Source organism: Rhinolophus sinicus, chromosome 5 (assembly GCF_057876585.1).
Source record: "Rhinolophus sinicus isolate RSI-liver-muscle chromosome 5, RSI-T2T, whole genome shotgun sequence".
In the NCBI taxonomy this organism is placed as follows: Eukaryota; Metazoa; Chordata; class Mammalia; order Chiroptera; family Rhinolophidae; genus Rhinolophus; species Rhinolophus sinicus.
In genome coordinates, this window is record NC_142505.1 from 52,172,022 (window position 1) to 52,659,608 (window position 487,587).

A 487,587-nucleotide genomic window follows, 5' to 3' on the forward strand; every position below is an offset into this window, starting at 1 on the left:
CAGGAGGGTCCTGATTGATAGGCATGTACTCGGTGAACACGCATTAACTGAGTGACCGAGTGAGCGCTGAGGGCCCTGGCTCTGTCCTGAGCCCTTTACATGTGGGGGTGATTGTGTGGTAAGGGCCCCACTTCCCTGTAGGACCACAGGAACTTGCAGGGATTCTTCACGTGGCCTGGGACAGCACTCTCTTCGTTCTCCCTGCTGCAGGGCCTGCATCAGAGACTGGGTTCCTTCCAAAGTATGATGAGAGTCTGCTCAGGGCAGGTGTGCACAGGACCCAAAGCTGAATCCCTGTTTTCCTCTCGCTGACCCAAACCTCCCCACCCAGGGAAGATCTCAGGTTCCACATGGAGAAGGGAAATAGGAAAGGGGGCTGAGGCCTAGAGTCCTAGGAACAGCCCAGGGGTAGTGTGCCTTTATCAGTCCCGTTTTACAGATGAAGACACTGAAGTCATGCCTGGCTTTCCTGTGCTTTCTTGGAAGGCAGTGTAGTGCTGTGGTTCAGATCTTGGGCTCTGGCGTCAGACCTATCAACAGGATGCTTTTTTTGTTTGTTTTATTCACGAGATTTCATTACACCACTCACACAACAGCATGCTTTGGGACTGCTTGCTTAACCTCTCTGGGCCTCAGTTCCTACTTCATGGAAGTATGTGAGGACTCATTGCTGCAATAGATGTAAAAACTTGCTCAATACATGGGGTAGTTGTTCTGACTATCGTTATTACTAGAGAAGTCTTGCATTCTGGAAAGCTGTCTGGTGCAGTGGACGCCCTCTGGTCCTAACCAACTTGGGATCACATGACTGACTGGTCAACAGAAGTGCAGAGGAAGGGGTAGCTCAGTTGGTTAGAGCATGGTGCTACTAATAACACCAAGGTTGCTGGTTCGATCCTTGCATGGGCCACTGTGAGCTGGGCCCTCCTTAACAAATAAAAAATTAAAAAAGAAAAAAGTGCAGAGGAAAAAGTCAAACCTTTCACACTTGAAGAACAGGGAGCCTCCGAGACCTCGTTAAGCTCAGCTAACCATGTTCTAATTGTTCTTGTGTTACTTCTCAATGAGCTTCTGTAGCCACCTGCTCTCCCAGTTTAGGCTCCAGGACACCAAGCCAAATGGTCTGTGTTAGCGCTAGCCACGCCCCACCGCCCACTCCCCCAGCCCCACACACACATATTCAAGATCTACATGGAGCATCTGGAGGGAGGACTGATCTCCAGCTCTTTCGGAAGGGCCTATCGCCTACTAGGGGCTGATTCTGGTCTGAGTTGAGAATGTATTTACTTGCCAAAGTCTGCTCCAAAGTAAACATGTCATCACATTCCTCACAGCTTGTAACCCCCATGGGGAGAATCTGGGTCCATCATAGAGCAAGGGTGGTAAGGAAACCTTATCTGACTCCTTTTCAGCAGGATCCCACTTAGTTCACCCTTGGTGGGGGATATGGGGAGAGAAAGAAACAAATAGTCCTAAATAAGCTGAATAAAAAGCACATTTTGTGCAGTTCTTCTCTGCAACGGTGGGTAGGGATGACTAGGGTATTTAGAAGATCAACATGTTATGTAGTGAAAGCACACATTTTTATGTGGGTGTGCCTTTGAATTTATCCTGATTGATTTTTTCTGGCCATAAAAGTAAGACAGACTTCTTTTCTTTTCCCCTTCCTTCCTTCCTTCCTTCCTTCTTTCCTTCCTTCCTTCCTTCCTTCCTCTCTTTCTCCTCCCTCCCTCCCTCCTTGTTTCCTTCCTTCCTTCCCTCCTGGTATGATTGACTTACAGCAAACTGCACATATTTAAAGTGTACAGTTTGATGTTTTACACATCCACCCCCCACCCCCCCAACACACACATATGTATATTCATGAAACGATTACTACAATCAAAATGGGGAACATATGAATCACTCCAAAACGTTTCCTCATACTCTTCTGAAATCTCTCCCTCCCATGCTCCCTTCCTACCTCTGCCTCCCTAGGCACACACGGGTCTGCTTTCTCTCAATATAATTAGTTTGCATTTTCTACAGTTATGTCTAAATGGGATCATACAGTATATATTCTTTTTTGGTCTGGCTCCTTTCACTTCGCATAATTTTTTTGAGATTTAGCTATGCTGCTGTGCATATTAGTGAGTCCTTCCTTTTTATTGCTGAGTACTAACTAGTCCATTGTGTGGATACGCCAGTGTGTTCATCCTTCACCTGTTAACGGACCTTTGGGTCATTACCAGTTTGGGGCAACTACAAATAAAGCTGGCGTGGACATTCAAGTACCAGTCTTTTAATAGACACATGCTTTTGTTTCCCTTGGGTAATTACCTAGGACTGGAACGGCCGGATTATATGGTAGGTATATGTTTAACTTTCTAAGAAATTGCTTTCCAAAGAGGGTGTCTCATTTTTACATTCCCACCAACAGTGTATGTTTAAAAACGTTAGAGAAACATTTAAGGCAGGAAGAAAGTCCTTAAGGTAGAAAGTAAAAGTTCTTATAATCCCACCTCCCAGTGATTGGCCTGCTTAATTGTTTACTATAAATCCTTCCAAGGTTCCTTTGTTTTCTTATCCACATGCAGAACCAGAATGAGACACAGAGGTGCCCTGGGCAGGCTAATAATTTGGCATCCCCTCAACTTGATATTTTAAAAACAGTTGTTCAAAATTTACTTAGGCAGGATGTGGAGAAACTGATTTTCGGTTAATAAAATATATCATTCCTCTTTCTTTTCAAAATAAAGGATTTATTACATGCACAGAATGAAACTTGGCCTTTTAACTTATTTGCAATTGTCCTGGAATTATAGTTGTCCAAGCTTTTGGGGGGCTGTATTAAAGGGCATACAATTTGGGTGAGGCACTAACAAACTGCTAAGTCTTGGTGCAGCTCTGACCAAGGAGTAAACTGACATGGCTGAAGACCTGAGGGAATGGTCACCTTGCTGGACTCTGACCTTGTGGCACAGCCATGAGTTGTCCCTAGTGCCGGGGAAGAGAATGTTCCAATTTCTCCCGGAGGATGGTGTTTCCCTGTGATCACAGGTCTGTCCTGTGTGGAAAGCCGAGTTAACTGGCACAGGTTTCGATCTAGTCCAGTGCTGTCTGAGCTCCGCGCTTCTAGATTAGCACCCTCGTTGGCTCTGTGCATATATTAGCATATATTAGTGTCATTTGCATTAAAAAGTGAATATACAAATTAGATCATGCAAATTCATGTTGTAACTTGCTTTTCTTTTTCGCCACTTAATAAATTCTGAGATCTTTTCACATCAGCCTATGTAGATCCACCCCATTCTTTTTAAAAAAGTGTCAAGGGTGTCTACCTGATGGATGTACTGTAATGCAGAACTTATCAACTTTAATGAGCCCATGAATCACCTTGGGGATCTTGTTAAACTACAGCTTCTGATTCAGTAGGTCTGGGGTGGCGCCTGAGATTCTGCACACTCCCAGGTGCTGCCCAAGCTGCTGGTGGGACCAGACTCCGAGCAGTAAGGCTGTAGGTGCATGTGACGGACCCACCGGTGAGGGACATCTGGGCTGTTACAAACAGTGCTGCAATAAACAGCCTTGCATATCCAAAAGAAGTACTAGGGAACAGGTTTTAGAGCCGGAAGCCGGAATGTTGAGCTCTGACCCTGACACGGTGTGGCCTTGAGCAGGTCACTTAACCTTTCTGAGCTGAGCTGCCAGAGAGTTCCTCCTATGCTTTTTTAGATCCTAAGGATAAAGATAAACAGTCTCTGTCCTTGAGCCTCTGCGAATAATCCCACTAATACTGGTTTAGAGAGCCCTGGGAGAGGGGGGAATAGATGAGATAAGGATGGAAAGGGCTTTGTCAACTGTACAGCCAGCCACAAAGGGACAGCTCTGTTCCAGTTGGAAGGCAGACGGGGTTTGCCAGGTAAGCAGTGGCTAGACAGGGTTTTCTTGAGCAGAAAAGTGCTCTGTGGCACTTGTCTGCACTTTTGAAAAAAACCAAACCAGACCCACACATAAATCTTCCAAAGAAGCCAAAGCCAGACTGGGTGGAGGAAGAGGGCCCAGTCACTTGCAAACTGCTGTGTGTGTGTGTGTGTGTGTGTGTGTGTGTGTGTGTGTGTGTGTGTGTGTGTGATTCCAGCAAGACTGGGCTTGGGTGTGCGGCATGCTCTGGCCTTGCGTTCCACCTTGGGCTTGAATGCCCAGAGGAAGGAAGTCAAGGCCCTTAGCAGGCCCTGTGTCCCCGCGCCTGCTGAACGAACAGCACACAGATGTCCAGCGAATGGTAGCCACTGCCTTCATTCGTTCACCATCGCCAGGCAAACTGTTTCTGACAGTCAGGGCCATGGGCTCTGAGGGATTGAAGAGCTTAGAGACTCAGAACCGGCCTCTGGAGTTGGTTAGACCAGGGTTGGAGCCCAGATTGACACCTAATACCAAAGGGACGCTGATCAAGTGACTTGTTTGTTTGTTTGTTTTTTGCCTCAATTTCCCTACTTGTAATGGGGGATGATAATAATAGCACCAAGCTCACAGTGTTCTTGAGAAGATTAAAAAAGGTAACTCATGGACATGAGATGCTCAACTCAATACCTGGTACTAGGAAGTGGCCATTTACTCCGGCTCTAGGATCCAAGGAAATACTTTGGGTAAAATCACAATCACGTAGCCCTGCCCATTCTGACCTCCACCTTAGCGGTGGGTGATTAGGAGTTGTGGGGCGAAGGTCTGTGCCTTCTCCCAGCAGCCTGCCTACTGGCAGCCCCCACCTTATCTCAGGGCAGGGCTGGCTGGTGGGGCCTGTCGGCCTTCAACATGCTATTGCCTTTTGCCACCCCTTTTGGGGAAGGCCTGGTCTCCAGTACCCCTCTTCCCACCACAGTGGCTTTTCTCCCAGCCCTGCAGGGGGTAAAGGGTGAGCCCTCCCACCTCTCCAGCAGGCAGCAGAGAGAACCAGCCTCTTCCCTTAGGGGATGGAGGCAGAGCAAATACTTTCATTTATATTTTGCTTCTCTTTCTTTCTGGCAGGGTGTGGACTTCAGTGAAGGCCCCACCCTGCGAGAAAGATGCAACTGGGGAAGACATAAATTCATTTTGCAAGTCCTGGTTCTCCATCTCTATTCCCTTTGGAAAGTGGCTTCTAAATCTGGAACTTTCAGTCTTTGTTCTTTGATGTCCACTCATAGCAGATTCATGATATTATCATGACATCATCAGCATAACTATGATAATAACAGCAGTGTCAGCTCTGTCAGCAGATACTTACATGCTAAATGTGAGACAGACACATAGTTTTTCATTTATCAGAAACTCCCAGGAGGTATATTGCTAATGTCAGCTCCAGGTAAGAAAAGAGTCAGGGCAGCCCCAGGTCCCTGCTCCTTCTCAGGACTATTGCCTTTCTTAGCCCTTCCTTAGTATCCAGTCTCTGTCACTCTGTGACCTTAGTCATGTCACTACTTCTCTCAGCCTCAGTTTCCTTACCTGTTAAATGGGGATAATAACCACACCTCCTGACATGCCACTATAGCAGTTGACCCCACGATGCCAAGAAACTACAGAATGCACGTTCACCTGGGACCCCAACAGAGCTGCGGGTCTGAAATGTGGAGGTGGGTTTCACACATGAGGGATTTCCAAGGTCAGGAACCTGGTGAAAGCGTATGGGTCTCCAACTTATTAACTGGTTTATTTCAAGATCAAGCATATCTCCAATACCTCCACTGTCCAATTTCAGAGCCACCAGTCGCCAAAGGCAACTACTGAGCACCGGCAATGTGCCGAGTCTGAATTGTGATATGCTGTAAGAATAAAATACACATCAGACTTCAAAGTTGGCATAAATATATATATATATATATATATATATATATATATATATATATATATACATATATATATATGCGTGTATATATATATATATATATATATATATATATATATGGATATATCGGGTAGGGTGACCAACTTATTTTGATTCGCCAGAGACATTCCTGGTTTTGGCACTAAAATGAAAGGCCTGTATCCCAAGAAACTCCTTAGTCCTGGGCAAACTGGGATAGTTAGTCACTTTGCTATTGGTTAAAATATATTATTATAATTAATTTTGCCTGTTTCTTTTTGTTTTTTAAATAATACTTAATAACTATTAAGTGTTACTAGAAAGTTTAAAATTACAATGTGGCTCTCATTGTATTTCTATTGAACAGGGCTGGCTCTATAGGTCTTAAACCCAGACCATAGCCTGCAAAGGGACACAGGCGAGTTTCTCTCCTCCAGCAACTGATCGCAGGCAACAGTAACTAAACTTCAGCACAAAACAAGCACTGTGACTGCACTAGCTGGGAGTGTGAGGGGACTGAAGGATGGACATGATTTTCCCAAGGTGGAAGAGAGAGATGAGAGCAGAGGGAAGTGCCTGAGCGAAGGCATGGAGGTGGGATCCGGGGAACTATTATAGATACACACTTGCTTGAGTAGAAGAACCCTTGCTAATCCTACTCAGATGGGCTGAGTTGGCAATTTGTGCGACTTTGACAAGTAGGCTCACATGGCTTCAACCTGCCAACCAATGTTTTGCTTCAAATTCGGTTACTCTGTCCCTTGTGGACGTCTGCGCAGCTCCTGTTGTCAGGTCCATCCTGACATGGAGGGGTTGGCTCTACTTTTGTTTCTTTTTGTCAGTTTATTCTGACTGGGGTCTCTCAGGGCTATGGCAGAGTGGTGTCAAAATCTGTGGGTAACAGACATGGACGGGAAACATGGCTTCTTACAGAGAAGGATTGGAGTCTGGGAAAACGCAGTTAATTCCAGCTTTTTCAGGGGATGGGTGTGAAGTTGATTAATTTTGCCCGATTTCCAGCTAGATTTATTGAACATTTATTGTGTGACTGGCACACAGCTAGGAGTATTGCTTGCATTATCTAATAACCCTAGGAGTTGGGTTATCTCCATTATCACTATTGCCTAGATGAGAAAACTGAGGTTTGCAAAGGTAATTTATGCAAGGGCATAAAGCCAGAACAGCCAGAATTCACACCCAAAGTCTGTGCTGCTCACTTCTCTACATGCTTCCACTCTGGAGGGTTCTATTAAGAGGTAAGTGCCACTTATGACAAACATTAGGAAACAGGGATTGGGTATTTGTTAAATGAAGGCCTGTCAGGCCAAACTGTGGAACGCATTGGCTAAAATGCTCCCTGCAGAAATGCCTATCTTGAATTTTAAACCCTCATTTTTTTATCAAATATTGATAAAGAGCCATCTGAAGACCATTTCTACTTCCTCTCCTCATCTCTGAAGCCACTGAGTACCTTCCTCCACCATGGTTTTTGAGTCTCCTTCTCCTCCCATAGATCGCTCTTCAATAGGAAGAAGCCTAAGAGTCCTCTGGAGAGAATCACAGGACTCATCCTAAGACAGGGATGTCTCAGCTCAGAGTGAAGTGGATTGGATATTATATGCAGAACTTATTTAGTTATTTGTGTCGAAACCTGGTGAAAGCAGACATATTTTACAAGAAAGGGCAACCTTTGCACACTAACAGCTGCTGATTGAGCTGAGTTGATTACATTAGCTCCAGTCTCACCTAGTAAGGAGGAGGTCCCTTTGGGAGGTATACACTTGGCCCATAAGTTTTGATGGATGAGTTTGGGTAGAGGGAAGCCTGAGACACTAGGAACCTTGGGTATAGGGGAAGCAAAAGTTACCAACAATGCCTCTAGTGAATCTGCTGCTGCTCAGATTGTGAAGACAAAGGTAATACCCAAGCTGGGAACATCATGAGGGCCCTTAGACATTATGCAGACTTTGGAGTTATATCCAGGTTCAAATCGAGCTTTGTCTAGTCCTTACTAGTTGACCTCCAGCAAATATCTTCCTTTAATCACTAAAGAGGGGAATGAGCCCTCAAATAGTTACTGTGTCCCTACCTTGGGCCAGGGCTAGGGCCAGGTAATACACTCTCTTCCCCAGGCTGTTCTGAGCGTTTCCAGAGCGAGGCAATCGCTGTGAACAAAGCACTTCAGCATTGTGTACAAATGTCCTGTTACAGAATGTTACAACCATAAATCTGCTGGCTTCTCCTGGGCAACTGCTGGGCTGGAAGCCCTTGACCTCCATCTTGCACAGCCCCTCTTCCTCCAGCAAGCCTAACTGCTTGATTCCCCTCACCAACCTTGGGTTAGGTGTCCCTTCTTGAGCCCAGGCACCCTGTGCTTCTCCTACAGGCCTGGAATCCAGTCCTGTTAGTGCTGTGTACCCTGAGCAAGTCACTTAACCTCAGTTAAACTCTTGTCATTTGGGGCCAACAGCAAAGAAACTGCTTAGCCCAGCTCTTGGCACAGGGACAGAGCAGGTACTCAGGAAATGCTAGCTGCTACCCTTCTAATTACTAAGCTGTTGACAGCAGAGGTCTGGCCTGGGTCTCCACTGTATCCCAGCACCTAGCACAGAATTTGGATGAGTACAGAGCACGTGCTCAATACATGGTATCGGTAGGCGGAATAATGGTCCCCAAAGATGTTCACATCCTAATTTCCAGAACCGGAAATATTAATTTACATGGCAAAGGAGAATTAAAGTTGCAGATGGGAGTAAGATTGCTACTCACTGATTTAAAAATATTCTGGATTAACTAACTGGGCCCAATGTAATCACAAGGGTTCTTAAAAGAATTAGAGGAAGATGTGACTGGAGAACCAGAGAGATGACAGTGTGAGAAAGACTCAGCCCAACATTACTGGATTTGAAGAATAGAGGAAGAAGCCACAGCCAAGGAATGTGGGAAGCTTCTAGAAGCTGGGAAAGGCAAGGAAATGGATTCTTCCCTAGAGCCTCCAGAAAGGAATGCATCCTGCCAAACCTTGATTTTAGCTTAGTGAGACCTGAGAGGGACATCTAAGCTACAGAACTGCATGATAATACATTTGTGTGTGGGTTGTTTTTTTTTTAAGACAAAGTTTTGGTAAGTGTTATAGCATCATTAGGAAACTAATATACATGCAAACTACTGTTCATTTCTATAACTACAACTAAGCTGTTTGTGACAGTTGATTTTTACTTTTCTCTCCCATTAGTATATGAACTTCTCAAGGTTAAGGAATAAGTTTGTCTTATTTACCATTGGTTCACAGGCTCAAGGAGGGCCTGGCACACAGCAGACACTAAATAAATGCGATGAATGATAATATATATAATAATTCATATGAGTTAAATTAATATGAATAGTAAAATGTCTGTTTCCTTCACGGCGTTCTCCAGTGCCTGATACAGTGCCTGGCACAAAGCAGGAGCTCAAAAAAAACCAAAAACCAAAAAATCCTATAGGTGGACAAAGTACCCTCTCTGCAGGCCCCTTTCCCACGACCCACGCTGCCGTCCATGCCCATTCTCTCCATTTCCCTACTTTTGCACGTCCCTTCATTCCAGGACCCGGGTGACCTTTTCCTTAAGTAGCCGGATGTCTCCCTCCCAGCTTGCTTTACCCGAGGCGGTGAGCACAGAGCGCTGATTCCCTGGACGCCTTGAAGACAGTAGGAAGCAGTGGCCTCTTTGGGCTGCAGGGGGCGACCGTGGCCCGGGAACTCTCGCCGGAGGGTTGGGACGGGGCGGGGCTTCGGGGGCGGGTCGGCTCAGTGCGCAGGCGCGGGGCCAGACGCCTCGCGCGGTCAGGGACAGGCGGCCACAGAACAACCGCGGTCGCGGCTACTGTAGCAGCGAGTTCGAGTCCCACTCCCCCTTCGCTTTGGTTCTCACTGCCTCGGTCCTAGGGCCTCCCTCCGCCAGTCTCCGGCAGCTCGCTGCGCATTGCGCACTCCCCGCCGCCAGGATGCCGGTAACCGAGAAGGACCTGGCGGAGGACGCGCCGTGGAAGAAGATACAGCAGAACACGTTCACGCGTTGGTGCAACGAGCACCTCAAGTGCGTGAACAAACGCATCGGGAACCTGCAGACCGACCTGAGCGATGGGCTGCGGCTCATCGCGCTGCTCGAGGTGCTCAGCCAGAAGCGCATGTACCGCAAGTACCACCAGCGGCCCACCTTCCGCCAGATGCAGCTCGAGAACGTGTCGGTGGCGCTCGAGTTCCTGGACCGTGAGAACATCAAGCTTGTGTCCATCGGTGAGTGCCCTGGCCCAGCCAGGCGCGGGCGGGTGTACCATCCCGGGGCCGTGCGTGAGCCCCTGGGGAAGGCTGGGGCTGCCTGCCGCGCGCCCCCATCTCGTCCAGCTGGGGGCTGGGTGGGAGCACTGAGGCCTGGGGACGTGGTCCCCGGGGGTGAGGTGGGGACGTAGGAGAACTAGATCCCCTCCCAGGTGCCAACCCCTGGGCTGCGACCTCGTGTGATAGCTCCCAACCGTGTGCCCAGCAGCGCGTCTCTGGAGCGATGTGGGTGGAGGGCTTGAGTTGGGACCGCATGGGGAGAAGTGGGTCTGTGGCATTTCTTTGCACCTGGGGTGCCCCTGCGGGAGCTGGGGAATTGGGAATCTCCGGTCCGCTGTCCTCGCGGGTGGGGCCCTAGTCCAGGGCTCCCGGGAGCGCTCGACTCGCGGCGCCCAGGCTGGTGCGCTCGGCGGCCGCCTAATGGGCGTTGGCTCAGGCCGGAGGAGGGGACTGGGGGGGGGGGGGACCGTTCTCTGAGCCTGGGGCCTCCCCGCCCAGGTGGATACCAGGACCTGGTACCCTCCCCCGCCGTCTCCGGAATGGGTGTGGGCCTGGAGGTGGGAAGGGGAGCAGCGGGGGTGTGTCCTCGCTCCCTGGGCTTCCAGCTCTGTTCTGGCTCGGCGCCGCAGGATGAGCCCGCTCGCACCGCTGAAGTTAGAATTTAGAGGTGATGGTGGTAATGGAACTGCTGCCTTGTAGGAGCCCAAACTAGTGGGCACTGTGTATCAACAACCTTCTAGGTATCTCAATCTTTACACATCCCGCGAGTTGGGATGTTGTTAGACCCATTTTACAGACACGGGCTCCAGAAGTTTAAATGACCGGCCCAAGGTCATGGAAGTAGAGAGGGTCCAGCTGAGAATTGAAGGAAGTGGGTGACAATTAAAGGAGACTTTGCCTTCCTCTCTCCGCCCTCCCCACACCAGGGTCTTCCTGAGTGGAGGGAGGGAGTTGGTGTTGGGTTTCTCTCCCTCTGTGCTGGGGAGGAAGAATGAGGGTGAGGTCCTCACTATGCCCCAGGCTAGTGGAGGGCTTCCAGGAGGGTCACAGACAAAGCTGCCGAAGGTGTGCGCTGTCACACAGAGCATGTGTGTGTGCAGAGAGAGTCTGTGCACACAGCGTGGGTGTGCCTACATTGTGTGTGGGTTCTGCCAGGTGAACCTCTTGCCAGAGAGGAGCTGGCTCAGGCCTGGGTCTGGGGTCTCTTCCGGAGGAAACCAGACCTTATAGTGACCCCTGGGCAGGAAGAAAGGGTGGTGGGTGTGGCTGCTGGGACTTTTCTCCAGCAGAAAAGGGGTTCCCTCTAGGCTGAGTCTCCTCTGGCCTCTCCCTCGCCTTCCCCCACACCTGTCCTAGCAGGTAGGGCTGCTTCCTGGGCCCAAGCAGCTGCCTCCGCCCAGCCAGCCTCCCCATGCAGGGTGACTTCTCTGCAAAGGGAAGCTGTGCAGCGTGCTATCGTCTTCTTTTGGGAGCCCTTCTCCTATAACTGGGGAAGGAGAACCTCAGAATTCTGGAATTCTTTCCTTTTCAGAAACCAGCTTCCTTTTGAGGAATCTCAAGGCCTGGCTGGGCTCAACTTGGATCCCTTCTTCTTTGTTTTAAAAATGTGTATTTATTTAATTAAGTGAACAAAGAAACTTAAAGTAAACCAGGAGTATCCAAATATGACATGAAATATCTTTAAAAAACAAAACAAAACAAACAAAAAAACCCCAAACCACAGCACCAGAAAATCCTGGACTGCCTAATTTACCAACTGTTTACAGAGGCTGCAGCTGCTTCCAGCATGGCTTCCCATCAGTGCCCTACACTTGGGGGTCTCATTCCAGACTTTGGCCCCTTACAGTTTTGTAACCCTCACGATTTTCATTCCTGAACCCACCCAGGCCAGAGTATCCTCTATTATCCTGGCATTCCAAGGTTAACCTCCCCCTTCCCTGTGGGCTCTTGGCAGCCTCTTGCTGTGGACCTCTTCCCACCACAAGTTACATTGTTTTATTTTATTTTCTCCTTTTAAATTATTTCTTGGATTGTATTCCCCGAAGTGGCATTCCTGGGTCAAAGGGTGTGACCACAGTTATGATTCCTATCATTGGCTGCCTAGTTGCTCTCCAGAAAGGTCTCCAGTGAACCGGTTTTCCAGCCCTTGGAGACCTGAGGGAGATGTGCCAAGTGCTAGGATTCCTGTGGGGGCAATGCCTGAGGCCTCTTCCCTCTGCTTCTGGGGCTGCTCTGGGTAATGGCTCTTCAGAGAAAAGTCACATCCAGCTGGGACTTCAGTTCAGGTAGTCACTGTTTATGTTGTGTTGTGTTGTGCTGTTGATGACACTAGCTCCAATGTGGGGGCATGTTAAATGTGCTCTATTGATCACCCCATTGGTCACCACTTTGAATCCTGGAGTGGTTTCCTTGTCTATGTAGCAATCTGCTTTAAATCCCTGGGAGGCTTAAGCACTTGCCCCAGTCCTGGCCAAGAAAATCGTGGTTGCTGTTATCACTGTGATTGCTATTAGTATTATCTCTATTTAAAGACAGGGAAACAGAAGTAAAGTAGCTTTTGGAAGTCACCCAACTAGTAAATGGTGACTAGAACTCAGGTCTGCCCAGCTGTTGAAATTGAGCCTTCACTCATCTGCCTGCCAGTGTCGGAAATGAGTAAAACACAGCCCCTCTCCCCTGAACACAGAGCCCCTGTCACACTGTTTTTAAGTCTGGGATGTTGGGATAATGGCTGGACACCCACACTTTGAGCCTCTGACCTTGAACAAAGCAGGGATCTTAAGGAGGTAGGTGACAGGAATAAGCCCCTCAACTGTAATGAAGGTCCCCTGAGATCAGCATCATGTTGGGAGGAGAGCAGAATCTCTTGCATCTCCCACCTTGTGTTGAGGTGAATCTGTTGAGGGAATGGCTGCCCTGTCTTCACTGTTTTTTTGTGGGGGGAGCTTTTCTGCTACCCAAAGGATGGTGTTTTACTCCACAATCTGGGAAGGTATCTTTGAATGAATATAGGGATTTGTATGCTTTGGATAACTCAACGATCTACAGTGTGGGAATCATTTATAGAGTTGTGTTCAGGCACCCAGCTCTGAGATAAGGAAAGGTCAAAAGCCGCCAGAGGACTGACTTTTCTGCCTACAATTCACTGAAAGATAGCCCTGGCTGTTTATTCACATTTGTGATTCATTAAAAGGTGGGCCCATCCTAGGCTCTATCCAAAAGTTAAAGATTTTCTTCAGTTTCTTGTTATATCCTGGGCAGTTCACAGTGAGGCCTCGGCATATTTAATTTTAGTTGCCTGCCAGAGCTGGCAGTTTTATTTACTTGTTTTTCCAAAAAACCTTCCTGACATTGGGCAGCCCAGCCAACTTGGAGAAAAAGGGGTCTCCCAGCCCAAGAATGACAATCAAGGCTGCCTAGAAGTTTGGGTGGTGTGTTTTCGTTTGATCCTTTAGAAAAAAGGAATTTTTTCCTTTTCAGAGGATGAGGTCTGACCCTAATGTTTACTTAACGTGCCTGTTGCAGGCCAGCGCCCCAGAGCAGGCCGGGTGCTGTGTTCCCAAGACCTTGGGTCACTGGGCAGTTTCCAGGGTGGTGGGTCACTGTGCTCCTCAGCCCCTTTGTCTTCCTTTTGTCCCACCCGCACCAAAATATTGTACAAATAATCCTAAATTCTAAATTCCTGAACTACCTAGCAAATGCCAGTGTGTCTTTTAGGCAATGTAGTTCAGACCCAGAGCGTGCATGAAAAATAGCAAAGTAGCATGCTCTGTCAGAATGAACAAGTTCAGCGCCATCTGCAACAAAGTAACACATTAGTGTCAGAGGTGGCTTTTGTGGGAGTTAGAGGATTCTTGGTTTAAATACCACTTGCCACTAAGTAGCTATTAAGACACTCCTGTGCCTTGGTTTCCTTGTCACTAAAATGGGGACAGTAACTACCTGTGATAAAAATTAAACAAGTTAACATGTTTTTAAAGTGCTGGAACAATTTGGGGCACATAGTAATTGCAATGTGAATGTTAAATCAGGTGCTGGCCAATAATATTCTCAAAAGTTATGCTGGAGGGTTTTCGCACTGAGAGGACATTTAATATCTGCTGCAATGGGGAAACGAGCTTGGTCGGCTAATGTTAATTATGGAGTGCCCAGAGGTGCCCCTCCTCGGAAGGGGATGACCCTTTTATGTTATGGCTGCCTCGGGGGCCCATTCACACCAGCTTTGTTTCCGAGAGCTGGACAGGAGCTCCAGGCGTCTGGTCATTCCAACCTCCCACCCCGTTCAGGAATCTCTGGGCCAAATCACTTCCAGATGGCAGTTGGGCCTCTGCGCAGCTCCTCCAGCAACGGCGGAGCCAGCGTGCCAGTCAGCAGCCGCCTTCGTTCCTGGAGAGTCTGTGCTGACAGAGGGCTTTGATTTGGAGCCAAATTATGTCTCCCGGGTACTCCCCCTCTCCCTGCCCAGGGTCCTGGTTCTGTGCTGTGAGGCGGGTGTCACTGGGTAGCTGAGGATGGCTGCCTTGCTCCTTGGGCAACAGATGCTCAGGCTCAGCCTTTGGGCCCTGCCCGCAGTGGCTCCATGGCCAGGGGTACCACGTCATCCTGCTTTCTCTGTAAATGGCCTCCAGGTCAGCACATACTGGTTGTACTAGATACAGCTGAAGGGTTTAGAGTATGGGCCTGACGCTAGACTGCCAGGATTCTAATCTCCTCTCTGCCCCCTTACAGCTGTGCAACGTTGGTCCACTGTCTTAACCTTTCTGAGCCTGTTTCCCCATCTGTAAAATAGGGAAGGATAATAGTTCCTATCTTAGAGTTGCTGAGAGCATTGTATTTGATTTGGTTAAGTTATAGCATAATGCTGGCATTACCAATAAGATGATTGTGGTTTTGAACCCAAGTGTAGGACTTTGCCTTGTCTTCCATCTATTCTCTGGCTGTCGTCGGGTGTGTTAGCCATCCCCTTCCCTTTAGCTTAGCACGTCTGATGAAGATGCCTCCCAAAATCCTTTCTTTCTCCCTTTCTTCATTCAACAAATATGCAAAAGACCCACTGAGCGAGGCCCGGTGCTAGAGCCACAGGAATAATGTCATGTCCCTGATGTGCATCACACACTGCTCAGCATGGAGGAGACATGCGTCACTGGGGAATGTCCTTCTCAAACCTCCAGAGACACACAGATCACCTGGGGACTTTGTTACCAATGGCGGTCTGATTCAGTAGGTCAGGGCTGAAGGCTGAGGTTCTGCACGTGGAACCTGCTCCTACCTTGTTTGCTGCTGTCTGTGGACGGACGGTGCTATGAGTAGTGAGGATCAAGAGCACCTCCCCTCAGGCTGGGGTGCGGTGGGTAAGTCTGGAGGGCTCCCTGGAGGAAGGGCCGGTTAAGCTGAATTCTAAGCCAAACTAGAATTAGGCAGGTGAACAGACAATTAGCCAGATGAGCACAGGAGGAGCAGAGTGTATCAGGTGGAGGGAGGTCAGAGGGATGGTGGGGAGGTAAGCGGGGGCTGACTTGGAAGGGGCCTTCGGAGGCTGAAGGCTGCCATCAGAGCATCTTCCTTGAGCGAGCTTGGGGCGGGGGGGTGAAGTGGGGAGGTGAGCCCAGCTGCAATGGGTCATCTAATCAGGGGATGTCCCAGCTGTTGCTCCAGTCATTCCTGCAAGAAAAAATTTGTGAATGTGCCCCTTCCTCATATATGTATGTATATTTGTAAGCTATACACCTATGCCACTGTCAGTACATATAGTAAATGTTAATAAAGCTTAGTTTATTTTTAGATGACAAATCCAGATACAAGATCTGTTTTTTTCCTGGGCTTTATTGGATTATCCTGTGTGCCCTTGGGGTGCAATGTACCCCATTTAGAGGCCCCTTGAGGGCCTGTGTTTCTGTATTTCTTTTTTCTTCTCTCCACCCCCATCTTGCCATTCTGCATTTAGTTTCATCTTTAGTTATCCTCAGTTAAAAAGGTGGATCTATAATTAGAACCTCTCCCTCCAACAGTAAATTGAATCAAATAAACAAATCCAATGGAATGAGCCATTTCAATCTAAATGTATGGTGTCTCCTGCTCTTCTGATCATTAACATTGCCTTTCTACTAGAAGCCATCTTACATTACTGTTGTAAATGTAGTTATTCGTTAAACATGCTCAGTAATCACCAGATTGGCTCAGTTTATTGTATAATAAACAACAGTACTTTCTTCTTCTGGGGCTTGGGAAGCAACCTTGTATTTTTACAGTGCCTAGTTTGCTTTTCTTGGGAAATTGAGTGCATGTCTAGGGAGAGAACTTCTTGGAAAGATGATTAGAAAACCAAATGATTCTCTTTATGACTAAAGTGATAAACAGTAGGTGAGAGTAGGTGTGGTATAAAGGATGGAACCATTGGTATTTTAATCATGCCCACTTGGTATTGTGATTTTTTTTTTTTGCAAGAAATATACCGAGCTGTATCTAAAGTTCCTTTTTTCTAAGAGCCTTATAGCAGTTACCTTAAGTGTGTTCATTTGATAAGTTAAAGGTAGATGGTTGCCATAACTCTTCTGCAAACTTATAAAAATGATTTGATGAGATTTTCCTTACACCCATTGTCTGATTACAAAATTTACCAAAGAACGCTTGTCTTGCCTGATCCCATTTTGATCAGTCCCCATGAGGTAGAATGTCCTTAGTCAGAATTTTTTGTACTGGAAGCAAAGAAGCAGATTGGTTTTTTTCACTTAGTCAAGACTGGCCGTGAGACTGAATTATTCTGATAGCGTGTTTGATTTCCTCCCTTCCCCCCATCACCCAAACCTGGCTCAGGTAGACAGCTTGGCAAGGAGAACACAGCCTTTCCTGCATATTCCTTCGCTGTTCCTGGTGCCAAAGACACACACTGGTGATGCCATTTGTGTACCAGATTTTGAGGTGTGCACACCCACCCGCTAACACAATAGCCAGCATGTCCCCTCTCTGCTGTCTGCTAAGCATTGTCCTGAGTGCCTTCCCTCTATTCTAATCCTCATGAACCCCGCAAAGTGAGTGGCTTTATATCTGGTTCCTTTAACAGGTGAGAACACTGAGGCTCAAGCCTGCCTCACTTCACACCTGCCTGCATCAAGCTGTAAAGTATTTTTTTATGTCCAAATTGGGTTCCCCACTTGTAAAATAGATACATTGTAGTGAGAGACTTCTACTGCTTTAGTGCTATTCTTTTTATTTTGCTTGAAACGGTATTCATTTGAATTAGTGAAATTGAAATTTCCTTCTTCAAAACAAAAGTTTTTTTCGCCTATTTGCTTTACCTTTTCCAGCACCTTAGAGCTTTAATGCAGACCTTCTCTCCAGTTCTGGAGACATCTCTCTAGTTCTTTCCCTGCCTTTGTTTGGTTCCCAGGGGTAGTACTGCTTTCACTGCAGGTTTGGACAGTAGGGACCAGCTGAAGGCTGTTTTGGGGAGCTAGACAGGGCTTTCTTTGTGAGGCCTGGAAGCCAGAGGTGAAGAGGAGGTGCCCCTGCAGTTCCTCCTGCTGTAGTACTGTGGGGTTTGCAGTGCGTACCATTTGGGGGACATGGAGGGGTTTGTTGATATCCAGCCATGCTGGGAGGCCCTTGGTGACAGCGCCATTGGCACAGCTGTGCTCTATCAGAAATGACCTTACCCCACATCCTTGCCATCTGCTACCTTTTAACATCAACCGGTGGAGGCTGTATTGGGTGGTGTTTGCTGGGGAGCAGAACCTGTCTTTCCTGGCTGGTTTTTGTCAGTCTGGCAGCCCTGGCACAAGCAGCCACCTGCTTCCAACCCAAACCCGCAGGCAGCTCCCTGCTCATCTTCAAGGAGCCTTGTAGGCAGGCCCCTTGCCGTGTACCAGCGCTGAGCTGTGTGCTCCAGAGCTGAACTGGGGTCCCCAGGGTTTCTCCTGCAGCCGTCCTGAGAGAGAAAGCTGGTCTGGCTGGCCAGCCGAGACTCGACTCGACTCGACTCGACTCCACTCGCTGCTCAGCTCCCCAGAATTTGCAGGGCTGGCTTGTTGAAAGGTCTGGGCGTTAACACAACACTCCTGTTCTCCCTTTCTGAAGGCCCTTTATGCTGGCATGAATTCCTTTTCTCATGGAGATCTGAAAGCTCTTTTGACTAAATGGGTCACCTTTCTGGGTATTTTCATAAGGCTGGTCAGCTTTTGCCACGCCAGACAACTTTTCTGGAATTTCCGTTTCGATATAAAGGCAACCAAAGAGGTTGGGAATTATTTGGAACACTGTGGAATTTTGGCTTTTGAGCTATAGGGAAATGGGTGGGGATGTGTGGCAGGGACTATGTAAATTTGCTGCAGCCCATAAATTCAGATTTTAAGATTAAAAAAGGCAAGCAGCAGTCCGCTTTCCTTCTGACAAACAGGAATGGTGTTATTTTCGGCCACATGCTGCTTGTGACCCAGGCAGAGACAGGCCTCCCAGGGAGGCTGAGGTATGAAAGGATTCTCCAGGGCTAAAATCAGATTGCTCCATCTCCTCTACTGCCCCCAAGAAAACAGTCAAGTTCTTATCATGCGGGTACTGCACTGCTAGTGTGAATCACCCTGATTTCCCTGTGTCTCCCTGAAGTGATTTATCAAATATTCCAGGGAAACAAGAATTATTTGGCATTCTGCAGCCTGCTGGGAGCTTGACTGGGCCTGGTGTTTCTTGCTCAAGAGAACAGTGATTGTTTGCTTGGTGGGGGAAAACAGGCCAGAAGCAGGGGGCCAGGCCCGGCCCCCCCCCCCCCCCAGGGGAACCTCAGGTGCTGAGGTTGGACTCAGACTCCAAGAGGCCTTCGTGACTTGGTGCTTCTGTTAATTGAACAGAGTTCTGGGTTCTGTATGAGAGTCCTCATCAGAAGAGGCAGAGGCTGCAAGATCACGGATGTACTGCTGGTGGGACAGGGGGCCCCTCGGTGGGGCTTCCAGCCATCCACGGGGCAGAACCAGAAAGAGTTCTGAGACGCTGAGCCTGGCTGGGTCGTGCCTTGCAAGCACCTGGGCAGTGGCTTGTCACATTCCTTATCTCCACTAAAGGAGGCAACTGGCCGGCCCCTGGGGAGCCCTCTCCAGTCAGGGAGTCCTTTACAGGAAATGATCCAGGTTTCATGTTACACTTCCTGCAGCCCTGGATCTCTTACCGTAATTGCCTCTCCTGTGCCTCTTAATTTTTTTCCTTGGGACATCCATGGGGAGTTACACCTGAGGTTGGAGGGCATGAGGCCCTCTCCTGGACACCCACAGTCTCCCCACCCCCACCCCATGCCATTCCATAGCTTCCTGAGCTGCCCTGGTCTCCTAACTTGCCTGTCTTGCTCTCCCACTGGGTCATGACTGCTCCCGGGACAGGCCCTGTAACTCTTGTTTACCTATGTGGCTCTGAGCTCAGCACTTAGTAGGACTATAATAAATAATGTATTAAATAAATAAACAGCTTCTTGCATAGGTGGGTTGAATAATAAGTTTGGTATATTGATTTGTTTGTAATATATTTGCTTTTAGAAAATGCAGAATAGTGATCCTTTGCAGCCTATAGTGAAATGGGAGTGAAATGTCATGATCCACTGGGTCTGGGGTCCCAGTAAAACACCTCATTTTGGGGACGGCAATGTTGAACTTAAAGAACTCAGCACTTCATAGTCAGTCTCCGAACATCTATGATTTGCTTCAGTTATTAGATAACAAGGCCTTTTCCAAGCTTTCAAGTGAGGCTCAGAAAATGAATAAAAAGGAAGCCACTGAGACTCACTATAATCATAGTAATAGATAGTTTCATTAATAATAGTGTATCTGTATATTGAGCACCTCCTAGTACCTGGCATTGTGATAAATGCTTTCCAATAATAGCTAAACGAAACCTCATTGCAACCCTGAGATGTAGTTAGTGTTGCAGTCCCCATTATACAGACAGGAAAACTGAGGCACACCCAAGTGCCAGAAGACTGACTCAAGCCCTTGTCTGAGAATTTTGTCCCTAAAGGAAAGCTCATCATATCTTCGAAATTCACTTCTAACAAGTTTTTTTTTTTTGACATTAAAAAGTTGCATTTGGAGTTCTTTGTAAAAAAAAAAAAAAATTGCAAGAACATGAAGAAATACAAATTAAAAACACATCACCTGTGAAGAATCTTAAGAAATCTCTTTCTACTTTGAGGGAGTTTTGCTTATAGCTGCCTTTCGACCTGTTTGAGGAAGAGAAAGATGCATTTTCTCAGGAAAAAAGAGGCTGTGGACTGGAATTGTTTTGTGAAATCGTTTCGGTCATACTGATGGTTGTAGCAAGACTCATCCTTGAGTTATTGCTGAGCTGTGGCCAACATTAAAATTGGAGGTCTTAGTTGAAGCTCATTATGGTTTGCAAGTCTCCCTTGGTCTAGAAATACGATTTGGTCAACCACGGAGTGGGAGTGTTTCAGCCATTTTCTGTCTTTTAAAAATTTTCAGGGACCTACTTTTATTGGGACTGTCAGTGTCTCTTAATAGTTATTATGTTTGGTAACTCTTGTGACCTGGTCTCATGGTTAGTGCAGCATAGAAATTCATTTACCTTTTAGTTGCTCAGCTCCATTAGCAATTTAAATGTATCTCTTTAACATCTTGTCGGTGGGAAGCTTGGTTCACTCTTGCCTGCCTGGGAACTTTCAGAAGTCTGAAAATTATATGCAGCCTTCATGGGATTTGTGCTTTTGGAGACATCATTTTCTCAGCAGCCTACAGGACACCAGGTCTATGGAATCATCTTGTCTTAATCTTGTTTGAGGCAAAGGAGATGGAATGGAAACCACTTCTGGATACAGATTGAGCTATTTGAGTGTATGACTATGGGTCAGTTAGTCCCTGCTACTTACTCGCTGGGAGACTTGGGGCAAGTTGCTTGACCTCTCTGAGGTTCAGTGTCCCAGGCTATAATAGTACCCCACTCCTGGTGTTGTTGAAGATTAAATGATACAATCCCTATAAAGCATTGGGCCAGTCCTTGGCAGGTGGTAAGAGCTGGTTGTCGCCTTCCTTCGCTCCCCGCTCCTGCTTCCTGGACCTATGGTGACCCCCTCAGACTGGAGGAAGAAGTGACTTATCTTGGAAGGGGAAAGGTGGGTGGGAATACACCCAGAAATTGGTCAAAGATACATCATACCAAATGGGTTGTTTTTAGAAGAAGTGACCTGGGTTTTTGAGTAGCTGTTGGTTAGGAACCATGGGCCAGAGGCATTTGCTGGTCTTCTGGCCAAGCTTCCTTTAAGGATAGAAAGCAAGATGTGTTCTTGGTGCCTTCCCTCCTCACTTTCACTTTTGTCCTGTTTGGCTAAAGGATCTCTCTCTCTCTCTCTCTTTTTTTTTTAACTAGCTCCTTTGCCCCTCCCTTCTTTCTTTAATCCTTTCTTTTTGTCTCTAGGACTGTCCTTCCCTTCCATTTCTTTGTTCTGGCTTTGCTCTCGTGGAAGTGACTGTAACGCGACCCAGGTGATGTGCAAACACGCAGGTCTGAGTTCTGGCTCTGCACCTTGAGAGCTGGCTCACCTCAGCCAGCTGTTGCACCTCTAGGAGCCTGTGTTCCGTATGCACAGTGTGATGAAATGTTCTGCCTCCCTGAGTTCTAAGGTGTAACGAGTACGTGCATCCAAAGCCCTTCAGCACCACCCTGGGCATAGGAAGCGGTCAGTAAATGCCAGCTGCTACTATTGCAGTGATAGCATTAGCATCATTACCGGGAACCCACACCTCCCACTTAGCCTTTTCAGAGCTTGAGCAAGGAGGCTGAAGGAGGAGCAGCAGTGCTGGAGGTGAGGCAATGCTGCCTGCCGAGTGTGCTTCCAATCTGGAGCAAAGGGCTGTGTACCAGCTGCTCCCACCGCACCCGCCACACGCACCCCTGGTGCCTGGCTGGTCCCTGCCTTGCTCTGGGCTCTGCTTTCTCTCCCTGCTAGTCCTGGCCCTTGGACCTCTGGAATCATCATGGTAGGGCTTCCTGTACCACCTGCCAGGATTTTTGCTGCCTTGGGTGTGGTCTTTAACTCAGCACTGTCTAACCTGGTGTCCTGGAGCTGGTGACAATATTTTTATAGTAGTGCTTGGAAACTGGACACCTGGGGTCACACCCTGTACAAACAGTATCAAGGTTGCTGGGCCACAGTGACCGGTGGAGGCTGGCAAACAGCAAAATCTGTGGCTCCTAAGACTAGAAGGGATGTGGGAGGTTGGTGGTGGGGGGAATCATTCTCAGTTCTTTTCAGGGGTACGCTAGTCTTAGCCCTGCCAGGCCAAAGGAATCTGTCTGTGTCTGGCGGACCTACCTGCTTCCTTCCCTCAGTTGCCTCTTGAAGACAACCTTCCTGCTGTTTCCTCGGTTGGGCCAGGTTTCAAATACTATAGCTTTTTAGGGGAGTGTCATTTTTAGGTCATCTCTTGCGGGGGCAGAGAATACCCAACACCTTTCCTAAAGGTAGAATTTGTGAGGGTTTTACTTGAGTGAGTGACTAATGCAGGTATTCACATTTTAATGACAGGAAATTAGTCAGCCTGGATGCTGTTTCCATGTGACAAGATAAAAATTTACACACTTGCACAATAGCTTTTGTTGCACCAGCTACTGAAGTTGACCATCAGTTAGGCGTTATCAATCAGATCAGAAGGTGTTAACCTGCTCTGCTTCTGGAGACCAGTTTCTGATCCTGGGAAAGACCCAGAACAAGCTGGGTTTGGCAAGATTGAGGGTCCCAGGCAGATGGCAGGAGCCAGACACTGGATCCTAGTCCAGGCCTGCTTCTACCAGTATTGGCACCTCTCAGCTTTTTTACCCATCTGTACAGTGGGAGAACTGGACTTGGTCTATGTTTCCCAAACTTTCGTCGTTCGTTCATAAAGGAGCCACTGTTCCTATTTTTTGCCATATCCCATGCTTGTGTCTATTTCATTTTCTCTTAACATTTTCCCCCTGCAGTTGGCTCACTTTTGAAACAAATGTATTTGAAAAAGAGACTCTGTGTCACTATCATAATGGAAAAACAGTGTCACTAGGTAAATCGAAGGTAACCATAAATAAACCCAAAACAGTGTTATTAAATTCCAGCTAGGCTGTTGCCTATTCTCCGTGGGAGGCCTAGTCTTTTGGTTAAAAAGGAGAATTAGCCAGAGATAGAGAGGTGTTCAGAGTAACTGAGCACTACACTGAGCCTTTCTCCTTGACCTACTCAGAAGGATTGAGAAAGAAATGGAAAGAGAATAGTGTTCTCTCTGGTGCAGAGGGACTGATGGAGGGTCCCCAGGAGCTCAGAGGAGTAATGTATAGGTGCTTTGTTCAACAATTACTTGTGGCGCCTTTCCTGAGTGCCGGAAGTGTGCCAGGAGCTGTGGAAGCAGCTAGGAGGGGAGGGTCTTGGGTCTTGGGCACTGACCTGGGTCACTGACCTTGGGAGCCCACGGTCTAATGGGAGTCGGAGAGTGGATTGGGTGTAAAGTGAAGAGCAGGACAGGCCACAGAGGTTTCAGTAAGAAAACCACAGAACTAAATTTTCTTGTGTGGAGAGGTTATTTAGAAAATGATACTTTTTAATTTGAATTTTTTTGAAATGAGCGATAAACCTATTTCAGTTCAGAATGATTCTAAGGAAACTAAATATATTAAAGCTGTGTCATTGTTGTTCTTGTGGTGTTAAGGTAATGATCCATCTTAACCCTTTTTGTAATAGTAACCAACCTTATTTCCCCAAAGCCTGATTTGAGTTTTGAGCTCGCTTGGAGTCCATGTCAATTGAAGTAGATGAAGTAAACAAAATGGCCTGAATTTTTGCAACACGAATTCTTTCCCTCTGATTAGCATGTCCTGTCATTTCTGCAAAGCAAGATATACCCCAAGATTGGACCTCTGAAATGCCTCAGGCTAAGCCCTAGGAATGAATGGTATTTTTGAGGTAGTCGGGTATGAGGCTGAGCCTGAACTTTCTGTCCATCTGCCAGCTAAAGGCTCCACCTGCTCCCCTTGGATTTCTGGGAAGAGGGAAGTTGTGCTTAGGAGTCAGGACTTGGGAGTCAGGCAGCTCTGGGATTGAATCTGGGTTTTACTGTGTCATCTGGGATAGAGTTACACGATTTCTCTGGAGGCTCAGCGCTCAGTGTTCTCTCCTGTAAACTGGGGATAATCATAGATTTACCTGTAAGAGTGGGTGTGAAGATTTAATGAGCTAAATTTTATAAAGTACTTGCAACATGGGACGTATTCAGGAAGTGCTGCCAGGTAATCCCACACTTTTCATATATATATATATATATATTTTTTTTTTTTTTTTAACTTTTATTTAAGTGTATTTTTCCAGGACCCGTCAGCTCCCAGTCAAGTAGTTGTTTCAGTCTAGTTGTGGAGGGCGCAGCTCACAGTGGCCCATGTGGGGATTGAACGGGCAACCTTGTTGTTAAGAGCGCTGCACTCTAACCACTGAGCCAATGGCCGCCCCAGTCCCACACTTTCCTGATGGAAGGAGTCAGGTGTTTCCTACTGTAGGCTGGCAGAGTGAGGTAAAGGGGGTGTCAGACATGGGTTTGGTTAGCTCCTGCTGACTGGCATCAGGGCGTTCAGAAGGGATATGAGGTTTGGGACAAGTGACGCCATGACCCCTAAGATAGTGTGTGTGGGTCAAATCAGGATGAAATGGACAAGAAGAAGAGCCTTGGGGGGAGGGGGACAATTAGAATCCTTTCTACTGCAAGGAATGGGACCCCAAACTAGCTCACCTGCAAGAAAATGAATTGCTTCCCATCAGCAAGGGCAGACAGAGAGCGGGTTATGGGTTTCTGGGACCCAGTGGCTCAGTGAGGTCACCGAAGACCCAGGTTCTTTGGGTCTCTGCTCTCTTGGTTTCATTAGTTCTAAGGCTGATTCCCTTGTGGTTTCCCATAGCAGAGAGTTTTCATGAGGTTGAGTGATAGTTCTTGGGAGTTTCTTATGAGTCAAGAACAACGTTTTCAGAAGCCGGCAATGGACTTTTCCTTATGTCTCATTGGCCCAAATTGGATCACATGGCATTTTTTAACCAGTATCTGGCAAGGGGGACGGATCCTCTCAGAATGGGGAGGCCTTCTCCGGAGCTGGGGTGGAGTCGCTTACTGGCTGCCCACACGTCCTGTTGGGAGGCCAGATCCAGACTCCCATCAGGCCCTGGGTCCCTGAGGTGCTCCTGCCTCCTCCTCCCACAAGACCTCCTCCATGCTGGTTCAGTGTAGGACTATACCCGTGTCAGTTGTATATTTGCATAGCATTTATTGTTTGTTTCCCCTAGTTAGGAGTAATACAGTTGACCCTTGAACAACACGGGTTTGAAATGCGCAGGTCCACTTATACACAGGTTTTTTCAGTAAATACATGTACTGTTTTCCACCAGCAATTGGGAGCCTGTGGGTTTGGAGGGCTGACTGTATGTGTTTGTTGATCACCATTTTACACAGGGGTCTTGAGCCCCTGAGGATTCTGGTATCCTCTGGGGCTCCTGGAACCAGTACCGTGGATATCAAGGGAATACTTAAGTTTTGGGGGAGTCAGACGTTATTGTGCAGTTATATATAGGGCTCCAGTGCCCCTAACCCCTGCGTTGCTCAAGGGTCAACTGTATATGTTTTTGCAGAGGAATGGGAAAATTGCATACAAATAATGAAAGAGGAAAAGTTGCTTACAGTCTCCCTGTCCAGAGATAACAAAGGAAGTGTTAACATTCCCTATCATTTTTCTATACACGTACACATGTAACTTTTGTACATAACTTAGGAATCAGACTGTGTGTAGTGTTATATTCCATCATTTGATATTAATTTCTGTCACTTAGAAACTTGTTTTCTTATAACACTCCATCGTAAAAAGGGCTTGTCCTTTTAAAATAAATTATGTCAGCAAAAATGGAATGCAGAGCAACAAAAATGAATCAACTAGAACTCTGCTTAGTTTGGGTTCTCCCGAGAGTGGGCTGGCCACGAGCACCTGCACCCAAGGGGTGCAGGAGGGAGGACCGGCCAGGGAGCCAGGGAAGGAGACTCCAGTATTTGGTGAATTATCAGGATTGCCACCTCTGGGACCTCCCGAGAAATATGTAGAACGCCTCTGGAATTGTCCACCTGGCGGAGGACAAGAAGCTGGAGATCTAACAGCTCCTGCTCCCCAATGATGGAGGCATTAATTCCTTCGAACTTCCAGGCTGGGCGCCCGTGCATGTCGGCTCTGCTGGGGCAAAAAGGAAATAGAAAAGCCTTGTGCTTGAGTTGGTAGATGGTCTCGGGAGGTGATCTGAGCTGGCATAGAACTGCCCTCGGTGACTGTGGCTGAAATCAGACATGGGCCAAGATGGTGGCAGGCGCCAGCAGTGTCTCCGAATGTATCACCCTGGATCAGTTTTACAATGTTGCACAGAAAAAACTAATTGCAGGAAGATACACATGCGGCGATATTGTTACGTAAAGATTTTCATATGTGATAGAAATACAGATATGTTCATGAGAATGACCGTCACCAAACTTTGGATAGCGGTTGCGTGGGGGAGGGGGAGAGGGGCATGGCAGTATGCGGTCATGAAGGGGTGTGCAAGGGCTTGCAACCTGTTGTAACTTTGTATGTCTTCAGTTGCATGGTGGTTATATTGTATTTTTTTTCTGCCACCCCTCTCCCCTTTGTGTGTATGTTTGTTGGAAATACTTCCCTTATAGAAAGTGTATCTAAAATTTTAATGCTGGTGCAATGCATTGCTTAACCAAGGGAAAGGAGAAAAGTGCCCTACTTTTATTATTTTGTTTGTTTGTTTTAAAGACAAGCTTGGGCCTAACTTGTAAGAAAGAAAACAGATCATCCTCAAGATGTCAGGATGGTATTAAGACAAAAGACATTCACATAGCAGGATTTCTCTATCCTACTCTCCAAGTGTGTGTTGAAACTCCTGAGCTAATAACCTTAGAATGTAAGTCCCCTCCCATGGCGTAGCTTGTGAACATGGCAGGCTTTAGTTTCTCAAAGGCAAAGAGAGCTTTTAACATTTGCTTCCGGGAGCTTCCAGTCAATTGCTTGTTGTCTAAGTGAAGGAGTTATTTCTCAGGGAAATAGCTCAAGGGACTGTTGAAATATTTCCATTGCCCTTAAAAGTAGTAAAATCCAGAGTAAGGAATGGTTCGACCTTGGAATGAGTGTTACGAGAGAGTGGCATTCTAGGAACACCTTTGTATTCTGGCCCAAATCAAGTCTGTCCATTTTGTGCTTTGGCGGTCCCTAACTAGGGGGCTGTGGCCTTGGTGTCCCAGAGCTCAGAAGTGTTTATTGTTTAAGAAAACTAATTTATTGAGGTATATTTGACATACAACAAATGACGTATTCAAAAGTGTACAGTTGGAAGGCAACAAAAGCAAAAATAAACAAGTGGGACAACATCAAACTAAAAACTTTCTGCACAGCAAAGAAAACCAACAAAATGAAAGGCAGCCTACCAACTGGGAGAAAAATATTTGCAAATCATGTATCTGATAAGGGGTCAATATCCAAAATATGTAAAGAACTCGGATAACTCAATAGCAAAAAAACCCAGACAATCCAATTTAAAAAAATAAGTGGGCAGAGGATCTGCGTAGACATTTTTCCAAAGAAGACGTTCAGATGGCCAACACGTAGATGAAAACATGCTTGACATCAGTAATTGTCAGGGAAATGCAAATCAAAATCACAAACCTCATACCTCTTAGAATGGCTGTTATGAAAAATATAAGAAATAAGTGTTGGCAAGGATGTGGAGAAGAGGGAACCCGAGTGCACTGGTGGGGGGAATGTAATTTGGTATAACCACTAACAGTATGGAGGTTCCCCAAAAAATTAAAATCCAGCAATTCCACTTTTGGGTCTTTATTCAAAGGGAATAAAAATACTAACTCGAAAAAGATATCTGCACCCTCATGTTCATTGCAGCATTATTTACAATAACCAGGACATGGAAACAACCTAAGTGTCCATTGATGGATGAATGTGATTGGTGGTTGCCAGGTGGAGGGTGGGTAAAATGGGTGAAAATGGGGTTATATGGCTGATGGGTGAAGAGGATCAAAAAGCACAAACTTCCAGTTATAAATAAGTCCTGGGATATAATGTACAGCATGGTGATTATAGTTAATAATACTGTATTACATATTTGAGAGTTGCTAAGAGAGTACTGTATTGCATCTTAAAAGTTCCGTCAAAGAAAAAAAAATTGTCATTGTGTATGGTGACAAATGTTAACCTGTATTTATTGTGATCATTTTGTAAAAAAAAAAAAAAAGAAGTGATTGTACCCACTGAACACAGGGCAAAATCTCAAGTTCTAAATATCAGTCATGTACCATGTTTCCTCTGAAAGAAGAGCCTTGCTGAGTTTCTGACTGTCAGAATGACTTTTTAAAAAGTATAGTTTGATAGGTTTTGATACACACATACATACATACATACATACATACACACATACAAACATTAGGAAATCATTACCATAACCAATGTGGTAAACATATCTATCCGGCCCCAAAAGTTCCTTTGTGTCTCTGCCTCTGTGTAATTCCTCCCTCTCATTGTTCCCTGTCCACTCCCATCCCAAACAATTACTGATCTGCTTTCTCTCACTAGGTCAATTTGCATTTTTAAGAATTTTATGTAAATAGAATAATTCAGTATGTAATTTTCTTTTGTCTTTTTCCTTTTACTCAGCATAATTACTCTGAGATTCATCCTTCTCGTGGCATGTATCAACATTTCATTCCTTTTTCTTATTGAGCAGTATTCCATTGTATGGTTTTACTGTAAGTTGTTTATACATTTTTCTGTTGAGGACATTTGGGTTGTTTCCAAACAAGGCTATTATGAACATTGTTGTACAAGTCTATGTATGGACGTATATTTCCTTTTTTTTTTTGAGTGAATGGTTTTTTTGAGTGAATGGTTTTTTTGAGTGAATGGTAGGTGTATGGTTAACTTTTTAAGAAACTGCCAAACCATTTTCCAATGCTTCCATGTTGCGTTTCTACCGATGGGGTATGAGAGTTCCAGTTCTTGCACATCCTAGCCGCAAGAAGTGGTTTTTTTTTTTTGTGTGTGTGTGTGTTTTTTTCAAGACCATGTTTTTTAACCTGGTTCATTAAAGTAGTTGTGGCTTTAGTCACTTTATTTCCTGGTCTTCCATGACAAAGCTTTTCATTTGCACCATTAACAGATTCTGGTCCTAGCAGTCTCAGGAAAACCCTGAGGCTGTGATGGGACCAGCCTGGGTCACCTGCCCTCTCCTCAGTCAATCACTGGCCAGGATGTGTGTTTGTTGGATAGGTTTAACCTAGATCACGTGTCCTCCCCACCCCCCGCCCCATCTCCAAATCTGGGACACTGAAGAGGTTTGGTGAATGGACATCAGAGGCTTTTCACCTGGATAACTGCTACACTAGATGGCTATTTGTTCTTTAGAAACTCCCCTTCATTTTATGAAACTCTGGTGTCACTGGCTGTGACAGTGTATGGCCTGTGACTTAGGGTAATCACCTGTGTCCCCTTCTGGCAACTGAAGATTACCTCTTCACCTCACAGGCAGATCAAAGAGAAAGAAAGAAGACAAACAAACAAACGCGTGTAAATTGTAGCATGCTTGAGGTTTCATTTAAGCTGTCTACATAATTAAAAGGTGTTAGTATAAAATACTGACTTCAAATTTAAGTGGCATCCATGCCTTTTAAAATACCAGCTAACTTAATTTGTGATCCTTAGTCTTGCAGACGCGTTGGATTTCCATCTAAAGAGGGTGCAAAATGGCAGCTTTGTGAAAGCAACAGGTACCACCACCTCCCTTTTTTTTTCCTAGGAGGATGAGTTGAAAGAAAGAATGAACATGTGAGAAATAAGAGGTTTGATTGCCTTCCAGGGCCTGTGTTGAGGGAGAGGAAAATGTAGCTCAGCCACAGTGACTCTCCCCAATTAAAAACTAAAAAAAGATCGCAGTTATGGGGCTTGGACTTCTGACAAACCAGCAGCCTCAGTCATTTTGAGTGTTATTCCAGATTGGGAGATTCTGTTAGGAGGACCATGGAAGCTTCTAGAATTCCTTGTTGGATAGTGAGAATGGCTCCTCCTCAGCTGGAGGAAGCCACCCTATTCACAGATGAGCTGACCACGTGTGAAGTCTGGCCCAGCACAGTCCCTACACTTGGCTTGGGATAGCAACACGGGAAAGATTTTTATGGGATTTACTTTCTACAGTGATGCACTTTCAAATGAATCCATCCTTTTCTCACTGGTGTTCTATTCCACAAAGCTTAATTGTTTAGGACCCATAAATTTAAGCCTCTTAATTAATTGACTCAAGACTTGGAGCAAAGGTGCTTTTCTGTATAATGAATCTGTGGCCTTATGTGCTTCTGACTCACTCGGATAAATGGGGATCCTGGAGCACGGAATGAGAAGAACATGGAGAAGGCACACCTGGTTCTTATTCTGACTGCGCTCTTCATCAGCTATGTCTTTGGGCCTCAGTTTTCTTATCTGTAAACTTTGAGCATTGACCGAAGCCAGGGTCAGCAGACAGCTGGCCCCCTGGCTGCGCTTGTTTCTCTCCATGGCGGATATTGCCAGGCAGTCATGATGTTCTTTCCACGGAACATTTGCTCCAGGCAGTCCTTTGGTCCTTGAGGCGAAACCCATTTATTGTCTTGATGAAACGACATGAATTTGAACCCCCCTTTATTTATGATGGTTTGAATTTTACCCTGTCAAGAGCCTACAGCGTACGTTATGCCCAATGGGCTGCTGGTGTTGGCTTCAGGTTCACGTCAGCTGCACTCGGCCCCTTACTGCTGACGTGCTTCTCTTCACGCCCCCTTCCCTTCGCCTTGCTCTTCTCTCTGCTTGACCACTCATTTTTCCTGGAGTTCAGGGACCTATTCAGATGCCTCTTCCCTTGTGGAACCCCTCTTTAAATCCCCCATGTAGTATCAGTCATTTCTTCTGTTGCTCCCACAGCACAGTACCCATAAATTATAATGCTTCTGAAATGGCCATGATACTGATTTTAAAGCCAGGAGCCCTCCACCAGACCAGCCTCTAGCCCTTGGACTTTCTTAGATCACCATCACGATTTCTGCCCGCTGGAAGTACCAGTATTATTTCCTGAATACTTTTTCTTTACATCTACTCATTTTTATGTTCCTTTCCTTCAAAAGGAAATTATAGAACAGGATCATCAATGGAAAACCACTATCACTTGCCATTAAGAATACGTAACTGTAAAAATAAAATCAATGAAAAACGTAGTGTTAATAAATTCTTGAAAACATTGTTGGAAACTCTGAGCCCAAGGCCTGCTTAGAATCAGAATCTGATGCTTTGTGAACACCCCCAACTCCAGTAATTATCGCCTCCATCACTGCTGTGTCTGCCCTGCTCCTTCTTGCGAAAGGCTGTGCTCACTCCCAGTAGGGACCCAGCACCTGAAGAAACTCAGGTCTCTGTAGATATTGTTGAACGATTTGATCCTATAATCCCGGCATCCCATGTCAGTGCCTTTGTTTACTGCCCAAAGTAGGAGTTGCATAAGGATGATCAGAGATAGTGAGCGGAAAATCAGACATGTTTTGGCTTTGGTTGGCTTACTGCCTGTGACTGGGGGGGAGGACTCATTTCTTTGCTTTGCTGAATTAGGATTTGATAGATGAAAAAAATCATATAGAAAAGGGATTCCACCCTTGAGCAAATTCTTATGAAAAATGGTGTCTTTGTTCTTTGCACCTTTAATCTAGGGGAGGCCCAATGATGCAGATACCCCATTTCATAGATGGGAAAACTGATGCCCAGAGGTTAACAGTTGACTTGGGGTTAGCCTGCCTGGGATGAAACTAGGTTACCACCCTCACACCTTGTTTTCCCATCTAGTGCGTTTTTTACCAGACTTTGCTTCACTGTAACTCAAGCTGCTGAGTGACAAACAGACAGCCTTCTTGGGCTCTGATAATGGGAGCTTATTGGGGGCTCTTTTCCTCACAAAGGATTCAGAAGTGCTCTGATTTGCTCTTGGAAAGATGCCAGTCTCTTTATTGCCTATTCTCCTTTTTGCCCAGAATGGTACTGTTTTATCGGTGGGTGGGGAGTTTCAGGATTTGGCCTCACCAGTTGTTCAACCCCAGTATGAGCTTCCACAGGAGGTGAAATCTCACATTGTGAGGAAACGCACAGAAGCAAGCCAGATCCTTGGGGTGCTGTGACAGCAAATCCCCCAGCTGTGCTGAAGTATCTGACCTCTTCAGCTCTCCTGCAGGATTAGTGTTTGTTGAATGATAGTACAGCCTGACCCAGGGAGCAAAAGCAAATAGGACAGTCACTGAAACTGCAGGGGCATGTGAGTACACAGTTACATTGTACCCCGTAGAGCTGGCCTCTGACCAGCCCCTGATGGCTGTTGGCACCCCACTCTTGTGGAGCCAGTGGCCTTCTTGTTAAGGTAGGTGGACAGCCTCCTGGCCGATGCCTGCAAGACCTGATGGAAAGCGTGTTAGATCTGAGGACCTGCTTTCTTTAATGCATACTTTCTTTCCCTCCATTCATATGAGCTGAGTATATCTGATTTTTTTCTCTCTAAATATTTTGATAAATCTTGATTGGTTTTTTAGATCACAAAATAGACACCTTTCTCTCTCTTTTTTTTTTTTTTTTTGAAAGTTTGATCATTATAGATACTGATTTAGAATATAATTTGAGTGCTAGCCATAGTGATTGGGTCCCAGGCAGCTTTTCATGCCTCATCTCAGTTAGTCCTCACACTGAGGTCTGAAAAATGGTGTTAATCTCCATTTTATAGGTGAGGAAACCGTAGCTCCATTTAAGGTTACCCAGCTAGTCAGCAAGTGGCTGAGCCTAGCTTCAGGTCTGGAGGAATTCTGGAGATTAGAGCCTTGTGGTGACAGAAGGATTTCACTGGATTCAGAATCATCTTATTTTACAGTGAATAAAAGCCATAGGATTATTCTCATTGATAAAACAAGAAGACATGGAGCGCAGGGAGCTCCAAAGATGAATTATTGTCAGGTGTGTGCATCCATCTCAGGCCGCTGAGCGTCCCTGGGCTGCTAGGTTAGTCTCTGAGCCAAAGGATCATTGTTAGGCTAAGATGCACCTGGTCTCATTGGGGTTCTGGCTGGGCTGGGAGGGCTCCTTGCTTTTCCTGAACAACCCTCTCCCGCAACTCACACCGCCCTTGGGGCAGGCCTAAAAGCTCTAAGGCAACCTTTTCATTCCTCACTTAGTTTCCAAATAATAGGTAACTTATCCACCCCTATTGCTTTGGTACCTTAGGCAGTTAACTGCTGGAAAACTGACATACCTGCCTTGAATATGTGCCTTGAGCCCCACACAACCTGAACTACAGCCGGGGAATCTGCAGAGCCTTGTGTTAGCAGCTGAGATGAAAGAAGTTGTGTGATTGTGCGGTCATCTGGGATGTGCTTTACAAGCCTCCCTCACACATCCTTGTTTGACTTGTCTTTGTGGAGTCCCCTTAAGAGGCCGACATCCTGTGTTGACTGACTGGCTGGGTGGTCCCAGCCACACCACTGAGCTGTCAAGCAGCTCTGGAAGGGGCTCCTCCAGCTGTGTTGCCCTGAGCACCCTTGTTGCTTGCTTTTTAGAGTTCTGAGACTCATTAGAGAGGTTAGAGATTTTAGCATTCTTGAGATTCTTTCTGTGGCCAGTTCGGTAAACCATTTCATTTCTTCAGTTTCTCAGTTGCCCCCATTCATTCTTTCCCTTGCCCTTCGAGGGACGGCCTTTCGTGCAGGCCAGTTTTGCGTTCTTGGCAAAGCCCACTGTGTTAGGTTTGTATGGATTTTCTGCAGCATAGGTTGAACAAGTCTTCTAGAATCTGAACAACTCCTGATTCATACCAGTCTGATTTTCCAAATTGGCCTGGAAATGCCGCTGTAGGGGTTGGCTTTCTCATTCATACTGGGTAAACCTCAGATTTCATTAGTTGTGTTTGATTAGAGGATCTCATTAGTTTTTGTTGCTGTTTGTTGTCTTCGTGTCTATAGATTTAGCCCCTTTCATCTCAGGCCACAAATCAGTTCTTAGATTCTTACCCAATTGACGGTTTTGTGCTGGGAATGTTTATGACAGTTAGCCTGGTGGTGCGAGGGAATTAATCTGAGAAGGCCCAGGATAGGACCAGGTCATGCTGCTGACCAAGGTCGTAAGACCTCGCTTCAGTTCTTCTGATGGACTGGGAAGGAATTAGGAAATTTCACGGACTTTTCTCTGCAATGTTGGGTAATTGTGAGAAAAATGCATCTTAAACTCTTGCTATGTAGAATGGGTAAGTCATTTTGGTAACTTATTAGGCACCATTCTTTTTTATTTATTTTTTTATTTTATTTTTTTTAAAGATTTTATTGGAGAAGGGGAACAGTGTGCACTTTCAGGACTTTTCTCCAAGTCAAGTTGTTGTCCTTTCAATCTTAGTTGTGGAGGGTTCTGTTCAGCTTCAAGTTGTTGTTCTTTCACTCTTAGTTGTGGAGGGCGCAGCTCAGCTCCAGGTCCAGTTGCTGTTGCTAGTTGCAGGGGGCACAGCCCACCATCCCTTGCGGGAGTCGAACCAGCAACCTTGTGGTTGAGAGGGCATGCTCCAACCAACTGAGCCATCCGGGAGCTCAGCGGCAGCTCAGCTCAAGGTGCCGTGTTCAATCTTAGTTGCAGGGGGCGGAGCCCACCATCCCTTGCGGGACTCGAGGAATTGAACCGGCAACCTTGTGGTTGAGAGCCCACTGGCCCATGTGGGAATCGAACCGGCAGCCTTTGGAGTTAGGAGCACGGAGCTCTAACCGCCTGAGCCACCGGGCCGGCCCTAGGCACCATTCTTTTAAGTCAAGTGAGAGAAACTCACTTGAGCTAACTTAAAAGAAGAACTTGTTTTTTGTTAGGAGGGTTTTATCAAGTTTTTTCCCCCACAGTGGTAAGTGGTATAAATCTATATGAAACTACTTACAGACAAAAGAAGGGACCACTTAGCCCAGTAACTGAGAAGTCTCATAGTGGAGCTATTCCTCAAGTGTGGCTGGGTCCCAAGGCTCAAATAGGTCATGGGTTTGATCTTCCTCCTCATCTCTGCTGTGTCCACTTGGGCTCTATGTGGCTCCATGTGGTGGCAGAATGGCTGCTGCATCTCTGGTGGTCCTTTTAGGCCTCCCAGATCCAAGCCCCGCCAGAAAAAAGGGAGAGCCGCAAGCACCAAACTCCTCCCAGCAGCTCCTGTACAAGGCCCAGGATTTGCTGAATAGGCCCCTTGAATCATGTGCCTAGCTTTGAAGCACCCGCGGTGCTTAGGGGAGCCCTGTCAGACGCACCCCTCCCCCACCATACTGGTCATCAGAAACAACCAATCATCCCCACAAAGACCCGTGGGTTTGCAGACCTAGGGCCGTCCTGCAGGGGCCCCAGGAAGACCACCTCTGGTTTCTGTTTCCCTAGTGTGTCTCTCGTTCCCCTCTGTAGATGGGCTTGGTTAGTATCACACACAGTATGGCTGCCGCATGGCTCCTGGCTTGTGACAGTTCACTCAGTCCAACCATATGCTGAGACCTCAAGGGAGAATGTGCTTCAAGGGGTTCCACCCCAGTCCAGTCAGCTGTGGAGGCTGAGGCTGGGTCTTTTAAGACAAATCTGGGGGTGAGGGGGCGGGGGAGTAGAGTTTCTTCTTGGAGAAGATGAGATGTAGGCTGGTGGTCCAGAAGGGACAGGTGGGTGCTTCTCCTTATCTGGTTGAGAAGACTTCTCTAAGTCCAAGCTGTTGGTAATAAATAGTATCTCTCCCAAGCTCGGAAAATGCTGGGTGACGTTCCAGCCCAGCTACATGGATGCCTGCTTCCTGCCCGGAAGCAGGGTCCACAATTAGCACCTTGGGACCTCTTGAGCTTTCCTCCCCCCTCCAAGGTGGGCCCTGCCTTCCCGCTGAGGAGATGGCACCGTCTGAGAGGCATGAATGGGAATTTCCTCCTTCCCGGCCCAAGTCAGCATGACTCGGGAAGGCTTCAACTGGAAAAACTGAATCAAAGAGTGCACGTAGGCCAAGGATTTCCCCAAACACTAATCACACTGATTATTTCCAGCGTGCTGCCTCTGGCTCTGCAGAGTTTTGCCCACTGTGGACGCAGCGTCTGTCTGCTGCTGCCCAGAAGATGAGAAATGAGTTTGTAGAGATGAGCCCAGGCAAAGGCTTTGTCATCCTGACCTTTACTAGGTGTGAAAAACCATAACTATCAGATTCATAGGTCATTTGCTGGCTTTTCTTCTGGCATGAACACTTGGGGTTGGAATTGGGGGATCATAATACTGCTTGCTTAAAGTGTGTTGGAGAAAACATCTCTAAAAATTCTCGCTCAGTGTTGAAAATGACCTTTCTCCCCCATCTCCGTGTCTTTTGAATGGATTCAAAACGCTAAGTATGAGTAGAGATGCCATGTTGTCGAACCCAAGATCACTAAAGAAAGTAATGCAATTCTGTGAACCAGAAACTTGATCTTGGATGAACTGAATGGAGTTCTATTATTAATTAAGTTCAGGGAAGTTCAGTAACTGCTGTTTAAAATAGCAGTAAAAGACTTGTAGTTGGTTCTCATAAAATGTCTTGGAGAAACTTGAAATGCTTTCTGGTCCAGCCCTGAGTTTACAGTCTGGAAGATAAAAGCTCAGAGAGGGACAGGATGTGCTCAAGGTCCTACAGGGAGTTATGGTGGCTGGACTCCTGGGTCCCAGGTCACAGATTTGGCTGACCTTAGTCCTGCCTGTAACTGCCTTCTGCTAGGAAGAATAAGGCAGAACTTGTAGCCTGGAGGAATGTATAGGATTTTTAAACAAACAAACCAAAAAAACAGCTTTACTGAAATATAATTCACACACCATAAAATTCACTCCTTTAAACTGTACGCTTTTTAGTATGTTCACGGAGTTGTACAACTATCACCACTATATAATTTTAGGACATTTTTATCCCCCCCAAAGAAACCCTATAACCATTAGCAGTTACTCCCCTCCACAATTCTCCCCTCCCCCTCAGCCCCTGGCAACCACTAACTTATTTCTGTCTCTATGGATTTGCTGATTCTGGACATTCATATAGTGGACTCAGCCAGCATGGGGTGTGCTGTGACTGGCTTTTTTTACTTAGCAAAATGTTTTCAAGGTTCATCTGTGTTGTATCCATGCTTCATTCCTTTTCATGGGCAAATGATGGAATGCATAGGGCTTGAATTTGAAAATAAAGCTGGAAAGCTTTCGTATGTATTTTTCCTTTGCCTGGTAAGCCTTTTCCTGGGAAGCCAGTCTCTACATGTGGAGATGAAAAGGGAGATTTTCTCAGCCTTCCTGTACCTAAGTAATTGCTACTTTTCTTAAATGTTTTGACACCTGGGAAAAAAGTTGGTTTCTGGAAGAAAGTGTGTTCTTTCTTGTATTGCCAAGAAAATTAATAAGTGTTAATTAAGAAAAATGCTCAATAGCCAGAGTTGTAATGAACTTTTTTCTTACATTTATTTTCCAAATGCTTGAATTATTGAAAAATTTTTAATTTTAGCAATACTATTTTTCTTCCCCTTCCCAAATTCAATGGAAACTTTCAATCCTACAGATACAGACAGAATGAAAGAGTGTAGCACATTCCCCTATAACCTTCCCTAGAGTCTCCATTTCTTAATTTCTTACTTTGTCACTCTCTCTACTTTTTATTTAAACCATTTAAAAGTACATAGCACACATCATGACCCTTTACACCCACATTCTTTACCAGGTGTCTGTAAGAAAAAAAGGACATTTTCCTAACCACAATGTCGCTGTATACATAAGAGGTGGGCACTGATACAATAATCATATATTGTATAAAATTTCCCCAAATACTCCAGTGTCCTTTAATTTCTTTAAATCCAGGAACCAATTAAAGATCACTCAATTCAGTTTGGTTTCAAAGTTACTTCAAACTTTTCTTTAATCTAGAACAGCCCCATTTAAAAAAAAAATTTCATCTTTCCTGACCTTGACATTTTTGAAGAAGCCAGGCCAATTGTCTGTTGCTTCTCAAATGCTATGTGTGAAAGAACCATGGGGGAGGGGTGGCGGATGGTCTTGTAGGCTGGGTGGGGCCTGAGAGTGCATTTCTAGGGGGCTTCCCGGGGGTGCCAATGCCGTCTGGCTGCAGACTGTACTAGGAGTAGCGAGGCTGGAGAATGTTCCATCTTCTCGATTTGTCTGTTTCTTCATGATTAAATTCAAGTGAAACATTTTTGGCAAGGTCACTTCCAAAGGTCAGGAGTGCTTCCCACTGCATTTGTCCTGCTATTGGTGCTGTCTCTCGGTTCCGATGGTGTTTGCCAGCTCTCCATTGAAATGGTACCATCCTCCTATTGTAATTCATACGTAATCTTTGAGACTGCACGCATATCCTGGTCCCCAACCATTTTTACCCATTAGTGAACTTATTGGGGGAAAAAGTAACATCTTGAGTGCTAATCTCCTGCTGGCAACACATGCCAGCAATTATGTGTGTAATTTTTATTTTTTTAAATGTAGCTAGTGGCTAGTTGACCTCCAATTGTATTGTAAACATTGGCTTTTACAGTTTCCCCAATTTGGAAGCTTTAAAATCCTATTTTTACCCCCTTTACCCTCACAGGTATGATTCCCGTGAGAAGTAGTTACATGCCACAACCAGAGGTAGAATGGCTTATTTTAACAATCAAGTAACAAATTTTTGAGCACCTCCTGGAGTTGCTTGCTAGGACTATAATTGGGACTTTTATATATCCCAGCTTTCAGAAAATCACTCTTCTAAACTGGGTAGGCAGTTCTCACATGTTACAAGCTATTCTTTTTGATTGAAATGAAGAGTTCGTGTCCGATAACGGAGTATTTGAGTGGGAGCTGCTGACAAAAGTGTCCCAGGCAGGTTTGGTGCGCAAGGGTATGTTCCCCCTTCCCTGACCCCCACCCCCTAAAATGCTGCAGAGGAAAGATTTCCAAATGAGGGCTCTTTACCTGTAAGATTTGGGGTGCCTGGTCGTCATTTATAAATCAGTCCAGAACTTTGAGCAGCTATTTCACCGTGCTGGTCTGCAGGTAGGAAATTAGGGTTGGAGAGTGTTCAAGCCCACAGACAATCAGAAAGACCTGGTTCTAAATCGCATCCCCTTGGGCAAATTTCTGAGCCTCAGTTTTCTCATCTGTGAAATGAGGATAATGAGTCTTGGCCTCATAAGGTTGTTGGAGGGATGAAAGGAGATGACACAGAGCCTGGTACACGGTGAATGCATGATATATGCAGATTGAATGAATTTCTAGTCCTTAAAAGAGGGGTTAAGTCTATTTTAATTTAAAACCTATAAACATATAGTCATTTGCCAATTATCAAGCATGCATATTCTTGATTTTATCACTTTATTTAACAACCAAATATTAGCCCATATTATCAGAGATTCTGTATATAAAGTTTTGGTTTACTGAGCTAATAACTTAAGAAATGAGATCTCCAAGTTATATATATTTATACTATTCTCTGCCTGATAAACCTCAGCTGATGGGGTGGTAAGTGAATGGATTACCACTGGTCACTTTCAGCGTTATTATTTTTCTGGAAATAAAGTCTCGACGAGGGAGATTTCATCCTATAAATATCACCTGAGCTTCTACTCTGCTAGGCACTGCTCTAGTGCCAGGGGAGATAGATCCTTGCCTCGTGGAACCTGTGTGGTGGCCGATCACCCATCTTTTCGTGTAGTTCCAGGACCTTCTCTGATAGTGCATTGGCTGGAGGCCCGTGGATTTTATTGCATAAGCCACGCTCAAAATGCATCATCGAATTTCTAGTCTTGGCATCTTTAAGGTGGAGTAAGGACACTTGTGAAGCAGTGTGAGTACAGAATCCTTCTGTTTTTTTTGTTCCCCCTCCCCTGCCACCTCAGTTTCTTACAGTGATTTCACTTACACATAATTCAGTCCCCACCCCACCCCCATTTTTTTTTTAAATATAAAAGCAACTTGGTATGTGTGAATTTCTTTTTTCTCACATTATTTTTTGTATTTTTTGGGGTGGAACATCTTATGCATTTGTTGTACTGTGTAATTGACAGTTCAAGAAATCAAATAAGCCAAATGAAGAGGTAAAGAGTCACCTGTGGTCCCTCAAGGTTGCCAGAGAAAACAGTTAAATTTGAATTTCAGATACACAATGAATAACTTTAGTCTAAGTATATTCCAAATATGGCAGGCAATTCTCTCATGTTACAAGTCACTGAATGGGACATGTTTATGCTAAGCATTTATTGTTTATCTAAACTCATATTTAACTGGATGTTCTGTATTTTATTTGCAACATCTGGCCTTGCCTGCTAGGTTCCCCCCAGCTTGCTCAGAGATGGCCAGGGTTTTCACGTTTGCTTTGGGTGGTATTTATAGCTTTGGGTGTGTCCTAGGAGAGAACTGTAGTGGCATCTTCATCACGCTGTGGTTTTGGGTACTGGGGTAGGGGCCAGATTAGTAATTAGCTAAACATGACCTCACCTATGTGGAATGTGCTCTTGCTAGGTATTAGTGAAAGGATTAACCTCTCGGGAGCCATTGTCAGAAGCTTGTCAGTGATGTCACCAGCTGGAAAAGCCAGCTTCCAGGCCTCCGGAAAAAGCTAGAAAGCCAGGGCTCCAATTTTGGTAATAAATGGAAATGGAGTTTCACAGGTGGGGTGTGGAGAAATTTATTACAACAGGAAGCCTGATGGAGCCTCCTGCCCATATGCAGCCCCAGCCAGGTTTCTGAGCCCTGATGAACAACCAGAAGCTTCTAATGCGGCATGAGATTACATTGCTGGCCCAATGCCCTGGAAAAATTGGCTGCTCTCCGTGCACACTCCAGGAGCTGTAGAGGGGGTGTCAGGACTATTTTGCAGCTCTGAGTGGGGCCCTTAAATTGGGGAGGAAGGGAGGATGATGTGGAAATTGTTCATTAGTCTACTCAGAGTAGTTCTCGAAAATGTATACTTGGTACCATCTGGGCCCTCCCCATCTCTTTCATCTCACCCTCTGCTGTGGGAGAGCCCCTTGTGCAGACAGAAGGCAAGTCCTCGAGATTGAGACACTCACAAAGCCCTCTTTTACCTTGTGAGTTGGAAGAAATAGAGTGAGCTTTAAAAGTTTTTTATTTTTACGGGGTAATTTGTTGTGCATGAGTGAGCTGTAAGACAAGAGGGGGGACCTGACCTAAGTGCTGAGTGTGGTAACCATAGCTGTTTAATTTTATTTGAAATTTCCCATAAAACATTCTGGAAAAAGATGGGTTCCAGTCATGGGCTGGATTTGTGGTTCAGGTTCCTCTGGCCTGTTGGAGGTTCCACTTAAGCAATTAACCAGGGTGCTTTGTAACTACGTAGGTTTCAAATGGCCCCAGCCCACTCTTTTGAATTCCCTCAGAGGTGGCTGGTCCTCCCTCCCCCCTCCCGTCCCCCTTTCCCCCCTCCCACGGATTGTTAACAATGGCCCAGTCACTTGGCACCCAGCCTGCTGAGTAAGACAGCTGAGTAAGAGGGGAAACAGTGCCTTGGGTCAGAAAAACCAGGATAACAAATGGCCAGATTTTCTTATCTATTCAGGGAATCTCCAGAAGCTGCAAAAACTGCAGTTTCCAGACTTTTGTGCGCAGAGGCCTTGACATTTACAGGGATGGCGCCGTGTCATCTGAGCAGTCAGAGCAGCAGCGCACAGCTTTATAGCTCACGGGCTGAGAGATGCCCTCCATGTGCACTGACCTGCCCCAAGTGACTTCACTTCTAGTGTTATCGGTGTGGTCAGAGGATGCTTGGGAGCACAGGTGTTGTGTCAAGGTCGTGCCCACCTGCCCTGAGTGAGACATGCAAAAGGCTGGTTGGTGCAGGAATCACACGGTCACCTTGGTGTTTCTACACTCCGCCCCCGCCAAGTGTGTGTGTGCCTTCTCTACTCCCTGTGTTCATGGGGGCTTTTATATCCACTAGGAAGCTGCCATTTATCTCTCAGCACTGTGCTAAGTAAGTACTCTCCTATCTGCCAGGTGTAGGCAGTCAACCCATTTTACAGATGAGGAAAACTAAGGTTTGGGATGGGTGAGATCTTGTAGTGGAATGGGATGTTAACCCAAGTGGCTGTACCCCTCTGTATTGTAGGTCAGAAGTCCATCTGGGCTTTTGATTTTCTACCTTAATCTAGACTCCAGCCTTTTTAAAAATGTGATAAACAGTTTTTAGATACACCTACTAATTTTAGTTTTCTTCCTCAGACAGCTTGTATTAGGTACTCAGCTGTACTTAACATGTGTTCATTTCACAAACTTAGTGCATTCCTATTAATTTTAAAGTCCTGGTGCTGGGGACACGGCCTTATCTTCAGATGTCTTAAGAGTGAAGGTAAAAAGAGACTATATGCACTAAGTGCCATGCTTTACAGGACAAGGCTCCTTCCTTGCATGCTTCCCAGAGAGGCCTGAAGGGCAACACATTTCATGTGGGGGGTCAGGGAAGGCCCTGGCCAAGGCGAGGTTTAAAGCAGCAGATTGAGGAGACAAAGGACGTTCTGGGTGGCAGAATTGCTAGGGCCAAGCCTGCAGGACTGTGACAGCACCTGGCATCCCCCACTGACCACCCTCGGCGCCGAGTCCATTTGTTGTGATGTTGGCCGCCCTGTGTAGCCCCGGAAAGGGGCGCTGTCAGAGAGCTTGGCTTTGACTGTGCGATCCCAGCCTCACGTGGCTAGTTACATTTAAATGAATTAAAATGAAATAAAATGTATAATTTAGCACCTCAGTCACACTTACCACACTTCACGTGCTCAATAGCCCCGGGTGGCTTGTGGCTACTGTATTGGACAGTGTACATCCGAACTATTCCAGTCAACACAGAAAGCTGTGGAATAGTGGTGCTATTAGGCGGGGGTGCTGTAGTCCCAACTATGGCCTGTGGGCCAAATCCAGCCCTGTTTTTGTAAATAAAGTTTTATTGGACCACAGGCCACACCCATTCATTTGCATATTGCCTATGGCCACTTTCTCACTATATTGATATTATTTGAATAGTTGCTACAGAGACTGTATGGCCCACAAAGCCCTAAATATTTACTTTCTGGCCCTTCACAGAAGAAGCTTGCCAACCCCTGCTGTAGACCCCTGCTGTAGGCAGCGATCGAAGGTGTCCAAGCTGGGAGTGACGTAATGATTGCATTTATGGCCTGAGAGGGTAACTTGGGTGGTGGTGGGAGGGCCAGGTCTGTGGACAGACCCACTTGCATTGACCTCCTAGGGTCCCCGTGAAAGATGACTGAGGCCTTGCCGGGGCAGGGGCAGTCCCACTAATCTGTGGTCCATTTAACAAAACGTCCATCACCGAAGTCCTTTCGCTTCTTGGTTCTAAGAATTATTAATTGGAGCCAGAGTTTTTAGTGTGTTTGGGTTCCCTTTAGCTCTCTGAAGACTGCGCTCTTTCTTGTGAAACAGGTTTCCCTTGTTCACATAATTTGATGTTCCAATTGCCCGAATTGGGACGTCCTCTCCTGCTCCCCTCTTAAGTGGAGGTCGAAATAATGGACATGGGGTCACAAAGGAAACCACTTATACTGCAATACGATGATCAGAAAAAATTGGGGGTATGGTAATAAATGCACATCTATATTACAATGTTTACTAACAAGATCTAGCAGCAAAGTCTAAAAACTAACATAATTTCAATACCTTGATGATCACAATATGGCCAACACCAATGTGATGGGAAAAGATGTGGTTTTGTTGGTGACAAAAACCACAGGGGCTGCTGATACACCTGTGTTTTATGGTCTAAATCCATAACGGAAAGATATGCCACCTTTTAGTTAGAGGTTACTAAAAACAAAGATTTAACTTTTTTCTTATTCAAATTCATGGACACCCCCCCCACACACACACACATACACACACCTTCCCCTGCAACAGCCCTTGACTTAGACCATCAGTCATAGGAAGATGGGGGCAACTGAGGATGGTGGCTTGTGTTGCTAAATGTCCTGGACATTTAGCTTCATAGGTGATCTTGTGGGAAGTTCCACGTCTGTCTACTTTGTGAGATACTCTTTACAGTTATGATGACAAAGGGAAAGCGGGTGTGTCAGAGGAGGCTGAACCTTGAAGGATGGCGAAGAAAGAGCCAGAAAGCGAAAGGCGGGAGAGGATGGCGTTCTGTGTAGAGGGAGCAGCCTGTGCAAAGACCTGGAGGGTCATGCAGTTGGGTGTTTTCCTGTAGCTGGAGCAGAGGAGAGGGCCTGTAGAGGGCATGGAGTGAGGGCAAGTTGGGTAGACGGGCAGAGGCCAGTCAGGAGGCCTCTTGTGACCCTTCTGAGGAGTACTGACGTTGTCCAGAATCCGGGGAGGTTTTAAACCTTAGGCCCCGAGTCTATCATTGTCAAATACAATGAAACACACTCTCCTCTCACACTTAAAAAAAGAAAGTGTGTGTGTATTGCTGGAAAATAGTTTGAAAGTTTTTTAAAAACTAGTTTTGCTTTTATTTATATTTGTGCTTTGTTTGATTCTTTGGCCACGACCGCTTTATTTCACAATTGACTGATTTCTCAGCAGTCGTGATGCATATTTGGGAATTCTTGTGATGTGAGAAAACTAACCTAACTTATTTTCAAATGTAATAATTTTTTTGTGAATACTAAATTGAACAATTAGTGAAGAAGGTATAATGTTAAATTCAGGCATTTAGTAAAACATAACTTCAGTTTCTTTAGAACTTCAGTTTTCTTATGGTTTGGGACCAATCCCCCCACGTGTCCTACCCAACTTTCAAATTGTTTTATAGGTCCCTGGGACAGAGCTGTGCCTAAGTGATATGGGGCGGCCTTCGTGGGGCCAGTGGGAAGATTTGGGGTGACTTTCGACATGTGGGCTTAGATGGAGTGGTCAGTAAGGGGAGCTTGACATTAGCTGCTGGCTGCTGGGCTGTGGCTCAATTTAGAGGTAACCAGCCAAGATTGTGGGAGACAGTGGACTTTGGGGAAAAGGGTGTTTGTCAGGGATGAGTCCAGTGGGTTTGGTAGTTGGTTGGCTGGTGGGCGGTCATTTGGTATGTTTGTTGATTTAGTGGTTGTCTGGTTAGTTTGGGTGATTGTTGATGGGTTGATTTATTGATGGTGGGTGGTTGTTGATTGGGCAGTAGTTTCTCCTCCCCCAACCCCTTCTTTCTTTTTTCCATTGTGTGCCAGGCAATATACTAGGTACTAAGACCACAGTGATGCTAAAGACAAAGCCTGGGCCCTGTCCCTAGGGCACGTACATTACAGGTAGCTAAATCTCAGATTTGGATCCAGTGCTACACAGACGCTTAGAGAGTGGGTTTAGCACTCAAGCTGCATGGTTCATTGCTATTAGTGTTATGATTTTGAGTATTTCATCCTTATGTGGTACTAGGAATACTACTAGGATGTGTTTTCAGTTAGTATAGAAATAATTTTTATTAACTTTTATGAAGTTTTCCCCACTCCTTTCATAGGAAATTTAGAGCTAAGTGGCAATTGGGTGGAGGTTCTGGGGGTTTTCACTGTTCACCTAATTTGATATTCCAGTTACCCACATCAGGATGACTTCCCCTCTTTCTGCTGTCTCAAGTGGTGGTCCAAATTACTGGTTCCATCTCTGAATCTTCTCACTTAGCGGTATGTTGCCTGGAGCTGAAGAGTTTGTCATTGGAAGCTCTAAAGCAAACCCAGGAAGAAGGAGATGGGTTTGGGCCTGGATTCCTCTGAAATCATTGCCTGTGTTTAAGAATTACAGTTTGCACTGGAACAATAAGGTGTTTCTTAGTGTGGTTTTTAAGTGAGTTGGTGATCACCAGAATTTCATCAATACACACGGTTAAGGGTGTGCTTGGGCACCCTTAATGAGGAGTGATGTTTTGAGAGCCGGCTTTTATGTCCTTCAGCTGCAAGACTTGTTGATTCCAAGTAGCAAGGTTTTAGTTTCCTAATCATTGCCACTGAAACAGTTGTAGATTAGAGTAATTTATTTCCTGCCATCCTCCTTTTGTGTCTCTCTCCTGTCTCCCTCACTCCTACACCTGCCAGCTTTAAAATAACGGAAATCCCCCAGCCTATGGGAGTGTTCGGGAGAAGGGTGATTTGCAGTAGAATTATCCAAAGTATTTTCTGGAGACTATTAGTGTCTGTTGAGATAGTATTAACACAAAAGTTCCTTAGTGCAATAAAGTTGGGAAATGCTGTGTGGCATCCTGGTGCTCTCTTAGAGATTTTCAATGTACATTTGCATAGTAAAGGCTCTGAGAAGTCCTGCAGCAGTTTATAATTGTTCAACTCCATTTGTCCCCAGCTTACTGACCACAGAAACCCTATGGTCTTGGGCAACCAGCTAACATCTAGTGCAATCTTTTCTAAGATGTACTCAAGATAATCTTAGGGGTTACGTGACCTGCATTTCAAAATTGTAACAGTTACGTATTTTCATATGTGTGTGTGTATATATTTTTTTGATGCACTAGTTGCTTTATATACAGAGGGTGCCAGGAAAATGTATACACATTTTAAGAAAGGAAGAAAACTATTAAAATTGTAATACTCAATATATACGGATAACAAAAGATGAATACAAGTCACGTTTGACTTCTGCAATTACAAGAGGTACTCCAAGTGGTTACCATCAGCGTCCAGACACTTCTGATTACAGCAAACTACTGCCTGAGCAACGTTGACCAAAGTGTCCACTTGTATACATTTTTTTTTGCACCACCGGTATATAATTCTGGCTTTCCGCCTTTAATCCTGGGTCCCTGATGGCTGATTTTTGCGGTCGTTAGCAGATGGAATGCTCGTCTGTGTTTCTATAAAAAAAATTAGTCTAAGGAAAAAAGAAAGTGAGTTGATTTAAGGAAAAACACCACTAGTAAGTGGCCCAAGTGGTAGGCAGATAGGGCTAGGTTTGAGTGTTCCTCAGAGCCACGCTTAGGCAAGCAGCTTCTGACTGAAGCACAGGACTCTTTAGATGGAGAACTGTTGATGAAGACATCTGACTGGGCTGTGTGTATTCAGTAATGGCTCAGCTGTGGTTGGGGTGATGGGTATTTAGCCTGTGTCACTTGCTTGCCCTGTACTGGACAGTGTGCCTCAGGAATGTTAGAATGTGTTCCCATTTTAGCAGCAAAGCTGACCTGCAATGTGCTTGGTCTGTTTATCTTACTGCCCCAGCCGTTTATCGTGGGACAGAGTTCAGGGGCACAGCGATAAATCTCTTTTAGGAGGATGATGTAACCCTCAGCATTTATTTCCTCCTCGGGTTCGGCCAGTTTGGAAAGCCTTTGTAATATCGTCATGCCTGTGGATGGGCCTCTTCCTCTGCAGCACCATCCTGGTCTCCATGCGGAACCGTCAGCAGCAGATTCCGGAGTTGGATGGTCTTGATTCAAATCCCAACTTCACCACTCGAGCTGTGTGACTTGGGGCTCCGTTTACCTCCTTATTAGTTTTTTAATTTGGAAAATGGGGCGAGCAGAGGTACCTCATAAGGCAGCTGTGAGAACTCAGTGGAGTACAGGGCTAGGCCCTCAATCTTCGTGTGAAACAGGCTGGGCCTCCCCATCGTGGGAAGAGCACTCGCAGGGTGCCAGGGATGGTGCCAAGGACGGTGCCAGGGAAGACGGCTGTGAAAGGATCAGAAAAGTGGGTGGTTGATTTTTGTTTGGTTGGTTGGCTTGAAAAACATGGCCCAAAGCAACCAGATGACTCGGTCTTCTTGCTTTGTAATCATCAGCATCTTCAGCTCCTGCGGCAAGCTGTTGGGAAAGGCAAAGGCCATCTCCTGAGGCGGGGGGCCTGCTTGGCCAGGATGGGGTAGCTGGCTGAGGAATGGGAAGGTGTTTGGATGGCCACTGTGTGACAGCTGAGCCAAACAGGTCGCCAGAAGGACAACACACCAACGTGCAAAGCCTCCATTTATTTATGTTTGTTGATAGGTAACATCGCACATGGTGAAAATCGTATGCAGCGTAAAAAGAGAGACTGGCTCCCTCCTGGTCCTCTCCAACCCCTATTCCCTGTTCCTCTACCTAGAAGCAACTGCACTGTTGAAGAACGGTTTCTTTCCCTTTGAGAGATTGTCTGTGAATATGTGAGTCCAAGTATGTAATTCCCCCAACCACCGCTTTACTCAAAATGCGAACTTACCATATATGTTGCTTTCACCATTTGGTAACACCTGTCAGTTTTCCCACATCAGTGCCTATAGGTCCTGACGAGCAATGTTCTTCAAATGAAAAGTTTCTTAACATATACATTACTATGTTTCTTTCTTTCTGGGGGTGTGTGTCAATTTATTATAAAAGTAACGTATGTAGTTAAAAAGAATTCAAACAACACAGGAGCATGTAATACCCAAAAAAGAAAGCCTGTCTTTTGCTATCACCCCAGGTCTTCCCAGAGACAGCCAGTGAACAGGTTGGTGTGCATGCCTCCAGATCTTTCTGAGCAGATGCAGTCATGCCTTTTCAAAAACAGGATCACATGATCTATACTTTTCTACAAATTGTCCTGTTCCCTTAATGTATCATGGAGGCCTGTTCCTGTTAGAACGAACAAATCTTTCTTATTCTTTTCACAGCGGCCTATTATTCTCTTATCTGAATGTTCTGTAAAGTTGATTTAACCATTTATTCACGGGGAAGAATTTAAGTTGTTTCCCCCATTATATTATAGTAACGAACTGCTTTCATGATTAAAGATCATTTTAGTATCCAAACCTCTCCCCCTCCCCCCCCATTAGACAAAGAAATCATGTTAGGGAACTTTCTTGAATACTTTGTGCTTCAAATTGAATGTATTGACCTTGCATTTAATTTTCTGTCAGCAGTGGCCAGGCCTGGCCTCTGCAAGACGGCTCAGGAATCTGCTGGAGGAGTTGGGGGTGGCCTGCAGATTTTAGCAAACTGCCAGTTCATTCAGCAGCCCACTGAGCAAAGAACATCTTGATTCTATCAGCTTTAATCCTGGGTCCCTGATGGGCTGGTTCTTGTTGTCGTTAGCAGATGGAATGCTTGTCTGCGTTGGAAGGCTGGGTTCTGGGGTCTTGGGCTCTGAGCAGTCTTGATTGAATCTTTCATAGTGCTAACGGGGCACTGTTAGTCACCCAACTTGTGTGGGTGTTTATAATGTTATAGCAATATCACAGTAGTCGTAATATTCCCTACTGACACAGGGGAACCCTCATCAGGCAGAACGCTCCCTGCTTTGCTGCATCTAGTATCTCACAGCAGTTCTATGAGGCGAGTCCAGTTCTGACTCTCATCTTAGAGACGAGATGGAGAGTAGGGTAAAGACCCCCCAGTCCCGGAGCTGTCAGTGGCCGCGCCTGGGAACGGAAGCTGGCTTCTCCGGACGGCAGGCAGGGCCTCTGAACTCTGACTGCCCCATCACTGACTAACTTAGTGTCCCTGACCCTGGGTTACTTGGCTTCCAATTATTTCAGCAGCTGAGCTCCTCTTTGTTTGAGTGGGTTCAGCCCTGCTGGTGCTCTTTATGTGTGGATGTTGGTGTGGAATTCCACCCGTGAGGAGGAGCCTGGTGTCTGGGCTGCGAGTGCCCTGTTGCGATTGGGTACAAGTGTGTCCAGAGGCTTCCTCGTGTAATTGTGCGTGGAAGGTCCAAATATGGGGGTACAGAGTGGAGCCTTCAGCTGAGCTAAAGACCTGGTACAGGGAGGAACTGTCCAATAAGTGTCACTATAGGTGAAGTGGGGAACGTGCCCTGTATCTGTCCTTTGAGAATCCTTTGAGAATTTCCTTTCCTTCAACTTCGTCCACTTTCTGTTGGTAATGGCGAGAGCCAGCAGTTATAAATTATTTGGAATTTCCCCCAGCTTGGTTCCCTTTCAAGACTTTTAAATTGAGAGTTTTACTCCTTTTATGACTTCACAATCTTTGGGCAGGCTGCCATTTCTATAACAGGCGTGTATGAATTGTAACATAAGGTGAGGTGGGGGGAACAATACAAACTGATTTCTCCCCTTTCAAACCTAAGAAGTCACCTCGATCTGATTTTGTAACAAGGCTCAACTTTTAAAGTTTGCAGTGGAAGGGTGAATGCCTATCCTATTCATCATCATTATTATTTTTTAACTTTTAATTATAAAAGGAAATAAAAAAAAAACCACCCTCAGGGAACATGGCCTAGCATGAGCGACAAAAGGCAAAAAGTTTTGTTTTTCCTTTTTCCCTTAAAAGATCTTCAGTGTCTTACCCTGGGCAAGGGAACGCTGGTTTTCATTATAATAATGTTGTCATCTCTTTGTGGAGTGTTTTAAAGCCAATTTAACTGATTTTCTTACTTAAAAGAATAATTTATATTCAGCACAGGGCCTGGCACCCAGTAGGCAGTTAAGAAGTTATTTGTTAGATGAATTGAGCTTTCAAATATAGGAGTGACCCTAATTTCTATTTTCCGGGGAAAACACAGGCTGATAGCTTTGGGCTGAGCTGTCTTCTGCCTTCCCTGATTCCCTGTGCCCAGCAGTGGGGCAGGCACGCCCCCCCCCCCCCCCCAGACAGGGACAGGGTTAGAACCCCCAGTTCGAGGGTGCAGTAGAGGCTGAGTCAGTCATGCTGAGACAAGGGGATGAATGTGACCCAGCTTAGACTCCTGCTTCCACCTCCCAGGCTTTGTACACGACTTTCTGTGCTGTCCATCCACCACGTTTTTCTCCCAGAACCATGGCAGGTTAGGGATTGTGGGAATGATTGGGGTTTTGAAGCCCTGCCTGGGTTCCCCTCCCAAGTACAGCTGCATACTGGCTCAGGGCCCTATGGGTGGGTCCCTTCCCTGTACATAGACTCCTCATCTGTGAAATGGGACTCATGCTGCACTCAACTCATAAAGCCCTCTGACGGAATGTGTAGTCAGAGAACTGGGGGAGGTGAGAGTTTGGGCTCTGGCTAGAGAGATAACTGGGTTTCAATCTAGGCTCTCCTCCATGTCACTTTTGGCAAGTACCTCTACGCACCTCTGTTTTCTCAACTGTAAAATGGGATTAACTGTAAAAGCCACCCTCGAAGTGTTGCCATGAGGGTTATACGGGATGAGGCATATGGCACAGGGCCAGGAAGAGAGCGCTGCTGTTGTATTTTGGTTGTTGATGTAAAGAGGGGAGGCGCTTAGGATTCGTCCCCTCACCGCTTTCCTCCAGGGCTTCTCTGTGGGCTGCACACGCATGTACAGGGTGGACAGTGAACTGGGTTTCAGGTGTGGTGGCCTTGCCACATGACAGACTGAGCCAGAGTCAAAAGGTGACGAGGACCTCCGTTCACAGCCAGCGTTTATTATTTCAGCTGGATGTATTCTCAGAGCAGTTGTGGCTGGAAGCCGCGAACCTTGTGAGCTCCTGCTGGGGTGTGCCCGCAACCCCAGTGGAATCGGGGCTCTTCCACTCCCTGCTCGGGGGCGGGGGTTCCTGGGCCCCTGTCCTCCTAGTCACCCATAGGGACTGTGGTAGCAATGGAATGAGTGCAGGGACTGGTGTCTTTGAGGTCCAAAACCTAGTTAAGAAGGCACTGCTGTGACCATTTTGGAGTATCTTTCCTTTTTCCTTTTTTCTCTAATCTTTTTAAGAAGGTTAGAGTCCTTATTCTAACTTTTTAAGGCTTTCCCAGTAATACTAAGTAGGAAGAGACTAAGTACGAGGACCTTTAATATACCCATCTCATTTAGTCCAATGTAGCTTTGTCTCTGGATGTAAAGTAATTCTCAAAAGTGGCACTGCAAAGAAAGCCCACTGGGTGATGCAAGCGTAACTTTTTTTTTTTTTTTAAGGAGGGTGCAGCTCACCCTCAGGCCCATGTGGGCACTGAACCGGCAAACTTGGTGTTATCAACACAACGCTCTAACCAGCTGAGCTAACCGGCCAGGCACAAACGTAACTTTTGAATAAAGGATGCCTCTTCACCAGAAAATAGGGTGTTGGAAACAGGTAAATCACACCATCATACCATGTGTGAAGCAGTGCACTGGCCGTGAGAGCTATGATCTGAAAGTCCACCACCAACTCTGCTCCAAAATAAAAATCCGGTTTTTATGCAATAGTTTATTCCAATTATTCCAGACAAGAATTGTCCAGCAAGTGAGAGAGAACAGAAGGCAGGGTTGGCAAAGTGGGAAAGTTGAAGTCTGAGGTTGTGCATCAAGAATGTGGAAGGGCCTCCAGTCGACGTCTCAGACCAGGGCTTTGGGACGGTTCACTCCGTTCTGTTGCAGAGCCGGCCCGGCTGCCAACCCCCTGGCTTTCCCCGGGTAGACACTCGCCATCTGTCTGCGCAGTCATCTTCCTCGCTGACCTTCCGTGCCCCACGCCTTGTGCGTGGCAGACACTGGGAATCCGTGTTGGCCGTCTTTCTTGCTGACTCCAGAGAGGACCTCAGAATCTTTCTCAATACACTGTTTTCACCTCACATGCGAACACCATTTGCCACCCGTAGTCTATTGTATCATCTCCTGAAAAATTCCTACCATTAAAAAGGCCTTCAGAATGGACTTTTTATTAACGGAACTCTGACCTAGTGATGTGTAAAAAGTGTTAACTCAAACAGTTCCTTTGTCTTAATGAGTAGTTCCTGAGCAGGAAAAAGAATCGGAAACCCAGCCGACCCCAGTGGCCCCACCCACTCTTATTTTATTGTGGCCTATATTTTACCTCACCGATAGAAACAGGCCTGTGTGACTTCAGGTCTTCAAGTACCAGGACATCCTCTTGTTATAAACTGCTGTAACTAAGAGATTGAAAAACTAGACAGTGGCTTTTTTGGTCTTCAGGTTGGTGGGGCACCCTCTTCTGGGACCCCGGTTCGTCCCATCACCTTGCCGGGCCTCCCTCCTGGGGCAGGTCACGTTATGTAACTGTGATGTCTGCTGCTCTGGCTGGCAGTAGCGGGGAGACGGCTTGGAGGAGGCACACCCACTGCCCAAGGCCCGGAAGTGATGGCGCGCTCCCTTCTGCTCGCTGTTCATTGGCGAGGCAAGCCCACCACCAAACTGTAAGGGAGGCTGGAAGGGTCATCTAGCAGGAAGCCGGGTTCCTGGGAGAAGGGGAGGATGGATTTCAGTGGCCTCAGCCACAGATATCCTTCAGTCATCAGAGAAGTGACTCACCTGGTTCTAACTCTAGGTCTTGTCCTTTGTTGGTTTGAGCCCCGGGAGAAAAGCCCTGAGCAAGGGGAGAGAAGGCAGCCTGGCCCCCTTCATCCTGCCCTGGGACCTGTGGGGCACTTGAGCCAAAGGGTACAGTCCATCCTCTGCTGTGTGAATGGAAGGACTGTCGCATCCCCGGAAATGTGACCCCCATTCAGGGCAGCTGACTGAGACAATCCTCCTCAACGTGGCCTCAGGAATGACTGGCATCTGGGCTGGGTTTTGACTGTGAAACTAAGGAAAGTGGTCAGCGGCCTCCTTTTAGTTCAGGACACTCTCGTTTGGACAACTGAGGCCTCCACTTCGGCCATGGTTTGTTCAGGCTGGGAAAGAAGGCAGGATGGTGAGGAACGGCAAAGCCCACCTGGCCATGGCAGTGAGCGCCGGGTCTGCAAGCTGGGTCCTGGGCCGAGGTGATCTGAGCTCTGCCCTGCGAGGTTAACTTGGGGCAACCCTTCACAGGATGCTGCTGCTGTCACCTCACCCAAGCAATCGGTGCTGACAGGAAACCCCAGTGCAGACGTGCAGGTCAACACCTTCAATGGCTGAGCTTTCACTTTTTCCTCCTGCCTTTGTCCTTTTTGTCTCAAGGTTGATAAAAGCATGTTGAAATCAGCGGTGGCAAAAATACGAGTGGTTGATGAAAACTGACCGTGTGGGGGTCTGAGTGTTGGAGATGTGTTACCTACCACGTTTAGCATTCTGAGTAGCCTATGCTTGTGTTCCAACATTATCTCCAGGGTGGATTGGATCGCTTGGCCAGGATCCGAAGGCTTGCATGGTGGCGCTGAGCCTACACCTGCAGAGCCTACACCCTTAACCTCTCCCCCGGCCTTCCCTTCTGTGCCACAGGCTGTGCTGTCTGCTGGGGCTTCAAAGGTGGCTGCAGTCCAGAGCAATTTAGAATTCTATCTGAAAAGGCTGCATGTGCGTACTTTTTGCATCCCCTTTGCAACAGGCTGCACTGCCTTTCAGAGAGTACTGTAGGTGAGAGGGTATGGAGCTGTGTGTGTGGGAGCTGGTTCTCCCAAACAGACAAGGCTTCAGGCTGTGGGATCAGCGGGGAACAAAATGACCCATTCCTGCCTTTGTAGAACTTACACTGAGCAGAGAAAGCAGACACGATACCAGTGGTTGTTTAAGCATCTAGTTGTAGGTGCACTAAAAGCGGAGGGCACATGGTAGTGAGGGGTGTTGAACAGGGGATCTATTCTAGTTTTGCAGAGTTGGAGGTAGAAGAGGCATTAGCCCAGTCAAGAGAAGGGAGAAGGGAGAAAGTTCCAGGCCAAGTGGACTGTGGCCAAGGATGGAGGGTGAGACTGGGGCAGTGTGAAGCCAGGAAGTCAAGGAGGAACCAGACCCAGCCCATGTGGGCTGCTCTTTGTACCATATTGTCTTTCAGGAAGGTCTGATAAATTATCAGTAGTTCTGTTGTTCCGTTTGGCTGGTGGTTCCTCCCTGTGGGGGGTCTCAGGCCATGTTGGTCTCCTAAACTGCCCAGCCCAGACATGTCCCCCTTCACCTCCCTTACATGTCCTGGGTTCACTGCAGTGTTGTGCCTCAGCCTCGTCTGGGAACCAGGAGAGTAGGGAACCCAAAGGCTCATGACCATTCTGTGAATTGCTTGGCTCAGAGAAGTGACACATTGAACATTTCATCCTCCTGTTAATTCACAAGGTACTTTCTTTCCTTGTGTTTTCTGCTTGCACACAACACTAGTAGCATTTTAGCTTCCGGACTTCTGGTTCCAGGGAACAGTGTTTGGCACATAGCAGGTACCAAAAAGTTAGGTGAATGAAGTAAGGGAGGGGAAGGAGGTACTCTGCACCGGGCATCGTGTTCTACTCATGGCGTCCTCTAACCCACCTACTCCTACCGCAGCCCTGTGAAGTGTGTTCACTGGGATCAATCCCATCTGGTAGAGGAGAAAAATAAGGCCCAGAGAGGGTCGGTGGGTTGTTCAAAGTGACATACCTGGTTGAGCTGCTGACTCCAGGAGCTGTACTTGCAAACAGTACCACACTGTACTGTGCCACACTGCCCCTCAGTGGGTGACAGATAAGAGGGCAGGGAGCAGAGCCTGTAGCAGTCTGTTCCCCAGATGGCCAAGTCAGAGTGCAGAGTATGGTCTTGGTGAATTGTTGTCTGAAACCCGTACGTCTCCTTGATTCCTGCAGTCACGTGGCTTTTTCTGACCCAGTAGTGAGCTGCATTGTGGCCAGTAGATGACCTGCTGTCCTTACCCAGGAGAGCAAAAATGTGAATGGTGTCTACTCAGGCCTTGTGGGCCCCCACACCTACCACCCAGGAGAGAAGGCTGGTATGGTGCACGTAGTAGGTGCACAGATGGTAGAGTAGATGACATGAGTAGAGAGAGCTGAAAGATCACCATCCCCCGTACCTCTGGGGAACTTGTCTACAAAGGTGACGGTTCCAAGATGCTTTTGAAGATGGCCTAAAAATAGCCGGTTTCCACCCCCACAAATGCACCCATTCCAGAATTTTGCTTAACAAGGCCTGGAGAACGGATGTCCTGAAATGACGTGAAAACATTCCATCCTAGAATTTGCAGTAGCTCAAGTTAACTTTCTAGCTTAAAAAAAAAAAAAAAAAAAAAAAGCCTCTGCCCTCACTTCTAAGCAATGCTGGATAATTTTAAGTAGTTCCAGAAGGTGTATGTGGCTTGAGGGTCAGTGTTGTCCAGAGCCAGGACCAGTTATGTGGGGATTGGGATGGGTTGTGATTTGGGGAGGAGAAAAACTTGTGGCCAGATTCCAACCCACAGACAATCTAAACAGATTCTAGGAGGTGGGGCAGACATAACCAGCATTGGCTTATTGTATTCCTGAAAGAGTCTCTCACTAACTCACTGAGGTGGAATCCTGCCTGCCAGGAGAGGCTTCTGGCCGACCTGGCCTTTTCCTCTTTTTACATTTCTGCTCCATGTTTACACTCCATCGCAGAGCACACTCAGGTCTGGAAATGCTGTAATCCTTTGTGATCAGCAGACTTCGGCACCATGATGCTGTGTAGCATTTCAATTTCAAGGCATTGGGAGTCTCCAATTTCATGTGGGTGGGGTTGGGGGAGGCCTTTTGGGCAAGTCGCCATCTTTTTATTGTTCCAAGAGTTCAGTAAAGCATTTGAACCTTCACCTGTCAAAATCACTTGGAGTGAGGATTGCCCTCCCTCCAGCTTCTTAGAATAGCAGAACCAAAGTATCGTTTATCCCAATGAGACTTTAATGGGGGTTTTCCCGTTTGGACACCCACCTTGAATTCATTGGAAACAGAAGTTCTAGGCATTGTATTTTTCATGAATTTGGCTTAGACTTTTACTGGGTAACATTTCTCCTAAAGTCTTTTCGAATAAGACTCATGTCTCATTTTTTTAGACCAACATGTATAAAGCTGGGTAAAAATAGAGCAAACTGGTCTCATGTTTTAATGCATGAAAGAAATCTGCAAGTTTGTATTTGAAAAACATTTAACACTTAAGTTAAACCATTTGATCTTTGCAGACTATGGCTGCCTATGGCTGGATGAGACTTTGGCCTGTTCAGACCACACCCCAGCGGGACACCCCCATTGCCCTGGTTAGCAATAAGCATACACACACCCCCTACTGCTCTTCTCCTTTTAGCTTGAATAAAGGAAACTGGCATGGAAAGTCAGGTGACCTGGAATTTCTTATGATCAGTTGGTAACACTTTAAAGACAACTCATAATAGGACATCTAATCTGAAAAATGCAGTCACGGTCAAGGACTGCCCGCTGGAGAAATAAATGTATGGTCTGGTGGGATGAATTCCTTGCATACCTGAGTTCTGAGCAGGGTCCATGTTTTATGCAGATTATGGACCACAGGACTTCAGAAGCAGAGCAGGTTTCGTGATCACACAACCTGTGCAGCTATACAGGGACCCATGCTGAGAAGGGGCTGTGCTTGGTTTAGTAACGCTCTGCTCTTGCCATCTTGAACTTCTTAATACTTTTTGGACGAGGAGTCCTGCATCTTCATTGGTCATTGGGCCCATGAGTTAGTGTAGAAAGTCCTGCTTAAAAGCTATTATTTTTACAATTCATTACGTGGACTATCCCAGAGCACCTTAACTTTGAATGAGGGGTGCTCGATTTTAGTTTGTCTTACCAGCCAGTTCATGATAATCTTTACTCTGTCCAGGTTTACATGATCAAGTGTATTGTGATTGAATTGGCAACCATAAAATTACCTTTGGTTTATGTGGTTTTGGTTATGGCCTTTTAAGAGGTCTTTTGTTGTGAGAGACTATAACAGTAAACAGGTTAATTTAAAAAGAAACAAAGCCCCCACCCTTTCAGTTTTGAGTGGCATGCCATTTACGCCTTGTCCGCATGTGTGTATATTTTTCATGTGGTTGGGTTTCCTATAACGTGCAGTTTGGCGTAAGAGTATGCGGTGGGTGGGTGGGACAGGTGAGAGGAGCTCCAAGAAAAAGAAGGCTCAGGTTCTGCCCAGCAGATGCTCACAGCCCTGGAGTTGGGAGTGGGGGGCTGAGGAGTGAATGGTCCTTGTTTTGAGAGGACCCTGGCATAGTCACACATAGGCTGGTGGGAGCACACCACCAAACCATCAAATCTGGCCTTTGAATGAAGAGTCAGGATTTGTGTCACAGGAGGATGGAGTGAAAGGGCTTCCCACCAAAGGGAACATAAAACACTTTAATATTTTTAAAAACATTTTTATTATGGAAAGTTTCAAATATAAAAATACAGCAGTAGAGACAGTAGCGAAATGCATCCTTAGGTACCCATGATCCAATGCCACCAGCTTACAACAAGATGGGAAAAACGTCTTGTTTTACCCATTCCCGTCCTCAAGTATGTGAAGCCAACTCCAGCCTTGCAGCCTTTCACTCTTTGAATTGTTCAGTATGGTTCTCTAACACGAGGGCTTCACCTACTTTTTCACAAAGAGCATGGGTCACGCTTACTTGTGCCACCCAGAGGAATGACCACACCTGTGCCTCTCTTCCCAGACAGCAAAGCCATTGTGGATGGGAACCTGAAGCTCATCTTGGGCCTGGTCTGGACGCTGATCCTGCACTACTCCATCTCCATGCCCGTGTGGGAGGACGAAGGGGACGACGATGCCAAGAAGCAGACGCCAAAGCAGAGGCTGCTGGGATGGATTCAGAACAAGATCCCCTACTTGCCCATCACCAACTTTAATCAGAACTGGCAAGATGGCAAAGCCCTGGGAGCCCTGGTCGACAGCTGTGCTCCAGGTAAGCGCCGTGGCTGCCTGAGCCATCTCTTCAGGGCGAGGGTATGTGGGCTGGAAACCTCTTGGTTTTTCAACGGGAAAGCGAGGTTTGCTGTGATTGCTGTATTTCTCCTGGTTTTAGCCCATTGTAAGATACCTAAAGGAACTAAAAGTGGTTCCGTTTACCTTTCCAATGGCAGGTCTTGTAGGTGTATCCATTCATTTGTTTGAGCACTGGATTCAGTTATTTATTCAAATTTCCAGTGAAGGCCTTAATGCTTGGAGCAGGCCTTGGGTTTAGCTTCAAGACTCAAGTCCTGTTTCTTCCCACAGTTGGTGCCTAGTTTCCCGCTGGCTTTGGCAAAAACATGTGACCCTGTTAGGTGGCTTGGCATGAAAATCTAAAAACTTCCATTGAGTGGAAAGTACCCATTTTTATCAACCACTGGGTTGACTATATATGGTTTTCTCCACCCTTCTCTCTGTGTTGCTGTGAAATAGCGCTTGGTCAGGATCCAGTTGGAGGCCTTTCCTCCCTTTTCTGAGTGGGTGAGCGTACCCCAAGGCTGTAATTATCCTCATGTAGGGTTTAGATTGATGGGTAGTATTTGCTGGTACACACTCAATAGAAAAACCAGAGCCTGTGTTTATATGTACCCCCCAGAATTGTTTTGAAGTAAAAAACTCTAAAAACCCTATTTTCCATTTACTGAGCGCTCTGTATGTGCTGGGCACATTAGTATGTAGTGAGCTGGTGGTTCTCCACGCAGATCTCGCTCGTGTCAGTCGGACAGGGAAGGAGGGCTGACTCCAAGCCTCATTCTTCCTTGAGAGTCTAGTGTCATCCAGAAGTCAGTCACAGCTCAGCAGTAGTTCATTTCTCAGTGTCCTCGTCCTTGCTTCCATCTAGTGACACATTGTAGGACGCCTATTTCCAGTGTAAACCTGGGAAGTTCTGCTCCAGTCCTGTGTTTCTTGTGCTTACAAAGGTTTTAAAGATAATGTTAGGGTTTGGCCTTTGAGCAACTGGATTTTTTAATTATACAGGATACTAGTCCAGTCTTTTTAGATATATCCAGGGATGGGATTGTGATATTGTGACTTAAAATGAGAAACATATATTTGGTTTTCATCCCCTTTCCTGGCCCTGAGCTCCTAAAACCCTTGGAATTTCCTTAAGTGGTAAAAGCTGTGATAATGGTCTTTCAACCACTCCTGAGTTTATGCTAATGGGGTGACTTTTGGAAAAGCCCCTAAGGATGGGGGCTGGTTTTTGTCCAGAGGAACCATCCAATGATTAGAGGGCTGGCACTTGCAGCTCTGTCCTCTGACTTCCAGGAAGGGAAGAAAAGGCCTGGAGGTTGAGCTAATCATGAATGGTCAGTGATTTAATCAATCCTGCTTATGGAGTGAAGCTTCCACAAACATCCCTGAACTAGGGGGTTTAGAGGGCTTCCAGGTTGGTGAGTACATGGAGGTCCTGAAGGGTGGCACGCTCAGAGAGGGCACGGATGCTCCTGGTCCCGTCTCCTACCTCGCTCCGTGCATCTCTTCCATCTTACTCATCCTGAGCCTGTATCCTTTTATAATCGGATAATCTAGTCAATAAACTGCTTGCATGATTTCTGTGAACCATTCTGGTGAATGATCAAACCTGAGGAAGGAGTTGTGGGTTTGTAGCCGGTCAGTCAGAAACCCAGGTGACAACCTGGACTTCAGATTGATGTCTGAAGTGGAGAGGGGGTGCAGTCGTAGGGTACTGAGCTGTAACTTTCAGGGTCTGATGCTATCTCCTGCTAGATAGTGTCAGAATCGAGTTAAATCGTAGGACACCCAGCTGGTGTCATCCCCCCACATTTGGTGCCCAGGGTACATAAGTGCGAATGTGGAAGGTCAAAAAAAATCTCTCCTGCGAAAAGGTACCAGGCCCAGATGGTTTTACAGACTGTTTATTTATACCATACTATTACGAAATGGATTCTCCTTATGCGACTACAAGAAGATAACATCCTGGAGGATAGTCTCAGCCATGACAGAGTAGTTCTACCCTTGCATGCGCATATCCATGATACAGATAGATGTTCCTTGATTTACAGTGGGATGATGTCCTGATAAACTCATTGTCAGCTGAAAATATTGTAATTTGAAAAAGCGTTTAGTCCACCTACCTTACCAAACATCACAGCTTAGCCTACCTTAGCCTAACCTACCTTAAATATGCTCAGGACACTAACATTAACCTACAGTTGGGCAAAATCATCTTAATGCTGTAGCCCAGCCATCACGAGAGTATTGCACTTCGTATTGAGAGCCTGGGAATAGATCCAAATTCAAAAAGAGGAGCACAGTTTCTGTCGAGTGGTGTCTTGCTTTTTCACCATTGTAAAGTCCAGAAAATTCTTCAGTCAGCTAATGCTAACAGCATCTTTTGTGTTATGTTAACAGGTCTGTGCCCAGACTGGGAATCCTGGGATCCACGAAAGCCTGTGGATAATGCACGAGAAGCCATGCAGCAGGCAGACGACTGGCTGGGTGTCCCACAGGTATGTATACGAGCATGTCACGTCCCACAAGGCGGTTTCCACCTTCCAGCTTGTTCCAGGACTCTGTGGGTCCTGCAGGCAGTCTGGCCTTCAAAGAGCATTGTTCATGGCATGCCCCCAGCTTCCTCAGCTTACCCATAATAATAGGTTCTCATTGATTTAAGTGATTGTGGGTCATCCAGAAATCTTCACTCTTTGTCCCATGCTGCAAATTTCCTAGTATTTCTGCTCCAAAAATCTCAAAGCCTATCTTTGGGCATCAGACTGCAAATGAAGACTAGAATGATTAAGGTGAGCCATAAGAAATTGCCAACATTTGACCACTTTTTAGTTTAAAAAATATTTTTGACTCAATATCTTAGGGAAAGTCACAGGGCTTAGAATGTTTTAAAAAAACTTAAACCAGGATAACCTATAATGACTGAGAATTGTGGAAGAATTTGTAATGCCAATAATCCTATCACAGACATATAACAAGAGAACTTGGAAATTTAGTAAGTCTTGGCTACCATCTGCAGTAGCCACATTGCTTTAGTTGAGGCCTACGCCCTTCCACGGAGTCTAAAAATGCTCCTCCTGACGATTAAACACCATGACTCCCACATTCAAAACCCTGGTCAAGAAAAGGGTCGGTCAGTGCCATGGGAATGGATGACCTGACTGACCACAGGCTCCATTAAGGTGTAAAGTTGCTGTTCAGAGCCAAGTTCAGTGCAGTTTGGAATAGGATTCCTTGGACGGTAGAAAAACTTGCTATATTCCTTGGGTTTGGTTTTGGCATCATGTCTCTGCTTCATGGCCTGTTTCTTGGCTCTTCCATCTTCAGGAAGTGGTGTGGTATGTTTTTCATCTGTTAAACCTAAAACCATCTCCTTTTGACGTTCATGTGACCTTGGCAGTCGAATTGTTGAAGGAGCTGCCTGGAAGAAAAGCCAAGTCCGCTCACATCCTACACGTTACGGAGCGTGTTGAAGGCAACTTACAAACCCAGAGAGCCACTTTGTTGTGATAGGCCAGTAATCACCAGAATGTGTACTGGTGTGTTTTGTTGTTGTTTTGTTTTACTTTTTTTCTTTACCGTGGGATGAGGGACACTGGGTCCATATGTCCCTCTGCATTTGCTTAACTTGGTTTATGAGACAGAGTCTTCTGTTTGTCTCAGGAGGTATGGCTTACCTCTTGTTGGGGCGGGAGGAATTTTTGTGCTGTTAGGGCTGGGTCAGGTGGTAGAACGAAGGCTATGATGCCTTCTGAGAGGCCCCCGATCCAGCTTGGGTGGTAAAGAACTTGACTGATATTCTTGCTCCTAGGCTGAATATCAGGAGAAATTCACCCCCTGCCTATTTTCTCAAGGCTCCTAATGTATTGAGACTGCTTAGCTCTGGCTGCCATAACAAAATACTATAGACTGAGTGGCTTAAACAACAGACATTTATTTCTCAGTTCTGGAGGCTGGAAGTCCAAGATCAAGGAGCCAGCCGATTCAGTTTTTGGTGAGGGCTCTCTTTCTGGCTTGGGGGACGGACGGAGGGAGGGAGAGCAAGAGAAAGGGAGAGAGAGAACCGTGAGCAGGCAAACACACACATTCTGGCCTTCCTTTTCTTACACCCGCACTAGTCGTATCACGGGGGCTTCACCCTCATGACCCCATCTAAACCTGCCCACCTGCTAAGGGCCCCACCTCCAAATACATTGGAGGTTAGGGCTTCAGCATGTGAATTTGGGGAGGGCACAAAACCTTAGTCTATAAGACCACATATCGAATATGTGACCATGTCATCTTCTTGTTTTTATTTTAATTTTTTGATTAGTAGCTGAGTTAGCAGAAATACAGGCAATGGATAGATGAGCAAAGGAAAAAGGCCAGTTTTTGTGCTTTTTAAAATAATATGCTCTCAGCCCATGTGTACTTTTTCTTTATCCTCCACATTTTGTGTAGCTTATCCCTTCTGGAAAGTTTGACCAGGGAAGTGAGTAGGCATTTTTTGCTGGCAGGGTGGGCATGCACCTCTGGAAATTACATACAGAATTGTCTGGAGAGGGTCCTCAGCTTCCAAAGGGAGTGGTGACACCTCTAAAAGGTTAAAAGCACTGGTCTTGGCATGTTCCTTTAATGTAATTTCACCTAATTAAGAAGCTGACTCAATGTCTTAGTATTTATGGTGTTTGGTTTAAGAGACATTTGCAAAAACTTGAGTAGTTGCAAAGTGATGTGTTCTGGCACTCATTTACCTTGTCATTTTTCTAGGTCATCACCCCTGAAGAAATTATTCACCCGGATGTGGATGAGCACTCTGTAATGACTTACCTGTCTCAGTTCCCCAAAGCCAAGCTCAAGCCAGGGGCTCCTCTTAAACCCAAACTCAACCCCAAGAAAGCCAGGGCCTATGGCAGAGGTAAGCACTGGTCATGTTGGATTGGAGGTTTGCCCTCTGGTCTTAGAGATTATTATGTGGCTGCAGGAAAAGGTTCTCAAAATGTAGAATGTGCAGGCGTAATCCTTGAAGTCACCACAGGTCTCCTTTGTCAGATGTTTTGTTTTTTACCTAAAGGTCCATTTATTTATTTATGACCATCTTCTGCCTTGTGACTCGAGGCTTTCAGAAATCCTGCAGCTTTAATGTGATGGAAACCGACGGGTTTGTTGCTCTGTGATTTTAGTGGCACTAACCTTGTGATGAAGAAAGCACTGTGGTTCCCATTTTTCAGATGAAGAATCAGAGGCGTGGTCCCCTGGGGCTGGGGGCGGGGGGCAGGGGCCTGGGTCATCTGGCTGCTGATTCATTTTTCCTTTGGTTATGCTAAAGCTGCCTCAGATTTCCAGATGGTGTGGGAGCTATTGATAACCCCTGGCAGACACTTCCTCGCTAAGACATCCTGTTTATGCCGCTGCCAGGAGTGTTCTGTTCAGAACAGAACTGTGGTAGGTTGAAGGCATTTCAAGGCATTTGGGGTTCTGGTTGGCACCTGACTTCCAGCACACTTGTTTTTTAAGGAGAGCAGTGCATTTCAGCAGTGTGATTTCTGGTCAAGATCAGCATAGCGAGATACAACGTATTCCCTTTCTATAGGAGTACATTATATTTCTTAATTTTCATGACAACTGGGATAACATTTAGACACACCAAATAACTTCCATATTCTCTCCTAGAATCTACAGTTCTTACCATTGTAACGTAATAGTTTTCTCTCATCCTTTGTGTGTGTGCATGGTGGGTGGGGGTGGGAGAGAGAGAGATTGTTGAACTATTTGAAAATACATTTTAGGCATGGTGACATTTTACTCCTGCCTATATCAGCAAGCCTGTCCTAAGAATAGGACATTCTCTTAAGTAACTATAATATTCATCATCACACATAAGAAAATTGACAATAATTTCATATCAATTAATATCTAGTTTTGTTTTCAAATTTTTTTATTGTCCTAAAATTGTCTTTTATAGGTTTTATTATTTTACAAATCAAGATCTGATTATGATTCGCTTATTACATTTATTATTTGTCTTTAGACTTTTTAAATCTAGAATAATTTTCCCCAACTTTTTTTTTAAATGACATTGACTTTCTGGAGAGTCCATCCCACTTGTCTTGTGGGATGTCCCAGACACTCATTCCTTTTGAAGATAGCATTGCCCTACTTGGCGTCAGCTTAGGCTTAAGATGACACCAACCAGGGCTGTGGTGCTGACTGTGTGTTTCTCACCCTCAGTGGCCAGGTCCTTCTCATCTGTCCCTTTATCATGATTTAGACTGGAAGACAGGCTGATAGTCCTGGAACAAACCTACTTGCCATTAGAGGTTCTATGGCAATGAGCTGGGGTCTGTGCAATCTTTTGTGTTATAAAGGGACTGGGGACTTTGTTTGAAGCCCTGCCCCCATGTGCTGTCACTCCAAGGTCAGCATGTCCAAGCTTTAAAAGTGTTTTCTCTAAGCCATGCGGAGGTGGTGGCTGGAATCTCTGATTTTAAACATTATGCTTCCTAAATGCAAAAATCCTGCAAACAGTCAAATCTCTTGTCAACAAAATTGGTCAAATGGATTGACTCTAATTAAGGCATAATAAAATGCTTGTTTGCAATAACCTTATCACTGGTTGTCCAGTTCCCCCATTGTTAATGTGAAATGGTTTCCTTTCATGGTGCTATTTTCTAAAAAACTGACGACTAGTAACAGTGCAGGGATGTGGCTAGTCATTGCCATTTCCTTCATCTGCCTCTTTGTAAGTGTTACATACTTGGGGAGCAAACATACCTTGAAAAAAAATGTATATGTGTATGTACACATATATACACACACACATATATATGTATGTGTACACACACGCACACACACAGTGGGGCCTTAAGATATTACTTGTCTCATGATAAGACAAAGGGCAGGGACAGTTTGTTCTCTTTCCTACATGGCCATATTGCTTCATTTCTGCCATCTGAACCAGGGAATGTTTCATTTTATCTTTTGGATGTTGACTAGATTACAGTTACCAGCTGGTTAGCCCTTGCAGAGACAGTCACTGAGCCCTGACTTGCTTTGTTCCATTAGGTTGAAAGTAGAGAGGGCTGGGCTGAGGTGAGCCTACAGCCCCAAATGGATCTTTGTGGGGGTCTCCCCTGCAGGGTTGGGCAGATTGAAAGCGTGTATCTATGAGCTAAGCAGGAAACTTTTCCCAAATCGATGTTCTGTATGAAGCATTCACTACACAGCAAGACGTAAGCACTCTTAGCTAGGAGTGACGGTAGGGAATGGTTGTCTGTACACGGTAAGCACAGCTCCCAGCGAGTTTACAGAGTGTGGATGTGGTTCAGCCTCCTGACCAACCATGGTTAGCCAGGTCTTGGATAAGCTGCAGAATTCGTTGTTTAAGGCTGTTGGAGTCAGATGGAGTGGGTGTTTATGAATATATTATACATGCATGTTTACATCTAGTCGTTAAATGATGTGATCATTTTGTAAATTTTAAGCAAAAGAAAAATGTAGAAAATAAAACCCGAAAGCCTGTCTCCCAACTGCTAATCTCGTTTCTTCCTTCAGTCTGAGGTAATCCTTTCCAGCCCTTTTCTATTCTATTCTATTCTTTTTCTATTTATAGTTGGAAATGAATTCCAACTATGTATTTTCTTCAATTTGGATTTCTTACCTGTGTGAACATTATCTTATGATATAACAATCTACCACCGATTTTCCTAAACCTAAATTATTTATTGAAAAACTAACGCAAGCCCAGAGTATAGTAACAAATAGTTCAGTATCTTCAACAGACTGATAGCAAAGAAAGGAAGAAATGGAGAGAAACCTAGACATTAAATGTGACTTAAGGGACCTAGCAACCAATGGTAGTATATAAACCTTTTTTGGATCCTATTTAAACAAACTATTAAAAGAAATTCATGACACTAATAAGATAATTGGAAATTTGAACACTGACTAAATATTTGATCATATTAAGGAATTATTGTTAGTTTTTTTGATGGGAAATTTTTTTTGATGTGGATATTCTAAAAATGACTTTTAAAGATGCATAACAAATGTTTATGGGTAGAAAATACGAGGACTAGGATTTGTATCAAAATAATACAGGAGGAGGGAAGCAGTGGGAGTGAAGGTGTGAAACAAGTTTATTCCAGGGGTGCAAGGCTGGCTCACTATTAGAAAATCAGTCAGCATAACCTACTATATTTAACAGGCTGAAGAAAGAATATCACATGATCCTATCAGTTGATACAGGAAAAGTATTTGATAAAATTCAACAGCCATCCATGATAAGAACTCAGAAAAAGAGGACTAGAGGGGAACTTTCTCAATTTGATGCACAGTAGCTACCACAAAAAACGTATAGTATAATTAATGGTGAAAGACATAAGAAATAAAACTGTTCCTATTTGCAGATGATATGATTGTTTATGTAGAAAATACTCAAAGTATCTCTAAAACAAACAAAAAGCTTAAATAAGTGAGTTCAGCAAGATCTCAAGATATAAGATCAACGTACAAACATCAATTGTATTTCTGTCTACTAGAATTAACAAAAGGACACCAAACTTAAAAATACCATACCATTTAACTTGCTAAAAAGAAAAAAATTGAGAAATAGATGTAAATGTAATAAAATACATACAGAATCTACATGTTGAAAACTACAAAAAACACTAATTAATAAATCAAAGAAGACTTAAATAAATGGAGAAACATACTGTTTTCATGTTGAAAAAGTTAGAGTAAAGATGTCAGTTCTCCCCAAATTGTCCATAAGTTTAACACGATTGCTATCAAAAATCCCAGCAGGATTTTTTTGTAGATACAGAAAAGATTATTTCAAATTGTAGATGGAAAAGCAAAGGAACTACATACAGCAGGGAAAGCAATTTTGAAAAAGAAGAATAATGCGGGAGGAATAAGTCTAGCTGACTTCAAGACTTATGATAAAACTACACAAATCAAGACTGTGATATTGGCAGAAGGATAAACACATAGATCAGTAGAACAGAATGCAGAACCCAGAAAGAGATCCGTACAGACATGCACACGTGATGCTTGACAAAGGTGTGAAAGCAATTCAGTGGAGAAAAAGAGTCTTTTCAACACATGGTTCCAGAGTCATTGGAAATCCACAGGCAAACAACAACAACAACAACAAAAAACCGCTCAGTCTATGTCTCACACTTTACATAAAAAATAACTCAAAATCAATCACAGACTTATGTGTAAAACTATATAACTATAAAACTTTCAGAAAAAAAACCAGAAGAGAATCTTTGGGACCTAGGACAAGGCCAAGAGTTCTTAGACTGATCTATCTATAAAAGAAACCAACGGTAACTTGGACTTCAGGTCAAAGTTAAAACTTTAAAAACGCAGCAAGTGTAAGAAGTCTGTGTCTCGAAGTCTTGGCAGGCGCACGAGGATTGGACTGTACCTGCTACTGCGGAATTTCTCGGTGAAGGGTGCAGCCCTGATCACCCCACTCTCCTGCAGAACAAGCTCCTGAGTCGTCCACCTTACAGGCCACCTGGACAGACAGCATCTCAGATAGAACTCAAAATGCTGCTGAGATGATGGGCCTGGGGACAGGATTTTACTTTTAAAAACTTTAAAAAAGTTTTTGCAGTTAAGGGAATGAAAAGATAAGCTAAAGATGGGGAGAAAACATTTGGAAACCACATATTCAACAAAACACTAGTACCCAGAATATATTAAGGAACCTGAAAACTCAGTAATTAAAAACAAACAAAAAAAGTAACCGAACTAGCCAATTAGAAAATGGGCAAAGGACATGAGCAAACATTGAACTGAAGAAGCTATACAAATGGCAAAGGAGTCATGAAAAGTTGTTCAGTGTCATTGGCTGTAAGAGAAATGGAAATTAAACCCACTATATACCTATCAGAATGGCTCAAGTAGAAAATAATGATAGCAAAATGCTGCCAAGGATGCAGAGAAACTGGATCTGTGTCTCTCATACCATATTTTGCGGTGTATAATGCACACCCATGTGTTGGGCCCAAACTTTCAGGGAAAAAAAAAATCTTTCATTTTAATTTTTTAATTCAGATTTTTATTTGTTTACATTTAGATACTTTGTTTTGTATTATAAAGGAATTTTAGCATTTATTTTTTAAACATGTTGTGGTACAAGAAATTTTATGTAACCAATAATTACAAAACACAAGAAAAGATACAAGGTACAAGAAATTTTATGTACCAGTAACACAGTTACGATATTTACGGGTGTCATAGAAGGCCAAAAGCTCTTCGTTCGTTGTGGTAAGTTCAACAAAACCAATTATTGTATTCCAGGGTATTATTTTGCATACAATTATCATTATTGATTTCTAGAATTACACTTTTGACTCATAAGCATAAATAAAATAATTAAAACATTTATATAGATACAGAATTAGTACTACCCATGTATAATGCACATCCTTATTTTTCCCTCACAGATTTGGGCCAAAAGTGCACGTTATACATGGAAAAATATGGTACATTGCTGGTGGGACTGTAAAATGGTACAGCCACTCTGGAATACAGTTTGGCAGTTCTTAAAAAGAACTGAACATGGAACTACCATACAATCCAGCAATTGCACTCTTTGACGTGTATCCCTGAGAAATGAAACAATGTTCACACACAAACCTGTACACGAATGTTTCTAGCAGCTTTATCAGTAATAGGCAGCTGGAAACAACCCAGATGTCCTGTGATGGGTAAATGGTGAAATGAACTGTGGTACATTCATATCATGGAATATTAACTCAGCAATGAAAAGAATAAACTATTGATACAGGCAACAACTTATGCGACTCCACAGAGAATTATACTAGTGGGAAAGATAATTTTTAAATGTTACATAATGTATGATTCCATTTATGTTACATTCTAGAAGTGATAAAATTATGGAGCTGAATAACAAATTAGTGGTTGCTGGGGTAAGAAAAGGGTGAAATGGGAGGGGAATGGGTGTGGCTCTAAAAGGGCAACGCGAGGGATCCCCATGGGAATGGAAATGTTCTGTTTTACAGTGTCAAGGTCAGTGCCCTGTGATACTATACTAGAGTGTTATATTATGTAACCATTTGGGGAGCTAGATAAAGGGTATTATGTCTTACACGTGCATGTAAATCTATCTCTAATTTGCTCAACCATCTCAAAAAGTTTAATTTAAATAAAAATAACATTTCAATGCAATTTTTCAACATTTTGAGAAATACAAAATGGTCTTCAATGAAAAATGAGGCATTTTCCCCACACCTAATTCAGTCCTCCTGCCCCCATAGCACCTCCCTCAATGCCAGCTGCACTGCTAGTTACCACTTCATTTTTCATAATTGTGTAGATTTCTGACTGAATTGCCCTGAATATTGCAGAATAGGATGTTGCTTAAATAACAAGGACAAAATTAGGGCTTCTGACCCACTTGATTATTCTTTTCATGGCAGTTTGCCCCATCTCCCACGTGGTAGATACAGAGCTGGGTCCCATCTCTTAGTTTCCTGAGGGAGACGCGGGGAGTGATGGCCTGTATCAGGGCCTGGCCCAGCTTGTAATGTACTTGTGTAAACCTGTCACAGGAATCGAGCCCACTGGAAACATGGTGAAGCAGCCGGCCAAGTTCACCGTGGACACCATCAGCGCTGGGCAAGGAGACGTGATGGTGTTTATCGAGGACCCAGAAGGGAACAAAGAGGAGGTGTGTGGGAAGGTGCTGCCTGCCCTGTCAGCATCCCAGGGGGCTTTGGAGCTTGTAACAGGGCCAGGGACGGTGCCTCCATTTTCCTCATTACAGCTCATAACAAAAACTATTTTATCGAAAGGATTCTGAGGCTTAACAGTGGTTACATTAACTTGCCTAAGGGCTGTGTCTTGAAAACTAATGTAAAGTGATACTCACGAATACAGTGTTTAATAAAATAGAGGATACTTTGAATTTAGCACAGGCCTCGTTAGTTGAGGTTTTAGATACTGAAGGCTAGAATAATAACAATACAATACAGTAACTGTGCTGATGTCCTACGGTCTTGCCACCCTGACCAGCCTTTGATTCTTCCCTCAGGGCTTTACACAGACTGTTCCTTTTGTCTACTTATCTTCTTAAGACTGTATTTTATTCCAAGTGCTTAGCACCATCTGAAATTCTAAGTTTACTGGCATTGTGTCCATTTCCCCCACTGGGGCACAGGTGCTGCCTGATTTGTTTTAGTTTTGGTACCTAACACTGGGCTAAGCATTTCATAAACTCTTAACTACTGGACCAAAAAAGGTTAAGTGTCTTGCTTCATAGTCTCTCTTGTCTAGAGAATTCTAGCCTTGAGACCGTGGAGAGTCCTGACTTGCTTATACCTTTGTGCTACATGATTTTGCTTCTGTGACTTGTGGCTGCTTCTCGCCTGGGGTCTCCTGCAGGAAATAGCCGGGACAGGTGTCTGACCTGGCAGCTCACTGCAGGCCCTTGGCTGGCACAGCACTTTCCTTCACACCCAGTGCCTTCTCTAACTGTTTTGTATCTTCCATCCTAGGCACAAGTGACCCCTGACAGTGACAAGAACAAGACATACTCTGTGGAATATCTGCCCAAGGTCACCGGGCTGCACAAAGTAAGAGGAGGTGTCATGGTTTGCTTGCACTGCCTGTCTGGGCTTGCTTTGATATGAAAGGATACCTTAGGAACAAGAGTGATTTTCTTAAATTAACTTCTGATTTTCCTCTCTGAGTATAAAAGTATTCCTGCACACTTTAGAAAATTTCGGGCCCCCGTGAACCAGACTTGAAACAGTAGCTAATACATCTAGGTTGGTCACCCTCCACTAAGGTTTCTGGACTGTCATAGATTTTTCCGACTCCGTCTAGGTAATGAATGGTGATAGCCATGTGCATGGAGTAGAGCTGCTCAGCTCTGAACCCTTTGTCTTGGATGCTACCTAAGCAGTCCCTTCCAGGTGCTCCAGAGGGTCTGTTTGCATTGAAGCCTGAGGGCGGAGAAGGCCAGTGGACCCTAGTGGAAGCCAATGGCCCAGTCATGCCTCTGGGAATTGGTGGGGATCCACCCCCCAGGTCCTTTGTCTCAGTGACCTTTTGAGTTCTGTTTGAGTTGGTGTCCAGTTGACCTATAGGACGGGGGCTAAGGGAGTTAGCAGGAGATTGGGGTGATCTAGGAGTATGCCTATCATTGGCTGAAAGCCTGTGAGAGCACACACAGGCCCCATACCTGGGTACCGTGCCAAGACTTTGACACACAGACCATACTCGCCGCCTTGGGCTTTCGTGGATTCACCTGGAACCACGGCCGTAGATTTATACCTTTATGACATCATGAATTTGGGGGAAAAAATCTTGGAGAGAGCATTTATGATATAATTAATGTATTCAGTTCATAGGAAACCTAACTGAGTAGCCCTGAAAAATTTAAAAGCTGAGAACTCTGGCTCAAGTTTTAGATGGAAATCTGTACTTTGTCTCAAATCCACATATCTGCAATGATCTTGATCCCGTGAAAAATACTCTGGTTTGAAATCCTGGAACTGTGCATTATAGTCTGGGGAACCAGAGGCCCCTTCTGCAGTTGTCTTAAAGGGTCCAGTGTCTAGAGATTCAAGTATAAGTATTCATATCCTACTAGAGAGGCTAAGCATATCTGATGGAAGCATTTTTAGTTTGCTGAAGGCCTGATATCCCCGGCTCAGCTGTGTGATTGGTGGAGGCAGGTGGGAGTCGCATTCAGGCCACTAGCAGGGTTCCTGCTTCTAGCCACCTTTGTGTGGATAATCAGACGGATGGAAGAGAAGATGGTCAAAGCAGGTGGCTTGATTTGGTAGTCTCAGTGGGCAGGGAGAAGTGATGATATGTCATGTCTGTCACAGGTCACAGTCCTCTTTGCAGGACAGCACATTTCCAAGAGTCCATTTGAAGTGAATGTTGACAAGGCCCAGGGAGATGCCAGCAAGGTCACTGCGAAAGGCCCCGGCTTGGAAGCTGCAGGGAACATCGCCAATAAGCCCACCTATTTTGACATCTACACGGCAGGTAATGTGCTTCTGCCTCTCCTCCGTGGGTCAGCCTTTCTTCTAAAGCCAGAGGTGACCCTCAGGAAGCCAAAGGCTCGGGATGCCCGACCTTCGGTTTTTTTTGGTGGTTGTTGTTTTTAATTTTATTGGGGAATATTGGGGAACAGTGTGTTTCTCCAGGGCCCATCAGCTCCAAAGCTGTTGTCCTTCAATCTAGTTGTAGAGGGCACAGCTCAGCTCCAAGTCCAGTTTCCGTTTTCAATCTTAGTTGCAGGGGGTGCAGCCCACCATCCCATGTGGGAATTGAACCAGCAACCTTGTTGTGGAGAGCTCGCGCTCTAACCAACTGAGCCATCCGGCCGCCCCGCTGGCAGCTCAGCGGCAGCTCGTTGGTCTTCAATCTAGTTGTGGAGGGCGCAGCTCACTGGCCCATGTGGGATTCGAACTGGCAACCTTGTTGTTCAGAGCTTGTGCTCTAACCAACTGAGCCATTCGGCTGCCCTCTGACCTTTGTTTTTTAAATGGAACAACCAATAGCAAAATTAAGTTTTGAATTGTGTTGGTTATAGTGTCAGATTTTTCAAAACCAGCCTTTTGTTTTTCCTAAAATCTTACACTCAAGTTTGACTTTAATTATAAGTAATCAGTCCATTTCTGTACACATTTCTGATTTGATGAAATAAATGTTCCAAAGACTCTAAGTTTTAAGAATCATCTCCTAGACCAAATTCTATGCAACGTCCTGTGGGGGGATCGGAAAGAATGAATAAGACACAGTTCTTGAAATGTCAGCTTTCTTTGCAGTGCAGAAAATGTAGAGAATAGGGAATGGGAAAAAAGGGAAGTTCAGCCACGGCCCTCCTTCCCGGGCCAGAAACCAGTTGTCAAGGTGTTGGCGTGGCCCTTCTGAGTGCGTCTGTCCTTGGGTTTGCATTTTGTACCTGCTCATCAGCAGCGAGCTTTCCCAGAAGGTGGCGGGCTCATGGGACATCCATTCTCCCCCAGGTGCCGGTGTCGGTGACATTGGTATTGAGGTGGAAGATCCCCAAGGGAAGAACACTGTGGAGCTGCTCGTGGAAGACAAAGGAAACCAGGTGTATCGCTGTGTGTACAAGCCAATGCATCCCGGCCCTCACGTAGTCAAGGTCTCCTTTGCCGGGGACACCATTCCGAAGAGTCCCTTCATTGTGCAGGTTGGGGAAGGTGAGTTCCAGGGTGGCCGAGCATGTCTGCATGGAAGCTGACTGTGCGTACAGCTGGGCTCCCAGACCAGGACACAGGTCGGGGCTCAACACTGGACCTCTTTCTGGGGGACGTGGCTTACTTCGTCCTCAAGCTATGGATACTGACATCCCCCTGTGAACCATGCAGTGACCTGAGTGCTTGTGTTAACTCACTTAAATCCTCCCCCACAACACTCGTAAGGAGAGTCGCTGTCCTCCCTGAGAGGTGCAGGCCAGGCCGTGGGAGGCGTTGGTGTCTGCGGCTGAGATTAGCGGCAATAGCTTTGTTAGTACCCGGCAGCCTCCACGGCTTGGCCTTTACTGGCTGCCAGGCACTTACATGACTGCGCCTAATTGTCACAGCAGCCTGGGTGTACCAGGTGCGCTGACTACCCCGAGTTTGCAGATAGACACGTAAAGAATCGGTGAGTACAGACTAGGTGCCAGTAGGAGTAGAACCCAGGTTTCTGTCAACCCCCTAACCACATGGCTAAACGCCCTCTCTCCAGCCAAAGGCGTGCATTTTTTTGTTTTGTTTGTTAGGCTCTTTTTCCTTCTCACTTTGTTGCTCTCTGTTTTCCCCCCAACTCTGCTGCCTTTTCTAACCAATACTTGCCTTTCCCTGTTCTGTCCTGTGTATCTGCATCTGCAGAGCTGGCTTCCTCTTCCGAATTCTGCCTCTGGGCCAGCCTGGACCCCGAAGCTCTGGGCTTCCTAGTTGAGAACACTGGGCCAGAGGCATCTTGCTTGGTAAGGGCTGGTTGGGTGGGATTTCTGGGCCAGTTCTTTGTGCTGCCTGCAGATATCAGCTGAGTCTGTGCTGTTTGTGACCTCAGGAAATGACAATGCAGGTGTTACCATAACTTGTCCAGCCAGACCCCAAGCCCACTCTCTAATTACATTTAAACATCTCTAGACATCTTTAAATGCTGGAGATGCTGTCCGTTTCCTTCAAAACCTTTAGCTCCATTTAGTATTTATCTGAAGTGAGCAGTTACCCTTTTGATATTGAGACCATTGTCCATGTTCAGAGTTTCCATGCGGAAGTCCTGTCATCCTGTTGTGACTTATTCCTGGTATGAGCAACTTTTCTCTTTTGACAAAGGGGAAAAAAACCCCACATATTCATAAACAAAACTCTTTGACGTAATGCAAGAAAGAATTTTTACTAGCTTTTCTAGTTCTAATAGTGTTTTTCGACTGCCTCTCGCTCATGGACTACCTTTTTCATTCCTGGTATCTCCATCCATCACTTGCACTATATAATATTTAATTAATAGAGTTTTTCTTTTGATGTACTAATCCTTTGTCCTCTTAAATGATTTTATATAAAAAAGAAGCTTCATATCATTTTCAGATGCCTTTAAATGCCACCATAAACATACGTTCATCCATGAACCATCTAAAATCATCTCTAACTCCAGGGATGTGTGTATGTTTCTTTGGGAAGCAGTTGTTTGCCAAATAGCCAGCCAAGGGTATTGCGGGGAAGAAGGGCCAGAGGAGGAGTTGCCGTTCTTCTATGTAGTAGTCTCCTTTTCTGGAGCTTGTAACCTCTAGTGTATAGAGAGCTGTCAAATATGCAGTGTCCGATTTAGAAAGGAAAAGCCACTGAATACACAGCAAGACATTTTACTTGTTAAGCTCCCATTTCTATACTTAATGAGAAGGTTGCCCATTTCGGCAAAGAATTCCTAGGGTAGCAGGATGCCTTTTATCAACCTTCTGATGGGCCCCATGGAACAGGAGTTTTGTGGATCTCTCATATAAGGAATACTAGAGGCTCTCTTTGTCCTTAGAGTTCAGACTTCCAACTTTAGGTTTTTTGAACAGATCTAGAAATCCAATGGAGAGTGGTGTTTGTTGCTAATAGTTGCATGTATAGCTGCCCACATTCCGAGGACCTGTAACCAAAGGCACTGAAATGTTTGTGTGCTTTGGCCAAGGTGGGGTTGAACTGGCCTCTTTTTTAGCTATTCTCTGGCTCTTTGTGCAGAAGACGACAACGTTTAGACTTTTAGAAATGGCTGACCCAAAGTTTGGAACCCGATCAATGTTTTCAAGTGTTACATTTTCCAAGTAGACTTGAAAAAGTCCATTCTTCCCAATTAGTGGGCCCTTGAGTATAGCAATGAAGTCTGAACAATGTCCAGCACTGGGTCTTAACTCTCCTTCGCCACTTTAAGGATAAACGCCAGGATTTAGCTGGTACCAGGGAATCCACGCTGTGCTCTCTGGCTTCCTTGGCCAATGTAACCTCCCCCTAATCCCTCTGCGGTGTGGCTGGACAAAGTTATGCTGTGTCCTTATTTGCTAGCCTGGTGTGCTCCCTGAATGAGACCCCGGTCTCAGCAACTGCCGCATACTCTTTGTGCAAAGCAAATATTTTCTTGGCGGGTGGCTCCAGGTTACCTTGGCTTGCTCTACCCTGAGTAAAGAATGAAAGGTTGAATTGATGTAGAAACTGTGTTTGCAGCCTGCAGTCCAAATGCCTGCCGGGCCAGTGGACGAGGCCTGCAGCCCAAAGGCATCCGTATCCGGGAGACTGCGGATTTCAAGGTTGACACCAAAGCTGCCGGAAGCGGGGATCTCGGCGTAACCGTGAAGGGTCCTAGTAAGTGCTCCTTTGTTTCCCCATCTCAGGTGTGATTTCAGCTAACTTTGTAGCCGTGGCATAAAGATTTCACCCCATGGCCAATTCTGATCAATTTATCCCAGACATCTGTGTCAAAAGTTAGAGGTTATCTGGGCTCCACAGGGAAGGTAGTAGTGATTGATTAGTAATGTCTGCCTTGATTGCAGGTGAGGAATAGTGGTGGCCTGAGAGCCTCACATTATATTAAGTCTTCTGGGAGTACCAAAAGCAGTGACGCAATGCAGTTTGGGAAATGCTGTCCTTGGAACTACCTCAAGTGGCCCATTTTTTATTTGAGGAAACCTAGGCTTAGAGAGGAAGAGTCTTGCCCAAGGTCCCACAACTTGTAAGCATCTGAGCTGGAATTCATTTAAGCACAGTCTTCTTAACACGTTGCGTACGGATCACGATCACGAGAATCTTCGTTTTTTTCTGAGCCATGCGTTAAGGACGGATAACGAGAATTCTCGTTTTTACTGTTGACTCTTTTTACTTTGCACATTTTATTGAATTATTTGTGTTTCGTTAATAACAAAGGAAGCTGCTTTCTGCAGTATCACACCAGGAGGGATTACTAACATCATAGGTGAGTAAATCCTAAAAAATTCCATAGAAAAATAATAAATGACATAGAAGCATTTACGCTTTAAAGAGAAGAGTACATTTTAAAGTAGTTTCTTTTAAAAACCTGCCGGAACAGAGGGGTATGAGGGATTTAAACCCCGCCGTACGCAACGTGTTAAGCCAGTAATTTCCTCACTACAGGTTATATTTTATAGACTACGAAATTATGTCGAGTTCCTAATTACTATGATCACTGCTTATAGAAGGAGAATCACATTCCCTAAGATTACGTTTCCTTTGTAAATAAATGCCATTCATGGAGGGGTGGGTTGTACCCTGCAACTCATTCTCGCTCCCTCTTTTGGGAAAGGAGACAGCAGACGCTAGGACGTGAGTCTACGCAGTCCTCGAGTTTTACCCTGGAACAGATAAGTAGATAAGCTTGGCATTTCTAGTTGCAGGAATAGCAGCCCTTGGCTTGTGGAATCTTGAGCTTCCTGTGCTAGGACTGCTGTTACCCTCTGTGTTCCCAACAGGCTGGGACAGGAGTGTTCTGAGCTCCAGAAAGTTAATATTTGATCTTAGAGTACCAAGCTTTGGGGCAGGCTGTTCCCCAAGGGCAGCCAATGTTCTAGACTGCTCAGACCTGGAGCCACGCTGCTCTGGTGCTGCCCTCCCTCCTGGCTTGTTGCTATAGGAGCCAAGGAGGAGTTTTTGTTGTGTGTTTTTTGTTTTTTTTTTCTGACCTTGGATTCTCGCTTGACTAAAATGGCTTTCACGGCCAAACCTCAAGGCTCAACATAAAACAAGTTCCTGCCTGACGGCTTGCTCTGGAGTTTGTAGTGTAGCATCTAAAACTTGTCTTGTAGATCTCATGCAAGAGCTTTGTCACTTTCATTGTCCGGCTTTAGTTGAAAAGGATATGCTGGGACACTAACCTGAAACTCATGCCAAATAGTCATAAGGGTTCAGTCCCTCCCTAGTTTTTGTGGGGGAATAAGATGGGTAGGATTGTTGAGAAAAATTGAGATGTGACTAGATTTATCTTTACACAGATCCAGGAGGTTCAGGACCTCATAGCCCCCTCATAGCTGAGAGAGCCTACCAAAGCCAGTCAGCTAGAAACCCTCCGTTTCCCCACAATTAGAAGCAGAGATGGGTCCATTTTTGGCTTTGGATTAATCTGTCAGGTTTTGGGGGTCCACCCTCTGAGGCAGCCCACTGAAGTTTCCTGTGTGGCTTATGCTTTGTGAATACTGCTGTCTTTCTGTTCTTGTCTTTCGGGTTCTCGTTCTGAGCCTAGGATGGCATTGGAAAATGGTGTGCTTCCTTCCCACAGAGGGTCTGGAGGAGCTGGTGAAGCAAAAAGGCTTCCTGGATGGAGTCTATGCATTTGAGTATTACCCCAGCACCCCGGGGAAATACAGCATCGCCATTACATGGGGGGGACACCACATTCCAAAGAGGTGAGTCTCCAATAGGAGTTACGTCTTCTTGGGAGGCTTGTTCAGCCCAGGGTTGTTTTCTGGGCTGCAGGAGAGAAAGAGGTCTGCTTTGTTGAACACTTGTTTTTTTCAGAGTAGCACATACATTTGGCCTGTTCTCAAAAGCAGCAGAAAGTCACTGTGGTTTCGGCTGCCTTCCTTTAAATCAAATGCTCGTGGTTTGAGCCGATGGGATGCAGGGAAGCCAGAAGGAGCAGTAATAGAGAGCAAATGGGCCCTGTGCCTGTACACCCTTATGTAAACGGAGATTCTCTTTCTTTTAATGTGTGCCTCTGTTCAGGAATGCCGTGGGGTAAAATCTGCTATGGTTTACATTAAAATCCTCTACGTGAGCTCAGTCAGGAACCAAGGGACGCAGCCTGCAGCTTTGCTGTGTGGCATTGGTGTGGCTCTCCTTGCTTCTCCATGTTTCCCAGCTCTCCTGGGGGCAACTTGAAACTCTGAATAAATTCAATTTGCTTTGAGACGTATCTGGGCATATTATAGCGTTCTGAGAATCTAAGTCAACTATTTTTTAATCTCCTGTACGAAAATTAAAACACATTCATTCATGTATGATATAAAGCCTATTCCACCTAGTTTTCTTATTACAGCATAAGCAGGATGTGGAAAAGTGTACACTCTCTTGCCTTCCAGGGCTCCCAGTCTGGTGAGCCCTGCACACAAGTGACCAGAAGGATAGTGCAAGACTGTGTGGCTTGAGTGCCAACCCGGTGGCCACCTGAAGGCCCTGAGGCAGCACATTACATTATATTGTTGACATAATAATGGCTGGGGGGGACCTGCTGGAAGAAGGGCTTGGCAAGAGATGGGGCGTGCAGGTAAAGGGATCAGACAAGTGGAAAGAATATGTGTAAACAGCTTATGGTTGTACCCTTTGCTCTTCTTTAATGCTTCCGTTCCTTTTCTTCTAGCCCCTTTGAAGTTCAAGTTGGCCCTGAAGCAGGCATGCAGAAAGTCCGAGCATGGGGCCCTGGCCTCCATGGCGGAATTGTTGGGCGGTCAGCAGACTTCGTGGTGGAGTCCATTGGCTCTGAAGTGGGGTCTTTGGGTAAGTGGAAGCAACTGACCAGCAGCTTCTGGACGGGGTTTGGGCCCGGTGTTAGGCTGAGAGTTGGAGCCCCCTCTAGGCCTCACTACCCGTATCCTCCTGGTCTCCTTACCACCTGGCGCCGCCTCTGGATACTGTTGTGGAATTGCAATTCCCATTCTCCTACGCTTTAGCTTGCCCTCTGCCTCATTCATTGCTTTATCCACTAGACCTCGAGGGCAGAGGCCTTCTGTAGATGTTGTGCCTGGAACATAGTAGGCACTCAGCAAATATTGTTGACTGATCCTTTGTTTAGATGAATGAATTAATTTTGCTGAAATCAAAAATTTGGGAAGTAAATATTCTTTTGCACGTAACAATATATTTAAAATACACATCTGTATATATGATCCTTTTAGATCAGTGGTTAGCACCGATCTCTTTTCAAAGGATCAGATAGAAATGTTTTAGTTTTGTGGGTCATATTCCGTCTCACAACTATTTGACTTCACCAGCAAACAGCCGTAGAAAACACATAAGCGAAGGAATGTGACTATTTTTCAGTAAAATCTTATTTACAAAAATAGTCAGTGGGTCAGAACTGGCCCACCGGCCTAAGTTTGGATGACCTCTGTTTTAGGTAATAGCAATAACTAGAGGGGAAAATAGGAAATCACATTTAATTTTTCCTTCCAGAGAGATAGTAAACATTTTGGTATATCCTTGTAGACTACAAGTAACATTAAACCTTTTGGTATATCCTTTGAGTGGATTTGGTGGGGGGAAGGGTGGGCATTGGTTTAAGGCTTTGCATATGTGTTGCCATATTGCCAACAGAAAGGTTTGCTCGTTGACCTTCATTGTTAGATGGTGTTTTAAAAAAAAAAAAAAGTATAAAATCCAATTTTTCCGTCACTAGTGAAGACTCAGTAGACTTGGTTTTTATGGGAAAGAGACACAGAAGTCACTCTTCTGGCCAGTACTTGGCTTTTAGGCAGGCAGAGGGCGTGAGTTGGTAGTAACATGGAATAGGTACTTTCCCCAATGTAACCGGGGGTCCTCCTACCCCATCCCCCAGGGTTTGCCATTGAAGGCCCCTCTCAGGCGAAGATTGAGTATGACGACCAGAATGATGGATCGTGCGATGTCAAGTACTGGCCCAAGGAGCCTGGCGAATACGCCGTTCACATCATGTGTGATGACGAAGACATCAAGGACAGTCCGTACATGGCCTTCATCCACCCGGCCACAGGAGACTGTAACCCAGACCTGGTGAGCCAGCTGCTTTTATTTCTGTCTTCTCTTTCTGGCTCCGGACATCTTCCCTTCTGCCTGGAGGGTTGCCTTAAGCAGAGTGTTGAGAGATGGCAAGGGGAGCCACTTAGAGCTTAGAAAGGAAACGGGCCTGAATTGGAATCCTGGCAGTACCACTGAGTACTTTTCTAATGTTGGGCAAGTAACTTACCTCTGACCCTTGATATCTTCCTCTATAAAATGGGAATGATTGTAGCATCTGCTTCCTAGAGTTCCCCGGATGATTCAAGGAGGTGACGAACATGCATAAAAACAGCCCTTAGCCCAGTGCCTGGCCCCGGTAGGCAGCTCCATAAGAAGCTGTTTCCTACAACCCAGAGCGTCCTATTTCAGTCTTGTCACTTTCTGTTGTTATTATTTCAAGATGTTCCATATTTCTCTCAGTTGCCTGCTCCTAAATTGGAGCAGTGTTTCCAAGAGCTCCTCTCACACCCTTTTCAAGCTGATAAGCATCGAGCCTGAGCCAACCTACCCCCTGTGTGCTGCTGTTGGCCCACGTGGGCAGCTGTCCATAGGCTGATGTCAGTCGGCTGGGAGCTACCCCTTCTTGGCCAACTGGGGTTTTTGCTCTCTGGGGGCTGCAAACATTTAGAATGCTGTTTGTAGTAAAGATTCTGAGCCCCTTCAAAGTGGGAACATTGAAATTGGGGCATTGCTGGAGGTTCCCGCCCCAGTTACTGGAAGTTCTCTATGTCAGCTCAGAATAAGTCAGGGAGCTCAGGCTAGTTTGGGACCTCACAAGAGGTTAATGATATTGTTTTTTATTTTGAAGTTAGAGCCTACTTGAGCATTTTCCTTCCCGTAACCATCCTGTTACGTGGGTGCTATAAAGCCAGGCACAGTTGTTTTCTCCTTCTCCTGTCCCCTGGTCACCACTCTTCATATAGGGGTTTAGTTGGGGCATTACACAGAAAGAGAATCATTATTGATTCTTTGCTCCAGGTCCAAGCATACGGGCCAGGTTTGGAGAAATCTGGGTGCATCGTCAACAACCTGGCTGAGTTCACCGTGGATCCTAAGGATGCTGGAAAAGCTCCCTTAAAGATACTTGCTCAGGTAAGTTTGCAGGGGCCACCTGTGCAGGTAATTGTCAGGTGATAAGATCCGACAGTTTAGTGGCAAGTTGCTCAGCCCACCTGAGCTTCAGTTTCCTTAGCTACACATTGGGAATAATAAGAATATTTATCTCATGGGCTTATGTGAGGAGTAAGTAAGATGCTATTATAACATGTAAAGCATGGTGTTTTCATTTTTATGATTTGTGTTCTATGGAAACAAGGCTTGATTGTTTCCTATTTCCCTGTAAATGTCCTTTGGTATGGAGGAAGCTTCCTTGGCCATGCAAGATGGGACGTTTGTAAATAAGGATTTATTAAATATGTTAATTTAATTCAATTTGCCCAAAGGATTTAAATGCAGGAATTGAAATTAAGAAGTATTGAGTGGTCGTGGCTTTCTTTTGGGGCCATTTGCTCTTAATAATTAAAAATAAATGCATGTAGTATTTTATCACCTGTGGTTATGGTCATTGTATTGTGATAACATATGATAGTCATTCCATGAAGTCTTATTGGATGAGTGAGTGGTGACTTCACCGTCTTGAGAGGCCACATGGACCTATTTGATGTAGACGGTGTGAGGGCCAGCTCCCTCCCTAGCCCCTGATCTTTTGCAGGATGGGGAAGGCCAGCCCATTGATGTCCAGATGAAGAGTCGGATGGACGGCACGTATGCCTGCTCGTACACCCCAGTGAAGTCCATCAAGCACACCATTGCTGTGGTCTGGGGAGGGGTGAACATCCCACACAGCCCCTACAGGGTAGGTTATGAGGCGGAATCCTGGCCGTGGTATGACAAGCCCAGTCCTGCGGCAGGTCTGCCTGATGGCCAAGGCAGACCCATCCTGGGTGGGCCTGAAAGATGGCATGGCCTGAGGGACAGAGTGCTCTAGATTGTCTCAAAGGACCATTTGTAACAATGTTCCCTAACAGTCTTTTACTGGGTCCAAATAGAGGAAAACTTGATTACAACTTTCTCCATGTTCTCTCTAGGTCAACATTGGGCAGGGTAGCCATCCCCAGAAGGTCAAAGTGTTTGGGCCAGGCGTGGAGAGAAGTGGACTGAAGGCCAATGAGCCTACTCACTTCACAGTGGACTGTACCGAAGCCGGGGAAGGTGAGAGGGGGCTTCACCCAACGCAGCGATTGTTGCTCCTTGGGGAATAAAGGCGTTTTCATAACATTTCAAGGGCAGTAAACTTTGAACCAGGAAGTAGTCCACCTGAATAGGTAATTATTCATCTAATGAGCGTCTGTGTCAGTTCTTCAGTGACATCATTGCTAATCCTCCATCCATTCTCCAAAACCGTGGCTTACCACTATCTCTTTCTCGTGTTTCTTACTGGAAACTTCCCAATTGCTCATTTTAGGGTGTTCATCTGAGCTGGAAGTGATTGCCTTGGACATGCTGTTTCTTGTAAACCGGTGCTAATGAGCTGGTCTGTTCCAGGTGATGTCAGCGTTGGCATTAAATGTGATGCCCGGGTGTTGAGTGAGGACGAGGAAGATGTGGATTTTGACATTATTCACAACGCCAACGACACGTTTACAGTCAAATATGTGCCTCCTGCCGCCGGGCGATACACCATCAAAGTTCTCTTTGCATCTCAGGTGTGTGTTTGGGTCTAGATTCTTTCTGGCCCCCTATCTGCATATTTTCTTCTTGTTTTTTTTTTTAGCAATAGGGAAGGTGTCTTGAGAATTCTGCTCAATAGTTTTCCTCTCTGGTTCCTTAAAAACAAGAAGGAAAAAAAACCCAGAACTAAAATCTGACCACTTTCTAACAAAAGTGAGGTCTTGTATTTATTCAGTGGTTAAAAGTGGGACTCTTGAAAGAAATTGGTTTGTTATAAACTTTCATCAAGTTTTTCACTGAAATGTAATGAACTTCTAGCTTTGACCTCTTTGAACCAATGCCTTTGGCCTCAACCTTGAAACTTTTATGGAGAGAGGAATGTGGATGTTTCAGATAGCGTTCCTATTTATTATGTGTGATAGTGAAGATAGGGCGAAGCAGTACCAAAAATAGGGAATAATGGAATGCTGGGGATTCAAATCAGCCTTACATAAAAATAGGGACCTCAGAAGAAAGTTCTGTTCCCAAAAGTGTTGGTCTTGAGTTGGCTTCATCCACTTTACCTGTTCTGCCTTCACTAACAGTCTCAACATTCTTATTGAAGAATTGTAACCATTCTATTTCTGATCAATTCCTTGTATTCCCTAAACCTTAGCTTTCACCTTTCTCTGGAGGACATTTCCTTCCCTCTGACACCCTATATTATCATTTTTGGTTTTCTTCTTGGTAGTATTTTTTTGTATCCTAAATACTCAACATTTGGTGTGAAAGGCTCAGAGCTTTCAGATTTGTTTGGGGGAAACCGTCCTTTATCAAAACGAGCCAAAGCCTGTGATACAGGGGACCCAGGCATTCCTAAGTGACCGATTATGGTCCGTACCTGATGCTAGAGCATGAAGACTTGACACGGTGATAACAGAAGTTTGCTCAGCACCCGTTCAAATCAAAGTTGTGCTGAGGGTTTCTGCCTATGCACTTGGGCAGAAGGCTAAGCTCTGGCAGTTGCTCCAGGGGCTTTCCTACTGAGACAGTGTTTCTGCTACAGGAAATCCCCGCCAGCCCTTTCAGAGTCAAAGTCGAGCCTTCCCATGACGCCAGCAAGGTGAAGGCAGAAGGCCCGGGGCTTAGCAAAGCAGGTAAGATGGCGTGTGCGTGAGGCCGTCCTGGAGGCCTTCTGTAGGCGGTGGCAATGGCAGTATTTGGTCTGGGGCCTTGAGGGATGTACCTCCACCAAAGGGGTGTTCGATCAGAGCTCCTGCCCGAGTGGTTGGCATGGCTGAGCCCCAGCCCTGTCTCTGGCTGCCTGGGTAGAGCTGATGCTGATGAACCTGTCAGACTGGTTCTAAAAGTGAAACCATTTGGGCCAGGCCTGGCTCCTCACGTCCCGGTTTATCTTTCCAGGTGTGGAAAACGGGAAACCTACCCACTTCACTGTCTACACCAAAGGGGCCGGAAAAGCCCCACTCAATGTACAGTTCAGCAGCTCACTTCCTGGTGATGCGGTGAAGGATCTGGATATCATCGATAATTATGATTACTCCCACACAGTTAAATACACACCCACCCAGCAGGTAGGCTTCTTTCCATCCCCTTTCCCCTCAGTGCTGTGCTGTGTCACTTTGGGTGCCAGCAGTGTAAACTGCTCTGTTGAAGGGCTCCCCTGTGGGAGACGGGCCTTCATGCCTTTCGTTCTGCACCTGTCTGGGAGCTGACAAAGAGCCCGATTGGTCTTTCAGGAGGGCCTGCGGGATTCCCCAAGAACAAGCAGGAAGCTAGCCTGTATCTCCGCACCCCAATCTCTCACCTACGTTTTGGGTTTTAGCAGAGAATTGCCAAGTTCTTGAAGTTCAGGACCTAATAATCTCTCTCTCTCTCTCTCACACACTCTCCCATCCTTACCTGCTGAGTCTTTGATGAGTTACTGAAAAAGAGGTGTCATGCCTTTATGTTTCCTTCCTGGCCCTTTTAGCTTAGTTTACCCTTTTTTACAAGGTGTTGTGGTGGCATCTTTCTCAAGGTCTTTCCTCAAAGAGCCAGTTTAGCCTTTAGGCCCTCAGCCCCGGTACAATATTTAGGACCCCATACTGTCCCCTTTCACAGAATTCAGGAATACAGACAGGATCTTGCCAGCCAGGCTGCTTTGATCTGATTGTTTTAGGCAGTTAAGGGCCTTAAAAACTACCTCTCTGTACTAATTCATGTTTATTCAACATTTTGTTTTGCTTCACGTCTACACCTCTAGGGTCTGGGGAGCAGACATCCTTGCAGAAAAGCCTGGATTTTATTGCCCAGACCAGGTGTTCTAATCAGTCATTCCAAACATCTGAGATTCCTTCATTCTTGAACAGCAGAGTCCCCCTATGAGAGAAATGCCTTTTGTAGGAGAAGGGCGATGCTTTCTCAGAAACACTGCTCAGGAAGCGTCATTCCTGCCCGGACCACCCCAGTAAGGAGCTGGCCAGAGCGTAGTGGGGAACAATGAGGCGTACAGTGAGGATGAGGGAAGGTGTAGGTGTCTCCTTGCATCGGGGGCTGGTATCCTTGGCAGTAGAATCTTTGCTCTGAAAACCTCCCTGACAGTGGGCGTGTTTGTCTGGGGCAGGCTCTGTGTGCCACATTACAAGTGTGGCCTCTTGCCATCAGCTGTGCTTCTTCGTGTGTGTGTGTGTGTGTGAACTTTAATGGGGTTCATTATTAGAAATGGTAGAACGAATACTTTCATAAGTTAGAGACCCTTTTCTCGTCAGGCTGCACAGTGCTAAGCAGGCAATTATTTTCCTGCGGATGCTTCCAAGGGCTGGTGGGAGCCTTACCTCTCAGAGTGCTAGCTTGATGTCATGTTTCTTGTCAGTGCTCCATGTGCCTTGGGAGAAGGTACCAGAATGCATGGCCATGCATGCTGGTCAAGATCTCAAGGTCATAGATGCTTCTGAAAACATTTTGAGATGCTTAACTTTATCCTTTGTATACCTTTTTGGGTTTCGGCTGAGCTGCTAAGACGTAAGTTGCACACGCCAGGGCGGGCTCAGGTTTTGACCCACACCCCCAGAAAGGACGTTAGAACCCACTGCTCCGGGTGCCCCCAGCTGCCAGTCGAGGCCGAGGTGGAGGTCAGGAGCCCAGGTCCTGTTTCGTTATATTTGAAATGAAGCTAGGGTGGGAGGCTCCATACTCCAGTCACCCCAAGGTCAAGGTCATCTAATTCTCTGATAGCAGGTTCGAAGGCTGTCTGCATGCTCAGTGGCCACTTGGGGCTGTTTGTCCAAATGATGCCCATTGTATGTCCAAGGAGGCCTTGCTGTCAGTCACTGCCTCGAGTGTGAAAAGCTCCACGGTGTCTCTAGTCCTTTGTTATGTAGACTGAAGTTCACTGTTTCGTTATTTGAGCAACTTGCAATTCTGCACATTTCTCTATGGTAAAGAAAACAAATTAAATCTCTCCTGTTGGATTGTGAGTTTGCCGAGGACAGGATATCCTATTTTTATAGATATAGATATAAATATAAATAGTCTATATTTCCATCTCTGGCCCCAAGCACAAGGCCTGGCGCTGTGGGAGCTCCGTATGGATTTAGGGCCAAATGGGTGAATAAATGAAGCCACAACACACAAGCAGAGACAATGGAAGAACTTTGTAATGCGGTAGGAGAGTGGAGCCTGCACCTTCTCATTCTCCTTTGAACTCTTTCATTCTGAAGAGCAGCGGACAGCTCAAGATTGGGTTAAATAAGCATACCTTTTGAGCCCTGCTCTTGGAGGTGGTTAAGAAACCCGGGTCAGCCCAGCAAACTCTGCTGGACAGAGGCGGGAAGCATCCTTTGCAGGCTGACACCCCCAGGCACACTTCCTGGTGGTTTTAGGGAATAGCAAGCTGGAACTTTCCAGAAACGCAGCTGGTATGTGTGTGTGGAGAGATGGGCGTGGGTGAGCGCTGCAGCCTCTGAAGGCAGACTGCTGTGTGAGGAGCCGCAGACGTACCTGATGGCTGGCTCTTTGCTCCCAGTACCTGCAGTCCTGTGGGGGCGCCAGGGGTGCGGGTGCTGGTTGATCCTGTTAGCTCTTCTCAGAACATAGTGGTCAGAGCTCTCTTTGCCTCAGAGGACTGGACTTGCTGGGCTGAGGCTTGGGGGCCTCCCAAAAGTCAGACAAAGGCTTGATGTTTTGGAAGGGAAATCATGCAGTGCCGTTTATCCCGAGGATCTCGTCTTCTTGCGCTTTTGGTTGTCTGTGACCTCAGGTGACTTCAGTTTCTCACCCCAAGCTTCCCCAAATAGAGCAGTTTGAGAAGCTGGTGGCAGCAGCTCCATGCTGAGTCAGGAACCACTGGGAATTGAAAATGCCACCTGCGACTGTGGCACCTTTAGGAAACCCCAGGAGCTCGCTGAGCCTCACAGGTAGAAGTAGTATTACTGCTGGCAGCTGTGGTGTCACAGAGGTGTCTGGAGTTGGGGCCTGTGGGCGGCTCTCCATCCTATCCTCATCCGAGCTCTCGGAGGGGCTCTTGCGCGTGTGGTTTGCAGGATAAGGTAAACGTCTCAGAAGCACAAAGGGGAGAGACTAAAACTGTCCTGCAGTCTGCGATGTTTTTGTGATATGTGCCAGGGTCACTGCTCAGACACTGCTTACTTCAGAGCCTCTAGGGAAAAAGCACAGTCCCATCCTTGGCTGGGGCCGCCGAGGAAACCTTAAAATGCTGCAGGCCAGCGCAGGTGCAAACCTCTAAGCTCTCTTCCTTCCCCTGGTTAGGTTATTTAGAGTTAATTTCCTATCTGAGTTTTCGTTTTGTTTTGTTTTATGACTGGTAATGAGAACATACTTGCTCTTATGGGATGTGTAGGTTTAATTGAAAGAGGATTTTGATTCCTCTCTGTTTTGGCGCTCCAGAGAGGCAATCAGAAAACTTATAGAGGGTGGGTGGTCAAGAAGGTTTTTCCAGGACCCTGGGTGAGCTGTAAGGCCTAGCACGTAGGAGTTAGGGACTTGGGGGCAAATTGAAGCTCTGGAAGAGCTGGCATGTTGAAAATGCCACAGAGGCTGAAGTAATAAGTCAGTCCCTACTCTGTTGAGTCTGATCTGTGTACATTTTACCATGAAATGTTACACCCTGGAGTCAGGGGGCCTGTTGGTTTTGTGTGCAGTGCAAATAAATCCTGGAAAATCAATCCTCCATTCTTCATTGATGTAACCAATTTTTTTTCTTGGCTCCCCCCCCCCCCCCCTTGTTATTACAAAAGGAATGTGAGAAAATATACATAGGCCAAAAGCTACACCCTTTTAACACTCGATCAGTGACAGCTTTCAGCAGGGGCTGGATTCCAGCAAGGCCGCTGGATTCCTGGGAAGATTCATCTCTCTCTCCCATTGCGGCTTTCCCTCCCACGTCCTCTTACATTATCCCTGGACCTTTGAGGTGAGGGGATCTTAATCGACTGAGACAGCCATGGGCTTTCATGGAGCCTTGGTTTGGAGAGAGGGCACTCAGCCGACTGTGGAGAGAGGAAGCCAGCAGAGAGTGGGCCAGGATGGGCCAGAGGAGAACGGCAGTACATACGTCCGTGCTGTGCCTCCATAGCCTCTGGGGCCCGCCAAGCCCACAGGCCCAGCCTGCCTTCAGTCTGGCAACTTTTCTTTCCTTGACATAAGATACAGGAGTTTAGATACTGTGCAGTGGTCTTATAACAGGTCCAGGTGAACTCCTGCAAATCTCTTTCTTAGCTTGGTGGCCGGAAATCAATTCCCAGGACAGGGGGGAAAAAAAAAAGATTTTGTTTGGTCAGAGGCTCCCAGGCTCTGTGCTTTACCCATGGCCGGGGCCGGGTGTGTGTTGGGTGGGAGGTAGTGTGGCAAAGCTGCTAGGATATGGGTTTGGGTGCCATGGGTGTGAGGCCCAGCTCTCACACTTACCAGGCATGGGACTCTGGGGGCTGGTGACTTCACCTTTCTGACCTGAAGTTTCCTTTCCTGGAAAAAGGATGACAGAGGGAACCACCCCTTAGGACTGTTTTTGAGATTGAATCAAGGAAATGCTTACAAGCACAGAGGACAGGACGCTCCTTATGTTGTCCCTGTTCTTATTCATTGCTCTTATTTTATCTGATTTCTCTGACTTTCTTACCATGGGGCCAGAAGCTTAGAGAAATATGTCTGAGATGCTTTCTAAAGCCAATACCCTGTGTCTCTGGGAAGCATGAAAGATCCAGAAGACAGGTTGAAACACAAAGTTAGTCCTCAAACGTGTCCTCGGTTTTCTCTCATTCCAGGGCAGCATGCAGGTTCTGGTGACATACGGTGGGGACCCCATCCCGAAAAGCCCTTTCACCGTAGGCGTGGCTGCTCCGCTGGATCTGAGCAAGATAAAAATTAACGGCCTGGAAAACAGTAAGTGTATGAAGGGAGGGGAGCTGGGTCATTGAAGACCACCATCCAAGGCCGTCAGTTAGATTCCCTTCAAAAGACGTTTGCAGAGAAGCAAATTCTGTCTTACAAGACTTTGCAGATGGATGGACTTGTTTTCCGTGAGCTCTGTGACCCTACCTGCTGCTCAGTCTCGCTGAGCCTGTTTTTTTATTCGTAAAGTTGGGAGGAGGGGGCGGGTAGGGGTAGGAGTGGGGATGGTTAAGAACACTCAAGGGAATATTGAGAAAATTAAATGAGCTCATAATTCAGAGGCTGGCACAGTAACTCAGTAACACCCCTCAGTAACTTGGATCACAGTGAAATGTTTTCATTACAAAGAAGTTGGGCACATTGCTTTCTGGTGAGTTTCTACTGTGCCAGCTCTCCTTGGCCACTGACTCCAAGTGAGGGTTGAGAGTCAAGTACAAAAGCCAGTTCCCTGGCTCTCAGAAACGACAATTACAGTGCACCCCCACACCTAGCCCAATAGTCCTTTAGCTTGTTAAATATCTTATTACTACAAGATCATTTCATTTATTTTAAATTTTTAATTTTATTAGGGAAAATTTCAAACATACAAAAGTAAAGAGAATGGTATATAGTATGAAGGCTGATGTATTTATCACTCAGTTTTAGAAGTTCAACATGTGATCATAAAAGTATTTTTTACCCAAATCAGTATTTTTTTAAACTGATTTTTCATCTAAAAACCACCACAGTTAAAAGTAAATTCCACTTTAACCATCACCACTTCTTTCCCTCCCTAGATTAACCAAAGTTATGGTTCAGTTTCTTTTTTTCCTTTTTTGTTTTTGGTTCAGTTTCTATCCTTCCAGACCTTCTCTCTGCGTGTGCATGTACATGTGTGCTAGCAGAAAACATTTGGCAGTGTTTATTTTGCATTCAAATTATCTTCCTCTACCCATATGTCTTCAGCCTGCCTTTTTGCATCAGCAGTTCTGCTTGGAAAACATTCACACTTTAATCCCCTTGTTGGCGTTAGCTGCCAAGTGACCGCAGCCTGGCTGTACCTCAGTGGCACGTTCACCTGGTTTCAGGCTCACACAGGGCTCGGCGTGTACCCCCACGGGAGGCCTCTTGTTTCACCAGTGAGAGTTTCTTGGGGTCTCGGCAGGAGCATCGGTGAGCACCTTCGTGGACCTATGACCCAAATGCAGGAGTTGTGAATGAGCCAGCTCCCAGCCCGGGGCTCTGACGCAAGAGCTCAGTGCTGCCAAGCTCCTTTGTCCCTGGGGGGGCAGCCAGCTCTGAGTATACGAGCAGTCACTGTCCAACCCTTCGCGTGTCCCCTTAACACTCCTTTCTCCAGACCAGGAAAAGCACAATGCCAATTAGGAAAAGCCTTCGGGACGGGGAGCTCCTTGCCTGTGATTCGGCAGTATTCATCTAGGCAGGTCCTGTGTTGCCCTAGAGTCAGGATTTCCCTGGGGTGGGGGTGGGGGGCTGTGTTCCCAGTGCTTTTGTTTTGGTTCAAAGTCCTTAACCTGTTTTTGTCAAACATAACACATTGGTTTTCTGTGGCCCTGCTTTGCAAAGACCTTTCAAATACCAGCTCTGTGACTTTTGCCTTCTTGGCTGTGGGATTAAATTTGCTGCCAAGAATTAGTAAATAAAACACTGGCTTATGGGAATGTTTTGATATAAAGTTAACACCAAAAGTAAGGAAAGGAAAGAGGACAGTGTCAGATTATAATCGACTGGTCAGCAAAGCAGATTGTGGAATCAAATAAATTTAGGTTTGAGTCCCAGCTTTGTGATCTGCTGGACATGTACCCCGGGACAAGTTACTAACCTTTCTGGGCCTCAGTTTCTCCCTCTGTTAAAGCCATTGGTTACTAATAAATACCCCATAGGGTTGTGGTGAACATTAAAGGAGATCATGTGCTGTACTCAGACCTGATGTACAAAACGCGTTAGTAAATGATAGCTATCATTGTTATCATCATTAATTAATAGTTGTTCTTATACCAGTTATTCCTCAGGCCAAGATGCCGATGATTCTCACTCAGTCTTGCGTCTTGTCCTCTGTAGCAGCTATTGCTTATTGTAGAGGCTGAGACGACCCCATGTCCAAGGGATCATCATTTCTGTGCTCTCAGTTCTTGCTGCTAAAAGGATCAGCTGATCAGTTTGGCTTCTTTCCCTTTTCTAGGAGTCGAAGTTGGAAAGGATCAGGAGTTTTCCATTGACACCAGGGGTGCGGGCGGCCAGGGGAAGCTGGACATAACGATCCTGAGCCCCTCCAGGAAGGTTGTGCCATGTCTGGTGGCGCCCGTGGCGGGCCGGGAGAGCAGCACGGCCAAGTTCATCCCTCGGGAGGAGGGGCTCTACGCTGTAGACATGACCTATGATGGACACCCCGTGCCCGGGAGCCCCTATGCCGTGGAGGCCTCACTGCCGCCTGATCCCACCAAGGTCAGCTTTGTGTTCGTTCCAGAACGTGTCTTCTAGTGTCTAATGTAACACCATAGTCCTCTGATGCTGGCAAACACCTTTAGAAAATCATGCTGTGATAAAAGTCAGTGCTCAACGGCTAACAGTAGTTCTCTCTTCTACAATTCGGCGTGCAGGGTCCTGTGGACAGCTGGGTCCCACCCCTCCTCTCATTCTCTGGCTGTGAGGGGCTCCCTGTCCCTGAGTTCTATTCTTGTCATTTGTTAGTGTAATAACTCACTCACTTAGTGGAACAACGATACTCGCTTCAAACTGAGTCTGTAAGGGTAGGGGAGATGTGTGCGTGTGGAGGCCGCCACTGGCATCTGGTACACAGAATGAGCTCACCTTACAGATGCTAGAATGATAGAATACAAAAGTAGTTGTTCTCATTATTTCTTCCTACTAGTCTGAATCAAGGGTGTTCGAGTATGGCCAGTGGTCTGAATGGCATGAATCCTATAAAACTGTCTGTCTTGTTGAATGAGAGGTGAAAGCCTCAGCCTCCCCTTTCCCTTGTTTAAAATTTAGATTTTTCTATTTTAAAATTTTATTAGACTTTATTTTTTAAAGTAGTTTTAGGTTCATAGAAAGACTGAGAAGAAGGTGCAGAGATTTCCCACGTACCCCCTGCCCCAACGCATGCATAGCCTGCCTGTTATCACCATCTCCCAGCCGAGTGGTGCATGGTTATAACTGATGAACCTGCATTGACAACGTTATCACGCAAAGTCCATAGTATACATTTGGGTACACTATTGGTGTACAGTCTGTGGGTTTGGACAGGTATATAATGACATGCATCCATCATTCTCATTAATTTTTTATTATGCAGAATTTCTTCAGGGAGGTATAGCCGTCAGAGCAACAGTGAGGTCTATGAAAGTCGTTCTACAAGGACTCAACCTGGGAAACCTGTGTGTGTTTGTGGGATGGATGTTAGGTCTCCAGTTCTAGCCTGGTGGTTCAGGACGGCCGGGCATGGCAGGAGAGAGGGAAGTCATACTCTGTGCTTCAGAGGGCCGTGCCTCGCTGCTATGACTTTCAGTGTTGATTAGTTCACAGCCATGTCTCCCTTTTGTAGCCATTTTCAGCATCAACTGCATTGTAGCTGTAACTCAATTGTGGGGGTGAGTGTGTGACCCAAGTTAGGCCCCAGGGAGAAGGCCCACTTGACCGAGATGTAATTCAGTGCCAGTTATAAGCTTGGGTGTTGAAAGCAGTACTGGCTGAGCAGTAATACCAGTGTCAAGCTGAGTTTGACTTTTATTCTTTCTTCAAATAGGTGAAGGCCCATGGTCCTGGCCTAGAAGGAGGTCTTGTGGGCAAGCCCGCCGAGTTCACCATTGACACCAAAGGAGCTGGAACGGGAGGTTTGGGCCTAACTGTGGAAGGTCCGTGCGAGGCTAAAATTGAGTGCTCGGATAATGGCGACGGGACCTGCTCTGTCTCTTACCTTCCCACAAAACCTGGGGAATACTTTGTCAACATTCTCTTTGAGGAGGTCCACATACCCGGTTCTCCCTTCAAGGCCGACATTGAAATGCCCTTCGACCCCTCTAAAGTTGTGGCATCGGGACCAGGTCTCGAGCACGGGAAAGTGGGTGAAGCCGGGCTACTCAGCGTTGACTGTTCAGAAGCGGGGCCCGGGGCCCTGGGTCTGGAAGCTGTCTCAGACTCTGGAGCGAAAGCTGAAGTCTGTATTGAGAACAACAAAGATGGCACCTATGCCGTGACCTACGTGCCCCTGACCGCCGGCATGTACACGCTGACCATGAAGTATGGTGGGGAGCTCGTGCCACACTTCCCCGCCCGGGTCAAGGTGGAGCCTGCTGTGGACACCAGCAGGGTCAAAGTCTTTGGGCCAGGAATAGAAGGAAAAGGTGGGTTTCATAACAAAAGAGGGAGGCTGCAACCTCCCTGGATCCCCACCTCTGTCCCAGAATGTGTACAAGGGGTTGTATTGTCACTTGGCTGAGGCTACTCTGGAAGGGGCTCCTTTTGGGGGAGGGGTGCACATTAATTTCCTGATTTTGAGAGTCAGAAACCAGTTGTTTGTCGTCACTTAATGTTTTCTAAAGTGCAAAGAACCTTGGTTCTTGGATTTGCTCCTGGGTCTATTGTGTTGATGTTCTTACCTGTGTGATGGCTCTGCAGATGTGTTTCGTGAAGCCACCACCGACTTCACGGTTGACTCACGGCCCCTGACGCAGGTGGGAGGTGACCACATCAAAGCCCACATTGCCAACCCCTCGGGGGCTTCCACCGAGTGCTTCGTCACAGACAATGCCGATGGGACCTACCAGGTGGAGTACACACCCTTTGAGAAAGGTGCGTTGACTTCTCTTTGGACGTGACCCTTGCTCAGAGTTGTGCTTGGCCATTTCCTCCCGGCGAGTGATGCTGATTTCTGCCTCACGTGCTCAGTCCATCTTGGCAGAGACACTTGCAAAGTGACGAGGGAATGTGAAAACCTCACGCCCCAACAGAGCCACCTGCCCACTCAGGGCCTCGCGTACTGGGCCGGTTGTGTGACAGTTGGGCTGAGTTTAGCCTAAGCCTTACCTGAGTAGGCTATACAGTGATGTCATGGAGATTGATCATTTGTCCAATTTTTTTAGCACATTAATTTCTTTCCTGAATATTAGGAATCATTAAAAAATTTGATAAATCATAAAAGCATTAAAAAAAGCACCATATAGCCTCATTACCTGGGTACATGATTCCTGTAAATGTCCTCATATAGATAGTTTAATCTCTTTTTATAGATGCATGTATGTTCCATAGTATGGGTTTTTCTTTGTCTTTTGGTTAATAACTGGGTGGAGTTCTCCCAAAGCAGGGTAGTATGTTTAAGATAACTGAATGTAGACTTGGTGACACTTGCTTGGAGAAGAGAGTTTGCACGTGAGTGAGTGGGTAGAGGGTTCGGGGTGGGGGGAGGTTTATGGGAATGCCAAGTGAACAGAAAGCATAAATAGGCAGTTTGTATTTTTTTAAAACTTGGATCATACCAATATTACTGTTTCTTTAACCTACTCTTTTCCAATAACATGGTAAAGCATGTAGACATGAATGCGTGGTAGAACCCTGGAGGAGAGCGTCACTTCCCACAAATAAGTGACTCCTCTACAATATGTTTCTGTTTTGTTCTTTTGAACAGGCCTCCATGTAGTGGAGGTGACCTATGATGATGTGCCCATCCCAAATAGTCCCTTCAAAGTGGCTGTAACCGAAGGCTGCCAGCCATCTCGGGTTCAAGCCCAAGGACCTGGATTGAAAGAGGCCTTTACCAACAAACCCAATGTTTTCACCGTGGTTACTAGGTAAGTCCCTGGGATTTATGTGTTGTGTCTCTAAAAGGGTAGCCCTAGGTAGTTTAACTGCTTTAAAGAAGTTTTATGGGGTGTTTCCTACATACGTGTGATGGTCTCCCAACTTTTGAGAGGCAATTTTTCTTTGATATTGGAGGCATTTTCTTTTGTAGAGACTTATGTTACAGAGAAAGACTGAGTACACCTAAAAAGCTACCAGAAAGCACTTGGTAAGAGTCATAAAACTGCTGAGCAAACGAGGACTACTTGGAAGCTCCTATATATGTCTGATAATGCAGACATATATAGCCAACCTCATATTTAAGTGAAATACCAGAAGAATTCCTATTAAAATCAATCACAAGACACATACCTGAATTGTACTTGCAGTCCTCGCCAATGCAATTAGATAAGAAAACAAATGAAAGATAAACATTGGAAAGGAGGGGTCAAAGCTATCTTTATTTCACCATTAAGAAATTCCTTGTGTGAGAGGTGCTACAGTAGTTGAGTTGGATTGGCTAAATGGGAAGTTTATAGCGGAATTTTTAAATGAATTTTGGCAAGAAGCAGACTGCCATGGACTACTAGTACTATTTCACTTTCTTTTCCACACTTTTCAGAGGGGCAGGAATTGGTGGGCTTGGCATAACTGTTGAGGGACCATCAGAGTCGAAGATAAACTGCAGAGACAACAAAGATGGCAGCTGCAGTGCTGAATATATCCCCTTTGCTCCAGGAGATTATGATGTTAATATCACATATGGAGGAGCCCACATCCCTGGTAAGCTATCCCTTTGAATGGAACCCAAAGAAGAGTTGATTTTGCATGAAAACAGGTTTGATTTTGCTTCTCTCTCTGAATTAAAAAAAAAAAAAAAAAAAAAAAAAAAAAGTCTATTTGTAGTTGTGGAGAAGGGAGATTTTTCCTTAGGGCTGTATCTCCAAGAATATCCCAACTCCCAGTACTAATGGCAAAGAAGTGTTGACTTGGAGTTTTGACTGAAAATGGTTGTTCGTATGTTGGAGGACCTAGTTCTTAATTTAAAGGAAGGCTGTTTTTTTTACGAAGTTGAAAATCTCCACTTTATTTTATGGTTGGTTCTTATTCATCTTATACATGCATCTTGTTTTCTGTTTTTCACTGACAGTCCTGGTAGCTGATAAAGACACACAAACTCAAATTCTTATTTATTAATTTCTGTCCTATGTAGTAATGTAGTATATACACTTACTGTAAAACAGGGTTTGTTATCCTCAGCACTTGATATTTTGGGATATATATTTTTTTTAATTAAAGTTTATTGGGGTGGCAATTGTTAGTAAAGTTACATAGATTTCAGGTATACAATTCTGTATCACATCATCTATAAATCCCATTATGTGTTCACCACCCAGAGTCAGTTCACCTTCCATCACCATATATTTGATCCCCTTTACCCTCATCTACCACCCCCTTTAGGATAATTTTTTTGTTGTGGGGCTGTCCTGCCCACTATAGTGTATTTAGTGGCCCATTTTGTGACAACCAAAAATGTCTCCAGATATTGCCAAATGTCTCAACTAGGGGTGATTTTGCCCCCTACAACATGACCCCTAGTTGAGACCCACTGCTATAAATGATTTAAACAATAAAGAAATATATGACTAAAGTAGTGAAAGGCTCTCTAACTTTTATGTTCCAGCAGGGGAATTTCCATAGGCTCTCATTCTGTGTGTTTAATGAAACAGTTGCCACCCAACACACATCTAGAAGGGCAGGTGAATGTGTGGTATGATGTGGACGCAAGTCTAAGGACTCTAGGGCTTCTCCCAAGTCAGCTAATGCCTTGTCTCGTGTGTAGTGAGAAAGAGACCCCCAAATTCCAAGACCCCCCAAACAGGAGGAGCCTTGGATGGGTCAGTGCTGTTTTTGCCCTGAAGGCCATATGCCAGAGTGAGACAGAGGGGAAGGGACAGGCTGAGGGTCCTATTTTCGGGTTTCTGGATCTACTCCTAGGAAGCTGAGTGTCTCCTGACTACATGCTTTCCTGATTCTGTCTGTTCTTTCCCCTTATCATGTGCCACTGTGCACACACCCTCACCCTCATTCTTTCTCTCACATTGATCAGAAAGCTTTGACATTCAGCTCAAAGTAATTCTACTCAGATGTTCATTTCAGCCTTAATTCAGTAAAAGTGATATTTCTCCTCAAACTTGTCCTTGCAGCTCTTTCAATATAGATTTTTAAACTCCTGTAATCACTAATCAAGGGGAGTTCAGCCCTGGACCAGACAAAGCTCCTGCCTCAGAAGCTTCCTGTCTAGCCTTTATGTGACCAAAATGTGTGGTAACTGCTATGAAGAAAGAGAGCAGGGCTCGGTGACAGGGTATGGAGCCATGGGTACCTTTTAGTTTTGCAACTCTGCTGTTCGTGGGGTAGGAGAGTAGGGCTCGGAAAATGGGTAGAAGGCGTCACCAGAGAGATGACGTGGTGGCTTCAGCCAGGCAGGTGGCAGTGGAGATGAGTACCTCCTGCTTGTGGAGGCAACAAAGCTATTTTGATTTTGTTGGGAAAGTCTAGTGGATGCCATCAGACTTTGGAATTCCCCTTGTAGAAGGGGGTGAGAGTTTGGCTGACCCATGAGCTTGAAGCATATGGCCATTTTTGAGCATAATAACAGAAAGAGGCCCATGTGCAGCTTTCCCATCAGATGTAGATGGTGCCTTTCTATGTTTCAGACTCTCTGCTGCTTCCCAGAACCTAATGCCAGCTTCTCCTGGACTCCAGAATTTTCCTAGGCAGAGTCATTTAGTAAAGTATTGGTTGATTATCTCAGTGTCAGGCTTCCTAGCTAAGGGAACTTGTGAGGTGCTGCTGTGAAACATTCAGCAACCTGCTAGCTTCTGATTTGCTTGCATGGGAATTCTAGTTGGTTAAACATCAGCCCAGCTTTTCCTGGCCCAGTACAAAACTCATAGTGGGGTTATTTTTAACAAGGTATCCTGTCGTACCCGCAATGGCATATTGGTTTCCTGTGGTGGTCTGTTGGTGGTGGCTGCTTAGACCACCGAATCCACTACATCAGGAAGAAGGGCTGCCATGACTGATTGATGATGTCTGCCTGGGGCTGAGAACACGGGTGTGGCATAGCAGGCTTGGTACCTGCCATCTTGTACTTCAAGTTGTCTTCTTGGTTCTTGGCTTCTCACGTGCTAAGTTCAGACAACTTGCAGTGGACGCTCAGAATCCCGTGACCTCTTTTCCAGGCAGCCCCTTCAGGGTTCCTGTGAAGGATGTCGTGGACCCCAGCAAGGTCAAGATTGCTGGCCCCGGGCTGGGCTCGGGTGTCCGAGCCCGGGTCTTACAGTCCTTTACGGTGGACAGCAGCAAGGCTGGCCTGGCCCCACTGGAAGTGAGGGTCCTGGGCCCACGGGGTGAGTATTCATTCTGCCTTCCTGCTGACATTCACCTGCCCAGGGCAGAGACAACCATGACCCAGAGAAGATACTTTGCTTTTAAGTTTGGTCAGGAACTTAAAATTAAATTTCTCAAATGACTTTATTGCTCCATAGTCTAGCTAAACAGTAGAAGTTCCTGCCTAAAAGGTAGACAGGCCTGTTATTCCTCTCGCGGTCTGTCTTTCCCCCCACTTAATAATACGGCTTTAATTTCGTTTTCTTAAAGTAGTGAGATGAAGCAGATAGTGTTTGGGCTCCCACGTATAATCATTGTGCGGCTGCTTCATTACATGTTTTGGCATTTGTGAGGGGGCTGGGGTTGCTCTGGATTTGGGTGGGAGGTGAGTTTGGAGGTGATACTTGTGTTTGAGATGCCTTGGTGCTCACATGGACCACGTGCACACTTTCTGGAAATGACAGATACTCTGCTCACGTGGCACATGGCTTTGTCATTGTCCCAACTCCCTGGAGAGAGGAGGTCTCTTCGAGGATGGGCATTGTTGGCAATTTGGTCCACCCTTTTGACAGCCTGGGACGGGGGGTTGCTCAGGTGAGCAGGCCATTTTGGGACAAAGCCCTGAAGTGCATTAAAATTCACATTTTTTAGTGCGACCACATTACCTCTTCCAGCACTTACAATGTGCCATTCTCTGTTGAATTTCTTAAATTATCTGGGTTTATCCCCAGTGATGTGTTCTTGGCTTCACAGAAGTAGCAGATTGGGGGCTTCCTTTTTGTGGAGAGGAACTTGCTCCTTGATGGAGTTAGTTCAGCAGGAGGCTATGCCCCCTTGAACTCAGGGTAGAAGTGGTTTGGGGGAAATGAGGTCATGGGGCTGGAATCTGATTCCACAGAATTACTGAGCTTCAAGGTGTGTGTGTGTGTGTGTGTGTGTGTGTGTGTGTGTGTGTGTGTGTGTGTAGAGAGAGAGAGAGAGAGAGAGGGGCAGGCTTTACTTAGTTAGATATGTACCTCTATTATGGCGGATTCTTCAGTAACAGCCTTTTAATTTTAGCTGATGAGACAGATTCCCAGTCATGGCGCAGCCCCTTGAAAGCCATTTCAGAATTCTTTAAAGGTGACCCGAAGGGTGACTTTATGGAGACAGGTTTGCATTTTCCTATTGGCTGCTGCTTTAATTTATATAACCCGAATGCCTCTTGCTGGCCTCTGCACTGAAGTTGCCTTGTACGTCCCTCCTCTGCTTTGCTTAATGAGTATGTTTTGCTTTGGTTAACCTACCCTGCTGTTAACCAATCCTTGACGCTCATGTTTGGAACTGGGATCTAGAATCTACCAACACAATGCATGCCTTGATTATGCTTTAACATAATCTCCAACCATCCCCTGCAAGCATCACACTGATGGTCCCCTCACCCCATGAGATTGGCACCCTCACCTGCCCCGCACCTACACCCAGCTTGCTGGCACCTGTGGTCTTTGCTCAAAGGTGGCCACAAGTCTTGACTGGCCAGCACATTGGTTAATTTTGCTGTTCAAGGTTCTGGACTTTTTGGGCCTACATCCCAAGCATGCCTAACCATCTTGAAAGGATATATCACGTCTGCAGCCTGCATCTTCCTTCACCATACGCCCTGCAGGAACGAGTGTGGGCAGGCTCCTTAATTATACTTTAGGGCAGACTGAGTGTACTTCCGCCAGTAACAAGCTAAAGGTGTCTCTTGGGGTCATTTCTGGAACCATGAATTGGGGATCCTGTGTCCTGTGATTTCTTAGGCCTCTGATTATGGCCTGCTTGCCTTTGTGTTACTCATCAGTGGAAACCAATAGCTCTTGGGGATGAATGTGATTCTTTTTGTACTCAGCCCAGGGTGGAGTATAAGGCAGGCCAGACAGTTACTCAGAACATTCATCTCTGCCCTCAGGCCTGGTGGAGCCGGTGAACGTGGTGGACAATGGGGACGGCACACACACAGTGACCTATACCCCATCCCAGGAAGGGCCTTACATGGTCTCTGTAAAATACGCTGATGAAGAGATCCCTCGTAGGTAAGCTCCTGACACGGAGGGAAGGGGTCCAAACCGGACTCCAGCCCACCCCTCTGCAGGCTTCCTCAGTATTGCTCTGGTGGCCCACACATCCATCCGTCCAATCAGCAAGTATCACCGAGAGCCTGCTTGCTCAGCTCAGGCGTCACAACGTACTAGACCCTATGTCTGGGGCCCCTGCTCTCTGCCCTGCCCCCCCACACCTTGTGCCTTTCAACCATTATTAACTTACGGACAAGCTGAAATCAAGGAGTTGGGAATCTTTGAGAAAAAAAAAAGAAATACATTAGTTTATCAAAATCTTTTTTCTGTTGACCCTGCAAGTAGTTTTCTGATTAGGGCAAAGATTTTGACTTCTTTACTTGAGGATTTGGTTGCCAATAACATTCCCAGGAAGTGTGGGATAGAAGCCTTGCTCCTCGTTCATATTAATAAAAAATATATTGCATAAGCTCTTCACCTCTCAGAATAGCCTCCAAAGGTTTTTATAATCATACTTAAGATCCAAAAGTTTTTCCCATACCTCTAATATACATATGTACATAAAGAGCTCTAGCTATGTAGCTCTAACTATGTAGAAATATTTATAAATTACATCTATGTATTTACTAATAGCATACAAAAATAAGAGGATGAGATAAAATAGTAAAACTGAAGTTCCAATATGCTCTTCCCATTTTGGTGACTGTTGTGTTAGCGTAATAAAACAAGGTTAAACGTGTTAACCCCATGTTTCCCAAACAAATTTTGGAATTAGTTTATATCCCCCGGAATGCAATTGGGGAAAGTCAGTCTGTTGTATGATAGTTACTACCTCCCAATGATAAATATCTGCTGGACTTAAGACATTGACTAAATGTACCATGTTATCTGCTCTAGAAATCCCTTTTGCCATCCCAGTTGCTTCATGTAAAAGAGGTCAGATGTAGTGGGGTTGACATGAATCCATACTGACTGAGTATATATGTGTCTCTCAAGTCCCTTTAAGGTCAAGGTGCTTCCTACATATGATGCCAGCAAAGTGACCGCCAGTGGCCCTGGCCTCAGTTCCTATGGCGTGCCTGCCAGTCTGCCTGTGGAGTTTGCGATCGATGCCAGAGATGCCGGGGAAGGCCTGCTTGCTGTTCAGATAACGGTAACTGGGAGCTCGTTTCTGGGGTCACATTGATTAATGATAACCCTGGTCAGGGGTAAGAACCAGGATTCTAATAACCAGTTTCTGACCTGATGCCAATTCATGTTGGACAGATTTTTCCCACCAGAGAGTCAGTGCTTGTGCAAGAGAACAAACAGGCTTGCCTGTAAGGTCTGAGGGTATAGCTCCAAGTACCACGTTTTGCTATGTCTCATGTGTTTTGCTCTCTGTTATATCTATGTCTATGTTTTTATTTTAAAATGTTTTAACTTACTCATTGGATTAGGTAGGACTAAATTCTGCTACACATCACAGTCAACCCTAAAATGAGTGCCTTAAATACATGGATTGTTCTCTTGTGTTAAAGAAGCTGAGGGGCAGGGCACCTGGGTGCTGTGTGGCTGCTCTGTCCCAGCGTGTGGCCTCTGTCCTTACGGTCTTCTCTTGGGCCACGAGGCTCCTGGTGCTCTGGCCATCTGATCCACATGACACGCCAGAGGAGGGAAAAAGGCAGACGGGAAAATCCGGGCCTTCCAACTCCATCAGCTTTCTTAAACAGCCCTATGATAAGTCTCTTAAAAGATTTCCACTCCCTTTTCATTTGCCAGAAATTTGTCGCTATCGTGTGGCCATACCTAGTGGCAAAGGCTGCTAGGAAGTGTGGAGTCTTGTGTTCTGGGAGCAGTGCACCTAGTGGAGAATCAGGGTCCTTAATGAAGAGAGAAGGGAGAGTGAATGTGGCAGTGTGCAAGCAGGGGCCTCTGCCCCCTGGACACCCTAGTGTCAGTGGATTTTGAGCTAAAACACTATTTGTTTGCTTGACAGAAAAATTACTAAAAATTGACCATGTCCATCACCGTGTTAAAAGGATCTGCGACCCTCTCCTCTTCCCACCAAAAACAACTCAATTGTATTAAGCCAGTAATTCCGTCTCCTCCCACGAGAGGCACTAATTAATGAGCAACGTGTATCAAGGTTTTCCATGAGTTGTTTCTACATCTTGGTGACAGTATCCCAAATCACATTTCTCTGTTCCACAGGACCAGGAGGGAAAACCCAAAAGAGCCATCGTCCAGGACAATAAAGATGGCACGTATGCCGTCACCTACATCCCTGACAAGACTGGACGCTACATGATTGGGGTCACCTATGGGGGGGATAACATCCCATTCTCTCCCTACCGCATCCGGGCCACACAGACGGGCGATGCCAGCAAGTGCCTGGCCACGGGTGAGTGCAGGTCACGGTCAGGAGCATGGGCTTTGGAGTCAGAAGGCCAGGGGCCAGCCCTGATCACACAGCTGTTAAGTAGCTTAGCAAGATACTCAATCCCTCTCAGCATCAGTCAGACTAAGATTTAAGATCTTTTTGAGAACATTTAAATTCAGGAAGCTCTTCTAAGGATCAAAGACTCACGGGGTTATTGCAAAGGTTCGATGAGGTCGGGCATGAAAAATGCTTAGCACAGTGCCAGGCACATGGCGGCTGTTACAGTAGTACTTTTGAAGTGGGTACCTTTGTTGAGATCTCAGCTGTGAAGGTAGCTCCCGTGAAAAGTAGCAAATGTATGCCTTTCATGAGTCGATGGTTTCGTTATTCAAGATCATGTTAGACCAGCATGAGAGAAACACATTCAGGGACCTGGATTTTTCCTCAACACTTGGAACTTACGCCTAAGTCTCAGGAATTCTCCAGGAATATTTGAGCATCACAGTTCCTTCCATTTCTAAGACATGACTATTTGAATAGCCCAGGCCCTTCATTTTCTAAGTACAACTCTTGCAACTCTGATGCTGCTTCAAGTAGATTTCCAAACATAAATCCCCATCTCTGAAATGAAACAGATTTGCTCTTCCTTAAATAAAATTAAACATAGGCCCCACCCTGGATGTGTTCTGTTTCTCTCATATCTTGTCTTGCTCTGAACGGAGAAAATCTTTTGGATTTCAGGGCAAGCTTGTAAATTGCTTGTCTTGGCCCATTTTGGCTCACCCACTGCAAAATTTGATAACTTTTGAAACACTGGCCAATCTGCCACCTCCTGAGTATATGCCGTGCCAGAGTCAACTGGATGGCCTTTGCTAACCAAAGGGCATGTCAGTATTGGGTGGGGACTTCCTCCTTGCTTTCCAGGCCCTGTTCTGGCCTCTCGTTCAGGCAGCATCCTGAGCAGATAACTGCTCACCTGGGGTCTCCTATAGGCCAGTCGGTCTGTCATTCAAGGCTTTCCACAGATCGGCTTCAGCCTTCCCTCTACAACTCATGTCTGAACAACATGCTCTTATCACTCCCTGTTGCTTCTACACACTTTTCCCTTTTTTTTTTTGGCCAGTGTGCTTTAGTTTAGACTTTTCTGCACTCCCTGATGTTGTGTGGATCCTGTGTAAAGAGGTGCCACAAGTCAGAGAAAGAGATTGGTCATCGTTTAGGGACAGAGGTTGTAGGTCTCCCCTAGCCAAATGCTCCCGTCCTTCAGAACTCAGCCATTTCCCCTTTCCTAAGAAAGCCTTCTGTCAATGTGGAAACCCTGGGACATAACGTCTTAGAACTTTTGAATGGATGTACTGCAGGACTCTTCTCTGAAGAGCAGTTGATGTTTCTTTTCTGTAACTTTGTCCCCCTCAGCATTTCTACAGCAGGTTGAGCTATGATTCTTGATGCCTGGCCTGCATCCATCTGCCCTATTAGATTTTGAGCATCTTGAGAGCAGAGACAGTATTTTGCTCACCTTTGTGTGTACCTGACACTTAAGAAAACACGCAACATGTTGTTTGTTGATGAAAGTTGACTTTCATGCCCATCCTCTTGAATGGTGGCAAGCCAGATCCAGCATTTCACTGACACTCCGAGCTCACAGTTTCTTTATATAATAAATGATAGATGAAATGCTTCTGTCAGCATCACCTTCCCCAGGCAATCTCTGGGACATCCCTATATGTGGCTGTAGTTGAAGGTCTAACATTTATAGATACAGACAACACAGACATATGTGATTTGTTCTTAGGCCCCCAGGGTCACTGTCCATGGCTGAAACTTCCATTCTCTTCTCCAGGTCCTGGAATTGCCTCCACTGTGAAAACCGGGGAGGAAGTGGGCTTTGTGGTTGACGCCAAGACTGCCGGGAAGGGGAAAGTGACCTGCACAGTTCTGACCCCAGACGGCACTGAGGGTGAAGCTGATGTTATCGAGAATGAGGATGGCACCTATGACATTTTCTACACAGCCGCCAAGCCAGGCACCTATGTCATCTATGTCCGTTTTGGGGGCGTCGACATTCCCAACAGCCCCTTCACTGTCATGGTAAGGAAAATTCCTTCTCTCGAGCATGCTGTTATCAGCAGAAACCATAACAGCTGCCATTAGTTAAGCCCTGGCTAAAACAGCCCCATCTATATATACATATTTCTTTTTCTTTAAAAATTTTTTTCTTAAGCAGTCATGACCTTGTAGGTGCTAGAGGACACTCTAGAATCCCAGAGACCCTTTGGCTCTAAGACTTTTCAGGGAATTTTATCAGCCACCAAAGTATCCATCATGCTAAGGGTCTTAGGCAATGTCCTGACCTAAACACAGTTCAGAAAGACACACTTAGTCAAAAATGGTTTATAAGGAAAACATTGCAGTGTTTTATTCTGCTGCCTGGAGGAGAGAGGTTCCGGGTGCTGCTCTGTCCGAAGACTGGACTGATATTCCGCGACTCCCAAGTTCCTCCAGTTGTGTTTTGTAAAGCTTCAAACTTTGCATCTGAGGGGAAATAGCCTGTCATTTGAAACTGGGAACATCTGGAAAAAAGGGAAACTGTTATGTACACCTCTGGGCCAGAGAACGACTCGACTCTTTAATTTTCAATTGGAGTGACTTTTAGATCTTCCTCTGATTGTTAAGATTCTTCAACCAGGAAAAGGGTTAGAAACCTTATGAGCATTCCCTCCTTTAGCCTTCAAGACAAGCACTGTTGGCCCTTTTACAAGTAAAGTGTAGGAGCAGGGATTAGAGTCAAGTCTGCTGAGTCCAAAGTGCCTGCTCTCGCCAGCCACCGAGCTGTGCGGTCCCCCTCAGCTGGTGTGCTTTGATGCCACGGGCAGCGGCCACACTTGACCACAAAGTTCACGGGCCTCAGTGGTCTGGCTCCGAGCACAGCCTTCGAAGCCCCTTCTAATGAGTACACTTTATGCAGCGACAGAGAAGGGCGTGAAGACGCCACTCCAAACAGAAGCTCATGCCTGTCTTCCAGACAGTCTGTAATCTGCTGTAGCTTCTTTTTCTTTGCCGTAGACATTTGTTTATCTGTAAATGTGCCAGAGGTCTGGAGGCTCTTTTGTGTCTCAAGGATGTAAACACTTGTCAATTTTTGACAGTGCTCATTTGGGAGTGTTTTTCTCCTTCAGGGCAGACAGAAATGCAGCTAGAAAGTTGGTGTCCTTCTTATTTACAGAGAAGGATCCCAGGTGTAGTTTTTTTAAGAATCTGTGCTTAGCCCGTAGTGGGTTTTATCTTGTTGGTTAGAATTGGGTAGGATGGAAGAACAGCTTCTGGGCAGAGATCACAGCCCTTGCCGGTGCAATGAACCGGGGGTAACAGGCCATGTTAGGAGAGTCTGAGTGAGAAAATTGGTGTGAAAACATCGAGGATCATTTTAGCAGACAAGCCAGAGACCTGACATGGAGGCCACCAAACTCATTAGGAATACATGTTCCCTTGACCCTGGAATGCACACAAAGCACGAATACTTTGTGCAGGCACACTGCCCCCTAACCACTGCTGACCACAGAAAGGAAGTATCACCCACGATACCAAGGTTTGGGTCTTCATTCTCCCATCCCAAGCTTTGTCCCGGCTTCTTATGGGTAGATTCCCTGCCTCCCTCGACAGCCTTGGGTCCAAAGGACATGAACACCCAGTACTGCCTGTGCAGCAAATATCTCAAGAAGACCCAGCAGGCTGGTTCTTCAGGTTAAATACATCACACAGAAGACATGCACATGAAGTCAAGGATCTAGCAGTTTATCTGCGTGTTCCTATTGAGAAGTCCTGGATCCAAGGCCATAGCGTAGCCATTGAAAGATCTTCCCAGTATCTGAGTGGCCCCAACCTGAGAGGGCCCTACAAGTGGGCGATTGGGCTGTTCCAAATGTCAAAGCTCACAAAGGTGCCTTTGTAAGTGAATCTCCCTTTCTGCAGATGACAAAATAACACTGAAAAGAGTGAACGTGGGCATGTAGACTTTCCCCCCTAGGGGAGGCCTTCCGACTCTTGTTTATTTTGGTAGAAGAGGTAGACCCTCTCATCAGGGCAGTTGGATTAGGAACATGAAGTCTATGGGTTGTTTTTTTAAAAAATGAATTTATAAAGACTTTTAAAACATTGCAAATAACAAGAGACCACTTTCCCAATTTCAGGCTTTTCCCTGTTTGCGTAACAAACATCAGTTTTGGGCCTGGGATCACACCACACACGTTGCTTTGCAACGTGCTTTCTCCCTTCACTGTGCCACAGATAGGCTCCCGTATCTATTCATCAGATGTGCCACAATGTTTCACTGCACAGACTTATGGAATTTACTTAGCTGACTCCCTCACAGATGGACTTTTAAGTTGCTTCAGGTTTTCATGACCACAAACAGCTCCAGTAAAACCCTTGCATACATCACTCATCTATGGACTTTCCTGCTACTATTTCTGTAGACCTGTTTCCTAGAAGTGGGGTTGTGGGTTCAAAGGGCATATGGATTTGACATTCGAAGGAGGGCGCCAACTTGCTTACCCCAAGGGTAGGAAGGAGGTAGACTCCCTGCTGTGCAATGTGGAGCAGATGGGGAGTAAGCAGCCCTCAGGTGGTAGAATCTACTGAGTAGCAGTGTCCCTCCAATGTGATTCCCTACTAATCTTCATTTGCCACCGACCAGGCCACGGACGGGGAAGTCATGGCTGTGGAGGAGGCACCGGTAAATGCATGTTCCCCTGGATTCAGGCCCTGGGTACACTTTCTGTTTTTTTCCTTTTTGCATTTCTGTGTTTACTCAGACTTCATTTTAGAAAAGCTACAGCCTGCTTCTGGGGATTGCTTAAGGCCTCTGGGTGTCCTGGTCATTGGTTTGTCCCTCACCGATCAGTCCATCACAATGATCCCTGCTTTCCCTGTAATGAGACCCACCCATGTCATCGTACACGCTCCATGAATCACCAGCCGTCATGTGTGTGATCACGCTTGGTGCAGTTTGTCTCTACGTTTAAAGAGAAAGATGGACCGCTGTCTTCAGCCCTCCTGCTGACTCTCAAAGCCACCACTTTTGCACATTGGGTGTCTGTTCAGGGTGAAAGCCACCCGCTGCTACTTTCTGCCACTTAAAACACACCTTCTTTTCCAGGCCACAAGCCACTAAACCTTTCCAGATGGAGCCTCTTGGGACTCACAGACACTGCTGTCTCTCACTTTTCCATTTTCCCGTGGGCACTGCTGGGAATTTTACAAGCAAACTGCCTAGTGATTTTTAGCAATTGGTCACATGACTTCTCAATCCCTCAGGTTCTGCTCTGGCCCCAGGGCCAGTTCCACAAAGCCTGTAACACACGGGCAACCACATCTCCAAATCCTCGCTGCACTGCTTGCAAAATTCCCAGTTGCTCTGCCCGCTATAGCTTCACTAGCTCACGCTGTTGTCCACTTTACCTAGTGACCGCTGCTTCCTGTTTTTAGGTCACTGAAGAGGCCTATGTCCCAGTGAGTGACATGAACGGCCTGGGGTTTAAGCCTTTCGACTTGGTCATCCCGTTCGCAGTCAGGAAAGGAGAAATCACTGGTAAGCACTGTCGTGAAAGCCATCCCATTGTCCCTTGCTCGCACTAGGTCTCCAGAACAGTACCGGGAGGTGGTTCCACCTGTCTGCCCCCCGACCTACCGTCCTGATCGCAGCATCCCTGGTTCTTGCTCTAGGGGTTGGTGCTTGAGCTCCTGAGATTGCAGAATGTTCTGTGTATCTGTGTGTGTCTCTGAAGAGGCGGCTCCTCTATAACTTGCATTACCTCCTGGAGAGAGCCCGAGGTTCTCTCCAGGTTAAGAACTACTCTTAACTGTCAGCGTCCTGTTCTGCCTTTTTTCCCGCTTTCTCTCACTCTTCCATTTTTCCAGATATGATATTGGCACTGAGATCTATTGTACCATGTTACTTTCTCTGCTTCTCCCTTTTAATGCCTGCTTCTCTTTGAGTCAGTGCTCGATTAATCCTCTTCTCGTGGTCTTCTCAATCCTGCTTCAGCTTCTAATTTGTCAGTACAAAGCAGAAATCCCTTTGCTTAGGAGTTGCCTGCTGCATTTTGTGGGACCAAAAGGGAACAAAATAAAGCCAGGTTCGTGTCTATTTTCCTGTTGTGGAACTTGAGTGTTTGAGGCAGCAGGGAGTGTGCTTAGATCTGAAGACCTTTCTTTTGAAGGCCACCTGTGCCATTTCTGGGCAAAGTCACTGGTGGGCTTATTGCCCTGTCTCCCTGTGCTCCAATAGGAGAAGTCCACATGCCTTCTGGGAAGACGGCCACACCTGAGATTGTGGACAACAAGGACGGCACGGTCACCGTCAGATATGCCCCCACGGAGGTCGGGCTCCATGAGATGCACATTAAATACATGGGCAGCCACATCCCCGGTGAGTCAGGCTCAGCGCCTTGGTCAGCTCGCCCTGCATGCAGGACTCCCAAGATTCAGGAGCCTGAACTTCTGGGAGGTTTGCAGACGTTCAGTCAACTGCTGTGTGGGAAACAGTTCTCAGTGGCAGGTTTGGGAATGTGCTGTTGGCGTCCCTGTGAAACCAGACAGCCTGTGACCCCAGCAGATGCAGCTCATTTCCAGCGGGATGATGCAGCTGAGCACCCTGGGTCAGAGTGCAGGCCCTTAGGTCCGTGATTGTTTGTCCTTGTCACTATGCCCAGTGTGGCCACAGGGTTAGCTGGGAGAAAAATGTGAGGCACATCAAGGGACTTTCCAGGAGAACCCTACGTGGTATGGGGGTTTGCGGCGGGAGAAGAGGTTGTGAGAAGAGGATAAGCTGCCTTATTGTCACACTGCCCTTGACAAGGAAATCCAGCTCAAGTTTCAGGTCTTTCAAGCAGCAGAATGTGTTATTCCTGTTCTTTTTTAAAAAATAAAAAGTATTCTTGTTCTTTTTTTAAAATTATTTTTTAATTTAAGACTTTGAGTAGGCAACATACACAGAGTTTTAAAATGATGTGGAGAAAGGCTTCCTTCCCACCCGTAGCTCCTATCTGCCCTCTCCTTGAACCAAACTGGTAGTTTTTTAATGTTGGATTTCAGAATATTTTTAAGACTCTACAAGCAAATGAGAATACAGATTTTTAATCCTTCTCCATATTTTACATCAACAGTCGCATACTCAACACATTATTCTGTCCTTGTATTTTTGTCTAACCGTTCATGCAGGAGCGCTTTGCACGTCTGAATAATAGAGCATCTTTGGGGCGCCCTGCCATTTGGGGTGAACCCTTACATATTTAACCATTGTCCCCGTTGGAGGATAGTTCTTCCCCACCTTTTGCTGTCACTCGTCGTGCTGCAGTGACTCATAGCCTTTTACATTATCATACCACACTTGCGAAGGCGTATCTGTGAGATTTTGTTCCCAGGGGAGGAATTGCTGGGCACATACTGGCATCTGTCATTTTGCTAGATGTGACAAATTGCCCTTCATCAGGGCTCTTCCAATTCACGCATTCACCAGCGATATGGGAGAGTACCTGCTTTTCCACAACTTTGCCAGTGGAATAGGCTATCAAATTTTTTGGATCTTTGCGAAACTGATAGTTGAGAAAACAGTATCTCAGTGTTGCTTTATTTGTATTTCTCTTATGAATGAGATTGGGCAACTTTCTATATGTTTAAGTACTGTGAGTGTTTGTGTATCTTTTCCTGAGAACTAAGCGTTTGCATCCTTGGCCCAGTTTTTCTATATGGTTATTGGCCTTTGTCATATCAGTTTCTGAGAGCAATTTAAATCCTGGAGAGGTTAGCCCTTTGTGATGATGTTTGCTTTAGTTTATGTGTATGTGCGTGCATAACATTTGTTCAAAGCAAAAATATATTATCTGCTTCTATTTAAATATTGTAAAGATAAAGATACAGAGAAAGTAAAAATTGTCTTTCTCTCATTTCCTTCCTACTTTCCCTGCTGGTGTGTGTATCTTTTCAGATGTTTTTTTCTGTACCTACAAACATGCATACAATTTTGTTTTGTTTTGTTTTTAAAGGGATGGAATAATGGTGTTAATATTATATAGCAACTTGCCTTTTTCTCTTTTTAATGCAACGCATTATAGATAATCTCTCAAGTTAGTACATATAGATCTCCCTCATTCTTTTTAATGACCCAAGAGTAGAACAGTGTTTATGTAATCAATTCCCTATTGTTGGATGTAGGGCTTTTCCTAATTTGCATCTGACCACTGTGGAAATGAAGTACTTGCATAGGGCTGGGAGTGGAAGTGGGTAGGGAGGATCACTATGGGATAAATTTCCACAGTGTGGGGTGGGCTTGTAGGGCCTTCCATTTTGAAGGGCACCGTCAAATGGCCTCACAAAAGGCCTTTTCAGCTGTGTTCCTTCTTAACAGTGAGTGGATCATTTGTTCACATGGTCAGTCAGCTTTTTCCTCTTTATTAGTCAAGTTGAGCTGGACTCCCCTGCTTTAGCGCCCCCTCTGGTCTGGAGCAGCCTCAGGACTAATTTTCTTGTGTAACATTGAAGTAACGATTGTGAGTAGACCCCACTGTATGTCCTAGGAGGGTAAGCGCCATCAGTCTCGTTTGTGCCTTCTGCCTCTGTGTAGGAGACCCCACACCTGCTTGCTGTTAGAGAAATGTTAGGACACTGGGGGTCCGAGGTATGCATTCCCCCTCAGTAACTCCCAGTTTTGTGTTCTTTGCAAACCCAGAGAGCCCGCTCCAGTTCTACGTGAACTACCCCAACAGTGGGAGTGTTTCTGCATACGGTCCCGGCCTGGTATATGGAGTGGCCAACAAAACTGCCACCTTCACCATCGTCACGGAGGATGCAGGAGAAGGTACTGAGTCATTTATGTGGTTATATGCTTTCAGTTTTCCATTGGAGAGCTACGCGGACACAAGTCCAGGGCAGCTTTTAAAAATAAAACTGTAGGATGGTTATATTTGTCTTATCTTTTGTCTCGTAGAAATGCCTTACATATAGCTGCTCTGTCTTCTACCCAGAACAGGAATTTTTGAAGTTCTTTAGGTTCTGATTGAAATCAGATTCATACTGTGAAATGCTTCCGGTGACTTGCCTAAAATTTTCATTGTGTTTTGGTTGATGACGGTTTTGTTTTTGTTCTTTTTGCATATATGTACTTGCATCCATGGGACCATATGAGTTATTTAGTGGCCCATTCTAGATAAATCTCTGTGTGCATCCCCACTGTCTTCATGGAGCTTTTTACATTTGTGGTTCTGATAGGATTTCCACAGTGGCATCCAGCTCCTGACCAGCAGTGATAGTCTGTGTGACACTCCTCCCGTGTGTGTGGTTGGGGTACAGGGCTCCACCCCTTTCTCGTCCCACACATCTGAAAGAGTAGAGAGAACTTCAGGGTTACTTTCAGTGAAGAATTCATATGGGAACGTGCCTTCCTAGTTGGCGCTTTCACCACGTACGTTGCTTTATTCTGACCTATGCACCTTGCCCATGGCTCACATGGCTTGTGTCAGACTGATGTTCCCAGACTCAGGGCTGCCCTAGATGAGTTGTTCCCATGGAAACAAAGAAACACTCCCTGATGGCCTTCCCTCCCTGCTGCCATTCACAGGTGGCCTGGACTTGGCTATCGAGGGGCCATCAAAGGCCGAAATCAGCTGCATTGACAACAAAGATGGGACGTGCACAGTGACCTACCTGCCCACCCTGCCAGGCGACTACAGCATTCTGGTCAAGTACAACGACAAACACATCCCCGGCAGCCCGTTCACAGCCAAGATCACAGGTGGGCTTACCTGGCTCGCTGGGGCTTCCTAGTGAGGCGTGTGGCTTCTCCCCCATCAGCCTCTCTCCCCATCAGACCAGGGGCAGCAGGCTAGGCATCTGTTTGAGTTTAGGTTTCGCAGGGACTCATTTGGAAGGAACTGGGAATGCAAGACCAACTTCGGATGAGCTAAATTCCCCCCTTAGCTGTTAAGCCAGGGAAAAGGCAAGCACACCATTTGGAGTGCACTTACTTTGTGCCAGTCTGACTCCCACGTGTAAATAGCAGGGGCTCAGATAGAGGCATTCAAATAATACGTATTATTAATACGCATGAATACACGAGCTCAGAGTTGCCTTCAGCATCACTACTAGATAGATTTTCTCTCCATTTTATAGGTGGGAAAACAGGCTTGAAGAGATACTGGCTTAGCCAAGTTCACATGTGGATATTCTGTGATTCAGATTGAGGTTATCTGGTTCAAAGCCCTGCTGCTACCCTCTGTTGTGCTCACTGTGTTTGGATCATGCTCTCTGTAGGTCCTAAAGAAGTTGCCCAAGACGAGGTTCTTGCCTCTGAGGTGTTTAGACCTGTCAGTAAATAGCCAGCAGTCCAGTGTGGAACATGATGAATGTTTACCTGAGAAATGCCCAGAGGGATGGCAGGCAGGTGGCAGGTGCCGTCCACTGGCAGATTCCTTTAAAAAGTGTTCCGTGAAGACTTAAGACTCCAGTTCCTGCCAGCAACCAGTGTTCCCCTTAACCAGGCATACATAGAAATCATTCATGGTTGGCTAGGTCCACTCACTGTCTGAAGCATGTTTTTTCACTTCTCTTTGGGTGGTATGCGGGCTCCGGAGAACCGAGTGACCACGTGTAACGGGAGCCGTGTTTGTGGGCTTGTATCCTAGACGACAGCAGACGGTGCTCTCAGGTGAAGCTGGGCTCTGCTGCTGACTTCCTTCTTGACATCAGTGAGACTGACCTCAGCACGCTGACGGCCAGCATTAAGGCTCCGTCTGGCCGCGACGAGCCCTGTCTTCTGAAGAGGCTGCCCAACAATCACATCGGTGAGTCCAGGCCTCCTTCCCGGCTGGAGCTGGGACATCTTAGGTGGGAGGTGGAGATTCCTTCAGTCCTTTCCTGTGAAACTGGTAACATGTTGGAGTGTGATATGCCAAACCTGCTAGATCACACACGTGATAAAAGTTGAAGTGTATTTCTATGTTGCAAGGTTGACTATCTTCATGGATACTCTGAGTTGCTGCAGAGTCAGGAAGGAAGTCATATTTCCATACGTGTCTCCCTCCTAGTTCCTCTCCTCATTCCCTTTCCTCCCACCTTACCCCAATCTGTGCCCTGGTCCAGGCATCTCCTTCATCCCCCGGGAGGTGGGCGAACACCTGGTCAGCATCAAGAAGAACGGCAATCACGTGGCGAATAGCCCCGTGTCCATCATGGTGGTCCAGTCCGAGATCGGCGACGCCCGCAGAGCCAAAGTCTACGGCCGCGGCCTGTCAGAAGGCCGGACTTTCGAGATGTCTGAATTCATCGTGGACACGAGGGATGCAGGTCTGTGGGGGTGGCCCCAGGGGCCAGGGGGGGAAGGGTCGGAGCTTACGAGAATGGACCACTTTCTTAAGCTGCTTCATTTCTTTGTCCTATGAACTCCCTTTTCTATCTGAGTTGTTGGTCCTTATTCTGGCATTATCATTTAAGCCCCATGCCAAAGTTGGTGTTATCTTTGTTTTCTAGATGAAGAAACGGAGGGGTTCACAGCGTGTCTCCTTCTGGCATTTGAACCCAGAGCCATTACAACTCACAGATCTCTTTCATTATCTATAGTCCCACCATTGTTCTCAACTTCCCAGGGTTTCCTGGACTCATCCCAAGCAAAGAATGTTGGGTCAGCTGGCCACGGTTGTGTTCTGCGCATAGTGCTCTCGTGGAAATGAGGATACTCTTCCTATTTCCTCTTTGAGATGGTTTGAACTAGGCTGGGCCTCTCCAAACTACGCCACATGCTCGTGTCTTCATCTTCTGCCTTTCTGAGTGGTGGCCATGTTGGTGACTTCTAGACAGAGTCATAGTCCCAGGGGACAGGGCCGGAGAATCCTGGTCCTGATGAGCTGATGCTCCCTCCTCATTCCTCATGTTGTTAAACCTTCAGGTCTGCTGTCTTAGTGGTCCCCTGGCTAGACATCCAAGGCAGCTTAAATATTCAAAGTTCCAGGCCTGTGGCTGGCAACAGACCTCCAAGGCAGTGCATGCTGTTCTCGGAGGCGTGTGGGCAGAGTGTCTTTCCCAGTGGGTTCTACAGGGCAGGTGACCCATGGGATAGTTGTAGATATCCTCGAGAAAAAGGAGCTGTGGTCAAAGCCATGTTCAGCACGTTAGCCCACTATAGGATTTCACCTGCTCCTCTGCCTGGGGCTCTCCGTCAGGAGCCACACTTACCTTCTTTCTGCTCTCTGGAAATAGCAGTCTGAATTTTCAGGGTCAGATGTCCTTTCCGCATGCTCTGAGCTCTCCCTTCCCAGGGAGTTGCCGTCACAGCAGCCCCGGGCTACTGTGTTATAGGTTATGGCGGCATATCCTTGGCTGTGGAAGGCCCCAGCAAAGTGGACATCCAGACGGAGGACCTGGAAGACGGCACCTGCAAGGTCTCCTACTTCCCCACGGTGCCTGGGGTTTACATCGTCTCCACCAAATTCGCTGACGAGCACGTGCCCGGTAGGTGTGGTCCCCTTTGCTCTCCCGGCCTGGTGCTTGAGTTTTCTGTAGATGTTGTGCCTGCGGCTCTGGGCTGCTCACGTGGGCCTTCTCGGTCCCTGCAGGGAGCCCGTTTACCGTGAAGATCAGTGGGGAGGGGAGAGTCAAGGAGAGCATCACCCGGACCAGCCGGGCCCCCTCTGTGGCCACTGTCGGAAGCATCTGCGACCTGAACCTGAAAATCCCAGGTGAGCATGAGGGGCCTGTGTGTGAGGGCAATGGGCACCATTGAAAATGAAGTCCAGGCCTGACCCAGCATGTACTGCCCAAGTTCACCATGGGTGACTGGTCTTTTTCTTTGAATTTCCGTTTATTACTATTTTTAATATTTATTTTTACAGAGATCCACCCAGGAAAAGTAAATCTGTTCACCGGCTCCCCTTTTCTCCTTCCAAAGGAAAATAGCTTTATTGTGTCCCATGGGAGGAAATAGATAAGCTTGTAGATTTTAATTTAGTAGTTGTCGAATAGAATAATGTCAGTGAGAAAACTAGCCCTGCTGATGCCAATATCTGGAAGTATTCAAGAGGTGTCAGCCCAGCAGCAACTTTCAAATTTCCATTCATCTCTTTCATTCCTAAAATTAGACCGAGGGCGGTGCTGCCGGGCTGGCTGGGTGGGCACCTTATCCCTTTAGCCATGTATTATTCTACATGGGGCCCAATTAGCCAGTAAATAGCCATAGTCTTTCTGAAATGTGGTCCAGGTTCTTTCTACAAAGAATCTTCCTAAAGAGAGATCGCTGTGTGAGTAAAGGTTTTGAGGCTCCTCTGCCCAGAAGCTGGCAGATGCTGTGGAGTTGCACAGATTCTGTGGAAACAGAAACTCTAAATGGTCTTCAGATGACACTCATGTTCTGATCTGGAGAGGGGGCTTTTTCCCCATACTGGCTCTCCTGTCTTTCCTGACATGTTGTACATCTATTTGCTTTGCCCTCTGAGCAATATTTTATGGGTTCTTCCTGTGTAGATACCACGTTGGTCACGTGTGAATGTGATAAAAACCTCATTGCTCTAGTGTCCAGACCAAATCACTTAAAAAGAGCTGTATGGGTCGTGATCCTAACAAGTTTATGTGGTCAAATGTGAGGGAGGTAAGTGTCACCTCATATCTCACCATCCAGGGAGATGGTGGCTCATGTCTGAGGAACGGAGCTGGACCTCCGATGCCTTCAGCCTCATGGACCCATGGGCTCGATTTCAGATCACATTGGTGTGCTTCTCACTCACTCTATTGCGGGCCTCTTTCCACAGCAACAAATAAACTCCCACATCACCTTCTGAACGACTACATAAGGTTGCATGCATTTCATGTCAAATGCACCTCCCTTTGTTAGGTTTTCTCATTTCACGTACACTCACTTCCATCCCTCAACTCCTATAATCAGTGCTCTGTGACATTCGCCACCATTTGCTCAGGCTGTTGTCACATCAAAGGGGACTGCTGGGCTGGTGAGTTTCAGACGCAGCTATGCCTTGGCAGCCTGCCCTCCAGAAAATGAATTGGCGCCCATTTCTCTATCCTTACCAGCACTGGGCACTGTCTTTCGCTCTCACTTTGACCAGTCTGATGGAAAAATATGGTGTCCAGTTTTCAATTTAATTTCTCAGGTTGCTAGTGACAGAGACTGTTTTCATTTGCTTCATTTCTCATTTGGCAAATTATCTGTTCTGGTCCCTTTGCCTGTTTGTCTCTTATCTTTGTGTGATGTGGATGGTTACCCTTTCTCTTTAGCCTTTTCTGGCTCCTGACTTCTTTTTACTCTTTTCAGTTACTTGGTACCAGATGACTCGGTGAGTCTCACTTTTCCCCTCCTTACTGAAATGACTGCCTCTTGTCAGTTCAAATGGAGGATGGCTCACCAGCTTTCGGAGGTCCTCGGACCCAGTCCATGCTGATGGCCTTCTCCTCAACCTCCCTTCCTTTCTCTGTCCTTAGGGCTCAGAGTCATGTGTTGCTCAGCCTCGACCCTGTAGGGCTGGAGGGTGCATTTTCATGTGGCTCTAGGTGATGGTGTCACGCAATCACCCAGCACGTGGTGTACCTGTCTCCACCACGCCAGTACAGGCACGGTCCTCGGCATGGCATGGGCACCTGGGGTGGAGCAGACGTGGTCTGCTTCCTGGTGTTGGGGACCCAAAGCATTGCTTCCCAGAAAGTGTGGCCTGTGGTCTTCGGTTTGCTCGAAGCTTTGCTCATGCATGCTTTCCCCTTCATTGTTGGGACCAATACGTGTTCACCTTTTTCTCTGAATGCATTTTGTCTTGTTACTTCAAAGAAATGCCATAGTTGCTTGGCAGTAAGGGATGACAGCTCTGTCATTGTCTGCCCGTACCTACCTATGGGAAAGAGTCCCTATAAGTATGACGGGTGGCCACATGTCACCTTTGGCCTAAAGTCATCTGCTCTGTCATAGTTTTTATTTATGTGCTTTAACTATCACCTCAGGCTCTGGTTTGAAACTGATGTGTAGAATTTACTCAGCTCCAGCCAGCAAGGCTGTAAAAGTACCTGGTGGGGCAAGAAGTGCCGGTTCCCCTAAAATGTTCTCTGCACTGGGTGGCTTGAAGGGCCTGGCTTTCTCCATGCTGACCATAGCCACCCAGGGATTTGAGGGAGACAGGAGGGCAGGCATGCCGCCTGAGCACCCCACACCCCTGAGCTGCACCTGCTTGGTCCTCTGCTGTTTGCCCTGCATGTCCTGTTCTGCCTCAGGCCCTGGCTTTAACACCAACCTCTTGCTCCCTTTCAGAAATCAATAGCAGTGACATGTCGGCCCATGTCACCAGCCCCTCTGGCCGTGTGACCGAGGCAGAGATTGTGCCCATGGGGAAGAACTCGCACTGTGTCCGGTTTGTGCCTCAGGAGATGGGCGTGCACACAGTCAGCGTCAAGTACCGAGGCCAGCACGTGACTGGCAGCCCCTTCCAGTTCACCGTGGGGCCGCTCGGTGAGGGGGGCGCCCACAAGGTCCGAGCAGGAGGCCCTGGCCTGGAGAGAGGAGAAGCAGGAGTCCCAGGTGAGCATTCCAGGCAGGCGTTTCACTTGAGACGAGTGAGAACTGAGCCTGACGGTGTGAGCAGCCTGCCCTCACCCTACTCTGAAGAGAAGACTTGGCACGTGTCATTCTGGTGGGTGGTGCTAAGGCGCATTCTTTAAAACAAGAACTGGCTGAGTACCTTTGGGAATTGCTCACCTACCCAAAACTAAACAAATTTCTTACTGAGGGACTCCTCGGAGCCTTCAATTAGTTACTGTGTGTGGTAAACCTTAGAGAAGAGGGGAACAGAATACTGAAGCTGCTTCCAGAGCATCTTCCAGGGCTAGCGTTCTGTAAAACAGTTAGATTTCTATAAAAGTCATTGTGGAGGTCCCTGCAAGTAGTGGTTGCTGGTGAGAAGGTCTAGGGCAGGGTGTCCAAACTGCAGCCTGCAGGCCAACTGCAGCCCACATTCCATTTTTTATTGGCCCACAGCAAATTCCAAAAATATATTTAGTTTACTTAAATAAACCAGGAGAGGCAATACGTACTTCACCTCGTGAGTGGCCCGGCTGTTTGTATATTTTACCGCATATGGCCCTTGGTAAAAAACGTTGAAAAAAGTTTGGACACCCCTGGTCTAGGGGGACAAAACTAAACATTCCCATCTTTTTCTGGCTTGGTTTGGGTGTGTTCAAAAGATGCGCAGTGTCCCACGAACGTAGTGTAGTCATGGGTCGTACCTAGGAAACATCTGCAGTGCCCTTCCTTAGGTTCTTCTGGGGTAAGGGGAAGGGAAGAGGCCTGTCAATAAAAGTAACCCAGCCCTGTGGCTTTGGGCGAGAAGAGGGGCCTCGCCCAGGCTCCGTCACTAACCAGCTGTTTCTTTGTCTCAGCCGAGTTCAGCATCTGGACTCGAGAAGCAGGGGCAGGGGGCCTCTCGATTGCTGTCGAGGGTCCCAGTAAGGCCGAGATTACATTTGATGACCATAAAAACGGATCCTGTGGTGTGTCTTATATTGCCCAAGAGCCTGGTACGTATTCGAGAGCCAACTGAGGACATTTGCCTTGTTGGAGGATGGGTAGGTTGCCAGGAACAGAAACCTGTCGAGCTAGCTCAAGTAAAAGGAATTTCTCTCTGTAGGTGCATGGGAGCTTCTCCTAGAAATCCATTTGCAGGAAATGCAGCCAGGTTTCAAAAGGGCAGGAATTCTTGTTCTCATCATCTCTTGTCCTTCGCCGTCTGCCTCTCGACTTCATGCTTTCATTCACCTGTTTCGTTCTTTCCACTGACCAGCGTCTGTGCCCACCCTTGGCCACCGGCTGGTGTAGTTGCCCCAAAGGAGGAGCCTCGGCATCTGTACTCCCTCAAACAGGGGTCCTTAACCTTTTGTGCCATGGCCGCTTTGTGAAGCCTGTGGGGACCGTTCTCAGGATGGTGTTCTGATATACAGAATATCAATTACATTGAGTTATAAAAGAAATCCACTCTATTAAAATGTAGTTATCAAAATCTTGCAGAAACAAACGTGTAACGTAGCAACATGTGCCCATCTTCATTAATACATTGAATCGTAAGATTTGGTGACAGCCTGTGAATGACCTTAATTTCAAAATAGTGACGAGTATAAATCATATATCAAGGTATATGTACAACTAAAATATAAAAATATTTGTAACCTTTGTTGGTGATAAAATCACAAGTACTTTTCATGTTAAAAGGACTTGACAACTTTTCTAAAGAAAGGAAATGCTGAATTTCAGCTAGTAGTTAGTAAACATAAAGATGTGATTTTTTTCCCATCGAGTTTCACAGTCTCCTGAGTTCTATACAAAGGCCTTTTGTGGGACCCTGTGGATTTGAGTGAAGACTCTTTTCCAACTAAGAAAATCATATAGGCCCCTCCTGAGTCAGACAACGCCCTGAACCAATCAGTCACGGCCACTTAGGAGGGCAGGGTCTCTCGAGAGGCATTTTAGCATGAGGTCTAGAAGCAGGGGGCCTCTCTGTAACGACCTTCCTGGAGTCTTTGAAATGATGGGATTTCCTGTCCCCACAGGTAACTACGAGGTGTCTATCAAGTTTAATGACGAGCACATCCCAGAAAGTCCCTACCTGGTACCGGTCATCGCCCCCTCCGACGACGCCCGCCGCCTCACTGTTATGAGCCTTCAGGTGAGACGCAAGGAAGCATCCACCTCCTTGGCCACAGGCCAGCCAGTGAGACCCTGGACTCCTGAGGCTGCTTCAATCCCCTGGGCTGCTGAGCGTCCCGTTCCGTTTTGAGCACAGATGTTGCCAGTTGTAGAGGAGCTTAGTCGTGGCAGAGTCAATCCCCCACATACTTAGGACAAGGAGACGTGGGGGTGAACAAAACAGAGCCACAGTCAATAAAACACCTCAGTGTTTGGGGACAAGTTTGTCTTTTAAATATTTATTTAAGAGAAACAAAGGAGGCCTGTTAATAATTGGTTCAGGGATAAGGAGAGCTTTTAAAACAAAACAAACACAAAACTAGCAGTGCAGTGATGTTTAGCCTGCTATTGTTGGCTTCTTTTCCCTTAAGAAAGTCAATTGTGTTTTATTTCATTATGATGATTTATTTATAGTAAGTGCACAAGGCATTTTGCTAAGAACTTTATCAGTGTTACCTCATTAAATCCTTACAACAGCCTGGTGAGTAGGTTGCTCTTGACCCCATTTTAAAGATGGAAAAACTGAGGTGTAGAGAGATTGTGGCTGTCAGGAGCTGGCTGGTATGAGGCAGAATGAGGTCTCTGGCTCCAGAACCTGTGGTCTTAACTGTGGCCTCCTTAATCCCCACCCTGGCATTGTGGCCACTGGTTACACAGTCCAACCTATTGGAATGCCAGGAAATGAACTTTACTTCCTGTCTTAAACAGGTCCCTGGATTCAAGGTTGCATTGGAGCCTTTAGCCAAACTAAGAAGCATTAGGGTATGCCTTTGGACCCTAATTATTGAAAAATAATTAGGTGTCTGAATCAGCAGTAGCAATTCAGTTGTGAAATAACACCAGAATCCCATAATATGATTTCTGGTTAAAGGGTTTCTAAATAGTGTTCAGTTACCCACCCCCTACCCCCAGTTCTCAAAAATCCTGGACTAATTAAAACCCAGTCTAGTATCTCAGATGGGTGATACCATTGCACCTAGTTCCATACACTTGGTTTACATTTGAGACTTTAACCTTACCCTGGGGGAAATTTGTACTGCTAGTTGTTCCAAACATGAGAACCCAAACTAGAGTCACGGTCCACAGATTGAAGAAGCCTCATCTGGAGAGTTCCAAGGGTGCTAACTGGTTGCTGTGGTATAGATGTTTTTCTTGTGTTTCATTTAAAGGCTTCTTAACAGAAGTTCCTTTTGTGGCCGACTTACCTAAAACCTACGGAGGGAGATAAACCCAGCATTTGTTGAGGGCAAAGAGTTGCCTTCATGCGTCTCGAAGATTTCTTTCGGATCTTCCGAGGTGTTTATCTCCCTCTTGAGGATTTAGCCGCAAGCGCATTCAGGTAATGTAAATGGTTTTGTCCAAAGGGAGCAGGTTTGGAGAAATGCTCTCCAGAAATCTTTTTTGTAGAGTCCTCTCATCACAATTGGGTCGTAAATATTTAAATAAGTATGTAGCAGGCTTTATATCCGTCAAGCTTTTGTAACCAGCTGCTACAGCAGGAGCGACTGGGTATGTAAGCTTCGTCCCCTTTTCTTCCCTGGTATTTGATGCCAAGTGATATGTAAATTATTTATCGGAGATTTACTGGAGGCCCACACGGCCACATCTGGTACTGGTTAGGAAAGAGGCATGTATTGTTGTCTTGCTTTTGAGACTTCTTTGAAAATTGGAGTCGGCTGGCATTTTGTGGAGGAGGGGGTGAGCTGGTGATCAAAAACTCCTCAATTTCGAGTTTGGTCTGTAAGCCCAGTCTGTGACCTCTGTGCAGCCTAATAGAATGTTCTGCCACAATGGAAATGCCCCACGTCTCCGCTGTGCAGTGCGGTAGCCACCAGCCACATGTGGCTATTGAGCACTTGAAATGTGGCTCGTGTAACTGAAGAGCTGAATTTTAATTTTATTTAATTTTAATTGATTGAAATTTAAATATACAGTGTGTTTAGCCACATGTGGCTATTGACTACTGATTTAGGCAGCACCACTTTAAGTGCCTTGCTTCTAAGATGTGGGCCTTGGACATGCAGCCTCAGCGTCGCCTGGGAACGTGTTAGAATTCTGGACTCCCAGGCCCCGTCTCAGACCTGCTGAATCAGAACATGCATTTTAACAAGAGCCCCAGGTGCGGCATTGCACATTAAGTGTGAACCCTGCTGCTTTAGAGTTATCTGAGGAGTTGCTGTCCAAACCAAGCTTACCTCAGAACTGCTGACTTATAAAATGTTGCTGTTCAGGATTGGCTGATCTTAAAATATCTTAGGCACCTAAACTTCTAATCCCTTCCTCCCAGAGAGGCTATAGTTTCCGAGACAAAGCATGGGGAGTGAAACTGATCCAGTGAACAGCAAAAGTTGTACTTTTCGCTTTTGTTTTTTCAGGAATATAGACAACTTCTAAATGCATATTACTGTTTAACAATAAGCTGACATTTTTGAGCCTTTTTTTATATATATATATATACATATATATGTGTATGTATATATATACATATATGTATCGGCGAAGCCCTGTGCTAAGTGCTTTAAATGCAAACTTCATTTTATCTTTACAGCAGCTCTCTGAAATAGATTCGGTTGTTATGCCCATTTTACACACGAAGAAACTGAGACTGAAGGAGATTAAACAACTTTAGTTAGGACATAGGAGTAACCCAGGTCCTGCTGATTCTTAGCAACTGTGCAGAACCAGCCGCCTCCCTTTTTACAAGTTTGTTAAAAGTTCTCTCTATTCTTACCCTCAAGATAAAATACAGCAGTGATATAAAACTTTATTCATATTAGTGAGTGCATGCTTTTGTCAGCTGCCAGATACCTCCTAAAAGGGGGAATACTTTTTTTGTTTGTTTGTTTGTTTTTTAATACTGGGTTTTCTGACCTGTTTGGGATGCTAAAACTACTCCTGTTGACCCGGATGTCTCAAGCCTTCAAACCCAGTACCCATCTCTCCCAGCCTGAATCAAAATAGTTTGGGTACAAGATTGCCGATGTGTGTGTCTACTTTCTTTTATTTAATGCTAGCAATGTGGAATGACCCACCTGCTTGCTCTTCTGTTGTTAAATGTTATGTGGATAAACATACAGGGCCTATTTGCATGAGACCTGTCCCCAGAGTCCCAGGTGGGGTCATTGTGTGCCACTGGGCAGGAACGCTGAGGGCCATAACCCTGTCTGATGTATTAAATTCTCAGGAATCGGGATTAAAGGTTAACCAGCCAGCCTCCTTTGCTATAAGGTTGAATGGGGCAAAAGGAAAGATTGACGCCAAGGTGCACAGCCCCTCGGGAGCCGTGGAGGAATGCCACGTGTCTGAGCTGGAGCCAGGTAAGCAGGAGGCCCGGGCTGCGGGTCCCAGCACCAGTGCTTCACCAGGAACGTTTCTGCAAACGTGCACCCGACAGAGGACTGAGCAGCCTTCACATTCCCTTTCTGTTGTTGCCAGAAATTGTTTATAAATTAGGGTATAAACATTGTCAGGGAAGGGAGACTCTTTGGGATTTTACATCCCTTCTTTTCTTCTTCTCCTCCTCCTTCTTCTCTTCTTCTCCTTCTTTTTCTTCCTCTTCTTCTTCTTCTTCCAAATGCTGCTTTATTTTCTGCTGGTTTGCAGGTTCCTTTCACATTACGGTCATTATTATTTTTCTCTCGTATTTTAACAAAATCTTACAGATTTTTATTGTTGACCTTATGACATGAGTAAGTACACTTTGACCTTGCTTGACCCTGAGGGAGAGGTCAATTGATGTTCATCTGTAAATTTAAATGTAAAAGAGAATCTGGGTCTTCAGGATGCTTAATAGCATAAGATTTTCTTGCCTGCTGCCTTGATGTATGGGATTCTCTGATGTCAATCAACTTTAATGAGACATTTTGCCAGCGAACATTTATTAAAGAGTCAGAGACTTGGCAAGAAGGTGAGGCTGAGCCAGACATTCCTGCCTCAAAGCAGAGCCCAGCGTTGAGTGAGGACCTGGCCACAAACCTGCAGTACACTAGTGAGGACCCAGGTGACCACCGATACCACGGGAGGATTGACAGCCACGTAGTGAAGATGGTTAGAGCAGGAGAGAAAAATGGTTTCTGCCTTGGCAAGGTCAGAAGGGCTTCTCAGAGGAGGTGGCATTGACTGCGGGCCCTAATGCATGAGAAAGAGCTCGGTGATCACGGCTCTTATTCGGCCTTTGCTCTGTGCACTACTACGTGAACAGGGAAGGTACAGATCAAAGACCTGGCTTAGCGTTTAGATGTCTTTCTCCCACTGGGCAGAAAAGGAAAGGGCAGCAAGGTGCCTCAGAAGGAACAAATGTCGAGAGTGAGTGCCCTGATCAGATCTTGGTTTAAATGTGAACGCATCATAGAGAATGTGCTGGAACACCTGTAAGGTCAGTGATGCCCCCAGAGTGGCCCATTTGAGAAAACCGTATTAATCAACAGCATTGGAAATGGAGAGGAGGGACTTGAGGCCAGAGAACCATGACGCTTGGTGACCAATTGGCCATTGGGAATGCAAGTGAATTCAGAAAGGTTGCATGTAGTTTGGTGATTGGCTGGAAAGAGGATGATGCAGTTAGCAAAGGGTGAGGGCTGGTCGGGCCGTATGAGGCCCTTACAAGGTTTTCTGGGGAGTTTTGAAGTGTCCCCCAGATGTCCAAATAAGGACATTTCATAGATCTCTGTAGCCACTGGGATTGAGCCAACAAGTGAGTTTTGGTGTCTGAGACCACCAGCATGCCACAGGTAGGATGCTGTTGGTTGCAAATTACCGAACACCGAGCTGAAGCCAACCCGCACAAGAAAGGGGTCCGTTACATACAATAAAGGGGCCTGTTAATTCACATAAATGGAAAATTCAGGGTCAGTCAGCCATTCGGCTGTGTTCACGAAGGCCCCAAACATCTCTGCCCTTTCTTCTGCTTTGTGGGCCTCCCCCTGAGACTGGCCTTCCTCTTCGTGACAAGATGGCTGTAGCAACCTCAGATTTCCCGTCTTCAGACCACATCAATCAAGAGAGACATCCTCTCCTCAAGAATCTTTCTCAGAAGTTTAAGATGCTCCTTTTCCAGCAAACCCCTCCTGTCTCACTGAACACATACTTCCTGTGGCTAAATGCCATGTGCCAATTGATCGCTTGGGGAAAGAGGGATTCCCCCACCCCATTAGCTTGATCCAATCAAGGACCATACCTGGATGTGGGGGTGGGGTCCCTTTCCCCTGAAGCACATTGGCTTTCATAGAGAAGGGGTGGGTACACAGCTAGGGACTGTCGGGGGAAGTGCAGTGTTGAAGGGTGTGGGCTGGCAGCTGCATACAGAGGTTCAGCTCTGGAGAGAGTAGCAGAGGAGAAAGAAAAGAGGGTTTGGGTGGAGCATTGGGGAACAAAAATTCTGAAGGGAGTGAAGGGAACAAGGAGCCAGGGAGAGGCTGAGAGACTGACGAGAGAGGGAGGAGGAGACATGCTCTCTGCATCCCAGATGGGACTTCTTCAAGAGGAAGAAAGGGGTGGACAGGTGTTACACGCTGGATGGATATCCTTAGTGTCCACTGCAGTTAACAGACTACCTTGCCACATGCTGTGACTCAAACTCACAGGGGAAAACCTGGCTGTTACCCTGTGGGGCAGTTGCTAGCTTGGAACTTAACTAAGGAGCGTTAGCCCCACTTGGAACAATTGTTTTCCCCTTCACGTGGCCAAGTAGAGAAACTTTGCAAGAAGTGAGCTTTTCAAAAAAGAAGTGTCCTTCTGGAGGATTAAACAGGACTTGAGATTTGGATGCATTTGTCAAAGGGCTGACTGAGGACACACAAATAGGCCCATATAGTTTTGAAATCCAACATATCGAGTGCCAGACTTCCAGTAAAACTGTTACCTTGTTAATGATTTGAAATTAGCCATGTCAGGATGGCTTCCTGTCGTTTGTCCTCCCCTAACTTGGTGGGATCCACTTGCCTGGTGTTACCCCATGCCTTTCCTCACTCTCCTAGATAAGTATGCTGTTCGTTTCATCCCCCACGAGAATGGTGTCCACACAATCGATGTCAAGTTCAATGGGAGCCACGTGGTTGGAAGCCCCTTCAAAGTGCGTGTTGGGGAGCCTGGACAAGCGGGGAACCCGGCCCTGGTGTCTGCCTATGGCGCAGGGCTTGAGGGCGGCACCACAGGTAACATGCCACCTCTACCTCTCATCTTCAATTGAGCCAGTTCCAGGGACAGGGGCAGATGGCAATCTTCGAGCCTCGTATGTGCTGTGCCCAGGGATGTCGGGAAAATGTACACTTCCGAGGCCCTCACACTCATTGCTGTTTGTTGTGTTTCAGTTCCTTGACTTTAGGGCCAGGACACTCGCTGATAGTGAGGAAATACAGCCCAGTGTCATTCATTTTGAGGGTTTCCTTGCCTGTACAGAATTCATGGTGCATGTAACAGGCCTCCTGGGATGTCCCCTACCTGTTAGTACCTTTAATGGTCCCCAGGCCCCCAGAAACACATTGAATCAGCAGTAAGACCTGTCACGGTCTGTCTCTTTTTATTCTCTGATCCTAATGAAGGAGGAGAAAAGATGGAAACAGTTGAAGAATTCTGAAGTTTGTGGACTCGGTACAATTTGTTTTTTACCTTTGTTACAGATAGGACACATTTAATTGTGAAAAATATAGATAGCAAGGAAGTATATAAAGTGACACTCACTCCATCTCTTTGCCTCTCCTTCGTCCACGTGGTCCAGGAGGAAGCACGGCTGACAGTGCAGGGAGGGCCGTTCAGATTGTCTCTTTGTCAGGCTTCTTTCTTGGTCGCTTGGTTGCTTAGCTAGTTGGTTCATTAGGAAGGTAGACATATACTATAGTTTTGCTTGTTTTACAAAGATAATCTTAGTGCACGTAGTGTTATACAACTTGCTGTTTTCACCTGACATCTTAGAAGAACTTTCCATGTCAAAACATACAGATCTCCTCCCCTTGTAATGGTTGCAGATGGTGTTCAGACCGTGAACCGAGAGGGGGGCATCAGGGGGTGCCCATTACGGGGAGCGCCAGGGTGGGAAGCTTGTCCTGTTATGCTTCTGTGCAAGGAACGTCCACAGGCGTGGGCTCACCGGGACACGAATTGCATGTGGGTGTTACTCTGGCCCCTCAGGAAGGCAGCTCTGGTCCCGCTTTCTTGAATCCCTTGTATGTACATATTCTGCTCTTAGTCTCCCCCTGATGCACTGAGTGGGATAGAGCAGACCCACCTCCCCACGGGCAAGGGGGATGAGTGGCTGTGGTTACCTGAGGGGAGTGAATGTCCTAAGTGGCCAAGGGACCCTACCGATGTGCAAGAGTGACTTCGCCCGCTGGTGTGCCACCCTGGGACTCTGGCCAGACAGTGGCCTCAGCAGAACCACCCACAGGGGTGTGTGAGTGCTTGCAGACTCCCAGGCCCACCCGCTCCACACTGCACTGCAGGCCAGCAGTTGGTCCTTCTTGTGTAAAGGACATGGCATGGTTTCACCCTGGGCGATGTCCATTTTACAGATGAGGAAAGAGACTCAGAAAGGCTGAGGCATTCACCAAGCTTCGCTGAGAGAGGGACCAACAATCAGTCCAGGCCCACAGCCTGAGAGCCTGTGCCCTAACCACTGAGTTTTGCTGCCTCCCCAAGTGTCTGGCTCACTTGGGTAGTGACTGCACCCCTGGCCCACTTTGTACGTGTCCTAAACTAGGAGTCCTGTCCTCCCAGCTACCCTGGAATGATAATGTAAGCATTTGGCCCCTGGCAAGCCACCAACTATGGAAACCCAGGTGGGGGTTGCCTGGTACTTGGTGCTACAGCAGACCTTGGTCCAGGCCCCACAGCAGCCACTGAGGTCTCCTGCAGCTGCCAGCAGCCACCTCACCCTCCTGCTGGGTCACACCTGCTGCGCCTGGGGCCTCGCGCTTCCTCTTGGCTGTTCGCAGGCCTTCTCACGAACTCAGGTTTCAGGCTGCTTTGCAAGCGCTGGACGCTGCTGAGAGAAGGAGCTGGTCTTGCAGGGAGACTCCCAACCAGGAGGGAGAGGTACAGAGCATGCCTGTTTCAAACCCTGTGTAAATATTGCTCTTGTCAAGGGGAAGCCGTCTTGTTTTCCTAGCCCTCCTGCTCCCAAGCCTTTTCCCAAATATCCATCCCAAGATTACACAGCTGCATTGTGCATGGAATGAAAAGGTATCTGTGGGCAGCCGCTGGAGGGCCTGGCATCCTGACCTTCAGAACAAAGCAAACTTCCCTGTGTTTTTATGGGTGGACTTGCTGTATCTCTTGGCTGGAGCTTTAAATGGTCCATTCTGCAGGTTTCGGAGCAGCGGCATGGGGAGAATTTGGGGTGAGACTCTGCTGCCGAGGGGTTAGAGGTCAGGAATTAGACCACGGAGTTCCAGACCCTCAAGTTGGAGAAGCAGTTTTCCTGATGAAATGTTCCAGGAACCCCAGTACCTGTGAGGTGTCATCTAAGAGCCTCCTTCCTTCCCTTAGCTCTCACCCACCTTAAAGATGGAGTAGAGCTGCATTAAACATGGTTACACTCACAGGAACTCAGCTGCACATACATGGGGGCTTGGGGGAAGACCTCCAGCTGCTGCCTGAGGGGCTTCTAGGAGGCACAGTTTAGATACAAGGTTGAAATACATGGGGGGCCGGGGGAGAGTGCTGGGCTAACAGCCTTGGGAGCTTCCAGAAACAGCTGGGTTGTATTTGGGGGTTACATGATAGCAGCTCCTTTGTTTTATTGATAACCAGAACAATAATTCTTTCTCTGCCCTTCAAGCTGTAATTAAACCAAAATAGTTCCCAGCTGGGGCATGCCCAGGGCTCTGGAAAAAGCTCAGCCCTGCGTGCGGTTGCTGTGCCCCCATAGAGGGCACTGTAGCAGACTTACAGCTGGTGTATGAGCCCCCAAGTGGCCCTCACTGGACCGGAAAGAGGCCTGAGAGAGCGGGGGCTTTTGCAGGGCGTTGGGCTCAGGCAGGAATGCCACCATGGTCATCAGTTGGCATTCTCTTTTGGCCCAGCTTTCCTTTTGTCACAAGACAGATGTCTGAGCCAGAGGCCCTCACGGGCTGGGCAAGAGGTTGGGTGTCCTGGGGCTGCAGGATGGGCCTCTGAGGCAGCCACGCTGCCCATCCAGTGGCCAAGAAGTGGGCCTGGGCTCGGAGCTCTGCAGACTTGTTCAGAGTCCAACGCTACCACTTTCTTATTTGTAGCTCTGACTGGCAAGTAGCTGAACCACCCTGAGCCTCAGTGTCATTTGTTAAAGAGGAATCACTGGGCACATAAACTGATGCTTAGCACAGGCTCTGGAGCCTGAGTGCTGCAAGTGGCACTCAGTTATCAGCTATTGCTGAGTTGGTCCTATTCTCGTGGCTGGTATTCATGGCAAGCGGGGAGCAGTTGGCAGACCTAGCAGCTGTGCCAGTCTCCAGCCTGTGTCTGGGGCAGGAAGCCTGAAGAGGCAGTCGGAGATGCGGGGCCTTCTGGGCTTCTCCAGTTTCACGCAGAGGACAAAGGCAAAGTCAGAGGTGCCCACGCTTCCACACCCCCTGGAGGCAGAGCTGGGCCCTGGCAGCTGAAGCAGCACTTTGGGCTCCCAATGACCACCCGGGCTTCTCGCCCTCAGCCACAGCTCATGCCCAGAGGTGAGAACACAGTTTCCAGGCAGTTGGTGCTGGTGGGCAAAATGTCAGCCACACTCCTGCCTGGGCCTTGGAAAGGGAGGTACCGCCTCCAGGGCCTGACGCTCTCTGCTCCCGTTGCTCCAAGTTAAAGTTAGTACCAGTAGGTTCTGCCAAGGGGACCCCTTTGTGAGGGAACCTGTGTGTCCCCCGCACTGCTTCAGTGCCCCCAGGAATGCTCCCCAAATCATACCCCCTCATCCCTCCAACCCATCAACGTGATATTTACTTCGTCTTCCTTAATCCCAGGTATCCAGTCTGAATTTTTCATCAACACCACCCGAGCGGGGCCGGGAACATTATCCGTCACCATTGAAGGCCCGTCCAAGGTTAAGATGGATTGCCAGGAAACCCCAGAAGGGTACAAAGTCATGTACACCCCCATGGCCCCTGGAAACTACCTGATTGGTGTCAAATACGGCGGGCCCAACCACATCGTGGGTAGTCCTTTCAAGGCCAAGGTCACAGGTAACCAAACACCTTTGAAATCATTCCTCCCCCTTGTCACATTATCCACAGAGCTGTTTGGTAGTAGAAACGGTGGATCATTTTAGATTTGTTGAATCTACTTTAAATCTTGATTGTAAAGAAATGGTAGGACAGGTCAGAGGGGAGTGCGTGTTCAAAACTTGTAAAATAAATAGGCAGGGCAGGAGTATGGAGTTGAGAAAGCGTGTTAGATGGTTTCTGTCTCTAACAGGAAAGAACTGTTTACATATTGGAAATCTTATGTATGTGTTTAGATCGGGGCCTGAAAAAAAATTTCCTCTTTTCTAACCTTCACTTTTAAAACAATCAAAAGTTTTTATTCACTTTATAAAAATGTGCCTCCTTCAGAACACTAGAAATAATACCAAAGAGTAAAACCACCTCACATTCCCCACCCACGGTAACCACCATAAATATTATGGTGAATTCCTTCCATATGTCTCGCTCTGCTTGGGTTCACTGTTATATAAGTAATATAGGCTCATTGCAGAAAAATTAAAACTTCAGATAGAAAAATCATCTTCTTGCATGCAGAATAATTTTTGATATTTTGTTATATGTCATCCCAAACGTCTATACTGCTTATTCATAATGCTTCATGTAAATGGAAGGTGTGTAGCCTACAGGGTGCCACGTGGTTATGTGGGAGGGATTGCTAGGCCTTGTCAGCCAAGACCAGGCTCGTCCATTTGCCCAGAAAGCCAGAACTTGGTTGTGTGGGGTGAGACCCCATAGAAGACATTATGGGTGTGAGATGGGGAAATGGTGACATTTAGATCCGGGTGTTGGGATGTAAAGGCTCTCCTGGGGCTGCTACATGGGGCACTTGCCTCCTGGCTGACAGACCCACTGGATCTGGCCATTCACACCCACCTCCCTCCCCTCCGTGTCCTAGGCCAGCGTCTGGTCAGCCCTGGCTTGGCCAATGAGACCTCATCCATCCTGGTGGAGTCAGTGACCAGGTCCTCAACGGAGACCTGCTATAGCGCCATCCCCAAGGCCTCCTCAGATGCCAGCAAGGTGACCTCTAAGGGGGCAGGGCTCTCAAAGGCCTTCGTGGGCCAGAAGAGTTCCTTCCTGGTGGACTGCAGCAAAGCAGGTAGGAAGCCTGGCCCTGCTGAGGGTGGGGGTGGGGGCAGCAGAGCACTCACTGATACTGTGGTCTTCTCTGCTCTGGTCTGCAGTGCCCACCCATTCATGTAACCCAGCCCTTTGCAAGTAACTGTGTTTATTACCCTATTCTTCTGCACTTAGTATTTTTAAATGCTTTTCCTCTCTTTTGCTTCTTGATTTTTTTCGAAGATAGGAAAAGTGGCGCTATCCCCATTGTAGATGAACAAACTGAATCAGTAACCTGGCCTCTTCTCTGCCACTAATTGCTTCAAATTTAATTGCAGTTTGAACTTGGGTATTTATTTGAGTGTCAATGGCTAATTGCCTGGGTTCTGGCATCTAGCACATGTGGGCTGGAAATCTGGCTCCACTACTTACCTATCCCGCCCTCCCTTCCTTGACAGCCATGTGACCTTGGGAGAGTTACTAAATCTCTTGCTGAAAGTCAGTTTCCTCTTCTCTAAAATGGGAGTGATAATAGTACCCTCGGTAAGGTTCTTATGAGAATAAATGAGATCTACCTACACAGATAGCCCTTACTATGTGCAAAGGGCTTCACATATGATAACGCCTCTCAACCTCACAATGAGCCCATGAGGTAAGTGCTAGTGTCACCCCCTATTTACAGATGAGGAGACTAAGACAGGAAGAGGTAAAGTTCCGTGTCCAAGGTCCCCTGGCCAGGAAGTGGCGGGGCAGGGATTTGAACCCACACTGTCAGGCTCTGTGAGTCCTGCTCATAGTCGTCCCGCTCTCCCCCCTCTCGGGCCCCCAGCATCACTGTAGAAGCTCAACAGGCAGTAAGTGGTGTGTTTCCTCTGGCTCCCATCCCCCTCCTCTGCCTCCCAGGTTCCAACATGCTGCTGATCGGCGTCCATGGCCCCACCACGCCCTGCGAAGAGGTGTCCATGAAGCATGTGGGCAGTCAGCAGTACAGCGTCACGTATGTCGTCAAGGAGAAGGGCGATTATGTCCTGGCTGTGAAGTGGGGAGAGGAGCACATTCCGGGCAGCCCCTTCCACGTCACAGTGCCTTAAAACAGTTCTCATCAAACCTGGAAGGAGTTCTGGTGGTTGTTTTTGTTGCTTGTTTGTAACTCGTTCTGTACCATGTCCTCCAGCCTGTGTGTGGGTCTGAAACTCCATTCCAAAAACATTGCCATTCTAAAGTTCCTTCAGAAAGAAGTCCTAAACTGACGCTTCTGGGATGTGTTGGGGGCGCTTCAGAAATGCAAACTTATGCAGTGTGCTGAGCAAGTTGGAATTTGCAGACAAACCAAGAGCACAGGCAAGGCCGATTAGTTAAAAAGTGAAATTGGCAACCAATTTATGAAACAAGACCAGGAGGAGGGGCAAGGAAAAAGAAACCTAGTTTAGGTTGTCATTTAGAAACAAAGATGGCTTAAAACCAACTTCATCTCTTCTGGTGCCCATATTACAGAGGAAAAGGCTATTAGGTAGACAGCATTGTTTTAACACTAATTACCACCCCGCCCCTCTCCATGGCCTCTTCCCGTCTCTCAAAGGGCAGAGTGTACATGGTGGCAGACTAGCCCGAATGGCCTGAATGTCTTCCTGCTCCTCGCCCCTTGTTCTGCTAATTATTTCCCTGCAAAGTCAGGACGTGTGACCATCTTGGCAGCCATGTTTTTGCTCTTGTTTTTCAAGTCCGTTTTAGTCGGTGGGTCTGAGGGGATTCTGCAGTGGGAAGCAGCCCCCGCACACTTGCCAAAGATCCCTTTTTTGACCAACACTAGCCCTTGTTCATAACACATGCTCCAGCCATTTGTCAGTCTGATGAGCCTTCCCAACACATTTGAAGTGGCTGCAGGGGCGTCCGTGTGTTAGTGGGGGCCTTCACGCAACATAACACTCCACTCCCATCCCAGTCCATCTCGGGGGTCACTTTTTCTGGAAAATAAGTTTTAGATAGGAAAGAATGAAATTCCTGCCGACCTTTGGCCTGAAAGGGAATTTTTGCGGTGGAAAGGACAGCAGCTCATCGGTGTTCCTTTACTGTTTGGCAGAAATAGTACAAGCTACATAGTTGATGGTGGCTATGTATTTGGCCCTGACCACATGTCATCTGAGGCTGTCTGGGAAGCAAGATGTAGGTGCAAAATTCCCAAACGAGGGAGTAAGGCATTTTGCACACTTTCCTGCAGACCAGCTTTGGAATAAAGTTTTAAAGCATTGGAGGACACTGCAGGGACCAAATAGGTAGTGGCTGTGGCAGGAAGACCCTTCTGATGTGCTGCTCAGTCCTGAGGAAGTGACCCTGTTGTTGAGAGTACATCTGTAGGTGGGACAGTTGACCAGGTGGGTCACCTTCACCAAGGTGTAGCCACTGGCGGCAAGTGTTGGCAAAAGCCCACTCTTAGAAACGAGCGGCCCAAAGCCAAATGTGAAAGGAACACAGGCCTTGGAAATGGGGATATGGAAGCAAAACTGGAATCAAATGCCGACTGTAAATTGTATCTTATAACTTATTAAATAAAATGTTTGCTCCTTAAAGCTCCCCTGGTGTTCCTGGATGGTGTCACTTCTGAATAAATGGTTTGAGTCTTTGACCAGCTCTTCCAAGCCCGGCTGGAAGGACATAGGTTAGCAACCTGTTTGGACCGTGAGCCTCGCCTCTTTTTGCAGGGGGACGTCTCGCTTCTCTGTGAGCCTTTACTATGTAGACAGGGCCAGCCTGAGGGTGAGGGGCACTGGGGTGGTGGTGCATGGGTCCCGTCACCCCCACAGCCTGTTGAGAGGTTTGCTGGGGCGTGCCCTGGGTAAGACTCCCACATGTGAAACCCACCTCGGTGGAGGCTGAGGTTTAAGAGAGAGACAGGGAGACAAACCCTTTTTCCTAATTGCATGGGAAACCCTCCTTTTCGGGAATTGATTCAAACAAGACATCCACTGCCCTTGGACTGCAGGGCTCATACTTGGTGTTGTGGTCTTCCCCTCCCGCTGTCTTCCTGTGCTGCTCCTTCCTGCTAGGAAAAGCTTCTGCTTGCTTCATGCTTAGGATGTATGAGTACCTAGCCCCTCCCCCTCGCAGCAGTGCTGTGACACTGTCACAGTGACACCAGCTCAGGTACTGCAATGACATGTTTGCAGTCCCAAAGCTCACTTGGAGCATATCCTGCACCCAACTTTTGTGTCCTGCAGACAGGAGCTCTACCTCCCTGGTTATACCACTGCAGGAGCAGGAGCACAGAAGGAAAGGGGCCCAAGAGCCCCCCATAAGCCCCTGGTAGTTGCCATAGTGGTGGTAAGTCCCGGCTGCCTCTCCCCACCCCCCGCCCTCTCCATTGGGGGTGAGGGGTGGAAGGACAGGCAAGGAGGAAGACTGGAACCTTCTGTGTCTCTTCCTGACACCTGGTTGTCGATCAGGGTGGCTATTTGTTTACCTCTGAGAGGTGGGAGGGAGGTTGGAGGAACGGAGGTTTCCTCCTGCTCCTTGAGGGAGGGCCCTTATCTGTGGTTCTGCACCGTGAATGACTGTTACAGGACTCATGACAAGGTCCGAGGGCTTTGAGGAGTGCAGGCTTTGCCCAGTGGGGTCTGGACAGGCCACAGCAGGCTGGGTTTGCCCACTGAGGAGCACCGGTCACAGCCATTGGTTTCCATAGCTTGTTGAAACCTGACTGATTTCTGGGGAGGTAGCATTTGTAAGTTAGCGATGTGGACTTTGCATCAGGTACCTCAGGGCTTAAACACTGGCTCAGCCATGCCATAGCTCTGTGGCCTTGCGAGGTTGCTTCACCTCTCAGAGAGAGCCTCCCTCAGGGTGGTTGTCAGCATCACATGAAACCCCCCTGGGACCTGGGGGAGTCTCAGCCACTGCTATCTGTGATCAGCACCCTCTAGAGGTGACGTCCTGGGGCTGCTGGCTAGCACCGGGGGCTGCACTGGCAATTTTCTGCCAGCTCTATGAAAGACATCTCAGGGTGAAACCTGGGCACCTCTCTACTGGTCCATGGCCAGAGCCACAGGGCAACTCTTATCTGCACCTGGACTTGCTGCTATGGAAACCAGCTATTGTTCGTACAAACACTTTGAAAACTGAAATGTAACCATAGACAAGCCAGGTGCTGACTTTCACTGGTTGACTACCCTTTCCTACCAGGATATGACTGGACCATCGCTCTTTAGTGGCCGATAGAGGTTAGGCAGACAGCTGCTGGCAGCTGCCTTGCAGAGATCCTCAACCCAGGGGAGGCCCTGCCCCCTCCCAAGCCCAGATGCCTGCCTCTGCCTCAGATTTCACTCTGCAACCCAGGGAAGCACTCAGCAATGCTGCCAAGAAGGAAACATTTCATTAACATTGTGCTGTTTCCAATGCACTTATAAACACTTGGGCCCTTGACCACATGTCTAGTTTTAAGACTTCAAAGGGGTCTTGAAGGCCACATTTTGATGAGTTTGGTGTAAAATGAGTCAGGCACACAGGGATTTAATTTCCCTGCAAAATGCACAGCCTGAAAAGTTAGCAGAATAAAGGTTAATGGCAAAACGGGTGCTCCATCCTTGTCAACCCCCCCAAGTTTGTATTTTAAAATGGGGACAAGATCGTTAATGTAAGTGCCCTTTGGCCTTCATGCTGGGCCTGATGGGAGTAGGTCTGGGAAAGGAATGAAATCTGTCCAAATCTCCATTGCCTTGGAGGGGAAGGGGCTTTGTAATCAGTATTCCGCTAATGAAAATTCTCCCAGAACACATCTTGTTTAGCTCATTTTTTTTTCTCACAATAGCAAATCATAACTCCAAGAGGGAGTAAAAATGTCACGTCGCTCAAGGCAAGCCTGAATTAGATTTTTTCTCTGGCTTTGTCCTAAGGATGCTGCCCAAACACATGGTGGGAGAAATCTTTTAAAACAAAGGATCTTTTTTGCTTTGTGATAAGGCTTTTTTTGTCTGGGCCCCTGAGCCCACAGGGGACCAGCTCATGTACAAGGAATTTAGGGTGGCCTACTGCATACCCCTTCTCTCTTCCTCAAGAATTCTCTAAGCAGGCAGGCAGGAGATAGGGACTGTACTGGCCTGACTGTGGCTCACATCCAAGGGTGGTTCGTATTTCGGACTTGCTTATCTCCCTAGGACAAAGCTCAGAGATGAAAGCATCTGCGAGCCTTTTATTACTCACTGCCTTCCCAAGGCCCCAGGACGCCTCTCCCTGTCAGTGTGGACATTCTTCGGGCAAAGCTGATGCTGACCACTGGCAGGGTGATCTCAGAGAAGGAAACCTTGGCAGAAGCACCAAACCCCGGAAATGCCAGCTTCAGGCCCAGCTACAAGCAGCCCACGCAAGTAGCAGTAGAATAAACTAGTGTGTGAGGAATGCTCAAAAAAAAGCAGTGGGTCAGATGTTGCAGGTTCAAGTCTGGATCCCAGTTCCAGCTCTGCCACTTACCAGCTCAGACTCCTGGGGCAATTACCTTCTCTGCCTCAGTGATCTCATCCATGAAATGGGAAAATAATGGGAAACTTACAGTCTAAGATTAACCTCTGGAAAGATCTCACAACACATCCATCCCCTAACTGGCTGGGCAAACCCCCACCCAAGGGGCAGTCTGAATGGGGGAGACTCAGCTCCCCAAGGCACAGTGAAAGGGGTACCTCAATGACGGGGGCGGGGGGGACTTTGGGAAGCCATTTAGCATGGTAGTTATAAGCATGGGTCAGTGGATTCAAATCCTGACCCTGCTATGACTTCCAGCAGAACACCCTCACAGAAAACAGTGCCTCAGTTTTACCTTCAATGAAATGGGGTAATAGGACCCTGTAGAGTGTTCTGAGGATTAACTGACAAAATGCATGTAAAGAGCAGATCAGTGTACAGTACATGGTAAGTGTTCACAAAATAACTACTATTGGTGTAAGTTGCCTAAGATGATTCTTCTGCCGCAAGAGCTTAAATGCAAGAGGGGCTACTGTAAGGACACATTAAATACTGAGTCCTAGGAGATGCACTTATGGACAGAGCCACAGGCGTTGGATTGGGGTAGAGCTTCATCAGTGGGAGTGGATAGGGTGGGCCAATGACAACTCCCAGCAAGGTGGGCTGTTGATGGCCAGGGGACGTGGCCAGGAAGGTGGGAGGAGCGTTAAGTGAGTCCCAGCACAGCTGGAGCTCACCTCCCAGCCCCCCTGCTTTCTGAGATTCAGTGTCCCCTTGCCCCTTAGCACAGGCCTAGGCCAGAGACAGGCCTGGGGTCTGCCTCCACACCTTCCAGAGGTTGTTGGATGGGTTTTTTTGGATTGGTTTTTAATGAGTTAATAAATCTAGCCTCAGAAAATTGTTCATCATAAATAACACATTAATGCTAGGCACTTAGTCTTATGATTATCCCCATATTTTACAAGGGAGTTTGCCAGAGCTCTGGGAGGTTAATAGTGGTCAAGGCTGTGATAAAGCCGGGAAACCTCAATTTCGGGGTCGGAAGCGGAGCACTGTACTAGGGAGCCTGGCACAGGTGGGCACTCGGAATCTAAAAGCGGTTCTCCTTGTGTGCCGTCGGCTCTTCTTGGGCACCTTGGAAAGTAGCACTTTGGGGGCTCCTTTCTGCACCCTCCCATCCCCCTCCCCCCGGGGGGGTGCCTATGCACCCCTCAGCGGAGCTCGGGGACAGCCACGCCAGCTGGGTCTGGTTGTCGGCCTCGTGGGTGGGAAGACGGCCGTTCGGCTGTCGTCGCCACGATGACCGCCAGGGGTCGCCTTGGACACGCGAAATGCGGCACTGAGCACAGACCCTGCTGCGGTCGAGAAGGCACTGGGTCTCCCAAGCCCCGAGGAAGGCGACACCCACCTCTGCCTTCTCTTCCTCGCGGCACCTGGACTTACCAGCCTGGGGGTGGGAGCAGTTTGGATCAGGGACGCTTTCTCGAATTCTGGGAACAGACCCCCTCCGAGGGTCCTGCACCCTACAGCCCAGCAACTCCTGACTTTCCTCCCTCCCTCCTTCCGCGCCCACCCACCTGCAACAGAGCTCATGTGAAGCGCCCCTATGCATCGTTTCCTTGAGCCTTTTAATGAGCACCTACTGTCTGCCAGGCAGTACATTCAGAGGGACCCTGGAGATAGATACAGTGTTGAGCAAGACAGGGCCCAGAAGCGCAAGCTCCATGAGGGCAGGACATTTTGTCAGTTTTGTTCACTTGCAGCTCCTGACACATAGAAGGCCCTCAGTATGGAAAGAATGGTATTACTTACAGCCAGGTCAGGGAGCTTGGGTTAAAAAGGTGTTTGCACAATTAATCAGTGACCACTGTGAGCCAAAGGAGATATACAGGCCCAGGCTGTCCTACCTAACCAGCTGGCTCTTAATCTTCCCAAATTTTCCAGACTTCCTCATAGCCCTCATTTTACAGTTGGGAAGACTGAGGCACAGAGGACAGTCCATACAGCTGTGCCCTTTTTTTGCCTTTCAGACTGGGAGTCCCAGTCTGCAACAGTCTTCCCCTACTCTGCTCAGGTAACTCGTGTTCATAGTTCAAGTCTCAAGAAAAGGGCACCTCCTTCAGGAAGCCTTCCTTGACCACATCCCCCGTTCCTTGCCTCCCCCTCTCCCCATCCAATTATGAGTCCGTCTCCCCTTCTGGTCAGAGAAACCCTGAGGGCAGGAAGCATGTGGACTCTGTCCCTCTTCATCTGCCTTTAGTACCTGGCTCATGCCTGGTATAGGGTCAAAAGCAAATGAATGTTTGTTGAATGAATAAATGAGAACACACCCAGCAGAGAGTGAAAAAGGGAGTGGCCCCAGGGCATTGTGGGTAACCTCCTTCTCACTGGTACTTAACCTTGGAGGGCCTGGTCGCTGTGAGAATTGAGTGAGATCCCTCAGTAAAACCCCCAGCCCAGGGCCTGGCACAGAGTAGCACCACCACATACTAGCCGTGTGTCCTGGGGCAGACACATGATTTCTCTAAGCCTCCTTTCCCTGCCTGCAAAGGAGGTTATGAGAGCCCCTCCTTGGGATGATTTAAGGCCATATGGAGCACAGCACAGCAGCTGGTACAAAACAGATACTTGTTAAACAGCAGCTGACACTCATAGAGGGCTTCCTTCCTCCGTGCCAGTCACTGCCCCTAAGTTGTTATACACTGGCCTAATGTCGTTCTCTCAGTACTAAGGGTAGTTCCCATGATCATCCAGTTGTACAGATGAGGCCACTCAGCTATGGAGTGGCAGAGCTATGTCTCAGCCATGTGTCCAGAACGTCCCCAGGGTGGAGACTGCCTCTCTTTGCACCCTCTTGGGTGCCTGGTGCATAGTAGGTGTACATTGGGGTTTGCTGAGTGGAGTAGAGGCTATGGCACCTGATGCGCCACCCAAGACCCTCTGGGTATGAGCGAGAAAGGCCTGGGCCCTGAGTCCCTCTGGGATAGAACATGGCCTCCTGTCTGTCACATTGGGTGGGTTGTGGCTGGCTTTTGCTCCTTTTTCTGGGTTAGTCTGTCCTACAGCCTATGGAGAGCCCCAAAGCCTCTGAGTCCCCAGCTCCTCCTCTCCAGCAGGACCCTGGCAACCCAGCCCTCATTGGCTGCATGTATCCTTGGAGACCAGACACCAGCCGTGCAAACACAGACCATAAAACCGTGGGCAGAATGTTTCCAATGTCCCCCACCTCCTCCCGCTCCCTGCCATGAGGACTCTGTTCACTTCCTAGAACCAAGCCTGCTGGCAGGAGCACATCTGGAAGGAGCTGCCGCCTTAGTTACCTGGAAGATCAACTACGGCCACACGTACCCGAAGGAGGGGTCCATGCCCAGGAAGGGGCTCCAGCTTCAGGTCAGCCCTGGGAGTGGGGCCATTGCCTGCCACCAGCTCCCCTAACAGTAGAGGTACAGGTAGGATGGCCAGAGACCAAGGAGGTCCAGGATCAGCTGTCCAGGGAAGCGGGTGTCCAGGGCCCCCCACCCAAAGGAGAAAGAGGCTGGGAGGCCCAAAGAGCCACTCGGGGCCCAGCAGGCCTGACCAAACCGAGGGCTTAGAAATGAGAGAGTGCCCCCGAGCACTCTGCAGCCGCTCTTCCAAGGCATTTCCCACCATGGCCAAGGCTGGGGCCTTGTACCTCCGTGAGTGGCTTTGGCAGAAGCCGGAAGAGAAGTTTCAGCACGTAATTTTGTCATCCTGGGAGTACGGCTGGCATGTGAATAAGGGCCACCATCTTGCCATTCCAGGCCTTTGCCAGCAGGCCTGACCTCCCTCCTCACCCTCATGTTTCATCCCCTTTCACTCACGAGCACATCCCCCTGGCTCACTGCTTTCCGAGCAGGCCAAGCAACTTCGCAGTTCCGGCCTTTGCACATGCTGGTGTCCCTACCTGGCGTGCTCCTTCTGCCCCTCCCTCTGCCGGTTAACTTTCATGTGTCACCTCCTCTGGGAAGTCTTCTGAGAGTCCTTCAGGCAGGTGTGAGTTCACCTTTGTGCTTCTGCAGCTTTTTGAGTTTGCAAAAGCACCAGGCCCACGGTGTCACCATTCCTTGAGTATTCCATCTGGTCTGCTGAGCCCTTTGGGTTCCAGGACTACTTCGTTAACTTATTAACCAGCTTGGGGCTGGTACTCAATGACTGTGGAATGAATGAACAAATGAACAAATGAATGAACACGGACTAGGGAATGAGGCCTCAATTTGGAATCAGGAAGTATGAGTTCAAATCCTGGCTCCATCACTTCCAAGTTGTGTGAGCTCAAACAAGAACCTTAACTGCTCTGGGCCTCAGTCTGCACATCTGAAAAATGGGAATAAGTTAGTGTCTGCCTTCCTATGTCACAGAGGTTTGGGGAAATCAGGTGGGAAAGCATCTTGAGCAGGAATTATCCTTACAAAAGCCCCATGAGGTAGGTAGGACAGACATTAATTCTTTCAACATGGAATCAAGGCACAGCCTGTACAGGGAGATCTGGAGTCACTGAGTCCCCGCTTTGCTCCCAAATGAGTCAGCGAACAAACAAACAGGCACAGAAGAATGACTCAGTTTGCAATTAGAAGGTCTGGGTTTGAATTCTGATTCATTCATTCAACGAATGTTTGCTGAGCACCTGATTTGAGTTAGGCACTTTTTGTCCCTGGGGTACAGCAGAGAACAGGACAAACACGATCAGTCACAGAGGGCTGACAGCAAACATTATGACGTAGTACACAGGAACCACTGGGACTCTTGTTAAGATGTAGGTTCCCACCCCGCAGGTGAGTCTGGGGATGGAGTGAGATTCCGCATTTCTAACAAGCTCCTGGATGACACCTGATGCTGCTCGTTTGTGGCCCACCCCTCAGTGGCAAGACTATAAAGAGAGAGAAATCAAGAGAAGATGGAGGCGGAGGGGCTGCTGTGGTGGAGAGTGGTCAGAGAAGGCTTGCTGGTGAGGGGACGTTTGAACAGAGTCCTGAGTTGTATCTACTCCATCGGATTCTTCGGAGAAGAGCCTGACACCTGTGCCCATGGAGTGAGTTTCAGTTTAGGTACCACGCAGGTCTTCCCTGTTCCTGCCTCCTGCTCCACATCCAATGTCTGTGAAGCCACTGTCAGGCGTGAGGCCGCCAGATTGAGCAAATTAAATTACAGGATGCCCAGTTACATTTGAGTTTCAGGTAAACCATTGTTTAGTATAAGTATGTCCCAAAAGTTCATGGGACATACTTATACTGAAAAATTTTATTCATTGCTTATCTGAAATTCAGATGTAATTGGGCATCCTGTATTTGATCAGTAACCCAAACATTGGAGCCAGGGGAGCTGATTCTAGATGGCCCCCGGGTTCCAAGGCGGTGCTGGGTTCAGAGCAAGACAGGGAGATGGTTTTCCTCCATAACGGTTCTGCTTAAGCTCACAGGTGCTCTGGAGCATTCTGTAGACTTCTGGCCACATTCCCTGACCCCAACCAGTTCAGAGGCCAGATGGGGAACAGATAACAGACCTGCTGACCACTTCTCCAACTTCCCCAACATAGTTAGACAGGAGTTGTGTCATCCCAGTAGGTGCAAAGAGCCATGAGAAAGAAGGTGAAAGAAATTGTCTGTGACCCAGCTGGGTCAGTCCCAAACACATAGAAAAAAGCACCAATCTAGTGTCTGGCACATAGTAAGTGCTCAACAAGTGGTGACTGGTATTGTTTATTATTATTATTATTATTATTATTATTATGCCAACAGATGGGCTTGTTGGCCTATGGGTATTTGGGGGGCGGGGGATAAGTTCAGCCTTGGGCAGGACCCTGGAGGTGCTCACCATGGAGCACGGGGATGGGTGGGGTATTGCTAGACAAGGAAAAAAATGTGGTGAGGGGTAAGTGAACTTAGGGTCAAAATAGTTAACAATTGGAATGACCTGTGTGCCACTCATCAGGGCACATCCTGGGCCTTCAGCCAAAGCAGAGTCTTGAGGTTCCCAAGCTATGCCAAGCGTCCCCTTGAGTTGTGGGATCCTAGGAAGGAATGGGGGTCCCATAGTGGGGGTCAAAGGGCACAAGGGGCAGCAGCTGTTTCTAACGGTGCAGAAGGATTTCATTATTTTCACCGCCGGAGCAGTTGCAGCAGCGCGTGTCTGCTGATCCTCAGCCCTTTGGGTTGGTCCCGGGCTGGCAGGAGAAGTGGTGTCCCCAGCTCAGTCAGGCCTTTGCTGTGTCCCAGGGGATGCCATGAAGGACACCTGGCCTCCAACTTATGCCATTCCCAGGTCACCACAAAGACCTTTTACATCAAAAGTAGTGTCTTCCATTTTCCATGGCAAACAGACCAGCTAATGTGAACTCGCTCGGGGTTCAGAAGCGGCTCCTTCCTTTTCCCATGGTCCGCCGGGACCCTGCAGAGCAGACATGCTGCAGCACGTCCTGCCATCCCTCTGTTCTGTGCAGCCCTGCCTCTGCTGAGCGTGGATGGGCATGAGCGCTACCTCTGGGATTCAGGGTAGCCCAGCTGCTGCCCCCTCCCTCTTGTCTGCCCTCAATGACCTCAGCTCCTTACAGAGCGCCCCGCCCCCACCATCTCCAGCATGTGCCACTCTCCTGGGAAACGGGGGGAGTCTCCAAGTGCTCTAGCTGCAGACCTGGGGCAGGGGAGGGCTGTCTAAGTCCTGAAGGTGCTAAGGGGATGGGGAATATCTCCCTGTCCTCACTCTCTCTACATTCTGTTGAAGAGGTCCATAGCAGAATTGCTCAGTCCCACTGTATCCCACACTTTAGGGAAGTTGTTTCCATGTGTACTTACTGCTTCTCTCACCCTCCAGATCCTGCATAGGTCACGGCTATCTCACTGCTATAACATACAGCCCCTAAACTCCAGTTCCTTAAACTAATAAAGATGTATTTCTTACAGCACAGTGCAATCTGTTCAGTGGGCCATTTGCCACATGGTAAATGGGGAGCCAGGCTTCTCCCATCTGGTGGCTCTGCCATCTCCTAGGGCCTCAGAGACCTTCCCTGAGTTCTCTACACCCAACTGGGAGACAAGGGAAGGGAGACAGAGAGCCTGGAGAGAACGTGCCCACTCTTACCCACCTTGGCCTGGAGCTGACAAACATCACTTCCTGGCACAGTCTATTGGTCACATGACTTCTAGGTGTGGGAAGGCTGGGAGTGTTGTGTAGCCAGGTGCCCAGGAAGAAAAGGAGAAAGTCTTCCTGAACTTCTAGCCCATTCCTGCCGCAGTGCCTGATGTGTCTTGTGACGGATCTGGGGGGCATTTGAGCTCAGCCACCACCCTAAACTCAGAAATCCCTCTTGTATTATTAGTTTGTTAGGGCTGCCATAACCAAGTTCCACAAACCCAATAACTGTAAGCAACAGAAATTTGTCTCACAGTTATGGAAAACTATAAGTCTAAAAGTCATGCTCCCTCTGAAACCTAGAGGGGAATTGTTCTATGCCTCCTCCTGGCTTCTGGTAGATGCCGTCAATCCTTGGCGTTCCTCGGCTTGTAGCTGCATGACTCCAGTCTCTGCTTTCATCATCGCATGGCACTCTCCCTGTGTGTCTCTGTCTTCATATGGCCATCTTCTTATAAGGACACCGGTCATATTGGAGTAGGAGCCCATTCTAGTCCAGTATGACCTCACCTTAATTAACTATATCTGTTAGGATCCTATTTCCAAATAAGATCACATTCTAAGGCACTGCCGTTAGGATTCCATCGTATCTTTTTTTGGGGGTGGCGGGCCATTATCCATTTTTTAATTTTTATCACATTCAATATTATTTTATATTAATTTCAGGTGTACAGCATAGTGGTTAGGCATTTATATATTAATAATTTAAGAAAAGCTTCCCCCTAACTAGTTTACTATCCACCTGGCACTATACATAGTTATTACTATATCATTGACTATATTCCCTATGCTGTACTTTACATCCCCATGACTATTTTATAACTACTGATTTCTATTTCCTAATCCCTTCACCTTTTTCACTCTGACTCTAATCTCCCCCCATCTATCGCCCCAATAAATCTTGTACCTATCTGACACCATGCATAATTATTATAATATTATTGACTATATTCCTTGTGCTATACCTCACATCCCCATGACTATTGTGTAACAACCAATTCGTACTTCTTAATCCCTTCCCCTTTTTCACCCATCCCTAACCTCCCTCTCATCTGGCAACCGTCAAAATGTTCTCTGTTATGAGTTTGTTTCTGTTTAATTTGTTTATTTATTTTATTCTTTAGATTCCACTTTTATTATTATTATTATTGGGGGAGGGGAACAGGACTTTATTGGGGAACAGTGTGTACTTCCAGGACTTTTTTTTCCAAGTCAAGTTGTTGTCCTTTCAATCTTAGTTGTGGAGAGTGCCGTTCAGCTTCAAGTTGTTATCCTTTGAGTCTTAGTTGTGGAGGGCGCAGCTCAGCTCCAGGTCCAGTTGCCGTTTCTAGTTGCAGGGGGCGCAGCCCACTATCCCTTGCGGGAGTCAAACCGGCAACCTTGTGGTTGAGAGGACACGCTCCAACCAACTGAGCCATCTGGGAGCTCAGCGGCAGCTCAGCTCAAGGTGCCATGTTCAATCTTAGTTGCACGGGGCGCTGCCCACCATCCCTTGCGGGACTCGAGGAATTGAACTGACAACCTTCTGGTTGAGAGCCCCGTGCTCCAACCAACTGAGCCATCCGGGAGGCAGCTCAGCACAAGGTGCTGTGTTCAATCTTAGTTACAGGAGGCGGAGCCCACCATCCCTTGCGGGACTCGAGGAGTTGAACTAGCAACCTTGTGGTTGAGAGCCCACTGGCCCATGTGGGAATCAAACCGGCAGCCTTCAGCATCAGGAGCATGGAGCTCTAACCGCCTGAGCCACCAGGCCAGCCCTAGATTCCACTTATAAATGAAATAATATGACATTTGTCTTTCGCTGTCTGACTTACTCCAATCAGCGTAATACCCTCTAGGTTCATCCATGTTGTTGCAGATGGCAAGATTTCATTCTTTTTTACTGCTGAGTAATATTCTATTGTATATATGTATCACCTCTTCTTTATCTACTGTGTTTCCCCGAAAATAAGACCTAGCCAAGACAGTCAGCTCTAATGTGTCTTTTGGATGAAAAATTAATATAAGATCCGGTCTTATTTTACTATAAGACAGGTCTATAATATAATATAATATAATATAATATAATATAATATAATATAATATAATATAATATAATCTAGTCTAGTCTAGTCTAGTCTAGTCTAGTCTAGTCTGATATGATATGATATAATAAATATAATATAATACCGGGTTTTATATTAATTTTTGCTCCAAAAGACGCGATTGTCCGACTAGGTCTTATTTTCAGGGAAACACAGTATTCATCCATTCAGGGACACCCAGGCTGCCTCCACATCTTGGCCATTGTAAATAATGCTACAATGAACGTATGAATGAGCACATCCCCTCAAAGTAGCATTTGGGTTTCTTCGGATAAACACCCAGAAGTGGGATTACTAGGTCCTTCTTTGTCTCTTGTTATAGCCTTTGTTTTAAAGTCTATTTAGTCTGGTATAAGTATTGCTAACACAGATTTTTATTTTGTTTCCATTTTTATGAAATATCTTTTTCCCATCCCTTTACTTTCAGTCTGTGTGTGTCTTTCGATCTGGAGTCAGATATAGGCAACACATGTAAGGGTCTTGTTTTCTTATCCATTCAGCCACCCTGTCTTTTGACTGGGGCATTTAATCCATTTATATTTAAAGTAATTGCTGATAGATATGTAGTTATTGCATTATAGTATTTATATTTTTTATCTTTTTTTTTTTTTTTTTTTTTTTTTGTCTTAAAGAAGTCCGTCTAAGATTCCTTGTAATACTGGTTTGGTGGTGATGAACCCCTTTAGCTTTTACTTGTCCAGGAAGTTCTTCACCTGTTCTTCAATTCTAAACGAGAACTTTGCTGGGTAGAGTAATCTTGGTTTTAGGTCTTTGCTTTTGATCACTTTGAACATTTCCTGCCAATCCCTTCTGGCCTGCAAAGTTCTGTTGAGAAATCAGCTGGAAGTCTTACAGGAGCTTCCATATAGGTAACTAACTGCTTTTCTCTTGTTGCTTTTAAGATTCTTTCTTTGTCTCTTTAACCTTTGGCATTTTAATTATTATATGCCTTGAGGTGGGCCTGTTTGGGTTCATCTTGTTTGGAACTCTCTGTGCTTCCTGGTCATGTATATCTATTTCCTTCACCAGGCTAGGGACGTTTTCTGTCATTACTTCTTCAAATAGGTTCTTCATTTCTTGCTCTCTCTCTCTTCTCCTTCTGGTACCCCTATGGTGCAAATGTTGGTACGCTTGATGTTGCCCCAGAGGCCCCTTAAACTGTCCTCCATTTTTTGGATTCTTTTTTCTGTTTGCTGTTCTGATTTGGGGTTTTCTGTCACCTTATCTTCAAAATTGTTGATTCAGTCCTCTGCTTTATCTAATCTACTGTTGACTCCCTGTAATATATTCTTTTTATTATTATTACTGGGGAAGGGGAACAAGACTTTACTGGGGAACAGTGTGTACTTCCAGGACTTTTTTCCAAGTCAAGTTGTTGTCCTTTCAGTCTTAGTTGTGGAGGGCACAGCTCAGCTCCAGGTCCAGTTGCCATTGCTAGTTGCAGGGGGCGGAGCCCACCATCCCTTGCGGGACTCCAGGAGTTGAACCAGCAACCTTGTGGTTGAGAGCCCAATGGCCCATGTGGGAACCGAACTGGCAGCCTTCAGAGTTAGGAGCACGAAGCTTCAACCGCCTGAGCCACCAGGCCGGCCCCCTGTAATATATTCTTAATTTTTGTTATTGTATTCTTTATTTCTGACTGGTCCTCTTTAATGTTTTCTATCTCCATTTTTATGCTTCCTATCTCTTTGTTGCAGTTCTCCCTGAAATCATTGATCATCTTTATAACCAGTGTTTGGAACTCTACATCTGGTAGATTGCTTGTCTCCATTTTGTTTAGTTCTTTTTCTGGAGCTTTGTTAAGTTCTTTTAATTGGGAAGTGTTTGTCTCCTAATTTCGGCTGCCTCCCTGTGCTTGTTTTTATGTAAGGCTGCTATGCCTCCTGGTCTTAGTAGAATAGCCTTATGTAGTGTGCTGTGGGACCCAATGGTGCAGTCTCGCTGGTGACCGGAGCAGGGTGCTCCCGGTGTGTGACCCTCAGGTTCATTGGTTGTGAGGACTGCTCCGAGTACATTAGAGGAGCTGTTGTGTGAGGGCTGACCCTACAGAGCAGGGTTTATCTTGGTGGGACTCTGCCTGCCCAGCCTTCCCTTTGGGTGTGTCATCCTTGGAGGTGGCCAGGTGATGTTCTGGCCCAGTCCAAAGCTAGCCACTGGACCTGCCAGTCCCAGAGCCTCCTGGGAGGGGAGCTGCTGCAGGCCAAGTTCAGCCTTAGTCTGTGCCCTGCCTGGGCTACCTGGCACAAGCATATGCCTGGCCACCGCCCAGACTGTGCTTGGAGGTACCTTGAGAAGCCAAGCCATGAACCAAGGTTGGCTGTGGCTAGTGCCAGGCTTAGGGCTGCTCAGCCAGAGTTATAGGACAAAGCCAGATACTGCTTGTTTGTGTTTTGTGAACCTTTGAGAGATTTTAGGAAAGTCTGCAGCATGAGCCAACACAGGCTGTTTATATGGAAAAGCCTCTAGAAGTGGCTAGGTGTGCCCAAAAGTTGGGTGGGGCATGATCTCAGGGAATCACTAGAGCCGGACAGGTGAAAGGTGATAGCCAGTTTAATAGAGCCTCAGGTGCGTCTCCTTACCTCTGCATGCAGGGAGGGGGAGGGCTCAACACAGAAACAATGGCTTCCACAAGCTTCACCGTCTGGGAGAAAGCTGCTGCTTCAGCCCTCACCCTGAAGATAGACAATTCAGTTCCTCCCTCCATGTCCCTGGCACCTTTCGAGCTGCTGCCCCAGCGCTGGAGCTCAGAGCGGGTGAGTCCATCAGTGAGCAAGTCCACATATGGTCCCTTTAAGAGGTGCAGCCACCCTCCACCTCACTCAACCACAATTTCTGCTGGTTTTCACAGCTAGACATTACGGGGACTTCTCTCCCAGCACTGAACCTCTGGGCTGGGGAGAGGCTGGGACCCCTCGCTCCTCAAGGGGAACCTCCACAGCCGAGATATCCCTCCCAATTTTGAATGGTCACATGTGGGTGTGGAACCAGCCTGTTCTGTGTCTCCTATCAGTCTGGAGGTGGCTTCTTCTGTATGTCTGGATTTGTAGGGCTTTGGTTCAGCTAGACTTCAGGTGATTCTCAATAATGGTTGTTCTGTGGTTTAGTTGTAATTGATGTGGTCCTGAGAGGAGGTGAGCACATTTACCTACTCCGCCATTTTGACTGGAAATCTTTTTTCTTTAACATATCTTTTTTGAGGGGTACGCAATTCAACCCATAACACTGCCATCTGATAGCTAAACTTTGGTTACTAGGCCATACTGACAGGCCTCCCTTCTTTCCTTGGGACGAAGTCTCTCCCAGAATCCCAGATGTGTCAAATGTTTGTATCTGGCAGCATCTAGTGTTGGTGCACACAGCATTTCATTGTCTCCAAGGCCTTGGGCATGTAGGGAGCCCAAAGAGTCATCCTGCACACAGCTTTTTGTGAAGATCAAATGCTCACGGGCACATCTTGCTTAATCAGGGCACTATGGTACCCCTGCTCCCCACCTGGTCAAAGAGCAGCCCCTTGACCAGGCCAAAAAAGAACTGGGCAAACCAACCACTCTTCTGAGAGCCACCTCCAGAGGAATTTTCTAGGTCTCTCCTGGTCTTCCTCTTAGCCTTAAATATCACAGAAAAGCTAGGCCACTTAAAACTGCAAATTGAACTAACTTGCCTGGATTTCCCTTATCAACTTTGGGACAGTTCTTTGAGTGGGAAATAACAAGAGGCAGAGAGCATGAACAAGGGCCCAATATGTACATGGGTTCCTGCTGGAACTCACACCGCAGCCTTGCAAACCAAAGGCACTTAAAAACACCTGCCAAATTTAATCAAATACCATGTAGCCCCTTGGGTTCCTCTGGGGTCATTTATTGAAAGCAACATACATTGATCCAGCAGCTCCCATGGGCCAGGCCTAGGCTGGACCCCTGGGCATAAAGGGGGCAGATCTTTTTGGAGCTCACAGTATGGAGACAGAAGGGCTGGGATGGCAGAAAGTGGGCATGTTTGGAGCACAGAGGAGGCACCGAAGTCAGCATGGGAGCTTGGGGCAGGCTTCCTGAGGAAGGTCAATGTTATTTCTGTCCTTTAATGAAACAATGCTCAGGAAATGTCTAGCAAATGCCTGTCTCTCTCTCTGTCTCTGTCTCTGTCTCTGTCTCTCTCTCTCTCTCATATATTGTATATTAATTATATTATTACTATACTGATCTCTCTAAGCAAGTCTGCAAGCTGCTTCATAGAAGACAGGCTTACAGAAAATGATTTGGGTGACAATTTTCTCAATTCTCCCAGAGAGAGTACTACATAGCTAGCACCAGTCTGGAGGCATGAGAAAGGTTGATTCATTACAAGCCGTGGATATCCCAGGATGTTAGAGCTTAATTCTTCTGGGGAATTTATTTATGTAGTTAATAGCACCTATATGATATTTGCTATGTTCAGGCATTTTTCTAAGCCTGCACTGTCCAGTTCAGTAGCATGAACCACATATATCCACTGAGCATTTGAAATGTGTCTCATTCAAATTGAGATTTGTCAAAGATGAAAAGATACACCACATTTTACTCAACTCTACGGTTGCAGCATAAAAGCAGCTGTGGACAGTACATGAACAAATAGGCATGGCTGTGTTCTAATAAAACTTTATTTAAAAAACAGGTGGTGGGTTAGATTTGACCCACAGGCTGTAGTTTGCTGAACCCAAGGTTAAATAAAACATGTTATTAAAATTAATTTTACTTTTTTTTGCCTTTTTAATGTGGCTACTAGAAAATTTCAAATTATAACTTGGCTCAAATGATATCCCTATTGCATCTAAGCACTTTGCAACTATTAAGTAAGGGATAACTCTGTTACTCTGGGAGCGGAGTGTGTGTTGGGGGGAAGAACTCGGGGGCAGTGATGTGTGAATTCCAATGACAACCTAATGAGAGTATGTGGAGTTGGCTGCTTGGCTTGGCCCCCTCACTGCTGATTATGGAGTCCAAGGGCAGACTGGCTTGCAGCTGCTTCCTGCTGGGATTTGAACCTGTGCCCTCCCTCTCTGTTCATCCTTTGACTAAAGGGAAGTTCCCTGAAAGACCACCAGGTGGTGCTGTCAGATCACAGGGTATGATGGTTGGCGCGCAGGAAACGCATTCTTCACCTGGCTCTGTCAATTTCCTGTGTAACTTTGGACCTCAATTTCCTCAGTTGTAAAATGGGGTTAGACTAGACTAGTGAAAGCATGACCTTTGCAGGCCAACTGACCTGATTTGATTTCTGACTCCACCAGGGCCACATCACGATTTTAGTGGGCCTTAGGCACGTCGACCTTCATGAGGCTCTTCTTACATTTGAAATAATACGAAAAATTATATTTTACTACTGTGTTGGTATAAAGAAAAATAAATTAATATTATACATTAAAATTTCTCTTCAACCTAAAATTCCATTTTTTCCTTCTTCTGAAATAAGATTTCCATGGTCCCTAAAAGTATCATGGGCCCTAAGCCTACTATGCCGCATAAAGGAGTCACCCTGGGCTGCACCACTCACAAGCTGTGTGACCTTGGGCAAGTTGTTTAACTTCTCTTGGCCTCAGTTTCCTCATCTATAAAATGAAGATGATAACACACCCTCCTCCCCCACCTTTTTTGTACTGTGGTTGGAATTTAGTGAGATAATGTATAGCATACCTTCTTAGTACAGAGCACAGCTTGGCACAGAGCAAGTCTTGGCAAATGGCAGTTATTATTATCATTATTTATTCTTATTCTTTTTATTATTATTATCTTTAAAGACATTTTCAGCTCTGACCGCTATGAAACTGTTAAAATAATCTCAAACAAGCAGGACTCTCAAAAAGGATGGAAAAATTAAATGTAACTTCCAGGGTATTTGATGGGGGAAATAAGAGTTTCCTAAAAAAGAGAGGGTCAGAAAAAAAACAAAAGAAAAGAGGTTTCAGTAGGAGTTCATGTGAATGACTAACGTTTTTTCCTGCATCAGGGAACTCATATGAGGTAGGAACGTGGGCTCACTCCAACCAGCCAGAACCTGGGCCACCTGGGGAATATGTGCCAGGTCGGCAGACCCTTGGGAAAAGGGTGTGTGTGTGTGTGTGTGTGTGTGTGTGTAGCATGTGTCTTAGAGGAGGGGAGATTTGCATTGAGTTTTGAAGGCCATGAAAGCCTTAGATCTATGGAGAGAGAAATATTGTGTTTGCAAGGAAGTGAGGCACAGAGGGAAGGGGTGCTTTAGGGTTAGGGAACAACATGTGCAAAGGCCTGAGGCAGGAGGGTGGAGAGCAAGTTCAAGGAACCACAGTGAAGTTGACCTTTAGCTAGACTTTTAGGTTTTAGTTCTTGTGTCCTGTTGTCATCCCATTTTATAGCTTTCAAATATTCTTTGAGAAACTTTAATATACTAGAGGACACTGTTAATTTTTTAATCCCCAATTTGTACCAGCAAAAGTCACGCCCTAACTTTGTAAATTAGGTGTTTCCATCTGAAAGGGATTCTAAAAGAAAAATTACGTCTACTACCTTTGGCTCAAAAATCTTCTTTTCTTTTTTAAGGATAACTCTGTAAAGGCTATTGGTTTTTACTCCAAGATGGCAGAGTAGTGCCCCCTGAGTTTAATTAACTCCACAAAAATTTATTGAGCAGTGACTAAGAAGACACAGCTCTGCCCTCATAGGGGTTGTAGGTGGGGATGGGGAACAGACCTTGAATAAGTAATTGCACATGTGAGGAGGGTTAGGAAGGAGCCATACAGGGTACCATGGGAGAACATGGCTGAGGATCCCAAAATAGATTGGGGGGAGCTGGTCCGTGAAGGTCTCCTTGATTGAGCGAGGTTTAAGCTGAGTTGTGAGGAATGAGAAGAAGTTTGTGAAGTGAATGGGGGAGAAGAATGATCCAGGAGTGGGGAACAGCACATGGAGGCTGGGGAGGGAGAGCATGAAGAGTAGAGGAACTAAATGGTGTGGATACAGTATAGAGATGGTTGAAAATGGAGCTAGAAAGGTAAACGAAAGCCAAGAAATACAGGGCTTTGTATATTATGGTAAGGACTTGGGTCTTCATCCAGAGAGAAATGGAGAGCCAGTGAGGTTCTAGGCAGGGGAGAGATAGGGTGAGGTTTGCATTTTAGGAAGCACACCCTGGTTACTGGAAGGAGAACAGGTTGTAGGGGGGCAAGGGGGGCAGTGGTAGGACTAGCGAGGAGGCTGCTATCATGGAGCAAGAGTCTGTGGCCTGGGCTAGGGCAGCCCCCTTTGACCCTCTGAAGTCTAGCGTCTGTCTGCAGCTTTGTCCCACCTACATGGAGACTTGGGGAACCAAGCAATCATTCAACTAGTGTTCCATTCATAGCGCTCACTAGTTCCCAGCCCATTTTCTCTGAAGAACTGAGTGTGTGTGTGTGTGTGTGTGTGTGTGTGTGCGTGCATGCACACATTCTTGTTTCCTTGAAATTCCCTTAGTTTTACTTAATTTCAATAGATTCCTTGAATCCTAAAGCTTGAAGTTACTGGAGCCAGGGTCCTGGGTCACACGGTTATCCCCTCTGCCTTCAAAATGTGACGTGTGGGTAAGTGACATGGGAATGCTGGCTCATTGTGGCTTCTGCCTTCAGGACCATTTGGGTGGAAGTTCTAATGGGGAGACAGGGAAGATGATGCAGGTGTGAAAGCCCCTGAGTGGCTCTGCTCTCCCACACACTCACCTGAGCCAGGTAACTTTCCTCCTTCCAGGAGGGGAGAGGGATGTGGCCTTCGGTTTGTCACTTTCCTTCCCTGTTTTGGCAACTGCTCTTTATAGTTCTCCAACCCAAGGGAGAGACGGGAGCTAGGGCTGCTGAATTAAAGATGCTCCATCCACCCCCCCACCCTACAAGGACAGGATGGAGGGTACTAGGGTAATAGTTCTGTTTGAGGCAGGAAAGGGGTGTTGATGAGGACGAGAAAATAGCAAGGACTGGAAGCAGTGGCGTCTCCATTTCTCAAGGCTCACTTGCCCAAATGCTTGTGTGGTGAATAATAAAGAAATGGATGGCAAAAATTCATTCTAAATAATTATATGAGAGCCATATGGACCCAAATACTTAAAAAGGCCTACCCTTTGACAGAGCAAGTCCTGTTAATAAAAATACAGCCTCCATTTGTGGAGGGCTTACTAGGTGTCAGGCACATAGTCAGCATTTTACATGCATTATCTTATTTAAACTTTACCTATGAGGTTGATTCTCTTATTATCCCCATGTTACACATAAGGAAACTGAAGATAAGCAACCTTCTCAATGTCCCACAGGCAGTAGGTAGTGCAGAGTATGGCTCCAAAGTGAGCCTGTCCCCTTCACCTTGCTACACCTCTTCTCGCTGAGGAGGGCTAGGAAAGTGAGTTCAAAATATGGTTCTCAATAAATAATTAATGAAAGAAAACTCTGGGCCTCAGTCACCTGAGAGTTTGTTAAAAATGCAGCTTCCTGGGCTACATCCCGAGGACGTAGATCTCCTGAGACACTCTGGGGGCCTGGGGCCTGGGGGTAAGCATGATAACAGGGCCCCGGGGATTCTGCTGAACACAAGTTTCAAACCCTCTGGACAAAGAAAGCCGAAGCTGAAAGAGTACATGCGACCAGGGAACACTCCCCCAAAAAGCCCTGGGAGCCCCACCCAGGCCAGGTGGCCCAGAGGGAAGGGAGGATGTGTGCAGCTCCATTAGGCTGTGGCCAGTGAGAAGCCCCACTCTGTCCCCTCTTGCCCAGTAGAGTTTGCCCAGAATGAGAGCTGCACATGCTCATCGGTCCAGTAACCTGCTCTGTGCAGGGACTGAGGGATGTCTTGTCACCGAGGAGGTCGCAGGGTGGCAGGACCAGGTCAGAGCCATGCATAGGCTCGCTTGGTGTCTGGTCCACTGCCGTGACCTCTCCCGCCCAGCACAGGACTTGTTCCAGCCACATGCTGGCCTTGGGCAGGGTGATCTCTCCTCCAGAATAAGCTCATCTGTGCATTGCCTGCTTGACTGTTTTGGACCTTGGAGACTGGAAGTTTTCCTGGGATAGTGAACCCTGCTCAGAAGAGGGGGTGACAGGAGTTTTGCAGGCTTGCCCCCACTCTCCCCCACCCGTTCTGAAGTTAATTGGATGTTTGGGGGAAATGGTTTCCCCTGTTTAAGCAGGACCTTTTGATTTTATTCTCTCAGTCAGGTGTTCCAAAATTTCAAAAATCAAGCTTATGGTCAGTTTTCTTATATAAAAAATCACGTCATCCCTAATAATTTAAGGGAAATAAGCAAAGAATAGGACGATGAATGTAGTTTGTTATAAACTGTATTTTTCAAGGTTATATATGGTGCTTATTTAGGCACAGACTCAGTGGAAGAATGCATAAGCTGGTTAAGAGGGGTTGCTTCTGAGACAGAAAAGTAGAGGCTGGTTGTCGGGGTATAGCATTTCTCGTCAGTGCACACTCTTAGGTATTGCTCGCATAGTTAGCCATGTTCATGCACTGCTTGAACAAAGAAACAATATAAGAGAAAACAAAGCAAAACAAACAAAATGGTCATCATACAGGATACAGGTAAAATGGTGCCATGTTGCTGGATTCCTCTGAAACTCTTTGTTGCAGAAATATAACAAAATCCTCGAGTCCCTGCCAGCCAACTGGGCCTTTGATCCACCAGGTCCCTCTAAGAGTCCTAATAGTGGCCTTGGTGACAAATGCAATGTGGTGAATGTTACAATAGGGGTATGGCATATATGGGGACAAGAGCATTTAGCCCAGGCTCTGGGATGGGACAGGGCACGTGGGCACACGGAAGGGGCAGTCCTGCTGGGCATACAGCGCAAGGTGAGATGAAGGTCAGGCTGACATGATATGCCTGATATAGAGACCTTCATGGATGTCCAAAATCTCTGGGCTCTCTCTGAATGGTCATAGTAGCCCCTGAAGGATTTATAAGCAGGGGTGGAAATGCAGCTGATCTGTGGTCAGAATGAAATTTCAAAGGATGACATTGGTGGTGTCTGAGTTGGAGGACAATTCAGAGGCAGGAAGATCAGGTAGGAGAAGACTTTATCCGTTTGAGACATGATGGTGGCCTGACCTCAGACAGAAGGGGCCGGATTCCCAAAACAGTCAATTATCCAAATCATGGGGTGCGGTTGGGGCCCTGGCATTTCTGGTCATTCTCCATGGAGTGGGATCCCCTTGTGAAGACTGAAAACTGAGTCCTGCTTCTGCAGCCTCTCCACAGCAGGGTTGGGCTGTGTCTGTGACAGTGGGTGGAGTTCTAACTCACGACATGAAGAACATTCTTTGGACTACAAAAGCCCCTAGCTTTCTTTTGAGCAATTCAAGGGAGGTGCGAGCCCAAGTGGGATAATAGAAGACTCTCCTCCCAATTTGGCTCAAGTAGGATTAAATTCAAGTTGAAAAATGAAAGCAGTTGGACCAATCTTGTTTCCGGAGTGCAGGGAGCAGTTCATACCTGTTAGAGCTCTTTTAAGAGGCAAGATATGGCTAATAAAATGGCACCCTTGTATCTAGGAGCGACTGGCCTTCTTTTTCTTCTTTAAAGAGACAGACTTTTTTCTATTGGTAATGGCCCTTGAATATTGTAGTTTAAATTCAACTGGGAAGTGGTCACTGACATCCAAGGCCTGTAAGGAGATAAATTTGAGAATCAGGAGACACTCTCATTTTAGTGATGAGTAAATTCAGGCTCCAGGTCAGATGATAAAATGCCCAAAGTCACCGAATAGAACACATACTGGTGAGCACCATCCCTGGACCAGCTCAATCTGAAATTTAGGCAGCTCTTCCAGTCACAGAGCCATAGGCTTTGAGACTCAAGGCCCAGTATCCCACTGTTGTGTCTACCGTGGTGGCCTCAAAGAATGACACCAACCCATCTTTCCAGGACGGTAACATAAAAAGACAAAATGGCAGCCATACCTCCTCATCAGTTAACCCGTAAGCTTTCTGGAAGTCAAAAACACTGCTTGATTTGGGAACAACAGAGTCAGCGATTTCTTGTCCCCTCAGCACGATCCTGCAGAAGGGGAGGGAAGACAGTCATGTTAAGTCACCCTGTTGATTTTTGAGATCAAACCAAGGTCCGTGTTTGACATCTGGAGTTGACTGAGCAGCCCTTTCATGTGGTGGTCCAAGTCCAGACTTGTTTTTAGCTTGTGACGCTTAGGATGGTGCCTAAGATTGGGAAACAGGATCAGCTCCAGCTATGTCCCTGTGGGCACCGGGACAGTATTTCCCTGTGTGGGCAGGTAACTCTAGTAGTGAAAGAAAAGGTTTTATATGATATATGGACACCACACCATGTAGCAAATTCTTGCATTCTGAGAATAATGTTTCCTTTGCAATTATTTTTCACTTTTCCAGATTTGATTATGAAGAAAGGTGTTGGCTTATCTTTAATACTCCCTAAGCCCCCATTTTGGACAAGAGAGAGCATGTTGCAACCACGGAGCATTCTAAAGGCAAGAGAATTAAGGCCAAATTTACATTGTTTGGTTTTCACCAAATTATAGCAAATTATGCTGTTTTCTTCCCTTAGTATTATGAAGTTTCCTTTAAAATTAACTTATTTCGGTAAGAAATGAATGGATTAAACACAAATACCGTATTTCCCCAAAAATAAGATCTAGTTGGAAAATAAGTCCTAGCATGATTTTTCAGGATGATATCCCCTGAACACAATCCCTAATGCGTCTCTTGGAGTAAAAATTAATATAAGACCCAGTCTTATTTTCGGGGAAACACGGTATGGAGAAAAACCATAGTAGAGTTGCTTTGCAGCAATGACAAAAAAATGGGAAGGTGGTAGTTAAATGAATTTTGGATGCAGTTGGGGTCTGTATGGCCCCCACAGACTGACCGAAGAGTGACAGGAGAGTCAAACAGCCAGTTCATGGCCATCCACTGCGCTTTCCCTGATTCTGACCAGCTGATTTGGTTTCCTCTGTTGGCTTCCAGCACCACCTGGTTAACTTCTAACTCAATCCACAAGTAACCTCTTCATATGTGGTTGGAGATTTCTTTTGGACATAGTCTGGAACAACATAGTTAAGGTTGCCCATTTCTGAGTTCTTCTCGGTATGTGTGCAGGTGGGGCAGCTGACCGTGCTAAGCTTTCCCACGGCTGCTCCAGCACATGGGTTTTTCAATAGATATTTGAATACAGAACAAAGGCTGGAATTGAGACCATTTCATCTTAACCCTCCTCCCCCTTACTAAACATTTAAAGCATCTTTTAAAACCACAAGAGATACATGCTGTTAAGGAAAACAGAGAAAATTCAGAGTAGCAAAATAAGAAATTAATCCTGAAAACATCACGTATCACCCTGCCATCCTTTGGCATATACATGTATAACACCAGGGTTCTAGTAAACACCTGTTTCAGCCTGTTCCCCCATCCCACCTAATCTACTGTAAACCTCTCTTCCTGTGATTCACTGTTCTCCTGCTTCACTATTTTCAATCACCTCCCTTTTACTTGCCAAGGGAGAAAAATGGGCCACAGAAGGGACTTGACTTGCCCACAGCCACACAACTGGCATGTGCTTTGCAGGCAGCCTCTCAAAATGGGGAACTGGGAGCTCAGCCTCCTGGAACTTCCCACCTTGACTCTGCTTTCCCCAATGCGAGGGCTATTTCCACTTGTGAGGGCTGAAACAATGACTTCTACAACAGTCACACCAGCCCTGAAAGCTCCAAGAGGAACAAAGGAGGTCATGGGATGGAAATGAAAGCCAGACCTCAAAACTAGAGAAGTAAGAACAACTCTTGTCTCACAGATGGCTGTCTCATGCTTTCTCGGTGCAGGCTGAGACCTGAGAATGGCAACCACCCGTGGGACCAGGGCTCCTAGGGAATTCCCACTTGTGGTCTCCACTATGGATGGGCAGATCATGTGTGAACCTTCACAGTCTTCAGGCACTCTTACCACTTCCCTTCCGATTTAAGAAGCAAAAGTGAAAGCTGATTGAAAAGCCCCAGAGAGACTTTACAAATATAAGAGCAGGCTGTTATTCAAATGTATATATTTGCATTTAGGAATGTGCAGCAAAAGCTTTAGAAGTATAACTACCCTTGCACTAACTGGTCTCCTTTTTAGAGTTTTATCCTAAGGATATCACAAATATATGCACAAAATGCATATAGAATGTTCATTTTAGCAGTGCTTTTAATAACAAACCCTCGGTAATATAATAACTGAATGCCCAATCCTAATGCCCAATTATAGGGGATTGAGAGAGCAAACTGTGGCATGTCTTTGTGATGGAATAATTAACAGCAATGAACGTACTGAGTGCTTACCACATGGCAGATATTGTGTTATAAGATTTACAAATTACTTTATTTAATCCTCACTGTATATCCAAGAATGAGGCACAGCTATAATCTCCATTTTGTAGGTGAGGAAACAAAGGCACAGAGAGCCTTTGTCTCTTTGTCACAGACATATTAAGTGGTAGAGCCAAGACTTGAACTCAGGCCTGTCTTACACCAAAGCCCATGCTTGCCACTGCTAAAGTACAGTGCCCACTTCATGCAATTTGTGTACTGCACAAAGTACTAGGTGAAGAGACCTGAAATCTAATCGACTCAGCTCTCCAAGCCAAGTGCCTCATCAGCGCAGAGGGGGTGCCTTTTTTAGAGCATACCAAGCTGTGCATGGGCTAGCAGCCTCTGGCAGGTGCCCCCTACCTGTCATATGCACAGTTGGTGCTCTTCTTGACCGTGGTGTCCTCTCTGTCCCCAATCAGCCAAATGAATCTGGGGTCAGTCCTCAGGCGGATGTTCTCCCAGGCCTTCTTAGGGACGTAGCTGCAGCCTGCATTGAAGTCACCCATGAAAATGAAATTCTGAAAGAAATGATTTGGAGGCTCAGTCACCTGGTGAGCCTGGTTGCTCAGAATGGCTAGCCATGACTCCATCTCCGATGCCCAGTAAATGATGGGTTCTGTTATGGGCTAACCTGGGTCCCCCCCAAATTCATACGTTGAAGTCCTAAGCCTTAGTACCTTAGAATGTGACTGAATTTGGAGAGAGGGCCGTTAGATAGGTCATTAAGGTCAAATGAGGTTATACGGGTGGACCGTAATCCAATATGACTGGTATCCTATTGGAAAAGAGGAGACTAGGACACAAAGAGACGCGGAGGGACAACCAAGGAGAGAGGCCTCAGGAGAAACCCACCCACTGGCACCTTGATCTTGGACTTCCAGCCTCTAGAACCGTGAAGAAATAAATTTGTGTTGTTTAAGCCACTCCATCTTTGGTACTTAGTTATGGCAGTCCTAGCAAACTAAGACAGGGCCTTTCTTAGTTTCCTTTTGCTTTTTAAAAGAAGAGCCCGTGGTTTTGAGTTGAGTCATGGTTTTGATGAGTAACTGACAGGCAAGTGTTTACCAGGGAGGGTGTTCTAATGGGAAGGAGGATGTTTGCTGTAGCCGCTCCCTGCTGGTCTTAGTCACCATGTCTCTGTAATTCAGCAGCAGAGCTAGGTGGGGATCCCGCTGGTTTATTCCCTCACATCTTTTGTCTCTGACTTAAAGACATGAATGAATCAACCCCTTTTGTTTGAACTTGGGTGGTGTATTTGGGTGATGTATTTGATAGCTTTCACCACCCTTTCTCGCCTATTGTCTTGAACTAGGGAATTCATTTCTGGGGAAATTCTGTCTGCTGAAAAAGTGGGAAGAACCTTAGGTCACCAACAGACCATTCTATCTTGGAAGTGTTTTTCCCTGCAGGACTCTTGAAACAGAATTTTAATATTCCTCAGTCCAGAGGAAGTGTCAGATTTCCTTGTTTGTGCTATTGTTTGGGGCTGTTGCTGACCTGAGAGTTTTCTTCAGAAACATTTTATCATGGTTTGTCCTGAGATTGATGGGCATAGTTGAGGACAGGATGTCATCCTTAACTCTAGTGACCAGCATCTTCTCTTACTATAGGCACAATTTACTGAGCATTCCCTGTGGGCGAGGCCCAGCATTAAGTGTTTTATAAAGTTTCATTTAAATCTCACAAACACTAGGAGGTAGAAGGACCTTTAACCCCTGTGGAAACAGGATAGAGGGCCTGCTCCACACCACTCACCTGGTGAAGACAAGAACTGAACCCCGACCTGCCTCACTGACGGCCCCTCAGCATGCGTTTCCCCTCTTGTTCCTTTTTGTGCCACTGATGCCTCCCAAGTGCCCAACACTTAAAAAATGCTCAATTAATTCTGGTTGAATGAATTAACTACTTCATAATTTTCAGAATGAATGAATGAGTCTTTCTCTAGCCCTGCTCTTTACAAATAAGCAATGAAATATGCCCCCTGTGTTCTCCATGTCCTAGCTATGGGTCCAGCTTTACTGGACTCATTTTGTACTTTCAGCAGGGGAACTGACGAGCAGGGAGAGGATTCACTGGAGTCACCTCCCAAAAGGAGGAAAGAAGAATGTGGAAGAGCCCTCCAGAGCATTTCCATGTTTGCGAAGCACTTTCACAGACTCTCACAGCCACAAGTGGCAGCATCCATGTTTTCCAGATGAGGAGATAATTAAGGCCAAAGGGATGGTAGATGTAGTCCCTTTCTGTGAGAATAGCACCCCTAATTTGGGAAACCACCTCTCTCTTCCACCTCAGTTCATGAAGTTAAGGTGGAGCTTAGCTAATCAGAGCATCTCAACTCCCTGATCACAGTGATTGGTTCAGGGGTGGACATGTGACCTAATCAGAGCCAATGAGACTCAATCCCAGGGTATTTGTTGCATTTTGGGAAATAAAATTTGTCAGTGGGTCTAGAAGCTGCTGATGGCTACCTTGCCATCCCAAGGGTAGAGCCAGCTTGAAAATGGAGCCCACGCAGAGGAAAGGAGGGCCAGGAGATGGAAAGAAAGAGACCAGCCAAGCCCCGATTACTTTGTCTGAGCCCTGGATCCAGCTATGCCTGAACTACTCCTGAACATTTTAGGTACAAGAACCAATAAATTTCTTTTCCTTTTCATGAGCCAGTTTGAAATTCTGTCACTCCTGACCTCTTTTTGTGTCACTGTTCTCAACTGCAAAGTGAGAAGGATAAAAGTAGCTACCTCATGGGATTATTGGGAGGATTCAATAAACTTGTCCATGCCCATCTTCAGCACAGTTCCTGGCACCTTCAGTGACGTTTGGCAGCCATTACTGTGGAGCAGTGTAGGAATTTCCAAGACCCACGTGAGTGGTACTCAGGCAGATTTAACAAGAAGGATATTCAGGGCTAAGGAAAGGCCTAAAATGAGGCTCCAAAGATGGCGGTCTGCACATGCTCTGTCCCCTCACTCTCCCAGGGAGTCACTTATCCCTCTTAAGGACCAGATTCTGCCCCTGCTAGATGGGAATTCAACAGACACAGAGGGTCCTCACCTCCGCCTTCCAACGGCGTTTCACATCCAGATAGACATCAGCCAGCTCATCAATCTCTTTAACGGATGTCTCGGGGGTAGTGTGTAGGGGGACAATCACGAAGTCCTTGACAGCTAAGGAAGAGGAAAGAGTCAGAAGTCACAGGCTTGCCCTGGCACAGTTCCAGGAACACTGCTCAAGAGAAACAGGCGATCCTCCCAGAAGGCATGGACTGTGTTTTCTGGTCTCCCCCATTTCCAGAGAGTCCAGCCAGTGGCTGAGATTTGAATGATCTTAGGCTTGTGAGGCCGTTCTTTTCAGCACGTGAAAGCCTCTTTTCCCCCAATCACCCCTCACAGCTAAGAAAAAGCTGGTAGACAGTGTTCCTTGCTGGCATTGTGGGTGTTCATTTTTTGAAAAACTGTTTTTTTTGTTTGTTTGTTTTTCAAAGAATAAGCCTGTTTGGCTTTTGTAGTAAGGAAAAAATTGAAGCATGTCAGCCTATACTCCTTTTGTAATCAAGAAAAAAAGCCCCAAAAAGTCATTTTAAAATTAAAGCAGTTTTTTTGTGGAATGTCTAAAACATTTCGCCCACCAGGAGAGACCGAGAGAGCCTGAATGAGGGAATGTGGGTGAGCCTCAGAACACACCTTGCCCATTTGCTGCTAGCTGCTGTAGTGTTCTGAATACCTCCTCCTCGGCTTTCCCTCATTCTGTGCCTACTCAGGAGCGGGGTGCTATGGGGTGGTCACAGTGGGGGAGCCCGCTCTCAGACTGGGCAGGCTGTCTCCAGGACCCCACACTGACCCAGCAGCTATCTCCTGCTCTCATTCTCATGCCGCTACTCCACTCCCTAGCCTTGTTTGTTCTCCCTAAACACCCCAACCCCTTTCTCACAAGAGAGCTTGTGTGCTCACTGTGCCCTGCCTCCAAAACGCCCTTCCCCAGCCCTCTCTGACTTGACTTCTTCACATCACAACCTAATGTCACTTCCGAGGGGCCATCCCTGGTCCCCCCATCGATGGTGGGCCCTTCACCCTGCTAGTCAATGCACACTGCTTACTTCCTTCATGCTGTGGAATTACTTGATTTACTTCTTTGTTTGGCCCACTGGAAACCTAGCACTGTAAGGGCAGGCTTATCTGTCTCATTCACCCTCTTGGCTCCAGCACCTAACACAGTGCCTGGCACATTGGAGGTGCTCAAAAATGTTTGTTAACGGAATGAATGAATGAATGAATGAATGAATAGATGAATAGCTAACTCCTTTATCTTTAATCCCAGATAGAGGGGACAGAAGGAGCTTTCCTTGCACAAGAGAGAAAATTCTAAATAGGACATGACTGAGGTGTCATCCCAGGGGAGAGGTAGAGGGGTCGAGAAGAGTGGAAGTGTGAAAGCTCAAAAGAAATAGGTTCGTTTGCAATTCACAAAGGCTGAGGACTCTTGGAGAAGAAATAATCATTACAGGGGAGGAAGCTCTCTGAACATTGCCCTGGTCAGCCAAGTGTGACTCGTGTACATGCCAAAGAGGATTATCGCTCTCTGAAGGGCATTTCTTGCCCTCAGGAGCCCTTATCTTCTTCTCTTGTCCTGTTGGGAATTTTCTCACCATTCTCCCATGTTTCACAATACTCTGCCTCTGAGACAATGAGTCCTGGGCAGAAAATAGTTCGGGATGCTTATATTTGTGTGGTGTAGGTATAGATGCTTTCAGCTCTGCATGTGTTTGCTTGGTCATTGTGTGTCTCCCCTACTATGACATAACTTCATGAAGGTGAGGACTTTGTCTGTCTTGTCTGGTGCCCAGAAAAGAGCCTGGCACATAGTAGGTACTGAAAAAATATTTGATTCTCTATATCTCCAACTGGCAAACCAAATTTCTTCTTGCCTTTCCATTGAGTGTCACATAGTGGTTAACAGCATGACCTCCTGAGATGGTGGCTTGGGTTACAACCCTGGCTCATCCACTTCAATAGTGGCTGGGTGACCTTGGACAAATGACTACACCTTTTTGAACCTCAATTTCCTCAAATGTAAAGTGGAGATGATCCTAGCTCCTATGTTATAGGGTCATTGCAAGGAGTATAGGAGCGTGGCACAAATCAGGGCTCAGTAATTGTTAGTGGCTAATACAAGTGCTATTGTTCGAGTTCAGGGTGCAATCATTTGGATTTCCACTCTACCCCTGTCTGTGGAGGAAACTTCTATGTTGCTCCTGGAGAGAGAGTGAGACTCTAGATGGGTGGGTCATCTTTGCTGGCCTTCACTAGGACATTTTTAGATGAAGGAATCGTTGTACTTGATTGGGGCTGAGGAATTGCAGGAAATAATTTCTACCAGCCTAAATGTTCCACAGACAGTGGAGTTATCATTGATTCCAGTAGGCAGGCTTCAGACTGCAGAGGCAACTGGCCCGGTGCCATCAAACTAGACTATTCTCTACATTCAGGTATGAGAAGTTCTTAATGGCTTTCTCAGCCCTAAAGCCTAAGGCCCCCCTACAGATGCTGCATAAACCCTAGGATCTCAGATCACCCTCAGGGCGGCTGCCCATGCACAGGGTCACTGGAGAGAATATGGGCGAGAGAACATGGTCTGTGGGCCTCACCAGTGTAGGGTGACTGGAACCAGATCACAAAGGGCTCCCTGGAAAATACATCTGCGTCTCCAGCTTGATAGTCATGGTAGAGGTAGCTTTTCTTCACAGACACTAGCTTTTCCCTAAAAGACAAAAAAGGAAGCCCTTCCTGCTGAGTCAGCTGTCTTCTTATTCCTTATAAGCAGAGACATATGTTCCCACGGCTTAGCCTCCCAAGCAGGTTTGGATGTTCTAAGGGATTTTTCGCCTGAGAACAAGGCTTAGTCAACTTTTCTCAATGGCCAGGGCCCTTTGGGAGCTGAAGATCTGAGCAGTACTGGTTTCTAGGCCACCCACAAATTAATGTTCAGACTTAAATCAAATTATTAGTAGGAAGAGGATGAGACTATGGAGTTCTGAAGTCAGCTGTGCTGAGCAACTCAGGTTTCCATCCCTGGACCAGGACTTGACTATAAAGAATAAAGAACTCCTGACCCCCCTGACCAGGAAACCAATGAATTAAACAACAAATGAGGTGTTGGGAAACTGCTTGTGTTTTCTAGTTTGCAGAGTTAATACTTTGTACCAGGCCCAATTTTGACAGCAGTTATTTTGATGGATATTGAAAACTGGTTAGAGATCAAAATGTGGTTTTGAAGAGAAGATATGCATTTTGATTCAATTCAAAGTCATCATTTCTAAATGAACCATGTTCCAGGAAGCATAGATTATACTTACTTGTAGAGAAAGGCATACTGTTCTTTATATGTGTTTCTTCCAAGCCGATTGCTAATCACATAGTTGTATGTTGTGCTTCTTGAATTTCTATGAAACATAAAGATTTTACATGCATCTTAAAAGAAAAAATGTTTCCCTACTGCATAGATTCCCCTCTCTCCAATTTACCTCCATATCTCCAATAGCATCATATAGACGGGTTATTATTTATCATAACCTTTAAGTCTAATAAGAAGGGCCACCATTGACTGGAAATCTGACATCTGCCAAGAATCTTTACAGTCATTATTTCTTGACCTTATAAGGTAGGTACTATTGTCACCCGCTTTTTATAATTTGCAAGTGCAAAGCTGGGATTTGAATCCAGATCCTACTCACTTGGAAATCCACATGGTTTGGCTTGCACCTGTGGGAAACTGTTGAGACCGTAGAAGATTCAGGCCAGAATCAGCCCCACACCCTACTCTGGCCCGTGGCTGGGTCTGGAGCTCATACTTCCTGGTGGAGCAAACTTATCTATGCACCATTCATAAGCATTTATCATATGCCGATTCCTAGTAATATTTATGTCAGACTTCCTCTCCTGTTCTGATAACCCCTAGGTGTTTTCTCACAAGCCCTGAACTTTGATTTCAAATCTGCGGTTGTTTATATCCTGGTGATACAGCCTTGAAATCCTATTGCCTCTACCCCTCACCTATTCCAGGGCAACTTGACTCACATTGTATTTGCCAAACTGCTGTGGGCAGAGCCTGAGCTGGTTTTACTCCATCTGCCTGCAAAAAGACGTAGGGCATGTCTGAACTATGGCATAATCTCAGGTTCAGTTGGAAAAAGACAGAAGGGATCTTTAGGAACCAACTTAGACATTACAGAAATTCCTGGGACTTTAGATGCATATTCTAAGGCAAATCCCGCCATGGGGCCCCAGGAAAGTGGATGATGGATCCCTCCAGGCTTCCAGTTTGGGAAGGCTGGCCCTGTTCTGAATCTAGCCTGCCAAGTCCTGGGTTGGCAAACTGTAATGACTCTGCTGTGAAGTGACTTAAAGCTTATGGGGAATAAGGGACAAACAGGCCTGCTTCTGCCTGCAGTCCACAGTACAGGCTAGGGAGATTGGGAAGAACTGAGACCACTGGGGGTGGAAAGACTTGCTACAGGCTGACTGTGGGGAGATGCCTAGAGCCTCCCGTCCCCTCAGCCCCTCATATGTCTGAATTGACTAGAGCTGCTCTAAGGACGGCTGAGGATGCTCAGAATAGAGCACTGGCTTGGGGGTCAGACACAACCCAGGTTCGAAGGTAGGCTCGGCCATTTACTAGCTGGGTGACCTTGGGCAAGTCCCTCCTTTCTGTGCCCCGGTTCCCTCAGCTATAATGGAAGCAGTGAGAGTATCTGCCCTACAGAGTTGTTGTTGGGAGTAAATGAAATAGCACACATAAATGAATTAACAGGATGCCTGGCGTGAGGTTAGGGTATTGGTAGGAGCTGTTTCATGTGGCCCCTGGGACCATCTTCTGCCATTCTATTTCTCTTCATTTTACTAGTAATAGAAACCACCAGCACTTAATGATCACTGCTACAGGCCAGACACAGTTCAGCTTTCATGCATGATTTAATTACTGCCACATCCCAGGAAGATGGGTTCTATTATTAGCCCTATTTTATAGACAGAGAAAATGAGGTTGAGTAACTTGCTTGAGGTCATGGCAGAGCCAGGATCCAATCCCAAGTGTCTGAGCTGAGCACAGGCGCCTAACCCCTGTGCTGCAATACCCTCTTCCAGTGTCAGAGACCAGATCCAGAAACAAGACCTGCCAAGGCTAAAAAGGAGAAGCTCAGCTCCAACTGTGTATTTTCAGATGAGAAATTGAGGACCAGCGAGAGGTAGGGCCAGTCCAAGAGACCCTCTGTGTGAAGGAGAATGGCCAAGGCTCTCCCCCCTGGGCTTAATGAGACTGGATTGACCATTCATTTCTAAAAACCATGTGTTTTCCTAATTACAAAACTATAATAATGACCAGATGTACTGTTAGTTCCATCTAGATGATGGATACATTACTGTTATCATTTTCTCCGTGCTTTTAGGTTTGTTTAAAACATTTCATAAAAAAAATGAAAAGGGAGTGTAACATTCTCATTGTAGAAAATTTGGAAAATAACAGAAAACATAGAAGAAATCTCATTAAAATTCCTTGTAAATCTGTACTCTGAGCCAGCCATTGTCAACATTTTGGTTCACTACTTTTGAATTTTTTATGTTTTTGGTTTTGCTTTGTTTCCATAATTGAATGATTAGACACATATTATTATATACTCTAGTTTGTTGTTTACTCTTATCACCATCTATAAAATAAACATTGTATTAGAAGTTTTAAAAAATCAGGTGCATCAGAATCATCTGGGATGCTTGTTAAGATAATGATTCTTCTCTCACAGATATTCTCATTCAATAGACCTGAGGCTCTTGAATATACGCTTTTAACTCCCTCTGGGGTGAGTGTCAGATGAGAAGTTCTTATTATTCTCTGAGAAAGAATATAAATCATAAATATAATCCAATGTCATTTAAAACTATTTGAGGACATTTTTTTAATTTTTAAGTTACAAAATCAATTCAGGCTTTTTGTAAAATATTCAAATCATACAGGATCATGTAAAATAAAAAGCAAATGTTCCTCATTCTTTCACTGACCCCTAGTACAATCACAGCCCCTCGGCCCCAAGAAGTTAACAGTTTTGGAGAATATCCTTCCAGTCTTTCTTCTTTGCCCACAGAATCTCAAACACACTCTTATTGATGTATTAATGTGATGTAATAGTTACTCTACCTACAGTTCTGAACTTGCTTTTTTCAATATATTGCAGCCATCTTTCCATGCTGGAAGATTTAACTCTAACTTACTCTGTAGTAAAGATGATTTTTGATGGCTACATAATATTCCGGCTTGTGGGCATATCATAATTTCCTATTTGCACTCAATCTTTTCTTTATAACAGGACTTCTCAGCTCAGCCTCTTGTCTGTTTCTTTCGCTTCTCTCTCTGTCTAGACTCCTCATCTATGTCTCCTATTTTGCTTTATCATATTAAAACTAGCTGGTTGAAAGTTCTCAGGACTGTGGCTAATGGAGTTGGAAGCCTGGGTAGTGTTAGTCACGTGAGCTGGTAGTTGGGGTGAGTGCTGGCCCTCATACTAGGTTCAGTTCCCTAGGGCTTTACAAGTGCCCTTGCACTTGACTTTGAGCCCACAGAGGATCCAGGGGCCCCATCTTTACCCATTCAGCCTCTCAATCAGCATGGGGCATATCATGTTGGAGCTGTCCTTGATTTCCATCAGTAGGATGATGTCGCAGCGTTTGATGACCTGTGGAGAGAATTCCCAGGTGTTTGAGGCCATTTACTACAAATAATAAAAACCTTTTAGGGGGTACTTCTTATGTTTTAAGTATCAAATTGGATGCTTTGTTATATGAATTAACTCATTCCCGGAAATAAATGAAGGATTCCCTGAGGGAGGTGCCATTACTATGTCTATTTTAAGGACAAGGAGCCTGTGGCTCCAGAAAGCTGAGTCAAGTACCCGAAGTCACCCAGCTAGAAAGTGGCTGAGGTCAGTGTGAACCTAGGCAATCCAAATCCAAAGCCCACGATCATACCCGGCACATCTTACCTCTTGACTTTGTTTGACTAACAATAATAATAATAATAATAATAATAGTAGTAGTAGTAGTACGTTAGTAAGTGGAAAGTACCAGTCTGGATACTGAGGAAATAAAGAGGTATAATTGTAATGCTAATAATGATAAGAGCTGACATTTATTGTGAGCCTACTCTGAGCCTCACCAACCTTATGAGATGACTATGATTATTTGCCTATTAAGCATAGGAGGAAACCAGGCTCAGAGAGACTGAGTGACCAGCTTAAAGTCACACAGCCAGTATAGATGGTAGGATCAGGATGTGAACTCAGGTCTGTGTGAGTCCACCACCATGCCATACTGTTAAAATATAGTCCCTGCCCTCAAAGACTCATAGTCCAGTGAGAGAGACAAGTGGAAACAACTAGCTACAATAAGAGGCCGTTGAACTTTGTGCTAAACAAAAGTCACAGCTGTGAGATGGTTGAGGAATAATTAACTACTCTGCCCAGAGGGTCATGGAAGTCTCCAAGAGGGAGACGGCATTTGAAGAGACTCTGAAAGGTGAGAAGGAGCTCAGTGGATAAAGAAGGCAGAAGAGGCTCCTTCAGAATGAGCAACAGCCTGGAGATCAGGGTGCAGACCATGTCCGCACCCCTTGGAGACCACGAGGACCTTTCTGTGTAAGGGATCCTGCTGGGCTCAATGACACAAGTTTTATTGGTCAAGGACAGAGCATCCCCAAGGTTAATTCCGTCCTCTCACACAGCCACCAAAGACATGGAGCAGGCGCGTTATGCCCCCGGCCTTTTTTCCGCAGCATATGTTCTGGCTCCCTCTCCAGAAGGGTGACATGGGGACAGCCACCCACGTTGGTTTGTACAGTCTTTAAGAAGCTGCTGGGGGCTAGACATGCCCTGTGTAATGACCGAGGAGGAAGACTGTCCGAGTCTGGATCCTTCCACCAACAGGCTTGGCATCTATGACATCAGCCTTGCAGGTTTGCCCAGAGAGCGCGGGGCGCTGCTCACCGAGCCAGCCTGCTGATTCAGTCATCTGTGACTGTTAGACCTTTCTGGACGGAACTTTAGAGTACGTATCAAAAGCTTTAAAAATTTTATTTGCCTTTTGGTCTAGTTTTCCCACTTTGAGGAATGTCTATCATTGTAAAGAAATATCTACTACTTCTCTTCACATTAATTTCCTCATCTGTAAATTGGAGTGATTGATAATCATTTCCTTACAGGGCTGCTGGAAGGTTAAATGGGTACTTAGAGCAGTGCCAGCCGTATAGGAGACACACAATAAATTATTATTAGTGTTAGTAGTAGTAGTAGTTTACTACTACTACTTGTACAAGAGCAAGACGCACTGCAACAACAAAAATTGGAAACAACTTAAGTATCCCCCAATAAGAAAGCATTAAATGAAATGTATTGAAAACATAAGGCATTATATAGCATTAAAAGTCATGCTTTAAAAGAATATTAACAACATATGAAATACTTCCAATATAAAAGCAGAATACAGAACTGATATAAAGTGGCCTCCATCCTGCAAAATAGATGCAGACTTATGTATTTATTTTTGCATAGAAAAATTCCCACATCAAAGTTACTCAAATGCCAACAACTGTTATCTTTGAGTGATAGAATACTGGGTGAATTTTTTTCTTTTTCATATGTTTTTATACTTTAAAAATTGTCCATAATGACTATTTTTAATTTAATAAAATTAATTAATAAGTTGCAAGGTTATAATTTTAAAAATTATACCTTTGTAATTTTAAAAATTAAAGTGTTATTTTAAAAAGAAAATGCTTGATGAGAAAGGAATTGTGGGTTAGGAGGTGGCCTATATTTATTAAAACATTACAGGTGTGATTCTAACTTAACAAAAGTTAAATGAGGGCTGGCCCAGTGGCTCAGGCTGTTAGAGCTCCATGCTCCTAACTCCGAAGGCTGCCGGTTCGATTCCCACATGGGCCAGTGGGCTCTCAACCACAAGGTTGCCAGTTCTATTTGATTCCTCTACTTCCACAAGGGATGGTGGGCAGTGCCCCCTGCAACTAAAATGGAACACGGCACCTTGAACTGAGCTGCAGCTGAGCTCCCCGATGGCTCAGTTGGTTGGAGGGCATCCTCTCAACCACAAGATTGCCGGTTTCAACTCCCGCAAGGGATGGTGGGCTGTGACCCCTGCAACTAGCAACAGGCAACTGGACCTGGAGCTGAGCTGCGCCCTCCACAACTAAGACTGAAAGGACAACAACTTGAAGCTGAACGGCACCCTCCACAACTAAGATTGAAAGGACAACAACTTGACTTGGAAAAAAGTCCTGAAGTACACACTGTTCCCCAATAAAGTCCTATTCCCCTTCCCTAATAAAATATTTAAAAAAATAAAAAAAGTTAAATGAAATGTCTTATATGAAGTGCCTACCATGTTTCCCTGAAAATAAGACCTAGCCGGACCATCAGCTCTAATGCGTCTTTTGGAGCAAAAATTGATATAAGGCCCCGTCTTATTTTAATATAAGACCGGGTCTTATATAATGTAATATAATATAATATAATATAATATAATATAATATAATATAATATAATATAATATATTAATTTTTGCTCCAAAAGATGCGTTAGAGCTGATGGTCCGGCTAGGTCTTATTTTCTGGTAACCATGGTAATATGGTGCCTGGCACATAGTGAGGGCTTTATAGAGTTAGCTCTTATTATTAACTCATTAAATTTTCATAATAAACCTGCGATGCAGGTCCTCTTATTATTCCCATTGCACAACTGGGGACTCAGAAGCTCAGTGAGGTGAAGTAATTTTACACAGAGTAGTGGAATATCTACTACAGAGTCCCTCTTGACCGCTACACTCAACCACCAAGGAAATCACCATGTCCATGTAACTGCTTCTCAAAGACCAAATCCCTTTTTTGGGTGTGATCCAGCCATGCTGGGAAAATGGGTTCAGAGTTCCTTTCCTGAGTGGAAGGATTGGGCCTCCAGATTTCCTGTTTACAACTCTTTTGCCTGCATAACAAATACCCCACGAGCCCCATATCTCCAGCAGTTACTTCCCGTGGGCAGGCACCTCTGGGAATATTTTCTATAGACTGGAATCTCCACTGCAGTGAGTAATGGCTCAAGATCCTATTATCAGAATTCTCCTGGGGATGGGACCTGTAACTTTAGCTGTTTGACTTTCATCAACCCATCCATCCTCCCACCCATCTATCCATCTGTTGGTTCATCCATCTGAAAAAGGTTTACCAAGGGCCTTCTGTGTGCCAGGCAACATGCTCGACCTTGCTTTATTCACCACTTTATGCCCAACTCCTGGCACAGCATCTGGCATGAGTGAAAGAAAGAGGGGAGGGAAGGAGAAAGGTAAGGCCATACTGGAACCAGTTGAGCCAAGTGCATAAAGCACAAATATCTTCCTGTGTTTAAATCTTCTTTATGGCATCGTAAGAAAAATGGGACTACATTTCCTATTCAGTCCTTTTAACAATAATTTTGTTATAACTTTTTAATTATGAAAATAATGTTGTTTATTGTAGAAAATTTGGAAAATGCAGAAAATTATAAAAATCATCTGATGAGCTGTAACCCCATCACTCAGACACTTTTGCATATTTCTACATTTACAAAATTGACATCAAAATGACTAGCCCATTGGTTCCAAGTATGGACATTGAGTCCAATAATCTTGCATTCACGTCTTGACTCTGTCACTCACCACTTGACTCTATCACTGTGTGACTTTGAGCACTTATGCTTCCGGAACTGCCAGATTCTTTATCTGTGAACTGGGACAATCCCCCACTCATGGGGATTACATAACATAATGGATATAAAATGCTCAGCCTAGTCCATGGCACAGAGCAGAATTGAGCAAACGATGGCAATATTTATTATACAGCTTGGTCTTGATTTTTCAGCTTAATGTTACATTGTAAGTGTTTGCCCCATAGTCATTAACTATTTAGTTTTCAAATTCATTCATGACATATTTTTCTCTGCCCCAATTTCAGGTCGGAGGACACGGAAAAATATATCTCTCCTGGCTCCATCTCCTCAGGAAGAGGATCCAAGGAAGAGGATAATCCTCTCAGACCTGAAACTCAGTGAGTTTTCCTGACTCTGTTCATAGAGGAGGAGGGGAATAGGGGCTGTGCATGGCCAGTGGTGAGGGAATCCCAATAGAGGGTGTCATGAGTGGGCCTGGGGAGAGGGGACATGGTAGTATGGAGAACATTAGAAAAATCTGGGGCAGAGAGCAGCCTATGAAACCCTCTTTCATGTCTCTAAACAGGGGGCCGCACAGCATGGTGGGGGAAAGCCCAGATAGGGTCAATCAGGCCTTGCTCTGACCCTTGCTCTTACACTTACTTACTCCATGACCTTGACTTACTTTACCTCTCTGAACTCCAGTTGCCTCATCTGTAAAATGGGCATACTAATCAGAGGGGTTGTGAGGCTGAACTTGGTTGGACACTGCATATTAAGGGCCTGGCACACAGTCAACATTCTTTAAATGATTCTGTGCCTCCCACATGCACCATCTCACCCCAGTGCCTTGGAGCGTCTGGCACATGGCCTACCTTCAATGAGGATTTCTTGGACGAACAAGCTCTACTCTTTAAGGACACAAACTGAAGAAGTCACAAACAGAAGGAGCCTTACCCAGGCAGGCTTTGGCATTTGAAGAATATAGTACCAGCCAGCAAACCCAAGATGGGGGAGGCAGACCTCCCTCACTCGTCATCTCTGATGTGATAAATCCAGTATAGAAGACTGGAAAAGGTATCTCCACTTACATGATTGGGTTATATAGTTGGATTTGATCCTGGTTTTCCCCTTACTAGTTATGGAAACCTGGATGAGTCACTTCACCATTCCGAGTCTGTCTTCTCAGTTATAAAGTGGGGCAATGCCACCTACATCATTGCATTAAAACAGAATATAAAATTCCTGGCCTATAGTAGGTGCTCAGACAAGGGACCCTCTAAATACTACTATCCTGAGTGCCTGGGATTTGAGTTTCACTATAAGTGCTCGGGGGGCTCCGGCGCGGTTTGGGGGTGGCCTCTGTTTACAGGATGGTTTCGCAGTGATGGGGAACATAAGGAGGCTTTGACAGAGTTCAGACAAGCTTGGTGTTTGGTACGATGGGCGGTCCATCAGTCAGCCCTGTGGGGCACAGCGGCTTAGGGAGGTGCTGACTGTAAGCCCCCCACAGTGGAATCACCAAGGGACAAAATGACAGCCTCTTAAGACTGTGGTGACATTTCCTGAATGGAACAAATGAGGTAGGTGATGGGAACTCAGTAGGTATCCAGGCTCCGTGGAAACTTCTGTGAGGAAACGGGGACAATAGTTTCCTTGCATGTCAGAGTTCCCAGGTGAGCCAGGGAGTCACGGTTCTCACAGGCTTGGCATGGCCATCCTGGCTAAACAATGACACCTGGAAGGCCTTGGGTACTACCCTAAGGGCAGGGACAACCGAATTGGAAAGGACTGTCTAAGGAAGAACACAGCCTGCCAGTCCTCACCCTAATGCACTTTGCCTAATAATAACAGCAGCTCCTGTTTGTGACCACTTGCCTGATTGCAAGCTGGGGTGGGGTGGGTGTGCCCTCACTCACCTTGACTTCTCTCAGTCAACCTGCACTCTAGGTTGTGTAAGGCACATGTCACTGAAAGGCCCTGGAGGCTCAGGGAGCCAAAGGGACTTCCCAAGCTGGCTCACCCCACTGCTGCTGCCACTTGGGGGCTCCTGCAGTCCTACTATGTCATGGTGCCTCCAGGGTTTTCTAAGGCGATAACACCCAGTCAGAGTCCTGGGAAAGGTTTCAGCAACCAGCATCAAAAGTAAATTAACCTTTAGGGTAGAGAGTCAACTGACTCCAGAGGAATTTGAGCAGAGATGCAAGTCATTTGTTACATTACCCAAGGAAAGTCTCACCTATGTGGAGAAAAGATTAGAACTGGGAGTTGGGAAAAAGTTGATGGCTGAGGAGAGGCAAAGAGAAAGAGAGGGAGAGGAGGATGGGGGGAAGAGAGAGAGAGAGAGAGAGAGAGAGAGAGAGAGAGAGAAAGAGAGAGAGAGAGAGAGAGAAAGGGAAGGAAGGGAAGGAAGGAAGGCAGGCAAACAAGCAAAAATCAGTGCTGCACTGATGGTTAAAAGACCAGCTGGGCAGGCATCCCAGCTCCCCACCCACCACCAGCTGAACAATGGTTCTTCACCTTTCATAGTTCATCATCTCTACATGGGGGATAAGAGTCCTTCCTAAGGGTGATGAAACGAAATCCTGTGTTTGAGTGCCTGACACGACGTCTGATAAATGGTAGTAAGCCTTATAGTAGCAGTCAGCCCTTACCTGCGCTTACTGGGAGGCACGGATGTTTTAGGAGCTTTACACTTACCCGCTCATGTGTTCCTCACCACAGTCCTACAGGTTGGCACTATTATTGTCCCCATTTTAAGATGATGACACAGAGGCCCAGAGAGGTGAGGTGGTTATTGCAAATAGGGCTGTTGTTATTGCTACAAAATTCCAAGCCAGCTGCTATCTTGACGCTGGAGACTACCTTTAAATTCCTGCTGAGTCTCTTCAAGCCTGAAAGCAGTAGAGAGGATATGAGGGGTGTCCATCTGTCCTTCTGACAGGAAAGGAGCTCACCTTCACAATGACATCCATGGCGTTCTGGTTTTCCGTCTTGGTTTCCCCAAACGACCTCACATTGAAGGAGCAGATCTTCAGGGCCAGGTTGCCGTTGATGGACAGGAGAAGCAGCAAGGCAGCCAGCGGTGGAGACATCCTGGCCCTCCTCTCAGTGAGAGGACAGCAGTGTGCGGAGTGGAGCGGAGTGCGGGCTCGGAGTCACCTCCTCAGGCCACCTCCTCAGGCTGGCTGACTTATAAAGCCTGCAGATAACAGGAATGACTGGATTCCTTGTTACTACTTTCACTTCTCTGAGGAACTAAAGATCATGGGTTTTATTCCCCAAGGAAATAAAGGAAATGGGATAGTGTTTTAGGAGTCCCTGATTTTGTCACTCTGGTGAGAAAATTGGCCTGCCTAATTGAGGCACCATCCTCTGCAAAGTCACTCCCACCCCAACTGGGAGCCAGCTGTCACATCTGATCATCTTTCCTGTGGTCACAAAAGGCCACATGCCTTTTCCTGAAAATGGATGAACTCAGAAGTGGTCCACAGTAGAGAGCACCTGGGGTGATGGAGGCTTCCTCGGGAGGACAGTGAAGCAGGGGCAGCGGGAAATTCTGCTGTTTTCTGCCATCCCCGGGACTTGGCAGCGAGAGGTCCCTGAACACACCCAGGCTCTGATTCTCTCACCACCCTGAGGGCGTAATTAAGGTCAAGTCTCGTTTGGATTACATAATTTTTAGGCAGTTTTTAACACACCAAATGTTAGCAGCGTGTTGCCAGGAAGAGCGATTGCTGGTCTGCTAGACAGGGTCAGCAAAATGTCCTTGGACTTTAAGGACAAAGAGCCAGTTAAAGGCCCTGGAGGGATCCATGATTCAACCTGATATTATTTTGATGTTTATGAGAGTCGTGTGGCCCCAAGAAAGGAAGGTTTTTGCAAGAATTGCAGAATTTCAGCCCAAGGAAATGACTTGTAGAGATTTGGGCAGGAAGAGATGAAGATCTGAAAATCAAAAGAAATACAAAATTCAATCCAGTTATAAACCAGGGTGAGATTTGCAGACTTGGCAAGAAAAATTCTTCTGTGAAGAGAGCAGGTAATGAGAATCACTTAAAGCCAACATTAAGATCAGCATAGAGATGACCTCCTCCTGAAGTGATGGGCATGTGGCACAGCCTCAGGGAACAGTATGTATGTGTTGCCAGTACATGTCCAGTCAGCATCCTGGCCAAAATCTCTGGCCAAGTACGCCCAGGCATTCTAAGGAGATAACCCCAAATAATACATGGGAGGAAATGATGGTTTCCTGAGCGGCTGGTGAGACGAATCTCCCCGTTGTCTGCAGCCCAGACCTCAGGCCTGGATGAATCTCTGGTGAAAGCAGCTTTAGTCAGCGAAGTGCTGATTACACTTCCTCAGGGAACGGGCATCTTTCAACCAGAGAAAGATTTTAGAATTAAGTGAGACACACTTTTTTTTTTTGGTCTTTTAAGAAGAGATTTGTACATATGTGATATGTTATGAACTTGTAACAAATGAGAGATATTGGCCTGTTAAATTGACAATTTTGTAACTCCAACACAAAATGTGTCATTGAGGGGGAACAATTTAGATTCGTTACTTTAAATTGAAGAAACCTTACTAAGTTTATGTCATTTAGGGAACATTTATAAGAAGTTGGGGTTAATAGTGTTTTATAAGTTTAATTTATTGGAGTTAGAATTATTTAGCATTAAAAGGGGTGGCTTTCTGTTAGTTTACACAGTTAAAGAACTTTACAAGGAAACAAAGTATATTAAACGTATAAAAGAAGTTTAAAATTTGTAAATGGGTCCAGAACTCCTTAAAAGTAATTATTTAAGTTTTCTGGATGTAGCGTTGCCAGATTTAGCAAATAAAAATTAAGAGAGCACTAGGTAAATTTGAATTTTAGATAATTCAAATTTAATTGGGCATCCTACATTTTATCTGGCAATCCTAGCTAGACTGGTAAAAAGAATAAGAACTCTTATAAGCTAAACTTGAAAGCATGACAACTTCTAAAGCAATAACCACCATGTCAGGGTCCTGGGGAAGGTTTTAGTTCCCAGTATCAAAAATAAGCTAACCTTTAGGATGAAGGAGTAAACTAATCTGTTTTTAAATTGTTAACTTTGATAATTTAAATATTAGTTTGAAAACTCAACTAAACCTCTGAAGAGTGATTTCTGCATATAGAAACTGCCCTTGAGGACTTAGAAAAACAGTCACATGAATAGACAGAAGAGATTGAGCCTGTTCTGTAATTAGCACATTCACTACGTAGAATTGGACTTAAAAAAAAAAAAGTACCTGGATTCTGGAGGGAAAATCTTAAGAGTCCAATTTAATTGAATCTAACTAGGTGCAGGGGCTTCATCAAGTGCTTTCTTTGTTTTGTCTCAGTCAGTGGTCCCCCAAGCCCTTACTATAGTGCCTCCATTTTATAGATGAGCAAACTGAGGCTTGTGCCCAAGGATACAGAGCTAGCATGTGGCAGAGCTGGGATTTGAACCCAGTCTCTCTGACTGCAGACCAGGCTTCTTCCCCACCAAACCAGGCAAAACCTTAATAAGGAACACTGTGGGGAGGGGGCGGGGAGGAACTGAAAGGAGGATTTCCATTTTTTATTGTAGACACTTTGGGTTTTGTTTTTACAAAAACACGTACTTATTTAGTAATTAAAAAGAAAAAGTGCTAAAAGCTTTTTATTCTTCGGAGTAGCTTAAACAATATCCATGCCAACATGTCTTTGTGTGCAAACTGAGCCGAGGGCAGCTTTCAGCCAGCCCAGCAGTCACTGATAATGGAGGGGTCATGAAGAGGCTGTACTAGCCAGCTCAGAGACAGCAGAAACCCTCTGCTCAGCCTTCTGTCGGGCTCTAGTGTTGAGAATTGGGAGTTTGAGATAGTCCGTTCCAGGAGCCTGGAACGGAGCCTGGAAGGAAAGGCAGCCACTGGCCTGACCCACTCTGAGGTGTCCTTTCTTCTGCCATTTCATGACTATCAGTGGCATTTCCTGGAGCATGTACTTCTAAACACTAGCCAGGAAGAGGATCCTGAAAGAAAGATAATACAGATCACTCCCTTTTGGAGATTTATATTCCACATCAGCATATTAAATGTTCTGAAAAGTCCTGTAACAAAGCTGCTTAACTGTGTTGAAACAGGGTGTCCTGAATTGATTGTCCGTGGGACCCTTTTCTTCATACTATAATTCCTTTTAATATATTGAGCAACGTCCACCTTGGGAAATACCGCCCTCTGAGTGGGCAGAAATGAGGATCAGGAGTTCAGATGTATGACCCCAAGCATCACTGGCAGCCATGGCCACTCACCAGAGGCCCTGGTGGGACAGGACTCAGTGGGGGCCAACACGCTGGATGAAGGACACCTCAGCATCTGAGGAAGGCAAGACGGGGCTTCCAGGAGGAATGAAAGTGCTACAGGCTGTTTCACCCAAAAGCAACAAGGGGGTCTATGGGAAACTCCCCGATACTGTGAAGGGAGGAGCCACGTGACCCAAACAGGTGTTTCTAGTCAGTGATGTCATTCTGTGTCTGATAATGAATGAGCCCTTGCAATAATCTTATAATGTATGCAAACTGCTCCACTCATCGTGTTTCACAACCAGCTTGGGGGTTGGGGCAGGGAAGGTGCATTATTTAAGGTTGCATAATTGGAACAGACCTCACCTTTGCATGATGGTTCCCAGCTGATGAAGCAGGCCCTGGGTTTTGACTTCACGCAGCATCTTCACACAGGGCTGTGCCTGGACCTCAAGCAGATCACTTTCTGAAGGGAAGGCCTTGATGTGTCCCTGCTCTGATTAGAAGAACCCTTTAAAGTCTTTTTATTTGACATGAAGACCAAACTATTTTCTGTGGCCCTCACCCACCTACCTCATCAAGGTCACATCACTCTACTCTCTCTTCCTCCCCCACTGGCCTCTTCTCACACTGCCTGGCTTTCAGTTCCCACCTCAGGACCTTCGCACAGCTGTTTTCTCCACCTGCAGCTCTTCCTTCCTCCCAGCTCTATGTCTCAACTTAAATGCCATTCTCTCAGAGAAGCCTGGCTGCCTACCCCACTCCCCACCACCGCTAGCCCCTCTGTTTTGTGGCATGTATCACAGTGTATTATTAGCTATGAGCTTATGTGTTGTCTATTGTCTGTTGCTCCCTGCTCCCCAGACTGCCCTGTAGGGGCAGGGACACCTATGTGTCTGCACTGCTCGGGACAGGACTGGTGCATACGTAGCATATGTACTAGCAGGTGCTCAATAAATCATTGTTGAATTCCTGATATGACAATTAGATTACTGCCAGAGCTCAGCTTCTCGACCGACCTGTGAGAGCACCGAGCCAAGGAAACCCAGGTCCCTGGATAACATAGGAAAACCCCAGGCCACTAAAACAAAAGAAATAATAACAACCACTACAGAACATCTGCCTTTTGTGAAGCACTGAATGTTAAGTTCTCATTTAACTCCCTGACCTGGGACCAGAGTGTGGAGCAGGCTTCTCAACCTTGGCGGTGACATTTTGGACCAGATAATTCTATGTTGTAGGCGGCTGTCCTACACATTGTGTGATGTTTAGCAGCATCCCTGGCTTCTCCCCACTAGATGCCATAGCACCCCACTTGCCATAGCACCCCACTAGTCATGACAAGTTAAAATATATCAAATGTCCCTAAGAGGTGGAGATCACACCTTGTTGGAAATGTTTGTGTGGAGGTTAAAGCATATGCATTTCCACTTGCTGACTTTTCAACCTCGGACAAATAACTAAACCTCTCTGTGTCCATTTCTTCACCTTAAAAATGGGGATAATAATAACTCTTACATGGTAGAGCTGTGACAATTTAGTGAGTTTATAACTAAAGGGCAGACCAGCAGTGTCTGGCCCTTAGAGGTACTCAGCTGGGGGTGAGATTCTATCTTCAGAATATACTGTGCATAGAAAAGATGGCCATCCCCGTTTTACATGTGAAAAAACTGAGACTTAGAGATTTTTTTAAAAAAGTCAGGCTCCCGCTGCTAACTATGAAGTGACATCAAAGGCAGGAATTGGGGTTCTCAGGATTAATTACTTTGCCACCCCTTTCTTTATAGGTACTAAAAGACCCTATAACTCCAGATCTCATCTAATATATTGCAAACTCTGAACTGGTGGTATCTCAATTAATGGGGTAGAGCTACCAAGACGGGACTAGGGTGAGGCAAATGAGGCACTGGCCTTCAGTGCAAAATTTAAGGGGGTGACAAATAACTAGGTAATCAAGATAAAGAATATTTTGAATAATTAATATTCAAAACATTTTGCAATATTTTGAATAATCAAAGTTAATGCAGGAACATCTATAATGAGCAAAGTATCAAAATCTTAAATAAAGGGGCCGGCCCGGTGGCTCAGGTTGTTAGAGCTCCATGCTCCTAACTCCGAAGGCTGCAGGTTCGATTCCCATATGGGCCAGTGGGCTCTCAACCACAAGTTTGCTGGTTCAACTCCTCGAGTCCTGCAAGGAATGGTGGGCAGCGCCCCCTGCAACTAAAATTGAACACGGTACCTTGAGCTGAGCTGCCTCCCGAATGCCTCAGTTGGTTGGAGCGCATCCTCTCAACCACAAGGTTGCCAGTTTGATTCCTTGACTCTCGCAAGGGATGGTGGGCTGTGACCCCTGCAACTAGCAACGGGCAACTGGACCTGGAGCTGAGCTGCGCCCTCCACAACTAAGACTGAAAGGACAACTTGAAGCTGAACGGCACCCTCCACAACTAAGATTGAAAGGACAACAACTTGACTTGGAAAAAAAGGCCTGGAAGTACACACTGTTCCCCAATAAAGTCCTGTTCCCCTTCCCCAATAAAAAAAGAAAGATTAAAAAATAATTGCAAAAACCACAAAAATAAAAAAACCTTAAATAAAGACAGGATCCAACACTGCACTTTCACAACTCTGCCTCATTCACCTCACCTTATTCCCACCCTATGCATTGTGTGATGTTTAGCAGCATTCCTGGCTTCTCCCCACTAGCTGCCATAGCACCCCCCTAGTCGTGAAAAGTTCAAATATGTCAAATGTCCTCGGAGGTGGAGACCACACCCTGTTGAAAATGCTGGTGTGGAGGTTAAAGCATATGAATTTCCACTTACTGGCTTTTCAACCTTGGACAAGTAACTAAACCTGCGGATCTGTGAAATCACTCTGGACAACCCTGGAGTGGATAGCTTGTTAGTCAAAGGATGACGGGAGACAACAGCGCCCTCTTCTGGCTGATAGTGAGCACGGCTCCTCTCCTGGGGAGCCAAGTTCGCCTTCTTTGCCCCTTTAAGGCAGCGTCTCAGTGCTAGAACAGATCCTTTGGGCACTACAACGCTTTCCACCCTCACAGCTTCTAGGTTAAGAGGTTGCAGGCAGGTCAAATGATGCCATCGAAGGCCCAGGCCCAGCTCTTCCTTCTGGCCACTGCACTGAGCTAGATCCATTGCCTTTCTCTCCTTACCAACATGCCCAAGGACTTGTCCCTGCCTCTGTGGCAGATTTTAAAGCTGCCTGTTAATATAAAGTAGGCCTTTCCAGGTTGACCATGAGACGGGCCAGTGAGGAAATAGGACCAAGAAGGAGAGGGCTTCTCACAGCTGCTGACTGGTGGGCCTTGAGCAGGGAGCTGGCTGCTTGCTAACCTACAACAGTATCTCATTCTTCTATTAAGGGTTTGGTGGTTCCCTAGCTTCATTTTATTTGTCAATGATTTCAAATGTGCATAAAAGTTGTTAGTATAGCCCCAAACTCTTACATACTCTCCACCCAGCTTCATCAAAAAATATTTAGCTATATTTGCTTTTTCATTAGTTTTCTATATGTAAAGACTTTTTTTTCTGGAAGTGTTAAAGAGTAAATCGGAGACATTCTGGCCCTTTATCCCTAAATACTTCAGGGTGATTTCTTAAGAGCAAGTACATTCTCTTATATAACCATAGGAAAATTATCAAAACCAGAAGGTTTAGCAATCCTAAGGTGTTATTACCTAATATACAGACCTTATTCAAATTTTCCCATTTACTCTAATAATGTCCTTTATAGCAGTTTCTTTCTTTCCAGCCCAGGATCCAAGCCAAGATTATGTATGGCATTTAGCAGTCCTGTCTCCTGGTCTTCTCCAGTCTGAGCAGTTCTCCAGCCTTTCTCTGTCTCTCATATCCTTGACATTTTTCAAGTGTACAGGCCAGTTATTTTGTTGAATAGCCCTCAATTTAGGTTTGTCTGAGTTTTCTTCAAGTTATATTCAGGTTTTAGCAGGAATATTAACTTACGTGTCTCACGGAGTTTCTTAAATGAGCTTCTCCTGGTGTTCACATGGTAGCTGGGTGACTCTGAGATCCAGGAAGCAGATGATGATTTAAAGGCTCTTAATAACAGCAGCTAACATTTATTAAGTGCTTGCTGTTTGACACTACATTTGTTGATTTTGTGGGGGGTTATTCTCCCCTTGGAACAATGTTGTGTGGGGTACTAATGTTGGATCACAGCACTAATAAGACAATAATAGTTACTACAGGTATTAAGCTGTATTAGGCCACATAGTATACATCTGCTTGTCATGTACTAGGTCTTTAAACCTCACTACCACCTGAGTACTGCTATTATCCTCAATTCATCGATGAGGAGACTGAGCCTCAGAGAGGCTGAGTCACTTGACTCAGATCTCACAGCTTGGAAGAGGCACAGCCAGGACTGTTCAACACCGGCGTCGAAGCACCTGGTCAGTCTCCTGTACCATGTCTTCTCTGGCACTTAGCAGTGACAAGGCCACACGTGTTCCAGCTCAGAACACTGAGATCATCCATGTCCCTACCCCCACCCCACCCCCGAGAGTCCCAGCAACTGAGGATGTTTTCTCTCCAAATTCGGGAACCCCATGCTTACCCAACACATAAGAGGCATGAGAGCTTGGAAGATACCTCAAGCCATGAATAGGGGACCTCAGTAGGCTGTGTGATGTTCTCTAGACACCCTTCCTGAGTCATCATGCATTGAAGCAATCATTTATAAATCCATTAAGAACTACATCAGTCCCAAATACAGGGTGAGGAGAGCAACTATGAGCAGGTGTCGATCCTTAATGAAACAGTGACTCATGAATGACTCTCGAAGCAGGAACCCTACTCCAGGATGAGATTTCCCCACCACAGGCAGAGACTGCTTCAGAGCAATCTCAGAACCAGATTTAGATGCGGGCCAATGTCATTCATAACACGAAACCTTAAGAAACCAGCTCTGGAGACTTGTTGACACAAGCAGCTCCCCGCCAGGGACTGGGGATTGTTTTGCATTGTGGGTATTTTAGGGGATTTGTTATTCACTGGTTCAACAATTCAACTTACTCAGGGTGGAGGGGGATACAAAGATGAGTAAGACAGCTCCTGGCCTTGGGGACTCAAAATTAGATAACTAATTGGACTTAACTTTTGAATTCTGTGAGTTTTTTATGCCTCTCAGCTATCATTCTACATCCAACGGCTACAGAACTCTCATGATTTTGAAATCATCAGTATAAATCTTGGACTCAGACCTTCTGGAGCCTCATTGGTCACCGTTTTACCTGGACTATTATGACTTCTCTGACTGCAGAGTTGGGGAGGGTGACCAAGCATCCCATTTGCCCGAGACTAAGGGCAGAGGGCAAGGGGGACTTTCAGTGTAAAGGCAGGGGTACTCCTGAGCCCATGGGGATGAATTTGGTACCCTAATGTTGGTCACAGGGGTGGCATGAGGGGAATGGTAGATGGGAGAGGAAAACTGATAGCCAACGCTTATTTCGTTTACAAATTTATAATACTTAGAATAAATTCACGAAGTAAGTGCTTTATTACCCATATTTTACAGAGGTGTAAACTGGGCTCCAGAGAGAGTAAACAATTTGTCAGAAGTGTACCTTTGGTAAATGACAGCATCGGCCTGCCAGAGAGCAAATCCCGTGTTTCCAACCTCCCACACAGCCTCAGAGGTCTCCTGTGTAAACGTGTTGCAGATGAAGTCTCAAATCTATATTTGAAATTAATTCTCAGAGATTGGAAGCAGACTGCTCTGGAAGCAGAAGTCAGCGGAAGACCCACTCACATCCAATGAGGCTGTGTTCACAAGTAGCCACACCAGAGGGGAGCTGCCATCACTAAAGTGAAGTGCATTTCTAAAGGGAAAGACCCTCAGAAACAATTTCCTGAGCGCTCCCCAATGCCCATTCTATCATTCGTGACTTCAGTAGAATCTCCATAGCGGTCTGCAAAATGTTAGTCCTGCACAACCCCTAGAGGTGCTCACCGAGCGCCATGGAGTACAGTGGTTAAGAGCATGGATTCAGGAGATAAGTCTCTACTCCAATTGCTGGCCAGTTACCTAATCTCCAGGCCCAGCTTCCTCACCTATTAAATGGTGGAAGTAACAACATATACATGCCATAGCTGTTGTGAAGATGAAAACAAATGCAGTAACACATGGAAAGCACCAGGCCTGGTACGGAGCCGGCAATGAAGAAATGTACACTCGCTATTAATTGCCACCTGCCTACCTTATGGCTTGAATCCACTTGAGAACAAAAATGAGGAGCAAATGGCAATCTATTCCCCACAACTGGCTTCTCCTAGCCTCACCTGCCCCATCCCTCTCTGCTCTTTCTCAATATCTATCCTGCTTCTGACTCTTTGGCCTGTTCCGACCACTCGTGTGCCATTGGGAAGAGATGACCAAACTTGGTTCCTCCTGCTCCTAGCCCTATTGGGTACCCAGTACTCCCAGTTCCCAGAACCACAACCTGGGCACCAGGACCACTGCCCAACGGGTGACCAGACTATGATCCATTCATGAAGATGTACGCCCTGACTCCCTGCATGACCTCAGCCAGTCAACGAGACAAGAGAGGAACAAATGAAGATGCTTTATCCTTTTAATACATTATAGCAGGAAGCATCATGATTTGGATGGAATAATGTGATGCACATCTCTGAAAGTTTTATTAAGATGCTCATGTTTAAGTGGCTGTATATGGTGGGCTGACAAAGGTCTCGTGAGAGACACCAGGGACAGCTAAAGGGGAGAGGTCTTGGTACAGTGACATGGCTGGTGTGGATGCTGATGTGAAATGAAGCCTGTGAGGCAGCCAGCAAGAAGCCCTGGAGAAATGTGTGTTTTCTTAGTAAGAAGAACTCTGCCCTACTTTCACACACACACAAGCATGAGCACGCCTGCTGTAACCTTCACCCACTGATTCCTGGCCTACATTTGGGGTTTTCATAATCTATTTTCCATGACTGACCTTTGACTATTCAGAGTTTAAGAACCAGTAAATGCTCGGTTTATGAAGGGTGATTGATGGTGCTGACAGCTAATATTCTGCACACTTCCTCTGGGCCACATCCAGTGCTAACCTTGAAACACATTGTTCAGCTTGATCTCTGTATCCCTATGAGGTTGGTACCCTCATCAGCATCCCTTATTGATACATGAAACATCTCAGGTTTATGTAGACAGCTAATAAGTGGCAGAGCTGGACTGTATGAAACCAGAGCCCACTGTCTTCACCTGAGACGTGTTCAAGTGATTCAGACACTTGGAGCTTGTGTTTCCTCTTCTGGCTGCCATTGGTGGGGTTTTGCCAGCCCAGTAACCATTGTCCTAATTCACTACCTGCATCCCCAGTTTCCTTGGAGTACTCTATCTCCCCTAATCTCAATCTATGTGGTTCAGGTAAGGTAGAAAAGGATTTCATAAACAAGACACAAAAAGCACTAAACGTGAAGAATAATTTGACTAAATTAAGATTAATGCTTGTTTATCCAAAAACACTAAAGAAAAGTGAAAAGCCACAAACTGGGAGAAGATATTTGCAACACATATAAGTACAAACCATTAAGACATTGACAATCAGAAAAATGGGGAAATGACATGAACAGGTATTTCACAGACACGGAAACATGAATGGCAAATAAATATACAAAAAAATGCTCAAGCCCATTAATCATTGATATGAAGATTAAGATCACAATGAGATACCATCTCATACTCACTAGATTAGAAAAAATCTGATTGTGCCAAGTATTGGCAAGATCCTAAAGATATTTTCCCATATTGTCGTCTAAAAGTTTAAAGTTTTACTTTTTATATTAAAGTCTTTAATCTATCTTGAATAAATGGGGGAGGGGTGAGAGAGTTGTTAAATTCCATATTTTTCTATACAAATAATCAATTGTCCTAGCACCTCTTACTGAATGTCCCTACTTTCCCCACTGATTTGAAAGGTCACTGTTGTCATAAACCAAGTTTCCCTATGTGCATGGGTCTGTTTCTGTGATTTCTATTGTTCCATTAGTGTTTTTATCTATCTCTACATGAATACATACCACCCTAATGACTATACTTTTATAAGTTTTTTGATATCTACTTTTTCTTCTTCCTTGGGCTTATTTTGGCTTTTCTTGGATCTTTGCTTTTCCATATGAATTTTAGTACATCATTATCATTGAAAAGCCCTGTTAATATTTTGATTGGAATTGTTTCTGATTTTGAAGGAAGTATTTCTAAATTTTATTATTGAGGATGATTATTTGGTATAGGTTTTTAGAAGATGCCTTTTAACTGGACAAGGAATTTCTCTTCCTTGTTTCCTGTGAATTATTACCAGGAGGGACTGTCAAATGTTATTTTAAAATTTTGCAGCTCTATAATTCTCCTTCAACATGTGGATATGGTTAACTATAGGAGTATATTTCTAAATGTTAAAGTATTCTGGCATTCCTGGCATGAACCTAACTTAATCATAATGTTCTCATCCATTTTATATATTGCTGGATTCAATGTACTAATATTTTATTTAGGATTTTTACTTCTATGTTTTTGAGTGATTGATGAGTTATGTTGGTCTGATCTTGTTTTGGTATCGAATTTAGACTGGCATCTTAGAGTGAGTTGGGTTGTGTTATCTTTCTATTTTCCAGAAGAGTTAATGAGAGAATAGAATGATCTGTTCCTTGAAAGTTTAGACTTGCTTCTAAGACCATCTGGGCTTAATGTTTTCCTTTAATTAAAGATTTCATCAGTTTCTTTAATAATTATAAGACTCGTGTTTTCTATAGTTTAGAACTGATATTTTGCTGGTGATTGAATTTTTTATCATTATGTAGTAATCTTCTTCATCCTTAATAATATTTTTTGTCATCTGTGTTATCTAGTACTATCATAGCTACTCTAGCTTTCTTTTGGATAGTATTTGTCAAATATATCATTTTCCACACTTTTAGTTTCAACCTTTCCAAATTCCTGTGTTTTAAGAGTGCTTATTGAAACAGTGCTTCTCAGATTTTTTAACAGCCAGTTTGACAATTTTTTACTTTTAATTGATGGTTTTAGTTAATTTACATGTACTGGATTAGTATATCTGGATTTATTTTTACTAGTTTTCTTGGGGGAAGGAGTCTCACTTTTTTTAATACTTCTTTTGGGTTGATTGGTGTTTTTTTTTTTTTTTTTTATTGGCTTATGTCACTTCCCCTCTCCCCTAATTAGTTTGAAAGTTATATATCTTATTTGTACATATTAGTGAATACCATTGACATTTTATCATATATATTTAACAAAGGCTAGAGCTAGTACCTTAATTCCCTTCCCACACTAATACAAAGGCATTAGAACACTTTTAACTCCTATCACCTCTTTCCTAATTTATTGTTGCCCAGTATTTTAGTTCTGACTTTATTTAAACCTATAATTTTTAAATTATTGTCATCATCATTGTTTTGTACTGACCATTTGTTTTGATTCATTATATTTACCAATTTCTTCACTCATTCCTCCTTGCATTTCAGTTCTTAATTGGGTCATTTTTCTTCTTTCTGAAGTGCATCTTAGAAGTTCAGTTAGTCAAGTCTCCCAGTTGTAAATTCATATTGTTTTCATCTGTATTTTACCTTCATTCTTGAAGTGTGAGTATCCAGTTCTTAGGTCTTTTTTTTTTTTTTTTTTTTTTTTAAGATTTTATTGGGGAAGGGGAACAGGACTTTATTGGGGAACAGTGTGTACTTCCAGGACTTTTTTCCAAGTCAAGTTGTTGTTCTTTCAATCTTAGTTGTGGAGGGTGCTGTTCAGCTTCAAGTTGTTGTCCTTTCAGTCTTAGTTGTGGAGGGCGCAGCTCAGCTCCAGGTCCAGTTGCCGTTGCCGTTGCTAGTTGCAGGGGGCACAGCCCACCATCCCTTGCAGGAGTCGAACCGGCAACCTTGTGGTTGAGAGGATGCGCTCCAACCAACTTAGCCATCTGGGAGCTCAGCGGCAGCTCAGCTCAAGGTGCCGTGTTCAATCTTAGTTGCAGGGGGCAGAGCCCACCATCCCTTGCGGGACTCGAGGAATTGAACTGGCAACCTTGTGGTTGAGAGCCCACTGGCCCATGTGGGAATCGAACCGGCAGCCTTTGGAGTTAGGAGCATGGAGCTCTAACCGCCTGAGCCACCGGGCCGGCCCCTCTTAGGTCTTTGAATATATTATTCTATTATCTTTTAGCTTCCAATATTGCCACCGAGAAATCTGCTGACAATCTAATTCTTTCTTTTGTGAGTAATCTGTCTTTTTTATCTCTAGGTGTTTTGAAGATCTTTCCTTTAACCCTCACCACTGTTGGTGGGAATGCAGATTGGTGCAGCCACTATGGAAGGCAGTGTGGAGGTTCCTCAAAAAATTAAGAATAGAATTACCATATGACCCAGCAATCCCTCTCTTGGGTATATACCCAAAAAATCTGAAAACATCCGTAAACATATATGTGCTCCGATGTTCATTACAGCTTTATTTACTGTGGCCAAGACATAGAAACAACCAAAGTATCCTTCCATAGACGATTGGATAAAGAAGATGTGGTATATATACACAATGGAATACTATTCTGCCATAAGAAAAGATAAAATAGTGCCATTTGTGACAATGTGGATAGATCTCGAGATTATTATGCTAAGCAAAATAAGTCAGATAGAAAAAGTCGAGAACCATACGATTTCACTGATATGTGGTATATAAAACTGAAAACCAAAAGAACAAGACAAACAAGTGAAGAAACAAAACTCATAGACACAGACAATAGTTTAGTGGTTACCAGAGGGTAAGGGGGGACAGGGGTGGTAGATGAGGGTAGAAGGGATCAGATATATGGTGACAGAAAGAGAACTGACTCTGGGTGGTACACAATGTGATTCATAGATGATGTATTAAAGAATTATACACCTGAAACCTATGTAAATTTACTAACAATTGTCACCCCAATACACTTAACTTTTTAAAAAATCTTTCCTTTATTTTAAGTGTTCTGCAGTTTCACTACAATGTTTATTCGTGTAGCTTTCCTACTATTTATCCTGCTTTAGATATGTTATGCTTCCTATATCTGTGGATTCATGTCTTTTTTTGCCCTGGAAATTCTTAGCCATTACGCCTTCAAATATGGCCTCCACTTTTTTATCTCCTTCCTTGATGCTGATTAAATGGATTTTGATCTTCTCAGTCTATCCTGCATATCCATTAAATCTTTTATATATATATATCTTTCATGTCATATCACTCTGTGCTGTATTTTAAGTAATTTCTTCAGATCTGTTTTCTAAATCACTACGTTTGGTTAATCATCATCTATGAGAATCCTGAGTGTGTTCCTATAGAAAGCATCTTTGTTTTGTTTATTCTTGGAGTGAAGAAATGCTACTCGTCTGAGACTGCTCTAGCACATTAGAGGGTCCTGGTAAGTTGGGCCTCTAGGTTCAGCAACTCCAACTTAGAGCTGGCTAAGATCTAATATTGTTTCTGGATCTGATATACACATTCTGTCTTGGGACTACCCTGCATTTCACATATATTTGCTGTTCACTGTCCGCGACTCTGATTTTGAAAGACTTTCAGCCCAGTAACACATGACAAAGTCTATTTTATCCAAGATAGAGGTGTTTGAGAAGGCTGCTTCAGAATATCTTGTCTACCATATGCTGAGATGGAATTTGAATTTTAAAAGTCAAAAGTGGGATGGTTAAATTTCATCATGTTTTTGGCATATTCCAAATTATTGAAACAATTTTGAATTCTTATTTTTCTTCCCAGCTTTCTTGGATTTAAATTTTGATGACAAATCTGGATCTTTGTTTATCTAAATTATTTTTTTAAACATCAAGGACAGAGAACTAGAGCATTCCATTAGAAAGTTTCTTCCAGTCTGATGTCAGATTGAAGAAAGTTGGGCCACTGTTGTTTAACCTTCTGTGTATCCACTGAGCTGTGATGTTAGGCAGTCTAGATTGCTTCATCTTGCCCATAAACAAATAATAAAATGTTTTGTCCAAAACCTAATATAGTCAAAGTTCTGTATACAATTAGTGCAATAGTCTATAAATCCACCTATGCTGGTGTCGTGCGGGGCGGCCTGCGGGGTCTCTGGTCCGGCTCCCCACATAAGAATGCAGGACATGGTGAGGCCGGAAAGGAACACCCATGGAGCAATAGGTAGGGGAGTCAGACCACTATATTCTCGCTGGCGGCTGGGTTGGAGACACAGGAAGCAGGAGCCACACTGTTCGCAACCCTCACTGCTCCGCTTGCAGGCTCAGCCACCATCTTCTTGCTAGCCCCCATTTTTCTCCTCTTCTCTTTCTGCTAGCGTAGCCACAGCAGTTATATTAGTGGCCAATGTCTCACTGGTTATAGCTAATGGCCAACTAGCCACAGCTGATGGCCATTTACTACCTGAGCCAGCACCTTTCCACGTGAGGCCGAGAGCCTGGAAACTGCACTCCTGGCTCTGTCCCCACAGCTAGTAACTGAAAAATCATTTCTTTGGTGTGATTATGCACTGTGAACCCATATAAGCTGTTGGTACTCACCTCTTTTGTTCTAGTTTAATAATTGCGTACAGAACTTTCCCAGAAATCAACACCACACCCCTTGGTCTCTAGATGTGTGTATCAATCTTTCTATTTGAAATGGGAGCTTTACTCTAATTAAAGTCTTCTGGCATGACTTCTTTTTTTTTTTTTTTTTTTTTTTTTTAAAGAGGAACAGGACTTTATTGGGGAACAGTGTGCACTTCCAGGACTTTTCTCCAAGTCAAGTTGTTGTTCTTTCAATCTTAGTTGTGGAGGGTTCTGTTCAGCTTCAAGTTGTTGTTCTTTCAGTCTTAGTTGTGGAGGGCACAGCTCAGCCCCAGGTCCAGTTGCCATTGCTAGTTGCCGGGGGCACAGCCCACCATCCCTTGCAGGAGTCGAACCGGCAACCTTGTGGTTGAGTGCCCACTGGCCCATGTGGGAATCGAACCGGCAGCCTTCGGAGTTAGGAGCACGGAGCTCTAACCACCTGAGCCACCGGGCAGGACCTTCTGGCATGACTTCTTGAACATCATTGAATATGTTTCTAAGATCATATCTAAATATCCTTTTGGTACCCTGGACAGTAATTTCTGTTGATTTGATAAACTGAACAGTTTGAATTATTGCATGTCCTTTCCCTATCTTTTCTTTCTGCCTTTGGTTTGTTTTCCCTTTTTGTGATGTTCTAACCTGACCAAATGGAAGCTATTTCTCCATAACGAAGATGAAGTAAACTAGGAAACTGGTAGTTTTGCTTTCCCTCTGCCATCTGTCACCATTACATATGCTCAGTTCCTTTTTTACTCATCTTCTTGATCAAAATCTGAATTTAAATTAAACTTTTCCTGTCTTTGGCATTTCAATCTCAACCATTCTGAGTATTCATCTCTCTTGTCCCTTGTTAAAGGTCCAGGTTAATCTTGTGGAAATTTTCCATCACCTTCCAACTTCTATACAGGTGCTGGGAAAACCTGGACCAGACTGTTATGTGCACAGTCACACTGCTCTCTCAAAGTCGTCCCTTTCCATCCAATCTAGGATCCTCTCTGGCCTAATGCTGTGCTCAATGGGCATTTTCAATAAATGAATCAATACAGTGAGAACTGTAGTTTTAGAACCTCCTAATTATTGAATCCTTTTTCCCATGATCATATACTACATTTTGACCTTTATTGACTTATTTCATGATATAGTTTTATTACTTAACTCTTGCATTGATGTTCTTTTTTATTCAGGTGTACACAACTCATCCTGCTATTTAGCCTGTACTCCTTGAAGGAAGGAGGCAAATGTATCTTACATACCTTCCACAGCTTGAGTCCTATGCATAAGCAGATGCTCAATAAACATTTAAATCACAAATAAATGAATAGCAATATTTTGAGTTGTTTAGAAGGAAGATGCTCTTTTGCCTAAAAATGTTAATATTTCATAGATTTCCAGAGACAAGCTCTTTTAAGGTGAGACTGCCATATCTTTAGTATTAATTCCACTACTGGTTATGGCAACGTAGTGGTTAGAATATAGATTTTGTGTCAAGACATACACAACTAGGTTTGGATTCTGACATTATCATTTATTAGTCATGTGACATTGGGTAGGTTATTTAACCTCTCTGAGCCTCAATAATAATAATATCCATCTCATAGAGCTGTTGGGAGGATTCAATGAGATAATGCATGTAAAGCACTGAACACAAGATGAGGCACACAGGAAAATCTCAACACGTGATAACTAATTATTATTTACATGCTCTATACCACTCATAATGCTGGTCCCTGGGGATACGGAGGTGAAAAAGGAGTTTACAATTAAGTGGGGTCAAGAGTCACCAACATGAATAAATAAATCATCATGTACAATGGGCTACAGAAGTATGGATGATGGAGCAATTAATTTTGCATAAGGTAATCAGGGAAGGCTGCTATGAGATGGTGACATCTGAATTGCACATTGGGCAGGGATCTCAGTGGTTGGCTCACAGTTACCATGTAGTAAACGCTTGGAGAATGATTCATGCAATGGCTCAGAGGCCCAGGGATGTTGCCAGCTGGCATCTCTGCACACATGGTATCATGTGTTTTTCGTTTTTCTCCTACATACATTTCCATGTGCTGACGTGGCCTTTGTACTTGTTACTCATGATTCCATCATCATTTATATGTGATTCCTGATGGAATTGTTTCTAATCATTTCTTATTAATAATAGACTAAGTTTTTGAGAGCAAGGAGTATGTCTTTGTTCACCCAGAGTACCTGGCACGTAGTGGGTTCTCAAAAATGTTTCATGAAAGAATGAATGAATAGACTCTTTTAATTGCTTGCCTCATCATGTACTAGCTATAGGATCTTGAATGAGTCAATTAATCCTTCTGCCTCAATGCTCCCACCTGGAGAGTGGGTGAGCACACCTCACAGGGTGGCTGTGAGGACTAAGTGAGGTGATTGTGGGGGCGGAGCCCCAGAGAGTAGTTTCCAGGCTCTCGGCCTCACATAGACAGGTGCTGGCTCAGGTAGTAAATGGCCAACTGTGATTGCATGGCCATCAGCTGTGGCTAGTTGGCCGTCAGCTGTAACCAGTGAGCCATTGGCCACAATATAACTGCTGTGGCTACGGAAGAAAGGAAGAGAAGAGAAAGAATGGGGCTAGCAAGAAGATGGCGGCTGGGCTGGCAAGCGTGGATGGCGGTTTGAAGACAGTGTGGATCCAGCCTCCAGTGAGAGTATAGTGCCGCCAGAGAGAATAAAGTGGTATGACTCCCCTACCTATGGCTCCGTGGGTGTTCCTTTTTGGCCTCACCATATCCTGCGTTCTTGTATGGGGAGCGGGAGCAGAGACCCCGCAGGCCGTCCCGCACGACAAATGGCGCAGCGAGCAGGGTCTCCCGCATGACACATGGCGTAGTCGGCAGGATATGGTGCCGGCCAAAGCTCTCCAAAGGACGGTGGAGCAGTTTGTGTGTATGAACACCCAGTCTCAGGAAGACCAGGAGGAGCAGCTGCCGGAGAGCTGGACCCCCGTGGAGGGGTGGGAGGATGTGGACGTTTCTCCCACCAGCACAGGAAAAGCCATGCAGCTGCTGCAGAGATGGAGCCCCGTGGAGAGGTGGAAAGACGTGGACGGTTCTCCCACCAGCACAGGAAAGGCCATGCAGCTGCTGCAGAGATGGAGCCCCGTGGAGAGGTGGAAAGATGTGGACGGTTCCCCAACCAGCACAGGCCGGAGAAAGCGAAGGTTGTTGCAGCCCTGTGGGCCGGGGAAGTTCCTGCTCAGGCAGCCCGGATGCAGGACTTATAGTCCCAGGAGGTAACGCTTGCTGAGTCCTCCATGGGAGATGAGGGTGAGGTCAAGGTCATCCCTCACCCCCAGGACAGCCCTGGTGAATGACTATGGACTATGGGGAATTGCCTTCCATCCCTAATTTAATGGACTGCATGACTGTTGTTAGTGGAACTGGGGGATATTTGCTTTTGTCTCTTGACTGGCCGCCATTGAGAATATGTAAGCACCTTGATTGTGAGTCGCTGTTGTTCCAGCAGGGTACCCTGAGAGGCACAGAGAGAGTGGCAGTGCACTGAGAGCCCTGGCTGTGTCCAGGAAGTGTGGCTGTTCCCAGAGAGAGTGGCGGTGCCCTGAGAAACCCTAGCTGTGCCCGGGGAAACTAGTGGTACCCTAAGAAGTCCAGGAAGTCTGGCTGTGCCCAGGAGTACTGGTGGTGCCCTGAGAAACCCTGGCTGTGTCCGGGAAGACAGGTGGCACCCTAAGAAGTCCAGGAAGTCTGGCAGTGCCCAGGAGTACTGGTGGTGCCCTGAGAAACCCTGGCTGTGTCCGGGAAGACAGGTGGTACCCTAAGAAGTCCAGGAAGTCTGGCTGTGCCCAGGAGTACTGGTGGTGCCCTGAGAAACCCTGGCTGTGTCCGGGAAGACAGGTGGTACCCTAAGAAGTCCAGGAAGTCTGGCAGTGCCCAGGAGTACTGGTGGTGCCCTGAGAAACCCTGGCTGTGTCCGGGAAGACAGGTGGTACCCTAAGAAGTCCAGGAAGTCTGGCCGTGCCCAGAAGCACTGGTGGTGCCCTGAGAAACCCTGGCTGTGCCCAGAGAGCCTGGCTGTGTCCAGGATATTGCATTCACCCCCAGGCTCCTCGCACAGGTCCCCTCGCGGAAGACGCTTGTCACGTAGATTGTGAGGCGAGAGCCTGTAGGGGTGGAGTGTGGGGGCGGAGCCCCAGAGAGTAGTTTCCAGGCTCTCGGCCTCACATAGACAGGTGCTGGCTCAGGTAGTAAATGGCCAACTGTGATTGCATGGCCATCAGCTGTGGCTAGTTGGCCGTCAGCTGTAACCAGTGAGCCATTGGCCACAATATAACTGCTGTGGCTACGGAAGAAAGGAAGAGAAGAGAAAGAATGGGGCTAGCAAGAAGATGGCGGCTGGGCTGGCAAGCGTGGATGGCGGTTTGAAGACAGTGTGGATCCAGCCTCCAGTGAGAGTATAGTGCCGCCAGAGAGAATAAAGTGGTATGACTCCCCTACCTATGGCTCCGTGGGTGTTCCTTTTTGGCCTCACCATATCCTGCGTTCTTGTATGGGGAGCGGGAGCAGAGACCCCGCAGGCCGTCCCGCACGACAGTGATGCACAGTGCCCATCAGGTAACAAGTGTGCCTTCTACAGTGGTGACCATTGGTACCACTCTGCTCTGACTGGCATGCTGCTGGGCCCAGGAGACGTTCACAGACTGTGTGGCAGGGTTAAAGCCTGGGGCACTCTGCTGCACTGCCAGCAGAGGTGTCAAAACTCTTTCCAAATACTGGGGTGAGACCTGTCAGGTAATGAGGAGTCTCTATTTGGAATGACTGAAGGTGCCATTAGGAATGTGGGTGGCCCCTGGGACTGCTCCCAGGCCTCCCATCCATCCTTGATTCTTTAGTGACAACGCTCAGGGGCATCACTGATTCAGGGAGGGACTGCAGTGAGTCCCCTCACCTCTTCTAGCCTCCTAGGATTCAATGTGAAACAGGGACTAATTAAGGCCTCTCTCCTGTCAGTCACCAGGTGAAGAGTCACAAAGAATGTCCAACTCAGTGTGCCTAAATACAAAACTAGGGGAAAATCTCTTTGGATTTAGAAACTCCAGACCCTAGGAGGCCCCTGGGGCCATAGGCTATTGGTTAAAAAAAAAAAAAAAAAGAATTACACATTTTTAAGGTTTGAAGAGGGAACACTTTTTAATTTAAAAGACAATTGTTTTCAAATACACCAGGTAAAGTTTATTGATGGGTCCTGGGGGCCTTCCAGGAAAACATTCATGTATTTATCTATCTATCTATTTATTTATTTATTCAACACACACACACACACACACACACACACACACACACACCTGTTTGGTGAATATTCCCTGAGCCTAAGATTGTTAATAAGTGGCAAGTGGGGATTAAAAGGTGTGTCAGTCTTTGTTGCCTCTCTGGCCTGCTCTGGAGTGTTGGAAGACAGCTGGCTTGGAAAGGTACAAGTTTGGCAGTGAGGGGAGATAAGGCCTGAGAGGTAGAAGTGAGTAACATGCCCTTTGATGAGTAAATTTAAATTCACTGAAGCTCTGAGAACAATTTCATGAAGCGAGTCAAATACAGCTCTTGAAGTCTGAGTGATGAGGCGGCCAGCATCTTAGAGGAAGAGCTCCAGCCCAAGTCAGGGAGATGATCCCAAACTCTGGGTGGATTTCAGCAGCCCTGACAGAGACAGATTTTATAGGGTGGTCAGTCACCAGTGGCCTCAGAGATGTCCCTTTGCCACATCACTGGGGCTTGTCCATGTTCAATTCTTAAAACTTAGGACCTGCCCAACTCAGCCAGGCTCTGTCTGTCAGCCTGGAGGGCTTGGCGTCATAGGCCGCAAAACTGCCTTTGAGGTGGATTTAAACGGCCAAGAGAGTCTTGCTGGGCACTGATCCCACCTAGGGATGGAGTGAGAGGCAGACAACAAGCCACAGACTCAGCTCTCAGCACAGCAAGAAGATTGCCCCCCCCATGCTCAGCACATAGTAAGTGCTCAGTAAATATCTGTTAAATTAATGCATAAATACTTTGATGGAAGAAGCCCCAGTGCATTGTGGGCCCACACAGGATTTAAGTAAGGCTTTTTGGAGGAAGTGACATTTAAATGGAGGCATGGAAAAGAGGAAGGAGTAGCCAGGCCAAGCAGAAAAGGAAGAGAGTTTTTGGCGGAAGGAACAACTCAGGCAAAAGGCTGGGCGGTCATTCAGCCTGGGCACCCTTGGAACACTAGATGAGGCTGAAGTGGTAAACTGAGGCCAGGTGCTTAGAAACCCAGGCTTTGAGGCTGAGCTAGTGCGAAAACACCACTGAATTTAATGGGTGATAACTTTTATGGTCCCCTCCCTATTTTTTTGCCTAGTGAGGTTTAATTGTCCTTAAAAGGAAGAAATGACCGTAGCAGGGATTTAACCAGTGGTGGCTGAAAGTCCTTTCAGGACGGCCATTTTGCCCCCAGAGCTTTGGAGCCAGACGATCCTGGGTTGGAATTCCCAGTTCTGTCCTTTACAGGCTGAACACTTGGGCAAGCCCCTCACCTTTCTTCTGAGAAATGTCAACCACAATGCCCACCTCTTGGCTCAAATGAGACAACCCATGTAAGGTAGCGATGCTTCGTTCATCTGTGGACCGGTGTCTCTCCCTCGCTCTTTCTCTCTGAGCCCTTTGGGGACAGGGTCACTCTGGCGGGCGCCTTGCCCAGACACACAATAGTTGCTCAGTAAACGAAGCGGCTCCCACGAATTCTGGCGTCGCATCGTGGAACTGTGGCGCCTTGGGTTCCGGTCCCTCTCGCGCGCCCCAAATGAGCTCTTTAGGAGCAGGGGCGGATGAGTGGGTTCTGCCCTCTGCAACTGGAGTAGGCGCTCACCTTCGGGCCTTAGGTCTCAGTGACAGGTTGTGGGGGTCGGGTTGTGTGGGATGCTAACTTTATCCTTCGGGTTTAACGCAATGAACATGGGGCTCGGAGGAGTTGGTGGTTCTCGCGCCTGAATCGCCAAGACCAAACACTGCAGCAGGGCAGCGGCGCGGTGGGGCGGGAGAGGGCGGAGCCGGCGTTTCTGTCGGAGGACGCCGGCCGGCGCGCGGCGCCTTTAAGGCATCCAGCAGAGCCGGGCGCCAGCAACTGAGAGCGGCGCTGGCTCCCGCGCGGCGGCGCGATCAGAGCCGCGGGCTGGGGCGGAGGACCCGCGTCAGAATCGTGCGGCGGGACCCAGGCGGCTGAAGTCAGGGCAGGTGAGCGCGGGCGGGGCGAGGGGTGCGCACCCGGGAAGGGGGTGTCAGGGAGCTCGTCCAATGATCCAGTGACTTACCGCGCACTTTCCGAGTCCGGACTGCCAGGCCTCCCCCCAGCGGCGCACTGGGTGAAGACAGGTCGGGGACCTGCACCTCCCTTTACTCTGTTCCTCCGCTTTGGCATCAACCCTTGCGCGCTCCCTTCCGGGGCCGGGATAGGTTTGACATTCCCGAATCCCGGTCCCCAGACTTCCCGGGTCCAGGCTACTTGCTCCCCAAACCCAGGACAAGGTGAGGACAGATCGGGGAACTGCACCCTCTTTCTACTCCACCTCCCCACCCGTCGCGCCGGCACCAGCCGCTGTGCGCCGCTCCCAGTGCCTGGCTGTTTGGATACTCGGGCACCCGGGTTTCTCCCACTTCCTGGTGAAGGGCTTCTGCTCGCCCTTTCATCCGATGTCACGTCCTCCGGTCCCGGACATCGGCACCCCTAAAGACCTCTCCCAGACAATACCTAACCCCCGCAGTCTTTCAGCTCCTCTTTCCCCAACCTGCCCCTGTGCCCTCGCCCTTGGTGCCTCCTCCTCCCCGCAACTAGCGAGTCGGGAGGCTGGTCCAACCACCCTGACAGCCGGGGGTGCCCTCCCTGCTATCCCGGGCATCCCCCTCCTACGCGGGCTTCCTGCCAGTCTTGGAAATGCAGATTGTGTAACACTGGCTGCATAGCCGAGCACGTGCAAGATTTGCACCCCTGAACCTGCAGACGAGTGGAGGAGGCCAAATTGACTGAGTGAGGTCGAAAGGGAGAAAGAGGGTACAGGGGGTCTAGAGGTTGTGCATCCAGGGGTATGTAAGTTGAGCTCTTTTTATGCCCCAGGGGCTGGGTGGTTAAGAGGTCCTAACTGGGACCTGAGGCCAGCATTTGCCTCACCTCTCATCTGCTCAGAAATCCTTCATGGCTGACTCCACCTGGTTAGGAGTTTAAGAATAATTTATTATTAATAATAGCTGAGAGAATAAGCAAGTACTGGGTGCCTTACCAATGCTCTGCCCATTTCTCCAAGGGGGAATGTGAGACTCCAGAGATAGTCCCTTCCCAGGACACACAGTGAGTCTGACCGCAACCCCCCATTCTGAACCACTGGACTTATTTTTACCCAATTATAACTAATAAATTCTTATGCACGTATTTTTCTAACATGGGAAGTTAGAAATAAGAGAAATGAGTAACCTGTGTTCCTAGCACTAGTGTATTTTTCTACAATTAGGTTGTCAGACCCCAAGGGGTCCTTAGTGCCCTACTCAAGGAGACTGACGCCCAGAGAGGACAAAGGACTCATTTGAGGCCACACAGCTAGAAAGTACCAGGGGTAGAATGCAAAGCAGATCCTGGGATGGTTAATGGGTTCCCTGTGCTGTCCCAGCTGATCCCCCCCCACCCTGCCCCTTCCCCCCTTGCACCCTGACCTCTGCCTTCCCTCCCTACTTCCTTTGCTATAACCCAGGCAAGTGAACACACATTCTTTCCCCCACTTCCTTTCCTTAGTCTGTTCCCTCCTCTGGGAATGCCCTCCCTGGAATCTCTGTCTAAATCGTACCTACTCCTTAGGGTTTAGCTCATGTGTCCTCCAGGAACTCTCCCCTGATTTCTTCCCTGTCCCCAACTGAAATCTGTTCCTTTCTCCCTTGGGATCCCATAGCTGGCATCCCACCACCTTCCACCCCCATGACGGCATTTGGAAAGTTCTGCCTTGTGTCTGACTTGTGCTGGCAGGATCAGAAGTGTTCCCCACGACCCCTCTTTCCACCTGCCTGGTGAAGCCTCAGGACAGAGAGAGTGGTCCATGGGGGAGATGGTGTGGGTTTTCAAGTAAGGGTAGGCTCAGGATTTCTGAATCCTGCAACACCAAACTCCCTTTATTGAGCTACAGCTTGATCACAGGGAGAATGGCTCAGCGTGGTACCTAACATTATAATTACATGTTTGTTTTTGTTCATAACCCAAAGGATTCCCACTAGAAAATCAGAGAGACTTGGGTCCAAATCCCACCTTTACTACTCGCTAGCTGTGTGGTCATGGACCAGTTACCTAACCTCAGTTTCTGGTAATAGTATCTGCTTCAGAAGATAATGGTGAGATTCAAATAAAATAAAGCACAGAGCCCCACGTGTGGTAAGCACTCAATAAACACCAGCTGTTATGAAGAGAGAGTGATAGTTGACCACCACTTCCAATTACTGGAGAAATGATTTAACATTACTAAAACGCTCACACTGACTCTACTTAGAGATGGGCTAAGGCAGTTTGGATCAAAAAGAGGTGAGCATTTTTTGTGCCCAACAGGCCTATGAGGCTTTCCTCAACACTAAAACATCTATTGCCTTTGCAAGAAGAGCTAGAATTGCATTTCTATTTTTCAGCTTTAAAATAAATTGATGAGCTTTGAGTTCTGTGAGAGTCTGCACACCTAGAGTGAATGCGTGAATATAGTTTGTTCAATTGTAAGTAATTATGAAACTTAATGACATGAGGGGAAAAAAACAACTTGTTCTTAGAGGTGACCTTGTTTTGCAGTGTGTTGGTACAGGCTTTTCTGTGGATTTGGAGGGAAGGAAAGCAAGGGCTAGTGTTTCTCCTAGTAGGCTAGTAAGTAGAAAGTAGAAATTAGCGTCCCTGTCAAAGTATTTGGAATATGCTGGGAAACTCATTCAGCAGGTTGATAAAAATTTTATTTTAAAATTTCTCCTAAATTGATAAGTTCGAATCCCATTTGCTAATTTAAAGACTGTTGAGTTTAGATATTTTAAAACATAAATGTTGTAAATTTCACAGTTGTATGGAATTTAGCAGGCTCTGGAATTTTTCTTTATTTCTGTGACCCTGAAGGTGATGGAGGAATATTTTTCCTGTGAGTCCCCAAATGATGTAGATGATGTTGGATCTGCCGGCAGTTTCTGGGTGTAGGCCGGGATTGTGTCTCATGAGACCGAAGAATGGAAACACAGACACAGGAGAGGCAAACAGTTTTAAAATGAGGATAGTTTATTGAAAGCAAAGAGTCAGAGCTTCCGAGTGGGAGGGACGAATGGGGGTGTCCCCATGACTGAGGCAAAAGCTCTTTTATACCTTCCCTTGCCTGTTTGGGGAAGGGGAGCTGTTTGAACAAGGGAACTGTTTGAAGAAGGGAACTGGCACCTTCCAATGAAATTCGTCTACCAGGTTTGTTCTGCTTGCCCATCCTAAAGGAATTAGCAAAGTAGCCCACTCTTATCTATCATATCTGCTCCATTTGTCAGGCCAAAAGGAATTTTATGATTAACCTTAAGGCCTTGTTATATTTTGTCCTGGAGCGAAGGAGTGATTTCAAAACCTGGAGTTTTAGGATATGGCTGTCTTTGTTGATTCCACCAGGGACATCCCTGTCTACCTAGGGACATGCTAACTATCCTGTATCAAAGGGACATAAACACCTTTTGTATTAGCCAATATGGTGACCATTGGCTACCATGTGGCTATTTAAATTTAAATTAATTAAAATGAAATAAAATTCAAAATTATCTTCTTCAGTCACACTAGCCACATTTCAGGGGGTCTGATAGCCACACATGGCCAGTGGCTACTACATTAGGCAGAAAAAGAGAAAGAACGTTTCCATTTTCACATAAAGTTCCATGGGACAGGACTGTTTAGATCAATAAGGCCATGGGAAAGCTGCCTGATTATGAGCTTAAGTTTCATTCTTTCTGGGAAGTTATCTACAGGCTAAGAAATGGACTGTGCGAGGATGTTTCATTGTTAAGAACGAAGATGTTAATAAATCCCTGTAGCCTCATTTTGGCTGTCTGGCTCAGCAACTTTCACACTGCCAGATTCAAAGGATGGGGGAGAAGGGGAAATATAAGGAAATGTTTTGGGGCAGTAATTCTCCACCCTGGCTGCATGTTAGAAATGCCTAGGGAACTGTGAAAAATGACTCCTGACTGGCCTTTGCCCCAGGCCAACTGAATCTGCATTTCTGGGGGTGGGGCCCAGGAATCCTATTTTATTTATTTATTTACCTATTTTTAATAATTGTTTTATTTTTCAATTCTAGCTGACATACACTATTATATTAGTTTCAGGTGTACAACATAGTGATTAAATATTTATATAAGCTACAAAGTGATCACCCAGATACATCTAGTACCCACTGATACCATATATAGTTATTGTAATATTATTGACTATATTCCTTATGCTATACTGTATATCACCATGACAATTTTGTAACTACCAGTTTATACTTCTTTTTTTTTTTTTAAAGATTTTATTGGGGAAGGGGAACTGGACTTTATTGGGGAACAGTGTGTACTTCCAGGCCTTTTTTTCCAAGTCAAGTTGTTGTCCTTTCAATCTTAGTTGTGGAGGGCGTAGCTCAGCTCCAGGTCCAGTTGCCGTTTTCTAGTTGCAGGGGGCACAGCCCACCAATCCCTTGCGGGTGTCGAACCGGCAACCTTGTGGTTAAGAGGACGCACTCCAACCAACTGAGCCATCTGGGAGCCCAGTGGCAGCTCAGCTCAGGGTGCCATGTTCAATTTTAGTTGCAGGGGGCGCTGCCCACCATCCCTTGCGGGAGTCAAGGAATTGACCAGTTCGTACTTCTTAATCCCTTCCCCTTTTTCACCCACCCCTACCCCCCTCCCAGCTGGCAACCATCAAAATGTTCTCTGTATCTATGAGTTTGTTTCTGTTTTGTTTTTTTTTCTTCTTTAGACTCCACATATAAGTGAAATCATATGGCATTTGTCTTTTTCTGTCTGACTTACTCCACTTAGCATAATAACCTCTAGGTCCATCCATGTTGTCGCAGATGGCAAGATTTCATTCTTTTTACTGCTGAGCAATATTCCATTGTATATATATACCACCTACTCTTTATCCATTTATCTATCAACAGACATCCAGGCTGCCTCCACATCTTGGCCATTGTAAATAATGCTTCAATGAACATGTGGATATACATGTCCCTTCAAAGTAGCATTTTGGGTTTCTTCAGATAGATACCCTGAAGTGGGGTTACTGGGTCCTTCTTTCTCTCTTGGTGTATCTTTCGTTTCAAAGTCTATTTTATCTGGTATAAGTATAGCTACCATTGCTTTTTTTGTTTTGTTTTGTTTCCATTTTCATAAAATATCTTTTTCCCATCCCTTTACTTTCAGTTAGTGTGTGTCTTTTGAACTGAAGTGAGTCTCTAGTAAGCAGCATATTTAAGGGTCTTATTTTCTTATTCATTCAGCCACCCTATCTTTTGATTGGAGCATTTAATCCATTTACATTTAAAGTAATTGTTGATAGATATGTAGTTATTGCATTTTATTATTCATATTTTTTATTTTCTTCTTCTTAAAGACATCCCTCTAACATTTCTTGTAATACTGGTTTGGTGGTGATGAACTCCTTTAGCTTTTTCTTGTCTGGGAAGCTCTTGATCTGTCCTTCAATTCTAAGTGATAGCTTTGCTGGGTAGAGTAATCTTGATTCTAGGTCCTTGCTTTTCATCACTTTGCATGTTTCCTGCCAATCCCTTCTGATCTGCAAAGTTTCTGTTGAGAAATTAGCTGACAGTCTTATGGGAGCTCCCTTGTAGGTAACTAACTGCTTTTTTCTTGCTGCTTTTAAGATTCTTTCTTTGTCTTTAACCTTTGGCATTCTAATCATGATGTGTCTTGGTATGGGTCTCTTTGGGTTCATCTTGTTTGGGACTCTGCACTTTCTGGGCTTTTATGTCTATTTCCTTCACCAGGTTAAGGAAGTTTTCTGTCATTATTTCTTCAAACAGATTTTCAATTCCTTGCTCTCTCTTCTCCTTCTGGTACCCCTATGATGTGAATGTTGGTACACTTGATGTTGTCCCAGAGGCCCCTTATACTGTCCTCATATTTTTTTTTTTTTCTTTTTGCTGTTCTGATTGGGTGTTTTCTACTACTTATTTTCCAAATTGCTGATTTGATCATCCGCTACATCTAATCTAATATTGATTCCCTGTAATGTATTCTTTATTTCAATTATTGTATTCTTCATTTCTGACTGGTTCTTTTTTATGTTTTCTGTCTCCATTTTTATTTTTCCTGTTTCTATGTTAAAGTTCTCACTAAGTTCATCTACTCTTCCCCTAAATTCATTGAGCATCCTTATAACCATAGTTTTGAATTCTGTGTCTGGTAGAGTTCTGGTCTCCATTTTGTTCTTTTTCTGGAGCTTTGTTCTGTTCTTTGATTTGGGACATGTTTCTTTATTTCCCTATTTTGGCTTCCTCCCTGTTTTTGTTGCTATGTATCAGGTAGGTCTGCTGTGTCTCCCAGACATAGTAGAGTGATCTTATGTAGTAGGTGTCCTTCTAGCTCTTTCTAGCACTGTGATGCCTAATGGCACAGTCTCCCTGGTCACCAGAACTGAGTGCTGCAGGTGTGTCCCTTTTGTGGGTTGTGTGTGCCCTCTTGTTGTAGTTGAGCTTTGGTTCCTATTTGCACATTAATGGGAGGGATTGACCCTCAGATTGATTGGTTGTGAGGACTGGCTGTGACTACAGTGGAGGAGCTTTTGTATAGGGGCTGACTCTACAGAGCAGGATTTGCTTTAGTGGGGTCTGGTGCCTGCCCAGTCTACTCTTTGGGTGTGTCGTCCTTGGAGGTGGCCAGGACTAAAGCTGGCTCAGTCTAAAGCTGAGCACTGGGCCTGCCAGCCCAGGGCCTCCTAAGAGGGGCCCCACTGCAGGCCAAGTTCATCCTGGCAGCCTGTGTCCTGCCCAAGGGCCACCTGGCATGAACCACATAGCTATCTGAAGGTGGCCACTTCCCGCACTGGATTTGGAGGTGCCTTGAGAAGCCCAGCCATGTCCCGAGACCAATTGTCAGTACTGTGGGGCTTGTGGCTGCTCATCCAGAGGTTTGGGACATGCCAAAGCCAGATGCGGCTTGTTTGGGTTTTGTGAACCTTTGAGAGATTTTAGGAATGTTCATAACATGTCAAGACAGGCTTGTTTTTATGGGAAAGCCACTAGAAGCGCTTGTTTGGGTCCAAAAGTTGGGGGTGCAGGGTCTTAGGGAATCACCAGGGCAGAATGAATAAATGATGTTAGCCAGGTTGATGGAGACTCAGATATGGCGGCTGCCTGCATCTGCATTCTGCAGGGGGAAGGTCTCAACAAAGAAACAATGGCTTCTTCCAGCTCCTCCCTCTGGGCGAAAGTTGCCCCTTCAGCCCTCACCTTGAGGCCAGACAATTCAGTTCCTCCCCGTGTGTCCCTGGTGCCTTTCAAGCCTCTTCCTCAGCACTGGAGCTCAGAGCGAATCAGTCTGTCAGTAAGTCTGTGCACAGACCCTTTAAGAGGAGCAACTGGGACTGCAGCCACCCTTCTCTCACTCAGCCACAATCTCCACTGGTTTTCACAGCCAGAAGTTATGGGAACTTCTCTCCCCAGCACTGGAACCCTGGGCTAAGGAGCCTGGTATGGGGCTGCAACACCTTGCTCCTTTAGGGAAGACTTCTGCAACCAAGGTATCCCTCCCAATTTTTATAGATTATACGCAGACATGGGACCAGCCCATTCTGAGTCTTTACCCCTCCTACCAGTCTAGAGGGGCTTCTTCTATATGTCCTTAGTTGTAGGTCTTCGGTTCAGCTGGACTTCAGACAATTCTTATCTTTAACTTTTGTGAGGTACAACCTGTGGCTTGTTTGTAGTAGGTTTAACTACAGGGATGGCCATAATGCAATCTCTTTGCTTAATAGCCTTTGGATGGTTTGTTCTGTGTAATTCATTAATGTCTGCCTGGGTTCTGTGTCTTGGAGCATGTAGGCAGCAGGCTTGGAATCCAACCCCCTCGTTTCTTCTTTTGTAAAAATAGTTCTCATGCCTCTTCCCTGTATTAAGATTATTAGTGTGTCTCGTATCTGATTCCCCACAGTTCCTGGTTGAAGAGGAGAAAGAGAAGTCATCATAACAGGAAAATATTCATTAATGGACTTGCCACTTACAAACTTAGGACCCATTCCATCATCCCTCCCTCTGTTTTTAACCCTCATGAAGCATCTACCTCTTGGTCATCTGTCACTCCCAGGTCATAGGACATTTTGCAAATACTAGACAAACAGTGGAAAATGAAACTGTAACTCATGTAAGCAAAGCGGAATTTCATTAAATCAAAGCAAGGATGTTGGTGAACTGCTTGAATGACATGTCCAGGCAATAATAGATCAGGATCTGGCCGTGTGAGACCTGTTAATTGATGAAGAAAAGAGGAAGGAGACTTGAACACCAAGAATTAAAATGCCCTTGAAAAATCAATAATGTATTTTTTGCAAAAATGTCCTATTTTGATAGCACTGTGATAACCAAATATTAACAGGAAAGATTTACCATACTGTAAGACAATCTATCTGAAATTTATTCTTTGTTCTCAAAATTAGCACAGGATTGCAGTTATAACCTACATTTTGTTTAGGTTCAGTATTTCCTATTGCTTTTCAAATAGACAGGTTTTGATTTTTGTTTATTTGGATAAAGTTCTAACAAAACTGTTTTAACCATGAAATTTTGCATGTGGCTTCAATGCATGTCCCTTGTTCTGATACTAATTTTCCTGGGTTATAGAGATCTCTGGGGAGGAAATTCCTCCCAAAAAGAAGGTGGCTACAAGCTCACAAAGGACCCTGAATGCTGGACCTTTGTGCTGGGAACCAGAAATCTTGTCCTAATAGAAACCTGCTGCCTGTTTTTAATAGGGCTCCTTTTTGTTTAATACCAACTTTGTTCCTGCAATTAGAGAATACTGTAGGTCAATTTTACCTCTTTTAGAAATGGCAAAACCCTCTTTAATCGCCTTGCTTTTCCTTTGACTTAGGAACACAGATCCTGGCATTGGGAGAATGTTTTTGGGTGCTGAAATTCTATTTTAGGCCCTCTGCTAATGCACACCCATATAGAGGGCTATTTTAATTCCTTTCAGTCATGTGGAAAATTGTCACTTATGTGACGCTCTTTCTAGCACTTTACCTTTGAGAGGTGACCTCGGCGGATGAAGCACATGCATTCACCGTGATTCATAGACTAAAAGTTTGTTTTGAGCTCCCCCCAAGCCTGAAGACTTTGGGGTTCTTGGAGGTAAAAGGTCAAGTGGGTTTTGGATCCTCTTTTCTCTCTCCAGCAGGAGACTGGTTTGTATTTCTGTAGGGATTGCTTGTTTTAAATATGATTTCAAGCAGCTGGTTATTTCAGACTATCACCACATACCACATCTTGAACCCAGAGGTTAAAGTTCTAAAGGTTGCTGGGCTAGGTCAGGGCAGGTATTGCTTGTTTCATTGCCTTCCTTCTTGCTGATACGATTTTTTTTTAGAAGATACGCCGCAGGATGCACTAGCCAGCTGCCTTCCAGCTGAGCCCCTGCCTGATCTGCCTGCCTTTTCCACTTCTGGCTGTGTCCTTTCTCCAGAAGACTGAGTGGCAAGATTTTCTGGCTCTCTGATTCTTTGTCCACAGGACCTGCCTATATAGGCTGTTTCCTTGCCCACAGAGCTGCCTCCGGTGGCAGAAGCAGAGAGAGGGGGCTACGGGCTTGTCTGGTTCTCAAGCAAGAACCCCCTTGGGGACCCAGTTGCTAGCACTTTGCTACAAAGCAGTCCATAGTGAATCCTCTTATCAGTACCTTTCCCAGGACCATAAAGGAGATATGAAATTCTGGTTTATGGACCATGTATGGTTCCAGGATGGACATTTTTATGTTCTGCCTTAGAGTGCTGGACTTTGACCCTTAAGGACTACAGTTCCTGCCCCGTGGACTCAACCTTTGGACAGTCACAGCGGGTGTGAGTCCCCCAGCGGTCATCTTAGTAGGCAGTCAGGCCACCTTGTGTAGAGAGGGAGGGCTTCTGAGCCTAACAGCATTCACGTTTGTATTTCTTCTCTTATAATGAGAAACAATTAAGGCATGGTGGCTATCTCTACTGGGCCTTTTTAGCTAGCATAGGGTCCAGGACTGGCCAGTAGAACTTTTTATGACAATGAAAAGGTTTTGCTGTCCAATATGTGGACATGTGGCTACTGGGCATGTGAAATGTGTCTAGTGCAGCAGAATTGCTTTCTGAATTTTAAATGTTATTGAATTTTGATCAATTTAAATTTAAGCAGCCACATGTGACTTAGTGGTGACTGTATTGGACAATGCGGGATAGACCATTTTATTTGAGGCATTTACATATTTATTTCCTAAATAGGGAAAAATTTATGCATGCACATGGTAGTAACGCAAAAGGTACAAAAGGGTATCAGTGAAAAGTCTCTTTCATTTCTGCTCTTAGCCCCTAAGTTTCCCTTCCATGTATCAGCCATAATTACCCGTTTCTTGTATATCTATCCAGAAACATTTTACACATATATAAGCATAATGTATATATTTCTCTCTCCGTCTTGCTCAGTGTAGGAGGTGTTATTCTATCCACTTTCTTCTGTTCCTTGCTTTTTGAGTTCATAATGTACCTTGGAGGTTATTACCCATAGAGACAAATAGAACTGCCTCATTATTTTAATGGCTTACATTTAATTTTATTTGTGTTTAATGGCTATACATTATACTTCTTTATAAAGTTATTCCGTGTTTCCCCGAAAATAAGACTTAGCCAGACCATCAACTCTAATGCATCTTTTGGAGCAAAAATTAATATAAGACCCGGTCTTATTTTACTATAATATAAGACCAGGTATAATATGATATGATATGATATGATATGATATGATATAATATAATATAATATAATATAATATAATATATAATATAATATAATACCGGGTCTTATATTAATTCTTGCTCCAAAAGACACATTAGAGCTGATGGTCCGGCTAGGTCTTATTTTCGGGGAAACACAGTACTATTATTTACTTAACAGGTTCCCTATAAGTCAGCATATGAGTTATTTCCAATCTTTTGTCATAATAAATGATACTGTAACAAATAACCTTGCCAAAACATATTTTCACACATGGTTAGGTATAAACATAAATTCCTAGAAGTGACTATTAGGTCAAGGGTATGGGCATTTTGTATGCTGAAGACTGCCAAACTGCCATCTGTAGAGTTTGTTAATGGGAATGTAAACTGGTACATTGTATGAGAACATCTATTTCCCCACAGCCTCAGCAACAGTCTGTTGTTAAACTTTTTATTCTTTGCCAGTTTGATAAATAAAGATCACCATTATCTTGTAGATTTAATTTGCATGTCTCTTATTATAAATGAGATTGAGCATCTTTTTATGTTTAAGAGTCATTTATGTTTCCTTTCTGGTAAATTATTCAGATCATTTGCCCATTTTTTCTATTAGGTTTTGTTGATGTTGTTTGAATTGATTTGTAGGAACCACTTGTACATTAAGGAAATTAGTCTGTTCCCTTTGATATGTATTGACAAATTTTAATCTTGCTCATGGTATCTCTTTCAATGTGGACATTTAAAAACATTTTTATGCATTCAGCTTATTAATCTTGTTGTTATCGCCTCTGGTTTTTATATCTTACTTAGAAAGGCTTTGCCCAGGAAGATATTTTAAAACAGAGTTCTCATGGTTTCTTCTAGCACTTTCATATTTTTATTTTTTTATGTTTAACTCTTTGACCTTCGGAAATAATTCAGGGCTTTGTGGGTTGACCTTCCCTTGCCCATCTCCTCATCCTCTGTGGTGGTGCTTCTCTCTGCACCGTCCAGCCCCGTGTTTGAGCTGTGTGGTCCCCTCTTGCCAGCCACTCTAGTAGAAATACTCTCATTTGCCTGTTGACTGCTACCTTTCTACCTCCTTCCTATAATTTCTTTCTGAGGACAACTTTTAGGTAAACCCTAACCCAGCTGGAGAAGGAGACTTTTTGTTTGTATTTGAGAGTTTCAGTTAAGTTTGGAGGCCCTTCACCTGAGCATCCGGTTCCACTTTGTAGCCTTTCTCAGCCCTGCAGCCTGGGGATCACCATCTCACCCCCATGCTTTGTCCTCTCACCACACGTGTCTTCTGTGACCTCCTTCACACACCCCTATTACCTAACATGTCCTGCCCTTTGTGCAGGTTGTTTAATTAGGGGAGGGGACTAGAACAAGAGGCACCTATAAAGTCATAGGACAGTTGTACTTTGCCTGTGGCTTGGAAAATGTTCAGCCTTTAGCAAAGCCAGTAATTTGCTAGCACGTCATTCGTATTCCCTAGTATGATTTAACGTGTTGTCATTTTCTTTCTTGTGATTTCAGAACCTCATTTTCATCTTCTGCCAGAGCCAGTAGCAGTTGGGAAAGAAGGCTGTGCTCTTTGAAGAGTAAGTATGGGTTTTAACACCATAGATTACAAAAAAAAAAAAAAAAAATTGAAGAAGAAAAAAAAGAAAAGCAGTCCTTAATGAACCAGGCGCTCCTCTGTAAGCTCCCTCAAAACCTCTCTGCAGGCCAACCTGTGGTGGGTGATTTCTCTGGGTCAGTAGGTCCAGTGGGAGGGATTTGGGCACCCGAAGGTTTTCAAGCTCAGATATGCACCCCAAAGCCCCCCCTCAAACAGTTTGAAAAGACTGGAGCTGGGCTCTGACTTTGAAGGGAGTCTGGAAGACCTGGTGCTTTCCTGGGGAGTGTGACTCTCGAATCGAGAGGAGTTCATCAGGCAGCCAGTACATGAGTGTACTCCCCACGAAGGGGACAGCATGAGGAAAGACAAAACATGAGGCTATGCGGGGCTTTGCATGGGGGCAGGAGGTGGTTATCTGGGGTGCAGGCGGAGATGTGGGAGTCCAGGCCAGGAAGTTGTGTGGGGATCATATGAAGTGGTCAGTGTTCACATTAGACCCAAGCGGCGAATCCCTGGTGGGAACTGTGAAGATTCCTCTGGCAACTGGTGGTGGGAGAACTGGGCTGTGAAAGAACAACCTTTACAGAAATGGGAGCAAATAGTGAAGACCTGGACCCGATGTGGTGGCTGAGGGAGCTGTGTGTGGTCTGACTCATACAAAGTCTCGCACCTGGTGGGAATTTTCTTGCCACCCAACATTCCTAATACATGTTGAACCAAAGTGGCATAAGGAATTGGTTGTGAAAGGCTTTCAGGGGTGTAAGGCCCCTAAAGCTGAGCTATGCATTAGGGTAGCTTCTATTCATATGTGGTTATCAAGCAGTTAAAATGGGATAGGTGTCACTGAAGAACTGAACTTTTAACTTTATTTAATTGACTGAAATTGAATAGTCAGTCATCATTTAACAGTGTGTGACTATTTGGACTTGGACAAGTTGGCTCCAGGGCTGGCACATCACCACCATTATTACATAAAAGGAGTGGGGAGCAAGTGGGGAGGGTGGAAGATGCATTGGAGTCTGGGAGGCTAGACTGATGGAGATACTGTCAGCAGAAATCAGTGAGTCAGGAGGAGGGAGACAGAGGTGTCTGCTATGTTATGGGACTGTTGGACCGTAGGCGTGGTCAAGCAGGTTTTTGGAGAAGTCTGGAAGGACATCCTATCTAGGTATGTTGATTTTTTAAATTATCTGCAGGAGGCAGTGATGGAGGACATAGGAATGGAGAGCGCTCTAAGGAAGACAGGAGAGTCTTATGGGAACATCTGGGGGAGAGAGAGGAGAACATCTTAGGACCCAGGCCAAGTGTGCTCATAGCCATGGTTTATTTCAACAGCAGGGCTGTCGAAGCTGCAAAGCATAGAGGATGAATGTGCTTGGCCAGAGTGAGGGAGAGACGAAGTCCAGGAGGGCAGAGGTGCTTATGGCAGTAATCCCGGGGGGGATGCCGCCTCTCCGTGATAACTGGGCTGAACTTCCTGCCTGGACATTTCAATGTGATTTTCCTCCATGATACAGAAGATATACATGACAAGGAGGTAGAATTGCCCATTTCTTGAATTATTCTGTCTCATCAATCCTGGGGCTTCCACGGAAGAGAATCTTACCGTGTTTGTGTCTTTTTCAGCTGTTGATCATTAATGATAGTATTGAAGAATTGGTTTATCTTTGTTAAGAACCTAGTTTCAGAAATTAGTGTTAGGTAGGTGCAACAATATTTAACAGCTGGGATATTAAACTCAGATTTCAAGAATGTAGTGTTTTCCTGGTGAAAAATAGTGTGGAAAGAATTTTCATGCTGTAGAACTAAAAGAAAAATTATAAGCAGCACTGGATAATTTTAAAAAGACACCAGCAGGAGTAAGGTAATGAGTTCACTATAACATTAGCATATTACTTGCTCTTAAAACAGTTCTAGAGAAGTGCAAAGAATGTCAATAGTGATACCGAATTCTGTGCCTTGTTCATAACTGATGCAAAATGAGATCTGCTTGCAGCAAGCACTGAGGGAAGGCAAACGTAACTCAAACCAGGGACACCTCCAGGATTGGAATGAAATGCAGGTCATGCCATTGACTAGCCAGGTGATGTTGGGGGCATTTATTAATATGGAGTGGTCAGCATTCACATTAAGCCTCAGTGTATCCATCTTTAAAATGGGAGAAATGCTTCCTACCTCATAATGCTGTGAGGGATAAAATGAGAGGATGTAAATAAACAGCCTGTGCAGGGCCTGGCATACAGTAGTTAATAAAGAAAGGCCATTGCTCTTCTATCTTTAGCTATGCTGGTAGTGGTCATGGTTATTATCGTTGCTATTGTTATAATAATAATCATTATTGTGAAAAGAACTTCATCAAATTTGATGAAATAGGGGTAGATATCTAGGGAAAGGCAAGAGTCTATGAAAGTGTTTACATTGTATTTATTCTTGGAATTTTGCTTTATACCCAAGATTAAGGTATTAGAACTCAGGGTTCTCAGTTTCCAAAATCTGAGAACATTAAAAGACAATTGTGACCTGTTATGCCCTACCCCTAGCCCCAAAGTAAACTTGGGAACATGAGATGCGAAGTATCCTCTATCCAACTAATCTTTGTCCCTGTGTTCAGAGATAAAGGCCCCAAATGCACAGCTTGGATGTTAACAGGAGGAGGCAGGGGAGCAGGTGCTGGCCAGGGATGTGAGAGTGTGTTACCCTCCCTGGTGCCCTAACCACCAGCTGTCCTTACGGACATCGCCTTGCTCCACACTGTGCTGCCAGGCCACCCAAATCACTGACTGTAACACTAGGGTGCCTCCCTTTACACAACAGATATGCGAAACAAGTGCCTTCTTCTTTTTAAATCTATTCAGGTATAAGCCTTATCAAGCAACAAATATTTATCAGGTGCTGTTTTATACGATGTCTGACAATTACGTTCGCGAACTCATCCTAGAAAAAGTGCTACATACCTCATTGCTGAATATCACCTTGGTCACCTTCAAAGTGCTCCCCTTGGGAAGCTATGCACCGACGCCAGCGTCTAGTCCCCCTTTCAAAGCAATTTTGGGACTGTTTTTCTGAAATGGCCATCAGAGCTGTCATCGTATTACCCTTGATGTCCTGAATGTCATCAAAATGTCTTCCTTTCTATATTGCCTTTATCTTTGGGAAAAGAAAGAACCCATTGGGGGCCAGATCAGGTGAGTAGGGAGGGTGTTCCAATGCAGTTACTTGTTTACTGGCTAAAAACTCCCTCACAGACAGTGCTGTGTGAGCTGGTGTATTGTCATGATGCAAAAGCCATGAACTGTTGCCAAAAAGTTCAGGTCGTTTTTGTCTAACTTTTCACACAGCCTTTTCAGCACTTCCAAATAGTGAACTTAACTGTTCATCCAGTTGGTACAAATTCATAATGATTAATCCTTCTGATATCAAAAAAAGCTAGCAACATCATTTTGACTCTTGATTTGGACTGATGGAACATTTTTGGTCGTGGAGAAAGGACATTGTGCACTTTGACGCTTTGTTAAGGATTGGTATTAGTGCACCCATATTTCCTCACCAGTGATAACAGCACAAAACATCATGTTACCTCTCTAAAAGGTCTTGGCAAACTTTGACTCTCCTTTGCTTTTATTCATTGGTGAGCTCCTTCAGAACCATTTTTGCACACACCTTTCTCATGCCAAGATTTTCTGTGAAGATTTTCCTAACTATTTCTCCATCAATGTTTACTTGGGCTGCTATGCTTCTCACAGTCAGCCGATGATTTTGACGCACAATTCGATGAATTTTTGCATTGTTTTCCTCAGTTCTGCTCATTACTGGCCACCCTAACCTCTCTTCATCAGTGACGCGTTCTCTCCCCTCAGAAAAGCATTTAATCCATTTGTATACTGCCATTTTCTTCATGACGTTATCCCCGTAAACTTGGACTAACATGTCCTTGATTTCACTTCCAGTCTTGCCAAGTTTAAAAAGAAATTTAATGTTTGTTCGTTGCTCTAATTCAAGCTCAGACATTCTCGTATCAGCACACAAAACACGCAACAAGAATAATGAATGCCACTCAGCAAGACACTGCCCCATGTTGACACGAGCACATCGGTGAGACACTGATGTACCAAGGTTATGAAACCTTACTGAGCTGTTTGTACAGTGCTGCCAATGTAAGCATACGGTGGCAAGTTCACGAACTTAATTGTCAGACCTCGTATTCTGGAAAAATAGGAAAGGGAACAAGAGTCTTGTGGGGGCAAGCCAGATCCTACTCTTTAATTGCATAATTTTTTAAAAAGTCACCAGAGTAGGGAAAAACAGAAGAGATGATTTAGATGAACGTTCTCATTTAATAGAGGAGGAAACCACTGTCTTGCAGCTGGTGTGTGGAAGAGCCTGACAGGAGAGAGCCAGCTGGAATGCCTTCCCCAGCCCGGTACCCATCCGTCACACGAATCTGCCCCAGTGGCAGCCATTCGTGTATCACCATCATGATTTTCACCAGATCCAAGTATCACCTAGTTAGCATTTTTCTTTAAATTGACACTTTTTTTTAACTTCATGTTAAAAATTAGTTTCCATTCCTACCATAAATTGAAAGTATCCATAAAAATCAACACAAGGAAACAATATTATTAAATAACTAGATACTGTTGCCTGCAGGAGGCTTAAGGGTTAGAGAGCTGTTTACATACTACAAGTTTCTCTGACCTAAGCAGGACTGAAAAAGAACTGAAAAGATAACTTTTGTGTATCTTTTGTTATCTTTTGTATGGCAGTGTTATCTAGTGCTATGTAGCCCTGAAGCATTATTTAGTATTCTCCTGTTCCTGAAGGTCACCTTGCAAACATCAGTTGTGCCGGCTCCATGCTTTGGGAAACAACACATTCCACCGCTTAGTGGACTTTTGATCACTGGTGATTCTGGGTTTACAAGGCTTCAGTTTTTCTGTTTCCAGCAGAGTATCCTTTAAACAAACCCCAGGCTAGGAGAGCAGGCTAGGAGAGCTGCCTTATGGAAAGCTAGGCTAAGCCCTTTGTAACGAAGGATATTGCAGAGGTAGGAAGAATCACCTACTTTTTTTAAAATCTGTACGGAAAACTCAGAAAGCACTCGTTTCTTCACCCAGGGCATGTCTATGTTTGACCTCGTCAGGAAAAGTGTGCAGGATTCCCTGTAACAAGTCCTAACCTTGCTAAATTGATCATGCTCTACAAAAGCTCCTTATTGAAGACTTTATTCTGCCATCAAATGGAAGTTGGAGCCAGATAAAACCTTCCCCAAAACTGACTGTGACATCGCAGCAGGCACCGACAAAACCATGAGGTTTCTTTGTGGTGACCATTACCTCAGTGTGGCGGCCATCGCCAGTGTCAGAGTCTGTGACATACTCGGTTTTGGGCATAAAGCATTGTAATTCCTATTCCAAAGGAACATCGTGTAATTAACTTTCTGCAGTTCAGGAATCGGAATCCCTTGTGACCCTCGTCAGTTTTTAAGGACTTTGTACGTGGAAAAGTCCTCTTGAAGCTGACAGTTCTCATCTTGTTCAACTCTTTTGTGGCCCACAACGTTCCAACAGATTTGTAAAATGCCCTTCACTCTGCTGATAATTTGCTTACCCCTTGATGGTGAGGCCTTTTAGCATTGTAAATTGTACCTATAGGTGACTCCTCTGGGGAGTTTTGTAATTACTGATAGAGGAAAAAAGTCTCTTACAAAATCATTTGGGAATGGTTGTCCCTAAAACAAACAGGATTGAGCCCATTGTGTAACTTTGTTTTTTATTCATTCATTTGCATTTTATTTGTGTCCTATGCTATTCTAGGCACTGAGGAAGAACATATATGATTGTTCCTTCCTTCCAGGAGCTCCGGTTCTGGAAGGAGAAACAGGCCCATGACTTAAGTGTGCTGGAAAAAGTGTTTACCGTGACTGAAAAACTGAGAGGACAGTTGAATCTGAAACATAGACAGTGCTTCTGCCTCTGAGAAGGTGGCAGCTTTCATTCCCGTAAACTCAGGACTGTACCCAGATAAAGTGTATGTGAATAACTGAAAAGAACCATTTAACCCTCCTGTACATTGCATCTGTCTCTCCTAGACAGTGAGGGACCTGTTACGCCAAACCTCTTCAAAGAGACAAGACATCTAAATGCAGCTGTCACATCTTCATGGAGAAATTAGGGATGATAAGTGTGGGTATTTAACAGCAAAGATTACAAAGATTGAGAAAAGGCCATTTGAAAAAAATTAGACAAAATGGAGTTTGGTGCAGAGGGAGGAGGTACAAGTCAGAAACCTGTTTTATAATCATGACTCCATCAGCTGAGTGACTGAGCAAGTTACTTAACCTCTCTGATTTCCTCAGCCTATAAAATAGAGGATAAAACACCCCTTGCCTGTTTGACAGGGTTGGTGTGCTCTTATCAATGGTTGGCAAATTATAGCCCATAGACCAAATTCATCCTGCAGCCTATTTTATTAAAATAAAGTTTTATTGGAATGCAGTCATGCCCATTCGTTGCATGTTGTGTATGGTTGCTTTCTCACTACAATGGCAGATCGAGTCATTGCGACGGAAACCCTGTGGCCCACAATGCTAAAATATTTACCATCTGGCCCTTTACCGACCCCTGCTTTCAGTGGTTGTGAAAAAATGCTGTGCCATTATGAATTCATTAGGAAATTGACATACATATCAGTTGATGGAGGTATATGGCAAAGATCCCTCCATTTCACAGGAAATATAGGGAAGGCCATGATTTGCTAGATATTAATACTCTTTCTTGAAGAAGTCTCTCTTTTTTATATTTGGTGAAATGCATACTTGACACACGTGGCTGAGAATCCTCAAGTGGCAAAGGGCCACATGGCCTACAGTTCTGGCAGGTGTTGTTTTCTCTATTGGGGAAGATGATGGGACTTGAAATATTTTTTCTTCCATGAAAAAAATGAACCATGTTGTGAGCTCATGAGACAGGAGTGGTTGGGGCTTCTGATTGAACCCTGATTTCTAGGGTACCTAGAAATGGGTCAGGCCCTGGTCAGGGTGCTGGGGACACAGTCCCTGCCCTCCTGGAATGCACATTCTCTTCTTCAGATGACACACCGTCAAGTCTTCAGGAAGACATCAGAAAGTACACTGAAAACTCTGCTGTTTTGATTTGTTCTCTCCTTTTTAATGCTTATTATTTATTTTTTGAATAGGCTATACCTATACATGATAAATAACCAAAATGTTTTAAAAGGTAGACCATGAAAAACAAGTCTCCCTTCTAGCCCTGACACCCAGCTATCTAGTTCCCCAACTTAGATGCAACCACAGTTACTGGTGTCGTATACAGCATTCAGTGATACTCTGTGTGTATATAAGCATTCACGTGTACATGTATATTTTTTCCTTTTCTTTCTTTAAGGTCCTCTGTCCTCCCTAACTTTTAATTTTTAAAAATTGCTATAGATATTTTTAAACCTGAAGAACCTACAGAAAAGTTGAAGATTACCATGTAACCTTCACCTATATTCACCAATGGTTAACGTTTCACCATATTTGCTTTATTTCTCTCTCCTCTCTGCCAACCAACCAACACACACACACACTGTTTTTTTCTCTCCTCAACTTTTAAAAGTGAGTAGCAGATATCACTATACTTTACCTCTTAATACTTCAACAGACATCTCCTAAGAGCAAGCACATTCTCCTACCTGCAAAGGTAACTACGACTTCACCATCACACTCAAGAATTGAGTATCGTTATCACTGATACAATCATATTATCTAATATCCGGTCCATACTCAGATTTCCCCAATTGTTCTAACAACTTCCTTTATAGCTTAAAATAGAAGCCAGGGTCCTCTCAATGATTCTTCATTACGTGTAGTTGTCAGGCCTGTTTAGTTTTTTGAGCAATTGCCTGCTTTTGTTTCCTCCTTATCTTTATCCTCATTCTGGGTTCTGCACTTTTCTTTTCCCTTTTGCTCCTTTTCTCCTGAGACAGAGTTTCAATACTGTCGCTCTCTTCATCCCCTGCAGGTGCCCGCCAGCCTTAAAGAGCAGAATGGACCTGGACGTGGTTAACATGTTTGTGATTGCAGGCGGGACGCTGGCCATCCCCATCCTGGCGTTTGTAGCCTCGTTTCTCCTGTGGCCTTCAGCGCTGATAAAAATCTATTATTGGTGAGTTAATTTTATAATTACAATTTCCAAGGGCGTCATATTATAATAGTGTCATCTTCTCTGCTTGTCCTTTTGGATGTTGTTGTTCAACATTTTATCATGAAATATTTGAAACATATGGAAAAGTTGAAAGACATCCTGTTTTGAATTTTGGGGGTGTTCTTGAAGAATTGGTCGTAGCTTCTCACCAGGTAAATCCTTTTAGGTTTCTGTTAGTGTCTTTGCCCAGGAGGCCACTCTCACTCCCAGAGTCACTGACTCTTCTTTAAGCAAGGATTGTGCACGTTATATGGAGATTCCTTATAGTTTTCTTGGTCATTGGATTCTGAGCCAGTGATGCTCTGACAGGTGCAGGGATGTGTACTAATAAATGAATTAGAAAGAGCAGGACCGGGGAGATGGCATGGGTAGGACAGAATGGTTTTAGATCTGTGCTAAAAGCATTCATTACTAAAGTAACAAAAAGAAAAAGATGTTTCCAATCCTTCTGTCATTCTTGTACCACCTTTATCATGCTTGCCCTATCTGCATACCACCTCTACTTTCATATTTTCTCTAGAGTGAGTTACTTGTTTTTGGTAGCCTAAATCAATTTATTTTAAGAGTAATATAAATATCATTATCTTAAGTGGAAATCTTGCCATACTTACCATAAATAGTAAATTAACATAAAGAAACAAACATACATAAGTGCCATTCAAACAATTGTAGCCTAGATATTGCTACCTACCAAAGACTCTGTGTCTCTTTTCTCTTAGTTCCAAAATCTAAGAGAGGAGTGAAAGATGTCGCAGCCCTGAACACAGCCTTTCTCCTCAATGGAATCAGAAGGTTAACAGTTGAAAAGGGAGTTACTTCCTCAGGAGGCTTCAATGACTTTTCATGCCACCGTCCATTTACCAAATCAGATCACCCTTCCCACCCCCGTGCTGTGCATCCACTGGTGAAGGAAACACAGAAGGTTCCTCCTTGTGCCCTAGGGAAGCACATGGAGATTTCACTAGGACTTCGGGAAGTTAGAGCTACCTCCAGTGCACAGAAAGACAAATGCAAGGAGGTTGCACTTGTGCCCTTTAACTGCCCTCCTTTCTGGCTCCCTTTTGTTTCATTAGAGTGTGGAATTTTCCACCTGCCAGCCAGTCTCTGATCCTTGAAAAGAAGCTAATTGAACAGAAGGGAGCTTTTCTTCTGTCGCTCTCGCTGGGGAGGTGGTGACCCCTTCAGAGGCTCACTCGGGACTCACCTCTGCATTGATGAAGCTGAGACTCCAGCTGTTTAAATGCTGTTGTCCTGGCAGTGCTGGCAGCAGGAGTGCTTTGGGGCCAAGACTCCCATGTAGCCTTACATGGAGAGGCCAGAGTTGTGTGCCCCTCGTGTCCCTGCAGAGGCACAGTGGGCCTCTACACACAAATGCCATTTTTTTTTAAACCAAATCAAACTGAAGCAGAGAATGCACTTCAGTGATGTAGCCCGTAACCATGGATATGGCTGCATACAGAAGTGGGATTATATAAAGGCTAATTCCATCCAGCGCATGCAGAAACCAGCCCCCGTGCTATGCAGTCCTCCAACCCCCGGTTCCTTGAGCCATCAGAAGGCTTTCAGAGTCAGTGTCAGAATAATTTTGATACTTGATTTTCAAAGAGAAAAAAGAACTTCATAGTAAATAATTCACTTTATTATTGAGTTAAAATTCACATAACATAAAATTCACCCTTTTAAAGTGTATAATTCAGTGTTTTTAAATATATTTACAGTGTTGTACAGCTATTCCCGTCATCTAATTCCAGAGCATTTCCATCTCCCCCAAAGGAACCCCCATACCTGTTAGCTGTCATTCCCAGCTTCCCCCTCCCTCATTGTCTGGCAACTAGTGACTATGTTTTATCTCTTTGGATTTGCCTAGTGTGGACATTTCATATAAATAAGATCATACAATTTGTGGTAGCATGTATCAGTACTTCATTCATTGTTGTGGCTGAATGATAGCCCATTCTATAGTTATATCATATTTTATTTGTCCAAATGATTGTTTCCATTTGGGGCCACTATATGTAATGCTACAGAGCAAGTAAGTCACTTTTATTAATAAATAATACCACCAACAACCAGAGGCCCCACAGAGCAGAGCTGTCCCTTCTTGTCAGTATAGAAGCATGTGCTCTCAAAGCCTGCCCATGTCTGTCACTCAGCTCAGAGCTATGGCTGCAGGACAAACACAATGCTCTTTATTTTGTGAACTTGGGCGCACAGGCCAAGAAGAAAGCCTGCTGGTTGGGGAGGATGAAGATCCTAGAAAACCTTTTGGATCATGCCAGGTAGCATCATGCCAGGGGGACTGCGACGATAGTAATAGAACCATGATGCCATTGCAGATGTCGCTGGAATCCTGTGAGTGGCTTCCCCCAGCACACCCCACCCCACCGAAATGCACTGCCTAGTTCCTTCCAATTGCCTCACTGCAAGTGACATTTACACAGGGGTTGTCATAGGATGAGCAGCTTTGCCATGAGTCACTATGTCCCTTTACCATCCCTAATTTGCTCAGCTGCCCATAGTGCCCACCAGTGGGGTCGCCCTGCAGACCTGGGTTGGTCAGGTTAATTTTTAGGATTGCTCCGTGCACAGAAACGGCAGGCATTAGGGGGAGCTGAGCATCCCAAACACCCCCGCTGCCCTGCCATATGAGCATGAGAGTGTGGTGAAATCATCACATCACGCACCTGCCTGGACTTCCCTGTGAGGTCTTCTGAGCACCGCGGGGAACAGGACCAGAGATCCCCGGGAGGCTGGTCATCAGAGCAGCTCTCTCTAGGTCTCTGTGTCCCTGGCATGGCCAACCCATGTCTACAGTGATTGTGGACTATGCTCGCTCCTGCATGAGGTACCAAACGCTTCACTGTGATTCAACAGAGCCATAACCAGAGATGCCGGGGCCGTGGTGGGTGGCATCAGAGGCAGCTCCGATTTTCATTGTGTAAATTATCAGGACTGTTCATGGAATGAAAAAGACTGAGAGTTTTAAAAATTTTGGTTTTCCCAAAGGAACTCAGTGGTGAAATCAACGTAAGAAATCATAAGAGAGAAAAAGGAATAACAATTGGAAAAGAAGAAAACTGACATTGTTCGCAGAGGACATGACTATGTACCTAGACAGTCCAAAAGACTCTATAGACAATTTGTTAGAATTAATAAGTGAATTTGGCAAGACTGTTAAATACAAGATAAACAAAAATCGGTTATATTCCTATATAACAGCAACAAATACAAAATGAAAAAAAAATTTAATGATACCATTTGACCATAGTATCAACAAATATAAGATACCTAAGATTAAAGAACAATATAGAAGGCCTCTATACAGAAAACTACAAAGTATTAGAGAAATTTTGAAAGATCCAAATTAATGGAGAGATAGACAATACTCGTGCATTGAAAGACTTTCTATCAGAGAGAGGTCAGGTTTCTCCACAATGATCTACTGACTCAGTGTATACCCATTTAAAATACCAGCAGATATTTTTTTATGGAACATAATAAACTTATTTTTAAATGTATAAGGAAAAGCAAAGAGCCAATTAAGCAAAACCATCTTGAAGGAGAATAATGCTAGGTGATTTTCACTACCAGCCATCAAGACTAAAATTGTAAAGCAACTGTAAATCAAGAAAGAGTGAAATTGGCACAAAGAAGAACAGATAAACCAATGGGACAAGAGCGTCCAGTAAGACTTACACATAGATGAGTCAGTCTTTTGAATTATGACAAAGGTAGCACTGCTCTGCTGCGGAGGAAGGGAACTGAGTCACTTAGATATTCATCTGGATAAAAAGTTAATCTTGACCCCTTTGGCAGGCAGAATTCCTAAAATAGCCCCACAAAGATTTAGCTCTCTAATCCCCAGAACCTGTGAATACGATGAAATAGCACTCCCCTGGTTATATGATATACAGTTGACCAAAAGAAGGAGAGATTATCTAAATAGGCCTGATCTAATAATCAGTTAGACCTTAAAAGTGGAGGGGCTTCCAAGCATGAGAAGGACTCAGTGCTGTTGCTAGTTTGAAGTTGGAGAGGGCCACGTGACAAAGAATGTTCTAGGAGCAGAGAGCCCCTGGCTGACAACCAGCGACCTCAGTCCCAAACCATAAGGAACTGAATTCTTTTTAAAACCTGAATGAGCTTACAAGATGATTTTTTTTCCCCCTAGAGCTTCTAGATAGCTCGCTGGTGCCTTGATTTCAACCTTGTGATACCTTAAGGAGAGGACCCAGCTGAGCTCATCAGAATTGTGAACTAATAAATGGGTGTTGTTTTAAGCCGCTAAGCTTATGATAATTTGTAACTCAGCCATAGAAAAGAATGCAGCTTCATCTGCAGCCTCATACCACACACAAAAATTGAATCCAGGTGGATTGTAGATCTAAATGTGAAAGATGAAATGATCAAACTTTTAGAAGGAAACATAGAAAAACTCCGTAAGAAAGCTTATCCTGATGGCCAATATGAAATGGTGCTCAACTTCATTGGCCATAAGGGAAATTCAAATTAAAAGCACAATGAGATGCCATTACACACCCAACGGAATGGCTAAAATGAAAAAGGCTGACTGACGATTCCAAGTATTGGCAAGGATGTTGTATTAACTTCCTGTGGCTGCTGTAACAAATTACCACAAACTGGGGGACTTAAAAACAACAGAAATTTATTCTAGAAAACCTAAATCAAGGCATTGGCAAGGTTGGTTCCTTCTGGAGGCTCTGAGGAAGAATCTGTTCAATGCCTCTTCCCTAGCTTCTGTTGGTTGCCAGCAATCCTTGGCAATTCTTGATTTGAAATTGCATCACTTCAATCTCTGCCTCTGTCTTCACATGGTGTTCTTCCTTCAGTGTGTTTCTGTGTCCTGATTTCACTCTTCTTGTAAGGACAAGAGTCATACTGGATTTGGGGCCAACCCTAATCCATTATAACCTCAACTGAACTTGATTACACCTTGATTACACCATATTTCCAAATAGGGTCACATTTATGGGTTCCAGGTAGACAATGAATTGGGGGGGTTGGTGTTACTGTTCAACCTGGTACAGATGTGGAGCAACTAGAATCTGGTGTATTGTTGATGAGAGTATAAATTGGTTTATCCACTGGAAAACTATTTGATAAAATGACCCACTAATTTCACCCAACAGAAATGAGTATATATGTTGATGAAAAAACATATACAAGAATGTTCCATAGCAGCTTCGTTCATAATACCTCCAAACTTGAAACACCCAACTGTCCATTAATACTCTACTAGATAAATAAACAGAGGTATAGCCATGCAATTATTCATACAATGGAATACTATACAGCTATGAAAAGTAAAGAAATAGGGCTATATTATAGCCCTATATTTAGCCCAATATGAATGATCCTCACAAACATAATATTGAGTGAAAGGAGACAGATATGAACAAATACTTATTGTTTGATGAAGTTCTGAAACAGATTAAATGCTCCTGGAGAGATGAAAGTGGGGTAGTGCTCACCTTTAGGGAGTAGTAATGGGGAGAGACATGAGGTAGGCCCCTGGGATGCTGACCATATTCTAGATCCTGATCTGGGTGGCAGATACTTGGGTTCATTCACTTTGTACAAATCCATCAGGCTATACACTTACAATTTGTGTGCTTTTCTGTATAACTTATACTTCAATTAAAAGTTTCTCTTAAAAAAAATAACAGTAAAGGATGTGGAGGAATTGAACCCCTGGCATACTCTAGTAGGAATGTAAAATGGTGCAGCTGCTTTGGAACGGTCTGGCAGTTCCTCAAAAGGTTAAAAAAAAAAGTGAGCTACTAAGTGATCCTGCAGTTCCACTCCTAGGTATTAACCCAAGAGAACTGAAAGCATATGTCCACATAAAAACATGTACGTGAATGTTCGTAGTGGCAGTTTTCACAATAGCCACAAAGTAGAGATAATCCATGTCCATCAACTGATGAATACATAGAAAAAATGGGGCATTTTCATACAATGTGATATTATTTAGCCTTAGAAAGGAATGAAGTACTGATACATTCTATAATATGGATGTATGACTCTACTTATACAAGGTACCTATGAGACAGGTTAGCTAGCATGTCCCTAGGTAGACAGGGAGGTCCCTGGTGGAATAAACAAAGACAGCGTATGGTAAAACTCCAGGTTTTGAAATCACTCCTTTCTCCAGAACAAAATGTAACAATGCCTTGAGGTTAATCATAAAATTCCTTTTGGCCTGATAAATGAAGCAGATCTGATAGATAAGAGTGGGTTACTTTGCTAATTCCTTCAGGATGGGCAAGCAGAACAAACCTGGTAGACGAATTTCATTAGAAGGAGCCAGTTCCCTTCTTCAAACATCTCCCCTTCCCCAAATAGGCAAGGGAAGAGCTTTTGCTTCAGTCACGGGGACACCTCCATTCAGCACCCCCTTCCGCTCGGGAGCTCTGACCCTTTGCTTTCAATAACCTATCATCTTTTTAAAACTCTTTGCCTCTCCTGGGTCCGTGTTTCCATTCTTTGGTCTCACGAGACACGATCCCAGCACTCACTCACTCATTCACTCACTCCAAAGTGCCCTACATCATTTGGAGACTCACAGAGACATATTCCTCCTTCACCTAGACTGGGCAAACTCATAGAAACAGAAATTAGAATACAGATTACGAGGGGCTAAGGGCAGGGAAAGAGTGGAGTTATTGTTTAATACGAGTTGATACATAACTTTTATTTGGGATGATGAAAAGTTCTATAAATGAATAGTGGTGATGGTTGATGTACAACATTTTGAATGTACTTAATTCCACTAAATTGTGCACTTAAAGTGAAATTGGTAAGTTTTATGTTATCTGGATTTTACCATGGGGGAGAAAGAAAAGAAATATATAAGTACTTTTTTCAGAAGTTCCTGTAAACAAGCAAAGGAAACACTTGTAAAACAAAGGGTCTGGACCCTGGGAGCCTTTCTCAAAGAGGAACCCCATGGAGGCTTCTTTTTTGGGCTTCAGTGACGTCTGTCCCTGAAACAGGAGCAGTTTGGCTTTTGTACCAAGATTGTTTGTCTGTAAAAGATCTTGCTCCTGAGACATGTGTGCATCCCAGCTTAATTCGTCTCTGTTTCTGTTCCGTCGGCTTACAGCTATTTCTAATCTCCGCCTTTGTAATAGTTATGAGCTAGAGGTAATTTATTCTCTATTATCCTTAAACCAAAGAAGCTGGGTTTATTTGTTTGTTTGTTTGTTTCCATAATTTTTTAACTGAGCTGGTAGCTTAAGGAGTCTTCTTTTCACTCTCTCATTGAGAGGATCATTTGAAATTACTGAAAATATTGGTTCTCCAATCCTTGTTTCCAAAGCCTAGGTAAAGTTTTCCATTGGATGTACTGATTAAATAATTAGTGCCAAAGAGCTCCACCTGGTAACGAAGACGCCCTCAATTCCTGAGCCTGGTCCGCAGGCTGTTTGTCTCGCCCCTTCACTCTGGATTCCAGTCATGCTTGGTTATCCTCCATGCCCTGGCCTCTGCTGTGCACACCTTCTGGCTCACCTTTCTGCATTGTCTCCAGCTAATAGGTGTGGTGTATCCAGGTGCCTATTCAAACCTCACTTTTTCTATGAGGTCCTTCCAGCTCTTCCTTGATCTCGTACTGTATTTTATGGTAGAGTTGTAGAGAATTTGAAGATTATAAAAAGGCAACGCAGAGAAAATATAAATTACCCATGACCCCTCAAATCATTTTCTTCACTGCCTCTTTTGTTCTCACCACTTCTCTTTCCCCCACCTCATCTGTATATATTTTTTAAAAGTTTTAACAGAATTGGAATCAGTAGTATTAAAAAATTGGGTCCTATGTTTTCATATGATACCATGTCATAAACATTTTCCAGTGTTATTGAATATTCTTTGAAGATCTCATTTTTAATAATAGCAAATATTACATTGTTTGGATACATTATAATTTGTGTCATACATTTTCTGTTTATGGACATTAGGTTAATGCTAATTTTTTTTTTCTTTTCTATTTGAAATAACCCTGTCTTGGACATCTTCAGAAGTGTTTTTTTTAAAAAGATTTCTGCTTATTTTCTTTGGACAGATTATTCCTGGAAGTATAATTATTGGGTCAAAAGGCATGAGGTTGTTAAATTTGCCTGATGCTTAGTTCCACACTGCTCTCTAGAAAGGCTGAATATTATCATTGTTTTTATAAAGGCATTTTTTCCAATTTAGAAATCCATTAGAAAGGTATATCTTTGCTTTAATTTTTAGTGAAATTGGACATGTTTCCTATGTTTCCTAATCATTAATATCTCTTCTACCCTGGGTAATCTTTTCATTTATTTTGCCCAGTGTTGAATTGGAGCCTTAGTGTGGTTCTTATCATTTTGTAAGCTTTTATATATTAAGGTTGTCAATCTGTGCCTGTCATATTTGTTGCAATTTTTCTCCCAGTTTTCCTTTGAATTGGCAAGTGATATATTTTGAAGGATAGAATCTTTTTTATATAATACTAATTATCATTTATTGAATACTTGCCATGTGCTGGGCATCGAGTAAAATTCTGTCTGTGGGTGGTGGCCGGTTAGCTCAGTTGGTTAGAGCACGGTGCTTGCTTGTAGCACTAAGGTTGCCGGTTCGATCCCCACATGGGCCACTATGAACTGCGCCCTCCTTAAAAAAAAAAAAAAATGTGTATGTGGATTATCTCATTTAATCTTTACCATTATCCCCACATTATAGATGGGAAAATTGAGGGTCAAGATCATATAATCAATAAATAAAAATGAGCTGGGATATGAATGAATGAATGAACAAATGTATGCTATAGTGCATGAATGATTTAGAATTTTGAAATATGCTTGCTTTGTCATAAGAGTTTCAGGCTAGCCAATTTTATTGTATTTTTAATGTTTTGAATAGTCAATGCATTCACTGAAAAAGTATTAAAAGAAATGAGATAAAAGCTCCCTCCCACCGCTGTTCCCTCTCCACCTACTTCTCACTATATACCCACCTCCACTCCAGATACCTATCTTAATAGCATCTCATATATGCTCCCCTGCTTTTTGTATGTAGATCCAAACAAACATGAATATATATCCTCATCTCCCCTCCCTTTGTTTTACATAAAGGGTTAAAACCAGTCAATTTAGGCTATTTGCTTTTGCAAGACGGCTACCTGTTTGGTGCAAAGTATACCACAAAGTGAATCTCTGATTGAGTTAATTATCTTTCGTCTTGGAGAGATTCTTCATGCAGTTCAATTTGTTTAGATGGTAATTTCGTATTGAAATCAATTTCAGGCCAAACTCCAGCACTGCCAAGTCTTATGTAACCAGCAGAATCTGAGTTTTCAGTGAGCTGCCATATGTTGTAAGGAATAAAACCAGAGGACCAATGCCGATAGTTCTTAAGAGATAAGTTCTCATTCTCAAAATCCCTAGAAAATAAAATACATATTTTGCGGGGAGGGGTGGGATATGATTTATTGTCTTTATCCACTGGAGTGGAAATAATGTCTGCACAAAACCAAATGTTTGTTACTATAACGTCTGCATCACAATTAAAATCTAAACTGTTTTTTAAAAAAAAAACAGTCAACTCCATCAAAATCCACTACATCAGAGTCAATACCTTCTTTAAAGCCACAGTACAACTTAAATATGGTTCAGACTCAAATGCAGAAATTTGATTGGTTAGAAAGGTAATTAAACCTCCAGCTTGCTCAAATAGATTTACACATAGATAACATTGTGTGTTTTACAGATCCAGTCCAGTAGAATCACCAACATTGGACAGCTGTTAGAGTATTGAGAGTCCTGAGAGCATAAAGAATGCAAGCATCCTTTAGACAGTTTTCTGTTGTCCTTTCTTCCCAATCAAAGATTTGTGGGTGTGTGGAATGACGCCACCAGCAGCAACTGCAGCCTTGATGAGAGTCCAATTCTCATCTCCATGAATAGCAAGTTGCAAGTGACGCAGGGTAATATGCTTTACCTTTAAGTTTCTTGATGCTTTTCCTGCCAGTTAAAGTACTTCTGCAGAGGGGTACTTATTTCAGAATGACTGTGCTGTACACAGCTGCCATCGTGCCTACACTTCCCATGATTTCAGGTGTGGATTTCAGGCTGACTCTCTGAGAGGGAAACCACCTTTGTCCTGGCCTCTCCAGAGTCCTTCCCACCCTCACCACCAGCCATTTGGAATTCTGCTGAAGCTCAGACAATCAAGGCAGAGATAGGGCTAGTCAGACACCCAGTGAGATTGCACCACCCACTCCTCCTTTGCACTGCCATTCAAACTACTAGAAATATGTATTAACGAACAGTTATTACGTGTCATGCTTCTTAAGAAAACACCGCTTAACCCCATCCTAGTTAGAGTGCTTCTGTTGTAACATAACATATCAGAATATTCATTTTAAGGTACTTTCTGGCCCCGTTTCACTTAGTGCTCCTTGAGGGTGGAGCTGTGGCAATTCCAGAGTAGAGACGTGGAAGACGAGGGCCAGGAGAAGTGTTGGTCTGACCTCGAAATAAGACTATAGAAAGGACCTGTGCCCCTTTCAAAGCTACTTCTCTGGAGCTTGCTGATGTTGTTTTGCCTGTGTTTTTCCTTCCCAGGTACTGGCGGAGGGCTTTGGGTATGCAGGTCCGCTACGTTCGCCATGAAGACTATCAGTTCTGCTATTCCTTCCGTGGCAGGCCTGGGCACAAACCTTCCATCCTCATGCTCCACGGCTTCTCTGCGCACAAGGATATGTGGCTCACCTTGGTCAAGGTGCAGTTCTAGAGTCTTCTCTCTCAAGACGATGTCATTCAGTAAAGAAAAGGGTTTGCACTTGGGCATATGGTCATCTGCAATGGTAGAGAACAAAGGGAACCCAGACCTGTGGCTCAAATCATTTTAAAGCTAATGTGATATATGACTCAAATCCTCTTATCAGACAAAATTTATTGAGTTGAATGGTATTTGTAAAGTCTGTACCTTATGAATCATTTCACCTTATGAATATTTCATAGGAAAGGTTTCACTCAGCTTCATCTCAGAACTGTCATTATCAAGATCAGGCTTTTAAAAAGAATCACTTGTTCTTTTATACTCCAAGTTTCTCCTCTTCCTTCCCCTCCCTTTTGCCTCCTTCCTCTTCCCCCCTCCCCTCCTTTCCTTCTTTTTCTGTTTTTTTTTTTCTTTATTTTTTTTTTCCTTAGCCATTTAGATAAAAGGTCTTGATTTGGCAGTTTTCTGGGAGTTTTCCAAATCACTCACTTTCTGTCCTGGTTTACTTTGGTGTGGTAACTTGCTCTACTCAGTAAGTGACAGGCTGGTGAAGGTTGGGGCTGAGGGAGGTCTTGGGAGGGAAGCACCCCAGGCTCCCACCTCAACAAGACCATATCTGAATGATCTTATATATGATCTGTGCCAGAAGGAAAAGGCCCACACATCCTCCAGTTACTTATGTTTTCATTTCCGAAGTCTGCTGTGAGGACAGTCACCCTCATGCCTTCATGAACCTCCCACTTCCTGTCCCCACTTCCGATAAGCGTCTTTCGTATAACTGGGTATTTGTTTATTGATAACTGATGTCTCTCAGTTTCTTGGTTAACAGTGGCACATATTTAAAGGGAAGAAGGTGTGTTAGGATAATAACCACCCCAGGAGATAACCTTAATGCAAAGAAGAAAAAGTTTGAAACCAGAATTAGGGTGGTCAGCCATGGTTCCTGTGGAAAGCCTCGCTCCTGTTGGCTCTGAGGCTGACAAGAGCTCTGGGAAAACAGCGCCATCCCTTCTAGTTCCAAGTCAGTGGCTGAATGACTGGAGTAAGAATGGATAGCGTGGGGGAAAGGAGAAGGAGGGTAGTACCTGCTAATTGGTGTCAAGAAAGAAGGAGATTTAAGCCTGCTACCCTGACCTTTGTGCCCCTTTTCCAGTCCTCCTCCTACTCCCCTTCCATCCGTGTGTTAGTCTTTGGGGGCCTCTGCTCCCTATGAGGCCACTGGCAATGCTTATTCCCATCAGATGTTACTAGGGCAAAACTCTGATGGCCCAGGGCCATGCATCCCCAGGGATGGTTATCCAGGTGACTTGGTAAGTGGCTGCAGTCTCCCCAGAAAAGTGGGCAGGAATGTTCTGCATACCACATACTGACTCTCTGGGCCTGTGTGTCCTCAGTTCCTTCCAAAGAACCTGCACTTGGTCTGTGTGGACATGCCAGGACATGAGGGCACCACCCGCTCTTCCCTGGATGACCTGTCCATCGACGGGCAAGTCAAGAGGATACACCAGGTAAGCAGGAGGTTCCACCAGAAATTGCCCAGACTTGGTCTTGCCCACCATCGCATGCCCAAGCCTGGAGAGCAGGCAGGGGAGTTCCATACTGACTCTTAACCAGTCTCCAAGGCATTCTGTTAAGTAAATGCAAACAAAATGGCAGTCCAATGGTATCCTTGTTCAGCTGTGGAGGGCCAGGACTTATTGCAGACTGTGCGCCTCTAAGCTTATTGATGTTATTTGTGAAGAAATATGACAATCTGGGCACTTTCTCAGCTCCTTGAAAAACGAGTGTAGTATTCCTCAAAACCATTTGCCTAGAGTCTGTTTTTCCGCTTACCAGCTACACAATGATAGCAATAGCCCTTCTGCCTAGTTGTGCAGGATGGGGAGATTGCCCTTTGCTTTTTGTGCTAGTTTAGCATCTATCTTTAGTCCCCCACTAGCTGGGCTTTCAAGGTCGTGGGGCTCATGGACCATTTCAGAATTTAATAGTCCGTAAGTTTCAAATTGACATTAGGTAGTTTCCCCAGATGAGGATGTTTATTTAATGTCTGTCCCCACTTCCCGCCCTTTAAACTATTTTGATGAGGTCAAGAACCTATCTCTTTGGCTCTTTGCTGTATCTCTAGCAATTGACCATAGTGTCTAGTACATAACAGATATCCAATTAATATTTTTCAGATGGTTGGTTAGATAAATGGATAGTTGGATGGATGGTTGGATAAATGGTTGGATGGTTGAATACACAGATGGATGGGTGGGTAGTTATATGAGTGGATGGTTGGATGGATGAGAAGGGCTTTAAATTGGGGCAAGAGTCAACAAACATGGCCTATGGGCTATATTTGGCCTACTGCCTACTTTTGTAAGCTACGTTTTATTGGAACACAGCCATGCTCATTCATTTATGTATTTTCAGCTGCTTTAGTACTATAATAGCAGAGTTGAGTAGTTGTCACTGTGATCATATGGCCCACAAAGCAGAAAATAGTTATTCTTAGGACGTTTATAGAAAAGTTTGTTGACGCATGAATTAGGGGAATCTTTTTTGGTTTTATACTCATGAATGACCCCTTAATCACTTGTGACAGGTAAAGGTAAGTACATGCCTGCCACGGGCTTTTCTGGATAACTGATCCCATAGAGTTTCAGACCCCCTTTCATCAATAGCCCTTGTCGTTTGTCCCTATAGACAGTAGAAGTTTTTTGCTCTGTAATCACTGTTGTCACTGTCTACAGCTATATAACCAAACCTCCTTCTCATTTCCCTTCCTAGTTTGTAGAATGCCTCAAGCTGAACAAAAAACCATTCCACTTGGTAGGTACCTCCATGGGCGGCAACGTGGCTGGGGTGTACGCTGCTTACTACCCATCAGATATCTGCAGCCTATCTCTCGTGTGCCCTGCTGGTAAGTGACCAGGCTGAAATACCTCCCTTAGTGACTTGAGCACAGCGGGGTCTGAATCTCTGAAGGGACAAGTGACCATGTCTGCTATGACTGTTTTTTAGAATCATCTTTTGATATGTACTTTAGAGATATACAATGCCTTAGTGATAAGTAACCAAACAAGGGTTGTCTAACCATAATCGTAACCACATTGACTTTTCATTTATAGAGCCAGCCTGTTCCATAGGGAATTTGGTAGTTAATTAAAATGTGTATAGTATTTTGCAGGACATAAATACTTTGAAATATAATGGCAATATTAAAATCCAACATTTACTGAGCTCTTTGAGCTAAGCTCTTTATATGAATTTAGTTGTCACCATAACCTTGTGAGGTGAAGGTACTATTGTTATGCCGCTCTTCTTTTCTGCTGAAAACTCAGAGATCTTTATTCATTACAAGATCTTTTTTAAAAATCAACAAACTTTAATTTCTCTGTTCTTATTTGTATATATGTCAACTTCAGCTATAACATGTCCCCAGAAATTATGATCTGAAATTGGATTTTTTAAATGTATTTTTCTTATACAAATCTTTAAACTTAGATTGATAATATGTTAGAGAGAAAAAAAATCTTAATTTTTCTCTTTCCTTCTCATTCCGTCTCCCTCTCTGTGGTACTTTACTGGAATATGATTTACGCATAGTAAAATGCCCTAATTCTAGGTGTACATCTCAGTGACTTTTTACATATGAAATTACTATCCAGATCAAGATAGTATGTCCATTTAATAGGTAGGAATATTGAGGCACAAATAAATTATAGAAGTGCCGGAGCCAGCATAGGAACTGATTCTAAGCTGTCTGGTTCTAGAACCCAAGCTATGGCTTTTTTGGAAGTCCTTTCATATTCGCTACCTCCTTTATCCACTAGAACCCAGTCTTGAGTCAAACATGTACACCTTGTATTGAAAGGTAACTAAATTGACCTTTAAAATCTTTCAGTCACTCTGAAAGTTAATAGTTTTCAGGCCTGTTAAGGACATTGAAATTGAAGGCAAGCTCCAAGGGGGTTTTCTTTTCTTCTCTTCCTAAGCACCATGTCTGAAATCAGTTTGTCTTTTAATAATAAAGTTTGAGAATCAGAGAAACAGCCCCTATGGAAGGTTATTCAATGTTAAATCGCTTATGGAAGGTTAGAGCTAACTGGCTTTTTCGAGTATATGTTCATTTGCTCAGAGTTTTACAGCTGGGTTTCAATTGGAAATTTAAAATTAAGTTAGTATGCGAAAATGAAAAGATAAACGTTTTACTTTGAAATAATTTTAAATTTACCGAAATGTTACAAAGATAGTTCAGAGTCCCATATACCCATCATCCAGTTTCCCCCTTGTTAACAACTCACATTACCACAGTGAACTTGTCACAACTAAGAAACCAACATTGCTACATTATTATTAACTAAACTCTGGGCTTTGTTCGGATTTCATTCGTTTTTCCACTAATGTCCTTTTTTTGTTCCAGGATCCAATCCAGGGTACCAACATGACATTTAATATAAGATTATTTTGAAAGTGAAAGGATCTAGATCATATAATTACCCTCATGGCATTGTGAAAGCCACGTGATACCCGTGTTAGTTTTAAAGGAGTTGCTGAATATAGGAGAGTTATAAAGCATGGATTTCTGCAGCGTAGTATTGATGCCACAGCCTTTCTTTCTAAAATCTAGTTCTTCGCCTATGTTAAACACCTGGAAATTTGCTCAGTGTTGGAAGTGAAAATTAGTTTTGCTCTCCTGTATGTGTCAGCTGTACGAACTGAGCCCTCTTGTGTCATGCTCTAGGACAGGGGTGTCCAAACTTTTTTCAATGTTTTTTACCAAGGGCCATATGCGGTAAAATACACAAACAGCCGGGCTACTCACTCGAGGTGAAGTACGTATTGCCTCACCTGGTTTATTTAAGTAAACTAAATATATTTTTGGAATTTGCTGCAGGCCAATTAAAAATGGGTTGCGGGCCGCAGTTGGCCCACGGGCTGCAGTTTGGACACCCCTGTTCTAGGGTATAGGAAATAATGGTCCATCTCCAAGCTTTTCAGTCTCAGCAGTCGCCTAATGCTATCCTAGAAGAAGGGAGATTGTACAGAGGGCAGTTACTGTCCCAACATGGGGTACTTGCTCTCACTGTGTTTTGTGTATCAACCCCAAATAAGAGATTATGAAGTGGGTCTGGGCCAAGAGGAGAAGCAGTCAGACCCTTCAGTCCTATGTTTTCTTCCAATCATGCATTTCATCAGATCTCTTCCCAATAATACAGATGTGAAAGGGGCTCAGGCAAGTTGTCTTCAAGACTAATGCTTCTTAAACTCTATCATACAGATAAATCTCCTGACAACTTGTTAAAGTACAGATTTTGATTCAAGAGACTTAGGGAGGGGCTGAGATTCTCTATTTCTTATGGGCTCCCAGTGCTGCTGGTCCATAGACCACAGTTTGAGTCACCAGTTCCTAAAATATCTTGAAGGATTTTTTTGTTTGTCTTCTAAGTATGGTTTTGAGCAAGGATGGCAGTACCAATTCAAAAGGAATCTGGTGAAAAGTACCTAAACTATAGTAGCTCTGGGGTACTAGAAGTTCTCCGTGTAAAATGGGGGTTGGTATGAAGGTAGATGTGTTGCCAAGCTATTTTGGTATGAATCCCACAGGCCTGCAATACTCAAGTGATAATCAATTCATACAACGGCTCAAAGAACTGCAGAACTCAGCCGCCATAGAGAAGATTCCCTTGATCCCATCCACCCCAGAAGAGATGAGTGAAATGCTTCAGCTTTGCTCCTACGTCCGCTTCAAGGTGCCCCAGCAGGTAATGTGATCCCAGCAGCAATACACCTGCCTCTGCCAGAGGCTCAGGCGCCAGGCCCAGCTCCCTTCATGCATTCCCTTCTTCTGTACTCTTCTATTTATTCCTTCAGTAAGTATCTGTCCTGTGCCTGTGCTACGTCAGGCACAGCGTGTGGGCACGGTGGAGAATAAATAAGACAGAACAGGATAGTGGGAAGGCAGACAATTAATAAGCAAACAAATACAAATTGTAATAAGTTTTCTAGAGGAAATGAAGGTGGTGCAGTGAATAAAAACAGGGAGGTAGTGGAAGATTTGATAAACCTCCCTAAGGGAACAGCACGTACAGAGGTGGAAAAAACAAAGGCAAATTCAAGATGCTGGAAGGAGGCCAGGGTGACTGGCGCCTAGAGGATGAGGGAGAGAATGGATTGAGATGAGGTTAGAAAGGAAGGCAGGGGCTAACTCAAAGAATCTCAACTTTTTTTTTTTTTAATCTCAGGACCACTTTACACTCTGAAAAATTATTGAGACCAAAGAGCTTTTATTTGTGGGGGTTATAATTATTGATATTTACCATATTAGGAATTAAAAGTCAGAAAAAATTAAGACACAAGAATATACAAGCACTCATTTCATTAGCCATCAGAGTGAGTATATTATCCCTCATTGTATAGGCTCTGAAAAACAGTATGCTTTTGAGCGAATGAAAGTGACAAAAAGGCAAGTCACATTTAGTATTACTATGAAAATAGTTTGACCTTATGGACTCCTAAGACCCACTTTGAGAACCACTAGGCCAGATCATGTAGGACCTTATAGGTTATGGGAAGGAGTCAGGTTTTTCTAAGCACAATAGGAGCATCCCTGAGAATTGTAGGGGAGCACAAACAGAAGCAGGAAAACCCATTAGGATGCTGTTACAGCTTGGAGATGATGGTGGTGTAGACTAGGGTGGTAGCAGTGGAGACGGGAGATGTGAAATGCTTTGGGAGGAAGAACGGACAGGACTTGCTGGCAAACTGGAAGTAAAGGATGACGGAAGGTGAAAAGTCACAGATGACTACTGGTACTTGAGTTGGATAAAGGTAGAATTTTATGAACAGGAGAAGGAGAGGAAGGGTGAGTTGAGGAGCTAAAAGCTCCATCTTGGGTGTGTTAAATACAACTTGCCTGTGAGGCCTCCAAGTGCAGCTGTCAAGTGGGCAGTGGGATCCACAAGTGCTGCTGAGGGAAGCCTGGTCTGGGGCTACACCGTGAGAGCCATCAGCCAATGGTGATATAAAGGTCGTGGGTCTGCATGAAGTCATCTAGGGATAGAGTGAAAAGCCAAGAGGAGAGTCCATGGCTGCGGCTCCATAACAGCAGATTATCTCCCTTTACTGTAGGAGCTGGACCCTGCCTCAGAATGGGGTAGATCTTCCTAGGAGTTTAGAGAATGGGCTCTATTCAGAAGTTGTGAACGTGACTCAGTTAATAGGTTTGGAAGCACCCAGAACCTGATTCTGTGGCATGTTCTATCCCTAAGATCGTCTTTTAGTTGTGAAGATGCACTGATCCCCTCCCGGCACCGATCTCTGCTCAGAATAGAGTGGCCTCTAACAGGGTTTTAGAAAATTACAAGTTTTGACTTGTCAGAGATGTGAAAACACCAGGAGAAAATAAATGGCAGCTCTAAAAGTCATTCCCTCCTGGGAGAGAAGGTGCACCCAAGCCCCCAGCCCACGGTGCCACATTGTGTTATGATTGTGTATTTGTTTTGCATTATGATTGTCTGTTCTAACCTCTGTAAAATCAGGGATTTTGTCTTAATTGACTGTTCTGTCCCCAGCCTTTGGCACAGTGCTTGCATGAAGTAGGTCCTAGGTATAAATTGGATGGATCAATGGATGCAAGGCTGCCTGGAGAATGCAGGGATGGAGAGTAAATGGGCTAGTGGGTGCGGGATAACTGGATACATGGGTAGACTTATGCTTAATATGATTCAGAGATGCAGGATGGATGGGTGGATAGGTGAGTGGAGCAGAGGTGGAGGTTGGATGGATGGATGCAAGATGGATATGATGCATGTGTGCAGAATAGATAGTAGAATGAAGAAAATGTCTGATGCTGAGTGCAATGCATTGGATAACTTGCCACTGGTCTCACCTCTGGACTTCCACTTCTAGTACTGATCAGATTCTAGTCATGCTCTAGAGAGTTGGTGAGTCCAAAGCAGTTATGGCTGGATTTCCCCTCTTTAATCTGTACACAGGACTCCTGAGAATGCATTTAAGAGGTTCAGACTGTTCCCAGGTAGCTGAGAAGAGTGACGGCTGCTAAAATAAACCCACGACCCTACCTCAAGAACCCTGAGGCGGGAGGAAAAGGAGAGTTGTGTCCCTTCTGGCTGCAGCACCTCTCTGGGTCAGTGCCCAAGAGATCTGGCCTGTCCACAGTTGCTGCAGCCTTCACAGCCCTCAGCATGGAAGGAAAAGACAATATCAAATAATAAACGAGGGACTCTGGAACCTTTCCCAATAGTTTATTTCTTCATTATTTAAGAGGCCCCTCATCCCCAACAGTTTAATTTTTTTAATGGACTTTGTTCTGCATTTGGATATTATTGAGCAATTACTTGATATTATTTTCCTCCCGATGGGGTTTTAAGATAAGCAGCGAGTTTCTCAAGATAAAGCGTCTGTGTGGCCGTCTCCAGTGTTTTTTACATACGGGGGGACCTTTGGCCTCACAGTATTACCCAAATTCCTTCCTAATTAAAAAGAAAAAAAAAAGCCTCTTATGAACCTAATTCCCAATTACATCGTATGCTACATCACGGGAACTCGGAGGACCAGGCCCTAAAACCTTGACAATGCCATGAATACCTGGACTTTATTTCCCTCGTTGTCCTAGAGCCACGAGGGACCTGAGGAAACGAATCTCTTGCTTTCTAACTTCGGCCTATTTATCCTTAGATCCTGCAAGGACTTGTCGACGTCCGCATCCCTCATAACAGCTTCTACCGAAAGCGTAAGTAGCCCTGCGTTAAGCTTTGTGCTGTGACGAGTGAAGCCTTATGGGTGGCTGGCTTCTATTGCTCCCATTTCTGGGTCTGTCTCCTTGAGCCCCTCAAGAAGGGAAGTGGCGCCTGGAGCTCCATGACTGTTCTTTCCTATACGGCGGTGCCCACGGGCACAGCCCAGCCTGCACTCACTTTGCCTTCCTTTTCTGAACAGTGTTTTTGGAAATCGCCAGTGAGAAGTCGCGGTATTCCCTTCATCAGAACATGGACAAGATCAAGGTCCCAACGCAGATCATCTGGGGGAAACAAGACCAGGTATGTCGTGGGTCTCTGGGGCCACCTATGCCAGTCACACCGGCCTCTGAGGAAAAGCAAGCGGCCATTTACAAAGGGAGCCTAGCCGACTGGTTTCTGATATCAGGACAAGGTGGAACATACCCAGGTCAGATGCCAGTGTTTATAGGAACGTTATTCTGTGAGTTGAGAGTACACTGGTCCTTTAAAATGCAAGGCAATCATACATCATCTTTACAAATTATTTTTATCAAAGCCACAGAGTCACATGGTACAAAAAACTTCAGAGAATACTAAAAGGTTTGTAATGAAAACATCCCAGATCCCAATTTCCAGTTCCTTGGGGTAACACTTACTGTCCTGTGTATACCTCTTAAATTTTCTAAGGCGGGGTTGGCAAACGTTTTCATCTGTAAAGGGCCAGATAGTAAAATTTTCGACATTGTTGGCCATGCAATCTGTTACAACCCTGCTGTTGTGCCAAAGCAGCCGAAGACGACATGCAAGCAAATGACATGGCAGAGTTCCAGTGAACCTTTATTGACAAAAACAGGCAGCGTGCCAGTGTTTGCCTACTCCTGTTGCATACATATGCATAGAGAAGTTCTAGCTGTACGTTTTCAAACATGCTAGATACATGGCTTTGCACCTTCGTATTTATAAAAAATATGTATCTCAGAAATCATTTCATACCAGCCCATACAGATCTACTCATTCTGTTTTTTAAAATATTTTATTTTGAAATAATTTCAAATTTACAGAAAAATTGTAAGAACAGTACAGAGTCCTCCTGTATATCCTTTATAAATTCATCAATTTTAACTGCTCACCCAGCCCCCTGCAATCACGATCTGTTTTTTGTTTCTATAGTTTTACATTTTCTAGAATTTTCATATAAATGGTATCATATAATGCATAGTCTTGTGTATCTAGCTTCTTTCACCCAAGCATGTTTTTGAGGTTCATCCATGTTGTTCCATATGTCAATTGTTCCTTTTTATTGCTGAGTGTCATTGCGTGGTATGTGTTACCACATTTGATTTATTACCAGCGTTTTAACATTTGCCACGTTGGCTTTGTTACTCTCATCTATGTATCTAGAAGTATATATTTTTGTACCATTTGGAGTAGGTGGCTTATAATATGTCCCTTTACCCCTAATACTTCAGGGTGTATTTACTGAGAACGAGAATATTTTCTCGCATAACCATGGCACATGATCACATTCAGGAAACTTAGCATTGATGCGATGCTTTAATCTATGATCCATATTCCAAATTCATCCGTGGTTTCAATAATGTCCTACACAGAATCCTCTCCACATGCCCCCAAGCCACCGTCTAATCCAGGATCACATACTACATTCCTGTCTCTTCAGTCTCCTGTAATATGAAACAATCCCTCAGCCTGTCTTTGTCATTCACGATGCTGAGCTATTTAAAGAGGACGGGCCCATTATTTTATGACGTGTTCCTCAATTTGAGTTTGCTGCTTCCTCATTATTAAATTCAGGTTGTATTATATTCCCTGGTTGAAATAGCTCCTGAGTTATAAATATCACATCCTCCGATGCACAGCAGGTTGTTGTCTGATTTCTTCACTGTAAAGTTATTATTTGTCTCCTGGCAACTAATAAGCAGTCTGTGTCATCCCAAGAAAGACACTTTGAGACTGTGTAGATATCCTGCTCCTCATCAAACAGTCCCTCTATATTTACCATCCATGAATGATTCTTGCCGAAAACAATGTTTTACATTATTTTTAAGAGCTGCATACTGTTCCATTATATCCATCAGAAGTGCCCTTCTGATGTTCCTTTCCAGTTTTTTGCTATTAAACAATACCTCAGTGAACACCATTATACATGTGTTTGTAGAGTGTGAGAGTATATCTGAAGCGTAAATTCTTAAATGTAGACTCACTGGGTCAAAGGGCATGTGCATGTTTTAAATTTTAATAGGTTTTGTCAGATGGCTCTGTCTTTGTTTGCTAGGACTGCCATAACAAAGTACCACAAACTGGGTGGCTTCAACAACAGAAATTGATTTTCTCACAGTGCTGGCAGCTAGAAGTCTGAAATCAAGGCGTCAGCAGCTTGGCTCCTTCTCGGAGCTGTGCGGGGGAGTCTGTTCCATGCTGTTCCCCTAGCTTCCGGTGGTTTGCTAGCAATCTTTGGTGTTCCTTGGCTTGTAGATGCCTTCCCCTGATCTCTGTTCCTGGGTGTCTCTGTGTTTAAATTTCCCCTTTTTGTAAGGATGCCAGTCGTATTGGATTAGGGGCTCTCCCTGCTCCAGTGTGACCTCATCTCAACTAATTACATCTGCCATGACCGTATTTCCAAATAAGGTCACATTTTGAAGTACTGGTGGTTAGGACGACAGCATGTGAATGTGGGAGAGATACAACCAACCCATAATAAGCCCTCCAAAGGGATACTGATTTATACCTAGCAACTCCTTTTTTGTTTGCAACTGTTCTTTAGAAATCACATCTTATTGAAAGTTCTAAAGTTTAAATCAAGAGGAGGCAGTGAGAAATGGAGCCTTTACAAGCCCACAGTGGATAGAATTACTGTGAAAGGGTATCCAGGAGCCTTTGCTGTTGAATATTGTGAGAAAAGGAAATTAGAAAAAAGCTTTCCCCCATTGAGACAGTTCCTCAAAGGACCCCAAGGTGAAAGCTACCATTGTGAGCCCTGCCTGGGCTGGCGGCACATCTCAACTGTGTCTGCTGATGAAACCACAGGTGGGAAGTCAGGCAGGCTGCGACCACAAAAGCTCACAACTGTGTGGGGTGGCGCAGGAGAGGAGACTGGGCAGGAGAAGCCAGGCCTGTGCCCAGTGTGTGAGAGACGGATGACAGCATCAGCAGAGTACAGCTGTCTCAAATCAGCCAGGTATGGCTGAGGATGCACAGCGCAGAATGAAGGTGTTGAAGAGGAGGGAGAGCTCACATGCTCCCTTCTGCAGCAGCCAAGACTGAAAGAATCCTTGTGTGCCCCTGAGTGAAGAAGCAGGACCCAAGTTAGGCCAGCAGGAAATCGTTCCATCCCAAGTCAGTAAGAACAATGAAGGCCTTTCTTCATTATGAAAATCCCAAAGGTGATTCTGGGCTCTCGGGGACCAATAAGAAGAGAGAAGTGAGAACCCATCACCTGGCAGAGACACTGCAGGCACGAGACCACTGGCCTTGCAGCCTCACAGCCTGCGGTTGAGACTTGCCTTTGCCCTTTATCAGCCTGTGACCTTGAGCAAGTCACTCAGCCGCTCTAAATCATGAGTTTCTCTTCTATTGCTGGGGTGATTGTGAGGCTCAAGTGAGAAACACATATGAAGGTGATCGTTCTCCAGTTATCAAAAATAAATTGTTTATTATTCACGTCCTTTGCGTCTCTGACCGCTGGCTTTTGCCCAAGGTCCCGAATTTCCTCCAGGACTCTGAAGTCCATTTTGTTCTGGAAAAAGAACCTAACATTCCATAAGCTTGCTATAGGATAAGATCCTTATGTGTTCTGTGGACCATCCCAAGGCAGAGGCCAAATAGCAGAGGCTTCAGGGGTCCTTTATTTCATGGCCATTTGCTTCCCAAACTGTCTGGCTTTTTTCCTGTTCTGTCATCAACATTTGATGTCACAGACCCTCCCTCTGCCAGGTTGAATTCAGTCTCCCTCTTCTTTGGACCTCTGTAGAGCCACTGTGCTGCACAACGGCTGGGGGTGCCATGGATATTGTTGTCTATGTGAGTGATGCCCCCTGGATTTGGGCAGTATACAGCCTGCACAACTGAACCTGACACACTTTTCTGAGAGGATTTCTGCACATCCATTCAAGTATTTCTCCCCATAGAGTGGGAGGGCCTTGGGGAAATAAACAAGTTGTATTATTCTTTATGTCCCTTCTCCCTGCCATCACAGTGCCTAGTATTCAAGAGACCCAGAGGACACAATAAATGAGCAAGCAAACAAGAAAGCGAATGAACAAACTAACTAGCAAAGGGATGAACCCACCAACCCACTGCCTATGCATTCAGGTCAGCTAACAAATCCGTATTGAGCACCTGGTATGTGCCTGACACTATTGTCCCTGGGGATACAGTAGGGACCAAAACAGGCAGCATTCTGCCCTCCAGCAGCTTGCAGCCTAACTACCACTGTAATGCATGGCAGGGCCGGAACTAGGGTGTGGTGTGTCATGAAAGTGCAGGATCGGATCCTGTCTTTATTTATAATTTTGATACTGTGTTCATCATGGATCTTTTTGTATTAACATTTATTTTTTGAAATACTGCATTAAAATAGTATTCATCTTGATTACTGGATTTTTTGGCATCCGCTTAAATTTTGTGCCAGAGGCAAGTGTCTCACTTCCCTCACCCTTGTCCCTGGCCCTGGCCTAAAATGGGATGGATGAAAATGCACCATTTACCTGAATAGCAGCAAGAAATAGCTGCTATGGTTCCTACAGACATGCACATGTGGGCCCATTCAGCTGTTTCACATGCCTCTGGGTGACCATGGGAAATGCTGGATTTAACAGCATAACAGTGTCAAACCTAGAAGCTCAAGTGGTCATTTTTGAATTAAGGTTTCTGATCTCTCTGTAGAATAGACACTCAGTTGGGAGTTCCTACTTTTTCATGCTTTGACCTGTTGACTCCAACTGTGTATCCTCTGGGTATCTTCTCCCACAGTATCTGGGCTTTATTTCTGTTCTGACACTTGCCACGGCAGCCTTACTGGTGAGTGAGTGACAGAGGGGTCCCATTCCTCCACAGAGTGCCCCTCTCACTAAGCTCCCCATTAGCTGTTCCCTTTTGCAGGCCAGGGGTGCTCTGCATTCTGCTTGCCCCATTTTGAGGTGGGTGGGAAATCTTGGTTTTAATGATCTGGGGTGAAGAGAATGAAGTTCAAAAACAGACGGTGCTGAGTTTGTTGGGGTTTTGCTTCTGCTGTTAAGGATGAGAGGAGGGGCCCTCTTGTCTGGGATGAGTTGAGGTGAAAGCGATTAAGAGAAGGAGAGTGAATGCAAATTCAATGCCCAAGGGAGGGTGTTAGGGAGACAAGGTAAATTGGATTGGCATAATAGCAAGGTGAAAATGAAATTAGATGAGTTGTTTGAAAAATACCAGCCCTGGGAAAAGGTGGCTTTCATGTTGGAGAAGCTTTCCTCATTATTCACAAACTTCAGGGCCTGGGGTCACACAGCTCTGGGGACCCCAAAAGACCCTCAAAGGGAACTCCTCCCCAGCTTGTGATAATTAGTGGTTAGTGTTCTCTACTTGGATCTTCCCTGGGTTCCCTTCCCACAGCTCGGCCTACCCTAGCCTGGTGTCAGGGTCATTTGCATGATGATGTCACTGTCCTGAACACAGCCCCGCGTTCCCCACTGTGCTGAGATCGAGGTCTGACACCCCAACATGGTTGGAGGCCCCTTCCTCTCCACCCCATTTCCCCACCATGCCTTCCCCACTTCCCGTGGGCTATGTCAGCACCCAGCTACTTGCTGTGCCCTACACTTGCCATGGCCTCCCATCCTCTTCCATGAATTCTGCTCCTCTGTGCTCCCTCTGCTCTCAGGACCCTCCCCTATCAGAGCTCTTGTCACATCATGCTGCATTTGTCTGTTGACCTGTTTGCCTTCCCTACCAGACCGGAACCTCTTCATGGGCAAGGACGGTGTGTTTCTACCTTAGTAACGCTGGAAGCAGCACAACTCCTGGCACCGAGCTGCAAAATAAGAGCCATGCAGTCACTCCTCTTAGAGGGCCACAAGCCCCAACACTTAGGTGACTTGGTCCTCAAAGCCACCTCTGCCAGGTCTCAGTGGGCGTCTACCCCCCAAGTACACACGGGCATCTGAATCTTTTCCATCTCATTTCCTCTCTCGTCCTGCAGGTGCTCGATGTGTCTGGGGCAGACATGTTGGCCAAGGCCATCGCCAACTGCCAGGTGGAACTTCTGGAAAACTGTGGGCACTCGGTGGTGATGGAGAGACCCAGGAAGACAGCCAAGCTCATCGTCGACTTTTTAGCTTCTGTGCACAACACAGACAACAAGAAGCTGGACTGAGACCCTGCCTGCAGCCTGCACTCTGCACACGGCATCCACTCCCATCCCCAAAATCTGATGCTGACACCACTTCTCAGGGATCCTGCCCCAAAAGCGGTCAGAGCGCCAGCGTCCCTGAGGAAGCCAGTCCCCTAACCCCAGTGAGATCCACAGAGCTTTGGGGTCCACGAAGAAATCTCCAAGATGTTTTTCACAAATGGAAATTCATGTAGAGCAAGATAAGAAAATCCAGTCTTGAAATCTACCAAGAAGTCTTCAAGTTCATGTTGCAAAGCGGCCACCTCGAAAACCATAATCACCAAGGACATCATTTTCTTTAAAACATTCCTCACAGACTGAGACTCGAGGTACTTCTGTTGCTTCAGATGTTCTCCCTGCATGGTTAGTGGCTGAGCACTAGTCCCCATTCGCGGAGCCCCTCTTGTTTATGTCTTATTTAAGTTTTACATAAGACCCATATGTGAATGCAGTCTGTCAGCTGCAAGACTCGGGAGGAAAATGGCAGGCTGTAGAAAATATTTATACAGGCAGGGGGCATTGTTCTGCCTTGGCCAGCCCTTGGAGCAGCAGAGAACATAGGAGGGTGGTTTGATCAGCCCCCACATGTCAGGTATGCCATGAGTGGACTCAGAACCATCACCGTATGAAGAACACCTCGCAGGGTGGGTTTCCTGGAAATCATTTATTACTTTTAAAAAATAGGACTAATGAAGCAATAATGTTCTAGACATCTATAAATGATCAGACTCGGGTTCTAAGTAATCGGAACACAAGCACCTTGTGGGCCTCTTTTCCATGTTGCTGTGCTACTGCAAACCCTTGGATGTAAAATACTAGTTTGTTAATGAATTCTGTGAATTCTGTGAACAGTAATGTGATTGAAAATAACTCTATAAACAAATGTAAAAATGACCACAGTGACGTGAAATAAATTTAATAAATCTAGGCTAGCAACATGCAGACGGCGTCTATTTCTGAGCTCCTAATTATGTGCAGTGTTGGCAGGTTTTCTGTTAACTGTGTGAAGTGTGTTTTCAAGTAAGGCTTATTCTATAGTCATTGGAAGACCTTGCTTGGATGTGTTATTAGTTTCATTTTAAGAAATTGTGTTTGCAGTTTTTATTCAATTGAAATGGCCTATCAAAAACAAAAGGCAAGAGTCATCAAACTATTCCTTTTGACCCACTTCTGTTGCAGTTAGAAACCCTAAACGCCTCAAGAGATTCACTCCTTCAAATCGTTTTACAGAGATTCTGCAGCCAAGTCATTCTGGAAATAAAGTGAGATGAAGTTAATAGTTTAAATTAGACTTCAGGACTTGGTCTGAATATTTTAATTTATCAGAAAAGAGTGGAATATAGATCTTAAAAACAAGAAGATATGAAAATGTGACATATCAAACGTGGGATGCAGCTAAAGCAGTGTTCAGAGGAATTTTATAGGCCTCAATTCATATAATCGAAAAGAAAGGCCAAATATCAGTAATTTAACTCCCATTTGAAGAAGCTAGAAAAAAAATGGTTAATCAACCCTAGAAAAAATAGAAGGAAATAACATAGATGAGAGAAAAAAAAATCAATGAAATAGGAATAAACGTTGATATTAGACATGCTGCTTGTTCCAATCTCCCATACTTACCAGGAGTTCTGAGCGTAGGAGGTTCTGGGAGAGGGGGCGGTCTTGGTGGCTTTGGTTGGTGCGAGATGGTTTTCTCAGGGCCACTGAAGAGGCTCCCGACCTGGGTAAGTACCTCAGGTCAGGAGTCCTACTAGATGCAGGTATTGTGCCCTGGGTTGAACAGCAGCTCTGGATCGCCTGTAAAGGAGCCTCCTCCGCCCTGCACCTCCATGGGGTCATCCAGGCAGGGGCGGATGCTGTCTCCCCCACCTGTAAGGGCAGTGGGCAGGGTCTGCAGCAGGACACGGCTCCCACCTCCTCCACGGTCACTGGAAAGCACTGCCTGGAAGTCATGAGCAGAGCATGTAAAAGGCATTTTTGATAAACCCATGAAGTGGGTTTTCAGGGTTCTCCCTTGGTCCTGCGATTCTGTTCCCAGCATACTAGAGACTTGAAAGCAGATAAGCACAGCTCCCCCTTGCGCCCCACTTCCCGCCTTTGTGACTATGAAGAGCCTGCCGATTACTTCCAGCTGGCTGTCCCCCAAGCCACGCCCCACTGGGCTCTGTGGTGTGTGCCTGTAATGACAGCCTTGGACAGAAGAACGGGGTCATTCATCACAGCCCTGCCTGAAATGCTGCCCAAAGCTTCTGAAATAACAATGGAAAGCCTCGGGGAATCACAAGTGGGCTCTTAATCCCACTGCCTGGAGTTGCCCTCAGGGCTGCTGAGGATGGAAACTGCTGGGCAGGTGTTGAAGAGGCTGAGGGGCAGGCCATGGTTAGGACTCAATTTGACATCAGTCTGGGCTTCTTGTCCTGGGAAGAGTCAACACCAGGGGTGGCCGATGCCAGAGACACATAGTTGGATGGTGCTGCCTGTGTGTGTAAGTCTGTCTTCCATCTGAGCCCCTGAGCCTTCCCCTTCCAGGAAACATTACTGTTTGTCCAAAGACTCCCGGAAAGTACTGGGAGATTGTAATGTACAGCAGCCCAGGTTGGAGGACGGAATCATATAACTATGTGCTAGGCACTATTCTAAGTGTTTTCCTTGTGTACTATCAGCTTACCAAGCTCTCACACAGCCCTAACAGGTACATATGATCTGTGCCTATATTACAGCCAAGGAATGGAGAGGTGAAGTGTCTTGCCCAAGGTCACACAGGTAACAAGTAGAGGGAGGCCGCTTGGTTTATGATTGAAGGTGACTTGCAAAAACCATGCTTTTACCAGTGTGAGCAGGAACTCGGTGGTGCCTGGGGCCGTGCCAGCTCACCTGGACCAGGCCAGTATGTGGCAGCTTCAGCCACAGATCACCGAGGCTACACCTCAGGCCCTTGCTAAGGAAGGTGACCCAGTTTTTCATTCAGCAAATAGTTAAGGCCCTCCCCCTGCCCAGCGTCCTGCTAAGGAGGAAACCAGTTCACCTGGGTTCCAGCAGAGTCTGCTAAGGGGGCAGCAAGGGACACCTGCCCTCCTCAGTCCAGCCTCTGTAACAGCCAGGACCCGTCTCACATCCTCCCTGGAAGGGCTCATTCACCTTGCTGATACCCTCATCCCTCCCCCGTACTCTGGAAATGATCATCAGTGTGTGTCCAAAGCAGTTTTCAGGAGGGGAGACATCTCCTGCAGTTCTTGTTGCCCCCGGGGGGTCAGACTTGGAAAGAAGCCAAGAGATACAGCCCTGCTCACAGCAGCTAGAAGCCAGTATGGACACCTTTGAAGGAGAAGCTCAAGGCCCTGAAATTCTTACCAGCTAGTGGCTTTCCCACTGCTTTCAGACAAACGTCAGGTTTTAATTAAACATAAATGCTGTATTTAGGCCCCCTTATTTACTTTCCAACTCCTGGATAGTGATCTCAGGACAATCATGGGTTGGTTAGTTGATTAACATTGTTCTAAAATGATGGATGCAGATTTTAACATCCACAGGTACCAGCCTCCTGCTTTGGGGGGCTTCTTGTACTTGACAGAGAAGTCTTTTATTAAAAGTAGCAATTCACTGGATCTGTTTCAGAAGCGTTTGCTGAAATACTGTATGGGCAGGTTTGGGTGCATTTTTCTTTTTAACTCTCTTAGTCTGTCTCCATGTTTCTCTGTGTCTGTCTCTCTGCTCTGGCCTCATCTGTTTCATCACTCATATTTGTCTCACATCCATCTGTCTGCCTCTATCACCCACGCACACAGGCACACACAGACATGCTGTCCGCTAACAGTTGGAAGCCTGACTCTTCTGATCCTTCGTCTTTTAAATCTTCCAACATGACTCCTTTAACCACACAGACTGGTCTTTCTCATCAGCCACTTCTCTTCCCCTCCCCCTCCCCCCACCCTCAAATTGAATAATGTTCACACAACCCCTCCATTCCCTGAAAGGAGGAAGACAGTAGAATTTCGGAGGAGAGGGAGTGGTCACAGATGAGGCTGTGGAGATGTCCTCAATTACCTGCCATAGTCAGGGCCAGAGGGTGACAGTTCCAGTTCCTGGTATCCCCAGCTGCCCTGGGGCCCAGTATCACTGCTCTCTGGGCTGGAAGTGACCAGGATGTGGGTGTGAGGTTGCCTGTGCCTGTGGTGGGATGAGGGTCCTGTGTGACTATCGTTTGCCTAGTAGTCAAGGAGGAGGAGAGGTTCCTTTCAACAACAGGACAGCCCCTCGGCCTTGCCTCCTAAAGGAAACTTTTCTTCATTGTTTTCTGGATGTTTGGTCTCTAAACCTTCAAGGGACTAGATAACTTTAAGGCACTCTTAATAGGCTGCCATCCTCGGGCAGAGGATAGGAGAATGAAGGGTTCTGAGGGGCAGAAAGTGGTACTAAGGTGACAAACCCAAAGACCCAAAGTCAAAGCTGGCTGGGAGATGGGTAGCTTGCTAAAGGGCAACTATTAATGGGAGTATAAGTCTTCAATCCCTTACCACATCTCAGAGCCAGGTGTGAGTCCAAATTCAGAAATTTTCTAATTTTAGTAAGGTATTATGTTGTGTGTACATTATATCAGACCCCCAGTAGGGTCTGGGGCCACCTTACATGATCGAATGCATTGTTAAAGAACAAAAATTCAACCAAGTAAGTGTGAAGATCTAATTGGTTTTATTGATTCATGAATTGGGCAGCATACCATCTAGCAACTAGGGAGGTGCTCCGATGAGTTGTACAAAATGGAAGGTTTTTATAGGCAGAAAGAGGGCAGGACCAAGAAGTTAAAAGAGGGATTATGTCAGCCAAGGTTACCTTTCCCTAGGGGAAGGTAAGGGGTCTTATCAGGCAGATTACCTCACTAGTGTTGATAAGGAAATTCCAGACTGACTAACTTAAAATTCCACTCCTGGGAGAGGCTGAAGCTGCAATTAGATTAGTTATTAAGTTTTGGTTTGACCTGGCTTCGCAAAAGTGACTCCATTTTGGCTTTTTTTTTTTTTTTTTTTGTAGCGGTAGTCATATTTTTGCTGTGCAATGTATAAATATCCACAGTAAATGGGACAAAAGCTATAAAAAGCTTCACCTCAGTTCAGATTAAGCATTGGTACCAATGAAGAAAAATTTTGTTTCCAGAGTTTTCTTGGATTTCAGGATTGCAGATAAAGGATGGTAAGCTTGCATTTCCTGTTCTCTCTCTTCTGCCTTGGAAGGTCAGGGTGGGAGGTGTCAGTGTAAGAAATGTCCAAACCTGTAGAGAATTTTTTTAGAGAATTTTTTTTTTTAAGATTTTTATTTTATTTTATTTTTTTTATTGGGGAAGTGGAACAGGACTTTATTGGGGAACAGTGTGTACTTCCAGGCCTTTTATCCAAGTCAAGTTGTTGTCCTTTCAATCTTAGTTGTGGAGGGTGCCATTCAGCTTCAAGTTGTTGTCCTTTCAGTCTTAGTTGTGGAGGGTGCAGCTCAGCTCCAGGTCCAGTTGCTATTGCTAGTTGCAGGGGCGCAGCCCACCATCCCTTGCGGGAGTTGAACTGGCAACCTTGTGGTTGAGAGCCCACTGGCCCATGTGGGAATCGAACCGGCGCCTTCGGAGTTAGGAGCACGGAGCTCCAACCGCCTGAGCCACCAGGCTGGCCCCCGAGAATTTTCATAAGAGTTTATTTGAGCCAAAACTGACAAAAATTGCTGGGAAGAAAGATCTCAAATGCTCCCCAGAATGGCAGTTTGCAGTTTCTTTTATGCATTTGGAATTAAGGAGGAAACATATGGAAAGTTACGTGGAGGTGGGAGAAAGCAAGGCAGGGATTGAATTATGGGATAATTAACAAGATTATGTGCTCTCTTGAGAGTGGTTATGCCTTTGAGGGGTATTCCTTCTGGCATTTCAAAGATGTGTTTACCCAGATGCACAAGAACAGTGGACAGGACTGGCTTAAAACCTTTCACTAAAGAAGTTATAGGCCTGGGGCAGGACTACCCACCTTGACTGCCCAGTTAGAAATTTATGATCAGATCACCCTGTGAGGTTACTTTCCACAGAACCTCTTTTGCAGCCACAGAAGTGACATCTTGAGGAGGAGTCTGTTCTTCCAAGGTAGGAGATGTGTGCAGATGGGTGTGATACACAGCTCCCTCTTGTGACCATCGGGGCAAGTCCTGATTTGTATTTAACTATTAGAAAGTATAAAAATGATTCCCTGTCGCTTTAAAATAAAACAAATGCTGAAAAACAAAAAAGCGAGTATCTCCTACACTTTCCAAACAACCCCACCCTTTTCCTATCAATCCACTTGGAACTAGTGCACACATACACAAACATACACACGAATAAACGGTTGATTTGTGTGTTATCTTTTTAACATAAACGGTTATTACTGTTGGACATTCATGTTGTCTACCCCACCCCTTGCTTACCCTTTTCACTTCTATATCTTGGGGCTCTTGCTGGTTAGAACCCACAGATCCCCCAGGTTCCTGTGATGAGGATGCAAAGTCCTCCAAAGTGGGGGTGGGGTGGACTGCTTTGTAGGGAACCTGCTAGGAGAGGATCTCTGAATTTTAAGAAAGGATCTTGGGCCCCTACAAAAACAGCTGCTTAAGTACAGGTGGTTATCCCCTCCCCAAATTCTCCCTTCCTGGGGTCCTGGGGCCTTTTTAAGGGAGAGGTTTCTAGCTTCACTTCAAAGGAGAGGCTCCTCCATTACTTAAGTACCTTTCAAAAATGTTGGATGAGACGAAGTTAAATAGCCCAGCTCCATCTCTAGCCCTAACACAAGCAGGAGAAAGACTGCAGGAGCAAAAAAACGTCCTCAGAAGGCAGCTAGGGAGGGGGCTGGAAGCGGGGACCAGGCTATCCTGAGGATGCTTTGGACTTACCAGTCTGGGCAAGAGCTGCTGGTCTTTTTTACCATTGACTGGTGAGCTGCCCCCAGAGTCCCTGCCCATAGTGGGTGCCACTGATGTTCTTCCCAGGTCCCCTTTACTGACTCCTGCACCCAACCCCCACCTCTGTGGGTGTTGGCTGCAGAGGGCTCACAGCTGCCCCTTTCCCCCAGAAGAACCACCCTCAGATGACTAGAGAGACCTGAAAGATATGCCACATTCACTTCCTCTTACCTGTTATGGTTGCCAGATAAAATACAGGACGCCCAGCTAAATTTAATTGCAGATAAATGAGTACCTTTTTAGTGTAAGTCTATCCCATTCATCGTTTATCTGAAACTCTAATTTAACTGGGCAATCTGTTTTTTTCTTCTTCTAAATCTGGCAACCCTACAGCTGGCAGTCAATGACTGACTGGGGTGGGGGGGCGGGGGGCTGCGCATGAAGGCTTGGCCTCCTTGCCTCCAAGGCTGGAAGCTTTCTGGTATCATTTATGCTCCAGGGCTCCCCTGCAGGATTAGGCTGAAGCTAGACTGCAGCTGAACTCACATCTTTGCTTAGCTTCTTCCCCTACCCCATCCTGTTTCCTTCTTCCCTTAAGGGTTTCACACAAAACAGCTGTCCCCAAAAAATCACTTCCATGGAGATCCCTGTCTCAGGTTTGCCTTCTAGGGCCTCGGACACACTGGCTGCTTTTCAAAGCTTCCCGTTTGGTATTAATGCTCCGAGTTGCCTCAAAAGAGCAGCTCCCAGCCTTGCGTTCACATGGGAAGGATGGAATCCAGCATTTTAGGTTCTAGGGCCTCTCACCACCTTAGACAAATGACTTATCTTCTTAGAGCTACTTTTCCTCATCTGTGAAAGGCAATAATAATAGTGACATTGCAGGGTAGATGGGATAATGTGAGCAAACTATCTAGCACTTGGCCGGTCTCCCTAAATGGAAACAACAGCTGCAGTTTCATAGCTTTTAATGTCTGATCATTTTCACTTCCTTTGTCCTATCTTCACAGTCTGCTGACATAAATGGATGCAATTCCCTTGTGACTGATGGAGAATTGTGGCTGTGAATGTTAAGGGACTGTCATCCTACTCAGGCCTCTCTCTTGCCTTTTCCCCCCAAGTTGTAAATGCTCCTCAACTTTGAGCAAAATCCATTTGGCACCAGTTCACAAGGCAGGGAGGGGAGTTGAATACAGCCACGCGGGTGGAAGTATGGACTCATCACTTTCTTGACTGCCATAGCTTCCAGACGCATAAAATACTGATGTAGGTGATATTGGATCTGCTAGCAGTTTCTGAGTGTAGGCCGGGATCATGTCTCGTGAAGCCAAAGAATGGAAATATGGACCAAGGAGAAGCGAAAAGTTTTAAAAAGAGGATAGTTTATTAGAGGCAGGAGAAGAGGTTGCAGCTCCCGAGCAGGAAGGGGTCCCGAATGGGGGTGCCCCATGACTGAGGCAAAAGCTCTTACTTTTACACCTTCCCTTGCCTGCTTGGGGAAGGGGAGCTGATTGGAGAAGGGAACTTGTTTGAAGAAGGGAACTGGCGCCTTCTAATGAAATTCGTCTACCAGGTTTGTTCTGCTTGCCCATCCTAAAGGAATCAGCAAAGTAACCCACTCTTATCTATCAGATCTGCTTCATTTATCAGGCCAAAAGGAATTTTATGATTAACCTCAAGGCCTTGTTACATTATGTCCTAGAGTGAAGGAGTGATTTCAAAACCTGAAGTTTTAGGATATGGCTGTCTTTTGTTTATTCCACCAGGGACGTCCCTGTCTACCTAGGGACATGCTAACTCTCCTGTATCAATACGAGCAGATCCTTCCCAACAACTTTGCTCTGAAATGTCAGATACAGAGAGTATCCAGAATGGCCCCGCTTGAGCCAGCTGACTTCACCCAATGCAATGCTGGGCAATTTTTATAACGACTGAGGCAGTCTTGTGTATTTTGATTTGGAATGATGTTAAGATATCTTGTTAAGAAGGGAAAGTGGTGGGGGGTGGGGGGTGGGAGATGAAGGTAAGGGGGATCAAATATATGGTGATGGAAGGAGAACTGACTCTGGGTGATGAACACACGATGGGATTTATAGATGATGTAATACAGAATTGTACACCTGAAATCTATGTAATTTTACTAACAATTGTCACCCTAATAAATTTAATTAAAAATTAAAAAAAAAAAAAAAAAAAAAAAAAAACAAAGAAGGGAAAGTACCCCCTACCATATCTCTGGGGAGACACTTAAGAAATTCATACTAGTTGTTGCTCATGGGGAAGGGGCGGGAAGGAGACTTACTCTTCATTGCTTATCCCTTTATACCGTTTGAAATGTATGCCGAAAGCCTAAAGTATCTACTCAAAAAATAAAATTGAATGGAAAAACAAAGGTCAACCAACTATTTTATCCCAAACTCTGACAGCACTAAGAGGATTCAGATGGTGTGAAAGGCACTTCATTTTCAGGGCTTGGTACAGGACAGTGAAAATTATTCAAGTTCTTTGAATCCAAAATATAAAGTGTGATCAAAACATGTGGTGAATGTTTGTTTATTTATGTATTCATCTGTTTACTTATTTATTTAATTTTATTTTTTTAAGGAGGACACAGCTCACAGTGGCCCATGTGAGGATCGAACTGGCAACGCTGGTGTTATCAGCACCACGCTCTAACCAACTGAGCTAACTGGTCACCCCACAGTGAATGTTTAAATTTAAAAAAATTATTATAGTAAAAGACACATTGCCATTAATCCCCCGCAAAATGCTCCCCCTCGCTTCGAATACACTTATTCCATCATTCTTGCCACTTTCTGAAGCAGTTCTGGAATTCTTCTTTTGTGTCTTTAGTTGCACTGTCATGGCTGCCTCAAGGTCCTGAATCGATTCAAAACGTTCACCTTTCATGGTCATTTTGACTTTGGGGAAGAGCCAGAAGTCACACAGTGCCAGACCCGGTGAATAAGGTGGATGAGAACACACCGTAATGTTTTTCTTTGACAGAAATTGCCCTACCAGAAGCAATGTGTGACAAGGCGCCTTTCCGATATGATCAAAACATATGGTGAATGCTGCTGTCAAGTGCCATCTAACGGAAAGGCAGGGATCTTCAATACAGGAAAAAGTGCATCGAATCTTAGTAACAATGTGACAACTTGTTTCCTGCAGTCGGGCGTGAGCTACAGTTCAGAGATGTTTTAAAGTGTGCCATACATCATTCTCCATCATGACAAGGCTCCATGTCACACATCATTTCTGGCATATAGCAATTTCTGTCAAATAAAAATATACGGTGTGTTCTCACCCACCTTATTCACTGAATCTGGCACTGTGCGACTTCTGGTTCTTGCCCGACGTCAAAATGATTCAGGACATCAAGGCAGCCACAAAAGCGCAACTAAAGACACTCATGAAAGAGGGCTTCCAGAACTGCTTCAGAAAGTGGCAAGAACGATGAGGAAGTGTGTTTGAAGCGAAGGGGGGTAATGGCAATGTGTCTTTTACTGTAATAATTTTTGTTATTTAAACATTTGCCGTATTGTTTTACACCTCATACACGAGCTGCACTGGTTTTGATGGGCTGCAGCCTGGCAGGATGGGTTTGCCAGGCAGCTGGTTTAGGAAACTCTCTCCCATTCCAGTGTTGCCGGGTGCCAGATACTTTACACCAACTATTTTTGCTTCACAACCCCAAGGTAGATGCTATTAATCTCTCCATGTGATACATGACCAATCTGAAGCTAATTTTGGCAGCTTCTGAAACCCATGCTGTTTTGAGAAAGAAAATGCCACTGTTTGTGGTCTGTTTTGATTTCCTCAACCTCTCCTCAAATCTGGAACGAGTCCTGTCTCCTGTGAGGGGGCAGCGGTAAGCCAGTGGAGACAAGGTCCCATCCTCATGGCGCTTACATTGGTTTTGGCAGCCCCAGCCACTCTCCCATGTACACCCTGACTCGTACCACACAACTGGTGGTAATACTATGGTGCAGTGTGGAGCACACCATCTACAGTCAGATGGCCCACTTACAATTACGCACTTACAATTGTGGATCTTGGGCAAGCAACTTAGCCTTTTGCCTGTTTCCCCCTCTGTAAAATGGGGATGATCATAAGGACAGCTACATTAGGGTAGTGTGAGAGCTCCACGAGATAACATGTATCAAGTTTTTTGCATAGTGCCTGGCACAAAGTAAGCACTTGATAAATACAAGCTGTTATTACTGTTATTATTAAATACAAGAACTATGTTTCATGAGTACAAAAGCCGTAACTTTTTGTTCTCCGCTGAATCCTCAGTATCTAGCACATAATAGGGGCTCGGCAAGTACTTAATGAATAAATGCGTAGATGCAATTTGGCTTACATTTGTAAATAGGACCATCTGGGTCTTTTTTGTCAACTCCGGCCAACCCAACACCTACTATGTGCTGTCAGCCACAAGAGACACTGAGAGCAGGTCCTGTCCTTGGTGAGTAATTGACATAGATGCTCAGGAGAAGAGATGCTAGATATAAATTTATTGAATGAACGACTGCATGGATAAATGAATGACTACGAAGCAAGCGCCCTGGCCAAATAAACATGCGCTGAGTCCCGTACCCCATGCAGACATTTGCACACGCGGTTTTCTCCGGAGTGGGCACCAGAGAGTACAGAGCTCAGCGGGCCTCGGCTCCTGATAAGGACTCACTCTGGGGTCCTCAGGAGGACGCCTCGCGATGACGTCACATCCGCGCCTGCCGCCACGCATCCGGGGGGCGGGGCAGACTGAAGCCGAACGTGAACATCCCCGGAGTTTCCCGGACTCAGGCTCAGGCCTCTGCAGGGGAGCTCCAGGCCTTGGCGGATTCTCGCAGTGAACAGGAGTCAGGAGGCGTCAGCGTAGTCCCGCGGAGAACGGGTAGGAGGAAGCCCATAGCAGAGCGGCTGTTTTCCGGGACTGGGCTTAGTCGACCGGCGGGTGACGCAGGCCGCGCGGCCTAGGCCGCATGCGCAAGATGAGAGTGACAGCGGGCGGCGCAGGATGGCCTGAGGTACTTTTCCGCTTCCGCGGTGGACAAGGCGGGTGGAAGGCGAGGCCCGGCCCCGATCCTTCCCAGGCCTCTGTACAATGTGGTCGCGGAAGCAGAGGGTGGCTGTGAGAATTTATCGGGACAGTGGGTGCTGAGCGCATGCTCTCGGCGCCAGCTGGACGCCAAATAGCGGACGTTAATCGAAAAAAGTTGAAAACGACTTAAGTGCTCAACAGTAGGGGATTTAGCTTTTTTTTTTTTTTTTAACGTCATTGATTTAGTCCGAAATTTATGTATGGAGTGCTTACTATGTGCGATGCACTGTTTTAGATTCTTGGGAAACTGAACAAGACAGATCCCAGTTTCTTGTGGAGTGTACATTTATTGGGGTGGGGAGTACAAACAAATGAAATTACGTGGTTATAGCAGAAGGTGGTAAGTGCTGTGAGAAGAGTAAAGTAGCGGCATGCTGGGAGGGGCTGCCGTATTAGACAGGCACTGGGTCAAATCGAGGGGTCAGATTTGAGCAACGCCTTGAAGGAGGCCAGGGAGTGAGCCATGTGGCTGGCTGGCTGCCTGGTGGGAGAAGATTCCCAGCACGCAGAGAAGCTGGGAGCGAGGCCCAGACGCGAGAGGGAAACTGAAGCGTGAGGAAGAGCTAGGAGGCCCGTGTGGTGAAATGAATAGAGGGAAATGGCAGGACACGAGGTACAGATCAGGTAGGGCCTTGCAGGCAGGCGGCTGGAAGGACTTGAGCTTTACTCTGAGTGAAACGGCAACCATTGCAAGGTTTTGAGTAGAGGAATGACGTGATTCGAATAGGTTTTAATAGGCTCAGGATGGCTGTAGTAGAGGCTAGTTTGAGGAGGGAAGCAGGGAGAGCAGTTACTAACAGATGAGATAAAGCGTATCCCTGTAGCCATTAAAAAGGCTAATTTCAAAGGTGATGATGGCAATGACTATATAGAAATGCCCACATTTTTGTGGTGAGCCTGGTGAATATGCCAGGCTGTACGAAGGGCTTCCCAGGCATCCATCTTTTTAAATCTCAGATCAGCCCGCAGAGGGCAGTGCTGTCATTGACATTGAGGCTCAGGCATGTCCAGCGAGAGGTGATTGCTCAACATGTGCTCCTTAAGTCTCTGTGTGTGTGTGTGTGTGTGTGTGTGTGTGAAACACATAACAAAATTTACCATTTTTTAAATGTACAATTTCTTGGCATTAAGTACACATGTTGTGCAAGTATCACCACTGTCCATTTCCAGAATACTCTGTAAATCTTTGTTGTTATTGGCATCCTAAACCCCAGGCCCAATCTCATTCTCCTACCTCAGGCAGCCAATTCCATCAACTTAGTAACACTTAAAAAACACCTATCGTGTGCCAGGCAATGAATGAAATGATCGAGTCCTGTTCTCCCTGCCATTCTAGTCACGGGAGACTCTAGTGTTTGGTAACCATTGCTGCAGTCCGGAAACCAAAGGTGCTCTTGAACGTACAGGCCTAACACTTCTATCATTCAGTCATGTATTCAGTAAGTTTGTTGAATACCTGCTCTGTGCCAGACACAGTAAATGTTCATGTTTGTTGAATGGATGGAGGTAGTTCTTTTACCCTGACTTCTCATTTTCTCTGGTGGTCACTATCTGGGAGTGGTCGGAACTGGCCTGACCCTGAGGATTTTGCAAATGCTGGTCTATAGCGATGTGACCTTGGATAAGGCCCTTTCCTTGGTAGTGCCTCAGTTTCCTGGTTCCTATGTGGGGGGACCAGGTATTAAATAGACAATGTTAAGAGATTGCATAACAAGGGAACCTAACAGAACAGAGTGTCAAAGAAAGCTCCGCTGAAGAGGTGAAAGTCCTGGAAGAAATGAACTGTAAGCTAAAATTTGCAGGATGAGGAGGAACTATGGAAAGGGAGAGTAAAGTGGGAGTAGAGCCAAGCACAGGGATTCTCTACAGGGGGAGCAGCATGTTCTGAGTTCTTGCAAGTTTCAGATCTGTTAGAAATGGCATGGAGTGCCCATTCCAGGGATTCCTCTCCCCAAACCCGTTGCTGTTTAAGCTCAGTCTTTCATGGGGCTGCCAAATTTGGGCCCTCTGTTGACCTGGCCTGATGGAAAGAACTTGCAGATCCAGTCAGCAGAACTGCTACCCCTCGTTCTGTTCATGTTCTGTGTTGACTGAGAGTAAACAAGAACAGGGCCTTCAGATCCCAGATTTACTCCTTTATGTTTTTACTTTTTTTTTTTTTTTTTTTTTTTGGATTAAGAGGGTGATGAAGGCGCTGGGAGTGGTTGGAATCTTTGTTCCCTTGCGCAGGGGTTCCTTATCTTTGCCAAGCTTCAATGTCCTCTCAAAGATGGAAATAATAATAGCTTTTATCTCATAGGATCATTTTGAAGACATATGACCTAAGGCATGTAAAGCATTTAGCACAGAGCTGGGTACTCAGTAGGGGAAAATGTTCGGTGGCATTATGTTATTAGAATTTAAATAATACAGTTGTCTGGCATATATGAAATACAGAAACTTCCTTTGTGTCTGTATGAGCAACCTTAGTTTGACCAGAATTAGATGAGTTACTGTCCTTAGGAGTTCTTTAAAAAATCAAATAGGTCAAATTCTCATTAGCAAAGTGAAAAATAGCTTGTACCTTGTTAATTTCTAACCCTCTTGACGCAATGTAGGTGTAATCAATATGGAAAAGATGCCAGCCCCAGCTGCCACGTATGAAAGAATCGTTTACAAAAATTCCTCTGAGCACCACTACATGAAAGTCTGCCTGTAAGTTCAGTCTCCTAAATTCTATTTTTGATTACTTGTGTATGAATCTGGAAAGCATGAAGTTTAATACAAGGTATTTTTTTCTTTTTTAATGTTTTTTACAGAGAATTTCAAGATTGTGGAGTTGGACTGAATGCTGCACAGTTCAAACAGCTGCTTATTTCAGCCCTAAAGGACCTGTTTGGAGAGGTACGGGATCACTGGTAGATCGAACACGCCTAAGGTCTTTGTGATGAATACTGAAAAAACACTTTTCCAAATATTATTTAAAAACTTTAAAACCATATTTGAAATTTCAGAATTAGACTTTCAGAAATGAAGAATTTTTGGTAGGTTTGTTCTAATGTGATTTCTTTTTGTCAAGGAATTCGTTAGACAAATGTTTATTTTAGTGCCATGCTATTCAAAGTATGGTCCAGATTGGCAAACTGCAAACTATTTTTTTGCCCATTGCGAAGATATGTGATCTGTGACTTACACTAAAATGTAAATCAGCACACTACTTTCTTTACTGAGAAAGTCTCCTTAGGAAAAATACTAAGCTGAACTAAACAGTGTGATTAGTGATTTATTGATTTACATTTTGATGTATCTCCTTATTATGGACCAGCACTTTGAGCAGTCCTGTTTTAACATTCACTTGAAAACGAGTTTTGAGAGAGAACAAAGGTGATTTTTCAGGAAATTATTTCTTGATTCATATATTCTGTCAAATCAGAATCTGCTAAGCGTCTCATCAAAATTAAAAACTTATTCCACAAAGAGTTGGTTAAGAGGATGAAAAGACACATAAAGACCGGGGAAAATTATTTGCAAACCACATATCTGACAAAGGATTAATACCTAGAATATATAAAGAGCTCTCAAAACTCAGTAGTAAAAAAAACCCAAACAGTACAATTAAGAAAATGGGCAAAAGACATGAACAGATATTTCACTAAAAAGGATGTACAGTTGGCAAAGAAGCACATGAATGAAAAGCTGTTCAATATCATTAGCCATTAGGGAAATGCACATTAAAAACACAGTGAGATACCACTGCACATCTAGCAGAATGACTGAAAGAAAAAATCGTGATAATAAATGCTGGTGAGGATGTGGAGAAACTGTCACTTATACATTGGTGGTGGGAATGTAAAATGGTACAGCCTCTTTGGAACACAGTTTGGCAGTTTGTTAAACTAAACGTGTACCTACCATACAACCCAGCAGGTGCACATCTGGGCATTTATCTTAGAGAAATGAAAACTTAATATTCACACAAAAGCGTGTATGTGCATGTTCATAGCAGCTTTATTTGTAAGCAACCCAAAATAGAAATAAGCCAGATGCCCTTCAATGGGTGTATAAACTATAGTACAGTCATACCATGGAATATATTCAATAATAAAAAAGAACAAACTATTGATACAACTTGATCAAATCTCCAGAGCATATGCTGAGTAAAAAAGCCAATCCCAAATGGTAACATACTGGGTGATTTCATTTCCATAATGAAATAACATAATTGTATAATCTGGAGAAAGATGAGTGGTTGCCTGGGGTTAAGGATGTGGGGAAAGGGTGGGTGTGACTAAAGGGGTAGAAGGAGGGCCCCCTGGAGATGGTATCACTCTTTACCTTGATTGTGTGGTTACATGAAACTACCTAGGTGGTAAAATTGCATAGAACTATGCACACACACACACATATACACACACACACACAAATGAGTGGATATATCACTGGTAAAATCTGAAAAAAACTAGTTTATCAATTTCAGTTTCCTGGTTTTGATATGGTACTATAGTTATATAAGGTGTTGATAGGGGTAGGGGAGCTGGGTAAAAGGTGCATGGAACCTTCCTTTACATTTCTTTGCAATCTCCTGTAGCTCTAATTTTTCAAAATAAAAAGTTTAAGGAAAAAATCTGTATGTTTTGTATATCAAGTATAAAACCTGGTTCCTGGGGATATAGCTATAAACAAACAGAGATGGCCTCTGTCTCGTGAACTAATAGTCCTGGTTATTTTTAGTAGGAAACCACATTTCCTACTAAATTAATGGCAAAAATGGTGAGTCTTATGAAAGAGGAAGTATGTGGGTGTTGTACATGGAAGGACATAGCAAGTGACTGAGCTTAGTCTTCGGGAAGGAACAACTTAAATGAAGACTTGAAGGGTGAAGAGTTACAGGAGGAACATTCAAGGCAGGGGGGGAGTTGTAAATAAGCAGGTCCAGTAGTCCAGGACCATTAAATAAAATACTGCTTTTTTGGAGGAGAAAAGCAATTGACAGGATTAGTTACTAGAGTCTAAGACTAATGATGATAATAGTCTAATAGCATTATTCCACACTTAGGTTGGTGCTGCTTTACCCGTGGACATCCTGACCTACGAAGAAAAGACTTTGTCAGCCATCTTGAGAATATGTAGCAGGTACGGCAGACAGTGGAACATTCTAGTATAACAGAGCAGAGAGACAAATGGAGAGATAGAGCAGAAATGCTGTCTTTGAATAAGAAGAGCTTTGTCATTGTGAACTCTGATTAGCTTTTGGAAGTTTAAACTGGGGAGAATATGAACATTCATTCAGTAAGAATTTACACTTGAGAGAGCAAAACTTGGGATTTGTTTACAACTGTGGTGTTTCCCATTGACAGTCATGGTTGCAAACTCAGAAATACCAGGCGTGCCAAAAAAATGTATAGAACTGGACACTTTGGCCAACGTTGCTCAAGCAGTAGTTTGCCATAATGAGAGGTGTCTGGACGCTGATGGTAACCACTTTGAGCACCTCTTGTAATTGCAGAAGTCAAACGTGACTTGTATTCATTTGTTATTGGTATATATTAAGTTTTACTATTTTAATACAGTTTTCTTGTCTTAAAATGTGTGTACATTTGTTTGCCACCCTCTGTATATATTTTAAAAACATTCTTAATTGAGGTTCATGTTTTTGCTGCCTACGATAACATATTATCCTCTTACTTTTAAAGTTTTCTCATTTATATGAGGTTTTCTGGACCATCACAAACAAAAGAGCTAGGGAGATGTTGCAGGGACAAATCTTTATGCTTCTTTGATTTTTCCGCAGTGGCCTTGTCAAATTGTGGAGCTCTTTGACCCTGTTAGGATCCTATAAAGGCAAGAAATGTGCTTTCAGAGTGATGCAGGTAAAGGCTGTTCCTTCACATATTCCGAACGAGGCTGAGTAGTGGATCAAACTGCTTTTTAACGTGTGTTCCATTTTTGTGCTTGCATAAACCTAGTATGGTTAACATTATCCACCTTGCAGGAGGAGGGTGGGAATCCACGACTTCATTGCTTCCAAAAACATGAGACAAAGCACTTAGGTTTTAGATTGTATGAGAGGAGTTTGGGGATAAAATTTGGAATTCTTGTGGAAAAGTCTTAACTTTTCATTTATTGCTTCATGGCTAGTGCCTTATGTATTGGAATGCTCTTTTTGAGCTTATCATGACCACTTGCTTATCTAAGGCTACCTCTTAGGATTCTCATTAAAATGCTACTACCTCAGCTTGTCTTGTCCTATAAAACTGGATGTTTCTGCATTGCCCTGTATTTCAGTGCAATTTTCTCCTGATACTGCGTTAATGTTTTTCTTTCTCTTACAGGTTTCTCCGTTTCTCCTTGCATTATCTGGTAATAGTAGGGAACTAGTATTGGATTGAATAGTCTTCAATTTCAGAAACATTCCTCCGCTCTCAGAAGTACTTTTTGATGCCAGCATAATGTTTGAAGACTGAAGCAGGGTAAAAACTCTTGTTGAGGGAGCTGAAGATGTTGCCAGTAATTTCCAGCCATCTTTGGTGGGGTGGGCTTCGGAGGAGAATCTGCCTGAACCAACCCGTGCTAAGCAGGCAACACTTGCAGCATTTGCACATCAGAGTTGGAGACCGGGCTGAACTCAGCAGGGCCTTCACACAGAGGGATGTAGTTACCTTCTCAGAATTAACAGGGGATGTCAATCCTTTGCACTTAAATGAAGATTTTGCAAAACACACCAAGTTTGGAAAGACAATTGTACATGGAGTTTTGATCAATGGACTTATTTCAGCTCTCCTGGGTACTAAAATGCCCGGGCCAGGCTGTGTATTTCTTTCACAGGAAATTAAGTTTCCAGCTCCTTTATATGTTGGAGAAGTTGTTTTAGCTTCGGCAGAAGTGAAAAAGCTGAAGCGGTTCATTGCTATTATTGCAGTGTCATGTTTTGTAATAGAAAGTAAAAAGACTGTTATGGAAGGCTGGGTCAAAGTTACGGTCCCAGAAGCTCCGTAATCCTGAAATACGTGTTTAAAGATGCAAGTTCAGGCATCAGTGTTACCATTACTGAAGAGACTCTGAGGAAAACACGGATTGCTGCTCTTCGACAAGGAATGGCTAACACCTAGCAGCCTATATTGGGGGAGGGGCAGAGGTAGAGAGGTGTCATGTGCACTTTCCAGTTTGGCTTATGCTTCACACAGACTTGAGTATATTTACCTGTCTGGTTTTTTTGTTTTGTTTGTTTGTTTGTTTTTAATTGAAAAAAATACTGGAAAGGTTATTTAGCTAAAGGTTCTACTTTTAGGATTTCAAACCTAGTTAGATTTGCGTTTGGATAACACAAATCTACCTATATCTATACAGAATAAGTTTCTCATTGAATTTATAACTAGCTAGCATTTAATTATTGAAGGCAGCAATAGAAGTTGAGTCATCTTTGAACACTTGTCTTTCACCAGTAAACATTCTTGGATACTGTTCTTTAGCAGTTTCTGGGTCAGAGTTTTTTGTACTTTGTTACTGTTACATGAAGATGACATCTTGCCTAACCTTCAAGTGGTACTTGCCTTTCAGATGTGCAGATTTGGACTCAGTTATATAAGCTCTTGGTTTAATCTATAAAATGGAGATAATAACGCCTACCACACAGGATTGTTGGAGATGATACAAATAGCAAAGCACAAGGCCTAACCTGTAAATAGTAGCTACCACTATTCATTCTCCTCTGTGAATGAGGTTAGAGGTTAAAGCTAACTGGCCCACAGGTAAGCAGGCCAGTCTTTCAGGATGTTAGCCAATCTCTTGGTATTCTAAACATGGAACAGATCTGAAATGCAAAGTTTCTATTTTAGTAATCCAGATTATGTTCTCCTTTCCTTGAAAGTATCGTGGGTTCCCCCTTTATATAAATAATCTACGCTTATTTTTTAAAAAAATTATAAGAAAAAGTATAAGGAACACTGGAGGCCAAGTTCTTAAGAGTTGAGAGGTACTGACAAGGTAATGTGCCTAATATGCTAGTATAAAAAGGTCGTCTGCAACATAGCTAACCCTTTTAAAACAAGAATCTCGAATGGAGCATAGATGTGGTCTGCCTGTGCTGTGGTTTTAGATAGTGGCTCTGACCACAGCTAGATGCTTTGACCAGAAAGGTAAGATCAAGTGTAATTAGTTGGATCAACCTACGTTTACTGGAAAAAGGTTTTTCCTCATGTCAGTGGATCAGTAGTTAGATTTTTAATTTATTTTTTTACATTAAGGGGATCAGTTGGATTGCTAGAATTATTCTAGTCACTAGAGGGCAGTGATGCATATAAAGTGAATATTTTAAACCTAAATATTGTACTATAGTTTGTGAGTGAGATGAAAATAACCAAAATCAATGTGAGAAGCAAGGGTGCCATTCTCACGAGAGTGTCAATAGGCAGCATGTGCAGGCTCAGCTCCACCTGATGAAGGCTTATAGGTAAAACACATGTTGAAAATGTGATAGAACATTGAGAAAATGGGGAACTTGCCCAAAATATGGACGTGAAGCCATATTCAGGTTCTACTCCTATAGAACTCATATCCTGGGACTTAGCAGCAGTATTGAAGAATTGCTCCATAAACAGAGTGTGTGGGGTATGGTCTACTACTAATAGCTAACCATTGTCAACCCAATACATTTTAATTGAAAAAAAAATACCAATAGCTACCATTTTTTCAATACCTGATGAGCCAGTTTTCTACATTAGCTCTAATCCTTGACACAACTTTGTGAAATTATATTGTCTCATTTTATAGGCAAGGAAACAGACAGTTGCTGTGTGACTTGTGCTACGTACAGCTAGTATGTAGTAGAGCTGGGATTCAAACAGTCCTGCCTGGCTCCAAAGCATTTTTTTCCATCATACTGTGCGTCTTCTAATGTTACTATGATTAGAGCACTGTCAATTTCTATAATAGTATCTTGTTATGTGACATTAAAATATTTGGAACATGTCTATAATTTTTTTAATATTCAGAATGTTCTAGATCTTACTCCCTGCTACAGGGAATTCCCTGTAGCATTTTCCTATATATTATTACTTTATGGCTTCCACGCATACCTATTGCCTACCCTTTTCCTAAGTTGACATTTGGTGATTATTTGTCTTCAGAGTAGAATTATTGAAAAGGTTATTCTAAAGATGAAAAATTATGCGCAGGCCAAGTATGGTGGGGAGGGGAAGATGTTAGATCTGGCCAACAGCTGATTTATACCGTGGAACTCAAAAGTAGTTTCTCAATAAGCTCATTTCCTTTTTTTTTTTTTTTTTTATTGGGGAAGGGGAACAGGACTTTCTTGGGGAACAGTGTGTACTTCCAGGACTTTTTTCCAAGTCAAGTTGTTGTCCTTTCAATCTTAGTTGTGGAGGGCGCCATTCAGTTTCAAGTTGTTGTCCTTTCAGTCTTAGTTGTGGAGGGCGCAGCTCAGTTCCAGGTCCAGTTGCTATTGCTAGTTGCAGGGGGGGCAGCCCACCATCCCTTGCGGGAGTCGAACCGGCAACTTTGTGGTTGAGAGGATACGCTCCAACCAACTGAGCCATCCAGGAGGCAACTCAGCTCAAGGTGCCTTGTTCAATCTTATTGCAGGGGGCGGAGCCCACCATCCCTTGTGGGAGTTGAACCGGCAACCTTGTGGTTGAGAGCCCACTGGCCCAAGTGGGAATCAAACCAGCAGCCTTTGGAATTAGGAGCACGGGGCTCCAACCACCTGAGCCACCGGGCCAGCCCCCTTTTTTTTTTTTTTAAAACGCTCCCTAGGTGTCATGGTCTATGATTTCTGTAAATCAAAATGTTAAAATAGATAAGTAGGCAAGAAGTTAGTGATACTTCTCTGTGACTTGTTATTCTTACTAAGTCAAGAGTCTCAAACCACTGATGCTTGCTGGCTGTAAGGAAAAATGATGGGTTGGCTGTTTCATTTTGAACTATTTGTGTAGAAGCTGCTGGAAGGAATGACTCTTCCAATGAAAGCATGGGTGACCCTCAAATTAGGAAATCCTCTCCCAGATAACTGAGAGGTGGCCTTGACTATATGAGGTCACACATGGAAGTGACTACAAAAGTACTGACTAAAATAGGCCAGATCATACTAGCGCTTTCCACATAGGGGCATTATAAGTCTGCAATTCTTGCAATGTTTGATTGCCACGGAAAGATATACTCATCTTAAGCAATTTCAGCTTAATGTACTGGAAAATTGCTTAACAGATTTTCATATTCTATTAGAAACATCTCCATATTGGTGAAATGCCACTCATTTCTTTTTCTGAGCAGCAAATCTTGAGTAACAACAGGGAGACAGCCTCACCACAGCCACCATTCATTTTGTGGACTTGACTTGTGTATTCACCTAGAAAAAGAAGAAATTGCCAAATGCACACCAGGTACCTCTTAGGTAACTACAGGTTTTCATTTTGTGCTGAATTATTAGTCATTTTTCTTTTATGTTCGTAGAGTATGATTCAGAGACCAATTTACTCCCAAAGAAAATTGCTATTAAATTACATCTATTGTTTTTATATTAAAACATACTCTACCAAGGGTTGACTGTCACTGAGCAGCTGTACCACTCTGAATGCCTCATGTGTTGCCATAATTTATTAACTGGCTCTATCTGAGTTGAATGGGAGCACTGTGGAATTACTCTTGGGCTGCGTATTACTCTTGACTATCTCTAGGGTCCCAGATGTTTCACTTCCTTTGTTCTTGGCTTTTCTTCATTTGGATTACAAACACAGCAGACAGAAAAATTCTCAACATCTTCAGTGAAATTTTGGGTTTGAGCAATGTAACCAACTAGAAGAAACCATTTAAGTTCAAAATCACAAGAAAACCCAAGACTAATGTTGACACTACACAAATAGAACAGGATTAATAGGCCCCACAGTCGATTTCTAGGCCACAATCAATTTCTGGGGTGGCTCTTAGCTCAAACACAGTTCATAGGACCTTATAAACCCTGGGGAAAGTTCCTCTGCAATGTGATGGACAATATCAACATGTTAAGGGAAAAAGAATGACCAAATTTGAGTTGAATTTTATTGTTTTTCTATGCAGATCATAATATTTAAAGAAATACAATCATTTTGGGTTGGGAGGTGATGCTGTTTAGGAAGCACTGAGTGTTTCATAAGCTTCTGATTTGATTTGTAGAGCAGTTGCCAGACCTAGAAGCATCCTCACTAAAACTCATTATCTTCATTCAGTCTGGCCAAACATCAAGTTGTTAGATAAGCAACCTGTAGGCCAACATACAAGAAGATAAATATTTTTTTTGCCCTGCTATCCCTGAGTAGTAGTGTATGTGGCAAAAACTAAGATACTGAATGAATACTTCATTAACTTTACCCAGACAGACTGGAAGCAGAGCTGATTTGATTCAGCTCAGCTCTGCTTGAGGAGGGTTTCCCCACATTCAGTGTGAGCCACCTCAAAAGCCAAGCTGTTGAGGCTGTTCCGTGAGGTTTGTGGCCTGGTCTCCAGAGAATCTAGGGGTCCAGTTCAGTCCAGGATCCTCAGAGGGTCACTGACAAGGCACTGATTTGGGAAGATGAAAATGAAATTAAAAGACACCATAGAATCTATTCTGAGTTTCCAGAAAAAGGGAAAGTGGATTGAGTTACTCTCTGGCTTCATTCCATTACTTACCTGATTTCTGACTTTCAGTTTCCTTTTCCTAGTAAGGAAGACTAGACAAGGTTATTTTATGACCTTTGCAACTCAATGTATGGTATTTTTCTCCCTAATTATACAAGTAAAATATCTTCATTAGAGACATTTTGAAAAACAGCAAAGCATAAAAATCGAAAACACCACTTAAAGACCCTAAGTTAATATTTTGGTGTATCTCCTTTTGGTGTTTTCCCTATTAAATATATTTTAAACTAGGGGTCATACAAATGCATATACAGTTGACCCTTGAACAACACAGGTTAGGAACACTGAACCCCATGCAGTCAAAAAATTCACATGTAACTTTTGATTCCCCCAAAACGTTAACTATAATCCTCCCTTGGTATGGGTAGGTTGGTTCCATGACCCCCACCATGGATACCAAATCTTCAGATGCTCAAGTCCCTTATATAAAACGGTACAGAAGAATGCATATAGCCAGCCCTCCACGTCTGCAGATTCCCATCTGTGATCAAAAATACTGTTTTTGATCTGCAGTTGGTTGAATCTGCAGATGCGAAACTGGGGATACTGAGAGCTGACTGTATATGTATTTAAAAAAATCTATACATAAGTGGACCTGCACAGTTCAAATGCATGTTGTTTGAGAGTCAACTGTATTGCTTTTTTCCCCCACTTACTATTACATCAAGAGTATATCCCAACATTATTAGTCTTTGATTTTTAATGATTACAAAATATTCTATTTATGATCGTACCATGATTTGTTAAATTTCCTTTTGTTAGATACTTATCCTTGCATGCAGTGGAAATATATTTCCACTGATCTCTGATTATTTCCTTAGGATACCCTCCTAGAGGTGGAATTACTAGAGGAGAACATTTTCAAAGTCCTTGATATGTATTGTCAAATCCCAGCTCCTAGCACCAGGACTATTACGTGGTAAGTACTCAGTAAATAATTGTTGAATGAATAAATGCCCTCAGGAAGGTTGGACCAATTTATACTCCCACTAGCAGTATGCAAGAAGAGCCTTGTCTTGGCCAGCCCACATGATAGTAATGATTGAAGCAGAATTTGGGTGTCTGTGATTCTGGCAATGAAATAATCCACTTGCCTTCAAGAAATGAAAATAAAAAGTTGAATCCTCCCTAAGTGATATATGGTTTTGTTTTAATAGACTGCTGCTTTTAAACATGCTGGCAAAAAAAATGGAATGCAGGAAGAGTTCTGATTATTTTAGGACTGAATCATGAAGTTCCATGTTTCTCTCTTCACATCTCTATTCAGTGGGTTTTGGCCTCTAAGTCAGTTTGTCAAGGCTGCTTGGCCACTTGGGGTTGCCCAACAATCCCATTAAGCTTGAGATCTGGAGAGGGTGCCCTTTAGATACTGTCCAGACCTGTGATGTCAAATTTTGGTGCTGGTGGTAGTGTTTCCAAGAAACTCTGTTCTCTTGTTTTCTGAATGTAGAAATTTAGGGCAGAAACATTTAAGAGTTAGAAACCTTCCCTTCTGTGAACTGTAGAGGAAAAAGGAAAGTAATATTGTTTGAGCTTTTATTATGTGCCAGGCCCCTTTCCATCGTATTGCATTCTTCATACCAAACTTTCCATACAAGTATTAGCTCCATTTTGCAGATGGGGAGGTAGGCTCAGAGAGGGTGGGTAACTTATTCAAGGTCACACAGCTGGTAAATGCCAGAGCCCTGGATATCCTGGTCATCTAATTTCAAGTCCAATTCTCTGCATCATCTTAGGATGCTTCCCTGAGAAAGTGTGGTGTGGGTGGGATTTCTATGTGTGTGTGAGTGTGGGTTGTAAGGAGTGCCAGGATTGCAGCCTTGGGCTCAGGCAGAATGTGGGCACAAAGTTTTCTGGCTCTGGGTTTGAGGTTCTTGGAGCTGGTACAGTGGGACTGAGGACCCCAAGTCTGAGGGATCTTGGTTGAGGGTTCTCAGGGATGAAAGCCTTGTGGGCTGAGCTAAGAGCTGGGGCCAAGGGAAGAAGCTGGGAGTCCCTGGACCAGTGCCCAGTTTCTAAGGCCACAGTTCAAAGAGCTTGGGTCTGAGGGTTCTGGAGTCCAGTGGCTCCAACTGTGGGATCTAATTCTTAGGGCCCAACTCTTAGGTTCTTGGATCTGAAGGATGAAGTTCAAAAGTTCCTGTTAAACCTGAATCTGAGGGACTTGTTTGAGAAAATCTCTGGGTCTGCAGGGTGCAGATTGAGGGTTCCAACTTGAAGGCCTTTTTTCTGGGTCTTAGGGTCCTTGGGCCTGGGAGGCCTAGGTGGGAAAGGTCCAGCTGTAAAGGTCTCAAGTCTGCAGGCCCAGCTTCTGAGGTCCTAATGTGAAAAGCGGAACACTGAGAATCTTCGTTTGGGGATCTTTGGGCCTGAGGGTTCCTGGATCGCAGGACTCAGGGAGCGGTTTCTTCGGATCCGAGGATCTCTGGAGGTGATGGCTGATGGCGTAGGGTGAAGTGTCCCCTGATCTGAGGCTCCGTGCTAAGGGTACCTGGTCTGCGGTGCGGCTGCGAGGACCTTGGAGGAGCGGGTCCAGGGCAGCGGCGAATGCGGAAGTTTGGCGCTAGGACCTCGCGGGAGGCAGCAGAGCGAAGGGCAGCCAGTACTGACAGCGACCGCGGCGGGGACGGTCGGCGTTAGGACCCCGCGGGCCCGGCGGATGGTGGCGGCGCGTGGGGCGGCGCGTGTTGACAGCGGCGGCGGCGGCGGCAGAGCCCGGCGGGCGGCGGGAGTCGGCTCCTCTGGTTCCTGCCCCTGGTCCCGAGGCGGTGGCGGAGGGGCGTCCCGGGATGGCCTTTATGGAGAAGCCGCCGGCCGGCAAGGTGCTGCTAGACGACACGGTGCCGCTGACAGCAGCCATCGAGGCGAGCCAGACCCTGCAGTCCCACACGGTGCGCGGCCCGTCTGGCGGGCGGGAGGCGCGGGGCGGCCCCGGGCCGCGAGCGGGCTGCGGACAGCCAGGCAGGGTCGCCGGGGCGGGGACCCAGGCAGGGGTCGGCAGCCCAGGCCGGGAGGGCTCTTGGGTGGCGGTGGTTCTGGGTCTGGGCCCCTGGGGCCCAGGCGATCGCTGAGGTCCGGAGGGGTCGAGGGTGGGGATCGCAGCCCCGTGGGCCAAGGAGTGGGAGGGGCTCGGCGGTGCCCTGGAAAGGGACTCCGAGTTGGGGGAGGTGTTGGATTCCCGCGCCCCCCGGGGGCCGGCGGGGTAAACAGACCGCTCTGGACCCTCTCATCCACTTCTGCCTGTCGCCAGCCTCCTCTTTAGGGCTGCTGAGTTTCCCTCCTTTCATCTGGGGATGAGTGGCGGGGATGTGGGTGTGCCGGGCCAAATGGAAATGACTTTAGAGCCTACTCGTTGGGGTAGCAGAGTGAAAGTGGCTGGGGTGCAGCCCCATTTCCAGGTCAGCTGCTTGGCCCAGGCTTGGGGAAATCGTGAGGGAGGCAGTCTGGGGTCCTGCTGAGGCAGGTGTATGTATGAATCTACTCCTTCCCTCCTCTAATCTGCTATTGAGTGGACCGTTGTAACATTCATTTGAGTTTAAAATCCACTGGAGTAGCATAAAGGAGTAATAGATCCTCACAGTAAACACAGGCAGAGTTCATTTCTATAACATATACTGTCTTTTATGTGGCTTTAAAACCACAGTTATTTTCATTTGCCTGTATTTTTTCTGAAAAAGCACACTATGCATTATAATTTACAAGTAATAAATCCAGGAACCAGTTTAAAAACAAAAACAAAAACAAAACAAAACAGGAGCTGCCAGCCAGTGGGACTTTGGGAAATAATGAATGGGGAGAGAGAGATTCCTTAAATTGTAGTGTTTTGTTAGGTGATGAAATCAGATTCCAGCTCAGAGGCTTGTTTGTTTACCATTGCAGTGTGTTTGGGGTTCATCATCTGGAGGCTAATGCCCCACAATCGCCTTCTGTTTCTGCTTTTGTCCAAGCTGTTCTGATGACTTCAAAGAGACCTTTTATTCTGTTGTATTAAAGTGGGACTTTTAGAACCTCAGTTTCCTCTTCCGACAGCCATGCTTTGTAGGGCTTGGATTGTTCAAAGTGTTCATTTCCAGTTAGGAAATGATATTTTTAAAAAGTGCATTTTATTTCCTTGTGCTATCTTTAATTCTGTTCTATGGACTTGGGACAAGGCAGTGTATAGGACAGAATTTGTTAAATCCTCTGTAATTTGTGCTAAGGGAGTATGCGTTAAGGGTTGAAATTTAGGTCTGGGAGTCAAGAATAAATTCTGCTATTAAAATAGATTTTTGACTTGACTGATGCAAGTGAATGTTATAACCTTTAGGGAGTGGGGTTGAGTCTTTTAGGTATATTTTGTATTGAGAGTAAAGAGAGATGTTTATAAATGTTCACAGACCACTTCTTCCAGGAAGCATTCCATGATGGCCACTACCCCAAACCATGTGCTCACTTCCACCTTAACATTGATCAGTTTATTCTGTAATTACTTCTGTAGTATTCCTCTCCATTAGGCTGTGAGAGGAGGACATTTCTTGTTCATTTTTGGGTGGGTCCCAGTCCCTGGCATCTGATAGGATTTCATATGTGTTTGTTGAATGGATAAATAAGTTGCAACCAGACTTTGCCTCTTTCTGTTTGTGTAAAATGTAGTGATTAAAATTGGGACAACATGGTATCTGAGGCATTAAGTTAAGGCATTAAGTCAGTGCTTCAGCAAGGTGGTGAAAGGTGTAATAGGATTCAGATTTTATTGCAGAGCTATAAGAAATAAAGTGAAATAATTTAAGGTAGAGAGAATGGTAATCCCTATAATGATGACTGAACACACAAGACAGTGACTCACAGGAGACCCATAGAGGCAGATGTGGTAGAGTTAAAAAAAAAAAGTAACATTGTCTTACATAATTTTTGACTCTTCTGCGTACTTGTCATTTTAGCTGTAAAATATAAGACTGAGAAATGTTGCATCAGCCATAAACTTTATTGAGAAGATCATATGCTGATGCAAACTTTCTGGACTATTAATGCCTATGAGTAAGTCCCTTTAAAACAGGAACTGTTGGAAATTATGTTGGAAAGTAGTTGTTAAGGGTGGTACATAGAAGAAAAAGGCATTGTTTTCTGTTGGTGAGGTTGAAGATGGCTTTCTGGCTTGTTCACTGAAGGGAGATGGTGTCCCCAAAGTCAGAGGGGCATCATCCTCCCTTTGAAACACTGAATCTCGAAGATGTTGCTTCTTGGCTGTAGGATAGAAACAGAGAGAGAGAGTATATAGTAGATAGCCTTTGGGTTGGAAGAGGTAAGACCTTCATAGGGGTTTGTGCTGACACTTGCTAGTCATGTGACATTGGTTGGGCAAGTCACTTAACCTTTTTGATGTTTAGTTTTGTCATCTATAAATGGATTAAATGCCAGACCTGCTTTACGAAATATTTGTAAAGTGCATTCTGTCATTCTTCCCTCTTTTCACTCCCTGGCAACATATATGCAAAGGGTTAAACACATTAAAGTGTTAATACTGCAAGCAAGCTAATTTTTTTCTATATAGTTCCTTTCATTTATCAAGGTTGTTTAGCCTTGGGAAACAGAATTTATAAGAGAAAATTTTAGGGCTATCTATGATTTAGGATTTATGGACTTGGGAGGGAAAAATTTTGTGGATTGGAAAATGCAGATGCCAGAGGATGAAGGGAACAGTAGGTCACCACCAGAGAGGCATACGGAGATGAGCAACTGGCAGAAAGTATGCAGGTTGGTAGGTGATTCTGTGCCTGACTGGTTTAAATGATTGTATTTTCACTTTAATGGAGCACAGTGAATTGAGCTTCAGGAAAAAAACCAGGCCTCTGGTGCAATAAAATGAAGTTTCTATAAAATCATACATGAAGGACAGTATTTAGGGAGAGGAACCTTTCAGCATGGGGTGGGAGGAACGGGAAGGATTTTCTAAACCAAAGGAATTCTGGTAAAAAAAACCACACATGTAAATTGAGGGAAAGTTTGGGAGAACTAAGAGAGAGGATAAGGGAAATCTGTAAGTTCTTGGCTACATGAAAAGGAAAACTTTTAAAGTCAATAGACTGAAAAAATGCTTATCTGGTTGAAATAGAAACCAGAGGAAACTGACAGTTTTGAAGAAGGTTGTTATCAAATATGCATATCCAATTTTTGCTGGTCAGTCTGCTGTAGTGTGATAGCTCTTAATCTCGTTCCTCCTTTTAAAATATTCTTCTCTGAGGTTCATCTGATCAGGGCCCATTTACTCTGCATTTGGTGCATTTTGTTCTTGAGAAAAAAAAAAGATAATTTTAGTGATATTTGAGGCATAACAGAAAATTTTAAAAACCTGTGGAAAAGATAATATTACCTGTTAGGATCTTTACTGAAAATGGATCTCTCCTTGAACCTTTGACTTTTGCAACCTGCATTCCTGCACAGTTTATTATTCAACAATACTCATTCATTCAACAAAAATACAATGAGTGCCTACTATGTACCAGGCACATGCTGGAGATGTGATGGTGAATTAGACAGCTTCTGCTTTCATGGAGCTTTTGTTCTATCAGATTCTGAGATCTTCATTTTACAGAGTGTATACAAGTCAACCAGAATCTTCACCTGTCATAACACATGGTTTTGAAGTTCCTTTTCTGGCTTGGTTTATAGAGCTTCAGCTTCTCAATTAATGACTTTTTTTTTTAAATATAATTTTTTAAATTCTTTCCACTTATTACCAGAATACCTATTCAAATGTGATGCCAAATTATGAGACATTTTAAGGCAATACAATGCTCCATACCAGAATCTATCTGGGCTTCCTTTTGGGATGTTATTTGGAAGTTTTTTAGAATTCCAAGTTATACTGAATACTTCAAAAGTTTTTTTGAAGACATTTCCATAGACAAACGCAGACATTGTGATAGTTAATTTGCAGCACTTCCACACATTATGTAATAAAATAATAATAGTTGTTTTCTGGGAATCTAATCACTCGTCTCCTACTTGGTTAAGTATTTTTCCTCACTTGCTGGTGAAACCTGTGGTGGATGCAGTCAGAAAACTGAGTTGGAAGCTTTTAGAGACTGGTAATTTAGAGATTGTAAGTAATCTATTCCTATTGAAGAAGTCAATTTGTTGCAGCCTGATTTTAGGGGCTGGTGGTTCTTAATCCTCATATGTCACCTCTGAGGAGGGTTATCCCACTAGAAAGCTTTCTTGTGGTAGGAATACAAATAAGAAGCTGGCTGTAGTTACTGGAAGGAAATGTAGGATTCCAGGCTGAAGTTTATTTTACGTGAAAAGATAGTTATGTGCTTTGCTCCCCACGGGAATCTTGGAAACAGCCACCCATGTGTACAGAACTTCCACATGGATTGTGATCTTGAGATTGTGCTGTGGGAAGGAGAGCAATAGGCTTTTTCATTGTTTTTCTTGAAGTGGAAATCAGCCTTGTCAGTGACTTCTTTCATGCATAACACGCACATGGTAGGGGGAAATTCAGGTGTGACTCCTTTTCAGAGATGACAGGGGCCGTTAATTTTCAGTTTGACACTTTTGACTAAGGACTATGGGACAAGCACTTTTTCGTTCTCTTTTTTTAAAATTAAATTTACTGGGGTGACATTGGTTAGTAAAATGATACAGGTTTCAAGTGTACAGTTCTATAATACATCATCTGTATATTGCATTGTGTGTTCACCACCCAAAGTTGGGATGAGCACTTTGTTTTGGGTAAATCCTTGGGCTTCAGAGGGGAAGAGTTTATGGAGATTGACAATTTAGTCTCCAGCTGATCTTTCTGGCTACCAAATCTGGGGTAAGTCTGGCCGTTTCTGGCTGAAGATCAAGATATCAGGTGTTGCTTCCTGCTTACTGAGAAAAGTCAAAAGCGAAGGGAATGCCGTTGTTATTGTTATCTTCAGGTAACCAAGTAGTTATGTTTTGGTGGCCAAGAGGGTCACCATTATTAACATGTTAGTTTGAGGACTCCATTGCAGAGTAACAGGGGTCTTCCTGGAAAGTTGGTTGGTTTTCTTTGTAGCAGCTTTATTAATGCACATACCATATATTTTACCTACTTCAGGTATACAACTCAATAGCTTTTAGTATATTTACAGAGTTGTGTGTCTGTCACCATTATCAATGTTAGAACATTTTCATTCCCCAAAAAAGAAACGTCAACCCCTTAGCCTTTACCCCGCAAAGTTTTATAACATTGCAGGATGCTAAACTCAGGCTATATATATCCTAAGCCCAAGTTCTTTAGCTCTTCGAGTCAAACTCCTGTAAGGATCTCCTCAGAGGGACAAATTCTCCATAAACGCTCATGCACATGCTATGTAACCTCTCAGAATCTCACTGACCTGAAGCCTGTTCTTAGGCTGTGGATCTTAGGATAAGAATCACAGTTGGAAAAATATTAAAAACTGTAAACTTGTAGAATTCCTTTTTTTGGTTGATGAGATACGTGCATCTAAAAACTGCAGTACACTAGCACAGATAACCTACTTTATGAAAATCCTATACTTAGCACAATAGCATTATGTCCTGTTAGAAGGTTGCAGCATGCCTGCTGCGTTTAGGTGTGTGCCTAGATGACTTCATCAGCAGACTGGCTCAGGTGAAAAGCAAAGGGCTCTGCACTGGAAAGCAGGGCGCCTGCGCCCCAGCCACAGTTCCACCTGTTTATTGAAGCACGTCTTTTTATGATATCTAAACAAGGCTGCCCACATTTCTTTGACATGGCTCATCAGAAACAGGTCATTTCTCCTCATTAATTCAGTTGATGCTTTTTTATGTCTGTGGGAGGAGGGAATGAATGGAGTGTTGGTATGGGAGAATCCTCGATGTAAAAATATGTAAGAACCACCTGTTGAGGTGGAAAGAGAAAGAAAGCAGTGTTGTTCATTCAGGGCCTTCCTTTGAGTCTGCCCTTCCCCCACGTGACAGGTGATTCCTGGACAGGGACTCACCCTTTCCTCTTTGCAGAAGCAGAGGGTAATGAAGCCTGAATTGGGCCTGCTCGTGTTCAACCCTTAGTGTCAGGCCAAGGGTCTGGCCAGCATGGCAGCACCCACTGACCCACCAGAGCCCAGGGAATGTCTGGGTGGCCTGTTGCCATGCTCGGGGTATCTCTGCATGTGACCACCTAGATCATCACATTCGCTGGCAGCCTGGCGCCCGTTTATTCCATGAATACTTCTTGGGCTCTGCTGGGCGCATGGTCTGCTAGGCAGGCAGTGGTGAGCAGGCTCTGCTGTAGGCCCTCAGGCTGCTGAGGGTGGCGAGGGGGTCTGTGCAGTGAGGGCACACCTCTCTCTGCTCCTTCCCACTCCGCAGGTGGTACGGCCCATGTGGGCAGCTTGTTCTGCCTCTGTCCAGGTCTTTCGTTTGGAGAGTTTTTTAAACTCTATGTGCAGCCTTTTATGTCCCTGTGTTGCTGTTTTCATTCAATTTCAAACTAGCACCGTCCCTAGCACATAGATAGTAAGCATTCAGTAAATATTTGTTGAATAAGTGAATTTGTTGAATGAAAGCAGTTATTTGAGATGCAGCTCAGGAAACCCTTCCTGTAGACTGCTATCAACGTCTTACCTATCAAGCTGGATATGGTTTTCCTTCCTCTGAAAATCCCATTCAGCTTTGGCCAAAAGTTGCAAGTTTTTTACACGCCTGTTGTTTCTTATTACCCTGTTTTCTGTGTATACCTACCCCTCCAACACAGGTGAAACTGTATATAATTTGAGGACAGTGACAGTGCCTTAATGACTTTGGACAAATTGCTTAATCTCTCCAGCCTCAGTTTCTACATCTGTAAAGTGGGCATAGTAAGAGTATATTAGGACCGCTGTGAGGATTAACTGAGCTCATATACGTGGAACATTCTGAACAGAACTCAGCATGGAAGTATCAGCTGTTTTGTTGTTATTTACCTTTGTATTTGCCGGAATACTGGTAGCTTTTTTGGCACTCAAGTATGTTGAATGGAAAAAGGAAAATTATTTATTTAAAAGTTTGTCTCACCGTCAATTATGAATACTTCGCTAACAGATGGCAAAAAGACCAGTGACATCTCAAAGAGCAGCTCCCGTTTTCTTTTTTCCCCTCTTTTTACCCTGAGGAACTCATTTGGACAGCCAGGCTCAGGGAGATGAAGCACAGGGTCTCCTTACTGCAGAGCTGGCTGTTGGTGTTTAAAGGCTGCAGAAGAGGTGGAAGAGGCAGGGGAGCCAGTGGAGGGCCTCAGCCACTGAACTGGCAGATGAGCGCCCAGAGGCCAGGACTGGGGAGGGTAGGAGGCCGCTGGCAAATGCCTATTTCAGCTGTTCACCTCCCAGCTTTTGTTCATCACCAGAGGAACCCCAACATGGGACACACACAGTGGACTGTGGCAGTGGAGTGAAAAAATACAATACAAAGCCCTGTGCCTTGTTCTTTCCCCTGCCACTTCCCCTGCCAAGTGACCACGCTGACACTTGTGAGGGGGGTAGGAGGCAGCTGACACCTTCAGAAAGCTGCTTCCTGAGAAAGGCACTTGTGGTCTCTAGTCCAGCCGACTTCCTTTCCCCTAAGTGGACCACTCCAGTAGTGGGCAGGTATCCTGGGGTTGGATACAGTTTACTCCATGTTGGAAAGCTTCTAAGGTGCTGGGGACATTAGTAAGACTTAATGAAGAGTCTTCTGTGTGCCAGGCCCTGTGCTGTGTACTAAGATAAAAGGTGAATGAAACAAGGAGCATACATCTTTGTAGAGGTGGCAGACACCTAAACTAAAGGTGAAGGGAGGAACTGAAAGTGCTGGTCTGTCTGGGAGTAGTGAGGGCGTGGTGGGAGGGGCTCCATCCACCCAGGTCCTCCGGAGGTTTAGGGAACTAGGAAGTGCTGAAGGGAGCCTTTCAGAGGACAAGATATTCTAAATCCCCACTCCCCAGGTTTTTCTTGTAACTTAACAATTTGCTTTCATAGTAATATTGAATTGTACAAACCCCCTCTGGAAGCGATTTTATATCTAAAAAGTATTTTATTTAGATCAGTACATTATTTAAAATTATATTAAAAATATAAAATTTAAAAATAAAATTAAATAAAAATAAATTTAAAAATAAAATTTAAGATTGCCTAAAATTTTAAATGTGTAGGATCTGAATTATACTGGTTTTTGCAATATTAGAGATGGTAAGAATTGTGATAAGTATATAACAAGACAGAGAAAGAACATCTTCAGACAATTTGCAGAATTACCATTTTTATAATTCTACTTCTCTTATTTCTAACTTCTCACTAACTTGTATTTTGTCATTGGCATTCCTGAAGCCTGCCTTTAGTCATGCATGGTCCATTATGGGCGTAAATGAAATCATATATGAGTAAGAGCAAAATCAGTTAAAAAGCTGTGTAAAGTTAAAAACCACGATAAACCAACTAAATCCTGACTGTGCTCATCTGATCTCCGTGACCCTGCCCTTGTTTCCTGAGTGCGCACACAGAGGCGCTTAGTCTGTTCTAAGTTAAAGGGATAAAATATTTAAGTAATTATTTTATTGACAGATTTTTTTAAAAAGTAGAAATAAAACAGAGGCCTTGTAGCCTTTTACACATAAATCCTGAAACACCTCCCAGAGCCCTTAGCTGTTCATCCTGTTCTAAACTGTGACTCACTGATTTGAGTGACCATTTTCTCAATTCTCTCAGCCTGACTGCGTGGGAATGGATTTAATTCATTACATGCAGTGGAGGCCTTAGGGCAGTGCAGTCTAATGGAAATACAATGCGAGCCACATAGGTAATTTTAAATTTTCTAGTAGCCACATTAAAAAATAAAAAGAAACAGGTGAAATTAAATAATATAATCTACTTAACCTACTATATCCAGAGTATTATCATTTCAACAGGTAGTTAATCTAAAAATTATTAATATATTTTATGTTCTTTATATCATACAAAAATTTTGAAACCATATGTATTTTACAGTTACAGCATCTCAATGTGGGCTAGTCCACATTTCAGGTACTCAATAGCCACATATTGCTTGTGGCCACTCTACTGGACAGAGCAGATATATAGACAGAGCAGATATATAGAAATAATATTCAGATGTATGGTTGCTAACATCGAAAGAGCTTTGTGTAATATTAAGTGGAAATAAAGCAAATCACAACACATTGTGTTTAATATGCTTACATTTTTCATAAATATCTATGTTTATCTCTACAAATGGTCTGTACCATCCAGTACTATAGCTACTAGACTACTTAATAAAATTGAATGAAATTCAAAATTCAGTCCTCTAGTCACACTAGCCACATATACATAGTGGTTGCCATATTGGATGTCACAGCCTTAGGTCATGACTCTCTTCACACTGCTGAAATGATTGAGAAAGGCGGAGCTACTTTCAAATGATTGAGTAGGACCTATGAGACCTGCAACCAGGGGCCTTTGGGTTCATTGAGACCCAGAACCTCCATGGGTTTTAACAGTAAAACATAGGAAAGAGGTTCATTTTCATACAGCTGCTGTTAGATTTTAATAGGAGCATAGCGTGGAAGCAAAAGCCTAGTCAAAGACCTGGTTCCCTTTAGGTATCACTGACATTAGCTGCCATTCAAGTGGCTGGGGATGTCCACAAACCTGATGTCCACTTCACGTTCACGTAGAAACGCTCCTTTCTGCTGCTCTAGGACCTGCCTAATGGTCAAAGTGGGGCCTGTTTAACTTGGGAAGAGAAAATAGTTTCCTTATTTGTACACCGCTTCTATGTGGTGCCCAGATTCCATGCAGCCCAGATTTACAGACAGCAGTTTGTATCCATGTAATAGGAAGGTGGCTGCAAAGTGCAGGGATATTCAAGTCAGGAGACTGGGCCAGCGGCCTTCTGAGAGCTCTACAGCTGTGTTAACTCCTATCACCTAGGCCTGGGATCTGGTCCTGGCTCTGCCCCTCACTTTCTCCAGCTTCTTCCTGACTTGATGGACTGGTTCTGTGGGTTCGTTGACCTGTTCATCAGAATGAGAGGGTGTATGATGTGAACACTTTCTGCTCAAGGCCATGGAGCATAGGAACTGCTGTGCCCCTGGGTCAGACAGGCTGTGGTGAAGTCCATCCTTATCACTGACCAGCTGACTGCACTTGTTTAAGTCATTTACCCTCTCTGAGCCTTGGGGTTCCTGTAAAAGAGAGATAGTGACACCTCCCAGCATTGCTGGAATAAGCTGAGGAACAGAAGGCGTCAAGTAAGGGCTCCCTAAACATAGCAATTATTACCTTGAGCTCTGAGGAAATAGATGGCAGCGTGGCATGTATAGTCACTCTATGGTTGATTACGAATTGAAACTAATGTTTCAGGAAGACAGTGACATTTTTAGACTAAGTAGAATAAGTGTATGCGTAGTTAACCCTCGGTTATCCTTAGCGATGATGATGGGTTCTACTGTAAATTATTGAAACCACTAGGGACTCCCCTGGTTTGACTTTTGATTCATTGTTTCAAGCTTCTTTCCCACCAAATGTTTTACGACCCCTGATGCAAGTGGAAGAGTTAAGTTATTTGACTTTCATTTCCTGTTTTCCCAGTCTTCCCAGCACAGTAAAAGTGCTGAAGAGTCGTAAAATGACCAGAAGTTCTCTTCCCAAAGGAAAACAGATGATAGCTTGTGCTCTTATCCACGCTCAGATAATCTCTATTTTTATCATTCAGGATTCTTTATTTTAAAGTAGCATGTTTTAAATTACGTGTGTAGCAAACCAAGGAACTTTTTAAAAAATTGCTTTTCCTGATTAGAAATGTAATATATGCTCATTGAAGAGAACCTGAGAAATACAGAAAAAAATAGCTAAGAGAATTTAAACCACACATAATTTGACCTCCAGAGGCAACTGCTGTTAACATTTGGTGTAGTTCCCTCTTCTTATCAAAGTTATCACAATTCTTTTTATCCTTTCTTTCATATCATTATAGCATACACCTTTCCCCTTGTAATGAAAAAATTTAATACATCTTTTTAAAGGCTTGCATATTCTTCCTCTAGATGAATAAACCACGTATAACTTAACGCTTTCTCTTATTGTTGACATCCAGGTTATTTTAGGGGCGGACTTTTTAATTAGCCACTTTTACAAATGGGCAGAGTAGCTGAGACCAGAGAGGCTGGAATAATGGTACTTCCTGTCAGAAGTCAGAGACTGGTAACATTGTTTCCCATGTTCAAAGCAAAGGACTACTTTTTATTTTTCCTTCCATGGTCTCCATAGTGAGGCTGCTGTCTCCTGCTGCTGTCTCCCTTGCTTGCCAATTAAAGCCCTGATGTATTTACCAGCAGACACACCTGGTGTTTGCTGTTTTCTTAGCAGGAGAGAAGAGTTGCAAAGCTGGCCTTTGTGTTGGATGCTCTAAATTTACAATCTCATCTAATAGTCACCACATTCCTTTTGGAAAGGTCCGACTTTTCAGATGAATAAACTGAGGCTCAGAGACGTTAGGTCACAAAACTAGTAAGTGGCAGTGGGCTTAGAACCGGGTCTCTCTGAATGGAAAGCCAGGGCCATTTCCCCTGGGGGCTTGTGGTGATGGTGTCTGGGAGGGGGGCACTGGTCACTGATCATCACACAGTGACCAGCTCCTCCGGCAGGCTCCAGGAGGGCCTCTGTGGCCTGTCTTTGGGGCAGTGCTAATGGGGGGAGGTAGAGACGTGGCCCAGGAGGAAGAGCAGGTACCAGCTGAGGGCGTGAGGCGTGAGCAGTGCCCACCTTAGCTACTGGAGCCCACACAAAATCATTTACAACCAGATTGGAGTCTTTGTGTTTAACTGTCTTTGGGTTTAACTGTCTTTTCTAGTTAAATATGTGGTGGGCGGTTCTCTGAGATTATGTTCACTGCGTCTGTTTCTGCACTTTTAGGGTGATGACCCAAAGGATGTGAGGATTATTTAACAGTGAAGGTTATATTTCATTTTTAATTCCTATTTAATTGAGCTTTAAATGTTTGAGGGCTTTTTTTCTTTTCATTGCTTTGATGTAAGGTGGAATACTGGGTTCTCATCTTAGCAAATTATATAATTTGCTTTGGCGTTATTTAAGGGTCATTGTACTGGAGAATGCTACAGGAACTGCTTTTAAAGTGCTGTATCCATTCTGTAGTCATGTCTGAGGTCAAAAGAATTTTTGAGTGCTGCTTTGCAGTGCTCCTCCTGCCTGGAACAGTGGCTGTCTTTGAAGTCCGCCTGGAGACCAGCTTCCCTGGCAGCACAGGAGACCGTCCTGCAGAGAAGAGAGTGGACTTCAAAAGGCCCAGATAAGGGAGAAGCACGAGCCACAGGGCTGCTGCATCTCACTGCTGCATCTCACTGCAGGAATCAAAGCGTGCTTGTGCTGTGTTCCTTGTTCCTTCTGTGAACGCAGTAGAAGCTGGAGAATTTGTTTTGCATAAATTAAAGCACATGGTTCTATGATTCCATCAGTTAGATTTTAAATTAAATTTATTTCGGTTGGTTGAAAAGGAGATATACTTGGCTTCCCTCACCTGCCACAATTTAGGTTAGCTTCAGAGGCTTTTAAAACCTTTAGTGTTTTCATTCGTTTGGGGGGAGGTTTTGCACATTATTGGATTGTGCAGCAACTGAAACACAAGGCAATTCCAGCATTGAAAATTTGCAGATGAGACAATGATAAATAATGACTATTTAGCAGAGCAAGGAGTAATCATTAATGCTGAGTGAAATATTAAGGACCATGAGCCATGAGGCAGGTGGCCAGGGAGCTGAGCAGAAGCCTTGTAACTGAGAATTTCCTCAGAAACCTTGCTGTCCTTCGGGGTGACACTGCCCGCTACCCGTGAGCTGCAGCTATTGTGCTGTGTGAGACTGTGGGTTTGAATACTGATTTTATAAAGGCATGATAGGTCTGAGAGCTTGGGAGATCGCATGAGAGTGCTGTTTGACTTAACCTCGATGGAGGTTCACAGGAAAAAGAGCAATATGCTTCCTCCTGCCAGAGGGGTAAGCCATCGGTCAACAAATACTCATCAATCGAGTGTTTGCTGCACTTCTGCTATTGGCCTGACCTTGTGCTGGTTGCTATTTGGAATACAAAGAAATGTGTGATTTCAGTCCTTGAAGAACTTAATCCAGTTGGCGAGATCCCTCCTCCCCCAGCATAGGCAGACATGGGACAAAAATAGCAGTAATATGACTAAAAGGCTGAACTAGGTTTTGAATAGGTAGAACCACAAAGAGAGGAGAGTTAAGAGGCATTTAGGATACAAGAAGTCTGACTGGTCAGAGGAGGGTTTGAGTAGAAAGTAAGGGTTAGGACAGTTAGGTCAGGTGTGGAAGAACATGGAAGCTAGGCAAAGGCATTTGCGTTTTAGCCTGCGGGAGGTGGGATCCCTGCAAGATTCCTGAGCAGGGAAATAGCATAGTGTTAGATGTCCATCCAGCAAGGTCACTTGTGCTCAGCATTCTTTGCAGGCCTTTCTCTGAAGGTGGAAGCAGGTTTGGGAATGAACCCAGAGAAGTGGGGTGGCTGGTGGGTGCTGGAGACAGACCTGGCTTCCTAGCCCAGAATCACCACTCTTGTCAAGGTATTTATCCTCTCAGAGACTCACTGCCCACAGCTGTAAATGAGGGTAATGGTTCTTTTGTGTTCACTTGAAAGGGCCATTGGGAGATGGTGGGACTGGTGCCTGTGGGAGCCATCCTCTAGACCCCGTGTGGGGGATCCCTCCAGGGCTCAGGGTAGGTCCCTACATTACCCAAGAAGACAGGAGAGTGGAGTCCATGTGAAGCCGAAGGGAGGGATGGGGGTAGAGGAGACGAAGGTTTGGTGGGTGCGTGGTTCGTTTGTTTCCTTCATCTCGTGACAGAGGCTTTATTTTTGTAGTGTGAAGCTGCTTCCTATTTACGAGGTTTTTAGAAATGTGATTCTCACCCCTGGCTGCACGGTTCAGTCACCTGGGGAACTTTTAAGACCTCCTAAAGCCTGTGCCCCAGCCCAGACAGGTTAATTAGAATCTTAGGGCAGTGGGGTCTAAGCATAGGAGTCTTTTTAAAAAGTATTCTATAGGTGATTCTAGAATGTAGCAGGGTTGGAACTCTTTGCTTTAGAGGTAAAGATGTAGGAACACGTGACAGGTATCTGTAAAATACCTCCGAAGAGCTGCCCTGTATTTCTGTACTTTGAGTCTCAGAGTAAATCTAATAGCTGTGTGTGTCAAAGGGAAGAAACAAATTACATGGGTTAGGCTGGTTTAAAGGTTTGCTTAAGTTTTGGCTTTAGCTTCTTTAACACATTTCTTTTAAAGTGGTCTGTGTTTATAGCCTCACTAACGTAATTTGGGGCCAGACAGATTCAAAATAAGTTTTCTTCCTTGGTTTTCCTAAAATCTCACCGAAGTGAGACATCTTTGAATACCAGCTACTGTGCACAGAAATCTTCAATACCTTTTTGGAAACTCAGGAGACACAAAATGCCAGTAAGGATGCTTACGTGGAAAAATGGCCTGTGTCGGAAGCATGAATCATGATTGTGGCAAGGACAGCCCACCCCTGCATTCTCAGCATGAGTCCCTAGTCTACATCATTAGGGGTGAACCACCCGAGTCCCACGGACTGGTGAGGACCCCCATCTTTCAGGGCTGCAGAAGGAGCTGGGCTCAGACGCCCCCTGGCCCTGGGGGTTGCCAGCTGTACCTGGAGGGTTAGAAGGTCTTAGAGTCAGCGACTTGGGTCCCAGTCCCCAGTCAGGTGCCTCCTCGCTAGCTAGCGATGCGACCTTGGAGAGCTCATCTCCCTGAGCCAAGTGAACTGAGATCTTCTACCCTCTTGGCAGCTGTGAGAACTGAATGAGCAGTGTTGAGTAAGGAGCTTAGCAAAAGCTCCTGGCACAAAATCAGCACTCACTTTCCATGAATTCTTTTACTTAAGTCAGAAATCATGTGATCCCAGTGCCTTTCCAGTTTGAAGAACTTCAGCACCAGACCTCACTGACTTGCCAAACTGCCCACATGCGAGGGCTTGACAAGCAGCCACCCTGCCCGTCCACGATAAGGCGTGTGGTGTCCTGAGGAAGAGCAGGAAGGAGAAGACCCTTTAGGGAAGTGGCAACAGATGGCAGAGTTTGGGGCAGGCGTATCTGTGTGACTCAGGGCTGCCCCGCGGGGCTCTTAACGCCCCCTTCTGTGCCTGATGGGCATTGGTGTTTATTGTCTCTTACACACACCGCAGGTTCTGTTCCACATTAGAGAGGGTGGCAAAGATGGAGACGATGCCCTGGAGGATTCTGGGTGCTGACTCCAGCTCAGGAGGTGGAGGCCTAACTTCAAATGGGGGATTTTTACTGGTCTCCAGGGCACTCTTCTCTCTGCTTGAATAAGAGCACCAGCCGTGGGTGCAATCAGTAGACAGCCATACGATGTTTTTCAGCTTACAGCATTGGAGATTTGAGGCGAAAGTATTTTCTTTTGGTCAGGCTGGATGGATGGTATCAAGCAAACTAGAATAATTCAAATGTTTTATAGTTAGGGAACAGTCTGCCCCATTGAAGTGGAATAAAAATATTTCTGAACAGCGTCACCTTATCTTATTTCCCATTTGTAACTACATAGTGGGTGGGACTTGGGGGCTGCACTGGACCCTCATTCTTAATGAGCCTTTACAGGCGAAGTACAATGGGTGGTACTCGAGGCTGCCAGTAACTGATTTCACCCTCTCAGGGGATGTGCACTGTTACAGATGCTGCTGTGTGTGGAGGGCCGGGGGCTGTGGCCAAGGCAGATGATGACAGAGGAACCCCCACCAGCACCCGCACCCCAAGGCTCTGTGGACTGGGATGACCTGTTGTACTGATGCAGCCGAACGTGGGTTTCTCAGCCTTGGCACCATGGACATTTGGGGCCAGATGGTTCTTTGTTGTGGGGGCTGTTCTGTGCTTTTAGGTATGTAGCAGCATCCTTGGCCTCTGTCTACCAGATGCCAGGAGCGCTCCTGCCCCTTCCTTGTGACATCCAAAGATGTCTCCAGACATTGCCAATTGTCCCCTGGGGGCAGAATCACCCTTTTTGGAGAACACTGGCCTACACACCAAGCAGTGCCTTGGCAGGAACATTAATTCACATGTCACTTTTGGGTATCACAGTCTGACCTCAGCACCCAGGCACTGTCTTGCAGTGCTGCCCGTCTGCCAAATGCTTTTCCCAAACATTACTGTGTGCCCATTTGTAGCCAAGTAAAAAAAAATAAAATAAAAAAATCTAAACTATATGTCTACATGGGAGGAATGGAGTCAGACTGTACTTTTCTTGTTCAGAATTATATCGCCAGCATGAACAAAGCACAGGGATCGGAACATGGTAGGTACTTAGTGGGCATTTACAGTTGGCAGCAGCATCTTTGTAGGACATAGGTGTAAACTTTACACTCAAAGTATGTGAAGCAGGACAGCAGATGTTTACTGAGCACCTACCAAGTGCCCGACATTGAGCTGGGATTTTGAAAACTAATATTCTTTTTCTGGTAAATCATAATGAGGCAATGGATGCTTGAAGCAATTTTGTAGAATTAACATTCCCTGCCCCCCAACTTTAGACATCAAAAAACTTGTCTATGTGTAGTTGTTTGGAATTACTCAATTATATGTACTAATTTCAGCCCTGTAAGAATGTAAAAGCTCAGAAAATTTGCCAGTGAGAAAAGTCTGAGAAAAAAAAAATTTCAGAGCTAAAGGACTGATCCCAAAATATAACAATGTCTAATGTTTTTAGCATTTTGGCTTGACCTATTCAGAAATAATTGCATTAGTGCATTGCATAAAGATTCACCACACTACACAACTCAGTTTTGAAATATTTTATAACCCCACATGAAACCAACTAAGCATGGTGCCAGGCTCATCGTTGATTCACTAGTAATTGAGAGCATATTGTTGAATGTATCATCCTTAACATATTCTAGAGGAGGTGGAACTTCCTGCTTATATGGACTTTATTAGCCTTTGCTAAATAAACAGAATGGAAATGACTCATTGTATAATAAGATCTACTTTAAAATCCAGTTACCAGGTTAACAGTGCTTATGTGACTTGACTCTCGAACCTATTTAAGTCAGAATTAATTCAGTAGAAAGGATTTGTTGAGTACTGCGTTGATAAGGATTTATTGAGTGGTGACTATGAGTACTGCCTAATTCATACCATCCAATGATGTTAAAACAATTCTGAGCATCTGAGGAAAGAATATTAACATTCTTTGTATAGTTTAATCTGTACTTTCATCATAACTCCTGTGTGTATAAGCAGAAGGCTGGACCAGGTCTGTTTTCTGTTTACTTACTAGTGAGAATTACTTAGGGAGGCTATTAAAACTTCCAATTCCTGGGTTTTTATCCTAGAGATTCTGATTTAGCAAGTCTGATGCAAGGCCTGGGAATGTGTATTTTTAACACCCTTACTTTTCCTGGCTCCCAGGGAGCAGGGAGATTTTAATGATCAGGCAGGTTTGGCGGTTACTGGATTTGGTTTCTTTGGAAAACGCCATCACTGCATATCTATTCTACCTTTTTATTTGTTTTCTTAATCATGGCTTTTTCTAGATGACTGCATATAATGTGCAAACTTTGAACACTGAAAATCATGGATCGTACTTAGTCTCCTGACTGCTAGCACATATAGTTTGGAATGCCTACGGTTAAACTTTTTATTTGAGATAACTGGAGAGTCATGTGCAGTTGTAAGAAATAATTCAGAGAGATCCTAAATGTCCATTACCCAATTTCTGTCAGTGGTAAGGATACCTTACAAAACGAGTACCGTGTCATAACCAGGAGCCTAACAGTTGATGCAGTCAAGATACAGAATGTTTCCACTGTCGGGAGGGAAAATTCTCCTCTACCCTTTAAGGTTTGCCTGGCTGGTCTAATAATCAAATTGATAGACAAATTAGCAGGTGAAAAAAAAATTTAAGTTTAATAACATGTATATCTCCTCTATACATGTTATTCAGTTAAAGACAAAAGAAGATGTAGAAGGTGGGGAATGCATTGTGGAAGGTTACAGGGGAAGCACAGTGAACAAAGGTAAGATTGTTATGCAAGATTTAAGGTCCTGCCTTCTCCACTGCTAGTGAAGGCAGGCCTGGGACAGTGACGGAGGGAAACAGTCTCACAAATGGAATTTCCCTTCCAAATGGAATTGCCCTTTACGAAGGGTAATTTCTACTTGGTTTTCAGAGCTTCTCCCATGTCTGCTGTTTCTTAAAGTTAACCAGTCTAAAAGAGTAGATATCCCCAAAGAGTCATATTTTGGGGAGGCAAACTCTGCTCCCCTTCACCATCAATCCAAGCAACCTCATGTCTTAGTCTGTTCAGGCTGCTATAACCAAATGCCATAGACTGGGTGGCTTAGGCACAGCAGAAATTTATTTCTCACAGTTCTGGATGCTGGAAGTCCAAGGTCAAGGTGTCAACATAATCCCGGTCTACTGAGGGTCCTTTTCCTGGCGCATATCTGCTACCTTCTCAAAAGTGTCCACACATGGTGGAAGAGGCAAGGGATTCCCCTGGAGCCTCTTTTGTAAGGTACTGATCCCGTTACAAGGGTTTCACTCTCAGTACCTAAGTACCTTCTGTCATGCGGGGGACCCTGCTCGCTGCGACATTTGTCGTGCGGAGCGGCCTGTGGGGTCTCTGGTCCCGCTCCCCACATAAGAACGCAGGATATGGGTAGGCCAAAAAGGAACACCCATGGAGCCATAGATAGGGGAGTCCTACCACTATAGGCTCACTGGAGGCTGGATCCACACGACCCGCAACCTGCCGTCGGCTTCTCTGCCTGCCAACCAACTGACTGACCAACCAGCGCAGCCACGGAGGTTATATCAGTGGCTAATTGGCTAACTGCTTACAGCTGACGGCCAACTAGCCACAGCTGATGGCCATCTACTACCCGAGCCAGCACCTTTCCATGTGAGGCCGAGAGCCTGGAAACTGCTCTCTGGGACTCTGTCCCCACACCTTCCAAAGGCCCAACTCCTAGTACCATCATCTTTAGGATTTAGTATTTCAACATGTAAATTTTGGGGACATAAACATTCAAACCACAGCACCTCACTTTGCCGTTCTATAGCCACAGCCGTTTCCCTCCCACATGTACCCTACCACCCCAGCCTTAACTCTTGGCAACCACCAATCTGTTCTCCATATCTATAATTTTGTCATTTCATGTTATATAAATATAATCATATACAGATGCTCCTTGACTTACAAGGGGGTTATGTCCCCATAAACTTATAATAAATTGAAAAACTATTGTTGTGTCAAAAATACATCTAACACGCCTAACTTACTGAGCATCATAGCTTAGCCTAGCCTACCTTAAACATGCTCAGAACACAGTATCCAAAAACCACTGGCAGCATAGTACACTGGAGAGTATCTGTAGTTTACTCTCATGATCTCGTGGCAGGCTGGAGCTGTGGCTCGCTGCCTCTGAGCAGCAGTCGCATGAAAGTATTGTTCCACATAGTGCTAGCTTGGGAAAAGATACAAATTCAAAATGTGAAGTAGGATTTCTACTGAATTTATATCGCTTTCACACTGTAAAGTCGAAAGAAAAGTCATAAGTTGGAGACCGTCTGCAGTTTATAATCTTTCAGAATTGGTTTTTTCATTCATCATAATTCTCTGAATTATCAAGTTGTTGCCTGTATCAGTAGTTTATTCCTTTTTGTTGCTGAGTCCGTGGTATGGATGTAGTAAAGTTTAACCATTTACCTGTTAAAGGATATCTGGCTTGCTTCTACTTTGGGGCTCTTATTAATAAAGCTGCTATGAACATTTGTGTAGAAGTTTTTGTATGAACCTAAGTTTTCATTTCTCTGGGGTAAATGCCCAGGAGTGCAGTTGCTGGGTTATATTATAATTAACGTGTTTAACTTTTTAGGAAACTGCCAAACTGTTCAGAATAGCTGTACTATTTTACATTCCCACAGGCAATGTATGAGTGATCAGTTTGCATGCTAGCCAGCATTTGGTGTTATTTTTTGTTTCAGCCATTCTGATAGGTGTATTGTGATATCTCATTGTGGTCTTAATTTGCATTTGCTTGATGACTGGTCATGTTGAATATCTTTTCATGTGCGTATTTGCCATCTGTATATCCTCTTGAAAAGAATGTGTATTCTGTTGTTGTTGGATGGAGTGTTCTATAAATGCTAATTTAATCTTTTGGTTGATGGTATTGCTGAGTTCCTCTGTTTTTGTTGGAATTCTGTTTAGTGGTTCTAGCAATTGCTGAGAGAAGGGTGTTGAAGTTTCCAACAATAATCTTGGATTTGTCAGTGTCTTCTTTCAGTTCTATCAGTTTTTGCTTCACATATTTTGCATCACTGGTGTTTGGTGCATACACATTTAAGACTGCTATGTCTTGCTGGTAGATTACCCTTTTATCTTAATGTAATATCCTTCTCTGTGTCTATTTTCTTTGCTCTGAAGTCTACTTTATCTGATACTTTCACTTGTTGTTGATCTTCTGATTTGGGTCTTTTATAATTGAGGTTCTTTTTCTCCTCTTTTTTAGGAATATATCATTCGGGTACAAAGAGGAATTTCTGTAGAAAACAGCTGGCAGGTAAGCTTTTTTTTTGTCATTAGAAAATGTTTAAAATTTCTAAACAAAATTCTGACTGTGGCATGTAAAAAAATCTGGGAAAATCAGAATATGCATAAATACAAATCATATTTCTTTTAGATATAAACCTTTAGCTCTAAGACATATATCATAAAAGGCTTTTCTGTTCCTAGTTGTTTGGTTTAATTTATGTTTGATGTTACCATGGAGAGTATCTAGCTAGGAATTTGTTTTCTAGCTAGACCCAGAATAAGTAGGATAGGCAAATTACTTGCTTTGTTCCTAGAAATTCAAACCTCCCCAGCAGCCTTGGTTTGGATGAAGGAAGTTAGAATTCAGTCCGCCAGGTACGATAGTAAGGTGAGACAGTGCCCTGGACATTATAAAGTTTGGACACTGCATTTCATGGACTCCCAAGTTCACTCATAGACGATTTCTAGTACTGGTTCTCTCGTTGACTATAGGTGGGGGTCTTCTTACAGCCCCAGGGTCTGCTTTCCTCAGTGGTGGCCTCAGAAAAAAACTTCCTGCGTGGAAGTCCTTCCATCCCAGCTGACTTGCAGAGGGTGGCTGAATGCTGAGACCATTTCTTTCCTGTTTCAGTAATATAATTACCTTCTTCCTCTCCCATCTTCCAAAACTCTTACCTTATCTTTTCACAGCCCAGCTTGAACCTTACCTCTATTAAAGAACAAAATTCAACCGAGTAAATTTGAAGACCTAATTGGCTTTAATAAGTGATTCATGAATCAGGTAGCATCCCACCTCGCAACTAGGGAGGTGCTCCGATGAGTTGTACAAAATGGAAGGTTTTATAGACAGAAGGGGGGTGGGACTAAGAAGTTAAAAGAGTGAATTATTTCGGCAAGGACACCTTCTCTTAGGGGAAGGTAAGGGGTCTTATCAGGCAGATTACCTCACTAGTGTTAATAAGGAAATTCCAGACTCATTGATTTAAAACCCCACTCCTGGGAGAGGCTGAAACTGCAATTAGGATAGGATAGTTATGAAAGTTTTGGTTTGGTGACCTGGCTTAGCAAAACTGACTCCCATTTTGGCCTTCCTCCCTTCCTTCCTTCCTTCCTTCCTTCCTTCCTTCCTTCCTTCCTTCCTTCCTTCCTTCTTTCCTCCCTCCCTCCCTCCCTCCCTCCCTCCCTCCCTCCCTCCCTCCCTTTCTCCCTCTTTCCCTCCCTCTTACCCTAAGCAAGCTTTGACCACAGTGGCCCACACTTGGTCTTTTCTTTGCCTGAAATTTCAAACTGCTTTTTGTTTGAATAATTATAATATTCAATATCTATTGAGCATTTGTTGTTAGGCACTGGTTGAAGCACATTAATTCATTCAACCTTTTCAAAAAAGTTCTGTGTGGTAGTGTTAGCCTCATTTTACATTCAAGAGGTAAGTAACCGTTCTAAGGTCACACTCAAACCAGTGACAGATAAGGGTCGGCATTCATATATTCTCCATGGTTAACCACTATGCTACCTTTTGTTCCTTTGCACTTATCAGGGATGGTCTTATATTTAACTTTTGGATGTATATTTGACAAGCAGGGCCAACACAGTATCCTATCAGAAAAATCAACCTTTGATACAGTTTTCTAGATTCAGTGCATTAGAATTCCAGGGGATAAGTAACAAAAATGTAGACTCTTGGGCCCCACCCTAGATCTACTGAATTAGATTCTCTGCAGTGCGGTCCTAGGTGATCTCCCGGTAAGTCTTCTGCAGGCTCACATTTGAGAATTATCAGTAGCAGTTGAACAATCATCAAATTGTTCAAAAGCAAAATAATTTCCTTGCCCAGAGCCTGGAAAACTAGTAGAATTTGTCTATGGCCTAATCAGACATCAACATAGCTAAGAAAGAATGTGTAGACAATGGAAGGTGGACTGTCTGCCAAAAGGGGAAACATGGGAATCGGAGAGGTGTGCTCTTTGCCCGCAGCTGTAGTCCAGTCTTGAGAACGGTAGGATCTTACCTGGGGGTAGTTTTACCCAGAGCAGAAATGAAATGGCCTGAAAACTGTCCACCTCCTTTTAGTTTTATTTCATTTTCAGTAAAACTTTTTTTTTTCTTTTTTAGTAAATCATTAATTCATCGTTCCAGGTGCCTGGTTAAAAAAAAAGAAAGATATTTAAATGGCTATTCGTCCTGAAAACAAATACATCATCACTCTCCCTTACCTGTTGGTGTCTTGTGAATTTGGCTGGCATTAACCAGTTTCCCCTGGTCCAGCCAACCCTGGCACAGTGCTAGGTCTGTTTTCTGGGCCTGTCAAGTTAAACAAGTTAAGCACCCTTAGTGCAAGTGCCTCAGCTGTAGAAAGCCAGTCAATATTAAATAAGGAAATGAAAAGAGATGGCCTGTGCTGAATTAAACACCACTGTCTTGTTTCTTACAGATTGTCAGGAGATACAGTGACTTTGATTTGCTGAACAACAGCTTGCAGGTAAATATCTTAAGACACTAATGACACACATTGATGGCCTGGGGTGTCTCAGAAACCAGTTGGAAATGGCAATATCAGGAACAAGAAATTAGCAAATTTCCCTGGCAAAAGAGCTAAAGTCATACTTTAAACAGATGATGTGTGACTCTAAAAATAAACTTTTGAGAACAAACATGTGATTTGTAACAGTCACTCTGCAACTGAGTACCTTTGTGCCCGACTGCTTCCTTACCACGATCACGGGATGCTGTGTATTACCCTTTTTGCAGATTAGGAATGATTAAATGAATTGCTAGAGGTGTTCCTTTAGATGGAGCTGGATCTCCGTCAGACTCTCTCCACTAAACTAGGCTGTGTGCTCAGCATTGCAGACCAACATTCAGCAGTAACTAGAGAATTTTTCGGTGTAACTTTTCCTTTTAAATACATATTTGTAAATTCCTTTGATTTAAATGTTCATAAGTTGGTGGCCATAATGGAAAAAGGGATGAGCTGCAAAGTCTTTCCCTGGAAACACAGCTAGTACGGTAATCATTGAGGGGTCCTAGAGGGGCTTTAGTACTGTTGGAAATATTGGCAATACCACCCATGTCTTCATTTGGCAGATTGGTCTTCAAGTGCAGTGGATTAATGAAGATCATTGGGTTTGTGTCATATCTCAGATTTGATTGGTAACACAAAACCTTTAAACCGGAGCCAGAGTGCTTGGCTTATTACCAGCTCAGCTCCCTTCATTGGTGAGCTAGCCATCGTCACTTATTCTGAATGACCTCTGATCCTGTCCAAAAAGGTCAAGAGGACTGCTGGCTGGGAGGGAGCATAATGCTTCTTTTCCTTTAAATGTTCATGTTTTATTGACCAAACTATGGAAAATAGCATTTGTAGAGTCCACACTTTAACATTATTTACAACACTGTTAAAAGCATTACCTCCCTATTTTCCTTCCAATAGAATTGGCCAGAGTATCTGCAAACCTTTACGTAATTGCCATATGGCCATGCATTTGACACATGTTGTCTTTTGAAATTTTAATTATAGTATGACCAACTTAAATCTCCAGATAGAATATTGGCAGAGATTGAATTTTCCTCATAGATAGGTTTAGTTGGTTTCATTTATGGATTTTAATAGCATATTCTTTACTCTTAGACAAAAGCTGGGCCTGTGATGACCTTATAGATAGGGCACCGATGTGCGGTATATTCCAGCAGTGGATGTTCTACACAAGTCCCTCCAGACATTTCCATGTGACACTTGCACAGTGGCGTGAGCATCTGAGGGTTAACATGGAACCTACTATCTATTTTCACTTTTATACCCGATGAACCTTTGCCCAGTTTTAAAGAAGGGGGAGTCATCTTTGTACTGTGTCTTTCAGCTAGAGCTTTCCCCATCTGAACTGAAGGAGTAAGAATTGTGGGAGAAATATTTCTAAAATGGAAATTGCCTGGGCCCAACCCCTAAGAATGGGTGGTGGGGAAGGGTTTTATCTCCTATTTGTTCTTGCTTTGGGGATATAAGGTTGAATCTTTGTTGACTATTCAATTATGGCATTTTTAATATAATAGAATTTTATTTTTGCTTCAGTGTAATTTTCCTTTTTAAAATGAGTACTTTCAATGTGCATCTTATTTCAAATGCAAATATTCATGTGTATTGATGTTGGCTTGTGTTGGGCAGGATATGGCCAGACATCATTTCAAGTGGGAGGTTTTTCTGGATCCAAGTAAACAAACAGAAGAAAGTACATACAGCTTTTTGGCAACAAAATATTTTCAAAACAGCCTCCATAAAATAGACCAAAAGGATTCCAAAACCGCAGAATAAAACTGTGACCATGATTTTCAGTGTCTGATTACCCTTCTGACAGATAATGAGTTCCTGCTGAAGGAAAAGAAATGTAATACACATATGCAGAGTTCAATAGAAAAAATGCCTAAGTGAAAAGAGAAAGCAGGATGTAAAATCATACATGCAATATAATATAATTACATGAAATGTTTAGAAATAAAGATTGGAAGGAAATATGCCAGAATGTCAACAAAAGTGATCCCAAATGGTGGGATTATGGGTTATGTTTTTTTTCTGCTTCTTTATACTGTTCTGTACTTTGCAAGTTCTCTACAAACCAGCACGTGTAAGCTATGTAAGGAAAAACAGAGAAAAGCTGTACTTTCCCAACTTTTTATAGTGAGCATATTTTGTGGTAACAGTGAAGAAAAATCACCACCTTATTTTAAAGGCAACATCAAATTAGTAACCATCAAGGGAGACAGCGTAGAACAAGGAAGAAGAAGGAAGCAGGAATTGAAATGACCGGAACTGGGTCGGGAACCCTCAGACTTGGGAACGAGTCCAGGCTCAGCTCTTACTGGCCTTCAGACGTTGGATTAGTTATTTCCTCTTTCGGTCCTCACTTTCCCCATCTGAACTGAAGGAGTTAAACCAGGTCTCAGGTCTGTTGTAGCGCAAATGTTTGTTATTTGAATTTTACTGCCCATTGTTGACATTGGAGAGATTCTACTGTACACTGAGGGGACATGGGGACAAGTTAAGAGTCTGCTGAAAGTTTAGAACTCCCTAGAATACTCACTGGAATGTGGTTGAATGCAGTTTGTAAGGTCATTAAGATCTGATACCGGAAGTGAGAGATAGCCATATGGCCATGCATTAGACACATGTTGTCTTTTGAAATTTTAATTATAGTATGACCAAACCTTCAGAGTTTGAAGGTTTTTCCTGCAGCAAAAGGTAGTTTTCTTGAAAATGATACAGTTTGTCATATAATTTGCAGGCTTCTACTAGGCTAGCATGGGTCAGATTATGGGCTTTAGACCCCATTTTGGTGATCATCTCCCCTTTGCATTGTCATTATGCAGGTATTATGAATGAAACTTTGGGGGCGTTTTCTGCTGGCTTCCTTGTTCTCTTTCTCTTAATTCAAGAAGGGAATCCATTTGGCGTGTTATAGAGGAAAGTTCTGGAAAATGGGATGATGAGGTGTCATGGCTTCGAGCCATCAGTGTGGAGGTGTATAGGAAGTCACCGGCTTAGTGACTCTATCACTCCATGTGCTAGTATTCTCTTTCCCACCTTATAATTAGTCACTGGAGTTCTAAATTTTATATTCTGAAATTGATAAGCATTTTAAAAAAAATTCTAGGAGAAAGTCAAAAGAAAATAAGTGTCTCTTGAATGCTAATCTTTGTAAAAGGCAAGATTTTAAAATAACACACACATTGCATAGTTTTAGTACTTTGAGGAATATTTATTGTGAGGATGTAAACTCCTCCAGCATATCTAGCAGACTGACATAGCAGGGACACGATGACCATGGCTGTTGGCGAAGGACTGTGTTTCACCTGATGATTTGGAAGAGCTGATGGTATGTCTGGGCAGATGGGTACATTTTCCTAAGGTGAAATGAAGCTAGAAAAAATAGATTGGTTGAAGCTTGGAGGCCACAGAGTTTGAAACAGGTACCTTATCAAATTCATTTTCACGTCCTCACCATGAATGAAACATTGCCTTACTGAAGTTTGAATCCAAAGATATCAGACATGACTGTCCATTCTGAGAGATGTGGGATTCAGCTGGGTCTGCCGCTGGGCGGGTAGTGCAGGCAAATCTGCTGACACTGGTGAATGGCATTTAAAAAAAATCTGCTCTGTATGCGATTAGTTTGGTAAGCAAAAGAGTTTTTCTTTCTTTCCTTTTTTTTAAATTTGAAAAAAGTAGTAAATGAGCGGTGTAAACATTTCATACTATAGAAATAAAAATTAACTTACTAGCCCACTACCAGAGGTAGCTATTCTCAAGCAGCAACTTTAGATATTTTTTGTGCGTATATAACTATCCTGGGCACACATTCTCATTCTCTCTCTCTCTATTTTTCTCTTTCACACACACACATACGAGATTAATAGCCTGAAACTTAATAGAGTTTTTAAAAGAAATAAATCAGTTGTATTTTCAGTAATATATTACCTTTGATTATTCTATATTACTTAATTCTCCTGAACAAAAAAATAATGATAATAAAGTGATTGGCTTAGATACCATGTTTCTCCGAAAATAAGGGGGAATATTATTTTATATAATTTTTGCTCCAAAAGCGCATTAGGGCTTATGTTCAGGGGATGTCGTCCTGAAAAATCATGCTAGGGCTTATTTTCCGGTTAGGTCTTATTTTTGGGGAAACACGGTATGTACTAGCTGAGTGATGTGCTTTCTTCATAAGGATGCTTTTTTATTTAGCTAATAAAGAAACTGCTTTTAGGTAAAGCCTAATTGTGTGAATGAGGAAAATGACCTGAAATTTGTGTCTTATCTAGCAGTGAATTATGCCCTGGTAGAAAATTCACTCGAAGTGTGCTCTGGCATACTTTCATAATTAGGTTGGAGAAATAGGCAATTTAGAGTTGTCCGCCAACCTTTTCATCTTGTCCAATATCAAGTTCAAGGTCTTCATTGCTGTTTGAAAAATACAGAGTGGAACAGGCTAAATTAGGTTTGCCCACATGGGTGGTTTAGATTACAGCCTTGTCTGAATTCAGGATGGCCTTCTCTCAATCAATACAGATGCCATTTGGACTGCTCTAATCTAAGCACCAGTGTAAAATAGCACTGCTTTTTGAAAGGGATTTTGCTCATTAAATTAAGATACCAATTTGATGCTTTATTTTTTAAGTTTAAAAAATAGACTTGGAGTTTTAAATGATCTGGAAAATGATAGTATATTGAGCACCTGCATTTATTTTTTTCTCCCTCCCGGAGCCACTCAATTTACAACAGTAAATTGATCTTACACACACACACACACACACACACACACACACACACACACACACACACACACACACACACACAGATAGGAGAGGAGAAAACTACAAAACATTTGAAACTAAAAATTCAGTGGGTGAGAGCTTGTTGCAGAATCCAAGACCGGAAAGAACCCGAGCGGCACTCAGAGAGTTAGGAGAGTCACCTTTATTATGCCCGCGGGCTCAGCGGGATCCTTCCCAAAAGACTGAGCCCCTAGCAAGGTTTTGAGCAGGTTTTTTTGGGTTGGGGACTTCCTTGAGTTGGGGAAGGGGTAGGTGTCTTCTGGTGATTGGCTCAAGGTGTGGCTTGGAGGGGGTTATGCGGAAGTGGGCTGGGGCTTAGGCTGGGGACTTCTCTGCCTGCTTGGGCCACCATTTTAGGTCGGTTCCATGTGGCAAGGAACCATTTTAAGGTCAGTTTCCCCATCAAGCTAACTAATTAAGCAAGTAGGGAGGGCAGAATTTTGACATGGGGGGTGGATAATCCCACTGGGTCCAGTTTACACCACAGAACTTCTAAAAGCTTTAGCAATTGACAGTACAGGGCCTGCTTTCAGAGTGGGGTAAGGTCAAGCTAAAATCAGGAGTTGAAAGTATGTTTAAGAAGCAGTCAGCTTCCCAGATCTCCTCCATCTGAGCAACTTCTGCCTGGCCTTCTCCCGCCAGCAGAAAACTAGAAGTTTATTTCCTGGAGAGGGTACAACAGTCTTTGGACTGGGGAATGTAGGCCCAGCTGAAAATATTTACATAATAAATAGCATAGATTTTGCCCCCAGCCCAACCCTTGTTCTTCTCTCCTCTCCTGCCGTCTTTCTCTCAGTTTTCTGAATACTGGCAGTCAGACCTAGACCCTCTGGGCAGGAGCCCGGAAGATTCGTTTTTGGGGATCGGCCCAGCCTAAGAGGAAAGAGCTAAAGACTCTTTCTCACACTAAATACATGTCACAAGTTCTTCCAGTGACAAAGCTGAGGGAGGTCATGTGCTACAATGAAGCCCACAGAGGACAAGCCCCAGACACTTACCCGGAGCTTCTAGTTAGCTTTTGGTGCTCACGTGAAAGTATGAGCAGACAGCCAGGGGTCACCAGATTTGCACATGAAAGGTAAAGACCAAAACAAACAGGAAAGAAAAAGAACCTTTAGGAAGCAGAATAAATACAGGAAGAACAACATTTCAGGCACTTCAGAAAAATTATCTTTTCTAATCTCAGTGAGATAAGAAATTGCATTACATTCAGGATGTTATTAAGAAAAAAAAGAAAAGAATACTTAGAAATAAAAAAAAAAAAGATAGTAGAAATGAAAACTCTTTAGAAGGGCTGAAAGATAAAGGAAATACCCAGAAAACTTTTTCAGTAAAAATAAAAAAGTTTAACAAAGGTGTGAAATCGGAGGGAAAAGATAAGAATAGAAGATCAGTCCAAAAAGTCCAATTTTGGAAAATAGAAGTTCCGGAAAAAGAAAGCAAAGGGCATGTAGGGGAAGAAGTAATGACCTCATGTAAGAAAATACCAAAGAATATAAGGATGTTATTAGTTTCTAGATTGAAAGGGCTAAGTACTCAGCATAGAGGATGAAAGTCGATCCACATAAAGGCACATGGAATTCACAAACTGACGTCAAAGAGAAGATCCTCAAAGTTTCTAGGGAGAAAAAAAAAAAAATCCGGAATCAAGAATCTACTGCTTGAACCTTTAGCAACAGCACTGGAAACTAGAAGACAATGAGGTAGTTCTTAAAAATTCTGAAGGAAAAATATTTCCAACTTAGAATTCCACATCGAGACTCACTATCAATCAAGTGTGAAGGTAAAATAAAGACATTTACACATGCAAGTTTTCAAGACTTTTGTCAGTGTCTAAAAGGGGGGCAAGGGAAATCAACTTTGGTGGAGGATGCCTAAGAAAAAGGAAGGAATGGATATCGATAGGGTGTTCAGCAGGCGAAAGACAAAAGCACGTCCAGCATGATGGTGAAGGGAGCTTCCCGGACGCCAGCTGTGTAGCAGGGGTAGGGACCATCCGTCCTGCTTGAAGCAGGTCGGTGAGGTCTGGAAGATACTCCTCAAGATGAAACCAATGCATCTCTGTCTCTGAATATGTTGAGAAAGGGCTTAGACGGAAAGTTTGGAGTTGAGAGAAAACTAAAAAGCTAGACTGCCCGCTGACAAAGTAAGCATGGTAAGCATGACTCTGGCTCAGTCGTGAATATCAATTACCTAATGTAAACATGAATACTGTACTAAATAAAACAGCTATATTGGAAGGGTTAGAAATCAGATGTATGTGGGATGAGGTCAGGATTGTGAAAGAGAACTTAATCCCCTTCTTTCACGATGGGAAATTTATAGATAGTACCTAAAAATGAAAAATCAAACTATAACAATATAAACATTCCCCAATGCTGAAAGATTGGTTCAAAGAATTGAATATGGTTGTCTCTGGAGAGTGAGGAATGGATATGTCACCTGGTGGCATGGGAATGTTATGGGATTGTGGATAATAATAAAAGAACTGTTTGACTTTTGAAATTATGTTCATGTATAAGTTTGATAAAAACAAAAACACATTAAACTATGTTTTATAGTTGCTATGCTTAATGTAGTATTTCATGAACTCTAAAACACACAGTTTTTTCACATTTTCATAATATCATTGAAATTAGGATGCATCTTAAAATCTATGGTGTCCTAAACTTGGAATATGATGGCTCAGGATTCTGTTACTGTGTCTTATTTGAGAATGACATGAGTATAATTTTCTTTTTGTTTTTTGTTTTTTAAATTAAAGGTTTCAGGTCTAAGTCTTCCTCCCAAAAAATTGATTGGTAACATGGATCGTGAATTCATAGCTGAGAGGCAGAAAGGTCTTCAGAACTATCTCAACGTGATCACCACAAATCATATCTTGTCTAATTGTGAGCTAGTGAAGAAGTTTTTAGACCCAAACAACTATTCTGCAAACTACACTGGTAAGCGAAGGGATCTGTGCACTGTGGTCACGTGGCGAAAGAGGCTTTGTGCTTTGCTGGAGATAAAATATGTGGGAGGAACTATTTCCAAACGGGAAGATGTGTGCATTTGTTATGGGCATTATTCACTTACTAATCCTTACCTGATGGTAATTTACTGTAGCTGTATAAAAAGAAAATAGTGACTTCTAACATGTTTGTAATGTCTGCACAGAAAAATATGGAAGAGAAGTTATTGTGTCTGTGTGCTTACAGTCTTGTCTTTATTATCTTCCCTGACGGAACAGAGTAAATAATCCATGCTAATCTATACAGTAATCTCAGTTTGATTTGTATTTGGCTCCACTTTTGTATTTACTAATTACAGTGGGTCTGGTTTTCCTCAGAATTTCTTAAACACAATAGTGATTCAGAAGTGTCCTCTCTCTGTCTTCCCAATTGTTGGCTGAGACCCACTCAGTGCAAAGCATAAGGAGATTGTGGTTGTCTTCCAAACCTAGATCAGGGCAGCCGGGGACTGAGGAGGAAAGGGGACCAATTCCACAGAAAGCTAGCATTTATAACCTAAGCTGGGTTCAGCAGAATGAGTGATGTAATATTGAATTCACTCTGGTGTGGCCTTGAAGAGACCAATGGAAACTATCATAGTCCTGAACCAATGACTAGAATTCAAATGATTACTTAAAGCTAAACCATGCTTACAGGCTAAGTGGAACTCTGGGTATTATTAATATTAAGAAGCTGATTTCCTTGCTAAGAGAATAGATTGCTTACATGCTACTTTTTGCGTTCTTAAAATACTGTTTTTGAAGTAATTAGAGGGAGGCATTTTTATTCCTAGTTCAGAGAGGGAAATAGAGGTCTACTTGTCAGGCACCAAACTTTTCTGCACCACAGAATCATCTGGGGAGCTTTAAAAAAATCCTGTTGCCCAGGCTGCACTTCTGCCAATGAAATCAGAATCTCTGCGGATGGGGCTCATGGTTTGTAAAGCTCCCCAAGAGATTCCAATATGCAGCTGAGTTGGAAAACCACGGCCTTTGGGCTTTAGTACTCACACTGTGGTCCTCTGACCAGCAGCTCTAGCCTTACTGGGCGCTCGTCAGAAATGCAGAATTCAGGCCCATCCCAGACCTACTAATCAAGCTCTGGTTTTAACAAAGCCACCAGGTGATTTGCATGCACTTTCAAGTTTGAGAAGCCTCTCTCTAGAATGTACCTACTGTCTTCTAATGGAAGTGCCTGTAGGAGAAAGAAAAATGCCTTTCCAGAATGCAACTGAGTGAAGGAAAGTTTATTTCAAATTCACATTTACTGTAGATTACCAGTTGAACATTGAGTTGTTACAAGGCTTCTGTTCACTCCCCACTTGTGTTTTGCTTCTCATAAGAGAAAAGGCATCACAGCACTGGGGCTCGCATCACAGCACTGGAATATCTCGCATTCTTTCAGAGTAGCATCTCTCATAGCTTTCATTTCTTCCATGCTTCACCTCGATTGTTCCCCAGAGTGTCAGATCGTGGACTGTTTGGATTGACTTATCAAATCAGCCCGAATGCAGCCCTGTTCATTGATTTGTTCACATTACTTTTTGAGAATGCCTGCTAATATTCTCCTGAGGGCAAGCATCGAGGTGTAGTGGACACGTGATGATGTCGTGATTCCACAAACTCTGTCTGTGCCTGTTCCGCATGCGGGATGCAGGGCTGGTGTTGGGGGTGCAGGCTCGAGGAAGACGCTCTCTGTGCTGTCAGGGAGCTTGTACTAGAAGTACACTGAGTCACCTGGGGTGAGAGCTAGGAGGGATCTTGAAGAGGCACATCAAGATGTACCCCCTCGTTTTATAGGTGAGAGGCCCCCCAGGAGGGAAGACCTTACCTCCGGTTGCACATTTGTGTGATTTGTCTGAGTGTTTTCCAATTAAAATGCTGCTCAGACCAATCCCTGTATTTCCTTCTGCTGTAAGTCTCTCACATGCTGCTATTGTCCTTGATCTTCCCCCTCTCCCCCAGCTTGGTGGAGAGTCAGGAGTCCAAAGCAGATGTGGTCAGGGGTATAAGAAGGCCACAAGATACGCCACTAGAACCCAAATGCTCAAGGAGCCGCCACTATTTAGACGGCACAGTCCTGTCATGGAACAATAGGGGATGGATGCTGTTTTCAGAGAGATGCTGATTTATTTCCCCCTTTAAATGAAATGTCAGAATTTGTGTTGCCTCTAGGCTGAATCACCCGTAGTCTCAGGAAAGGGAAACCCAGGCTTCCTTCCTCCTCACCCCGGCTTGACGGAGCCATTCCCCGGAAAGCCAGGCAGACTTGTTCAGCGCCCCCAAACTCAGCGTGGCCATAGTCAACTGTGGGGCCGTTGTGAGATGTTCATATGAATTAGCAAGTCTAACTGGACCAGCTGCTGTACAGGGAAAACAGGCGTCTTCCAGTCATGAGGGGTTTGTGTTGGGACACACCACCACCACCACCTTACTTATTTTATTAACGAGGCATTTCTATCATTTAAAAGCCTCATTGCACTGTAGCTGTCTTTCCACTTCAAACCTCAAACTCTCTCAGAGTAAGCGGGGTTTCAGTGTCCACACAGAAGTCCCTGGGAGGCCTGGGTCCTAGTCCCAGCTTTGTCCTTGGCAGCATTTTCCCTCTGTGGGCCTCAGGGTCTGGGCCTAGAAAACAAGAGCTGGCGGGGGGTGGGCAGTAGACTGGGGAGTGTGGACGCTCCCTTCTGGTCTTAAAGCCCCAGGCATCCCATGAATAGGTTATAGTGGTGGGCTCCCAGATTAAAGGAGGGAAGGAGGGACTGGGGGTGGCGGATTGTATTCAGAACAGGAGCCGGGTGCCATGGAGACGTTGGAGGCTCACGTCTGCTGTACAGGCCTCTGCGACACCACTCCTGGTAGTAGCCCAGCTGCAGGACTGGAGGGTCAGTGTTCCCTGTAGTCGTCCCATGGGGCCAGGATCTAGGAGCTCAGGCTACACGTAGTGAGGGCAGCTGGTATGTTCTGAGCTGAGAAGTCTGAGTTCTGTGGGAAGCTCAGGATGGACTTGAAGGCTTTGCTCTGCGTTTCCTGCCTGGGGCTTGTTTATCCGCATGTACTGAGCATGCAGTTTCCCCCGTGTCAGTCAGTGCTAAAGAAATAGAGGGCAGATGCCTTCCTTTTAATGGATTTCATGTTCTAATGGGAGAGAGCATCCATCTCCATTGAACATGTATTAAACTCTTAATTCTTGCTGCATCAAATATTTATTGAGCACTTACTATATGCCAGATGCTAGGAGTACAGCAACAAGGAAGGAATAGTCATGTTCTCCCCACCACCAAGGCACTTATGCTGGGAGATTGACAGGTGAACACTGGCATGGTAAACTCAAGGCAGCACTTTGAGGGTGGAGATGGGGTTGCAGATGGAAGGTGGAAGTAGGCTTCTCAGGAGAGGTGATACCTACAGTAGAAGTTAGCCAGGCTGAGAAGCAGAGCCCAGTGCTCCAGGAGAGAGGTATTTCCATATGGCTGTGAGCTTTACCCAGATTACGATCTATCGTTCCAGCCGGAGTTTATGATCTGGTGGAAGAAAATAGCCCTAATACAGGAAGGACTGTGAGAGACTCCCATAGGAGAGGGACAGATAAAGCACTGGGAGTGTACAGAGGAGGGAGGGCGGGGATTCTCGCTAGGGGAGCAGCAAATTTGGGCTGAGTCTGTCAGGACAGACGGGCAGGAACAGAAAATGCTGAGGGGTGGGGACAGGCCAGTCTTTGGTGACCAAGGGAGGCAAATCGCAGGGTGAAGAGAGTGTGGGGCACCACATGTTTGGGAGATAAAACCAGAGCTAGGCTGCACACTAGGTTTAGAAGCTGGGTCTTGACTTGGTGAGGAAATGGGGCACCAATAAAGGCTTCTAAACAGAAAAGTAGATGTTTAGGATTGAAGTATGTTGCCTGAGATTGGAAAGAGGGGGTTAATATTGGGAGCATAGCATTCATGTAACTTACTTGACAATAAATCATAGTTTAGTGGAAAGAAAACGTCCTTTCTACAGTTACAGCTATTTCCCAGTCCTCAATTTATCAGTAACAAATCTAGCATGCTCCACTTGTTCAGCTATTTCCCCATTCCTAAAACAATGTATGGTGCATAATAGCATACGGTAAATACACGTTGAACAATGATTTTGTGGGGAATTATGAGTCACTGTTAATTTTGAACCAACTGTCCTTCACAATCTCTTAGAATGACATTGTCTCTTTTTTTTTTTAAATTTTATTGGGGAAGGGGAACAGGACTTTATTGGGGAACAGTGTCTACTTCAGGACTTTTTTCCAAGTCAAGTTGTTGTCTTGGCGCAGTTCAGCTCCAGGTCCAGTTGCTGTTGCTAGTTGCAGGGGGCGCAGCCCACCATCCCTTGCGGGAGTCGAACTGGCAACCTTGTGGTTGAGAGGACACACTCCAACCAACTGACCCATGGGGAGCTCAGCGGCAGCTCAGCTCAAGGTGCCGTGTTCAATCTTAGTTGCAGGGGGCGGAGCCCACCATCCCTTGCGGAACTCGAGGAATTGAACTGGCAACCTTGTGGTTGAGAGCCCACAGGCCCATGTGGGAATCGAACCAGCAGCCTTCGGAGTTAGGAGCATGGAGCTCTAACTGCCTGAGCCACCGGGCCGGCCCGACATTGTCTCTTAGAAGGATCATTATTTTTCATGATCCTTCTCGAAGTTGATAAGAATAATTTTCACTTAAAAGAATTTCAAGTTTGTTTACATTTGTTATTTTGGAAATACTAAAAACATTTTATATCAACATTAATTGTAGGGGAGGTACAGAGTTCCCAGTGTTGGTAATGAAATTTATGTGCTTCTGCCGCACCCAGTCCCTCCGAATGGTTTATCAAATTGCGGTAATTAGAACAAATGTAAATGGAGTAAGTTTTGTATTTGCTCGGCACATCTTTTATTCTGTGTGGATAGACTGATACTTTACATATTGAGTCAATAAACAAATAGCTAGTGGGTTTTCTTCCCCAAATCTCTTAACTCATAATGTACTGTAAAGCACATCAAAATGATATTGTGTGCCAAGCTCTCAGCATGGTAATTCCAGACTGTCATTTTGACATATGGAGAACATTTTTGCCCAACCCCTTATGCTTCACCAGTCTTCCTGGAATGCTAGGCAGAGGTGAATTGCCACAGTGAATTTGCAGGATTTCTTTTTGCTTTCAGGGAGCAGTAATGTTTCATTTACTCACTGCATCGAGGCAAAGTTGCAACTTATAAATGTTGCTTTTTGCAGGAAATGTAAAAGAGAGTTATTCTGATAATTTCTTAATACAATGAACTTTAAAGGACTTCCTCTTCTCATTGTCTTCTTAAAAGGAGGAAACATTCTCATGTTAAACACAAAAAGAAGGATTTTTTTTCCAGTAAACAGTCACACCGTCACTTCCCACAATAGAACCGTGTTGTTGCTGTACATAGATGTTTTGCTAAAACACTGGCTTTTATTTCCAGCATATTTTTAAGGCTAATCACTTCTTTGTTGGTGAGAACTGTAATTCCTTGAAGAATGAAGGCGGGACAAATATCACTTGGAGAAACATTAAATACTGTTCCAAGCCAACCTTAGAATATTTTGAGTTTTGTGCCTGGGTTATGGCCTGGTGCATACTCGTATATTGAATTTTTGGCTTACACCAACTACTTTACATATTTTAGGTCTTCTAGTTAAAAAAAAAAATATATATATATATATACATATATATGTATATATATATGTATATGTGTGTGTGTGTGTGTGTGTGTATTCTCATCATTACCGTGTTACCCCTAAAATAAGACCTAGCTGGACAGTCAGCTCTAATGCATCTTTTGAAGTAAAAATTAATATAAGATCTGGTATTGTATTGTATTATATTATATTGTATTATATTATATTATATTATATTATATTATATTATATTATATTATATTATATTATATTATACCGGGTCTTATAGTAAAATAAGACCGGGTCTTATATTAATTTTTGCTCCAAAAGGTGCATTAGAGCTGATTGTCTGGCTAGGCCTTATTTTCAGGGAAACATGGTAGTAATTAACTACTTTTTTTCTTTAATAAACTTTTTACTTTGGAATAATCTTAGATTTACGGAAAAATGACAGTGATAGTACAGAGAGTTTCCATATACTACTCACCCAATTTCCCCTGATGTTAACATCTTACATAACCATGGCATGTTTATCAAAACTAAGAAATTAACTACAGATTTTGTTCTAGATTTCACAGTCTTTCCACTAATGTCCTTTTTCTGTTCCAGGATTCAGTCTAGAATCCCACATTGTGTTTAGTCTGTGGTTTTGTGTGTTTTTTTGTAATTAATTTTTTTAAGACGTTCATAGACTAATAAGGATTTCATTTGCAAGGATAATATCTTAAGCAGATGGTGCTTTCCTGGTATATTTGACTAATGAGTTTCTAAAATGTCTTTGCAGAGATTGCCTTACAACAGGTTTCCATGTTCTTCCGATCAGAACCGAAGTGGGAGGTGGTGGAACCACTGAAAGACATAGGTGAGAAACTGGCATACCCATTTGTTACAAAAGATCATAGAACTGGATTCTTTGTCATGCTTTCCTATATGTAGCCCAAGAAAGCTCTTAAATGCAGGTGATTTCTTTTTCTTTCTGACTCCTACTGCTTGAGGACACAGTCCTTAACTTTTAACACTTAATGAATCTTGGTTAAAGCCCCATCTGAGGACTTTGATGATCGTAAGTTATACTTTAAGAATCATCATTCATTCCTCATCTATCCTTTAAACTAAATCTAAACTGAAGCGCTGTTTTCCTATTTCTGTGGATAATTTCTTTGCTGTTTTTTTTTTTTTTTTAGTGTAATCTTTGCCATGTCATCATCACCAAATGATTGTTTTTCTTGTGCTTATACGAGTATAGCTATGGATAACATTGCCAAACTTAATTTTTATTAATTACTCACTCAATGAAACTTACATCAATTGGCATTAAAATTATACAGCTATAAACACGTTTTTGCTTTTATGGCAGGTTGGAGGATAAGGAAGAAATATTTCTTGATGAAGATTAAAAATCAGCCAAAGGAACGGCTAGTGTTAAGCTGGGTAAGCTGGTTTTTTGCTTCAGTCTCATTTCAGGGACTTCAGATGGGTTTATGAAAGCAGATACTGATAAGAGAATCATGAAATTACATTGTGCTCCTGAATGATGTTGTAAAGTCCCCCATCAAAGAAGACTCATCTCACTATGCTTATGCAGTTGGCTATTTTGATGTGATTATATTTGATCAACTAATAAACATTTGGAAAGAAGTAGGAACAGCTTAAAATTGTTCTCTGGAACCTCTTTAGGATTAACAGTTTTTCAGTTTGTTTTAAAGAAAGTACTTGGGCATTACTTGGTTATCTCTCACTTTGGGAATTCCAGTAATGCATTTGGCTAATGGAATTCAATGAGATTACAATTAAGTCCTGCTATTTATATGTTTATATTCTATCTCCAGAAAGGCCTTGAGGTATCAAGACTTAGGTTGTTTTCATCTTTGGTTTACATTCATATATTTGGACAAATGAAAAAAGGAAAAGACATAAGGAATTTTTTTTTCTTTTTTGATGACTAAGGTAGCACCTTGATATTTCCTCCCATGTTTTCAGGCTGACCTTGGCCCCGACAAGTATCTGTCAGATAAAGATTTTCAGTGTCTAATCAAACTTCTGCCTTCCTGTTCGGTGAGTACAAGTCCTTCTGTTATTCTTTGTGCTGATGACAAGTTCACAGTGTGTTCTTGTGGGTGACCATGGACAGAAGAGCTAGACATACTCTATAGCAGGGGTGTCCAAACTGCGGCCCGCGGGCCAACTGCGGCCTGCAATCCATTTTTAATTGGCCCGCAGCAAATTCCAAAAACATGTTTAGTTTACTTCAATAAACCAGGTGAGGCAATACATACTTCACCTCGAGTGAGTGGCCCAGCTGTTTGTGTATTTTACCGCATATGGCCCTTGGTAAAAAACGTTGAACAAAGTTTGGACACCCCCTGCTTTATAGGCTTAAAAGAATGGAGAGGTACAGTGGGTTTCAGTTCAGACTGCAATTGCTCAGGCCTAGTCCCATAGATTGGAGGCTGTTTAAAATGGTATTCATGACACAGAACCCATGAAACGTCATAATTTAAAGTATCCTTTGTGTTTTAAGCAAATATCAGAGGAGGGACTAGCTACTTTGTTCTTGGTGAGGATGTTAATATCAGTGGAATTAAAAAGCTATTCTAGCCTGAGAAAACAGAATAATACGGATTTAAGTAAGCTGGTAAGAGAAAGGCAAAATAGCCCTTTTGCTATCTGAGTTACTACTATGTTTCCCCCAAAATAAGACCTACCCAGACATCAGCTCTGATGCGTCTTTTGGAGCAAAAATTAATATAAGACCCGGTCTTATTTTACTATAATATAAGACCGGGTATATAATAGAATAGAATAGAATATGTAATATAAAATACTGGGTCTTATATTAATTTTTGCTCCAAAAGACACATTAGAGCTGATTTTCTGGCTGGGTCTTATTTTTGGGGAAGCTCAGTATTGTCACAGGTGGCCTCTAGGAGTACCTGGCATTATTTATGCTAATCCAAGGCCTTCGGTGGAAAAGAACCACATTAATCTATTTCAAAATAGATGCAGCAGGATGTCTTTAGGAAAAGACTGATCTGGCCAGAAAATTCAGTTAGTGTTGATGTTCTTTATCTGTGGTCTGCATGAGGATGTAGAATGAGTCACTCATGGACTGAGCACAGTTATGCTGACCTGTCCAGTTGGGTTGGCAAGTTCATTTCTGAAGATAGAGTGTCTTGTCACGCTAGCAAAACCAAGCTTTTAATGAGGTGTGATGTGTAGCCAAGAAAAATGCTGTGGTCTTTGAGTTTGATTAATTGTGTGACACAGGCTGTCAGCACTCAATTCTAAATTTCTTTTAATGGATATGCTTTTTAAAAAGAAGTTAGTGCAGACAAGTGATACGTATTAATTGCAGAAAAGTCAGAAAACACAGATAAGCAAAAATAAGAAAATGTAACTGACCCGTAATCCCAACCAACCAGAAATATGAACAAAAATATTCAGTTGTTACTTTTCTGGAATTTCATATGATTTTTTAAAAAGTACATACATATTATTTTAAAACTTATTTTTTTTTGCTAATAGTATACCATGCACACCTTTTATTGTCTAAGTATAGTATAACATCATTATAATTGGCGGCATAGAATTATCCTTGACTGTACCTCAGTTTACTCAACTAATCTCAATATTTGGATCACCTCTAGTTTCTTTTCTCTCTTTTTTTAAAAAGCCGTAGTGAACAATGTTAGCTAAGTGTTTATATCCATTTTTATTTTCTTGAGATAAACAACTTGAATTAATTAGTAAGTAATTACAGGGAGATATGTTGAGACTATGTATCCTGTTCTTCATCATATGCACTGGTTTTAGCATTCATTGAGATTTTCTAACTCCAGCATTCCTCTTATGTTTATTAGTTGGCATTCTACTGTAAGGAAGAGTTTCCTGTTCGCCCTTCCTTATTTACGTATATCAGTATGGACTCAAGGATTTTATGTTATTTATTAGGTTTCTTTTTGGGGTGATGAAACTGTTTTAAAGTTAGATTGTGTGATAGTTGCACAACTCTATGAATATACTGAAAACCATTGTATACTTTAAATAGGTGAATTGTAATGCTATGTGAATTATATTTCAGTAAAGCTAGTAAAATAGCAACAGCAACCATTTTGATGTGATGGTCAGGAGAAACTTCATGATCAATTACTATATTTTCCTGGGCACAATTACTACATTTTCCCTCAACCCATTTAACCCCTACCCCCCAAATCATTGCATAACTCAGCTCCCATGCGTTTAAATTTTTATGGTACTGCTTTGAGCTAATGGACATTGTAATACCTGTCTGGAGCCAGTTGGTTGATGTAACCAAAATTTCAGGTCCTATGACTATTTTCCTTTCGGTCATTAATAATTTGTCTTACTCCCCACCGCACTTGGTTGACGTCAGTCCCCATCTCAGGAGGACACCGGGAGTCATCATATTACATACTTCGGGGGAAGGACAGAAAGATTCATGCTAGCTGCTTTGGAAAAGGGCCAAGATGCCAAAAGATGCTACTTTTGCTTGTTTTCTGGCTGTCGTGCTCCCTGGCTTGGCACTGTGCAGCAATGTGGAATGTTAGGCAAAGTTGTGAATGAAGACGCATTTAATCTGGTCCCCACTTGGCTGTCCTAGGATTCGGCTTTATTTTTCACCAGTTTACAGAGGCAGAATATTAAAACCACTATTCTAGAAACTTAGACCTTCCCTCTCTTCCACCACACTTCTGCCAGGAACTCTGAGGACACACATACCAGAGCAGATGTCTTTGCATGTAAAGTTTACCAGATCAGTTACCTGCTTCCTTTTGTCAGTATTGTTTATGTTCCTTCTCTCATGTAAAGAATGAGGTACGAGTTGGTCATCTAATAACTTGGAAGTGCCATGTGTTTAGGGAATATCCTTACATTTGTATACAACTAAACTGTGGAGATGGTACTTGACTATAGAACCAGATCCTGGATGTAAAAGGACCTAGATGCTGATGCAAATAAATGTGAATTTTTTTTTGTTTTGGCAGCACCCTTATATCTATCGGGTTACCTTTGCCACAGCTAACGAATCCTCTGCGTTGCTAATTAGGATGTTTAATGAAAAAGGAACTTTGAAGGACCTGATATACAAGGTACTTGTGGTGCAAGTTCATGGTCATAAAAAAGTTCTCAAGTCCCTTTAGAACCTGTTATGGATACTTGATCCCTAACATTTCAGAAGCTAGGCCGTGAGGATTTTATTTGGAATTTATTTTGATTTTAGTAATAAAAACTACCCAGTTTGGTTAAAGATCATTCCTTTCCCCACCTGAGGGAAGGTTGAACATTTAATGATTATGTCCATTGCATTGTCGGCTGCTCTCTTAAGGTCAGTTTTAAAGTTGTGTCTTCCATTTAACAAAGCAATACTGAACTATCTCAAAGCTGGAAAAAATGTTCTTTTAAATAATAGTGAAAAATTCTAACAGTATACAAGACTTGGGGGTTGGCTAAAACCAAGACCAGGCTCACATCTTCACTGGACTAGAGAAAGGACGAAACCCAGGTCAGCCTCTTTCTGTCAGCCGTACAGGTTATTGTGTTTTACAAACCCACATCCTGCGGTCTGGTGCCCCTAGCCTCTGTAGCCCTGCCTGTTGGGGAGCCCATGTGCAGATGTCCTCCCTCTGCTGCTCTCTTACATGCTCTGTGTTGTTTTCCAAAGTCAAAACCGAAAGACCCGTTCCTAAAGAAGTACTGCAACCCTAAGAAGATTCAAGGCCTTGAACTCCAGCAAATAAAAACATATGGGCGGCAAATATTAGAGGTAAGAGGCATTTAATTTTTGTTGAAGTTGCATTGGAATCTCACCCAGCATTCCAGGGTTCTTTGGGGAACGTTCTTGGGCAATATCCGAAGTAGCTTAAGTTGCCCGATAGCTTATAAACGGAAGGCGTTGTCGTGTTTCATCCCAAAAAGCAAATATTTAAGACCAAGACTGAATAGAACTACAAAATTCCAAAAAGCTTCGCTATTGGAATTTAGTATCTGATTTTTAAGAATGTACCGGTGTGGGTACCAACTTTTGTGTTATTTTTGGTTGATCTTTATCTCTTTGCCAAGATTCTTGGTTTTTGTTATATTACCTATTAATACATAACCATATGGCTTCCTTACAGAAGTGTAATTAGCATGAAAAGCCTTTCCCACATCACTCTCTAGAGCAGTATTCTCCAAGCTTCTTGGACTGTGCAACCCTGTCAGTGAAAACAATTTAAGCATAATACCCCTTATATTGTATATATTTAACTATTATGTATACGTACTACTACGGATATATTTTATACATTATAAGTTAGGAATGAGATTAAAAACAAAACAAATGGAAAGAGAAGTTGTAATATTTCCTTCCAGTCCTAAATTGATAGTCCTGGGCACCTCTATTACTGGATGAGCCACTGTTTATTAAATGGCAACTGAAAAGTTTGCTTCTTTTTATGGGAGCCTGTCACGTTTCTATTAATAAACAGCCAAATATATTCTGGGGTAGATTGGATTAGAGATGGTTTCACCTCAACCCCTTTTCCTGAATAACTGGCCAAAGTTTTACTCCTATATGCAGGAGGACCAAGACTTTGCCCTGAAGAGGGCTTGGCCTGTTGGGATCAGAAAGTGTTTAAAGGAGAGCATTTTGACATAAAGCTATTAACCCCAAGCCCACGCAGGCTGCTTCTCTATTTTTTGGAAATGAGGGAGCTTGGCATTGTGTCTCATAACTGGAAAGCATGAAGCGTCACTCCCTTTTCCAGAAAAATGAATGGAGGTAGAAATTTTCTTTCAGAATCTTAGTGACCTGTTTGATTTTGTTTCAAAATATATTGACTTAAAAAAGAAAGTTTAACCTATCTTCTCTCTGAATGAGTTGGGGGGAAATGTAATCTGTACAAATTTTTTAATAGGTACTAAAGTTTCTGCACGACAAGGGATTCCCATATGGGCATCTCCATGCCTCCAATGTGATGCTAGATGGGGACACGTGCCGGCTGCTAGACCTTGAGAATTCCTTATTGGGTCTTCCTTCCTTCTACCGATCTTATTTCTCACAATTCAGGAAAATCAATGTAAGTTGCTGGAAGTATTGAAACAGCAGGTTCATTGTGAGGTATAAATCGCTCCATGGCCAGATGCATGATCTGCCCATGTGAGAAATGTGCACTCAGCAGTGAAAGCTACAACTGGGGTGCGCCAGGCCTATTGGCCTCGTGTCTCCCACAGAGCATTGCTTGTCTCTCCAAGAGGCAGAGCTGAAGTGGTAGGTGGGACAAGGAGGACCATAGAGTCACTGATTGGATAACCGTGAGGGCGGGACCAAGACTTTTGGTCAGAGCAATGCCTTGTGAGCTTGGACAAAACGCTTTGGAGTTGCCGTTTTCACTATCTGTCATGAGTGGGGTTGTCCGGGCCATTTTTTTCAGTGGAAGCCTGGGGTAGGGGTTCTGGAATTCATAAAGCCATACCACTGCTCTGTTTTCTTCCACAGACATTGGAAAGTGTGGATGTCCACTGCTTTGGCCACTTATTATATGAAATGACTTACGGACGGCCTCCAGACTCGGTGCCTGTAGACACCTTCCCTCCTGAACCGTCTATGACTGTGGGTCAGTATGCGGTTTGAGGGTGTCTTCTGGGCCCTGGGAGTCTACAGAGCTACTCACCCCCTTTCTAGAGTCCAGGAAAGTCCCAGAGGAATTTGTTTTGCTCCACACAGCCAGAAATTCTATCCAATTTAAAAGTAAACCAGATCTGACTAATTTACTTAAATGTGCTTCATTGAAAATTCAGATGTCTTGTCCATTTGTCAGGCTATCTGAAATGGGGGCTTTTTGTAACGTGCATTAGATTTGGGGAAGCCGGAGAATGTAAAGAGAAGTATGGCCAGACTGAGTCTGATACAGAAACAGAAGCCAGGATCAGGCAATTTGAAGCCAGTCTTGAGGACTCAAGCAGGTGTCAGACCAAGGCTGGAGTGGGACCTGCAGGAACAAGAGAGCCATGGGCCGGATACCTGGGAGGTAGGAGCCCAGCAGGTCCAGAGCTGGGCGAGGCAGACAGGGATGCAGACCCCCAGCAAAGTGGACCTAAGCTCTTCCCACATTACCTCATGGGCTGAGAACAGGTGGGAGGCACCATAAGCAACTGATGAAGGCTCATCCAGGGACCCTTTTGTCCCCTCCACAGCCAGCTCAGAATTCAGGGCTAGAGCGCAGAGAGGGGAGGGCAGGCTAGCTCGTGGACCACTGTGCTGTTGAGGTATGCAAGTTAACCCTCCCCCAAGAGCTAGAGTGTTAATTGAGATGGTTCAAGAGAACAGGCCCCGAGACTGCTTTGTGTTGAGTTTGAACAGCTGAAACTGAACAGTGACCTGTGAGTAGGAAAATCTGGCTGCTTTTGTTTATATCATCCAAGGTGTTGGATGACGAGGTATCAACAATTGGCATTTTGCGTGCCGGTTTTGATTAAAAGCAGGCAAACAGCAAAATGTTTTTCGGGTTCAGAATTTTACTTCTGTTTAGTGTTTACTTCTCTTTTAAGAGAGCAAAACACTTTCATGAATGATATCTTAAATCCGTCCTATAATTATCTTTGACATATATTTAGCTTTCTGTCAGCATGTGGTTCCTAAACCATTTAGTTTCAGTCGTCGGTACCATTGGTGTTGCCAGCATTCCCCTCCCCGTGTATGCCATCTGTCTGCGTGAAGAATTTTGACACTGTCCTGATCAGCCTGCAGACAGTTGTTGCAAAGCAGTGTCAAGCTTTTCATCACCAAGTGGATTTGCCAGCGTGTTCTGTGGAACTAAAATGTGTATCTGTTCATTTCAAGTGGCCGTGTTGGAGTCTACGCTGTCTTGTGAAGCCTGTAAAAATGGCATGCCCACCGTCTCCCAGCTCTTACAGATGCCGTAAGTCAATCATATGCCTTCGTTGTAATCTTCATAACTGTTGAACAGCGACTACTAACCCAGCCGCCTGGGACCGGAGTAAAGACTCAGCTGCAGTCCTTGCAGAGTCCAAGTGAACCTGTTTGCTGAAGGTCGTTTGCAGCACGATGTCATGACCTTTCCTGTGACCTTTCTGCCACCTTAGTCTGATTGCTCTCCTGTCACCTCAGTCTCCTTTTCACGTGTGTCTCTCCCTGTCGACGTCAGCACTGTGTATGTATACGTGGGGCAGCCCCCCTGAGGACATCCCGAAGGAGGTCTGCTGGAGCAGCTGTCCTGTATGACACTGTTTCCGGGCACCAGTTGGGCCACAGCTGTGGCCAGTTCACAAGGCGCTGGCCTTGGAGGGTCCGCTCTCCAGGAGGGAGGCAATGTATTTCTGGCCTCCTGTACTTGTTTATTCATTTACTCACTGGGTAACATTTATTAAACATCTGAAATGTACCAGGCAGTGTGCTAGAAGCTGAGAGCTCAGAAGACATTCTGGCATCACCAAGGTTATGAATAGGTAATGAAGTGGTGGAAATTTCCTTTAGTACATTTTCTGTCCTTTTATGGAGAAGCAGCAGGGTGGTTCAAAAGGGTGTGTCTGAAGTTAGAAAGGCCTGGGGGTGGATCCAGCTTCACCACTTCTGCCTGGGTGACTGGGCAAGTTTCCTCACCTCTGGAAGCTGAGTTTCCTCATCGGAAAATGGGGATAGTAATAGGCTTCAGAGAGTTGCTGGGAGGATCTGATGAGATGATTCCTAGTACAGTACCTGGTACTTAATAAGTGCTTATTAAATGTTAGTTATGATTAATATTGATTCAGCTTATATTTTATGAGCATCACGTGCCATGCAGTGTACCCAGTGCTTGGTCTGTACCAGCTTGCTGTAAACAGATGCACTGAGGAAACAGTAATATGGGGAAACAGGCCGGGGACAGCTTGAAGTCCATATGCAGCTGGAGTCCAAAGGAGGTAGCCATAACTTCAGGTTTCTTATAGAGGGTCTGTGTAGCTCAGGTGCCATCCTGGGCCCTGGGGAGACCGTGATGAACAGAGCAACCCAAACCCCTGCCCCATGGATGTGACGTTCTAATGTGTAACTGACACTGGTGCATCCCTTTCCGAACCAGCCACTGTCAATAACAGTGCGAACATGAGAAAATCAATCCAGTTAGGGAAACAAATTAATTTTCACACAAACTTTTAGAACTAAATGCATTTGTAGTTAGGGAACGTTGATTTACTTGGGTTTGTATTTACTCCTTCTACTCCAAAGCTCTTATGTTTTTCTCCCAGTAGTCCAGTCCTCAAGTAGATCCAAATATTCTTTCTTCATTTAAGTCTTTCTACCTCATAGGCTTCAGCCTTGAGAAGAGCACCTGGAGAAGCGTGAACTGTGTTCAGTTAAAATGTGTTGTCGGGAAGTAAACCCGAGGCCTTGAAGGAGACAATTATGTCTCCACCTCCAGAGCTGCCCAGGGAATTCTGTGGGGAGAGGTTAACCCTGTCACTTCTCCTTGTGATGTAGTTCCTGATTTTTAAAAATGAGGACAGTTTAAGGAAAGACTCACTTAGAGCCTTTTGGGCACTGCCCAAACAACCATTTAAACTCTCTGATCTATTTTAGCCAAAATAGTTCAGGATTCTTCATACTATTGTTTTTTTTGTTTGTTTGTTTGTTTTTAATTGGGCAACATTGGGGAGCAGTGTGTTCTTCCAGGACCCATCAGTGCCAAGTCAAGTTGTTTTCAATCTAGTTGTGGAGGGCGCAATGCACTGGCCCATGTGGGAATCGAACCTGCAACCTGGGTGTTATGAGCACTGCGCTCTGATCAACTGAGTCAACTGGCCACCCCAGGTTTTTTTTGTGTTGTTTTTTAAGGAGGGCACAGCTCAAAGTGGCCCATGCAGGGATTGAACCGGCAACCTTGGTGTTAGTAGTGCCATGCTCTAACCACTGAGCTAATCAGCTGCCCCTCATGCTATTGTTTTTAATTACATAGTTTGGAAGAGAGAATTGACATATCTAAAAGCTGCTATTGCTTTTTAAGAGAAGATGAGAAACACGACTTTTCTTAGAAGAAAAGTTTCTCATTAGATTCCAGTGAGAACAATTCCTTTCTACTTACTTGTACATTTTAATTTTATTGACCTCTAGAACAAATTTCATCTTTCTCTGGGACAAAAAAACCCAGGAAAACCAGTTATTCTATTTACAAATATCTATTACATATATTATTTGCAGTATAAGTAAATGGTAATATAATATAATAAATAATAGTTTGTAAAAATGATTATTTTTAAAGTATGAATTAATTTACTGCATAGCATGAGAGGACTTTTGCCCTGCAGTAGGGAAATAACCTCCAGTACTCAGCTGACCCAGTAACTGGAGTGGGGGTTTCCCCCAACATCATACTGGGTTGGTGGCTTGTAAACGTTTTTGAGTGTGTTGATAAACATGAAATGATGGATTGGGCCAGGCCTGGTGGATATGGTGGGGACTTCATGGGCTAAAGATGTCTCATTCTGCTTTGATTCTGTTCTGAGAGTGCACCTGTTTTAAGAATGATTTATTTTTTCTTTTCTTTACAGATTATTCAGTGATGTTTTACTAACCACTTCTGAAAAGCCACAGTTTAAGGTAAACCAAATCATATCATTTTTTGGTTTGTGACGTAAGTTGACTTTGAAAGTTAGCACTTTTTCAGTCAAAAAAACAAGGTCCAGGATTTGTAATAAGGAAAATTTGAGAAAAATCTAAATGTCCTACAATTAGGGAGTAGTGTAATAATTCATAGTACATCTAGTTGATAAAATATTTTCATCTAATAAAAGCAAAATTTATAAAAACATTGCAGTAGCATGGAAAATGATTATTGGACCAAGAAGCAAAAAAGCAGGATGTGAAATACAGGGTATAAAAAACACCTGTATCTAGAAGAAAGGCTGGAAGGAAGTATCCTGGGAAGCAGCAGTGTTGTGTGGTGTCATGGAAAGAGCAAGGGCTTTGGCACCCCAAAACTCTAGTTTGATGCCTTACTGTTTTTTCAGTACCAGCCATTTAACTAAGGCAGGGTTTCTTAGCCACAGCATTTGACAGTTGTTGTGGGGGCTCTTCTGTGCATTGTAAGATGATAAGCAGCATTCTTGGCCTTTACCCACTGATGTGAGTAGTGCATCGTGACAATCAAAAATGTCTGCAGACATTGCCAAATGTCCCCTACGGGGAGGGGGCAAAATGACCCCCATTTGAGAGCCACCAATCTATGGGCAGGTGCCTAATCTTTGGGTCGGCATTTACTAAGAGTGTGGGTTTGGTAATACCTGTTTAACCTGTTTATTGTCATTGGACAACTGAGATAGTCTAAGTGAATGCCTGGTTTAGGGCCTGGCCGTCCTCCGTACTCACAGTTAGTGTTGTTTTGAGCAGGAGAATGAAGGTAGTTCTCTTTCTCCTCTTTACAGTCCCAAAGAATATGTACTATTCTTACGATAAAATTATATTTAGGAAAAACAAAAACAGGGTGGGGTCAGAAGATTCTGTGTTTCCCCAAAAATAAGACCTAGCCAGACTATCAGCTCTAATGCATATTTTGGAGCAAAAATTAGTATAAGACCTAGTCTTATGTTATATATGACCGGGTCTTATATTAAAATAAGACCAGGTATCATATCATATCATATACCATATCACATCATAATCATATCATATATCATATATCATATCATACCTAGTTTTATATTCAAATAAGACCGGGTTTTATATTTTTGCTCCAAAAGACGCATTAGAGCTGATGGTCTGGCTAGGTCTTATTTTCGGGAAAACATAGTTGTATAGGTGACAGACATGTTTTCCTTTGTCCTTTTTTGCCAGTTAGAGGGGTTCTGACAGTAATAGCTTCTTTGGATCTGAAGTAGGAAAGAAAAACATTTAAATTCATCTCTTCTGTACTGAAACTCCTTAGGAAATGTATTCAGCCTTGTCAATAAATATACTCTACCAACCCTGATAGTCCAGCCCAAGGATTATTATCAGACCTTGCTCTTCCCATAAGCCAAGAGTCTATGCAGCAGAGACAATATGATTTTAAAAGCCAACATTAATTTCTTGTACATGGCATTTTCTTTCTGGAAAGATACACAAGAAACTGGTGACATTGGTTGCCTCCATTTGGAACTAGATGGGAGACTTTATTGTGTATCCTTTTATACCTTTTGAATTTTGAACCTATATGACTGTATTACCTACTCAAAACTTTTATTAAGTTTATATTTTTTTAAAAATAATACAGACAAAAAGTTCAACATGATCTGTGTATCTGTTTTCCAGGCCTGAACTCTTCTCCTCTTGGTTTAAACAACTGATAAATTAAGAAATGACAGGCTCAAAAGCACACCAGGCTATTATGAGTATCTTTCAGCAAGAAAAAGGTTAATCTTGTGAAATTCAGAAAGTATATCTTTCACAGAGAAAATCCTTCTGAAGTTATAAAATGTTATAATTATTTGAATTTGTGTGCTTGTTCCAATAAGCTTTATATATATGTTAAGTATATTCACACTGTTGTGTAACAGAGCTCTAGAACTTTTTCATCTTGCAGACTGAACCTCTAGTCTCATCGAACACAACTCCCCATTTCCCCACTCTCTGCTTCCATGATTTTGACTACTCTAGATATCTCATATAAGTAGAATCGTATAGTATTTGTCCTTTTGTAATTGGCTTATTTTACTCAGTGTAATGTCCTCAACAAGTTTTATCCATGTTATAGCGTGTGACAGGCTGAATAATATTCCATTGTGTGTATATACCACATTTTGTTTATCCACTTATCTGTTGATGGACATTTATTTGGCTTTTTCCACCTCTTGGCTATTGTGAATACTGCTGCAATGAACATGGGGCGTGCTTAGATCCTTCTTTCAATACTTTTGGATATATACCCAGAAGTGGGATTGCTGCATCATATGGTAATTCTATTTTTAGATGATTTGAGGAACTTCTATAATAATTTCATTAGCAGCTGCATCATTTTATATTCCCACCATTAGTGTACCAGGGTTCCAATTTTTCCATATCCTTGCCAACACTTGTTATTTTCTGGTTTTTCAATGATGACCATTCTAATGTGTATGAGATGATACCTCATTGTGGTTTTGATTTGCATTTTTCTAATGATTAGAGATGTTTGGTCATATTTTCATATATTTTTTTGGCCATTTGGAGAAATGCTTCTTTGGAGAAATGTCTATTCAGGTCCTTTGCCCATTTTTTCTCTTTGATTTTCTGTCCTTTGTTTTATTTTGTTTTCAACTTTATTGTGGTATAATCGATTTTTTGTGACAAGTCCATTTTTTAAATTCAATTAATGTTTTCTTGTTGAGTTGTAGGAGTTCTTTATATATTCCGGATATTAATCCCTTGTTAGATATATGATTTCCAGTTATTTTCTCCCATTCCATAGGTTGCCTTTTCACTCTGTTGATTGTTTCCTTTAATGTGCAGAAGTTTTAAGTTTGATGTGATCCCATTTGTCTATTTTAGCTTTTGTTGCCTATGCTTTTATGTCCTATCCAAGAAATCATTGCCAAATCCAGTATCATGAACCTTTTCCCTTATGCTTTCTTCTAGTTTTATAGGTTTAGGTCTTCAATCCAATTTTTTTTCCAGTTCCTTGTTCCTACTGATGATTATTTAAATTGTTTATTTCTAGGATATTTTTGTGTTTTTTTTTGTTTTTTTTTTGCAGTCTTGACATGGCTTCCTCTGTATACCCTTAGTAATAGGACTTTTGTTCAGCTAGACTTCAGGTAATTCTCACTGATGGTTGTTCTATAGTTTAGTTGTAATTTTGATGTGGTCGTGGGAGGAGGTGAGTACAGTGTTTACCTACTCTGCCATCTTGACAGGAAGCACTTCAATCCAATTTTGAGTTAATTTTTGTATATGGTATGACGTAGGGGTTCAGCTTCATTCTTTTCCATGTAGATATCCCATTTACCTAGCACCATTTATTGAAGAAACTGTCCTTTTCCTACTATGTGCTTTTGGCACCCTTGTCAAAGATTATTTGATCATATACATGAGGGTTTATTTCTAGGCTCTCTATTCTGTTCCCTTTGTCTATGTGTCTTTCTTTATACCAGTATCACACTATTTTGATTACTGTAGCTTTGTACTATAGTTTGAAATCGGGAAGTAAGGCCTCTAATTTCAATCTTCCTTTTCTTTTTATTTTTTTAAATTAAAGTTTGTTGGGGTGACAATTGTTACAATCTTCCTTTTCAAGATTGTATTGGTATTTCACAATCTCTTGGGAATTCACACTTGAAACATCATGTTTATTTATATGTTCATTTTAAATATTCATTGATAAAAATGCTAATGAGCTATTTTACTAACCATTGTCACCCTAATAAATTTAATTTTAAAAATTCTAATGAAGTCAGTGTGTTGGGGATACCAAAAGTGGCCAGGATAGGATTCAAGTAGATAGCTTATAACTGATTTCATTCCAGATGTCCTCCTTCTTGATAACCAACTGCTTCTTCATTACAACCAGGATTTGGGAGAATCTCTGGCTATTTTACTCAGTAGAGCATGTACTTTCTCTTCTTTCAGATCCCCACAAAGTTAAAAGAGGCATTGAGAATTGCCAAAGAATGTATAGAAAAGAGACTAATTGAAGAACAGAAACAGGTAAATTGCGAATTGTTCTTCATTGCCCTTTGATCTTTTAGTGCCCCATCCCCTGCTGTGGAATTCACCGTGATTTACTTTAACTTATTGTTCATTGCATAAACATTTCTTGCATATGTACTCTGAACCAGACTCCAGCCTCAATTCTGTGAGACAGATGAATACTTCACAGCTCTGTGCTCAAGGAGCTCAGCCTGTGGAGGAAACAAACACGCCCATAAAGGGCAGTCATCCTTTATAATTGGGGTGGTCATACATGGTCTGTGTTCTAAAGGTGTGGGGACCATTCTCATCTTCTGTAAAAGAGAGGCAGGAAGGAATTAGGGGAAGTGAGAAAGATCTTCACCTTCTGGCATACTCTTCTCCCAAACATCCAGACCTGAGATTGGAGGCCGACTGGCTGAGCAGGGAAAGATTTTTCATCCAAATAATTTGATTTGGCAAAACATGTTAAAAGATTTTCCTCAGTGTAGTATACCCTTCCATTTGTGGTGAATGGTGGTCTCTTATAGATTCACCAGCACCGAAGACTGACAAGAGCTCAGTCTCACCATGGATCTGAAGAAGAAAGAAAAAAGAGAAAGATTTTAGCTCGAAAGGTAAGCTTGGTGCCTCTCTGAATTCTCTCTGTGTGAAGAAAGTTCTAGGTTACATGTGAAGAAGGTTCTAGGTTAATGGTGCACATTTAGTTAATAACAGATTTTGTGCTGTATCTCCTTGAAAGCTAAAACTATTTCCAGATGACTGGTTTGCAGCTTTTAAAAAAGAGCCACATGATATTAGCAGAGAAATGGACCATATAGTTTCCTGGCTTTGCTGGGCTGATTATGTCCTAATGTATCTGGGGGGTGGGGGGCGTGATTGGCCTCAGACAATAGTCAGAATTCTTGGTTTTATTTTCCCCTTTGGTTTTGACTTACGACTTTTTCACTCCATTAAATTATGAGGCCAAGTATGATCTCGTATATAGGTAGTTTAACTGTGTGCCTAAAAAATATTTTTATTCTGACTCTCAGCTTCAATATGTTTATTCTTTGCTTTTCCCCGTCTCTTTTTATTTTTAAAGAAGTCAAAGCGATCTGCTGTTGAAAATAGTGAAGAACATTCAGCAAAATATAACAACTCCAATAATTCAGGTAACTGGTTGTAGATTGTAGTGGAGCGCAGCACCCAAAGATTGGGACCAGGAGTCTGTATTTGGTCAAGAGGTCTTGGGTTCTGTTGGCCAGAGAATGGTAATGAATGTAGAAAACCAAAGAATTCAGTCCCTAATGAAGGATTACGGCAGTATTCATTGGCTCACAGGATTCAAGTGCTGGAAGGGAGCTCAGAGGTTATAAGGTAACTCAGCCTCCTCACTGATGGCAAGACTTGATCAACAGAAGACGAGCATTATCCATGGAAGAAAAACCAACACAACTTAAAATGCAAGGCCTCCTGTTTCTTAATGGAGCCTGCACAAACAGAAGTGCCCCTAAATCTTGTCCTCTGCTGCAGTCACCATGTGATAGGAGAATGTGCCCTCCTGTGTTAAGAAAAAACTCAGTAGTTTGTGGGGATGGCAAAAAGCACCATTCCAGAAGACCCGAGATGATACAGAGAGCATGGTCCTGAGCTGGCAGTCATCGCTGCCACTCCTGACTGCCCCTCACCCAGCCCTGCTGGCTTTGGGCCTTAACGTCCCCATCTTTGGAAATCAGGGCTAGATTGAGTGAACCCTTGGGGCCTCCCATTTCTTCTACCTTGTGAATCTGTGAAGTAGAGTTCCACACAGAGGAGGGGAGGTTTCATTCTAAGTCAGGCAGCTTTGGCTTAGCCCTGGAAGGCCACGGGAAGGGGAGGTTTTTTAGGTTGAGGAATAGCCATATACTTTTAGGCAGGAGAAGGACCTAGCAGAGAGGGAGAAGCCAAAGATGCACAAGAGAGAGTGATGGGGTGAAGGGGCTAGAAGGCCAAGGGCTCAGCATCAAGGCCCAGCTGTCAGTCTCAGCCACGGAGGAAGCCAGTCCATCTCTTCTTGGAGGCAGGAGCCCCGAGGGGCAGGTGAAGAGGTAGAAGCATTTAAAAGCAGAAGGAAGGGAGGAAATTGAGGATGTTCACAGTTCGTGCCTTCTCCAGTCTTCTCAGTGAAGTCAGGGAGGAAGATTCTGCTGAGGGCATGAGGAGAACAGTGACTAGCACACGAGACCCAAAGGCTGGACGAGCCACAGCAGAGAATGCAGGTGATGTGGATGGAGCTGAAAATTGGAGGAGTTGGGATGGGAGAAGATGGTAGACTCCGGAAAGAGGGTGAGAATCGTGCTGACACTATGGCCTGCAGAGTCCAGGCCAGAGAAGGGCTCAGGGGGAGCTAGAAGGGAAGAGTAGGAGGGAAGGCCCCAGGCCCTGGAGGTCCCAGTGAGGACCAAGGCAGCTCCTCAGTTCTGGCTGCTGGGAGAGGAGAGGGGCTAGAGAGTGTTGTGGCCAGCAGCTAATTTCAGACTTGGAAGTCTGTTTTCCCCATGGTTGATGGGCTGGACATGGGCCCATCATTGTCGTCATTAGGCTGAGACTCATGTCTGACTGTCATTCTGTCCAGCAGCTCATTCTTTATAAAGCAAAGAGAAAGCCCGACTCTGTGTTTTCCACCTTCCTGCAGCAACTGCATGCCTTTGTGCAAGGCTCTATGCCAGATGCAGCCAGATGGGATCCCCAGGACTCCCAAGATACTGCGGGCCCTCAGGGGGTTAGGAAAGTGAAGGAGCAGTCGATGGACATGTACAAGTCATCCCTAGATCCCACTGGAATCACGAGTACAGTCTTCTCCCCGTTAAAATCTATGTTAGCACTACAAAGCGGTATGAAAACAGGAAGGGCTGAGTTTTACCTCCTTTACCAGTAAAACATCTCTTACATTTTCTAGGGAGGTGAGAGAATATTGCAAATAGTGGAAAAATATTCAGGTGCAGGATGGTGTGGTTCAGTTAGGACATTTCTCCTCGTCCCCAGTGTCCATGCCATGCCCAGCATGTGCTGTAGGTGAAGTGATGGTTGGAGGCTTCCCCAGAGCAATAACTAGTAGTTTCTCGTGGGCATGATCACAGACCCCTTGGAGTTGTCGTTAGTGAACCCCTTGATAGGACCTCCACAGGGAGGACGGGCTTATGTAGGAACCCCTATCTGCTCATTGGGTTACTTCCATGTCAGGCCAGCAGGATGTATTTTGAGGATTTCTGAGCACTGGGAGATGCTGAGAACTTGGGAATATTTGAAATATAACAAGGTGACTAGGTCCAGAAAAAGCATGTGACATATGGGAATATGTATATTGTTTTAATGTGAATTAGGGTAGTTACTGAATTTTAGGTAAGAAGGTCTGGAAAACCCACAAACAGAATAGGCTGACCCTATCTAATTGTACCTGTTGATAAAATGGAACTTCTACAGAGAGCATTGCTGTGTAGCTGCTATGGGGAACTCTCACCTCCTTCAGAGAAGCCCCCACTGGACTGCTCTGTATCTCTGTGGCACTTTCATTTGTCATTCATTACTCAGGGACGGGTTGGGTCAGGAAGAATACTAAAGCCAAGTGGGTAAGCTGTTGATTTCTCAGAGTGGGTTTCAAATAAGGCACGCTGCGGGGAGCAGCCTGGGGAAGGCAGGCAGCATACCCTGTCCTGGAGCGGAAGCTTGGTCATCGGCCGGTCTCTGAATTCTCTGTTCCTCCTCACCTTCACCACAAGGCCCACACACTAAGCCAAGTGCAGATTCTCAGACAGTGGTGGGGCTCAGCTAGCGCCCAATTCCAAATGTCTTTCTTTGGTCCCCAAGTGTGTTTCTGTGTGTTCTTTTAGCAGGATCTGGGGCCAGCTCACCTCTCACATCTCCGTCATCGCCGACTCCACCCTCTACAGCAGGTCAGTGATGGAGGAAAGGTAGCTTGCCTCGCTCTTGCTGTCCACCAACAGGGAAAGGGGCGAGGCTCTTTTTCTTCTCATCTTGGCCCAAGTGTTTCAGGTGTTAGATAGTGCGGCCTTCTCCAGAGAACCAGTGGCAGTGCAAATTAGCAGTGTCATTGGGAGGGCTGAGGGTCTAGATTTACAAACTTGGGTTTCATGGGGAGTGGAATAGTTGGTTTCAGGGCCGCTAACCACCCTCTACCTCCAGCTTGCTCTCTCTGCTGAAAAGCCTCATGCAGGACTCCTCAGATCAGAGCTTGTCTTGGTACGTGCTCAGCTGAATAAAACAGTGGCACTGCTGCCCAGGGGCCCTCTCCTGCCAGAGCTCTCTCCCCAGGGAACCCAGCCATAATGTTGGTTTTGTGACAGAGCAAAACTGGTGAAATGCCTAGGTGTAGGAGTGAATAACCACCGAGTTTCTGATTTCCTGATAACTCTCTGTGCCCTGTTCTGCTCTGCAATGCATTTAAGCATCTGAATATTTCTCTGTGGCTAGCCTTTGTTTCACCTCTGTGAATCAAATCAGATACTAGGAGTTTTGTTTGAAAAATGTAGGAAGAATTTATCTCAGGGAATACTTATAAAACTAACGTCTAATTCTGTGGAGTGATTTGTAATGCTATCTTTCCTTCTGTCCTTTTCTAACTAGTTTCTCCTAACCATTTTGTAAGCCCCACTAAAAACACACTGGGGTACCAGTATCTCCTTTCACTTCTTAAATGAACCAGATGTTATAGATGTCAGAGGAGCTGACTCTGTCACTTAGAGCTTGTCAGCTGTGCTTGGAAGAGTTGCTGCAACTATCTGAAGGGAGAGTCATTAGCTGGGGTTGATAATAACCACAGGCGGCACCAGAAGCGACCAAGTGCATCATTATCTGACTGGTCTCAAACGCTTCTAACTGACCTTCCTTACAAAATGACAGGCCAAGGGAAGTGGACTGGCTTGAGCAGTTTACTTCTGCCTGGCGGTGACTTCCTTGCGGGCTGAGCGTGGTTACTGCGGCTCGCTGCACGTGTGCAGGGGGCGGAGTACCTGGCTCATGGCGATGATATTCTTTCCCTGTCTGACTTTGTCCACACATTTTACAAGAAAGCCCCCAAATATTGATCAAGACAGAAAATAGAGTTCTGTCTTTTGTAGAGGTGACTTGTATAGGCTGATCCAAAATTTCTGGAGATCCACTGCCCAGATCATGTTGAGCCATTTTCTAATAGATAGAATACTAATTTCACACCACTCAGACACATGAAGGAAATTAGAAAGAATTAATAGTGAGACTCCATAACCCTCCTTTAACAAATGAGATGTCTCTTTCGGAGTACAGAGTACCTCACCACTGTGCGTTAGATGTGATCCTGGGAGGTTAACTGCCAATTTTCATTTTTAAATGCCTTGGGGAATTTTACATATATATATATTTTGTGAATCCTCTAATTTACCTGTGATTTGAATGGGAGCTATCTCATGCACTAGCAGGTTTGCATGAAATGAGATAACTTTTAGAATGAGAGGAGAAGAAAAAGAGGAATCACAGAGTCAATGTTGGAAAAACTTTGAGGTGAGTAGGAGTGGTTGGAGGGTATTACTGTGAATTTGATAACATCTATCTTGAGTGGGAGCCATAAGCATTTGGAGGGAAAACATATGTGAGGCCCCAAGCACAATACCTAGCAGAGTCAAGGGGTTCCTAGCAAGTATTGGCTCCTTCTTTCTTTTCTGGCCTTTTTTGTTGTTGATGAAATTATCAACTCAGACCCAAAGACTGTACTCTGACCTCTGCTGGGCATTTGTCGTAGTATAGCTCATAAAAATGATAACTATAATAAATAGCATTGGCCTGTCAGCCTAGCATTTGAGGCCCTAAAATGGAGCACCCACAATGAATTTATTCATTCAGTGATTAAAGGTGCATTAATTGAGAGCCTGTGGTGTGCCAGGCACTGTGTGTGGCACTGGGTTACAGAGATGAAGAGACACACACGGCCCCAGCTGGCGTGAAGTCACATTTCCAGCACCTCTCGGCAGCGCCAAAGTGATAGACACAATTCACGCCAATGCTTTCCTCGGGGTCTGACCATGGGGATTTTTTCTCCCAATAGTCCCCTTCTTAAATAGTGAATCCCCCTTAAAAACGAGTCCACCAGCAAGCAACATCTCAAGCTTCTGTACAGGCATCAGGGAGCTACAAATAGGTGGTCGCCCTCATGCTACTGACCTGTGGGAGATGCTCAGTAAATCCTGTGGGTGGATTTGCTGGGGCTTGCTCTGCCTTCAAGCCGTTTGCTGAGTGAGGGCAGACTCACAACCGAGGGGTGGCAACTTCTGGCTTGTCAGACCCTGCTTAGACTGGTCCTTTGTTCCAGGACACGAGGCCATCTCATGGGCTCATCTTTCTCGCTGCCTCTGCACGCTGCTCATTTTGTTGATGGAATCACATTTAGTCCAATTTATGTCTTCTAGGCCAAGTTTCTGGTCTATTTGGGACCTAAATCAAAGAGAGTCTTCCACTTTATGATGAAATGCAGTTTTCTCAAGAAATGAAGAAAATTCTTCACTTTCAAGCACTTGTATTAAAAAAGAGTTCTTGCTAAAGGTGGCATCTCAAACAGCTCAATTGGGAGCTCTTGGAACTACACCTTGGGCCAGGGAACCTAAACTTGAGGGCCACCACTTGCTAGTTCTGGGGCTTTGGACAGGACACTTCACCTCCGTGTTTCAGGTTTCCTATTTGTAAGTGAGGATAATAAATGTGCCTGCCCAGTCATGTTATTAAAGAGGATCCAGTGAGTACGAGGTTAGAACAGTGCCTGCACCCGATACTCTGTTAGTTACTGGGAGACCTTGAATGAGTCACTCCATGTCTGGGTTTTAGTTACTTCTTCTGTAAAAGACAAAAGGGTGGAAGTTAGAGGAGACCGTCTCACAGTGCCTTCTAGTTAAGCATACCGTAAATTTACTGTGCATGCTGCCTTTGGCAGTTTGTTCAGCAGTAGATCAACTTAAACTTAGACAAGTTCATTTTGGCAGCAGTGCCTTTCTTTCTGAAATAGTCCATTTTAAGCACATTCATGGTAGCTGAGCGTGGTATTAAGCCTGGTTACTTTTAGGATGGGGCAGAAGTGGTAGATGTTTCTAAGCAAAGGGATCTTACTCTCTTGAGCCCTTTCCAGCATTTGTGTAAGGGTTGGGCCTTTCCTGCCCTGGGGCCTCTTCTTGAGGTCTTAGCAAATTGATGAGAGAAATATCATTTCCCTAAGTCTGTTGGCAGTTCCCTGAGGTGGGATGGGATTCTCAAACTTTCATTTTTTTTCCTCACTGAGAACATTACTAGCACTTTGCTTTCTGCTAAAGGTTATGTTTCCTGCCACTAGAAGGTCACTCTTTCAAGGAATTTTAAAATTCTTTATCCTGACTTAGTTCATGGTAAATGTCACCAACTACTGTTTACACTCTGAATTCATAGAGCTGAGTGGTTTAGAAGGTCCCATTTTACACACACAGAAATATTCCCTTCCACCTTCCCTTTGGAAGCAGGCAGGCCTGCTGCCTTGCTATTGTGTTGTTTTTATTTTTTTTAAACAGGTTCGCAGTATTTTCAGAAAGCTAAGTAAGGGGGAGGTCCTAGATTCTTGTTGTTTTTAATAATCATATTTAACATAGTTTGAGCACTTATTTGTGCTAGGCACTGTTCTAAGTGATTTATAGTCGTTTTATTTAATCCTCATTAACACTTTCCCATCCAAGGAGGGTGGATTCTAGAGCTCCATTTTACAGACAAAGAAACTGAGGCTCTAGTGGGATTAAAAGACTTTGACCAAGGTCACACAAGTCGGGGATGCTAGAGCAGGATTCAAGTTGGCTCTGTCTTTGCTTTTACCCCACCAAAATGTATTGAGTGTCTGCTCTCTCCGGTGCACTGCACGACCTGTGCTGTTAAACATTGCATGGCTGGTGTGTAAAGTACCCTGAAAAAAGAGTCAGAAACCCCAGCTTGGGTTATAGCTCCTCCACTTTTCAGCTGTGACCTTGGAAAAGTAATTTCCAGTCTTAAAGCTGTCCTTTAAAAGATTTTCTGGTCTGTATTAGGTAGATGATACACATGACCAGGCTTTATAAGCAGTAAAGTACTAAAGTACAATACAAACTATGAATACTCTGCAAGAGAATCTTAGCCCTTCCTCCTGTTTGCAGTTTCTGGTTTTAAGCAGTCATTTTGAAGAGAGCTGGCAGTTTGTAGAAAACCCAGTCTGTACGAGTGACGAGAGAGAGGGAGGTTTCATATCTGGACAGGAGCTGGAGGAGGGAGAACAGCCTATGGGCCCAGAGGGACTGAGAACTTGACTAACAAGAAGGTGAGCTAATAAATAAGGCACCAAAAAAGAGAGGAAGTTATTTAGGATGCTGGTGTTTCCAGAATTGGTGTAGCCAAATCAAAATCTGAAGCCCATTTTAGGTTCAAAATCAATGTCTCTGGCCATAAGAATTTTTATCCAAACCTGCACATACACAAAGCAGTTGCCTTCTTTGGGATGAACGGGTCTGCCCTGCCGTGTTTCTCTGAACCGTATGTCATCCCTGCTCTCCCGTCGTCCTCTCACTGCGCTCCCGCCCCACCCACGTCCCAGCAGGTGTAAGCTCCTCCGCCAGCCCTCAGCTGGCATGGGCGGGGCGGGGCAGGAAAGCCAGCGTCCCCGGCACCCCCACAAAGCTGCACCATGTGAGTGGTCAGCCTGACCTGCCCAACATTGGCCTCATTTCCCGGCCCCTCCCCAGAGGAAGGGAATTTTCTCTGGCAGTGGGACAGGTTGGTGCATTAGGAACTGGGGGGGGGGGGGGGGGGAGGAGGTTCACTGACAGGGAAAGTGTTATCCTTCACATTTCACCTGGAATCTAGTCAGTTAAAAAGAAGACAGGAGAAATGTTTGCCCTGCTTTTAATGGTTTTATAGCCTTAAGTAGACTAGTCATGCAGCTCACTGCCCAATTCAGCCTCTAGACCCCAGCAGCCCTCGGGGAGGGGGCCCACACCACCCCTGCCCGGGAGCTCCACCTTCCACCTGCCCTCTGCACTTGCTCCTCCCAACTTTGAAAAGACCTGTCTCCATTTTAGACTGTAGGAGACTTGCTTGGAAAAAAGTGATGAGTTCTAGTTTTTCTTCCCTCTTGATAAACTGTCCTTATTTAGTAATAGAACTAAGTATAGTCCCAGGACCCATTCCACTTTTCAGGGGAGGTAAAACCTTCCAGGGTCTTCTGAAGTGAGTGTTGTGCTTGTAAATAAATAAAAATAACACCTACATGGCTCAGAAGAAGAAATTTAAAAAAAGAACTTGAGGAGGAAAGCAACTCATTGGTTTGCCATGTTCTAAACCAGTCACTCGTGTGTACGAACCAGTGCATTTTGTGCTTAAATGTCTCCTAGTTTGGTAGTGTAAATAATCAGCGTGATTCAGACTAATATTTTACTGCCTCTTACTATTTAAATGACACTAAAATTGGAATAATGACTTGTGTCCCCTCTCTCTTTCTCTCTCCCTCTCTCTCTGCTGTTTTCAGTAGAGCATGCACCATTTTGAACGTGAATTTTCGGTAAAGTAAGCTATACTGAATTCTCTAACTTTAAAGATGCTGTTTCTGTATGTGAAATGGGACCTCTTGCTCTAGATCACTGAAGTGATGAACAAATGGGAAAGCAGATTTGAGACGATTACCTTATCTGAACATTTAAATGAAATACAGCATCTTTAAAAAGTACCCAAGTGACTTCATTTACATTCATTTCATTATCATCATGACCTTTAAAATCTTCATTTTCACTCTGATTTCAGTTTTAATATAACAGCTCTAAACCCTGCAGATCAGCTGTATGGCATTTTGGGTGTGTTTTAACTTGGGGAACGAGGCTCTCAAAGTCCTGTTGCTGCAAAAAATGTTGGTTCCTTGTTACTCCAATGAAGGGGAAAGGGCATTAGGTAGTTGAGTTCTCCGTTATGGAGAGACAACTTACAGGCATTTATAACTGGCAATAGGGAAAACCAATTCTTTGTGAAGCATCCTTAATCTTGAGTTGGGACATGAGTGCAGCCTTCTTGTCTGTCTGAGGCAAAAGCAGTTCCCAAGAGCTGGGTGCCGCCTGCTCCTGGGGTCACTGCCCTCCATTCCCTCTTAAGGGTAGCTGGCAGGTCTGGTCGCCCGTGGCCCATCCCCCCCCCCCCCCCCCATGTGCGGATCACAGAGGAACTCAGACCTGCAGACACCTGTAGATTGCCCACTGCTAAGTTGGCCCCAAGGACGGGGACCCTCAGACATCCTTTCCACCAGGCAGCTGAGGATGTTTCTGGCAAGGCGTTTCTAGATCTAACCTGTGCTCTTGTTGCTACAGGCTGTGGTCTGTTCTAGGGCCCCTGCTGGATTGCCAGGTTCCCATTTGGTTTGGGATTCTTGGGAGTTGTCTCTTGGGGGTTTTATCTAAGAGAAAGTGAGATTGGAGAGATGAGGACCCACCTGCTTATAATTGTAGATGAGCTGTGTTGGAGCATCCCTCATCCTGGCTTACTACAGGCCAGTATCCTTCCCAGCTGTGTGAGTTCAGTTAGTGCTCAGCCTACCGTGGAGTCCGGTTTTGTCTGGGGCCTGGGGATAAGGACTGTCGGAGGCCCCTTGTCGGGGAGCAACTCATTCACATTTGAGGAATGGGGGGGCTCAGGCTTTAGGTACTTGTTCTCAGGTTTGTCGCAGGCCAAATAGCCAACTCTGAATTTGGCCCTTGTTAACAGTTCTCCCCTGCCCCTTTTGTTACCAAGGTGTTGTAGCTTAACCCCCAGTGAACCTTTAAAGGAGGCTTGTGGACCTTAGAAAAGGCAGAAAGAAAAAGCAGAAAGAATTGATGGGGCGTGTAGTCAGTGAATCCCCGGGTTTCTGTTCTTTCTCCTCCAGTGATGACCTTCTGTCCCCTCCCAGAGTGCTCTGAGCTGGCAAGCTGAGTTCTGGCTTCCTTGCCCTGATCATACACATCAAGATCTGTCCTAGTTGTCGCAGGCCCAGTGAGGAAAAGTGGACCTCACGGGACATCAGGCCCTTTGCGATTGGTCCAGCCCTCTGTGCGGACGTCAGGGTGACCTTGTCTATAGCCCTGGACAAGCAGCCTCCTTTTGCACAGCCCTGAGCATCCCGTCTGCTTTACAGGCACAGGTTACCCTGTGGCACTTTGGACAGTGTATTTATTTATACTACTTATATTCAAAGAGATTCACTGAAAGTGGTAACAATCTCCGCCTTTCCTTGGAAAATGAAGATCCATGTACCGAACACCACTCCAGCTCCCAAACTCTGTGGTAGTGAATTTACCCTTTTAATTTTGAGCGCCTGGTAATGAGGCCAAAGTCAAGGGCTGGTTCCTTGTAAAAGCCAAACAGTTTTGTCCTGTGCTGAGACGGCAGCCCATATCCAAGTCCAGCCCTCGAGGCCCATTTCTAGCCTCCCAGCATCCTGGGCTGGAGGGGTAGCAGTCTCTGGATGGCCAGTTCCATGCCTTTAGGACACAAGTGCTGTTGTAGCCTAGAGCCTGTCTTCTCATCTGTAACCCGCAGTGACTCTTCTGCCAGGTGCAAAGCACAAAGCTGGAACATGTTGAACCCTGGATGTCAAGTACAGATTCTGACGCCCTTTTCTGGTCATTGGATGGGAGGAGGGTGGTGTTGGCACTTGTTCACTGCTCCAGGCTCTTTCTGTGCTGCAGTTGAGTTCCAAGAGCCCTCAGAGGCAATGTCTCCTTCTCCTGGCGTTTCACTGGCCACTATCTGGAAACCTCTTTCAGAGGACTGCTTCTACCACACATTCACTCTCCCTGATCTCACCTCAACACTCATTTCAGGTTTAAAGGCGTTTTTATCTTTGTAACCCTGTAACATAAAGCCAGGAACATTTTCCCACAATCCACCTTTGCATAGAACATAATCAAATTTCATTCATTAGTTGTTATTGTACAGAACCAATGGAAATTACATTTTGTTCATTTGTCTGTATTGAATGTTTATTTGTATCACCATATCATTGTTGAGAATTCCAAGAATGCAGAGCATGAGTGTGTGTATCTGTGTGATTCTTTAATTTCAGCTGCCATAGGTTTGGGTAAAGATGTGAAGGAAGGTAAGTGGTTTTCTATGAAACACAAGACTTTAACCGTTGCCTGTCATGCACTTACCTAAGTATTTTTTTGGTGATCCTGAACCACTCACTCATCCATATAAACTCAAATGGTGATTGGTATGTTTGCCTTTTAACACCACAGCTCAGTAGCAGTTTGGGTGGGGGAACCACCTAGCAGCATGTCTCCCTTGTGTAGCCCTAGGAAGGGGTAGAGGGCAAGGCTAGAAACAGATGGGTGGAGTCACAGAGAGCTGCAAGTTCACAGGAAATGGGGCAACTAACTGTGGCAGAGGCAAGTTCATTAAGGCAGGGCTTCCGTCTGTAGTCAGTGTTTCTTTTGTCCTGGGAGAACAATTCATTCATTGATTCAAAACTGTCAAATTCAAGTGCCAAAAGTGTGCTTGGAAGCCAAAGGAAGTTTTAGACACCTGTCCAGTTCCCTTCTTGCCCACTAGGGTAGAGCTCGGCGTTCCAATTTCTCCTTATGCTTCAGCAAAGATGTAAGGTTAGTGCGGTTCCATTCTGTTCCTGGGTTGGGCCCCAGTGCAAAGAAGGTACTTGAGGAAGACTCCTCCCTGAGAATACCATCGCTGGGGAAGTCCTTGCCCCTTGCTTTGCATTGCAACAATTATTAGCTTTTTGTATTTCTTTAATGCAGCCTAATAGGAAATGATGTAGAGACAGATGTCCCTGGGGAACCCGTAACCCAGCAGGCACTGGTTCCTTGCCAAGAATCCTGAGTGGTTTGTCATTTTATATTAAAGCACATCCTTCAAATATTGTGTGTTGGAACAGCTAAAGAATCGTTCATCCCTTATCATTAATTGATACTCAGGTAGGCCAACTCTGTGCTTACAGATGTCTACCTTCAATTGCTAGCTCAGGAATAGGGGGAGTTGCCCAGGCCCTGGCTAAAGTAGCTGATGGCACTTTTCTTTGGGGACCACTACTAAAATTTGGAAATGGAGAGTCTCATCTACATTAAAAGAATGTCACTACGTATAGCCTCATGTAATCTGTGATATTTGTTCAGTCCTTTTCACTGTTATTTGGGAGAAATGGCAACTTCAGATTTAAATTCCCTTTTGATGCTTCTAGCTTTCTTGTCCAGTACTTAAGAAATCATACAGCACTGGGTATATGGTCCCTCTGAGGAAAAGCACTTGCAGTCTCACCAAAGTCCATTCTTCCCAGGACTGAGCAGGAGCATGTATGCAGGGTGTGTGGAGAGAGGATGCTGACTGTCCCTTTTCCTCTACAGGGATTTCCACAGTACCTCCACCTCCCCCACCTCCGCCTCTACCAGCAGCAGCTCCCTTGCCTCCTTCGAGCACAGAAGTGCCCACACAGCTCCTGCCCCAGGCTGTGAATGGCGTGAGCCGAGGGGCCTTACTCAGCTCCATCCAGAATTTCCAAAAAGGAACTTTAAAGAAAGCCGAAACCTGCGACCACAGTGCTCCTAAGATTGGTTAAAGCTTCATGTTTACACTTGGAGAGAAATTTTTTTTTCTTTTTTTTTTTTTCTCCCTTTCCACCTTCAACCCCTGAAAGCACCCTCTTCCTGGATGAATAATTGCTGAGCCGGTACAGACACATACTGTTTTGCAGATGCTCATGTAAGGGTCTTTTCAAGAGAGAAATACTCTTCAAGTAGATTAAAATCAGGCTGGCATTGCTGCCTTAAGAAATATTTTGCTCCTTTACTACTGTTTTAAAGGAGTCTTCTTCATCCTCTGATGGGCATCTTTTTGGGGTAGCAGCATTATTTGAATCCATATTTCTACCAACTGAGGAAACGGACAAGACGATAATATTGTCACAGCAGCGAATGGTCTTTGTATTGCAATCCCTCCTGTCCCGTCTGACAGCTCCTAGCAATGTTCCTCTCATAGTTTTTCTCTATTCTAAAGCATTTTCTGGTTATTTCTTAGATAACTCCGTTTTGCTACCTTAAATTCATCTTCAACATTAACACTATAGCCCAATGGACAGTTATGTCACCAAGTCAGAGAAGCAGTTGAGTTCATTTCCCCTTAAATAGAATGCGGAAAATTCGTAACATTCTCTTAAGTTCTCACAGGAATTCTGTTGTGGTTCTAGAACTCGGGGCTGCTAAAGCAACTACTTGATTCATAGTTCCTTATAGTTAGAATGTATTGAACAAAAAAATGTTAACATCAGATAAAGCTCTCTCCAATTAGAGGATCTGACTCCTCAGCAATTAAGTCAAGTTTGTGGTTTGTGGGAGATTATTATTACAAGTGAATCTGGCCATCTATAGAATTGTGATTTTTCAAAGATTTATTCAAATTCATCATCTTTAAATGTTACTCATTTATTAGAAAGATCCTTTATCCTATGATTTGCGTAAACCCTTAAATAAACTGCACTTTAAAGGATTATAAATAATCCATTTAAAAATTCAAGTACACACATCAGTGTTGGTTACTATGCAGAGAATGTATTCACTGTCTATAGTTTCATGTAATCTGTGATAAACGTTCAGCTGTATTTTTTATTAAAATAAACCATGTCAACACAACGTGGTGTCTGTAGCTTGGCTTAGTATTTTAAAGGGGAGCTTTTTGTAGTACCTTTTGTAAACAAAAACCAGATCCTTACAGTATTTCTAAAATTTTCTTCCCTCCTATACTATCTCTACTCCTTTTGTGTCACATTTTCCCTTAATAAGAGCTTACAATCCTGTGTTGCTGTTTAAATTAGGTACCACTCAAACGCTTCTATAACTAATTTAAACCTGTCTTTTCCATCTCAACTTCTGGAGAGGGTAATGTATGGCAGGTCGGTTTCTTGGCAATGGGAAAATACCTGATATGAATTTTGCTTTAATTTTAAAGGGAACCCTATTAGAATTTGGCATTTGAAGAGTCTGTGGACAAGCTCGTTTTAAGTGTGATGAGGTCGAGGTGATTAATGATTAGTTCCTGATAACACTAATTTCTTAACAGAATTTTAAGACTTCCATATTTAAGACCCCATATTTATTTTCAAGAATATAAAAACACAATTAGTCATAGTTAGGAATTCCTTTATTCCTTATCAAAACAACCTAACAGTAAATGTAGATTATATGCTTTTATTTTTACATGTCTTTTTTTTTATATATCTTTCATGAGGACTCGGTCACATTCATACCTTGTTCTTCCAGTAAGAAGGTAAAATTTTACATTAGTCTTATTCAAAGTATATGGTAATTGTAACAGACAAAAAATAGGCATGGAGTCTAGGGCAGGAAGAATGGAGAGTTTTTCCACATACAAGCACATTTTAACTTCTTCCGAGTACAAAAACATTTATGAATCATAAGGTCTTACAGTCCAGTCCAGGTAGTGTCCAGGTGGTGTCAGCCAAGTATTTTAAATAAATCCCAAACGACTTGAAATTCAAGTCTAAACTAGATATTTAATGTTTTCTTTATTGCAAAAATGATGTCTTTAACCTGAGGTACAGAGTTGTCTTCTAGAATCTTTGCATAAGGCATAGGGACATCAGCACCGGTGACACGAACTGCAGGAGCATCGAGGAAATTGAATGCAGGGCCTAGGAGAGAGAAAGAGGCTCCAATGAGAGAAGCAGGAGGAGCCAGCTGAACATCACCATTTTGGCACAAGAGGTATGGCTGCCCAAAGACCAGGGAAAATCTAAAGGAATAATTACTGGGAATTGTTTCTGGTTTTGCTTTTGAAAGCATTTATCCAAAGGAAAAATGCCAAGCTGACTAGTTGAAAGTTCATATAATTTGGCCACCCTTAGTTTTCAATCTCTTTATTTAGTATCCAGGTACACAATGTTTAATACAGCTTGACTATTCTAAAACCAGTTTCTCTGAAATACCTTCCATGACCCTGGCACAAATTTCAGCTCCTACTCCGAATTGTGGCCAGCCTCCTTCCACAGTTACCAGATGGTTGGTCTTCATCACACTGGCTTCTATTGTGTCAATGTCCATTGGTCTGATGGTTCGCATATTTATCACCTAAACAGATAAGCTTTATAGAGCCACTGCATCACAAATACAGTCTTATCCCCATAATACCACTTCTTCTTTTGTTTCCTATTAGTCTTTGGGTCTAGAAAAATCTAATCTGCCTACCCATGAACAAAACTATAAAGAGGGGAAATTATAATTAAAACAAAAATCTTTACATCTACTACAAGCAGCTCTTGTTAACAGAATTCATTTATTCTCCCTAGGCTTTAATTCCTTCTCATCAAAATAATTAATAACCGACATTTGACTGCTTACTCTGTTATCAGGCACTACACTAAGTGTAATTCTCACAATCACCATGATGGGACAGAAAATGTATTATCCCCACTCTGTAGCCAGCCCTCCCTTTTCTGTTCTTTCTAAGCTCCTGTCCGTCAGTCCAAGTCTTCTGATATTTAGAGCACATAACTTGCCCAAGAGTAACTAGCAAGTGGTAGGTCCTGGATATAAAAGGGTTAGACTCATTGACTTTAAGTTTCCCCTCGTCCCAACCTCCAGCTCCAGGGTTGGATCTTAACTTGAGAAAGCATGTACATACTATTCTAAGAGACCCAGAACCTATATGGTAAAAAGCTAGGTATTTGAAAAGCAAGTGGGTTCCCAGCTTTAAGCAGAGGCAGAACTGAGTGACAAAGATTTTACATCTAGTTAACCTGTTACAGAACTCAAACTCCTATTTCTGGGTCTTATATTTAAAAGGAACCTTTCTGATTCTTTAAGAGCAAGTGAATGCCCACTCACCTCACATTCAATTCCCTCTTTAGACAGCACAGTTGCAGCTTCTAAGCAGTGGCCCACAGGTCTTGAATGGGCAACTACGGTTACATGTGTCCCTGAAACAAAGTGGTCACAGATCAGAGGTTAGGTTGAAACTAAGTTCATTTGTAAAATCTTCAACTCAGCTTCATTCTACTCATGAGGAATGTGACAGCCTTCCTAGAAAAGAAATACAACTCTACTGGACTAAGATTTAGAACAGCACAAGTGTGTGAGCAATTAGAGCATGACATTCTTAACTTGAACTCATCCTATAATTTCTTAGTCAAAGTAAAGGGCAGTAATGTCTAGACTGAATCTAACACAAAGAGAGGGGATGGATTACAAATAAAGTTTAAATGTATACTAAGTTCTCTTACCTTGCCTTTCTATTTTGGCTTTTCCAATGGGAATCAGAAAATCTTTTGACTGAGCTTCCAAGGGAAATTCAAAAGGAACTCCATACATCAATTCATTTTCTAGCATCACCACTGCAAAATATAAATATTTTTAAAAAAGTAACTATATGACTAAAAATGTATACACAACACTATCATTCACTTTGTGAAAAGTTTCACTGTGCTGACTAGGCAGTCTTGTGTCTATCATGTCCAGTCACCTTGAGGACGGTTTAGGTACTGACCTTTGTAGTCTGCTCAATCCTAATTGTATCTGTTAAGGTTAAATCAGTGTTGCAGGTATATAGTAAATGTCTCCTTTACCTAACTGGCCTCCATATAGTCAGAAATAAGAAAAACAACTATATTTATTACTGTCTTTACTATATCTGTAAATCACTAACATTTTATGTGGTTTCTAAGCCTAACTAGAAACCTTTATTGGTGCCTTGCATGCAAAGATTTCATTTCAGTTCTTTAATATTCAAGAGACCCCAAGGGTCACTCTGCTCACCTGGATTATTATCCCGAATGGCTGATTTAATAAGTCCCTTTGCATCTTCTGCATTCCAGGGGCTGACCACCTTCAAGCCTGGGCAGTGCCCATACCAGGCAGCAAAGCACTGTGAGTGTTGGGCAGCTACACCGGCTGAGGCGCCATTGGGTCCCCTGAAGACAATGGGCACAGGCTGAAGGCCCGCTGACATGTAGTAGGTCTTGGCAGCTGAGTTTATAACCTGGTCAATGGCTTGCATAGAGAAATTGAAGGTCATAAATTCACAAATGGGCCGCAACCCAGCCTGTCAAATCAAAAACATAGATGTTGAAAAGACTAAAAAAGCAATGAAGAGAGGCAACCACTTTGTTCCTCCAAAATTCAAATAACGTTCTTCAAAGTTCATGTTAAAAATCTCTTTGGATGAGATTTATAAAGAGGATTACATACCATAGCTGCACCTACGGCAATTCCAGCAAAGCCCATCTATAAAATAAAACACAAACGTAAGTGAAAATCCATAAAAATTAGAACTGTGCGCTTTAATAGACGTGCCCCTCAAAGATCTGCTTCCTGAGGCAAGGCTTACCTCAGATATAGGCGTGTCTATGATCCTCTTATCTCCATATTTCTTCCACAGGCCTCGGCTAACCTATAAGTAAATATTGATGCTATGTTAAGTCTGTCTGGTGGCAGGTGCTCATCTCAATTTTGTATACCTTTCACATATCCTGGTTACCTTGTATGCCCCATCATACTGGGCAACTTCTTCCCCCAGCAGAAATACCTTCTCATCTCTTTCCAGCTCCTCATCCATACCTTGATTGATGGCATCACGAACTGTCACCTGTTGTGGTATGGGAAAATAAGTTACAGGATTATTTAGGATACTATTGAGTTTCTCGCCCTTCTTAGTTACCTAGGCTGCCCACTGCATATAATATAAAAAAACTATCTATAGAACAGGCTTCTCTTTAAAAGTTCCAAGAATGCTAAAAGTCAGATTTCTATCACACACAGCCAATCTCTGATTGGATATGTTAATGAGTTTACTAACATTTTTCTTGATGTGTACCTAAGCTTAAGAGATCTGCATGCTGGCCAGACCAGTTCATAGGCAAAACTTCCTAAGTAGAAGGTATCCTGGGTTTTATTTCCACAGTTGGTGCACTATGAGGCAGAGAATTGTTCAGGAAGCCTAAATAATACGTATTGAACACTCACTAGGTAACAGGCACTGCCCCTTTGCCTTCAGGATCTAGGAGTTATTTTACTACAAAAGTTGGTAGCATTATCTAGTAAAAAAAAGGGGGGGGGGAGTCCTCAAAAAGTTGAACACAGAATTACCATATGATCCAACAATTACTCTTCTAGATATATGCCCAAAAGAATTGAAAGCAGGGACTCAGATACTTGCACACCAATGGTCACAGCGTTACTTATGAATCCAAAAGGTGGAAACAACCCAAATGTCCATCAACAGACGAATGGATAAACAACATGTATATGCATACAATGCAGTATTATTCAGCCTTTAAAAGGAATGAAATTCTGACATATGCCACAACATGAATGAACCATGAAGATGTTATGCTAAGTGAAATAAGCCAGACGTATAAGGAAAATGCTATATGATTCCGTTTACAAGATGTACCCAGAATAAATTCATAGATCCAGAAAGTGCAACAGAGGTTACCAGGGACTAAAGGGAAATGGGGAGTTAGTGTTTAATGGGTTCTACAGACTGTTTGAGATGACGAAGTTCTGGAAATGAATGGTGGTGATGGCTGCACAACGTGGTGAATGGACTTAATGCCGCTGGATATTCACTTTGAAATGGTACATTTTGTTAGGTATATTTTACCACCAAAAAAAAAAAAGGGGTGTGTGTGTGAAAGAAGAAGCGTCAAGTTTCATCACAGCGCCCATCAGATTACAATAAGCCTCGAGAGGATAACGTGCTGATGGATTTAGCGCCGGCTGCAACAGCCAGCACTAGTCCCACGCAGGAGACCGTAGACTTCAAGGCCAGCGGCCGCCTTTCTCCCCTCAGCGCCGAGTGGCCACGAGGCAGGGACGACCCTGGCCTCCACCCCAGGACAAGGGGCCCCTCCCTATCCTGGCTACTGTCCAAGCCAGTTACCTGCAGCGCCGCTGACGCTGTCCGGTGGAAGCGCCTCCTCAGCAGCCCGGAGACCTGGCGGGGAAATAAAAAGGACGCTCAGAGGGAACGAAGGGTGAGCAGGGGTCGCGCAGGGGTCTCGTGTGCCGCTGCGTACCTGCTCAAGGGGTCTCCGCACCAGCCCAGACACCGCAGCCATCTTGATCGTGTCCTCTAGCCGCCGCCGAATGACAACACAGCGGAGCCGCTGACGTCGGGCCCCGCCTCCCCCGCTGGCGCGGGCCAATGGCAGGACGCGGCGCCTGCGTGCCCCGCCCATCCCCTCGGGTGAGGGGCCGAGGGGCGGGGCCGAGGTGGTGCGTGGGGTGGTTCGGCCGCTCAGCTGGGGGTCGACTCCTCTCAACTTTATTAAGAGGCTGCGGCTGCGGACAGACGGAGTGCACGCCGGGGACATCCCTGGTTGGTGTTGCTTGAAGCGCAGGGACCAAAAGTCAGACTCTGAGGGCATAACTCGAGGCCGAAGGGACCTTAAGACTTAGGCCCGCTTTCTACAAGCACTGAAATCCTTTGGGCACCAAGTAACACTTGCACACACTCTAGTGACGGGGAACTTACCACCTTATGAGCGAATCTAGTCTTCCCTGGGCAGCACTGTCTGTTGGTTCCTTAGAATGCGAATAAGAGCTTTTATTCATGCATTAAGCTTCCAGTGTGCTGTGGTAAGTGCTTTATAGCTAATTCTCTCCATTTCACAGATGGGTAAACTGAAGCAGAGATGGTTAAATGAGCTGGGATTTGAATTGAACACTGTCTGACTCTAAATGGTAGCCTTGTTTTGCTGCTTCCTAAAACAGAAGTTGGGAGTGCCGACGGTGAGAAGGTTACAACAACCTGCATTTAGAGAGGGCCTTATAGTAAGGGCCAAAGACCTGTCTAGGGCAGCCTCTGGAAGCTTCCTCTCATTCATCTCAGTTTGACCCTTGGGAGTCAGATGGGAACCACTGGGGACCCTTAGTCCACACTCAATCCCTAGACGTTCCAAACAAAACCTTTCTTTGGGGTGCAGCCTGCTGGTCTGCTACCTCAGAGTCTGGGTTTCATCTAGGGCTCCTGGAAGACCGTGCAGCAGGGGAGTGACTAGATCACAGGAATCTATCTGGTTGCTGAGTGAGAATGAGAGGTGGGGGACTAGGGCAGAAGCAGGAAGACCCCAGGGAGTCCCCAGGGATGAAGAGAAGGGACAGATTTGGGACTAGAATCAACAGGATTGCTGTGAGGGAAGGGGAAGGCTTGGGGAAGGGGGTTGAATGGATGGGTGGAGGGGAGGAGCCTGGGAGCAGGTGGGAAGAACGCACTGAATTTGGATGACCTGGTCATACCCAGGTTGGATACATGAGCCTGTAGCTAGAGGCTTGGCAGGGCTAGAGATACAAAATTTGGGGACAGCTGCATAGAGATGGCCTTTATCTCTGGGCCTCCGCTTCATCATCTGTAAAATGAAGAGGCATTCCCTAAGGTGTGGAGTCCAGACCTTCCAAGTCTCCCTCACTTGGCACCATCATTTAGTCCCCATTTAGGCACCATCATTTAGGTTTTGGCAGGAAACCCCAGCACTTCCCAGACAGCCATAGCATACCCGAGAAACCCTTGAATTTCAATGTTAGCCCTCAGGGATTTCTGGGTTCTGCTTAGAATGAAAACGTCTCTGTTCTTCCACTGTCCAGCACTGAAAGATTTCAGGATTAGAATTACAAAGCAAAAGGAGACCTCAGGTGAAGGAACAATGACCCAAAAGAAAAGCCAGAATTTGGACTGTAATCTAGACAAAGGATTGTATTCTTGGGCTATATTTACATAGAGATCCCAACGAGCCAGGAACATTGAATCTCTTCAGCTCATCTGGCCTGCTGAGTCAGGAAGGCAATGCGACTCCACAGGACTGAGCGGAGAATTTTCTTTTGAAATAATGACTGGTCATTTCAGACACCCTAGGTACATTCATCGGTACATGTGCCTTCCTTTCAAACTCTATAAACAGCCGGTTTGGAAAAGCTAGGCACCATTTTCTGTTTAAGCATAAAAGACACAAAAGATAAAAGTGCTGAATTTTAAATCCGTAATCTTTACAAAACAGTCTTTAAATCCATAATCTTTACATTCACATGCTGTAGATTTTACAGACAGGGATTGGAAAGTGTAAATTGGCCAACTAGGCCACTTCTTTCTCAGAATTAAATATTTCCAAAGTTACAGGAGCATTTGTCCACAGGTCACTTCAGCTTGTCAGAAAGTTGTTTATCCAAAATTTGCAATCTCTATGGGCTTGACCAACTTTTTTGTGTGTCACTGCAAGCAAGGCTTTTTAAAGATGGCTTCCCCTCACCCCAACTTTTTAGATGTAACTTAAACATAGTAAAATGCACATTTCACCACCCCAGAAAGTTCCCTCATGTCTCCTCCCCACACATCACCCCATAGGCAATCACAGATTTTCCTCATCATATTTTAGTTTGTCTGTTTTAGAACTTAAAGGGAGCTATAGGATGTGTACTCTTTTGCTTCTGACTTTAGCTCAGCAAAATGTCTTTGAGATTCATCAATATTGTTAAGTATTAATAGTTTACTCCATTTTTTCTTACATTTTTTTTTTCTTCTGAAAGGCTAAGACTCACAAGAAGTTGCAAAAATAGTACAAAAAGTTCACCCAACTTTGCCCAATGATAACATCTTTGTAACCATAGCACATTATCAAAACCCACAAATTGACATTTGTACAATACTATTATCTCAGGTAGAAAGGGACTTTATTCAGCTTTCACCAGTTTCATATGTTCATAGAATTGTTCCATCACCACTGAGCAACTCCCTCATGTTACCTCATATCACACCCTCCCCCATCCCTAACTCCTGGCAATTGCTAATCTGTTCCCAATCACTATGATTTGTTATTTCAAGAATGGATACAATATGTAACTCTTTGAGATTGGCTAGTGTCACTCAGTCTAATGCCCTTGAGATCCATTCAAATGGTTGCATCAACATTTCATTCCTTTTTGTTGCTGAATAGTTGTATGACTGTATCAGTTGAGCCATTCATCCATTGAAGGACATTTGGGTTTTAGCCAGTTTTAGCTATTACCAAGAAAGCTGCTATGAACTTTGGTTCACAAGTTTTTGTTTGAACATAACCTGTCATTTCCTCAGGTAAATACCCAGCAGTATGATTGTGTGGTATGTGTATGTTTAACTTTTAAGAAATTGCCAAACTTTTCCAGAGTGATCATACTATTTTACATTACCTCCAGCAATGTTTGAAACAGCCACTTGCTGTGGATCTTTGCCAGCACCTGACATTAATATTTTTTATTTTACCCATTCTAATAGATGTGCAGTAGTATCCCTCATGCCTCTAATTTGGATTTCTCTAGTGGTCAGTTAGATAGTGAACATCTTTTCATGGGCTTACTTGCCATCCATCTTTGGTGAGGTGTCTGTTCAAGTCTTTTACTAATATTTTGATTAGATTGATTTTTTATTGTGGTAAAATATGCATAATGTAAAATTTACCATTTTGACCATTTTTAAGTATACAGTTCAATCTCATTAATTGTATATTCACATTGTTGTTCAACCTCCAGAACTTCTTCATTTTCTCAAAAGAAAATTCTATATCCCACTTATGAGCAAAATATCTCTTATAATTTTTGCATATTTCTTTCCAATATATTCATATGCACTAATGTTTTATATTTCATTTTTAATTTAAAATATATTTTTGAATAGGAGATTCATCTTATTGTAGGGGGGAAAAAATCAAGTAGTACAGAGAGGTGTAATCACCCTTCCCACTCCTGAACCTCAGTTACCCTGCTTCTTCCCTCTGCCATAGCAACCACTATGACTCACTTCTGCGTATTTACAGGGAAGGACTATTTGTGTATAAGCATACGAGTATATGTCTGTATTTCTATTTCTTTACCTGAATCTTAGCTTTTTAAGAATATTTTTTCAAATGAGCATAGTAAAATTGTGCATGCACATATACACAGAGCTCTGTGAGTTTTGAAGCTGGTATAGGTTTGGGTAATGATAACCATAATCAGTATACATGATGTTTCTATGACCCCCAAAACTCCCTCCTACTCTCCTTGTAAAGCTACACTCTCCACTCCTAATCTCTGACAACCACTTATCTGTGTTTCTGTTGCCATATTATTGCCTTTTCCAGAATGTCAAATAAATGAAATCATGCAGTATATAACTTTTTGAGATTGCCTTCTTTCATTCAAAAGGCCTTTGGGATTCATCCAACTTGTCATGTATATCGCGAGTTTATTTGTTTTTAGTGCTGGGTAGTATTCTGTTGTATGAATGTCCCAGTTTGTTTATCCATTTACCTGCTGAAGGACATTTGAGCTGTTTCCAGTTTTTTGGCAATGATGAATAGAGCTGATATAAAAATTTTTGTACAGAGTTTTGTGTGAAAATATGTTTTCATTTCTCTATGGTGTGGGATTGGAATTGGTGGGTCATATGATAAGTGTATATTTAACTTTTTTTTTTTTTTAAGATTTTATTGGGGACTATTGGGGAACAGTGTGTTTCTCCAGGGCCCATCAGCTTCAAGTCGTTGTCCTTCAGTCTAGTTGTGGAGGGCGCAGTTCAGCTCCAAGTCCAGTCGCCGTTTTCAATCTTAGTTGCAGGGGGCACAGCCCACCATCCCATATGGGAATTGAACCAGCAACCGTGTTGTTGAGAGCTTGCTCTCTAACCAACTGAGCCATCCAGCCACCCTAAATATTTAACTTTTAAGAAACTGCCAAACTGTTTTCTGGAGTGGCTGTACCATTTTGTGTTTGTGCCAACAATGGATGAGAGTTCCAGTTGCTCCACATCCTCCCCAACATTTGGTGTTGTCATTTATTTGTTCTTGTTTTTTGCCTTTCTAATAGGTGGATAGGGATATCTCATCATGGTTTGGATTTGCATTTCTCTAATGGCCAGTGATGTTGAGCATTTCTTCATGTGCTTATTAGCTATTCACAGGTCATCTTTGATGAAATGTTTGTTTAAACCTTTTGCTCATTTTTTTTGTTGTGTTGTTTGTTTTCTTAAAGTTGAGTTATCTTTATATTCTAGATAGTCCTATGTTGAATATGTGATTTGCAAATATTTTCTTCCCATCTGTGGCATATCTTTCCATTCTCTTAACAGTATCTTTTGCAGTGAAAAAGGTTTAAATTTTGATGAAATTCAAGTTGTTGTATTTTTCTTTTATAGATCACGTTTTGGTGTCATACCTAAAACTCTGGCTAATACCAGGTTGCAAAGTTTTTCTTTGATGTTTTCTTCTAAAGTTTTATAGTTTTACATTTAGATCAGGGGTGTCAAAACTGCAGCCTGTGGGCCAACTGCAGTCCTTGGCCCGCAATCCATTGTTAATTGGCCCGCAGCAAATTCCAAAAATATATTTAGTTTACTTAAATAAACCAGGTGAGGCAATACGTACTTCACCTCGAGTGAGTGGCCCAGCTGTTTGTGTATTTTACCGCATATGGCCCTTGGTAAAAAACGTTGAAAAAAGTTTTGACACCCCTGATTTAGCTCTATGGTCATTTTTGAGTTAATTTTTGTATAAGAGGTGAGGTTTAGGTCCAGGGTTATTTTGCATATGGATGTTCAATTGTTTCAATATCATTTGGTGAAAAGACCATCTTTTCTCCATTGAATTGCCTTTGCATCTTTATGCAAAAGTCAGTTGTCTGTTTTCAGTGGGTCTGTTTGTGGACTCTATTCTGTTTCATGGATCTGTGTGTTTATCCCTTCTTCAATATTGTACTCTTAATTAGTGTAGATGTATAGTAGTTTTTGTTGTATTTAGGGGGGGTTATTTATTTATATTAGTTTCAGTTATACAAAACAACACAATGATTAGACATTTACGACCCTCACAGAGTGATAATCCCCCAAGTCTACTACCCCTCTGACATCATACATATGAAAGTCTGATAATTAGGTTTGTGAACTCATCCTAGAAAAAGTGCTACATACCTCATTGCTGAATATCATTATGGTCACCTTCAAAGTACTCCCCTTGGGAAGCTCTGCACCAATGCCAGTGCCTAGTCCACCCTTCAAAGCAATTTTGGAACTCTTTTTCTGGAATGGCCATCAGAACTGTCGTCGTATTACACTTGATGTCCTGAATGTCATCAAAATGTCTTCGTTTCAATATTTCCTTTATCTTCGGGTAAAGAAAGAAGTCATTGGGGGCCAGATCAGGTGAGTAGGGAGGATGTTCCAATACAGTTATTTGTTTACTGGCTAAAAACTCCCTCACAGACAGTGCTGTGTGAGCTGGTGCATTGTCGTGATGCCAGAGCCATGAATTGTTAGTGAAAAGTTCAGGTCGTCTAACTTTTGGTTAACTGTCCAGTTGGTGTAAATTCATAATGAATAATCCCTCTGATATCAAAAAAGGTTAGCAACATTGTTGAAACAAGTTTGCAAACTTAATTGTCAGACATCGTAGCTATTATACCATTGACTATATTCCCTATGTTGTACTTTACATCCTGTGAGCATATATATATATATATATATATATATATATATATATATATATATATTTGATATTCAGTATTATTTTACATTAGTTTCAGGTGTACAGGGCAGTGGTTAGGCACTTATATAACTTATGAAGTGATTTTCCCCCATAAGTCCAGTACCCATCAGACACCCTACATATGTAGTCTTTACATAATTGATTATGTTCCCCATACTGCATTTCATATCCCCATGAATGGTGACTACCAATGTGTACATCTTAATTCGTTCACCTTCTCCCCCAGCCCCCAACTCCTCTCCCATCTAGCACTATATTGTAGTTTTTAAAACCAAGTAGTGTGAGTCCTCTGACATTACTCTTCTTTTTCAAAATTGTTTTACATTAAGCTTATCTACATCTTTTAAAAAAATCTCCATAGAATTTTGATTGGAATCATGTTGAATATGTAGAACATTTGGGGAAGAACTGCTGTCCTAGCTATATCGAGTCTTCCAATCCATAAACACAGCACATCTCTCCATTTACTTCAGTCCTCTTTGATTTCTTTCATTGGCATTTTGTAGTTTCAGCAAAGAAATATTGCACATATTTTATTAGATTTATACCTAAGTATTTATACCCTTTTTGGGCTATTGTAAATGTTATATTTTTAATTTCAGTTTTCAAATGTTTACTGCTAGTATATATAGAACTACAATTGAATTTCAGGTGTTGACATTATGTCCTAAAACCTATTTCTAGAAGCTTTTTTATAGACTCCATGGGATTGTCTACATAGATAATTACATTGTTTGTGAAAGAGACAATTTTACTTCTTGTCTAATATGTCTGTCTTTCTTTTTCTAGCCCTCTAGTACCAATATTGAAAAGGAGTGGTGAGAATGAACATCCTTGCCTTGTTCCCCATGTTAGAGAGAAAAAGCATTCAGTCTTTCATCAGTACGTAAGTGTCATGTTTCTTTTAATTTTTTTGTAGATGTCTTTCTTCACGCTAAGGAAGTTCCCTCTGTTCCTAGTTTGCTGAGTCTTTTTATCACAAATTTTGTCAAATGCTTCTTCTATATCAATTTATTTGATCATTTGATTTTTCTTCCTTAGTTTCTTAACATTGTGGATTGCGTTGATTGATTGTCATATATTGAACTGACATTGCATTCCTAGTATATACCCTACTTGGTTATAGTGAGCTATATAGATATACACACACATACACATATATATTGCTGGAATTGACTTGATAATATATTGTTGAGATTTATGTCTGTGTTCATGAAAGATAATTCGTCTACAGTTTTCTTTTATTATCTTGTCTGGTTTGGATATCAGGGTAATGTTGGCCTCAAAATGAGTTGGGAAGTATTCCTTCCTCTCCTGTTTTCTAAGAGAGATTGTGTAGAATTGGTTTTATTTCCTCCTTAAATGTTTGGTAGAATTTGTAACTGTAACCATCTGGAGATTTCTTTTTCAGGGAGTTTTTAAATACAAATTTTGTTTCTTTAATAAATATAGGATTATGCAGGTTATCTATTTATTCTTGGGCAAATTGTGGTTGGTATTTTTCAAGAAATAGGTCCATTTCATCTAAGTTGCCAAATTTTTATGTGTTGAATTGTTCATAAGATTCATGTTTAAAGACTGTAAGGTATATAGTGGTAGCCCCTTTTCCATTCCTGAAATTAGTAACCTATGTCTTTTCTTTCTATTTCTTTGTCAGTCTGACTAGAGAATGCTGATATTTAAAATTTTCACAGGTAATCCAGAAGGTTAGGTTCAGGTTGCAAGTTTCAACCTGCCTGCTGTGGGCTGTGATTCCAAACTCAGCTCAGTTTTTTTTTTCTTGTTTTTTTTTTAAGTACTAATATATATTATTATGGCATAAAGTAGTATTTTATACATTAACTCAATTTTACAGTAAAAAAATTTTATATACAATTGTAAAGAAATCATTGCACAAATAACTCCAATGTAAAATCGTGTTGTATTTCAAAAGTTCATTAAGTTGTTTGATACATAAATTGGAAAATATTTTCTCAGTAGAAAATAGTAAAAATGGTAACATTTCCCAGACTAGCCCAAGCCCATTTAAACCGAGAAATAGCTGAATTATACATTTATAAATATGGTCTGAATTCTGGGATCCAGGAGAAACTTTAACTTCAGTTATTGAAACAGCTGTTTTCCTTAAAATTAAGTTTCCTAAAGTGAAACATCCAACCTCAGTTTTGAAAGCATTTGCAGTTCCATATGTGTGCCCTGCAGTGGTCAGTCGGGGACCTGGGCCGTGTGCTACCCTGTAGCTCATTTGGCTAAGCCTTTGATGTGCTCTTTAGGGTCTGATCTGGAGGGTAAGCTCTGGGGTGAGCCTGGGAGTTTATACACAGCTTTCTGCGATGTCTCTCTTGATGTCCCCCAATACTTTCTGATGCACTCGAGCCTCCCTTCCCAGTCCTCCAGCCAGAAAGATAGGTATATTAGTTTGCTACGGCCACCATAACAAAATACCACACACTGGGTAGCTTAAACAACAGAAACTCATTTTTTCTCATTTCTGGAGGCTGGAAGTCCAAGATCCAGGTGCCTGCAGGGTTGCTTTCTCCTGAGGCTTCTCTCCTTGCCTTCTTGCTCTGTCATTCCACAGTCTTCTGTGCATGCACATGTCTGTGTCCTATCCCCTCTTCTTATAAGGACACCAGTCATATTGGATTAGGGCCCACCCTAACGATCTCATTTGACCTTAATTACCTCTTATAAGGCCCTGACTACAAATGTAGTCATATTCTGAGGTACTGAGGGTTAGGACTTCAACATACGGATTTGAGGGGGCACTTCAATTTCCCTGCTCTGTTGTGCACTTTCCACTACTGTGTCTGCCTCTGGGACCAAGGGAGGACAGGGAGAGAAACAAAGCAATGGGATTCTCTCCATGTTCTCGGAACCATAGCTCCTCTGGTTAGAGACAAATTTCCTCTGCCTGAGTTGTAAGTGTCTGCCCTAGCACTGCTAGCTGTTGCCCCCAACAGCAAGGTATTGCCTACAGGCTGGGGCAGGGGAGAACAGGAAAAATAAAAATAAAAACCTAAATGGAGTACAGCCCCACACACACACTCCTCAGATCAGAAAGAGAGGGCTTCTCTGGAGCTCTTTCTCTCTGGACCAGATGAACATTTCTGGGTTTTGAGTAGCTGTCTTTGAGGCCAGGCTGGGCAATACTGAAGGAAAAGAATTGTGAACTCCCGTTGAGTTTGGCAGCCCTTCGGATTCTGGTCTCTCACAAATTCACCTGCTACCATTTGCTTTTCAGCATCCTTAGCTAGCATTCTGAAAGTATTTATAATTGCAGTCAGCGTGATAGGTAGGCTGGAGAATGTTTATTCTATTTTCACTGAAATCAGAACCCCATACTTCAGCTTAAATGTTAGCTTTTAAGACACACACAATGCCCCATGCTTTGTTTCTTCATTAGAAATACATCTTGTAGGACTTTGCATATCAGTGTAAGTAGATTTCCCTCATTTGTCTTCACAGCTGTATAGTATTTCAGAGTGTGGCTGTATCATACTTTATGTAACTTACACCCTATTACATTATGCCCTAGGCTTCTAGTCTTTATTATTACAAACATAATACAATGGAATGCCTTGTCCATATGTCTTTGCACAGGCATGAAAATGCATCGAAATAATTTCTAGAGGGAGATTTTTTAAATCAAAGCAACTATGTGCATTTTAAATTGTGTTCAGTATTGTCACATTGATTTCCAAATTTACCTTCCCACATGCAATGTCTGAAAGTGCCTAACTCACCATACCCTTGCCAATATAGTTCCTGTGCACATGTTTCTCTTTTGAGATCTGTATTACAGCTCCACTGGCAGGAACAGGCATCCCAGCTTTGCACTTACTGGCTGGACGACTTTGAGCTCATTACTAGTGGCGTTTACATCTCAGCTCTCTAGTCTGTTAAATCGGTGTCTTTGTCTGTTTGGGCTGCTATCACAAAATACCATAGACTGGGTTGCTTATAAACAACAGAAATTTATTTCTTAAAGTTCTGGAGTCTGGAAAGTCCAAGATCTAGGTGCCAGAAGATTTAGTATCTGGTGAGAGCTAATGTAGAAAGGGTGAGGAAGACCTCTGGGGTCTCTCTTTTTACTTTTATTAGCATTTATTTGATGCTGAATTTACTCTTAGGCCATAAGTTTTTGTGTCTTCAGTTCCTTCTGGGATGTCGTTTTCTTCTGCAACCTCCTCTTATGGTTTGGGAGCAACCTGCTCTTTCTCAGGGAGAATCATCTACTTCAGGGTGGCAGGGGGCTCACGTACGGGTTAATCTGCAAGGTGAGCTCTGTACGCTCCGCGCTGCATCTCGGGAGCTTTGTTCACCTGGCTGTGCTCCATGACCAGAGAGTCTGCACCTGAACCCTTAGGTTCAGCAGCACTTTCTGCTTTTTAAGCATGTGCAGCAAAAATTCTGCACTCTTTTTGGGCCACTGACCCTGTGTCCAGCCCCATTGTTTGGCCTGAGCACACCTCCCAACTCCACCACTGTGATAACGGAACAGCACACATTGCTTCTGTGATGTGACATCCTTTAGATGCTTGGTGGTTTTTTGGATATGCATACCCTTGATGGCCTAGGCAGTTTCACGAGTGTTCTTAAAATGAACACGTAGACTTGAATCTCATGATGTACATGATTTTGTGGGGTTCTCGGGGGCAAGTGAATGGTGAACCATTTTCAGAGGTCACCTCAGGCCACTTACGGGAAGAGTCTGGGGTTTCTTTTGTAAGAATACTAATCACCTCCCAAAGGCCCCACCTCCAAATACCATCAGATTAGGGATTAGCTTTCACCATATGGATTTTAGAGGCACAAAACATTTAGTCTATTGCAATCAAGGTAATAGCAGTGCCTACTTCATAGAACTGTTATAAGGGTTAAATGAGTTAATGTTTGTAAAGCTGCTTAGGAAAGTGTCTGCCACATAGTGTCATATAAATGTTAATTAATTTTTTTTTTTTAAATAAATTAAGGTCTTCCAAGAAGAATTCACCAGAAGGGCAAGGCTCAAGCCAAGGAGCAATGCCTACCTTGTAAAGGGATTGAGGTGATAAATTAAATGCAGTAATGTATTTAAAGCATCTTGTGCAGTGCATGCTGCACAGTAAATGCTCAGTAAATGCCAACCATTGTTATTATTAGGTTTTCCCTGGTCTTTGTTGCGGGCACTTCTATAGTGACTGGCTATGAACTGACGCCCAGACCAAACGTGTCCAGGTTCACTGACATCCTGTGGAAAGGGCCTCTTCTCCTCCAGGAACAGTTGCACATGAGCAGGGTCAAGTTCGAGGGAGCAGCCTCCAGGAAGTGGAGCAGCACATATGGCTTTAAGGAACCTGCTCTCACTGGTGTCCAGTGGGTCAGCAACAGAGACCAGACAGCTGAAAAACAAGGCCCTTGAGGGGCAGCCGAGTTCTCCAATTCTCTCTCCACAGGACTGGAGTCAGTCTCTGGATTCACAGACAGTTGGCAGGAAGGCCTGAGACTCCAGAGGAGCATTGATGGTGGTTAACAGAGTAGGTGGTGACTCAGCTAGTTTATCTAGAAAAGTGAGAGATGGAGACTTATGGCCCTTGGCTAGGAAAAGGGTTAGTCTGGCCAAATATAATTCAGTATGTGGTAAAAACCAAATAGAGATTCTAACTAGGTTTCTAAATAAATTAATTAAAAATCTTTATCATATCATATATGTAATATAATATGCACATATAATGTATATAACATGTAGTATATATATTATATATACATTTGTATGCATAGAGAGAAAAAGAGACATAGTTAGCATACTATCTCTAACTACTTGGTTTTTACCACATACTGAATAATATTTTACATTTATGTTGTCTGGTAACACATATATTACATGTTAACATCTGCATATATTATATTAATATGTGTATATTATATCACATATACATTATGAATTACATATATTATATAAGTGTTTAGAGACCTAGTTGGTATCTCTATTTGTTTTTTACCACATACTGAATTATATTTTATATTTATAATTCTGATATCAGAAAATAGTGAAACTTATTACAAGATAGTCTGTGGGAAAAGGTGGGTATTTGGAGACATGAAGCAATTTTCTCGGAGCAGCCCGGAAGGGTTAAGTGCCAGGCTGCCCAGGGCCTCTTCACTGCTCATTGGTCTGCTTCTCACAGGGTGCTCTGGAGGCCCTGCCACTTACCTGCAGGGTGTGATTATGGCTCCTGCTCTGGGCCTGCCAGGAGGAGGAGCCTTGGAGAACGTGAGAGTGCTGTGGGAAAACGGAAGAGGGCTGGATTGGGAAAAGGCCCAGACGCCAGGCCTGTCTGTGGACCCCTTGGTACCTACCTGGCTGCCTCTGAGTCACTGAGCTTTTTGGAGCCCAGTCCTCGGCTCCAGCGACAGCCCTGTCTCGTCTGTGCCGCCTCCTCAGGGTGAAATCAAAGGCGATGAGTTGACTGTGGAACTAAAGAGCACGTGAAGGGAAATCTGAGAATAACCAGAGTTAGCATTTACTGAGTAGGTGCTCTCCGTGCTTGGCACTGTGCCAGGTATTTTACCTACGTCTTTTCATTTAATTTGATCCTCCCTCACAATTCCTCTCAAAGGTGATTATTATTACTAATAAATTTATTTGGGTAGATGATATATACACAATACAAAATTCAAAGGGTATAAAGATTTTACTGTGAAATGTGCGTTTCTAACCAAATAACCAGGCAAATTAACAGAGGTGAAAAATGGAAATATGGCAAATGACAAGCTCAGTGGAATCTAAGTGGTGAGTAGGTGGGAATTCATTGCACTATTCATCCAACTTTCCTGTATGTTTGAAAGCTTTTCATAATAAATTTGGGGGGTATTAAGTGAGTCTCCCTTCTATCCCCATCTCCCTTATGACATTCCCCTTCTAGGAGGTGAGCACGGTTATTCATTTCCTGCTTCTTCCATAGATACTCCGATTTTATAAGCATGTATGCATGCATGCTCTCGCATGCACTAACACTCGTCCATCACTTTATTTCTTGTACCGCACTGATAGAATTTAGTTTCTGGAAGCTTTAGAAGCCTAGCTGTTTAGGAAAGGCCATTCAGGTGAATCCCCACTGACCCTGTCCCAGATGCCCTGTCGGTTTTGTTCCCGAAGCTCACCCCTAGAGGGCGCTCGCCCCACTTGACTGTCTGCAGCAAACAGCAGAAGGCGCAGAACCCACTGTTGGGGCCGGCACCACGTGATTCATAAAAAAACCCCGAGGCCTCCAAAAGTATAAATACTTCTGTTCTTTGGCCTTAACCATGTTTTTTGTGGGTTGCAAAACTCAGACTCAAAGCTTACATTTTGGCTTCGCACCAGCAAAGGCTGAAAGAGGGAAAGGTTGCCCAGAAATCTTCACCCACACGCTGTACCGTGAACTTTCAGAGGATGGCTAAAACTCATTTCCGGGCATAAGAGATGCTTCATAGCATCCCAAACATTTTGATGCTGATTACTTGATAGATTTAACAACAACAAAAAAATTGGGGGGGGGGGGACAGGACTTTATTGGGGAACAGTGTATACTTCCAGGACTTTTTTTCAAATCAAGTTGTTGTCCTTTCAGTCTTAGTTGTGGAGGGCGCAGCTCAGATTCAGGTCCATTTGTGGTTGCTAGTTGCAGGGGGCGCAGCCCACCATCCCTTGCAGGACTCAAGGAATTCAACTGGCAACCTTGTGGTTTAGAGCACACTGGCCCATGTGGGAATCGAACCGGCAGCCTTTGGAGTTAGGAGCATAGAGCTCTAACTGCCTGAGCCACCGGGTCAGCCCCCCCCAAATTTTTTTTACTGGAGAAAATTCATTTTGTTTAATATATTAGAGCCCATTTATAACACTGGGGCTGGAAGATGTTTCTGAATTAATACCAAGCTTATTCTATGTGTAGTTGTTATCTTTAGGGAGACAAAATTTTACCACATTATCTCTGGATCTGTGTAAAAATGAGCTGTATTATAATAGTAAATGTATAACAAAAATGTTAAACTAGCACCAATAAATAAATGACTAGTTTAAATTAATCAAATAGAAATATTTTATTAACATTGAATGTGTACAGTAACTTGAAGTACAGTAAAGTTTTTGGCATTAAGAATATGTGTGTAGGGCTGGCCCGGTGGCTCAGGCGGTTAGAGCTCCGTGCTCCTAACTCCTAAGGCTGCCGGTTCGATTCCCACACGGGCCAGTGGGCTCTCAACCACAAGGTTGCCAGTTCAATTCCTCGAGTCCTGCAAGGGATGGTGGGCTCTGCCTCCTGCAACTAAGATTGAACACGGCACCTTGAGCTGAGCTGCCTCCCGGATGGCTCAGTTGTTGGTTGGAGCGCGGGCTCTCAACCACAAGGTTGCCAGTTCAATTCCTCGACTCCCGCAAGGGATGGTGGGCTGTGCCCCCTGCAACTAGCAACGGCAACTAGACCTGTAGCTGAGCTGCGACCTCCACAACTAAGACTGAAAGAACAACAACTTGAAGCTGAACAGAACCCTCCACAACTAAGATTGAAAGGACAACAACTTGACTTGGAGAAAAGTCCTGGAAGTGACACTGTTCCCCAATAAAGTCCTGTTCCCCTTCCCCAATAAAATCTTTAAAAAAAAAAAAGGAAAAAAAAAAAAAAAAGAATGTGTGTGTAAATATCTATTTTCAGAAATAAGTTTTTCAGAAAATTTATATATTGCTTAATATATAAAAATATATAAAAGCATAAATATAGATTATAGTATAGTTCTTAAGAAAACCAGTTTTGCTACTTCAAGGAATTTGTACTTCATAATCCTAAATGCAATGGGTAAAATGATTTATGTGTAAGATTATTCATGTAACTAAATAATAACACTTTGCAATAGCAAAAAAACAGAAATAACCTAAATATTCATCGGTAAGGGTCTGGATTAAAAAGTATATGTACAGCCATGAAATGGAATGTTAAGAAGCTATAAAAGGAATAAACTTTCTGTATATGAAAAGCATATCCATCTTTTCACCTTACTAGAATTTCTGCAGAATGGTTATGAAAGGAAATTTGAGAAATCAGGTGATACTTTCAACCCCAATTTTTAAATTTTTTTCTAACTTGCTATTTTTAAATACTTATATATTCACGGGAAGTTGCCAAGATAGTACAGAGAGGTCCCTTGTATCCTTCATCCAGTTTTCCTTACTAGTTACAGCTCAGGGAACTGTAATATCAAAACTAGGAAATTGACATTGGTACAATGGATGTGTTTGCTGTTTTATCACCTGTACAGAACTGCATAACCAGCACTGCAGTCAAGATAGAGGACTGTTCCGTCACCAACGGAGATCTCCTTTGTGCTGCCCTATTCTAGTCACACCTACCCTTCCTCCCACTATTCCTACCCCTGGCAACCACTAATCAGCTCTTCAGCTCTATAATTTTGTCATTTTGAGAATACTATATAAATGGAATCATACAGCATGAGATTGGTTTTTTCCACTTAGCATAATGTCTTTGAGATCCATCCAAGTTATTGCCTGTATCAGTTGTTCCTTTTTATTGTTGGATAGTATTCCATGATATGCATGTACCACAGTTTGTTTAATCATTTACCTATTGTAGGATACTTTGGTTGTTTCCAGTTTGGGGCTATTACAAGTAAGGCTGCTATGAACGCTCATGTCTTTGTGTGGACATAAGTTTTTATTTCTCTAGGATAAATGCCCAGGACTGTGATTGCTGGGTTGTAGGATAAGTGTATACTTAGTTTTTAAAGAACTTGCCAAAGTCTTTTCCAGAATGCTGTACCATTTTACATTCCCAACCGCAGTTTTATTTTTATACAAAATGTTATTGACTACTGTTAGCACAATGGCACTAGGCCAAACGCACATGAGCATTTGAGACACTTTTAATTTCTAGAGAAAATATATGTAATATACATGAGATGAAGAAAAATAGAGAGGTCAAGAATAATCTCTTTGCTTAGTCCCATATTTATGTCTTAGGCTTTCAGAATGCTTCTTCTCTCACCATCTTGCTAATCTTTTGTTGGAAAGCTACAACACATTGCACAGGCCACTCAGGTATACCCCGGCCCTCTGACTCCTGATTGTATTCTGTCCCAAGGCTCCCCATGAAGCTTGGGCTCATCCTGGAATGTTCTACCCCCAATAATAGTCATTTAGAGACCTTAGAGAGTCGTTTCAGAGCCATCCCTTCCCAGCGACCTCTGTACCTACACACCCGCCCCCAGAACTAAGCAGCATTAAAACTGTGTTGAATATGCCTGTCCATTCCTTCGTCTCCTCCCAACGCACATCCAGTTTTAGTCGTTAGGGTACAGGGATGAGGTCACACTCCCCTGTGTTAGGAGTGCAGACTCCATGGTCATGGTCGTGCTGCCCTACCTGGTGTCCTTGGACAAGTGACAACTCCTGACCTGAATTTCCTCACCTGTACACTTGAGGTGATAGATAATAACAGTCCCAGCAAACAGGACCATCCAGTAATTCTGCAGATAGTTATGGGCCAGCTGAGGACACAGCAGTAAGCGAAGAGGAGGCCCTGCCCTCAGGGAGTGCAACTGAAAAAGAAAACTTAAGTACAGAGTTCAGCCTGGCCTTGGCATGCAGTGGGCCTCTGAGAAGCATTAGTTATTTTATTAGTATAGTCAAACTCAGTACTTGCTTATGGACTTGAATGGATGATGAACCCAGTATTACACATTTGGTCTAGTATATTCTTATTCATTGTAATCAGACATTAATTACCATTAATTGTCAGCTGTGTTGGTCTCATCCCACTGCTAAAGTCAGATCAATTGCTGACCAAGATCACTCCATTTTGTGCTTAAAACTTAGGATTATTCTGAGTTTAACATCTTGAATATCAAATTCAGTAAGTGTCTCTTGCTGTAAACATACAACTTTGAAGAAATAGTCTTCATACGAACTTGCAAAAAGGTCCCTTACAGTGTGTTTGAAAGTTCATATATTATCAAAAGGTACCCACAACAATAAAGAACAATTTCATTGTTTATAAAAAGTGATACATTTCATAAATACTTAATCAGAAATACAAAATTTGGCAGGGGGGAAAATCTGCAGAGGAAAATAATTTTTTAAATCTGTAAAAATGGAAAAAAAAAGAATAGGGCAGTCGAATGAATGCAAAAAACTCAAAAGAGGTGTGAATTTCAGGCAAACTATTCATTATGCAAATTGGTCACTGAGTGAACTGGTCACCAGGTAAATGTATCATTAGGATATGTGGCTCTGGTCGGAATAGTCTGTTCTTAAGGCAAAACCAACATGGAGGTGATGGGCAGGTTGGATATTACAGTGAGGCTGGATGGAAATGTCCTGTTGGCTTAGCTTAGGTCATAGCCCTGCTTCCAGGAAGTAGGCATAGGGATTTGGGGCCTCTCTCACTTCCATACGAGAAGTTGGGGCCCTGTTCCCCACTATGACCCATACAACCACAGAGGCCTCTAAATGGTCACCAAGAACAGTTCATTATAGTGAGTGAATAGACAGTCAGGCAGCATGGACTCCAGTCACAGTTGATCGACCATCCAGCAATGTGACTTTGCACAACTTCCCTTCTTTCTCCTGCACCTGAGTTTACTCATGCATAAAATGACAGAGCAGATTTAGATGGTGGCTGCAGTCCCTGTAAGCTCTAAGATTTCCTGAGATTTCACTGCTGTCAGAGCTCCTCCCAAATTTTGACCTTTTCAAGTGACTCCAGGATGGAATGGAGAGGAGTACCATGTTTTTCTTAGGCTCTTGAAGACAGCCAAGACTTTTGCTATAGCAAAGGTTAATGTTCTGTGTCTCAGAGCTCCATTTCCCCAGGCTCTCAGAATGTAAATGTTAAGGTGATGAAAACAGTGAAATCCAAGCTCTGGTTCATTTGAGTCAGAGCTGCTCACCGTTCAGGGTGTAGCCCTGGAGCGGAGGCCCTCTGCTGTGGCCTGAAGCTTCATAAACTTGGGTTTAGGCTGTCAGCGCTGATTGATTGATTGATTGTACATAAAACCCAGCATATTTATTTGGAAAATAGTAGTTTCGAAATTAAAGAGATTTGGTAGTTCAATTTGCTTCTGAAAAAGAGCTGACATTCACAGCCGGGGTGGGGGGTGGGGGCAGGGGCCCTGGGGGCCAATAGTGAAACCTGAACTGGCCTCTCCCCACCTGAAAGGGCAGAGAGAGTCAGATATTTGCACAGAAGGCTGTGTTGTCACATCCACCAATTCACAAACCATATGCCTTAACCAATTTCAACGGGAAAGGTGTTGCAACATAACAGTTTTAATTGCTAATCCCTAGCTACATATCCAAATCTCTGGATTTACTAAGAATTGGGTGTGGAAGGCTGTGAAAGGCGGCAGTTTTCTGCCAGCCTGTTTATGTTCTTCCTCTCCCTCCTTTGCTTCCTTGTTTGCGCCCAAGCCCAGGCCAAAGGCCTCTGGACGATTGCGACCAGCGTGCTCTTTTCCAGGTGACGGGCCTGGAGTGGCGACCACACGTTTACCTTCTTTTCTATTCTTTGCTATAGAATCTGTGAACCTTGTATCCACCCCAGTCTCCTGGAGGAACAAGCAACTTTGAATTCTTCTTGCCATAGCTGGTATGAATCTCAGTCCATGACTCAGGTGGACCAGAAAGAAGCTTCATTCCTAGAAGTCCACTCTGAGTGCAGGGCTGGTGTACACCCTCTAACTGCAGTCTTTCCTGGGCACACGCTCCCCACCTGCTCCTCAGCCACACATTGCGTTTTACACTGGTCTGGGGTTTTGAGCGAGGCCAGGGTGGGGAGGGATGACTCTGGCGCTGGATCATCAGTCACACCGTCGCGGAGGGATCTGTTGCCCCCCCCCCATGTGGCTCCCGTGGCTCTAGGGTCCTCTGCTTCATGCCTGCCATATGGGGCACTGGGGATCCTTCTGAGGTTGTCCCAGTGCCTGGTTGCACCACCTTCCACAGGGTTCCAGACTCTAGGCAGTATTCCCAAATCAGCTCCCTTCTAGAATGGGAGGAAGGAGGAAAGGAAACTATAGGAAGAACCAACAGGGTGAATTTACAACCTCCGGCATAATCTGGGCCGGCAACCAGCCTTCCCTTTTGCTCCAGCTCCGTATCTCTGCATGGGAGAGTAGAGGCATCTACTTTTTCAAAAGGAATAATAAAATGATAACAAGTAATATTCTCTAATATCTGTTGAATACAATATAAACCTGGCATTATCTGATTTCATCAGCACAATTGCCTTTTGAACTAAATAATATTATTGTTTCCATTTTACAGATCAGAAAACTGAGGCTCAGTGGGATTGAAAACTTGCTCAAGGTCACACAGCAAGTAGAGGGAGAGCTGGGATTTGAATCTCAGCCTTCCTGACACTAGAGTCCAAATCCTTATTTATAAGCAGTGTTCAACTGCATTTTAGATGCTTAAAAAAAAAAAAGCCAGACCTGTAAGCTTAGAGTGGTGTTTAAAAATTCTCTTTTTATGGAGTTTGTACTACAATCTGGCCTTTCTCTCAGTGGGACTATAAAACAGCACCCAGCAGTTATTCCCGCTGCCAGGCCCATATTACGAGCTCAATAAATATTTGTTGACTGCTTGATTGTACATCTCACAAGCAATTTTGCATTTCCACATACTTTTGTGTCTGGTTCAAATGTGGCAGGAAAAGTGAGAGGTTGCTGGTGGCTTTGTCTTTTCTAAAAAATAAGGAAAAACCCTTCTAGTTCTGTTTAAAAAATGCCTACTAAAACTCCTTCAACTCTTTCTTCTGTTTGGCTTCCTAGCTTCCAGCCAGACACAATTAGGATGGGAAGTCCTGCAGGATTTTGGCAAGACACCTGGCTTTTAAATCCTGGCTTTGACATTTGCTGTTTGTGTGACTTGGGCTGGTCACATACTTTTCTGAATCTCTACAAACGTCCATAAAGCGGGAGCGATAATAAAACCTACCTCAGGGATACTGTACATAGTAGGCACTCAGTATTTATTTCCTATCTCTGGTAATTAAACTAATCTCATTGGAGTGTTCTATTAGTTTGAACTTTAAACTTAAGGCCCTTCTGAAAACTCTTTAAGGAAAGGATACCATCCTTTGGATGGATTTAAGAATTTGTTTTTCCCAATACAGCTTAAAGACACTGTAGCATATTTTCAATTGCAAGGAAGAGAAAATGCTGACCCAAACTGGCATAAATAAGAAAACGCAGTATTCAGAGGTATGAGGGTTTTTCAGTGGTTCTCTGGTGGTGGTGAAGACCCAGGTCTTCCAGCTCTTTCTCTCGGTATCTACTCACGGTCACAGGTTAACTAGAGGAGCAGATCAGGGCATCATGTCCAGACCCAGCAATACCCAGAGGTAGGACAGGGGCCTTTTGTTCCAGTGTCCTCGTAGGAGCCAGGAAAGCTTTCCCAGAAACCTCCTATCAGATATATCCTCACATTTCAATGGGCAGAGCTGAGTCACATGCTGGAGTCTAGGGATGACTAAGATGGAATTAAACCAGTTAGAATTTATCTCTGAGCTGGGGATGTGGTGACTACTTCCTAAGTCACGTGGGGGAGGATGGGTCCTTGAATTAATCCAGGATCCATTAGCAAGGAAAAACAGGGAGGATTGTTGTGATTACCTTCTCTCCACCCTGTTAGTGAGGGGCAGACTCCCACCCTTGAATTATGGAGATGACCAAAGGACACTTGACACTGGACAGATCAACAGCGGTAGTTTATTAGTCACCTGTACTCAGCCTGGGGAGGAGGATACCACGAACCACGCAGAGCCATGCGGGAGCTGCACTTGGGAACAGAGTGTTTATAGTATCAAAAGAGTGAGGTGCCCTTTAGGGCCTGCAGGAGGATGGTGATTGGCTTGTTGGGATAATTCCCAACAATCTGGCAGGAACTGAAGTCCACTTCAGAGGAATAAGCAGGAACTGTGCCTGGTCCCTGCGACGAGAAAGTTGTTTGTTTAGGGGACCGTATTCACAGGAACATAATGGGGAGGAGGACTGATGGTCAGGCCATTTGAGGACCTCCCAGTTTTCTCAGATGTCAAGGCAGCACCTAATACTGAACTTTCATTTTAGGTCTTACATGACAGCGATGGACGTGAGTTGTGTGGACATACAACAGATGACCACCCATCTGAGCAACCTTTCCTTCCTGCCCTCCATCATCCATCCATCCATCCGTCCGTCTGTCCGTCCATCCATCCATGCATCCTCTATACTACAGGAGTGAAGCAGCCTAAATATTCTGACTCTACCTCTGGTTGGACCCAAGCTCATAGTTTGTGAGTGGTCGTCATTCAGATCAGCCCTTCTAGTCCTGTCACCAGCTCTTCACCTTTCTCAACCCTGTACTAGTCAGTAGGGTCAGCTCTTTGACCCTGGAATATGCTATTTTCTGTTCTGCTTTTGCTAGAACCATCCTCCCTTCTTCTCTGCCTGTCTAAATTCCACCCTCCCTTGAGCCAAATTCCTCATCATCCAAACACACTTTCTCTCTCTTCCCTGAATTCTGGTTCTTCTTGTCTGCCCAGAACCTTTGTGGCAACGTGCAAGCACACAAATAACCACATGCTCTTGTGTGTCACTGCGCTCAAATCATCCAATTCCTTCAGAAAATATTTATGAAGTAAATACAAAAAGCAGTTTGACTAGACTCTTTAGATGAACATGCATCTAGCACATAGAAGGTCCTCTGTAAAAAATTGTTGACGTGGTCAATAAAATACCTGAATGGCCTTGAAATTCTGAATAGTATTTTTGAAAGGCTACATACTTAATGATATGCAGAGAATTTCAGGGCTCACAGAAATAATTTATCTTAATCTACACCACTATTTTACTGGCTTCACTCATTTGCACACACCCTTATAATTTTTGTATCATCTGTGCACTATCTATGTTGTACTAGCATACTTCTTTTTTTTTTTTTAGATTTTTATTGGGGAAGGGGAACAGGACTTTATTGGGGAACAGTGTGTACTTCCAGGCCTTTTTTTCCAAGTCAAGTTGTTGTCCTTTCAATCTTAGTTGTGGAGGGTGCCGTTCAGCTTCAAGTTGTTGTCCTTTCAGTCTTAGTTGTGGAGGGTGCAGCTCAGCTCCAGGTCTAGTTGCCATTTCTAGTTGCAGGGGGCACAGACCACCATCCCTTGCGGGAGTCGAGGAATTCAACTGGCAACCTTGTGGTTGAGAGGATGCACTCCAACCAACTGAGCCATCCGGGAGGCAGCTCAGCTCAAGGTGCCGTGTTCAATCTTAGTTGCAGGGGGCGCTGCCCACCATCCTTTGCGGGACTTGAGGAATCTCAGCTGGCAACCTTGTGGTTGAGAGCCCAGTGGCCACTGGCCCATGTGGGAATCGAACCGGCAGCCTTCGGAGTTAGGAGCATGGAGCTCTAACCGCCTGAGCCACCGGGCTGGCCCTAGCATACTTCTTAAATTGATTAGTTTCAAAACCTATTCTTGATCTAAGCAATGTTATCTGTGGCATCAGATAATATCATCTGTGGCTTGATGTGCTAATTATTTCCACGTATCTTAGAACAAACACAAAAAATAAGGTATTAAATATTTGTCTACCAGCCATCTAAAGTTATTTTATGTACCACACTTGGGACACTCTAATGTGGCCATATTCATTTTTACATATTTTATGATTTAAAAAACCAATCACAACATAAAAGAGTACTATTGTATGTTCATTCTCGTGTGCTTTTACTTATATGAACATTTTAGTAAAGACAAAACTCTGGAGACAGAAAGCAGGTCAGTGGTTCCCTGGGGCTGGGGATGGAAGTGGGGATTGGTGTTGAACAGACACTAGGGAACTTTTTGGAGTGATGGAAATATTCTAAAACTGGATGGTAGTGATGATTGCATAACTGAATGACTTCAGGAAAATTCATCAAATTTCACATTTAATATGGATGCATTTTATGGTTTGTAAGTTATATCTCAGAGAAGAAAGAGGAGGAGGAGGAGAAGAAACGAAAATAGAAACCATCAGCCAGGAGGGGAAAAGAAGGGGCTTCTGCAGTCCAGGAGATGTTCTGTTTCTTGATGTGAGTGTTGGTTACAAGGTTGTGTTCACTTTGTGAAAATGCATCAAGCTGTTCATTTACGCTTTGTGCACATTTCTCTATGAACGTTATACCCCAGCAAGAAAATATACTAAAAAAAATAAAATAAAATCAGCCAAGATGGGGACCCAAGTAATAAAAAATTATTACTTTCTTGTTTATTATTTTGTGTAACTATATTACCCTACCAACTTAGTTTCACAGTGTTAGGGGTTTGGGTTTTGTGTGTCAATACTGAAAGGGTTATAAGAAGCTATATTTAGCTAATCACGCAAGTGCTATCAGAATGTCAGTGGACGCCATTGTTCCTTAATTATTCATAGCAATTATCAACGTGGACAATATTCAACTTGCAACTAAAATAAATGGATGTTTTAAGAGGCCTTGGTGGAACAATCAAATCATCAGTCTCAAAAAGTTCCCTCTCTCAGCCGGGTTCTCCTGCTGCCCACCAGTTTCAATTCTATATTTATCTTTCAAATCAGCAGTATAGCAATTAGTTATTATAACAGGCGCTACCAATTTATTGTGTGCCGACTTCATGGCAGGCACTGTATTATCAGAGTTTTTCATACGTTTTTATGTAATTGGGGAATATTGGGGAATAGTGTGTTTTTCCAGGAAGTCAAGTCATTGTTTTTTTCAATCTAGTTGTGGAGAGCGCCACTCACTGGCCCATGTTGGAATCGAGCTGGCGACCTTGGTGTTATGATCACCACGCTCCAACCACTGAGCCAACTGGCTGCCTACCAGCGGCTGAGCTCCAAGCTCAAGCCGTTGTTTTCAATCTAGTTGTGGAGGTCGATGTGGGAATCGAACCAGCAACCTTGTTGTTAAGAGCTCGTGCTCTAATCAACTGAGCCATCCGGCCACCCCAAGTTTTTAATACTTTAATTGCCTCATTTCATTGTCACAACAACCTTACCATGGTATTGTTTTATTCCATTTTGCAGTTGAGGAAACTGAGGCTGAGGGCTCCTGAGTGGGTCCAAGCCCCCATTGCTGGTGAGGGACAGAGCCAGACAGCAAACTGGAATCCAACCCAGTGTGCTTTGCTGTGTTTTGGGACCTGACATCAGTAACAGGAAATAAGTGACATGTGTAACAGATTCTGAATCCTGAAACATGGCTCTTCATGAGGTTACTATAGTTACTTCTCTACATGATGCTCTCGTTATTTTGCCGGGATAACAATGGATCCACTGTTAGCCACTGAGAAGTTGAACCCCCACCATCATCACAAAACCCAAGGGACATTATAATAGGTTTAAAATAGAATTCCTGCCTTTAATCATATCTTTTATTTCAGAAGCCCCTGGAACCTTAACAGATCCTATACTATGGCAGCTTTACAAATGTTATTTGCGCCCGTGTAAAACATAGGGGCTCACTAAAGGTAATACAACCATATTTCAGACAGAGACCTTGACCAAGTGATGCATTTGGGTGGGGGAAGGGGCATTGCATAGGTGGTCCCTCACTAGGTTGAGGGAGAAGGTGGACATCCAGGCAGGAAGACATGTAGAAAGAGAGACCTTGGATATGTTAGGAAGGAGAGGTCATAGGACCCCGGAGACCCACCTGAGGGGGACAGGACAGAAGAGGCAGGCGGTGTGCTGTCTTTGAAAGTGAATTTGGCTCTTGCTCAACTAGCAAACACATGCGGAAAAAGTGGTTTGGATTAGGAATGGGGCGTAAGGACAACCAAGGACTAAAATGTGTTATTGACAAGCATTTACAGCACTGAGCTGTCAGGAAGGATGAGAACGCAGAATCTGGAGTTGTCTTGCCTTCTGCATGCCAGCTGGCCGTGCTATGGCCAGGCAGCTTTTTTTATTCCTTCTTGACATATAAGGATTCTTGAGGCCCGGGGCTTCTCAGATGTGGCACACTGAGACCCTCTGGGGACTAAAGACAGAAGCCAGAGTTGCCGATCTCTGGTCTAAGGTCAGATCCATTCTCTCTAATTACAGAGTCACAATGGTGAAGGGGATGGTGACATGCAAGGATGACCACAGGGCCTCTTTCTCAGCTCTGGTGGGAACCAGGTTCTCCCCCACTGGTTCTGTAGCTCCCAGCAGAGTTCTGGAAGCTGAAGAAAGAGAAGATCAGAAATAATAGGTAATTAGATACCTTGTAAAAAGGAAAAATACTCGTGTCAAACATACCAAAGCGTCTCCATGGCTGGAAGTGGGGGAGGTACTGGAAACTGCTGCTGCAAGGGTCAGTTGTGCGGGGGGGGGGGGGGGGGTAAATGTGCAGAGGGACTGGGGCCAGCCCCGGAGGGGATGAGGGGCGACTGCCCCAGGAGAGGGGAGACTGGTTAGAAATGCATTTCCCAGTCAGGGCAGCCATTGAGTAAAAGGCTAAGGAACGCCTTTTACCAGCCTTAAGAGAACCTCTGCTAGTGAAACCAGTGGACTAGGACCAAAGGGGACTGAGGCAGGAAGGGAGAAGCGCACACGTAGAGAAGGGACAGAACCCACCACCAAGATGGGCAGAGTGGAGCGAGTTTTTCCCCTGGCCAGTTCCTCCAGTGTTCAGAATACTCAGAGGAGTAGTTGGAAGGAATTATCTTGGGTCCAGATAATCCATGCAATCAGCTGCTTTAGGGTCTCTTGCCTCCTGGAATCCCTAGGGACCATCCCCAACTTGGGAGGTAATTAGATGGCTGCAGGTGGGCTGAGTGCAGGTTCAGCCCCCAGGTGACCTGCTTAAACTTTGATAGCTCTCTGGGCAGTGGAGCAGCAGCCCCCAACTTTTGGGGGCCCCTCTCTTCCTAAGGGATCCTCACAGCCTCTTTCCAGTCTATGGCTGAGGCCTGCCTGCCCTCCCACCCTGCTCCCCATAGGGCCTCCTATTTTAATATTCAAGAGGCTGTTTTGGAAAAACCCCTAAAGGGACTGTTTTTTCCTTTTTTCAATCTTGCTCTACCAATCATAAGACTCCCTGAGACTGGGGGGACCTGGTGGGGGGCTCAGTGACAGAAGCCAGACAGGACAGGGAGGCGGGATGGGAAAGGGAGCTCCTCACTGTGCATAATCAGCCAAGAGATTCAGCCCGTTTTGTGGGCTGTGTTTCATTTGCCAGTTCCTTTTTTCATCTTGTTTACTGTTTTTATTCCGTCTTCAGTGCTCTTTCATTTCTCCACTCAGGAACCTTACTAAGCATTTCCTGTGGCCAGGATTGTTCCAGGTGAAAAGAGATACTCTGCATGAAGACTTGAGCCAGTCTTCTCTGTCAAGGAGGCCACATTCTAGTTGGTAACAGACAATTTCAGAACACAGTGAGCGTTCCTGCTGAGCTGGGGCGAGCAGGAGAGTGGTTTGGGAGCCTGGGGCTGAGGGGTGAACAGACCTTATGGGGGGGGGGGCAATAGAGGCCAGGGAGATCTCCTAGAGGAGGGGGAACTGGTGCTGGTTCCTGCGAGAGTTGCCAGATAAAATACAGGATGCTTTTATTTAGTGCAATATTTGTGACATACTTACAATTAAAAAATTATTCATTGTTTATCTGAAATTCAAATTTAACTGAGCATCCTGTCTTTTCGTTTCCTAAACCTGGTAACCTTAGTTCCCGATGAATATACAGGATTTAGTTGAGTAAATAGGGGGCAGGAGGGACGAGCATCCCTGTAGAGGGAACAGCATGTGCAGAGACCTGGAGATGAGGGATCCCATGCTTCATTTAAGGCACCGAACATTGTGCAGTGGCTGGAGGATGGGGTGCAAGGGGGGATGCAGGGAGTGGAGAGAATGCACCGAACTCTCCCCTAATTGTCGAGTACGTGCTGAGTGCCAGGCTTATTGTGAAGTTCTAGGCTGCTGCCCTGAGCCAGGCAGACACAGCACTGCTCTCAGGGAGCGCACAGTTCGGCTGAGAAGCAGTGAGGTAAGGAGAGAAGGACAGGCACTGTGGAAGTTCAACTCGGGGGACATCAGCCTGGCTGAGCGGTCGGGAAAGGCCTCTCTGAGGAGGTGGCCATATGCAGGAGGATGAGGATACAGGCATGCCAAAGGCTGGGGGAATGTTCCAGGCTAAGGGAACAGCATAACAGAGGCCCTGAAGTGAAAAATTTTGCAGTGAGTCCTAGATACCAAAAGATGGCCATAGGGGTTGGGGTCCCAACAGAGATAAGAGGGTCCAAGGAGGAGGCCAGGGAAGTGGGCAGGGGCCTGGTCCCCCCAGGGGGAATTTGGGCCGGATCCTGAAGGCAATGGGAGCCATCGAAGGAGTTTAAAGCAGGCAGGGTGACACAACGACTTTGTGTACTTAAAGGTGACTAAGGCTGGAGAGAGGAGGGTGGGTGGGGAGTGTTGGGGCAGAGAGAATGAGGGACCTCAGGATGGACAGCCATGTTAGTGGCTTGGCCCGGTGAGACAGTGATGGAGATGGAGAGAGGGAGATGGATCCGAGCTGCATGGAGGAGGAAGACTTGGCAGGGCTGGGGTGTCTGGCACTGGGAAGTGAGGGGGCGGGAGGGGCGGGCATGACTCCAAGTTTCTGGTTTGGACAGATGGGAGGATGGTGGCACCATTCGCTGAGCTGAGCTGGGGACTTGGGAGGTTTGGGGGTGGTGAGGCGGGAGGGGTCAGGTTTTCACATGTTGAAGGTGAGGACGCTGGAGATGGACCATCGGAGGAGAAAATTGCAGGGAGCCGGCAGAGCTGTGTTCAGATCTCTCTCCTCACACTTGGCTGTGCGGCCACGAGCAGTGACTTCAGCTCTGCTTGCCTTCGTTTTCTGATCTGTACCGTGAGGTGTTGTACGGATGTGGTGGGCAGCCTCCAAGGTAACCCCATGATTCCCACCACCTGGTAATCGCATCCTTGTGTGGGGCCCTCCCACACGATAATAGGACTGGTCTGCGACTTTCAAGGCTGGTTTGTAAAAGACATTGTGGCTTTGTCTTGTTCTCTCTTCGACCACTCGCTCTGGGGGATGCCAGCTGCCATGTTGTCAAGAGGCTCATGTGAAGAAGAACTGCTGCGCCTGCTGAAAACCACACAAGTGAGCCTAGAAGCCAGTTCTCCAGCCCGAGCAAGCCTTCAGCTGACTGCAGCCCCAGCTGACATCCACGCTGCAAGAGCTGCTACCTGCCTAATCCACTTCTACATTCTTGACCCATAGAAACTGTGTGATAAGAAATGTTGGTTGTTTTAAGCCATACGTTTTGGATAATTTGTTACATGGCAATAGAGAACTGACCCAGAAGGTAGAAGCACTTAGCACAGTACCTGGCACATCGTAGGGGCTGGAGGATATGCAGCGTCTGTAGGTCGGAAGTTGAAGACAGAGGCCTGGGCTGGAGGTATGGGTTTGGGAATCTTTTGGCTAAGAGACAATACTGGATTAATGGAGGTGGCTGAGCTAGTCCACAGAGGGGGAGGCAGAGAGGAGACGATGGACTTAGTTAGCAGCCTGGACAGAAGATGGGTAAAGCGAGGAGGAGCATCTCCAGGAGTCTGAGCGATGGTGCTGCAGAGGAAGGAGGAAAACTAGAACAGGGCACGGGAAGAGACTGCCTCTCACAGGGTACGGTCCACGTATCACCACAGGGAGGCCTGAGAATGGGAGATCTGAGGAGGTTCTTTTGGATTCAACAATCAGGAGATTCCTGGTGGCACCACAAGAGCTATTTAGGTGTAGTAGGTGGGCCCTGAGGCCAGATTGAATGCGGTGGGTTGGGTGTCAGTGTAAACACTCCCCACCCCAACCCCAAGCCACGATGGTTCATAGGAGAATCCTATAGAAAATCCAAACTACAGAAAATCCGTCTTACAGAAGCTGCTCTAGTGAATAGACACATCCATTCCTTAATTTATTTTATAAGGCTTATGCAACTTTGATAGCAAAACCAGACAAGGAGACAATAAGTGAAAAAAAAATAGCAGACATATCTCATTCATAAATATGGACACAAAATCCCTAAATAAAATATTAGCAAACAGCATCGAGCACCATTTTGAAAAATAGTACATCATCAAGGTAAATTTATTCCAAGAATGGTTTAATAATATGAAATCCATGATTGTAATTCATTAGGGTTAAAAATCTCACATTTGATAAAATTCAACACCATTCATAATAAAGTAGAATAATGCTTCCTTACTTTGATCAGGACTGTCTATCAAAAATCTATAACAAATACCATATTCAATGGTGACTTATTAGAAACAGTCAAGAACAAGATAGAATTGTCCACCATCATCAATGCAGTTCAACATTGTGCTGGAGATTTTAGTCAGTGCAGTAAAACAAGGAAAAAGGAAATAAAATAAAGACTACACAGGAAGATACCAAACTTATTACTTGCAGACACTATGACTATTTACACAGAAAATTCAAGAGAGCCTATAAACTTAGAACTACAAAAGAGCTCAGGGCCAGCCCGGTGGCTCAGGCGGTTGGAGCTCCGTGCTCCTAGCTCCGAGGGCTGCCGGTTCTATTCCCACATGGGCCAGCGGGCTCTCAAATACAAGGTTGCCAGTTTGATTCCTTGAGTCCCGCAAGGGATGGTGGGCTGCGCCCCCAGCAATGGGCAACAGCGATTGGACCTGGAGCTGAGCTGCGCCCTCCACAACTAAGACTGAAAGGACAACAATTTGAAGCTGAACAGCATCCTCCACAAGATTGAGGGGACAACAACTTGACTTGGAAAAAAAGTCCTGGAAATACACACTGTTCCCCAATAGAGTCCTGTTCCCCTTTCCCCGCCAAAAAAAAATCTAGAAAAAAAAAAGAGCTCAAGTTTGTGAAATACACGATTATTGTATAAAAACCAACCGCATTTCAATAACCATCAATACATTTAAAACTGTAAATTTGAAAATATAATTTATAAGAGCAATGAAAACTTTAAGAGGTATATAGAAATAGTTCTGTGAAAAACCACTGACAAATTCTTCTAGTTTTTAGTTGGGGAAAATAGAACCTCTGAGAGGGAAACGATTCTTCAAAGGACACCAGTAAGTCGGGCATATCTGGATTTTTCAGTGGTGACAAATCCTGGATATCTGAGTGTTAGATATTTTTGGTATTGTCTTTCTTTTGTAAAAAATAGAACTCACATTTTTCTGATTATAAGTTCAATATCGATTCTAGGAAATATAGAAAATTCAGAAGAACATTAAAGAGTAATAAGTCACTAACATACCTATCCTATTACTTAGAGAGGTATGATCAATGATTGGTATATTTCCTTCAAAATTTTTGTCTATATTTGTTTTTAAAAATAAAATTAGGGTAATACCATGTATAACCTTTTGTGCACTGCCTAGTTGATCACACATTTTCCTGTATACTCACCTATTCTTTTTGAATATGATAATGTAACACGCAATTATATTGATGAAGCATATGTCATTTATTTAAACTATCAATTCCAGTTTTCAGAGAAAAAACAAGTATCAGATATGGCTGTGATAATCATACGATAAAAGTTAACCTCAGTACCAGCTCATGCATACACAGACATGAGACACAGGTGAGTTTCTAAGGCTAGTGGTTATCCCTGGTGGAGAAAGAGAAATGGCAAAACCAATGTCCCATATCAAGTCCCACCGGGAAGGGGACAGAGATCTGGTTAGCAGGAGTAAATGGGACTTGGAAGGAGTCTATGCTTGGAGACCAATTAGCCCTGAGACTTTTACATAATTCCTCACCCTCTGCAGCCTTGGCTTCCTTCCTGGTGAAATGAGGACACTATTGGTGCCCAGTCTCAGCAAGGGCCAGTTCCTTTAGGCCTCAGAGCCTTTGCACCAGCCATTTTTTCTGAAGTCAGCTCTACCCTTCTCCCCATCTGGCTGCCCATATTGACCCTTCAGGCCTGGCTGCCCTTCCTTACCCTGCTCACCAGGCCTGATAGGTGACCTTAATTACAGGGTCGCCTCCCCCATGGGAGGCAAGGCCAGGAGGTGCTCTGCCACAAGCCCAGGGTCCAGGTCTTCCTTGGCCATTGCATCTGAAGCAGAGGCCCCTCCCCTTATTCTCCATCTAATTCCTCTTATCATGTACCTCCCAACACTTATTATCATAAGTTGTCATGATTTTGTCTACTGGTTGTTTCCTTGGGTCTCGTCTGTTTTCTCTATTTAGAAGCCCCCTCAATCTTGGTGGCCGCTGTATCCCCTAGGGCCGGCACATGGTCGAGACCCTATATATATTAGTGAAAAGACAAGAAAAACAGCTGTGGGGACCCTAAGTCCGAGGACGCACAGAAGACTGCCGGGATGGAGTAGGGTGGGGAGGAGGCTAGGCTGATCCCAAATTGTGGGCGGAGGCAGAACGTAGGGGCGGGTTCTGGGCGGGGCCTCGGTGTTTCGGGGCGGAGCCTCGGGGGAGGAGGGGACTGGGGCTTTGGGACTGCTGCAGAGCCCGCCGGACCGTGAGGCCTGGCTGCGCCCCGCGGAATTCCTCGCCTCCCCGCCCTCTGGCTTCCCGCACGCGCCGCCATTAGGGGGCGCCCGCGCTCGTGGCGCCGCGGCTCTGCTGGGAGGCACCTCCTGCGCCGAGCGGCAGGAGCCGCAACTCCGGGCGCCGGCTCAGTCGTCCACTCTGCCGCTGCTGCCGCCGCCGCCGGGCGCGGGCTCGCTCGTCCTCGCGCTCGCGCTCTCCGGCCGCCGGCATCTCCCGGCCCAGCCACCGCGGCCAGCTTGCAGTGAGTGGGGGCGGGCCCGGGGCTTAGGGGCCCGGGGCTCGGGAGAGCAGGGCACAAGAAGAAGCCCTCGCGGAGCGGCCGGGAGAGCGGGGTGGAGGAGAATCCCGGGCGGTGGTGGGGCCGCGCTGAGGGGACCGCGGGGAGCCCGGGCAGCGCGCTCCGGGGCTGGCACGAGCCCGCGGCGGGCTGCCTGCGGCCGAGTGGCCGGGGTTCGGCCAGGGTTTCGGGGCCCGCCCGGCGCGGACGTGCGGTTTCGGCGGACCGGGGTTCGGGCTCCAATGCATGTTCCCCGCCCGTGCCCGGAGCATCTCCGGTTCCACGCCCGGGCGGGTCGGAAGAGGGGGCATCGCCTGCGGGGCGACAGCGAAGCACGGCCGGGTCGGGGACACCTCGAGGTGTGCTCGAAAATTATTGGTTTCTTTTTTTGGGTGGTGGTGGTGGCGCTTATTAGCCACCGTTTGCCCTAATTTAAAGCCTAAAGCAGGGTTCCCTGTCTTAGGGGATTTTCTGTCCCAGAGAGACACTCTGACTGCAGCTGAGTGTTTTATGCTCAGATTTATGTGTGTCATGGCATTTTTAATGCTTGATGTCAGAGGTGATAAATGGCCACGGGAATGGGGAGCCCCTGAAACACCTGCTGAGCTGATGGTGGTGGAGGCGGTGTCTGGGGTGGGACGGGAGAAATGAAACAGAGATCTGTTTGGAAATTCTGCTGAAGTTATCAAGTTTCTGTTCAAGTATACCAGTTATGGGATAAGTTGATAAATCCAATTTTAGGACTTTGTGATTGAAGAGATTTGAGTGCAAAGAGACTCGGGTGACCTGGTTTGGCAAAGAATGTTTGGGGTAGCCTAAGGTCTTTTACCATTTCCTCTTGGCATGTTAATTTTCTTGTCACAAATGTTCAAATACATGAATGATTCCAGGACAGGAAAGAAGTAGGGGACAGCATTTATTACAGGCCTGAACCCAAGATTGAGATGTTTTCAAATGCACCAATCTGTAGCTAGGAAAAGGAAAACAATGTTTACCTGCAGGGTTGGTAGGTTGAGAGAACTTGCTCTTTGTTTGAGACTCTCAGTCCATACTCATATTTCATTTGTGTAATGCCATAAATATTAAGAATCGAGTGGTCAGGACAGTCATCATGCCATTCCTAAGGCTTGTGTGATTTGAATTTTCGTAATTGATATTTTAACCAAAGCATTACTACATAAAGGGACCCTAGGGTGCATCTTACTATGAATTCCTCAGTGTGTCTTGGATTTGATATGTAAAGTCTATTTAAGATGGAATACACGTATTTATTTGGATTCAGCTTTAACTTGGAGATAATCCTGAGTCATGCTTTCAAGAAGTTCCTTCTGTGCTCAAGAGCTCAGATGTCTGAGAATGCACACTCCCCTTTACCTTAGTTCTCCCTTCTGCAGCTCCGGGGAAAGGAGGGCCTGGGGAGATTGGAAGCAGATTAAGAGGACTTCTCTTCCCTATTTGCCCTGTCTTCCTGCCGTGCTCTTAAATTACTTGTGTTCACACTGAAGTTTCTTAATTCACCATAGGACGTTTGTTTATATTGTCATTAGTATCTTTGTTTGTTTAATACTTGCCAGTTTACAAATGGTTTTCTATTCATGATCTCACTTATTTTCTCCTGTCCTGCAAAGACGCAACGGGGCATAAAGAGTGATAAATAGTAATGGCACAGAATTGGGATTACAGATCCTTACCCATAACCAGTTCTCTTTCCTCTGCACTTGGTCTGTGTGTGACTTCAGAACCTTTGTCTGATCTGTTACTCTGTAGGTTACTTGTTACCTTTGTGTTGTGCCTAAGTGGTATTATTACTTTTGTTTTATCTTGTAGAAACTGAGGGTAAGAGGAAATGAATTATTTTGTGACTATTTGTGACAGTTCTTTGTATTAAAGTCAATTTTCAACTTAGCCTTTCCTCTGGAGGGCAGTGGAGAGAGGGGAGAGAGAAAAGAACTCGTTTTAGGAAGAAGCAATCCATTTCTTCAGTGTATGTTAGGATAATCTAGCATGATAGTCACATTCTTGTGCGCCTGGCTACTTGTGCCAGCCTGTATGTGAATGTTAACCCAAAAGACTCCTTTAGATGTCGCTGAACTAGTTACGGTACTATAAAAAGTATCTCACTTTCAAACTCCCACATTTCAAGAACAGAGAAATTCAGTACAGAGGTAATTTGAAGGTATGTATAGATGGAATTTATTGAGCCTTCTTTTCTGAATGCCAGACATAAAGATTTCAGTAGAAAGGCATTTTAAAAGGGCTACTTGGAAACTTTGGGGAGGTGTAGCTATAGGTTTTTTTAAATTATTCAAGTTCAGAGGTGTGTGCTTTGCAGTGTATAGGTTGTTATATAGGAATAGAACTTTTGCCCCAGAGAATTCTTTGTCTGTAGCAGATATGATAAACACAGAATATTTGCATTAAGTTAGTTCATCATAACCATAATGCCTGTAATCTGCAGTGGTGAGGAGAATGGCTTTCAGGTGGTCTTGGGTTAATTCTTTAAGGTATTAAACTTGTTGAGTTGTGCATTTTTCATATTTGCTATTTTAGAAAATTCCTAGCAAGTTCTTTTAAGGCTTTTATAAATTATTTAGTGTTTTCCTTAGCTTAATTATCTGCTAACAGAATTTATGCATTAGTCATGATTAACATTTGAAGCTTAAACGGGGTGAATTTTCAGTAGTGCTTTATATTCTTTGGAACCTGTCAGCCAGTTTCCACAAGAATTTTATTTGGGCCAGAGGTCACATCTTTCCAGGTGAACTGATTTTGTAGGGTCTGAAGCCTTTCTTTGAATTCTAGAATTGTGCTTGGTTGCATTCACTGTTGTTTAAAACGATCTTTAGTAAGGCAAGTCACTGTAAAGGAAACTTTTTTTCATTGCTACCCTCATAATCTCCGTTCCTGGCAAATTTTCTGAAATAGTAGATTTTTCATCGATTAATACAGGCCCATTGGATGCCCATTTCAAGCTCTTCCTTCTGCTGCCTGTCTTGTGGTCATTTAACTTCTCATTAAGCCCTCCACTGGAGACTATGCCAGAAGGGAGAGAAGATGAAAAGCAAATAAATCATTTTCTAATTGTTAGTAGCTCTGGAAAATGATTTAGAAGAGATTGAAGCTATTCCGGAAATTCTTTTGGATTATGTTCTGTTTCATTCATCTGCGTTGTCTCTGAGATGTTCCTAGTAGTCATGGATTCAGAGGCTGATTCTCCCGCTTTGGGATGACCAGGAATCTTCCTGCATTTTTTGGTTAGTTTCTTGCTGTATGTAAAGCATCTCCACTGAGGATGTTTAGAAGTAAGGAGTAGAGATAAAATTTAAACTAATCAATACTATTTTTTCCCTTAGAGCTCTTTAGTGAACAATTAGATTTCTTTGGATAGTTTAGTCCTTGTTATTGGAAGTGTCTCATAGTAACTTCATTTTATTTTGATTTTATTTTTTACACAAGTGCAAGGAGGCTTTTGGGTGTTTTTTAAGAAACATGGGCTTATATAGATTCCCATAATTGCTTTCCTGAATTATTAAGCCTGAGGTTTCATTACATTTTTGTACCAGAAGAGAACCTTGGCTTTTGCTGGGGAACAGATTTAGGGGCATCATCTGATTTTCTTTTTTGATTGCTTAGGAAGTTATCTTCTTTTGATTTAGCAGTAAAAAAGAGAAAGAAAAAAAAGGATTAAGAGTGTGCAGACCTTGCATAACAGCTGTAACATTGTTGTCTTTTTTTCCCTTGTCTTTGGTCCCCCATTTCCCCTTTAACCACTTGAATATTCATGTATTGCAGTTCTTCATTTAAAAGACAGGACCAATTGCCTTCAATCACACTAGCGAGTAGATTCTTGCTATTTTGCCTTAGGGGAATTTTTACAAACCCATTATGACTGCTGACTTGGACTGAGTTACTGTTAAATTTGTAAATAAGTCCCTACTAGGTGGGTAAGATTAATAGATAGCTGTAGGGGGTCTAAGGTTAATCCTTCAAGTTTCTTAAATTGTTTCTTCATTCTGGAGTCCCTTCTCAGGTTGTCCAGATATTCCTGCAGAATTCTGCTGAGTGAGTTCTTCCCAGAAGTCCTCCGTTTTTCATTTGGAATTATCCTTGCTCTTTCTTCCGGAAGGCCTCCGCCAGTCCATCTGGTCTGGGGCCCTTTTGAGTTCTGTTCTGCACTTCAGTTGTATGTTGCCTTTCTTCATAGATTGAAAGCTCCGTGAGCACCAGGATTGTACCTTCCCTATTTCTGTATATCCACATTGCACGTAATGTTTATTGACCAACAGTGAATGTTGGTTGACAGAATTATTTTGAGACTGTCAGGAATGAATACTTTGGGTGATGGGAAGATGCCAAAGAAGAGCATCTTCCCAGAACTTTTGGAAGACTGGCCTTTTAAACTGCTCAGTTACTGATCTGCCTGTTGTATCAGTAACGGACTCAGATGCTCCTGATACAAATGGGTAAATCCTGTCTCTTAGTTCTCTTTACTTCAAATAGTGTTTATGGAGCAAGTCAGAGGAATGAAAGGATGTTACAGCAGCCCTGAATTTGACATTTATTCCATTTCTCACCCTATAGCATGTGGAGGCCTATCTATATCTAACTGCTGAGTGTGGAGAATAAAAACTGACTGCACGTTGTCTGGTCCACGTTTTAGCTTGTTTGCTTTGAAGAATTTTCGAGGTGGAGACATAGATGCTTCAGGCTCTGATTTCAGCCCATGCTGTGCTATGCAAATGTTCTCTACATGCCTGAGTGACCTTTTGAGAAAGAGCCTTTGTGATCTTCTGTAGCCAGCGCCTGTTCTGGGAATAGTGTGCCAGATTCCTCTAAAAGTGGGAAAAGTGAATCTGTTCAAAGACCACATAGAAAAGCCAATGCTGTTCCTGGGTAAATACTGATAAGTCCATGTTTCTTACAGTCTACTGCCAGAGCTTTTGAAATTTGTTCTGCAGTTTGCTTTGCTGGTTGACTTGGGGAATGACGTGTGTGAGAGGGAACTGACTAAAGCAGCTCTCAGGAGCTGGGACCTGTTTAAAGTGATTTTGAATTGTAGGTAAATTCAAACTGGCATCATTACTACCTGTGTGTTTATCAGCGTCTTCAGGCTGGCCCTTCACAGATTAGTAAGGTTCTTTTCACCCCAGATTGTGCTCTACTGGTTGGGCATTTAAATCATTTTCTGTTTGTTTTGATTATTATATAAAGTGGAATGTATCACTGTTAGAAATATAATTAGTTTTTTTGTTATAAAAGAAATACCATTCGGATGTATTTCTCTTGGAAAGTTATATCGGTGTTATGGAGGTTTGTGGTTTTTAATGCTTTTACTGAGATGTTTAGTTTGTATAGCTGAAATTCTAATGAAGAAGAGTTTTCTCTTTCTCCCTTTCTCTTAACCTTTGTGATAAAGATCATCATAAGTTTGCACAAGGATACATTTGTAGAGTTAATCATAATGTTCTATATAAATTCTAAAAATAAAATTTTCAGAGAAGATAGAATTTGAATGACTGGTTTACTTACTGGGCTGTTCTTCCTTCTCTAAGTATAGGATGATTCTTTCTCTGTAAAGGTTAGGTACATGTTGTGGGAAGGATAGAGACTCACAGAAGGCCTGAAGGCCCTAGAGGAATGCTTTCTTTCCCAGATCTTTGCCCTGTAGCAGGTTTTAATTGAGCAAAGATGAGTAGTTTTCTGGTATTTTGCCTGCTCTGTTGGGTGGAAAAACCTTTCTTCTCTGTTTTCATAGTTACATGTGCTATCATGTCTTTTTCTCCTCCCCAAGTTTCCCTGGAACCTGGGCTCCCCAAGACGCAGAGCTGGAGCAGATGGATAATGGAGACTGGGGCTATATGGTGAGAGGCGTTTGCAGATGCATTTTGAAGGCTGGCAAATTATGTTTGTGTGTCTTTCCCCCCTTTATATGTATTCTTACGTATAATACATCTCGTAAGACTGGAAGTTATAAATTGGTGCAACCTCCCCTTAGTTTACATGTATTTTTGGCACATTTTTGTTTTGTTTGGTGTTTTCTATGGGAGCAAACTCAATATAGACTCTCCAGGTAACTTTTTATTATAATCACTTATTTGAAAGAGATCATGATTTTTTGATCTTTAAAGTTTATTGCTTTTAATACTCTTCCTTCATAGATGAGTGACTCTGAAAATGGTCCACTAGGTAATGGTACAGAAGACATTTTCTTGTGGTTAGGAAGGTTAACCGTTGAGAAGGTGCCTTTTCTCCCACTTGCACTTTATTTTCTTCACGTGTGCATATTTTCTTGTTTTTCTTTTCCTTTGGTAAGAAATATTTTACTTGCCTAGCACCAGAAGTCTATCTGCCTGACTTTATTTTTTTTTCCCTAAATATAATTTCTGAAACCCAAGGTATGTATATATTATTTAGAGAAGCTTGCTTTTCAAAACTAAAGGCCAGATTGCAACATTAATGTTACAAAAGTGAATACACTATCAGATTTTGAAATCTGAAAGCTGCCGTTAGCTTTTGGGCATATGAGATTGTGTTGACAAACTGTATTTTAACTTAGTGTTTGGCACAACGGTTATTACCATGAAAAAGTTACGAAGATTAAATTTTTATCTTTAAAATAAATTTCACGATTTCATCCCCTTTTTGAGGGGGAAAAACAAAAGAAGTATTGAAAATAGATGTCTTTCATTATCAAATCTTTTTGCCTATTTATGTCAAATTGAGTTAAAAATGAAAGTCTTCTTAAAATCAGAAACTTAGTTTATTTTAGTTTGGCCTTTGTCTTTTCATAATATACTCTCTTTAGATACTGGGCCTGAAATTAAGTGGCTTTGGAAGTCATGCCCTTGTTTCTTAGTATAAATCTTTTAAAAATTGGATTTATCCCATTTTTTTCCTATCGAAAGCAAATGTTAGATCCCTTCATCTAGGTGGGTTTATTACTGAAAATAAAGCTATTTTTGCATAATAGGATTGCTAAATATGTTATAGCTTCAAGGAATCTTCTGCTTTGCTTGTTACCATTAATTTTCTTAATCTGTCAAAGTTAGGATTTTAAAAATTTCAGATGACTGATCATGTTTTAAAAATTTTCAGATGACTGAACCAGTCACGTTAAATGTAGGTGGACACTTGTATACAACGTCTCTCACCACATTGACGCGATACCCGGATTCCATGCTTGGAGCTATGTTTGGGGGGGACTTCCCCACAGCTCGAGACCCTCAAGGCAATTACTTCATTGATCGCGATGGACCTCTTTTCCGCTATGTCCTCAACTTCTTAAGAACTTCAGAGTTGACCTTACCCCTGGATTTTAAGGAATTTGATCTGCTTCGAAAAGAAGCAGATTTTTATCAGATCGAGCCCTTGATTCAGTGTCTCAATGACCCTAAGCCTTTATATCCTATGGATACTTTTGAAGAAGTTGTGGAGTTATCTAGTACCCGGAAGCTTTCAAAGTACTCTAATCCAGTAGCCGTCATCATAACCCAATTAACCATCACCACCAAGGTCCATTCCTTACTAGAAGGCATCTCAAACTATTTCACTAAGTGGAATAAGCACATGATGGACACCAGAGACTGCCAGGTCTCCTTCACTTTCGGACCCTGTGATTATCACCAGGAAGTTTCCCTGCGGGTCCACCTGATGGAGTACATCACAAAGCAGGGCTTCACGATCCGCAACACCCGCGTGCATCACATGAGTGAGCGGGCCAACGAGAACACGGTGGAGCACAACTGGACTTTCTGCCGGCTGGCCCGGAAGACGGACGACTGATGGCCAGCTCGGGACGCGCTCCTGGAAGTGGACTCTCCAGGAGGTAGAAGAGACTGATTGTTTTTTTTTTTCTAAATAACAGTGTGGGATTTTTTTTTTTCTACTTTGTATTTATTTGAAGACATTGAGGACCAGAAGGAGGTTTTGTGCTTCAGCAGACTCTTCTGTTTGTTCCCTTCACCCTGAGTTTGCATGTGCCTGTTCAGAGCCTCCAGATACCTTTTTTATAAAAAGAAGTCTGAAAATCATTATGGTATATAATCTACCCTTAACAGAGCTTTTTTAAAATTACAGTGCTAAGATGATTTCTGATTAAATGGTCCCTAACTCATCTAGAAGGCTAAAAATGCAGGAATGAAAGAATAAACAGAGTAGTCATGATGCCTTTGAGAAGAATCAAAACATCATGTAGGGTGACCTAGTTTCCAAATCAATAACCAGTATTGTAACGGTAAAGGAAAACGGTTCCAATCATTTAAAAGTACGTGTTAAGTACTGCTTTTTGCAGTTATGACAACTGTTTCTTTCTATGCATATAAATCAAGCAACCAAATATCTGTAGCCATGGAAATGTCTGACTAGAAATATTTATATTGGATTCTGAATACAAAATCTCCCTGTGGTAGAAATCTTACTTCTTATGCCTGGTGCAGTATAATTCCCAAGTGTACTGTCTACCAGAAAAAAAAACAAAAAAAAAACAAAAAACTAATAAAAAATGAAATATACAAATTAGGTTTGTATTTATTGATTATTGTTACTTCAGGGGGCAAATCATATTCTTTGTCTAAAGTATGCATTGTTTTATGAACCAATAGGTACTGCCTATAGCACACTTGCATTTGATTCAAGAGGATTCAGTGGCACCATAGGATGCAGTTTATAGAACTCGACTGTATTATTAAAGCACGAATATATGGGATTATTAATTTTGTCTAAAACAGTGCCATGTGAACAGTGAACATACAGTTTGAAAAAGTTTTTCCAATAGGACATATGTTGAAGGTTAAAGATTTTCCTTCAGTTATCCACCAATTGTCATAGTTGTGAATATGACCCTTACCCTGGCCTTGTGGTGAGCACAGGGGCAAACTGACTCCTCAGGCACTTTATTATAGTGGCCCACAAATGCATTTTATTATTCAAGTTAAGTTTATTTCTGAGGAGAAGAAATAAACTGCAGTAAATGGGGGATCTGGAACAGTTGGAGATACATGTACTTTTATTGGTTTCAGTGTAGTCTTATTTTAGAAAGTTCATTTGATTGTATTTCTTGGAAGTTACGGAAGGATTATGTTAACTAGTGTGAGACTTCCTGGTTTGCTAGAACACCTGATGAAAGGAAGTCTCATAATTTCTTCCCGGTTCTATGGGAGGAGCGGTGTGGAGGCTGTGTGCTCTAGGGCAGGTTGCTCCTTTTCTCCTGTGAGGAGAGTCTGAGTCTGTCTCTGAAAAGGAGGATAAGAACACTTACTTCATCCCATGTCTCTCTGAACATTTAAGATTTGACAAAAGCAAAAAAAAAAGATTTTACAAGTGACCAGCATTCAGAAATGACCCCATTTTCACCATCTTCAAACTAAAATTCCTTAATGTTATTGGCAGGTTGCTGTGGTTTCAGTACATATACTAGTATGACGTTATCTTTTTAGAAAATGGCCTCCTACTTCAAATTGATTAGTGGTCACCTAAGAAAAAAACCAAGCCAGCCACTTATGTGTTAAATTAGCTGAGGTGAATGTGAGATTAAATGATTTGGCTTGAATACAGGTATGGAAACGGGAATAATTTTAGCTCGTCTGCAATTTAAAAGTTAAGAACTTAAGAAGTCTCTTCCTTGATCAGTTTACTGGAGATAAGTTTGCTTTTGGTAAGTTTTCTAGATTTATTAACAACTAACTTGATTATATGAGTAAATTTAAAAAAGTAACCAGCTGAGGCATTTTGCAGTTTAATTTGTCTGGTGGCGTTTAATTTTGAGAGTTTTATAAACTTAAGCAACTAAAAATTATATAAAAGTGTAGCTTGATTATATTTGGGTAATTTGAGACAATGATGTCTTATGAAATTTGCAACAGTTTTCTGCAGAAGAGTTGATTAAAAAATTTGATAATTCGTAGCCTTCTTAGGGCTCCTTATTTGTTTAGGTTACATTTCCACAGGCACTTTTGGAGCATGTGCGCACACGTTTGTGCTTTTAAACCTTCCGATAAATGTGTGCTACAGACACAAGTGATAACTAAGGAGTTTATTGGCTTTTGCTAGATCTAAAGCAAAATCCTAGCATTTAACAAAATCGATGCTACACATGGATAGTGCAACAGTGTTTTATTGTGGGAAATTTCAAACATAGTGTCAACACCCATGTACCCATTCACCAACATCAACAGCTATTCATTCGCTCTTTTCCTCCCATGGATTATTTGAAAGTAAATCACAGTATTTCATTCACTTTAGACCATGTCTCTAAAAGATAATAATTCTTTCAAAACTACATACATGTGTACTTTAAAATTTTAATGATGTATATGCCATACTAGCATCATCACATAGTAATGCTTCTTGAACGCTGTTGATTATTTCAGAGCTTGGGTCTCCAGCTTTGTAATAGTGGTCTTATATATTTCTCGTAGGCAGGGTTCCCCTGTTTGTAGAAAGAAGTGTGTTAGACAATATTTCTGCCAGGATTAATGACTTTTACTTTCAAATTAAGTTTTTAGTTTCAAAAATGAACATTATATAAGATTCTTAATTATTTTTTTTAATTGGGGAATATTGGGGAACAGTGTTTTTCCAGGACCCATCAGCTCCAAGTCAAGTCATTGTTTTTCAATCTAGTTGTGGAGGGCGCAACTCACTGGCCCATGTGGGAATCGAACCAGCGACCTTGGTGTTTGTTACGAGCACTGTGCTCTAACCGAGTCACCCGGCTGCCCCCAAGATTCTTAATTTTTAAAATTATTTTTAAAATTCATTTTATGTGAACATATGGAGAAACATTTTTTCCAAAGGGCATCCTTCATTTTCTCATGCAGATTTTAAATTGTGGATGCAGGTGGCCAATTAAAAAACACAGTTATCATTTGCTTTTGGAATTTAATACAAATAAAAGGCTTGACTCTTTGAGGCTCTTTGAAGCTGAACATTAACCATAAAGCAAGGAAGGAGTCAGAAGGTGGAATCAGGGAAACAATATTCTGTCGGAATAGATTATCCCCATTATTTTTCAGTGTAATGTCTTGATTCATTCCTTCACAGCTCTAGCCTCATCTTTTATATTTACTTGTTTATTTACTTTTTTGCCTGTCTAGGCTAAAACCGTAAGCTTAAAGACAGGGTCTATGACTCTTGTTCTCCACTGTATCCTTATACCTAGAATAGTTTCTGGCATATAGCATATGCTCAATAAAATACTTGTTGAATGATCAAATGAATGAATCGGTAGATGTGTTTAATGCATCTAGTAACTATTTGGACAAACTTGTATAATAGAATAATTGGGGAGAATAGGATTCTTGTTTTGAAATTATCCCCAGTGTTTCCTCCATTGCTTGTATCTATAGGAATCACTTAGATATGAGTTCCCTTGTGGAGGGGGAACAGCCTTTTGCAGCTCACTGGGGAAAAACTGGCTTGAAATAGCATCCAGATCAGGAAAAAAGCCAAAAAACAGACACCATGGCCGGAGAAAACCACAGGAAAGTGCATCGTCCCGTCTGGGGATAAAGCTCAACACTGACCTGCCCAGACAGAATAGAGACTATTTATGACCTAAGACGTTTACCTTAGCACTTTTCTTCTAGTAGAAAATGTCAGGGAAATACATTCTCATTTGTACTTTTGTGTCTACAAGGCATGTTTTCATGTAGCTGTTCTTTTAGTTGCAATACCTATAGTACACCTTTTTTCTACTAGAGCAAATGAGGAAAAATGTCTCGTATTGCAGTTTGAAAATAATCTACAGCAGATTAGAAAAATATACTTTAAAAGTGCTATTTTGCTGGTTACTCTGGGAGTCAGAAATTTAAGATGATGTGGCTCTATATCAGCAGTCACCCGAGTGTCATTTTAACTGGAAACGGTTCTCCAAGGTCATTTATAATCTCAGTTTCTAAATTGCTTGCGTGAAAGAGTCACATTGCTCTACCTGTCACCTTTTTAGCAAGTTAACGTAAGCTAGGGTGGCAAGAGTGCAGCATTGTGTGTCAGCAGGTTCCTTCATCTCACTGTGTGGGTCATAGAACCATGTTCGTTTGTTCCATCAATAGAAAGGGTCTACTCCGTGATAGATCCTGGAGTTAGGAAGGTGAAGACTCCATCCTCTTTCACAGTCGAGGGGCAGGAGATAGAAATGTGAATGGGATGAAATGCATCAACGTTTGCCAAATCTGTTGCTACTGTGGGTCAGCCAAGCACCTCATTAAGATAAACCTGCCCTCATACAGTTTCCAGGTTGAGTTCTTTTAAAATAAAGATTAGAAACAAAGTAAAAAACAAGACTGTCTCCTATGCGCTTTAGTGAAAATGAGGAGCCAGGAAAACTGGCATGTTTCCTTGTGTTGCTAATAAAACAGGCTTGAGCTAGATTACGTCAGCATTTCCTGACAGGTGTTATGCCAGGGTAGGTTTTTCTCTGGAGCACCAAAGGGCATACATTTATTTATGTTTAGACCGTAGGAGCTAATCTGGAGTGGGAGGACTGCTGTAGTTTTATGCCAGGATTTAAATGTTAAAAAGTAGAGCAATCTAATCATTAGAAAAAGTAACACATTCAAATTAGCTTAATTATACTAAGCAGTAAATGTATCATACCTTCTTTAGTTGTTTATATTTCCTTGTTGAGTTAAAAGGATGCCTTCCTAGAGACAGAGATGACCAAAAGTGGATTGGCCTTCTATCTGACAACCATCTTGCGGGTAACTGGTTGTGTTACAACTTTAGATGTTAAATTAAGCTATGAGGTATGAAGGGATGCAAATTGTTAAGAGCAAGTCCTAACACCATGGTAAGTGTGAATGAAACCCTAAGAGTTGTCAATTTGATGAGGTGTTACGACACCTTTTCTGAAAATTTGACCTAAGAGGCAAAAAAGTAAGCTTCATCACCTAACATTTGCATTATAGAAATTAAAATAATCTGTTGTGTGCCTATAGACTATCTTTGTTTTGATCGTCTGTATCAAATGTGTCATCAAATATTGGTTCCACAAATTCTAAATACAGGGTTTATTTCTTTACTCCAGTCAATACACTCATTGACATAACTTTTCTCAGTGAGGGTGCTAGCAGAGAGACTGGGACCCTGGCCCTAGACTCTTAGGATTTTATGAATCCTCCCCCACTTCTGTTAATGTCAGAGAATTCTGGTATTCTCCCCGAGGACAGCTGGGGATCTTTTCAGCATAACCCTTGTAATTGTCATTTATGTGGCTCTCCTGGGCTGCTGATAGCATGTGCAGCAGCTTTCTTTGTTCTTGGGATTGTGTTCCTCAGTCAAGAGGAAGGAGGCATCTTTAGCAGACAGTCAGGTCGGAGACTCCCCCCCATCCCCCTCCCCGTGCAGCTTCCTATCACCTCTGAGTATCCACTGTTATCAGCACAAAACTGAGAGTTAAGAGGCTGAAAATAAGATGGAGTGTGATGTATCTTATTTTTGTTACGTAAAAGCCAGTTTGCTGTTATGTTTGTATGCCCTTGGGTGTGTCAAGCCATGATTTAGAGCCTGGGTCTTCCTCCTAATTCCCTTTATCAAATTCCGAGCAGTGCATTTTGCTGATTACAGCCCAGACTCAGAGTTCCTGCCAGGCCACATCCTCGTTCTTGGTTTCTTTTATGTAGTCTCAAAATATTTTAAACAGACATGCTGTGCCTAGAGATTTCTAACCTAACGGGAATCAATTAAAATGGGAAAACATGCATGTGTATTCACTGCTTGTTCTCTGCTCTCTTACATAATTTATACTGTGTTCTACTCAACTACCTGGGTATTGGTTGGTGACTTCTGAGCCCAATGGAACAGACGTTCGTAGGCATTTCCATCGTAACAGCCAAGTGCTGAATTTAAACACTGATCGGTGAAGTCGAAAGCGTCAGTTAAGGAGATGGCATCCTTCCTGAGAACAAAAACACGTTTGTGAGTACTTTAGATTGTCTTTATGAATCTGATTGATTTGGGATGGTGAATAACAACACCTCATTAGAGGTTCCATGATTACTCACTTTGCCAACAACTCAGCTTTAATTTTTTTTTTAAGTTTTTATTTTTGCACAGTTATATAGTCACAGCATAAAGAGTCAAATAATTATTTAAGCTTGTTATCTAAAGTCACCATATTCTTGTCTCTCACCTGCATTTCCTATGCTCCCCATCCCAGAAGCAATTCGTTTCAGTCTTTTAACTGGTAGTGTTGGTTTTTACCTGAATGTCTCTATACACCTTACGTGGATTGCTACTTCTTGATCATTCAGTTTCAGAGGTTTTCTGTCGACTCTCCATTATAAAAGATGAGGACTTTTTAGCACCCTTCTCACCCCTGCCTGTCATCACCTCTGCTTCCTCCCCTTCGTCCTCCTGCCTCCCAATATAGTTACAAAATTTCAGCCACACAAATATTCAGTACTTATGTTATCATGACTTGTGTATCCCATATATTATTATGACTTCATTTGTCCTGTTGACAGCTGAGCTCCTGTTACAGCGACCTACCTCCAGGCTCACTGTTTGTTGGGTAGACATGCCACGCATACTCTGGTTGCCAACGTTTGTACTTATTCTCTGCCTGGAATGCTCTTTTCTCAGCCAACCACTGGGCTCCTCTCACCTGCCCCCCTCAGATCTTTCCTCAAATGTCACCCTCCCTGAGTCGCCTTCTTTGACCTATTTAAATGACAGTCCTCCCACCCCACCTCGCCCCTAGCATTCCTGATCCCCTTTCCCTGCTGTCCTTTTTTTCATAACATTTATTAACATTTCGCACACTGTATGTGTGACTTATATTTTGTGTCTGTGTTTGTCTCCTCTTTTCTAGGCTGTAAGCATCTGTTTCTTTTTCAGTCTGAAACTTGTATGCCTCATTTGAGGAGTGTTTTCTCGAATTCTTTCATTAATGGTCTGCTCCCATTTTTTTCTGTCTTCTCTTTCTAGACCTGTTTTTCAGATGATGAACAGTTAGGATCAGCCCTCTTACTATTTTTATCTTTTCTCTCCTATTTTTGTCCTTTTGCTTTCTTTCTGTGAGATTTCTGCAACTTTATATTCCAGTCCTTCAACTGAGTTTTTAATTTCCACTCTCATTTTTTAATTTTTTTTTTTTTTTAAAGATTTTATTGGGGAAGGGGAACAGGACTTTATTGGGGAACAGTGAGTACTTCCAGGCCTTTTTTTCCAAGTCAAGTTGTTGTCCTTTCAGTCTTAGTTGTGGAGGACACAGCTCAGCTCCAGGTCCAGTTGCCATTTCTAGTTGCAGGGGGCACAGCCCACCATTCCTTGCTGGAGTCGAGGAATCGAACTGGCAACCTTGTGGTTGACAGGATGCGCTCCAACCAACTGAGCCATCCAGGAGCTCAGCGGCAGCTCAGCTCAAGGTGCCGTGTTCAGTCTTAGTTGCAGGGGGCACTGCCCACCATCCCTTGCGGGACTCGAGGAGTTGAACTGGCAACCTTGTGGTTGAGAGCCCACTGGCCCATGTGGGAATCGAACTGGCAGCCTTCAGAGTTAGGAGCATGGAGCTCCAACTGCCTGAGCCACCGGGCCGGCCCTCATTTTTTAATTTTACAGAGCTCTTTTTGTTCTCTGAATATTACTTTTTAAGTAATAGCATTCTTGTTTTATGGTTACAATATCTTCTCCTAACTCTTTGAGGATATTACTGACCTTTTAAAAAAGATTTTCTCCCTGAGGATTCTTGTGTGTCTCTTGGGTGGCCTCGTTCTAGTTTGTTTGGTCTCTGTCTCTCATGTTGGGAGCTTTCCTCAGGTGTCCGCTGATCCCTGAGACCTGATCATAGCTAGGAGTGGGGCCTTCACTTGCTGATTAGAAGTCTGGGTGTGCTTGTCAATGTGGGGTCAACTATGGGGTGAATTGGGTGGACCATTGGGGGACCCTGGTGATCATGGTATCATCTCCCTGTAGGGTACTAGCCTGGCTGCCAGTTCCCTGGGACCCAGTGAGAAAAGAGGGCTGGAGGAGGGGCTCATCAGTATTTGGCCTGTAAACATTTATTGAAGCCCCTGTTTTCTGAAGGGTAGCCTCATCCTCACCTGTTTCTGATGTTCCCTCGGTCACAGATCCTGTTTACCTTGCTGCCAGGGTGGGGTCAAGGAAAGTCTAAAAACTACTCATGGCGGAGGGGAGCTGGGGATTCAGCTCTTTGTGAAATAGACTTTTAACCCTTCCTGTCAGTCACCTTCACCCCCATTGCCAGAGGTGCATAGTCCTGCTAATTCTCGGGGTTCTTTGGTATGCCTTGGTTGCTTTTCACTCTTCGGGTTTATGGTTCACTTTTCTCAGTTCTGCTAAGTCTCTGTCCACTTACTGTGTTTCCCCAAAAATAAGACCTAGCCGGACAATCAGCTCTAATGCATCTTTTGGAGTAAAAATTAATATAAGACCCGGTCTTATTTTACTGTAATATAAGACTGGGTCTTATATAAGATAATGTTAGACTGGGTATAATATAATTAATATAATATAATTAATATAATACCGGATCTTATATTAATTTTTGCTCCAAAAGACACATTAGAGCTGATTGTCCGGCTAGGTCTTATTTTCTGGGAAACATGGTACTTCCAATTTTCACGTTTCTTATGTTCTCTTTCTCTTTGTGGGTCCTTTTTAAAAATTGTAACCCATTTGCTGATGGTTTAGTGGGGTTTCAGGAGGGAACAAAGTAAATTCATATGTTCAATCTGCCACCTTTACCTGGAATTCCCCCAGCTGGGATTTTATGACCACTTAACCAACTGAGCACTATTTGGGTCAGTAAATTACCATTACACAGAGAGCTGGTTTTTAGTGTCACTTAGATAGTGAGTGTGCCAGCCTTCATTTGTCATCTCAGAAATCTGAGGGCGAGACTGAATAACCAAGGCAGGGAATTGTGACACAGAACTGTTAAGAGCATGGAGTCTGTTACATACTTACGGTAGTTACCCTGCCATATAGGAAGGTTACTTAGGAACCATTATGGGAGTAAATCAGTTTGTGGATTTGATGCCTACATAAATTATCTATTTATGTCAGTGCTGTCTTTCTTGTCTTGAATTGTAAATTTCTAGCGCCAAGTCAAGCACTCAGAAATGCTGTTGCAGATAAAAATCATGCTTATGAGCTGTGAAGGTGCTCATTCCTTTTGTGTTTCCTCATCACTGCCAATCAGAGCTAGAACGTGATTGTCTTCATGGGCTTTTAAATGCCACGCTTTTCAAAAGTTAGATACACTTGGACTTGAACTGTGCAATACTCAATTATTCTATTAATGGTTTCTGCCACTGGATTCTCAATTATGTTAGGGAAGGTTTAATACCTGGGGCATAATTGTATTACATGTATTTTTGATGATTTAATTGAACAAACATTTACTGACCACCAGCTGTCTGTGAGGTGCTTATGTGGGGTCAAATGGTATGTAACATGTTGCATGTTGTTAGAAATAAGATCATTTGGGCTAGTTTTTTTAACCTCTATCATGAATATATTATTATTTTTTAAATTTCAAATCTTTTTTTTTTTTTAATTCTCTTAGTCTTATTGATAATGTGAACTCTGCAGGTTCTGGGGGGGAGTCACACACATGTGTGTGTCACCTCCCCCCCCTCCCCTTCCCCCCAATACAATTGGTATCATATTTCCTCAGAAAAGTTTTTGTTCTCAAGTTAGCCTATTTTTCATGTTATGGACAATGGTAATTAATTTGTTTTAATTTCTGTTTCTTTTAGTATCCTGGTTATTTGGGGACTTTGGTTTTGATACGTTTTTAAAGTGATCGTGGAGATTATATGAAAGCATTGCATTAATATGTCATCCCCACACTGTACTGCATTAATACTGCTTTTAAAAACTATTTGTGTTATTGTTTTATCAATTAGTATGAGTTACTGGGTTTTAAAAACATTTTCGTCTTGAAGCTGAGGGAGGATTAAAGTAAGTTTAGTCAACTTAGTGAGAGTTGGTTTAAGCACATTCGACAAAGACAAGGATATATTTGAAATAAACAATAGCCCAACCGTGACCTTATTATACAGCTTGAGTGCATTCTCTGGCCCCAGATTTTACCTGGCTCCTCCTCTGGCGAATTGTGTGACCTTGGGCAAGTTACTTAACTCCCCTAAGCCTGGATTTCCTCCCCAGTAAAATGGGGGGATTAATAGCATCCACTTCAAAAGGCTGTGAGGATTAGATGAGATGATGTATGTAACAGCTTTTGGCACCGCGCCTGGCACACATAAGTGCTCTTTAAATATTAGCTATGATTAAGGCTCATTATTATTAATACATATTATCCATATGTAGTATGAATACTACATATGTTTTATGAATTATTTTATTCATATTCCTTAGATGCGATTCCTATTTCCTTGACAGTGTTGAAGAGTTCAGTTGAGGCAGTGAGATGATTTATTCTTAGGCATTTTTATTTCTAATACTCTTCCCTTAATCCATAATGCTTTCTGTTGGTGTAATAATGCTAGTGTGTAAACCTCTCCAGGGCTGTTGCTGCTTTTGCCAGACCCCAGTTAGCAAGGCTTTGGAGCTGAAAGTTTTGGCGTTTGAAGTGAACAAAGGGTCTAGAATTACTTTCTGAAGACTACCCTGGTTTGAGGGCCAGCCACTCACCGGATGAGGCGGAGCAGGTCTAGGTAGGCTGTTCTCACCATGTCCACTTGGGCCCCAGACAGGAAGCCATCATGGAGAAAGTCGCCCGCGTTAGACAGGATGCCGTGCAAAGCGTAGAGATCACAGAGACGTTTGAGTGCCTGCTGAATTGCTGGTTCATTTGCTAGTTTCTCCAGAGCTTCTGTGAAACTCTTCACAGTGACATAGTAGCAGTGTGCCTGTAAAGACACAGAGATGCAGTTAGCTTCTGATGCCTGACTCCAGAAGTCACCCTGGAACTTGGCGAGGCTGTGGGAATTAGCTTACTGCAGCCCTGCGTTTCCCAGCAGGCTGACAAGCAACTGCCTTCGCTCCTCGCTCGCTGTGAGTCTGACAGCCTTTTGGACAGTGTGCGTTGGGGGCTGGTGGGCTCGGGGACTTGGCCCTTAGTTTCCTCATTTTACGTGGGGCAATTCCAAGTAGGGTCGAAAGTAGAAAGAATACAGGAGTAATGGAGGCTGGCCTGGGGATAGTGGAGGACAGCACCACTTTTCTTAAGAAAACAGCTATTTTTTGTCTGCCATGTTCAAGGCGGTGTGTGTGTGTGCATCTTGAGGGGAGAAAATAGTTCAACGTGTACATGAAGTTTATCCCAGCTAGAGAGTAAATAAACTCCTAGAGGTAGCAGTGCTGTGATTTAGCCCATATGCAACAGTCAGCTCTGTTAGTGGTTAAAATATCCAGTTGGTAAGTGACATTGGCCTCAACCAGGTGGGCGCCCCCTCTACCAGCCAGGCTCCTCTCGGACCCCCTCCTCCTCATAGCCCAGCAACTAAAGCATTAATGCTGCACCCAGCATTCGGGACCCTGCTTCCCTTAGGCCTGAAGTGCTTTCTGATTTGTTGGTGCCTGCCCTACTGCTTAAGGTTTTTGAATATTCCCCCTCTCCCCAAAACAAACACACGATATATTTTTATTTGGTAGGAGGGGGAAAGAATGGAGAGCATACAAAACAGGTCTCAAATGTTCATGGATGTACAAACTACCTGAGGATTTTGTCAAAATATGGATTCTGGGATAAGAAACCTGTGCATTCTTACAAGCTCCCCAGTAATGCCGACGCTGCTGCTAGTGAGTTAAGCAGCAAAGCTCAGCGCTGTCTTCAGGGTTCAAGGGCATTTACCCACAGGGACAAGGAATTGGAGGGAAGGTGATTCCTGGCAGGCGGAACTTCACATGCAAAGGACCGTCCTCTCAGCGGGCTGCAAGCACTGAATGAGGCGGAAGCACTGGACTATGCAGAGTGATGATGGGCCCCAGGTCATGAAGGGCTGTGAATGACAGGTTGGGATTTTATTCTTTGGGGGTCAGAGGGCCACCAAGTCATCAACAGGCCGGTGACCTGATCAGGTTTCTCACTTGGAAAGAATCTGCCTTTCCCAGAGAGGCCTCCCATGGGTGCTAACAACACCACTTTGCCACCTGGACCTGGTGTGCTCACAGCCATGCTGGGTTTGCAAGATTTCAACGTGGAAGAGGAGCGGGTATACGCTGCTGCCCCTGCGGGGATCAAGCAGCCCTTGGTGCTCAGACTGAAAATAGCGGACAGTCTGGCAAAACTAGAGACGCATTTTTGTCTTTCCTTTTTTACGTCGTCCCAGCTTCCCTGTTCTAATCTGAGTGCCCATCTTTAAATTCTCCGGGCCTTGGATGGAGAGCGGAGTGCTGAGCTGCTCGAGGGCCTCTCCCTTGGAAAGCAAGGTGAAGACGAGAGGAAGGGGGCCTCTGCACTTGGGTGAAAGGCAGAGCTAACCCCTGGCGGCATGCTCGGAGCACGATGAACTTTACTTTTGTGCGTGTGGATCTCAGTCTTGCCTTCTGCCTAATTTGGGGGTGGGGTGGGATGTATAGTATTTATGCTCTAGGTGTCTCCCAAAATTTTTCATGGACTAACCCATTTAATCCTCATACTAATCTTAAGGGAGGTACTAGTATTCGCTCCATTATGCAGATGAGGAGCTTGAGGTGCCGACAGGCTATGGTCCTTGCCCAAGGTCACAAGGCTGGTAAGTGGTAGCAAGGAGAGCCAAACCACAGCACACATTTCCCAGGTAAGAGTCCATACCTTTCTTTTTAAATTAATTTTCCAATTACAGTTGACATACACTATGCTGTTTCAGGTGTACAACATAGTGATTGGACATTTATGTATCTTATGACGTGATCCCCTGACTAGTCTAGTACCCATCTGACACCACACAAAGTTATTACCGTGTTGTTGACTAGATCCCCGATACTTTACATCCCCATGTAGAGTCTGGACTCTCGATTGCTGCCCTGCATTGCCAAAGCCACCAGAGCCTGAGGCTGGATCATAAGGAGGCCAGCCTTTGTTGCAGTGCTCCCAGGGACTGACATCTCTCCTCAGCAGAAGCTGAGATTAGAAGGCGAGTGCCCATCAGAGCCTAAAGGACTTGCCCATGCCCCTTTATTTTACAGACAGGAAAAGTGAAAGTACAGACGGGAAAAGACTGCCTGAGGTCACATGGCAGGTCCCATGGCAGGTCACGCACAGAGCTGGGACCAGAACTTAGGCCAGGACGCTCTCCTTCTTGTGCAGCCCCTTTGCCACTGTTCCCTGCCCCTCTTGTGTTGCTGTCACTGTCTACCTGCATATTTATGGTTTCCAGATGGGACCTGGTTGGGTGCTTGCGGTTTCTGTAGAGTACACAGCCTCCCAAAGCACAATGCCCAGGCAGTGCAGAGTCCCTGCCCATTATGACTTTGGGGACTTGGCTTGGGTGCCACCTTCCCAGGAAGCCCAGGGACTTGCTCTTCTTTCCCAGGCTGGCTGAGCTTTTTGCGCCCCCCCCTCCCACCCCAGCTTGGGGCTCACCTCCCTCACTAACACACAGTGGCTCCCTGAGGGCATGACTTGCATCCTTAGTGGGAAGGGAAAGCAAAGCATCTTAACTCAGCTATTTCGTAAGTCTGGGACTTAACTCTTCGGAGTTCTATGTTCTCAGCCTTAAAACAAAGATTATGCTATTCTCCCTCCCAGGGTTTTGTGTATGAAATGAGGTGACCCTGGAAGCAGTGTCTGGTCCATTTGAAGGCAGGGCATCGGTTTGGAAAACAGATGAATAAACGGGAGCTCTTGTTCCGTTTTCTGGTAGTTGAGTAAGAGCACAGCCGTGGCTCGCCCTCCCCTGTGTTGCTAGGACATTGAGCACAGCAGGGAGTGCCTCTGCAGTGGACTGAGCATAGCGGACGGTGGCAGAGTTAATACCTACTACCTGCGCCAGCCAGTGTGATAGAGGTGGCAGGTCACCAGGTGGCGCTCATGTCCAGTGCGCACCACCAGCCCTGCCTCATCATGAAGGCTGCTGCAAACTCCTTCAGGGCTTTCCTGTTCTAAGGCTGCCATTTTCTGGGTCTGATGACTACTGATTAAAGTGATCGCCTTGATTTCCGAGCTGTAGGTAGGGCCCGAGTCCCAGCTGCCTGAGCTGGAGCTCAGGAGTCATTCTTACGTTTCTTTTACCTCCTTACTGTCTCTCTACATCTGTCCACTTCTCTCCATGCCCTCGGCCAAGTTCATGGTTGGGACCACCCTCAGCCCTCGCCTAGACTGCTGCTACCTGCTCCTAACTAGCCTCTAGCCTTCTGTCCATTCCTCCCCCTGCAGCCTGAATGATCCTTCTAGAATGAAACTCAATCACGTCATTCCCCTACAAACTGCAAAGGTTTCCCATTGCAATGAAAACAGAACCCAAAGTCCTTACAGTGGTGCAGGAGGTCCCAGGCCTTGCGGATCTGTCCTCCTCTGACTCTCCTTTCTTCCCCTTCTTGTTTCAGTCTTTTTCCTTTAGGTCCTTGGGAGGATACGCATTTCCTCCCACCCACCGTGCCTTTTCTCGCCTCCTCTGCACCTGTTGTTCGTTTTGCCTGGAAACCTTCCTCTCCAAAGTCATAGGCTCTACTCTTTGCCTGGGTAATTTCAGCTCATCCTTGAGGTCTTGGTCTATAAGCCACTTCTGGGACGCCTTTCTGACTTCTCACGGTGGGTAGAGACGTGCTGCTCTGGATCCCGTGTCGGCTGCATTTCCCCATCACAGTGCTTCCCCGAGTGCCACGGTGATGGGCCCTCCCGAGCCCCTAGCACCCAGCCGGGGGCCTCGTGTTCAGTGGGTGCCCAAGTATTTGCTGACTGACTGGGAATTACGCACAAACACAAAACATAGTGGAAATTGAATCAGACATTTAAGGGGCTAAGGGGGAGACTTGACCTGATTTTCTATCTGGGAGGAAATATTTGAACAACCTGAAGCAAATCCAATAACACTGCCTCATTACGTTTTTCCCTAAGAGCTGCCAGCAAGATTGCTTTGGAGTTAAATCCTTTAATTAAAATACCCCGGACTAAAGCTTTGGAAGTGAAATGAGGGCAGCCACTGAGCAGGGCTGGGGAATAATGGCAGGGCTCGGCTTTTCCCAGCAGGCTAGCCTGCCTGGCAAACAAAACAGTTTCCTTTCAGCTTCAGCTGACAGGCAGCTCACCTTAGCTGCCTGGAGGTGTATGACGGTGGTCTGGTTCCATGCCTCGTACTGGTCAGCTCCAGACTGCTGCAGAGTCTGTAAATGATGCACTGAGTCCTTTATGAGCCTGAGGCCAAAGAAAAAAGGGTCAGCTTCTGGACTGAGTGGGAAAGAGACTGATGGTGTTTGGTCCCAGGCTGGCTGGGGTCCCACAGAAGTAGAAATAATTCCCATTTATTAACCACGTTTGTGTTATAAAACTAAATGCCTGATAAACCTTCTCTCTAACTCTTTTAAGGGTAGGCATTCCCAATTTACCGTGGGGAAAACCGAGTCCCAAGAGACGTTAACTAACTGGTCCAGGGTCACTCAGCTAGTAAGAAGTATAGTCCTTCTTCACCTTGGAGCTGTAAAGCCTCAGGGCCCTAGGCTGGGCACTGCCCCCTCTTTCTAATGCAGACTCCACCCAGTGTTATGGGGCCATTCTGTTGACTGCCTTCTGGAGAATGGTTTTTCTCTAAAGGCTAATGTGGCCTCTCAGTTACCTAGCCCACTCCAAGTTCTACCTAAGAGATCTTAAAAGAGAACCAGCCCTTGTCCTCCAAACCACTACATTGGTCATTTGCCATTTAACCTTTATTCTTTTATTTTCTAGTCCCTGCCCATCTACTCATGACCCTTGGAATCTGTAGGCAAAGCAAACTGTTTATTAAGCAATATTTATTTTGCTTTTACAGGGGATAGATAAGCAGATATCACACTGAGTTCCAAGCAAAAAGCAATATAATGACGTTTAAATTTTCCTGAGCACCCTCGTTTTGCCTTTCCCACCTCCCCCAAATAAAACGTTAGCTCTGCGAGGCCTGGACTTTTTATCAGACTGGTTTATCGGTAGCTCTTTAGTGCTGAGAATAGTACCTGACGTATTGTTGGCACTTAATAAATATTTGTGGGATAAATAATGTCACAAGTTGCTTGTGATCTTGAAATAACTATTAACCATTCCTGGGACCACAGGTTGGGATATAAAACCTCTTAATTGTACATTGAAAATATTTTTTCCAAGTTGTGTTAGTTGGGGAGGGGTTCCAAAGGTTTCCTTTTTAAGTAGTCAGCGCTCTCCTCTCTCGTGATGGTGCCTGCGTTTAGCCAGGACCTGTCTTTATTCCCAGCCCCTAGTATGTTTGGACATTTCTGACACATAGTAGGCCACTGACAATATTTACTCAATGACAGAACAGATGTCCTTGGTCTTATCCTTGTTCCCTGGAGCCTGTGAGACCCTGGAAATCAACTAATTCGATCCCTTGATACAGTCATCCTTTTGAAAATTATTTTTAGATTGTGAGATATTTGCAACATAGGTATATTGCTTTATTTATTGGTATTTACATACCAGTATATTTGTGGTATTTACTTTCGTGGTATATTCTTTGTATTGCAAATCAGTAAGAACCTAAAGATTTAAAAACTGCACGGCACTGGCCAGAGAGGTGATGTCCTGCTAGCCTGACCAGGACAGGGCAGTGCCGGTGGTCCATGCCTGGTGGGTGTGACGTCCCCTTCTCTGCCCACAGTGGTAGGAGCTGAGAAGACTGAGAAGGTAGGGGAAGGGGCTGGTTTTTGGAAGAGTATCCAGGAATGCCCACGCAATCCCAAAGGTCCTAATGCTGGAAGGAGCCTGCCCCAAGCTGGGATGGCTGATTTCTCAGCTGTGACTCACCTGACTGCCACGTGTGCCCAGGCCCTGGTGTAGTGTTCTGGGTGAAGGAAGTCCGCTGCCTTCTGTGCTGGGCATCTGGCCAGGTCAGGTGCGGTCAGGTACGCAACAGACTGAGGGAAAGACCTCTGCAGTGTGGAGCCTGGGGACGCCTGAGCCTGCAGGTAGCTCTTTATCAAAAACCTAGGGGTGGGTAGAGGCAGGAGAGGGTGGGGAGTGCTGTGGGACAGCCCAGCACCCCCCTCTTCCAGAGACATGCACTCTGTGTCCCCTAGGGAGAGCCAGGGCCTCACAAGTTCTTGCCCAGGCCCTCCTGATGGTTACTTCTTGCTCCAGGCACTCCGTCCCCCACCCCCCAGTTGGCCTGCTGTGAAGCCCTCAGCTAGTGTGCCCTGAGGCTGTGCTTCCTTCATGGTGAAAGGGGGCTGCAGCCGTGGGGCTGGGCAGACACTCACACCCCGAACATAAACCCTTTTGCTATCTGAGCGAACAGAATCTTCTGTGTTGGTTAGGAGCTTGTGGTTTGGGATTTATGACGAATTGTACAGTGACTGTGGAAATTAAATTTTTCTTAGCTGAATAAAGAAGGATCGATGTAGGAATGCAAACAGGAGTGGGAGGGTTACAGGTGACTGTTAGTTTCTTCCTTATGATAATCCAGTGGTTGTAGGCTCTGGGCTCAGACAGCCGTGGATTCCCATGCAGCTCTCCTGAGACCTAGGTGATGCTGCAGAAGTTACGTCACAGCCTCAGTTTGTCCATCTCTAGATGGGGTTGGTAATACTTGCTGACGGGGTTTGTGAAAATGGAATGAGATATTATCTGTAGAGCACAGAATGTCTAATACGTGATATTGTATTCCTTTTATAATAAAAAACCCACAATAAATGTTATAAAAAATTCCAAGAAATGTTCTATAGCATAGTTGCCAGTAAACCTTTCCTTTCTGCATGGAGAAGTATTTGCCCTGTTTCATCACCTGAGAATAGATGAACGTGAAAGTCTTTGTCAGAGACCCTAGTCCCCTCGGTAGATACAGAGATGAAAACAGAGCCCCTGTTGGGAGGAGGCTGACTCAGCCTCTCCTCCCTGACCTCAGGGTGGAGCCTCCTGCGTGCAGCCCTGCGCTAAGTGCTAAGCCAGGGTGCTGCTTGGTGAGACAGGCGCCCTTCCTGCCCTTCAGGAGCTCTGTGTCACACACACAAAAAGAAACTTTCAGCCTGGGATAATGCTTCACAGAAACAGGACAGTGTTGATTGGAGGGTGGGGGCAGTGCTATTCTAGATGTAGTGGTCAGGGAGGGCGTCTGAAGGAGGTGTCATCTGAGCAGAGACTGGAAGGACGAGAAGGAGCCCGCCGTACAACAATACACTGGGGACAGGGTTTTAGGACGAGCGAGGGGCCAGCCAGGGCCCCATGGGGGCGGGAGGAAGACGTGTGTGGCTGGCTGGCACAGTGAGCAGAGGCAGGAGGCTGCCAGGGCAGGATGGAGAGGGGGCGGGTCAGGTCGTAGGGCCTTGGAGGCTGCAGTGTGGAATGTGGCATTTGCCTGTGGGCAGTGGGAAGCCAGCAAAGGACTTGAAGCAAGGGAAATATGTCATCTTCTCTGTGCTGGCTGCCAGTGGAGGAAGGACTGAAGGGGGTGGAAGCAGGAGAGCAGGACGGACGCCGCTGTACAGGTGATGGGACTGGCTGGCTGGGAGCTGCAGCGAGTCTGGGGGGAGGTGGGTGGATTAGAGACACACGTGGCAGTCAGACGCTTCCTGACGGCACTCCCCAAAGTCTGCTCCCTCTGTGGACACCAGACAGATGCTTCAACCCAAACAGAAGCCCCAGGGGCCAGGCAAAGGAGGCCCAGGGTCAGCTTCAGCCTTACCTGGCCGTCTGCAGGTACAGCACAGTGTTCTCACCCTCGTAGGTGCAGGAGGCCGTCACTCTGGTGACCAGTGATGGCAGGCCGCTCAGCTTTGAGTAGCCGTGCCCACCGCAGGCCCTGCGACACAGCTCAGTCCCCTGGGTGCAGAAGTCTGCTACCATGGCCTTTACACCTGAGCTCAGTGCATGGAGCTGCAAGAATGGGAAGGGGGTCAGGCGGTGTAAGGGGGCCCTCTGGGAACAACCATCTGTACCACTCACTGAGTGCAGGTAAGAATTGTTTCCTCAGCTCACAACTTTATGAATGAGACGGCTGAGACTCAGGATCTGTGACTCGCCCAAGATCACACAATGAGCCAACATAACTAAGGACAATAAGAATGAAGGAAAACCCTCCAGGCCATTCTTCAGGGTCTTGGGAACTGGCTGCTTCCTGGATGGGAGTCACTGTCATCCAGGAGCCGTGGACTTTGCTGGCAAGCAGAGGTTTGGGAGAGCTGGCCTGTGGGGATGTGAGTCCACCATCAGCCTGCTGCCCTGGCTTGGAAGCCCGGCTGCCAGGCAGCAGACCTGGCTTGAGTTTGGGTTCTTAGAAGCTCCTAGCCATCTGCAGGCTTCCTGTCCTTGGGGGAGGCTTTATCCTCTCTGCGCTTCCCTTTTCCTCACCTGTAAACAGGATGGGAATGGTGCCTGCTGTGCAGTTCGAGGATTAGTGAAGCCATCCAGCCTGGACAGAGCGAACCTTAGTGCCCAGGGAAGTCCACAGCCCTTTATCTCAACCCCTTGGGGCCAGATGCGTTTTAGAATCAGAATGTTTTTGAATTTTAGAAAGGTAAAGCAGGACATTTAAGGTATATTGTATAGAATACACCTAGAGGAGTCTGGGGCAGCCTTAGTGATCAAACACGTTAATATTTATACTGAGAAAGGTACACTCAGTGGGAGAAATCATGTCAGTTCAGGTCAAACTGTGCCACCAAATGAATTCTAAACAACTTTTGGTTTTCAGGGCTTTTTGGGTTTCAAATGTGCATTAGGGATTGTACACCTGTGTTCTGTGTACTATGTGTGATGACTTCCTCTAACATTTTTGGAGCTTTCTGGGGGCCCCACGGGCTGGATTTCCACGTCGGGGTACAGTTCTCCCTAGGTGCCCTGACAGGTTGGAAGGCTGGGGAAGGGAAAGTGGAAGGGGCCGATGGGAGCAGGACTGGGCAGAAAAGGCCAGCCACCCTCCCAACTCCCACCCGTCTGCCCGCAGACAGCACGTACCTCAGGCAGGAGGCTGAAATCTCTGCTCAGGATGGCATCGTAGGAGCGGTGGAAGAATTCCAAGAGGTTGTTGGCCAGGAAATGGAACGCATAGGCCGTGGCCAGCTGAGGAAAGAGCTTCTGCTGCTGTGTCTGGTAGTCCAGGACCTTTGCCTCCGGGTCACTGAGGGGAAGAAAAGTGGAAGGTTTAGAAGATTGCTACGTGCCTTATCTACCTTCCCACATCTCCAAAGCCAGAAAGCCTTAAATTGACAGTTTTTATGTCTCATTAGAAAACTTGACCCAAACTGACATGAGACAATGATAATCTTTTAAAATCCCACCTAACATGAATATCCCCTCATTTCAGTCCAGAAGTATTGATGTCTGCTTATGGCTGCTGCCCCTTGTGGGCAAGGTTTACAAAATACAGCATATGCACCGTATCATCCTGCTAAACTCCACAAAGTTCTCAGTTCTAACACATCCGGTCCCAAGGAGTGTGGGTGAGGGGTTGTGGTCCTGTACCCCTGAGGATTTGAACCTTGACGTTTTACTACTGGTGCCCTCACTGTGTGCTGGGAAGAGTGTTGAGCCTAATCATTAACTCAGGATGTGAATGTGAGTCCGATGGAGCCCCAGGCTGGGGATTGTGTCTGCCTTGTCCCTCAGAGCCTGAGACCGTCCAGCATGCAGGGCCTGCAGTAACACTATTTGTGGATTGAAAGAAGGCAAGAGAGAGAAGCCTCCGTGGCTGATGGGAAGAAACCTGGCATTTTTTCTTTGGGCCAGCAGCCCCTCACCTGGACATGTACTATTACGACCATCCTTGGGACATTTCTGCAACTCAGAAAACGGGGCTCCACACAGGACATCGTCGACGACAGCACCTTCCCAGTGCCTGTTCTCCATAGCACACTGCCTCAGCCCAGCATGCTGAGGCCCAGGCCGGCTGAGGGTGCTGTGGCTTTGCCAGAGGCAAGGACCCTGGCTAAGGGCCGGTTACGCTTTATTGCATTCCACCCTTAACACCTCCCTGAAAGGCCTTTCCTGTCATGCCCATTGTGTAGATGAGGACGCTGAGGGACAGAGATATGGGATGGCTAGCCGAAGCTCCCCCAGCTAACAGGTGGCTGAGCCGGTGTGGCCCCTAGATCTGCCTGGCATCCAGCCCTCAGGCCACTGTGCATTAGACGCCCGATCTGTGTGCCCAGGGAATGAAACATCACCAGACTGTTGGGCTGGATGTTCTCAATTCCAGCCCTGGTGATGTCACTCTTTACTTTACAAGTGAGAAAACTTGCCAAGGAGGGCAAAGGACTTGCCCAGGGTCACTTAGCAGAATTAGGCCAGGAACTGCCAGGCTGAAGCCCGTCTCACAGCACCATGAGCTCAGTCAGTTTTGCAGGCCCTGCTCTACCTCTCCCTTCCTGTGTACAAACTGGGGCAACCACATGCCCAGGCTCCGTTTGCTGCATCCTGGGCGAGTCCGCTTGGGATATAGTTACTCTAAAAAATGATGTGTTGTTTACCTGAAATTCAAATTTAACTGGCAGTCCTATATTTTTATTTGCTGAATTTGGCAACTCTGTGTGTGTGTGTACATGTGTGTGCACATGTGTACAATACACATTAAAACAGAGAGTACAGTCAGCCCTTGGTATTTGGTGCCATGCGGTAGAGGCAGTGTCAGTCAGACACAGCCGTGTACAACAAAATGGATCCAGACTTGGACATACCACAGCTGGGTGTTGACATTCGCAGCCAGACAGACCCAATTTCCACCTTAGAGCCTGATGTGACAGGTGGGCTTTGTCAGACACAGTTACTCACGCCCTGACAGAGCAAACTCAGGAGCCACAGTCACCTACAACTTGGCAAGTAGCTGACCCAGACATAGCTGTACAGGACCTAGTTGCACTCGGACAGACTGAGTCAAGGTCTGGTGGTATAGGGCCAAAGACACATGATCACACAGAGCCCGATGGGGCCGCTGATTAGCCGGAGGTAGAGACCCCATGGACGTGGCCAGGTGGGCAGGGCCGGGCGGACGTGTACGCGTGGAGGAGTAATACGTGCGCCCCCACCCTGCTCTGGCAGAGGGACCCTGTCGGGGGCAGGTGCTGCGGCACTGACAGGTAGTCGTGTCTGCAGTGCCCAGCTCTGGGCGCCCCTCACCTGGGCCGGAGCTGGGACTGGCGGCGTATGACTGAGTAGCGAATGGCGATGACGCAGGCCTTCTGCAGCAGCGGCGTGATCTCCCCCAGCAGCAGCTCCACGCGCGTCACCACCATGGAAAGGTAGTTGCTCTGTGGTGTCCCAAGCTTGATGTAGGTGCCATCTGGCAAGACCTGGTAGTCCAAGGACGGTAGGCCAAGGACAGGTGCTGGGTCTGAACCCAGGCTCCCCTGCCGGGCTCACACCCAGAACCGTGGGCTTCCATGCCTTGTGGGAACCACAGTACCCAACACTGTTTCCCTGGAGTAGGCACAGCTGGCTGTCAGCCCAAATGTGCCCGTATGGCCGTGCTGATGGTTAAAACGGAAACATCTGTGCTTGTCACTAAATAGCCACTGTGTCAAGTGCTCTGGTTCACAGCTCTTCTCCTGGGACACCCTGGACCTTCCCACAGTCCGTAGCTAAAGGTAATGTCTGGCAAAATATGGACCGCCAGAAATTTCTCCAGCACTTGGCTGGTGTCTGTTCAGTGATTGGTTGTGTCCAGGCCTCAATGTAGGTGAAGCCACATGTCATCCTTAGCCCCACCCCTTTTCTCTTCAGATTGCCATGCCACCTCGTCCCATGATTGCTTTGTCACCCACCCCATGAGGTGAGCATTCACCTAGGAGAACTCTGAAGCTCAGAGAGGCCAAGTGACTTGCCCAAGATCACACAGTTGCTAAGCTGGGGTTTTTCCCAGGTCTGTGGGATACCAACCCTCTCTGGGGGAGAAATGTCTCAAACTCAGCTCTGTGGAGGAGGAGCCAGAGCCAGCAGCAATGTCCCCTCTCCAGGCAGTGCAGGCCTGTAACCTCCGCAGAGCCCCCACCTGTGCAAAGCGACTCAGCATGTTCTCCCTGGGGACCCGCACATGGTCCAGCCGCAGGAAGCCGTTGTCTGTTTGCTCAAAGCCCATCTTGGGCCCAATGTCTCCAACAGTGATTCCTAGGAGGAGATGGAGTTAGGAACGTTCATCAGTTAAGTGCTTGCTGTCTGCCAGGTACCACGCACACACACTTTCCACGTCCTCTGAGCATCACAGCAGCCTGTGACACTGAGATTATTATACCTGTTCTGTAGGTGACCAAGCTGAGGTCAGACAGGTGCTGAATCTTGCTCAAGACCACTCGGCTAGTTAGCAACAGGTTTGTCCAACGAGGCCCTCCCCTGCCCGCCCAAGGGTGACATGTCCCAGCTTTTCCCCTGGACCTCTGGAGCCCCAGAACAGGGAGGCCTGGTGGAGGGGTCTCCTCCTGGGAGGGGTCCTGAAGGGAGCAGCATGGGCTTACCTGGCAGGGGGCTGTGGTCCTGGAGGCTCCGGACGGGCACGATGAAGGCGTGCATCCCCCTCCGGGCTCCGGAGCACATCAGCTGGGCCTGGACCAGGGCGTGTGTGGCCGACCGTCCCACTGAGGGCAGAGAGGAGGCCCCGTGTGATCCCTGGTGTATGAGGCCCTGGTGTACAGAGCTGACAGGCTACCTTCATCAGGAACATGCTGTGAGCCCGTCTGTAACAGGTGGGGAGGATCAGCGGGGGCATGGGGAACAGCAGGCCTCAGGCCGGATGGGGGTTGGTTTGATCTGTCTCAGAGGACGTGGATCGGGAGGATCCCAGGGAGCCTGGAGGGCGAGGGGCGTTTTCCAGGGAAGCCCCACGGGGAAGGGTGTGCAAGGCCGAGGGAACAGTGTGCTCGGCCGCCTGAGGACTGGATCGGCTTGGTGGAGCTGGGCAGTGGAGGAGGTGGCATCCAGGACACACAGGGACGCTTGTTCAAGGTACCCCTCAACTCACGTGGCCTCGACTCATCCTTCGAAATGATTGGAACCGTCCACAGAACTTTAATGTGAGTGTCTGGCTTTAGAATACACTGGGTTGCAGGGATTTATAGAGAGCTGTTTGGTGGCTGGAGGTGCAGGAGGTTCTGTCTAAACAACAGGTTTGTGTATAGACCACCCGACAATTACACAGGCAGGACCCCCGTGGGTCAGGGAGGCGCAAGGAGGCTGATGGCGAGCCTTAGGGGACCAAAGCTGTCCACACTCCCTGTGCTCTCTTCCAAAGGCAAAGCGTGACAATGGCTATGGATTTTAAAGAAAACAGTCCAAATGGAACAATCTGGGAAAGCTTAGCATCTGTTAAAATTTGGTTCTACAACAGTCTCCTGAAGTGTGTGCCCTTGAGTCATTTTCTTTGGAATCAAGGAGACAGGACTTTCCGTCAGAGCTGCTGGAGTGTGTAAGTCAGGATGCATGGCGAGAACACTGGTCCTGTGTCACAGGGAGAAGTGTGCAGTACTGCCCCCACCCCAGCTGGGACTAGGGACTAGGGCACCTTTGAAAAGTCACTTTTCACAAGAGGGGGAACTGCTACCCCCCAAGAGCCAAATAAATCTAGCAGTGACATGCTAGAGGCACTGTGAAATGAGCAAGATTTTTGTTTTTTCTGTCCTCAAAAACCTATTAATAGGGGCAGGCAGTTGGCTCAGTTGGTTAGAGCGCAGTGCTCATAACACCAAGGTCACCGGTTCTATTCCCATATGGGCCAGTGAGCTGTGCCCTCCACAACTAGATTGAAAAGAACGACTTGACATGGAGCTGATGGGTCCTGAAAACACACTGTTCCCCAATACTCCCCAATTAAAAAAATAAAAATAAAACACCAAAAACCTATTACTAAATCACCTAACTATAATAAACACAGATAATTGCCATTTATCAAAATCCATTGGTACTACTGGACCCTATGCTGGTGCTTCCCAGTTCTTCCAGGGCAGGTATGATGAGTCCCACTTTCCAGATACAGAAACTGAGGCTCAGAGAGCAGGGTAACCCACTACTCAAGGTTAATGGCCTGGAGGGCAGAGCTGGGATTTGAACTCTCTGATTTCAGAGGCTGGTTACTTTTCTGGTTACCTTGTGGTTGAGAGCCCACTGGCCCATGTGGGAATCGAACTGGCAGCCTTCAGCGTTAGGAGCATGGAGCTCCAACCGCCTGAGCCAACGGGCCGGCCCCTTTTCTCTGCAGTTTTGACAGCAGTCATTCATTCTCTCTCTGCCCTCTCGTTTCTCTCTCCCTCTGTCTTTCTGCCTCTCTGTGTTAGTCTCTCACCTCTCCCAGTCTCTCTCTCCGCTTTAGTTGGACTTCTCACATTCGTTGTATACTTTTTTCTATATCAGCTTTCACCAAATGAGTCCCCAAGTGCCACAGATGTGTCCTAGGCGATGTAGTCTCAAATTGGGGGAAGAGGGCCTGGTGGGACCCCCTCCTTGGGGCGTGGCCAATTACTGAGCCTCAGGGAAGCCTGGTGCTGTCGCCACCTGGTGGCCACGGGGAGGTGCGGTGCTGGTGGCCTGACGGGTGCTGGTGGTGGGTGTGAGCCTTTCCCACGTGTGGAGCAGGGCTGGGGGGATGTTTTTCTCAGTGTGTAAGGACCATGAGAGGACCTGGGATTGGGAGAGTGCCTAGGACTAGGCCAACTCTGTGTGTGTGTGTGTGTGTGCATGCACACGTGTGTGGAGAGGTGTGTGGACAGCGTGTATGAGAAAAGCCTTGGCCCTCATCCCCCAAAGGTTGGGTTGATTTCCTCAGTACTTCAAAACTCCCGTGGGGGCCTCTTGGCCACTCACTGATGAAACTCTTCATATCCCACCTATTTCACAGAGTAGGAACCTGAGGCTCAGAGAGGTGAATTGACTTTCCCAAGGTCACTAGCCCAGAGCAAGGACTCAATCAGAGGTGTGCTGGACGTCAAAGTCAGTGATATTCTGCTATCCCACTTTGTTCTCCTTGGGGACAGATGGGGTGGGCGATGGATGGGTACTCACGGTCACCCGGCCACCATTTGATGGCAGTTATCGAGGGGCTGTGCAGCACAAACTCCTGAGTATCTGCATCGTAGGTGGCTTCAGTCTCCAGGCCCTGAAGATACGTCCCTTGGAATCAAGGAGGGGAGTTAGACATGGGCCCAGGGTGGGGATCTCACCCGGGGACCAGTGTCTGTGCAGGCCTGGAACCCTCAGGCACCAGCCCAGTATGACTGGGGGTGTCTCCCAGCTGTACTTACAGGCATTTCTTTTACCCATCAGCTTTGGTGGGGACAAACGGCCAGCCCCTGGCAAGGGATGGTTGCTGACATTTCCAGAAGGAACTACTTGCCCCACTGCTCTAGTTATACGTTTGTATAAATTAGAAAAAGACACCATTGCCTCCTCCAGACCCTTGACTGCTGTACCATTTTCATATTAACTATACAAATCTATGACTATGGAGACACAAGTGGGCGCGGTGGAACTGTGCGGTGCATGGCCACAGCCTGCAGCAGCCCTGGCTCACCGTGTCCCAGTTCTGTCTGGGCATACGTGGCGATGATCTGGAACTTGTTGCAGAGTGGGGCCCATTTGGCAATCTGCTCGTCCGAGCCCAGGCTCCTGAGGGCTTTCACGAAGATGTATTGTAACCCTAAGGCCAGGTCTCCAGAAAGGGTTCTGTGGGGGAGAGACGCTGTGAGTGAGCAGCCCACTGGGAACGGGCCCAGGTACCCTCAGCACGAGCAGGGCAAGAGGGAAGGGGCACCTTGCGTCTTGGTTCCCCAACAAGTGCTGCCATTGTCAGGGAAAATAGTTCATGGGGCTGGGGGTTCTGGGGGATCCCAGGTGAATTCCTCTCTGGTGGGGCTGCCCTGGGAATGAGCACCTGGAAGCGTAATGTAATTCAGGACTGTCTTCCAACCAGCCCAGGCGCTCTGCTATCTTCTGGATGTGGAATTTCTTCTGAATGCTGGCCTCGTAGCGCTCATTCTGGCTCATGAAATAATTATCCTTCAGGTTAAACACTGGGTCGCTGTGGATGATGCTCTCTGCCGGAAACAGAACAGTGGGCTTAGGGACCTGGGTGAGATTCCTGGAACCTTCGCATCTTCCCACCCACTTGCCTCATGGATGTGGAAAGGCAGTCAGACGTTACTGACATTTTACAGATGAGATGACAGGCCTAGAGGTGGGAAAGTGCTTGCCCAAGGTTACAAAGCTATGCAGTAACAGTATGAGGGCCGGCATCCAGGTCTTTTGCTGCCTAGGACTCTTCTCTCCCTCAGACAGGCTCAGGGAATATTGATGTGTTAAAGATGCCTGCCAGCTCAAAGGAATGAATCTGTAACAGTTGCGTGTTGAGAGCAAACTTTGTTGTTCCAAGGTGGGACTGCTAGTGAAGGACTCTTCTTCCAAGAAGTTTGTGGGCACAAAGCAGATGTTCCATTGCTCAGCCTCCTCTTACCAACTTTCCTCCGGAGCGCAGTGTTCTGGGCGCCTCCGTCAAGGATGTTGGTGAGCCGTTCCACATCAAAGGACTGCGTGTACCTCTCGCTCGCTATGTCGGGGTGCACTCGCCTGCTCCAGGGATCCCCCATGGACACTCGGTGCACTGGGCGGTCCATCCTCGCCTATATCGGCCTGGCGTTTGAGGAGAGAGTGAGGAGTTTCCCCTTATTTGTGGTTTTGCTTCCCATAGTTTCAGCTACCCATAGTCAACTGCAGTCTGAAAGAATTATATGGAGAATTTCAGAAATAAACAATTCATAAGTTTTAAATTGTGCACCATTCTGAGTAGCATAATGAAATCCCTCGAGTCACGCTGCGTCCCACCGAGGACGTGACTCATCCCTTTGTCCAGCGTCTCCACGCAGCAGACGCCATTGCCCCGTTAGTCACTTGGTAGCTGTCTCGGCTGTCAGATTGCCTGTCGAGGTATCGCAGTGCTTGTGTTCGGGTCACCCTTATTTTACTCAATAATGGCCCCCGCGTGCAAGAGTAGCGATGCTGGCGATTTGGATACGCCAAAGAGAAGCAATAAAGTGCTTCCTTTAGGTGAAAAGGTGAATAAAGTACAATGAGATAATTTTGAGAGAGACCATTCGTGTAACCTTTATTACAGTATAGTTATAATTGTTCTATTTGATTATTAGTTATTGTTAATTTCTTACTGTGCCTAATTTATAAATTAAACTTTATCTTAGGTATGTATGTATAGGGAAAAACATGGCATATAGAGGGCTCGGTACTATCAAAGGTTTCAGGCATCCATAGGGGCTCTTGGAACAGATCGGGGATCAGGGGTCTGCCGTACTTCTGGCCTGGCTGCTCTGAGCCTCGGGCGGTGCTAAGAACCTGTGTGCGGGAGGCGCTGCCGAGGGCTGAGCAGTGTCTGGGCAGGCCTGGCATTCTCAGGCACCGCGCGGCAGGGCTGATCGGTGGAGGAAAACAACTCTCAAATTCTTGAGTGCCACTCCACCCCCACGCCCTCCCTGTGGGCACGTGGCTGTGTCCCAGGCCTTGTCTAGGTGTTGCAGGAATTGCTCAGTACATGGAAGATCAATAGGTGTTAGCCAAGATTTGGACAGGATCTGATTACAAGCTCGTGCTCTGTCCACTGCAGCTTGTGTTGCAAGCACTGCCTAGGGGAATCTTCACAAGTCAATGAAGATCACACAGAAGGAAATTAATCTTAGATTAATGTGTGGCTTCTACCTGCCCGGGAGTTGGATGGGGTCTGATCACACAGCACATGCCCTGTCCTTGATATAGCCCTGCCATGGGACACACCAGGGGGACCTGTGGTCCCATTCACTCTGTCCCCTACATCCTGGGCTCATCCGGCCCATTTCTGTGAGCCTGGAGGGTTACTGTGGAGCTGAGGGGAGGAAGCCTGCTCCTTACCTGTGAAGTGTTCGCCCTGGAACCCCTGTGTGTTCCTCGTAGCCAAGGTGGATCCTGCATCCTTCACAGCAAACCCTCAGCCTCCTAGAAACCCCTGCTCCCCCACAGGGCACCCACCAGGTACAGTCTGTTCTATTTCTCAAGGCTCTCAAATCCATCTGTTCCTCCCACTCGTGTGGCTATCACCCAGGCCACCATCATCTCTCACCTGGCCTCAGTGTCTCTCTCTTGTCTGTTCTCCTGGCTGCAGGGTGGACTCTTAAACTACAACCACATCGTTTTCCTCCCCTGCTTAAAATTTGCTTCTTGGTGCCCACACTTTGCCTCTGCTATTTCCCGGGTGTTTCTAGTCGTTCCCAGCCTCCAGGGACCTCTCCTCTAATGAGAATAGTGCCCCATGGGAGAACTGAGCACCTTTTCAGTGCCCCAAAGCCAGTGCTATTAGAATGGACAATATTTACTCGAATGCCTCTTTCCAAGGCAGTGAGTACCAAGGGGGCTGGCTCTGCTTTTTCTTGGTTCCCAAGAGTATAGCTCACAGGAAGCACACTATTAATCTTTCCTGCAGGTGGTCCTGCTTTGATGCCTTTTCAGATTCACTACGGTTATTATTACTGTTTTATAAATAGGACAGGAACCTTGAGAAGGGAAGAGACATTGTAAGGTCATGTAGCCACACGGGCAAATGGGATTCATACACAGCCTTCCAAACCCATGTCCCTCAGTGGGCGGCTGGGCTGTGGGCTGCTGACTAGGGCCTGGTATGTTTAGGGAGCTTCCCCCATCCCTGCAAGGTCACCTCGCCCCAGCTTTTCTCTTCCTGCCTCATTTCCTCTCTGCCCCTTGCTCCCTCTGCTGCTGTCTCTTTGCTGTGCTCGAACCCTCCGAACACTCCGGGCTCTCACCCTCTGGCCCCCTGACCCCTCCTAGCCTGGGCTGTGTCCTCTTCCTGGAACACTCTTCCCCCACATGTCCTCGGCTCCCTAATTACCTCCTTCAAGTCTCTGATCAGTCTCTTTCTCAGTGAGGCTCACGTGACCACCCTCTTTAAAATCCTAAGACCCCTTTCCCCAGCCTTCCCAATCCCCCTCACTCTGCTCTACTTTTTCTCTTTTTACTTGTCCTAACATACAAGACCATTTACGCATTTATTACGTTTTTGTTTATTCCTGTCTCCCCCTACTAAAAGGTAAACTCCAAGAAGGCAGGGATCTTTGTCACATTCATGCTGCTGTTCTAACACGTAGCCCAAGGCCTGGCCTGAAGGCAGAGTGTAGTAAATAAGTGTCCAGTGAAAGAAAGCAGTGCTCAGGGTCACTGGAGCCATGGGAAAGGCCATTACCGGGTGGCCCCGTCCTCAGGGGTCTCCGCGTCCCTCCCCTGCCCCTCAACCCGCTGGCCTGACTCACCTCTGTCCTTTGTCTGCACTGTAGGCCTGGCCTGGCCTCTCTAGCTGTAGGCCTGGGCTGCTTGTGGGTGGCCCAGCCCCTTTCTCCTCCCCTCGAGAGGCGGCCCTGCCTGGCTGTTCTCTCAGCTCTCAGCTGTCCCCTGCTGAGTTCCCTGCATGTTCTCTTCTGCCCGCTGGTCTCCCTCAAGTGGGTGCAAGGGTGTCGTGCCCAGCACCAGGCGGCCCGGGGAGGACTGCTGTGAAGATTAAGCAGTGTGGATGGCTTCATATGAAGCTGGCTGGGCAGCTACTTCCTCTCCCCGCGTATCTGGCCCTGCCTCCCAGAGCCTGGTCCTGCTGGAAAGTACACACTTGAGCTGTGCATGAAGAAACCCCACAGCCCCCACCCAGAGTCCAGAGACCTGGCTTCAAATCCCAGCGGTGTGACTCTGAGTTACTTCACCCCTCAAAGCTTCCCTTCCCTTGTCTATAATTTACAGGGTAGAAAGGAAAGCTCTGGGTAAATTGTACAGCCTCAAGCATTTGTAATTTGAGATTATTATTGTTTTCTTGGTTCCCTATAAGCGAATTTCTCAATTCCCAGGAGTCATGTTTGCTGGTGGAATTTCTGATTCTGGGGCAGTTGTGTGAGGCCTTTGGTTGTACAATCCATGTTTCTGAGTGCCCACAGTGATCTAAGCACTGCAGCACATACAGCAGGAAGCAAAACTAAACTAAACTGACCTGAACTAGTCCCCCGCCCTTGGGAAGCTTCCAGGCTGGGGTCGGGGGGCTGCTGGGGAGACGGATAATCTCAGTAGGAATGAGCAGGGAAACCTAGATGGGATACTCACAACCACTTGTAATGAATTTACACCCTCTTGAACTTAAAACCTTCTTGCCCTCTCTTCCTGCTCCCCCTGTCCCCGGGTCCCTCCTGCTTTATCTGGCCAGCTCTTTATTCCTTCCTCTCACCACAAATGTTACACTCTCTTGGGAAGTCATCCCAGCCTGGATGAGAAGCTCCTGGGCTTGCTTTGTTAGCTCCGTGCTTTTGCACCTTATGGTATAATAAAAAATGTGACCCCAGTTCCTGGCACAGAGCTCCTAAGTGATAAGCTTGTCTTTTGTAGCTACTGTTGGGGGCCATTAGATAGCTTCAGGAAGGGGCCTGGTTGCCAGAAAGACCAAGCCTTAATTAGAGGGTTGGAACTTTTAGTCTTCCCCCCTTATTCAGGGAGGACATAGGGGCTGGTCTAATCACCAATGGCCAATGATTTAGTCAATTATACCTACATAATGAAATCTTGATAAAAATCCCTAAACACTAGGTTTGTGGGAGCTTCTTGGTTGGTGAACACATGGTGTGCTGGGAGGATGGTGTGCTCGGAAAGAGCACAGAAGCTTCACGCTGCCCCTCACTCCCATGCCTTGCCCTGTGCGTCCCTTCCACTTGGCTGTTCCTGAGTTGTATCCTTTATAATAAAGGGGTAAGCATAAGTAAAGTGCTTTTCTGAGTTCCCTGAGTCGTTCTAGCAAACGACGGCACTTGTGGAGGGGGTGTGGGAATCCCTGAATTTGTAGCCAGTAGGTCAGAACTATGGGTGGCCCCCAGGATTTGCAATTGGTGTCTGAAGTAGGGGAAGTCTTGTGAGACTGAGCCATAAACCTATAGTGTCTGCATTAACCCCAAGAGTTAGTGTCAGAATTGAATGGAATTGCTGGAAACCCAGCTGGTGTGAAAGAATTGGTTGTTGGTATGATAAACCACATATTGGTGTCACAATGAGACAGGATAGTTAACGTACTGTTAGGCAGACAAGAAAGTCCCTGGTGGCATAAACAAAAGACAGCCATATCCTAAAACTTCAGGTTTTGAAATAAATCCTTCACTCCAGGGCAAAGACATGAGAATGCACCTTGAGGTTAATAAATTATCTCATAAATCCCTTTGGGCCTGACAGTGGAGCAGATCTGATAGGTATGAGTGGAAGTTACTAATTAACATCCTAATCTTCAGGCATCTGATCTCAACTCCCTAACAGTCCATGGTGATAACTTTCCCTGTGTAGAAGGTAAGATTTAACATAACATTGAGACAGACCTGAGGCCAGGGGACGACTTCTCAGCTATCAGCCCTGAGGCCCGCTGTCCTTTGTTCTTTCCCACTTACCCGCCTATAAAACCCCTCCATCATTTTGGTTTGGGGAAGGGGGTTTTTCAGACAGGAGTCTGTCATCTTCCTTAGCTGCCGGCATCTGGAATAAAAGGCGCTTTTTCTCCTCACCAACCCTTGTCTCGTTTTGGACTCTCCGGGCGGCAAGCAGCACTGAGCCCGAGTTCAGTAACAAAACCAAGAAATTAACACTGATACACTGCTATTAACTAATCTTTACAACTCATTTGAGTGTGTTAGAGGATTCCTACTATCAACCTCAGGTTCAATGACTTCCTAGAAGGACTCACTGAACTCAGAAAAACTGTTACTCTCGTGGTTATGGTTTATTACTGCAAAAGGATACAGATCAAACTCAGCAAAGAAACAGGTGCTTAGGGTGGGGTCCAGGAGAGACCAGGCGTGCGTGTCCAGTTGTCCTCTCCCAGTGGGGCTATATTGGCAGCATTTAATTCTCCCTGTGTGACAACACGCGTGAAGTACGAAAACCGGGGGAGCTCCCTCAGCCTTTATGTCCAGGGTTATCAGGCATCAGTCAGAGGCCTGGCCTGCTGGGGGGCTGACCGTAGTCACTTGTCTCCAGCCCCTACGGAAATAAACTGATACTGCGTGGCTACCGCCCCAAGTGTACAGAGACACTGCTCAGGCAGGGCATCCCAGGCTGTCAAGGGCCAGTTTTCTCTTTGGAATGTGCAGGTTTGAAATCCTGCTGTGTTAGCTATTTACTGCACATTGAGTTTGGCCAGTTTTCCCAATAATGTCTTTTTTCTGGTTTAGAACCCAATCCACCATTCCCCACTGTATTTAATTGTCCTGTCTCCTCCAATTGGTACAATTCTTCAGTCTTTCTTTGTCTTTTATAACCTTGATACTTTTAGTGGTACTGGTGAGGTGTTTTTTTTAGAATCTCCTCAATCTGAATTGTTCTGAGATTAAGCTCTTGATGTTCTTCTATTTGCTTTTTGATACCTCATGTACATAACATTTTGTTTTTGTTTATTCAGATGCATTTGTCTTGTTACTGATTTCATCCTGTTGCCAACAGACAGAAATTTAACTCCTCATAGGTAAGATTAAGATACTAGTTTGTGTTCTTATTTTTATAGTTTTAAAACATTTAACTTTCATTTGCAGTATTTTGGTGTATGGTATGAGGTGTAGATCTAAATGAATTCTTTCTTTTATGTTGCTATTCTCTTATAGAGACATTTATTGTTATCTTTCTAGAACAAATTCATTTGCTAAATGCATGAATAACTACTGAGGAGTATTGTGTCCATCTTAGTATCTCATATATTAACTTCTTGTATTTGCTTGATTCTGTTTTGGAAATAACAGTTCTGTGTCAGTGGTTCATTATTTCTGCCTTATCTTGATAGCATATGGTTTTATAATTATCCTTTTGTTATGTTTTGAAATTTTAAAATTTGGTAGAGTTGAGGCCATCGTTTATGTCTCTCTCTCTCTCTCTCTCTCTCTCTCTCTCTCTCTCTCTCTCTCTCTCCCTCTCTCTCTCTAATTTCTTTAATTTTCCTCCCTTGGCATTCCTACTTGCTTATTCTTTGAGATGAATTTCTGTAGTGGACATCTATTGTTTTTGCCTGCTCAGCAACCCTTCCCCTTATTTTGTTTAGAAAATCCTTCTTTCAGATTAAGAAGTGCAAATTGCCCATTATAAAAATAGTCACGGGGATGTAAAGTACAGCATAGGGCATATAGTCAGTAATATTGTAATACCTTTGTATGATGACAGATGGGCACTAGATTTATCAGGGTGATCACTTCATAAATTATATAAATGTCTAATCACTATGTTGTGCACCTGAAACTAATATAATATTGTATGTCAACTATACGTGAAAAATTTTTTTTAAAAGAAAATCCTTCTTTCCTGTGAGGAACCCATATGCTTTGGGGGGGGGGGTTGCTTCTGCATCCCTGGGAACAAGAGGGTGGGCAGTAAAAGGAGTAGATAATATGGGGATGCACAAGGTATGGTATGTGAGGAACTATGGGGTGACACGTCTCCACAAAATGAAGACTGAGAGAAGGGCAGAGGGTTTGGGGGTGACCAGCCATGAGGGAGGGATGGATGCTAGACAAGGTTAGGGACTAAGAGAAATAAACAAGTGGAAATAGGACTTGGAGGAGTCAGGTCAGTGACAGGTATGACAGAATGAAACTACTGAGGAAAGGGGAGCTGATAATTAACTTTTATAGAGGATTGGCCATGTGCCTGGCACTTGCCAAACATTTTCTGTTTGCTAACTCAGTCCTCTCAACAACCCGTGATGCTGGTATTACTAGAACACTCATTTTACAGACAAGAAACTGAAAGGTATTAAGTAACTTGTCAAAGGTCACCCATCTGTGAGTGACAGAGCTGGGTATTGCACTCCACCCCCAAATCTGAAGTCTGCCTGACTTCGTAACCTGGGCTCTTAACAGCCATGCTGTCCACTGTCAAGATGTCCTTCAAGGAGAGAGAGAAAGAGGAAGAAGGAACTTCCATCCTTTGAAACGTACCAGGCTTGGGCTAGACACTTGTTATGTTGTGTCAGATTTCAGGACCTGAGAGGTGTATAGTAGGTGCTCAATGCATGTTTCTTTCCTTCCTGCTCCTTCCCCAAATTTCCGGGCAGGCATCTGAACTCTTATGTCCCATTTGGCCACTGTTGTGAGTGGAATGGGGCTGGAAGTTGTGTCCCTGGGGCCCACTCTGCAAGACTGGTGTGGGCCAGGCCACCCGCCGCTGGGAAGGAGGGTGGAGGGAGGCCGTTTGGTCTCAGCATGCTTGCAGGATGTTTCTGGTGACAGATGGGAAAGCTTAAATGTGGGCGCTTTGCAAAACATCTTCCTGGAAACTCCACCAGCAAATGCTGCCAGAATAAATATGTGAGCTACAGTCAGGCAGACGTGGGTTCACATCTCGCTTCCCTCACCTACTGACTGTGTCTTTGGGTAGTGGCTTTGCCTCTTTAAACTTTGAATTCTTCACCTGTGTAATGGAGGTAGTGACTGTCCTGGTAGAGTAAATGAGAGAATTCATATAAAGTATTTAGTCCAGTCCCTGGCAAGACACTAAATGTTCAATAAATATAGATAGCATTATCATTATCTGTATCATTGATCTTGGAAATGTGACCCAGGAAGTTGCCCAGGTTTGTGACGAATACTGACTGGCAGAGCTGGGGCTTGAATCCAGGTCTGGGCACAGAACAAGCGGAACACTGGCCTTGCTGGGGGAATGAGCATTTTAGATCAGGCGCCCCAATGTGTGTGCTACAGTGGCCTGGTCCCATGGGAAGCTTTCCTTGGAGGGGGAGCCCCGGCTCACTTAGCTGTTGCCAGGCAGCCCAGGAGAGCTGCCACGGTCCCTGGCTGGGCAACCCTACTCATCTCTCTGAAGTCCTTTCTGGGAAGTAAATAGGCACACTGAAGGAGAGGGCCAGTTTTGGAGAAAAAGCCCAGCCTTGTGTCTTCTCTGGGTGAGTGCCAGCTGATCACCAACTCAAATCACTGCGACAGGCTGAGATGAGGGCAGTGACCACTAGGTGGGGGAGGGCTGTGTTCTTGTGAAACCCAGTACAAGGGCAGTGGCACCGTAAGGTAAGGCCCTGGTGGGAGCCAGGTGGTTGGGGGTTGGTGGGTCTTTGGGGTACTGACACATCAAATCATTTCGGCCGCTGCTCAGCCATAGGTCCAGTCCTGCAAGGGTGCAGGAATGCCACCACACTGGTTGATTCTATTGGGCTCTAGAAACTGGTGGCCTTGGGGGTGGGGCCGTGACACAGTGGGTGGGGCCATGGCGGTGGGTAGATGGTCCTCACTCCAGGATTCACGATGGTCTATGTTGGCCTGAGTCTATTTTTATAGGTGGAAGTCAGATCTCTTAAGTTCAGATGGACAAATGTCAGATCAAAGGTGAAATAGATTCCCGAATCTTTTGAAAAGGTCAGGATGGCACAAGAGCCTCCTAGGAGCCCCTTCTAAGAGCAAAGCCTGGTTATAATAGAAAAACATGTGTGCGCGGCAGACAGACAGCTCTGTGTGAATCTCATCTCTCCACAGGAATTGTTTGTGACTTGTCAAGTCCCTTAATTTAAATTCACCTGACTTTGGTTTCTTCATTTGCAAAATGGGGATGATGACACTGAATTGTCATGGTGGGGATGTTGCTGGCCTTCCATAAATGCAGTGGTCATTACTGACACCCACTCACAACCTTTTTGAACACCTACTACGTGCAGAGCCCTGGGTTAGGACTGGTCAGGATGAGCAGAATCAGACAGGGTCCCTGCCCTCACGGGCCTATGAATCAGCATAATATCTAGTGTGGCAAGGGTGCCCTGCAGAAGCTACTGGGACCTGAGGGCTCCCCAGGAGCACACACTGCAGAACCAGGGAGGGGGCACCCTTCGCTGCCTGAGATCTTCCCTCTCTCCCGGGTTTCGTACTTAGTCCTGTCTGCCATTGAAGAGGGTGCTCCCCAGATCCAGACCAGGACTTGTGGTCTGGTGAGTGTGAGAATGTGAGAACAGGGCTTGCTGCTCTTGGCTCCCCGTGCAGCGCAGGTCTGATGTCAGAGCGCCGGCAGCAGCCCTTTTCTTCTCCAAGGCCTCCAGGGCTGCGTCGTGGCCCAGAGAGTGGTGTGTAGGAGCCTGTAGGGCGCAGGTATTCTGATGAAAGCCAAGAGGTCAAAGGAAAGCTTCTAGACCTAACTGACTTCTGTGGGCCAGGGTCAGAATCGTGGAGGAAGGAGGCAGGTGGACGATGGCGATGGGAGGACGATGGGTGTATTGCAGCCCACACCTATTAAATCTTTTATGTGCCCGATGCCCTATTTGGCCATTGCCTTTTCTCAAAGCTGTGAATGGGATGGGCTGGGAATTTTGTTCCTGGGGCCCAGGCTGCCAGATTCACAGGAGCCGCGCCACCTGCTGGCTGGGAGGAGGAGGAGGAAGGCCATTTGGGAATCAGCAGTAAACAAGGCAGACAGAAATCTCTGCCCCAGTGGTGCTGACATTGTTAGGAGAGACACACAATCCAGCACTAAAACATATAATATGTTAGATGGTGATAAATGGTAAGGAGGAGAAATAAAGCAGGCAAGGAAGGGATAGGAAGTGTGTAGGAGATATGAAATTTTACACGGGATGACTAAGGTGTACCTCGTTTAGCCAAAGCACGAAAAATGACCTGAAGAAAGTGAGGGTGTGTCCTGTGTGGCTCTCTGAGGGAAGGACACTCCTGGCCATGGAATAGCAGATGAAAAGGCCCTGAGGTGGGGTTTGGTTGGGGATCGTGAGGAGGCAGGCTGGCTGGAGCTGCTGAGTGAGGGGGAGAACCGTGGGAAGTAGGTCAGAGGTAAAGAGGGAGCTGGACGTATAGGAACTTCTAGGTCACAGGAAGGGCTCTCCTGGGAGCCAGTGGAGGCCTGTGTGCAGAGAAGTGGCAAGATGTGCCTTAGATTTTAACACGATCACTTGGCTGCTCTGTTGAGAATAGGCTGTCGGGGGCAAGGGTAGATGGAAGACCAGTTAGGAGGAGGCCGCTGCAATATTCCAGATGTGTTGTTTCCTACTGTGTCCCCCAGCTCATGGCGTGCTTCCTGGCACAGAGCAGGCACTCAGCAAATGTTTATTGAATGATGTGTGGGTGAGTGGTGTCCAAATACCAGTTTTCAGACTGGTGCCATGTGGGCTCCATCTGGAGAAAATGTAGAAAAACATCCCAGGCACTGCTGCGGGGGATCCTGATCTCATAGGTTTCTGATGGGAAAGAGGAGTCTGGGCTCGCAGCACAGTCTGCAGGTAATTCTAGGCAACAGGGCTGCCTTTCTGTGTCAGGAATGTTTTTGTCTGCAAGTAACAGAGACCGACAAACAATGGCTTACACGAAGAGAGTTTATTTTTATTTACAGGAATTCTGGAGGAGGGCGGCTGTGGGCATTGGCTTGGTCAGGTGATGAGAGGGTCCGTGGCTTTGAGTCTCTTGGTCTTTTCCTCATTGTAGCAAGAAGGCTGCTGTGGCTCCAGGCATCACATCCTCAATGAGGGCAGGAAGGAGGGAGGGGCAGAGAGGTGTCTCTTTCGTCAAAACAGCATAAGCTTTCCCAGAAGTCCCTGTAGACTTCCTCTTAAATTTCACTGGCCATACCTGGTTCCACGCTCACCCTAAGTGGCACAGGAGGCTGACACAGTGAGAATCTGGATTTACAATCTCTACCGTGAGGGGTGGCTAGAGAGGGGTTGGGACTGACCACTGGGAAGTGAATGAGGGTATCTGCTGTGGCTCCACTGGACGTGGTACTTGAGGTCCCCTCTACTTCTGGAGCTTTGTCTCCATGACTTGCTGCCTCCATGGGGCACGCGGTGACGACCGAGTGACATCCCGAGCATTCTCTTGGAGGGGCCTATTCCAGCCTAGACTCTCTGTCTTGCTTCTCTTCACATGTCTGAAGGTCACACAGACCGCTGAGGCGGCTTCTTTGGGAAAGTGGTGGTCTTTTTTAGGGATGATGCGTCACTAGCGTCACTCTCACCTGGCAGACATTTAAAATAGCAGCACCACTTTCTCACTAAGACAGTCACCTTCGAGAGCCTTTCAGCGCTCACTCACACACACACACACACACACACACACACACACACACACACAGAGGCAGCATATTTCTATTTACACGCCTACCCTGGCCCCACACACAGGAAAAGGACAACATGTTTGGTCACCCTCAAACCACCCTTAGGCAGAAGGCCAGGATGACCTCGTTCCTCTTGTAAGGCCCACTTTCTGGTTCAAAAGTCAAACAGCATCCCAGGGACAGTTCTTTCTGGCAGTTTGGGGTCGGGGGTGGGGTATGTGTGTGAGAAATGCTTTTCCAGCACTGTCACCCTACCTGACAGGTTTACAAAGTCAAAAGCAGGGGTTTAGTCTTCAGGGAAAAAAGAAACAGGCCTTGTTTATTGTCTAAATCTTTCAAAATGGGATGGGAGCAAAAGATGAAAACATTTAGTATCGCATGGAGGGATTTTTGAGGAAGAAAAATGGGTAAAGTCACTGGAGCTGACCCAGGTGACAGAAACCAGGTAGGGGGCGGGTCTTGGGTTCAGAGGCTGAAAATGGGGACTCAAAGGAATGGCAGTGGGGTCTTCAAACCATTTGTTTGTATTTTCAGAAGCCTATTGAAATCACTGGATATTTGCTCTCCATGGGCTTCAGGAAAAGGTAAAACAAAACAAAACAAAACAAAAAACCACTTTTTTTTTGGCTAGAATTACATCACAACACTGTGGTAAGAAATGCAGATTGGCAATTATATACATCTCTGTTGAAAACCACAGTCACATACCTGACACAATTTTCTAGGAGTTAAAAGACTTCTCAGGCCTGGGGTCCCTGGGGTGGGCTGGATAATAAAGAGCCCTGGGGGCTGCAGAGGCGGGTGGGAACCCCCATGGCAGAGGTCCATGGGAGTTGGGGGACAGAGATGGTTTCCGAGATGATGTTTCCAATACTTAGCCTTCTCGGATGCTCTAGCCTTGCTACTTAGAATGTGGTCCTCTGTGCAGGAGCCTAGAAACTTCTTAGAAATGCAGAATCTCAGCCCCCATCCCAGAGCTACTGAATCAGAAGCTGTAATTTAACGAGATCCCTAGTGATTCGCAGGCACGATAAAGCTTGAGAAGCACTGTTCTGGACTTCTGGGAGCAGGAAGGCTGCAGCCCTGGCTAGGTATGGGTACAGGGACCAGGCAGGGAGGGCTGTGGAGAGGAGAAAATACTGTCAAAGCATGGGCATGGGAGTAAGGCTGGCAAACTCTAAGATGTCTTTCTTAGTACCCTTCCCACCTGGCATGGCGTGAGCCCCAAGGCCACTTGAGGGCTGCCTTTGCCATTCTTCAAGGACAGCTGCACTTGAACCGTTTTCCCCTCAGTTGGCTTTCAAGGCAGGTGCCCCAAGATGCTCCCCTTAGTTGCCCCAAACCTGGCTGCAGGTAAAACCAGGGGCAGGGAGGTTCTCTGAGACCTGTGAGTTGGGCCCAGAGAAGCAGAACGGAGGGCTGGTCAGACCAGACAGGACCCTGTCCCTTTCTCAACGCTTCTAGAAAAACTCTCATCAGGACTCAGAAGCCCCTTCAGGGAGAGGTGTCTTGTGAAAGTTTTCCCAGCAGTGGCTTCCTCTTGGAGCAGGAGGGGTGAGTGCTCAGAAGGAAAGTCCTGGGAGCTTAGGGGTCCCCAGCTTTGGGGGTGTGGGAGTGGTTGGACGGACAGGCTCTCTGGGGCAATGCATTTTTACAGGAGCAAGCGTGAACATCACAGATGTCCCAAGGTCCAGGGCTGCCAGACAGAAGGACTGGAGGAGGGTGTGGGGACCAAGGGAGGGTTGGGGGGGGGGGGCGGATCTTCAACAGCCAGCTTTACAGCACTCTTTCTTCATTTGTCAGTGTGGTGATTCTCCGCAGGTTTTCCCTGACTTTAATAAATTCGGGGGCACGGTCCTCTTCCTTTTCGGGTGGTTTTTCCAGCTGAAGGAGAGAGAAGCAGAGGTGTGAAGTGGGTGGGGTTAGGGGAATTCTGAGTCTCAAAAGCCACTGGGTTTGGACCAAGGGTCCTCTCTGAGGAAACAGAACCAGGGATCAATTTTGCCACCAGCCTGGTAGCTGAGGGGACAGAGCATGAGACGAAGTGCTCCCCGTGAAGCCTAGTTCAAATTGCTTACCTCCTCTGGGCCTCAGGTTTCTCATCTCTGAAATGGGAATGCCATCTGGTTCACAGGGCAGTTGTGAGAATGAAATCAGAATCAATATGCAATAGATTGGGCCAGTGAGGAAACAGGCTCAGAGAGGGGACGCTGGCCCAAAGTCACACAGTGAAGTGAGCAGCAGAGTGAGGACACAAGCTAGTGGTGGACTCGTGGTCCAGTCATTTTGCTCAACCTCCTCCCTCTTCCCAGCTGTGGCCACATGCAGAGCCCTTCCCTGGGCCAGGAAACATTCTTGGAGGAGGAGCAGGCTGGCCCTAGGGGACCCCCCACCCACCTGGTTCAGCCTCTGCTGCCGCCTCAGCAGCTCCTGCTCAAAGGGGCACTGTAGCCGCTTCGCCTCCAGCTCCTCCATCTTCTTCTTGATGATCTGGTTCCGCCTGCGGTGCTCCAGGACACGCTGCAGCTCTGGCTTGCTGTCCACGCCCAAGCCCCTGGGTGGAAGAAGACGTCAGGAGACCCCAACTCCCGCAACCCTGTCTCAGGGCTACACCCTGTCGTGACACCAACGTACACTGTTCTCTCACGCAACCCCCCTGGCAGCCCCAGAGGTGGAGCCATTACTGTCCCATTGTACAGAGAAGGGGAGTGAGGCTTCTAGGACTTAAGACACCAGCCAACTCACCGCTACAGAACGGCCGAGTGAGAATTTGCACCCAGGCCTGTCTGACTGCGGAGACCAGGTTTTGTTATTTGAGGTTATTTTCTCAGCTTATATTTTCTAGAGGTGGAACTGCTGGGTCAGGCTCCTTTAAAACTTTTTGGACACATATTCCCATCTGTCCCCTCTTAGAAAAGGTTATCCAACTTATACTTCTGTCACCCTATACAAGGGTGTCTATTTCTCCCCACCGTCACCATCCAATCTTTCTGATTTGAGAATCTGGTAGGCAAGAAATAATATTTGATTTTCATTTGTTTATTAGTCACATCGAACATTTTTTGAGATGTTTACCAGCTATTTGCATTTCCTCTTTTGTGAACTAACTCTACGTATATTTTGTTCATTTTTTTCCTATGAATTTGTAAGAGATGTGTATACATCGTATATTAATTTTTGTCTGTTATTTGTATTGCAAATATTTCCCCTGATTTGTCTTTAGGCTTTTTAAAAAATTGTGGTGATGTTTTTTGACATTAAAAGCGATGACTCTAAAAGGCAATCAGAGAAATTCTCAAGATATGCTAAGTGGAAAAAAACCAAAACACCAAGGATACAAAATGTTACCTGTTGGCGGCGCAGCTGAAAACAAGAATGAAAATCACAGCCCGCGCCAATACTAACAGCGGCCAGTAGAGGGAGCTGCGAAGGCGCCGCCGCCTTCATCCTGGCATCGGTGAGCTGCGAGGTTATTTCCCAGGCCTGGGAGGGAGGCAGGCTCAGCTTCCCTCTCCCCCCTCTACATTTTCTCAGTTGCTAAGTTCCAGCCCTGTCACCTCAAGCCTGTCTCTCTCACTGCATCCCCCAGGCTCCATGCTCCAGTGACGCCTCCTCCAGGATTGTGATACCGGGGCTTGCGACTCTTCTGCTCTGGCTTACTTTACAATCTGTGCCCCAGCCACACTGAGCTACTCTGTTTCCTGCCTGTTTGTACACGCTCATCCATCTGCTGGGAACATACCCCATCAAAGCACCCATCATACCACCTGGTTATGCATTCATTTCCTCTGTTAGGGCAGGAACATTTCTTCTTGTACCCCCAGGTCTAGCACAGTGCCTGGCACATAGTAGGTGCTCAGTAAATGCATGTGGACAGCAGGCACAAAGTGGGTGGTTGGGAGGGAGAACAGGGCTTTTGGACCTTCATGATTTCTGCTGGTGACCATGTGGGGCACCCTCAGCCTTTCTCAAGTCTCCAGGAGGCCCAGGATGACTGCCAGGCCTGCCTTCCATGAAGGGCACCTTCCCACACCCCAGCAGGCCTGAGGAGGTGCTGGCCAGGGAGAAGCAGCCGAGCTCCTTTCCCACCTTCTGTGGTTCATGAGCAGCTCTCGATGCAGCTCCTGGTGGCTCCGGGAGGCCTTCACAGGGTTCAGCAGCTTCTTGGGCTTGATGAGCTCCGGGTTCCACTCTCTGTACTCAGGCCGGGCCATCAGGCCTCCGATGTCCGCCCGCTCCCTCTGGATCTCCGAGTACATCGAGGCTGCAGAGATGGGTGGGGGAGTTGGTCAGAGCTGGGTCCTCAATCTCATTCATCCCCGTGGCACAGGTGAAGGCGAGGGTTTTGGATGGTGAGGAACCTTGGCCACCGGTTACTGTGCAGCCCTGGGAAGGCTAGCTGACTTTCTGAGGCTTAGTCTCCTCATTTGTGAGATGGAAATAACTGACCCTGTGCACAGGGTTGTAAGGATTGGAAATGATATTTGTAAAGTGGGGTATAGAGGTAAAGTGCTACTGAGTCACAAAATACAGGTTGACACGTGCAAATGTTTTGGCCTGACTTTGAAAAAAAAGTTTCCCTTCTATAAAAGGAATTATGTTTTGAGTTTCTGTTTTTCAATGAGCTTGGATCATAAAAAGATATTTAAAAAGAACAATACGTACTTGTTAAAGAAAATTTGGATAAATGCTGTGATTAAAAGAAAATACCACCCCTTATTGTTCAATTTCCCTATCCATAAATCCAAATTCTCCTGTGGAAGCATCCGGCTTTTCTGTTTCTCTGGATTAAAGAGGAGAGTATAAAATCCCGAGACTGCTATGTCTCTAATTGCACAGGGATGGTTGTCATCTTTAATACAGGTGTCTGCCTTGATGGTCTCACTTCCACCATAGCAGCTTGAAATTTGTCAATTTACTTGTAATTCAGGCAGAAGGGATCCCTTCTCAACAAGCTGGCTACATATCCTTGAAGTGCCCAAAAGCAAGTGCAGACACACAGAGAGAGAGAGAGAGAGAGAGAGAGAGAGAGAGAGAGAGAGAGAGAGAACAAGAGAGAGAGATATTTCTTAAGAAAAAAATCTCACAGGGGTGACACAGCCTGGCCATTAGCTGCTTATAGTAATTAGAGGGAAAATTTAGGCATTGGCTCTGCCCCCTTCATGAGTCCTGCTTTTCTGAGGTTGAGTCTCTACTATATGCCAGGCACTGGCCGTGTCTGGTCTGGTATGTAGTAGACACTCAATTAATATTTGTTGGTAATTGATAATAGGAACTTTGAAGTTGTATAGACGAGGAAACTGAGGCTCATGGAGGTTGGTCTTGGGGAACCCATGCCTTAAGGCATGTGGTTTCCATGTGGCAACTAAGGGTGTGTGGCCCCCCCACACACACTAGGCTTCAGTGCCCCCTCTTGAGGACTACCATTGCCTATGGACAGACCCTCACTTCTGCCCCTACCCAACTAGGAAGATGATGAAAGCTATTTTCTCCCTGAGTGGGGTTTTATGGATGAACAGGAGTTCTCCAAGTAAACTAGATAGGGATGGTGGTCTGTGCAAAAACCTGGAAGTGGGTAATAGCTCAGTGGGGTTGGAAAATATAGGAGGAGGGGGTTTGATGGGGTGTAAATTGCAAGGTGACATGTAAGGGAATGTAGGCATCAAAGGGGAGACTGCATTGCAAACGGTGGCATGCCAGATACACGTTTAGCATTTCTATTATTAACCGTACACTGTGCTGTTAGGATTAAGTGAGAACACATTTGTAAAGGTGCTGTGTAAATGGGAAAAAGTGTTCATTATTATAAGATATTTTGGATGTAGCCAGACTAAGTGTCAGAGTATAGAAACATATCTACTAATTTTTTTTTCTTGAATTCACATTCTCAGAACTGTTTCTAAAATGAGAATTCCAATTCTTCTCTTTTTCATAAGGCTGTTTGTTTCTAGGTTATGTCTTTCCCAATTTTTTGGTTCTTAAAAAATGATTATGGTAGTATTTAGTTAAAAATATGCACTTGACAAAATAAACAGTTGGCTATATCAATTCTCTTCCTGTTTAGAAATGTGGATATTTTCTTAATTTATGGAATTGTCTGGGAGCCAATGCATTAGAATACCCTGATTCAGATTGGAGTTTGTGGAATTTTTCCTCTGGCTGCTGCCTATTCTGATTACCAAGTGCCACCAATCGTTTTTCTGAGTAATTCTCAGCAGCACTCTTTCCTTCCTATGTCCCCAGCTCTCATCTTATCCAGGCCATTGTCACACCTCACTGAAATAATTGCTGCAGCTCCTTGGCTATTCGTCCTCTCTTAGTACCTTTGTGCTCCAAACCTTCCAGAGCTCCAGAATTGTCATCAGCCACACCACCTTTAAAACAACTATCTGTATGTTGCCAAAGCGATAAGGCAGGAAACAGAAGTAAGTTGTACAACTTAGGAAAGAAGAGGGCAGAATGAATATTTACATAAGACATCACTATAGATCCAGAATTCCCAAATGGATTAACAGAAAAGCATTTGGAACTAATGAGAGAGTTCAATAATGTGGCCAGATACAAAATAAATACACCAAACCAAGAGCTCCTGCATAACAGGCATGACCATTGAGAAAGTACACAATAAAATTATTCATTCTACAATATGTTGGAGTTCCTATAATTTGCCAGGTATCATTGTAGACACTGGACACACAGAGGTGAACTAAGGAAGCAAGGTTCCCATGCTCACGGAGCTTACGTTCTCCTAGGGAGGCAGACAGTATACATGATTACAACTTTCTAGGAGCCCGCTGACGCAACGAGGGGAGCTGGGATAGAGACCAACAGGAGGACCCACCTTCAGCCAAATGCAGAGGATGCGCCATTTAAGATCTGATGGTTGAGAAGGAGGAGGGGGGCTGTGTGGGGGCAGAGGGAACAGCATATGTGACTCATGTACCTTGAACAAGCTTCATCTGTTCAGGGAACAAAAAGGCATAGTGTCACTGGAGTGCCTGAGAGAGAGACCGGGAGAGTGGAGTGAGGCTGAACGGGTGGGTTCAAATGGTGGAAAGACCGCCTCTGATTCGATTGTTAAAAGGTCACTCGCCGCTGTGTGGGGAAAAACTGTCAGCAGGTTTGGGGAATTTTTTATGACTTTGGTTTCTTTAACTACCAATGGGCAGTCTGTCTCTCTGGTTCAATTCCAGAGGAAAACATCTGATTGGCCAGGCTGAGACCATTCACCCATAGGTCGCCAGCTAGCCAATGGGTTTGCTGCCCCGAAGCCAGGCCCCACCACGCCAGTGGGACTCAGTCTGTCACGTAGGGTCGTGCCAAGAGGGTCTCTGCATTTCCATTGTGCACTGGCCTTGCAAATTTTGTAGCCAGTCCTTCACCCGGGGTCCCATTAGTGACCAGCTCTGCTCAAAGATCTGCTCCAGGCCTTTTTGCTGTTGTTGTCAATGAAATCAGCAATGCGCTGCGGGGGATGGTGTTTCCCTGAGGGCAGGGGGCTGCGGTGGGGCAGGGATCCTGAAGGATGTGGTCAGTTCTTAGGCCCAGAGCTGCAGGCTGGGGAAACCGCTGCCTTTGCCAGTTAGTGTGAACTCCAGCAAACGTGTGAGATTTGTGCACGTGTGTGTGGCAGGGCACAGGGCTTAGAAGGCTGCTGAACTAGCCTTCCTGCCTCTTAGGTTAATCAAAAGAGGCCCCTGCGTGGAAGAGCTTCACAAAGATACTGGAACAAAAAAGGCTGCTCAACAAAGTCAGGTGCTAGGCGGAGAAAATCTGGGTTCTCCTGGGCTCTGTGGGACCTCCAGACCACAGGTAGGGACCATCCCCAGGGTGGTTCTGGCCGGGTCTCTCAGGCTGCTGGGGTGTCCTGCGAGATCTCAGACTCTGGGGAAGTGACCACGATGGGTGAAGAGGTGAGGTGAGCATTAGGTCATCTCTGAAAAGAAAAAAGATATCTGCCCAGAGGAAGAGACAGTAACGGACAGGAACGGGGGTGGGGGGGGGGTGGGAGAGGGTAGAGGAGACCGTCAAGTGGCTAGTATCTTTCACTGGTTGTCAAAGAAATGCAGAATGAAGCTTAGGTGTACAGGATGTTGGAGCCATAAGGACCTGGATTGAATTTCGGTTCTGTCCCTTCTTAGCTTTGGGCAAGTTTACCTGCCCTCTGCAGCAGGAGCCCACAAACTACAGCCTTCAGACCAAATCCAACCCTTTGGAACACAGCTATGCCCACTGATTCCTTGTTGCCTATGGCTGCTTTCTGCTAGAACAGCAGAGCTGAGCAAGTGTGACAGCTGCTCTTGATCAGCACCCTTCTCCATGAGGTTGTCGCAGAATAAACGAGGTGACACTTGTAAGGAGCTCGGCAAGTGCCTAGCCCAGAGTCGAGTGTAGGACTCTTAAGTGCTGGCTCCCAGGGCAGCCACATACAGCAAGGCAGGCTGTGCGCTCCTGTCAACTATGAATGGGGCCCTGGAAGTGCACGGTGGCCACCCCGTTAGTTGTTTTTAACAATTACTATTAATAAATCCCATTCCTAGTTTTGGATGGAGCTTCCTCATCCTCCTTAAAAACTGCACTGGTTACATCAGGGATCTTAACTCTGGCTGCACAGGGGCACCACCAGAGGAAGTTTGGAAAATACCAGTGCTTGAGTCCCGCCCCAGGATTCTGATTTAATTGGCCTGGGAGGTAGCCTGGCCTTTGGGATGTTTAAAAAGCTCCCCAAGTGATACTAATAGTCAGCCAACTTTGTAAACCATGGAGTTAAAAAGAAAAAAATCAAGGTTTTTGCCTTGTCCTGGGTGAGTTCAGCTGACTGGTTGGCTTGGTTATCGTGGATGCATCTTATTACGTTCATCATTCTTAGGAGCTGTGTGCCTTTGGATGGGTCTTTAACTTCCGGGACCCTCCTCCTCTGTAAAATCCAGATGCTGTGAGGACTGGATGAGCTCAAGTGCAGGGCATTGGATACAGGCAGCCAGTATGTGATCGCTAACTTGAGTGTTTTGTAGGACTACAAGATGGGCAAATCATTCTCACTTAATATGCAGGCTGTGGGACTGACCTCATATTTTGGGGGCGGGGGCGGGGGCAGGGGTAGGTGGGTAATAATAGGGCAGAGGAGGGATCGGGAGCTTCTCACTTGGTTCTTCCATGGCTCTGCTGATGACCCAAGAGGTCCCACAGCTCCTCCCCAGAGGCTCTGCAGGCTGTCAGCCCCGCTCCAGACAAGGCTCAGCTGGGATCACTAACTACTCCCAGGGTGAGCTCACAGGATGCTGGCCATGTGGGCTAATGTTAGGGTGGTAGCTTTGAAACCAGACACGGGCACCCCACTGGCCACAGGAGAGCAATAAGGAGAGATGGAAGTGGCGCTGATGGAGACCCAGGTCACAGTTCATCCTGAACATAGCTGGGGGGCCCTATGCTAAGGACTTTATGTCCCCTTCATCGGCCCTTCCCCTGCTGGTGGTCCTGGTTCTGTCTTTGAGGGTATCCATTAAAACAAATGGCACATGAATCCATAAAGCAAAGTGGTTAAGACAGATCTGTTTCGGAGACAGACTGGGTTTGAATCATGGCCACACCCCTTCCAAGCTGTGTGACTTTGGGTAAATAGCTTAACCTCTCTGGGTTAACGGCAATACCTACTCATGGGGCTGTTTGGAGGGTGAAATGCTAGAATGTGAATGAGGGAGTTAGCCCAGTGCCTGGCAGAGTGGTGCTCACTGAAGGCATCCTGTGGTCCTGTCCTGAGGAGACCTGTGATGAGCACTCGGCATCTGATGAAAACTCACTCACCTCCATTTGGATTTTGCAATTGCCCTAACAGGCAACCAGTGGTACTATTGCATTATTCCCACTCCGTAGATGAGAAAACTGAGGCTCAGGGAGGCCAAGCTACTTGTCCCAGGATACAAAGAATAAATGACAAAGCTGGGACCTTCAGATTCCAAATTCAGCACTCTACCACTCCCCTGTCTTCTGGGCACAAAGTGTCTTTCAGTTAACAAAGCGGTTTACATCACTTTTCTCTGGATACTCAAGAAACCCCAATGAAGAGGTAATGTGAGCCCATTTTATAGATGAGAAAACAGAAGCCTCGTATCAGGGGACTGCCAAGCCATATGAAATACAAATTCGCTGGGGAGCTCCAGCCCAGGCCCCAGCAGCTTTGGGCTTTAGCCAGACCCCACAGGCCTGTCTGCCCATTGCTGGTCTTTGTTTAGGAGGGGACCAGCTGGTGGTCTTCCCTCCCTGGGGTGATGGTCCGTCTTCATTCCTCTGCCCTCCCCCATGCCCTTGTTCCTGTTCAAGCTGCTGGGTTCAGAACATAGCCAGACCTTGTTGCATCACCATTTCATGAGGTGGAAGGCAGAAAGAAGAGAGGCTTTTAAATAAACCACTGGCAAAGGAGAAAGGGGCATCCAGTAAAAGTGACAAGCGTGGCCACCGGATCTCACAACCCTTCTTGCTTTTCCTTCCTGTGGGGTAAGTGCCACTTGTATTTCACTGGCCAGCAACCAAAGAACTTCTCCAGATCTCATAGCAGCACGTGGCCACTGCTTGTCCATCTGGATGCAGCCTCCCCACCCCATGAGAAAATGACTCAAGACAAACTTCCTGAACATTTTGCTGGGGTGAACTGTGACCTTCTAGTTTGTGAGGAGGTCGAGATGGCCATTCTGGCTTTTGAATCAATTCCATAGCAGAGTCCTGGAAAGTCCTTAGCAAGATTGGTGGAGAGTGTTGTGCAGTTGGTCAGAGAACAGATATTCCTGCTGGCCCACCAGTGGCATGATGCCAACCATTCCGCTCGGCAGATGCCTCAGGGGAAAGATCCTGGCAGGTACTTACAACCAACAGGACTAAGAGCCACTAGGATCCAAGGCACCTGAGACACAGGTGCTGGGGGTGCCTCAGAGCGGGAAACCACTCCGATTTGGTAGCAGTTCCAAAAAGTGACACGCCCAATCCTGTAACTCCTGATTTCTGGCCCAGTCCAGACTTCTGGCCTCGTACTGCAAAATGCCAAGTCCAAATTCAGCAGAAAGGCAGGCGGTTAGCGTGTTCCTGCTGCAATATGCCACTACTGTGCTAAGCACCCCATAGGTACATCTCGTGACATTCTTACAACAGACTCAGGAGGGGGTGCTATCATTACCCCTTTTTACAGATTAAGAAACTGAGGTGCTGAGGGGTCATCTAATTTCCCCAGAGCACACAGCCAGCGAATGAAGGCACAAGAATCCGAGCTGAGCTCTGACGCCAAAACCAGTATTCTCCCAGTGGTGCCACCCTGCAGCCTTTAGTCTATCAGTTATGAAGAGAATGAAAACCGCCATACTATACAATAATGAACTTGGATGAGTTCATATCATGCATAAACTCAGATGCACCTGAGGATTTAGAAGACAGAGATCAACAAGAATGGAAGGTATCTCGCTGCTCCCTCCACTTCGTCTCCTATCCTCCCACGCCCAGGGTGCCAGGAGGCATTTCCGAGTCATTTCCCAGATGGGGGACATGGCCCGGATACCTGAGCTCAAACAGCTCAGCTGCCCTGACAGCCCACCCCGGTGCTCCAAGGCTGCCCTCCTACCCTCGCACCTCCTCCGGGCACAGCACCCAGCTCGACAGCAGGTGAAACAGAAGAGAAATGGTCTTACTTCTCAGCAGCGTGGTCGGGAAGGAAACTCGCGGCAGTGTTGCTGGGCTCCTCACTTCACTGGGAAGTCCCAGACTAGCGAGGAGGGCCGCCTCCGCAGGGCGGTTCTTAAACCCTTGGAAATCGCAGGCAGCTGAAATGTGCCAACAGTGAGGTAGCTCTGCATTCCTGTTTATTCTGGTATCAATAAAAAGGAACTGTTACTATAGTAACAGCTATTTCACTTGGTGCAGGGCCACATCCACGATGCGGAACACCGTGTCCAAGCCACACGTTCGAGAGACACAAATAAGTACGTATTTTGTCAGATTGCTGAGGAATAAGCACATGCCAAGCTTTGTTCTGAGCAAGGAGGCTCACTGGAGGCATTTCCCTTGTTTCAATGGGAGGTCGGCAAGAATGCATTCCAGCACTGCCCTCACGGAAGGGAAGCCAAGCTTCCTGCTGCAGGGCCGAATTCTTCAGGAGAAGGAACGCCAGGGGGTCAGGGGAGGGGGAAACACTGGGTTGGTGTTTGGTCATCCACTGATGGGTCAAAAACTCCATACACATTACTTCCTCAATACCCTGAACTCCATCTGAACTTCAGAGAGCAGCCAACGAACTGCCCAGGAGAGTGTGTGGGGAGTGGAAGCTATCAGGCTCTGGGCCAGAGCAGGGGAGCAGGCCCCGGGTCAGCCCTGACTCGGGCACCAGCCCCTTTGGCTGCCATTCAGTACCTCTGAGCCTTGGTTTCTGTGTTTGTCAAATGTGGAGAATAACACGGTGGTTGGGAGGAAACATAGGTGAGATGACATTAGTGAAAGCACGCACTCAATGCTCAGCAAATAGGATTCCTGCAGAGACAACTGGACTCCATGTGACCTGAGGGCAGGGCCCCAGCAATGTAGCACCTCGCGCGGCAGAATATGCATTGCACAAATCCTGGCTCAGTGAGTGAGGCTCAGTGAGTGAATGCGCGGATGTGAAAATAAAGACTGCAGATGCCAGAGGCTGACATGGGTGCTTACAGGTAATGCAGGCATTCTCCTAATATCAGAATCAGTGTTCACTTGAAAAGTTGAAAGTGTTTCCTAGCTTTTATCATTATCCTTCATTTCTAGCCAGGACGCTGGCATCTACCAGTTAAACTTGGCCCGCTTCCACCTGTACTTTCTCATGAAGAGTCTTGTTGTCTGGAAGGTGAAGTGGACCAGAACATATATCGCCCATGAAATGCAATTAAAAATGCAATTTTTGTCCTCTATTATTCATGAAACCAACATTTATTGAGTATCTGCTATGTTCCTGGCACTGTTCTAAGTCATAGAGATACAGTGTGAATGAGACACATTATTTCTCTGTGCTCAGGTAACCTACATTAAGGGGGGGAGGTCAGACCTAACATAAGGAGACAAGAAAATGTTGAGTTGTGACGAACGTTACGACTAAAGTAAGACTGGGTGAGGTGAAAGGGAGGGGCTGGGAGCTTAGGAAAGGTGGGCACCTAAGGTGACATTTTAGGACATTTAGGGAGGCCTGAGTGCTGAGGAGCCAGCAGCATAAAGACCAGTCGCACAGGAGAGTATTCCAGGGAGTCAGAAGTGCTAGTGCAAAGGCCGCAGGCCGGGAATGAACTTGGTGTGCTGGAAGAAGGCCTCTGTGGCAGGTGGGAGACAGGGCTGAAGGGGGCGCAGGGGGCATGTCCTGGTAATCTTGGCCACGCTGGCCCTCTGAAGCCACTTAGCGGGTCACACGTTCTTGGGTAGAAAATAATTTTCTGGAAACAACATGTGTTTCTTTTTGTTTCCTCTTCCTAAATTCTGCCTTTCTTGAGGTACTCTGACTGGTGGCCTCCCCAAGCTTCCTATCCTGCTGTGGCTTAATTTCACTAAATTCTGACAGCTAAATTCTTGTCAAAGCACTTTTTTCTGTCCCTGGTCCCACACGTTGTCCTGTTCCACAAATGACGATTTTGGGCATTTTCTGGGGCCCACTGTGGCTTGTCTAAACCAATCCCAGTGCCCTCTGACATTTGGAGGAATAAGAGGGATCGTGGGGGACGGGGACAGCTGCCAGCTTCTGCTCACCACCTGGAGAAGACAGAGCCCCATAATCCAGCTCACTCCAGAGAAGCAGACTCTGACAGTCCCCATGCCAGCATTTCCAGTCCCCTACTTTGCATTTTCTTTATTGGAAGACTCTGATGGTAGCCCCAAAACAACTGAGAGCCAAGGAGCGTTGGGCAGGAATCTCCTGAGGTTGGGTTCCCTTTTCCCCAGGCAGCTGGGACTCACTGCACTTCTTTCTCTAAAGCTCTTCTTGCTGTTCACCTTGTGGGCAAACCCATGAGGCTCGTCACTAGATTGCCAGCCTAGTACCGAGGTGCTCAGTAACAAGTGCTGATTGCAGACACCAAAAACATAGCACCATCTTGCTTTGTGTGTCTGCGTGTGTGAGCACATGCCGGTGTGCATGTATCTGAGTGTGAGATCAGTGATCAACAGCCACCATTTCCCCAGCCACACCCTATCAGTAAGAGACTATGCTACACCCCATAATAGGATGCAGTCAATAGCATGTCTAGTTATTGACCTGAAAAGATGTCCACTTCATGTGTGGTGAAAAATCAAGCTGCAAAACCACATGTAGTATGACGCCTCCCCCTGTTTTTCCCCCAAGATAAAAATGTTGGAACAGTTGACCCTTGAACAGCACCTGGGTTAAGGGCACGACCCCCCACACAGTCAAAAATCCACATAGAACTTTTGACTCCCCTCAGAATTTAACTACCAATAGCCTACTGTTGACCAGAAGCCTTACTGATAACATAAATAGTGGATTAATACATATTTTTATGTTGTATGTATTATATGCTGTATTCTTACAGTAAAGTAAGCTAGAGAAAAAAATGTTATTAAGAAAATCATAAAGAAGAGAAACTACATTTACAGTATTTATAGAAAAGAATTCACATCTAAGAATTCACATCTTCGCAGTTCAAAACCGTATTGTTCAAGGGCCAACTGTCAGTGCACAGCGAACGAATGTGGAGGCAGGTACCCTGAACTGTTAACACAGGTCCGCTCCAGATCACTTTATCTCTATATCATTATTAGACCTCATTTAGAATGTGTTAGAATGGGATTACTGGGCCATGCTTCTGGGCTGCTGGTTTAGAACCTATGAGGGAGGGGCCCAGGAATCCGGATTTTAACATATCCCCCTGGGAATGTGTTTATATGCGGGAGTTTGAGAACCACTTTTCTAGGGCATAAAATTACAGGCCCTTCTCCTTTGTCACTACATTTCTGGAATGTTTGTGGCTTAAAAACAAACAAGCATATATTTATTTTGCTATCAGAAAAAAGCGATAAAGATTAACAATACGAAACAGAGCAACCTTTTCCAACTAACTGTAGTTGAGATTCACATCTGGTTCAGTCATGTCCATTTTGAATATTAGAAAATAGAGGCCTTCTGGGAAAATGAACCTTTTAGCAGTTTACTCCAGGTCATGGCCACATTCAACCGGTTGCTGCCTCCTGCCTTGGTCTGTGTGGCTTTCTCCCAGGTCTTGCTGTTCTCCTGAAAGGCAGGACTCTGGGGAGAAGAATTCCGTCCTGTGGAGGATTGAAGGGGGTCCCCAAGGCTGAGCATATCCCTCCCACACTACTTCTCGTCCCTCTCAAGTGTGTTTCCTTGGGAACAAGAGGAGTCAAGAGGAAGCGGAGGGGGTGGGCAGTGAAGACCAGGAGAGGCAGTCACGAGTGGGAGCTGGGGAATTTTCCTGCATCTACTTGGGCTGTGGCTGCAGCTTGGATTAAAAAAACTCCAAAAAACGTCTTTCCTTTCATTGTTGCCCCTCTTTCTTCAAGCCGACAGGCGCCTGGAGCAGCTTATCTGGGCTCACAAACATCAGACAAGAAGTTTCCATGGCAACCCCAAACTTCCTCCCCAGCCCTGGATTCTGTTTAAATCTCCAAGGCCACTTTTCAAGGCCTCAGTGAGGTTTCTGAGAAGCCACCCACAAAGCAGCCCTAGGAGCCAACCTTCCCCCCACCCCCTACATGCTCTGCTGAAAGGACATGGCAGGGGGGAGAGCTGCACTAGTAGAAAACCTTGTCGTGGGATCCATGGAGAGATTATAAAAGGAATGAGAGTCGCCTTTACAACAAGTTTGAGCTATGAAGAATTTACCGGTGGAGGGATTTCAAGTGTGAAAACAGGGACTTAGGAGGGAGTGGGGAAGAACGAAGAGTCTTGTTTCAGAAAGCTGGCTGTCAACCCAGCTGTAATCAGGCATGGTTAATCTGGTCTCTTAGCTGCAGAAGGACCCGGGGTTCTCTCCCATTCCCAGCACATTTTAATTCACTGGTAGCCAGACAAGACATGGAGAGTGGGTCTGGGATGCAGCATGCCCCGTGAAATTTGAACTTCAGATAAGCAATGAATAATTTTTTAGACACTAAAATATTATCCATTGTGTATGTGAGATTCACATCTAACTGGGCACCCTGTCTTTTATCTGGCAACCCTACTTGGCAGGCAGGGATGGAGGCTCTGGTTGCCCCTCTGGCTGCAAAGGAGAAGCAGAGTCACTGAAGCTCGCAGGCGCCTGGGAAGGTGTCCCTCTGTCTGTGCGGCAGAGAGTTGCTTCCCTCCCTGCCAGGATCCTGGCCTGAGCTCCGGGTAGGATGCCAGTAACTGACCGCAGGTGGACCTTTACTACAGCACTGCAGAGCGTATCAGGCATGGCCAAGCCTGAGTGATTCCCCAGAGATGACCTTTCCAGCTCAGTGGTTCAGAGCCTGGGCTCTGATGTCCCCACCAATACCACTCCTGGCTCCATGGTTGGACAGCTAGGTGACCTCCGACTCCCTGTTTCCTCATCTCTAAAATGGGGCAGACGTTCTTTTGAGGAATAAAGGAAATACAGCATGGGAAGCCCTTCACACAGTGCCTGCCCCAGAGTCTGAGCTCCAAAATGGTAGCTGTTATCTCTATAACCTCTTTAATAGCATTAAAGATTTTCATCCAAGTGAAAAAAGTGGAATCAAAGACTAGAGTCAGTACAATTTCAGCAATGTAAAACACACACACAACAACAAACACAAACAATGGGTAGTAAAGACTGGAATGTTACCAGTGGCTGCTGCTGGTTAGTGGGATTATGGGTAAGGCTTCCCCCTCTTCTCAATTTCCCAAAATATTCATGGTGAACATGTGTTATTGTAATATTAAGAAATTATTTTAAAATAATTTGGGATGAAAAATTTTCTAAAAGTGTTACAGACTCGAGGCTACTGTATGAAAATGGCTGCCATCTTGGGTTTCATTCTATAATCCTGTCTTTGGAAGCCTCTAAAGGAGGGGGACTCTTGCCTCTTCCCTAAAGGGCCGAGTTGGCTCCTTAGCCCCACTCTTACTTCTTGCTCCTCCTTGTGTGAGACAGTCAGAGCACATGGTCCTGGGTTTGAATCTCAGCTCCAGCCCTGACTGACTTCGTGACCTTAGACAAGTCATGTTAGCGTCTGAGCCTCGGTTTCCTCATGTTTAAAATAGGGGTTAATACTACTTCCTTCCCTGAGCGGAGGGACAAATCTGTTCTATTTATCAGTACATCCCTGTGCCTTGCACAGGGCCTAGTGCATATAGCAGTGGTCAATAAATATTGGTCGGCTGATTAAATGAATGAAGTTGATGAGATGAGCATTTTGCAGAGAGACTGGCAATAACAAGTGACTAACAGTCATTTGCCATTGTTATTCCTCTTCTCAGGAGGTGTGCAGACTTTGGCATAGATGAGTCTAAGTTTGAATGTGTTTCCTACCCTTTAGTGGGATAGAAAAGGTCCCTTAGCAGGGCCATGCGCAAGCTGGCTAAGCTCTCTGAGCCTCAGTCTCCTCATCCATTAAATGGTGATGACAATTAGCAGTGACCTGGTAGGGCTGTCAAGAAGGAAGGAGCCAGTGGCACGTGCCTAGCCCAGAGTAAGTGTTCCCTCCATGAGGCCCCAGCCACAGTCCTCTGGTCCTTCCCTGGCTTTGTCGCTGTGTGTGGTACAGTTACCAGGCAAGTATGTGGCCCCTGGAATGAGCCCAGTATGTCTGCTAGTCTGGATGGGTTGCAAGCGAAAAATGTTACCTTTGTTGTGAAGGCTCATAGCGGCAGCTCCAAGTTAAAGGGAACACGGGGTTTCAGATTAGAGATACCCCCTTCTCATCTTTGAGAGAAGACAGGAACTGGGTGGGGACATTTAGGAAGAGGGCTTGGTGGGGGAATCGCTGGAGCTGGGATTTGAAGTCAGATTCATCTCATTAGCGAGCTTCCCCCTTTCTGTCTGCCCCGGCTCAGCCAGATTTAAGACCCTCCCCCAGGAAGGCGCCGCCAGTCCTGAAGTCTTGGCCAGCTCTTGTTTTTGGACTTAGAGACCCGTTGTTCCAGTGTTCCCAAGCGCGGGGTAACCCCCACTCCCCACCTCGCCGAACCAGTCTAACTGAGAAAGGCAATCAGTCCCAGAGCGGAAGGCACGCGGGGGCAGGCAGGACCGCGGCAGCCGCGCGGCCAAGAGCTCTCCTCGCACTTTTGGCTCCAGGGGTCTGCAGGCAGGGCTACTGGGGCCGGATGGGAGGGCAGGGGGCGCCTCGTCCATGGCAGAGGGTAGCTGCCCAGTGAGCCCAGCTCCCTTAACACTTTCTAATCACGTACCGCAACTAGCAGGGACGCACCCAGAGGAGACCGATTCTCACCCTCCCTAAACGCCTCTCTGCAGCACGAAGTCCGGAAAGAAACAGCCTAAACGCTTACTGCGGTCATTCTTTTTCTTCTCTCTACATTACTGTTTTCCACATTATTTGCACACTGACCATATACATATATTACGTTTGTTTCATTTCCCTAATTAAAAAATCTCTTATTGTCCTGAGTAGAAAAGTAATATGTGTTTACTTCAAACAAACAAAAAGCATGTACAGGAGAAAATACACTTGTCATCCAACTCCCGTCCTTAAAAACAAGTTATATGTTTCCTTCCAATTCTTTTTCTCCTGAAATGATACATATAGAAAAAACGATTCCTCTCTTCCCGTAACTTGCTCTCTCCCTCTCTCCATCTAATGTACTAGCTCACTGGACGTCAGTCGTTCCTGTGCTCCTTTCTGACTCGCAGCGTGCGTCCCGGGTCTTACCGATTTCCCGCGCTCCCACGCCTTCCCGCGCGTGTGTGAATCTCCACTTAAGAGACCCGCCAGGAGATGGAACCTCGCAGGACTTTTGTCGTCACGTAACTGAGTGTGTGTGTGTATGTGCGCGCTCACACATAGGAATAAAACAATATACCTAAGGGTAGATCCCCAAAGGAAAGAATGTAGGAAGGAAAGAAGGAATGAAAGAAAGGAAAAGAAAGAAAAAAAGAAAAGTAAGAAGAATGAAAGAAGGGAGGAAAGAAAGAAAGGAAAGGAGGAAAGCAGAGCAATGAAGGATGCAGGCGGCGGGCTCGCCAGAGGCTGGACGCAGAGCACTCGCCGTGCCCTCCTCGCTTTCTCACAGAGTTGGGGGCCAGGTGGCTTTGTCCCCACTTACCCGACCTGAGCAGCACGGCCCGGTAGAGCCCGGTGGCCTCGGCGGGCCCCCGTGGCCTCTCGCTCAGCCTCTGCGCCATGCGCCCGCGCACCCGACTGCGGAGCGGTCACTGCGGGCGGGGAACGCACAGTGGAACATAGTCCGGAGCCCGAGCGTCTCCGCGGCGGTGACGCGGCCCCGAGGCCTAAACCCCGCCGCAGATCAGGTTACCTCCGCGGCCCGAGCGCCGCCCGCTGAGGCGCCGCGGGGGGAGGGGGCAGGTATCCCCGCCCTGGCAGCAGGCAGTGCACCGCAGGTTAGCGTCGGGCGTGAGGACTCCTGGCCCCGAGTTTCCAGGGTCAAGGCGAGAACCCGGTGTCCTGATTTCTAGCCTTGGTCTCCCACCTACTTTTCTGTAGTTTCCTGGCCACTGGTCTCCTTGAATGCTACAAGCAGGTGTAGGGTCTGAAGTGCTATCCTATCGGCTGGGGTTGGATCCCAGCGCCACCAGCTAAGTGACCCCATGATTTAATTACCTAACCTCACAGATCCTCAGTTTTCTCATCTGTAAAGCGGGGATATCTATAGTACTTATCTCATAGTTGTGAGGGTAACTGATATACGGGGGTGCCAAAAAAATGTATACACATTTTAAGAGATGTTAACACTTTGGCCAACGTTGCTCAAGCAGTAGTTCGCAGTAATCAGAAATGTCTGGACACTGATGGTAACCACTTTGAGCACGTCTTGTAATTGCAGAAAGTCAAACATGACTTTCTTTTATCTTTTGTTATCATTGTATATGTTAATAGAGTTTTTTTCCTTTCTTAAAATGTGTATACATTTTTTTTTGGCACCCTCTGTATTTTAGAGCAGTGGCTAGAACAGAACTAGCATTAAAAAATAACGTGTCCCAAGGCATCCTGGGGGGTGGCACTGAGAAGCAGGGGACTTCATTGTGGGAAGAGGTCGTAGTAGGAAGCCTGTGGGACACCGCAAGATTGATTTCTCTGGCTTTGTGGAATCTCTTTAACAATCAGCTGGGAGAACCAACCAAAAGAGTTTAAAGGTGGAAGGGCAAAGTCGACCAGGGGCATTTGGAAGACACAAGAAACTGACAGTTTTGATTATCTACTCTGTGTCTGGTGCTGTGTTAAAACAAAAACTAATGTTTACTGTATGCTTTATGTCCTATTTTGTTTTATCTTCACGAACCTTTAAATTAGGGTCTATTAGCCTTCCAATTTTACAGATGAGCAAACTGAGGATCAGAGATGTTAAGCAATTTTTCTAAAATCACAGTGTGGCGCTGGGATACAAACTCAGGTGGTCTGACATCAGACATGGGCTACTCTGCTCTACCGCCTCTCTGTCATTTCATTGACTCTTCAATGATGGATAGGTATTATCTTCAGTTTAGAGATGAGATAATTGAGATTCAGGGAGGTGAGGTGGCTTGCTCATGTTCACACAGCTAGTTGGAGGAGCCAAGACCCGGTCTAGTTCTCCACCTGCAATACTCATGCCCTTGAAGTTTATAGACCCCCCGGAGCTGTCCAGGGTACTGGATGGCGTCTGTTCAAAGCTGTACCTGTGTGGGCCAGGGAATCTTGAGCTGGCTGTTGGGGCCTCAACCACACAGTACCTTCTCCCTTTACCTCTGCATCCTCTCAGTCTTGGTGCCTTCTAGGCCAACTGCCAGCCAAGTCCTCTCTGGCTGGCCTTTGGCCACTGCCCAGTTCCTGCTCTGACTCAGAGGTCCCTGCACTTCTCTGCTCCTCAGTCACCACTCAGGGTCCCAAGGACCCAAGTGACACACTTTGATCTTCAGAGACCTCTCTGATTGGCCAGATTGGTAATGTCTCATCAACAGCCATGTATCATGAGTGCCAGGTATGATGCCAGACATTTGGCGTTCACTATCTCATATCCATTCTTCAGAGGATGAAGTTATATCCTATTTACTATTCATCTCATTTAATCTATTATTTGATCAACTATTATTATGCCCCCTTCAGAAGTGAGGAAAAGAAAGCTCAAGTGACTTGCCCAGGATCACATAACTAGTGAGTAGTGGAGCTAGAATTTGAACCCAGATGGCGCCAAATTTTTGATTCAGGGAGGAAAGCAAGCCAGCTGTTGAACAAGGTGGGGGGTTCAGGCAAATTGTGACTAAGGAATGTACTTTTACAGAGCATGCCAAAAGGATTAGCTCAGGTTGCATCCCTGAGGAATAATACGTGGATCTGACTTACCTGAGCCATTTAGTCTCTGCTTCTCATTTTCAATATGAAATATGGCCTGAGGAGAGTATTCTTTCTGTGGACAGAAAGAAAGTAGGTGGAGGTGAGGCCCCTCTGTTCCTTGACAAGGGAGGAGTGATGAGATATCCATAGTGTCCCTGAGTCTTTTGACCACAGAAGGGATTGGTCAAGGTCACCAGGGATTGGTCAAGGTCAAAGTCCTCTCCAGAGAAATAAATTACTATGTCCTTGGAGTGTATGTGTGTGTGTGTGTGTGTGTGGGGGGCATTTATGAGACTCACGCTCTTTTTAAAAAAATAGATGATTTTTTAGAACAGTTTTGGGTTTAGAGAAACGTTGAGAAGATTGTAGAGGAATTTTTACACCTTGCACCCACTTCCTCTATTATTCACATCTTACATGTATATAGATATGCATGTACGTAATATGGCACATTTGTTACAGGTAATGAGCTAATTTTCATACATTATTATTAACTAAAGTCCATACCTTCTTTAGATCTCCTTAGTTTTTACTTAATGTCCTTTTTCTGTTCTGGGATCCCATTCAAGATACCAAATTACATTTAGTTGTTTTGTCTCCTTATGCTCCTCTTGGCTCTGAGAGTTTCTCAGACTCTGTTTTTGATGATCTTGACAATTTTGAAGAGTACTGAGATCCATGTTTTTCTATGTTGAGGTCCTGTCCACACTGTTCCTTCTTCCTGGCCTGCATTCTCTCCACCTTCTTGGCAAACTCCTTATCCGTCAAGGACCAATTCAGAAGGCTTCACGGTTTGGCTCTCAAGGTCAGTTCTTAGACATCGTGTCCTCTCCCTGTACACTAGACTTTAAAACAACGCTAAGCCAACGATACCCAAATGTTTAGACTTTCACGCTGAGCTTAAACTTTGCCCATTGGCTACTTGACATCTCCACTTGAAAGGCTAATAGGCCCGATGCATAATAGCCCAAACGGAATTCTTCACCACTCCAGCCCCCAACCTGTTTGTCCCCTGTCCCCCATCTTGGCAACTGGCTCCACTCTGGCCCTGGGCCTCAGAGGGTAGCCTGGGAGTCTACTTTGTCCTGCCTTCCTGAAACCGCACAGCCCTCAAATCACGGAGGCATGGTGAGATCACCGCCTGGGATTTCTTCCATCTATCTGCTTCTCCAGACCCTCTGTCCTGGCCCAGCCACCACTGCCACAGGCCTGGATGCCTGCAGCGGCCTGTCTTCCTTCGAGCTGTTCTCCACACAGAGTTCAGAGTGAGCTTTTAAAATGTAACTCACATTCTGATCCTGTCCTACTGAAACCCGTTGGTGCCTTCCCTTTGCACTTGGAATTGAGTTCACATGCTTTCCCCTGGACCCTCCCTGCCAGCCGCTCAAATCCCATCTATTTGTTCCTTCAAACGTTCAAGGGCTTGGGATGTCTCAGTGAAGAAAACAAAGGCCCTTGACCTTGTGGAGCTGACAGTCTAGTGGGGGAGACAGACAATAATGAATAAGTGAAGTAGATGGTAAATTAGAGGTGATAGATACTATGGAAAAAGGAAAAATGGGAGGAGGGAGAGGGGTAGCTAGCGGTACGTGAGGGCAGTATGTGGTAATACCTGGCTGCTCGGAGGGGTCTTTTTGAGAAGGTGAGCTGTGAGCACAAACTTGAAGGAAACGGGAGAGTTAGCCAAACAGATACCTTGGGGAAGGGTGTCACAGGTGGAGGGAACAGCTAGAGCAAGGGTTCTGAGGCTGGAGCACGCAGGAATGTTGAGGGAACAGCAGGGTGGCCAGGGTGGCTGGAGTGGAGTGGAGGGGCACTCATATGAAGGACGGTCAGCAAAGAAATGGGGGCCACTTCCCTCACACCCCACATTCAAGCCACTAAGAACTACTGGGTTCCCTGAAAGCCATGCTGTCTCTCATTTCCTGCTGTTGCACAAGCTGTTTGCTCTACCCAGGAGGCACTCGCCAGCTCTTATCCGCTAGTCTCAAATGCAATGCCACTTCCTCAAGGAGGTTGTCCTCCATCGTGAGTTCCCGCAGCACCACGGACTTCCCTTATATTAATAGTCACCCCCGAATTGTGATTGTTTGGGCCCTCTCTCCTCCACCAGACTGTATGTACTTGCCTGTTCACAGCTGACTCCTCAGAAGAGTCCAGAGCTGGGCTTGGATTCGATGCCCAAAAATGATTTATTGAAAGAATGAATGAAGTGAATGAGTGAATGAATGAATACACCCATATGGGAAGCTCTGGGCTATATGGGGAAAGTGGCAATTCCACAGAGACTAAGTCAAGGCCAGAACCAAGGGAGGTTCCCTGCTGCCCGCCCAGGGATTATTCAGGGTGGACAGAAGGGTGTGGGTCCTGACATTTCCCCCGGATGCTCCCATTTTGAGCTCTGCCCCCAAGGAGGGAATACAAGAGCCAGGGTGTGTTGGACTTGGCGAAGCCTCTTTTGTTGTTTTTTAACAAAGGGATTAAGAAGACCTGTAACCTCATCTGCGAAAGAAAATTCCAGGACATAGAAAAAGAACCTACTCCAGAGGGCTTAAAGGGGCTCCGCGTTTCTTCTCACATCTCCCCAGACAGACCTAGGCAGTGGGGCTGGGTCCCAAGGGCAATATTAGCATGACAAAGCCAGAGTTTCATAAGGAGCAGCCTGCAGAACTGGAGTTCAAAGAATTGTCCCTTGAATGCCTGCCAACCCTGCTTGCATGAAAGACTTGTTGGCAAATCAGGCCAACCTGTGGCCAGTAAAATCTTAGTGACCAAGGCAGAGGCCTCTCTCCTTTCAGTGACTGGCGAGCGAGAAAATGCTCACTTGCATGCAACCACTTGTGAAGGCAAAGCTAATTTGAAAAGCCACCTGGATCGTTGCTGATGTATTACACGTAATTGATAGTCTTTTCCAAGGATTGTGCTGATAAATACCGCCAATCCTCATTTGTGCACACCATTTAGGGATTGGAAGATGCTGGCTCAGTTGTCGTTTTGGTTAGAGACAGTTAGCACACACAACACATTGCCAGAGGAAATAGGATTGTATATTGTACAACATACCCCACTATGGCGGAACACAGCTCAATGTTGGCTGAAGTCAAAGACATTTGCGTCCCTCTGTGCTTCCTGTGGCCACCACCTGCTTCCTTTTCATGCCCAATTGTTGAGAAAATCTTTTTGGGGTTGGTCCTTGGTGACCTTCCCTGAGCCTCTCCCCAAAGTCTCCTCCTTTTCACTTTGCTGTTTCTCCTGGAGGCTGATGCCTCTATATAAGAAGTGCCAAGGAGACCGTGGGCACATCCCATATCTGCCTTAGTGTTCCCCACAGGACGCAGATGCCAAGGAACACTGATGGGACCTTGCTTTGCGTGTAAACATTTTTAAAATCGAGGTATAGCTAACATCCATAAAGTGCACTCATCTTAAGTGCACAGCGCTATGAAGTTCGACAAATGTGTTTACCCACAAACCATCTCCAAGATCAAGCTAGAAAACATTCCCTGCACCCCAGGTAGTTCCCTGGTGCCTCTTCTCAGTCAACGCCCACCTTCGCCAGAGTGAGCACTAGTCTGACCCCTATCACCGCAGATTTGTCTGTTGTTCCAGAGCTTCATATACAGGGAATCACACAATTTACCCTTTGGGGTCTGGCTTCTTTCACTCAACAGCATGTTTGAGATTCATCAATGTTGTTGCCTGTCTCAGCAGTTCATTCTCTTTATTGCTGAGCGGTGTTCCGTCTTATGCGACATCACAGTGTGCTTCTCTGTTCTGTGGATGGACATTTGGGTGATTTCCAGTTTAGGCTATGACTAATAAAGCTGCTGTAAATACCTTTCGATGAATTTGTGGGTAAACACAATGTTGGTTTCTATTGGGCAAAGACCCAGCCATGGAATTGCTGGGTCATTAGGTAGGTAAATGTTTAACTATAGTAGATGTTGTCAACAGTGATTGTATCAGCTTAGGTGTGTGCTTTTCACATCTTCACACATAGATTTCTTTTTTTGACACATTGGGGTCACTCCTGGGTACAGTCTTTTGGATTGGTGGGGGATAGACAGGAAGTATTAGTAAAAGTGGATCTTAGATAAACATAGAAGGGCTTGAATTCTGACCTTGGGAGAGATGAGGGTAGGATCTTAAGAGCATTTGGCCTTGCAACCTGGAGTGAACCAGAGGGAAGTGTGTCTCCGGGTGTCTTTATTTACCCCCCAATTAAACTGCAAACACCATGAGAACACGGACTGTGACTTATTCAGGGATGTTTCTTCAATGTCTAGCATAGTTCCTGGCACATGGGTGCTTAGTAAAGAAAAACCAACTTAGTAATTGTTAGCAAATGTTTATTGAGCAGGTCCTAGGGCCAGGCCCTGTGATAAGACTACCTATGTGGTCTCACTTAAGCCTCCTAACCGTCCTTTGAGATTGCAGAAGCGTGGACTTCCTGTTTTACAGACGAGGAGGGAAGCTGAGGCCTTGGACAGGTTACCGTACACAGCTGGCAAGCGGCAGCACTGGAGTCAGCCTGAAAGCACTGTGACTCGGGAGCTTGCAGTCTTAGCCACATTCACAAGTGGTGCGTGCGTGCGTGCGTGCGTGTGTGTGTGGTGGCAAGAGCCTGCACGCCATTTTACAGAAAAGGAAACTGAGGCTCAGATAAGTTAAGGAACCCTTTTCCATGGAGGCAGCGGGGCCAGCCTCCCCATTAAACTAATTCTTAAAAGTGGAATATGTTTTAACATGGATGCTTGACTGCTGCCACCTTCTCCTATTCCGCATTCCTGAGCCCATGGCCACTGGGCATCACAGGACCCTCTGTGAGCCTCTGCTCAGTGCCTCATTCGCACAAAGCCACCCACTCTGTGGTTGTGTGAGGCAACACCTGCTGTCTCTCTTTCATCCCCAGGGACGGAGAGAATCAAACCCGGCAGTTCTTCCTCTAAAGTGCTGGGCACTGTTTGGTGAAGGTGCCAAACCCTGGGGCTTGTTCCTTTGCAGGGGTCCACTCACATCGCACTGGTGTTGGGTTCTCAGCTGAGGTGTGGTAATGAGGGTGCTGTCTTCCATCAAAGGAAGCGTCCATGATTCTGATCTCCAGGGTCCTCTCCCCACTCCATTCATTTCAGCCCCTCAGGTCTCAGAGGCCCAGAACACTGCCCTCCTGGACCCCAAGCAGAAGCATTGGGCGAGGAGCCACCTCCCATCCAGGAGGCAGAGGGGCAGCCTTCCTCTCCTTACCTGGACTTGATGGGTGGGCTGTTTAGTTTTCCTTAAAAGCTTGTGAAAAAGTTCACACAGGCAATATACAAATCCATTGCTGCTTTAAACGTTTGTAACAGCCCAAATGCATATTCATTTAAAAGTAACATTTCTCTTTACTGTACCCTCTCAACCCCAATCTCACCCCTTCCCCAGAGTTCACTCTTTTTGATTTTCTGTGTGTGTGCCTTGGTCATTTTTCAGCAGCTTGCTTTTAAAACTCTACGATGTGTCTTGTAGAAATTTCTATGCCAATACATGTAGATCTACTTCACTCTTTTGATCTACTGCAGTGGATAATAGTGATGTGATGCCCATAGCTTTTTTTTTTTTTTTTTTTAAACCAATCCCTTTTAGTTACACGTTTAGGTTGTTTCCAATCTGTCTCTATTACAAACAATTCTGCTCCAAACATGCTTGTGTTTGCCCCTCTGTGCATGGATATGAGCGTTTCTCTAGGCCGACACTGTGAAATGGAAATGTTGGGTCAAGGGGTACATATATTTGAAATTTTAGCAAGTGCAGCGAAATTAAGCTCCAGAATGGTTATACCACTTCATATGCCCACCATTCAGTGTCTGAGATAACTGGAAAGTCTACACCCTCATTAACTCTGGGTGTTAGGAATCTTTAAATTATCGACTAGACATTAATCTATGTTATTAGAAATCAGGATAGAGGTTACCTTTGTGGGAAGCCATGGTGGATGGGAAGGGCCCAGTGGGGCTTTGTGGTGGCTGTTGATGTTCTGTTTCCTAATCTGAGTAGTGGTTACACAGATATTTTCAGTTTCTCAAAATTCATTGAGTGGTATACTATTCATTGAGTGGTATACTTACCACTCAATGACAGGTGCACCTTTCTATATGTATGTTATTCTTCAAGAAAAAGTTCCAACTATTTCTTCCCTTCCTCGATCTGATGGGTAAGAAAACAAGATCCCACGATCGTTTTATTTTGGCGGTTGAGCCTTCTTTTGTTGATACTTTGGCCTTCCCGATTCTTTCTTGTGGAATATTTACTTCCAGATCCTGTGAGAGCCCTTTATCTGACAGAGGAAACCCCTTCAGAAAGGGGGAAAGGGACTTAACCCTCCTGGAGCACCGACTATATGCTCTAATGCTCACAGCAGCCTTTCAGGGTAGGTGCCATTAACCCTATTTTACAGCTAGGGAGGCAGGGGCTCAGAGCAATGAGGTGACCTGTTCAAGGTCATGAAATTGTCTAACTGCAGTGTCCTACCCTCCTCACTACCCTTTAAGCAGCTCATGTGACAGGCATTGGGCTAACCATGCAATAGGCATGATCTCAATTAATCCTTGCAACAGTCCAGTGAGGTAGCTATGTTGTCATCCCATTTTACAGATGAGAACACTGAGGTTTGGAAAGGTTAAATAACTTGCTCAACCCAGCCCATTAGTGAGTGGAGGAGCAGGGTTGAGCCCAGGTCTGCCTGGCTCTAAAGCTGTAACAAGGCAGCACTATCCAATAGGATATTCTGCAGTGATGGAAATGTTTGATATTTGTGCTGACAATATAGTAACCACTTGTCACGTGTGGCGATTTAGCACTTGAAATGTGACTAGTGCTACTGTGGAACCAAAATTTCAGCTTTAGTGAATTTTAATTCATTTAAGTAGCCTGTGTTGGACAGTGCAAATCTAAGGAATCAGGTCAGGAGGGGGAAAGCTGCTGGGTACAGGCACAGATGACAGAGCAGCTGCCCGATGGGAAACCATCCAGCCCATCAGGAGGGACCCCCTTGTGGAGCTCCTGCCAAAGCCCACACGCAGCTGGGTCTCATTTCAGGCACTAGAACCACACCTTGTGGAAAGAGCCAGGGCTTTGTAATCATACGTGGCCTGAACAAGTCTCTCAACCTAAGACTCAACGTGTAGGTTGTTAGCATTGATTTTGCTGTTGTGCATGAGGTTCTGATGGGCACCTTACACATGTTTTTCTGTGGGGACAAGAGCACCCACCCACAGGGGAAAAAATTCTTCCCAGTAGCATCCCGGGCCGATGGTTGCAGTATTTTCAAGCATGATAGATCTTGGCATATGTACAATCTCACTTTAAACCTCTCAGGAGCATTGGACTTTAAAAGAATGTTCTTCTGAAAAGACTCCTTAAGTCAAGCTCATAATCCCCCCTGGAATGTATTTCCTGGGTGAGTCTGGAATTTTGGAGAAAACAGATTTTTTTCTTTAAGCAGATTTGGTTTCTAAAGTCTCTGTGGTGTAGGGATGAGACCAGGCCAGGAGACGGACTTGGCCAGGGGGCGCCTGGAGGTCAAGGAACTGGATCCCCGCTAATCTACACTCTGGCTGGCTGCTGGGGTCTGAGGGCCAAAATTCTGCCTTCCTGGGAGGACAATCCTGCAGGAAACAGGGCTTTGCGGCTTACAAAAGCACACTCCAGGGGAGCCACTGAGCCTGTGGCTGTGCGGAGGGGCGGGGGATGGGAAGAGACACCTGGCGGCCCTTGCCAAGCACTGGACAATGGCCACCCAAGGACTGGACAATGGCGCTTCCCAGCAGGTGAAATCCAAACGGCCCACAAACGTAAGAAAAGGTGCCTGGCCTCCCCAGAAACGGAAGAAATGCACACTCAAGCAACAATGGAGGACTATTTTTCACCTATCAGATTGGCAAAAATTAAAACAAAATGATACCTAGTGTTGGAGAGTGTTGGCTACCTAGTGTGGGGAAATGCACACTCAGATGATTTGTGGAGGGGTGTTGGGAGTACAGTCATTCTCCAGGGAAATGTGGGCATTCCAATCTCTATGCTGGGCCACTTCTAGAAATGTGTATTTTCATAATTGAACATATGTGCAAAGATATGTGGTCAAGGATTAATCAGCATTGTTCATAACAGTAATCAGCATTGTTCATAACAGTAAAAAGGTTGGCAGTGAGTGTCCAGAGAGAGGACACTGGTTAAATAAGCAGTTTCATCTCCACAAAATGTAGCAATTTGTGCCTGAAATTGATGCTGTAGACCTATGTTTACTAACACAGAATATGCCCACCACCTATATATGAAAATCATGTGGGAAAACCAGGTTTTACAATAGTATTTGTGATTCTATTTCTTTGGTAACAAAGTTGATTATATATATATTACTCTATATGTAGTGTTATGCTATAGATTTAATGTTACATATATATATACATATAGTATCACAGATATAAATAATATATGTTTGCATGTATAGATATGTGTTTATGTGTGTGTCTCTATATATAGATACTTATATGGTGGAAAGTTTGCAAACTTAACTGTCCAACGTTCGTATGTAAATTTATATGGAAAATGTTTAGAAGGATACGAATGGTGTGGAATTTTATTTATCCATTTAGTCATTAATTCATTTTTATAATTCTTTGAATTTCCTGAGGGTTTTTTGGGGCAATGAACTTGAATTGTTTTTATACTAGGAAAAATAACTTGTTAATATTAGTTCAGGAAACGAAGAAAGCCGATAACTCTATCTCAGCGGTATTAGCCAGCGGAAATGCACTTATCCCCTCATACCAAGACTGCCCCCAGTTCTTGTGCACATTAGAAGCCCCCTCTGATCCCAGGACGGTGTTTAATTACAATAATAACAATGAAGAGAAGGATGATGATGTCCATTTAATGAGCACATACTTCGTGCCAGGCCTTGGCTGGTACTTCATGCGTATTCTTTCTTTGGAGCCTAACAATGGCCTGAGACACAGATACTCTCCCGTCTTTGGATTTCCTAGGAGAGCCTCAAGACATCAAGAGTGCACAGGATGTCTTGTGGGAGAACTTTCATGGGAAATCTGTAAAGGAGTAAGGGAGGGAAGTAGGCTGGGGCAGGAGAAGAAGTTATGCAAAGATGTGGATTCAGCTGAAGATGCGCTGTCAGCCTGACCCTATGGGGAGCCCTAGATTGTACATGAATATCACAGCATTGTCCTACTTTGAGGCAAGGAGTCTGAGCTTTTGTCCCTCCATATCGGTTGGTCATTGGCTAAAGTACAATGGGAAGGGATAACCAGGAAGTTGGGGTGAACCAGCCAGGTATCTCTGGGTGAGGCACCTCCCATCAGTCCAGGGCAGTTGTTCTGAGAAGAGTGCAGCTGTTAGCAGTCAGTGCTCACAGCAGCAGGGGGTGTGTGTGTTGGGTCAGGAAAACGGTGGAGCACCAACCTCCTGCATATTATTACCCCCTTGTACAGATGGGGAAACTATGGCTCAGAGAGGTTAAATGACTTGCCCAAGTTTACCCAGCTAGTAAGAGATGGAGCTGGGTTTTGAACTTAGCTCTGAAGCCCTTGCTCTGAGCCCTGAAACTGGACTGCTGGTAATTGCACAGAGGAGAAGGAGACTGAGACCCTGCCCCACCAAGGGCCCCTCCATCTACGGTGCTTCACACTGGCATCTTGGTTGGTAAGCACTTCCAACCCGCGCTTTTGATGAAGGGAGCCACGGAAAGCCTTTGTGTTTCTGCAGAGGCCTCAGAAGGTTGTCTGTTGGTGGAGCTGTTTGCTTGGAGACATTTCTCAAGAAAGTTTCCTTTGGAAAATGGGCTCAGGCTCTGCCCACAGACCCACATTATTATATCTGGTAGAGAGACATCCCAGCACATTTCCCCAAGGTCTTAGAAGTAGATCCAATTCTTTCTCTAACTGGTTCTTCCAGGCCCCAGCTCAGAGCGTATCCTGGCTGAAAACAGTTTCTGTGCCAGACAAACTCAGAATCCTGAGGACAAAGGGCCCTTTGAGATGACTTGCCTGCCCTCTCCATTATATAAATGGGGAAACTGAGGCACAAGGAGTTGAGGGACTCACACAGTGAGTTAGTGGCAGGGTCATGACTCACCTCTCTCATGACTGCACAAAGCATCTATTATGCGCCAAACCACAGAGTAGGTGCTTTAGCATCTTCATCTGATATATCTGACCTCTGGACTCTCTTGGGGTCAGTTTCTACTGGCTGTTTCTTGATGAAGGGTCACATTTTCTTGTTTGTAGGTCTAGAGAATTTTGATCTTATACTGGATGTTGTGTGTGATGTGTTGTAGAGACTCTGGATTCTCTTTTCTTCTCTGGAAGAGTATTAAATTTTGTTTTGGCAGGCAGTACAATTACTGGTTGATCCCATTGAAATCCTGTGGGCTTGGTTTTACACTTTGTTAGAGAGGATTCATGCAAAGCTCAGTCTGTTTCCCAAGCCTCTCTAACTTGGCAGGACTCGCCTCCAAACTCTGCCCTGAGCATCTTGAAGGATTTGGCTTTGGGCTTTGTTAGGATAGGTCTAGAGCAGCCCTTACAGTAGAGCGTGATCCTTAACCCTAAGGCATGGCCTTTCTGTTATTTTAGGTCAATTCCTGGGATGAAGGTCTAACAACTCCCAGCACTGTTTGACCTGTAGTGGCTCAGTTTGCTCGCAATCCCCTAGCAGCTGCTTTCTGGTAAACCTTGGATAGTCTCATCCTATGCATGCATAGCCCAGGCTTTGGGCAAGGACTTGTGGGTCCTGGGGGGACCCCCACAAGATTTCAGGGGCCCCAGTGTCTATGCAGCTCCCTCCTCTCCAGTGTCCTGTCCCACAGATTCCTTCTGCTTTTGTTGCCCCAATCGCCCCAAATTCTGATCTCTGCCTCCTGAGCTCAGAGGGACTGTCGTGCTCTGTTTGGGCTCTGTTGCCCTGTGCCATGCTTGTGAAATTACCCAGGATGAGAGCCCAGGTGATAAGCAGTCTCACCTGTGAGTTTCTCTTCCTTCAGAATCACGGTGCCTGTTATACGCTGCCTGCTCTCCACAGCCTAAAAACAGTTGTGTTTTATTTTGTCAAGTGTTACGTTATTTTTGTGGGAGGGCTGATCTGGTACCAGGTTCTCCATCAGGGCCGGAAGTAGAAGTCCAACTCAGTTAGGCACTTGTTCTGTATGTATATATTTACCTTGGAATGCTCACGAGGACCCCGAGAAAAAGGGCTTAATATCCTCCTTTAACAAGTGAGGAAACCGAGGTTCGGAGGGGTGCAATAACTCGCCCAAGTGGCAGAGTCGTCGAGTTAAAAATGAGCTTGCTGGGCCTCAGAGCCCATGGTTTGTCCCTGTACGGCCCCTTCTGTCAGTGAAGAAGCTAAACCCAAAACTAAATCTCACTGTCACCGTCATCAAAATAGCAGCACTTGCTGCGCCACTTTACAGTTTCACATATCCCATCTGTCACCGCAAACCTGTATTCTGCTTCTTCCACACAATCCCTGGTCTGCGTGGTCATAACACTTCCTGGTTATAGTCATTTCCTATGGGGCTTCCAGTGTGTTCTTCCCAGGAAACTTTGGCGGTCTTACCTCTTGCCTCTGCCGTCAGTGGCTCCCTATCAACCAGTGGCATTTCCCAAAGTATAGAATTAAGAACTGTACCTTAGGGAACGCTGTATCCTACTGGTCTCCTTTTGGAGATTTACACCTGGAAATGTGAACATGTGGAGTCTCTGCAGGAAGGAAACTTGTTTAAGTGGCCGTAACCCAGTCTGTTGGCTCTGAAACCCTCGGCTCCCCTATTACCTGTTAAAATCTTGTGAAACACACTGGAAAACATCGGAGCACAGAGTAAAGACTAGTCTTGTCTGTCTGCATCCCAGTCCATCTCCATTTCAACCTACTTTTAATTTCATTTCCCACGACTTCTTGTCACAAGCCACCCTGAAACCCCCTTCCTATTTCTCCTTTCAACCTTCATACCCTTCTAGTTGTAAGAATGATATAAGCCTGTAACCGCTGGGAGTTTCCTTGAGGGAGAACTGGCCCAGAAATGGGACCAACCAGAGGAAAGTGGAGCCCGAGGAAGAGGGGCCAGTTCTTGAAGACTTCATTTAAGACCCTGGATCCAGTCTTGCCTGAAGGCATCTCCCTAGACGCTGAGAGACAAGAGCTGATAAATTATCTTTTCTTCTCCCTCAACTCAGGGCTCTTGCAACCAAAACAGCCCTTAGCTGGTACCTCTTTCCAACCTCCTGAAAAGTTTTCTGAGACTGAGCTCTATGTCCTGTCCATGTCTACTCCCTCTCTGGACCCTACACAGTGTGGTACCAAGGGTTGGGGTTCCAATGTGTCTTAAATGTCATGAGCCGTTGTCCCATGTGGGCCACTTTTCATGGCCCAGGATATGAGTAGATGTTAACATTATGAAACTAACTTCAGAGTTGCCAGCTCTGAGTTTTCTCCTGGAGGGTGGGGGTGAGGAAACTGGTGGGGAACAGAGGATTTGGCTGTGGTGAAAACAGCATGAGATACTCTGAAGTAACTCGGCCTCCTGTTGTTCACACCTTGGTGTAATCCCTTCCTTCTGTGTAGGTGGGACCTGTGACTTCATTCTAACAATAGACAATGGCAAAGGTGACTGCCTATCACTCTCATAATTATGGTAGTGTGTGTGTATGTGTGATTCTGTCTTGCTAGAGTGCGCTTACAAGAGATTCTCCTTGCTGACGTGATGAAGTGAGCACCCATGCTGAGAAGCCCACGTCGCTAGGAGCTGTTAGGAGCCTTTACAACTGTGGGTGGCCTCTAGGACCTGAGGACAGCCTCCAGCCAACAACCAGCAAACATCTGGGAACTTCTGTCCTATAAGCACAGGGAATGAATTCTACCAACAACCTGAAGGAGGTCAGAAGAGATTCTTCCCCAGTCGAGCCACCAGATGAGAAAGCAGCCTGATCAGCCCCTGGGGAGACTGAGCAGAGGACACAGCCCTGACAGACCAAGACTCCAGCCATGGAAACTACAACCACGGTGTGTTGTTTGAAGCTGCTGAGATTGTGGTACGTTGTTACACTGCGATAGAAAACCAGCACCGTGGGTTGTGGAGAGTGAGAGACCCAGGTTTGATTTCTGACCCACTTAGCAGCAGTGTGACCTTATGTGAATCACAACACCTCTCTGAACCCCAGTTTTCTCATGGACAAACAGGTGCAGACTGGGGAGAATTAGAGCTAGTAAATGGAAAACACCTAGCAAGGGGCCTGGGATGGAGAAGGCGCTCAATAAATAGCAGCAGTTAAGAGTTATCATGATTTCTAACTTCTTCATTCATTTTTCTATATTTTCAATACTGATCGTGGAATACTTTGGTAAGTAGAAAAAAAATAATTTTGCTTAAAATAATGAAGGGAAGAATTGACTTGTCTAAGAGCGCAGAGCTAGTCAGCAGTAGAACCAGACAACAGCCTGAGAATCCTACGTGGGGCTCTTTCTAGAACAGCCCCTTCCTCATACCTGATATAACAACAGCAGCAGCAGCAACAACAACTACCCTAAGAGCCAGGCCCCTCACCTGTACCAAACCTGCAAAGTGTGTAAGTATCCTTCTTTTACAGAAGAAGAGACGGGCTCAGAGAGGTTGAGTCATTTGCCCAAAGTCCCACAGCTGACTAGCAGCAGAGCTAGGATTTGTCTACTAGTCCACGGCATCCAAACCTGCCTGATTTTTCCCTCCCCAGACCCCCATGGAGGTGGTGTGGGGAACACTTGGGGTTTCAGGAACGGGACAAAGGCAAGGAAATCAGCAGTGAGGCCTGGCCCCAGATCCCATTACGCCAGGAGAGATCGCATTTCCCCCGTTCTGGCGCCCTGAGCAGGGCAGAGAAGCGGGCAGGCAGCCACTTCCCTGGTTATTCAAGTAGAAAATTACAGGTGCCCAAAATAGCCTGGGCATTCTTTTATTTATGAATAAGCAGCGAGCCCGTGGAGCTGGAATGGGGGCTTACATGTATTTCTTTCCACAGGCCACTTTCCTGGGATCTGCAAGGATCCCTCTCTCAGGGAACTCTCAGAAGTTGGGGGAGCTAGCAGGATTGGGGTGGGGCATTTTTAGGGCATGGTCATGGGAAAAGGAGCAATGAGGCCCCACTACACAGGAGCTGGAGGGCCTGAGTTCCCCGGGGATGCAAGGGATGGGATGGCAGACATGGGTCTGTCCCAGCCACCTCCTCCTTGCCATGTGACTTTGGGAAAATGGCTTAACTCCTTGGTCCTTCATTTCTTCTGTAAAATGGGATGAGTCCTAAACTCACAGAAAAGTTTCTTTTTTTCTGAGCATACAATTAATACTTTCTCGTTATAGACAATGTAGAAAGTGCAAAAAAAACAACCTACAAAATGACCATTATATCCTCCCATTGCCCCTCCCCAATTAAGATAATCAGTATTGACATTTGGTATATATCCTTCCAGTCTTTCTATGCATGTGTTAAAAAAAATGGCTGGTAGAGCCCACTATCTGAGCCTCTGTGCTCTTCAAATGGAACCCTCTCTTAGAGTCAGTCAACAAGCCTGAGCACTACCCTAGGCCCTGGGGCAGCTTAGAGGCAGGTTCCCCCAACACCTCCAACATCCTCTTTCCATTTCTCCAGCCCTTTGGAGACAACCCCCAACCCCGAGTCCCGGCTCAGAGCCACCTGACGGGTTGTGAGGAGGGAAAGCCATTTTGCAGGTCACAGATGTGTATGTGGGGCCAAGGTTGGGGCCTGAGTCTCCTGGTGGGGACATCCATGACCTTTCCGTCCAGCAGGCCTTGTGCACAGATGGGCTGGCATGTGCCTGGCTTGTTGACTCTCGTCCTTGGAGGGTCAGGGTGGGAAGCTGCTGCCCTCCCCAGGGGCTGTGTCTTGACTAGTTAATATGTAACACGCTTAGAATTGGTGCCTGACACACAGTGCAGTCAGTATATTTGAGCCGCAGATACGACTACTACACCATTATTATTCTGAGTTAGGAGCTAGACGGCCAGAGGCCATCCTTTTTGGAGACTGATTTGTTACGAAGCTGAGAAGACAGCAGCAGAATCACTTGCAGGATGGAAATGACAACAGCACTAATGATGAACACCACCAGTTAGCAGGTACAGCGCTCTGGGCCAGACACTGCCAAATCCTATCAGTTGCTGCTTACAGCCACCAAATTAAATGGACTTCAGTAGTCCCCATTCACAGATGAGGAAACTGAGGCTCATGTTAAGTAGCTCTACCAAGGCCACACAGCTGACAGGTGGCAAACAGGGACTTTATTCCAGATTTGTCTGCTGTAGGATCCCTCATCCACGAGGCTCAGCCTGTCGGGATGAGGAAAGCCTGGTCCCTGCCCCTGCAGAGCTCACTGTCTGGTGGCAGAAGCCCACATTTGGACTTTCCCCCAACTTCTCTGACTGGTTTGCTGAATGGTGGAGCTGTGGGCTTTGGGGTCACACTGTCTTGATCCCTCCCCTGACACCTCCTAGCTTAACTTCTCCAAGCGTCAGTTTCCCATCTAGAAAATGGGGATAATAAAACTGCTGCTGAGAGGATGAAATTAGATGACGTAAATCTCCTAGCATAGGTGTGGGGCATAGTAAGTGTTCAATAAATCCAGCAGTTAATAATTTTATCACTGATATTATCCCCAGAGGACATACTGAGTTTCCAAGGGCCATCTTCCTTTTCACCTGAGTGGTGGGCAGGGCCGTGGCTGGTTTAGCTTGAGGAAACTGGCCTTCCCCCAGCATTTACAGTTTGCTGCTTCAGGCCAGATAATGCTGCCCTCAGCTTCGGCTGCTGCAGACATGGGCCCTACTGTGAAAAGAGGTGTCAGGGCATAAGAGGTCTTGCCCCAAAGCCCCCCAAATTTACTCCATCTGCTCTACTTCCCCTCCTGGTCTGGGACCAGCAGAGTTTGACAGCTGACCCTGTACTTCCAGAGAGGGTGCTGTGCTGAGCAGGTGGAGGTGTAGCTAATGGAGCTTCAGCAGGGCCAGCCAGGCTGAGGTGACCTTTGCCCACCCTAGACGACTCCTTCAATCAAGAAAATACTCTTGATTTTCTGCAACATCTGTTTACAGGCAGGTCCCTGACCAAAACTCAGCCCAGGGCCTTGACAACTTGATCGAGACAAAAAGGGGAAGTGCTACCTCAGGGCTTGTTTCCTGGGCTCTGGGAAGCCCACCCACTGCTCTGGGCATGATGCTCGGACCAGGGTGTAGCCCAGAGAATGGGCCCAGAGAATGGGCTCTGAGATGGCTGCCCGGGTGTGATTCCTGGCTTCACCACTGACCTGCTGCTGTGTGACCTTGGACAAGGCACCCAACCTCTCTGAGTTCAGTTTCCCTTCTGTGAAATGTAGGTAATAGTGGTCCCGACTGCCTGGGGTTGCTGTGAGGTGGTGCCTGGTACATACGTGTAATAATTATTAATTAAATGAGAAGTGATTATTTCCTTGAAATGAAGTTGTTTGGAGCTCTATGGTCCAAGTTGCCAAACTTCTCTGTATGAGAATGAAGAAGGGGAGGAGACAAGTCACATTCTGTGGACGGTATGTTTTGCAGGGGAGGTTCTTGACTCTGGGAAACGAGCTCCCTGAAGGATCTGACATGGCCATACTCCCTATTCTTGGAAAATCTGCACATGCTCATGTACACGCAGCACTTTGCACCCAACTCTGTAGAAACTCATCCAGGAGCCTAACCGTGGAATTTAGTCCAAGGAAAGAACAAAAGATAGGCATCAAAAAATGTCTACTAGGATGGGAAAGAATAAAAAATACCCCCAAATAAAGGATTGGGCAAACAAACTGTGGCAGGTCCATGTTAGCGGAATACTATGCACCCACGAAAAAGGTACTGATGTGGCTGGATGTGCATGATCTATTGTAGAGTGTAGGGAGGAAGTCATCACCCAGATCTCACAGTAAATACAGGTGATGATGTGAGCCTGTAAGAGTCTGAAAGGATTCACGCTACAGGTTAGCTGTGGTTGCACTGGATGGAAGAATGATGGGTGATTTTATTTCTCTTTGTTTTCTGAACAGCATTTTCTGATTTTTCTACAATAAAATGTATTATTTGAGTTATAAAGGATAAGAAAAGTTTTTAAAAAATGACAGGAGCAAAGTTTACTTTTTTAAATGATAAAAATGGAGCATTGTGGAAAGTTTGGAAAATAAAGAGGAAGAAAAACCAAATCACACCCTTTTCCTCATGCCTATTGTCACACACCTTTATGCATTGTTTGGAGTCAGGTTTTGATTGTATAGCAGCTGTGCAGAATTTGTTCCCTCAGAGGAAGCAAATCTGCATGACCCGCCCCTCTCACTGCGGCAATTGGTGGTGCAGGGATCTGTTTCTACCGCTCTCCCCTCATTCCCTCGTTACCTCTCCACTCCTGGGCTTCAGTTATTGTCTCCCTGGAAGGACACATATTGATGATGGTTGGCAGTTTTGCATCACTAGACATGACTCTCCTCTGAACTGCAGCCCGAGGGAGCTGACTTACTCTTTGGTCAGATAAAATAACAGAAACGGTAGTCATTTATGTAGCTCTTACTGTGCGCCAAGTGTTGTGTTCAATAGGTTCTGTTATTAACCCATTTCATAGATGAAGAAGCTGAGGCTAATAGAGGTCAAGGAGGGGCCAAGGTAACAAAGCTAATGAGTAGGGAAGCCAGGAAACAAACTGCGGTTCCTCTGACTTCATGACCCAGGCTCCAAATGCCATATGCTGGAACTGACTCAAATTGCCAACTTCAGGCTGCCCATGCCAAGGTCCTCGTCTTAGTTCCCCAGGTGCCATCAACCTCTGGCCCCCGTTTTCTCTCTTCTACAGCCCTCACCCCTGCCCTGGCCCTGCCCAGCCTCTACTTCCTGCTCTGAGTTTCCTGCAGTTTCCTGAGTGGCAGCAAGTCCATTCTCCCTTCCACTTGGAATGCTGTTGCCCTCCTCTTGGCCTGGCTCACTCCTCCAGAGCTCTGCTCACATGGCATCTCCTCTGGGAAGCCCTCCCTGATGCCCCCTCCCCAGGGTAGGGTAACGTAGGGCCATTACCTCCCCGTGAGCGGTGAACTTGGAGGAGGCCCTGCTCTCTGTCCCTACCCACCCATCCCGAGGAGCTCAGCCTCCCACAGCTGCCAGGTCCTTGCCCTGGGATGGTGGAGCCTTCGCCAGGCAGGAGGCAGGAGGCAGGAGGCAGGAGGCAGAAGGTAGGTAGCTTCAGCCCTTATTGCCAGTCCAAAGTCTACATGTCACATCTGCCCAGACAGCTTTCTGGCTCAGCTCCTGCAGAAGCCATGATTCCCTGCAGCCTGCGGTTCCCCGGGGAGGCAGCCAGGGCTCTGCAGCTCTGCGGCTCCTGACTGTGGGCAGAGCAGGCCAGGACCAGAGGAGTGCCCGAAGACCGAGCCAGCCAAGTCACCCTGGGACGTCCCTCCCTCTGTCCAGTGTTCACCTGGCTGAGTCTAGAGGAGACATCCCTGGAAAAACTGCCACTGGAACTTTCCACTGACTCTGGCCTAGTTCTGCAATGGCAGGATTCAGAGAGAGGGAGCCCGTGCCCATTTCACGCCTGAGCCCTTAGCTGCTCTAGCCCAGACTAGACTCACAGAGAGGAGATGTCTGGAGCACATGGGCTAAAAACAATTCCAGTGCCACCCGGTCCCGGCTGTGGGATTTTGGAGTCCTGTAAGGATGTTTTTGTATCAATATTCCTGAATGCGTTGGCCTAGGTATAATTTCCTTTCCTTTCACTGTCCTTGTTTAATTTTTTTTTTCTTTTTTCTTTTTTTAAAAAAAGATTTTATTAGGGAAGGGGAACAGGACTTTATTGGGGAACAGTGTGTACTTCAGGACTTTTTTCCAAGTCAAGTTGTTGTCCTTTCAGTCTTAGTTGTGGAGGGCACCACTCAGCTCCAGGTCCAGTTGCCGTTGCTAGTTGCAGGGGGCGCTGCCCACCATCCCTTGCGGGAGTCGAGGAATTGAACTGGCAACCTTGTGGTTGAGAGCCTGCGCTCCAACCAACTGAGCCATTCGAGAGGCAGCTCAGCTCAAGGTGCCGTGTTCAATCTTAGTTGCAGGGTATGCTACCCACCATCCCTTGCGGGACTCGAGGAATTGAACCAGCAACCTTGTGGTTGAGAGCCCACTGGCCCATGTGGGAATCAAACTGGCAGCCTTCTGAGTTAGGAGCATGGAACTCTAACCGCTTGAGCCACCGGGCTGGCCCCTCCTTGTTTAATTTTGATATAAAAGTTATTTTATTATAAAAAGAGGTGGGAAGTGTTTCCTCATTTTCTATTGCCTAGTAGACTTTGTATAAAACCAAACTGATGAATCCCTTCAAAATTCAAAGAACTCACCAATAAAACTGATGGTTTCTTTGTGGAAAGATTAACTCATGATTCAATTTCTTTAAACGTTAGTACTATTCAGGCTTTCTATTACTCCTTAAGCCAACTTTATTCAACAATATTTTCTAGATGTTTCTAGAAAGTTTAAAAATTTACAAGTGTAAAGTCAGTCATATCATTCGCTATTATCTTTTTTAAAGAACCAACTTTTGGCCATATTGCTCTTCATTATTATACATTTGTTTTACACTTCTTTAGTTTCTGCTCTTATTTTTATTTTCTCCTTACGTCTGTGTTCTTTGGGTTGGTTCTGTTGTTCTTTTACCAGTTTCTTTCTATTTCTGTTTTTTGGGTACAACTTTTTTGTTTTGTTTTATTTTTAAATCAGTAAAAGAAACTTGGTCCTAGGAGCTGTAGTGATCTAAGCAGCAGCAAATTGGTACATTCGTCCTTTTTTGTTTTTGTTTAAATGTGCTTAAATTATCACACTGCTGGCATATTTCATTTGCATGAAATTCTGCACCATACACACTAATTGTAGTCAAGTTTACCCAATTCCCATTCCAGGAAAACAACCTACTCTAGAAGATAATTTTCATTGAAATCTAACCAAACTTCATTAAGTGGACTGTGACAAGATTATAAATGATATGAAAAATAACATTTTAACATTTGGCCATCAACTGAAGGAAATGGTTTGCCTGTACAAATTTTTGTAATTTTTAATATATTCTACCCTCATAGGGTCCTCAGAATTAAAGCATACTGAACAGGAAAGACGAGAATGCAACTGAATGCGAAGGCAGAACATCTTGCCAGAAGTAATGAAGATAGAGTATATACTAAATATCAAGTGCAGAATTTCATATAGATAACACTCTATATTTTCCACTTACACAGGCAAAGTGGACTTTGCGATTACCAATGGCATTAAATGCACCAAATAAAGCTCCTAAAACTCATCCTATAAGACCCCACCTTAAGTTTTCCAGGCTGCAACTGTGCAGGCTTTTACCAGTTTCTTAACTTTGACATTTAACTCATTAAATCTCAGCCTTCTTTTCTATCTGCATTTAAGACTATAAACTTCTCCTTAAATACATCCTACACATTTCAATATACAGCATTTTCATTATCATTCAGGTGAAACATTGTCTTGATATATTCTTTGTGTTGATATCTTCCAAACATAATTTCTTTCTTTTTTTTTTTTTAAAGGAGGGCGCAGCTCACAGTGGCCCATGTGGGGATTGAACCGGCAACCTTGGTGTTATTAGCGCCACGCTCTAACCAACTGAGCTAACGGGCCACCCCCTTTAGTTTCTTTTTTATTTGTCTGTTATTATCCTTTAATTACGTTGTAGGCACTGAATATTTGGTATCTGGATTTGTTTTGTAACCTAGAATGTGGTCAACATTTATAAATGTTCCATGAGTGCTGGAAAAAAACTTACAGGCTTCTAGATATATCTTTTAAATAGAGCCTGCTGTTTTTTAAAAAAGAAAGCAAAAACCATAATGAGATACCAGTATACATCCACCAGCTGCACAAAAATGAAGATGTTTGAAAAATAGAAAATGTTGGTGAGAATGTAGGGCAACTGAACACAATGCCGGTGGGAGGGTGATTTGTTATAACCAGTTTGGCTTTATCTAGTAAAGGTGCGACAGGTGGTGGAATGTGCCACCCCCAGATATGCTACTGTGGCATAAGGATGATTTTGAGCTAAAGACTGTTGAAAAACAGTAAGCACAAGAAGGGTGCTCTGACCTCTCCTTTTCTTCCTGAAAACAGGCGGTAGAGCTCCCATGTGAAAGATGCCCTCTTTATACCAGGAGGAAAGAAATGTCTTGTCACCAGACACAGGAAATTGAGGCTGAGAGAAATCTGTGCGAATAGATCTTGTTAAAAAAGCAAGTGTTGGGCCGGCCCGGTGGCTCAGGCGGTTAGAGCTCCATGCTCCTAACTCCGAAGGCTGTCGGTTCGATTCCCACATGGGCCAGTGGGCTCTCAACCACAAGGTTGCCAGTTCAACTCCTTGAGTCCCGCAAGGGATGGTGGGCTCCGCCTCCTGCAACTAAGATTGAACACAGCACCTTGAGCTGAGCTGCCTCCCGGATGGCTCAGTTGGTTGGAGCACGGGGCTCTCAACCAGAAAGTTGTCAGTTCAATTCCTCGAGTCCCCCAAGGGATGGTGGGCAGTGCCCCTGCAACTAAGATTGAACACGGCACCTTGAGCTGAGCTGCCGCTGAGCTCCCAGATGGCTCAGTTGGTTGGAGTGTGTACTCTCAACCACAAGGTTGCCGGTTCGACTCCCTCAAGGGATGGTGGGCTGCGCCCCCAGCAACTAGCAACAGCAACTGGACCTGGAGCTGAGCTGCGCCCGTCACAACTAAGACTGAAAGGACAACAACTTGAAGCTGAACAGCGCCCTCCACAACTGAGATTGAAAGGACAACAACTTGACTTGGAAAAAAAGACCTGGAAGTACACACTGTACCCCAATAAAGTCCTGTTCCCTTCCCCCCCCCCACAAAAAGATGACAGATGTATAACACTCAGGACAATGCCTGGCACACATTAAATACACACACATATATATATAAAGTAAGTGTTACCTTCCTTTAGTTTCCCCACATATTTCAGTGACTTTTCCTTAGTTGATATTCCTTATTCAACCTGGTATATAAGCACTGGGGCAGATCCAATTTGAAGTCTTCATTTTCCTATAGGGACTCCCATGGACACGTAAAAACTGTAAACTTTTCTCTTGTTAACCTCTTAGATTAATTAATTCCCAGGCCAAGCAGAGACCCTGAGGGTAGAAGTAAGGTTTTGCCTCCCCTACGGTGAAAATGTATGTCACTCAGACTCAGTGATCCTACTTCTCAATCCACACCTGAGAGACACGTGGACACTGAGATATACACAAGAAAGTTCACAGCGCCATTTCCTAATGGCAACAGTTCTGGGAGCAACGTGAGTGGCCACCGGCAGGAGTGTGGACAGGTGAACTGTGCACTGTTTGTACAGTGAAACACTATTTGACCTTGCAAATCACACACACACACAACAATGTGCTCGAATCTCAGGAACACAAAGTAAATGCAAAAAGCAAATTGTAGACGAAGACACACACCGATCCCATTTATGCGGAGCTGGAACCTCAACAATTTAGAACTTAGGGGTCTGTGACCATGTCCAAGAGGGAAAGTGGTGGCCTCTGAGAGGGAGGAGACGGGGAGCATGGACAGGGGCCAAGGTCTTCCCAGGGAAAAGGTGCTGTTTTCTTTAGCTAGGTGGTCAGATATGTGGGTGTTTGTTGGCCATGCTTCCTTTTACCTTATAGATGCATGTTTTCCAAGTAGTCGTTTGTAACTATTTAATATTTAGTTAAAATAATTAAAAAGCTAACAATTATAATACAATGTTTGTTGTATTATATATAAATACAATGTATTATATATAAGCAATGTTTGTTTACCTATCCAAAAATCATCTTTGAGGAAGAATGTGGTAAATATTAGGCAAGGACCAGTTCATTCTGCACTCTCTCCCCAGGAAAACCTGAATCCAGTTATGTAAAAGGACCCAAGTGGGGATTTTGGAAGAAAGAAAAGGACTAACCTCAGGTGTGACCTCAGCTGGGGCCAGGCTGAGGCCAGGGGTTCTCTGGAGAGTTCTGCCTGGAAGAACTCCCAGGGCTTAGGATTTACCTCGTCTGATTTCCCCGAACAGGGGCTTTACGGACAGGATGGTATGGCTCCCGAGCAGGCCTGGGCTAGGCCCACCCTGACTAGGGGCTGACAGGGCCAAGCCATGGGTCAGACCTGCTCTTCTCAGGGATGCCAGCTCCTGGGGGCAGGAGCTCCTGGCACACCCCTCCCTGAAGACCCAAGAGTTTCTTCTTGATCACTTCATGGAATTTAAGCGGCAGTTCAAGTTCCCAGCCTGCTGGCTGGCAGAAACAACATCTCCATCATTTTGATATCTTGCTTTGTCCCACTCTGCTCCAGGGCTGTTGGGGCTAGAAGGCTTATGGTGGGGAGGGCAGTAAGGCCTCAGGAAGGAGGCAGCGGGTCCTTGGGGACATCTGCATGCTGGCACCCAACCAGGTCATGGGAGGCAGTACAGTTGGTTTCATGACTTTCTGGGAGCTGATGGTGAAGGTCTGTGGGAAAGGTACCCCTTCCTAATTCCTGTCAGTCATCCACTGTGGTGTGTACGTTCCGTCTCCCTGAGCAGACTGACAGTGGCCCTGGGCTAGGCTTGGTCTCCTCTGTGCCCCAGGCCTGAGGCAGCACTGATAGAAGTGGATGGAAATATTTGTGCAACGAAGGAGTGAGATCCTGTATGGTAGCTATGGGTTCACTCATGCCTACCATTGATTAGACCTGTGCTAGGCACTGAGTGACAGGTAAGGTCCCTGCCCTCACGGAGCTGATGTGCTGGTTGGGAAAGCCAGAGATGAAACAGTTAAAGAAATAACCAAAAAGTTAATTTCAGATGGTGGTAAGTTCTGTGAAGCAACTGCAGGACTGGGGACCAAGATGGGGATCCTCTAGCTGGAGGGGTCAGAGAAGGCTCCTCTCTGAGCTGAAACCTGAAGGAACCAGTCCTGGGAAGAACCAGGGAACAGTGTACCAGGGGGACTTTTCTACATCGTATATTTGCCACATCGCACACCCCAAAATGACCCCGAAGTGTTCCCAAAAGCTCAGGTGCATAAGGAAAAACCCTGGGTGGTCCCCCAAAACTGACTGAGTTCTGCAGGTTCTGGGTGTGCCATCCCTTGTGCGACACCGCAGGCCCCACCCTGAATTTCCTTGGGGACCAAGATGTCACCAAGACCGAGCCAAGCTCTGCCCGCTCCCCTGGGGAAGCCTTGCTGATTGTTTTTGGCCTTCTCTGAGATTTTTAGATCACAGAAGAAAAGTTCCAGCTCCTCATCCTTTCCCTCCGCCTCAGGCCCTGAGATCTGATCTCTCCCTGAAACAAAGCCCCTCGTTCATGTCAGCTTAGGAAACACGATGTTCTGAAAGCAGATCCCTGGGGCCCAGCAAGGGAGCTGCGTTTTTGGGTCTCTGCCTTCTCAAACGCCAGCTTTTGATTTGGCCCCTCCTGCCCCACCTCCAAACCCTTTCACGACAGAAATTAAATTCTTCTGAACTTTTAAGACCCCTCTCCAGTGCTGCTCCCAGGGGGACTGAGGCCACCACAGGCCAGTAACTCTACCCAGCAAGGTGAAGATCTGCGCTGGCCTGAGATGCACAGCTTCATCCCGACACTTGAAAAACAAGTCAATGAGAACATGGGACGTGGAGCCAGACATATCTGGGTTCAAGTCCCAGCTTGGGGACTTGCTCGCTGCGTGATCTTGAGCAGTGAACTCATCTTCTCTGAGTCTGGGTTTTTGCCTTGGTGAAAGGGGAATGTCATACCTTTGTGACAGGGTTTGTGGTGAGGTTTCTGTGGGAGTTCAATTACTGGAAAGCAGTCTTAGTTTTAATTTTCAGGAAGTACCCATTTTATAGATGGGAAGGATGGAGGCCTGAGTGGAATTGTGAGTGCTTAAGCTTCTGAACCATTGGGGTGGTTTCAGTCCATCTCGTGGGTATAGGCCAAGGTTGGGCTGCTCTGTGTAAGGTCTCTGTAAACCCTTGGCTTTGGTACAGGCGGGAGGAATCTGAAGGCCACCTTGGATTAACTCAGTGATCTCATCCAACCCCTTTGTGGCCATGCGGTGGCCACGCTGCTGAGAGGGGCTAAAGACATCACATGCTCGGGGCCTTGGCCCTACATCCTGTGTGTGTGTGTATGGGGTGATGGTTCCCCCCACTCTCCTTTCGTCTCCCTTGCCTCATTTACCCCTAAACCAGTGGGGAGCACAGCCACCAAATTTGATTTGACAAGGGGTGAAAACTCAGAGCCTACAGAGGGAGATGGTCTTGCCCAGGGTCACTCAGGACTTGTGAGGCAAAGACGTTTTCACGTTAGGGACGGGGAAGACTGAGTAAGGGTAGGTGCATGAAACCTGGAAAAAGAATGGAAAAAATGTCCTCTGGACCATCCAGAAAAGGAAATTGGCCCCGGGGCCTGAGGAGGAGGTAAAGGTGGCCATCTTGGCTCCTCCCCTTTTCCTGCCCAGAGGCCTTGAAACATTTGGGAGTGAAAATGAGGCCAGGTGGGCACTGGAAGGGTGTCGGGAGCGGAGGGGCTGTGGGGAAGCCAGGTGTGCGGTTTCCTCACTCTGCTCCCAGGGGACTTTCCCTGTGTGTCTTTGCCTCTGTCTCTTTCTCCCTCGCAGTCTTTCTTTCTCTTTCATTTTTCTCTCAGCTGTATTTTGATTAACCGAGCAAAGGAAAGGAGAGGAAAAAAAGTTTTTCCTGCTTAGAGAATCTGAGGCAGATACATAGTTGGGTTGTTTTGGGGGAGGGAGTGCTGTGGCAGGACGAGTGGAGGGGTAGTGGGGGCGTGGGGAGCTAAGGCCCCTCTTGAACCAGCCCTATGGCGTTTCCAACCCCAGAACCAGGAATTAGGAGGCCCCAGGAGGCTCGGGAAGAGGAGCTGGCAAACCAAGAGGCTCTTTGAGTTCCTGGGATGTGCCATGCCCCTCAGACCTCCGGACCTTGGCAGATGCTCTTGTGCTCCTGGAAACTTCTCCCAGCCCCCCGACCTGGTTAACACTTCTTCATTTTTCAGATGGCAGCTTGGGCATCCAGGAGCTACCCTGACTGCTCCTCTCCCTTTGTGGTCCCCCTTCTGTGCCCTGGGTCCTCTTGCCTCCCTCCTTGGAGCACCCAGCACCTGCCCTCTCATCTCTGGTGACTTCTTTCTCTCCTACTGGGCTGTGCACTCCGAGGACAGACCTGAGCCCTGTCCACTGGTCGGTCTCCAGTTCCTGGGACACTGGTGTCCAGTCAATGCTTGTGGAATGAATGGTGAACAATCAATGAGGATTTTGTATTTGGCCAGGAAGTTGTGCAGGTGTAGAGTCTGTGTGTGTGTGTGTGTGTGTGTGTGTGTGTGCGTGTGTGTGTGTGTGCGCGTGGAGGGCAGCTGGAGGTGGGGTGGGCAATGTGGGAATTTGGGTCAGAGCCTTAAAGCTATTGGAAGGAAAGGAGGGGACATATGGGAGAAAGGACATCCTTCCCCCCAGCCTGAGGTTGTGTGTAGAACCTTTCATGAACTTGGCCTTCAACTCTACCCTAGAGTTACTTCCATGGGAACCCAGCCTCCCTCTCTTTTTCTCTTCCTTCCTCAATTTATTGAGCACCTTTTATGGGCTAGGTACCGAGGACACAATGGTGAGCCAAAAATAAAACACAGTCTCTCTTCCTTCATGTATAAATCACAAAATTAAATATGAAATTACAACTGTGGTCAGTGTGGTGGAGAGTCTTGAGAGCTTAATGGGATTTGCCTTAGTCAGGGGGAGTGGTGGTGTCATGGGGTCCCTGAGGGAGCTTTACCCCCTTCTAATCTCTCTGGCCCAGCTACCCCTGACCGTCCTCCAGGTTTAGGAAAACGTGAGACCTAGTTATGCAAATGTAGCTCTGAGACAAGCCTGTCCCCTCTCCACCCTTACTAAGCTCCTCACCCTGCGTAGATATTTGAGATCCACTCAGGGAAGTCTTCCTAGGAGTATCAGCTGGCATCTTTCTTCCTTTTTCTCCTTTCTTTTCCTCCCAAGCTGGGCTTCCAGCCATAAGGATGGACAGGAAAACTTTTAATCTTGGAAGAGGTGATTGCAGAGCTGTAAGGGATGTCACTGAGTACTTCCAAAGAAACATTCCTTCCTTTAGGCAGACCTAGCCAGTACCTGGGTACAAAGCTCCACCGGTAGAGGGTGGTGGACTGGATTTACACCCTGCTACCCATCCACTCATTGCCTTTGCGCAGTGCCCAACCTGCACAGCTGTTCAAGGCAGCCCTGGGCATTCAACTCCTGAACTCAGCTTGGGGAAGCCAAGGGCAAAGGAGGATGAAAGCCCCATTGGGTGGCCTTGGGGGACAGGAAAACTGTCCTTTCCCGGCTTCCAAAGGTCACTCTGCCTGCTTTCAAATGCTCCTTTCAGTGGCTGCCAGGACACTCCCCACAACTCCCCCACCCCACCCTCTGTCCCTGGGCTTCCCCAGGGAAGAAATTTCAACTCCAACTTTTCCAAGGGTTTCAGGCCTGGCAATTCTGAGGGTGGGGTGGATGAGGTTGGGGGGACAGTTCATAGTGAAGGGAAGGGTAGTGTGTTTACCGATGCGCTCAGGCTGGGGAGGAAAGCATTCAGGGGCTTTCAGATCCAGGGGCTGAACAAATGGAGTAAAGGGGAGGGAGCTTGGGACTGAAAGACAAGGTCCAGGGTTTGGACAGCTGTGCTCACAACGCTAGCACGTGTGCTTGTGCCTAGTCCTAGAATCCCCAGGAATGAGGCCCTCCACACAGATGTCACCTGGCTGGAACTAATGACTGAGGCTGTCTTTCGGGGCATGTGACCAGTGTAGTTGCAAATGAACTTAGAAGGATGCTGTGTTTAAATTAATGCTTTGCTGTCACTGCCTTATGATTCATTATAATTCCTGAACAGGGGCCCCAAAATATTATTATTATTATTATTTTTTTTTAAGGAGGGTGCAGCTCACAGTGGTCCATGTGGGGATCGAACCGGCAACCTTGGTGTTATTCGCACCATGCTCTAACCAACTGAGCTATTTGGCCCTGCCCCGTATATTCATTTTGCACTGCATCCTGCTAAGGACAAAGTGACGAGGTCAGAACTTCATCTCTGGGCTCCAGATGAAAGTTCTGGAAAGGTGCCCACATTCTCTCGAAAGATAATTGGAGTTTGTCATTTTTATCATGGTTGGGAGAGACGTTGGGAATCATTGAATTCAACCCTTCCGGTCCCATATGGGGAAACTGAGAACCAAAGAGGAAGGAATATGTCTGAGGCATTTCAGGCAATTTCTCACTTAATCCTTACACCAATAATACCAAAGTTGCTCCTATTTTCATACCTATTTTACAGATGAGAAATTGAGGCTTGGACATCAGCCAGTGAGTGAATGCCAGAGCTTCCACTTGACCTCAGGCCTCTTCTTCCCTGGCTCTCGCACTTTCCAAAGAACGCTGAGCCTGACGCATGGGTCTCAGTTTCCTCATCTGTGTAATGGGGGTTGCAGGGTGGTGGGAGGATTCAAGATAAGGATGCAATGTGCCAGGCCTGAGTGTCACCTGGCTGGGCAGATGTCAATACAACCTCTCGGCCTTGCCACTTCCTTGCTGATGACCTCTGAGCCTCAGTGTCCTGGTCTATAAAATGGGGATGAGAACAGTAGCCCCCTCATAGGGCATTCACGAGGATGATATGAGAAAAGTAGGTGGTGTGTTGAGCTCAGTGTCAGGCAGGGTGTAGGCCTGAGGACGTGCGTGGAGGCCCAGAGGGGCAGAGCAGCTCATCCATGAGTGTAGCTCATCCATGACTCGCACATGGCAGTCTCTTGTTGTTGGCATGGGGAGGGCTGGAGGGAAAGCGTATGAGAGCACCTAGCACAGTGGCTGGCAAGGGTGGGTGCTCAGTAGGTGGTACCCTTCCTTCTCCTCCTTTTCCCTGACACCTTGGGATGGAATATCTGTCAGGTGTGCAGTCAGAACTCAAGACACACCTGGTCCAAGAACACTTACAAGAGCAGGTGGGCAGGTGCTGGGCCTGGAAGTCAGAGATGGGCTGGATTTGAGTAGGAGTTGGGAGGGCACTCCAGGTGGGCCTGGTGTGGGTAAAGGCCGAGAGGCTGGAGTGATTCTGGGAGATGGGGTTCTGTGAGGAGGCTGCCAGCAGGACGACAGCTCTGCTTCTGTTGGGGTAAGAAGTGGCTGTTCTTTCCCTCATTCTCCGTGGGCTCCTGACAACCTTCTCCTCTTGTCCCTGAGCCTCCCATTACAGGTGCTTTGAGAACCCCACTATAGACTCCCCATGGCACTGAGGAGTGGGGGCACTGCTTCATATCTCAACTCTACCACTTTCTAGCTGGGTGCCTCTCTTTTCATCTCTCCATGCGTCTGAATGTTTGGGTAATAAAAGTACCCAAACAGACAATTCGTGCAAAAGCTGCAATGCACCTGAGCTGTTATCGGTAATATGTATGTATTTGTAGTATCAGGGTATCATTTAATATCTTTTTTAGTATCAGCCTCTTTAAGGGTAGAATTAAGGTCATGTCCTGAGGTGCTGAACTTGTATAGGAATAGCTTGTAGAAAGTTGTGGGCCTGTCCCCTTCCGTGGGGAGAGACAGAGGCTGCTGAGTGGGGGCTGAGGATGAGGGCCCAGACCCTGTGATCTCAGTGAATCTCAGCTGATGTCTGAGGCCGGTAGGAGTTGCTAGTGGGTCCTAGACCCCTGCTGCCCAAGGACCTGCGACCTCGCTGAGTAACAGAAGGACTTAAAACCAGGCTCCCTCCAGGACATGTAGCCTGCACTCATCTCTCTAGTATCAACACACGCTCAACTGGCAGCTTCTGGAATGTTCCAAACAGAGACATTGTTTCCATATATTGAAAATACCTTCATTTGATCCTTGCAAAAATCTTGGTAGTGGACAGGGCACTCACTTTGCAGATTAAAAAGCGCCGGATCCAAGGGAAGTTCACAAAGATGAAGAGAAGCAACAATGTTTGTGTTTTGATTTCTGGTCCAGTATTCTTTCTGCCACACCCTTGAACTTGTCAAGTTCTTTCTGTTCCCTCTGTTTACCGTGCCACCTCTCCCCGAGGGTGGGGCATTATGATTAAGTCCAGCATCTGTCCTCCCTCCTCCCACTGAGTAGCAGCCCTGCCATTGGGGATTGACCTCCAGCTCCAAGGGGGCTCTGGTTGGCCTCAACCAACCACACGGTCCCACTTTCATCCTTTGCCAGAGACAGGTTCAGGATTCCAGGCAAAATGCCCTTGGCACTCCCTAGGGGACAAGTCAGGAATGAGATCATGACAATTTGAGCCAATGGAATACAAGGGAACCTCGGCTGGGGGCTTCTGAGAAAAGTCCTGTGGACTTCCACTTAGGAAACCCAATACTTTTCCTTACTGTGTACACCAGTTGCAGCTGGGCTTTCCATTCCTTATAGTGGACATCATTCTAAATAAAACATCCGAGTTACAGGATTTCTGCATCCACCTCCTGCCTGAAGTCCTCACACCCAGGCCTTACACTGAAGCCAGCGATGGTCCCGACACCCTCATCTGACCAGCCATTCTGTGTCCACTGTCACATGGGCTGCTCCCAACTGTCATTATTTGCTTGCTGAGTCTCCCCAACCTCCAGGGAAGGCCGTGAGGGCAGACACCATGCCTTTCCATCCTTGGCCCAGCTCCCAGCACCACACAGCAGGTACCCAGTTAGTATTTTCTGTGGGGGCTGGGGCAGGAGAAAAATGAAGATGCTGTAGGCAAAGTTATGGATCGAGAGGGTGCACTTAGCACGCAGGAGTCATCTCCAAGGGCAGCTGGGCCCGCCCTTCATGGTGCTGCGGGAGGAGGCCCAGTGTTTTCTTGTGTGCTTCTGGAGTTTGGCCTGGGGCTGCCAGGCATTGTGGAAATGCCCTGGCCCTGGCTGCATGGCCCTAGGCAAGTCCTTGTCCTCGCTGAGCCTCAGTCTTCCCAGTTGTATAATGGGGAGGCGACTGGACCACATCACTAAGGGTTTTCTAGAGCTGTTATTTTATGATCATGATTAAACTGTAACTGCGGGAAGGGGTCTGGAAGCCCCTGAGAATAGTAATGACATTTATAGGACAAGCTAGTGGCAGAACAAATGTATGGGTGCTAGGCATTACATTCCACACTGAGGCCAGTTGGACTGTTGCCTCCAGACCACAAGAGAGAGGTAGGCACCTGGGGGGTTGGGTGGGTGTTTTGTACAGATGGAGGGATCCCAGAGGGTGCCTGGTCTGGGCATGCTCACATCCCTCCCCCAGGCCGGCTCCACCACTGACCAGCTGGGGGAAGTCACATTTGCTGGGCCTCAGCTTTTTCATCTGCCACTGGGGATGTAACATTGATGCCTCATTGGCTCAAAGCAACAGTTGTGAGGGTCAGAAAGGATGCAGGTGTGAAGGATCAAATTCAAGAAGAGACAATATTGTCTGAGCACCTCTTTTGTCCCAGGCATGATATAATTTAGGTTTTACAACACTTTGACCAGGACTATTATCTGTAGCTTCTTGAGGCAGAATCTGAGGCTGTATGGTGACTTCTCCAAGGTCACAGAGGATGTGGAGGAACTGACTCAGGACTGTCTGACTCTAAAGCCCATGTTTCCAATCACTGTGCCCTGCTGCCTTCTCCCCAGAGGGCTTTTCCCTGAGGGTGGGTGATGGGCTGGGCTCAGGGATAGGCATGGCTTTCAACCTGGGGGCTGGCTCTGACTGACTGGTGATGCTGTGTTGAGAAGGTTTCTGAGGTTGCCTAGACTTAGTGGGAAAGGGTGCAGTGATTGATTTGTGATGTCTGCCATGGGCGAGGGAGTAGGGAGAGGCAGTACATGAGCCATATTTTGCTATTCCTGGTCTAGACCTTGGTAGGGTCTTTCCCAGGCCTGGGAAGCTTGTCTCCAAGGTGACTCTCTCCTCACATTCACCTTCAGCACAGATAGGATCTAGAAATAGGAAGGATGTTTGTGAAAGGCATTGGTTGGGGCCGGGGCGCAAGGCTTGGCTGGGGAGGCAGCTCTAGGACTCCCAGAGGGCTGAATCAGATAATCTACCTGCCCCTACTGCAGGCAACCCACACTGGCCCCTGCAGGCAGGAGTGAGCATTGTGTGTGTGTGTGTGTGTGTGTGTGTGTGTGTGTGGCGGGGGAGTGACAGCCCTAGGACATTAAGCTTTTAGGATAATGCTGTTGGGAGCTGCTGAGGGGAGGCAGGAGCACAGGCCAGCACTAGGAGATTCCTAGGTATTATCCAGCCCATCACTCTCATTTTGCAAATGGGGAAACTGAGGTCCAGAGAGCTTCCTCCATGGGGTCCACGATGTGTTTTACTTTATGTTTAAAAAATGTGGGATGGGCTGGGTTGGCAGAAAGTTTGGACTGAAGCAGAAAGAGGCCAAAATCTTGCTCTCCCCCACCCCCCACACAGGCTGTATGACCCTGGCTAAGAAATCACAACTTGCCTCTGAGTCTCACTTCCCTACCTTTAAAGTACTAGGTCATCAGGAACACTGCAGTTTCAGGAACACTGTATGGCTATGCTTTCTACAAACCCCCAAATGAAAGCCCAGGTTTAGAAAGTGCTGGATAATAATATGAAGAGCATTCTAATAATAAGACAGCAGAGCTGACACATAACCCACTATGTACCAGGCACTGTTTCGAACACTTGACATATTTTCACTCCTCATGGGTTGTTTGAAAACCAGAGTCCCTGTTTATTGGGGCCCGCTGGGTGTCAGACAGCATGCTCAGCCCTCACAAGCATCATCTCATGGCGTGTCCCACTGTACAGACCAGGAGCTGAGATCCAGGGGGGTTCAGTTTCTCAGCACAGGACAGCAAGCAGGAAGAGGAGGTGGGACCCGGGAGCCTGCCCATTCCCTGGGTCACAGTCCTGGGCTGATGTGGGACTGAATCCCCAGAGAGCTGGGGAATAAATTCAGATTTCCAGAGACTCTGATCCAGGAGGCCTGGGTGGGACCTGAGAAGGTGACCATTAACTAGTCCCTTCCCATATTCCACTTCGAATGCTGACACACGGGGTCTACTGACTGCATTTTCAGGAACAATGCACTGGCTGTGCTTCCTACAAACCCCCAACTGAGAGCCCAGAATGAGAAGGTGCTGCATAACGCCATGAAGAGCATTCTAATAATAACAGAGCAGAGCTGACACAGAGCCCCCTATGTGCCAGGCACTGTTTTGAACACTTTACACATTTTAATTCATTTAATTCTCACTAGGAGCCTCTGAGACAGTGACTACTACTGTCCCCAGTTTACAGATGAGGAAATGAGTTACAGAAAGATTCAATAACTTGCCCATGACCCTATATCCGGTACCAACTGGTTAGCCGACTTAATTATAATGATCCTTGTTTTTTTATCTTCCCCCACACCCACTTGTGCTGACACTCCTCTGGAGAATGGGGTGGGGGTGGTCAGGGAGCCTGACTGCAGGGAAGTAGAGAGGAGTGTGCATAAGACCAGGGAGCTGAGAGATTGGGCAGCCCCCAGGTCCGTTCCAGAGATGCAGAGATCAGGCACTGAGTTTACCCTGAGCCGCAGCCAGGTTTCTAGATGCAAGTCTTGGCTGTGAGCTCAGGGAGAGAGGCCGGTGGGCAGTGCCTGGCTGAGGCTCCAGGGAGCTAGTGGGTGGGTGGGTGAGGGCTCCCATCTGGTGGATCCAGTCTCCCTTCCCAAGTCCAGGGCCCCAACAGGACCCTCGGGGGCGCCTACCTTTTTTCCCTGGGCTGCTCCCATGGCACGAAGTGGGCACCAGGCCTGGGTGGGCCTCAGGGGCCAGGCTGGGGGTCCTTCCTGCTGGTGCTGATTTCAGGAGCTGGAGCCCGAGGGGTTCCCTGGGCCAGGGCCCCTGGTCCTCTCTCGGCTCATTTTCCTCAGGCACAAAGGCGACTTTCACAGCTGCTCCGAAGCCTGGAGCTCCTCAGACAGGCTTAGGGTGATTGATCTTGACAGAGGGGCCTTGTGTCCCCACGTGGCTTATGTGCCCTCTTGGGGTTTCTGTGGCTCACCTCCTGGACCCCTGCCTCTCTTGGGAAGGGAAACTGAGGCAGCCGGGAGTTGGGGAGAAGCAAAGCAGTCCTCTCACTGTGCGGCCAGCAGCTTAGCTGCGGCGTGTGACATCTGGCCGGCCCAGCGGGCAGGACTTGGCCTTCTTGCCAGGCTGGGCACTGCTCAACAGACAGGGCCCAGACAGTGTACGCTGCATGGGGCGGCCAGGGCACGGGGCTGGGGCAGGCTTGCAGGGGGATGTATGCCTCAGGCTGCACAGCCCTATTAATATAGATTTTCGAAGAAACTTGTGGCCAGGGCTCTCCCCGAGCAGAATACTTTATTCAATGGGGCAGCAATCCAGGCGGGAAAGGCTGGAGGTTGGCTGGTCTGGGCTCAGGCCAGGAAAATATCTGGAGGCCAGATTGCAGGCTCTGGGCCAAGTCCTCACAGTACCCCCTGGCAGTCCCCTCCTCCTGATTTGCCACCCTCTTCCTTCGCTCTGTCACAAACACGGGGCAAGATTAAAGCTGGAATCACCTTGGACTTGAATCATAGCTCTGTTTTTCACAGCTGTTGTTATAGAGCAGAAAGAGGTTGTCCACCCAGTGACACCGGAGCCAAATACTAAACAGTGAAGATTGCAGTGGAGAAATATTGGCTATTTTATTGATGAATAGTGCCATCCAGGAGACTGGGAAGCTAATGCTCAAAAGCCTGAACTCCCTGGTGGTGTGTAGGTTACAGATTATATAGAGCAAAATCACAAGACACTGTAGGTTATAGATTTGGGGTCATGTTGGGAGCTGATTGGTCAGAGGTGAGTAAAGGTAGTGAATCATTTCTTCAGGTCTTGAGGACAGCTCTGAGGTCTGTTCTGCTGTCCTTCTGTCTGGCCTCGTGGGAAAGTAGCCAGGGGGTCGTTCCACCTTAGGGATGAGGAGCTGAACCATAACTTAGGTCAAGATGTTATCTTTAGCTGCCTAAGGTCCAGACCACGTGACCATTAGTCAGGTCCTGGCTACTGTCTTCTGCTCCCTTGGGGGGTGTTGATTATCTGGGGGAAAGGCTAAGTCTCTGAGGGGCATAGAGGGATGGAGAGATGATTTCTAGAATTAAAATTTAAAACTAAATTTAATCAGAGTTATAAGGACCCTCGGTTTCGCTGAGTGACCCGGGGGACATGATTTGACCTCTGTGAGCCTCAGTTTCTTCATCTGTGTGTGTGGGGGGATCAGATAATCATACAGCACAGGGTTGCTCTGAGGGCTGAAAGGGGAAGGTGTGTGCAGCTGAAGCCACCGTTTTGTTAAAGCATAAATCAGATCATGTCATTCTGTTTTATAACCTTCCTCTTGACCAAAGGGGAATAAAAATGGTCCTACCCCATGGAGCTGTGAAGATAAAATGAGGTAATTCATGTACAGCTCTGAGCAGAGCATCTTTAGACAGCAGCGATTCTCCACAGAAGTTAGGTGCTGTTGTTATGATGCTGTTAATAATAATGATGGTAAACCCACTGCCCATTGGCACGTCCCAGGTAACCAGTCCATTAAGCACAACCCCTTTCCCAAGAACTGGGTGGGTGGGGGAAAACTTGTCACCCTTCCCTTTCTTCTAGTACAGTGCCTGGTACAGAGGAGGTTGTGTGATTTATGAAATGGCGGTTAGTGGTATATCAAGGATTAGGTGTACTAGATCTCTCTTTGCCCATTGAATGAAATCCCCCATGGTTCACACATGATCTATCAAGTCTTGCTTGCCTCTCGGACCTCATCTCCCACCCACCTCTCTTCCTGACATGACCGTGCCTGGATCATACCACATTTCCCCTCACCTCAGGACCTTCGCACTTGCTGTTCTCTCTGCCTGGAATGTTTCCCATCTCTCTCCCTTGACTCCATTTTTTGATCTTTGCATGTTTCTTTTCTTTTTATCCTTCAGGTTCAATTATCACCTCCTCAGAGAAGCCTTCCCTGACTCTCTATGCAAAGCAGCTTCCCAGACTCTCTATCTTTATTATATTTTTATAGCATTTATCAACAACTGAAATGATATTATTTCTGTTTATTGTTTGTCTTCTCCACCTGTAATGACAGCTCCATAAAGGCTGGGACCTGGTCTGTCTTGTTCGTCAGGTTACCCTCTGGGTCTAGAATAGTGCTTGGCACATTGTAATCACTTAATAAACATTGGTAGAGTGGATGAAGAAATGATGGAGGAGGATTAAACAAAATACTCTTAAATACAAAGTCAGACAATTAAGTTCATGAACTTGTTGCAATGATGTTGCTAACCTTTTTTGCATAACACATTTTTTTTTTTTGTAAGGAGGGCGCAGCTCACAGTGGCCCATGCGGGGATCGAACCGGCAATCTTGGTGTTATTAGCACCATGTTCTAACCAACTGAGCTAACTGGCCACCCCTAACCTTTTTTGATATCAGAGGGATTATTCGTTATGAATTTGTACCAACTGGAAAAACGGTTAACCAAGTTTACTATTTGGAAGTGCTGAAAAGGCTGCAAGAAAAAGTTAAGACGACTGAACTTTTCACCAACAATTCATGGCTCTTGCATCACAACAATGCACCAGCTCACATGGCACTGTCTGTGAGGGAGTTTTTAGCCAGTAAACAAATAACTGTTTTGGAACACCCTCCCTGCTCACCTGATCTGGCCCCCAGTGACTTCTTTCTTTATCTGAAAATAAAGGAAATATTGAAAGGAAGACATTTTGACAACATTCAGGACATCAAGGGTAATATGATGACAGCTCTGATGGCCATTCCAGAAAGAGTTCCAAAATTGCTTTGAAGGGTGGACTAGGTGCAGGCGTCGGTACATAGCTTCCCAAGGGGAGCACTTCCAAGGTGACCCTGGTGATATTCATCAATGAGGTATGTAGTACTTTTTCTAGGATGAATTCATGAACTTAATTGTCCAACTCGTATATAGCGTTCTTAACTGACTCATCGCAAGTGCACCCTGCATGGTAATTATTAATGCTGTTGTTTTTGTTGTTGCGGCATGTCTCTCAACACCCATGCCCCCCCCAGCCAAGCAAAATGTGATGCTTCCTTCTGTCCCTTCTCCTGAGTCCAGCCTTTGCCACGGCTGCTCCCAGTTCTTTTTCTCCCTGTTCCAATCATGGCTAGGGTACAGCTTCTGATTTCCTGTAGTAAGAAGAGCGTTCACAAAATTGTAAAGGGCAATGACTAAGTTGGCAGTCAGCCAGAGCCGTAAAAATGCCATAAGTCAACCTTGAAGATCAAACTCCTTTGGCGGCCATCCCCAAATTATCCACCAGCTTGGCTGTTGGTGGGATGGGAGGAGATAAAAAGAATTTTACACATTTATTAATTCTTTCCCATCTGCTTGGAGTCTTGCTGAGATATGACTTATGAGCTGCACTGAAAGCCTGGTTGACTGGGGGCCTCAAATGGCTGAAGGTCTGAAGCCAGGCTCCTGGCAGGATGTGGGTCTGAAATGCAACATTTGGACCCCATGCTATGGGCAGGAGGAATTGGGGTGGTGGCCCTAGAGTCTAGCACAAGGCCTGGCACAGAGGAGGTGCTTGTAATACAGACACAATGATTTATGAAATGACAGCTGGTGGTGAAGTGCCAAGCACCAGGTGTTTCCGGTCCAGCTTTGCCCTGTCTCACTGTGTGGCCTGGGCACTGCTCTTAGCCTCTCTTTCTCCATCTGCAAAATGGGGATAAACATTTTAGAAGGAAGCAAGGCTTGCAAAATGTGGGAGGGTTTTGAAACGAGGAGTTCCAAATCTCTCAAACCCACGCCCTCTCCATCTTTCCCAAAGCAAAGATGGCAGATAAATGTTGACTCAGAGGTTCTGAGCAATTTTCAAATGTCTTTGGAGGCATTCAGGAGGAAGAGGAGGATGGGGGAGAGGAGGAAGAGTGGGGGGTGGATGCTGTTTACCTCAGAATAGTTTTAGGGCAAGTGTTTCTGAAGAGTCTTTTTCCCTAGTGATGGAGATAGATTGGGATTCCAATCCGTATTCTGAGGCTCCTTAACTGTATGACTTTGGACAAGTCACTTGTCTTCTCTGAACCTCATTTTCCTCATGTGTAAAAGGGGATAACAATGGCCCCACTCCATGGGGCTGAGAGGATGAAATGAGGTAACTCATGCAAAACTGCACAGAGCATATTTGGATAACAGCAATTCTTCATAGAAGTTAGGTGTTGTTATGATGCTGTTTGTAATAGTGATGGTAAATCCACTGCCCATTGGCAAGTCCCAGGTAAGCAGTCCATTAAGCACAACACATTTCCCAAGAACTGGCTGGACTGGGGAAACCTTGCCACTCTTCCCTTTCTATCTTGGGCTGCCACCCACTGGCGAGGATCAGAATTACAGCCTCTGGGAAGACCCTGTGGCTGAGGGAACAGGTAGATAGTATTCCCCCTCTTCTCCCCAACCTCACTCCCTGGGCGAGAGAAGAGGCATGTTGGTGGGGAGGGGGTAGGGAAATACAAGCCCCAAATTCTGAGGCTATGAATAGCTTGCAAAGATTCCTGAAGGCTTGTCCAATCCGATGATAAAAAAATCAGTCCTCAAGTCTTGTCCATTTTACTTCCTGAATATCTCTGGGACTGGTCCCCCTTTTCCCATCCCCATGCCATCTCCCGGCCACCACTCTCTCTCCATGGATGATACAGAAGCTTCCTCACTGGCCTCCCTGCCTCCAGTCCCTTCTCCATATAGCAGTCAGGAGGAATTTGTAAAAACCGCAAATCTCTCAGTGTGTCCCCCATGGCCCCTGGACAAAGTCCCAGCCCCCGTGCCCAGCGCACAAGGCCTTTCAGGCTCTCTCCCCTGCTGCCTCAGCCCGTATCACCTGCGCTCTGCCTCTTCCAGGCGTCTCCAGCATCCAGGCCTTTTTCATGCTGCGTTTCCTCGACTGGCACACTGCTCCTTCCGCTCTCTGCCCGTGGAACTCCTACACATTCCTAAGACCGACTGTGGATGCTGCTTCCTCCAGAATGCCTTCCCTGATCCTGCAGTTGTTCTCCTAACTTAGTCCTTATCAAGCCATATTGCTTCTTGATCTGTGTCCCCCCTAGACGAGGAGCAGGGACTGTGCCTGGTTTCCTTCACTGTAGTACCACCAGTGCCTGCCCAGTTCCCGACACATAACTGGTAAGTAGTAACCGTTGAGTGAGGAAACTGACTCTTAATGGGTAACAGACTCAGTGATATAGACTAAGCCCTTTGCAGTCATTTTTTTGGACTCTCTGTCCTGCCCCAATCCTGAGCCGACCTGGGGGTCCCTATACTGGCCAATAATGCTGGGAGTCTGACTGACGTTGCCACTTTGCGATGCCCACCCCAGGGTGGGGCAGGGTGGCTGGCTCTAGAATGCTGTCTCCTTGGTGGGTTTTGGTGGTACAGCTGATGGTTTATTGGGCTCCTTTTCCATAACCCCATCTGGAGGCTGAGCTAACTGAGCCCTGTGCCTGGTCCAGGAGGGAGAGGTGGAAGGGGCATAACCCGCAGTCTCGGCCTCGTGTTCCCAAGCGTGCACCAGCACACGGCCTCTCCCTCAGGCTCCAGGTGGCAGCGGCAAGGGCAGATCCCTCCCTCTGAGCTTTTCCTTACAGAGAACTGACCTTTTTATGACAACAATTGCTGCAGACCAGTGCTCTTGTCTCCTAGTCCCAGCCCGCGGCTCAGTCCCATGCAGGGAGCCATGCCCACGGCCTCTCTTAGGAGGGGTTCCCCAGGAGCCAACTTTGGGATGAGGATTCTTGTGCAGGTGATTTATTAAGGATTGGCCCCTGGGGGAGACGGGTAAGGGCGTGGGGCAGCAGGATGGAGAAGGGGAAGCAACCTAGCAAGGGGAGGCTTTCAGGCAAAGTCCCGGCTTCAGTTTGATCCCACGGGAACTCTGCAGTGTAAATGAAGCCTCATGGTTGTCATGCCCCAGGGCAGGGAGCTGGGCTTTCACAGTCTCAGCCAAGCAGTCATTAGCTGTGGCCTATCTTAGAAAGACAGAAACTCTGGCACTTCCTGGCTTGTCTTCTTTGAGCCAGGAGCAAAGCAGTAGCCTGAGGGCAGTTTTCCACAGAAGAGTGCAGACTGACCAGTTTTGCTGCCTTTCCAAGCTCCCCATCTCAAGATCCTTTTTCCGATTCTCTGATTCATCCCATTGACATTTTCCTCAGTCTTCTGTAAAATGTTGTGCAATGCAGCTTCTAGAACAGTACCACGTGTCTTCTCTTACCGTCAGGCGGCCACCCCATGTCCTTGTAAAATAGTGCCACTGCCAAGAGCTGTGCCTAGCCCTGTTCCTGGCCATGAACTCGCTTTGGCCGTCCTTATTGGTTCTATTTTAATTTCATAAGGCATTCTTGCTTGTTGTAAAGAAAAAAAAAATCCAAACATGCAGAGGTTGTTTATGGTAATAATGGGAATTTCCTACCTCCTTCGTTCCCAGAGTGGGTATCTGGCCAGATGTTTTCTATGTATTTATTTTTTCGCATTGCCGACAATTGTGGGTGATGTGGCCATGTTATCATATTTAATGCCCACGAGCCCCTGACAGACAGGCCTGGCTGGTCTTTCTGTTCAGCTACATTGCCTGTGGTAACTACCGGTTAGAACAGAAGTGAGTCAGCTAAGAGAAAAGGGGTGGCTTGGTTGGGGTCCACGGCTTTTGGAAGCCCCTCACACAACTAGACTCAGTTAGTCATGGGGGTGGGGAAGGGAGGGTGTTGGAGTTCAGCGGCAGCCCTTTGTCAGCACGGACTGTCAGGTGTGGGCAGACGGCCTGGCCACTTGGAACAAAATGGGAGGAAAGAGCAAATTCATTTGCTATGTAAAGCTGCCAAGCATTATATTGATGTGGGTGTCTGTGTAAGTGGTTTGTTGGGGCTGCCAACAAACTTCCCCTTTAAAAATGGGTGGCTGGCAGGGTGGCTGA

At 45.1% G+C, this 487,587-nt stretch overlaps 9 protein-coding genes, 4 long non-coding RNA genes and 1 pseudogene across 53 annotated transcripts; 8 read left to right on the forward strand and 6 right to left on the reverse strand.

Annotated features, from left to right (window-relative positions):
- Positions 1-9,630: 9,630 nt before the first annotated feature.
- Positions 9,631-135,033, forward strand: FLNB (filamin B). 9 transcript variants are annotated; one of them, XM_019724157.3, is made up of 47 exons: positions 9,631-10,100; positions 58,389-58,637; positions 61,061-61,158; positions 63,407-63,554; positions 70,228-70,346; positions 71,173-71,250; positions 72,514-72,676; positions 73,663-73,860; positions 76,357-76,494; positions 78,419-78,545; positions 79,499-79,635; positions 80,693-80,886; positions 81,871-81,984; positions 82,604-82,747; positions 82,980-83,103; positions 83,437-83,597; positions 84,608-84,698; positions 84,964-85,133; positions 89,823-89,940; positions 92,132-92,394; positions 93,698-94,295; positions 94,570-94,743; positions 95,576-95,738; positions 96,350-96,510; positions 98,976-99,143; positions 100,183-100,275; positions 101,054-101,177; positions 102,156-102,312; positions 103,353-103,542; positions 105,365-105,612; positions 108,218-108,289; positions 109,009-109,111; positions 109,811-109,951; positions 112,250-112,378; positions 113,138-113,311; positions 114,201-114,359; positions 114,658-114,861; positions 115,870-116,022; positions 116,127-116,249; positions 118,814-119,080; positions 119,938-120,075; positions 121,102-121,217; positions 124,422-124,554; positions 127,213-127,389; positions 131,164-131,382; positions 132,299-132,502; positions 133,366-135,033. In XM_019724157.3, exons 1-47 carry the CDS (start codon positions 9,809-9,811, stop codon positions 133,551-133,553), a joined length of 7,902 nt encoding a protein of 2,633 aa, XP_019579716.3. In that variant the 5' UTR covers positions 9,631-9,808; the 3' UTR covers positions 133,554-135,033. The 9 variants fall into 9 exon arrangements, 7 of the variants coding, with proteins under 7 accessions (XP_019579716.3, XP_019579719.3, XP_019579717.3 ...); XM_019724158.3 differs by having other exon boundaries at positions 9,659-10,100; positions 108,218-108,256; XM_019724160.3 differs by lacking the exon at positions 100,183-100,275 and having other exon boundaries at positions 9,639-10,100.
- Positions 135,034-156,429: 21,396 nt separating this feature from the next.
- DNASE1L3 (deoxyribonuclease 1L3) lies at positions 156,430-177,614 on the reverse strand. Of its 2 annotated transcripts, XR_002136719.3 has the most exons (9): positions 177,175-177,614; positions 170,115-170,203; positions 166,838-166,924; positions 166,130-166,242; positions 163,540-163,652; positions 160,849-161,006; positions 158,075-158,171; positions 157,608-157,779; positions 156,430-156,625 (listed from the first exon to the last, which is right to left on the reverse strand). XR_002136719.3 is itself a non-coding variant. In XM_019724155.3 (8 exons), the coding sequence occupies exons 1-8, from the start codon at positions 177,310-177,312 to the stop codon at positions 157,663-157,665; spliced, it is 912 nt and encodes a 303-aa protein (XP_019579714.2). In that variant the 5' UTR covers positions 177,313-177,612; the 3' UTR covers positions 156,430-157,662. The 2 variants fall into 2 exon arrangements, 1 of the variants encoding a protein (XP_019579714.2); XM_019724155.3 differs by having other exon boundaries at positions 156,430-157,779; positions 177,175-177,612.
- On the forward strand, positions 174,272-177,299 carry LOC148758248 (uncharacterized). Its single transcript, XR_016021308.1, has 3 exons — positions 174,272-174,443; positions 174,523-174,615; positions 177,162-177,299. It is a non-coding gene; the product is annotated as an uncharacterized LOC148758248 (long non-coding RNA).
- A 22,583-nt stretch (positions 177,615-200,197) lies between the features above and the next one.
- On the forward strand, positions 200,198-267,743 carry LOC109443595 (monoacylglycerol lipase ABHD6). 12 transcript variants are annotated; one of them, XM_088798522.1, is made up of 13 exons: positions 213,735-213,870; positions 220,724-220,867; positions 231,517-231,673; positions 233,068-233,181; positions 234,446-234,578; positions 237,266-237,423; positions 240,359-240,413; positions 240,620-240,724; positions 261,395-261,491; positions 261,596-261,680; positions 263,833-263,909; positions 264,568-264,646; positions 265,109-266,247. In XM_088798522.1, the coding sequence occupies exons 1-13, from the start codon at positions 213,797-213,799 to the stop codon at positions 265,163-265,165; spliced, it is 1,335 nt and encodes a 444-aa protein (XP_088654648.1). In that variant the 5' UTR covers positions 213,735-213,796; the 3' UTR covers positions 265,166-266,247. The 12 variants fall into 12 exon arrangements, with proteins under 12 accessions (XP_019579709.1, XP_019579711.1, XP_074169277.1 ...); XM_019724150.3 differs by lacking the exons at positions 213,735-213,870; positions 261,395-261,491; positions 261,596-261,680; ... (1 more) ...; positions 264,568-264,646; positions 265,109-266,247 and adding exons at positions 200,198-200,350; positions 212,618-212,682; positions 246,593-247,726 and having other exon boundaries at positions 240,620-240,720; XM_019724152.3 differs by lacking the exons at positions 213,735-213,870; positions 261,395-261,491; positions 261,596-261,680; ... (1 more) ...; positions 264,568-264,646; positions 265,109-266,247 and adding exons at positions 200,444-200,641; positions 212,618-212,682; positions 246,593-247,726 and having other exon boundaries at positions 240,620-240,720.
- LOC148758249 (histone H2A.Z pseudogene) lies at positions 230,660-231,502 on the reverse strand (annotated as a pseudogene).
- HTD2 (hydroxyacyl-thioester dehydratase type 2) lies at positions 265,275-267,743 on the forward strand. Its single transcript, XM_074313189.2, is given in 2 exon segments — positions 265,275-265,718; positions 265,721-267,743. Coding segments are annotated over 2 exon segments (609 nt in total). The 3' UTR covers positions 265,886-267,743.
- Positions 267,744-269,814: 2,071 nt separating this feature from the next.
- On the reverse strand, positions 269,815-270,263 carry LOC141567239 (uncharacterized). Its single transcript, XR_016021310.1, has 2 exons — positions 270,124-270,263; positions 269,815-270,028 (listed from the first exon to the last, which is right to left on the reverse strand). It is a non-coding gene; the product is annotated as an uncharacterized LOC141567239 (long non-coding RNA).
- Positions 270,264-272,519: 2,256 nt separating this feature from the next.
- PXK (PX domain containing serine/threonine kinase like) lies at positions 272,520-340,278 on the forward strand. 14 transcript variants are annotated; one of them, XM_074313185.2, is made up of 20 exons: positions 272,520-273,337; positions 293,990-294,040; positions 296,444-296,491; positions 304,103-304,283; positions 310,781-310,858; positions 311,354-311,427; positions 311,977-312,051; positions 315,003-315,107; positions 315,680-315,781; positions 316,914-317,075; positions 317,495-317,612; positions 318,839-318,917; positions 321,541-321,589; positions 325,571-325,648; positions 326,161-326,247; positions 326,715-326,784; positions 329,485-329,544; positions 335,148-335,177; positions 337,704-337,736; positions 338,998-339,142. In XM_074313185.2, the coding sequence occupies exons 1-18, from the start codon at positions 273,236-273,238 to the stop codon at positions 335,162-335,164; spliced, it is 1,536 nt and encodes a 511-aa protein (XP_074169286.1). In that variant the 5' UTR covers positions 272,520-273,235; the 3' UTR covers positions 335,165-335,177; positions 337,704-337,736; positions 338,998-339,142. The 14 variants fall into 14 exon arrangements, 12 of the variants coding, with proteins under 12 accessions (XP_074169286.1, XP_074169285.1, XP_074169284.1 ...); XR_012489719.2 differs by having other exon boundaries at positions 272,521-273,337; positions 329,482-329,544; positions 335,145-335,182; XR_012489720.2 differs by having other exon boundaries at positions 272,521-273,337; positions 329,482-329,544; positions 335,148-335,182.
- A 490-nt stretch (positions 340,279-340,768) lies between these two features.
- Positions 340,769-345,799, reverse strand: PDHB (pyruvate dehydrogenase E1 subunit beta). Its single transcript, XM_019724136.3, has 10 exons — positions 345,678-345,799; positions 345,542-345,595; positions 344,138-344,245; positions 343,988-344,050; positions 343,849-343,884; positions 343,417-343,702; positions 342,885-342,995; positions 342,490-342,581; positions 341,592-341,733; positions 340,769-341,297 (listed from the first exon to the last, which is right to left on the reverse strand). The coding sequence occupies exons 1-10, from the start codon at positions 345,717-345,719 to the stop codon at positions 341,152-341,154; spliced, it is 1,080 nt and encodes a 359-aa protein (XP_019579695.1). The 5' UTR covers positions 345,720-345,799; the 3' UTR covers positions 340,769-341,151.
- Positions 345,800-346,023: 224 nt separating this feature from the next.
- LOC109443590 (uncharacterized) lies at positions 346,024-371,453 on the forward strand. 3 transcript variants are annotated; one of them, XR_002136718.3, is made up of 4 exons: positions 346,024-346,239; positions 352,935-353,031; positions 367,248-367,453; positions 371,220-371,453. It is a non-coding gene; the product is annotated as an uncharacterized LOC109443590 (long non-coding RNA). The 3 variants fall into 3 exon arrangements; XR_016021309.1 differs by lacking the exon at positions 371,220-371,453 and adding an exon at positions 364,694-364,765 and having other exon boundaries at positions 367,248-367,906; XR_012489721.2 differs by lacking the exon at positions 371,220-371,453 and having other exon boundaries at positions 367,248-367,906.
- Positions 371,454-377,606: 6,153 nt separating this feature from the next.
- On the forward strand, positions 377,607-386,449 carry KCTD6 (potassium channel tetramerization domain containing 6). Of its 4 annotated transcripts, none has more exons than XM_074313194.2 (3): positions 377,607-377,905; positions 383,733-383,802; positions 385,037-386,449. In XM_074313194.2, the coding sequence occupies exons 2-3, from the start codon at positions 383,776-383,778 to the stop codon at positions 385,721-385,723; spliced, it is 714 nt and encodes a 237-aa protein (XP_074169295.1). In that variant the 5' UTR covers positions 377,607-377,905; positions 383,733-383,775; the 3' UTR covers positions 385,724-386,449. The 4 variants fall into 4 exon arrangements, with proteins under 4 accessions (XP_074169295.1, XP_019579685.1, XP_019579687.1 ...); XM_019724126.3 differs by lacking the exon at positions 377,607-377,905 and adding an exon at positions 378,047-378,300; XM_019724128.3 differs by lacking the exon at positions 377,607-377,905 and adding an exon at positions 379,981-380,117.
- Positions 386,450-388,036: 1,587 nt separating this feature from the next.
- ACOX2 (acyl-CoA oxidase 2) lies at positions 388,037-416,555 on the reverse strand. 2 transcript variants are annotated; one of them, XM_019724125.3, is made up of 15 exons: positions 416,264-416,555; positions 413,416-413,591; positions 412,837-412,999; positions 412,477-412,628; positions 411,969-412,076; positions 409,433-409,552; positions 408,973-409,088; positions 408,102-408,274; positions 405,945-406,107; positions 404,674-404,864; positions 402,801-402,980; positions 401,099-401,204; positions 396,560-396,777; positions 391,703-391,835; positions 388,037-388,367 (listed from the first exon to the last, which is right to left on the reverse strand). In XM_019724125.3, exons 2-15 carry the CDS (start codon positions 413,573-413,575, stop codon positions 388,305-388,307), a joined length of 2,046 nt encoding a protein of 681 aa, XP_019579684.3. In that variant the 5' UTR covers positions 413,576-413,591; positions 416,264-416,555; the 3' UTR covers positions 388,037-388,304. The 2 variants fall into 2 exon arrangements, with proteins under 2 accessions (XP_019579684.3, XP_019579683.3); XM_019724124.3 differs by having other exon boundaries at positions 413,416-413,676; positions 416,264-416,403.
- A 1,427-nt stretch (positions 416,556-417,982) lies between these two features.
- LOC141567240 (uncharacterized) lies at positions 417,983-429,150 on the forward strand. Its single transcript, XR_012489728.2, has 3 exons — positions 417,983-418,787; positions 419,422-419,484; positions 428,284-429,150. It is a non-coding gene; the product is annotated as an uncharacterized LOC141567240 (long non-coding RNA).
- Positions 424,310-480,795, reverse strand: FAM107A (family with sequence similarity 107 member A). 2 transcript variants are annotated; one of them, XM_019724129.3, is made up of 5 exons: positions 480,361-480,795; positions 446,529-446,592; positions 429,150-429,324; positions 427,458-427,614; positions 424,310-426,944 (listed from the first exon to the last, which is right to left on the reverse strand). In XM_019724129.3, the coding sequence occupies exons 1-5, from the start codon at positions 480,382-480,384 to the stop codon at positions 426,837-426,839; spliced, it is 528 nt and encodes a 175-aa protein (XP_019579688.3). In that variant the 5' UTR covers positions 480,385-480,795; the 3' UTR covers positions 424,310-426,836. The 2 variants fall into 2 exon arrangements, with proteins under 2 accessions (XP_019579688.3, XP_019579689.3); XM_019724130.3 differs by lacking the exons at positions 446,529-446,592; positions 480,361-480,795 and adding an exon at positions 444,295-444,508.
- Between the last annotated feature and the right edge of the window lie 6,792 nt (positions 480,796-487,587).

Coding starts and splice junctions, on each gene's coding strand:
- FLNB (XM_019724157.3), top strand. CDS start 9,809: ATGCCGGTAACCGAGAAGGACCTGGCGGAGGACGCGCCGTGGAAGAAG. Junction 94,744..95,575: donor GTACACACCCTTTGAGAAAG/GTGCGTTGACTT, acceptor TCTTTTGAACAG/GCCTCCATGTAGTGGAGGTG. Junction 102,313..103,352: donor TGCTTGCTGTTCAGATAACG/GTAACTGGGAGC, acceptor TCTGTTCCACAG/GACCAGGAGGGAAAACCCAA.
- DNASE1L3 (XM_019724155.3), bottom strand. CDS start 177,312: ATGTCTCCACCGCTGGCTGCCTTGCTGCTTCTCCTGTCCATCAACGGC. Junction 166,925..170,114: donor CTGATTGAGAGGCTGAATGG/GTAAAGATGGGG, acceptor TATGTTTCATAG/AAATTCAAGAAGCACAACAT. Junction 157,780..158,074: donor ACGGGTTAACTGATGAGGAG/GTATGGCTGCCA, acceptor ATCTCCTTACAG/GCCTTGGATGTCAGTGACCA.
- LOC109443595 (XM_088798522.1), top strand. CDS start 213,797: ATGTTATGGGACTGTTGGACCGTAGGCGTGGTCAAGCAGGTTTTTGGA. Junction 233,182..234,445: donor AAGTCAAGAGGATACACCAG/GTAAGCAGGAGG, acceptor TTCCCTTCCTAG/TTTGTAGAATGCCTCAAGCT. Junction 237,424..240,358: donor GCTTCAAGGTGCCCCAGCAG/GTAATGTGATCC, acceptor ATTTATCCTTAG/ATCCTGCAAGGACTTGTCGA.
- PXK (XM_074313177.2), top strand. CDS start 273,236: ATGGCCTTTATGGAGAAGCCGCCGGCCGGCAAGGTGCTGCTAGACGAC. Junction 312,052..315,002: donor AACTTCTGCCTTCCTGTTCG/GTGAGTACAAGT, acceptor TTGTTTTGGCAG/CACCCTTATATCTATCGGGT. Junction 315,108..315,679: donor TGAAGGACCTGATATACAAG/GTACTTGTGGTG, acceptor TGTTTTCCAAAG/TCAAAACCGAAAGACCCGTT.
- PDHB (XM_019724136.3), bottom strand. CDS start 345,719: ATGGCTGCGGTGTCTGGGCTGGTGCGGAGACCCCTTGAGCAG. Junction 343,885..343,987: donor TAGACACGCCTATATCTGAG/GTAAGCCTTGCC, acceptor TTTATTTTATAG/ATGGGCTTTGCTGGAATTGC. Junction 342,996..343,416: donor CATTCGGGATAATAATCCAG/GTGAGCAGAGTG, acceptor TATATTTTGCAG/TGGTGATGCTAGAAAATGAA.
- KCTD6 (XM_019724126.3), top strand. CDS start 378,188: ATGTTCCCCGCCCGTGCCCGGAGCATCTCCGGTTCCACGCCCGGGCGG. Junction 378,301..383,732: donor CGGGTCGGGGACACCTCGAG/GTGTGCTCGAAA, acceptor CTCCTCCCCAAG/TTTCCCTGGAACCTGGGCTC. Junction 383,803..385,036: donor ATGGAGACTGGGGCTATATG/GTGAGAGGCGTT, acceptor AAAAATTTTCAG/ATGACTGAACCAGTCACGTT.
- ACOX2 (XM_019724125.3), bottom strand. CDS start 413,575: ATGGACCGCCCAGTGCACCGAGTGTCCATGGGGGATCCCTGGAGCAGG. Junction 413,000..413,415: donor TGCGCTCCGGAGGAAAGTTG/GTAAGAGGAGGC, acceptor TGTTTCCGGCAG/AGAGCATCATCCACAGCGAC. Junction 408,275..408,972: donor TGCTGAGTCGCTTTGCACAG/GTGGGGGCTCTG, acceptor TTGGACTACCAG/GTCTTGCCAGATGGCACCTA.
- FAM107A (XM_019724129.3), bottom strand. CDS start 480,384: ATGGGAGCAGCCCAGGGAAAAAAG. Junction 427,615..429,149: donor CTGCTCATGAACCACAGAAG/GTGGGAAAGGAG, acceptor TCTTCCACCCAG/GGGCTTGGGCGTGGACAGCA. Junction 426,945..427,457: donor GGCAGCAGAGGCTGAACCAG/GTGGGTGGGGGG, acceptor TCTCTCCTTCAG/CTGGAAAAACCACCCGAAAA.